General features: G+C 40.4%; 2 protein-coding genes, 1 long non-coding RNA gene and 1 pseudogene across 7 annotated transcripts; 2 read left to right on the top strand and 2 right to left on the bottom strand.

Annotated features, from left to right (window-relative positions):
• Window positions 1–61487: 61487 nt before the first annotated feature.
• On the top strand, window positions 61488–182201 carry STK24 (serine/threonine kinase 24). 5 transcript variants are annotated; one of them, XM_037046064.1, is made up of 11 exons: window positions 61488–62259; window positions 94485–94715; window positions 145416–145472; window positions 150310–150418; window positions 150708–150865; window positions 167589–167774; window positions 169916–170061; window positions 171916–172054; window positions 174074–174142; window positions 176679–176815; window positions 181158–182201. In XM_037046064.1, the coding sequence occupies exons 1-11, from the start codon at window positions 62218–62220 to the stop codon at window positions 181192–181194; spliced, it is 1311 nt and encodes a 436-aa protein (XP_036901959.1). In that variant the 5' UTR covers window positions 61488–62217; the 3' UTR covers window positions 181195–182201. The 5 variants fall into 5 exon arrangements, with proteins under 5 accessions (XP_036901959.1, XP_036901962.1, XP_036901961.1 ...); XM_037046069.1 differs by lacking the exon at window positions 61488–62259 and adding an exon at window positions 118229–118304 and having other exon boundaries at window positions 94633–94715; XM_037046068.1 differs by lacking the exons at window positions 61488–62259; window positions 94485–94715 and adding exons at window positions 116001–116095; window positions 118229–118304.
• Window positions 130478–144540, top strand: LOC118987022 (uncharacterized). Its single transcript, XR_005066501.1, has 3 exons — window positions 130478–131002; window positions 136998–137002; window positions 144531–144540. It is a non-coding gene; the product is annotated as an uncharacterized LOC118987022 (long non-coding RNA).
• A 3754-nt stretch (window positions 182202–185955) lies between the features above and the next one.
• FARP1 (FERM, ARH/RhoGEF and pleckstrin domain protein 1) lies at window positions 185956–326786 on the bottom strand. Its single transcript, XM_037046063.1, has 25 exons — window positions 326577–326786; window positions 311633–311675; window positions 309541–309619; window positions 296754–296851; window positions 291829–291943; window positions 290852–290999; window positions 280518–280613; window positions 278877–279040; window positions 278095–278163; window positions 275943–276018; window positions 274247–274493; window positions 260668–260855; window positions 259214–259303; window positions 257508–257641; window positions 232306–232387; window positions 205568–205805; window positions 203181–203311; window positions 198589–198657; window positions 198269–198358; window positions 197528–197610; window positions 197339–197451; window positions 196628–196794; window positions 189878–189985; window positions 189308–189459; window positions 185956–187476 (listed from the first exon to the last, which is right to left on the bottom strand). Exons 1-25 carry the CDS (start codon window positions 326784–326786, stop codon window positions 187395–187397), a joined length of 3072 nt encoding a protein of 1023 aa, XP_036901958.1. The 3' UTR covers window positions 185956–187394.
• A 184025-nt stretch (window positions 326787–510811) lies between these two features.
• LOC118987024 (nodal homolog) lies at window positions 510812–513304 on the bottom strand (annotated as a pseudogene).
• Window positions 513305–526154: the final 12850 nt, after the last annotated feature.

Below are 526154 nucleotides of genomic sequence, written 5' to 3'. Positions count from 1 at the left end.
CTAAGGGGGGAGAATGGTGGGGGAGGGAGTGTGCGGGTGGAGGGGAATGAAGAGGGGAATAGAACAACTGTAATGGTATAATCAATAAACTATATTTAAAAAAAAACAAAACAAATGAACCTAAAAGAAAATAGAGACAAGATCTAAGCAAATAGCCAGAACAGGAACAGAATCAGAGAAATGGACATCACACAGAGGGAGTTCAGTGGGGAGAGGAAAGGGATGAATGGGGGGGAGAGATACAGGGAAGAAGAAGCATAATTAGTAGGTATAAAATAGACAGGAAAAGATAAAAATGGTATAGGAAACAAAGGACTTATATGTACAACCCATGGACATGAACTAAGTAGGGGGAAGAATGCGGGAGGGTTGGGGGGCAGGAGGGATAAAGGATGAAAAATTGGGAAAACCATAATAGCATAATCAATAAAAATACTTTAAAAATAAAAATTAAAAAAACAAAGCGCCAACTCATAGAGAAGAAAAAGGAGATCCTCTGGATATGTATAGTGCTAACTGATATTTCACCCAACTACCCTCTTTTTACAGAGGGTGGAAAAGAGACAAGACTCTTGTTAGAGGAGGGAAGGATTGTGAGATGAATTCAGAAAACAAGACTTGTGGAAGGTCCAATTATGAGATATAGTGAGAGTAAAGGACAGAAAATAGGCGTAGCGTGTGAGAGAATAGAGTTAACCACAACAGTAATAAAGTTCCAGAAGATAGTGAAGTGGGCTAAGATCTGGGAGGGGTGCTGTGTAGTATTTACAATTGTATGGAACTACAATTATTTACAATAATACTGGAACACCATCAAATGTCAGAAACTATATGATCTGAATATCAAGAATAGGAAGTACATTACGTAGAGCAGGGTGCTACTGGAACACAAGTGAAGTGAAAAAAGGAAAATTAAAATATACTATGAAAGAGAGAACAAGGAAAACGAGTCAAACAATGTAATTAAACATACAAATAAAACAGAAAAGACTGAAGGAAGAAGAGAAATAAAAATACTAGTAAAATAAAAGTAAAAATTTAAAAAATAATAATACTACAAATAAACAATAACATGCAAGTTCTCTGGAATAGCAAAGTGAAATTTGTCTCAGTTTCTCAGTGGTTGTGATTAGCCTTGTGATCCCTCTTTGGGTCTGCCTCCAGGTCTTATTGTTTCACTTGGGGGGTGAGAAGAAAGAAACATAAGCATCTTGCTGACTTTAAACAGTCCAAGAGAGTTCTGCTGGTCTTCCTGCCTGTTGCAGGGTAAGGGGGATTGGGCTTCGCTTTTCTCCCTTCCTGTGGTTTTGCAAGGATGGGGGCCAGGTCTGAGCCACAATCTTCATGGTTGCTCAGCCTCCAGCCCAGTTCCTCCATTTGCTGCCAGCCCTCCCTGCCTGTCTGTGCCAGGCCAGTGCCTTCAATCCACCAGTTGTGCCATCCTTGAGGTGCACTAATTAGATGCAGCTCACACACCACCTTCTCACTCTTTGCTGTTTCAGATGCTAGGCACTCTCAAAGTCTCTTCAGGGTAGTTCAGCTCCACCATTGAGTTAAGTCTTTCTGGGGACTGCTAACACCCAAGCCCTGCTGCTGTCCTCTGCAGAGGGTGCCTCCTCCTTCCCCTTAGCGAGTCAGCCTGGCCATGTGGGTGCTGGTGTGCCTTGGTGGCCGCTGACACAGCAGGGACCAGTGCAGCTGTGGTTGTGGCAGCAGGGGCAGGGGCATGGCTACTGCAGGAGTGGTGGCACGGGCACAGCCTGAGCGGTGGAGGTAGCTGCTGTGGGAGAGTTCCTTAAACAGCCATCAACAGCCTTCTTTGGAACAAAATCCTCCTGTTCAAGCCTGCCACTCCTAACAAGCGCCTGGCCTCTCACACAGCCCAACTTTCCAACCAGACTGGAGACTATCTGGGTCAGGGTCCATTACGGCTCAACTCTTCTCCCTTCTCCAGGCATCACCCAGCTTCCCAATTTCTCTGGTAATGACCCAGCTGGTGTCCACAGTCTCAGTGGCTGAACACTGCCACTGTTCATCTCCCACTTCATCTTTACTTCCCCCAGTGACTTCAAGCATCTAGATCCACCCTGGTACCACTTTATCCTCCTTGTTTGGCAGGGGAGGAAACTGTTGATTTGGCTCTCTTCCAAGAATCCTACAGCAGGCACCTGGAGAGGAGACACCGCAGCCCTGGTCCCTGTGCTGGTCTCAGAAACCTTACCATCTCAAAGCAATCTCCTTACCACCAGGTTTTCAATTTTGGCCTCCAACCTGCATATATGCTGGGATACTGTTGGCTGTTCACTCTGTTCCTCAGAAGATTGGTTATGTGTTCCACCTGTGCACAGGGGGAAGTGGGATTTGCTCTGACCTACCTCACTGCCACCTTCAAAAATCCTGAATCTTTTTTATTTAATATATTGACCTATTTTTATTTTGATTCCACATTTCTCTATAATTTTTTTATTTTGTGGATGTTCTTTAAGTACTTTCAGTGTACAAATATTTGTTTTTGCAATCTCTCTTAGACTTTTAAAAAAGTACTTTATTAAATGTATGTTCAAGTTTGATTTTTATTGACCATTTTAGCCATACATTTTGTCATGCATTCTGAAATTATTTTGCAACCTCATTTTTTAAAAGATGTTTTTTGTTTGTTTGTTTGTTTATTTATTTATACAGACAGGGGATGGGTAGGAGAAAGAGAGGGAGAGAAACATCAATATGAGAGAGAAACATTGATTGGTTGCCTTGGTATGGGCCCTGACTGGGGACTGAAGGTACAACCCAGGGAGGTGCCCGGCCCAGAAATCAAACAGGTGACTTTTCACTTTGTGGAACAATACCCAACCAACTGAGCCACACCAATCAGGGCTACAGTCTCATTTTTTAATGATAAACAATAGTAGTTAATATTTATTGGACACTGAATATGTGTAGATAGCATGTTAAATGTCTATTACATGAAGTTTACAAACATGTACTTCTCGTAACAGACCTATAATGTAGATGACTATTATTATTCCCATTCCACAGAGGAAAAAATGGCACAGAGAAACCAAATAATTTGCCCAAGGTCATGTTTGGCTCCCAAGCCCAGGCTGCCAGCCACTACACAAACCTGCCTCTCAGCCAATGTTTAATGGGCACTGTGGATGGACTCAATTTAATCCTTATAGTAATACCAAGAAAGGTCTTATTACCCTTGTTTTAGAGATAAGAAAACTGAGGACTCTCTAGTTTACACAGTTTGCCCAAGGCCATACATCAAACAGTTGGCTGAGCCAGGATTTGAACCCAAGCATATTTGAATAGAAAGACCCATTCCTTAACCAGCAGGCTATGTTGTCCCCTTTCACGTAGCGAAATGCAAACATGTGATGGTGGAGCTGATATAAAGAGGCCAAGAGAGCAAACCTCAGAAAGTCAATGATCCACTTGAAATTCAGGGTGGATGCCTCACGGCTTCTCTAGATAGACAAGAGGTGCTTTGTGTAGAGAGAAGTGGCTGGTAAACTCTGCTCTCAAAGAATTAAACAGGAAAGATTAAACACATTTACTACCTTAGAAGGAGCCACAGGACTTTTGGTCAGATACAGGTGTGGATAAACACAGCTCACCTCCTTGCACAACCACAGCAAAACTGTGACTAAAATTTAGAACAACCATCGCATAGAACCACTGGAGCAATATGGAAGTCAGACAACTAAATAATTAAAGAAACCATATTCACCTAGATGGATAGGAGGTGTGGAGGAGTGGAGATGCGGAGATGTGGAGGTACAGAGATGTGGAACTGGCTGGTCTCAAATCCACAAGTGGTGAATATAAAATGGAGGGGTATCTTGGGAGTGATATCCCACACCAGACCTACCAGTCCAAGGTTCCAGTGCCAGCAAAATAAGTCCCCATAACTTCTGGCTGTAAAACCAGTGGGGGATGGGTTGGCAGAAAAACAGCAGAAATCTCAGGCCTCTTCTTTTTAAAGTCCTCACAATGCACATACAATTGCTCAGACTGACTCCCTCTGGTCTCCAACACTTGGGGCAGAAGTTTGAAGTACACAAATGATCTTCAGAGAGGAACTGTCTGGAATCAGGGTGAGAGCTGGGGGGCAATTCCCTTCCAGACAGCACTATAGACAGTGGCCCACACAAAGCCACAGTGCATACCATATCTGCATCTCCATCAGCCTGGCTTACAAGGTAACCCCCACCCTGATGATTACCTAAGGGTCTGCCCTGTCCAATTTATGGGCCTAGCTAAGCAACCCTCCCACCCACGAAGCAGTGGCTTTCCCATATGAAGGGCTCGGCTAGGAACAGGCTTCAAACCTTTCTAAATCCATTCAAACAAGCAAAGCTCAGCCCAGCCCCCATACCTCACACTGAATGGCCGCAGGCCCAACACTAGCAGCAGGCAACTGCAGATCACTTTATAGCTTATGTCACGGGGCCCCAGACAGAATACAGGTGGAGGCTGACCTTGGTCTGTACCACCCAGGACACCCCAGAGCCTGGGCACCCAGTGTACAGTTACAGACCAGGTCAGAGCACCACCCAACCACCTCCACAAGCCACAGAAGGAGGTGGTTGCTGGGCAAGGGTCACAACCAGTCCTACCAGCTGTCTGGACTGGGTAAATCCCTCCCATTGACCTGCTTACAGTAATTGAACTCATCTATAGGAGGAGGGAGTACTCAGCCCACATGAAGGACACACCTCAAGTACCCACTGGGGATAAGGGAGGCTGTGCCACTAGACCCTACAGGACACCTGCTACATTGGGCAATGCTACCAAGACATGGAGTAAAAGCAGCTCTACTTAACACAGAGAAACAAACACAAGGAGGCTACAAAATGAGGAAACAAAGAAATATGGCCCAAATGAAAGAACAGATCAAAATTCCAGAAAAAGAACTAAACAAAATGGAGATAAGCAATCTATCAAATGTAGAGTTCAAAATACTCATTTTGAAGACACTCAAGGAACTCAGTGGATACTTCAACAGCACGAAAAAGATGCAGGCAGAAATAAAGGATATGCTAACTGAAATAAAGAATAATTTACAGGAATCGACAGTGTAGTGATGAAGCCAAGAATCAAGTCAACGATTTGAAATATAAGGAAGAAAAAGCATCAATCAAATCAACGCAGCAAGAAGAAATAAGAACCAAAAAAAACTGAGGATAGTGTAAGGAACCTCTGGGACAACTCAAACTTTCCAACAGTCATATCATAGGGGTGCCAGAAGGAGAAGTAAAAGAGCAAGAAATTGGAAACCTATTTGAAAAAATAATAAAAGAAAACTTCCCTAATTTGGTGAAGGAAATAGATGTACAAGTCCAGGAAGCACAGAGGGTTCCAAACAATAGGACCCAAAGAGCACTACACCAAGACACATCATAAAATGCCAGAGGTTAAAGATAAAGAGAGAATCTTAAAAGCTGCAAGAGAAAAGCAGATAATTACCCACAAAGGAGTTCCCATAAGACTATGAGCTGATTTCTCAAAAGAAACTTTGCAAGCTAGAAGGGACAGGCAAGAAGTATTCACACTGATGAAAAGCAAAGACATACAACCTAGATTACTCTATCCAGAAAAGCTACCATTTAGAATTGAAGGGCAAATACAGTGCTTTCCAGCCAAAGTAAAGCTAAAGGAGTTCACCATTGCCAAATCATCATTATATGAAATGTTAACAGAATTTATTTAAAAAACAGATCAAAATTATGAATATTAATGTGGGGATAAATACATAACTATCAACAATTGAGTCTAAAAAACAAACTAAGCAAACAAGCAGGACAGAAACATAATAACAGATTTGGAGAACATTGAGATGATGGCCAGTAGGGAGAGGGGTTTGGGGTAATGGGGGAAAAGGTGAAAGATTGTTGGCAGTTACAGAATACGTTAAGAGTAGGTATAGGAAATGGAGTTGACAAAGTACTTATATGGATGACTCATGGGCATGAACAAAAGGGGTGTGATCACCAGAGGGAGTGGGGATTTCTGGGTGGAGGGGGTGAAGGGGGAAAAATTGGGGCAACGGTAATAGCATAAAAAATTAAAAAAAATAATCGGTGGCCTTTTGCCACATTGGATGACACTCAACCAGTTGAGCCACACCTTTCAGGGCCATGGATCATATCTTTAAATTCATGGAACAAGTCATCTGTTTCTGTCCTCTAGCTCAAGAAATCAGCACTTTAACAGCTGTTTTATGAAAACTTTCTTTGAATTAATTCATATGCATTATAATTTTCAAATGCCTTTTTGCAAATTTGCTTTATTGTAACTTCCTCTAGGTTAGCACTAACCAATAACATATTTAGTATTTCCTTAATTCTGTGTATATTTTTAATATCTGTACTTATAGTTTATATGTGTGTATAGCCAGACAGAAAACACACAGTGTGTGATTTTGTTTATGTGTGATGTCCGGAACAGGTAAATCCGCAGAGATAGGGAAAGGGTTACTGGTTGCCAGGGACTGGAGGAGACAAGGATTTGTATAGCTACTGTTAATGGGGATGAGTTTTCTTTCTGGGGTGATGGAATGTTCTGGAATTATTGTAAACAATATATATTGTGATGGGGCAGAGTGGTACAAATTTACTAAATATCATTGAACTATACACTTTCAAAGAGTAAACTGGACTGCCAGTCAAGATGGCAGTGTAGGCAGACATAGCTTGCTTCGTCACACAACCACATCAAGGTAACAAAATATAGAAAAACCATCACACAAAACTGTAAGAAATCGAGTTGAATGGACTTCTGACAGCTACAGTATTAAAGAAACCACATCCATCCAGACTGGTAGGAATGGGGCAGATGTGAAATGGGCTGGCCCCACATCCACATGTGGTGGAAAAAAATTCAGGAGGGATATTTCTGAAGTCAGGAGTCTCAGGCACACACCAGGCCCCCTAGCCCAGGGTTCCAGTGCAAGGAAGATAAATCCCCGCAGCTTCTGGCTGCAAAAACCAGTGGGCATTGAGTCAGTGGAAGAAATTTCTGAAGCCTCAAGAAGTTCCTCTTTGAAAAGTCATGCATGGATTCACCTACTCAGACTGTCTTGTAGCCTGCCAAAGCCCAGCAGTTTCCTGGCTTTGGGCAGACAGAAGAAAATGCATGGAGCCATAGGGATGCTTGACATGACTTTATTCGAGTGTGGGAGATCCACAAACACCGAAAGCAGTGTGTGCCCAGTGGGAAGCCCCTACCCCCTTATATACTACATACATAAAAAGCTGGCAAGGACCCAGAATACACTGTATAACATAGAGATTCTGCACATGTGAGCCCACTTAATGTTATAGGAACTGTTTATCAAACCCAGTCTCGAGGCTTTGAGAATACAGCTTCTCTTAGTTCTCCAGACTGTTGGGTGACAGAGCCAGACTGACTCTGTTTACCCTACAATCTATCCCTTGTGGGTTCCTCACCATACAATCTACATAAGGGTGTCTTCTGTAAAGGTCCCTTGGTGAGGAGGACAAAGTCCCGCACCCATTAACCACACCAGTAGTACAGACTACAGCAGCAAGCAACCAAAATATGAGCACTGCCACCCAAGACAGCAAAGACCCACCACCATTCAGTCATTAGAGATGACCATCATTCCTGCAGACCATGTGTTTAACAGCACAGGTCTCAGAAGCCAATTCCCACATAGCCTGGGTAACATTGTGATGGACATCAGGAATATATACACAGCATTCAGCCCCTACTAGGGCACACACCCCACCTTGGGACACAGTGAACATGACTAAGGCCACACAATTTTGCAAGGCTGCTTTTCTCAAATGATACATTTTCTCAATTAAGAGGCTCAAAGAATCACATGTTGCATTCAACACATGAGCAGTATGCAAAGCCAAAGCAGTTATTTCAGTCTCAATGATATAGAAGCAGCTTGAGGAATAAAAATAGCTAATGGATAATACCATCAGGGGTATGCTTCAGCCACTGTCATGCTTTAAACACCACCCAGTTGGTTGGCCAGATTATAAGAGTTTTCTGAACTCAAGCAAGCAAGTAGGGCCATCCCCAAGAACAACGGCCAGTCCAATTTCCAGGCAGGTAGTCCACCCATGTAAACCACACACCCAAAGGGCTCCAGTGGGAACTGCAGCCCACACATCATTCCACGCCTCTCAGAAACTCTTTAGTCTCATTCTGAAACAGACATGTCCGAGTCCAGTCCATCTGGGCTTGTCCTTTAAGGTTCTCAAGACAGAGAGGGGCTGGTCCAGCCAACTCCATGGTCTCGGCCATGAACCACCCCAAGTCATCCCATATGGAGTAGTCAACCAGAAGCTGAATCTGATCATGCTGTTGCTCTGCTCCAGCATAGATGTCGGTCCAGGTTGTGTTCCACAAGGTATGTGCACTTTTCCACTGGTGCTATAACCAAGTTCAATTTGAGACAGAAGCTGAAGAGATGTGCCATGGGAGGCCAGCAGCTATGTTCAGGGGGATTTCCTGCAGACCCAGCATGCTGATTGGTTAGCCAAGGAGGGATAGGTATGTATTCAGTCCACTAAGGTTAGTTTGTATCCTAGGGGCGAAAAGACAGGGCAGTTGTAGGTACCAATAAGAACAAATCATTACCCTCAGGCAAAATACAGGCAAGTTTCTAGTCAACCCATAAGACAATGGGTGGCAGAGGGGGCCTTCCTGGGCACAAATACCATACTTCTCATGCCTCAACTGGGGATTCAGCATCTACTTGCAACAGCAGTGGAGAACTCATAGTGGGCCATAAGAATACCACAAAGGTGCTATGAAGAAACATTTTGTAGTCTTCTGGCCCTGAGTACGTAACCTTTAAGATTGGGGGGGGCATGTCCTAATCACCCAGGGCACTATTTGCAAGTTTCTTTCCACCCCTTGTCCCCAAGGAGTAAAAATAGTCACCCAATGCATGTAGGGGGCTTTTACTTCCCAAGGCCACATCCAAGTGGCTGTTTGCTTTTACTCCAGGCCATCAGGAGCAAGAGAACATTCTCCTGTTTTCCCAGGCCTAGTTTTAGTAAAGCATCCTTAGTCTATACCTGCAACTTAATTGGAGCTACAGTCCGATGGAGCAAGGCTTCCACCAGAGCTGGGCTCCCCTCTGACTACTTTCATTTAGAGTATGGGGGACAGTTTATAAGTATTTCATCCAACCCCCTAGCATAGGGGTGGCAGCCACAACTCACAGGCCCTGCTTTAAGAGACCATTGTACCATTCCAGCAACTTGGGGTTCATAGGCCCCATGGAATTTCCAGTCTATCTGCAAGTCTCAAGCCCATTGTTGTACTAAGGTCCCAGGAAAATGCGTCCCCCGGTCACTTTCAATGATTGAGTGTCACCCCTAAGCAACACTTTAGCATTCCAGCGCAGAAATTACTGCTTTCTGATCCCAGTGCCAGTGGAATAAGCAGCTAAAAGTTCAGTAGCCATGTCCACACATGCAATAGCATACTTACAATCCTCTGAACTAGGTTGAGGCCTGATTACATCCACCTGTTACCGGGTCAGTGGTGTTCATCACCACACCACCTGTCCAGTAGTTCCCACAAGCCTTCAGGGATGCTCTCATGAGCAGACAACACAGGCCTCACAAGCTTCCTGCACCAGATTTTTACAATAGACCACATGGTTTTCTGTCCAGCATGTAAGAGGTGATTGTGTAGCCACTGAGCTACTTCTATTCCTGAGGGACTGGTAGGTACTGTTTTTAGCCACCATACCTTGGCTAGAGTATCAGCCTCATCATTCCTGGGGGAGCCTAGAGGTGCATGCCCAGTCACATGATATAGTGATTTGTTTCTTGTGGTTTAACTCCCAGAGGTCTTGCCTAAGGCCTGTCCCCATAATGGCCTATGCATAACTATCCATTTATTTGTATGCCATGCAGATATCAATAATGTTAGCCCTAGTACATTGCCCAACGTTCCGTGCAATTAGTCAGGGGCAGTGCTTCATTGGCAACCATGAGCTGCACAGCTCATAGATCTGCCCACTGGCTACTCTGACCTACATCAGTATTAAGCCAGATTGTGTCTATTTAACTGCCATCACCCTTCTAGGGGACAGCAACTGAACAGGGGGGATGCTCGGCATATCCCCTCTAAGAGCCTTAACAGGCTCCCACAGGTGGCACCAGACACACTCAGGAATGGGGAACACAAACAGTATACTCACAGGGAGACAGTTGCCCAATACCCAGAGAGAGCTGCACAGCCTTCATCTTTTCTGGTTTCCACCCATTTCCTGTAGACAGTTTCTTGGCCCTTCACCCTATTCAAATTTGCAAAGAATACTTCCTCCCTCTTCTTGGAAGGTTGGCACAGCCATACCGTCCTTCAACATACAGGATGGACCTGACAGGGTGCACTCCCAAGTTTTTCTCTTCACCTCTGGCTGCCTTTCTCTTTGGGGGCCACAGGACATGTAGTTCAGCTTGCAACCACATGGACTTACTCTTTAACTGTGAATCATCCCTCCCTTCTGCTGCTTGATCCCTTTGGGCCTCTCTGCTTCCTCTCTTGTAGCTCCAGCCACTGCCACCTCTGTGGCCCCAGCCACCCGTCTTCTCAAGTGGCTGGGGGCCCAAATCCTTGCTGCCTGCCCCACCATCTTGTGCCCACTCCAGCATGCTTGGAGGCTATTTGCCAGGGTGCAGATTTGAGCCTTCCAGGCTTTCTTTCTGTCTCAATGTTCATGTAACTTTGCTGAGTCAGGAAGTGCAGCCATTTCTTCTTCAAGCTTCAGAGCTTCTGCTCCCTCTCAGGGCTTTCATAATTTTGCTGTGTTGTGAAGTGCAGTCTTTGTCTCAGCTGTCAAAGGTGAAAGAAACACCCAGCTTATGACCCCCACAGCCACATGGGTACTGGGCTTTTCTAGAGTCTTCCCTACCACCCACATAGCTTCCTCTATCATGTTGGGTGCACCACTAACATTGGGCCAGTCCTCGGGGGGGAAAGCCAAGTCACCAGGAGCCCAGCCACCGAATACTATATGCTGGTGATCAGTCACCCTTCCAGGCCCCTATCTGGGGGCACTGGCTCCATACCATTCTGTGACAAATTCTACTGCTTATGCCAATTGTCTTGCAGCCTGTCAAGGCCTGGCAGGTTCCTGGAATTGGGCAGAAAGAAAATGTGTGGAGCCTTGGGGATGTTTGTCATGCCTTTATTCAGGGGCGATCCATGCACACTGCAGGCTGCATATCCCCAATGGGAAGCCCCTACCCCCTTATATACTACTCACATACAAAGCTGGCAGGGACCCAGAATACATTGTGTAACACAGCGAGATTCTGTGCATGCAAACCCACTTAATGTTATGGGAACCATTTATCAGACCCAGCCTCAAGGCTATGAGAACACAGCTTATCTTAGTTCCCCAGATACCTCATTGAGGGAACCAGACTGACTTTGTTTACCTTACACAGATTCACTCCCTCTGAGCTCCACACCAGGGTAGCAGCTTGAAAGGCACCACTGGTATACAGGTAGAAATGGAAGTGCCTGGCATCTGGGCCCATTTTCTAAACCTCCCTCCTACAGAGCTGGTAAGCTGGTGCCATATCTGAGACTCCATAAGCATTGCTAACACTGTTTGACCTGCCTTGGAGATCCCCAAAGACTCTGCCTTACCCAACTTATGGGCCCCCCTACACTGCTTTCCCATATGAATTACTGGTTTTGGCTGATGCTTCACAACTTCCTAAATCCTATCAAATAAGCACCCACAGGCCTCAGTGAGCCCCAGTCCAGGTACTAGCAGCACAGCCAGCTAAGGTTCACAGTTTGGCTTTGCCTGGTAATCTCCAAGCCCAGCACAAATAGCAGCTTGCTTTATAATTCAGATTGCTTTATAACTCAGGCATGGTGGTGCATGGCAAAACACAGGTGGGTGCTGACATTGGCCTGTACCACCTGGGAAACACAAGGGCCAGCAAACCCGGTGTACAGCTACAGACCACTTCAGAGCACCACTACCCTGCCACTGTACAGCTGATCCTCCACGGAGGATGGAGGTTGGTGATCAATGGTCACAGCCTGTCCTTGCAGCTGACTGGCCTGGGTAAATCCCTCCCATTGATCTTCCAACAGCAACCGAGGCTCAACTACAAGAGGAGGGTATATTTAGCCTACATGAAGGGCACACCTCAATTACCCAGCTTGGATGATCGGGGGATGCTGTGCCACTGAACAGTATAGACACCTACTACACTAGGCCACAATGTAACCAAGCAAATCAAGGCTTGGTAATGTGGTGCCTTGACACATGACCCAACAATTAGTGTTGAGGGAAACAGGTTTTTATTTACAGCAGTCTAACCTCCGTGGGGTGAGGGACTGAGAGCACTCCTGTTGGGAGCCTGGTTCTCTCGTGAGACTCAGCACCTCCCTTACTATAAGCCAAAAACTTGCCCATATCTTTATCTGTTCTTAAGCCTGCTGCACAGTTTTCCATCATCTCTGGGAAGTAAATTTGTGGGTTTCAGAATCACCATCCTCTTGCAGCAATCATCTCCTTCAGGATATAGGGTATGTTGTGCTCAGCCTCCATGTACTAGTCCAAAAAAGCATGTGCCATGTTACACTGGAATGTGGTGCAATCCAGGGAGGCACACATCCCAAGAGAATGGCCTTTCCATATGTTCCTCAGAGAAGCAGAAGTCAGCATTCTGCATTCAGCATTCAAGCATCTCTCACAAATCCGTGCTGAGTTTGACAGGTTCCCGCATGACTTCATTAGCTCTTTCCTTACCACCCCAGGCTGTATGGCCAAATCTCCTTATTTCATGGCTCCTTTCTCATGGCTGCCTTCTCAGAGAAACAGAAGTAGCTCCTCTCTCACTATAGATAGCATGGCAGAATCTCTTTTGGTTCTCTCTTCTTCTGTCATTATTTTCAATGCTCACCTGGAGCTTTCTACGTGACCTCACATCCAGCCCCTCCTACAATGAGCTACTTTTCCCAGTTACTCCAGCTACATCACGAGTCACTGAATGTTCTTAGAGTCACATCCACATTTCACCCACAGTAGCAGCACAGCTTCTTAACTGCTATATCATCCTTTTCCCTCATCCACCAACCATGGGCTGAGGGGAATATTTTGGCACCTTCCCTTCTCTGCACCCTGTTACAACACTACCAAGACACGGAGTCAGAGCAGTTCTACTCAATACAAAGAAACAAACACAGGGGTGCTGCCAAAACAAGGAGACAAAGAAACATGGCCCAAATGAAAGAACAGATCAAAACTTCAGAAAAAAGAGCTAAATTAAATGGACATAAGCAATCTAGCTTATGCAGAGTTCAAAACACTGGTTATAAGGATGCTTAAGGAACTTTGAGGATCTCAACATCATAAAAAAGATCCAATCAGAAATGAAGGATTCATTGAATAATGAACAATTTATAGGGAAACAATAGTACAGTGAATGATGCTGAGAATCAAATCAATGATTTGAAATATAAGAAAGCAAATAAAAACCAATCAGAACAAGAAGAAAAAGAATTTAAAAAATGAAGAGTTGCAGCCAAGATGGAGGCATAGATAGAAACCTTCCCTTCCTCGAACAATGAAAAAGGGGATAACAACTTATCTAAAATCAATAAGCAACCAAAGTGCTAGAAAAATCAAACTGCATGAAACTCTGACAACCAATGAATTAAAGGAAAATCAATAAAAAAAATCAGACCAGTAAGGCAGTGGACCATATGGAACAACTCAGAAAAACCATGGCAAGGCAGCGGACTGGTTAGGCGGGGCTGCCTGAAGGCAAAACTGAGACTCAGAGTAGACAGTGGACTACAGTGGTTGCTGCAGTGGGAGAAACTCCATCTCACAGGAAATTATGTTGGAAAGTCTGCTAGAGATAAACAGGTGAGCTGCACTCTTCCCTTCCTGGCTGCTCCCCCACAGGCAGCACCACAGCACAACAAAAAGTGTGGCCCTGCTTTGGTGAATACCTAAGGCCATGCCCCCTTACAACTTAACAGGTGCACCAAGGCAAAGAATTATGGCCCAAATGAAAGAACAGAGCAAAACCTCAGAAAGAGAGCTAAGTGATGAAGAGATGGCCAACTTATCTAATGGAGAATTAATCCCTTGGTAATCAAAATGCTCACAGAATTCATTGAGCTTGGTTGCAAAATGAAAGATACCCAAAATGAAATTAAGCAAAATATTCAAGGAACCAAGAGTGGCAGGAAGGAAACCAGGAGTCAAAGCAATGATTTGGAACAAAAGGGAGAAATGAACATCTAACCAGAACAAAATGAAGAAACAAGAATTCAAAAGAGTGAAGAGAGTCTTGCAAACATGTGGAACAACCTGAAATGTTCCAATAGCTGAATTACAGGGTGCCAGAAGGAGAAGAACAACAGCAAGAAATTGAAAACTACTGCCAATCCTGCTTTATTTAATAATTACTGTTAGTTTATCCACATCATGTTCAATTAGTTGCACAACAACGAACTTCCATCACAATCATTATTTATCTCAATGTCCAGATTACCCCACATTTAACCACTGGGAACTCCTTCAACTTGGTCCCTCTGTTCCTTTGATATATCCCCATTAGTATTTAAGTTGCTTTTTTACTTAATGGCACAGGATGTTTTGGGGTCACTTTGTACTTTCCCTGCTCCAGCCTTGGAGTCAGCCATTTCCAAAAAAACCCTGGTTCCTTTTACCAGAGAGTGGTATTTAGAAACCAGGATCTGCACTCCGCATGCACTCATCATTCCTGGTACATCATTGCTTCCAGGCCCTCTCAGCAGATAGAGTTAGTAAATGTGTGTGAGTGTGTGTACTCACATATACATCCATACATACTACATGTACACATATACATGTAGGTATATTTCTATCTATCTATATAAAACCACGAGTTTACTGATACCTCCACTTCCAAACCCACACCACAGGGCACACATTGTAGTCTTCCCTCTGTCCCTATTTATAATTATCTTCTCTAACAGTGAGAAGCCTAGCTCTCATTGTCCTGAATATATCCTGTTTACTTGCTCAAGACCTGAGTACACAGAAAGTAATTTCAGAGTTACCAACCTATACCGCTGTCAGAGGTACATCTACCAGCTAGAGTTAAATATGTCTTTATGGTTTCTTTTAGATAAAATTTACACACAGTGCACACATTAAATGTACAATGCAATGGTGAATGTACAATGTTTGGTGAATGCATAAATCCAGTTATAGAAGATTTCTATCATTCTAGAAATTCTCTCAGGCTCCTTTGCAGTTACTTTTCATACCCCATCAGAGATAGCCACAGTTCCAATCCACACCCACAGATTAGTTTTGCCTTTTCTATAACTTCATATAAGATGAATCTTCCAGTATGTACTCCTTGATTTCCAATCTCTTCTGCTTAGCATCATGCCCATAAGGGTTGCCCATGTTGTTGCATGTATGAATGTTCCATCCTGGAACTTTTGGTCAAGATGGAGGCACAGGTAGACATGCTTTACCTCATCACACAACCACAAGAAGAATTACAACTAACCTCAAAACGAAAAACACCCAGAGCTTCCAGAAAAGCAAACTGTACGGGAGTCTAACAACCAAGAATTTAAAGAAGCCACATTCTGCCAGGTGGGTAGGAGAGGTGGAGGTACAGATATGGAGCAGAGAGGTGAGGAGATGTGATGTGGCACAGAAAGGTGGTGGTGGCAGAACAGGTGCTCCCACATTAAGTGTGATGGACAAAAATCAGGAGGGATACATTGGGAGTGAGCAATTCCAGCCCTAGCAGCCCAGGGTTCCAGCACCAGGAAGATAAAGTCCAAGAACTTCTGGCTGTAAAAACTAGTGAGGATTAGGGCAGTGGAAGAAAATTCTGGCTTCTCAGGAGAGTCTGCTTAAAGGGCCACACAGACTTAGAATGTGTGCAAATCCATCCATTCTTGCACTCACCACCAGAGCAATACTAGGAAGGGCACCAGTTACATACAGGAAGTGGGAAGAGTGACTGGACACAAGGAGAGTACCAGGCAAAACTCTAGAAGCCAGGCAACAGCATTGTCCTCTCTCTGAGCCCTCCCCACACAGAGCCACAAGCACTGAAGCAAGTTGCCTCACCTTAGTGAATACGTACGGCTCTGCCCCATGCAGCTTAACAGGTGTGCCAAGACAGGGAGTCAAAGCCTCTCTTCCTAATACCCAGAAACAAATACAGGGAGGCTGTCAAATTGAGAAGACAAAGAAATATGGCCCAAATGAAAGAAGAACAAAACCCCAGGAAAAGAAACAAAATGGTGATAGCCAACATATCAGATGCATAGTTCAAACCCCTGGTGATCAGGATGCTCAGAGAACTCACTGACTATGGCAACAACATAAAGGAAGAAATGAAGGTTACACTAAATGATATAAAGAAAAACCTACAGGGAACCAACAATGAAAGGAACAAAGCCAGGATTCAAATCAATGATTTGGAACATAAACATTCAGCTAGAACAAAAAGAGGAAACAAGAATTTAAAAAGTGATGATAGTATAAGAAGACTCTGGGACATCTCCAAAAGTGCCAACATCCAAATCATAAGGATGCCAGAAGGAGAAGAGGAAGAGCATGAAATTGAAAACTTAGTTGAAAAAAATACCTCCCTAATTTGGCAAAGGAAACAGACATGCAAGGCCAGGACACTCAGGGAGTCCCAGAGAAGTCTGATCCAAGAAGAAACACACCAAGACACGTCATAGTTAAGTTCCCCAAGATTAAAGATCAGGAGAGACTCTGAAAAGCAGCAAGAGAAAAGGACGCAGTTACCTACAAAGGAAGTAGGACTATCAGCTGATTTCTGAAAAGAAAACTTACAGGCAAGAAGTGGCTGGAAAAAGTATTCAAGTCATGAAAGGCAGGAACCTATATCCAAGACTACTCTATCCACCAAAGGTATCATTTAGAATGAAAGGGCAGATAAAGTGCTTCCCAGACAAGGTGAAGCTAAAGGAGTTCATCATCACCAAGCTCTTAATATATGAAGTGTTAAAGGGGCTTATTTAAGAAAAACAAGAAGATCAAAACTATGAACATTAAAATGACAACAAACTCACAACTCTCAACAACTGAATCTAAAAAAAAAATTTAAAAATAAACTAAGTAGACAACCAGAACAGGAACAGAATCATAGATATGGAGATCATTCGGAAGGCTATTAGCTTGGAGGGAGAAGGTGGAGAATGAGGAAAAAGGTGCAGGGATTAAGAAGAATAATTGGGGTGGATCTACTCATGTACTGATACGCCAAGGATTTGGAGGAGGACTCTGGAAGCATCAATTTACAAACATTCCAAACTTGGAACTTAGAGATAGAAAGCAGCCCAGGAGTTCTGGCCACAACTTTTTTAAAAAACATTTTATTTATTTATCCTTAGAGGGGAAGGGAAGGAGAGGAGAGAAATATCTATGTATGGTTGCCTCTCGTGAGTCCCCTGCTGAGAACTGGCCTGCAATCCAGGCATGTGCCCTGACTGGGAATCAAACTGTGATCCTGTGGTTCCCAGGCCCGCACTCAATCCACTGAGCTATACCAGTCAGGGCTGGCCACAACTTCTTAGAGACACGCTTCACCTCCTTGCAAATAACAAAAGAAGGAAAACAACAAATTTAAAAACAAAAAACAACCCGAACTTCCAGGTACTCAACTTCATGGGAGTCTGACAACCAAGGAGTTAAAGAAACATTCATCCAGACTGGTAGGAGGGGTGGAGACAGGCAGCTCCGAGGCAAAGAGGACCACAGCTGAGGAGGCAGCTGGTAAATTAGTTGGCCCCACATTCGTGGGCTGATAAGCTGGGAAGAACCAATGGGAAGTGAGACCGACAGACAGCAGAACCCAGGGTTTCAGCATGGGAAACTAAAGGTTCAAAACCTCGGGATGTAAAAATATACAGGAGTTGTGGCAGAGAGAGAAACTCTCAGGATCACAGGAGAGTCTGTGGGAGAGCCCCACAGGATCCTAGAACAGACGCAAACCCACACATCTGTGAATCAGCATCTGAAAGGCCACAATCCACTTGTGGGAAGTGAGAGAAGTGACGGAAAGTAGGGCTAGAGCAAAGCCAGCAAGTGGCATTGTTCCCTCTCTGACCCTTTCCCCACTGACAGAGCCACAACACAGCAAAGAGGATTGCCCTGTGTTGGGAACCACCCTGCCTGGTTTCAGAAGCTGTAACCTTCCATGGCTAAGGCTGAGTAAAAAGACCGTGGGACCCTAAGCCACTAAGGAGACAAAGTTTATCCTCTGGGCAGAGGCGCCGCCTCTGCCCCCTTTACTTCACCCTGCCTGGCCCTGAGTGGATGACTGGTTAGCCAGCGACAGGTACAATTCCTCAAAGGAGGGACGACCTTTGAGAAGGGACAGGCATGATCATGAAGGGGCCCTCAGGGAAGGACTTGGGGGGCTATAGAAAAAGGGGTTGGTGGATCCTCCCCCCTCAGCTTTGACATAGCCTGGGTCTTCATTCTGTCTGTGATAAGTCTCCTAATCTCTTGGCTGCCTTACTTCCCTTGCCTGACTTAAGCCCGAAACAATGCTGAAGGTGGGTGCAGTCCTGTGCTGGAAAGGGCAGGTTCCCTGGGGTGATCAGGCCTAAGAAAGAATGCATAAAATCCCATGAAACCTACTTTGCTAATACCCTCCCTTTAAATGATAGGGGTCCAAGCATTGAATGAGTTTGCTCCCCCGAAGTTTTATGGCCCTTTGGCTATCTGACCCTGACTCAAAATAAGCCTTCAGAGTTCTTTGAATGTTATGTATTGTTTGATACTTACTGCCTGACAATCATTGATGAGCTTTACATACATACGCCCTGTATTCCCATGCAAAGAAAACCCAATAAAAGTCCACTGGGGAGCGAGCTCTTGGCCCTTCTCCTTTGAGAGATTGGCCACCTTTCCTCCCCAAGCAGATCCTGTCTTGGTAGACTTATTCATATCCTTGGTGGCCACTGGGCGGGCGTGGGGGGGCGGCAAACTCTGCAGGAAGTGCCTCTCCACAGCCCTGCCCTGGAAAACGCCTAAGGTTCCATCCCTTACAACATAACAGGTATGTCAAGCCAAAGAAACATGGCCCAAAATGAAAGAACAGATCAATGCTCCAGAAAACAACTAAGCAACAAGGAGATAAGCAACCTATCTGATGCAGAGTTCAAAACACTATCAGGATGCTCACAGAAATGATTGAGCTTGGTCACAAAATGAAGGAAGAAATGAAGGCTATGCACAGCAAAATGAAGGAAAATATATAGGGAACCAAAAGGCAAAGGAAGGAAACTGGCACACAAACCAAGGATTTGAAACAAAATGAAGAACTGAACATCCAACCAGAAGAGAATGAGGAAACCAGAATTCAAAAATATGAGGAGAGGCTGAGAAAGTTCTGGGACAACTTTAAACACTCCAACATCCAAATCATGGTGGAGCCAGAGGAGAAGAGGAAGGGCAAGAAATCGAAAACTTATTTGAACAAATAATGAAAGAGAAATTCCCCAATCTGGTGAAGGAAATAGACTTTCAGGAAGTCTAGGAAGCCCAGAAAATCCCAAAGAAATTGGACTCAAGCAGGAACACACCAAGATACATCATAATTAAGGTACCCAGTATTGAAGATAAGGAGAGAATCTTAAAAGCAGCAAGAGAAAAAGAGATAGTTACCTACAAAGGAGTTTCCATTGAGCTATCAACTGATTTATCAAAAGTAACCTTACAGGAAAGAAGGGGCTAGAAAGAAGTATTCAAAGTCATGAAAAGCAAGAACCTACATCCAAGATGACTCTATCCAGAAAAGTTGTCATTTAGAATGGTAGGTCAGATAAAGTGTTTCCCAGAGAAGGTCAAGTTAAAGAAGTCATCACCAAGCCCTTATCATATGAAATGTCAGAGGGACTTATTTAAGAAATAGAAAATGATAAAAACTCTAAACATTAAAGTGACAATACAGTCACAACTATGAACAACTGAACCTAAAAAAACCACAAAACCTAGGCAAACAACTAGAACAATAATAGAATGAAGATCACATGGAGAATTATCAGTGAGGAGAGGGATGGGGAGAATAGGGGAAAAGGTACAGGGAATAAGAAGCATAATAGGTAGGCACAAAATAGACAGGGGAGATTAAGAATAATATAGGAAATGGAGAAGCTAAAGAACTTACATATACAACCAATAGACATGAAGTAAGTGGTGGTGGGGAATGCTGGAGGGTGGTAGTGTGCATGGAGGAAGGGGATAAAGGGCATAACAAAATTGGGGCAAAAATAAAAAAAAAGAAAATTTGGTATATATAAAGTAGACAGGGGGTGTTAAGAATATTACAGGAAATGGAGAAGCCAAAGAACTTCTATGTATGATCCATGGAAATGAACTGAGGGGAGGATTGCTGGAGGGAAAGGGGGTACTGTGTAGAAGGGGGTAAAGAAAGAAAATTGGGATCATTGTAATAGTGTAATCAATAGAATATACTAAAAAAAAGAATGTACAGAAAAGTGCTCCATCCTTTTTTGTCACTGAGTGAGATTTGCTGGGTGTACATACTATAATTTGTTTATCCACTCTCGATGGACTTTTGGGTTACTTTCAGTTTTTGGCTCTTCTGAATGAAGCTGCTATGGACATTCTTATTTAAAAAGAGAAAAAAATGGCAGTCATATTGGACATTTTTGCTGCCCTTGCCCAGCTCACTTTTTTCTCTAACGTTTGCTTCATCAACCTGCTTTGAGCACCTTCTCTCAGCTATACCACACATCTGGAACTTCTCCAGCATGCACTGAAGTACTCATGCATGTGGAAATGGAAAGATGGTAAAAAAAAATGGTCCCCCTTCTTTCCGTGGGTAGGCAACTTTGTCATGTTCTACGTGACTCCTCTTAAGGCCCCAGGTTAATTGAACCCCAGGTGCCCACAGTGGTGACAATGCATCTGTATTGGCTCTCCCTGCCCCCGGCTTCCTTTACGCTCTGTCTACCTCTTGCTCCTGTTCACTGGCATCAGTTCTCAGTAAACTGCTCAGATGCAAGCCTCTGCTTCAGGCTCTGCTTCCCAGGCGAATGCAGCATCAGAGGGCAAATTCAGCATGTTATTTAATCGCATACAGACAAACAGCAGAGATAGTAAGTATAACTATATTGTGGTGTTCTCTAACTTGGAGACTAAAGTTTCTTCTTCTTTCTTTCCCTGTAGAATTCATTTCAACTTCAGCAAATTCTCATGCATCTTGTGTGTGAGTATATATGGTTGTCTTGGCATTTACTCTCTGGCTGCTTTGCTCTTGTAATTGTTACAGTGCAGAGATGGAGTCTGATAAAACATAGGTGTTTACAAATATTTGTGAATAAGAGAATGATGGACAGTGAGGAAAAAGAAAGCTGAGGAAATTGAAGTGAGTTTTGGAAAAATAACTGTAAGCAATGGATACTTAATAAAAGACTTGAGGAAAAAAGGAAATAGGAGCCTGAATGAATCAATCCACAGGATTGATTCAGAATCCACAGGAGCCTGAATGAATCAATAAAGATGATGAGTAGGGCCAGGACCAAGAAATAGTTTAACCAGCAAGAGATCAAGAGGGGAGGGCTTCCCCTGTAGTCCCTTCTTTGCTGCAAGAGCCTAATAGGCTCAGCAGAAAGAAATGTTTGGGCTACTATTCCATTCCCAGAATTTCAGAGAAAAAAGAGTCAAAACAAATATTTAATAAGCATGCTTCCTAAGCTAGCTTATAGAAAATATTCTGTAAATCCTTCCAGTGCTGTTTCTATAATCTTTGGAAGAAATTATATTTCTTGTTTCCTGGTGATACCACTTCCCAGATAACATACTTGAATTTCACAGATTAAGATGATTACTGTGGACTAATAAAACAAAAACTGGATCAAGAATGCCATGCTAATAACGAACAGGGTCATTTTCAAACAGAAAGAAATGGTATTAAAACATCCAAAGATTTGCCCCAATAGATGCCTCGATCTGTTTTTGAAACGTTTTGTTTGTTCCCAAAGGTAGGACCCTGAAAAGACTGCAAACACTCTGTGTAAGGAACCAGAGAAGGGTAGTATATATAAAGAGTAGTTCAGGAAAATGAGTGGGTACCCCTACCCCTCCCCATTAAGGAAATCAGATACAGATTTGCTTTAGAGAAGTTTAGACTGGGTAGAAAAATAATTTAGATTCCTCATCTCATGCAGAAGGTGATGGTGAGGATTTCTGATTACCAGTGTAAAAAATTTCTTCATTGGAGAGTATTATAAGCTTAATCAGGTAAAGGCTGAGTTGTTTTAATGGTTGATGTTTAAAGCAGAGCTTTAACCTTCCTAACCCTTTCAGAAAACTATAGATAATAGGCATTAGGCTTGTGTGCTAGGGTAACAGACCATTCAGGGGCCTATTGCATTTATGTGTCAGGTACATCACTACCACTGATGTCCCTCTAATACAATGGGAGCCATTGGAGGCTTTGGAGCAGAAGAGTAGCATGATCTGTTTTTATTTTAACTGGATCACTCTGTTGAGCAAGCTCGAGGCACCAAGGACAGAAGTGGGAAAACCATCTGGGAACCATGGCAGCAATTCAAGGAAGAAATGATAGATCAGAAGGGATGTCAAGGAGGTAGCGAGAACATGTCATATTCTGAATATATGTGGAAGGCAGAGTCAAATGGGTTTGCTGACAGATAAGATATGGTATGGAAGAGTTAGAGTAAAAGCAAAGGTGCCTCTGGGGGGTTTGACTCGAGCAACTGGGAAAATGGCATGCCATTTACTGAGATAGGAAAGACAGTGAGAGGAGTAGGTTTTGGAGGATATCAAGGGCTCAGTTTTGGACAAATTAAGTTTGAGATGTCTATTAGATAGTAAAGTATAAATGTTTATTAAGCACCTGGATATCATGCAGACTTGGGAAAGAACTCTGTTGGAGATATAAATTTGAGTCTTCAAGGCTAAATATTGATCTTACCAAAATGTACAATATAGCTATAACAAGTGAAATCTTCATTTTATGCAGCAGGAAGTCAATAACTGATAGCTAACAGAAAAAAATCAAGAAATAGCCATATATAAATCCTAATGAAACATTAATCACTATTACAGTTCAATATCGTTAGATTTTTCTTATCTTTTTTGTCGGGGTATTTTTTAGAATTTATTTTAATTTATTTTTAACAGCTTTCCTGAGATATAATTGACATACTATACAATTCAACCATTTAAAGTGTACAATTAAGAACTTTTCACTGTATTTACCATTGTATAATCATTACTGCAATTTTAGAATATTTTAATTATGCCAAAAGAATCCCTGTACCTCTTAGCCTTTGACCTGCTATCTCTCCATCCTTCTCCCCCAGCCCTAAGCAACCAATACTCTACTTTCTATCTCTATGGTCTTGCCTTTTCTGAATGTTTCACACAAATGGAATCCTACAATATATGTTCCTGTGTAACTGGCTTCTTTCATTTAGTTGTTTTCAGCTTTTTTAAAAAATCCTCCTCCAAGTTTGGTCCTTTCAAACTCATCTCCAAGCTTCAGGTTCTTTTGTCCCTGCTTTGCAGAACTCTCACTGTCATCCCTCCTGAAAATGTCCTTAGGAAATTCTGCTTCTGCTTGTGGCTCACCCTGTGACACCACCAATGATTGTCATCCAGCACTTCAGATGAATCAGAAACATTCTGAAGGAGTCCCTTAGTCTTCCTGGAAGTATCTTGAGCTCCCCTACCTGAAAGCAGGGCTGCCTGATGACTTCAGACAACTTCAAGTTTATCAGTAGTACCTCATTCCCCACTGCAAATTATAAGGTATAGAGAACTTTTGAGGAGAATCTACTTTGCATTTTGTATTTTGGATTGCCTTATGAAATATTTCTATTCCAAAACTTCTCTTTTATATTTTAAAAAGTAAAAGGGATATGTTTAATAGAACTTTATGACCCAATAGTAGTGCTTTTCTTTTCAAAGGTTCATAGGTTACCATGATAACAAAAACTTTCTCCACAGTGGCATTTGACACAAGAATTGAAACAGAGTGCTGAGCCTGTTTTTAATATATTTGGATAAGTTAGATGATGTTCTTTCAAAGAAGTGGACCTCATGCCCAAGATACTGCCTTTCTCATAAAAAATAAATAAAACTAATAAGAGTTTTATTTTCCATGCCTACAACATTCAAATTTTAATCCTGTGTATCCAATGGGATTTATCTCTAGCTTTCAGAGCATAATTTATGGCATTTTGCAAAGAAAGCTACTTCTTGAATGCCTGAGAGCCTTTTATGTGCATCTGTTATATAAATTAACTACAGGAAATGAGAAATAGTCCCATTTGCAATGCAAACACAACATTCATACAAAAAACAAAATTAGCTAAAAACATTTATTGAAGTTACTTTCTAATAATTAAAGCTGTCAAATATTTGTGTTAAAAGAGATACAATAAAATTGAAGACAAAGGACAACAATATCTTGAATCATAGCATAGAATAGGAAAAGTATATAAAATATACTTTATTCTAAGAAAAATGGGAATCTATTGAAAGGCTTTTAGTATGTGAGTGACGTGATTTGGTTTGCTGTGTGGAGAATCTTTTGGAAGAGGCAAAGATAGAAGCAGGGAGATCAGGTGGGGAAGTTACAGACTTTTATGTGCAAATTACCTGGAGTTCTTACTAAATGTTCGGGGTTTTTTTAATTTTTTTTCAAAGATTTTATTTATTTATTTTTACAGGGGAAGGGAAGAAGAGAGGGAGAGAAATATCAATGTGTGGTTGCCTCTCATGCATCCCCTGCCAGGAACTGGCCTGCAACCCAGGCATGTGCCCTGACTGGGAATTGAACCGTGGTTGTTTGTTCCACAGGCCCGCACTCAGTCTGCTGAGCTACACCAGCCAGGGTGCTAAATGTTCATTTTTATTCAGTAGGTCTGGGGTGGGGCCTATGACACTGTGTCTCCAACAAGTTCTGAGGTGAATATGATACTACTGGTTATGGACCACACTTGAGTAGCAAGGGTTAGAGTAGGGCAGTAATGGCACAGATGGAGGAAATGGATGGATTTCAGAGCCATGTAGAAGATAGGATAGTAGGATTAATTGATTAATAAGGAGAAGTAGATGCAAAGACCAAGGATGAGCCCCATGTTTTTGAGTGAGTGAATTTGTATAGTCTGATTAGTCAATGTTAAGAACACAGTAGGAGAAACAAGTTTATTAGGGGAGATCTTGACCTTTGGAAACATCCAAATGTAGATGGTAGGTAGATAGTTAGATTTAAAAGTCTTGAACTCACAAAGGAGGACTAGAAACACAGGAGTCATCTGGATAACTAACTGGCATAATAGATGCAAGAGAGCAAAGCAGAATGAGAGGATGAGAAGGATGGAACTGAGCCTTAAGAGCTTCCAGTATATTGCCCTGGCTAGTGTGGCTCAGTGGACCAAGTGCCAGCCTGAGAACCAAGGGTTGCCAGTTCAATTCATAATCAGGGCACATGCCTGGGTTATAGGCCAGGTCCCTAGTAGGGGGCATGAAAGAGGCAATCACACATTGATGTTTCTCTCCCTCTCTTTCTTCCTACCTTTCCCTCTGTCTAAAAATAAATATATAAAACCTTTAATTTTAAAAAAAGAGCTACCAGTATTTAAAATTTGAATAAAATAGGTTGAATGCACTGGCGACACTAAGAAAGAGAAGCCTAAAAGATAAAAGGTGTTGGGAACCGCTCTGACTGGTTTCAGGAGTTGTAACTGCCCCCCATGGCTAAGACTGAATGAGCAACCTCCGGAATGCGAGCCACTAAGAAGACAAAGCTTGTCTCTCCCAGAAAGTGCTGCTTCTGCTTCATCCCCCTGCTCCCAATGCATGGTCGGTTAGTCCATGACGGGTAGGACCCCTAAGAGGAAGGGCAACTTGAGCCAGACATGATCACTTAGGAGACCATCATAGAAGGACTCGGGGGACTGCAACAAAGAGGGAGTGATGGACCCTCACCCCACCAGCTATTCTGACATAGCCTGAGTCCCCATGTCCTCTGGGAGAAGTGCTTCCTGGCTCTGATCCACTTACACCTGAAAACCTGTGATGGGGCAGGCGGTGCAGCCCCTTGCCAGCTAGAGTGGGATGGGGGTGATCAGGTATAAGAAAGAATTCTTAAAAGTCTTGTGAAGCCTGCTTTGCTAAGAGTGCTTTCATTCACATGATAAAGGTTTGAGCAGGAAATGAGTATGTCTCCCAAAGTTTCTGCAAACCCCCTTTCCTGACACACACTGACTCAGACTAAGCCCTCAGATTTCTTTGAAATGTTATCTACTGTTTGATCCTTGCTGCCTGTATTGCTGTGTATTATAACCCAATAAAAGCCATTGAGGAAGGGGCTATTGGCTTTTCTCCTCTGAGAGATTGGCCGTCTCTCCTCCCCAAGCAGATCATGTCTTGGTAGTGTTAATTTCATCCACAGCAGATGGGGGGACTTGCTGGCAAAGTTGCCCTCACAAAAGTAAACCAGGAGAATGTGAGATACAGGTGCCAACAGAAGAGATGCTTTAAGAAGGCGGCACAGTGAACCATGCCAGATGCTGAATGAAAGGATAAAGACTGCAAACAGCCCATGAGATTACCCATCTGGGTCACTGGTGAATTTAGGACAGTTTCTGTGGAGTGGTGCATGTACACCAGATCGAAGGGATCAGAGATGGGAGGGTAAAGTAAAGAAATTAAACACACTTTCAAGAAGTTTGTTTGTGGAGGGAAAGAGATGATTGGGATAGTAGATGGGGAGTATGTAGTATGGAGGGAAGGTTGTTTTTGTATCTTTTCAAATAGAATAGACATGAGGATATTTAAATGCTGATGGGAAAGATTGAGTAAAGAAAGAGATAAGATCCAGAAGTGACAGAGAACAAGAAAGAGCATAAAGTCATTGAAAAGAGAGAAGGGTCGAGAAAATGGGCTTAGAAGTGGGGAAGTCATGTCCCTGATTTTAACAAGAAGAGAGAATTGGGGCCAATTTCCATAGGTTTGTAGACATGAAGTGTCTACTGAGAGGTTTTCATCTGATGGCTTCTATTCTCAGAAAAGCTAGAGAGGAAGTCACCTAAAAGAGTGGCATGGCAGAGTTGGGGTGCTCCTCTGTGAGGAGAGTGGGAAGACAAACCCCAAAGTGGCGGAGGTGATGATTTGAGACTGGTGATCTTATATCTGTTGTTAGTCTGCCCAGCAAGTGAGATTTATCCCAGTAGTTCAGTTTCCCAGTTGCAAGAGAGAAAATGTAGATGTGTAAGGTTGGAGGTTTGCCAGGCAAACATAAATGAAAAGTCTAAAGAGATACAGAGTTTGGTCTATGGCGATACCACCCTGAACATGCCTGATCTCGTCTGATCTGGGAAGCTAAGCAGGGTCAGGCCTGGTTAGTACTCGGATGAGAGAAAGAGAGCTTGGTTTCCAGGGGTATCCAAATTTTTGGCATCTCTGGGCCACAATGGAAGAAGAAGAGTTGTCTTGGGCCACACATTAAATAAATACACAAACACTAATGAAAACAGATAAACAAAAAAGTTTTTAAGTAAATTTAAGATTTTGTGTTGGGCCACATTCATAGCAATCCTGGGCCACAGGTTAAACACTCCTATTAGGGCCTAGCACACAGTTGGTTTAGATTCACGAAAATTGTGTTTATTATTATAGGAGAAGAGGGACAATTCTCAACCTTCTGCCAGCCCTCCACTATTCCTGCCCAACCACCATCACCTATACACATAAACCCAACATCTTGTCCCCCCAAAATGTTTATACAGAATGCAAAGGTGCTTTTGGAGGTAGATGTGATATTTATTTTACATAGTCATTTCTCAGTTATTTTATGTGTCTCTACTTCATTATTATCTAGGTGAGTATATAAAGCCTCAGATACCAGGTTCTTTGTTCAGTTATTCATTTTACCACTGGAGTAATGCTATGTGCAGCTAATTCAAAGTTTCAACAAACTTAGAATGGTTACATACCATGGTTTAATTACATAAACCATGGTATGTAATTTATTATAATCATAATAATTTTTAAAGATTCCTTATTGAGAAAAAATCACATTTTTATAAATACAGTGGCACTTACAGTGTTTTTTCCCCTTTAAAGTTGTTTATTACTGCTGTTGGTGTATAAGGGTTGCATTTGGTCTGCTAGCTGTATATTTAAATCTTCTACAGAAGAAGTAGATTTCAGCATAAAGGTCACATTGAGAATGACTAGTGACAAAACCAGAAACATGTTTCAGTACAAGGAATTAGGAAGTGGGGCAAATAAAATTGCTTGTTTAAGGCTGAGTTTCTTCACCTATAAAGTGAAGAAATTAGAAAATATGACTTCCAGGCCTTGGCCAGTGTAGCTCAGTGGATTGAGCGCAGGCCTGTGTACCAAAAGGTTGCTGGTTCAATTCCCAGTCAGGGCACATGTCTGTCTCTCTTTCTCCTTTCCTTCTCCTGTGTTTAAAAATAAATAAATAAAATCGTTTTAAAAAAAGAAAGTATGACTTCCAATATTAAGAGCCTGCACTATCTAAACAGTAGTCACTAGCCACAAGTGGCTACTTAAATTTAAATTCATTAAATTAAATTATAAATTTAGTTCCTTAGTCACACTAGCCACATTTCAAGTATACAATAGCTTTATGTAGTTTGTGGGTACTCTATTAGGCAGCACAGATATAGAACATTTCCTTCATTAGAGAAAGTCCTGCTGAGCACCTCTAGTCTATAATTCAGCTTAATACAGCTGCAACACAGAGAAGATATTAAGATGCTTCCAGATGTCATTATGTTATAATTTTTCACTTAGTCTCAATGAACATTTCTGAAATACACCTACATTTCACTTGGCCCAATGGATCAAGAGTGAACTTAAGCCAGGTGGGTCTGTTGCAATAAAATAATTTCCAGGAAATGGAGAGACAATACATTCTTTAGACTTTTTTTCATGTTCCTTCCCTTCCTTTCCTACATTTTTTATTAAGTGCCAAGTTCTGAATCTTCTATTGGGTAGTCAAATATAATTGATCCTGTCCATTTGACCTGGCAGAAAAATAGGTGATGATGATACAATGTATTAAGTAAAGAAATATGATAAAACAATCCTCAGAGTTCTGTGGACATCTACAGGAGAAACACATAATCCTGATAGGCAAAGGAGAGCTTCCCAGAAAGGGTTATTCTTGAAGTCAGTATAAAGGATGTGCAGGAGCTAAAATGGTTTCCAGGAATGAATATTTTGCTTTTATGTTAATTATGATCCTGTTAAGACAATTTTAAAAATGATCAATTTGAGCAAAACTAACAGCAAATAGTTGTTTTAAAATTATTAGCAAAGGAAAACGTCAACAAAATAAAAAGACAACCCTCAGAATGGAAGAAAATAATTGCCAATACAGCTGATAAGGGGTTAATATCCAAAATTTATACAGAACTTACAATCAACACCAAAAAACAGACAAACAAACCCAATTGAAAAATGGGCAAAGGACTTGAACAGACACTTCTCCAAGAACAACATACAGAGGATCCAGAGACACATGAAAAGATGCTCAATATTGCTAGCTATCAGAGAGATGCAAATTAAAACCACAATGAGATACCACCTTACACCGGTCAGAATGGCCATCATAAACAAAGCAACAAACAACAAATGTTGGAGAGGTTGTGGGGAAAAGGGGACCCTAGTTCACTGTTGGTGGGATTGCAGACTGGTAAAACCACTATGGAAAACAGTATGGAATTTTCTAAGAAAACTAAAAGTGGACCTGCCTTTTGATCCAGCAATTCCACTGCTGGGATTATATCCTAAGAACCCTAAAACACAAATCCAAAAGAACCTATGCACCCCAATGTTCATAGCAGCACAATTTATGATAGCCAAGAGTTGGAAGCAACCTAGATGCCCATCAGTCAATGACTGGTTCCAAAAACTATGGTACATTTACACAATGGAATTCTATGCTGCAGAAAGGAAGAAGGAGCTCCTACCCTTTGCCACAGCATGGATGGAACTGGAAATCATTGTGCTAAGTGAAATAAGACAGGTGGTGAAAGACAAATACCATATGATCTCATCTTTAACAGGAAATTAAACAACAAAACAAACAAGCAAGCAAAATATAACCAAAGACACTGAAATAGAGAACAGGCTGACAGGGGCCAGAAGGGAGAGGGGGGAGAATTTCAGGGGAAAAGGGGAAGGATTCACAAAAACTAGTATGAAGGACACATGGAGAACAACTAACGGGGGTGGAAATGGGAGGGAGGTGGGGAGCACGGGGGGGTGGTGGGCTGGGATGGGAGTAGGGGATGGAAAACTGTACTTGAACAAGAATTAAATTTTAAAAATTTATAAATGAAAAAAAAAAGAAAAGAAAAGAAAAATGGGCAAAGGACCTGAAGAAATACTTCTCCAAAGAGGATATACAAATGGCCAACAGACATAAGAAGATGCTCAATGCCATTAATCATCAGAGAAATGCAAATTAAAACCACAATGAATATCATCTTACATCTGTCAGAGTGGCCATCATAAACAAATCAACAAACAAGTGCTGCTGAGAATGTGGAGAAAGGGGAACCCTTTCGCACTATTGATGGGAATGCAGCCACTGTGGGAAGCAATATGGAGATACTTCAGAACATTAAAAATGGATCTGCCTTTTGACCTAGCAATCCTACTGCTGGGAATATATCCAAAGGAACCCAAAACACCAATTCAAAAGGACATAAGCACACCATTGCAGCATTATTTACAATCGCCAAGATATGAATGCAATCCAAGTGTCCATCAGTAAATGAGTGGATAAAATGACTATGGACCATTTATCCAATGGAGTACTACTCAGCCATAAAGAAAAAGAAAATTTGACCCTTTGCAATAGTATGGATGGACCTGAAGAACATTATACTAAGTGAAATAAGCCAGTCATAGAAAGACAAATACCATTTAATTTCACTCATATATGGAATATAATGAACAAGCTGAACTAACAAGCAAAATAGAGCCAGACTCATAAAGAGCAGGATGACAGCTAAAGGATGGGGGAGGTTTAAGGGTGGAGGAATTGAGCAAAAAGGAGAAAGGACCCATGAACATGGACAACAGTATAGTGATTGCAGTTGTGAGGGGGCATAAGGGGGCTAAATGATGACGAAAAAATACAATGGAAAAAGAAAAAGAAATTTAAAAAATTATTAGCATTACAAACTCTGAAAAGTGCAAAATTTGCAGAGTCACTATCAAAAGGCCAGAATTTTTTTTTCATCCATTCTGAAGAGTTACCTGTGTAAGTCTTTTTAGTTATTGTCTCCTTTGTGTTAAGAGAACAGTAAGTTGATTCTGCTATGATAGTCTCTTCGTACCACTTCTAAACTGCCGGATTCAAGACTACCACCATTTCAATAAATGTTGCTTCTCAATTCTCTTAGTTTCTCACACCAGAATCTTTGGAATTATTCTTGACTCCCTTATTTTTCTTACACCCCACATCACCTATTGTCTTTGACTTCAAAATATCTCCAGAATTATCTCCCAGTTCCCTAGTTTCTGTAATATCTCTGTGGCAGTGGTCCAAACTACTATTGTCCTGCTTAGAGAAGAGCAAAAACCTTCTAACAATCTTACTTCCACTCAGCTGCCAGATATTTAAAACTTAAGTTAGATCATATCGTGCCTCTGTTCCAAACTCCTCAGTAGTTTCCCACTACATAAAGATAAAGTGTAAGTCCCCATCATGGACTGTAAGTCCCTATGTGGTCTGTTTGAAGCTACTTGATCTCTTACCATTCTCTCTTGCCTGCTCATATTGCTCCAGCTGCACTGACCTTGTTGCAACTTCTGAGATGATACAGACACACTGCTTCTTTCTGGATTGCTCAAGTATGAAAAACCATATGAGTCACTCAGTTCTCTACTTCAGGTGTCTGTTCCAATGTCCTCAATCATAGAAGCCTTTCTTGTCTACCTTATCTAAAATAGGTCAATCTGTACAACCATTCTACCATTATTCTTTATCTTTACTCTGCCTTTTAAAATTCATTGCACTTTGGGTAGTATGGACATTTTGATGATGTTAATTCTTCCAACCATAAACATGGTATATGTTTCCATTTGTTTGTGTCTTCCTTGATTTCGTTCTTCAATGTTGTGTAGTTTTCTGCATACAGGTCTTTTACCTTCTCAGTTAGATTTATTCCCAGATATTTCATTTTTGTTTTTGCTATATCGAATGGGATATTTTCCTTGATTTCTGCTTTGGCTGATTCATTGTTAGTATGCAAAAATGCCTTTGATTTCTGGATATTGACTTTGTAACCTGCTGTTTTCCAAATTCATTTATTAGTTCAAACAGTTTTTTGGTAGAGTCTATAGGATTTTCCATGTACACTATCATGTCATCTGCAAACAATGACAGTTTTGTTTCCTCCTTTCCAATTTGGATGCCTTTTATTTCCTTTTCTTGCCTGATCGCTGAGGCTAAAACTTCCAATACTATATTAAATAGAAGTGATGAAAGTGGACAACCTTGCCTTGTTCCTGATCTTAGTGGAGAAGATTTTAGTTTTTGCCCATTGAGTATGATGTTAAAGGACAAATACCACATGATCTCATCTTTAACAGAAAGCTAAACAACAAAACAAACAAGCAAGCAAAATATAACCAAAGACACTGAAATAGAGAACAGGGGGGCAGCGACCAGAGGGGAGAGGGGAGGGAATTTCAGGGGAAATAGGGGAGGGATTTAGAGGAACATATATAAAGGATATATGGACAACAACTAAGAAGGGTGGAAATGGGAGGGAGGGGGGAGCACGGGGGGGGTTGGGATGGGAGTAATAGGCAGAAGACTGTACTTGAAAAATAATTAAATAAAATTTTTAAATAAAAATAAATAAAATTCACTGCACTTATCGCCACCTGATGTGTTATATAAATATATATGTGTTTGTTTAGTAGACTATATACTCCATGAAAGCATGGATTTTGTTCTGTTTATTGCAATATTCCAGTCCGAGTAGTTTGACTCATGCCTACACAGTTCATAATTGTTACTGAATGAGTGAATGGCATTTATTCTATCACATTTCATCTATAATTGTATGATCTTCATAGACTGTGAGGACCTAAAAATAGGATTACATATTATTATTCCCAGTCACTAGCTCACTACCTGAAAGGTAAACTCACTATGAAAGAAGTTCGTTCAGTATATCTCCCTCATACTGAAAACTATAGGATAATAGATGCAAAATTAATCTTAAGGGGTATTCTGGTCTACAGTCATGCTTTCAAGGAAGACCACACTTAATATTTATTCTATTTTTAAAAATCACCATTAAAGAAGAATTCATAATTTTCTCTGTTTATCAACTTTCAGTGCCAGGATATTCTTTTTTAAGTCAAATATAAATCCCATTTTCTTTTATTCCATGATCAGAAGAATTATAATAAATATAGTCTTCTTTTTTCTTTTTCCTCTCTTTTATTTCCTTTTTTACAAGAAATCTATGATCGTTATAGAAAAAAATGAAAAAAATGTCTATAATGCTCGAATATAACCTCTTTTAATAGTCTTTCATATTTGCATGTAAGTATTCACATATATTTTAACATTTTATTATGTATAATATACACAGACAGAAGTATACAAGTCATACACAGCTTAATGAATAAGACCTAGACCCCCTTCATTCTGATATTTAATCACTATTCCCTTTATCTCCCCAAATCTAACCATTCAGGATGTCTAACACAATGGATTAGTTTTGTCTGTTTTTAAACTTTATATGAGTGAAACCATACAATATTCTGCATGTACAATATTCATTTATGTCTGCATTCTTTTACTCAACATTGTTTTGAGCTTCTGTGTGTACACACACACTTGCCCACACACACTATCTCTCTGTTTATTAAATCTCTCTTCAGCTGTATCCAATCAGCTCTTAAAACCATCATTTTCACTTAAAATTATACTTTTGTTTCTAGAATTTTCATTTGATTCTTTTGTTTCTTTTTTTGTTGTTCAAGTACAGTAGTCTCCATTTCCCCCCACCACTCCCTGCTGCCCCACCCATCCCCACCTGCCACCTTCTATCCCACCCACCTTTGGTTTTGTCCGTGTGTCCTTTATATACATTTCTTGATGGCCCTTCCCTTCCCACCCTGTTATCCTCTCCCCACTTCCCTCTGCTTCCTGTCAGTTTGTTTCCTTTATTTCAATGTCTCTGGTTATATTTTGCTTGCTTGTTTGTTTTTTATTCTTTTTTATAGTTTCCAATTTTCTGTTATAATTCTCATCTTGTCATTTAAATTCTTGAATATGTGTCATATTTATTGTAATGGCCATTCTTGTCACTTCAATATATCCTATGAGTCTGTTTGTATTATATATTTCTTCTCTTGGCTTTCTGTCAAGTCTTGCTTTCTTATATGCCTAGTTTTGTTTTGTAAGTTCTATTTCACTATGCTGGGTTATTTTTTATTGGGTGTCATACATTGCTTTTGAAAAAAATGTTGAGGTAATTTGAGACTCTAGGTGATGTCACCTTCTTCCTGAAAGGACTTATGTTAATTTCTGGCATAGAGTAAGGCTGGGGTATATCATCTTAATTCTAATTTATAGAGCTGATTTGAAGCTAGACTTCATTTCTTGTAAGAATTGATCTATTTCTGATTCTCCCTTACTCTTAGGATGTAGCACTTTGTAGTCCACATCAAAAGGCTAGGTTGTTTGCCAGAACTTATCTTTCTTAGAGGCCACTGAAATCTAAAGTTTGCTGACAAGGCCATGTAAAAGTGCTGAAATTGTTTTACTCTTTTCACTACTTCAGTTGTTTCTTTCATATTAGTAATTGCCTCAAGAAAAAAAAAAAGCAGCCCTAAATGCCACGTTTAGCTCTCTTCGCTTTCCTTCTTCTGGCTCTTGGCTCTAAAAATTGCCTTACTAGTTCTCTGTTGACTTCTGGCACACTATTTTTTTGTCTTGCTTGATTTCTCTATTAATGATTTTGTCTAGCTTTTCTACTCATTCTTTTTTAAGCATCTTTTTATATTTTATTGATTATACTGTTACAGTTGTCCCAATTTTTTTCCTTTGCCCCCTCCACCCAATATGCTCCTCCCTGCAGCAATTCCACCCCCACCCCCTGCTTAGTTCATGTTCATGGGACATGCACGTAAGTTCTTAGGCTTCTCCATTTTCATACTATTCTTAACTTCCTCTCGTCTATTTTATAACTACCATTATGCTTCTTGATCCTGTCATCATTTCTGCCTCTCTCTCCCTTCCCCTCCCAGTTGATAACACTCCAAATGATCTCCATATCGATGATTCTGTTCCTATTCTAGTTGTTTGCTTAGTTTATCTTTGGTTTTGTTTTTATTTTTTATATTCAGCTGTTGACAGTTGAGTTTGTTGTCATTTCAAAGTTCACAGTTTTTATATTATACTTTTCCTTTTAAAATTTTATTTTAATTGTTGTTAAAGTACAGTTTTCTGTCTTTTACTCCCATCCCAGCCCACCCCCTCCCCAGTGCTCCCCACCTCCCTCACATTGCCACCCACTTTAATTTTTGTCCATGTGTCCTTTATACTTGTTTCTGTAAATCCTTCCCCTTTCCCCATGAAATTCCCTCCCCTCTCCCCTCTGGTCCCTGTCAGCCTGTTCTCTATTTCAGTGTCTTTGGTTATATTTTGCTTGCTTGTTTGTTTTGTTGTTTAGCTTCCTGTTAAAGATGAGATCATATGGTATTTGTCTTTCACCACCTGTCTTATTTCACTCAGCATAATGCTTTCCAGTTCCATCCATGCTGTGGCAAAGGGTAGGAGCTCCTTCTTTCTTTCTTTTTTTATATATTTTCTTGATTATACCATTACAGTTATTCTATTCCCCCCCTTCATTCCCTCCACCCGCACACTCCCCCCCCCACCATTCTCCCCCTCTTAGTTTATAACCACGTGTCTCAAGTTCTTTAGAATCTATATTTCTCCCACTATTCTTGCCCTCCCTCCTATCTATTTTCTACCTACCCTTTATGCTATTTTCTGTGCCTTCTCCCCCCTTCTCCTCGTCCCACTCCCCTGTTGCTAACCCTCCATGTGTTCTTCATTTCTATGGTTCCACTCCTGAGCTAGCTGTCCTCTTGGTTTGCTTTCGTTTTAGGTGTGGTTGTTAATAACTGTGTGTTTGCTGTCCTTTCACTGTTCATATTTTTCTTCTTCTTTTTCTTATATAAGTCCCTTTAGCATTTCATATAATAAGGGCTTGGTGATGGTGAACTCCTTCAACTTGACCTTATCTGAGAAGCACTCTATCTGTCCTTCCATCCTAAATGAAAGTTTTGCTGGATAAAGCAATCTTGGCTGTAGGTCTTTGGATTTCATGACTTGGAATACTTCTTTCCAGCCCCTTCTTGCCTGTAAGGTCTCTTTTGAGAAATCTGCTGACAGTCTGATGGGTACTCCTTTGTAGGTGACTGTCCCCTTATCTCTTGCTGCATCTAGGATTCTCTCCTTCATTTTAGTCATGGCTAATGTAATTATGATGTGCCTTGGTGTGTTCCTTCTTGGGTCCAACTTCTTTGGGACTCTCTGAGCTTCCTGGATTTCCTGGAAGTCTATTTNTCAATTAGTTTAGCCTTCATATGTTCCTCTAATTTGTGACTAAAATCAACCAGTTCTGTGAGCATCCTGATAAACAGTGTCTTGAACTGTGCTTCTGAGAGGCTGGCAATCTTGGTCACTTAGAGTTATGGGCTCTGGGACTTTGAGTTCTTCTTACACCATCTTTTGGGCTGTTCGTGCCTGTTATGTAGCAGGATCAGAGCCCTAAGGTGTTCACCAGAGCAGGGCAACTGAGTCGCTGGGATGTGACATTGTATGTGGGGGTGGGGTCAAAGAGGAGCAATGGCATCCCATCTGCCGCCTCCCGCCGCCGCTGTCACAGGTGCTGCAGCTGCCACCATCACCGGGGCCCCTGCGTTTCGTCCCACTGCACGTGAGTGTGCCACCGCCATCAGCCCTTGTCCCCTGGGGCCTGCGTGGTCCGTCTCACTGTGCGTGAATGTGTGACCGAGGTCAGTCTGCCCCACACCCTGACTGTGTCCGAGCTACCTGCGCGCCTAGGTCAGGGGATCTTTCCTGCCCAACCCTGCTCCACTGCTGGCTCCGCCCCTCTTACGGGTCCCAGTTGAAGGGTTCGTTGTTGTCGGACTTCCATATAATTCAATTTTCTGTCCTTTGGTTGTGTCTTTGTTCTCCAAACCTTTGTTGTATTCAAACTTGGTGTGGGAGAAGGCACAGTGTTTCCACCTATGCCTCCATCTTGGCGGAAGCTCCCTTCTTTCTTTCTGCTGCATAGAATTCCATTGTGTAAATGTGTCATAGTTTTTTGATCCATTCATTTAATGATGAGTATCTAGGCTGCTTCCAACACTTGGCTATTGTAAACTGTGCTGCTATGAACATTGGGGTGCATAGGTTCTTTTGGATTCGTGTTTCAGGGTTCTTAGGGTATAATCCTAGCAGTGGAATTGCTGGGTCTAAAGGCAGATCCACTTTTAGTTTTCTAAGAAAATTCCATACTTTTATCTATAGTGGTTATACCAGTCTTCAATCCCACCAACAGTGAATTAGGGTCCCCCTTTCCCCACAACCTCTCCAACATTTGTTGTTTGTTGCTTTGTTTATGATGGCCATTCTGACCGGTGTAAAGTGGTATCTCATTGTGGTTTTAATTTGCATCTCTTTGATAGCTAATGATATTGAGCATCTTTCCATGTGTCTCTGGATCCTCTGTATGTTGTTCTTGGAGAAATGTCTGGTCAAGTCCTTTGCCCACTTTTTAATTGGGCTGCTTGTCTTCTTAGAGTGGAGTCGTGTAAGTTCTTTGTATATTTTGGAGATTAAACTCTGTCTGAGGTATCAGACTAATATGTTTTCCCATACAATTGGTTCTCTTTTTATTTTAATACTGTTTTCTTTAGCCATGCAGAAGCTTTTTTTTTTTTAATGAGATCCCATTTGTTTATTCTTTCCTTTATGTCCCTTGCTCTAGGGGACATATCAGTAAAAATGTTGCTAAGTGAAATATCTGAGATTTTCCTGCCAATCTTCTCCTCTAGGGCTTTAATGGTGTCATGGCTTATATTTAAATCTTTTATCCACCTTAAATTTATTTTTGTGTGTGGTGTAAGTGGGTGCTCAAGTTTCATTTTTTTGCACATATGTGTCCAGTTCTCCCAACACCATTTGATCTAGAGGCTATTTTTACTCCATTTTATGTCATTGCCCCATTTGTCGAATATTAATTGACTGTAGAGAGGTGGGTTTAATTCTGGGCTCTCTGTTCTATTCCATTGGACTATGTGCCTGTTTTTATGCCAGTACCAGGCTGTTTTGATTACAGTGGCCTTGTAATAAAGTTTGATGGCAGGTACTGTGATCCCTCCTACTTTGTTCTTCTTTCTCAAAGTTGCAGCTGCTATTCGGGGTCATTTATGATTCCATATAAATTTTTGAAGGGTTTCTTCTGTGTCTGTGAAATATGCCATTGGTACTTTAATAGGTATTGCATTGAATCTGTAAATTGATTTGGGTAGTATGCATATTTTAATAGTGTTAGTTCTTCTAATCCATGAACATGGTACATGTTTCCATTTGTTTGTGTCTTCCTCGATTTCTTTCTTCAGTGTTGTGTAGTTTTCTGAGTACAGGTCTTTTACCTCCTTGGTTAGGTTTATTCCTAGGTATTTTATTTTTGCTTTTGCTATATCGAATGGGATTTTTTTTCTTGATTTCTGCTTCTGCTGATTCATTGTTAGTATACAGAAATGCCTTTGATTTCTGGATATTGACTTTGTAACCCACTGTTTTGCCAAATTCATTTATTAGTTTGAGCAGTTTTTTGGTAGAGTCTATAGGATTTTCCATGTACACTATCATGTCATCTGCAAACAATGACAGTTTTGTTTTCTCCTTTCCAATTTGGATCCCTTTTATTTCCTTTTCTTGCCTGATCCCTGTGGCTAAAACTTCCAATACTATATTCAATAGAAGTGGTGAAAGTGGACAACCTTGTCTTGTTCCTGATCTTAGTGGAAAAGATTTTAGTTTTTGCCCATTGAGAACGATGTTGGCTCTAGGTCTCTCATAGATGGCCATATATGGCCTCAACATAATTGAGGAATGTTCCCTCTATTCTCACTTTGCTGAGTGTTTTTATCATAAATGGGTCCTGTACCTTATCAAATGCATTTTCTGCATCTACTGATGTGATCATGTGATTTTAGTCTTTGTTTTTGTTTATGTGATGTATTACATTTGCTGATTTGCAAATATTGAACCATTCTTGCATCCCTGGGATGAATCCCACTTGGTCATGGTGTATGATCTGTTTAATGTATTGTTGGATGTGCTTTGCCAATATTTTGTTGGGAATTTTAGCGTCTATGTTCATCAGTGATATTTGACTGAAGTTTCCTTTCTTCATTGTGTCTTTACCTTGTTTTGGGATTAGGATGATGCTGGCTTCATAAACAAGTTTGGGAGACTTCCATCATTTTGGATTTTTGGAGTAGTCTATAAAGGATAGGGGTTAGCTCTTCCTTAAATGCTTTGTAGGATTCTCCTGTGAAACCATCTGGTCCAGGGCTTTCGTGTGTTGGGAGATTTTTTATCAGTGCTTCAATTTCTTCTGCTGTTATTGGTCTGTTTGGGCTTTCTGCTTCTTCTTCATTCAGTTTTGGAAGATTATGTTTTTCTGGAAATGTGTCCATTTCACCTAGGTTTTTAAATTTCTTCATTTAAAAGCAGTTCTTCATAGTAGTTGTTTACAATGCTTTGTATTTCTGTGTGTAGTTGTAATCTCTCCTCTTTCCTTTCTGATTGTGTTTATTTGGGTCCTCTCTCTTTTTTTCTTGATGAGCCTGCTTAAGGTTTGCCAATTTAGTTCTTCTTTTCAAATAACCAGTTCCTGGATTCATTGATCCTTAGAATTGTGCTTTTTGTTTCTCTGTCATTTAGTTCTGCTCTGCTCTTGGTTATTTCCTTTCTTGTACTTGCTCTGGGCTGTCTTTGTCATTGTTCCTCAAGTTCTTGTAGGTATAGGGTTAGGTTGTTTAGTTGAAATGTTTCTATCTTTTTTTAGGTAGGCCTGTAGTGCTATGAACTTCCCTCTCAGGATTGCCTTCACTGTGTCCTATAAGTTTTGGGTTGTTGTGAGTTAATTTTTGTTTGTTTCCAGAAAATTTTTTATTTCTTGCCTAATTCCATTCTTGACCATTCATTGTTTAATAGAATGCTATTCAATCTCCATGATTTTGAGTGTTTTGGGTTTTTTTCCTTGGGATTGGTTTCCAATTTCAGTTTCTTGTGATCAGAGAAAATGCTTGGTATGATTTCAAGTTTCTTGAATTTTTTGAGGCTCGTTTTGTGTCCTATCATATAGTCTATCTTTGAAAGTGTTCCATGTGCATTTGAAAAGAATTTGTGTTTTGCTTCTTTGGGGTGGAAGGTTCACTCTATATATCAATTAGGTCCATTTCATCAAGGATGTTGTTCAATTCCACAATATCTTTGTTGATATTTTGTTTGGAAGATCTGTCCCTTTTTTACAGATCCCCTGTCAAAAATGGGGTGTTAAAATCCCCTACTATAATTGTGTTGTTCTCAATATCTTTCTTGAAGTCCTCTAAGATTTTCTGTATATATTTGGGTGCTCCTATATTGGGTGCATATATATTTATAATATTTATGTCTTTTCAGTAGATTCTTCCCTTGAGAATTATGAAGTGACCTTCTGAGTTTCTCTTTATGGCCTTTTTTTAAAGTCTATTTTGTCTGATATGAGTATTGCTATCCTGGCTTTTTTTTCATTTCCTGTCTGTTTGCCTGGAAATTTGTTTTCAGCCCTTTACTTTCATTCTGCATAGGTCTTTTATCCTGAGGTGGGTGTCTTGTAGGCAGCATATATATGGGTCATGCTTCTTATCCATTTAGCTATTTTATGTCTTTAGATTGGAGCATTTAATGCGTTTATGTTTAAGGATATTATTGATAGGCACTTTTGGTACCTGTATTTCTCTCTGTCTCTCTCTTTTCCTTCCTTTCCTTAGAGCAGTCCCTTTAGCATCTTTTGCAGAGCTAGAGATGGTGGAAGTGTATTCTTTTAGACTTCTTTTGTCTTGGAAGCTCTTTATTTGGCCTTCTATTTTAATTGAGATTCTTGCTGGGTAAAGTAGCCTTGGTTGCAGGCCTCTGGTTTTCATCCTCTTCTTCCTTGGAATGTTTCCATTGAGAAGTCAGCAGCTAAACTTATTGGAGCCCCTTGTATGTTACTTCCTGTTTCTCCCTTGCTGCCTTTAAGATTTTCTCTTTTTCTTGGAATTTTGCCATTTTAATGATGATGTGTCTTGAAGTGGGTTTCTTTGGGTTCCTCTTGATAAGGATTCTCTGTGATTCCTGGATTTGTGTGACATTTTCTCTCATCAAATTAGGGAAGTTTTCCATCATTACTCTTTCAAATAGGGTTTCTATCCCTTGTTCTTCTTCTTCTCCTTCTGGTATCCCTATTATATGGATATTATTCGGTTTAATATTGTGTTGCATTTTTCTTAATCCCTCTTCATTCTTTTTGAGCCTCTTTTCCTTTTCTTGCTCTTTCTGGGTGTTTTTTTTCTACGTTGTCTTCCAACTCACTGATCTGATCTTCTGCTTCATTGATCCTGCTTTTGATCCCTCCCCCTGTGTTCTTTAGTTCAGAAATTGTATCCTTCATTTCCTCTTGGCCCCTGTTGATAGTTTCTCTTTCCTTTTTCATGGTGATATAGTTTGCAGTGCGTTCATTGTAGTTTTCCTGTAGTTTCTGGTAGCTCATTTTGAGCTCACTGAACTTCCTGATAACCAGTGCTTTGAATTCAGTATCTGATAGTTGATTTGCCTTATTTCATCTAGCATTCTTTCTGAAGCTTACTCCTTTTATTTCATTTGGGGATTGTTTCTTTGCTTTCTCTCTTTTTTGTGTGAGGTTCTTCTTGTTAGCTTCAGCTTCTTAAATTGATCTGTTCTGGACACTTCCGGCCAAGAACGAGGCGTAGGTGGGAGCGGGGTGCCTCCTTGCACAGACAAGTTTAAAGACGACAAAGTTTTATTAACAATGCAACTGAAACAGGAAATTAAAGTGTATGGAAGCCCGACAACAATGAACCATTCAGCCAGACCAGTAGGAGAGGCGGAGTCAGTGGCTGGCATAGCAGGATCCGGCAGGAAAAAGCTGCTGGACTGACTCAGGAGCACAGGCGGTGGTTGATGGATCCCAGGTGCAGGATGGCAATGGGCAGACCCAGTTGGGAAGCTAGGCGGCTGGCTGATCGTAGTCACACATTCACACTTAGATAAACCAGGCAAAGGAGTGAACAGTGAGACAGACCCCATGGGCTAGGGCCCCAGCGACAGAAATTAAAGCCTAAAAGCACCAATTAAAAAAACTTTGGGGGTCAAGGTGCCAGGAGAATCACCCAAGCTCACAGGTAGTTTGTTGGAGAGACCCACAGGGTCCTGGAGGGTGCACAGGCCCACACACCTGGGAACTGGCACCAGGAAGGGCAGTTTGCTTGTGGGAAGCAGCAGAGGGGACCAAAATTCTAGAGAGAGCACAGAACAAATGCCATTGCCCCTCTCTGATCCCGTCCCCACATACAGCATCACAACCCAGTGACTGGGTGGCTCCACCCTGGTGAACACCTAAAGCTCTGCCCCTCATACGAAACTGGCACAAACAGACCAAAACATTATGGCTCAAGAAGAACAGCTCAAAGTCCCAGATCCAATTCTTCTAAGCAACTAAGAAATAGCCAACCTATCAGATGCACAGTTCAAAATACTTGTGATCAGGATGCTCGCAGAACTGGTTGATTTTGGTCACAAATTAGAGGAACAAATGAAGGCTACACTGATTGAAATGAAGGGAAATGCACAGGAAACCAATAGTGATGGAAAGGAAACTGGGACTGAAATCAATAGATTGGACCGGAACGAAGAAAAAAATGACCAAAGAGAAAAGAATAAAGAAACAAGAATTAAAGAAAATAAGAAGATGCTTAGGAACCTCCAGGACATCTTTGAATATTCCAACATCTGAATCATAGGGGTACCAGAAGGGAAGAGGAAGAGCAACAAGTGGAAAACTTATTTGAACAAATAATAAAGGAGAACTTCCCCAGTCTGGCAAAGTAAGTAGACTTCCAGGAAATCCAGGAAGCTCAGAGAGTCCCAAAGAAGTTGGACCCAAGAAGGAACACACCAAGGCACATCATAATTACATTAGCCAAGATGAAAATGAAGGAGAGAATCCTAGAAGCAGCAAGAGATAAGGGGACAGTCACCTACAAAGGAATTCCCATCAGACTGTCAGCGGATTTCTCAAAAGGGACCTTACAGGCAAGAATGGGCTGGAAAGAAGTATTCCAAGTCATGAAATCCAAAGACCTACAGCCAAGATTGCTCAATCCAGCAAAGCTTTCATTAGAATGGAAGGGAAGATAAAGTGTTTCTCAGATAAGATCAAATTCAAGGAGTTCATCATCACCAAGCCCTTATTATATGATAGGTTAAAGGAACTTATCTAAGAAAAAGAATATAAAAAATATGAACAGTGAAAGGACAGCAAACTCACAGTTATTAACAACCACACCTAAAACAAAAGCCAACTAAGAGGACAGCTAGATCAGGAGCAGAACCATAGAAATGGAGATCACATGGAGGGTTAGCAACAGGGGAGTGGGAGGAGGAGAAGGGGGGAGAAGGTATAGAAAATAAGTACCATAGACAGTAGGTAGAAAATAGACAGGGGGTAAGGCAAGAATAGTAGAGGAAATATAGAACCTAAAGAACTTGAGACACATGGACATAAACTAAAGGGGGTAATGGTGGGGGAGGGTGTGTGCAGGCAGGAGGGGAATGGGGGGGAAAGTGGGACAACTGTAATGGCATAATCAATAAAATATATTAAAAAGAAAAAAATTTGATCTGTTCTGGTTTCCTGGGTTTATGGTTTGAACTTCTGTGGTATAATACCTGTGAGACTCAGTGGTATAGTCTCATTGATCTCCCAAGTTCACTTGTCTTGGGCTGTCATTTAGGTTGTCTCTGTGTTTGTCTTTGGGTTTTGATTGTTTTGGGGTCTTTCTTTGGTTGGTCATTCCCACCAGCTGGTTAACTTAGGGTCACTCTCTCCCCCACGTCTTGTATTTTTTTGTGTAGGTGAGGGCAGGTTATGTTGAGGCTAGTTCTTCCATGTGTACAAGGTTTTGAGGATTCTCTTTTGCTCTTGTTCAGTTTTTTGTACTCGGTAGTTTCTTCACTATTTAGCTGTGTTTCCAGATAGGTCCTGGATTGAGGTTTGTGTGGTTTCCAGTCCCTCTTTCATGTTCATGTGTTGTTATCCGTTGGTGGTTCCTTTGTTGTTGGGTTTCTTCTTCCAGTGAGTATCCTGGTGTTCACCACTTCCACCTACTCTTTTTTGTGATCAGTTGGAGAAGAAGGCAAAATGGTTTAAGACAGCAGGAGAGTATTCTATGATATTCCCAGTAGCCACCAGTAGAGAAGAGATAGGAGATCCGTTGGCTATGTATAGTGTTAACCATGATCTTCCACCCAACTAGCCACTTTTAAGAAAGGATGGAAAGGAAATAGAACTCTTGTTGGGGAGAGAAGGATTGTGAGTCAGATCTAGAAAGCAGCGAGGTTTTGGGAGGTCAGATTCTGAGATAAGGTGAGAGTAAAGGATAGAAAATAGGTGTAATATTAGAACAACAATCATATGACAAAATCTATCTGATCTGGATAACATGAATAGGGGTTATAGAACTTTGAGTAGTGTGCTAAAGGAACACAAGTGATGTGAAGGAACACAAGTGATGCTAATTACTTGTAAATTAGCAATACACTGTGAAGGAGAGAAGAGGGGAAACCTGTCAAATGATAAAATACAACCAGACATGCATAGAAGAGTATATAGAAAGAAGAAGAATACAAAAATACTATTAAAATAAAAGATGTAAGAATAATGGAAAAATAATACAAATATGCAGTAACTTGCAGTTTCTGTGCAGTAGCAAAGTGAAATTTGTCTCACTGTCTCAACTGTTGGGATGCCCCTACTTTGGGTCCAACTCTGGTCCTTTCAGATTTTTTTGTCTCACTTGTGGGTATTTTTTTTTTTTGAAAGCAGGAGAAGAAAGGAAGAAAAGACACAATTGTAAAGAAAGGAAGAAGGAAAAAAAGAAGAATGAAGAAAAGAGAGGAAAAAGATATTGGAAGATAAAACAATAATACAAAATTTAAAAAAAGGTTATGAAAAAAAAACACACCTCTTGTTGGTTTCAAATTGGCCAAACTGTTTTTTCTGGTCTTGCTGGCTGCAGCAGGCTGTGAGGTGATTGGTATGGCAGTCTTGCGTGCACTCTCTCTAGAGCTAGTCTGGCACATCTCCCTGGTGCCTTGGGTGTGGAATACAGGTCTTCCTCTGAGGCTGTTTTCCCAGGATTACCACTGTGGGCTGGGGTGCAGATGCGCTTGGCCAAGCTGCCTCAGTCCCTTCCCAGTGCTGTGGGGGTACCCAGGGCCTTCCCTGTGGCCTTCCGTGTGCAGCCTTCCATATGCAACCTTTCATGCAACCTCAGGATCACTGCCTGGCTAGGAGGGGAGTAGGCCAAGCAGCTGTTGCAGGAGAATTCCCCGGTTTTTTCTTTTGAGAAGTTCCTCCTACTCAAGCCTGCCATTCAGCACATCCCCATTCTCCAGCCAGACCAGTGACTATCAGAGTCAGTGAGCGTCACTGTGCAACTCTCAACTCTCCCAAGCCAGCAACCATAGACTCCATAAGTTATCACAGCCCCTGTGTGTTTGCCTCTTCGTCCTTATTCCCCTCTCTGTGACTTCAAGCAAGCAGGTTTCTCCTGGTGCTGCTTACACCTTGTTTGGCTGGTGAGGGAGGGAGCAGCTGATCTGCCTCTTTCCCAAGGACACTGTGGCAGGCCCTCTGCTCCCAAGGAGTCTGTGGTAGACTCAGCGATGGCACCCGGGGCTACAGCTGCCTTGGTTCCTGGGCTGGTTCCTGGGACCTTATTGTCCTGAATCACTCTCCTTACCATCTGTTTTTTCAGTGTCTGCTACAATTTTTGGCCTCTTATTTTCATATATGCTGGGGTACTGCTGGCTGTTTGATCCATTCCTCTATAGATCAACCAGGTTTTTCTCCCATGTGTAGGGGGAAATGCAATCTGCTCCCTCCTACTCCATCGCCATCTTTCTTCCAGTATCCTTCTTCTTTTCCTCAAATGAGTCTTTTTAACATTTCATATAATAATGGTTTGGTGATGATGAATTCCCTTAGCCTTATTTTGCCTGGGAAGCACTTTATCTGCCCTTCCATTCTAAATGATAGCTTTGCTAGATAGAGTAATCTTGGATATAGGTCCTTGCTTTTCATGACTTTGAATACTTCTTTCTAGTCCCTTCTTGCCTGCAAAACTTCTTTTCAGAAATCAGCTGACAGGCTTATTGGAACTCTTTTGTAGGTAACTCTCTGGTTTTTTCTTGCTGCTTATAAGATTCTCTTCATCTTTCACTTTTGGCATTTTAATTATGATGTGTCTTGGTATGTTCCTGTTTGGGTCCAACTTGATTGGGACTCTCTGTGCTTCGTGGACTTTTATGTCTATTTCCTTTGCCAAATTAGGGAAATTTTCTCTCATTACTTTTTTAAATAGGTTTCCAACTTCTTGGTCTTTCTTTTTTCCTTCTGCTACTCATATGATGCAAATGTTAGACCTCTTGAAGTTTTCCCAGAGGCTGCTGATACTAACATAAGTTCTTTGGATTCTTTTTTGTTCTTGTTGTTCTGATTGGGTGTTTTTTTGCTTCTTCGTGTTTCAGATCATTAACTTAATTCTTGGCTTCATATACTCTACCGTTGTTTCCCTATAAATTGTTCTTTATTTCAATTAGTGAATCCTTCATTTCCGACTAGATATTTTTTATGCTTCTGAGGTCCTCACTAAGTTCCTTGAGCATCCTCATAACCAGTGTTTTGAACTCTGCATCTGTTGGCCTCAGCTTCTTAAATTGATCTGTTCTGGTTCCCTGGGTTTATGGTGTGAACTTCTGTGGTAGGATGCCTGTGAAATTCAGTAGTGCAGTCTCCTGAAGGTATCTTGGTGTTCTCCACTTCCACCTACTCCCCTTGTTGGTTTCCAGCTGGTCATACCTTTTCTTCTGGTCTCACTAGCTGCAGCAGCCTGAGGGGCTATTAGTGTGGCCTTTCTCGCTTCTCGGTGAACTCGACTGGTATCACCAGTGCCCTCCCAAGATCCAGACTAGTGCCGCTGTCCCATGCCGCACTGAGAGCAGATTTTTCCCCAGACTTCCCAGCCCTGGTCTGGCGTGAGGGCTCGTGCTCCCAGCCAGGCTTTCCTGGTCTCGCAGGCTTGGGCGCAGACCTTTCCCAGTGCTGTGGCTGAACACACAGGGCAACTCACAATTCTCCCAAGCCAACAGCCACAGCCTGACTCCTAGCACTTCTCAGTCTGTGTCTGGCTGGTTAGTGAGGGAGCTGATGGCTGGCTCTCTTCCAGGGGCCTTGCTAGCAGCCCGAGGCTCTCTGAGACTGTTCGAGAGCCAGCTCAGGTCCTGCACCACAGGGAATGCACAGGCTACTCTCAGTTCTCCCAAGCCGGCAACCACAGCCTGACTCCATGGGTTATCAGAGCTCTCTGGTTTGCTTCCCCATGCCCACTCCTCTCTCTGCCACTACAGGCAAACCAATCTCTCCTGGTGTTTTCCAATCTGCACCCTGCCAGATAAGGAGGGTGCCGGTGACTAGTTCTCTCCCAGGATTGTTGTTACCCGCCTTTGGCTTTCAGAGATGGGGGTGGGCCCCTCACCCCCCAGGGCCCTGTCGCAGCCCAGTGGAGGGCCTGCCACCGCCTCTGCACTGCTCCTTTGTACCCTGTTGATCTGCGGTTCTCTCCTCTCCTCAACCTCTGGTCATTCAGTGTCTGCTACACTCCTCTCTGGTGTCCTGCCTTCTTATATGCTGGGTCCCTGTTGGGCATCCGCTGCGTTCCTCCGCAGATCAGCCCGGTCTTTCTCTGGCACGTGGAGGGAAGCGGAAATCCTTTGTCCTACTCCGCCGCCATCTTCCCTGGCTCCCTTGAACTCTGCATCTGATAGATTGCTTATATCCATTTTGTTTTGCTCTCTTTCTGGATTTGGATCTGTTCCTTCATTTGGGCCATGTTTCTTTGTCTCCTCATCTTGGCAGCCTCCTTGTGTTTGTTTCTATGTATTAGGCACTGCTGCTTTGGCTCTGTCTTGATAGTGTGCCCCTAGTGTAGTATAGATGTCCTGTAGGGTTTAGTGGTACAGCCTCTCCTATCACCCAAGCTGGGTACTCAAGGCATGCACTTTGTGTGGGCTGGGTATAGCCTTCTCTTGTAGTTGAGCCTTGGTTGCTGTTGACAGATCAATGGGAGGGATTTATCCAGGCCAGTCAGCTGCATGAACTGGCTGTGACCACTGACCACTAACTTCCATACTCCATGGAGGGTCAGCTGTGTAGGGACTGGGAGGTGGTGCTCTGATATGGTTTGTAGACATCCACTGGGTGCACTGGCCCTGGGGTTTCCTGGTTGGGGCCAGCCAAGGTCAGCCCCTACCTGTGTTTTTCCCGGGCTACTCTCCCTAAACTATAAAGTAGTCTGAGATGGCTGCTACTCATGCTGGTCTTGGAGATTCCCAGACAAAGCCAATTATGAGTCTAATCTGGCTGTTGCTAGTGCCTGGTCCCTGGCTCACTGAGGCCAACTGTTGCTAGTTTGAAAGGATTTAAGAAATTGTGAAGCATGAATCAAGACAAACCATTCATATGGAAAAGCAGCTTGGGTGAGCCCATAATTAGTGGGGCAGAGTCTCTGGGGATCTCCCAAGGGTGAGACAAACACTGGGTCAAACACTGGGTCAAACACTGTTAGCCTGGTTGAGTCTCAAATATGGCACTGGCCTGCTGGTTCCATGACTTTTTTTGCGGGGGGAGGGGGAAGCAAAGCTCAGAAAAGGAACAGTGGCCTCTGCTCACCCAGATGTCAGACACTTCAGCCTCTTCCAGTATGTCCCTGGTACCCTTCAAGCTCCCACCCTGGTACTGTAGCTCAGAGGGACTGAGTTTGAGTAGGTGAGTCCATGTGTGTGTTCTTTAAGAGGAAGTGCTTGTGGCTCCAGCAGTTTCTTTCACCAACTCAATGCCCACTGGTTTTTGCAGCCAGAAGTTGTGGGGACTTATCTTCCTGGCACTAGAACCCTGGGCTGGGGGGCCGGGTGTGGGGCTGGGACTCTTTGCTCCCGAGACATTCATCTCGAATTTTTATGCACCCCATGAGTGAGAGACCAGCCTGTTTTGCATTTGTGCCCTCCTATGAGTCTCAATGGCTGCGGATTCTTTAAGTCTGTAGTGGTCAGACTTCCATTCAACTTGACTTCTGATGTTTTTTAGTGATGGTTGTTCTATATTTTAGTTGTAATTTTGATATGGTTGTGCAAAGAGGTGAGCCATGTCTGCCTACATTGCCATCTTGACAGGAAGCCTCTAGTCATTCTCAATGGCAGAAGTGTTCTGAAATAACTTAGTCAGAAGTGTTCTGAAATAACTTTTGCCAGAAGCAGAATTCATATACTTTAAAGAAAAATATAATATACATACATTCCTATAACTTAGTTTCCTTACACATCCTCATGTGAACTATGAGTATCTTTAATAAGTTTGTCAATATTGATTTACAGAATAATTTTAAGTTGCTACATAAAATTTATATCTTCTATGAGTGAATCATAATTTTTTGGCCAAAGCTTTATAATTTGATAATTCTACTATCTTTTCCTCTGTTAAAAATAGAAATATAATGCTCATCTTCATATATACTCTCCTAAGTATTTATAATTATTCCCTAAGTATCTTGAAATAAAATGTAATGTTAAACAATATAAGTGTTTTTGTTACATTAAAATCTTCTAGAAAAGTCACATCAATTTATACTTCCACAAGTGGTGTACAAGTGTCAGTTGGCCTGTATTTTTAAGCACTTTGTAAATAGTAGAATTTTAATTTTCAAACTTGCCTGTGTCTGACACAAATAAACAATTACTATAGTTTTTTTCTGTATCTATACACCAGGAACACTTTTAGGATCACAAGAAAAAAATTAAACTTAAATTTCAATCTTAAGGAGCTCGTGATTGCTCATAGATATTCTTCCATGACTCCCTTTTCATTATGAAGGTACATAGGTAATGTTCTTGGAAGGCCTGAATCCTCAGTATGGAAATTTCCCTCCTCATGTTCTCACCACTTGTATTTGTAATTTGGACCCTGCCTTTATCTTTAACTGCAATTATGTAGTATGGACACTTATTTACAGTACCCAGTTATCATAACTCCTTTGTCTCTTTCTGTCAACTCTACATATCCATGTAGCACGCTTACAGTTTCTTTTTCCTCCTTCATGTACTTCCCTAAACTTGTCCTGTTTAAACTCTATTTAATGGTCTGACACCTCACCCATCTTACCAATGTCATTCATCTAGATGAGGATTCAACAAAGAACACCCTGGATATAGATCTGGCCTGCCAGCTGAGTTCATATACAAACTGTCCTTGGAACACCTGTGCTCATTTGCATGCATAGGCTGTTGCTGTTTTGCTGAGAACAGTGGAAATCACACAATCCAGTAAGCCTAAAATATCAACTATTCAGCCCTTTACAGAGAGTTTGCCAACCCCTGATCCTCAGAACTCTATAAAAAGATCCTCAATGAGAAAGATTTCCCCATTGCCAGATTAATTACCTATAGGAGACAAACATCCAACTTTCCCACTACGGTGGGTATAGGGCTCTTGTCTGCTCTGCACCCCAAACCCTATCCTCTAAGAAACTGTTCTCTGTTCCTGGATTCTGATGGGATGATTCCGCCTCTCCCACTACTCCAATTGGAATACTCCCCACAACTTATGGTAGAGCTATTAGGACAGATGCTCTTTTTAAATCTGGGCTCTCAGTCTGCGATGCCGATAAGACCTAAGGGTGATATATCCATCCTTTCACCTATGGCAAGAGCCTGTCTGACAGGTAATTCAGGAAGAGGCCAATGAGCCAAAATATCAAGACACAGAGTTTTGGTTTCTTTCTTTGAATCTGCAAATCGAGTTGTTAGAGGTAGTTGCACCTCTTACAATTTTTTTCTTTGAACTTGACTGTGATTTATTTATAAATACTATAGTCCACAGCTATACAAGACAATAAATTACTCTTTCTCCTTAAGCTAATTTTAATTGGACTTCTGTCATATGAAACCAAACAAGTTTAGACAAGTAGGAAAACTGGAGCCAAGAATGGAAGGTATGAGAGAAAAATTGGGTAGTTGGCATGGATAAGACCAAATGGAGTATAGTAGGAATCCCTGTATCTGGTGAGCTGGTGATCCCTGACTTTAATGATTCTTGGTAAAGTTGACTGAATTGTTTGTTACCAGTCATGCTTCAGGACCTGGATCATTTGTAGACTTGGGACTCAATAGGTATAAGGGATGGAAAGTTATGACATCCACATCTATATACACTGGTCTAAACAAAAGAGTGTTCTCCACAGCGGAAGGCACCAGCCTGGAGCTCTGGATGCCTTGGCACTGTCCCTCGCATGGATATCTGCCATATTGAAATGCCACATCCCAATACTTAACAAGATAAAAAGGTTCAGGTTCAAGGACCCTAACTCAATGGGTTGATGACTTTGGTCTCCTACTTAATTTTCAATGTAGTTATGTCACCAGAGCAATTTACTGACTATTTAATCTCATATACATGGTTCCCAAACTCTACCCCAAGGTGCACTGAGTACTGTGGGGAATTTGCAAAGGTACCATGGGATATTTTAAATTTTTTAGGAAACACAGAAGCGCTAAACATCTATTAGATACCACACTGCCAGGTAGTTTACAGTTTTAACAATCCTTTTGATGAAGTGATACATCTGCAAAGTAGTTGCTTTTACATATATTGCAGTTGCTATGATAAATACCACAAAAATCAATGTGTAACAAGAACTGAAGGTGGCAGTGTCCAATCTGACTTTAAGGTCTGAGAAGTTGTGCTGTGTTCCACAGGAACACATGTCCCTTAGCAAGTAGTTTTAATTATTTAAAAATGAAATTAAAATATTATTTTAATTTGCAGCATTAATTCTTCAAATGGCTACTAAGCTATTAAGACAGAAATAGTCAAGTTGTTTGTACCTAACTTTTCAGTTAATTAGACAGATATTTCTCTGACTCAGAGGTGTTATGAAAAAATTACTAAGATACTAAGAAGGTTGTGAAGGAAAAAGTTTGGTACCTCTGTGCTAAGACAATCACTAGAACCCTAAATCCTTACCAACAGAGCTGGGCTAGTAAAGTGGGGCAGCCTCCAGAAGGAGCAGCCCACACAGGTTCCTCTTGAATGTGGCCATGGAGGACTATGGAAAAGGTAGAATCTTCCAAAGAACAGAGCCAAGTGTAGCACCAGAGGCTGACCCAGGCACTCCTCCTAATGCCTTATTTTCCAGAAAGATGCACAGTTGATCCTTGGAAAAGGATCAACTGCACAGTTTGAACTGTGCAGATTCACTTTCATGCAGATTTTTCCAATAAATACTGTAAAATGTATTTTTAACCACTTTCTTAATAATATTTTCTTTTCTCTAGCCTACTTTATTGTAAGAAAATATTATATAATATATATAACATACAAAATATGTGTTAATAGACTGTTTATGTAATTGGTGAAGCTTCTGGTCAATTGTAGGCTATTGGTACTTAAGTCAAAAGTTATGTGTGAATTTTCAACTGCATAGGGAGTTGGCACCTCAACTCCAACATTGTTTAAGGGTCAACTATATATTACAGATTATTATTTCCTGTTGTGGACCGCTCTGCCTGGTTTCAGGAATTGTAACTGAGAGATTTTCTTAGGCTCCGCCGAGAAAGAAATGCCCATCAGCCATAAAGTAGGCAATAAAGAGCTTTATTGGGGTTTGTGCACCCGGGTGAGGTTCCCAGGTCTGCTGAGTGTGGCGGGGAAGTCACGCCCAAGCAGGGAATGTAGTGGGGTTTCATTTTAGTTGGCGCCCCATGGGAGCTGGGGATTGGTGCCCTCTGAACAAAGCAGCAATACAGCATTGGTAGTCTCTTCCTCCGACTCAGGTTACTGTGAGAATGTCCATCTTGGCAAAGTCCAGCCGGAGTTTCCTCCTATCCCCACCCAGCCTAACAGTAACTACTTCCTGTGGCTAAGGATGAGCGAGTGACCTCCAGAATGCGAGCCACAAGAGACAAAGCTTGAGTATGGTAGCAAATGCTGCCTCAGTTTCCTCCCTGTCCCCAAAGCATGGTCAGAAGTCCATGATGGGTAAGTCTCCTCACAGCGGGGAGCAACCTAAGGCAGACTCAATCACTTGGGAGGCCTTCATGGAAGAACTCGGGGGGTGGCTGTGACAAAGAGGGAGCAATAGACCCTTGCCCCTGGGCTATGTGACATAGCCCAAGTCCCCAGTCCTCTGGGAGAAGCACTTCCTAACTCTAATCCACTTAAGCCTGAATACCTGATGGGGAGGGGTGCAGCTCCTTGCCAGAGCAGATCCAGCGGGAAAATCTGGCATCACAAAGAATTCCTAAAAACCTGTGAAACCTGCTCTACTAAGAGTGCTTTCATTCACATGTTAAGGGTTCAAGCAGGAAACCCTAAAGTTTCTGCAAACTCCCTTCCTGACAGACTCTGACTCAGACTAAGCCCTCAGATTTCTCTGAAATGTATCTACTGTTTGATCCTTGCTGCCCTGTATTCCTGTATGTTACAACCCAATAAAAGGCCCTGGAGAAAGAAGCTCGAGGCCTTTTTCCCCTGAGAAAATGACCACTGCTCCTGGCCTTTTTCCTCTGAGAAACTGGCCACCTCTCCTCCCCAAGCAGATCATGTGTTGGTAGTGTTTACTTTCATCTGTGGCAGACGGGGAGACTTGCGGGAAAAATTGCCCCCACAATTTCCCATTCCCCCCTTTTCATGTGAGTTTTTAAGGTGGTTATCAAAACTTCTCTTTTCCATAATATATAAAACACATTAAAGATGTTAATACTTACCATTTAGATATAGATTGCTGGCCTGTGAAATGCCATATCCAGTCTTGACAAAGAACAATGCATATTACCCAGAGCCCCTGAATTAGTATGATCTAACTAAAGGGCACTTGGGCTCCACTTGCTTTTGGGAAGCCATAAGTACATGAATGGAAACACATAGCTTGGCTGTATTATGTTGGGAAGGGTACAGAAGAAATTATACATGTGGAAAAAGAGAATGAGTGTGTGCACAATGAATATATGCATGCGCTGGGCAGCCAAGGGGTGGAAAATATTAGGCCAGAGTCTTATCTCCATTCAGAAACTGCCTCTTCCACATTGCATGCTATGTGAATTGGACTGTTTCCTCCCTGTGTCTTCTTGTCCTCTGATCAGAAGAATGCACATAAACAAATCTGAGTTTCTCCACTAGATGTGGCACATGGACACTAAATAAGATAAAGTCACTCTCTTTTCTCTTGGATTACAAGGCCAAATAGAGCGACTCTTGACACCACACAGAAAACCTATATGAGGATAAAGCCACACAGAACTAGCAGAGGAAAAGCATAGAGGAGAGGCATAGAGAAAGATAAGAGATCTGATTTTATTATTGAACCCTCCCTCCTGGATTTATCCAAGCCCAATTCAACCAAACTTGGATTCTGACACTGTATTAAAATTTCCCTTTTGTGCTTATGCAGGTTTGAGCTAGGTCTCTGTCACTTTTACTCAAAGAGGTCTGACTGATAGTATCACTAATACAGCTTCTTAGGAAACCAAATAAATGGGCTGGAAAATCAATGTATGAGACTACATGCTTACCTTTTGCAGGTGAAGCCTTGATCAAATGGTACCATTTTCGGGACTTCCACTAAGATGGAGGCATAGGTGGAAACACTGTGCCTTCTCCCACACCAAGTTTGAATACAACAAAGGTTTGGAGAACAAAGACACAACCAAAGGACAGAAAATTGAATTATATGGAAGTCCGACAACAACGAACCCTTCAACTGGGACCCGTAAGAGGGGCGGAGCCAGCAGTGGAGCAGGGTTGGGCAGGAAAGATCCCCTGACCTAGGCGCGCAGGTAGCTCGGACACAGTCAGGGTGTGGGGCAGACTGACCTCGGTCACACATTCACGCACAGTGAGACGGACCACGCAGGCCCCAGGGGACAAGGGCTGATGGCGGTGGCACACTCACGTGCAGTGGGACGAAACGCAGGGGCCCCGGTGATGGTGGCAGCTGCAGCACCTGTGACAGCGGCGGCGGGAGGCGGCAGATGGGATGCCATTGCTCCTCTTTGACCCCACCCCCACATACAATGTCACATCCCAGCGACTCAGTTGCCCTGCTCTGGTGAACACCTTAGGGCTCTGATCCTGCTACATAACAGGCACGAACAGCCCAAAAGATGGTGTAAGAAGAACTCAAAGTCCCAGAGCCCATAACTCTAAGTGACCAAGATTGCCAGCCTCTCAGAAGCACAGTTCAAGACACTGTTTATCAGGATGCTCACAGAACTGGTTGATTTTAGTCACAAATTAGAGGAACATATGAAGGCTAAACTAATTGAAATGAAGGGACATGCACAGGAAAGCAATAGTGATGGAAAGGGAACTGGGACTCAAATCAATGGAATGGGCCAGAAGGAAGCACGAAAAATCCAACCAGAAAGGAATGAAGAAAAGAGAATTCAAAAAAATGAGGAGAGGCTTAGGAGCCTCCAGGACATCTTTAAACGTTCCAACATCCGGATTATAGGGGTACCAGAAGGGGGAAAGAAACAGCCATGAGTGGAAAACTTATTTGAACAAATAATAAAGGAGAACTTCCCCAGTCTGGCAAAGGAAATAGACTTCCAGGAAATCCAGGAAGCTCAGAGAGTCCCAAAGAATTTGGACCCAAGAAGGAACACACCAAGGCACATCATAATTACATTAGCCAAGATGAAAATGAAGGAGAGAATCCTAGAAGCAGCAAGTGATAAGGGGACAGTCACCTACAAAGGAGTACCCATCAGACTGTCAGCAGATTTCTCAAAAGAGACCTTACAGGCAAGAAGGGGCTGGAAAGAAGTATTCCAAGTCATGAAATCCAAAGACCTACAGCCAAGATTGCTTTATCCAGCAAAACTTTCATTTAGGATGGAAGGACAGATAGAGTGCTTCTCAGATAAGGTCAAGTTGAAGGAGTTCATCATCACCAAGCCCTTATTATATGAAATGCTAAAGGGACTTATGTAAGAAAAAGAAGAAGAAAAATATGAACAATGAAAGGACAGCAAACTCACAGTTATTAACAATCACACCTAAAACAAAAACAAACCAAAAGGACAGCTAGCTCAGGAGTGGAACCATAGAAATGAAGAACACATGGAGGGTTAGCAACAGGGGAGTGGGAGGAGGAGAAGGGGGGAGAAGGTACAGAAAATAGCATAGACAGTAGGTAGAAAATAGATAGGGGGGAGGGCAATAGTAGGGGAAATATAGAACCTAAAGAACTTGAGACACGTGGTTATAAACTAAGGGGGGGGAATGGTGGGGGAGGGAGTGTGCGGGTGGAGGGAATGAAGGGGGGCATAGAACAACTGTAATGGTATAATCAATAAAATATATTTAAAAAATAAAAAAAAGAAAGTAAAAAAAAATGGTACCATTTTCATCAGTATTTTCATGAGGGTTCCAAGAATACTTGGTTATGTGCATTCAGGAACCAATGCCTGTAATTCACAGGCACATTTTACCTTTGTGTGGTTATATAACCATCTTTATGCACATAACTTCCTAGATCTCCTTGAAATGAAATTAATTTTCCATAATTGTCTTCCTTGTCAGAAAGTAGGGCCAAGGGCTTTCAAGAGCTGGTGCTGCAATTTTTGTAAACTGCAGAATGTATGACACCACCCTTCTGGGGATGACTTCATTTATGCCCTTTCCGGTTATATCTTCAGAAAGCAAACTTGCTCCTGGAGAGAGGGAAATCCACACACAGTTCTATGAGTCTTGTATACTGAAGGCTTTCTAAGCTGATTGGCAGGGTTAAGGGGCCACTGTTTAGAGGGGGACAAATGCTGTTAATGGGCTCCTTGCCGAACAAAATTGTGCCTGAGAATTTTTCTAGTGAGCCTGTTCTAGAGCCCTCCTCTATACAGCCTAAACTTCTCTAGTGTGAGCCTCTGGAACTTCCATACTGGGAATGTGTACCTAAAAGCCACCTCCACCGCCCTCCCCCAGTTGGAATCTCAGACCGCCGTCCTTCTGGTGAATTTCACCTCCAAGTACAATGACACTCAAGGATGAAGGAGGCACTAGAGAGAAAGACAGTCCTTATTAAAGCATAAACTTTTGGATGAAATGAGTATTTTATTGTTTTTTATGTACTCCCAGATAAATATTCTGAACTCTTTTCTGGCAGGTTCTTCCATGTATTCCAAATGATTTCTCATCATTAGAAATATTTTACCAAGCAAACAAGCAGAGCTTTACCAAGCTCTGCTTTTGCACTCAGTTGTCCAGTGATTGGAGATTAGTGCTCTGGTTTCTATGGGAGATAAGTTTAGACTACATCCAACAAAATATGAAGCAATGCCTTTTAGCAGAAATGTGAAGTATGTAGCAAGGTCCACAGGCCTTGGGAGAGGACGAAGGAAGCTCTTGCTCATGGAGATCAGCCTGGAGGAACAAGTTACAGAGGGCTGATGAGAAACACATATATAGTACAATAAAATGAGTGCATTATGGGTTGAATCATGAATATCAGCTTTCCCCAGTTCATATGTTGAAGTCTTAAGCTCCAGTATTTCAGGATGTGATTATATTTGAGGATAGGGTCTTTAGAGAGGTAATCAAGTTAAAATAAAAGTCATTAGGGTGAGCCTTCATCAAATATGGTGAGAGTCATTAAAATAGGAGATCAGCAGACAGACACACACACGGAAGACTATGTGAGGACACAGGAAGAAAATGGCCATCTACAAGCCAAGGAAATAGGGCTTACAAGAAATAAACCGTACTGATACCTTGATCTTGGACTTCTAGCGTCAAAAACTGTGAGGAAATAAATTTCTGATATTTAGGCCACCCCACCCACGGTACTTTGTAATGGCAGCCTGAGCCATTACAAAGCTATGTGGGTGCAACCAAAACTAACTGAGTGATGTTGCTTGAGCTTGTGCTCTGAGCATTACACCCACAGAATGAAATTGTCTTTTCACCATTCCACAGTGTAACTGGATCTTTTCTGAAGGCTTTAGTATACATTTTCTTGCTGTCATGTGATCCAACTATGACTAGGCATGCTTCTTTATATTGATCTTAATAATCTGTCTTCCTCTTTTGCATCTTGACCTGCTGAACATGTGTAGAAATTTGTCAGGCCTTCTATTACTTATCCAAGCTACTCATATTTCCCTCTTTAAAGTTCACCATGCAAGTCTCTTTCATTAATCTACAAATTTAAATTGCTAATGTGCTACTTGTCTAGCAGTTCTTTATAACGTGGCATTTAGGGGTGTTTATCTTTTCAACTCAGAAGTAAAGAGAGTGATTGTTGAATTCTTGTTTTGGGCTGCATTCTCAGTTCCGCTGAGGCTATGGGCTGGCTTAGGGGGAGTCAATACACAGGGCTCTATATATGGAGGGGCTTTCTACAGGGTTATAGAAATGTCCTTCGTGGTCCCAAATATGTGTCAGAGCCCAATTCACATCTTTAGGTCAATACAATAGACAAAAAGGGCCTGGGGATGAAAATTCCATGGGTTAGTGTCTCCATGGAGACCAGGAAATGCATAATCTCTATGAAGACCCTCAAAATCTCTTCTTAAATTACAGTAGTATATGATCTTTTGTAAGCCAACTTACACTATAAGTTGAAGGCAGAGGAAAAGTGACATGGGGAAGAGGATGAAAGGATAACCCCTTTCTTTCCTTAGTAGAAATATAGCTATTGTGACTCTAAATTTAATCAATTCTGTTATTGTAAGATTCTTAAGTTAGGATTCTGGGAGGACAGGATAAGAGGCATCTGAGAATCTAGTATTTATATGCCTAACATTGGACCAAATGTCTGACATGTAGTTGGCTTTCAAAAACTGTGTTAGTGTATGAATGAATGTAATAAACATTTGGGGCTCAGGCCCTGTGTATAATAATCTCTGCTCTGCTAAAACAAAGGGAGAGGACGACTGTCCTAGGGATACTGGGTAATGTCTGTATATGACTGAGTGGAACACTACTATTTTGCTTCTTCTCGTTCAAGGAGAATGGTGTTTAATAGTACAAATACAGTAAAAGGAGGAAATGAAGTTTAGTTGTCATGAGATAAGCAGGGTATAAGGAAATAGACCAACTAATTAAGGCAAGTCAGTGTCCAGATAGATTACATCCCACTGTAACCCACATATTCTTAACCTCACTAGCTTTCGAATACAAAAAGGGACTTGGATTACTTTTTATACCTAGATTATTATGATCAAATGCCCTCTAGGGCTTATTTGTTGAAAATTAGCCCACTGCAAAATAGGTCCCAGTGTTTCTTTAGAGTGTCCTATAGTAATGCCTCAGATCAGTATATAAACATTTCTATTTGTCCTGTTTTTTCCTCCTTATCTTGCTGCCATGTTATTGCCCTGACTGCTGACCCTAAGGAGAGACATCTTATAATGATAGTTTCTATTGGCTGACTACTGCTGACAAAATCATCTTTACTTCCAGAGATACCCACTGCTAAATCTTGGTTTATATACTTTGAGGTTTTTCTGTTTATACATATATACATAAAATTACACATATATGTAAATGATATATACTTAACTTCATATACATGAAGCAGCTTGAGATCAGACTATATTGTTTTGTATCCTGAACTTTTTCTTAATGATATAAAATGAAAACATTTTTGCATAATACCAAATATTGAAATACATAATTTTTAATGACTATGTGGCACTCACTGTATGAATATACCATCATTTACTTAACCTTTGTTAGCATTTTATTCTGTTCCCAGTTTTTCCGCAATTATAAGTATCACTGCACTGCATCCTTTTATATCCATTCTTACGCACTTTTTGGGTGTTTCCTTAGCGCATGTTACTGTAAGTAGAATTCCTGGGTTGGATATTATGAACATCTTAAATATTTATACTCTTGCTTATTTTGTTGTTCCTCTCCTATGTATCCATTTTTTAGGTACACAAAATTTACACAAGATGATAAACTAGGTAGCAGGGTTCATGCTTTGCCACAGTCTTCACAGTACTTGGGGCTGGTACAGCTTTAGTGAAGTTAGTGTAGTACCAAATGATAACCATGGAGGTATTTGAAGGTGTCCTGGAGAAGCCTGAGGAAAAATGCGCATATTTCTCATGGGAAAGCAGGTATTAAGTTTTAGCATCCATGCCTTGTGTGATACAGAGCACGGGAGGGAACTGAAATTCTGAGTACAATGATCTCAGAAAATAAACAGTCCCTATATCAGAGGAGGACTTTTTAGAGTTTCCTCCAATAGTCTGTAAACTCTTTGGCGATCATTTTTTGCATGTTTACCCTCGCACAACAATGGTACAACATGGACCCTCATGGCATCAAGGAGGTTATCAGTCCCAATAATTTGAGGTACAGATAACTTCACTGTAGCCTTCACAGGCTACCACTCTGTGGTTATAAATAAAATACGTTCTGGAGGCAGCCCAGTCTCATTCCATCTTATTTTTTCCCTCTGTAGTTGCAAAATAGAGGAGTAAAATGTGGAGACAGTACTGCTGCCCGTAGTGGGGCCTGGGCTTTTGTAGGCAGTGGAAAGGGAGGGAGAGGGCTGGGGAAAGCCTAGACTGGCTTTCTTCGATCATCCTCCCTTTCTCCTCGTCCCTCCCTCCGTTTCCCCTTTTCCAAGTGGACTCTTCGGCTTAGCACCAGAGCCCAGAGGCGGTGGAGTCAGCCCCTCACTTACTCCTTGGCTAAGTTTACGGCGCCTAGCATGCCAAGTGGGTCTATTTTCAAGAGGCAAAAACACCGGGCATTAACAGCTCTTGGTCTCTCCCCTCTCAGTTTCCTCTTTGGGTTGGTTGGAAACTTCACTGAGACACCGAAGAAGCTCCGCCCAGGTAGTTCTGAACCGGCCTTTGCCTGAGGCCCCGCTGGACATTCTTCCTGCTAAAGTCCCCCAGCCCCAGGCGGCCCTCCAGGAGGTCGCCCAGACCCCATTTGCCGGCGGGTAGATAGGGAAGCGTGGGCTGCTTGGAGGAAGAAGGTAGAGTAAGAGTTGGTGCTAACCGCTCCCCCCTCACCAGACTCCCTAAGCTCCCAACGGGGCCCGGGCAGGGTACCTCCTTCTCCACGCAGGGAGGACACCCAGTTGAGGCCCGCTCCTCGCACCAACGGCCTGCCTCCTCCCCGAGCAGCCAACTGGGGCTGAGGGGCAGCTCCATAGGGACGCTCAGATTCCCCGCCAGCCCCGGCAGAAAGCTCCGCAGGCTGCGCAAGACGGCCGCGGCCTACAGCGCTGGGCTGCCCAGAGCCTCCTCCCCCTCCCGGAAGCGCGGGGCGGGGTCCCCGGCCTGGCTGCGGAGGCGGGCGCGGGGTCCGGGAGGGCGGAGGCAAGACGCGCGAGGCGCTAGCGGGCTCTGCCGTCTATATGCTCTCAGTCGGCTTCAGGCCGCCGGTCTCCAACCAGCAGCAATTGTAGCGGCGGCAGCCCCTGCCCCTCGCCCCTCGCAGCCACTCCCCGGCGCTGTGCATGGAGACGCTGTCCACCACTTGCCGCTGAGCTACAGTTTGGCCCAGGACCCGCGAGGGCTGGGCTGCCTTCGGGCTTCCGCCGGCTCTGCCAAAGTCGGACTACTGCTTGGCTGGCTACCTCCGCCACCCAAGGGCTGCGTGTGGCTCTCGGGCCTCTTCGTCAGCGTAAGTCGGCGCAGCCCGGCCGTCCCGTCTCAGGAAGTGGCCATCCTGACCGCCATGGCTCACTCTCCGGTGCAGTCGGGCCTGCCTGGCATGCAGGTAGGCAGAAGCAGGGCCGCAGAGGGATGTGAGGGAGGGATGCACCAGCCCGGGAGGAAGCGGGGAACTTACGGGTGTAAACACGGACCCCCCACGCTGCCCCTCCTGGGGTCGCGCCGGCCTCGCGCCGCTCTCCCAGCCCTCCAGGGCATCCTTGCCCGGTGTGGCGACCGGCTCTTGGGCCTGGGGGTGGGGGCAGCAGGCGCCTGAGGCCGCGGTCTGGAGGCGGCCTTTGCTAGCCTGGAGTGGCGGTGGTCAAGGGAGGATGTGGGGTGCCGGCCTCCTCGCCCTCGCCGCTACCGTCTTTCCCCAATGCCTCTAAGCTTCAGGCCCAGCGCCGGCCCCAGCCCGGAGGGAGAAGTGATGTGGGGAAATGGCTTTGGAGGCCCCTGCGCGGTCTCTGGGCCCTGCGTGCGGGCGGGGGGTGGGGTGGCGGAGGCCCCTGTCCTCCAAACGAGCAGGCTGCGAAGTTAGGAGGCGGGAGGGGAGTGGGGTGCGCGCCGCCACTTGTCCTAAGCCGGGCGGGCCGGAGAAGGCTGGGTTGAGTGGAGGAAGGTGTAACTGCTAGCCCAACTTCCAGCGTGTTACTTCCGCGTGATTCCTGTTGGTGCAGACTGGGGGGAAGGTGTGCGAGCCTTTAAACCTGGAACAAGGAATGATTCGGGCAATTTGCACTCGGAGCCAAGGCTGAGCCGCCGGATCCCGGGCTTTTTTACTTTGAGACTTGATTGGATCCAGATGAGTTCCTTCCCAGTAAACCTCGTAGTTGATGCTTTGTGGCATCTTGGCCTACCAGTGACTTTTTGGGGGGGGGTGCGGAGAAGTTGAATTTCAAATTTACATGAGTGCATTAAAGATTTTTCTTCATTTGGGACTGTTTTTCGTCCTTTGAAAAATAAAACCACCATCCTTGGCTAGTTTGTAATGTTTGTAAGCGCTTAAATGGTGGCAAATGATTAGGATTAAAATCTCACGGTGCACTTAGGTTTGTCTTAAGTTTTACTTTCCCAAATGTAGATAAACCAGTGAGCCGAAGAAAACAACCACAGTATCCAATTGTATTATTTATCTTACAGACATCTACTGGCTCATTTTCTCTTCCCTCGCTTTTGAAGGCTGAGAGGAACACCGCTGGCCCCTTAGAAGCCAGGATTCTGTTCCCCTTATCTGACGCAGATCATTATCTCTATTTTTTAAACTATAAAAAGAAAACTGGATTTTGTTTTTCAGGTTTGAAATAGAAAAATGGTAACATGATGTAGCCAGAGTTTTAGTTCACTTTTTAAAAAAACTCCATGGAGTAGCAGTTAAAGTTAGTCTCTTAGAAGTGCGCTTCAAGAAAAACTGCCCGTGGATTTCATCTAAATAGTTTTAAAACTTGACAGACACTTAAAACCTAAGCTTCTGCTGACTGCTAGGTAAAAATCAAATGTAGTTTCTTGGTATTTCTTAAAGTTTTTGCTTTGGTTTGAATTGGAAGGCAGTGTGAACTGGGTGAAAATTATTTCTGACCAGGAGAGTAAGAAGGCCCTCTTGTAATGATTTAAAAAAAAACAAACCAAAAAACCCAACCTAAACTTTTACTCAATACTTCCTTTAGACTGACTTTTATGCTGTGTTAGGTTGCAGTGTAGCACAAATAACTGCTTAGAGTTCACTTCGGCCTTGGTGGAAAGAGAATCAGTTTGAAAAGTTACTTAAAAGCTCCACTAGCTGGTGTCCTGAAGTCAGTATCACATGATTACCAGGTGGTTTCTAGTCTCTACTTTTTTTGTCCTCACTTTTTTCTTTAAGAGTAGGACCAACACTTTTAAATCTTGGGAAAACATGAATTTTCTTTAATAATTTTGCCTCCCAAATATAGTGTATTTCCTAGATAATGGTACAATGGAACAGTTTTTATTTTGCTTTCTCAGTGTAACAGCTGATAAATTTTTATTTGGTTGAAACAACCAAATTTGTAGCTATTTCAATTTCAGTGGTGTGAAGGTGACGTCTGTCAGTCTGTGATACTATGTTAGTATTGTACACCTACAAACTGTATAGTTGTTTTTAGTGTCCTATTTGGGGAAGAACATTCCTTTCTTGTCCCCACCCTCCAAAACCCCCCACAAAAAACAAGCACATTTATTTTCTTTGAATTAGTAGTTGCTGCAGTCCAGGGAGGCTTTCCTTAGAGTTGTTGAGGATTAAGTTAAAGGCATACCTGCCTTAGACTGCTCTCTGGGATAAAACAGAAGCACCAACCCTTCTGTGCCCTGTCCTGATACATCTCACATCCCTTCCTTTTTTAGCCTATCTCACCACATGACCAGGCCTTACGAGGATTTGATTTAACAATTTCAGAAAGATGGCAGAATAAATTGATGGCCTAGGCGGAGGTGCATAAAAAATGAACCTGAATGAAACAACAGTTTAGTATAAACATCATTTTTCACTGTCTTGCAAATCATTTTTATGTCTCTTAATTCTTTCTGGTACCACTCAAAGCATGCTGTTCTCTAGATGTGCAAACCAACAGAGACTTATTGAACTGACCCAGGTACTGTTGTGTGGCAAATTTGTGATTTGAAAACCAGATTTTTTCCTACCTTCTAGAGCATACTCCTCACCATGCTGTATTATTGCTTTTTTATTTATATTTATTTTTATTTTTTAAACTATTTTATTTATTTTTTAGAGAGAGGGGAAGGGAAGGAGAAAGAGTGGGAGAGAAACATCAATGTGTGGTTTCCTCTCACGTGTCCCCCACTAGGGACCTGGCCTGCAACCCAGGCATGCGCCCCAACTGGAAATCGAACTGGTGACCCTTTGCTTCACAGGCCCGTGCTCAATCCACTGAGCTACACCAGCCAGGGCATTGCTTTTTTAAATTAGTTTTATATATATTAATGTTTAATTCATCCCAACTTGGGTTTGCTGAAGAAATTAGAAATGTGGGATTAATGTCTTGTTTAGTCAATCAGCAGTCGTTATTGAATGTGCCAGGCCCTAGGTAATTAATGACTGTAAACCTAAATAACATCATTTTTAATAAATGTTTAATGAAAATTGCCCAAAAGCCTTTTTCTTTTTTAACCTCCAACACCCCGGTTTTATATTAACAAAGGAGAAAAAATAGAAATCATGAACTAAATGTAATAACTACAAATAGGAAGAAATTAGCTTCATTTGTGGGTTTAACTATACCTTGTTCTTCATTGAACATGGTGGATTAAAAGAAAATCAAACTTCAATTGGAGGCTGGTACATTAAAAAATGAGCTTATAGTTTGCATTGTTATAATTTAAAAAATATATTTTGGTTTATTAATTTTTACTACAGAACTTTATAAGTCACTTTAAACTTTTCTGGACAATGACCCACATGAGAAATATATTTTACATCAAGACCTGAAACAAAACTTTTAGAAGACAGTCCTAATCATTATTACTTGGTGAAGTAGTTGTGTGATGTATTTTATTTTATTTTTTAAAAAAAAAGCTGGTTGCAACACCAAATTGATTTCCTACCTGAGTGATTTTTACCTAAGTTTGAGACACTGAAGAACTATGTCACATGTGTAGTAGGGCCTGAGATCAGTTAGCATGTTTTGAGGATGGCATAAATTTAAGATATTTTCATATTTGAAAGTATATATACACTTTAGAGGAATAGCTAGAAAATTGAAAGTTTGCAGTGGTTAGCATCACCCTTCCACTTTTTTAGCTGCTTGGAGAACCTTGGTCTGAGAATGCCCCTTGATGTGGGGAGAGAGCAAAAAACATTTATTTAATGGCTAGATTGAATGCATTGGGAACTTCTTTCAAGTGTTTTACCCTGGGGAAACTAGTGTGTTCTGCAGAATCTGGGAAATGAAGGTAAACAGAAGGACAGCTGGATTTAATTGTGGCTTAAATGCTCCTGTGTTCCCCGCCCCCCTTAGTGTCACATTTCCATAGGTTTTTTTTTTTTTTTTTCCTGTTTCCATCGGAGGGGCCTCCCCATGTTCAGCCTGTTACCATCTACATTCAAGGAAAAGGTTGGCCTGTTAAAGAGTGTGGACATCTAGGGTGTTTGTGAGATTTAGGTTCTAAAAAAGCTCCTTGAGGGAGATGTTGTACTGTAGAATGCGGCCTGTTGTCTTAGAATTTTGGAGTGGATGGGGAACCCGCATTCATGCAACACATTTGTCTGTGGAGTGTGGTGTCAGCCACCGTGTGAGGTACTGGTGATAAACTCCTTTGGTCCTGTCCTCAGGAAATCAGCAGTTTATGAGAGCTGATTTAAATGAATAACTGAGGTGCACAGAGAGCAGATGTGTGTGGTTGAAAAGCTGGCTCCTAGACCTTGGTGTGGAGGGGCAGCACAGGCCCAGGGAAGGGGGCCTGTGTTCCCAGCTACAGTCCAGGAGCATTGTTGCATGTCCTATACTTTAGGAATCATGCTTCCTCAGTAGAAAGTGGAAGGAATTGGATTCTAGGGAGTGCCGGGTGCCAGCTTGGAAGGTAGTGGTAACACTTTAGGTGAGAGAGTAACCCCAGGGAAGTGAGAGTAGGAGCAGAGAAGATAGTGGTTGGAGGTCCCAGTGTCAGGGTAGCCTGGGTGGACCTTTTCACAAGGTTCATTTAAACCTTGGTCATTTGAACTCTCAATGAACATTTTATAGTCTTTTATTTATTGTTTCCCACCCCCCCTTCTTTTGACCCTTTTTGCTGTTTTATGCTGGAGTAGTAAGGAAAATAAAGGCACATTTTTCTGTAACTATTAGTTGCTTAAGTTTTTAAAAAATATCTACTTTAATACTTCACATTCCTCTTTTCCTATGTCATCACAGTTTAACAGTATTAAGAATTTGTTTTGCTTAAGAATGTATTTTGGGGGTGAGAGTTGTCAGACAATTTTAAAAAAATAAAATTAAAAATGTAGTTTGGAGCATTCTTGATAGTATTTCACATAGAACCAAGTCAGCTTCAAGTAAAAATTGGTCAGGTTATATTTTTCTAAGCCGCTAATGTAGTACAATTCCAGCAGAGAGTAGGTAGAGGTAAGTGGCAGCCATTGTCACTGGGTTCCTGTTTCTTTTTGTAATTTTTTTGTCCTCATTTTTTTTAAAAGATTTTATTTATTTATCTTTAGAGGAGAAGGGAAGGAGAGGAGAGAAATATCAATGTATGGTTGCCTCTTGTGAGTCCCCCGCCGGGAACTGGCCTGCAACCCAGGCATGTGCCCTGACTGGAAATCGAACCGCGATCGTGTGGTTCTCAGGCCCGCACTCAATCCACTGAGCTATACCAGCCAGGGCCTTTTTGTCCTCATTTTTGATCTATGGCTCTAATGTGTGGAGCTGAGCTTACTTATTTGGTGCAGGTTGACACTGCTTTTCAGTTGAACAGTATTCTTCTATAATCTTGGTTCAGGACATAGTGTGAATGGTTACTGAAGAGGTGAGTCTCTGGTTGCTGTTGCTTTCTATAGAGGAGTCTGATGATTTCTTGAGAAGCATGACACTTAACCCTCTATTTTGAGTGATTTCTCCCAGTGATTCACAATTGCTGGCTTGGAAACTTGGTACCTGCAGGAAATGGACCACACCTAACCAACCCTTCTGTGGGTTTTTTTTTCTGCTTTAGCTGAGCATTGTTATCATAATGGAATCTTGTGGCAGAAGTACCAGAAATAGAAGTTGCTGTCTGATAGTCCTCTCTTGCTGCTTAGAGTCAACCACTGTCATTGGACCTGTCATTTCCCATAATTTACGTTTCGCATTGCACTTCATTTAAAACTATTAATACCAAATGCTTTGGGAAAAATAAAAATATGGCTGTTGCAACACCTGGCTCCTGGGGGTGAATATGGAGTTTCCTAATCTAAAATTTGGCTCCCTCCTTTCCAGGGCTGAGATTAGAGAAAACAAAACAAGATGTACCTTTGGTTGCTACAAAGTATAAAACATCCCACATTGTGGATTACAAAGGTACTTTATATATACACTCTTGAAAAAGCACAAGCACAGCCTTGACTTTAGGTACCTTTCATTATTTTCTCATGAGGCTTCTTGGCCAGCAAGAGGAATCCTGTCTGTTCAGCATCCTATCCATATGTGAGTAAATTGTGAGAATGTTTCAAGGTTTATGCTAGTGCTTATCAAATATGTACCTGGTGTTTATCTTCCTGTTATTTTCAGTCTGTTTTTAAAAAGACTTTCCTGTTTTAAGATTTGAAAGGATCATATAGACCCAAGTCCTTTTATAAATGTTTAATTATGTAGGATTTTGATTTAGATTTTATAAAGAAATTATGCATATGTTTTAAAGAATGAAATGGTTTCATATGGTTTGTTTGGAAAGATAGCAGTTACTTGTCCCTTGCCTCATTTCCTCCTCCCAAAAGGCAGGCCTCTTTAATCTCTTAGCTGATTGTTGTTGATACTACTTTGTTTATAAAGAACATTTAAAAATTGGTGCTACTTTTTTTCCTAGTTTCAGGCATTATTTCTGAAGATGAGGATTTACTTCTTGCCTCCTTCACTCTCCCCTTTCTCTCGCTAGTATAGTTAGTTATATTGTAACTTTGGTCAGATCAACTGAATAATTAATGTGACAGTATAAACAGTATTCACAACCCAGCTATCAGTAAACCAGGATTACTTTTCAAATCTTTTTTTGGAAGTTGTTTTTTGGTAATGTACTTAGCTTTAATAAAATAGCATAGATTGGGTGTCTTAAACAACATATATTTCTCACAGTTCTGGAGGCCGGGGAGTCTAAGATCAAAGTGCTTCAGTGTCTGGTGAGAACCCCGATTCATTGAAAGTGTATTTTTGCTGTGCCCTCACATGGCAGGAGGGGAAAGGAACTCACTGGGGTCTGTCTCATTTATAAGAGCACGAATTCCAATTCTCAGGGCTCCATTCTCATGACCTAATCACTTCCCAAAGGCCCCACCTCCTAATACATTGGGGGTTAGGTTTCAACATCCAGATTTTGGAGGGGGGACACAAACATTCAGTCTGTAGCAGTACTTTTTCAACTCCCAACTTGCACCAGTTGTTGAAACATACCCTCTCTTGGGAAGTGCAGAAAGAGCAGACAGGCTCTCTATCAGTTTCACCTTTCTGCAGAAGGCTTCCCTGTGAGCCTGTGGATCTGCTTGTTATGGACTGGTGATCTTCCATACTTGGTGCATTGCTGGCTTCCTTTGTTTTTGTCTTCCAGATTTCTCATGCTGCTCTCTGTTGGATGTCTGGTGTTCTGTCTCCTGTCATCTTTCTTGGTTTACGTAATTGTGTTGGTAGAACTACTTTACATTGCCTTCCTGCAAATGGAGTACATGGGGGAGAGGTTTTTGAGGCTTTACATACCTGAAATTTTCTGTTTCTTTTTTTTAAGATTTTATTTATTTACTTTTATAGAGAGGGGAAAGGAGGGAGAAAGAGAGGTAGAGAAACATCAGTACGTGAAAGATACATGGATCAGTTGCTTCTCAGTTGCCTCTGGCAAGCCTCCAACTAGGGACCTGGCCCAAAGCCCAGGCCATGTGTCCTGACTGAGAATTGAACCAGCAACTTTTCAGTTTATAGGCTGGCACTCAGTCCACTGAGCCACACCAGCCAGGGCTGAAATTTTCTTTTTAATTTGTTTATCTATCTGTCTATCTGTCTGTCTATCTATCTATCTATCTATCTATCTATCTTTAGAGGGGAAGGGAAGGAGAGAAGGAGAGAAATATCAATGTATGGTTACCTCTCATGAGTCCCCTGCTGGGAACTGGCCTGCAACCCAGGCCTGTGCCCTGACTGGGAATTGAACCGCGATCGTGTGGTTTGCAGGCCCACACTCATCCACTGAGCTACACCAGCCAGGGCCTGAAATTTTCTTTATACTTCCCATTCATTGATATTTTGGTATGCAATAGAGTCATAGGGTGGAAATTATTTTCCTCCAAAATTTTGAAGTCACTTCTTCATTGTTTCAGCTTCCAGTTGCAGTGCCACAGTAATTTTGTAGAATCTGAATTTTTCTTGTCTCCTGCATTCACATTACCTCCCCTCACTGTCCTTGACATCTTTATATGGGGGTCTATTTTTATTTTTTTGTGATAGGTACTTTGTTAGGTCCCTTTAAGTGGTCAATGCAGGTCTTTCGTTGAATTATTTCTTGGACTCCCCTTCCCTTCCCTTTTCTTTGTTCTCTCTTAAACTCTCTTATTTTTTGGGTGTTGGACCTTCCGGACTGGTCTTCAAATATTCTTACCCTTTTAAACCTAATCTCTGTCTCTCTTTTTTCCTGGCCTTAGTGATTGTCTCAACTTTTTCTTCTAATGAGTATTTAATTTCTGCTCTTGTTTTGTAAATTCTAAGAGCTCTTTTTGGTCTTCTGATTGTTCCTTTGTTACACTGTTCTGTTCTTGTTGCAGTCAAAATATCTGTTCTTATCTCCCTGAATATATTAATTCTGGTATTTTTTTCTCCCAATAGTCTCCCTGCCCCCTTTGGTAGGTTTTGGTCTCTATCGTTGTGGTAGAGGCCACCTTCAGATGTTCACTAATACGTAAGAGTGGGGGACTAAGATGGTTAGAAATCTGAGCTCTTGAAAGGGTTTTTTTTTAAACCATACTGACATCAGGTGCTCTTATTGGACAGGATAGTTGAGGAATGGCTTATGTCAATTTCTTTCTTTTTTAAAAAAAGATTTTATTTATTTTTAGAGAAGGGAAGGGAGGGAGGAAGAGGAAGAGAAACATCAGTGTGTGGTTGCCTCTTGTGCGCCCCCTACAGGCAACCTGGACTGCAACCTAGGCATGTGCCCTTAGACTGGGAATGAAAGTGGTGACCCTCTGGTTTGCAGGCCCGTGCGCAATCTACTGAGCTACACCAACCAGGGCTCTTCCATCTTTTTACACATTTCTCCTTCCTGAGGAAGCCTTGTCTGAGGTCTTCTGATCTGTTCCCATCTGGACTGGTTGTCCTTGTTCACACTTTATATACCACTCAGGCTGATGACCCTTCTCTGGCCTGAGGCCTTATGCCCACCTGAGTGCTGGATGGAGGGAAAGGACTGAGTGTGGGCACAGTGTCTTATGTAGTTTCATTCTGTTCCAGAAACCCTCAGTTTCCTTTCAGTTGTTTTCTTGATAGGAAAGGCATGAAGCAGTTGTCTGACTTTGAAGGGTGGGGAAAGCAGTCAGAGTATCAGAGCACTGTAGGTACTCCCTTCCAGAGTTTCTTGTGCTCAAATTCCTGAGTTTTGGGGATTCACCACTGCAAGTGAAGTTGATTCTCTGCTTTTTCCACTTGTCTTTTAGCATTTGTTTTTTCCTCTCCATTTTCCAGCTTCTGGAATTCCATTGCTGGTTTTCCCTCCCCTCTTGGTACACGCAGATTTCGGGATTAATCAAAATAGAAGCCCATGCTCAATGTGCCCGCTACCTGAAAGTCACCATAGATGAATGAATAGAATTTAAATTCTAATGTCAGGATTGTTTGGGCTGCATCGTTCCCTTCTTCTGTGATTGTGCTTTCTGTTTTCTTTCTGTAAGTATAGAGAAATATAAACATATGCTTGTTTTTCCATATCTCTAATAGCCATTGACCTCCACCTCCCTAACTTGAACTGAGAACCTGTTTTTCTCTATTTTGTCTTGTTTACTGGCCCCAAGATCTTGTGGGCACAGAACCAATTAGGGAGCCCTCTTTGGAGAAAACATTTGTTTAAGTTGATTGATGTTTTGGGGGCTCAGGTCATGGTCTAGAATTGAGTGTCTCCTTGGGAGGATGGTGAGGGCTGTGTCAGTCATGGCTATTTCATGGCTATTAGCACAGCACTTGAACACAGGTGCACAGCAGATGTTGAATAGCTTTTCAGGGTGAGTTCAGGAGCCTGTGTGGCAGATTCAGTTTGCTACTTGTCAGAAGATAGTGGACTGAGGGATGGAGAAGGGGTATCTTGGTGTGCTCAGTGCAGAGCAAAAGCTTGGCCACTGCACAGTGTTGTTCCTTACACATGTGACATCTGTGGATAAATGACTCAAGGGAGCATGTAGAAACAGGGAAAGCTGTTCTTTGGGAGACTGCCTTAAAATGATATCTGACTTAAGTACAAAATACTTTTTGGGGGGTAGAAATTTACAGTAACAAACCGCTGAGTGAAGATGGAAAGTAATCCAGAATCTGGGATTAGCCAGCAGCCATTTGAAGCAGAGTTTTATAGAACCGTAAAATCATTTTCACGTGTGTTTAATTCAAAGTTGTTAAATTGCTACCTGAACTCTTGATGAACTGAGAACCTGCTGAATAGAAAGATATTGTTTGAAAGTTCCTTTATTGTGTTCATGCACTTTCATTGTATCAAACATTTCTCAAGAGGTAATTTAAAAAAAATAGAGACCTCTGGTCAAGATGGTGGCATAGGGGCCAAGATGGGGCATAGGTGGAAACACTGTACCTCCTTGTATAACCAAATTTAAGGACAACAAAGATATAGAAACAGAAACACAACCAGAACAGACAGAAAATTGAACTGTATTGGTCTGACAATCACGAACCATTCATCCAGACCAGTAAGAGGGGCAGAGTCAACAGCCCACAGAGAGGGGTCACGGCAGGAGGAGGCAGTAGCTGGCAGACCCAGGTGTGTGGAGGAAATGCGCAAACCCAGTGAGATGTGTAAGGTGGATGGCTGACCATGGACACACATTCGCATGCAGATAAACCAGGCAAAATAAAAGGGCAGTGAGACAGTCCGCCCAACCCAGGGCCCCAGCGATGGGAAATAAAGCCTAAAAGCACTGATTGAGAAAACTTTCGGGGGTTGAGGTGCCAGAAGAGGCTCCCAGCCTCACAGGAGAGTTTGTTGGAGAGACCCACAGGGTCCTAGAATGTACACAAGCCTACCCACCTGGGAACCAGCAACCCAATTTGCTTGTGGGAAGCGGCAGAGGGGACCAAAATTCAAGAGAGAACAGAACAAGCACCATTGCTCCTTCTCTTACCCCGCCCCCACATACAGCGTCACAGCCCAGCAACTGGGTTGACCTGCCCTGGTGAACACCTAAGGCTCTGCCCCTCACACATAACAGGCTCGACCTGACCAAAACATTATGGCTCAAACAGAAGAATGGATCAAAGCCCCAGAGTCAATACCTCTAAGCGACCAAGAGATAGCCAACCTATCAGATGCACAGTTTAAAATACTGGTGATCAGGATGCTCACAGAACTGGTCGATTATAGTCACAAATTAGAGGAACAAATGAAGGCTAAACTAATTGAAATGAAGGGAAATGCACAGGAAACCAATAGTGATGGGAAGGAAACTGGGACTCAAATCAAGGGAGTGGACCAGAAGGAAGAAAGAAACAACCAAACAGAAAAGAATGAAGAAACAATTCAAAACAATGAGGAGAGGCTTAGGAGCCTCCAGGACATCTTTAAACATTCCGACATCCGAATCATAGGGGTACCAGGAGGAGGAAAGGAAGAGCAACAAGTGGAACAGTTATTTGAACAAATAATAAAGGAGAACTTCCCCAGTCTGGCAAAGGAAATAGACTTTCAGGAAGTCCAGGAAGCTCAGAGAGTCCCAAAGAAATTGGACCCAAGAAGGAACACACCAAGGTACATCATAATTACATTAGCCAAGATTAAAATGAAGGAGAGAATTCTAGAAGCAGCAAGAGATAAGGGGACAGTCACCTACAAAGGAGCTCCCATCAGACTGTCAGCTGATTTCACCAAAGGAACCTTACAGGCAAGAAGGGGCTGGAAAGAAGTATTCCAAGTCATGAAATGCAAGGACCTACATCCAAGATTGCTCTATCCAGCAAAGCTTTCACTTAGAATGGAAGGGCAGATAAAGTCCTTCTCAGATAAGATCAAATTCAAGGGGTTCATCATCACCAAGTTCTTACTATGTGAAATGTCAAAGGGACTTATCTAAGAAAAAGAATATAAAAAATATGAACAGTGAAAGGACAGCAAACTCGCAGTTATTAACAACCACACCTAAGCAAAAGCAAACTAAGGACAGCTGGATCAGGAGCAGAACCATAGAAATGGAGATCACATGGAGGGTTAGCAACAGGGGAGTGGAAGGAGGAGAAGAGGGGAGAAGGTACAGAGAATAAGTAGCATAGATGATGGGGAGAAAATAGACGGGAGGGCAAAGGTAGTGCAGGAAATGTAGAAGCTAAAGAACTTATGACACATGGACGTGAACTAAAGGGGGGAACGTGGTGGGAGGGGGTGTGCAGGGTGGAGGGGAATGAAGGGGGAGGAATGGGGCAACTGTAATGGCATAATCAATAAAATATATTTTAAAAACATGGTGGTGTAGGCAGAAATTGCTTGCCTCCTTGCACAACTATGTCAAAATTACAGCTAAAGTAGAACAGCCATCATTCAGAACCATCAGAAATTGAGTAACAACTATGGGATTAATGAAACTATATCACCCAGACTGGTAGGAGGGGTGTAGACATGGAACAAGCTAATCTCTCACCCAGTGTGGTGGTAAAAATTCGGCAGAGGTATCTTGGGAGCGAGGCGGCCCAGGACCACACCAGGCCCCCAGCCCAGGGTTCTAGTGCCAGGAAGATAAGTCCCCACAATTTCTGGCTGCAAAAACCAGCAGGGATTGAGTCAGTGGAATAAACTTCTGGAGTCCCAAGCAGATCCTCTTAAAGAACCCATTCAGGGACTCACCTGCTCACACTTACTTCCTCTGAGCTCTAGTGCCAGGTGACAGCTTGAGGGGTATCGGTGGCATATAGGGAGAAACTGAAGTATCTGGCATCGTGGTGAACAGAGGCCATTGTCCCTTTTTTAAACCCTCTCCTCACAGAGCCTGCTGCTGGTGCTATATCTGAAACTCAGTCAACCTGGCTAACACTGTTTCACTAAGTTTGGAGATCCCCAGCTACTCTGCCCTGCCCAACTTATGGGCCACCCCAACTGCTTTTCCATATGAATAATTGGTCTTGGCTCTTGCTTCCCAACTTCCTAAATCATATCAAACTAGCAACAGCAGGCCCCAGTGAGCTCAAAGCCAGGCACCAGCAGAAGCTGGCCTAGAGTCACAGCTTGGTTTTGCCTGGGAATTTCTAAACCAAGCACAGGTAGCAGCCATCTCAGATTGCTTGCTCTGTTTATTTATTTATTTGTTTGTTTGTTTATTCATTCATTTATTTGTTTTTTCTTTAAAATTAAAAAAACTTTTTTTCCTAGAGAGAGGGGAAGGGAGGGAGGGAAAGAATCATCAGTGTGTGGTTGCTTCTCATGTCCCCCCACCCCCCACTGGGGACTTGGCCCACAACCCAGGCATGAGCCCTGACTAGGAATTGAACCACTGACCCTTTGGTTCACAGGCTGGTGCTCAATCCACTGAGCCACACCAACCAGGGCTCAGATTGCTTTGTAGCTCAGGCAGCATGTCCCCAGGCAAAACACAGGGGGGGTGGCTGGCCTGCACCACCTGGGAAACCCCAGGGCCAGTGTACCCAGTGGACTGCTACAGACCACTTCAGAGCACCGCCACCCTGCCTCTCCACAGAGCTGCTTCTCCACAGAGGGTGGAGGTAAGTGGTCAGTGGTCACAACCAGTCCTTGCAGCTGACTGGCTTGGGCAAATCCCTCTCATTGGTCTGTCAACAGCAACCAAAACTCAACTACAAGAGTAGGGTATACTCAGCTCACACGAAGGGCATACCTCGATTACCCAGCTTGGATGATATGGGTGGCTGTGCCACTGGACCCTACAGAACACCTACTACATTAAGACACACTACAAGACATGGAGTCAAAGCAGCTGTACCTAATATATAGAAACAAACACAGGCTGACAAAATGAGGAGAAAAGCATGACCCAAATGAAAGATCCAAGTTCTAGGAAAAAACCTAAATAAAATGGAGATAAGCAATCTAGCAGGTGCAGAGTTGAAAACACTGGTTATGTAAGAGGGTGCAACCAGGGGTCCCCCGAAAGAAGGTTTGTAATGGGGTCCAGAACTCAAGGTGTCCAAGAAATATTAAAAATATGGGTGTTCTTACCCCCACAAGTCTGAACTGGGGTGGTGGGACACATGGAGCAGGGCCATGGAGAGTTGTTTTGCGTAGCAACAGTTTTGCGGATAACCTCTAGGATGGTCATTTAACATATCTATAACCTTTAACTGGTTTCATAGGCATGTTAAATAGCTGTAGCCATGCTCTGAGCCAGGGAGAAGGGAGTGACTTCAACCCATGATATAACTGGGAGGCAACTACCCCTGGTTACAGAGCCTGCATAAGAGCTTGGAGATATTTGGCTCCACACCACAAGGCCATGCCTGCCTGGATTTATTGTGGCAGCCCAGAAAAGCTGGAAAAATAATGGGAATGCTGGCAAGTGTAGCTGATTGTGCAAGGAATCGGAAATGGGGCTGCAGAAGAATATTGGCGCCGGGATTTAAACCCAGGCACAGCAGCTGTGACAAGTAGAACCACGTGGTTATGGCAGGGGCGAACCACTCGGCCATGGGTGTCTCTTTGTGATGCAGCTTAGGAAGCCAGCAAGCAAGATGTAGCTGCGGTGCAGAGCTCTGTCTTTAGCAGTTCAAAGAATGTAGGAGAGACACTGCAGGAAGGAAAGGGGTGAATGGGCTCTTGCTGGTGGGCCATGAGACGGTGCCATGTAGTTTTGTATTAAGAACTAGAGATCCCTGTGACACAGCTGATGGTGCTATGAACCGAGGGAGGCCTGCCAGCCGAGCACAGATTACTGGGAAGAGCCAGGGGCTACCTGAGCCACAGACTTCTATTTCTTTTCCTGAGATACGGTAGCCCAGGCCGAGCAAAGTGGGGAAGGAAGGACTGTGTATGTTAGTGGATGCTTTAAAGGACTTTGGAATTTTAATGAAGACTTAAGTCATTACTCTTAAGTTTGTATAACTTTTGAATAAATAATTCCTTTCCTTTTCACCAATCTCTAACATGGAGAGTTATAATTCCCTGGCGGTAGGCAAGGTGAACCTGGTACAGAGGACCCCAGGAGAAGGGAGGGTCCATTCTGTAACATTGCGTGACCCCTTCTCCATTGGCCAATCGGAAAATCATGGGAGACCAACCACGTGCACAGTAGCTTTAAAGTAATACAATTACTTGTATATGTGCAGTAAAAGCCCACCAAAACTAGCCTGGAAGGATCCACCCTATAAGAATAGAATACCTCCAGCCCATGAGGTCAATCTCTGCTTGGAGTTGGCCTGCTGTTCTCTGCTATAAACTCTGGGTGTTCAGTTCAGTTCTTTGTCCTGATCTCCAAGAACCTGGTTACCTGTGCCCACCTGTGACATTTATAAGGATGCTCAAGGACCTCAACAGCATAAAAAAGATCCAGTCAGAAACAAAGTAAATACTGATTGAAATAAAGAACAATTTACAGGGAAACAACAGTAGAGAGGATAAAGCCAAGAATCAAGTCAATGATATGGAACCTACGGAAGCAAAAAACAATCAGAACAACAAGAAGAAAAAAGAATCCAATAAAAAGTGAGGGTGGTATAAGCAACTGCTGGATTGTCCAACAACTTCACAATGTCCAACATTTGCATCACAGGAGTGCCAGAAGAAGAAGAGAAAGAGCAAGAAATTGGAAATCTATTAGAAAAAATAGTGAAAGAAAACCTCCCTAACCTGGTGAGGGAAATAGACATATAAGTCCAGGAAGCACAGAGAGTACCCAGCAGGATGGATGCAAAGAGGTCCATGCCAAGATATGTCATAATTAAAATCCCTTAGGTTAAAGATAAAGAGAATCTTATAAGCAGCAAGAGAAAAATCAGATTACCTACATGGGAGTTTCGATAATACTGTCAGCTGATTTCTCAAGGGAAACTTGCTTTTCATAACTTTGAATATTTCTTGCCATGTCCTTACAGGCTAGAAGGGGTTGGCAAGAAATATTCAAAGTTATGAAAAGCAGGTACTTACAGCAAAGATTGCTCTACCCAGTAAAGCTGTCATGTAAAATAAAAGGGCAAATAAAGAGCTTCCCAGGCAAGAAAAACGGAATTTATCATCACCAAACAATTATATGAAATGTTAAAGGGACTTATTAAGAAAAAGAAGAACATCAAAACTATGAACAATACAATGTCAAAAAATACAAATCTATTAACAACTGAATCTAAAAAAACAAACTAAGCAAACAAGAAGAACAGTACAGAATCTTGGACATGGAGAGTGTTTTGCCAGATGGGAGGTGGGTGTGGGGGAATGGGTGAAAAGGTGAGGGTATTAAGAAGTACCAATAGGCAGTTGCACAATAGCCATGGGGATGTGGAATACAGTATAGGAAATGGAGTAGCCAAAGAACTTACTTGCATGACCCATGGATATGAACAATGGTGGGGGATTGCCTGAGGGAGTGGGAGGTGCTGGGTGGAGGGTGGTAAAGTGGGGGAAAACCAGGACAACTGTAATAGCATAATCAATAAAATATTTTCAGAAATAAAGGTGTAAAAAATAAAGATGTGCAAGTACAAAGAACTATTCATTTACTCAGCACTTCCTACTGCTAGAGGTTTTTGTTTTTCTTTCTGCTTCATTGTGTTACCGAATAGAAAATTGGAAAAGTAAACATACCTTTGGCTTGCTGTATTGGTGACAATACAATAAAAATTTGTTGGTCTTAGTGGAAATCTTGTAGGATGGGAAACGAATTTTATTTCCTCCTGTAGGCCAGGCACTGTGGTAGGCTGCTTATGGCATTGGGTAATCCATAGTGCTGCTGTTACACTAGTTTTATGGAGGACAATCCTGAGGCTCTGGAAGCTTGCCCAGGGCCCATCAGAGAAAACACAGCCCCATTGGTATTAGAGCTCTAACTTTTGGTGCCAGCCGTTTGTGTTCTTTTGTTTCTTTACACCAGAATGCCTCCTACCAACCATTTCAGATCCTACTTCTCCACTGTCTGGGCCCCCATGGGCTCCTATTTCACTTTGCATACAGCTTCATTGAAACCGGCTCAGTTCAGTGCTAATAACGGATGGTATTTTTAGGCACTTTTATTTCCACTATTTTTTTTGACTTTTAAAGAAGATTTTGTTACTGCTCCTGTATTATTTTTAATTGGCATCTTGGAAGGTAGGATTGTGTGGGGGGTGGTGACTTGGGCTTTTGATGTTTTCCCTGTTCCTCTTTTGATCTGTTCTCTCTAGAGATAAAGCCCTTAGGCCTTCCTCTGTGTATTGCCTTTCAGGTATTGCTTAGGTTTTTTTGAACTGTGAAGCAATATTAACTGAAAAAATACCCTGTAAATCTAGCATAGTAGTTTTCAGATTTTAGCATTTATCTTCATTACCTGGAGGCGGACTGCTGGTCTGTAGGTCTGGGATGGGGTTTTCTGTTTCTAACAAATTTTCTAATATTAGAACCACTGCAGGAGAATTAAAACTCCTTAAAACCCTATTTCTCTCCACTGTGGAGCGTACTACAGTGATCCCCACTGAAAAGCACCTCAGTAGAAACAATTCTTGGGACCTATGTATGGCTTGTATTTCAGAAGACTGACTTGGAACCATTGGTCTCACTTTAGGAGTTGAATAGGCTTTTAATTGTAAGAACTGTTAGCATCTTTACTATTTTATCATGTATTACACAACTGTTGAGGTGTAGAGGAAGGCATGTCTTTATGATCTTAAGAAATGCATCTGTCAGAACTAGCATTCCTTGGTTCTTTTGGAAAATCCTGAACCTGATAATCTTCCACTTTTAATGGTAGTTTTTGCATTGTCATTCCCTGCTTAAGAACCTTTGGTGGCTTCCTGTTGCTTCTGCATCAAATGTAAATAAACTCTGGTTTAAAATTTAAGATCTGCATTAATAATACTAAGCTTCTTCTTGGCAGCTTTCCAACCACCTCTCCCTGTCAGCTCACCTTGCTTTTGCTTTCCTGTGCTCCTCCTGCCTCTGAGAACTTGCTTATCACTGTAGGGTACCCCCTCCCCCATTCTTTGCCTGGTGACCCCTGTGAGTTGTTATTTATATCATGTTTCCTCTTTTGGATTTTAAGGAAAGACACAGACCGTTCATTGAGCATCTGTTGGGTTTAGGGGTCCAGTTAGAATGGGTTCTCTTTGGCAGATTTGATGGTTTTTTTCCCTTGTAATTGTTCTGTTTAACACTTAATCGAAGATGAATATATATCTCTGAACTGGGAAAAATATTCTGGATCAGAAGATCTTTTATTGTTTGGGATGTCAGAGGTTTTTATGCTTAAAAATATTTTATTTATTTATTTTTAGAGAGAGAGGAAGGGGGGAGAATGAGAGGGAGAGACATTGTGTGGTTGCTTCTCACGTGGCCCCCACTGGGGGACTTGGCTTGCAAACCAGGCATATGCACTGACTGGGAATCGAACTGACAACCCTTTAGTTTGCAGCCTACACTCAATCCACTGAGCTACAACAGCCAGCGTGGTTTTTTATGCTTTTTATGTATATGAGGGGGACCCCCCAAAACTGGACTTTATTTATAAAAAATTGTGTATTCTTACATGTTTAAACTTCAGCATCCTTCAAAGTACTTTACATTTGATGCAGTACACCTATTGAGATGTTATGTTCCAATGCTCAAAACAGTTTTTCAACTGAAATTTGATTCCCTTTAGTGCTTCTGCTGTGTTTTATTTTGTTTCATCTCTTCCACATTGTCAAAACATTTCCCCTTGAGGACTTTTTGTCATCTGGAGAAACAAAATAGAGGGGGGAAATTCCTCCAGGTGAGATCAGGTGAATAGGGAGAGTTACGCAGGCAAAAAACTGCTGAACACTCAGCACAGTGTGGGCAAGTGTGCTTGTAAATTACCCATTATGAAATGGGCAAACTTGTTGAGTCTTCAGAAAATGAACTGAAGTGACTTCTCACAGCAAGCTGGTACACTGATACAGATGGCTTCCTAGAACACTCACATCACCAGAGAAGCCTGTAGTACAAGGGGCCTGCTGGCCAGAAGATAATTGAAAGGTTTTCTCAGGCTCTGCGGAGGAAGAAATGCCAATCAGCCACAAAGTTAGGCAGTGTAGAGCTTTATTGGGGTTTGTGCCCCCAGGTAAGGTTCTCCGGTCGCAGAATGGGGCCGGGGAAGTCATGCCCAAGCAGAGAATATGGCAGGGTTTTATTTGGGTTGGCTCTCTTCACTAGGGATTAGTCCCCATTGAACAAAGCGGCAATTATGTCATTGGTGGTTCAGGTTGCTATCCGCTATGCGGATATCTGTTTTGGCAAAGCCCGCCCTTTCGGCTCTCTGGTTTGACGTCAGCTGTCTTTTCCGGATTGTAGTTCAGCCTCCATTTTGTCCTACCCTGCCCATCCTGACAATAATTCTGATTTTTTGGGGTCCCCCCTTATAAATAGTTGATTTGATTTTTAATTCTAACAATGATCTGTATTAGTAGTCTTTTATTAGCATGTACTACAATTAGGTAGACTTTGAGCTTACCATACTTGCTTATTTGAGGTTCTTTTGAGGGTGGGGTGGTTGTTGGTGCTTGATTTTTGCTTTTCAAGTGCATTGTTATTTTTCTTTGATTTGTTTTGTTTCCAATATAAGGTAAATGGCATATTAAGCAGACTTAGGCCATTCATTGACTGTTAACAGGAAAGGAAGTTGTGAGGTTTGGGCTCTTTCCATTTGTCAGTGAAGAATCTGAAGTCCTTAAAAAAATCCCATTGTGTCATTCAGAATGCTTTCCTCCATATTGTCTTTTTTAAGAAAAAAATGAAGCACTTAAAAGTGAAACTGCCTCATTTCCTGGCCTTAGTTACACAGGCTGTCTGTAGTTATCTGTGAAGCAGGTTGGGATGTGGTTGGAGGCTGCTCACCTAGTTACTGGAGGTCTCAGGTCACTCTCAAAGGGCCCTGTGCTGTTAGCACCAGTAGCCCAAGGGTGCGATCCTAGATACTGAGGGATGGAATTTCTTCTCCCTGTGAGGCATGAAGCAGAGCCATATTTTAAAGTGATCACATAATTTTAAAACATTTTGAGTTGAAAAGTAGTTGACTCTTTCCTCTTGAATGAGTTACTGTTTATGTGGAACCAGTGGTTTTTTAGAGCAGGTTTTCTTAGCTCTCCCCCTCCCAAATATGTCTGCACTTACGTGTTTATGGTACATATGTGTGTGCATAAAATGTGTTATTTTTTGTAATTGTAATCTGACTTTATTAGTAAGTAGCCTAAAGAAGCTCATGCTGTAGCACTCATGGTCAGAATTAATTTTTCCTCTATTTCCAAAAGGAACAAACTCCTCAACATCCTGAAAAATAACTGGAATAAAAAGTTACTTAAGGTAAAATATTTTAAGCCTTTTTAAAATGGTAAAAGGGAATTTGATACAGATAGGTGTAATAGAAATTAGTAGCTAGGAAACCTGAGTTTTTATTAAGCTCAGCCATGTGAGTTTTAATGTGTCTTTCTTAATCTGAAGTAAATGAACTGTATTATGCTGTGTCTTGCATCAAAGAAGTCATCGATAGGATGGTTGTGAGGAATAACCACAGTACAATTGAATCCATAATCTGTGAGGTTGGCTCAGTTTTAGTTACCATCAGTAAAAATGCAAGGCTGGGAGGAAGTTGGAACTAATCTGCTATTAGAGATTGATATATATGCTTTTTTGCCCTTACCTAATAGACAATACAAAGTTGGCTGGAATGGTCTTGATTCAGCAATATTTACTTAGGTTTTCACACCTTCCAAAAGGTTGCTTATTTAGATCTTTATTTACAGTGCTTCAGAATGGATGAATACCAGTCTATACTGGAGTAGTGGGATGGGGTGCCAAGAAAATACTAAATCATGAGAGCTATTACCGTGTCCAGAAAACAATGCAGTCTTGTGACGACCTTAGTGTTCAAGCTGGGATAAGAAGTAAGCTATAAATAGCCTGTGATTAAATTTAAAGGAAGTTGAATCATTGAATCTTCACCTTTTCAAAGTTAAGCAAATCAGAACACAAAGATTAGATGAATTGCCCCAGATCAAAGCAAATCAGTGGTAGAGACAAGATTTGAGCTAGTTTGTCTCAAGAGCCTACACTGTAACCACTATACTTCACACTTCTACATAAAGAAATGTATTATGTTTCTATATCTGCCTGACTGATACTGGTGTGACTGAAACCTGGGATTAAGTAGGACATATCATGTGGAATTCTAGGTGGCAATACATTTTTACTCATTATTGCTGCAGTACTGGATATGAAAATAAAATCTTTCATTTCAAAGCAAGATTGGTATTTTCCTTCCTTGATATTCAATAGTTAGGGTCTACTGAAACAAATTCCTCTTGGGAGCTATTTGGTACACATAAAACAACACAGAACCCAAGTGAGTCATTTGCTTGCTTCTCGTATTTATTTAATTCCCTTGGGACAGTACCTGCTACCTTTATTAAATTGGCTGCTTCTAAGTAAAAAAATAGTATCTTTCCTGAAAATATAAGAATTATTTTAAGTTAGAGTATAATTTTCCCAAACCTTCACCTTTTCTGAATCCAATCTTACTTGTATCATGCTTTGTTTTCTATTTGACAGCCCCAAAGGTTACCATAATATTGCTATTATGAAAACATAGGAAACAGTTTGAAACAGTTTTTTTTAAGACTTTGAACAGAGGCAACTATTGCACTTCATAAATAGTTGGTCAGGATACATCTTGAAGTGTTGGGGTCATGTTTTGATCAGCTTGGAGCTTCCTGAACATGCTTTGAGACTTTTATGAGCTGTTCTGTTTTGGGGTTCTATTGGATAGAAGAGTAGATTAGGATGTGAAGTCTTGGCAAACCATGAAGTAATGGAAAAGACAAAACTTTGTTTTTCAAAAAGTTATTCATTCATGGACATTTTAGCGCTCACTCTGTGTCAGGTAGAAATTTTGCTAGATGTTAGGTTAAGATGAACTGAATGAAGTCTTTGACTTTATAAAGACTTATAATCTGTGCTTTCTTTTTACAAAGGTTTGTTGTAACATATTTTACATGTCATAAAAATGCCGTCTTACAGGTATACAAGTTAGTGATTTTTAGTAATTTACCAGGTGGTGCAGCCATTACCACAGATTTGTTCAGAATATTTCAACCTCCAGTATCATCCCTTATTCTCAGCCCCAGAAAACCCCTGATTTGCTTTTTGTCTATATCATTTTGCCTTTTCCAGACATTTCATATAAATGGAATCATACAGAATTTAATCTCTTGTGACTGACTTCTTCCACTTAGCATAGTGTTTTGGGGTTCATGATATAGCATGTATAGATAGTTTGCCCCCATTTATTGATGAATATTATTCCATTGTGGAGGTGTGTCACATTTTGTCTATCCATTCACCAGTTGATGGGCATTCGGATTGTTTCCAGTGCTAGGCTATTGTGAATAATGTTGCTATGAATGTTAGTGTGTATGTCTCTGTGTGGATGTGTGTTTTCAGTTTTCTTGGGAATTGAGTTTCTGGGTCATGTGGTGGTTTTGTGTTTTAACTTCTTGAGAAATTGCCCAGTTGCTTTTGGAAGTGACTGCACTATTTCACATTCCTCCAGCAGTTTATTGTAGGAAGGGACAACATACTGTGCTTTTAATTGATTTACCACTACTTCAGTAAAACATCAGTATATTATGCCTGTATGACAAAATGGAGAAAAGCAACCAAAAGCAACAAAAAGTCATGTTACGTTATTTACTCTTTTGGAGGCATTTTAGTGTTCTAGCCAGCATAACCCACCCATGGAAGAGGTGTGTGGTTCAGGGGAGTATGATTGGAGAGAACAGAATGGAAATTGGTAGTAGTGTACAAGGTGGTCAGCAGACTGACATAATATAAACAGTTCATCTTGTTTTGTCTTGGTGGGTGTCAGGATTTTTGTAATATTTCTTCATATTAAACTTTGGTTATTTCTTTTCTTTCAGTCATTTTCCAGTCCTGGATTCCTGTGTCTCCTCATTTAGTTTTCCTTATGATATTCTCCAGAAATTGTGACAGGTTTTGGAAGGATTGAACAAAATGCTTTTACTATGATTTTCTCAGTAGCAATGAGATTGTTTCAGGTTAGTTTGGGTCTAATTAAGGAACAGAAATGAAGGAATGCCAGTGGCCCTGTGGGACAGAAGTAATGATGAGGTGAGCCTAGGAGGTTAGGTGGCAGGTGGGACTATGCTTTAAATTAGCATTTTCCTGATGATTGATGATATTGAGTGTTGAGCATGTTTTTATATATATGTTGACCATCTGAAGGTGCTCTGGAGAAGTGTTTATTCAGGTCCTCTGCCCATTTTTCCTAACTGGATTATTTTTTTTTGTTAAGTTGTATCAGTTTTCTATGGAGTTTGGATATTAACCTTTTGTTGGGTATATCATTGTCAAGTATCTTATCTCATTCAGTATGTTTTCTTCTTTGTTTTGTTTTAATCCTCACCTGAGGATTGTTGATTTTTTTTTAAGAGAGAGAGGAAGGGGAGACAGAGAAACATCAATGTGAGAGAAATGTTGATTGATTGCCTCTTATACGCACCCTACTGGGGATGGAACCCGCAACCTTTTGGTGTAGGGGATGATGCTCCAACCAACTGAGCCACCTGGTCGGGGCCAGTGTGTTGTCTTTTCATTTTTTGATGGTTTCTTTTATTGTGCAAAAAAACTTTTTAGTTTAATGTAGTCTCAGGTTTTAAATTTTTTCTTTTGTTGCCCTTGCCCGAGGAAACATATCTAAAAAGATACTGTTAAGAGTCATGTCAAAGCATGTACAATATACTCGTTAAGTCTCCATTTTGTCATCTATAAAAGTAGCTTCTTTAGAGTGTTGGGTGAGGAGACGAGACTAGCCTAAGTGAAGAAAGCTCTGGGTACAGTGTTAAAAGTACTCAAACTGTCATGTTTCTTTCCCCTGATTGCAGCTAGAGTTCAGGGAAAGGAGCCTGGCAGGATGGGGAAGAGGGAGGGGTATTGTTGGTGCTGTTGAATGATGCATGGTAATTATTTGCGAGGTCACAGACAGCTCCTTTGCTCAAACTGGTACTGGTTCCTCCTTCATTGGGATTAGGCAGTGTTACTAGTATGATAGGTGAGGGACATAGTTTCATGTTTTGACCATCTTGATTATCTAGCATGGGGATGGGTAAACTACAGCTGCCTTGGCTTGTTTTTGTCTGCTACTTTTGTACACTCATGAGTTGAGGGAGTTTTTACATTTTTAAAGGGTCATTGGGGGTTCCAGTTAAGATGGAGGTATAGGTAGAGAAACCCTTCGCTTCCTCACACAACCAAAAGGAAGATAACAGCCAGTCTAAAAACAATTAATTATAAGTGCCAGAATATCAAAGTACATGGAACTCCAACAACCAAAGCATTAAAGAAACATTTACCAGACCGGTAGGTGGGACGGAGACAGGCAGCCGGGTGGGCAGAGAGGACCCAGGGCAAAGTGGAGGACCATGTGGGCAAGGCCGCAGGCTAGCAAGCAAGGTGAGGCTGGCTTAGAGTACCCTGGGCAAGGTGGTGGACAGCACAGGCGAGGTGGGGATGGCTGAATGGGAAATTAAAGACTCAAGCTAGCTGTCAACTACCTTGGGGGTTGCCATGGAGGGAGAAACTCCCAGTCTCACATGGCAAAGTGGAGCTAGAACCAACCACACTGTGTTGTTCCCTCTCTGACCCCTCCCCAACAGATAGTACCACAAAGCAGCAAAGAGGGATGCCTAAGGCCCCACCCCCTTATAACAGAATGGGTGCTCTGAGACACAGAAATATGGCCCAAATGGAAGAGCAGGTCAAAACTCCAGAAAAAGAACTAAGCAACCAGGAGATAACCAACCTATCTGATGCAGAGTTCAAAACACTGGTTATCAGGATATTCACAGAAATGATAGAGCTTCATTGGAAAATGAAGGAACAAATGAAGGGTACCCAAAGTGAAATAAAGCAAAATATACAGGGAATCAACAGTGAAGGCAAGGAAACCAGGACTCAAATCAATGATCTGAAACAAAAGGAAGAAATAAGCATCCATCTGGAACAGAATGAAGAAACAAGAATTCAAAAAAATGAGGAGAGGCTTAGGAACCTCTGGGACAACTATAAACATTCCAATATCCAAATCATAGGGGTACCAGAAGGAGAAGAACAATAGGAAGAAGTTGAAAACTTACTTGAAAAAATAATGGAGAACTTCCCCAATCTGGCGAAGGAAACAGACTTCTAGGAGGTTCAGGAAACCCAGAGAATCCCAAAGAAATTCAGCCCTAACAGGAACACATCAAGGCACATCATCGTTAAGTTACTCAAGATTAAAGGTAAAGAGAGAATCTTAGAAGTAGCAAGAGGAAAGAAAACAGTTACCCACAAAAGAGTTAAAGTCTATCAGTTGATTTCTCAAAAGAGACCTTATAGGCAAGAAGGGTCTGGAAAGAAGTATTCGAAGTCATGAAATGCAAGGACCTGCATCCAAGATTGCTCTATCCAGATAAAACTACCATTTAGAATGGTAGGGCAGATAAAGTGCTTCCTGGAGAAGGTCAAGTTAAAGGAGTTCATCATCACCAAGCCTTTATTGAAATGTTAAAGGGACTTACTGAAGAAATAGAAGATCAAAAACTGTGAATGGTAAAATGACAACTCAGAAGCATCAACAACTGAACCTTAAAAAAAAAAGAAAAGAAAAAACTAAGCAAGAAACTAGAACAGGAACAGAATCAGAGAAATGGACATCACATGGAGGGTTATCAGTGGGGAGGAGGAGGGGAAGAATTGGGGGAAAAGTGCAGGGAATAAGAAGCATAATTGGTAGGCATTAAATAGATGGGGAGAGATTAAAAATGGTGTAGGGAATAGAAAAGTCAAAAAACTTATGTGTACAACCCATGAATGTGAACTAAGAGAGTGGGGAAGGCTGGAGGTTTGGGCATGCAGGGTGGAGGGGGGGATAAATAGGGAAAAATTGGGAGAACTGCAATAGCATAATCAATAAAATATACTTAAAAATAATTTTAAAAATGGAAAAAAGGGTCATTGAAAAAGAATATGCACTATAGACTAATTGGCCCACAAAGCCTAAGGTGTTTACTATCTGGCCCCTCACAGAAAAGGTGTGCTGCCCCTGAAGAGTCTTTAATCCTTTGAAGATTACACAGAGCAGCTGATTTGGCAGCAGTCATTTTACTGATTGACACAGAGCCCCCGGATCTCTGTGAAATGTAACATTAGGTAACACTGAATGCATCTTACACTCTCTCTTGCCCTTGCTGCTCCATCTAGGCATAAAAGAATGCTTAGTGACACTACTCTCTCCCCTAGTGGGCAGGGTTCATATATTCCTGCTTGTGACAAATCAACCTTCTCCATGACTTTAGCATTTCTCTTCCAGCCATTTTCCTCCTGATGCCTCTAGAAGCAGAAGGATTTTCAGGTAAAAGAAATGTGATTATTGATTTAAATATACATACACCAAGACTATTGGGTCTGGTTTTTAGAATAGGCATTGTTTCCTGACCGTCTTGTGACTGCAAACTTTTATTATATGCAAACAGGAAGGTGAGTTTATCTGCAGGGAATTGGAAGTAGTATCAGATTGTGTCACTCTTGCTGATTGTGTCATTCCAGTGTGATAACCCAAGGGCATTCCTTGCCAGCTAGGTTGTCTAATCAGGCATCCTGCCAAGCTTTCAGTTTGGAGGTACTTTTTAGTCTGGAGGATGACCCATGATACACAGAGACTTAAACTCTACTTAATACCTGGGAGGGGACCTTGTTCAAGTGATCTACCCTCTGCCCCTAGGTTTTTTCAGCTGTGTCATGCTCTCTTTCTCCTGGGCTGGTTGTGATGTCTAGAAAGGAATAGTTAGGAAAATTTCTTAGCATGGAGCCTTTGGTTGGAGGAGTTTGGGGCAGTAGGGTCAGAATCTTTTCCATGACTTGTTTGTTGTTTGTATCTTGGCTTTTAATAAAGGAGATACCAGGATTCATTTCTCAATGAGCTGTATATAATTTATTTGGAATGCATTGATTTTTCAACAAGTGAAATCATCCTGATTTCAATATTTGTCTTGGTGTCTCTGTCTGCTTGTCATCTCAAGGGAAGCCCCAGGCCTTCATCTTTCATTCAGGGAACCTTTTATAGAAGAAGGGTGAGCCCAGCCTGCTGAGGACTGAGGGTGAAGAAACCTAGCTAGGGGCCAGTACTTAACATGGAGCTCTGTGACCACCAGCAGGTTACTTCTGCTATCAGTCTTCTTGTGGACCAGGAGGGATGTGAATGGGCAGAGTGCGAGTATTTGATTCTTGGCAGGCAATCTGCAGAACAGTAGTAGGAGCCTCAGAGTCTTTTGTTCAATCCACACTGAGAAAGAGCCCGAGGCCAGGTGAGTGAGGGCCTGAGAGTCTCTCCAGGCAGCTTTGTAGCCTGGACCTTGGGCCCTGTCCCCTGCATATGCCAGGAGTACGTGTCCAGACAGCTGCACCTCTGGTCTGATTATGTGCCCCCTAGCATGGCTTTTCCCTGAACTTTGACCTCAGAGCTTCAGACAAGTGTTTTTCTAAGGTTAACAAGCAGGGATGTGTGTATGGGGGCAAGGGGTTTTTAGATACTGAGGCTAGAAACAATAAATTCACTTTGGTGGTGCAGACATTTTTTTCCTATTTTAAATGGTTTTTAGAAAAATTGTATTTGCATTTTTCTTATTAGCTAAAGCAGTTTCTACTGTAAATAAACATCCATTTAAAGATGAGCAGATGTTGGGGCTAGGATTCCATGAAACTCCTGGTGGTTTGGATTCATAAGATATAACACCTGCCTTAAATTTCTTTTTGTGTAGAATATTTATTCACCTTCTTCTAGATTATGTAATAGTTGCAGGATCGAAGTAAAGAGTATTATGTAGGGGAAATGAATTTACTAAGCCAGATTGTGGAGGTAGTTGTAACATGTTTAGAAGAGTTCAGGTAGAGAAAGTGAATGCTGTCATTTAGAAAAGGAAATGATCTATCTGTTCATGGCCATGTTTCCTTTTAGTGATTAGTAGATTTTTGTAGCATGGAAGAAGTATGTTTCTGTATAATCTGTGATTTGAGCTTTTAGTGGAAAAAAATGATCTTTCATTTAGCTAAGAATGAGACTTTTTTGCTAGAGAATATTTGGGGATTGGGAAATTAATTGGTCACTTCTTGGAGCTAATTGCAGCCATTTGCTATTTAGTAGTTTTTATTTGGTAAATAAGGTTTTTATTTTGGCGGTTTTAGATTAACCAACTAGTTAGTATGCAAAACACACTTTGGGTCTAGAGGTGGAGAATGGGAATGGCAGGGTCAATGACTGGGTTGTCAGCTGAGGCAGAGGAAGAAAGGATTGGAGAAAAAAAAGATGAAAAATGTGAGCTGCATGGAGATACTCCCTCCCCTGCAGTGATGGGATTCCCTCCCAGGTGGAGAAAGTGGGTATGCCTTTGAAAGTTCTCCAGGTATTTCCAGGGGCATCCTAACTTCTTAATAAAGATTGTTCCAACAGTTTGGAGCAATCTCCTAGACCAGACTTCTGGTTCTCTACTTTGGTTGCTCCACTTGGAATCTTCTGGGGAGTTTTAAATAATACTGGTGCTGGACTCCCATACTCAGAGATGCAGATTTAATGGCTGGGGCACCAAGTGGTTTAAGGTTCTCCAGCTGCTCATGTTGTGGATCACCATACACAGTGTGGGAGGGCCACCCTGTAAACCACTGCTTGTGCTTGAAGTTGAGGTTGCACAGCAAATGCAGCTGCTGTTCTCATTGCGCCCTTCTGCACAGGGTCTCCTTGCTCTGCTTACAGTACTGCATCTGTGTGGTTTTGCTCACTTCTGAGGCTGTCTTGGAGATGGCAGACACTTTGGGGTGGTTAGTTGTTTGTTTGTTTGTACCTTTTTGTATTTAAATCCGCACCCGAGGACATTTTTCCCCCATTGTTTTTAGAGACGGAGGAAGGGATAGAGGAAGGGGGGAGAGAGAGAGAGATATAAAAACACTGATTTGTTGCCTACTGTACATGCCTGCAACTTAGTATGTGCCCTGACCAGGAATCAAATCCACAACCTTTTGGTTACAGGATCACACTCCCACCAAATGAGCCACACTGGCCAGAGCTGTTGTTAGTACCTTTGAACGGTGCTGGCTGACTGTATAGGAAATATACTGCAAATTTTTTCCTCCTCCTCAAAGAAGGAGCTGTTGTGTTCCGAGTCTACATTTGGCGTAAAAATGAGTCCTGGCCTTAGACTTTTTAAAAAAATCAAGTCAAAATAAGGTGCTCCCAACATGTTTACCTTCTGATGTTCATGTCAAAAATGTGTCTTAGGTTGGCTTTTTAAGGGTTCTAGGTTTTGGGGGGTATTTATAATCTTTACATTGGCCTTGGATACATTTATTTCTGTAGGTTTTTATTAAAAGGGCAGCTTGATTTTCAGGTGGAGGAAGCATGAGAAAGATCCTGATAAAGAGTGAGCTTCAAAGTTGTAGAAGGTGAGAAAAACTTGACAGGTTAATAGGCTTGGTTAGACAAATTGCCCGATATTACGTTCAGTACAGAATGCTTCTTGAAATGTAATGCTTAATATGATGAGGTGGGTTTCTGGGGCATTTTATTTGCTTGTAATTAGCCTTAAGATTTCTTATTTATGGGAAGAAGACTAAATTGTATAAAAATAGGAAAATAAAATTCAGCCATACTTAAAAACAATAATTTTTAATCTATTTGGCACTGTGTTGCATTGTGTTTGTTATACATAGTATATTCTCAGTAAGTGTTTTGGTCAGTGTTTTAATGGTTTCTAAAAATGTCTCCAAAATCAAGTGCTGTTTTAGAGATGACCTCACTTAAATGTGCTTGCTAAAAGTCCACGCCAACTCTAGCGAAAGTAACAATCAACTACCTATCTGTCTGCAAAAGGTTTGGGAGTGGCCTCACTTTTTCCCCTCTTACCTTAGGCTCATTTGATCCTGACAAACCTGTGAGGTAAATGTATACTTCAGGTGTCATTTTTCTGTTTAACTGAGAAGTCAACTTGCTCAAGGTCATGCAGCAAGGTATTATGGCCGGAGGACAGTCAGTTCTTTTGATTGTTAATTTTGTCCTCTTTCTGTTGTATTTTGCTATCAGAGCCAGGGAGGTAGTGATAGACCTGTTCAAACTTTGGAATCAGATGTCCATGGGATTCTAGTTCAGGGTCTGTCGTATGCACTCTCCTTAGACAAGTTGTAAAGCTGCTGTAAATCAGTTGTAGTAATACTTCCTTCAGAGTAGGTACTCAGAAATGGTAGTAATTTTTCTTATGGCTTTATTTTTCCTGGGCTACATCCAAGACCAAAGAGTTAGTTACATAGCCTCTGACTGTAGCTTTCACTTGATTTGTGACATAGGGGAGGCCAGGCATTCTGGAACTCCAGCTCCTTTATGTCTGTCAAAATGTAGCTGCCTTATGTATTTGGATCTTCTGCAGATTGTTTTGCAGGATAGTCTCTTAGGATTAAGTTTTTGCTCAGCAATCATTAGTGAGGTTATTTATATCTTTCACAAACTGTCTAAAGGTAAGTGCTTCTGCTTGGGAACCACATGGACCTCTTGACAAGCTGGCTGGGTGAGTTTTGTCCCCCAGGCCAGTGCTTTTTGCATCTTGCTTTCTTAGCTGTGATTCTCCCTGGACATGGGCCTGCTGTCCTTTTCCATTTGAAGTCTCTTCTCATCTAACTTGAGTCCCTTCTCCTGAAACTACCTATAGAGTAGAGTCTTCTTTCTGTTTTGATTTTAAGGGATTTGGTAGTCAACATTATAGGAAAGTTCTCATAGCCATCCATGATCTTTGTTTATTGTTTCTAGCATCATTTCTTAGACCTAAGCGTCTTATAATTCAGCTTGGAGTGATTGCATCAGTGCCTCAGCGTTCTCTCCAAAAGCCTCATGTTAGAACATCACCCAGGCTGCAGGGCCCTCTGGCCTCCCTGGTGGGTGGTTTATTAACCTGTATCACGTGTGGGTTCTATCACACATGGCCTCCAGAGGGTCAGCCTCTGTAATTTAGGAGTTGTTGCAGATCTTTCCTTGTCTTTTTCTGAGGACGCTCACTCAGGCCTCCCAGAATTCCCCTAGACTCCTCTGCAGGAGAAAGGCCTCATTATTTTAGTTGATTTTAGGATAGTGCAATGGAAAGGTTTTGTGAGTTAGTTGATCTAGGCTTTGCTTCTAGTTCAAGTGAAATACTTCTAAGGAACTACTGAGTCTTGAACAAAAGCAGTTTCTACTTGTTACTACGCATTGATCAGCAGATACTGTCAAAGGAGCTTTTCTTAAGTTCCTTATTTTATCCTGAGAAGTAAGTAGTGTTACCCCATTTTACAGATATCAACACAGGCCACGTTGCTCAGTAACTTGCTAGTAAATTGGCAGAGCCCAAGGTATGAAATTATGTTTAAATACTAAGCCTTTGGCCCTTAGGAACCATAGTTTTGGGCAAATAATTTAAGTGTTTAGAAGGACAGTATTGAATAACTCTGTCCCATAGCTTATTTTGGGGATGTATCTAGTATCTTACCTCTTGAGGTTTTGTGTAGACACTGCTCCAACTAAGATAGTTTGCAAAATTAGAAAAAAATAGGTGTTTGGTGCATATGTGCTTGCGGTTTTTTAGGCTATGGCTGTATTTTCCTTGTGTCCATGTAATGCTCTGAATTTGAGCTGGGTTTTTGTTTTTAATTATTTTGGTATGTCCGAGACTGCTTTCTAATGAAGTCTGTGTGTGGCCTGGAGACGAAGTTAGTAAGATTATAAGATACAGTTTTTAGTAGTAGATCATAATCTGGAGGGGAAAAAGCATATAATGTTAATACACTTTTCAACCAGAGACATAACAGTGTGCTCTGGGAAAAAGGAGACTGCAGCTGTTTTTACTCAAGGGAGTTGTCATGTTTGAATGTTTTTAAGTTGGGTAGAGTGTCATCCGGATACATCAAGGTTGTGGGTTCCATCTCAGGTCAGGGCACATAAAAGAATCAACCAATGAATGCATAACTAAGTGGAACAACAAACAAATCCATGCTTCTCTCTTTCTCTTTCCCTTTCTCTTCTCTCCTTTTCTCTCTTTCTCTGAAAATCAAGAAATAGGAATTAAAAAAAGACTACCGTCTGTGTGTTATAAATAAATGCAGGGAAAAAGCAATCTCAGTACTGTGAGTTATTGAAGTTTGCCTTTTCTTTCTTTCCTATAGAACCTAAAAGCAGATCCAGAAGAGCTTTTTACAAAACTGGAGAAAATTGGAAAGGGCTCTTTTGGTGAGGTGTTCAAAGGTATTGACAATCGGACTCAGAAAGTGGTTGCCATAAAAATCATTGATCTAGAAGAAGCTGAAGATGAAATAGAGGACATTCAACAAGAAATTACAGTGCTGAGTCAGTGTGACAGTCCATATGTAACCAAATATTATGGATCCTATTTGAAGGTAAGGCTTAAAAATAAAAATGTCATTTTCCATGATGCAGCACTTGACTGAGATATGAATAGTATATGTGAAGGACTTCAATAAGTAGCACAACAGGTTTTCAGAGGAAGGATAAATGTTTTGACCTTTGCAGTCAAAAGAACTGAGCTTTGACAGTTTCATCATCTTAAATGTCACTATAGAAATATACTTTTGGTAAAAGTGTTTGCTTTTCTAACAAATTGCATTTCTAACAAAGTATTTTTGAGTGGAACTTTGTCATAAAAATACGTCTTATTAAGTTATAATGATGACTGTTAAACACCTAATTTTAGCATGGTTTATGATAACTCATGCCAACTTAAGCATATTTTAGTCTTTTGATATTAAATGTGGTTTGAGTTAACACTTTTAAAAAAACTGCTGCTGAGAACTGATAATGTTGATTAGTGAGCAGTTTATCTACATTGGACTTTTAAGTGTTCGAGGTAAGTAAATAATTACTTAAAATAGTAGTTATAGTATGACACTACATGTTGTCCTTGATCTTCACCCAGCTCTTTAAGTGGAAAAGAACAGTATTAAAACTGGTTTTTCAGTCCTGCATGGAACTATTTTAGGTGCTGTAGGGTAAAAATTATGTCATAATACCACTAAGAAAGTTCGAGACTATGCCTGTGTTTCAAGTACCTTGACATATACCTGTTTTACTAAATTAAGAAATGTATCTTTCAAAATGGGGTTTTGGAAATCTATGAACTAGTGAAAAATATTCTGAAATAATTCTTGTGGAAACTAAAACTTATAGGTGAAAAACAAGTATTTCCTCAGAGAGGCATCAATTAAGTCCAGATAATGCAGGAAAGACTAGGCCTCCTCTTGTCCTGGATTTATCCTCTAAATTCTCTACGTTGCTGATTGCAGCTTACTGTGTAGTCAAAAGGACAGTGCAAGCTTTCATTTTGTGGCAATGTGATAATACGGTGTAAGTGGAAGGATGAACATTTTAAGAACTATTGGCTCACTAAAATGAATGTGTAAAGGAAATAAAAATTGAGTGGTAATCTGTTTTTTTTTCATAGCCTAAAGTCTGGCAATATGTAATAGGGTAAGTGCAGCATTTTGAAATGGAAAGGATAAGTTTAGGAGTCAGATGTCCAGGACTTGAATCTTGATTGGGTGTGTTGCCTTCAGCACTTTTTTTTGTTTGTTTTGAATAACTTTTCTGCTTTCTCATTTGTAGAATGGAAAACAATGGGAAAACTTCATTGTTGCATTGTTGAGATAGGATTGTTTAAAGTGCCCAGAATGTACTAGCTACTTAATGAGTATTCCTTCCCGGATTGATTCAATTTATTCATACCTCATCTCTGAAATTATATTGCAATGAGGGACTTATCCAGCTGAGGTCAAAGGAAGAAGTATACCAACAATAAAAATCAATGTCCCTTTAGGAGTACATCTACTTTGAGTCTTGACCAGGGCATAAAGGGAAGTGCTGTACATTTTGTCATTCTCATGACCAAGTGGAGAGCCCATGCAACTTCCATGTGGGAAAGGAAAGATCTTCTTGATGTTAAATTTCTGTTAAGAAAAAAGAAACATCTGAAGAAACCCAACTTGAACTCTATCTCGTGTATCACTTAATACCATTTTTGCAATGAATTCAACAGTAGTTTTTAAGTAAATTCAGAGTTGGATTTCATGTAGTATTCTAATGTTGTGCTTTAATATGAATTATGGTACCTTTGGCAATGGAAGTACAGAAGATCCTCACAAAACTCTTGGTGATTAATACCAGCTAATATTTAACTATGGAAATAGTATCAGTGGTTCAAAAGTATCTTCTTCAGCCTTAGCTGCTCAGCACAATTTTTACCTCATGCTGGAATATATTGCTTTATTGTGGCCAAACCTGGTGTTACCTCGGCTGTGTATATTTAGAGATCCCATCTGGTATGCATGTGATTGCCTCTGTCACTAATTCTAGAACATACATTTCAAGTCAACCTAACCTTGAACTAGAGTTGCCCAGTTAATTTACTTAGTCAACATAAGTTCAGCTGCTAGAATAACCCCCTCCATTTATAATGGTTCAGATATGATAGATATTTATTTCTTGCTCACTGGTAGCCTTGATATGTGGACAGTTTTCCTCCAAACAGTGATTGAGGAACCCAAGTTTCTTCTACCTTGTTGCTGTCTTCCTTCCATTTTCCACATAAGGCTGTGCTTGTCTGCCTTAAATCATTGTGGGGGTCAAAAAAATGGAGGCTCCTGTGGGAAGTTTTCATGTGTCCAGGCCTAGACATACAGCCCATTATTTCTTCTACCCGTATCGCCTTAGCCAGAAGTCAGTCACATGCGCACACCTAAACTCAAGCAAGGCTGGAAAATAAGTTACCTAATCATGTGCTTCATGGAAGAAGAAATGGGTTTGGTGCTCAGCTTGCCATTCCTTTCCAAAGCCACTTACTATGTAAAGAAAGTGAAATAACTTTCTCCATTGACTGTTTTCAGGTAGGATGAAAAGTTTTGATAATTTTGTCTGCAGTGTCTTATATGTTTTTTTACTAGGCAAATTATTCTTTAGAAAACATAACTGCCTCAGGAATGCCAGGAAATCAATCATATCACAACTGTGAAAGGTTGCCTTGGTTTCTTTTCTTTTTTCTTTTTTTTTAACATCACCCAAGGACATGCTTATTAATTTTAGAGAGGGGAGGAGGGAGTGGGGGAGAGAGAGAAAGAGAAAGTGAGGGGGAGAGAGAGAGAGAAAGAAAGAGAAACATTGATCAGCTGCCACTTAATAACATGCCCTGTCTGGGGACTTGAACCTGCAGTGTAGGTAGTGCCCTGACTGGGAATCAAATCCACGACCTTTCGGTGTACAGGGCAATGCTTGAAAACAGAGCCACATGGCCAGGGCCAGTTATCATAATTTCTTAAAATATGTAAAAGATGATTCTATCTCATTTGACTAAAAACATAGTGAATTGCTGCTGTTGAATGATATTAGCTATGATAAATTAGGCAGGACAACAATCCAGGCTTGTGATTTTTTTTCTCTACCAGATATCAAGATTTATTATAAAGCAGTAGTAATAAAAACAATGTTGTACTGGCAGGGACTTTCGCCAAGATGGAGGCATAGGTGGAAACATTGTGCCTTCTCCCACAACCAAGTTTGAATACAGCAAAGGTTTGGTGAACAAAGGCACAGCCAAAGAACAGAAAATTGAACTATACGGAAGTCCGACAACAACAAACCATTCTACCGGATGGGTAAGAGGGGCGGAGACAGCAGTGGAGCAGGGTTGGGCAGGAAAGATGCCCCGACCCCAGGCACCCAGGCAGCCGTGGACAATCCCAGGTGTGGGGTAGCATCGGGCGGACCCAGTGAGGCCGCAAGGTGGCAGGCTGACCGCGGTCACACATTTGCACATAATGAGACAGACCACGCAGGCCCCAGCGGTGGGAAGCAGCAGAGGGAACTGCCATTGCTCCCCTTTGACCCCGCCCCCACATACAGCGTCACATCCCAGTGACTGAGTTGCCTGCCCTGGTGACACCTAGGGCTCCACTCCTCATATGTAACAGGCACGAACAGTCCAAAATATGGCTCAAGAAGAACTCAAAGCGCCAGAGCCTGTAACTCTAAGCGACCAAGAGATTGCCAGCCTCTCAGAAGCACAGTTCAAGACACTGTTTATCAGGATGCTCACAGAACTGGTTGATTATAGTCACAAATTAGAGGAACAAATGAAGGTTAAACTAGCTGAAATGAAGGGAAATGCACAGGAAACCAATAGTGATGGAAAGGAAACTGGGACTCAAATCAAGGGAGTGGACCAGAAGGAAGGAAGAAATGACCAAACAGAAAAATGAGAAGAAACAAGATTTCAAAAAATGAGGAGAGGCTCGGGAACCTCCAGGACACCTTTAAACGTTCCAACATGTGAATTATAGGGGTACCAGAAGGGGGAAAGAAACAACCACGAGTGGAAAACTTACTTGAACAAATAATAAAGGAGAACTTCCCCAGTCTGGCAAAGGAAATAGACTTCCAGGAAATCCAGGAAGCTCACAGAGTCCCAAAGAAGTTGGACCCAAGAAGGAACACATCAACGCACATCATAATTACATTAGCCAAGATTAAAATGAAGGAGAGAATTCTAGAAGCAGCAAGAGATAAGGGGACAGTCACCTACAAAGGAGTTCCCATCAGTCTGTCAGCGGATTTCTCAAAAGAGACCTTACAGGCAAGAAGGGGCTGGCAAGAAGTATTCCAAGTCATGAAATCCAAAGACCTACATCCAAGACTGCTCTGTCTAGCAAAGCTTTCACTTAGAATGGAAGGGCAGATACAGTGCTTCTCAGATAAGGTCAAATTCAAGGAGTCCATCATCACCAAGCCCTTATTATATGAAATGCTAAAGGGACTTACCTAAGAAAAAGAAGATTAAAAATATTAACAACCACACCTAAAACAAAAGCACACCAAGAGGACAGCTAGATCAGGAGCAGAACCATAGAAATGAAGAACACATGGAGGATTAGCAACAGGGGAGTGGGAGGAGGAGAAGCGGGGAGAAGGTACAGAAAATAAGTAGCATAGACAGTAGGTAGAAAATAGATAGGGGGTAGGGCAAGAATAGTAGGGGAAATATAGAATCTAAAGAACTTGAGACGTGATCATAAACTAAAGGGGGGGGAATGATGGGGGAGGGGGTGTGCAGGGTGGAGGGGAATGAAGGGGGGTGGAATAGAACAATTGTGATGGCATAATCAATAAAATATATTTAAAAAAACAATATTGTACTGGCAAAGGGAGAGACAAACTCGATTTCAAAGTAGTATAGAAGATGCCCTCAAATTCATATAACTAACAGTAAATAGGCCAGATTTTTCTGTATGTAAACTATATTTCCATAAACAAACAAAATGACCTTATGTGTTTGAGTGTATTTCTGGACTCTATTTTGTCCCAGGTTAGTTCATATGCAACATTGTTTTGAATATGTAGTTTTCTATGTATTACGTTGTGAACTCACGAAATATTAAGTACTGAAACTTTGTTGTTTCTCAATATTACTTTGGATATTCTAGGTCCTTTCTTTACATTTAAATATAAATTTTAGAAGTTGCTCATAATTTTTTTCTATTTTTGGTGAAAGCGTTTGAGTTCCACTCTAGTAAATTTCAATTACATAATAGTTTATCAGTTTATAAAAAAAATTAACCTGAACAAACCCAGTGGGATTGTGATGGGGATTTTCTTGAATTTGTAAATTAGTTGGAGGATTTGACATCTTAATATTGAGTTATTCCAGTCCATTACCTTGGAACTTGTTATATACATGAACTTCATTTATTTGGATATTCTTTAATTTCTCTCACCAGTATTTCATAGTTTGCAGTTGAATGTTTTGGATGTTTCTTATAAAATTAATTTTTATGTGTTTTGTGCTTTTGTCCTCATAAATGGGATTTTAAAATTTTATTTTTCATTTCTTTGCTGCTAGTAACTAAAATAAAACTGATTTTGTATTTTAACCTTGGATCCTGTGAACTTGCCACATTCACTTAATCTAGTTGCTTTGCAACTTAATTGAGGTTTTTTAGGTAAACAATCATGTTATCTATAAGTAGAGAATACTTAAAGCCTTCATCTCTGCTCTTTATGCTTTTCATTTCTTTCTTTTTTTGCCTTATTCCACTAGGTAGCACCTCTGATATAATATTGAATGTAAGTGATAAAGGGAGGCATCCTTGCATTGTTTCCAGATTTAGGACTACAGGGATATTTATACATCTTTTTTTAAACATATATTTTATCGACTGTTACAGTTGTCTCAATTTTTCCCCCGTTGCCTGGGTAATGGGAAGAAAACACAGGGTACCCCCATTCTCTCCAGCAATACTACCTTGTCCCCCCATTTCCCCCTGGCCTGCTTAGTTCATGTCCATGGTTCATGCATATTCTTTGGCTATTCCATTACCTATACTGTTCTTAACATCCCATCCCCCTGTCTATTTTGTATGTAACCATTTGTGCTTCTTTAATCCCTGCAACTTTCCCCTCATTTTCCCCCTTCCCCTGCAAACTGGTAACCCTTCACATGAACTCCAAATCTGTAATTCTGTTCCTGTTGTGCTTGTTTGCTTAGTTTGTTATTTGAATTCAGTTGTTGATAGTTGTGAATTTATTGTCATTTTAATGTTCATCGTTTTGATCTTCTTTTTCTTATATAATTTCCTTTAGCATTTCATATAATAATGGCTTGGTCATAATGAACTCCTTTAGTTTTACCTTGTCTGGGAAGTACTTTATCTGCCCTTCTATTCTAAATGAAAGCTTTGCTGGATAGAGTAATCTAGATTGTAGATCCTTGCTTTTTACCACTTTGAATACTTCTTGCCAGTCCCTTCTAGCCTGCAAAGTTTCTTTTGAGAAATTAGCTGACAGTCTCATGGGAACTCCTTTGTAGGTAATTCTCTGCTTTTATCTTGCTTCTTGTAACATTCTCTCTTTATCTTTAACATTTGGCATTTTAATTATGATGTGTGTTGGAGTGGTCCTCTATGGGTCCATCTTGCTTGGGACTCTGTGCTTCCTGAACTTGTATGTCTGTGTCCTTCACCAAATTAGGAAAGTTTTCTTTCATTATTTTTTCAAATAAGTTTTCATTTTTTTCTTTTCTTTTCTGGCAGTCCTGTAATTCAGATGTTGATATCTTTAAAGATGTCCCACAGGTTCCTAAGCCTGTCCTCATTTTTTGAATTCTTTTTTCTTCCTTCTGTTCTGATTGAATGCTTTTTGCTTCCTTATGTTCCAAAACATTGATTTGATTCTCAGCTTTATCAACTCCATTGTTCGTTCCCTGTAGATTTTTTTATTTATTTCACTTATGCAACCTTCATTTCCTCCTGGGTCTTTTTTATGCCATTGAATTACCCGATGAGTTCCTAGAACATCCTAATAACCATTGTTTTGAACTCTGCATCTGATAGATTGCTTATCTGTATTTTGTTTAGTTTTTTTTGGGGGGGGGGAAGTTTAGTCCTGGGTTTTTTTCCCTTTGGGTCATATTTCTTTGCTCATTTTGGCAGCCTCCCTGTATTTGTTTCTGTATATTAGGTAGAGCTGCTTTGACTCCCTGTGTTAGTAGTGTGGCCTATTGTAGAAAAGCATACTTGTTAAGTTGTATGTGGTGGAGACTTAGGTAATTGTGAGGGCAGGGTAACCCTTGTTTCCAATCTGTTGCTCTTTGTGGGGGAGGGCTCGCAGAACAGACAATGCCCCTGCCTGTCCTCTGGAGTTTTGTCCAGGAGGAAGCTATCTCCTGGCACTGATACTTCATTTTCTCCCCATATGTCACTGTTGCCATTTCAGCTGTTGCCCTGGTGCTGAATCCCAGAGCTGGTGGGTCTGTGTGAGTCCTAAGTTGGTTGTGGGGCCTTTTAAGAGGAGTCTTTTGCAAATTCCAGTTTTTTCTGCCCCCACTGGTTTTTATAGCCAGAAATTAGTGGGATTTATCTTCCTGTCACTGGAACTCTAGGGTGGGTGGTCTAGACTGGGGCTGGGACCCTTTAATCCCTAGGTATGCCTCCCATTTTTTAGCCGTCACACGTGGATGTGGGACCACCCATTCCTGTCTCTCTGCTTCTTCATGCCAGTGCCATTCCATGTCTCCATGCCTCTCTGTGTTTCCTCCCTCCTACCTATCTGGATGAATGTGGCTTCTTTAGATCTTTGGTTGTCAGACTTCCACACAGCTTGATTTTCTGACAAATCTGGGTGATACTTACTTTGTAATGTAGTTGTATTTTTTGCTATAGTTATGTGTGGAGGCAAGGAGGCAAGACCTATGCCGCCTCCTTGACCACAAGTTCCAGACCTGTGATTTTATCTGCCCATTTTTGTATAACAGAGTTTCAAGAATTTTCTTGGCCTAGAGGAACACCCTCATGATGAACCAGAGGCTGCTTTCCTATTATCTCAGTAGGCTTAAGAAGTTTAAACTAGTATAGTCCTGCCAAGTAAGATACAAATTAAATTGCTATGTAAGCAGTGGGTCTTAGACACACAATTGAAAATAATTATGGTTTATATGTTTTTTCCCCTTTAAAAAGTTCCCCATAGTATTGCCAGAGGTAATGTTTGTAGTTTTTTTAAGTAGTGATGGGAGGAGGGGCTTAGGATTTCATCTCATGTTAAAGGGCCTTTACATAGCAAGATTGGTCAAAGAGGAAATTAGCTGTAAATGGTTTCTTCATTACTGAGTTATCATTAAAAGATCTCATAGTGTTTTGGTTTCAGTGATGTAGTCTAGAAAAAATATTGAAAACAGTAGGTGTAAATGGTGTAAATTTATGAATGTTGTTTAAGATTAGGGGAGTAGAATTGATTTTGACTGTGTAGTTATGATCAAATCACAGTGCTGCTGTGTAGCATGTTTCCCCTTGCAAGATTAAACACAATGACAATTTTGGGAAGAGAAGAAATAATATAACAGTGAAAATTTGTTTATTTTGATGAATCTGGGGCCTGGAAAGTTCCCGATAGATTAAGACATACCATAGAAGAACTTAATTTGTTGTAGTTTAAATGTTTACTTTTTTGGGAAATTAAACCAGCTAGAACATTTAATTAACTAGAGACCTCTGTGTCCCAACCATAGTACCAATGGAAGTTCCCCCTTTCCCCCCAGAAAAATACCATCCACAAGGTCATAGTGAAACTTTGTGTATTTGTGTGTAAGGGAGTACTTTGGGGAGGTGTACAGGATGTGAGAGGATTTTTTTATTTTTTTTATGTGAAGACATACTAAGATGATACAAAATCATAACAGAGGATAGTAATTGGCATTGTAGGATTCTAAACCTTTTTTTAGTGAAGGATTCACAAGTTCTGATTCTCTTTAACAATATAAAACTCTAAGGATTTTTTTTTTGGTAGTGGTGCCAGACTATTAAAATCTCCACATTGAGATTTACTAAGAGTTAAAGCCAGGGCTTTAGTCAGATCCTAGTATAGGTACTTAATTATGTGGGTGCTCTTCAGGCTGCTGACTGTCACAAGGGTCAAATGCAGATAAATGCAGATAAATGAACTTACCTTACTGGACTACTAATAAAGGTTGAAATTACATACAAGCAAAGTCCCTGACATGTAATGTAGGTGATTTTTAGCAAATGATAACTTAATATTTTTAATAAGATAAAAGTTATCTGTGCCAAATGACTTAGAATTCATGAGTCTTAAAGCAGATTTTTATAGTTTTATCATTTACTTTTACAGTAAATTATGTAGTACTCTCAAACATCAAGCCAGTTTAACCCAAGAAAATCAAATTGAAGGCAAAAACCCAATAAACAAAAAAGGTGTGTTTCTCAAATGTTTGCTTCATCTTAGTTGTTCTGTTGTATTGAGTTGGCCAAAAACTCTTGTTGAGTTTTTTTCCGTAGAATAAAGGACACATTTTTTATTTTCACTAATAACTTTATTGATTTGGATATTTTGAGCATGTTGACTATCTTCTGTGTGGTATAACATTGATTGTTCTCAATTAATGTCTTGATTTGATCACTATCAACTTCAACTGGTCTAGCGGACTGTGGAGCATCATCCAGTGAGAAATCTCTAGCATGAAACTTGGCAAAACACTTTGACACTTTCTGTCAGTCATAGCACCTTCTCCATACACCAGGGGTGTCAAACTTATTTTCACTGGGGGCCACATCAGTCTCGAGGTTGCCTTCAAAGACTGAATGTAATTTTAGGACTGTATAAATGTAACTACTTCTTAACTAGGGGCAAGGAGGTTGGCGTTGCCACTGGGTGGAAACAAGGTGCTAGGCCAGATTTGGCCTGTCGTGGGCCTTGTGTTTGTCACCTGTGCCATACACTGAAAAAATCTTTTTTTGTGTGTGTTTCAGTTGTGTTTTTACCTTTCTTGAGATAATAAAGCATAGTATGCAGAAAGTGTTATTTATTTTCTTCCATTTAAAATGGCTACACATTCATCAATTTTGATACGTTTTTTTTTTAATGCACACTAATATGATAGCTGTCACAATACAATCTAAGTTATTTTGAATGAAGTTAAAGACAACTAAGCTCTACTAGAGCTATCTTATGGAAAAAAAAAAAAAGAATCTGAACAAACTTTTTGGCCAACCCAATAGTATGACTGTTAAGGAAATATATCTGTAAAGTGAGTATTTGTCTACCAGTAGATTCACATCTACTGGTAGTAAGTTTTTTTCCAGTTCCTAAATTTTTTAGGGTAGTTTTACCCATTGGATTCACTAGGAAAACTAATGTGAAAAAGCCCTTGATGAATTTTAGAAAACTAAGTCCTTTATGTAAGTGCATCTTATTCTGGTAAAGGATTGATTATATTGTGTACACTACAGATGTATGTACTTTGGCATCATTTTATTGTTACATTCTTTTGACTTGGTCATTAGAGTAAGTGTTAATGAATGAAAAAGCAAGGATGATGCTGATTCATTCCCTTCCTCTCTCCCTTCCACATGGTATGTCATTCATAATGCTGAAGCAGAAATCTTCCTACTTTAGCCTCTGAGCTTTGGGCTTACTGCCCTGCCAGTAAACTGGCTTATTTTAAATCAAGTGATTATTTTCTTCCTGTGTTTCTTTCTCCCTTTTCTATTTGTGGACATTAGGTGAGGGGAGTTGAGTTTGATATTTTTTGATTTGTGGCACCATCATCATTGATCGGTGTAAAACCCTTGTTCTTTTTTGATTCATTTTAATATTCTTCATCCCCACTGTACTTCTCTTTTGTACCACAAGTTATTTTTTAAAAAATATTTATGTATTTTTAGAGAGGGGGGAAGGGAGGGATAAAGAAGGAGAGAAACATTGATGTGTGAAAAACATTGATTGATTGGTTGCCTCTTGTACTCTCCCAGACTGAGACCTAACCTGCAACCCAGGGCATGTGCTTTGACTGGGAGTCAAAACTGACCTCTTGCTTTCCAGGAGGACACCCAGCTAACTGAGCCAGACTGGTCAGGGCTGTACCACAAGTTCTGATATGGCTTAGGATATGTATGTCCTCAGTAGATAAAACATTTTGTTGTGTACTTTGTATGAATTTACTTTTCCTTGCTACATACAGTGATTTTTAAAAAATTGAACACAATAAAATTAACTTTTGAGTATCCAATTCTTACAGTTGCATTTAAACTCTTGTGTGGATTTTAGTAACCGTTGCTACACGTAGGGTATGGGCAGTCTCGGTGTCCCAAAGAATTCCTGACCCATTCCTCACCTCAACCCCTGGCAACCATTGATCTGTGTTCTGTCCCTGTAGTTTTGCTTTTCCCAGAGTGTCGTGTAAGTGGAATCACATACCTGTTGTTATTGGTTTCTTTCAGTTAGCATAATGCATTTGGGATTCATCCAAGTTTGTACATGTATCAGTTGTTTGTTCCTTTTTACTACACTTGATCTTAGCCAAAAGGCCGAGAAGCGGTATTTGTTCCTTTTTATTGTTGAGTGGTATACCATTATATGGATGTACCATATTTACATGTGGAAGGGCATGGGGTTGTTTCCATATTTTGGCAGTTATGAGTAATGTTGCTGTAAACGTTCATGTGCATTTTTCGTTCGTTAACACTACTCTAATGACCAATGAGTCAAAAGAATACCTAGAAGTAAGATTGCTGGATGGCATGGCAACTTTTAATTTCTCTTGGGTATATGCCTAGGAATAGAATTATGGGGTCATATTGTAACCATGTTTAACTTTTTGAGGAATTGTTGCACTGTTTTCTGATGCATCTGCATCATTTTATACTCCCTCCAGTAGTGAGTTGAGGGTTCCAGCATCTCCATATCCTCATTACATTTGTTATCTGTCCTTTTGATTATAGCCATCCCTAATGGGTGTGAAGTGATACTTCATTGTGGTTTGGGGTTTGCATTTCTCTCATGGTTAATGATGTAAAGCATGGTTTGTTTCCTTTCTTGCCAACACTGATGTAAAACTTCCCAATTTTTCCTTCTTTTTAAAAAAAATATTTATCTTTAGAGGGGAAGGAAGGAGAGAGGAAGAGAAACATCAATGTATGGTTGCTTCTCGTGCATCCCCGGCTGGGAACTGGCCCCTGCCAGGAACTGGCCTGCAACCCAGGCATGTGCCCTGACTGGGAATCCAACCTCGATCGTCTGGTTCGCAGGCCCAGGCTCAATCCACTGAGCTACACCAGCCAGGGATCCAATTTTTCCTTCTGATTAAAAAATTTTTAATTGAATTTATTTAAACCAAAAAAATAAAAAACAAAACCCAGTCCATTCATTCCCCTCCACCTGCCTCTTTCAATCACTTGTCTGTTCTCTGTTTGTATGGTTTTTTTTTGACTTTAGATTCCGCGTATGAGAGATACTATGGTATTTGTCTTTCACTAACTTATTTCACTTAGCATAATGACCTAAAGGTCCATTCATGTTGTCACAAATGGTAGGATTTTATTTTTTTTGTTATGGCCAAATAATACTCATATTTATGTGTGTATCACAGTTTCTTTATTCATTTATTTGTTTGTCGATGGGCATTTATTTAGGTTGCTTTTATATCTTGGCTATTGTACATAATGCTGTGGTAAACATGGAGTTACTGTGTGAATTACTGTTTTTGTTTTCTGTGAATAAATACCCAGAAGTGGAATTGGTATGACATATGTTAATTTTGCTTTTAATTTTTTGAGGAATCTCCATACCATTTTCCCTAGTGTTTTCAGCAGTTTATGTTCCCAACCAAAAGTACACAAGGGTCCCCTTTTCTCCACATCCTCAACGCTTGTTTTCTTTTTGATAATAGCCATTCTAACAGATGTGTAGAGATATATCATTGTGATTTTGACCTGCATTTTCCTGATGATTGATGGTGTTGAGCATATTTTCATGTGTTTATATGTCTCCTTTGGAAAAATGTCTATTCATAACTTCCCATTTTTATTTTGAATTGTTTGCTCTTTTGCTGTTGTTTGAGTTCTTTTTATATTTTGGATATTAGCCCCTCATCAGATATATGATTTGCATTTATTCTCCCCATTCCTTAGGTTGCTTTTTTATTTCCGAATGGTTTCCTTTGTTGTACACATTTTCCCACTCTCTTAGGTGTAATATAGGATTTTATTATGTTTATTATGTCTACTATTAATATTAAGTTTGAACATCTCATATTCTTAGCCCTTAGCATTTTCTACTTTATTTGTTCATATTTTTGTGAATTTTTCATTGTATTTTCTGTTTTATAGAAGCTTTTTACACTTAGATGTTTTGACATGTTTTGTAGTATGAAGTGAGGTTTTATTTTTCTCCATGTAATGGGATAGATTTTCACTTGGTCTTTTATAAATTGTCTTTTCCCCACTCATGTACGATGCTATATCATACCAATGTCTCATACAAGTTCTGTTCAGAAGGTATCTAGCCATGTAATATGAAAAATAAAGACAGTTATTGAAGAATATACTGGAAACATTGTACACAGGACAGTGATGCCTCAGTCTCTTTCCAAGTAGGCACTTTGGGACCTCCCACAGTTCTCCCAGGTGCCATTAGCTCCCCCCTCATATTTTCCCAAATCTCACTGACAGGCTTAATCTCTTCTCTTTCAAAGGTGATTTTAATTTTGGGAGAAGGCAGAAGTTCTCAGGGTGCCAAATCTTGGGTGTAGGGGGGCAGAGTCACCCGGGTGATTTGATGTTTCTCCAAAAAAACTGCATTGAAATGTGATGCATGAATGGACATGTTGTTGTATGAAGCCAATCAATGACCAATCAATCACCAATTATTATCCATAGCTGTGGCCTTCTGAATCATCTGAATGGTTTCCACAGAGGATGTTTAAGCTGAACATAAAATGTGATGCAGATTTGTTCCACTACTTGCTCAGTCATTTTGAATGTGATGGCCACACAGTACACATGCTCATTCAATGGTGTCTAACACCCCCATTACAGTGACCATTACAGTGAAGTCATCATTGTTCATGCACGTGCATTCCAGTCCACTCTCCTCTGCCAAGTTACAGAGATGTGGTGCAAACTATTCTCATTGTATTAACAGTGGCTGGACCTTTTCCAAACAGATTTTGTGTATAGATGTATATGTGTGCATGTGTGTGTATATATGCACGCATATACATGTACACACATGTGTGGCTAGGGCTATTTTTGGATTTTCTGTTCCTGGGCCAAAATCATTCATGGTGTATGTGTGTTTTAAATTTCTACCTTGGTTAAGTCCTAATATCTGAAAGGGGTAACCCCATTCACCTCTCCCCACAGACACTTCTACTACTTTAGAAAAGTTTATGAAGGCCCTGGCTGGTATAGCTCAGTGGATTGAGTGTGGGCCTGCGAACCACACGATCGAGGTTTGATTCCCAGTCAAGGCACATGCCTGGGTTGCAGGCCAGTTCCCAGCAGGGGACTCACGAGAGGCAACCGTACATTGATATTACTCTCCTTCTCTCCTTCCCTTCCCCTCTAAAGATAAATAAATAAATAAAATCTTTAAAAAAAGTTTATGAAGTCTTTAAAGACCCTTCATCTTTTATATAAGGTTTAGAATGTTTCTACATTTTCTGTTTAAGATCCCACTAAAATTTAAAAATCTATCTTAAGCCTTCCCATTCTTGAATGTGAATGCCTGTCTTTTTGTTTGGGTTGTTTGTGAACTTTAGTAAAGTTCAACACTTCCCTTCACAAAGATCTTGTGGATTCATAAGTCAGTTCCTAGGTACAAAGTTTTTATTTCTATTTTAGTGATAGGTTTTTGGATTGGTTATTGCTTAGTTAAGGGAATGGTGATGAATATTTTTACATTGCATGTGATGGTCTTGCTAGTTTTCTATGTATATGTTTATATCTACAAGTAATGATAGTTTTCTGCTTCTCTTCCATCCTTATCACCACCTTACATTTTGACCATGACTTCATCATGATAGGATGGATATATTTGTCTTGCTCTTGATCTTAAAGCAAATGGATCTTAAATTTTGCTTTAATAAGTGTATTTGCTCTAGAGTGTTGGTGTACAACCTTTATTTTTTTAAAATTAAGGATGTCTGCTTCTATTCCTGGAAGTTTATTTATTTTATTTTTGTTTATTTTTAAACCAATCATAACACATACTTTTTACTGTAGTTTTAAAGATACATGATTTTTCTCTTTCAACTTTGATGGAAATAGGTGGCAGTTGGCTAGATTTAAGGTGTGCTCTTTCTGACTTCTAAGAAAATTGGCGTTGTAGAGCGAGGAAAGCCTTTTAGTTGATGTTGCTAAGGAAACCAGAGAGTTGGCTTTATTAGTTAAGAATTTTGCAATCCTCATCTAAGGCAGCTTCTTACATCGGTCTGCAGTTTTGCAGAGTTCTCATATACCGAACAGAAAAATAGAAGCTGATCTTGTTTTAGACAGTAGGCTGTTGGAGAGGCCCCATCAACGCTTCCCTCTCTTGTATTTCCTTCCTGGCTGTTGGGTAGGAAGGGTGCTGAGGCAGAGAATTTTAGCTGGCCGTTCTACATGTTGGCTTCTAAACCTCCAGGTTCCTAATGTGGAGTACTAACCTGGCTCAAAGTGACTAAACTGAAAACTGCAGTGACTTGTATGTTCGTTTTGAGCAGATGTTTTCAGTTTGTGGAAAGTTTTTGTATGTGGACTTGGCAAGAAGGGACTATTTGTCTCCTTCAGAATCATTCAGATGGGGTCTGGGAGAGGCTCTGGGTGGTCATCACTTCTGTGTATGCAGCTTGGAACGATTTCTCTCTTTGTAAGAGCCTATGAGGAAGAAGGAAGGATCCTGGGTGGCCTGGGCTACCATGGTGAACCACACAATTCTTTATATTTTTGAATTGACTATAATACTAAGTATTCTTCATACAGTAGCTTTCAGTTACACTTTGGCACTTTTTCCTCTCTGCCTTTTTGGCCAGGTGGGCTTGTGGGATAATGCAGCTCCAGTGTGACTTGAAATAGAAGTTTGTGGATTGGGAGAAACGTCTGCAGATTTGGTTTTGGAAAATAGCATAAAGGAGTAAGGGAAGAGACCTTGTTAAAAAGGAGGAAGACTGTCTTTACTCATCACTTTTCTGTTCTTTGATAGCCATTTCTGACCCCAAACTCTAGGCCATCTGGAGACCTTCTGTTGAAGAGCTAGTCCTGCCTCTGAATTAAATCAACAGTGTGGTTACCTATTCTTGGGTCTATGTTCTCATCTGCAAAATAATGAGATTGGACATGTTTGTCTTTTAAGTTTTGTCAGTCTCTGATTTGGCTTAGCTTGCTATTACTAACGTATTTCTTGAGCACAGAGAAATTAAAACCATAGATTATTAGAAGAGGAAAGGAACTTGGAGGCACCTGGCCCACCCTTTTTATTCTCTATATTAGGAAACCAGAGCATGGAGAAGTTGAGTGGTTTCATATTTTCCTAGTGACACAGGGTTGGTAGGTAAGCTGGAGTTCAGTGCTGGAGGCTCCTTGTTCATGGTTCGCCATTGAGTTCCCTGCACTTGATTGTTGTCTTATCAGATATTACTCCCCTGTTTGCCTCATTGGATTTCTTCTCTGTGATGGCTTGTTCCCCTTTCTACTGAGTATATTTCAGATGTCTTAGGCAGTAGCTGGGCCCATTTCACTTGAGTGAAACCAAAACCATTTAGTCCTGAGGGAGGGGTGCATTGCCCTTGCATCTTTTCTCCCCTTAGGGGGAATGATTGATCACCTGCAGGAGTGGGATCCTGGCATCACCTGGGAAGGTTAAAAACTCCTGAGGCCTGATCCTGCCTTGAGATTCCAGTTTTCATTTGTGGCATAGACTGTGGGGAGTTTTAAAAGCTTCCCAGATGATTCTGTGTGAGGTCAAGGGTGAAAACCTGCTGATCTGTAGGATCATCTTGAGAGAAGGGGCATCAGCAGAGATCAGCACACAGAGGTTGCTTTCAGTGTTAGAGAAAATTACCACTAAGGATGTTTTAATTGTTAGAGAAAGTACCAACTTGGGAGGTTTAAACAATAAGGGTGTGTCCTTACATAGCAAAATATTCCCAAAGAGGGGTAGCTCCAGGTTGCAGTACAGCTGGTGATAAACAGTGTCATTGAGAATACAGGTTTCTTCTTTCTTTATAGGCTTTACCTGTGTACAGAAAAATAACTTTTTTTTTTCCTGGAAGAATTTGCTTCGTCAGGTTCCAGAAACCTTTCTCAGAAGCCTCACCAGACCACTTTCCTCATATTTAATTCATTCAGAACCCATTGCAGACTGATACCTTAGTCAGACCCTGGCTTGGGGGTTGGGGCCACCTCATTGGCTCCCAACAAATAGGAATTATCTCCAGACCTGGGAGAAGGGTTAGTGGAACCTCTCCAGAGTCACAAAGTCAGGAGAGAGAGAGAGAAAGGTGGAGGTGTTGGTTGAGTGGATCAACCATCAGCATCTCTGATGAGGAGTTCTGGTAGGTCTTGCCTTTGACGTGCCCATTTTTTTGAATGTCTGCTCTGTACCACCACCCGAGTAATTGGGCATCTGCTTACCTGTGAGCACTCCCTGTGCCTGTGGCTGTTGGGATCCACTGGAAGCTTGAGCAAATTAGCCAGACAGTGGATCTGTAGGCTCTTAGCCCAGGGTCACCATTTCACATTTGCCTTGAATCAGAGGCTGTTGAATTTTCATGAACTTCTTGGGTAGTTTGACAGAGGAAATTCTTGCCTACCATGTATAAATGGTTTTTGTTTAGTTTTCATTGCATAGGTGATGTTTACTCTGTAGCCCTAAGATCTTAAATGAATGGATTTTTGCATTAGAATTTGTTCCAGTAGCTGTGGCCCACTGTGAAATAGATCTAGACACCTAGCCAATGCCTGAAAAATCTTAACTGTGTTGCTGGGAAATTGAACTCTTGTACTGTTGCAAATGGAGAGCTGCTTCAGCTGCCATGCAGGTGGCCCTTGTCCCTCCAGCTCCTTTGTATACCCAGTCTCTTCCAAGAATCATTTTGGTTTTGTGGTCTTGTATCTTTCGTTGTCAGCATGTCCCCTTCCTTGTTTTTCACTTGTGGATGGTTCTGTGGTGGCCCATAAAACAATCTGGCTGAGATGACTTTCCTTCTCCCTAAAGCCAGTCCAGTTACTTATTAGTAAACTTGGTTTCTGAAGAAATGAGATTTTCCTGACAGCTTGTGTTTGTTCTTCACCCTTATATCATAGGGCAGGTCCTTGGTGATAATACTGTGTGTTTTTTTTTTTTTTATCTGACAACTGAGAACTGTTGGGATCTGAAGGGGATAGAATGATGTGAAGTTAGTTCCTGGTCATTTTAGGAGTGGGTGAAAGGTGAAGGGGTTTAGACATTTCTCTTCTGAAAACCTACCAGACCTAAAGGTTTCATTGGTCTTTTTGGGAGTCTTTTGGTCCCTGTTTTGCTGATTCATTTTAAAAGGAGTAAATTAATTTGTCGATACTTTTTCTCCATCCTCTTTGACTGGATATCCAAAAGATATATTGAATCAAACCTTTAAAACACATTGTCCCTCATTATGAGTAGATTCTTTTTCCTTCTTCCTTTCTTTCTATGTGTGATGCACAGATAACTATAAAAAGAGAATTCCGATTTATTATTTGTATTACTGTGGTGGCAAGGATGAAATATCTTTAGGTATTTCTTTGCTGGAAGGAAAGGGGATTTTTTTAGAAAGGAAATTATGAGATGATATATAATAGAAATATACATAAAGAGCTTTGGTAACTCTGCAGTCATTTGGGAAGTATCAGTGTTTTGGCGTTGGGTGCCTGTTGGCTTATGGCAGATTGAATTGCTAAAAACAATTTATATAACCTGTTAAGTAGACCAACCATTGTTACACTGGATGAGGTACTTAGCTTCCTGAATTTTTATGCTTTTTGGTTGATGTAGTGTGAGGTTGTTTTTGTAATTCATTATATGTTTCCATCAGCTCTAATGACTTTTCCGTGTATTTATCAGTGGAATCAGTGGAGATAGGTCATTGGGCAGGTTGATTATAGACCATTGTTTATAGAAGTTAATGACCTATATTTTTCATTTACGTACAAGACTTTTTTACTTGCTTCTGACCAAGGCTGGTTAGTATAGGGTGGCACGTGGATTTTGGAGTTGTCATGGGTCACATATTTTAAACTGGTATGGTGAGTTGCCTTGTGTTGAAATGTTTGGTAGAAGGCATTGGATATTTATTTATTTGCTTGTTTGTTTATTTTTTAAATATATTTTATTGATTATGCCATCACAGTTGTTCTAATTCCCCCCCTTCATTCCCCTCCACCCTGCACACCCCTCCCCCACCATTCCTCCCTTTAGTTTATGTCTACATGTCTCAAGTTCTTTAGATTCTATATTTCCCATACTATTCTTGCCCTCCCCCCTGTCTGCTTTCTATCTACTGTCTATGCTACTTATTTTCTGTACCTTCACCCCCCTTCTCCTCCTCCCACTCCCCTGTTGCTAACCCTCCATGTGTTCTTCATTTCTATGGTTCCACTCCTGATCTAGGTGTCCTCTTAGTTTGCTTTTGTTTTAGGTGTGGTTGTTAATAACTGTGAGTTTGCTGTCCTTTCACTGTTAATATTTTTATCTTCTTTTTCTTAGATAAGTCCCTCTAACATTTCATATAATAAGGGCTTGGTGATGATGAACTCCTTGAATTTGACCTTATCTGAGAAGCACTTTATCTGCCCTTCCATTCTAAATGAAAGCTTTGCTGGAGAGAGCAATCTTGGCTGTAGGTCTTTGGATTTCATGACTTGGAATACTTCTTGCCAGCCCCTTCTTGCCTGTAAGGTCTCTTTTGAGAAATCAGCTGACAGTCCGATGGGTACTCCTTTGTAGGTGACTGTCCCCTTATCTCTTGCTGCTTCTAGAATTCTCTCCTTCATTTTAGTCTTGGCTAATGTAATTATGATGTGCCTTGGTGTGTTCCTTCTTGGGCCCAACTTCTTTGGGACTCTGTGAGCTTCCTGGATTTCCTGGAAGTCTATTTCCTTTGCCAGACTGGGGAAGTTCTCCTTTATTATTTGTTCAAATAACTGTTCCACTTGTTGCTCTTCCTTTCCTCCTCCTGGTGCCCCTATAATCCGGATGCTGGAACGTTTAAAGATGTTCTGGAAGTTCCTAAGCCTCTCCTCATTTTTTTGAAATCTTGTTTCTTCTCATTTTTCTGTTTGGTCATTTCTTCCTTCCTTCTGGTCCACTCCCTTGATTTGAGTCCCAGTTTCCTTTCCATCACTATTGGTTTCCTGTGCATTTCCCTTCATTTCAGCTAGTTTAACCTTCATTTGTTCCTCTAATTTGTGACTAAAATCAACCAGTTCTGTGAGCATCCTGATTGCCAGTATTTTGAACTGTGCATCTGAGAGGTTGGCTATTTCTTGGTTGCTTAGAAGAATTGGATCTGGGGCTTTGAGCTGTTCTTCTTGAGCCATAATGTTTTGGTCTGTTCACACCAGTTTTGTATGAGGGGTAGAGCCTTAGGTGTTCACTAGGGCAGACCAACTCAGTCACTGGGTTGTGATGCTGTATGTTGGGGTGGGGTCAGAGAGGGGCAATGGCGCCACTGGGGCCTGCGCAGTCTGTCTTACTGCTTGCTCCTTCGCTGGTTTATCTATGCGTGAATGTGTGACTGCTGTCAGCCTGCCGCCTTTCGCCCTCACTGGGTCCGCCTGTTGCTACCCCATACCTGGGATCTGCCCATGGCTGTCTGCACGCCTGGGTCCAGAGATATTTCCTGCTTGACTCCGATCTGCTGCTGGCTCACCCCTCTTATTGGTCCAGCTGAATGGTTCATCGTTGTTGGACTTCTGTATAGTTCAATTTTCTGTGTTTTGGCTGCATTTTTGTTACTGAAACTTTGTTGACTTTAAACTTGGTTGTGAGAGGAGGCACAGTGTTTCCACCTACGCCTCCATCTTGGTGGAAGTCCCAGCATTGGTTATTTAAAAGTAACAATTGATTTATTACTACTCTTTGGGGAGGAAATACTATTATGCTGACTTTCTGCCCTGGGTTGTAGCATGAGGCTTCCTGCCTTTGTCTTGTCTCTTTTATACCTAGGTAGTTCTGTATTTCTGGATGCTTTCTTTTTGAAAGTTAAAGTTCATTCAGAAGTCTTTCAGACTTGTCCCTAAAAGAAAGGGCATAAATATGCCAAATGCAAAACCACAATGATTTCTTTGATTGCAGGGACCTTTGGGCCAGCTTGCAGTAAGAACTTGCCTTTAGAAGATCCTTTGGTCCCCATCAATGTCTCCCTCTCCTGAAAGGGATGGCAGTCCAATGGACAGTGGGCACATGACCCTGACATCGACAGACTTCCAAGGAGGTAAGCTGCTCTGTCAGTGTCATCCAGACAGGCATGCATCTTCCTCATCAGTCCTGAGCCCTGCTTCCATCCACACCTTATGCACATGAGGTCAAAGAACCTGAGGCCTTTTCTCTTGTTTCCAGCCAAGGCTAGGGTTCTGACTCCTCAGATAACAAATACCCCTTCTTCCTTGGGGCTTAGGAATGAGTGCAGTGAAAGATTGCTGTGGCAGCTTTCTTCTGGTTGACATGGTGGTCTTGAACTTATGGTCAATCCTTTATGGCTTTGTGTCTGTCTGTCATTGCGCATGGAGCTTAATTCTGGCCACTGGTGGCATTTGAGGTTAAGTTGCAAAGAGTTTCTTTCCCTTGTCACTTGTATTAGGAGATAAACTGTTGATGGATTTGCTTTAATTACTGTGGTGGATACCCCTGCCTGAGTCTGATGCTAATGTGCTTGAATTTTAGACACCAAGCTCTGAACTTTTTAGAAGGTATTGCTCCAGATCTTGAGCTAGGGAACGCATACTAGACCAGAATCATCTCTCTAGAAAGTGGATTGTGACCCTGGACAAGTTTATTGTTGGCAGAGATTCTGTTTCCTTCTACTGTATTACTTTATTCTTAAAGAAATATATATATCAGAAATTAATGTGTTTCCTAGCATATTTTAGTTGTTTAAATTGTGTTAAAATTTATCCTCTTTTAATATTGTAAACTTGTAATTAAAAACAGTTTCAACAGCAAAAATATGCTAGGAAACACTAATTTGTTCTGATTCATATATATCTTTATATTTATGTATCTGTATATCTGTGTCTATATCTATCTTTATATATGTTATCTTTAAGAATAAAGCAATACAGTAGAAGGAAACAGAATCTCTGCCAACAACAATCAAGCTTGTTCAGAGTCACAATCCACTTTCTAGAGAGATGATTCTGGTCTAATATGCCTTCCCTAGGTCAAGATCTGGAGCAGTACCTTTTAAAATTTTGCTTTAATGACAAGCTAAGGTTATAGTATTGAAAAGAGGAGAAATATTAACTTAATCTCCTTGGAAAAATCCCTGGGAGTGAACCTTCTGTCGTTTTAATGTAAAACTTTAGGAGTTTAAGAATGGTTGCTAAAATTGATTTAAGAATGGTTGCTAAAGTTGATTTTAACTTGAGTATGATTTTTTAAATTTAGTAGAGGTCACATTTGCCTTTTTGACACTAATGAGGAGAGTGAGTGTGTTCGGGTATTGCACACTTGGGAGCTGTTGGTGGTTTAAGAAGTCACAGTGGTTTTTTGCAAGGCTCTCTTCCACAGAGTCTTACTGTCAGAAAGGCTGTGGTGCTCCCTGCCTGTTGGCTTTGGTTGGTGCTTTGGTTGGTGAGATTCACTGCTCTTGTAGTAACCTCACTGTGAATGTTTCCTTACAACAAAAGGAAACAAGTTGAACCCATTTTACAAAAAGGAAAAATGTTCATTGTTAACCTTTTTTTTTTTTTTGCCTTTTATTCTTCTAGCCCATTAAGATCATCTTTATGACTGTTGTCAGGGTCTCCTTTCTAAACTCCTGGGCACACTTAGCAGCTGTGCTCTTGTAAGTCTCTGGCTACTGTAGAATGTATTAGGAAGATTATCTCCTGGTTCTTACATGTTCTTTGACTTTTCAGGTCTTTTACTATTGTGTTTACTTTCTAAGAGGCACATTAAGCCATGTGCAATTTCTTGCCCTTTTATGAGCTTTGTGAACAACGAGGCAGCAGCTTTAATGGAACGTAGCCACAGTGAACTTCCATGTGATAGCAGATGTTTATGAAAAGGTTATTAAGTGAATTTAATTCTAGCTTCACATCTTGGTTTAGTAATAGTGTACTAAGTTTGATGCTGCCTTTTCTGGTTTTAATCATGTTTCTCTCTCCATTGCTCTTGTAGTAACCTCACTGTGAACGTTGGGAAATTAGAACTGGTCCATTGAAATAGCTATCAATGAGAGGGACATGTTCTTAGTCTCTGCCTTTTTGCTTTCTTCTTTGAGCAGATAATTGTTGGGTACCTTAAACCTACACTGGAAATACAAGTGTGCAGAGTTGTGTCCATCTTTAACTTTTTAAAAGTTGAATCTCTTATTTGGTAAATTGGCATCTCTTATCTGGTTTAGGACTGGAGCCCATAGAACACATTTAACTACTGAGGAAAACATGCTCAGAAAATATTTCCAATATGCTCAGCATGAGGTATGTGAACCCTAATTACCTTGGATCTGAAGTGTTGTCCCCTACAGGTAATTCTCACAATATTTGCTTTTAAAAAATTGGTAATGTGATTTTACATATGTGAAGAAAGTACTTGGCATTACCAGTGCCATGATTTCCCTCCAATAGTATGTTACAGCTGTGTTGAAATCATTTCTTTGTTTGTGTCTGAAGGTCATACTCTTTCTTGATCCTAAGACCCAGTTTCTAGGGCTCTAAGACTTGGCAGCAGATCCATCCATATCTTCTTCCTTGCTATCATTCATGGCTCCCTGATTCCTGATTCCTGAGCTTTCAGAGCCCTGCTGCTCAGCCTTGGGATAGGAATGCAGGTTTGGGCCCTGTATGCATAGTTTCTTTGGCGTAGTGAGGGAAAGAGACAAAACAAGCACACATACAACAAATGAAAAACAACCGGTAGTCATTACCTGACTAAGTACTCTGGCAGGGCACAAAGTTGTGCTTGGAGAACAGGAGGTAGCACCCATCCAGGACAGGATGGGGGAGGCAGAGTAAGACTAGTGCAGGACTCTTGGATCCTTTTCTTGGAGTTGCTCTAGCACTGATTTAGGAGTAGAAAGCCAAGAGAGCAGTTAAAATAGCCTTGATTGGTGTTGGAGACTCTGGGAGAAGTCTGGGTAACAGATCAAGAAGGTGGGGGAGATTTAAGAGATAGCTGTAAGGACCCTGGCTGTTCTGGCTCAGTGGATTGAGTGCAAGTCTGAGAACCAAAGCGTCACTGGTTCAGTTCCCAGTCAGGGAACATGTCTGGGTTGTGGGCCAGGTCCCTAGTAGGGGGCACATAAGAGGGAACCACACATTGATGTTTTTCTCCCTCTTTCTCCCTCCCTTCCCCTCTCTCCCCAAAAAATAAATAAAATCTTTTTAAAAACTGTAAAAGAAAAAGAGACGTATCTGGGAAATTTCTTAGTAAAGACACCTAACTGAAGGAGGGAGAAAGGAAAGCCAAACGAACTTTGGGCCATGTAAGGAAGCAGTCATTTAGGTGATTGCTTATTGTACTTGTCCTACCATAGGAGTTGTACATGAGTGTTGTTCAGTGTCAGATAACTTTAGTTTGAATTATATTTGATCACACCAGGCAATTCCATACATGTACCCAGTTTTCATAGTTTATTAAACAGATAGTGTGTTTTTCTGTTCCTAAATCTTAAAAAAAGGAATTTCACTTAAAAATTTTTTCCTCTGAAAGTTTGACACAGGTGGGTGGCAGTCTGTTTGCTGTCCCATTTCTCTACTTGACTCTCTTGGCTATTCCCAGTAACAACCCTCCCCTATCCTCACCATGCTCTCCCTGGCTGTGTCTGTGTACAGCCTCTGTGACCCCAGGAGATGAGAACAAGCAGATTCTGTGTGGCTTTAGCCTGGGGTTGCTCTGTTCCTGGCAGACCATGTAGGCCTGTGAGGCTGTGCAAGTGAACCCTAATTCAGATTCTGAAAACAGAAATGTTTTTAGTCACTTCAGTGACTTAGAGGCTCAGGAGTTTCAAACCACACATAACAGGTATGAATAATGTGTTATAAATATTGTTAAAACACTCTATTATAGTTTCTTTTTTTTCTTGTATTCTCATTTCAAAGTTTAAGCAGTAACTTAAATGACCAGGTGGTTTCTAGAAGGACAATGTGTTGGCTAGCCTGACATGGATATATCTATTTTACTCATATGTAATAAGAAAAGATGTGGGCACTTGAGAATATAGAGGTGTGTGACTTTTGACTTTCAGAGTCTAGACATGTGATTTAAAAATGTGTCCTCTATTGTTCTCATGAGTCTCTTGAATAATGAAATTTGCTACTTGTATCATTCATACTGTATTATGTCAGGCCTACCCAGCCTTTGCATGTTGAATTTCATCACAGGCACATAACTGGGCTCCATGGTGGTGGTGGGATGGATAGGGAGGGCATGGAGGGGGGTGAGGTGTGAGAGGAGATAATGATGGGTGAGCTGGACAGCTTCTAGCTGATGGATAGCTCCTTAGGTAGGGAGTGAGCTCTTCTGCAGGATTCCCATTCTTGGAGATATTAGAAGGTGCTACCTGATAAAATTCTGGATGTGTTTGGTGTAGCAGGTTTCTATTACTGTATTCTCAGAGTGTTTGAGACTCTGTAAGGGAGGCAGATATGCAGCATTTCCTGATTGTATTTTATTTTGGGACCCTCCATTCTGTAACTCCTCTTTTTTAATGGTAAATTTCATTCATTCTATACCAAGTCCCTGGCAGATCTCTTTTGAAATAGTTCTTTAGTCAACATGCTTGGGAAGATTAGCCTTAGGAAATGCCACGTGGTTAAGAACCTAGTAAGTCTGGAGGTGTCAAGTTAGCTATAAGTAATAGCTTTCTGCTGGTCTCCTGCTTTTTGGTATCTTTTGAAAAGCATTTCTTAAAATGTTGGTGATTTTAAAAACTGGATGAATTAACAAAGATCATGAAGCAGTAAATAAAAGGTAACTACTGAAGTAAAATATTAATGTTTTAAGCAGTTTTATTTTCCAGTGAATGATTTTTTGAGTGATGTTGTGGAACTTGAGAGAAAACAAAATGTGAAGTATTTGGGCATGTTCTGTTTCTTAGGAAACTAATGTTACATAAAATCATGAGCTAAAACCTACAGTAGGTTAAAATGAACAGAAATTTTTGGGGTTTGAGAGGGTTCTGATTAGTACCATATTACCCTAAAATCTTTTTGTCTGTTGTTTTAAAATTTTTTCTAAGAGGCCCTGGCTGGTGTAGCTCAGTGGATTGAGCACAGGCCTGCGAACCAGAGGATCGCGGTTCGATTCCCAGTCAGGGCATATGCCTGGGTTGCAGGCTGGTCCCCTGCAGGCCAATTCCCAGCAGGAGACGCACAAAAGGCAACCATACATTGATGTTTCTCTCCCTCTCCCTTCCCCCTCTAAAGGTAAATAAGTAAGTAAAATCTTAAAAAAAAATAAAATAAAATAAATTTTTTTCTAAGGATATAGGTTAAGATTTCCTCTGCCTCACATGAGTGTGGTTCACTTTTTGTTTTATTTAGTGAATATTTGAATCTTAATAACCTACTTTGTTGGCTTTGTGGAGTGCAGCAGTGGGCAGAGCATTGATGACCTTTGCCCCCATATCTGGGGATCATGATCGCCTTTCTCTGATCAGAATTTCTAGTGTCTCTGTTCGCCATTCTTTACTTCGGTTACTGTTGGTGGTTAGCTTGTTCTTCCTGCTTGTGTTTTTGCATGCTCATCTAGGCTGATCTTTTAACTACTGCCTGAACTTCCAGATCCTAGCTCCAGACTGGGACCCTCTCTAAACCAAAGATCCAATTATGGAAGCATCTGCCAGACAGCTCCCCTGAGAACTTCACAGTCAACATACCCAAATCAGTGAAATCTCTGATTGATGAGCTGGGTCTTCGTAAGTCAGAAGTTCCCATTATGAAGGGATTGATTAGAAGGTGCTTATTTACTCCAGGGGTAGTAACTGAAAACAGGGACACATGGGGCTTTGATAACTGCATCTCTGTTGTGCCACCCCTGAGCTGGGAACTCTAGGCAGTGGACCTGGAGGTGCTTATGAGTGACCTGATTTAAATTTCTTGGTTCTGAATCTGTCTTAGGCCATGCATTGGAGGTACCTTGGAATTGTGTCAGCGCTTTGTAAGAGTGCACCTGTGGAGGCCTTTATTTAAAGCTATTTTCCTAGGAGCCATTTTGAAGGCCCTCATGGGATCAACCAGTGGTCTGTAGGAGACAATCTGGAGGCAGCTACCAGAACATTCTTTACAAGCTACTGTCTAGGATGGATGCCTTAGTGCTCCTTACATCCTGCTTTCCCTCTCCTTTCTGGAGTGTTGCTCCTGTGCTCTCGAGGTGGGGAGTACAGACAGGTTAACTGAAGCAGGTGATTCCTCCTGTCCCTTTGAGAGAGAGGCAATGTGGGAGAAGAGTGATAGCCCTATAGACTGTTCGCACCACCTACCAAGCAGGGTTGGGAGTGCTGGGTACTTAGTGAGGTTACTCTCAGCTTTCCACCTCTGTGTAGCTAGCTTGTTCCCCTTGCTTTTTCTTGCTGGTGTAATTGAGGGATGGAGATTACTTGTCCTTCTTGGGTCCATTGTAGTGCCAGTCTCTCTACGTATCTTGTTATCCATTCACCTCTACTATAGGGATGAGAGGAAAAAGTCTCCTTTTCTCCAAGTGGAAGATGAGGGTGAGGGTTTGGGTGGTCTGTAGAATTTAGGGGCAAAGGCCAGCAGGGGCCTAGCCATTTTGTAGGCAGAGTAGCCTTTGTGAGTTTTGCAGCAGGACCCCCACCCATTTATCTGGAACACTTAATTCAGTTAAGTTAGTCAAAGACCATGGCATATAATTTGAGGTGTACAGTGTGAGACTGGAAAAAATGGGTTTTAGCATCCATAAATATGTGGGGCATCACCACTGTTTTTGTGGCATGGAAAGTAAAATAAGTGGACAGAGAACATTTGGCATTTTGCATTCATTGATTGGGCAGGTGTGGGAAAAAGCAATAATCCAAAAAGGATTTTGTTGACTGTCCTCAAAGTGGGAGACCACAAAGCAATACATAAAAACACATGGCGGATCTAACTCTGGCAGGTGCTGTAGGGGCTGCAGTGGTCAGGGAATCTCCCAGGAGGTGGCTGTGAGCAGAGAAACCTGTAGAAGGAAAGAAGGAAGCCGACTGGCTGTTGGGAGGGAAGGCTCTGTGGGCTGAGGCGATGGTGAGGATTAGGACTGGCAGGTAAGGAATGCTTCCACGCCTGACCTGCTTGCTTCCCTGGCCTGTACCAGAATTTGTCTGGTGGAGTTAGGAGTCATCTGGAATATGCCTGTTGCTTCTAGACATGCTGAACTAAACTTGTTAGACTCTTAAGTGTATTAAAACTTGGAAGGGGGACTGGACTGTGTGCCAGGAAATACGATTTGTCCATATTATCATCTGTTTTGTAATTCTTTTGGGGGCTGTGTGTGTGTGAGTTTTAAGGTTTCTGGCTTATTTTGATTTCAAGGTTACTTCCAAATAGCTGTCTTGTTTCCATGGTTCTTATTTCTATTTTCACTATGAATTGGCTTTAATTAATCTCCTACTCTCTAAAGAAAATGGGTTTGGGGTTTATGATTCTATTTAAGGACTTGAATATATTGTAGTAAGTAGAGTCCCTGAAAAGAAGTTTATGCACACTTTAATAAACATGATCAGATGCACAGCTCTTTGAAACCTCCTTTGAGCAGTAATTTCCCAGATGTTTAAATTGGGTTTTTAATTTGTGGAGGAGGAGTTACAGCATTCTTTAAGAGGGACCAAACTGTTTATCCTATATCCAGAGGAGAGTACTGATGATGACTCAGGGCAGAGCCCATCTGATAGATGCTGACTTGTTTTAGTCATTGGTTTCTGGTCATGCAGACAACTGGCAGCAACAGCCTGTTGCTGGTCCTGCAGCAGTGCTGGGATAACTTTTCCTTTGCACAGTAGAGTAGCCTCATGTTTTCTGACATGGTAGTGCAGACTTCTTTTTTTCCATGAGAATTTCCTTTCTCTGAGCACTAAACAAAAGTAAACAAAAGCTTTATGCTTGTGATTTAGCAAGGATTTTAACCATGATCTCTCCCACTTTTGCTGCCTTGTCAAGGCTTAGAGCTCATACTTGTTGATTCCAGATTTGAGAGAGGATGTCTTCAGGGCTTGAGAGTGTGTTTGCTGTCCCTTAGCTAGCAAAGTCATCATTTTCCTGCATTAAAATAGGTGCTCATCTGTGCAGCCATTCAACCAAATGGGTTCTTGGTTGGAACAACAGAGCTTCCTCCTCTTCCACATGCATGCACACACACAGTGGCAGCGCCCTCCAAGTCTTCCTCTACCATTTGGAAGTCATCTGCTGCATTCCCCATTGGCCTGAACAGCTACAGCTTCTGGGAGAGGGAGAAGCACATCTGTTTTCTTGGGAAGTGGTTTTTACTATGCAAGAATCTGTATGTTTTGGGGAAAAATAGGAAAGATACATGGAACCCATGGTATCAGAGACAACAGGGTGATTGTGGCTAAAAGCAGAACCACTTAACTTTTTTTTTAGGGTGGACTAAACAAATGTGCAAGTAGATCTTGTTTTGAAATCACATGGGAATGAATACATTTCATTTTGCAATCAGTCATGAGAAAAAATTGTAGGCCCCATGCCAAAGATAACAAAAGATCTGCTTTGAAATGTTTCTGAGGATGGGGAGTGCGGATTCCTTTCTTCTGAGCAAGCTGTCCTAGTGTAATTGAAAATCCCTGAAGGTACTTGGCAGTTCCATTTTATGTTTTTCTACCCAGAGAGTTGAATGAATTAAAATTTCAATTAGGCTAAATATTTTACTTCAGAAAGAAACTCAACTTTGTTTTCTGGTTGTTATGTAGTTTGAATTATGTATTAACTGTATTTCTGGGTCTCTCTTTCTCAATATATTGAACATGTTCTGTATATTTAAACCTCTGTCTGCAGTAGCCAATATAGCTGATATATTTATTTTTTATTTTAGAGAGAGGGTAAGGGAGGGAGGAAGAGAGGGAGAGAAACAGCAATGTGAGGGAGAAACATTGACTGGTTGCCTTCTGTGTGCACTCTGACCTGGGACAGAACTCACAACCCAGGCATGCATCTCAACTGGGAATCGAACTGTCTACCCTTTCGGTTGTTGGACGATGCCCAGTCAACTGAGCTATACTGGCCGGGGCACTCAGCTGATATATTTAGATAAGATAACTAATTTGCCAAATGCTTTTTCCCCCTGAAACTTTTATATTTGAGTAAATTTCTAAAACATGGTATTATACATGGCATCACAAAGCTTACCTAGATTATGTAATAAGCTGGTTGGTATGTATTTAAAGAAGCCTGATTCCCAGTGAGGTGAATAGACTTTCTTTTGTCCTGTGGTATATGTAGCACAGCATGCATGACTTTAGGCATTTGGGTAAATGAAAACATCTGTTTCAAAATAAGAAAATTGGGCTGTTAGAACGAAGCCCCTTTATGGAATCCTGCCGAGCAGTTACATGTTGTCATGATCATTGCTGACTAACCATGGATGGTTTGCAGGGTGTTAGAGCAGTTAGTCTCCTGTTTTGTAAGCATCTGTAAGGAGTGGTGTGGATTTTTATAGTGGAGTTGTGAGCACATGTTTGGTCACCGTCCTTGGTCTGTGAGTCTTCTGTTGCCTGACCTTTGAGCCCCAGGTTTGCCTCAGTTGAGGGTGTTACTGAATGCAAGTGGGATTCCACTGCCCACTGCCACCATAGGCAAATTCTAGAGGCAGAGGTTTGGTGAGAAAAGGGAAGAGGTCTTTTATTAAAAAGCTATACAATCTAGGAGGATGGCAGGCTCCTGCTTCAGAGCCATCCCCTCCAGAAAACTCTGCCACCCTCTGCCAGATCAATTCCAGGCTGCACCCAGAGTTCCTTCTTCCATTAAAATACCATCTTTGGGAATTGCAGGTGGCCTCTGAGTTGCCCTTTAAGCAGCTCAGCTTCTCTCCCTGCCACTCTCAGTCCTCAGGCTTCCTTCTTTTTAGAGTTGCCATTTGCCGTGTGGCTTCCAGTGCCAGTTGGTCCTACAAAGCACTGGCCTGCGTGTTTTGGTGGAGGGACCAAGAGAGCAGGTGTCTCCCCCTTCGGTTTAATATAAGTTACCCGTGTGGACTGTGCACTCCAACTTCCATGTCCTTCGGTAGGGTTTCTCTCAACCAATCCCGTCTTCCCAGACTGGACTGACCAAATTGGAAGGGAGTAGGAGCTTTTCCCTTAGCCAATCACCCTTAGTAGCCTGGAGCATGCTCAGTGCAATGACTTCCTCCTGCACTGTCATGCCCTGGGGTGGGGTGGCAGGAGCTCCAGGCAATGCAGCACTGGATCCAGCGGGTCCAGCTTTCTGCTCTCACTTTTACTCTAGTCACGGGCCAGAATGCCAGCACTGAACAGTCATCAAGGGCACCTTGGGATTTGCATGTCTGATTATAAATTGAGAACATGTGTATGCATCTGACTGTAGAATACGCCTGTGCAGAAAACAAACATTAGCAAAGTGGCCAGTACTTTGGAAGAGAAGCAGAGGGTTCAAATAGCAGAAGCATTTCCTCAGCACAGTCAAACTCTGAGCAGTCACACATATTAAAAAAGTTTCTTCGGTAGCTATTTACCTTTACGCCAAACTCCACATATGGCAGTGATAGTACAAATTACTTTGCCACCCATGTATTTGAAACACATCATTTGTTTTTTGTGAATCTACCAATTCCATAAATTGTGTAATGATACTAAAGGCACCTCTTTAAAAATTTGTAAAACACAATAAAGTCTTTAGTCTTCCTCCCTCAGCTACCCTCTGACTTGGTCTTGTCTGATCTTTTTCTATCTTTTTAGGCTGGGTTTTTATCAAAGAATTAATGCTAAGTTTTCTGTAATCACTTGGTTTTATGGGTTTTTTTTATTGGTATTTCTGACATATGTTGCATAAAGACCACTGAGATCTTCACCTAGCAGAAGATAATCTTGTAATTACTAAAATGGTTCCCATTGCAGAAAGAACATATTGTTAGCTTCACAGCAAGGTTTGTGGCATAGAACTTGTTTGATATAGCAGTTTGTAATCATTGATTGATGTTTTCTCTTAAAGAAAAATGCTTCTCATTTTCCCAGGGTACTTTTTTCATACTTCTCTTTTTTACTTCTTTCCCCTTAGGTTTAGATTATTTGTGAGTGTATTTTTATGATAACCTTGTAAGCGTCCTTTAATTTAAGCAGTATTTTTATTTGTCCGAGTATCTATGAGCATTCAGCACAGGAACTTCCCTTTAATAGATTTATTGCTGTGTTGTGTCAAATTTATGTTGATGGAAGAGAGAGGAACATACCTACCCATTGGGGAGACTTAATTACTATTGGGTTGGCCAAAAAGTTTGTTCAGTTTCCCCATAAACTGGCTCTAGTAACACTTAGTTGATTTTAACTTCATTTGAAACAATTTTGTTAGATTGTATTAGGATTGTTGTCATATCGGTGTATGTTTAAAAATAACTTCTCAAAATTGGTGAATTTTTGTGTAGTCATTTTAATATTGAAGGTAGAAGAAAATAAGCAACATTTTTAGCATATTATGCTTTATTATTTCAAGAAAGGTGAAAATGCAACTGAAACATAGAAAAAAAGATTTATGCAGTGTATGGAAAAGGTGCTGAGACTGATGGAACGTGTTGAATGTTTTGCCAAGTATTGTGCTGGGGATTTCTTGCTGGATGATCTATGGTGGGGTAGACCAGTTGAAGTTGATAGAGATCAAATGGAGACATTAATTGAGAATAGTCAACATGTAGGAGATAGCCAACTTACTCAGAATATCCAAATCAATAATGTTATTGGTGAAAGTGGAAAAATGTGTCTTTTATTTTATGGAAAAATCTTAACTGGACTTTTTTTGCCATCACAATAAAATATGTGAACATGTACACACAATTATATGGCAGCCTCTACCAGAAGAGACAATCTTGCGACTTAAGCCCCAAGAAGAGCTTTTTAGGGAATGCCCGGTGTTATTTCCAACTTATTAAAAGACATTAGGACAGGAATTCTTAAACTGGGTATGATTGACTGGGGTATTCGAATCCCTCAAATTCCAGGTAAACACTTTATAGTTTTCAGGCAGATTAGAGTTGATTTCTAAAAAGAAACTCATGAAACAGTTAAATATTAAGAACAATAATTAAGTTACATTAGAATGTATTTTCCACACTGGAATTCTTTAGAAATTGTTTAGCGTCTATGATTTTTGTTATTGTAATTCTTGTTTTGGTTTCTGACTCAGTGTCAGTATATCTGGATTTGATTCTCAGCTGGTATCCTTCCTTTCCCTTGTCTAGGTATCTTAATTTGTAAAATGGAAAAGACAGATTACCTAAATAGACAGGATAATTGAATCAGATGAATTATTCTCTATAAAGGTAGTTAGTAATTTGGGGAGTGTTTCTGTCTTTCACTAATGTAAAATGATGGTGGGAATCCCACCTACCTGACCAAGAGGAAGACACTAGAAATTCCAGGGCTCTTTCTTTTCCTAAAGGAGTCTATGGCCACCCTTTGTGAAGAAGAATGTGGCCATCCCTAGTACTGTGGAGGAGTTGGCCCTCCCTTTCTTAAATGAATGTTCCCTCCGGACACTGGTTCACATCTGAGTTGGCCCCGGTGGTCAGAAGGGATGGAATATGCCCCTGGAAGACAACAGTTCCTCGTGCAAGAAACCAAGGAGTTGACTTCTCTTCCTGTCATTTCAGGTTTCTACAAAGTCAGGGCTATCTGTTATGGAATAGAGCAGATAGAGAGGTGAGTTCAAGCTTCCTGAAAGCAGACCAGGCTGTGCTGGTGTGAGCAAATCCTGAGAGTTGGTAGGGGTAGGGCAAGTGATAATTGGAAAATCAGATGGAAAATGTATGTATACAGAGACTCTCATGCCTAACATTCATCTCCCAAAGCACTCTTTTCTTCTCTAGAAATAATTCTCTTTGGGCCCAGGCAGTGCTGTGTCCCTGTACATAGAACTGTACTGGTTGCCCTAGTACCATCCCTCTTCCTAGGCGTTGTGTCCATTCCATAGTAGGAACCTTTTCCGCCTCCTACTTCTGGAATTTTTCCACAAGTTAGTATTATGTTGTGATGTCATGAAAAGTCCTGTGTGTAAGGGTAGTTGCTAGAATAATCTGTTCTTTCAAGATTCAGAATTTTTCAAGAACAAAAATCACTTGAACTTCTTGCTGTCTGTCCATTCTCGTGTGTGTTTGTATTCAGAGGAGGTTTATTGGTCAGTTTCCTTAACCTACCTTTTTCTGCCTCTAGTTCTTTTTTTTTTTTTAGTAAATTTTAATTTATAAATTACAAAGAAATTATCTGTTTTATTCTGGATTTTCAAATTTACTGTCATAAAATATTGTGATATGTTTGCATTAAAATTTTTTCCTCTATAATATTTTTTAAGTGTTATAATTAATGTGTTTGTTTTTTTTTTCTTGATTACAGTAACTGGATGTTATCTATTACTTGAAATTTTTTCTTCTAACATTTTCTATTAATTATACATGTATCTTTATCTTTATTAATTTTTCTCTTTGCTTTCCTTAGGTTGATTTCTTTCTTTAGGTTTCTGTCTGCCTTTTTTCCTTTTGGACTGAGCACTCAAATATTTTTCTTTTTTGGCTTGGTAATAGAAGTACATAATGGTGTAAGTTTCCCTTTGGATAAATCTTCAGGCCCTTTGTGTAGCTTTGGTGTATGTACTGCTTCCGACAGTATTTTTAGCTAATATAGTGCTATTTCTTTTGTAGTTGTTTGTTTTGTTTGAGCTACAGATTTGATCCAGTAATTTTCAGTTAATTTGTTTCCATTTGTGCTGTTTCAGGTTTTTTTGTAGAACCTGCTCTTAGTTGATACCTGTGTATACTGGCCTTTCTCCCATTTCATACTTGTTTCCAACACTGGAAGACTTTCCTTGCCTTGCAGTACCGTTGTCCTATTAGGGCCACTGAGAGAGGAAAGACTGGTTTTTTTTTTTCCTACCCTTTTACCTTATCATTGGGAACCCCCCTACCCCAAGTGCTCTTATCTTTAATGGGCTGAATGATTCCCCTGTCACCTCTCTCTTGCTCAGGTTTCCTTTGGGGTGAGCAGAGAAGCAGTGTACTAATGGAGTGAGAGGTGGTAAGGCTGAGTTAAGGCTGAGTAAAGGCTTCAGGACCTGTTGCATTCTAAGATCTGGCAAGTTATCGTACTCTTTGGACTCCTTTTCTGGAGCATGGGCGTGCGTACTGCAACTGAAACATAGGAATGTGGTGAGCACTGGTGGAAATAATGTATGTATAGCATCTCGTACTGTGCCTAACATTTAAAAGGTGTACAACACCTACTTCTCTCTTGCTGCGGCTAGGCAAATCACAGCTTTCTGTGGGGCAGTCTGCTGCCTCTACATCTGTCCTGGGATGCTTCATAGTGCTTGTTTCTTCCAAAGAACTACCTTATGTTGGGTCCCTGTTTTTCTTCTTTATTCGAAGTAGCCGCTTCTGACAATGTTGATAGAAATGATTTTCTACAAAAATTCTTTTTTTATGTTGTTGTTTTTAAATGTAAAGCCTTCCCTATCAGAGAGTATTAGAGATAGACAACTGCTGTGTGAGTCTGGGTTGGGGGATGGAGGAAAGAAAGTAGGAGAGTTGGCCTCCTCCTTCCTACAACAATGTCCAGTATTAGGTTGGTTAGTTTTTATAATGATCATTTGGGGGAACTGAAGCATCCCCCAGGTGAAAGTTTTGACCCTGAATATTACCAGACTCAGCATTGTTATTCTTCCGCCCCCTTCAGAATGTGGTTGAGAACTAGGGTAGCCAGCAGGGAAAGTGACTCACAGGGATTTAATGTTCTCATGTGCTTATGGGTCCATCTAATTAACTAAAGATCAGTAAAATGATAGGGATTGACCTTTATTTACCTGGGGTGGCTTGCATATAGGGATGGGCAAAAGTAGGTTTATAGTTGTTTGTATGACAAAATCTATAATCCAAGAATAAATAATAATACAGGTATAAACTCTTGTGTTTTGTATGCTTACAACTGTAAACCTACTTTTGCCTACCCCTGTATGTTCTGAGCACCTGTCCTTCAGCTGTTCAAGGCCAGGCAGGTTCACATGTGATTTGGACAGACAGAACACAATTCATGGAGCTGTCTAGATGTCTGACATGCCTTTTTATTCCAGGATAAGGTGGAGCCACTCGAGCCCCAAGCTGCTCAAGGAAGTCCTGACTCCTTTTTAAACTAAATGCAAACAAAGCCAGCAGGGTGCCAAACTATTATAGTACAGAGCTTGATTCTGTGCATGCAGGCTCATACTCAAGGTTATATGAATACTGCTAAGTTACAGTTGACCAGACTTCCGAGTGAGGAAGCCTGACTCACTCCATTTTCCCAATTGTACCCCTTCAGGTAAAATTTTATAATATATCACTTATTAGGAAAAAAACCCAACTTTTCCTTTACCCTCTTTTTAACTACAGGGTCTGCAAATTAAAATGACAAAAGACAGATTAAGAGGAAAATTTATAAGAATGCCTACTCATTAAATGATTAGAGATAGAGGCTTATATCTTAATTAGTAGGGGAAAGGGAGAGGAAGAACAGATGTGTTCCTTTAGGAAAGTCAAATGAGATTTTACAAGTACAAATAGGAGGTAAGTAAATTTGTGGTTTGTTTTTAAAATTGGGAAGGGTCTTACTTCCTTCTTCAGATCCTGAGGGGAATTTATGATTGGTTTTATTCTGTCCTTCCTTCTGAGAGTAGACGCACCCCCAAAGAGGGGATTTGTGGCAGCCTTGTTTACTAGAAATAGCTGCTTTAGTCAGATAAGGGAAGCTCCTAGAAGGCTTCTCTCTGTATCTGTTGAATCTTCAAATATTTGTATTCAGCCTAAATAATTTTCATACCAACCCAAGGGTCCTCAGTGGTTCCCTGTACACTTTCTACTATATATCAGTTATCATTTCTATGTTGATCCTAGTCTGTCACTTGAACTTCAAAACCATATTTTTATCTGCTCTGGTGTACCTACCAGACTGTCTCATAATATTTCGAAAGTGCAAAGAGCTGTCTCTACTTTCCCTCCCCTGACCATCCAGTTGTCCTCTTTCTGACCTTCACATTTGTATTCCTGGAGTCCTCACTTACTGGGGCTCAAAATAGTGGGATAGTTTTGATTTGTCTTCTCAGCAAACACTCATCAGTGACACTTCTAGAATGTCTGCAGGTCTTGCCCTGACCTTCTGCTTTGCTTTGTGATGATCTTCTTACTTTTCTCTTCCCTTTCATTCTTTTTATTTTTTAATTGAATTTATTGGGGTGATATTGGTTAATGAAATTATAGGTTTTATGTGTATAGTTCTGTAACACATCATCTGCATGTTGCATTGTATGTTCACCACCCCAAGTCAAGTCTCTTTCTCTCCCCTTTTATTCTGTAGTGTAGGTAGTTGCTGATTACTTATCCTTTTATCTAAAACTTTTGGTGATTTCCTCATTGCTTATTAAGTTAAGCTGAAACCTTATGAACTGACTTCCGCCAAGATGGAGGCATAGGTGGAAACACTGTGCCTTCTCCCACAACCAAGTTTGAATGCAACAAAGGTTTGGAGAACAAAGACACAGCCAAAGAACAGAAAATTGAATTATACGGAAGTCCGACAACGATGAACCGTTCAACCAGGACCGGTAAGGGGCAGAGCCAGCAGCGGAGCTGGGTCGGGCAGGAAAGATCCCCCAACAGTAGGTGCGCAGGTAGCCCGGACACAGTCAGGGTGTGGGGCAGACTGACCGCAGTCGCACATTCGCGCACAGTGAGACGGACCACGCAGGCCCCAGGGGGCGAGGGCTGACGGCGGTGGCACACTCGCTTTCAGTGGGATGAAACGCGTGGGCCCTGGTGACTGTGGCAGCTGCTGCAGCTGTGGGGACCGCAGCGGGAGGCAGCAGACGGGACGCCATTGCTCCTCTTTGACCCTGCCCCCACATACAGCGTCACAACCCAGGGACTGAGTTGCCCTGCTCTGGTGAACACCTAGGGCTCTGATCCTGCTACATAACAGGCACGGACAGCCCAAAAGATGGCGCAAGAAGAACTCAAAGTCCCAGAACCGATAACTCTAAGCGACCAAGAGATTGCCAGCCTCTCAAATGCACAGATCAAGACACTGTTTATCAGGATGCTCACAGAACTGGTTGATTATAGTCACAAATTAGAGGAACATATGAAGGCTAAACTAATTGAAATGAAGGGAGATGTCCAGGAAACCAATAGTGATGGAAAGGAAACTGGGACTCAAATCAATGGAATGGACCAGAAGGAAGCAGGAAACATCCAACCAGAAAGGAATGAAGAAAAGAGAATTCAAAAAAATGAGGAGAGGCTTAGGAACCTCTAGGACATCTTTAAACGTTCCAACATCCGGATTATAGGGGTACCAGAAGGGGGAAGGAAACAGCCATGAGTGGAAAACTTACTTGAACAAATAATAAAGGAGAACTTCCCCAGTCTGGCAAAGGAAATAGACTTCCAGGAAATCCAGGAAGCTCACAGAGTCCCAAAGAAGTTGGGCCCAAGAAGGAACACACCAAGGTACATCATAATTACATTAGCCAAGATGAAAATGAAGGAGAGAATCCTAGAAGCAGCAAGAGATAAGGGGACAGTCACCTGCAAAGGAGTACCCATCAGACTGTCAGCAGATTTCTCAAAAGAGACCTTACAGGCAAGCAGGAGCTGGAAAGAAGTATTCCAAGTCATGAAATCCAAAGACCTACAGCCAAGATTGCTCTCTCCAGCAAAGCTTTCATTTAGAATGGAAGGGCAGATACAGTGCTTCTCAGATAAGGTCAAGTTGAAGGAGTTCATCATCACCAAGCCCTTATTATATGAAATGCTAAAGGGACTTATCTAAGAAAAAGAAGAAGAAAAATATTAACAGTGAAAGGACAGCAAACTCACAGTTATTAACAACTACACCTAAAACAAAAGCAAACCAAGAGGACAGCTAGCTCAGGAGTGGAACCATAGAAATGAAGAACACATGGAGGGTTAGCAACAGGGGAGTGGGAGGAGGAGAAGGAGGGGAGAAGGTACAGAAAATAGCATAGACAGTAAGTAGAAAATAGGGGGGTGCCACGTCCAGTGCTAACCAGGTTGGCTGACACAGTCATGGCTTGGGGACAAAGGCTTCACAGAAGCATTTTCTAACCATGTCAGTTGACACAGACATGACTTGGAGATGACAGCTTCACAGAAGCGTTTTCCAGCAGGACGGACGTGGCATTAGTGGATATATGGTGTTGCTTTTATTCTTACTTTTTCTTAGTATTCTAACCTTTGTACTTCTGATAATTTGGAATCTCGTAGAATTAATAATGCCCACTCTCAGAGAAAAAACAACAGTTGGCTCAAGTCCTAAGCAATATCACCCTGGCTGAATTAAGGCATCGTACTTTACTTATTTGTTCCTGTGAAAGTCACCCAAGAAAGAACAGTTCAGGGAAAAATATGTATTCCCACAGAACTGCCTCATAGGATAGCAAAAACTCCTTTAGGAAAATAGCCCCTGATTGTCAAAGAGTTGTTAGAGTAACAGCCCCTCCTTTACCTTGAATAGGAATATATATCAATTAGAATTAGACAGGCATAAAAACAGAAGAAGCTGGTTAGCTATTACAAATTAAGCACATAGAAACAACTACCAAGGAATTAGAGTCCACAGTACACAAAAAACATTTTAGACAGCAAGATAGATAGCTAAGTTAGACATCAAAAAGGCCTTATAATTGCCTATTGCCTCTACTTAGTCTAGTGTGTCTTTTTACCCCATAATGAATTTCTGAGAAACTTTAATAAATATTAAGACATTCAAACTCTATATATACAACTACTTCTATTTGTTTGATTAATAACTCTCCTAGTTAAATTCACTTTTGTCTTATATAACTGAATTTATGGGAACTTTTGTACTTTTCCTGGTTACCTTTGTATTAATTGTTTCTACTTAACTAATCAAACAAAACACCTGCAAAATATTAATCTGTCAAAAATGAAAATATAAAAAATCAGCTTGTACTTGGAACAAATGGAACAGAGCTTCACTGTCCTTTGAGGCGTGTTGTCGTCTGTTACCCATCGCCGACGCCTACTTTCACCTATGGGACCCTTAGATAAGTTGCGGCCGGACTGTGGCAGGGGGAGGGCAAGAATAGTGGGGGAAATATAGAATCTAAAGAACTTGAGACACGTGGTTATAAACTAAGGGAGGGAAAATGGTGGGAAAGGGAGTGTGCGGGTGGAGGGGAATGAAGGGGGGTTATAGAACAACTGTAATGGTATGGTCAATAAAATATATTTTTAAAAAAAGAAACCTTATGAATTGGCATCATTCTGTTGCTTTAGCTGAACAGGATCACTTGTTTATTCCCTGACCATCCACTTTGCTTTCCCATGAGTCTGCCAGAAACACATTCCTTGTCAGCCCTGAGCCAGTCTGTCACAGTTCTTCAAGGTGCAGCTCAAATACTATTTCTCTCCTGGCACCTCATCTAAGCCTTTTCCTCATCAGTTCAGATGGGCCTCTCCTCTCAACACCCTGAAATTTTGTGTCGCCCACCACAGGTTGTCTGATTGTAGTTATTTGCCCACTTTTTCTATTATGTGAAGTTCCTTAAAGTCAGAACCTAGGTATTTATTACTTTTTTTTTTTTTTTACCCCTCAGTGATACCATGTGCACAGTAGCATTCTATATCATTTAAGAAATGCTAGGATCAGTGAGACAGAGGAATAAGTTTTTGAGGTCAGGAACTGTGTTCTGTACTTGAATACAGTCGAAAGGGGCTGTGGTGTCAGGGAGTCACTGAGGGACTCATCTCAGGGTCATAGAGATGGTAAGGGTCAGAGACAGGAGTCAAACCCCACCTCAACATTTTATTTATTTATTTATTTATTATTTTTTTATTGTTGTTCAAGTACAATTGTTTCCATTTTCACCCCACCATTCCCCCCACCCCAGCCATTCTCACCTTCAACATTCTGTATTCATGCCCACATCTTCACAGGAAGGTATTTCTACTTTAAACACCGTATTCTTAAGGAAGCCTGTGACCACATGTTGTTTTAAAAAGACTTACTTGCATTGTAGATAATTCTTGAGCTCAGCCTTTTGTTACAGCTAATGAATTTGGAGGCCTCTGAATGCAGTATAGATTCAAAGCAGACAGTTCATTTTAGAATTCTTACTTAAAAATCTTAACTGTGCAGAATCTACTATCTTGTTTACTCCTTCTAACCTTCCTGTCATCTGTTGATGTCTGTTAAGCTCCTTTTTCCCTGCTGAGAAGGGAGCCCCCATTTTGAGTGACCAGGTTCTTAGGAAACAGTTCCAAACAACAGAGTACGTTTAAGTGTAGGGTGGCATTGTTGTGGGAGGCTTGGTTCTTCTTGCCAACCAGCAAAGAATTACAGATCAGCAAGCCTATTAGCATGTAAACAGAGTTTATTAGTGGTATGTTCTCAGGAAGAGAAGAGGCCTAACTGAGGTGGGCGGGAAAGGCATAGGTGATTGGTCTCTTGGTCCTGAGGATTTATATAATCTGTGGGCTGGGATGAGGAAATAACACATCAGTTTGCTGGGAGAATGGGGTGTGTACTCTTTTAAGAGAGGGTGTGACTTCCTTAACATAAGGACAGGTGGAGGTCTGTTAACTCAGTTTTTTATCTTGGTCTAGACTACCTCTTACTATCCTGTTAAAAACAGATACTGGTGGAAGCAGTTAATCAGTTGTTTATGAGCTTTTTCTGCAAGTACTGTGTATCTCCTCTCACCCCTCCTTCTCCTAAACTTCTACCTAACAGTATCATTATTGATGCTGTGTCACCATTAATTTCTGCAAGCTGAAAGTACCCAAAACAATCCAAAGACAAATGAGGAAAATGCTGTGTTTGCAGATCATATTACAGAAGGCTAATTTCCTAAATATCTTAAAAGCTCCTGTTTTTAAAAAAATATCTTTAACCCAATAAAAATAAGCAAAGGAAATTAATTGAGGGTTCACAGAAAATGTGCATGACTCTTCAATATGTAAAGATGTTCAGCTTTACAATTAGAGAAGGATAAACTCCCTTAGATACTATTTTTTCTCACTTGTGGATCATCTTCATTTTCTGTCACAGCAAAGTACCATAGATGTCATGGCTTAAACAACATAAATTAATTTATTTTCCCCCAAATCTGGAGGTTACAAGTCTGAGATTAAGTCAGGGTTGGTTTCCCCTCAGGCCTCTGTCCTTGGCTTGTGGTTGTGTATCTTCTCTGAGTGTCCTCACTGGTCTTACCTCTGTGTGTGCCTGTGTCCTAATCTCTTCTTATAAGGACACCAGTCAGATCGGATTAGAGCCCATCCTGATGGATTCTTTTTAATTTGATCACCTCTTTAAAGACTGGATCTCCAAATCTAGTCATATTTTGAGGTGCTGGGGATTAGGACTTCAAAATACAGATTTTGGGGGACACAATTCAGCCCATGACAACAGGTCCCCCAAATAGTTTGAGCCCTGGTTGGGTGGGTGCCTCAGTTGGTTGGAGCATCATCCCATATACCAAGGGGATGTGGGTTCTTTTCCTAGTCAAGACACATACTTGGGTTGTGGGTTTGATCCCTGGTTGGGCCATGTATGAGGGGCAGCTGATTGATGTTTCTCCCTCACATCAATGTTTCTCTCTCTCTGTCTCTCTCCCTTCATCTCTCAAATCAGTAAGCATGTAAAAATAGTTTGATTACACTGTAGTAAAGGGGAAATTAAGATTCTCATACGTTGCTGGAGATAGTATAAATTGAAGTAACCTCTTGGAAGAGTCATTTGTTATTATCATTATTATTTTATTTATTTATCTTCAGAGGGGAAGGGAAGGAGAGAAGGAGAGAAACACCAATGCATGGTTGCCTCTCATGAGTACCCCGCTGAGAACCGGCCCGCAACCCAGGCATGCACCCTGACTGGGAATCGAGTTGTGATTGTGTGGTCCGCAGGCCTGTACTCAGTCCACTGAGCTACACCATGCAGGGCTCATTTGTTATTATCAACAAAGAGTCATTTGTTATTTGGGAATTCCAGGAATTCTCAAAATGAGAGGTTCTTGTGAGCCAGCTCATAACAACAACAACAACAACAACAACAACTACAACAACAAAAATGGTAAACTTAATGTTGTCAATTGGGCATGGATTTGTTATGGTTAAAAAGCCCTTTATGGACACATATTAAATACTCTAATGAAAAGCAACATACAGAGCAGTGTAAAGAATGTTTCCATTTAGATATAAGGGGAGAGAGAGTTTCTAGGTATGTATTTGTAGAAAATACTTCTGTAAGATGTCCTTGTTGGACATGGAGACTGGACTTGGGGGGCAGGGGTGGGAGGGAAGGTTTTCATTGCATATACTTGAGTATCTTTTATGTTTTGATCTTAATTAAATAAGCCATTTTCTTTCCCTTTTAAGAAAATCATATTTATGACAATGTTGTTTGAGGTCATTTTTAAAAAATAAAATTATTCTGATCAAAATTATTCTCATTTTAAGATTGCCTCACTCACCATTTATAAAGTTTTATAAAGGGCATTTATATCTGGGCAGTGACTGTGTGGTCATTTGGCCATAGAGAACAGGCTAAGGTATCTCTAGTAGAACAGTAATTATTTTTTTCATTCCAGTATAGAATGTGTAGGAATCATTGTTTCACTTTTTTTTCCCTCAGAAACTCCTATGCAGAGAAATACTATTTGTTCTGTCAATTTGGCGTTTAGCAGATTATTTTAAGGCATTTATGAGTGGTGATGTTGATAAAGCTTATAGCACTTCCCATGTGTTTAGTAACTTGAACTTTCTAAAGTGCTTTAACATTTATTATCTCATTTATTGTCAGTTGAACTGTGAGGTTTGGAAATTCAGAGATTATTACCATTGTTTAATGCATGAGGACTCCAAAGCTTAGATGTATCATGGTGAATTAGTGATAATCTTTTAGCTGGATATTTCAGGGTATATGCAAAACCAATTCTGTTAGAATAAGGAGGGAATTATTTGTCAAGTGTTTTTGTTGTAATAATACTTTGTGTTTATCACTGTTGATCATATAGTTTTGTGACTTTCAATGACTGGCTCCTAGAGGTCATTGGAAATTTTGGAGAAACTTTGGGTTATCAGAACTGGAGATGTGTTGTTACTGGCAGGGATCCTGCTGGACACTCTGTAGTGCACCAGACAGTGCACACAAGAAAGGATTATTCCCTAAATGTCAGTAGTGCCAAAGTTGAGAAACCCTGATGTAGCTAGCTGCATGGCCATTTTTCGATGGAGGATGAGATGGACTTCTCTCTGAGGGGAGAGGAAGAGTGAGGACAAATGTTTGGGTCTATAGAATGAAGTAGGGAGATGGATACCCTAAATCATCTCCTCAGAGGATCAGAGGGAGCTGCTGTGCAGAAACATGCAGGTATTAGACAGGGTTACATTCCAGGGGCATGGCGCAGAACTTTGGAAATGAGATGGTGAGACAGATGGCTACATGCTTGTTATTGGGGTATTTCACTAAGCCAGAGAGTTTTTGGAAGTCATAATAGAATTTGGTAGAAGCTGTCAGATATGTTTAAACCAGGGTTTTATTATTTTTTTAAGATAAAGGAGATTGACTCGCTGTCTATAATGTTGGGCAGGGCATCTTTATGTCAGACCTGTCATATTCACACCCCCTGACCTCCTTCCCTGTGCTGCCTGTCAGTAGATGGCATTGCCAGGTGTTTATTTGAGTGAGGCCAATGCTGGAAGTTGCTTTGACCTTCCTGTGCGCCATGGAGTCCTGCCACTTCTGCCTCCCAAGCCTCTGCAGATGAAATCATACTTACCTTTCACCTCCCCTCTCCACAGACCATGCAAGAACCATTAACTATTTCCAGCCCCTGCTCACACATATTAAGGGCCTATTCCAAAATGAGTATCTGCTTTGGTACCCTTCAGTGACTTAGGAAAAAGTCTGACATGTTTGCCTCCAGCTACTACAAGATCAGCCTTTCTCTGTGGTTTTACTTCAGGTCGCTCTCCACTGGGCCCCCTCCTTGTGCCTTCTTTCCCTTAGGTCCTCAGTGCTGCCTGTTTCCTGCATTGCAGTTTCATTCCTGCCATTCTGGTTGCTGACCTGCACTTCTTCCCCTGGTCTCCTTCCTTAGTTTCTCCTGTGACCCCAGTGCCAACTCATCATTCGGCTTTATTTTAAAAGGCACTTGGTTCTGACTTGAACTAGCAGATCCCTGGTGTACCCTCTCATGGCACCCACTTGTGAGTTATGATTCATTGGAGGAGAAAAGTCAGGACCTAGCCAGGGTACTTAAAAAGCAGTGGCCCGAGTAAAGGACCTAACACTGTTTACTTAGGTGCCCTTGAATCTGGGGGACTTTGTGCTTGTATAGCATTCACACCCCAGTATGTCTGGTACCAGGAAGCAGCTGGATGAAAATAGAAGCAGGCTCGTCATTTTACTGCATTGTACTTCTCCAGAAAGGTGGGGTCTTTACAACAAAGGGGTGGGGTTTTAGCTTTTCAGCTAGGGAGCACTTAGTTTGCCACTTGTTCTGCTATTGCAGAACCTTGTGGTGCCCCTGTGGTACTAGGACACCACTGGAAAATGTGTCATTTGTCCCTGAAAAGAGGATATAGTATTTTTAAATGGTATTTTGTTTCCTTGGTAGGTAGTTGCTGCACTAGCCCAGCAGGGATTTAGGAGTGTGGAGTGTTGGAATGGCAGACAAGGTGTGGTCACTTGGCCTCTTGCTGTTCCAGGAAGCAATTTGGTGAAACTGGAATCTCCAGAGTCAGCAAAGATTGTTCCCAGGGTGTGCTATTGCACAGCTCCCTACAGATTGGGAGTGAGGAGAGGAGAGGAGAGATTACCTTCCTGTTGAAGGTTTATCTTTCTCTCTGAAAACTTGCCCTTAATGCCCATAAAATAATAAAAAAGGATAGGAGCTGGGTAAAACAGCTCCATAAAAAGGGAATGGGAGTAGAAATTTGAAGTTCGAAGTTCTCTTACAGAAAAACAATTTGACCCTGGCCAGTGTGGCTCTGTTGGAGTATCATCCTGTAATTGAAGGGTTGCAGGTTTGATTCCTGGTCAGGGCACGTACCTGGGTTGTAGGTTTAGTCCCTAGTCTGAAAGTGTATGATCTCTTGTCTGGGTGCATATGGGAGGCAAGCAGTCAGTACTTCTATCTTGCATTGATGTTTTTCCTCCCTTCCTCTCTCTCTAAAAGCAATGAAAATATGTCCTCAGGTAAGGATAAAAAACCTTTCATTAAAAAGAAAAAATAAAAGGAAAACAATTTAAGTTTCCCATGTCATTGAAAATGGTATTAGGTGTTCTCTGGAATACTTTATTTCTAGCTATCAGACATGATGCTTTTGAAATGTTCAGAAGAAGCAACACAAACCTTCTCTAGTAGCAAGTGTTACAGAAATCTACCATTGGGCTTATGTGTGAAAAGAGAAGAAGGCTGGGTAATACTCCTTCTGATAGGAAGTTCTCTTTAAATCAGAACCAGGTGATTGAGCCCATTCAAGGCAGGTGCTCTTGATTGGATGGATGGTCATTAAGTGAGTAAAATCTTTGTATGGATACAGTGAATTCCAAACATACCATTTAAGTCTTCTGTGCCTTTTCCAATCTAGACTTAAATTGTCTTCATCACATTAGTAGTCAAGGGCGTTAAAAAGCTTGAGAAAGTATTCTATATACAATCAGACTTGGACTTTTTTATATATATATTTTATTGATTATACCATTACAATTGTTCTATTCTCCCCCTTCATTCCCCTCCACGCACACACTCCCTCCCCCACCATTCTCCCCCCTTAGTTTATAACCACGTGTCTCAAGTTCTTTAGATTCTATATTTCCCCCACTATTCTTGCCCTCCCCCTATCTATTTTCTGCCTACTGTCAATGCTATTTCCTGTACCTTCTCCCCTCTTCTCCCCCTCCCACCCCCATGTTTCTAACCCTCCATGTGTTCTTCATTTCTATGGTTCCACTCCTGATCTAGCTGTCCTCTTGGTTTGCTTTTGTTTTAGGTGTGGTTGTTAATAACTGTGAGTTTGCTGTCCTTTCACTGTTAATATTTTTCTTCTTCTTTTTCTTAGATAAGTCCCTTTAGCATTTCATATAATAAGGGCTTGGTGATGATGAACTCCTTCAACTTGACCTTATCTGAGAAGCACTTTATCTGCCCTTCCATTCTAAATGAAAGCTTTGCTGGAGAGAGCAATCTTGGCTGTAGGTCTTTGGATTTCATGACTTGGAATACTTCTTTCCAGCTCCTGCTTGCCTGTAAGGTCTCTTTTGAGAAATCTGCTGACAGTCTGATGGGTACTCCTTTGCAGGTGACTGTCCCCTTATCTCTTGCTGCTTCTAGGATTCTCTCCTTCATTTTAGTCTTGGCTAATGTAATTATGATGTGCCTTGGTGTGTTCCTTCTTGGGCCCAACTTCTTTGGGACTCTGTGAGCTTCCTGGATTTCCTGGAAGTCTATTTCCTTTGCCAGACTGGGGAAGTTCTCCTTTATTATTTGTTCAAGTAAGTTTTCCACTCATGGCTGTTTCCTTCCCCCTTCTGGTACCCCTATAATCCGGATGTTGGAACGTTTAAAGATGTCCTGGAGGTTCCTAAGCCTCTCCTCATTTTTTTGAATTCTCTTTTCTTCATTCCTTTCTGGTTGGATGTTTCCTGCTTCCTTCTGGTCCATTCCATTGATTTGAGTCCCAGTTTCCTTTCCATCACTATTGGTTTCCTGGACATCTCCCTTCATTTCAATTAGTTTAGCCTTCATATGTTCCTCTAATTTGTGACTATAATCAACCAGTTCTGTGAGCATCCTGATAAACAGTGTCTTGATCTGTGCATTTGAGAGGCTGGCAATCTCTTGGTCGCTTAGAGTTATCGGTTCTGGGACTTTGAGTTCTTCTTGCGCCATCTTTTGGGCTGTCCGTGCCTGTTATGTAGCAGGATCAGAGCCCTAGGTGTTCACCAGAGCAGGGCAACTCAGTCCCTGGGTTGTGACGCTGTATGTGGGGGCAGGGTCAAAGAGGAGCAATGGCGTCCCGTCTGCTGCCTCCCGCTGCGGTCCCCACAGCTGCGGCAGCTGCCACAGTCACCAGGGCCCACGCGTTTCATCCCACTGAAAGCGAGTGTGCCACCGCCGTCAGCCCTCGCCCCCTGGGGCCTGCGTGGTCCGTCTCACTGTGCGCGAATGTGCGACTGCGGTCAGTCTGCCCCACACCCTGACTGTGTCCGGGCTACCTGCGCACCTACTGTTGGGGGATCTTTCCTGCCCGACCCAGCTCCGCTGCTGGCTCTGCCCCTTACCGGTCCTGGTTGAACGGTTCATCGTTGTCGGACTTCCGTATAATTCAATTTTCTGTTCTTTGGCTGTGTCTTTGTTCTCCAAACCTTTGTTGCATTCAAACTTGGTTGTGGGAGAAGGCACAGTGTTTCCACCTATGCCTCCATCTTGGCGGAAGTCTGGACTTTTTATTTATAACATTGTAGAATTGACTTCAGATGTCCGGATTTATTTTAAATTTTAGCAGGAGTTTATTTTCCAAATGCAGAACGTGCCTTAGTGCCTCCCTGAAGTGAATACCCAGGCAATATAACTTACCTCCTTGACTACGGAGTAACATAACGAACTTTTCCAGAGATTGAGCATGCAAGGCACTGTCCCCTGGCAATTGTTTGTTGTTGGTGGGAAAAATAGACAAGTAAACCTAAAATGGAAGTCAGACCAATAGGTGCTAAAACAGCAGTCTGCACAGCATATGGGGCAGATGAGGATTTTCTTGCCAGTGAACTGCTCAGGTGAAAGGCATGAGAAGCCAGCGTCAATGTCACTAGAACCATGGATTTGCATGGATGCCTGGCAGAGGGGCCTTCTTGGAGATACTCTGAAGAGTCAAGGCACGGTTCCATCCTGAAGGTCCTAAAGAGCCTTGGAAAGGTTTTGTTTTTCTTTTTTCTCCTGATGCAAAGAAAAGCTACCGTAAAATACTGAGTTAGCAGTGAATCATGCTGATACAGGCATGCCCATGATTGTAGCTCCCAGGTAGCAGGCTAGAATGCCTACCAGTGTTGTGCTGGGTTATCTCCCACCAATATTACTGATGGTTTACTTGCCACTGGTGCTGTTATGGGTTATGCATGTCACCAGCTGTTGTTCTGGCACTTAGCTAAGCTCTCAGTCAAAAGCTTAGAAAGAAAATAATTTCCCTGGCCCCTCAGGTGGTAAAGAGGAGTCAGAATCTCAACCCTGGTCTGGCTTCTCCCAAAGCCCCCATATTCCTGATCACCACATAGGCACTCCCTCTCTGGGAATGGTGCAGATATATGTGCTTGCTTGTTTGTTTCCAGGGTAGAATCAGTTTTGGGATTTATGTCTAAAAAGAGAACTCCAGCTTTATGAAAGACCAAAGGAAAAGACAGAGTAACAAGTGGAATCTCACCCTCTGGTGAAGGGGGAGCTAAGGGACACAGGTACAAAGCTCAGTAAGCAGGGGCCTGCTTTCCTGGAAAGCTCCCTTGAAGAGAGGACAGTAGCCTTTGCGGGGAGTCTGAAATTGGCTGCCTTCATAAGAAGCACACATTAGCTGCCATCCCACCTTTGCAGTATTGCCTTTCCCTTTGCTCACAGGGACTGAGGGTCAGTCTCTGCACCTCAGGGCTGCAAGACAGTAGCAGGTAAGTGACCTAATCCCATGTGTGCTCTGGCGCCTCCTGGCTGACACCCAGGGTGGTACTTGTGTGACAGGTGCTGTCCTTAACTGGCTTTGGGAAATGGTTCTCAAATGCTATTGCACTTCTGGGCCACTAAGGTTGTTTAAGAATAACACGCGCCCCCCACCCCCCGCCCCCGCCTCCGCCTCCCTTTGCATCTTCAGGGATTCTGGTTTATGAGGTCTGGAACACACTGCCTGGAAGAGTCTGATTCTGGGGTCCAGGCCAGACTGTGAAAGTCCTCCTCTGACATTGTGTAGTTTTTTCCTGCGCTCGACTCAACTTCGACACACTTCTCTCTTTTTTTTTTTTAAATATTTTATTTATTTATTTTTAGAGAGAGGGGAAGGGAAGGAGAAAGAGTGGAAGAGAAGCATCCTGTGTGGTTGCCTCTCACGTGTCCCCTACTAGGGAACTGGCCTGCGACCCAGGCATGTGCCCTGACTGGGAATTGAACTGGCAACCCTTTGCTTCATAGGCCCATGCTCAATCCACTGAGCTACACCAGCCAGGGCTTGGACACACTTTTCTTGATGATGTATGGGTATTAATAAAAATTACTAGTTTCAAAATAACAAAAAGACCCCCCTTAGATTATTTAATTTTTGGAGAGGTTTGCTTGTTTTGAAAGTAATTTATCTCAATTTTGTTTTTGTAGGATACTAAATTGTGGATAATAATGGAATACCTTGGTGGAGGCTCTGCACTAGATTTGGTAAGTATTAAGTTGGAAGCCAGTGCACAGTCAATAAAGCTCTTCTTAGTAAATCTTGATTTTGAATATGATTCTGTGCTTACCCATTTCTGTTTCTCTCTTTTATGTTCCATGAAAAATGGACCAAACTGTTTCTTATAATATGTATTCTTGCTTCTGATACACTGAAAATTATAGGTCTACTTTTGAAACCAGTTTCGTTGTTTCTTGGGAAATCCATGAGTTCATTCATAAAAGCTGAGAAGGATTTTGTCTGTCATCTTACTGAAGAACAGTTTGTTAGTTTTCCAAAACTGGCTTTAACTTTTGTAGAACTGAAACCCCATCATTGTTTCAAATAGTAACTTAGCTTGCAAAATATGTGGGTAATATTTTAATTTATAATTTATTAAAATTAGAATGTTTAAAAATTAAAACACTTTCAGGAGTAAGAGACTGGCAGTGTGTGGTGGTTGCAGTGTGGTGCCACATATGATAGTGGTGGTCAGGTTATGAGTGTGTTTATGGTGGAGCGGGGCCAGCACCAGTGGCCATCTCCTACCTGGTCTTTACATGCTGTGCCATTAGTGTGCCCCCCTGTCTTCCACACAAAGTAGTGGAAGCTAGGTATGGTGTGACCTCAGAGTCACAGTCTGTGACTTGTGTCTTATGGTAAAACATAGTTTACACATCACTGATGAGATGCTCAGAAATAAGCAGTGAATCATAAGCATTGCTTAAGTATTCCTTGAAGTGCAATATATGCAAAACAAATTTTTAAAAGAACTCACACAGTTGTTTAGCACTTGACATTTCATCCCTACTGTGGTTATGCAGTGAAATTAATGTAATCAGCTCTCTTTTCCTACCTGAACGGTAAAGGCTGGGCTGTGGGATGAGTGGTGATTTCCAAGACAAGCCTCTCATCATTTTGGTGTTAGAGTGTGGGTCCTGCCTGATAGAAAGTTGTCAGGATGAGGAGTCTGCATTATTCACGGCTCTCAGAATGAGAACTGAAAGAAGCCCATGTTTGTTAGTGGTTATGGTCTACACAGATTTTATTCACTAAGGAAAGAAATGCACTTTGATTAAAAGGAGCTTGCTTTTTCATAGTTACATTAGCAATTCATAGCTTTTTGGGAAAGGTAAACCTATAAAACTATAAATTCCTAAAAGACTTATATACCCAATTTAAACAAAGTCATCTAATGTTATAAACCATAAAGGCAATTGGTCAAAATGATGTTCAAAGGAAAGTTAAAGAAAACAATTTAATATGCTATAAACCATTACATTAAAATGGGAAAAGAGACAAAACAGCTGGATAAATGTTATAACTTAACTTTGCTGCTTTTCAATAAATATTCACATTACACAAGGAAATTTTCATTTCAGTTTTACTCTTTTGGGAAATGCTACAGGACTGTAGAAAATTGTCTCACTTTGCATAATTAGATTTTCTATTATATTAAGTGAATTTCATTTGTGGCATGTACAAAGTTGTTTGCAGGGACTTTTTTTTTTTCTGACCTTGAATCCTAAGAGCAGCAGTTCTCTCTAAATGTTGTAATTTATTCATTCTTAAAACTCCAGTAATTTAACTTCTTTGGTGGTAACTTTATGGGAGCTTCAAATTGAAATCTCTGAAATTTTAGACATTACAGTATAAGAAGTTCAAAACTCTCCACTTTAAATAAAATTCTATATGGTATGAGAGTCCCAGCAGACTGCTATCTGCCTTATACATCAATAGTCCTGGTGACAGGAACTAGGCATCCCTTTTTGGAGATCCCTAATCATCTCATTTTTATTGATGATGAGTTGGAGACACTAGGAAGATGGGTGTCACATGCAGCCAACAGAGCTGGACTTTGGGCCTTGTTGTGACCAGGTATAAAGCCTGTGGCCTTCCCTGACACCATGCTGTGCTTCCCCTCCCTCTGACTTTGTTGTTTCTTTATTCATCTTCTCTCCCTTTTCTGTTGGCTGCCTGTACTCAACTCTCTAGATGAGGACAGACTTTAATAATGGGATACAAGAATTATTTGCATGTTGAAAACTTATTATTATTTTTAGATGGCCTTGTGTTTATAACAGATTTAAAAAAAAACAGTGTTGTTGTCACACATAACAATTTGATAACTATGTAGAGGTGTTTGAAAAACTTAAAAATGTGTCTGCAACGTGTTTTTAAAAAAATGAGATAGCATATTCATTAAGGGTTGGGTTGAGCTGCTGTTGTTAGTGGCCCCAATGTCTCACACATGGTAGAAGTTTATTTCTCTCCCACATGTGGGGGTCAGTGGACTCTAGTCCATGTGATCTTCAGGGTCCTGCACTAGTGGGTGGGTCTACCATCGGTAACCTGTGGCTTTCTATGGTCTTCAGTCATTGTTCTCTCTGGCTGCCAGTGTTTCAAGGCCAAGACCAAGAAGGGAGCATGTGTCACCTCTGCTCATATTCCACTCGGGAGAACTTACTCACGTGGGCAGACTTGCTGCTGCAGAGGCTGGTATATGTGGCATCTTGTTGGGTGGCCATGTGCCTGGTTAGTAGTCTCTATTGCAAAGGAAGAACCAGAGGGAATTAGAAGTCATCCAGAGATGAGGTACAGCCTAAATTTTTTTCCTGGGAGTCTTTCTTTTATAAAGATTATTTGAAGATTCCACAGTTCTCTTAATGATAGAGACTACCATATTTATACTGTTTAGAAATGGTGGAGAATGCTAGTATGTGACTCCAAGAAGTTAGCTCATCCTGGTCTCACCCACTGGTGAGGATCTCTGTGATGTAGAGAGCAACTGAATACTGCTGATAGTACCCTTTGACCCCGAAAAGGACCTCTACTTTACCCTCTTCACCCCTGGTGACTAAATCATTGGTGGGTGGTGTTTAGGCCACATTTAAATACATATATTAATCAGAGAGCCAGTTCTCAAATATCCAGGGGAAGATTTTTCTATGTTTTTCTCAACTCTTATTTCCCCTTGCTACAGGCTGCTCTACTGTTTCTTTCCGAGACGATAATAGAAGGAAGGTTAAAGTTAAGCTGAAGTCTAGCCAAATGTTACTGATAATTGGCTTGGGGCAAAATGTGCTGGAGGAGGAACTGGAACTTACATTCTGTGATACGATTTTGAACAACTGGATTATATCCTGTGTTCTAGTGTTGTCACTAAGAGAAAATACACCAGCATCTCTGCTTTTCTTTCCTCTTTCCCCCAGTTTATGAGAAATAGTGCCTTTTCCTCATTTTGAGTATTAAAATTTCTACTTTGCATGAACACTCAAAAATAGATATGGAGAAGACAGGGAGGGTTCCAGACTGTGCTCTTTTCAGTGGGTGTTTCTTGAAAATAAGACTCTTGGTCAGATATAACTGGGGGAAGTTAGCTTCTGTGAAACAAAGTGTGTAACATGTTGCCTTTGAGGTAATGTTTGGATAGTATCTGAATTAGAATTTGGGTTACTTTCTGGCAGGCTAGTTGGTACAAGCAGTGTGACTGAGTGTATAATATACAGTAAGACTATAGTTAGTAGCACCATTCTCTTACACCTGTGTCTTGAAGGTGAGGGAGCTGCAAAGCAGCTACCAGACAAGCCCACTGACCCTGCCATCTTTTTTCCACACTTTGTGGGTTTTTGTGTAGACCAGGTTGGGCAACTGAGCAGAGGAGACACGGATCACTAGATGAACAAGAAAGCAGTTCCAGACTCAAGTAAAGCTGTAGTGAAGCAGGAATTGTGTCTCAGCTGCCCCCTGTCTTAGACCCCATAAACAACTGTGCTATCACCACTGTACCAGTGAAGGCCATGATACACACAGGAAAATAGCATCAATCAGAACTCTACTTTTCAAGGAGTGTCTTAGTTTATTCCCTTTGGTGTAAAGCATATCAACCTTTTTAAAATGTAGTGAGTGTCACAGGATTGTGTGAATTTGGGTTATGTTGTCAAATCTGAAAATGCAATACTGAGGACCATTGTTCAGAAGAAAAATTAATATTAGAATTCTGACCCCCACCAGTTTTATTACTAGTTCAGGGAGTGTTCAGTTATTTTGCTATAATTATTAAGTTGTGGTTGAATTCCCTGCTGTGCAAATGATGAACCTACCCAATTTGAACTGAGCTTTAGAGCCTATTTTTTTTCCTTTTAAAATGGGCATGTTTCTTGACATTTCTTCCTTACATCTTTATACAATTATGGCTATTAAGAAGTCAGTATCAGTTTCTTTGAGTTTCTCAGAATGAAGGTTTTTCAGAAGAAATTATTATCTCATTTGGGATAATATAATAATAATTTTTGTTTATATATACAAAATACAGCAAAAAAAATCTCCATCATCAGGAATTGAGTTCTTTCTCCAGTCTTCCCCATGTTTTAACATTTAGGCTTAAAAAATTCTGGTGCAGGGGTAGCCTCAGAAAGCAGTAGGCTCTCAGGCCTTCTCTTTTGAACTACTTGTGTTTTTATTACTATTACATATGCTAAGACAGGGCCAAGCTGTTTTGTACCCTATCCAGCAAGTGCTGTGAGCTTCTGGGCTTTTGCTTTCTGGACTAAAACCTGTTATAGCTCAACTTGTAGCCATGGCAGTGCTGACCATGGGCTTTCTCACCGGTCCTACTTTAATTCTTAGCCAGCTTCACTTCATTCAGCAAAGTCATTTTCTCTGGTTCATTGTAGTTGTTTGTAGGGCCCTTTAAGTAGATTTTAATTGGACAAAAATGCCTGTTTTGGATTAGAGAAGTTTTTAGATCTAATTATTCTCATCTATTTAACATGAGTATTAATTTTGTTTTATCATTTCAAACTTATAATTATAGAAGTAACTTTAATACTTTTTTTTTGTTAGTTAGAACCTGGCCCTTTAGATGAAACTCAGATTGCTACTATATTAAGAGAAATACTGAAAGGACTTGATTATTTGCATTCGGAGAAAAAAATTCATAGAGACATTAAAGGTAAGAAAGCATATTGTTTTTCCTTCAAAATACCTAAGGTGGGTAGGAACATGCTATAGAATTAAACTGTGCTCCTCAAGGGAGGTTGTCCTATGGGTTTCTGTAGAGGACCTTCAGCTGCATGGGGGTGAGTTGACTTTGAGGGGTGTCTAACCAAAAGTATCCCTTGGTGCCTTTTCTTACTGAAAACATGACCTCATTGGGAAGAGAATGTACACATTCCTAAAATGATAATGGATGGAACAGCGCAGCAAACAATCCCAGGAGGCGTCTTGGTTTTATTTTGCAGCTGCCAATGTTCTGCTCTCTGAACATGGAGAGGTGAAGCTGGCTGACTTTGGAGTGGCGGGACAGCTGACAGATACCCAGATAAAAAGAAACACCTTTGTGGGCACCCCTTTCTGGATGGCACCCGAAGTCATTAAACAGTCAGCCTATGACTCAAAGGTTAGTGTTGACACATCATGCTTGTTGGGTCTGGAGAATTCTCTACTTTTGTATTTTCACTTTCTAGTTTTTCCAGTTAGAGTGAAGGAAGTAGGTCATAAAGGTCATTCTTGGACCTTGGTTAAAAACAGATTTCTTCTTTGTCCCCTACTATATCATTTAATACCTTTTATTTATCCAGTCCACAGTTAATAAGTTTTTTAGCTTAAACAATGTCAGCTTGGTGGTGGTGGGGAACAACAAGAAAGGAGGGTGTTTGAAGATGGGTGTGGAAGGATGGAGGATCATGGTGGTAAGCACGGTGGAGGCAGCCAGTAGAAGCATGTGGGGTGTGGGCCCACAGAGAGGGATCCAGGGTTGTGAACAGGAATGAGTGAAGGAAGAGGACCTTGGACCATATTCGGAATGATATTTTAGGGGCAAGGACAGATAGAGATCCTACAAGTGAAACAGAGAATCCACAAAAATGTAAGGCCAGATTCTAGAAGGAATAGTGCTTTTAGTGATTGCTGCAGATTTTTTCTCTCATTATTTTTAGTTCCCAATTAGTATCTTTAATCTCACAGGCTCCTAGCCATCATGAGACAAAACTATAATTCCTTTTTTCTAACCTCTTGTACGTGTCATATTTTTCTGCATTTCCCCTCCCTCTTGCCCTTCAACTCTCTTAACCTTTTTAGTATAGACTAAAAATCTAGAGATCCTACCTCTTGGATCTCAGATTTAATTCCAGTCTCCCACAGGCTGTCCCTTTTCAGCCTCCAGGATAGGAGAGCTGTCTAGTCTGTCTAGTCTGTCTAGAGCTGTCTAGTCTGCTTGTTAGGGCTTTATCCTGTGTGATGGATAGATTACCCTATACCTATTTGTAATCTCTGCAGCCACTTTTAATATTGACCTTTTGCTGGGGACATCTCATTTTAGGCCTTGACAAGGACTTACATGTTCAGTGTATTCTCTTTATTTTAAGCTCAGGTTCATTTATTGAAATTCATAGGCCTACATTTTGGTAGGGAGTTGAATCTAGATTTCATAACTCATTTGATTATACCACACTGATTATTCTCTTTCTAGTAAATTAGCTGATCAGTTGTGGCACATGTGATTCAGGATTTAGATCTTCTGTTTTCATTGTTCACTTTATAGTTACTCTTCAAGAATTGTCCTGGCTGCCCTGTTTTCCACCCCGCCTTTCTAACTAATGCAGGGTCTCTCTGGATGTTTGCCAAAGGCAGGCTCTGAGAAGCAGAAATTTTAATATATCAAAAAGCTTTCCAAAAAAAAAAAAGAATGATTGAGGAGAACCTGTTTGTCAGCTACCATAGTTGTAACTCAAGTTTACACAGAGTGCCTGCCCTAAATGAAGCTTTTCTCTAGTGCAAACTAAGTTAAATCAAAATTCTATAAATCTGGGCTCTAGAATCACATTTGAACTTAACATTTTATGCACTACAACTTAGAGGAAATTTAAAAAAGTATTGTAACCCTTCAAGTTAGAACAGGTTTTAGAAGACTTACTCAACAGAGACTTTCATGGCTCAGAAGTGGTTCAAGTTACTTTTGGGAAACATAATTCATCACCCGAAAGAGTGATTTCACTGTAACAAAAATAAATTTGAGTTTATCTTCTAAAAAAAAAAAAGCTTTGCCACTTTATTTCTTGGAGTTCCCTGCCCCCCAGGTGTTAAAGATCATCATGTTCTTATCTGATCAGAAGATGCTACATTATTCTTTTTAGGTAGATTAAAAGATGCTATCTCTTAATAAGATCAAGGAATAAATCAAAAGATACCTTGAAACAAATGAATATGAGGGTACAACTATCCCAAATCTGTGGGACACTGGGAAAGCAGTCCTAAGAGAGAAGTACATAGCATTGAAGGCCTATCAAAAAAACAACAAAAAGCTCAGCTAAATGACCAAACTTCACACTTAAAGAACTTGAAAAGGAACAACAAGCAAAGCCCAATATGTGTAGAAGGAAGGAAATAATAAAGATCAGAGCAGAAATAAATGAAATAGAGTCTAAAAAAAGATGGAGAAGGTCAATATATATCTGTATCAGAAGATCAAAACAAGAGCTGGGTTTTTTGGCAAGATAAACAAGACTGAGAAACTTTTAACCAGACTCATCAAGAAACAAAGAGGAAGAGCCCAATTAAATAAAATCAGAAATGAAAGAGGAGAAATAACAGACACCAAAGAAATTCAAAGGATTATAAGAAAATATTATGAATGATTACATGCCAACAAACTGGACAACCTGGATGAAAGGGATAAATTCCAAGAGATACACACTCTTCCGAAAATAAATCAGGAGGAATCAGAGAATCTGAATGGACAGGTTACATGTAATAAAACTGAAGGTATAATTTAAAAAATCCCAACAAACAAAAGCCATGGACCAGATGGCTTCACAGGTGAATTTTACCAAACATTCTGAGAAGAATCAACACCTTTCCTTATCAAACTATTTCATAAAAATGAAGAGTAGAGAGGGCTCCCAAACTCATTTTATGAGGCCAGCATTATTCTAATTCCAAAGCCAGATAAAAATACTACAGAGAAAGAAAATTATAGGTGTATATCATCTGAAAAATTATGAACATAGATGCTAAAATCCCCAGCAAAAGTGAATACAACAATGCATCAAAAAAATCATACACCATGATCAAGTGGGATTTATTCCGAGCATACAAGGATGGCACAACATTCTCAAGTCAATAAGTGATTCATCACATAAACAAAATGAAGGATAAAAACCACATGATTATATCAGTAGATACCGAAAAAGATTTTGATGAAATCCAGCAACCATCTATGATAAAAATTCTCAGCAAAGTGGGAATAGAGGGAACATACCTGAAAATAATAAGGCCATGTATGACAGACCTAGTGCCAGCATCATACACAATGGGCAAAAACTATAAGTGTTCCCCTTAAGGTCAGAAATAAGACAGGAATGTCTGTTTTTACCTCTACTATTCAACATAGTACTAGAAGTCCTAGCCAGAGCAATCTGACAAGAAGAAGCGATAAAAGGCATCCAAATTGGAAAGGAAGAAGTAAAGTTGTCTTTATTTGCAGATGACGTGATACTGTACATAGAGAACCCCAAAGATTTACCAAGAAACTACTAAAACTGATAAACAAATTCAGCAAAATAGCAGGATACAAAATTAATATTCAGAAATCAGTTACATTTTTATATGCCAACAATAAACTAACAGAAAGGGAAGAAAACAATTCCATTAACAATTGCTTCAAAAAAGAATAAAATACCTAGGAATAAACCTAACCAAGGATGTTAAAGACCTGTCCTTGGAAAATTGTAAGACGCAGAAGAGAGAAATTGAAGAAGATACAAATAAGTGGAAGCACATACCATGTTCATGGATAGGATGAATTAACATCATTAAAATGTCCATACTACCCCAATCTATAGATTCAGTGCAAGCAATTCCTGTCAAGATTCCAATGGTGTATTTCACAGAACTAGAATATTTCCAAGATTTATATGAAGCTACAAAAGGACCCTTATAACACTTGCAATCCTGAAAAAGAAGAACAGATGGAGGAATCATGCTACCTAATATTAAACTATATTATAAGACCATAGTAATCAAAACAGCCTGGTACTGGCACAGAAACATAAATCAATGGAATGGAATAAACATCCCAGAAATAAACCCATACCTTTTTAGTCAATTACTGTTTGACAGAATAAGTAAGCACATACATTGGGCTAAAGATAGTTTATTTGATAAATGGTGTGGGAAAAATTGAATAGGTAAGTCCAGAAAAATGAAACTAGACCATCTTCTTATACCACCACAGTAACCAATTCAAAATGGGTCAAAGATTTTATACCTCTGAATTTCTGGTTAAGATGGTGGCATAGGTAGACATGGCTTGGCTCTTCACACAATATAGAACAGCCATCATTCAAGAACATCAGAAATCAAGTTGAATGGAAGCCTGGCAACTACGGAATTGATGAAACTGTTTACATCGAGACTAGTAGGAGAGGCACAGATGGGAAATGGGCTGGTCTGACGCCCACGTGTGGTAGATAAAAATTTGGAAGCAAGCATACCCAGACCCACACCAAGCCCTCCTGCCAAGGGTTCCAATGGCAGGAGGATAAGTCCCCACAAATTCTGGCTGCAAAATCCAACAGGGATTGAGTTGGTGGAAGAAAGTGCTGGAGCCCCAAGCATTTCCTCTTAACTCACACATGGACTCACCTACTTAAACTCCCTCTGAGCTCCAGCTCTAGGGTAGCAGCTTGAAGGGCACCAGGGGAATACTGAGAGAGGCTGCATTTTCTGGCATCAAGGTGAGCAGAGGCCATTGTCCCTTTTCTGGGTCATCCCTCCTGCAGAGCCATGGAGCAGGAAGGCAGGTACCATATTTCAGACTCCATCACCTCACTAATACTGTTTGACCTGCCTTGGAGATCCCCAGAGACCCCACCCCAACCAATTTATGGGCCAACCCAAGCTGCTTTTTCATATGAATGGCTTTTTCAGATCTTAATTCATGCTTCAACTTCCTAAATCACAGGTGACAAACACAAGGCCTGCAGGCTGAATCTGGCCCTCCACCTTCTTTTATCTGGTCCTCCACCTTCTTTTATCTGGCCCAGTGCATTGTTTCTACTCCATGGCAGTGCCAAGCTCTCACTTAACTGTTAAGGAGAAGTTACATTAATACACTCCTAAAATTACATTCACCTCTTTGAAGGCAACTGTGAGGTAGATGTAGCCCACGGTGAAAATGATTTTGACACCCCTGGCCTAAATCCTATCAAATAAGCAATATCTGGCCTCAGTGAGCTCCAGGCCGGGCAGTAGCAGCAGCCAACTTAGATTCACAGCCTGACTTTGTCTGAGAATCTCCAAGCCCACTAAAAGCTTCAGCCTTCTCAGATTGTTTTACAGCTCAGGGAGAATGGCCTCAGGCAAAACACAGGTAGGTGTTCACCTTGGCCTGCACCACCTGGGACACTCCAGGGCCAGTGTACCCAGTGAACAGCTACAGTCCACATTGGTGTACTGCCACCCAAGCCCTGCACAGCTAATCTTCCATGGAGTTCGGACTCCATCATAGCAGTGCCAAAGAAGGAGAGAAAGAGCAAGATATTGGAAATCTATTTGAAAAAATAATGCAAGAAAACTTCCTTAATTTGGCAGAGGAAATAGACATACAAGTCCAGGAAGCACAGAAAGTCCCAATCAAGTTGGACCCAAAGAGGACCACACTAAGACACATAATTAAAATTCCAATTTTTAAAGATAAAGAGAGAATCTTAAAAGCAGCGAGAAAAGCAGAGAGTTACCTACAAAGGAATCCCCATAAGACTGAGCTGATTTCTCAAAAGAAATTTTGCAGGTAAGAAGGGGCTGACAAGAAGTATTCAAAGTCATGAAAGGCAAGGACCTACATCCAAGGACCTCTACCCAGCAAAGCTTTCATTTAGAGTAGAAGGGCAGATAAAGTGCTTCCCAGAAAAGGTATAGCTAAAGGAATTCATCACCAAGCCATTATGTGAAATATTTAAGGGACTTACTTAAGAAAAAGGATCAGATTTGGACTGAGGAGAGAAAATGGCGGCGGAGTAGGACGGAGCGACTGCAGTTCTCCTACACTTGGGGGAAAATCCTGGCAGATATACAGAAGAACAGCGCAATCAATTCCCCAACCAACAATTCCCCAGCATTTATGAAAATAAGAGACCAGAGATAGTGACGAACCAGACAGCTAGAGGTCCTTGGGGTCTCGGGGACGCAAGTAAGGACGGAGGCGGTCAGACCGGTGGCAGCCATTACCCTGCACGTAAAGACCTCGGAGCCGCGGCTGCTGCAGCGGTTGAAGCCCAGAGGCTTCCTTCCGTCTGTGCCCAGTGACAAGGGTGTCTGCCACGGAGAACTCATCGGGAGCCTGGCAACCCTGAGAAAAGTCAAGGGCAGCGGCAGTGGTGGCGGCGGCGGCAGGACGGCAGCCATTGGCTGGCGCATAAAGACCTTGGAGCCTTGGCTGCCTCAGCGGTCGGGGCACAGAGGCTTCCCCCTGCGCCCAGCGACAGGGGCGTCTGACACAGAGGACTCATGGGGGCCCCGGCACCTGTGAGTAAGGACAAAAGCGGCAGTGGCAGGGCTGGCTGCCCTCGGGAGCCAGGCACCCCAGAGTAAAGTCAAAAGCAACAGCGGCAAGACCAGCAGCCATTGGCCGGCGCGAAAAGACCTCAGAGCAGCTTCCAGGGCCCAGAGGCTTCTGTCTACGGCAGGAATCGGGGCGTCTGCCACAGAGGACTCAGCGGGAAAAGCGGCAGTGGCAGGACCGGCTGCCCTGGGCCAGCCCAAAACGCCTCAGAGCCGCCGCTGCCGCTGTGTTAGGGGTGTAGAGGCTTCCGTCTCTGGCCAGTGCCATGGAGGACTCATAGGGAGCCCAGCACCCACTGGAGGATTGGGCCGGCTCCAGGGTCCCTGGAAGAGCTGGCTCCCTCCCTCACCATCTAGGAGGGGCTGGGTGGCAGAGACTTGTCTGCCTAGGTGTGCAGGGAGGGTGGCAAGGACAGGGGGCCGTGTTCAGTTGCGATCTCTGTGGTCGCCAGCCCACCATCCTGCCAGCCCAGGAAATTTGAGAGGAGCATTGTCCTAACCAGTCAGGTTGGGGATTGGGCTGGGCTGAGAGGCACGCTTTCTGGAGAAGTTTTTACTGGAAAGTGGACTGAGGTGTTCTGTGAAGGCAGCTTGACTTGCTTCTCACCCAGCCACAGGACAGTACCAGATCCCGTGGGACCAAGGCAGCCTGTCAGGTGGGCGGGCGCCTGCACCCCAGTCTGGTAGCCTGGCTGGTGGGCGGGTGTGCGCCTGGGCCTACAACCCAGCCCACAGAGGGGTCCCACCGAAACCAGAAAAACCGGATTGGACAGTTTGAAACCAACAAGGAAGGAGTTTTTGTTGTTGGGTTTTTTTTGTTTTTTTGTTTTTGTTTTTTACTTTTATTTTTAAACTTTTTTCAGTAATCGTATATATTTTTTAATTTTATTGTTGCTGTATCTTTCAGTACTCTGTTCCTCTCCTTTCTTTTTTCCTGTTTTAGTCCCTCTTCATTTCACCCCAAACTTATTGCTTTTTCCTCACTTCTCTTGCCCTTTTTTTGTGTGTTTGTTTGTTTGTTTGTTGCTTTCTATAGCACTGTAAATACTTCACAACACATCTCTCCAGTCTTAGCCCACTTTACAGGTTCCTGAATTCTATTACTGTAGTGATTAACTCTACTTGCTCACACGCTACGTCTATTTACTATTCTTTACTCTCACCTTACCTCAAAATCTGACCACCCGCAACCTCACTGCTTTCTAGATACAACTCACAAGCCTTCCCTCCCCAACAAGAGGCTTATCTTTGGTCTATCCTTTCCTAGAGGTGGCAAATTGGGTTGAAGATTACAGTTAACACTATATAGAGCCTAAAGATCTTCTATCTCTTCTCTGCCAGCTGTGACTGTAAATATCATAAAGTACTCTCCTGCTGTCATAAACCATTTTGCCTCCCCCTCCAGCTGATCACACACACACAAAGAAAGGAGTAGGTGGAAGCAGAGAACATCAAGATACCTGCAGGAGACTGTACCACTGAATTTCACAGGAATTCTACCACAGAAGTTCACACCATAAACCTAGGGAGTCAGAACAGATCAATTTAAGAAGCTGAAGCTAACAAGAAGAGTCTCATAAGCAATGGGAAGACAAAGAAACAATGCCCAAATGAAAGAAAAGGTGGAAGTCTCAGAAATAATGTTAGATGAAAGAGAGGCAAGTCAGCTATCAGATATTGAATTCAAAGCACTAGTTATCAGGAAATTCAAAGAGCTCACAATGAGCTACCAGAAACTAGAGGGGAGCTACCATGAGCTCTCCGCAAACTATATCAACATGAAAAAGGAAATAGAAACTATCACCAAAGGACAAGAGGAAATGAAGAATACAATTTCGGAACTGAAGAACACAGTAGAAGGAATGAAAAGCAGGATCGATGAGGCAGAAGATCGGATCAGTGAGTTGGAGGACACAGTAGAAAGAATCTCCCAGAAAGAGCAAGAAAGGGAAAAGAGGCTCAAAAAGAATGAAGATGGACTAAGAGAAATGCAAGATAATATGAAACGTAATAATATCCGAATAATAGGAATACCAGAAGGAGAAGAAGAAGAACAAGGGATAGAAAACCTATTTGAAAGAGTAATGATGGAAAATTTTCCTAATTTGATGAGAGAAAAAGTTACACGAATCCAGGAATCACAGAGAGTCCCATTCAAGAGGAACCCAAAGAGGCCCACTTCAAGACACATCATCATTAAAATGGCAAAATTTCAAGACAAAGAGAGAATCCTAAAGGCAGCAAGGGAGAAAAAGGAAGTAACATACAAGGGAGCCCCAATAAGGTTAGCTACTGACTTCTCAATGGAAACACTCCAAGCAAGAAGAGAATGGCAAGAAATATTTCAAGTAATGAGAACCAGAGGCCTACAACCAAGGCTACTTTACCCAGCAAGGCTCTCAATCAAGATAGAAGGCCAAATAAAGAGCTTCCAAGACAAAAGAAGTCTAAAAGAATATGCCTCCACCAAACCAGCTCTACAAGAAATACTAAAAGGGCTGCTTTAAGGAAAGGAAGGAAAAGAGAGAGACAGAGAGGAACTGTGGTACAAAAATGGCAATGAATAAGTCCCTATCAATAATAACCTTGAATGTAAATGGATTAAATGCTCCAATCAAAAGACATAGAATAGCTGAATGGATAAGAAAGCATGACCCACACATATGCTGCCTACAGGAGACCCACCTCAGGACAAAAGACCATCACAGACTAAAAGTGAAAGGCTGGAAACAAATTTTCCAAGCAAATGGACAAGAAAAAAAAGCCGGGGTAGCAATTCTAATATCAGACAAAATAGACTTCAAAAAAAGGGCCATAAAGAGAGACCCAGAAGGTCACTTCATATTGCTCAAGGGAAGAATCCAGCACGAAGACATTAACATCATAAATATATATGCACCCAACATAGGAGCACCCAAATATATAAGAAAAATCCTAGAAGACTTCAAGAAAGATATTGACAGCAACACAATTATAGTAGGGGATTTTAACACCCCACTGTCAAAAATGGACAGATCTTCCAAACAAAATATCAACAAAGATATAGCAGCATTAAATGAAACTCTAGAAGAAATGGACTTGACTGATATATATAGAGCGCTTCATCCCAAAGAAGCTAAATACACATTCTTTTCAAATGCACATGGAACATTTTCAAAGATAGACCACATGATAGGACACAAAATGAGCCTCAACAAATTCAAGAAAATTGAAATCATACCAAGCATTTTCTCTGACCACAAGGGACTGAAATTAGAAACCAACCCCAAAGGAAAAAACCCAAAACACCCAAAATCATGGAGACTGAATGGTATGCTATTAAACAACGAATGGGTCAAGATTGAAATTAGGGAAGAAATCAAAAAGTTTCTGGAAACAAATGAAAATGAACTCACAACAACCCAAAACTTATGGGACACGGCCAAGGCAGTCCTGAGAGGGAAGTTCATAGCAATACAGGCTTACCTAAAGAAAATAGAAACATTTCAAACAAACAACCTAACCCGACGCCTGCAAGAACTCGAAGAACAACAACAAAGACAGCCCAGAGCAAGTACAAGGAAGGAAATAACCAAGATCAGAGCAGAATTAAATGACATAGAGACCAAAAGCACAATTATAAGGATCAATGAATCCAAGAGTTGGTTTTTTGAAAAGATAAACAAAATAGACAAGCCTTTAAGTAGGCTCATTAAGAAAAGAAGAGAGAGGACACAAATAAACACAATCAGAAATGAAAGAGGAGAGATTACAACTGATACCACAGAAATAGAAGGGATTGTAAGGAATTACTATGAAGAACTGTATGCCAAGAAATTTGAAAACCTAGGTGAAATGGACAAATTTCTAGAAAAATATAATCTTCCAAAACTCAATGAAGAAGAAGTAGAAAGCCTGAACAGACCAATAACAGCAAATGAAATTGAAGCAGTAATCAAAAAACTCCCATCACACAAAAGCCCCGGACCAGATGGTTTCACAGGAGAATTCTACAAAGCGTTTAAGGAAGAGCTAACCCCTATTCTTCACAGACTATTCCAAAAAATCCAAAATGATGGGAAACTCCCAAACTCTTTTTATGAAGCGAGCATTATCCTAATTCCAAAACCAGAGAGAGACACAACAAAGAAAGAAAATTACAGGCCAATATCACTGATGAACATAGATGCTAAAATCCTCAACAAAATATTGGCAAATCGCATCCAACAATACATCAAAAAGATCATACACCATGACCAAGTGGGATTCATCCCAGGGATGCAAGGATGGTTCAATATCCGCAAATCAGTAAATGTAATACACCACATAAACAAAAGCAAGGACAAAAACCACATGGTCATATCAATAGACGCGGAAAAAGCTTTTGATAAGGTACAACACCCATTTATGATAAAGGTACTCAGCAAAGTGGGAATAGAGGGAGCATTCCTCAATATAATAAAGGCCATATATGAAAGACCTACAGCCAACATCATACTGAATGGGCAAAAACTGAAAGCTTTTCCACTAAGATCAGGAACAAGACAAGGTTGTCCACTTTCACCACTTCTATTTAATATAGTATTGGAAGTTCTAGCCACAGCGATCAGACAAGAAAAGGAAATAAAAGGCATCCAAATCGGAAAGGAGGAAACAAAACTGTCACTGTTTGCAGATGACATGATAGTGTACATGGAAAATCCTATAGACTCTACCAAAAAATTGCTGGAACTAATAAATGAATTTGGCAAAACAGCGGGATACAAAGTCAATATCCAGAAATCAAAGGCATTTCTGTATACTAACAATGAATCAGCAGAAGCAGAAATCAAGAAAAAAATCCCATTCGATATAGCAAAAAGAAAAATAAAATATCTGGGAATAAATCTAACCAAGGAGGTTAAAGACCTGTATGCAGAAAATTACACAACACTGAAGACAGAAATCAAGGAAGACACAAACAAATGGAGACGTATACCGTGTTCATGGATTGGAAGAATTAACATCATCAAAATGTCCATACTACCCAAAGCAATTTACAGATTCAATGCAATACCTATTAAAGTACCAATGGCATATTTCACAGACATAGAACAAACACTTCAAAAATTTATCTGGAACCATAAAAGACCCCGAATAGCAGCTGCAATGTTAAGAAAGAAGAACAAAGTAGGAGGGATCACAATACCTGATATCAAACTGTATTACAAGGCCACTGTAATCAAAACAGCCTGGTACTGGCATAAAAACAGGCACATAGACCAATGGAACAGAATAGAGAGCCCAGAAATAAACCCAAATCTCTACAGTCAATTAATATTCGACAAAGGGGGCAGTATCATAAAATGGGGTAAAGATAGCCTCTTCAACAAATGGTGTTGGGAGAACTGGACAGCTACATGCAAAAAAATGAAACTCGAGCACCAACTTACATCATACACCAAAATAAATTCAAGGTGGATAAAAGACTTAAATATAAGCCATGACACCATTAAAGTCCTAGAGGAGAACATTGGCAGGAAAATCTCAGATATTTCACGCAGCAACATTTTTACTGATATGTCCCCTAGAGCAAGGACTATAAAGGAAAGAATAAACAAATGGGATCTCATCAAAATAAAAAGCTTCTGCGCAGCTAAAGAAAACAGCATTAAAATAAAAAGACAACCAACTGTATGGGAAAACATATTTGCCAATGATACCTCAGACAAAGGTTTAATCTCCAAAATATACAAAGAACTCACACGACTTCACTCTAAGAAGACAACTAACCCAATTAAAAAATGGGGAAAGGACTTGAACAGACACTTCTGCAAGGAGGACATACAGAGGATCCAGAGACACATGAAAAGATGCTCAATATCACTAGCTATCAGAGAGATGCAAATTAAAACTACAATGAGATACCACTTTACACCGGTGAGAATGGCTATCATAAACAAAGCAATAAACAACAAATGTTGGAGAGGGTGTGGGGAAAAGGGGACTCTGGTCCACTGTTGGTGGGATTGCAGACTGGTACAACCATTATGGAAAACAGTATGGAATTTTCTCAGAAAACTAAAATTGGACTTGCCTTTTGACCCAGCAATTCCACTGCTGGGATTGTATCCTAAGAACCCTAAAACACCAATCCCAAAGAACCTATGCACCCCAATGTTCATAGCAGCACAATTTACAATAGCCAAGAGTTGGAAGCAACCTAGGTGCCCGTCAGTAAATGAATGGATCAAAAAACTATGGTACATATACACAATGGAATTTTATGCTGCAGAAAGAAAGAAGGAGCTCCTACCTTTTGCAACAACATGGATGGAACTGGAAAGCATTATGCTGAGTGAACTAGGCCAGGTGTTGAAGGACAAATACCATATGATCTCACCTCTAACAGGAAGCTAAACAACAAAACAAACAAGGAAGCAAAATATAACCAAAGACAATGAAATAGAGAACAGGCTGACAGTGACCAGAGGGGAGAGGGGAGGGAATTTCAGGGGAAATAAGGGAGGTATTTAGAGGAACGTATATAAAGGATATGTGGACAACAACTGAGAAGGGTGGAAATGGGAGGGAGGGGGGAGGATGGGGGGTGGAATGGGATGGGAGTAATAGACAGAAAACTGTACTTGAAAAATAATAAATAAAAAAATTGGAAAAATAAATAAAAAAGAAAAAGAAAAAGGATCAAATCTATGAATGCTAAAATGCGAACAAACTCACAACTCTTAATAACTGAATTAAAAAACAAACGCAAACTAAGCAAACAACGAGAACGGAAACTGGGAGGCAGAAGGGGTTGAAAAGGAGAAATGGTGTAGGGATCAAGAAGCATAATTGGTAGGTACAAAATAGGGGGATGTTAAGAATAGTAGTATAAGTAAGGGAGAGGCTAAAGTACTTACACGCATGATCCATGGACATGAAGTGAGTGGGAGTGTTACTGGGGGAAGGAGGATACTGGGCAGAGGAGGGTAAAGGGACAAAAAAGTTGGGACAATTGTAACAAGATAATATACTTTAAAAAATGGATCAAAGACTTAAATGTTGGACCTAAAACCATAAAAATCCTAGAGGAAGACATAAGCAGCAAAATCTCGGACATTGCTCATAGAAATTTTTTTATTGGTTATATCTCTGCAGGCAAGGGGAAAAAAGAAAAAATAAACAAATGGGGTTTCATCAAACTAAAAAGTCTTTGCACAAGAAAGGATATATTAAGATAAAAAAGTCAACCCACAGAATGAAGAACATAGTCACCAATGCATAAGATAAGGGGTTAATATTGAAAATTTATAAAGTACTTAGAAATCTGAACATACACACACAAAAAAATGGGCAAAGGACCCGAATAGACACTTTGCCGAAGAGGACATACAGTTGGCCAGTAGACAGGTGAAAAGATGCTCAACATCACTAATCAGAGAAATGCAAATAAAAACCACAGTGTGATATATCCCAGTTGTCAGAATGGCTGTCATTAATAAATCAACAAATAAGAAGTGTTGGTGATGATGTGGAAAAAGGAGAACCCTTTTGCACTCTTTGTGGGAATGTAGATTGGTACAGCCGCTTTGGAAAGAAGTATGGAGGGAGGTCCCTTAAAAAATTAAAAATGGATCTGCCTTTTGATCAGCAATCCCCCTTCTGGGAGTGTATATCTGAAGGAACCGAAAACACTAATTTGAAAGAACATAAGCACTCCTATTGTTCATTGCATTATAATTTGCAGTTGACAAGATATGGAAGTGTCCTAAGTGTCCATCAGTAGATGAGTGGATTAAAAAAACAACTGTGGGACATTTACACAATGGAATTCTACTTGGTTGTAAAAAAGAAGAAAATTTTACCCTTTGCAGTAGTGTGGATGGACCTGGAGAACATTATGCTAAGTGAAATAAACCAGTCAGAGAAAGACAAATACCATATGACTTCAGTCACATGGGGAAACCAGTGAACAAAATGAACTAACAAGCAAAAAAGAGACAGACTTATAGATAGAGAACATATGACAGCTAGTGAGTGGCGTGGAGTTAAGGGGGTGGAGGAATTGAGTAAAAAGGAGAAAGGACTCATGGACATCGACAACAATGTGGTGATTGCTGAGGGGTGGGGGAATGTAGGGGGACTAAACTGTAATGGAAAAAATATAAAGATTATATATTTAAAAAAATAAAGTATATTACATTTTTAAAAGGTGTTGTCTGAAATGCACACTTGGTTGGGACCTAGAGAATCTGTCACCTGACCTTTAATTACTTTACCTTTTTCTCTGGTTTATTTTTAAAGTAAAATCTTTCATTTGCTTGGGTCATAACCAGTGACTTGGTTTTTTAAACATTTTTTTAAATTTTCTTAAAAATTTTCAGTGACTCTTTAGTAGAAACAATTTGTAAAAATATGTTTATGTGAAATTTACTTCCCAGGTTTGTTGACCCAGAAGGTAGGGAAATTGCAGATAAGGATAATGTCTGTGTCTGAGAATTAAGGCTTGTTGGAAGGATTTCAGATGCTGAAGCCTTAGGGGGTATGACACACATACACACACCGCCTTCATTAGTTTCAACTCTGGGCTAGCAGCTCTTGTTATAAGCAATGCCTAAAAAAAGGGTTTTTTCCTGAGGTTGCTTTGTGGAATATCCTTCCAGTGAATGCATGTTCTCAACACAGGTTTTCCCTGACAGAACAGTTTATGTTCTTTGACAGCATTGTTGCTTTGCGCTTTTGGTCACTGTGGTCTCCGGCTATACACATTTAATTCAGCTTCTTTCCCTTTTCTCCCTTCCATTTTTCTTTGTGTATCTTCTGGACATTTTCACGACTGACTGGTCTCTGCATCACAGGTAGAGCTTAACAGCTGTCGGGTAGCAGGGTTCATTCTTTTATCATTGTCATGAGAGCATGCCCCCATCAGTTTCATCTTTGGGTATGCACTGTGATTCACAAAGGAAGATTAGGCTGGGAAAAGAAAAGGGTTTATCTGCCTCACTAGCATCTTCATCTCACTGAACTAAAAGGGAACATAAATCTTAGGTTTTTCTTAAACTTTATTTATTTTTAGAGAGTAGAAAGAAGAAAGAAGGAGAGGGAGGGAAACGGTGGTGTGAGAAACATTGATTGGCTACTTCTCACACATGTTAATTTTAGATATTAATAAGTAATAAAAACTGTATTGGCAAACTGAAGTACTTGGGGAAAATGTCATGACATTTTTTATCTATTATTTGCCATATACTACAAAACTTGTGTTAATGATTATTAAATTCTTGTGATAGGTATATGAGGGTGCATTATATGAGTATTTTCCACTTCTTTGTGTGTTTGTACATTAAATTCTGGGTATTGTGTTAGGCACCTTGCACAGTCAACATGTCGCTATTCCCATTTTGCAGATGAGGGAACTAGGCTCATAGATTAGATCTTTTGTCTTAACGTCATAAGACTTTTGTGGTAGAGGTAGCATTTAAACTTACAGTAAGACCCAGATGGCTGTTCTCAATCTCAGAGCATTACATTAGTTCTAAGCATTACTTAACTGGCAAACATACCTCCACTCCCCAGATCTGCCCTCTGCTCACCTCTGATGGCCTACCCTACTGACTGACTGGGGGACTACAGTTGGCATTGAATGCATTATACCTGCTACAGTGAGTGGAAGAGGAGTAATTGTAAAAGCTGTCTTCAGTTCAGAGATAGAAGATATTTTGTATATTAAATTTTCTCCTGTGTGTTGCCTATTTTGAAATTAAACCAAAAGCTTATATTTTTTATTTTTGGTAAAAAATAATGTTTTCAAAACCTTAAGAATATATTGAGAGGTACTTTTTTTTGTAAGAAGTATGAGGTCTGTTTGGAAAAAGTCTAGCCGCTGTTAATATAACGAGAACAGTTTGTATAGCATCGATGTAACCTGGATTGGAATGTGCATATATGAACATTGATGACTTCACTGTACTAGTCAGTGGGGTGTGGTAGGCGCCATTGAGTGAGCATGTGTACTGTGTGGCCATGGCATTCAAAATGACTGAGCGAGTAGAGCAGTGGATCTGCATCAAATTTTGCGTTAAGCTTGCACATTCCTCTGTGGAAACTATCCCAGTGATTCAGAAGGCCTCAGCTATGGGCAACTGGTGAATGGCAGCTTTATCATGACAAAGTGCCCACTCATGCATCACAGCTTGTGCAGAGGTTTTTGGTAAACGTCAAATCACCCAGGTGACTCAGTCCCCCTACAGCCCGGATTTGGTGTCCTGCAGACTTCTGGCTTTTCCCACACTCCCACACTAAAATCACCTTTGAAAGGAAAGAGATTTAAGAGCATCATTGAGATTCAGAAAAATACAATAGGGCAATTAGGAGAACTGTGTGAGGTCCCAAGGTTCCTGCTTTGAAGAGGACTGAGATGTCATTGTCCTATGTACAATGTTTCTGGTATCTTTTATCTTCTTCAATAAATGTCTCTATTTTTCATATAACATGGCTGGGACTGGATATCTTCTGGACAGATCTTGTATATATATTTGAATTTACTCCTGCTTGAATTTATTCCTACTTGGTAGGTCTCTGAAGATATTTTTTTGTTGCAGGCAGACATCTGGTCCCTGGGCATAACAGCTATAGAGCTTGCAAAAGGAGAACCACCTCATTCTGAGCTGCACCCCATGAAGGTTTTATTCCTCATTCCAAAGAACAATCCCCCAACGCTGGAAGGAAATTACAGCAAACCCCTCAAGGAGTTTGTTGAAGCCTGTTTGAACAAGGAGCCAAGCTTTGTGAGTTTAATGAGATCAGAATGAGCAGGCACCTCTTCCTGTGTAGCCTGATTTGGTCTAGATACATCTTAGTGGAATTTTTTGAATCAGTCATGTCAGCTGTCTTCACAATCTCAGTTTTTTTCTCTTTCTAAATGGGTAAGATTGTATCTTTGCATTGCAAATATGTTTTTATTTTTTTTCTTGAAGGATTACAATTTATTTTGCAGACTTTTAGGGTCTCATTCCTTATGGAGCTTGAATACTGTTCTTATTATTATATGTATCATCATAAGTTTTTAATGTTTATGGTGGAAAGTCAGGCTATAAACTATTAAGCTTTTTTTAGTAATTGCAAAGTCTGGCCTGAAAAATAATGGCTAAATTTTTTAGAATAAATGTTTTCAGTTTCTTCTTGGCATGTGCCTGGAAAGGAAAAGCAAATAAAATGTAAATGAACCACCCACTTCTTTTCCCGCCTCTTCTTCCTTCTTTATGTTTGATTAACTCTGGGAGAGCTGTGTAGCAGTAACAACTACATAACTTTAGCCTATTTTTCTCTCTGAATTAGGACATTTTTTGAAAGCTATCTGTATATTTTGGTATTGTGTATGGCCCTATATGTCCTTGTTTTGCTTATGAACTTTTCCAGCAGGGTTAGCTGGACCCCTTTTTATTTACTCCTATTTAAAAATGGGCGATTAGTTTTACAAGAGCACCATGGTTTGTTAGAGCATTAAAGGAGTGTGCAGCATATTCTAAGATCCTCCTGCAGGGGTGTCCAACCTGTGGCCCATGGGCTGCATGCGGCCCAGGATGGCTGTGAATGCAGCCTAACAAAAAACTGTAAATTTACTTAAAACATTATGAGATTTTTTTAATGTGTGGTTACGTGTTGCAATGTATTGAATGTGTGGCCCAAGACAACTATTTTTCCAGTGTGGCACAGACACGGAAAGGTTGGACACTCCTGCTAGGGGATGCAGAATACAGCAGGCATTGGTGGGGCTGTTTGTTTTACATGGCCATGGTGTTCCGAACTTCGTATCCTGATGTTAGCTCCTAGTCACAGGGCACCAGCACTCGAGAAGATACACCCAATACGTGTATACATCTTACCATTAAAAATACTTGCTAGTATCAGCTTACTTTCTCTACCCCTACCTTGACCCCAAACACACTGAGAGAAGGATGAGAAGCTGAGAATGTGAGCACTTCTGAGATACTTGGGGTTTCTTAATCACCTGGATTGGGAGAGAGAAATACCTGAGGTGGCCCAGGTTTTACACAAGCTTGAATTTGAAAAACATGTCTGCCTCTTGTTAATAAAGCTTTAGTAATTTGGAATAAGTGTGAGTTTAGTTTGACTCATGTGTTCCCGCTGCCTTTTCCAATTTGGGCTTCACTCAACTTCCTTGGGAAGTATGCTCCCTATAATTTGTTTTGCCAACCTCAAGGGCAAAGGATTTGGCCAAGTTCAAAGCATGCTGTCTGGCTGTGGCCATTCTTAGTCCAGGGCCTGGATGAAGTCCTCACCCCGACCACCACAAAAGAGGCAGACTGGGAAACCTGCATTTCTAAATTGGGAGAGCTGGATGACTAAGAACTTAGACACTCTTTCAGCAAACAGGAAAAGGGTAACTTCTGTCTCTTCTCTAGTTTTTTCTAGGTGGAGCCAAATGAACATTTTTTTTTAATTTTGGGGGGGTGGAGCCAAACATTAATATAGAAAGTTAACAAGGTAATAGAAAATATGTTTTCTTCTTGCCAGCATTTGTAATAAAATGTTTTATAAAAACTAGGAGGCATACTCTAGCTCTTTTGAATGACCTTTGTGAAATTCTCTGGAGTGTTTTCTAGGTAAATGCTTTTTTCTGTGTAAGTTCTCTTGCTTTCATTGAATGGTTTCCTGAGAATTTAACATCAGATACTAAATGCTATGTCCACATTGTGTATGGTGTCCCACACACAGGTGCTAAATGGCTATTCATTGAATGGGTCTTAGGGGAGCAAACTTTGAAGTAGAACTTGATCTTTAGGTATTAGTGTGGTTGGTTGCTATTTTGAGGCAGAAGTCTGACTTTTGGGGTAGAATCAAGTAAAATGTAGGGACTTCATCTCATGCTTTCTCTGTTTTCTTTGTTTGGTGGTTTGTTTTCCAGAGACCTTCTGCTAAGGAGTTACTGAAGCACAAGTTTATAATACGCAATGCAAAGAAAACTTCCTACTTGACTGAGCTCATTGACAGGTACAAGAGGTGGAAGGCTGAACAGAGCCATGAAGACTCTAGTTCTGAAGATTCTGACACGTAAGTTGGCTCCTCCTGAGTCGTGCAGGTGCGTGTGAGCCAGATGGTGTGTCCATGACTGCTCTGTGCCCTGAAGCTGCAGGCATGGGGGCAGGGGCATGGGCTGTTTATTCTAGTCTCTTCTTTGGGTGGGCTTTAAATCCTCCTTCTCATCCCTTCCTTAGTTAATCTAGGTTGATTGCACTCCTTGTGTTAGTAAAGTATGGGGCTATTTGGAAGTTTCTTAGCCTCTTTTTGTTGTCAGTGGGATTTTCCTGTGTGAAGTCTGTGATAAAACTTTATAAAGTGAACTTGACCTGGTTTCTTTTGCCTTTGTTATACTTCCTGTTCTCAAAATTCTGATCAGATGAAACTGCTTTACATGTATATTTTAAGAAGATAAACAATTGTGTGTTTTTGTGATACTGTGTTGTGTTCTAGTAGATGCTGGGCATTGTAAAAACTCTGAATCACGAAGTTACGGTGTCAAGTTAAACATCTATGAATTCTTTTAGCTAAAGAGATGAATGAGGTCTAGGAGCCATTTCAGTACATAAGAGAGGAAGGGAAGCCAGGCCATTTGAATTCAAGTTTCTGGGCATGAAACCCAAGTGTTTTTTTAAGGTCCCAGGTGATTGATTATAAAGCCAAGAATGAGAACCACTGATTTGGAATTTGTTGAGGTTATGATGTTGAGGAATTAGGGTGGTAGCAATGGGGATAGAAAGATGAACGGAGAACCTAGATGTGGCCATGGATTTGGGTAAAGGAGGAGGAGACAGTCCTGGCTTCAGCAGTGTGGTGGATGATTTCGAGATGATGATGTTAGAAAAGAGGCTGGTCTGGAGGTAAGGGTACAGGAAACTGAGTTTGGTGTGCGGTGTGTTTGGATTGCTGACAGGATGACCAAGAGGGTGTGTCTAGTTGAGAGTGGCTCTGAGATTTAGAGTTTAGGAGAATGTTTTGGTAGATGATACAGATTTAGGAATCCCCACTCTAGAAATGGTCATTGGAGCCATGAGAATAAATGGTGTTATTCAGGGCATACCTGTAGAGTGAGGAGGGCTTGAGGCTTAGGACCAAGTATTAGGAAATGCCAATGTAAAGGTGAACCTGGGAATGACATGAGCCAGAAGAAATTCAAACACAGTGTGGCCTCAGGAGTCTGGAGCATCTAAAGGAGGTTAAGTGTGATCAGCAGGATCATTTGCAGCTGATGGTTTGAGCAGGATAAGGATTGACCAGTAACTCGTTTGTCTAATGGTATATAGAGGCTTGGTGACTTTGGCCATAGCAGTTGCAGGGGTGGGGTGAGTTTTAGAGTGAATGGAAGGTAAGAAATGGAGGCAGTAAGTATAGTAACATTCAAGAACTATGGCAGAGACTGGTGGCAGGTGAAGGGAGACAGTGTTGAGTAAGCAAAAGGAATGCATTTTGAATCTTGGATGGGAAGGAGCCTAAGGGGAGAAAAGTCCAAGAGAAGGGAGCTGTCAGAGGAGGAGAGGATTGTTCTGCAGGGGAGGAGACCCTGCTTTCCATTTGAGGAAGAGGTGGGAGGGGTGGGTGTGGATGCAGCTGGCACTGTGGGATGTTATAGGAACCACATTCTGATGGTCTCTCTTTTCTGTGAGGTAGGAGGCAAGCTTTTTTCCTGAAGCCCAAGAGGGAATGGGAGTGGGTGTCACTGGTGGGGAGTGGAGAAGATTGGATGTAGCTGTGGAGCATGAGTGTGAGACAGAGAAGACATACATGGTAGCCAGGCAATGTTGTATGCTGAGTTGTGATTTGAGAGGCCACTAGTGGGTCTCCTCCATGAAGTCTTAGCCCCTGCAGAGCTAAGTTAGTCATGGAGTTCTCCTGGGTTTCTGTGTTAAGGGAAACGGACACAGATGGCCAAGCAGCTGGAGGGAGTGACTCGGGAGACTGGATCTTCACAATACGAGAGAAAGATCCAAAGAGTCTTGGATGTCTTGAGAATGGAGCTCTTCAGCCATCAGATTTAGAAAGAAATAAGGTACGTTTGGTTGTTACTGGAGTGACTAACGCTTGTTATCAGTCAGCAGCATTTTTCAGTCACTTTTCTGTGACTGTTAGAGGGATAGGTGATCCCTCATGGCAGCCTGTTTTGGAATTTTGCTCTCGGTGAATTGACAATAAGAGATTTTGTCTTGTCTGCTTACTCAGAGTCAGACCTGCAGTGCTAGTTTCTCCTCTCTGTCCTGCTGTCCTGTGGAGTCAGCATTTCCTGACACTTGGACATATAGTGGGAGTCATGGGTTGTGGGGTGAAGTTTCAAATATGTAATGACTTTAAAGCTCTCTTGACAGGACTGTGTCTTTTTTGCACATAGGGTCATTCATGTGAAGTACTAGAATTCTGAAGTTAAGTTTTATTTAAAGTCACTAAAACCACAGTGAGATATCACCTCACACTGGATAGAACAGCTGTCATCAATAAATCAACAAACAACAAGTGTTGGTGAGGATGTGGAGAAAAGGGGGAACCCTTGTACATTGTTGGTACAATTTACCCTTGTAAATTGTAGCAGCCACTATGGAAAACAGTATGGAGATTCCTGAAAAAAATTAGAAATAGAACTACCATATGACCCAGCAACTCCACTTCTGGATATTTATCTAAAGAAATCCAAAACACTAATTTGAAAGACTATATGCACCTCTATGCTCATTGCAGCATTATTTATTATAGCCATGATATTAACGCAGCCTAACTGCCCATCAAAAAACAAATGGATAAAGAAGATGTAATACATATGTACAGTACTCAGCCATAAAAAAAGGATTTTCATCCTTTTACTGTTTGTGACAACATGAATGAACCTAGAGGGCTTTTATGGTAAATGAAATGTCAGACAGAGAAGGATAAGTACCATATGATTTTACTTATATGTGGAATCTTATTTAAAAAAAATAAAACAGCCCTGGCTGGTGTAGCTTAGTAGATTGAGCGCAGGCCTGCAAACCAAAGGATTGCAGTTCAATTCCCAGTCAGGGCACATGCCTGGGTTGCAGGCCAGTTCCCAGCAGGGGACACATGAGAGGCAACCATACATTGATATTTCTCTCCCTCTCTCCTTTCCTTCTCCTCTAAAGATAAATAAATAAAATCTTTAAAAACAAAACAAAAAAACAGAATAGATGAACAAAAGAACAGCTTATAGAATAAACTGATAGTTACCAGATGAAAGGGAGGTTTAAGGAGCTGGGTGAAAATGTTAAAGGATCAAGAAGTACAAATTGGCAGTTATAAAATAGTCATGGGGATGTAGCATAAGGAACATAGTCAATAATATTGTAGTAACTATGGTGTCATGTGTGTACTAGACTTACCAGGGGGATCACTTTGTAAATTATATAAATGTCTAATCACTATGCTCAGCACCTGAAACTAATATAAAATAATACTGGGTGTCAATTGAAGTTGGAAAAATCTTAAAAACAAATGTATCATTTTTATAGTTATATAGAACTTTATTTTGATTAATTGATTTTATGCCTGTTTTAAGTTTATGAAAAGCTGTTTTTAGGATTTTCTTCAAGCACAGGGGTATAATTTCTTAGAGTTGACTAGTGGCTGTCCTTTGGTGTTACGATAAGTCCTTTGATAAGTGGATATGAGTCATTAAGTGTTCAGATAGTTTGCAAAAGTGAAAAGTAGGCTACTGTTTTATGACAGCCACCAGCTCTGACATGATCTCAATTTCCAAGGATTCATTGGTCAAGTCCTCCTACGTAGGTAGCACAGTGATACAATTCAGCATTGCCTGCATCCACAAAGTGCCATTTTCTGGACCCCTAGTACCTTTCCATGTGGAATCCAGACCATGGTTTTGCATGTCACTGCTAATGGAACTTTGTTGTCCAGGGAAGGATAATAAAGCAGTCCTATACAGATTTTGTATAGAAGAGAGAGCACTGCAGACATTATATTTCGATAGCAACAATCAGAAGTTTATGGAATTTTTGCAAATGTGGATGTTAAATATTTCTAATCACCTTTTTTCTTCCCCAAGATGAAAGACATCCCAAAGAGACCTTTCTCTCAGTGTTTGTCTACAATTATTTCTCCTTTGTTTGCAGAGGTAAGACACCCAGTTGACCCTTGGGAGGGAGCTGAGAAAGGAGGAAAAGGACTAGAGAGCAGGGCACTCCTTCTGTGATGGTGCTGCTAGTAGAATCTCGGAGGTTAGAACATGCAGGGGAGAGTGTGGTTTGCTCCTGGAAGGCTGCAGTCTCTTGGAAATGTCACCATGTTACCGCCTTGAGTATACAGACAGGGCATCAGTGACCCAGACTAAGTCCATATTTTACCAGAGAAGTTTTTAACTTCAGTCGTGCTGCTTTCAACAAAAATATTTGGGTGTAACCTGATCTGTCTGGCTCAGACACATTTATGGCAGTGTAAAAGTCAATTTTTATTTTAAAGGAGACACCAGGTTCCCTGGAGTCCTCATACTTCCCATTGAGCCCCCAGATTAACCCTAACCCTTAATCAGTACCCAGAATAGTCACCTTACCCAACAGGGTCACTTGTTTACCAGGCGAGGGTCCTTTTCAATTCTTTATTCTGTGCCTGCATCCTGTGCCATCTCCCTATTCCTTCTCAAGGAGGCATATAGATATCTGTATCTATATGCCTCCAGTAGATATCTATATGCATACTGTATTTGAGATATTTTAAGAAGAGATTTTGTGAGAGAGAAGATTATTTTTCATTTGATTAGTATGCGAGTGGAAAAAAGTTGGAAATACCCCTTTCTTTTCATTTTCTTGTGTCCACTTCCTGGCTCAGGTGGTCTTTAACATAATTCAGAGTGAGTCACAGCAACTTCTTTTTGTGTGGTGATTCAGTGCTCTCCAGGGATTCTGTGTCACAAAACCTTCAGACTTGAGGTGGGCTGTCAAAGGTAGGAAGGAAGTGCTCCCCTTGGCCTGAACCCAGTCCCACAGTGCCTTCACCATGCCAGTGCCCAGGGTGTTCTAGTCTCCATCCTGCTCTCTCTCTTGTAGCCTCTCCTCCAAGTTCCCACCCCTTTCTCAGCCTAGCAACTGCTTTCATAAGCTTGCTTAAGGGCCCTGCTTTCCACCCAGGCAGACTAGGATCCAACCCTGTAACCACTGAACACACTGCTTTTAGTTGGAAAATTAAACAACACAGGGCAGATAGAGGCCCCTTCTGTGTTGCTTTCTGGCTCTAGCCTTGGCTGATTTTCTGGATCCCATTGCTCTTCCATAAGACTTCATTTGCAAATAGATAGAGGGGGGGGCAAGAATAGTATGGGAAATATAGAATGTAAAGAACTTGAGACATGTGGACATAAACTAAAGGGGGGAAATTATGGGGGAGGGGGTATGCAGGGTGGAGGAGAAGGAAGGGGGGAAATAGGACAACTGTAATGGCATAATCGATAAAATATATTTTAAAAAAGACCTCCTTTGCTCTTTTTGTATGTTGTTTGGAAGATTGGTCCTTTAGGTGTTCTGGATGCTCTCTTGCTCTCCTGAGACCCTTTATTGTGACTTTACTGGGATCAATCAGGCAATTAGGAAAAATGCATATATTTTCTTACAGATCTGAAGCTGTTTATTTGTTATTGGGCATATAAAGAAATTATTCTGAAATCATTATTCAGAATTAATGAGTAATCCTAGATGGAATAATACTTTCATTTTTATTCTAGCTAAACTTAAAGGTAAACTCACAGGCCAGGCCTTTCCTGTTGTTCTATATGGCCCTTTAGCAGAGAGAAGAAGAAACTATTTTTCTTTAATGAGACTGATGATGGGAATGATAGCATGTGTTCACAGCAGCTTTAAAAGCCAAAGCTGTTTTGTAAACTATTTCTTAAACATGAAACTGAGGAGGAGGAGAACTCCTGGAGAGGAAGTCTTTTTTTGCTCTGCACCTGCCAACTGGAGCCTGTTCCAGGTGGCCCTCAAGTCCTGACTTGGCTGCTCCTTGACCTGAGCAGCTCTTCTTGGGCACTGTACACTTCACAGTCACATTCCAAGAAGAGAACAGTTTGACCTTAAAATGAGAAAGATGTCTGAACAGATGGTCATGATACTGTCATGATTTCTCATGGGAGCAGAGGTGTTAAAAGGCATGTTACAGACTCCCAGAATTTAGGGCTGGTACTTATTTACATGAAATAGAATAATTTAAGAAAAGAGGACCAACAAGACAGTTTTTTGGCATCTTTGAACCAGCCTATTATTATTAATATTAATAAGTTTTATCTAATTAGTAAGCTTTAGATAGTCCACAGGGGAACTTTAGTGTGGAAACTAGTAATTTCAAAATTGCTTTTCTGGTATAAGATTAGATTGAAATGGAAAAATAAAAGAGGACAGATTGCCGTCATCACATTTTGAAAAGATGCACAGGAAGCTAGTTGTCTCTGCTCACTCTAGTGAGGGTGATGACTTAAGTCTCAGTAGTGACCTTTCTATACATAGTGTTCTCAGCATTCAGAAAGCTGTTCATTGAAAGAAATGGGTCCTAAGCAGGAGCCCCTGCCATTACTCATGTGGCTGGAGTTGTTATGGATCCACATGTTTTGTTACTCTCTAAAATGCTTGTTGATTCCTATGGTCTTCACGTTTGTGTCTTTCAAGTTGAAGGAGAAGAGCCAAGCGTGTGGCGGTAACATGGGGTCTATAGAAGAACTGCGAGGGGCCATCTACCTGGCAGAAGAGGCATGCCCTGGGATCTCGGACACCATGGTGGCCCAGCTCGTACAGCGGCTTCAGAGGTAACTGCCACCAGTGCTGCAGTCAAGGTCACTGCCTCCAGGGAACAGAGCCTCATAGAGGCCATACCATTTGTCCTTTGGCTTTTGAAGGCTGGGTGTGGGAGCACCTTCAGACTGCTCTTCTATCCTCCATTTGCCAGTTTGGCACTTAGTTCCTACTCTGTTTCTCTTCCCTGTTCTGAATGATAGAAATCAGTGTGAATGAATGATATGAATCTGGAAATGAATGGGAAGGACCACAGAAGTTTATGCCACATGAATACAGAATGACTTTAAAATGTCTGCTTTAATGATGTAGCCTAATTATATAGTCCTTAGCCAGATGTTGGTAATTATCTGTTTGGTTTTATGCTTTAAAGTCAAGTGTCCAAAAATTCCATAAGTTTGGGCTTGGTGAGTTCCATGAGGATAGATGTGGATCTGCTTTTTTCCTTGGGTTGCTGTGCCAGATCTCACCTCTGCCTCTTGCCTCAAAGGTTGCTGTGACTCAGTACACTCTGTCTACATCAGCCTGCAGGGTACTCCTGGTCCCCACTAGTGGCCCTGGCTGTGGGTGAGGAAAATGACCTGTATTCCTACCCACTCTCTCAAACTCATTTTAGCAGACTCCTTGACTGATACCCTAGCGTAAGTACAGTCATTTGGGGGTATTTAGAGAGAACAGATGGGTGCTATCCAGCATCTCTGTGGCTCCATCTCTCCTCCACATCCCAAACCTTCAACACCCTGAGCACAAGGCATGTCATTGCTTTGACATTCACCTTCCAAATGTTGACTGATCCCTGCTGAGAATTTGGAACATTTCAGGTCTGTTGTGAGGTGTCAGCTTGATAGCATATGGAGAAGTTTGGAGTACATGGGGTCATTTTTGCCACTTCTTGTAAGTGATGATTGAAGGGACTTCCCAATATCCTGTGAAGAGTCCCTCCAAAGAGGAACATCAAGAGAAACCTTAATTCTTACCCTTCAGTTATATTCTCCTGAACTTTCAGGTTTCTTTGTAAAAGACATCCCAACATTCTGATTTGCTCTGAAGCTTAGGCTAGAGAATACAGACAGTTTACCTGCCTTGCTTCAATTTTGAAGCAATAGGAAGAATTGTCCTCTTTCCTCCTGCCCCTTTTGATACTAAAAATAAAGGGAAACAGAACAAAAAGAAGTCACCACATCCTCACAAACACTTGTTATAATGTTCATGTATGTCTGTGTATTGTGTGTGTGCAATTGATTTCTAACATAGCTTTGTTGTAATATTCATTGATTTTTTAAATATTATCATCACATAAGCTTTTCTCCCTCCCTATGTATAATGGTCCATTTTTCTAATTTCTCAAAGAAACTTGGAATCACTTCACACTTCTTTTTAGTGACATTTATTTCTTACTAAAAATAAAGAAGACTTAAAGTCTCAAACAAAGAGCTTAAACCAGAAACCTGTGGCATTACCATCTTGTTTTTGGTCTTGTTTTCTGCTTTTGTAGCGCCATTTTTAGGGCTGATATTTTCCCAACTTGCCTGAAATTGTTACTAGTGATTCTTATATGTGCCCCGATTTCCCTGCAGCTCCAGGACTCAGGTGTGGCTTGTGTGTATTTAATTGGTCTGTCTCTGTTCCCCTTTCTTCAGTTGCTGATATGAGTTGATCTGTACCAGCATTAGTAGGAAAATCGTGTGAGCCACACATAGAACTTTAAATTTTGTAGTAATCACATTTTAAAAAAAGAGGAGCAAGTGAAATAAGTTTTAATATTAGAGTATTTAACTCAGTGCATCTGCAATCTTTTTAAAAATATTTTTAAAGATTTTATTTATTTGTCTTTAGAGGGGAAGGGAAGGAGAGAGAGGGAAAGAAATATCAATGTATGGTTGCCTCCCGTGAGTCCCCTGCTGGGAACTGGCCTGCAACCCAGGCTTGTGCCCTGACCAGGAATCAAACCATGGTTGTTTGGTTCACAGGCCCATGTTCAATCCACTGAGCCATACCAGCCAGGGCTAATTTTATTTTTTAAATAATTTTTTAATTTCATTATTGTTCAAGTACAGTTTCTTTAACTTTCTTTCTTCTTTTACTCCCATCCCAGCGCCCGCACCCCCAGTGCTCCCCACCTCCCTCCCATTCCCCCCCTTAGTTGTCCATGTGTCCTTTATACTTGTTCCTGTAAATCCTTCCCCCTTTTTTCCTGAAATTTCCTCCCCTTTTCCCTCAGGTCACTGTCCCCTGTTCTCTATTTGCAATCTTATTTTAACATGTAATCAATAGAAAAAACTATCAGTAAGGTATTTAATATTTCTTTTGGTGCTAATGTTTTGTAATCCAATATGTGTCTTGCATACATTTCATAGCACATCTGTGGTGAACTCACCACATTTCAGATGCTCAATAGCCATATAATCCAAACACAACTGTCCACATTATGTTTGAGGTTTTACTTTCCAGTTATGCATTAGATATACTAAGCTAGCATTCTTTCTTTCTTCCCCAGATGGCTCTCTTGTTTTTCCTTCTTTGTGATTGTGAACCCTGCTCCTCAGCCATCAGATGACCCTCCTCCCTGGGGTCCTTATCTGCTTTTTTGCTGGCCTTGGTTGGTACTGTCCATTTACTCCTGGACTCCCCATGCTCTTCCTGAGTATCCCCACTCAAATGCTGTCAAACCACAGAGGTCCTTGCTCATGTTTCATAGTAATTTTATTCCCAAATGCATTAGTCCAGTGGATCCCCTAAAAAAAAATTTTTGTCTAAAGTGTTTCAAAGGCTTCCTGTACATCTTAGTTTGAACTAATGTGTGGATCCTTTTGTGTGGCACCAGCTCCCCCTGTGACTAAGGCATTTATGTTTTCTGAAAAGTGAGTCTTAGAATCTGTGCTAAAGCATGCTTTTTAAAGAGGTTCTTATGTAACCATTTGTTTTCTGGGAGAATGGCAAGTATTATAAATGCCGGAAAAGAAGCGCTTAGGTTGGAATATTTATGATAAGTCCCATTAAATGGGACTCATTTGCTGTGACTGGGTCAATTTTGAGGTGGTTGAGGAAATCTTAGCCATGAGGGGACCCTCCACCTTCATCCTTATCCTTTTTTATATTCCAAAGCAAGAAAATACTATGGAATTTTTGGAAAACAAAAGAAATTATACACGGTCCCACTCCTCTAGTCCAGAAACCATTATCATTATTTTTGGTGTGTTGCCTTCCATTGTTTTATTTTGTGTGTGTGTGTGTTTACATTTATGAAAATTGTAGTGCACATGTAAGTTTTGGACGTTGTTTTGTACTTAGGATAAAGAAATTATAAAACTACATGTATAATTTTGTGTACACTTACTGTGTATAGTTTTCAGATTGTTTGGGTATAATTATAATTTCTCATCTGTTGTTTTATTTAGATGCTTATTTACTATTTCTCTTTTATTGGATGTCAGAGTTGCTTTCTAATTATTATAATTACAAAAAAACTATCTAAGAGACCTTGCCAGGAGGTGGATTACCTGAACAACTGTCAGTGTTTTTGTGGCCAAAATAGTTTCATGCATTGGTACTCAAACCAGCCATGTTTATGTATTCCTGGAATCTTACTATATCATTAGGTGTTACTGAATTTTCAGTTTTTAAAAATTGTTTATAAGTAAAGTTGTATCATTTACTGTTTTATTCACATCTGTTTTTTTCCCTCTGGAAGGCTGAATCACATTCTCACTTTTTACCTAACAATGAACATTTTTGTGTTGGAATTGGGATTTTATTTATTTATTCATTTATTTATTTTTAGAGAGAGGGGAAGGGAAGGAGAAAGAGAGGGAGAGAAACATCAGTGTGTGGTTGCCTCTCACATGGCACCCACTAGGGGACCTGGCCCGCAACCCAGGCATATGCCCTGACTGGGAATCAAACCATGACCCTTTGGTTCACAATACCCTGAGCTACATCAGCCAGGGCAGAATCAGAATTTTCTTAATTCTTATGAATTATTTTTTTATGTTATGTTTTTTTAGGTTTTATTTATTTTTTAGAGAGGGGAGGGAAGAAAGAGAGGGAGATAAATAATGTGTTGTTGCCTCTTACCCTCAACAAGGGGCCTGGCCCCCAACCCAAGCATGTGTCCTGACTGGGAGTCAAACCAGCGACCCATTAATTTGCAGGCTGGCACTCAACCACTGAGCCACACCAGCCAAGGCTGAATTCTATATATAATTAAATCATTGATAGTTGCTCTGTTGTTTTATGACTTGGGAATGTCTGAACAAATTAGGATTTTTGTTATTGTTTGAATTTTTGCAAATTAATTTTTTTAATTTAGAGAAATGGCATTTATTTACTTCTATTTCTCTCTTTGTTTTTCCCTAGATATTCTCTAAGTGGTGGAGGAACTTCATCCCAGTGAAATCCCTGTGGCATTTGGGATTCTGTTTTTTCTTTCTTCTTTGTCCTCTTCCTTCAAAAAAGTCAATGAGAGCCTTTGCTGACTTTGCTGAAGATACGTACCATTGAGGGGCTGTCCCCAGCCGAGGCTGCCTGTCCAGCGCCACAGTCCTTTTTCACTGGGTCCTTGGTCAGATAAGTCTAGATGGGATTGAGAGGGTCAGCTCCTTCAAGTGATAATTTTATTTTATTATTCTTGTTTTTAATTTTAACCATAGTACACACATCAAGGAAAGTATCTTTAAAAATAAAAGTCAAACCCAAAAATGTATATTTGGGATTATGAAAAGGCATCTGAAGAAATGAAACCTCAGGTATCTGGCTTTAAGTTGTAACTCCCCTCCCCGGGAGATGGAGAATCGCTCTGGTGGATCAGTGTACAGATTTGTATATAGTGTCATTTTTACAGAAACCTTTTCAGCGTGCATAAGGAATCACTGTGTACAAATTGGCCAAGTGCTTCTGTAGATAATGTCAGTGTAGTAAATATTTGACAGGCCATAACTTGACTCTATTGCCTTGCCTTTATTACATGTAAATTTTGGATTATGTGACCAGTGATTTGGGTTTTATTTTGTATTTGCAGGGTTCATCATTAATAATAATTAATGCCCCTCTTAAGGAACACTCCTATTTGTACCTCAACAAATGAAAATTTTCATTTGTTCTCCACCCCTTTTGGTACATAGAAGTTGATTTCCTTTTTCATTGATGGTACTATTTCTTAGTGTTTTAAATTGGAACATATCTTCTTTCATGAAGCTTTAAATTATTATTTTAAGTTTTCCCCCAGTGAAGTGCTCTCATCTAACATTTGTTTGAAATTGTTCCACTGCCAATCCTGCGCCAGCTGTATCATTCTTTCCTGTATGATTTTGTTGCACCTTATAGTGAAATTTGCATATCACCTTTCCCACCTAAAAATATGTGAATGCTTCCACGAATAAATTTTATAACACTTATCTTGCATACTCTCCTTGAAATGTGACTGTTGTGAGGGTGCAGTGTACCTGCTGTATTTGTGTGTGTGAATGTGTGACTTTGTGTGTGATAAGACATTGTAGAATACTCTGGAAAGAAGGGCCCACATTCAAAATGCTGAATGTTCAGGTCAGTTTTCTATGCAAGTTTTAAACATTGAGTCATTGAGATGATAAAGATAAATACTGCTGATTTGTAAAATTGCTCTTTTTCCTCGTAGGGACCTCAATTAAGGGTTTTGTTCTCTTATAGGGGCCCATGTCTGCTACCTTGTCAGCCAGGTGTATACTTTTCTTGGCTTGTGGAGGGGTTTTGGCCAAGGGGGGAGATCTCTGTGTCTTTGATATGGGAATTAGGGTTCTTACAGCAGTTCTTGACTGTCTGATTTATGTATGTGTGGCACTTTTAATATTTGTTGATATGAATCATTGTCATCTCTTGTTGGAGTAGCAGTTCTTGAGGGGGAAGACAAAGGATTCTTGGAGGCAAGGAAGTTAACTGGGTAAACTTTGGGATGGAAGGTCAGCTACCTGCTGGCTTTGTGGCCCGGATGCTACAGGGAGAGGACAGAGGCCTGAGTCAGAGACACTAGAGTGGGTGGTTATTGTTTAGGTTTGTTAATGGAGTCTAATTTTTAAATCCTGAAATATATATATTTTTAATTATAAGTATATTTGGGTTGAATTTCTATAGAGGGTACTTTTTGGTTATGGGAAGTAGAACTGACTTGCTAATTCTTATTGTGCATGTTAATTCTGCACCAAGACTGTTAACAAATAATAAATGTTGAGAATACTTCATTTTGTGTTTTCGAGAGTATAAGGGAACTTTGATTTCCCTGTGAGGCATGTACCAAAGATCAGTTTTGTTCATTACAGGAGAATCACTCAAAGAATGAAAAGTGTTCCCCCATAGTGCTTGTGTAATTTTAAGAGACAGAATAGACAGCAGCTTTCTGATTCAAAGTTCCTGTAACTGGACAATGACATACAAGTGTCTGTCTGGAAAAAGTCAAGCCATTGTTAATACAACGAGAACATTTTGCTAACATCAGTGTAACCTGGCAACCAAAGAGAGTGTACTGGAATGTGCCTGCGTGAACAAAGATGACTTCACTGTACTAGTCAGTGGGGGTGGTAGACACTGTTGAGTGAGCATGTGTAGCCATCACATTCAAAATGGCTGAGCAAGTAGAGCAATGAATATGCATCAGATTTTGTGTTAAGCTTGAACAATCCTTTATGGAAATTATTTGGATGATTCAGAAGGCTGTAGCTATGGGCACCTGGCACTTCGCAGCTTCATCAAAACAACATGCCTGCTCATGTATGTCTTGTGCAGAGTATTTTGGCAAAACATCAAATCACCCAGGTGACTCAGTCCCCCACACCACCTTTGGTGCCTTGCGACTTCTGGCTTTTCCCCAAAATAAAATCACCTTTGAAACGAAGAGATTTCAGACTGACCGTGAGATTCAGGAAAATACGATGGGGCAGCCAATGGCAATTGGGAAAACTCTGGTCCTAAGGTACCTACTTTGAATGAGACTGAGGCGTCATTGCCCTGTGTACAATAATGTTTCTTGATTCTTCCTCAGTAAATGTTTCTGTTTTTCATATTACTTGGCTGGATACCTTCTGGACAGACCTTGTATCAAGCTGAAGCTGAAGCCAATTGCAAATACAAGTAGGCTCATAGGTAGACTGGATTCCAGTTAAGCCTATTGGTGTAAATGGTTAGAGATATTCAGCAAATATTAGACTTTAATACACAGTGCTATCTCTAAAGTAAAGCAGCAAATTATTCTTTAGTTTGTTGGTAGTTTCTTCTGTTGATTAAGCTTCCTGGGAAAGATGTGGTTTTACTGGATTTTAGAAGTGGATCACCTCCTTATACAGTCTTTTCTGGTTTGTTACTTTCTGTAAACACATAAACTCAGTTTATGTGTTTTTAAGGGTATCCTATTTAGCCTAGGAGGCTGGCATTTGTATATCTGCTTCAAGTCCTTCACTAGAAAAGACAGACTAGGTACCAGAGCTAAAGTGGGACCTGCCTCAGACCATGTAAACTACTGCTGGTGTTGAACCACACCTGTGAGCTCAGCATTCAGGGTAGATGTATGAAAATTGGCAAGCCTCTTGATGCCAAACCCCAGCAGTTACAGTTTATCCGCTTGGAAATTGCAGGTGGTGGTGGAGCTCCTCTTGTGGGTGCACACACAAATGTGGCTACCGCCTTTTGGAAATGGAAACAGTGTGTTGATCGTGTCTGGCTGGTTGTTGATGCTTTTGAATTGTCTTTTCTGTGTCCTCACTGGATGTACTAAGCAAGGTGGCCGCTGGTGTGGTTTGAGATTGTCTTGGTGCCGTAACAGTCAATCTCATGATTGTCTTGATGTAACCAAGTGCCACACATTTTCTGAATCTTGACAGGTTTTTTTTTTTCAGGTTGGTCTTGTGAAGAAGTGTCTTAGTTTAGTTCTTCATGTAGTATTTTGTATCTTTCTTTTGGCACAGCATACAGTCTGTTTATAAGCATTTTTACATTTTCTTCCTTAAAAATATGGCTTCTGTATTTCTCCTATAAAATATGGCAATAAATGGAAAGTGCTGCAAGGTGTGTTCTTAAGCACAGGTACTGTATCATGCTAGGGTCAATAAAGTTCACAGAAAAGTTATTTTTGTAATTTTGTCTTATGTATAGAGGGAATAGATTAAACGTCTGTCCTACCCCATTTATAAGTTGAAAGCCTAATAATGCCCAATGTGATGGTAGTAGGAGGAAGTGATTTGGTTATGAGGATGGAGCTCATATCTGGGATTAGTGCCCATAGAGAAGAGATTCCACAGAAATTCCTTAGCCCTTCCACCTTCTGTGGACACATTGAGGCTGGCTGTGAACCAGGAAGAAGGTCCCACCAGATGCTGACTCCACCAGCACTTTGATCTTGGACTTCCCGGCCTTCAGAACTGTAAGAGAAATTTTTATTGTTTATAAGTCATCCAGTTGATGGTATTTTTGTTGTATTAGCCACATTTGTTGAATGTGGACTAAGACAGAAGGTGTCTGAAACTGTTCCTGGCAACTTGGGACCAGTCTAAATTGCCCATGTGATTTGGACTCAGGTTTTCTTGGAAGTCACAAAGGAGCAGGGAGAACAGTGGTGCTACTCATAGGTCTGAACTGTTTCTATCATTCAGAAATACTGATGTGCAGACCATCTTATCCCTGAGCCTTGTAGAATGTAGTTGACTTGTGGAGAATTTTACTGATGACTGCCTCTGCTCGGTGCACTTGAGCTTCATCTTCCCTGTTGGGTGGGTATTGGTTTTACCTTAGGAATGTGGGAGAAATCTCAAGGAACTAGCTTGTCTCCAGAGTTCTTTTTATACAGGAAGTGCCAGGTAGCCCTTCTCTGCTTTGCCCTCCTTTGGGTTTTTTAGTCATTGTCTTTTATAGCCACTGAAGGTTAGTCTCCTAGAAAAGGAGACTGTTCTCCTAGAACAGTTCTATCTCTGAGGGCAAAGTTGAATGAAACAGAGACCATAAAATATCATTTTTTTTCAAAAAGTTGTCTCAATGAGCAGTTGAGTTCATTGTGTTTTTCTTTTTGACTTGTACTCTGTAGTGACCAGCCAACTCTGACCTTTGCCCATAGATGCACCACCACCCAAATTAAAGTGAAAATAAAGACGAGAGACAAGGTGAGTTGTTCTGCCTTAAAACTGCAATATGCTGGATCGTGGTGTGAGGTATTTTTATTCCCTTTTGTTAGTACTTAAAACCATCTGGTACACATTGTAAGGCAAATGATTAACACATTTCAATCTACTTGTCCATTTGTACACTGCCATTTCCACATAACCAGTCATAGCTCCACAAAGTTGGGGTAGTCCTGTGTGTTTTAGGTAAGGGGATTTCCCAGCTGTGGTGCAGGGAAGAGACCTGGGTTGATTGGCCACCCCCTTCTGCACTCAGAAAGGGCTTAAGAACACTGGGGAATAGCAGCCACCTGATCTCCACAGAGAATAGGCAAACAGATCTGACCAGTGGGAATTATTATTGGAAATAATTGTCCCTATGTAGTCTGACTGTCAAGGATGTGCAGTGTCATAGTGTTGATACCCTATACCTGGGGAGGAATGAGTATGAAAAAGGAAAAAGAATGTTTTTTGAAGACAGGCACGATATATACTACTATAGAATGTGGAGTTCCAAACCACAGTTGCAGTAGGGTACAGATAGGTATGATAATGGGCGCCTGGGGACTGACTACACACCATTATTCATAGTGCTTCTGCATTCACTGAAGCTCACAAAATTCCTTCGTAACATGACATCACAGATGGCCCTAATTACTGACATAACAGGTTTTCATGCTTGTGAGACAGACAGCAAAACACCACAGCTTAATATCTTCCCATTATATATACCACTAGCAGTACAGTGACAGTCTAGACATCTCACTGGATTTCTGCTTCACTTAATAGAAAACCACCTGCTACACTTTATAAATAGTAATCACTTAAACATTTTGGTCAACTTGCGCCAACAAGTAGGTCTGGTAACCAGCGTTTCATTGGATCACAAGACCCCAGAGTGGAACAAAGTGTGCTCCAAATTTCTTACTAATCAAAGTAGTCAATCTGACTAACTTCCTATTATAAAAGTAGAAAGATTGAAAAAAATGAAATCTGAAAATGATCTCATTTGCCATGTGTATCGCAAACACTGGGAAACATTTTTTTAAATGCAGCAGCCTATAAAAGAAGAGTGCTTGCTATCTTTTAGCAATCTTTTAGTGCTATCTTTTAGTTGAACAGATGTGTTTGTGCTGCTTTTAACGTGCAGTCATGGAGGAAAAATTGTCATTTGGCACTATATTAATGACAATGTTTTAATACTGGCACAAGCTAAAAACAGCCTGTCAAGAGAATAACAGAGAGAATACCACCAAGCCTTGGAGGTGGAAGCACTTCCTGTCAGATGAGAAATTAACAGTGGAAAACACAAGGTTAAAAAAGGTTCCATGGACACAGATGAGAGCTGCTGTAAAACCATGTTTTTGTTTTCTAGACAGATGTCAGTTTTACTAGGGCTTCATTAATACAGACATTTACTTCCTTAAATGTCTTCCAGGAAAGCAGCCACTACTGAAACAATCGACAGCATGTTCTGCCCTTAATACACATGAGATTCGTTGTGACTCAGAATGTGGGCACGGGAGGCGGAAATGGTGGCACTTCGGATCACCTCCATCCACCTAAAACAAGGAAGTGAGAAGCAGTTGTTGAAGGCTACTTTTTCTAAACTTTTATCTCTGGTATTTTTCTTATTTGTAATCTGCCATTTTAATTACTTTTAAATTTATTTAGGATTTTATTTGTTTATTTTTAGAGAGAGGAGAAGGGAGGGAAAAAGGGAGAGAAACATTAATGTGTGGTTGCCTCTCACATGCCCCCTGCTGGAGACCTGGCCTGCAACCCAGGCATGTGCCCTAGATTGCAGGCCAGCACTCAATCCGTTGAAGCCACACCAGCCAGGGCTCATCTGCCATTTTAAGCAGGTGAAGGGTTCTTAAATGAACTCTCAGCACCCAAGTAATGGAAAGCAGGGTTAAGGGTTACTTCAGGTGTTCCTCAGTACCAGTTTGAGAACCATTGACCTTGGTGTGCTAATTTTTCCAGAGAATCAGAAGTGCCTATGTTGGATATGCCTTGCCCAGGGCGCAGCAGCACACTTCATTTAGAGTAGTTAGAGGTGGCATCTGGCTGTTTGGAGAGTTCTGCTTTGTAATCCTTCCCACAGACACTACTGTACATTCTGTCCTGCTTCATGGGAGTTCTGTTTTCTGTATTTGAGTACTTGTAGTGTGCTCGTAGTTTTCACATACCTTGGGGACACTGGCATTGCCTGGAAACATTTTTACTTGTCAGTATTATGACATCTAGTGGGTAGAGGCCAAAACATGCTATAGTGCACAGGACAGACCCCACTTTGACCCTAACAAAGAATTATATAGTGTAAAATATCAACAGTGCCAAGGTTGAGAAAACCTAGGGTGTGCCAATCTTCTTGCCTTTATGGAACTTACAGCATGCTTCAGACATTCTGTAATCGTAGGTCTTTTAGGATGATAGCACTGCAAGGCTAACTTACCTTGCCACAACAGGATCTGAACTTGGATAAATTTTTTAGCCCAGCATCATAGTTGAGAATTGCTATGCCCTGGGCTACCTGCTCAAGCAGTGCACCTTAGAGACTGCTGCTTAGACTGCTGTGTGGGAGCTTTCAGCCCTGGTTTTAAACCACTGTGCTGTTTCCACTCAAATAACTTGCTAGGGATTGCACACAGATCAAAACTCTGGACCACTGATCAGAAACCCTGTGGGTTCAGGATCAGTGGGGGGTAAGAAAACTAATTTCCTGTCAAATAGTATGGCGAAGAGAATTTTCTGCCTAAATGGGGGTGGGGATTATTGCCTGGTCTAGTCTGTGGCCTGAGGATTCCCCCAAGGTGCTGGTTCAGCAGTGACAACTGCCTGAGTAGTCTGCATCAGGATGCTATTTCAGAGGCCCAGATTTTGCACTTGAAATTTCAGGAGCAGACTGAAGGCACTGGTCAAATGTGATAGCTCGACTCTTTTCATTTTATTTTTATGGCTCAATGAAGACTACTGCCCCTGTGTCTCATCATACCCATAGTCACTCTAAATAATAAGCACCAGGTTTCTTTCCTTTCTTCATGTAGTCTTTTGACTGGAAACAGCCTTTGGCCATAGACCAATCAGGGATGTTAGAACTGAACTACTGAAGTCACAAACTGAAAAAAAACCACAAGAGTTAAAGACAGCCTGTTTCCCTGGGAAATCATGGTTCCAGTTCTCTGAGAGCAGAGGTGGATTTTGGCAGAGTGACCCCAGATTTATTCTAAGCAGTTGCTGGGGTTAGGAGGACAAGCCCATTCTGGAAGGCTGTGAATGCCCACAGTGGGCTCTAAGGAGAGCCTTATCCACTTGCTTCCTTGGGAGAAATCCTATTTAGAAGAGGAGTATCCTTTTTCTGTAGGTCCCTGGGCAGAGGGGAACATTTACCTTTCAAACGTGTATTCATTTTCGGCCCTGAAGTAGTACACATGGGACTTGAAATGCAGCTTGAACACGTAGTCTTTGTGGATGTCCTCAGACTCCGAGGGAATGGTGAGTGAATACCCAAGCAGGGGCAGGCTGGCAAGGGGGTGATTGTCCTAAAAAAGGTCAACAGAAGGTGGCTTTGGAAGGTGGCCATAGGCATTGAGTTTGGCTGTAGCCTCTCACCCTGAAGTAACTCTGGAAGCCAAAGCAGCTGGTTTTGGCCAATGCTCTGTGGTCCAGCTGGTGCCTCCCAGTCAGGACATGAGCCATCAATTAAGTTGTCCCCATTCCCTTATCCAACCAACAGGCAGATTGCCTGTCAGCAAGTGTATGTCAGTCTTCACTTAATAGTCGAGGGCCTCATGGATATGCCCTGCACACCCCTTTCAACACCTGGCTTCTTTCTTTCCATGCCTGCCCCAGGAGAGGGGAGGGTGCTGTTTTGGGGGTCCCTCAGGCTCTTCCCAGCCTGCACACTAGATGCTTCATCTGAAGGGTCACAGGGCCACCTGCCCTGCATGACACACGTACCTGGTGTGACTTGTAGAAGAACAGGCAGAAGTTTGTGAACACTACCCACAGCTTCTGCCACCCATTGCTGTTTTTGAATTTCCTCAGCAGGTTCCCAGACAGCTGATTCTGAAAGACAAGTATGGCTGTAAGGAATGCAGATGGGAGCCCCAAACACCAGTAGGGTGCAGCCTGATGCTGTGGGAAGGACATCCCAGTCTTTAGTCTAGTGAGGCTGTTATTTGACAGGCCCACAGGTGGGATCTGTGATTCTGAGAACAGGCTTCCTGTAACTGATTTTAAAAAATGGCCTTACTCTCTGGTGGGTGGAAAAACCTGGAGAGGTGGACTCCATGAGCTTCATTTAATTTTTCTTGTCATTCATTATGGGTTGAATTATGGCCCCAACCTCCCCAAAAGATATGCTAACCTCCATTACCTCAGAATGTGGGTCATCACAAATATGCTACTTAGTTAAAAGATAACCATAACAGAACAGAGTAGGCACTTAATCCACTGTGACGAATGTCCTTTGAGAGAGGAGAGGCAGACTCTCAGGGAAGAGCTCCATGTGATGATGGAAATGGACTGGAGTGATGTATGTAAAGAACACCAAGGAAACCAAGCAAACTATAGAAAAGTGAAGAAGCGAGGAAGGATCCCCCCTATAGGTTTCAGAGGGGGCTTGGCTTTGACACCTTGATTTCCAGACCCATCACCTCCAGAATGGTGAGACAGATCTGTTTGTGCTGCCCATATGGTGGTGGATTGCTGTGGCTGTCACAAGTCCAAGGATCTTAAGACCCCTCAACAATAGGCTGCCATGAGCACTGCAGCAGCAGCTCCTGGTTGCCATCTAGTGGCACAGGTAGAACACTGGACTTTGGGTGAGAAGTGGCCTCTCTCCACGAGATACAGGTAAACATTGGTAAAAGCAAGCATTTCAGGGACATCTGGTAGCTCCTGTGGTCTCCCAGCTGCTGCAGGAGTTGCAGGCACCGGGCTTTATTGTGAACTCCCAGGCAGTCAAGATGCAACGTCAAGCGTGGAGGATGCATGTCCTTGTTGACCCCAAGGCCTCTCAATGTCTGGCTGTGAGGCAGACACTGGGAAGGCCATCCACATCCCTGACAAGCTAGTTGGCAGCTCATTCCCAGGGAGAGTTGGAGAAAAGGAAACAGATGGCGGTGGTGGGCACAAAACTCCGCGAATGTCTTTACTGCCACTCATACAAATGGTGAAACAGCCAAGTTTGCCACAAGTCAAAAAATGTTTAAAACTATGCCAAGTCTAATTTATTCTATCCATTTGGTGCGTCTCCAATAACTTTTATTTAATAAGCATGCTTAAGTGCCCATTTAAGGCAGGAGTTGAGACAAAAAGTTTATATGTGTCTGCCCTCAAGTTGCTTGCAGTTTGAAGGGGAGTCTGACAGCACATGGGAAGGAGAGCCAGTCCTTGTTGTCAGGAACTCAGCTGGACTGAGGGGGGACCACAGATGGAGGATGTCCTATCCCTGCACCAAGAGACCACCACATCTGGCTGCCATTCACTAATTGGCAGAAAGGCACAGGAAAGTGGGGAGCTCTGAGTGCTTAGCAGGTGATGGCACAGCCAGAAGGCGGGGGTGGAGCTTTTGCATCATGAGACATGGTTACAGGCAAGTCACACTGTGCAGGCAAGGAGAACAGCACATTTTATTTTCCTTCATGTTTATATTGAACCAAGTAAATTCCTCCAGATAGAGTCCAAAAGTCTTAGGTGCAGTTATCTGTGGGACAAGAGCCACCAGTCCCACTGTGGTATACAAACCAGATCGAGGTAGATTCATGAGAATGCCAGCTACTTTAATCCTTTCTGGAACACGCAAGGGTGTAAACTCTGAATAAATTCCCTTGGCCTTGCCATCCTAATGGCCTAGGTGCTTCTTAATAATCATACCTACTGGCCTTTTCTCTCCATTGCCCTAGCCATAGTCTCCAAAGTTGCCAATGACACTGAAACTTCCTCCAATACATTTCAGCCTCCTATTTAGCTAACCTGGCTTCCTATGCCCTGCCCTCCTCTTTCTGTCTCTCCTCTCAAGAGGCTGAGCCCTTAGGAGAGAAGTCAACATCCTTGCCCCAGACCAGCCAATGCCCCATTCCCTTGCTGTCCTTCACAGCAGCCTCCTACCCCAGACTCTGATTGAAGAAAGGCCTCTCTCTGCTCTGCTCTCTCTTCTTGGATCCCAAACTGCTGTTGTCTCTGCTCCAGAACAGACAGCAGTCCAAAGTTCTAAGTCCTGGTACCTATGGAGGTGACTTTATTTGGAAATCAGTCCTTTGCAGATACAGTCAAGGTAAGAGGAGGTTATACTGGACATACCCTACATATCCTAATCCCAATGACTCTTGTCCTTATAAGAAAACATTTGAACATGGGAATACAAGTGAGACAGAGGTGGAGATTAGAGTGATGCATCTACAAGCCTTGGAACACCAAAGATTGCAGGCCATCACCAGAAGCCAAGAGATAAGCATGGAACAGACACTCCCACTTAGGGCCTCCAGCAGTAGCCAATCCTGCCAATGCCTTGATCTTTGAATGCTAGCCTCCAGCAGTGTAGAAGATAAAGTTTCTGGTGCAACTACAGTAAACTGTCCCCTTCCAGTTGTCCTCACCTTATCAGACTGTAAATAGCACCCATGTCTCCCAGATCTACACACCTCCTAACTCCAGTCTTAAAAAGGAACTTTGGACTTTCGGGCAAGATGGAGGCATAGGTGGAAACACTGTGCCCCCTCCCACAACTAAATTTAAAGGCAGCAAAGTTTTAGAAACAAAAACGCAGCCAAAACAGTGAAAATTGAACTGTACGGAAGTCCAACGACAACAAACCACTCAGCCAGACTGGTAGGAGGAGCAGAGTCAGTGGCGGAGTGGGGGTGGGCTGGAAAGATCCTTAGGTCTGACTGACCCAGGAGCGGAGGTGGAGGCGGTTGGTGGATCCCAAGCGTGTGGTGGTGACGGGCGGACCCAGTGAGAGGGTGCAGGGCAGCTGGTTGACTGTGGTCACATTCGCGCGCAGATAAACCAAGTGAAGGAGCGAACAGTGAGGCAGACCATGCAGGCTAGGACCCCAGCGATGGGAATTAGAGCCTGAAAGCACCAACTGGAAAGACTTTCTTAGGGTCCAGGGGCTGGGAGAGGCTCCCAGGCTCACAGAGAGTTTGTTGGAGAGACCCACAGGGTCTTGTAGAGCACACGGGCCCACACACCCGGGAACCAGCACCATAGGGGCCCAATTTGCTTGTGGGAAGCAGCAGAGGGGACAGAAATCTGAGAGCGGAGCAGAGCAAAGCGCCATTTTTTTCCATCTCTGACCCTGCCCCCACATACAGCATCACAATCCAGCGACTGGGTTGACCCGCCCTAGTGAACACCTAATGCTCCGCCCCTCATACATAACAGGTGCAAACAGACCAAACATTACGACTCAAGAACAGCTCAAAGCCCCAGAGCCTATAAGTCTAAGTGACCAAGAAATAGCCAACCTTTCAGATGCACAGTTCAAAACACTGGTGATCAGGATGCTCACAGACTTGGTTGATTTTAGCCACAAATTAGAGGAACATATGAAGGCTAAACCGATTGAAATGAAGGGAAATGCACAGGAAACCAATAGTGATGGAAGGGAAACTGGGACTCAAATCAAGGGAGTGGACCAGAAGGAAGAAAGAAAATGAAACAGAAAAGAAGGAAGAAACAAGAATTCAAAAAAATGAGGAAAGGCTTAGGAACCTCCAGGACATCTTTAAACATTTCAACATCCAAATTATAGGGGTACCAGAAGGGGAAGAGGATCATGTTTATATTGATCCTCGAGTGGAAAACTTGGGTGGAAAACTTACTTGAACAAATAATAAAGGAGAACTTCTCCAGTCTGGCAAAGGAAATAGACTTCCAGGATATCCAGGAAGCTCAGCGAGTCCCAAAGAGGTTGGACCCAAGAAGGAACACACCAAGGCACATCATAATTACATTAGCCAAGATGAAAATGAAGGAGAGAATCCTAGAAGCAGCAAGAGATAAGGGGACAGTCACCTACAAAGGAGTGCCCATCAGACTGTCAGCTGATTTCTCACAAGAGACCTTACAGGCAAGCAGGAGCTGGAAAGAAGTATTTGGAGTCATGAAATCCAAAAACCTACATCCAAGATTGCTCTGTCCAGCAAAGCTCTCATTTAGAATGGAAGGGCAGATACAGTGCTTCTCAGATAAGGTCAAATTCAAGAAGCACCAAGCCCTTATATGAAATGTTAAAGGGACTTATCTAAGAAAAAGAAGATAAAAAATATGAACAGTGGAAGGACAGCAAACTCAGAGTTATTAACAACCACACCTAAAACAAAAGCAAACTAAGAGGACAGCTAGATCAGGAGCAGAACCATAGAAATGAAGAACACATGGAGGGTTAGCAACAGGGGAGTGGGAAGAGGAGAAGGGGAGGAAGGTACAGAGAATAAGCATAGATGGTAGGTAGAAAATAGGGGGGAGGGCAGGAATACTATGGGAAATACAGAATCTAAAGAACTTGTGACACATGGACATGAACGAAAGGGGGGGAAATGGTGGGCGAGGGGGGAATGGGACCAACTGTAATGGCATAATCAATAAAATATATTTTAAATAAATAAAAAGGAACTTTGCTCACAAAGTTCCTTTGTGAGGCTTGAATGTCAGGCTTCACACTGGCTATCCAGGCATCAGACTGTCCCATGTCTAATGTGAGAAGAACCCCTAGTGCCCGATGGCTTGACTCCAAACTGAGCTCACCTCTCTGTTATCCCCAAACATCCCTATTACTCATTTCTGCTGATACGAGTCCCACAGGAGGCAGAATTGGAAGAGAGAAACAAGTGTAGGATGATGAGAAAGCATAGCAAGAGTAAAGGAGCTGCTGCTTTCCTTAGGCAGCAGGACTCAGGGCCCTGGAGGAATGAATGGAGCTTGTCTGCCAGGGGTGGGAGGGTGGAGGATCTGGCAAGGGAGAGACATTTGCAGAGTGACAGATGAGTCAATTCCATGAATGTTTAACCTGCATTTTTTCATCTTAAAACCACATACCTAGAAGCTTTCTTAGAATTTTTCCTCCAAGTACCTCATATTAAATATTTTAGGCTTTTGGGGCCAGGAGAAAAAATCAGATATTTGTATTTGCAGTACCCATTAAAAATATATTTGGTTCATGGGCTGTAAAGAACCAGGGATGGGTAGGGTTTGGCTTATGGGCCAGTCTGCTGGCCTGGCTTCTACACTCATCTGGCTGGCCTTGAGGAGGCTTTTCTGGGCTGCTGAGGACCTACGTGACTTGGGTGTTAGCTGCATTCTTAAATAATCTACATGCCTCTAGGGATTGAAAAGGAGGTTTCAGATCTACCAAATCCCCATGGCTTGACAATCCTAACTACACCTCACAAAAGTCACTGTAAAGTGAGGCAGGGACAAATTCCCTCTCATGGTGTTGCACTTCCACCAGCTTCACTGAACAAGACTGGACAGGCTAGGTGTTTTTCCCACCACACTGTCACTGGTTCTTCTGTGCTGGAAAACTTCCTATTCCCTGGATGAAAAGCTCTGGCTGGCAAGCTTTGCAAACAGACCCAGTGCGGAGAGAGGAAGAATGTTGAATACGATGAGCTTGTAAGGGAAAAGGCTATCCCTGTGGGAGATGGAGGAGAGGGAATGGCCACTACAGCCTACACGAGGCCAGGCGCAGCCCTGGGAGCCTCACACCCTGGTCCTGTGCCTCAGACATCTTTAGAAGCACATACGGGTTTTTGAACACTATCAAGCAAATGCAAAATGAGCAGCTTCATGGAACTGCAGGTCACTTCCAGGAAACAATCTGACATACATTCCCAATATTGTTGGTTCAAAAACCAAACTGCTGTTCTTGGCATAGTCTCTTATGTGACATTTTTGGGGCCAGATGTCTTTCTCCTAAAAAAATTGAAAAGTTCTGAATTCCTAATCACTTGCATCTACTATGGCACCCCTGGCAGTGGAGTCTTGGGCAACAGCCCAGAATCAAACAGGATTATTTGCCAAAACAAGAACATTCACACAAAATGATCAGCTCAGGTTCTGTTGTCAATGGGATAGATAAGAAGAGAACTTGGTGGTTTTAGAGCTTTTGGGGTTTGATGTTTTCACAAAGGTTAGGGATTACGGCCTGGGACTAGAGGATGCTTAAGGAATGGGGTTTGGAGAGTTCTGAAGATTTATAGTCACAATCTGGGGAGAGTCCCATCACCAAAGCTAACTTTCAGAACAACTCCCAGCACCCCCAGGGGCTATGCTCCAAGGTTCTTCATGAGCTGCATGTGCCATGGCCCTGGTTGGGACCAGCTTTCTGACCCTACTGCCTCCTTGCACCTGAGTTCAGGTGTGTGTGTGTCAGGTCGGGGCTGGCCACTGTAGGATATGGCAACCTTGGTGCTGGGAGCTGTCCATCCACACCTGCACTGGGAACCTGTTTCTATGTCTCTGGCACAGACACATGGCTAAATGCATGGAGAAGTCTCTGCCCCACAGTTAACGCCACAAGAGGAAGGGTAATGGGATGGTCTGGAGAACAAAATCTGGAGATGAATGAAGGCCAAGAGACTCATTTGCATTCCCAAGAGAAGGTTAATGCTAGCTGTCCCAACCTGAGAGGTCAAGCTCAAATGCTCAAAAGGATAAGTTGTTGCCCTGCCCTCTACCCTCTGGGGTCACAGCTGGTACCTCCACGGCCACACTGAAGTCCACCATGGAGACGCTGGTGTTGCGGTGCCAGCACACATGCACCATAGTGTTGCCACGGTGGGGGACCTGGCGCTCCAACGAGGTGCGTGAGGCGCTGAGGTCATCTTCTGACTCTTGATCGGCCACTGTGGCCTCATCAGGGGATTCTGCAGGATGAGAAAAAAGGCTTCTGATCTTTGCTCTCCAGAAGGGACCCTTTTCTGACCCCTCTCAGGAGCTGAATGGACCTGGATGGTTGGGGGCACTCAAGTGATATGGCCCTGAGGACTCCCACGCAGCCACCTGCTTGTCAGGGTCCCACCCTGTGGAACATCCCACTAGCCCCTCTGCCAGGGAGCCCCTAGCACACTTGGGCCTTTGGCCCACAGTGCTTACCCAGCATATGGATGGCCTTATTTTCTAGGTTGTGACATTTCTGTGGAAGAAGTAGCAATGCTGGCTCCAGAAAAGAGTACTTCCCTTTCTCTCACCATTTTAAGGTTTTAAAAATATTTTTAGGAAATGTAATTTCCTTGATTTTTAATTTACATACAAATACAGTCCATGGATCTGAGGCCTACCAGATAAGGTGACTTTAAATGCAGTAGGATGCTTGCCTTCTGTAAGCCAGAGATGTCCGACTCCTCTGTAGCTAATTCCTTGACATGATGGGCCTGTGCGCCACCCCAGGAAAGCCTCCCCCACACTTACTGTTATCAGGGGGGCTGCTGGTGAGGAACTCGGCAGCGGGGCCACTGCTCTTTTCTGCCAAATCAATGGCCATCTGTATATCCTCAACCCACTTTTCCATCTCGGACCGGGAACTGAAGAAGAGGTGGATGTCAGGTTTTCAGACCATAGCCAGTAAAAGAGTAAACAGGTAAGAGGTCCCCGAGTTACCTGGCAGCCACGATGATGGACTGCTGTTGGCCCCGCAGGGTAAGGCAGTGGGGCACGCCCCACTCATCTTCACTTTCCTCTATCTGTGGGATGAGTGTTCATAACTTACTGCCAAGAAGCAAGACACTCAATGCATTTTTAGATGTTCACTGAAATGGCTACAGCTGGGAGAACCAAGTTTGAAAATTCATAATTGGAAAGGGAAATGAAAGATCAAAGGCACTGAATCTTTTTGGCAGAGGCCATAAACTTCTCTTTATTCAGCCACTGAGGAGAATGTGGGTATAAGACAGACAATGCTTTGCTGACTGGCCTGTTAGCATCTGCCAACCAAGGGTCACAGAATATGGAGAACTGTCCACTGGCACATCTTAGGGAAGGTCAGGTGGCTCCCTGGTTTATGGGTGGGCTCCATGACTCCACATAGATGGTGAGGATTGTCTTTCAGGGCCCCTGAGGCTGGGCACAGGGCACATTCACCCCACATGGCCACACTATCTTGCCTCTTCACTTGGTTCTAGAAGCAACATACCCATGTATCCCACATGCAGGAGAGAAGCCAGGTCCTAGAGCCCCTCTCGGGGAGTTTTTCATGGCACCTGTGATGCTCTCACTTCCTAGTCAAGTCTATTTTCCTTCCTCATGTCACTCTCACTGGCTCTTGCTCCCTTAACCTGGTCTGCAAACCGCAGGCACCCCAGAGGGAGAGGCCCTGGCCTCATACCCACAGTGCATACTCACAGTCATGCCATAGAGTGGGAGCTGCCCGTGAACTTTAAACTGATTTGAGATTGTTAGTCCCCTGCTTGTGTACAGCAAGACGTCATTGAACTAGAGGAGAAAGAACAAGGGTGGCTGAGATGCATTAGCTCCATTTTAAACCAAAAAGTAAAGAAAGTGTTTCTAAAATCCTGCATGAAAATTTGCAGATCTCAACAATCTTAGTCTGAGCAGCTTTGGCTGATCCTCCTGCCTTCCAGGTGCCCCGCCTTGGACAGCAGAGCCCTGGTCCTGTGACCCCATGAATCATGGGTCATAGGACAAAAGCTCTTACCACTTACCAGGAAAAACATTCGCTGCTGAAGCCCCTTCCCAGAGAGCTTGCTGAGACTTCCCAGGCGAATAAATTCCTGCAGAGAAAACAGTTCCCAAGAGTTGGGTGGGAGTGTACAACCCTGGGTCCACACTGAGACTCTGGCTTCCTAACTCTGCAGCCCCTTTCATACTGAAAAATAGCGATATGGTGACTACTGAATGCTGTGCTATGTCTTCTCTAAACTCCTCTCCTTCCCAGGAACCTGTGAGGCAGGGACTACTATGGGCTCCACTGAGTACTCAGAAGTCCCATGGTGTGCCTGCTGGTTCACTCAGGCCTATAATTATGCACTTAACCTGCAGGCCCTGCAGGCTTCCCAGCGTAAGGGAGGGGAAAAGGACCTGGCCAGATACAAAGTGGCAGCCAGGGACCAGAAGTCTTAGCCCTAGGAGAGTACTATGAATAGAGGAATCTTCTCTATGACTTAAAACTTTGCTTCTCAAAAACTAGTAACTGTTCTGGGGTAACAGAGCAAGAAGCAAATGTATCTAAGGATCTCTTCCTCCTGAACTGTAAACTCTTGAGGGTATGAACCATTTGGGGTCACTTAGGAAAAAAAACACAACAAAACTATCATTAAGAAGTCACTCCCCATTTCCCCTTCTCTTACCACCTGGCAACCACCAATCTTTTTTTTAATAACTCTGGATTTGCCTTATCTGGATATTTCATATAAGTTGAATCATATACATGGCCCTTTGTGTCTGACTTCATTCACTCAGCATAGTGTTTTCAAGTTTCATCCATGTTGTAGCATAGATGAGTATTTCAATCCTTTCTGTGGCTATTTCGTTGTATGGATAGACTGCATTTTGTTTATCCATTCAACTGTTGATGGTACTTTTTGGTTGTTTCCCCTTTTGTCTAACTGTGAATAATGTTACCATGGACAATCGTGTTGAAGTTTTTGTTTGAATACCTCTTCTCAATTCTTTTGGGTATATACCCAGGAGTAGAATTGCTGGGTCCTATGGAAATTGTATGGTTAACTTATTGAGGAAACTCTCCACAGCTCTGCTTTTAAAACAGTTGCAAGTTATTTGGCATCCATTACAAGGTGGGGTCTCTGTCCCTTTCCCTTGGATGTGGGGGCTAGTGACTGATTTGACCAATAGAGTATGGAAGTGATATCATGTAACCTCCGAGACTAGGTCGTAAAACTATATATAGCCTCTGCTATGTCCTTGGAAATGATTGCTCTTGGAACCCTGAGGTGCAGGTAGGCGGTAAGACCACTCTGAATCCAGACTAGGGAGACCCCTCATGGGCTGTGTGTGCAGTCCCAGCTAAGCCAGGCTTCCAGTTGTCCCTGCCAGGCATCAGCCTTGACCCCTCCAGGCCATTCCATCTGCGACCTCTGTCAATATCACATGGAGCAGAAGAATCACCTGGCTGAGCCCTGCCCAATTCCTGATTTGCAAAACCATGACATGTACTAAAAGGTTGTACTCAGCCACTAATTATTGGAGTAGTTTCTCATAGAATAATAAATTCCTGGAGTACCTGCCCTGAGGTTTTTGTGTGCTCACAGCAGCTTCTGAGCCAAGAGTAGGGACTCAACCAACTTGTTTTGATTCTATAGACTTTGGCATGGCCTAATGACTCTTTGTTTGGTGCTTTATGAAATGTGGATCAAAGACCATGTCTGCTAGTAATTTCATTGACATATTTTGGAGATAATAAAGTAATATATAATAAATACTTGCAGGACTGTAGGATGGATGTTACCAGGCATAAACAATACAACATGAGGAAATGTTGGCTAGGGGGCTGCTCTCATCACTGAAGGGTATCAGAGAATAAGAATGGGGACCCTAACATGCCATGCTGCTGTCACTCCTGTTTCCACCTTATGCATTTGTTGCCATTGGAACACACATATTTTCTATCGAATTGTAGGTATCTCAGCTGTAACCTGAGTGGGAAGGGAAAGACAGCGTGCCTAATGTACTTACTACAGAAAGAAAAGGGAGTGTGGTCTGGCATGTGTGTTCCAGGTCTTCAGGGGCAGGGAGAAGAAGGGCTATGGACTCAGATGTCAGTGTCTGAGGGCTGGAGATGAAAAAATGTCACTTGCCTAGAACTTTTTTTTCCCCTTCTAAACTGTGGAACAGGAAAAAAGAAAAAAGAAAAGAAAAAAGCCCCTAAAAGCCTTAAGCTCAAGCTGCTTCCTTCTGGAGAGAAATCCATCCAAAGATGTCTACACCTCTGAGTTTTAACCAAATTAGCCCCTTTCCCCTTGTCCCACCTCCCTGTCCCCACTTTGTTTTGCTTAATGAAAAAGAATGTGCTCCTATAACCTAGAAAGCACACAATTCCTAGGATACAGAAACACCCCAGGGGACCTGGCTCAGGCCAAAGTGTCCTGAGGCCTTCTTGTTTGAGGAAAAAATCCTACTTATCAGGACATAAGACCATCTCAGACTAACCCCAGCAGAAGGGTGAGTGGGATTTTGCCTGAAAACCTTGTTAGGGATTAGACTGCAGGTAGTTTAGGGGGCATTTCTAAAATTACCTGCTCACCTTCAAACCTGTTTTTCAAATTCCACCTGTAGACAAATCTGTCAGAACCTTCCTTCTACCCATTATGTTATTTGACAATGGAAAATTAATTAATGATAATCAGTTGGCCTTGGTGTGCGAAATGCCCCATCTTAGAACTCATCCCTTGAGGGCCTGAGCTCTCCCCTTCCCTGTTACTCAGGGCTGACTTGAAACAGTGAATAGCTGTGAAGCCAGTTGAAGAGCAAAAGAATATGCAAATAAGATGGGTCTGCAGTTAGTAAACAGCACCCCAATTCCAACTTCACCTTTGTAAATAACAATGACCTTTTATTTAACATGTGGTGTATGCCTCAAGTATGCAGTGTGTGTATGTCAGCTTCATGCATGAGCCTGTGTATTCAATATTATCTCCATTTTTCAAATGAGAAAACTGAAAAGCAAAGTAATTAGAAACTTGCCCCAAATCACCTTGTCAGTTCTGGGTTATAGAGCCCATATTTGGTTAAATGCTTTTGATGTCTTCTACAATGCTGGGCCATGTAACCAATAACATTATAATAAGTATGTATTTAGTCATTCAAATAAATGGAGGTGGGGCAAGGAGGAAGAGAATTCATATTTATTGTGTTAGTTTTACACATTAAATCTCATTAAATCCTCATGACCTAGGAAGGATAGGATATCATCTCCATGTAACAGAAGGGAAGGAACGTGTCAGTTGGTGAAACATCCTAGCTCTGGTGCAGCTAGAATTTCAACCTACGGCCACCTACTCCAAGCCAATGCATTTTTCATAGCACCATGGAAATCTTTCTTCAAAATAAATGATTTACAAATGGTCTGTTTGCCATGTAGCATAATATTTATAATGTCCAAAGGTAAGAGAAAATTACATTGATTTCATTCTTTACAAAGAGTTCTGTGTGGGTGGGTAACATGGGTGTTGTATGCTAAAGCCTGGTGGGATTTTCTCAGTAGAAGAGCTGGCAGGGCTAAAGCAAATCCCAGCTTTAATTTCCACCCATACTTACACCTTACTCTTCTGACAACCCTTTACAACAGGCATTCGGTCAGTTTTATAATTAGGCTTCCCACGGAAATACCAGATACACAGAGATGTTCCCACATCCTCCATAGGCTTCACAGGTTTAAAGTTTCCAGGGCAGCTACTGAGGGTCCCCAGCATAATGGCAACTTGTGTGAAGGTTGAGGCAGGTATAGAGCAAATCAGAGACTAAAATTCCCTTCTGGACTTAGGTGATGGATAGTTGAAAATTGGGTAGCTATAAGAGAAAGACCGCACAGGGAGATTTGATGAGATGTATCATCTGACTGATAGTTTTGATTCTTAGGAAGAGAACTAAAAAAAAAAGCAGGCTGTGCCATGTTTTTAAAATTCCGATTTGGCTGGAAGAAGCATGTTTATGCAATGACGTTCTGCTTCACTGCAAACAACCTGTATATCTCATGAAGGGTGCTGGCTCGGTAAAGGTTAATAGCACAAGAGAAACTGCATTTATTTGAGAATAATGTTCTGGCTAAAATGTTACTTTAATTCCTAATTAAAATTACATTATGTACAGAAAATTGTATCTTTTAAAAATAGTTTCACACATGGGATTTTACAGCATGCTTTCATGCATTAACTTTTCCTCTGCCTTTATATCTATTTTACCCAATTAAAAATTTTTATCTTCCATTTTAATTTACATAAATTTGAACAAATAAAATAAGCTATCTCTTACATTGTCTATCTCTACCATGTCTTACAGCATGGTAGGGAAAAAAGTAAATTAACGAATCAGCCAGTAAGGAGAAAAAGCAGAATATGAGGCCAAATGCTTGCTTTATCTCCTTCTGACACAAAATGTTCAAATGACACTGTAATGTTCAAGGTTTTTCCTCCAGTTATCCCCCCGGTGAAAGGAAGATGCTTCAGAAGGAGGATATTTTAACTTGGAGTATCCATATTCCAAATGTTCAAATTTAAGTCACTTAAATGTTGCTTTTTCTATCTTTAATTTCAATGCATGATAGAGCACAGCTGCTTACCCTTCCTGGAATCACAAGATTGTCAATGCCAATCAAATCCTTCTTGAGTTCATGCAGCTTCTGGAAATTCTCCATCTTGATCATTGTACCATGAAGCTGTGCCACCATTTCTGTAATCTCTGCCAAAGCAGCTAGTGAAGGAAACACACAGAGACTGCAGCATTAATACAGATAAGGGTTTCCCCCCAACATATCTAAGCTCATCTCTCTAGGGTAGTATTTTTCAGTAGTTGAACTACGTTAGATGCTGTCCTTCTAGGGAAAACACTGCTACTTCTCATGAATAAAAACCAAGTGATTTGTTTTAATGGATCTACTTTACTTTATGTATTTATTCACTTAGCTTGAGTTTCCCAAATGCATTGTGACAATGTAAGTTGGTATAGAAGGGAAAACTGCGGGGAATAAGAGTTCCTAGAATTCTGTTTCCAGGGCAGAGATCTTTTTATCCCCTTTGTCTGGAAAGAAGAGAGTCCAGAGAAGCCAAAGAAAAATCTGGGGCAAACAGGGATCTTTCTGGGAGACAATCTAATTGATAGTGCAACTTTTGAGTAATGAACATTCATTCTAGCACTTACCAGCATTACCTTCTTCAGAAATCATACTGTTTACCAAGATGGTTATGAAGAATAACTGCAAAACTAAACTTTATTTTGCAATATGGACACATCCTCTCTGTACTGGTAGGTACCCAAGGTGTACAAGGAGCTAATGCCCAATTAGTATGAGTTTGGCTGGCATGCAAAGCCACCATAGCTGAGCATTTAGGTATTTTGGTCAAGAAAGCAAAAAAATACCTGTCAACTGAACTTCAATCATCAGAAAACTAAGCACCTACTTTATCCCAGCACTTCAATTTTGGAAGGGAAGCATATTGTTTTCTGGCTTTCTCCATGTGGATACAAATTAAATGCTTCCTAGCTTATCACAGAATGCTTGGCCTAAGCCACAGTGACAAACCCCAAGGCTTGCTCAGTCTTCCGACATTACCACCTATTTAGTCCAATGAACAATTACTGGGCACCAAATGCTCAGTTGGGTCAGGGTGAGGAGCCTCTCAGGGGAGGGATGGCACCCTGGCCTCTTGGAGCTCATGCAGCAGGCATCTTGGGAAGAGCTCTTGCCACTCTTCATCCCTGACATTCAGGAAATGTACATTCAGGTATACTCTGATTTCTGCAGCGTTTTCACAATGATGCTACCATATGGTTTAAGTTATATAACAAATGCTTTTTCCATTTAATTGTCAAGGATAGATTTTTCTCATTGGGGACTATTTAGTAAAATGCAAACTGGGCAGGTCAGCCAGAGATAGCACATGCAAGACTAAAGGTATTTCTCACCCTCCTGAGTAACATATCTGTACAGCTCTGAGTCCTGAGAGCTGGAATGGTTTTGGGTTATCCTGTCTAGGCAACTCTGATACAACAAAACAAGATAGGTGAGCAGAGAAGGTAATCTAACCTCATGGTTAGGTAGGAACTGAAGCTTAAATGAGGAGGAGCATTGTGTAGGAAAGAACAAGGTGGTGGTAGCAATGACTCTAAGCAGAAGGATGAGAATATGTCAGAGCATGAGGCATGAAGCATCATGGTTTGTTTTAAAGACTGATAGTAAAAGAGAAGGAAATTTTACCCTTTGTGACAGTATGGATGGACCTGGAGAACATTATGCTAAGTGAAATAAGCTGGTCAGAGAAAGACAAATGTCATATAATCTTACTCATATGTGGAATCTAATGAACAAACTGAACTAACAAGCAAATAGAGACAGACCCATAGCATGATTACAGCTAAGGGGTGGGGAGCATAGGGAGTGGAGGGATTGAGCAAAAAGGAAAGAGGACTCATGGGCATGGATAGCAGTGCAGTGATTAAGGGAGGAAGGGAGGTATAAAGGACTAAATGGCAATGGAACATAAACTTTCAGAAACAAAACAATAAAAATTAAAAAGAAGTATTGATTCACGTGAAGTGCTCAGTAAGGTGACTGGCATATTACCAATGCCCGGCAGCAATGAGCACTATTTGTTACAAGCTATTTTCCACGGGCAGTTCAAGGAGGTAGTGATGAGTTTCAACTGTGTAGGTAGAGGAAAGGTTTTTGGAGGGATTGACTCTGTGTGTAGCTTCTCTAGGGCTGATTACACTGAACCACTCAGGATCAAAGGAGAAAGTGTATGTAGTATGGGAAAGAAAAGAGAGGTCTTAATGATCATCACTTTTTAATGGAAAGATCAAGAGATAAGAGAAAATATTTGACCAGGTACTAAAAAGCAGTGCCTGCCCTGCATGATTATGAAAACCTGGGACTGTGATCACAGAGCTCTTCTCCAGAGAAACCCTTCCCTGCAGGGCTGGGTCTGGCGGTGCCTGTCCTGCACTTACCTCGGCAGTCTCTGAAGTCAGTGTGGCTGGGAGGTTGATGCTTGCACAGTCGCTCCAGGACCTGCTTGTAGTGCATAAGTCGGTGCAGAGGGCGCAGGAGGAAGGTGTTGAGAGGCAGATAGCACACCTTCTGCAGCTCAAAATCTCTGCACAAGTTCTCTAGCCTCCGGGAGCTCCTGATGCAGGTCTCCAGGGCCTCCAAAGCCTCGCTGTGCTTCCACAGGTGGGCAGCCAGTTGCTGGCAGGGGTGAAAGACAAGGGTTGGAGTAAGGGTTCTGATCAGCTGCACTGAATGTGCACATGGTCCACCCATTAACTTTTGGAAATGAAGATTACCTTCACTTTCCTTCATTTTATTAAATTTCACATTTTTCAAATTTCATGATTTATTTCATTATATTAACTTAAGTTTCAGGATGAAATAAAAAGCTCTAGTAAAGCAATGAGGGACTTCTGGCCAAGATGGAGGTGTAGGTAGACAGGCTGCACCTCCTTGAACAACCAAAAGAAGGACAACAACAATTTAAAAACAAAAAGCAACTAGAACTGACAGAAAGTTGAACTGTCCGACAACCAAGGAGTTAAAGAAGAAACATTCATCTAGATGGGTAGAAGGGGCAGAGAGAGGCAGAAGGGCAGAGAGGACTCTCAGCAAGGCTGGTTGTAGGACTGGGACAGGCAAGGCGGTGGCTGGTGGACCCAGCAAGGTGGTGTATTGTAGAGTGGGTGGTCCCACATTTGCATGCAGATAAACCGGAAGGAACAAGTGGGGAGTGAGACAGACCACACAAGCCAGGGTTCCAGAGCATGTTAATAAAGCCTCAAACTACTGATTGAAAACATGGGGGTTGAGGCGGCAGTGGGAGAAACTCCCAGCCTCACAAGAGAGTTCTTTGGAGAGACCCACAGGGTCCAAGAATGTACACAAGCCCACCCACCTGGAAACCAGCATCAGGAAGGCCCACTTTGCTTGTGGGTAGTGGGGGAAGTGACAGAAATCTGGCAGAAAGCAGAGCAAGTGCTATTGACCCCTCTCGGACCCCTCCCCCACATACAGGGTCACAACACAGCAACGTGGGTTACCCTGCCTTGGTGAACAACCAAGACTCCACCCATCACTATATAACAGGCATGCCGAGACAAAAAAAATTGGCCCAAATGAAAGAACAGATAAAAGCTCCAAAAAACCCCACAATTAAGTGACAAAAAGATAGTCAACCTATCAGATGGACAGTTCAAAACACTGGTAATCAGGATGCTCACAGAATTGGCAGAATTTGGTCACAAATTAGATGAAAAAATGAAGACTATGCTAAGGGAACCAAAAGTGATGGGAACGGAACTGGGACTCAAATTAATGGTGTGGACCAGAGGGAAGAAAGAACCATTCAAGCAGAATAGAATGAAGAAACAAGAATTCAAAACAATGAGGAGAGGCTTCGGAACCTCCGGGACATCTTTAAACATTCCAACATCTGAATTACAGGGGTACCAGAACAAGAGGAAGAGCAACAAGTGGAAAAGTTATTTGAACAAATAATGAAGGAGAACTTCCCCAATCTGATAAAAGAAATAGATTTCCAGGAAGTCCAGGAAGCTCAGTGAGTCTTAAAGAAGTTGGACCCCTCGAGAAGCATACCAAGGCAAATCATAATTTCACTCCCCATGATTAAAAATAAAAGAATCTTAGAAGCAGCAAGAGAAAAGGAGGCAGTTACCTGCAAAGAAATTCCTGAAGACTCTCATCTGATTTCTCAAAAGAGACCTTACAGGCAAGAAGGGTCTGAAAACAAGTATTCAAAGAAGTCATGAAAGGCAAGGACCTACATCCAAGATGACTCTATCCAGCAAAGCTATCATTTGGAATGGAAGGGCAGATAAAGTGCTTCTCAGATAAGGTCAAGTCCAAGGAGTTCATCATAACCAAGCCCTTACTATATGAAATGTTAAAGAGACTTATCTAAGAGAAAGAAGATAAAAAATATGAACAGTAAAATGATAGCAAACTCACAGTTATTAACCACATCTAAAACAAAAACAAACTAAGCAAACAACTGAAACAGGAACAGAACCACAGAAATGGAGATCACATGGAGGGTTATCAACAGGGGAGTTTGAGGGGGAGAGAGGGGGAAAAAGTACAGGGAATAAGCATAAATGGTAGGTAGAAAATAGGGGGAGGTTAAGAATAGCATAAGAAATGTAGAAGCCAAAGAACTCCCAGGGTGGAGGGGAATAAAGGGAGGAAAATGGAACAACTATAATAGCATAATCAATAAAATATATTAAAAAGCCAATGAGCAGTTTAAAATACATATGATTTATATACAGGAGACTTATGTATCATATTAGAGGTATAAATGTTCTTTTAAAAGCCAGACTAGCAAAACTGAGGGGAAATAAATGAACAGGAGCTCCTTCAGGGGGCTTATGGTTTTCTTTCACATGTCGCAAGATGTCAAATAGACCAGAACCATTCAATAAACATCATAGAATTACAAAAATATTTCTGATTAACTCTCCTAGCTGCCCATACAATGTCCGAGTATCTGTCACCAGCCCTCTTCTCTGCTGGACACCAGGGAGCTGGATGAGAATTAGACAGCCCCCCTACTCTTCTGGGGTCTGATCAAACTCCTTTGCTTATCTGTAAGTGCACTTCCATGTATTCAGTTTTAGCAAGAACCCTGCTAAGGCAATTAAACCAGAACCCTCCAACCTGGGTATCTGGTATGCACGACCTCAAGTTCCTCATCCCCTACCATCTTAAAGGTGATGTCTGATCACCTTGTCCTGTCTTCAACAAGAATCCCTCCTCACCCCAGATGTTTTCTTTTAGTATTTTTCCATTCTGACCCTGACCTTGCTCCTTAGCTATGAATTTCCAGTTGCCCACACTGTATTCAGAGTTAAACCTAACCTTTCCCTGCCACCCTCACTATAAAATCCCATTGGAGTGGTTCTACATCTATCACAACTGCCCTGAATAAAGTCTGCTTTACTATTAAGAAGCATTGAATATTTTTTTTCTTTAACAAGTCATGGTGGAGACAGATGCAGGGTAAAAAAGTTTGATGGTAGAGCAGCATTAAGGGAGGACTGAATCCTCACAGCAGGTGGGGAGGAATACAAGGGAGCACATTTCCAGATAGGTGGGTACTAATGGGATGGGAGAGACATGACACACTCCAAGACTAGAGAACAGCAGTTGTTTTCAAGTCTTACCCTGTAAGCACTTCCCAGGAACAGGCTTACTATCTGTGTGCTGTTGCCAGCTCCCCATACCTATAGTTCTAATCCCTATATCTGCACTCTCACTCTCCAGAAACATCTAGCAACTCAATGAATTCAGACTCAAACCTGCCACCACCTGCCACACCTGGGGCCACACTGTGATTAACTTCAAGAACAGTGCCACCATCAGCCATTTACTCAAGACAGAAAATGCTAGAGAACATTCCAGAGTCCCTCATTTTGAATCCTTCACCAAGTCCTACCAATTCCACCTCCCAAAACCATCAAACCTGTGTCCGTCTTCATCCCTGCAGTTTTGAGCCTTGTGCCATCCACCACTGTAATAGTGTCTCCTCCACTGGCATCTCTGCCACAACTCCTCACCCACCACCTTACTGCATATCAGCCACCAACAGGAACTTAAAATTTAACTGAGCAGGTCACTGATTGCTTGGATATGAAAAGAGCTCCCACCATCTTAGGATAACCCCCAGAGTCTTCAGCAAGGTGCATAGGATTCTTAGGATGAAATCCCTCCTAGCCCTCCATCTTCACCTCTTGCTGCTCATCCCAGGCCATCCACTGAACAACCTGCACTTGAATGTGCCAGAGCCTCTGCATATGACAGCCTCCTAAGACATCCTTCCACCCCAGCCCTACCTCACCCTTCAGGGTTAGCTGTGGGGCCTTCCCTGATTTCCAGCAGAGTTAGGGACTTGGTTATCCTGTTCTCACACTGTGTTTGTCCACTTTGTCCTTATCAGTTGCCTCCTCTGTAGAGTTTATTTTGTGACTTTAAAAAAAAATAGATTCACAGGAAGTTACAAAGATACGTACAAGGAGATCCTCTGCATCTTCACTTGGCCTTCCTCATGCCAATATTAAGCACAACAACAGGACAACATCACAACCAGAAAAACACTGGTATAATCCACTGAGTTTATTTAAATTACACTAAATAAACAGTTACACAATGCCAGTTATACAATGCATTCACCTGTGTGTGTGCATGAAAGTAGTGTGTCATGTCACTACATCCTTAGGGCCTGATATACATAGTAGGTGCTCAATAAATATCTATTACCTGCAGGCATTAATGAACAAATGAACCAAAAGCATGCATGGAGCTGAGGCAGAAGTCTTATGAGGACCTGAGTGCCTGAAGAAATGAGTTCATGGTACAGGAACACAGAGTAGAATGTGAAAGAATGGGGCGAGGGTGTCTGAAAAGTGTGAAGAATTTTTCAGCAGGTTTAAAGTTGGATTGTATTCTCCAAATCACAGACAACAAGGGTTTTGAGTCTTGTCAGTCTGGCTGTAATATAAAGGCTTCTATAAAGGCTCAATGCAAAGTGAGGAGACTCATCTGGCCCTGGCTGGTTGGCTCAGTAGATTGAGCATGGGCCTGAGAACCAAAGGGCACATGCCTGGGTTGCAGGCCAGCTCCCCAGTAGGGGGTCTGCAAGAGGCAATCACACAGTGATATTTCTCTCCTTCTCTTCCTCCCCTCCCCTCTGTCTAAAAATAAGTAAAATCTTTATAAAAGAGGGAAACTCATCAGAAAATTGGGTGAGTCATCCAGGAAAGAGTAATGTCACCAGGAAAGAACCAGAAAAAGTAATGTCACAGGAGTTTAAGACAGGAGGTAGAGGCCTGGGGAGATAGACAACTCAGGTGTGAATAAAGGTCCCAGCTTTGGTGGCAGATAAAAGATCAAGATGAAAGTGGGGACCTCTTTTCTTTGCGTGGATGTTCAAGTGCCTTTGTGCATGTGGCACATGTTTCCAGTTGGAAGTTCACTATGTGGGCTAGAGGTCACAATTTGGATATCTCTGCCTTTCCGGTGGGGATTGGAGCCCCTGGCCCAGCTCCTTCAGTCCTGTGCAGAGGGTTTGGAACAGCTGAAGGGTAATGATAGCACCCTTGCTGAGCCTCTGCAAATGCAGGTAAACACACAGGTTGAGGGATGGGCAGGAAAGACAGTGAAAGCCAATCATCCTAAGCATTTTGGACAAAAATGCTAACCTGGGCTTCTGTATCTTCTGCTGCTCCCTTCCACACTTCATAAAAATTCTTTAAAACCAAAAATAACTATAGTAATAATTAAAAAATAATAATCTCCAAAAGTCTGCTAGTGGCTCTGATCCTCTTCATCTATTTCCATTTTGCTTGTGCAGAGTTCTGTACTATAAATGCTAATGGCATTGGGCCAATAACTAAACTGCCAGCACAGCTGAGGAAGCCGACTAAATGTAAAAATGCCAACTCAGCAGACTGAGGAGACAGAATTACTATGAACAGAAATTGGGTATATTTTTAGGTCTTACGTGCTAGGTGAACAGAGAAGAGGGCCGATGTGTACTCAATGTCACCTCTCCATGGAAAATCAGCAGACAGGCCAGAGAGAGCCACAAAGTAGAGCTGGTAAATGGAAAACTCTGGGAACTGTCCCTGAGGGGCTGGGGAATGTAACTGGCAGGTTTCCACTGCTGTCCCCACAGGCCCATGGTGGAGTTCAGGCCTCCTTGAAGGGAGCAAGCTCAGTTTTATAATTTCAGATAAAGGAAACACTGTGAGAAAAAGCAAAAAATCAAATTGGGCCAATAAAAAGTACAGAATATGGGAAAAGAGGCTGTCTGTGAGGAAAAATAATTAGGAAGTAAAACAGTACCAAAAACATGTCATAGAAGAGAGAAAAAAAGGCTATTTTTAACAAGTGAAAAAAGCCAGCCTGAAAAGGCTATATATGCAATGATTTCAACTCTATGACATTCTGGAAAAGACCAAACTATGGAGACAGTAAAAGATCAGTAGTGGCCAGGGTGGAAAGGTGGGAGGGATGAACAGGAGGAGCACAGAGGACTGTTAGGGCAGTGAAACTCTTCTGAATACGACTATCACGGCGGATATGTGACATTATGCACTTGGCAGAATCCATGGAATGTACAACACAAAAAGTGAATCTTAATGTAAATTATGGATTTAACTAATAATATATCCATATTAATTCATCAGTTGTAAGAAATTTGCCACACAAATGCATGATAATGGGGAGACCCTGTATGTATGGGATAGTGGTAAGAATATGGCATTATGATATAATATATTTTAATTTTTTAAAAGACACCATGGATGTGAACAGATGTCTGGTACTGTTATATCTGAGTTTTGTACATCAACCTCATTGTGGCAGTAAGAATACCATAGTTGTGGAACATCTTGGATAATCCTTGCTTTTTTTTAAAAAAGAAGTTCCATCTTTATTTATTTATTTTAAAGATTTCATTTTATTTTTTTTTAGAGAGAGGGGAAAAGAAGGAGAAAGAGAGGGAAAGAAAACATCAATGTGTGGTTGCCTCTCAGCTCCCTGCCAGGGACCTGGCTCACAACCCAGGCAGATGCCTTGACTGGGAATCAAACCTGTAACCTTTTGGTTTCAGGCTCACGCTCAATCCACTGAGCTACACCAGCCAGGGCATCCTTGCTCTTTTTTTAGCATGGTAATCTGTAATCCCAATCACTTCCATGGTCTCTGATATTGTCCAAAGCAGGGAGGGTTGCTTTTTGAATACTATGAAAAAACAAGCTACAGCTTAGGGTCTGTTAGATAATGTCTTGATGTTTATTATGAGAAACAGGAAATCTCTTGATAAGCTTTAGATCCTATCTTTGCTGGGTCATACATCACCCCCTAAATCCTCCCCTGCCCTATACAATTCTAAAGGGAAAACATTAAACTCTAAACAAATTAGCCAGATTCTTGGGATTTAATTCTATCCCCAACAGTGACTTTTATTCTATGAGTGCCTTATGTGTAGTAGGTACTGGATAGATGGATGGATGTATGGATGGATGGGTGGATGGACAGATGAATGGTTGGATGGTTGGACAGACTGAAATGGTGAAAGTTATGAGCAACCTTCCTTCTTTAGGGGGTTATTAGCTTGTTCAGGGCAGTTATCAGTTAAGGTTATTAGGCAGACTCTGGGGCAGTCAAGATATAGGAAGAATGCTTTAAAATGCAAATGTAGATGTATTTATATTCAAAAGATAAGTTGTATGAATTAAAAGTCACATTAAATAATTATTTATAGATTAAAATGAAAATGCAAAACTGAAAGTTGCAGATATAAAAGATGGGGCAGCTTTCAAAAACAAGGTAGATGAGGAGGGGAGATGGCAGTTAGATAGGTGGGAGTGGAGTCCAGCTTTCCCTGTGCATGAGGGAAATACCTAGCTGATCTTCTGAGGAACAGAGTGAACAGGCACTGGTATCCTAGCATATATGAAGATTGGAGGCCAAAACTGTAAAGGACATTGAAAAATCAGACCATAAGGACAGTGCTTCAGGACAATAAGGTCCCTGGGACCAGTGCTGGGACCAGGGCAGCTGCAGCCTCAGGCCCAGCACCTGTTGGGTCTGCCACAGGATTACTGGGAAAGAGCCAGGTCAATGGCTCCTTACCCTGCCAAACAAGGTTTGAGCAGTACCAGGAGGGACCTGGATGCTTGAAGTTGCAGGGGTTGAATAAGGATGAACTGGCAAACACACAAGGGTGGTGTGCACCCACAGAGACTGGATGATGGCTGGAAAGAGTTGGGCCATGATGAACCCTGACCTAGATAGTCCCAGTCTGGTTGGAGAGTTGGGCTATGTGAAAGGCCAGGTGCTTGTTTGGAGCAGCAGGCTTGAATAGGAGGAAATTTTTCAAAAAGAAGAAGAAAAAAAGAGGCACTCAGCAGCTAATTAGGGAATTCTCCACAGCAACTGCCCTGCCTCCTGTGCCCCTACCTCCAACCCCAGCTGCTGTGCTCCTGCTGCAGCAGTGGAGGCCATGAGCTCACACTTGAAGCCTCAGGGATGGTGTGCATCTGCTCCTGTTGCCTATAGGCACCTTGCATCCAAACCCGCTGCCCCTGATGCAGAGCAGAGGAGGCACACGCTGGTATCCCCTGTGGCAGCCATGGCAGTGCTCCCACCTTGCAGGACTGACTGGCTCTCTAAGAGGAAGGTGGAGATGCCCCCACAGAGGAGAGCAGCAGGGCTCAAGGATTTGGCAATCCCCAGACTTAATTCAATGGTATCAGGGGCTGAACTACCCTGAAGAGACTCTGAGAGTCCCTTAGCAACTTGGTCAGCAAAGAGTGAGAAGGTGGTGTGTGAGTTGCCCCTAACTGGTTCATCTCAAAGACAGCACATCTGGAGAACTGAAGGCATAGGCTGGGCACATAAGGGTACTGGGGCCTAGCAGTGAACTGAGGAACTAGGCTGGAGGCTGGGCAACTATGAAGAGTGCAGCTCAGACCTGGCCCGTATTCCTGAAAAACCACAGGAAGGGAGAAAAGTGAAGTCCAATTCCCCCTCAGCCTGTTGCAGCCAGGAAGACTAGCAGAACTGGCTTGGCTTGTTTAAAGTCATAAGGCTTCTTCATTTTAATTAAAACTTTTTTTCATTCTTTCTCCCATTCTTTCCTCCTTTCTTTTTAAAATTCTCACAAGTGAGACAATAAAACCTGGAGCTGTAAAAGGACCAGAATAAGACCCAAAGAGGGGTCATCCCTACAACTGAGGCAGTGAAACAAATTTCACTTTATTGCTCCAGAGAACTTGCAAGTTATTGTATATTTCCATTATTATTTTTTAAAATTAATTTTACATCTTTTATTTTATTAGTATTTTCTTAATTCTCTTCTTTCTGTTTAGTCTTCTTTGCTTGGTTTGTTTAATTGCATTGTTTAACTGGTTTCCCTTGTTCTCTCTTTCATAGTGTATTTCTAATTTTCCATCTTTAACTTTACATGTGCTACTCCAAGTAGCACACTACTCTAGGTCCTTTACTTCCTGTTCTTGTTATTCAGATCACATAGATACTGTCATGTATTTGTTGCTCCATTACTATTGTAAATAACTGCTGTTCCAAACAATGTTAAATACTACATAGCACCCATCCTGAATCTTAGCTCACTTCACTGTTTCTTGAACTTTATTACAGTTGTGGTTAACTCTATCCTCTCACAAACTACACCTATTTTCTATCCTTTACTCTCACATTACCACACAATCTGACCTCCCACAAACTCACTGCTTTCTAGATCCAACTCACAATCATTTCCCTCCAAACAAGAGGCTTATCTTTTTTCCGCCCTTTCTAAAAAGTGGCTAGTTGGGTGAAATATCATGGTTACCACTATGCATATCCAAAGGATCTCCTATCTTTTCTTTACAGGTTGGTACTTTAAATACCATAGAATATACTCCCACTGTCTTAAACCATTTTGCCTTCCCTCCAACTGATCACAAAAAAGAATAGGTGGGAGCTGTGAACACCAGGACACTTGCTGGAAGAGAAAACATGCCAACAGAGGAACCATCAACAGATAACAATGAAAGAAGGTAAAGGAGAGAGTAGAAGGCATAATAACCTCCACTCAGAACCAATCTGAAAATACAACTACATAGTGGAGAAATTACCGAGGACAAACAACTGAACAAGAAAGAGAGACTAGCCTCAAAACCTCATACAGACAGAAGAACCAGCTTCAACACAACCTGTCCACACCTGCACAATAGAACATAAGACGTGGTGGATGAAGTAACCCTCAATTAACTAGAGGAAGGGAAGGACCCACCAAAGAAAGCCCCAACAGCAACCAAAAACCAAAGACATACAGAGAGCCAACATAAACGACAGACTAAGACCAGTGAACTCAGGAGATCAAGGAGAAGGCACCACTGAATCTCACAGGTCTTCTATCACAGAAGTTCGCACCATAAACCCAGAAAGTCAGAACACATCAATTTAAGAAGCAGAGGCTAACAAGAAAAGTCTCACAAACAATGGGAAGACAGAGAATCCCCAAAATAAAGGAAAGGAGGAAGCCTCAGGAAGAATGCTAAATGAAATAAAGGCAAGTCAAATGTCAGATATTGAGTGCAAAGCAATGGTTATCAGGAAGCTCAATGAGCTCAAAGAGAATTGCCAAAAGTACAGGGAAACTATGATGAACTCAATGCAAACTATATCAACATGAAAAGGGAAATAGAAACTATCATCAAAGGCCAATGGGAAATGAAGAATACAATCTCTTAAAATAACACAGCAGAATGACTCAAAAGCAGGTTACATGAAGCGGAGGATCAGATAAGCTGCTGGAGGACAAGGTAGAAAAAAACACCCAGATACAGCAAGAAAAGAAAAAGAAGCCCAGAAAGAAAAAAGAGGGGTTAAGGGGAATGCAGGACAACATGAAATGTAATAATATCCATATACTAGGGATACCAGAAGGAGAAGAGGAAGGGGTAGAAAACTTGTTTGAAAAAGTAATGCTGTAAAACATACCTAATTTGATGAGAGAAAAAGTCACTAAAACCCAGGAAACACAGAATCCCAATCAAAAGGAACTCAAACAGGCCCAGTTCAAGACACATCATAATGAAAATGGCAAAATTCCAAGACAAAGAGAGAATCTTAAAGGCATCAAGGGAGAAAAAGGAAATAACATATAACAGAGACCTGATAAGACTAGCAGCTGACTTCTCAGTGGAAATGCTCCAGACAGAAGGGAATGACAAGAAATATTTCAAGTACTGAAAACCAACGGTCTGCAACTGAGACTACTGTGTCCAGTAAGGCTCTAAATTGAAATGGAAGGACAAATAAGTTTCCTGGACAAAAGAAGCCTCAAAGAATATACCTCCTCCAAACCAGCTCTGCAAGAGATGCTAAAGGGTCTGCTTTAAGAACCGGAAGAAAAACAGTGAGAAAGAGAGGAACAAGGGTAAGAAAAAATGTCAATGAATAAGTACCTATAAATAATAACCTTAAATGTAAATTGATTAAATGCCTCAATCAAAAGACATAGAATAGCTGAGTGGATAAGAAATCATGATCCACACATATGCTGCCTAGAAGAGACCCACCTCAGAACAAAAGACCTGCACAGACTGAAAGTGAAGGGCTGAAAACAAATATTTGAAGCAAATAAACAGAAAAAAATGCCAGGGTAGCAATACTCATATCACAAAAAATAAGACTTAAAAAACAAGGGCCATAAAGAGAGACCCAGAAGGTCACTTCATAATACTCAAGGGAAGAATCATCAAGAAGACATGAATATTGTAAATATGTAAGCACCCAACATAGGAGCACCCAAATACATAAAGGAAATCTTGTAGGACTTCAAGAAAGATATTAATAGCAACATAATTATAGTAGGAAATTGTAACACCCCCCAGTCAAAAATGGACAGATCTTCCAAACAAAATATCAACATAGGTATTGTGGCATTGAACAACGCCCTAGATCAAATGGACTTAACTGATATATACAGAGCCGTTCATCCCAAAGAAGCAAAATACACTTTCTTTTCAAATGTACATGGAACATTTTCAAAGATAGATCACATGACAGGACACAAAAAGAAGCCTTAACAACTTGAAGAACACTGAAATCATATCAAGCATTTTCTTCAACCACAAGGGACTGAAACTAGAAATCAAATTCCAGGACAAACCCCCCAAACACGCAAAATCATGGAGATTGAATAGCATGCTATTAAACAACGAATGGGTTAAGAATGAGATTAGGGAAGAAATAAAGTTTCTGGAAACAAACAAAATTGAACTTACAAAAACCCAAAACTTATGGGACACAGTGATGGCAGTCCTGAGAAGGAAGTTCATAGCAATACAGACCTACCTAAAAAAGATAGAAATATTTCAAATAGACAACCTAACTCTATGCCTACAAGAACTTGAGGAACAACAACAAAGATAACTCAGAGCAAGTAGAAGGAAGGAAATAACCAAGCTCAGAGCAGAATTAAATGACATAGAGACTAAAAGCACAATTCTAAGGATCAATGAATCCAGGAACTGGTTCTCTGAAAAGATAAATTAAATCAACAAGCCTTTAAGCAGGCTCATCAGGAAAAAAAGAGAGAAGACCCAAGTAAACACAATAAAACATGAAAGAAGAGAGATTACAACTGATACCACAGAAATATAAAGGATTGTGAGAAATTACTACAAAGAACTACCTATATGCCAAGAAATCTGAAAACCTAGATAAAATGGACAAATTTCTAGAAAAATATAATCTTCCAAAAGTCAATGAAGAAGAAGCACAAAACCTGAACAGACCAATAACAGCTGCTGAAATTGAAACAGTAATTAAAAGCTTCTGACACACAAAAGCCCTGGGCCAGATGGTGTCACAGGAGAATTTTACAAAGCATTTAAGGGAGAGATAACAACCATCCTCCACAAATTATTTCAAAAATTCAAGAAGATGGAAGACTCCCAAACTCTTTTTATGAAGCCAACATCATCCTAATCCCAAAACCAGATAAAGTCATAACAAAGAAAGAAAACTTTGCTGATGTTTTCTTTCTGACCAATATTGCTGGTCAACATAGATGTCAAAATCCTCAAAAAATATTGGCAAACCACATCCAGTAATATGTTAAGAAGATCATACACCATGATGAAGTGAGATTCATCACAGGTATGCAAGGATTTTTGATATTTGCAAATAAAAAAACATAATACAGCACATGAACAAAATGAAAGACAAAAATCATATGCTCATATCAACAGAGGGGGGAAAAGCATTTGATAAGGTAGAATGACCATTTATGTTCAAAACACTCAGCAAAGTGGGTATAGAGGGAGCATTTCTCAACATAGCAAAGGCCATATATGAGAGACCTGCAGCCAACATCATACTCAATGGACAGAAACTTAGAGCTTTCCCAATAAGATCAGGAGCAAGACAAAGATGCCTACTTTCACCACTCCTATTCAATATAGTACTGGAAGTCCTAGCCACAGCAATCAGAAAAGAAAAAAAAATAAAAGGCATCCAAACTGGAAAGGAGGGAGCAAAACTGTCATTGTTTGCAGATGACAATGACCATGTACATAGATAACCCTGTACACTCCACTAAAACACTACTAGACCTAATAATTCAACTTGGCAAAACAGCTGGATACAAACTCAATACTCAGAAATCAAAGGCATTTTTGTACACCAACAATGAAATATCAGGAAGTGAAATCAGGAAAAAAATCCCATTTGATAGAGCAACAAAAAAAATAAAGTACCTAGGAATAAACCTAACCAGGGAGGTAAAAGACCTGTACTCAGAAAATTCTACAACACTGAAGAAAGAAATTAAGGAAGACACAAACAAATGGAAGTATGTACCATGCTCATGGACTGGAAGAATTAACATCATCAAAATGGACATACTACCCAAAGCAATTTATAGATTCAATGCAATCCCTATTAAAGTTCCAATGACATATTTCACGGAGACAGAAGAAACATTTCAGAAACTTGTATGGAACTATAAATGACCCTGATTAGCTGCAGAATTTTGAAAAAGAAGAACAAAGTAGGAAGAATCACAATACCTCATATCAAACTGTATTGCAAGGCCACTCTAATCAAAACAGCCTGGTACTGGCATAAAAACAGGCATATAAATCAGTGGAACAAAACAGAGAGCCCATAAATAAAATAAATTCAAGCCTCTACAGTCAATTAATATTTGAAACAGGGGGCAGCAGCATAAAATGAAGCTAAAATAGTGTCTTCAACAAATGGTGTTGGGTGATCTGGAAAGATACATGCAAAAAACTGAAACTCGATCACCAACTTACACCATATACAAAAATAAATTCAAGGTGGATAAAAGACATAAATATAAGTCGTGACAACATGAAAGTCCTAGAGGAAAACAAAGGCAGGAAAATCTCAGACACTCAACACAGCAATATTTTCACTGATATGTCTCCTAGAGCAAGGATATAAAGGAAAGAATAAAGAAATTGGATCTCATTAAAATAAAACACTTCTATGTGGTTAAAGAAAACAACATTAAAATAAAAAGAAAACCAACCACCTGGGAAAACATAATGGCCAATTATACCTTAGAGAAGGGTTTGATCTTCAAAATACATAAAGAACTCACATGACTCCATTCTAGGAAGACAAAACACCCAATTAAGAAATGGGCAATGGACCTGAACAGAGACTTCTCCAAGAAGGACATAGAGAGGGCCCAGAGACATAGGAAATGATGCTCAGCATCACTAGCCATTAGAGAGATCCAAATTAAAACCACAATGAGATATCACTTTACACCAGTCAGAATGGCCATCATAAACAAAGCAAGAAGTGTTGGAGAGGTTGTAGGGAAAAAGATAGCCTAGTGCACTGTTGGTGGTAATGCAGACTGGTACTACCACTGTGGAAAACAGTGAAATATAAGTTGTAACACCATAAAAGTGATAGAAGAAAACATTGGCAGGAAAATCTCAGATATTCCATGCAGCAATATCTTCACTGATATGTCTCCTAAAGCAAGGGACATAAAGGAAAGAATAAACAAATGAGACCTCATCAGACCAAAAAGCTTCTGCATGGCTAAAGAAAAAAGCATTAAAATGAAAGAGAACCAACTATCTGGGAAAACATATTTGCCAATGATACCTCAGACAAGGACTTGATCTCCATAATATAGAATGAACTTACACAACTCCAGTCCAGGAAGACAAAAATCCCAATTAAAAAATGTGCAAAAGACTTTAATAGACACTTCTCCAAGGAGGACACACACAGGGCCCAGAGACACATGAAAAGATGCTCAGCACCACTAGCCATCAGACAGATGGAAATTTAAACCACAATGACATACCACTTCACACTGTTCAGAGTTATGTCATGGCTATTATAAAGAAATCAACAAACAAATGTTGAGTGGGTTGAGGAGAAAGGGAACACCAGTGCACCGTTGGTGGGAATGCAGACTAGTGCAGCCACTGTGGAAAACAGTATGGAATTTCCTTAGAAAATTGAAAATGGAACTGCCTTTTGACCCAACAATTCTACTGCTGGAATTATATTCTAAGAGCCCTGAAACAGCAATTGAAAAGAACCTATGCACCATAGTGTTCACAGTAGTACAATTTTTAATAGCCAAGTGCTGGAAGCAACCTGAGTGGTCATCAGTAAATGAGTGGGTCGAAACTCATGGTAACACTGATGTATTTATACAATGGAATACTATGCAACAGAGAGAAAGAAGAAATGCCTAGCCTTTGTGACAGCATGGATGGAACCGGAGAGCATTATGCTAAGTGAAATGAGCTAGGCAGTAACAGGCAAATACCATAAGATTTCACCTTTAACTTGAACATAGTCAACAACAAAAAAAGCAAATGAAATATAATCACAGATATTGAAATGAAGAACCAGAGGGGAGGGGAGAGGGGATAATGGGGGGAAGATTTTCAGGAACTACAATAAAGGACACATGGACAAAATCAAGGGGTAAGGTGGAAGCAAGAAAGGGAGGTGGGTTTGGCTGGGCTGGGGGGAGTGGGCGGGGCAAATGCAGACAACTGTAATTGCACAACAATAAAATAATTAATTAAAAACAAACAACCCCCATCCCCTCAAAACCAAGTAGAATACTGATTCAATATGCAATCAGTTTCTTTGGTATATTTTCACTCTTGTATCATTATAGATATTACTGAGAGTTAAAAATATATTTAGCTCGTATATTGATTTTTATAATTAAATTATTTTTATTGTGGTGAAATGCACACATATACCATTTTAATCATCTTTTTAAACAATTGTTTTTTATTGATTTTGCTACTACAAATGTGATTTTTCCCTGTTTGTTGGCCTCTATCCAGCTCCCCTACACTCCCTCAGGCAATCCCCTCACCATTGTTCATGTCCTTGGGTCATGGGTAAAGGTTCTTTCATTACTCCATTTCCTATACTGTACTCTACATCCCCATAGCTAGTTGGTGACTACCTATTGGTATTTCTTCATCCCCTCACCTCTTCACTCACTCCCCACCCGGCCCCACCATCTGTCAACCATCAAAACGCTCTCTCTGTCCATGATTCTGTCTCTGTTCTGTTTGCTCAGTTTGTTATTTAGATTTAATTGTAGATAGATTTGTATTTTTGCCATTTTATTGTTCATAGTTTTGATTATCTTCTTTTTCTTACATAAGTCCTTTTAACATTTCATATAAGAATGGTTTGGTGATGATGAACTCCACTAGTTCTTTCTTGTCTGGGAAGCTCTTTATGTGACCTTCAATTCTAAATGATAGCTTTGCTTGGTAGGGCAATCTTCGCTGTATGTCCCTGCTTTTCAGGTTTGAATATTTCTTGCCAATCCCTTTCAGCCTGCAAAGTTTTATTTGAGAAACCAGCTGATAGTCTTATGGGAACTCCTCTGTAGGTATGTAACGGTTTTTCTCTTGCTGCTGTTAAGATTCTCTCTTTATTTTTAAGCATTAGCATTTTATTTAATTTTTTTCCTTTTTATTTATTTAATTTAATTATCGATCAAGTACAGTTTTCTGTGTTTTACTCCCATCCCAGCGACCCCCAGTGCTGCCTACACCCCTCCCATTTCCATCCCCCTTAGTTGTTGTCCATGTGTCCTTTATACTAGTTCCTGTAAATCCTTCCCCTTTTTCCCCTGAAATTCCCTCCCCTCTCAACTCTGGTCACTGTCCCCCTATTCTCTATTTCAGTGTCTTTGGTTATATTTTGCTTGCTTGTTTGTTTTGTCTAGCTTCCTGTTAAAGGTGAGATCATATGGTATTTGTCTTTCAACACCTGGCTTATTTCACTCAGCATAATGCTTTCCAGTTCCATTCATGCTGTTGCTAAGGGTAAGAGCTCCTTCTTTCTTTCTGCTGCATAGAATTTCATTGTGTAAATGTGTCATAGTTTTTTGATCCATTCATTTACTGATGGGCATCTAGGTTGCTTCCAACACTTGGCTATTGTAAATTGTGCTGCTATGAACATTGGGGTGCATAGGTTCTTTTGGATTGGTGTTTCAGGGTTCTTAGGATATAATCCCAGCAGTGGAATTGCTGGGTCAAAAGGCAGAATCCATTTTTAGTTTTCTGAGAAAATTTGATACTGTTTTCCACAGTGGTTGTACCAGTCTGCAACCCCAAAAACAGTGAACTAGGGTCCCCTCTTTTCCACAACCTCTCCAACACTTGTTTGTTGCTTTGTTTATGATGACCATTCTGACCAGTGTAAAGTGGCATCTCATTTCGGTTTTAATTTGCATCTCTCTGATAGCTAGTGATATTGAGCATCTTTTCATGTGTCTTTGGGTCTTCTGTATGTCCTCCTTGGAGAAATGTCCGTTCAAGTCCTTTGACCATTTTTTAGTTGGGTTGCTTGTCTTCTTAGAGTGGAGTTGTATAAGTTCTTTGTATATGTTGGAGATTAAACCCTTGTCTGAGGTATCATTGGCAAATATGCTTTCCCATACAGTTGGCCCTCTTTTTATTATAATAGTGTTTTCATTAGCCATGCAAAACTTTTAATTTTGATGAGATCCCTTTTGTTTATTCTTTCCTTTATGTCCCTTGTTCTATCAGTAAAAAAGTTGCTGCGTGAAATATCTGAGATTTTCTTGCCAATGTTCTCCTCTAGGAGTTTTGTGGTGTTACGACTTGTATTTAAGTCTTCTATCCACCTTGAATTTATTTTGGTGTATGGTGTAAGTTGGTGCTGGAGTTTCATTTTTTTTGCATGCAGCTGTCCAGTTCTCCCAACATCATTTGTTGAGGCTATTATTAGTCCATTTTATGTTGCTGCCCCCTTTGTCAAATATTAATTCGCCATCAAGATTTGGGTTTATTTCTGGGCTCTCTATTCTGTTCCACTGGTCTATGTGCCTGTTTTTATGCCAGTACCAGGCTGTTTGGTTACAGGGGCTTTGTAATACATTTTGGCTTTGTAATACAGTTTGTGATCCCTCCTACTATGTTCTTCTTTCTCAAAGTTGCAGCTGCTATTTGGGGTGGCTTATGGTTCCATATAAATTTCTGGCGTGTTTGCTTTATGTCTGTGAAGTATGTCATTGGTACTTTAATAGGGACTGCATTGAATCTGTAAATTGCTTTGGGTAGTATGGACATTTTGATGATGTTAATTCTTCCAATGGATGAACATGGTATATGTTTCCATTTGTTTGCGTCTTCCTTGATTTCTTTCTTCAGTGTTGTGTAGTTTTCTGCATACAGGTCTTTTACCTCCTTGGTTAGACTTATTACTAGGTATTTTATTTTTCTTGTTGCTCTACCAAATGGGATTTTTTCTTGATTTCTGCTTCTGCTTTTTCATTGTTGGTATACAAAAATGCCTTTGATTTCTGGATATTGACTTTGTATCCAGCTGTTTTGCCAAATTCATTTATTAGGTTGAGCAGTTTTTTGGTAGAGTCTATAGGTTTTCCATGTACTGTATCATGTCATCTGCAAACAGTGACAGTTTTCTTTCCTCCTTTCCTATTTGGATGCCTTTCATTTCCTTTTCTTGTCTGATCACTGTGGCTAAAACTTCCAATACTATATTGAGTAGAAGTGGTGAAAGTGGACAACCTTGTCTTGTTCCTGATCTTAGTGAAAAAGATCTTAGTTTTTGCCCATTGAGGATGTTGGCTTTAGGTTTCTCATATATGGCTTTATTATATTGAGGAATGCTCCCTGTATTCCCACTTTGCTGAGTGTTTTAATCATAAATGGGTGTTGTACGTTGTCAAAAGCTTTTTCCGCATCTATTGATATGATTATGTAATTTTTGTCTTTGTTTTTGTTTATATGATGTATTACATTTACTGATTTGCGAATATTAAACCATCCTTGCATCCCTGGGATGAATCCCACTTGATCATGGTGAATGATCTTTTTAATGTATTGGTAGATGCAGTTTGCCAATATTTTGTTGAGGATTTTAGCATCTATGTTCATCAGCAATATTGGCCTTAAGTTTTCTTTCTTTGTTGTGTCTCTATCTGGTTTTGGAATTAGGGTGATGCTGACTTCATAAAGAGTTTGGGATTCTTCCATCATTTTGGATTTTTTTGGAGTAGTCTGTAAAGGATAGGGGTTAGCTCTTCCTTAAATGCTTTTTAGAATTCTTCTGTGAAACCATTTGGTCCAGGGCTTTTGTGTGACGGGAGTTTTTTGATTACTGCTTCAATTTCATTTGCTGTTATTGCAGGCTTTCTGCTTCTTCTTCATTGAGCTTTAGAAGATTATATTTTTCTAGAACTTTGTCCATTTTATCTAGATTTTCAGATTTCTTGGCATACAGTTCTTCATAGTAATTTCTTACAATCCCTTCTATTTCTGTGGTATCAGTTGTAATCTCTCCTCTTTCATTTCCGATTGTGTTCATTTGTGTCCTCTCTCTTCTTTTCTTGATGAGCCTACTTAAATGCTTGTTGATTTTGTTTATCTTTTCAAAAAACCAGCTCGTGGATTCATTGATTTTTAGAATTGTGCTTTTAGTTTCTGTGGCATTTAATTCTGCTCTGATCTTGGTTATTTCCTTCCTTCTGCTTGCTCTCAGGTGTCTTTGTTGTTGTTCCTCAAGTTTTTGTAGGTGTAGGTTTAGGTTGTTTGTTTGAAATGTTTCTATCTTTTTTTAGGTAGGCTTGTATTGCTATGAACTTCCCTCTTAGGACTGCCTTCTGTGTGTCCCATAAGTTTTGGGTTCCTGTGAGTTCATTTTCATTTGTTTCCAGAAACTCTTTGATTTCTTCCTTAATTTCATTCTTGACCCATTCGCTGTTTAAGCATGCTATTCGATCTCCATGATTTTGAATGTTTTGGGTCTTTTCTCTTGTGGTTGGTTTCCAGTTTCAGTCCCTTTTGTGATAGGAGAAAATGCTCAGGATGATTTCAATTTTCTTGAATTTGTTGAGCATTGTTTTGTGTCCTATCATGTGTTCTATCTTTGAAAATGTTCTATGCACATTTGAAAAGAATGTGTATTTAGCTTCTTTGGGATGAAGGGTTCCATATATATATCAGTTAAGTCCATTTCATGTATGACATTGTTCAGTTCCACAATATCATTGTTGACATTTTGTTTCAAAGATCTGTCCATTTTTTACAGTGGGGTGTTAAAATCCCCAACTATAATTTTGTTGCTGTCAATATCTTTCTTGACATCATATAAGATATTCTTTATATACTTGGTTGCTCCTATGTTGAGTACATATATATTTGCAATGTTTATTTCTTGGTGGATTCTTCCCTTGAGTATTATGAGGTGACCTTCTGGGTCTCTCTTTATGGTCCTTTTTTTGAATACTATTTTGTCTGGCATGAGTATTGCTACCTCAGCTTTTTTTCCCTGGCTGTTTGCTTGGAAAATTTGTTTCCAGTCCCTCACTTTTAGTCTATGTAGGTCTATTGTCCTGATGTGGGTCTCTTGTTGGCAGCAAATGTGTGGGTCATGCTTTCTTATCCATTCAGCTATTCTACATCTTTTGATTGGAGCATTTAATCCATTTACATTTAAGGTTATTATTGATAGGTACTTATTCATTGTCTTTTTTATACTTGTGCTTCTCATTGTCTCTCTCTTTTCCTTCCTTTCCTTAAAGCAGACCTTTTAGTATTTCTAGCAGAGCTGGTTTGGTGGAAGTGTATTCTTTTAGACTTCTTTTATCTTGGAAGCTCTTTATTTGGCCTTCTATCTTGATTGAGAGCCTTGCTGGGTAAAGTAACCTTGGTTGAAGGCCTGTGGTTGTCATTACTTGGAATTTTCTTGCCATTCTCTTCTTGCTTGGAGCATTTCCATTGAGAAGTCAGCAGCTAACCTTGTTGGGACTCCCTTGTATGTTACTTCCTTTTTCTCCCTTGCTGCCTTTAAGATTTTCTCTTTGTCTTGAAATTTTGCCATTTTAATGATGATGTGTTTTTAAGTCAGCCTCTTTGGGTTCCTCTTGATTGGGACTCTCTGTGTTTCCTGGACTTGTGTGACATTTTCTCTCATCAAATTGGGGAAGTTTTCCATCATTACTTTTTTTTTTAAAAAGTTTTTATTTATTTATTTTTGTAGAGGGGAAGGGAAGGAGAGTGGGAGAGAAATATCGATGTGTGGTTGCCTCTCATGCATCCCCTGCTGGGAACTGGCCTGCAACTCAGGAACGTGCTCTGACTGGGAATCGAACTGCGGTTGTTTGGTTCACAGGCCCACGCTCAACCCATTGAGCTAAACCAGCCAGGGTCATCATTACTTTTTCAAGTAGATTTTCTATTCCTTGCTCTTCTTCTTCTCCTTCTGGTATCCATATAATTCAGATATTATTACATTTCATATTGTCTTGCATTTCTCTTAATCCCTCCTCATTCTTTCTGAGCCTCTTTTCTTTTTCTTGCTCTTTGTGGGAGTTTTTTCTACTTTGTCCTCCAACTTGCTGATCCAATCTTCTGCTTCATTGATCCTGCTTTTGATTCCTTTCACTGTGTTCTTCAGCTCTGAAATTGTATTCTTCATTTCCTCTTGGCCCTTGCTGATAGCTTCTATTTCCTTTTTCATGTTGATATAGGTTGCAGTGAGTTCAATGTAGCTCCCCTGTAGTTTCTGGTAGCTCATTGTGAGCTCTTTGAACTCCCTGATAACCACTGCTTTGAATTTAATATCTGATATCTGACTTGTCTCTATTTCATCTAGCATTATTTCTGAGGCTTCCTCCTTTCCTTTCATTGGGGGGTTGTTTCTTTGTCTTCCCATTGTACGTGAGACTCTTCTTGTTAGCTTCAGCTTCTTAAGTGATTTGTTCTGGCTTCCTGGATGTATGGTGTGAACTTCTGTGGTATAGTACCTGTAAGATTCAGTGGTCTAGTCTCCTTGATCTCCCCAGCTCACTGGTCCCTAGCTATCCTTTACATTTGGTCTGAGTTTGTCTTTGGGCTTTTGTTGTTTCTGGGTCTTTTTTTTTGTGGGTCCTTTCCACCAGCTGGTGAACTGATGATCCCTCTGTCCACTACCCATTTTAATTTGCTGTGCTGGTGAGGGAAGGTTGCATTGAAGCTGGTTCTTCTGTGTGTACAAGGTTTTGAGGATTCTCTTTTGCTCTTGTTCAGTTGTTTGTAGTGGGTAGTTTCTCCACTATTTAGTTATATTTCCAGATAGGTCTTGGATTGAGGTTTGTGTGGTTTCCACTCCCTCCTTCACCTTCTTCTGTTGTTGTCTGTTGGTGGTTCCTTTGTTGTTGGGTTTCCTCTTCCCTTGGGTATCCTGGTGTTCACCACTTCCACGTACTCTTTTTTGTGTGTGATCAGTTGGAGGGGAAGGCAAACTGGTTTATGACAGCAGGAGAGTATTCCATGATATTTACAGTAGCAGCTGGTAGAGAAGAGAGGAGATCCCCTGGCTATGTATAGCGATAACCATAATCTTGAATCCAACTAGTCACTTTTTAGAAAAGATAGAAGGAAGATAAGGCTCTTGTTGGGGAAGGAAGGTTTGTGATTTGGATCTAGATAGGAGTGAGGTTGAGGGAGGTCAGATTCTGAGGTAAGGTGAGAATAAAGGATGGTAAACAGGTGTAGTGTGACAGAAAATAGAGTTAACCACTACAGTATTATAGTTCAGGCAACAATGAAGTGGTCTAAGATCAGGGGGGAGGGGGTGTTGTGTAGTATTTACAATAGTATGTAACAGCTATTATTTACAATAATATTAGAGCAACAATCATATCACAGAACCAATACTCCCAAGATTAGGGAGTATTGGACCTTCAATAGAGTGCTAACTGGGCAAGGGGAAGTAAAGGACAGTAAATTAGCAATACAGTATGATTGAGGGGACAGGGGAAACCTATCAAGTGATACAATATATCCAGCCAAGGTAAAGAAGACTATACAGAAAAAGGAGGAATACTAAGATACTATTAAAATAAAAGATGTAAGAATAATGAAAAAATAATGAGAAAAATACAAATATGCTTGTAGTTTATCTGTTATAGCAAAGTGAATTTTGTCTCTCTGTCTCTACTGTTGGGATGCCCCCTCTTTGAGTCCAACTCTGGTTTTTTTGCACTTCCACATTTTTTGTCTCACTTGAGGGGGCCAAAAAGAAAGAAAAAAAAATGCAGCAGAGGGGAGGAAAAAGTGGTAGGTTTGGAAAGAAAGGAAGAAGGAATAAAACAGGAAAGAGGAAGAGAGGGTAAAAGTATTGAAAGATAAAACAATAATAAAGTCAAAAAAATAAAAGATTATTTTTTAAAAATCCAAACAAACAAACAACAACAACAAAAACCTCTTGTTGGTTTCCAGCTGGTCAAACTGTTTTTTCTGGTCACACTAGCTGCAGCAGTCTGAGGGGCGATTGGTGTGGCCTTTATCCCTTCTCGGTGAACTCAGCTGGTGTCACCAGTACTCTTCCAAGATCCAGACTGGTGCCTCTCCCCAGCGTTCCACTGAGAGTAGATTTTCCCCAGGATTCACAGTCCTGGGCTGGGGTGTGGGCACATGCTCGAGGCCAGGCTCCCTGGTCCCACAGGCTTGAGCACGAACCTTTCCCAGTGCTATGGGGGAATGCAAGGGTGACTCTCAATTCTCCCAAGCTGGCAACTACAGACTCCACTGGTGATCAAAGTCCTCTGGTTTGCTTCCTCATGCCCATTCCTCTCTATGATACTTTAAGGAAACAGATCTCTCCTAGAGTTTTTCAAACTGTGCCTGGCTGGGTAGGGAGGGAGCTGATGACTGGCTCTCTTCCAAGGACCTTGCTGCCAGCCCTTGGCTTCCAGAGACTGAGGCAGATTGGCCCAGGCCTTGGCGTAGCCTGGTGGAGGGCCTGTGGCCTCTGTGCAGTTCCCTCGAACCTTATTGACCTGCAGCCCTCTCCTCACCGTTTGGTCATTCAGAGTCCACTCCAATTTCTGGAGTCCTACCTTCCTATATGCTGGGTCCCTGTTGGCTATCCACTGTGCTCCTCCACAGATCAGCCAGGTTTTTCTCTGGTGTGTGGGGGGAAGCAGAATCCTTTGTCCTACTCTGCTGCCATCTTCCCCGAGATCTAAGCATTGGTATTTTAATTATGATGTGTCTTGGTCTGGTCCTCTTTGCATCAACCTTCTTTGGGACTCTCTGTGCTTCCTGGCCATTCATGTCTATTTCCTTAACCAAATTAGGGAAGTTTTCTTTCATTATTTTTTCAAATAGATTTCCAATTTCTTGCTCTTTCTCTTCTCCTTCTGCCACCCCTATGATGTGAATGTTGAACCTCCTAAAGTTGTCCCAGAGGCTGCTTATATTATCCTCATCTTTTGTATTTTTTTGTTGTTGTTGTCCTGCATGGTTGTTTTCTGCTTCCTTATGTTCCAAATCATTGATCCGACTCTCAGCTTTATCCAGTCTACTGTTGTTTCCCTGTAAACTGTTCTTTATATCAATTAGTGAATCCTTCATTTCTGATTGGATCTTTTTTATGCTGCCGAGGTCCTCACTAAGTTCCTTGAGCATCCTTATAACCAATGTTTTCAACTCTGCACCTGAAAAATTGCTTATCTCCATTTCATTTAGCTCTTTTTCTGGAGTTTTGATCTGTTCTTTCATTTGGGCCGTGTTTCTTTGTCTCCTTGTTTTGGCAGCCTCCCTGCATTTGTTTCTATGTATTAGGTAGAAGTGTTTTCAATCTGTGTCTTGGTAGTGCGGCCTAATGTAGTAGGTGCCTGGTGGGGTCCAGTGGCACAGCCCCTTATCACCCCAGCTGGGTACTCAAGGTGCATACTCTGTGTGGGCTGAGTACACCCTCCTCTTGTGGTTGAGCCTTGATTGCTGTTGGCAGATCAATGGTAGGGATTTGCCCAGGCCAGTCTGCTGCAAGGATTGGCTGTGACCACTTACCTCCTGCCTTCCCTGGGGGATAAGCTGTGCAGAGGCAGGGGAGTGGTGTTCCAAAATGGCCTGTAGCTATCCTCTGGGTGTTCCTGAGGTTTCCTGGGTGGTGCAGGCTAAGATCAGACCCCACCTGTATTTTCCTGGGGGCCACCCTGCCTGAGTTATAAAGCAATCTGAGATGGCTGTTACTTGTGCTGAGCTGAGATTTCCAGGTGAAGCCAAGCTGTGAATCTAAGTTGGCTGCGGCTAGTGCAGGGCTGGGGTCTCACTGAGGCCAGCTGTTGCTTGTTTGATAGGATTTAGGAAGTTGTGAAGCATTAACTAAGACCAACCATTCATATGGAAAAGCAGCTTGGGTGGGCCCATAAATTAGGTGAGGCAGAGTCTCTGGGGATCTCCAAGGTGGGTCAAACAGTGTTAGCCAAACTGAGGGAGTCTTAGACATGGCACCAGGTAAAGAAGACTATACAGAAAGAGGAGGAACACAAAGATACTATTAAAATAAAAGATCTAAGAATAATGAAAAAATAATGAGAAAAATACAAATTGCCAGCTCTGTGGCTCTGTTGGGGGAGGGTTTAGAAAAGGGACAATGGCCTCTGTTCACCTGGATGGCAGCCACCTCAGTTTCTCTCTATATGTCACTGGTACCTTTCATGCTGCTACCCCAGTGCTATGGCTCAGAGGGAGTCAGCCTGAATAGGTGAGTCCACATGTAGGTTCTTTAAGAGGAACTGCTTGGGGCTCCAAAAGTTTTTTCCACAAACTCAATCCCCACTGGTTTTTACAGTCAGAAGTTGTGGAGACTTATCTTCCTGGCACTGGAACCCTGGGCTGGGGCATGTGGTATGGGCCTGGGACTCCTCGCTCCCAAGATATCCTTCATGAATTTTTATCCACCACAGGTGGGTGTAGGACCAGCCTATTCTGCATCTGGATCCCTACTACCAGTCTGGGTGGATGTGGCTTCTTTAATCCTGAGTTGTCAGACTTTCATTCAACTTGATTTCTGATGGTTCTGAGTGATGGTTGTTTTATATTTTAGTTGTAATTTTGAGTGGCTGTGCTAAGAGGCAAGCCATGTCTGTGTACACCACTATCTTGACTGGAAGTCTTGTACATTTAAAGTCTTGTACTTTTTAAAGTCATATGCCTGACTAAAATTGTTATCTAGCTTGGAACCCAGTATTTTTGTCATGCTTAGAAGAAGCCAAACAACTGACTAAAAATGGAATGTTCAGTCACAGAGAGAGAGATAGAGGGGGAGAGGGACAGAAATATGAATGTAAGAAGGAAACATTGGTTGCCTTCCATACCCGCCCTAATGGAGGATTAAATTTTCCACCTAGGTATGTCCCCTGACTGGAGATCGAACCTGCAACATAGGTATGGGCCCTGACCAGGGATTGATCCTCAACCTTTTGGTGCACAGGATGATATTCCAACCAAGTGAGCCACCCAGTCAGGACTTGTGTACACAATTTTTAAAAACAAGTTTTGAATGATCTGTTCATGGAAAATATCTTTTGTTTTGGTTACAACACAGAGTTTTTGAGTAAAAAATGTACAAAAGTGTTTCTTCCCCCAGAGTATTGGATTTCCCATTATGCTCGAGGATGAAATTATCTAGAAAAGATAGAAGAGTTTATATTTACCCTGCTCTGTGTTAGGTGTAGACTGTCATATCATGCACTGTATGTTCATTGAAAGGCTATTATGGCTGGCTGACTCTGGCAGCAACAGCATTATTTTTCCTGGGGAATTAGCTGTGCCCAGATCCCAAAGCAGCTTACCTTCATGGCCTGAATGTTTTTCAGCATGACATCTCCGATTCTTTGGTAATCTCCTTTAATGTGGGCATTGGAGCGGCCCTCCCTGAAGACAAAAGGAAAAGATTAGACACGAAGATGTTAGCACCAAAAACATTACTGGAAAAATGTCCCAGTGCTAGATCACAAAATATCAAAATTGAGGTCTTCCTTCCCATTGCCTATTTGTGCCTCTTCCTTTTTGGGTGTTAGAGATTGTTAGCACTGGGAGGAAATTATGAAATTAATGCAGTCATTCTGCAGACAGTGAATTCTATTTGCCCTTTGAAAGAGACAGGGCAGACTATTTTCTGATCATTTTAATTTGATCTCATTTTACATTTGTACTCTTGTAAGAACCAAGACTTAGCCTCAAAAATCAATGTTTCTGTTCCCAAGACCTCTTAGCGTGAAACGTAAAAGGAACTGTGTGAAAATAGGTTGAGAAGAGAAAAATATAAATGAGACAGTGCAGGAGACCCATGCATGGTGGTAATGGGAAGTATGATCCAGAAGAAGGCAGGATGGGTGTCCCAGGTTCAGAGATGGGCAGGGAGAGGAGGGACCAAGGTATCCCGAGATATGCTAAGTGACAGATGACAAAGATGTGAGCATTTTCAGTGAGTATTTGGGTATATATTCATATTTCTTATAGCTTAGAGGTTTGGCCAATATTGATAATCCAGGGGCTTAAATAACAGAGAGAAAAGTAATAATAATAGTAGCTAGTACTTCTTAAGTACAGTCCACTATGCTGAGCACATTACAGGAATTTAATGCCGATAATTATGGCAGCAGTGTGAGGCAGGTACCATTAGCACCTTCATTAAATAGCTAAAGAAACGGAGGCAGAAAGGACCATATAACTTGTCCAATGTCAGTTATCATGAGACAGTGAGCTTTGTATTTAAGCCCAGGAGTCTAGTTTGAATCTATACTCCTAATCATGCTATCAGTGCTTATCTGTGAAATTTACCTGATGACAAGAAAAGAATTTCTCAGATACAATTAGAACATGACTTCCAACAATTGACCAGGCTAATATCTTCAAACCAGCTATTCAGGATAGCCAGAAGGCAATTTAAATAAAAGAAATGAATTAAAAAGATAAAGGTAGTAATCTGGGTATGACTGGGAAGTGAGAAATATTCAGTGTGGATAACAGTATGTGCAACACAAGTCAAGAGGGACCATGATTTACACCCCACAGATGCCATTGCTAATATACCTCCAGCAATGGGAGAAACAACTGCCATCTCAGAGGAAGCAGCTGGAGTCTACCAGAACTCTTGACTCAATCACTGATTCACCAAATATCTTGGGCAGGGAAGCAAGGTATAGTGGGAGGGATGTACCTGCTAACAGGGGGTAGAAAATCCAGGGCAAGTAGACACAGAAGAGCTAGTTTCTTATGTAGCTCTTGGCTGTCCACACCATGCCACTTAATCCACCAGTTTTAACTGAGCATATATTATAAAATTATATTGCAGGGGAGACGGTGCACCCAGACCCATTAGCTAATTAAAGCTTCTCTGAAATATAAGAAAGGAGAGCATTCTTTTTGCCCCCAGCCCCTCCTGGGGTCTTCAATGACTCCCCCAGGCTCTTCCTCCCTGTAACCTCTTCCATTCTCTTCCCCCCAGATGTAGAGCTCATTCTTCAACCCTTCTGCTTCATCTTGGCTGCCAAAAGAAACATTGCTGGCCCACTGCCTTAATTACTACTCACTTCTATGAATTAAAATATGGATTCTATGCTCACTACTCCTGAAATAGTCCCAGGGGAGATTATCATTACCTTCTCAATGACCTAAACCACTGAGGTATCATCACTACTGCACCTGGCCTACCTCTATGGGCTAGTTGGCCCCAAACTTCCTGGCTTTCTGCTCTTTAGCTTCTGGAAGCCTCTGTCACCAGGTTGCCAAACTTCTTCAGTTATTCAGCACTCTTTGCAACTCTTCTTCAGGCTACTACTAAGCTGTCTGTGTTCTTTTGGTGGTTATCTTCTTTCTTCACTTTCTACTTCTTATGTCATCATTCTATTCCACATGGTTTCAATTCATGATGCCGAATCTATACTCAAGTTTTCTTTGATAAAAGTACTGTATTTCCTATACCTTCCAGAGGGTTCTAAAAGAATGACCCCACAGGTATCTCAAACTCAACAGGTTCCACACATAGTTAATTGTATTGTTGTCCAAACCCAATCCTCTTCCTACATTTTCTTCCTTAATGATGTACCTGTGCTGTCCCAGTCTCAAGCTAGAAACCTGTTATCCTCACTCATTTGTGTCTTGTATCTACACCAATCAAATCAAATTCTACCCCCAAATGGAGAATGCTCAAGGATCTGACTTAGACCCAGGCTCTGCTCTTAAGATAGTTCTCAGTTCATTGCAAATCACCCTATCGGCTGCAGGATTGAGGTACCTCTGAATTTTGGACAAATGGTTATTAATCAAATTGCTGTTTAGAAGTTCATCATTTGGCCATTCTGTTGATCCTGATGCATATGACTGGGTTTGGCTGAGAATTTTCTGGTTGCTCCTCTCTTCCCACTGGTAGCAGAAAGGAGCTCCAGCTGGAAATGGAGGCTTTCTGCTATTTATAAACACCCAGCCCCTGCATCTTCACTGTCACATGAAGCTCTCCTAGGAGCTAGAAAGTCCTCCTTCTTTCTCCCCACTGCACCTCATGCCTGAACAACAAAAGAGCACCCAGCTGAGCCAGAATGACCTGATTTTAAGTAAATGCCACACATCAATAAAAGGAGGCAAGACACAATTTAGACTTGACTTGTGAGAATGTAGCTACTATCCAGAGCTTAAATAATTGACCCCAAACTTTCAAACAGTCACACCACTGACAATACACACTTGATCTTCAATTAGAAGCACATAATTTAGGTATTTTATTTTTAAAAATATTTTATTTATTTATGTTTAGACAGAGGGGAAGGGAGAAAGAGAGAAATATCAAAGTGTGGTTGCCTCTCATCCTCCCCATACTGGGGACCTGGAATGCAACCTAGGCATGTGCCCTGACTGGGAACTGAACCAGTGACCTTTTGGTTTGTAGGCTAGTGCTCAATCCACTGAGCCACACCAGCCAGGACTATAATTTAGACATTTTAGAGTCCTCTGGATTGGGTGGGCAAAGGGAGAAATGGGGGTCTCTAGCTTCTATTAATAACAAGCAGTTTCCTCCTCTCACAGATAATGCCCCACACTCAGGGGAAAATAAAGAGCCTGGAGGCAGATACTGGGAGAGGGGTGTAGAGCAGTGATGGAAGCCAAACTTCACTTCCTTTCTTCTTTTGCCAAGTATTTATCAAAAGAAAATGTACTGATGTTAAAACCCTAAATAAAGGGTTGCTAGTAGAACACTGTCTATTTCCCCAAGTCTTTAGCATCTTAACTTTCATTTTAGAAACTGCTCTGGGTTAGTAACATCAACCCCCTGTGTTTCATGGAAGACATTGATATCCATAATTCAAAGGGGTGGTATAGTGAAACCAGGCTGGGGCCTCTGAAGTTAATGCAGTCAGTGCAGGCAGCTCATCTCCTCCCCCCTGAATCCCCACCCTGAGTTAGCCATGGGAACAAACCAGAAACTCCTGCTGCCTCCTATAGAAATACCATCATGTTTTGACTTCCTCTATCTGTTAGTGCCACCAAATCAACAATCCAAAGCATATGCTTTACTGTGAAGAGCTAAAAGATCATTTTATTATCAAGAACATGAAAAAGTAATTACAACTCTTCCAGAACATCCTCTGGATGTTAACCTCACAAGAAAACTGTCCTTGTTTGGAAGACAGGGCCACATATTTGATGTCTGCATAATTACCATGTGGCAACAAAACTGAAAATCCTTTGACAATTTCACTTTAAAAACCCATGTACGGAGTAGCCTCCTTGATGCTAAATTCTGACCCATGCACCATGATTAACGTACTCCCAGGATCAATGACATAGGATTTTAGTACAGGGTTAAAGACACAGACACACACACAGACACACCCCTGCCCCCTCAACCCCCCCTTCCCCCCGAATGAATTTCTGATTCCTCTGTCTCAGACCCTCTGGAAAGAAACACTTCATTTACCACTGTGTGAGCTGGTCTATAACTAACAGCAGACAGTCTCAGAAGAGAGGAGGTAAAGAATAGGGGAATAAGAACCAGTTCTTTGGAAAGGCTACCAATCAACAGCGAGGCTGTATACCTATCTACACAGGGCACAGGGGGGGCAGGGCTCTTGTGTACAAGCCTGTACAATATATTTTTTTTTAATGTCAGGAAACACTTTTACAGGCTCTAGATGCAGATGGGGCAAGGCTAACAGGATAATCACTAATCACCACTCTGCCACCACATTCACATCCCCAACCCCAAGGTGGAACTTAAGAAACTGAGTTTACAGTGTGCTGATGACCTTGTTGGCAGTACAATCCCCAATTATGAAATATGCACCCCCTACAGCACTGTTCCCCTCTGGGAGGGCAGGAGGTCAAGCCTGGGCTTAGGTCAAGTGTCAGAGGAGATTCTTTACCAGGGAAAATAGGCAACAACTGACCCACTGGGCTTTTCAAGTAGCCCAATGTTAATCTAAGCATGTTATTAAACATTCAGCTCTCCTCATCTTCTCCCAACAAAATGAAGAGTGATCTCCTTAGATTGAAATACAATAGTAAACTGTGCATCTGGGAGCTGGAGGGCTCACTTTTTCACCTGGTGTTGTGTCTGGGTGCTCCCTAACCCTGGGAAAACAGGTTAACTATGTGAAGCCTGATTTGCAAAACAAACATCACATTCCCATGGCTTCTATAATTCTAAATGAAAAAAAAAAGAGTAATTACATGTGTTTGTGTATCTGCATAAGTAAAAGAATAATGCATAAATAAGTAAATGAATAAAAACCTTCCATTTATATGTGGGTAGGGAGAGCAGCTAGGTTCAAAAAGCTAATGAATTAGAGTAATAGAATTCATTCTGAGGAATGCGTGGTTAGGCGATGTCATCATTGTGCCAACATCATGGAGTGCACTTACACAAATCTAGATGGCCTAGCCTACTACACACTTGGGCCATGTGGTATAACTGTTCTGAGGCTACAAGCCTGTACAATATGTTACTGCACAAATATTACAGCATTGAATCAGCATGAGAGAAATGATTCAGTCAAGAGACATAGTAACAATGAGATGTATGTGGCTGCTGGTGGCATAACATGACACAGTTTTACAGCAAGATTTTTGAAAAAGCATCTTTTTATTTATTTATTTATTTATATTTATTTTTAAAATTTAAAAAAAATATTGTACAGGCTTGTAGCCTCAGAACAGTTATACCACATGGCCCAGTGTGTAGTAGGCTAGGCCATCTAGATTTGTGTAAGTACACTCCATGATGTTGGCCCAATGATGACATTGCCTAACCACGCATTCCTCAGAATGAATTCTAGTCATTAAGTTGTGCATAATTATACTATTACTCTAATTCATTAACAATTTATTTATCTTTACAGGGGAAGGGAGGGAGAGAGGGAGAGAAATATCAATGTACAGTTGCCCCTCGTGCGTCCCCTGCTGGGAACTGGCCTGCAACCCAGGCATGTGCCCTGACTGGGAATCAAACCGTGATCCTCTGGTTTGCAGGCCTGTGCTCAATCCACTGAGCTATACCAGCCAGGGCTTATTCTTTTTAATTTTACTTATTTATTTTTAGAGAGAGGGGATGGGAAGGAGAAAGAGAGGGACAGAAACATCAATGTGTGGTTGCCTCTCACATGCCCCATACTGGGGACTTGGCCTGCAACCCAGGCATGTGCCCTGACTAGGAATTGAACTGGTGATCCTTTGGTTCATAGGCTTATGCTCAATCCACTGAGTTATACCAGCCAGGGCCAAACTATTTTTCTGTAAGATTACACTCTAGTGTAGTAAATTCATACACCAGTAACATAGTCATTTATTATCAAGTATTATGTGCTGTACACAATGGTATGTGCTATACTTCTATACATCAGCAGCACAGCAAGTTTGTTTGTACCAGCATTCCCACAAAGGTGTGAGTTATACATTGTGATATGGCATTACAATGGCTACCTCACTAGGCAATAGGAATTCTTCAGTTCCATTATAATCTTATGGGGCCACCATCATGTATGCAGTCCATTGTTAACTAAAATATCATTATGTGGTGCATGACTGTGTATTAACATACATATATATATATAAATAATCACACATATATAATAACTATATATAATACAATCACATATATAATCATATGCAATTATATAATTACATACATGCACAATATATAATCATATAATTACATGCACGTATAATTATATAATTATAATTATACGCGCATGTAATTACATAATTATATAATTACATATATAATAATTATATATATAATTACACATATATAATTACATATATAGATAATTACATATATATATATGTAATATATTAGCCACATGTAATATATGTAGATTTCAACATTCTTTGATGGATTTTTATAGCCTTTGAAGTCCCTAGAGTGGAAAAATCCCATTAATTTTAGGAAAGATGTTTGTGTAAGAGCTGTTTTCCTTCACTAGGCAAGGCACTCAAGTTTTCCTTGGGTAGCTACAGATAAAAGATTCATTCTACACATTGGTGCCATGGGCATATACCAGCTTCCTATTCTTGGCTATCTTGTGTCTATCAGTTACACTACTGCATTGTGTAAAGTGGTACCTTTACCTCTCCTGAGGTTTAACTTACAGTTTAATTAGAGGAGCTAAAATTATACTGAGCACTTGTCAAGCAGGCTTGTCAAGACCCAGATGAGACCCCATGTGGTCATCCAGTCTTGTTAATGAGCCACATATTAAAATGCAGCAAAACAGCAGTTTCAAACTCTTCATTGACCTGGAAAGTGCTCTTTCTTAAGTGTTTTCCAGCAGAAAGCCACCTTGATTCAGGCAACTGGAAATAATCATTTTTATTTTCTAAGAAAAGAAGCTTGCTCTCAAAGCACAGGGGCTATACAGTCAGGAATAAAGCAGAAAACACAGGAAAAACTAGCTACCACATATGACTGGCAACAGCAATTTTACTCATGTATGAGAAGGAAACAGTCGCCCATATCCATCATCCCTGGAACCCTAGGTGGACAGTGGAGAGCAGGGTGGGACAGAATATAGTGGAAATATCATAGTGCCCCTGAAGCATATTTCTTGCCTTTGAAACCAATAAATGTAAATTTTTTAATCCTAAATAAATTCATATAAGTCTAGTAAATATACAAGTGATTTCCCCTTATGGTATAACCATAATACTTATCTCGTTCTAACTTCTGTCTAATCTTTCTTTCATTGTGTATTCTCCCAAGCTGTCGTCCAGGTAGACCACACTGCTTTGTCTCCAATGAATTTCACTGCTATTTACTTTGAAAGCAGTGACTTTTAAATCCTTTGTGTACAGTTTTTTTTTACAACTAATAAAAATCTTCTAACTAAAGTTTTTACACAAGAGATGTTGCCCTGATCTGGCTAAAGCAGTCAGCGGAAGGCTAAGAGAACTGTCCTTGAGTTCTGCTTTTTGATAACTGCCTCAAGTACTCTGAGTTCTAGGACAGTGGGTGGTAAAGGACATAGTGTGCTGGGCCTTCGGTCACAATGGGAGAGGAAGACTGAGTCCATCGTCTTGCCCACAGCATGGTGCCTCTCCTTCAAGCCTCTAAAACTGTTGTTCCAATACAGTATCCACATATGGTTATTTTATGTTAACTTCTCTTAGAATAAAATAAAACTTAAAGATCCAGTTCCTCAGCCACAGTAGTCATATTTCAAGTGCTCAGTAGCCCCCATGTAGCCAGTGCCTAATATATTGAACAATGCAGACATAGAATATTTCCATTTTTACAGTAGGGTGTATTGGGAAGCACTGCTTTAGATAAAAACAAAGAATAGGTAATGTTGATAACTACTTCTCGATCCCTCATGTTCATTCCTGGCCTCCAGGGAAAGCAGGAAAAGGGGTATAGTCCTCCTACACACCTTTATTCTGAACAACTTCTGGAAAGGCCTTCTCCATTTCAGAACCTCATTTCCCACGGGAGGAAACATGAGGACAATCCCACAGACTGTTTTGATTGTCAAATGAGACAATTTAAAGGAAAACGCTTTAAAAGATACTGCAAAAAATGCAAGGTGCTTTACTGTATGTATATTTCCAATCTTAAAGCTACGGTTTTCTTTTAACACTGCTAGAATTTTGACAATGATTCCTGTTCTGAGAAAAGTGTCAGATACTCACTGATCTGTCTTGGCATAAGTAGAAAATAAAACAGGGTCTCTTGAGCTTTCCCCAGGCTCCATTATCTAATCTTATCAGGCTGGTTCTGGCTGCATCCTTGATGCAGAGCAGAGCACACAATGTGAGCAGAATTCAAGCCCTAGGAGAATGGGTACTGTGGCCTGTTTTGTTCACTGAATAGTGAGAAAAAGGAGGGATGCAATAAATATTTGCTGAACAAATGAAAGAAGACCCTGGCCACCCTAGCCACATTTGTTGACATATGCATTCGCATGGACCCTGCTGCAAATGAACAAAAAGAAAAACAAAAAACCCACCCTGGCTGGTATAGCTCAGTGAGTTGAGCATGAACCTGTAAATCAAAGGGATGCTGGTTCAATTCCCAGTCAAGGCACATGTCTAGGTTTCAGGCCAGGTTCCCAATTGGAGGCATGCGAAAGGCAACCATACATTGATGTTTCTCTCCCTCTCTTTCTCCCCCCCATTCCCATCTAAAAATAAATAAATATTATCTTAAAAAAAGCAAAATACCCAGGCTCTTTCATTTGTTGATGGCATTATTATAAGGAAGAGTGTAGCTCTCAGGGCTGCACTGGGGTGGAGGCTGCAAATATCTTATTGGGGAGGGTTTTAGCTATTGTGTGTTGACTGCCACTGTGTTCCAGAAATTATGACGAATGCTTTACAAGTCCTCTCCTTCATCCTTCATAGGCAAGATATCACTATCTCCACTCTGCAAATAAAGAAATTGAGGGTAGAAAGATTTAGTGACTTGCCCAAGGACACCCAGTGGTAAAGAGGGATGAAACTGGGCTTTGAAGTAAGGGCTGTCTGACTCTAAGGCCTGCTTTTTCTTTACTATCCTATAAGGTCTAAAACAGACAGCACAAATACACGGACCACTGCTCAAGGTTGTGAAGTGCTGAGATGGCTCCTGCCACCAAACCCCAAGTGTATAACAAAAGGAGTGTCACAACCTCATCCCGTCTACATAGTCCGTGTAGTTTGGCAGGAAAGGCATGAGTGGCGCAAGCTGGCAGGTGCATAAGGCTAAGGTTTCCAGGGAGCCAGGAAGTTCTTTTCACGTTACAAGTGAACAGCAATGAGGTTGCTTCTCAGAGTTCTATCCCCCTAAATCAGAGGTGTCAAACTCATTTTCACCAGGGGCCACTTCAGCCTTGCAGTTGTCTTCAAAGGGCCAAATGTAATTTCAACTCCTTAACAGTTAAGAAGTAGTTACATTTACACAGTCCTAAAATTGTTTAGGCCCTTTGAAGGTAACTATGAGGCTGATGTGGCCCCTGGTGAAAATGAGTTTGACACCCCAGTTCTAAATGTTAGGTCTAAAGATTAATAAACATGGTAGTTTATTATTAATAGTTATGCCATAAACTTTGGATATGAATATGATTTTAGATGTGTAAAAGCACTGTCCAGTCTTACTAGCCAGGACCCCTCTGCTTCAAGTCTTTGAAACACCACAATAGTAAATTTATAACTTTTTGGAGGAAACCAAGACATTTTCATGCATTTGCTTTGTAAGTATTTCCAGCAACTATTATGTGGCAGGCCCTGTGTTCATTATGGTACTGAGTCCTAATTCCTCTTTTATTCTTCAGATCAATGTTGTCCAGAAGAACTTTCTGTGATGACAGAAATGTTTTTTTATGTCTGCTATCCAATATAGTAGCTATTCACCACATGTGGCTAATAAGCCCTTGAAATGTTGCTCATGTTACCAAGAAAATGAATTTTTATTTTAACTTAAATTATGTTAAATTTAAATTGCTACAACTGGCTACTGGCTATTACATTGGACAGAACAGTGTTAGGTGTTCTTGTTTATCACTTACTTACATTATTTTCCATTTGTAAAGTGTCTCAAAATCTTTGAGGAAGATGAGGCATAAAAGGATTGAAAACCACAACAAAAATGAGCCCTAATAAGAATTGTGATGCAGTTTATAAATGAGAAATAATTCATTTATCAAGCAAGCAAACATCATCCTGATTTCTAATCTAGACTAAGGAATGGTTTTCCCTGGAGGAATCCATAGTCTTGGCCATGGGGTGAGGCATGAACATAAGGAACTGAGATTCCAGGTGAAAAGTGATCAGTGGGTAACTGATCACAGGAATTCAGAGGAGAGGTGGAGATTGGAGGTAGGAGAGGGGAGGGAGGAATCCTAGCTAATGAACTGGGCTAACTTAGTTTTTCAGGTAGAAAAATCAATGCGCTTAATTGGCTTTGCCAGATTAAGGAGAGACTTGGGATTACAGTCACACAGGGTTGTAACCCTGATTTCCTGCTCATGACTGAAATCATGGCTACTGGGACATTGGGATTGTTTATATCCTATAAGACAGTGGGCCAGGTCACATAAGAATGTTCCATGGGAAAAGGCACTGCAGCTGTTTTTATGCTAAAAGAAGAAAAGGAAGTTTTCATTGTCCTTGTGAATGTACCATGGTAACATAGGAGACCTCCACAGTGTGGCAGTAATTATCACCCTGGGAAATAATGACAATGGATTCCACAGTCAATCCACCTTTACAAATATTTTGATCTTGAGCAATAACAAAATAATACAGAAACCAGATTCTTTCCTTATTGTGGGTATGGGAAGCAGTTTACAGAGAACAACTTTAGGGGACCAAAGCTTTTTTAAAAATTTTTTAATATATTTTATTGATTATGCCATTACAGTTGTCCTATTTCCCCCCCTCCATTCCCCTCCACCCTGCACACCTCTCCTCCACCATTCTCCCCTTTAGTTTATGTCCATGTGTCACAACTTCTTTACATTTTGTATTTCCCATATATTCTTGTCCTCCCCTTTCTATTTTCTACCTACCATCTATGCTACTTATTCTCTGTACCTTCTCCCCCTTCTCCTCCTCCCACTCCCCTGTTGCTAACCCTCCATGTGATCTTCATTTCTATGGTTCTGCTCCTGATCTAGCTGTCCTCTTAGTTTGCTTTTGTTTTAGATGTGGTTGTTAATAACTGTGAGTTTGCTGACCTTTCACTGTTCCTATTTTTTATCTTCTTTTTCTTATATAAGTCCCTTTAACATTTCATGTAATAAAGGCTTGGTGATGATGAACCCCTTGAATTTGACCTTATCTAAGAAGCATTTCATCTGCCCTTCCATTCTAAATGAAAGCTTTGCTGGAGAGAGCAATCTTGGATGTAGGTCTTTGGATTTCAAGACTTGGAATACTTCTTTCCAGCCCCTTCTTGCCTGGAAGATCTCTTTTGAGAAATCCGGTGACAGTCTGATGGGTACTCCTTTGTAGGTGACTGTCCCCTTATCTCTTGCTGCTTCTAGGATTGTCTCCTTCGTTTTCATCTTGGCTAATGTAATTATGATGTGCCTTGGAGTGGCGCCCGAAAAACAGGGACCCGGAAAAAGGGGGTCGGAATAACAGAGACCCGGAAAAAGGGGGTCTGGGGGGACCTGAAGAGTCCTAATCACGAAGATAGGGGAGCCCGAGAGGACCGCTGCTACGGGGTACCGGTAAGATAAATATAATAGTAGCAGGGAGCGGGGTTGGAGAGTTCATAATCATAGGAATTTCACATTCATCAGATCGGGGACTTTTTGAACAAGTCCTTTGCTCCCTATTGAGGGGGCGAGGCATTGCTACCTCTAAGAATCAAATACATCGTTTTGTAGATTTTATTCAACAAGTTTGCCCTTGGTTCCTGGAAGAAGGTACTATTAATATGGAGATTTGGAAAAAGGTAGGAGAACGCATTCGTGAACACTACCGTGCTCACGGCCCAGAGAAAACTCCTGTTGATGCATTTTCTTTGTGGTCTCTAGTGAGAGATTGTCTCAGGGGTGATTCTGAGTTTGACAAATGGGAGCGTGGGACTCGCAGCAGCCTGCGAGCCACTCGTTCGGCAGAGGATCTTTCTTGCCCTGCACCTCCAGTGCTGACTGCTCTGCCTCCTCCGACTTGGGAGTCGCAGCAGTTTGAGGAACCTGATCTTAAGGTGGCGACTGATCTTAAGGTAGAGGCTGTCAAGTTAGGGCCGCCTGGATAGCTCAGTCAGTAGAGCATCAGACTTTTAATCTGAGGGTCCAGGGTTCAAGTCCCTAGATGGTATGATCCTCATTCTCCTAAACTGTTAGTGTCACATTCTTTATTTGCTCTTAACTTTTTAACTTTGGATGCAGAGAGACGCTCCGCAGCTGCTCCGCAGCTGATCGGCATTAGGGGCCGAGTGTGCGACATTACCCGTTGATTTATTGGAGAGACCCCATAAATGGGTCTCGTCATAGACCTGACCCCTCCCATGGGGAAGAAGGCATGTTTGTGTTTTTCCAACAGATGCAGAAGCCCCTCGTTAGCTTCCTGAACGCTGTGTCAGACATGCCCAGAAGCAAGATAAGCCGGCTGCGGAGACGGCTGGCGTGCTTAACCCTTAACAATACAACCTCTCCTCAACCACCCGGAGTGAGCTCGGAGAAGAATCCAACACCTAGCAATTTTGCTGAGCCTTTTGTGAATGCTGAGAATTCAAGTGAAGACTAAAGAATATTGGACTTTTGTCCCTAATCCTCCCATGATGCATCCTGTAACCTGGAACGATAATGACTTTGTCCCTGTTTATGTTAACAATACTAAGAGTTAAACTCGCTTGAGGTTAGATCTTCTTTAAAATGTCATTTCATGTATTCCCATATATGTGTTACCCCTTTTCTTATAATTCAACTGAGTTTCCATGGGAAAAGGTTCGCAATCATTTGTTATAATGGCATAATCATTTGTTATAATTTGGCATAATCATTTGTTATAATCATTTGTTATAATTTGGCATAATTGCAATTCATCCTTAGACCTTGTTACGTTACATAGAGAGATTCAAGATTTGATCAATGCCCCTCCTTTAAACATAGATATTGCTCGAGATGCTCAGAATTTCTTGTCTGCTTTATCCAAGCAATTTCCCTCTTTTGGGCATATTCTTTATAATTGGATAGGTTTTGGTATCTTTGTTATTCTGCTTTTGTTGTGTATACCTTGCATTATTCGGCTTTTTATCAAACAAATCAGTGGCTTATACGTAGACCTCAAAAAACATAAGCTGAACATGACAAAGGATGTAGAGCCAGTGCACTATATAAAATAAAAAAGGGGGAAATGTGGGGGTCCGCCAGGCCTTAAGGGGGCCAAGGACAGAGTTCTCCACTGTGAAAATGGTGGACGAACTTGGTTTCTGGTCCCTGGAGCCGGCGGGTACCTTGACACTTTCCTAACCTTTTAGTTCCCAGCCTTGAAGGACACAACAAGGCTCTGGCGCAGGTGTCATGTTCCCAGATGGTTATGAGAACTTCTTGCCCTTGGTAGCTTAAGGGAGTGCACTAACTTTGAAAAACAACATTGTTTCTAGTTCCCTGCAGTCTTGCTTTAGGCATTAACAGTTTGTATTTAAGACAGCTGTTGCTTGAATAAAGTTGCCATATGCCAGCAGAGCTATGGTCCTCTCCATTATTTTAGTCCCTCGCCTCACTTCGTGATCACGTCTGCTGCAGCGGGCTGCGGCACCTTGGTGTGTTCCTTCTTGGGTCCAACTTCTTTGGGACTCTCTGAGCTTCCTGGATTTCCTGGAAGTCTATTTCCTTTGCCAGACTGGGGAAGTTCTCCTTTATTATTTGTTCAAATAAGTTTTCCACTTGTTGCTCTTCCTCTTCCCCGTCTGGTACCTCTATAATTCAAATGTTGGAATATTTAAAGATGTCCTGGAGGTTCCTAAGCCTCTCCTCATGTTTTTGAATTCTTGTTTCTTTATTCTTTTCTCTTTGGTCATTTTTTTTCTTCCTTCTGGTCCATTCCCTTGATTTGAGTCCCAGTTTCCCTTCCATCACTATTGGTTTCCTGTGCATTTCCCTTCATTTCAATTAGTTTAGCCTTCATTTATTCCTCTAATTTGTGACTAAAATCAACTAGTTCTGTGAGCATCCTGATCACCAGTGTTTTTGGCTATCTCTTGGTCGCTTAGAAGTATTGGCTCTGGGGCTTTGAGCTGTTCTTGAGCCATAATGTTTTGGTCTGTTCACACCTGTTACATATGAGGGGGAGAGTCTTAGGTGTTCACCAGGGTGGGGTGACCCAATTGCTGGGTTGTGATGCTGTATGTGGGGGTGGGGTCAGAGGAGGTAATGGTGTTTGTTCCACTCTCTCTTGGATTTTGGTCCCCTCTGCTGCTTCCCACAAGCAAACCTGGCCCCTATGGTGCCGGCTCCCGGGTATGTGGGCCTGTGCACCCTCCAGAACCCTGTGGGTCTCTCCAACAAACTCTTTGTGAGTCTGGGAGCTCCTCCTGGCACCTTAGCTCCGAAAGTTTTTCCAGTTGGTGCTTTTTGGCTTTAATTCCCGTCACTGGGGCCCTAGCCTGCACGGTCTGTCTCACTGCTTGCTCCTTTGCCTGGTTTATCTGCACGCTAATGTGTGACCACCAGCCGCCTTGTGCTCTCACTGGGATTGCCTGTTGCCACCCCATGCCTGGGATCCTCCAACCGCCACCTGTGCTCCTGGGTCAGTCCCGCAGCTTTTCCTACACAACTCCATTCTGCCAGCCGCTGACTCCGCCCCTCTTACTGGTTTGGCTGAATGGTTCATTGTCGTTGGACTTCTGTACAGTTCAATTTTCTGTGTTTTGGTTGCATTTTGTTGCTAAAACTTTGTGGTCTTTAAACTTGGTTGCGCGAGGAGGCACAGTGTTTCCACCTATGCCTCCATCTTGGCTGGAAGTCCCAGGACCAAAGCAATTGTATCAAATAAACCATCTGCATGGGCAAAGCCAGCACTATGCCATAGTCACCACTGGCAACCTTATAAGAATATGCTGCTGGGTCCTACCTGTCCTTCCGAGGGAGACAGAGATGAAGCTGAGTGGTGGTGTTGACTCTCAGGATTGAGGGACCAGGTGGGATGCGTGTGTACACACATGTAGAACACGGTATGTGCTTGGGTCTAGTTTGATACCTGCCTCAACCACAAGCAAACACTGCCTGTTTGACAGAGAATGTTAGGAGAAACTGCTTCTGTTTTAAGGCGCAGCTACCTTTCTGGAGGAGACTGGGTGGGGGTGACTACAGGAGACCTCAGGGGCCTGTAAGAACAGCAGTATCCCAGCCTGCCCTGCATACAGGAACCTCAGGGTGCACGCAGCAAGCTCCTGAAAACAGGCTGTCCCACCACAGAGCTCCTTTCTAGCATTTCCCATAATGATCCTAATTCAAATGTAGACCTGAGAAGGCATGAGTTTTAACAACAGTTTTCCCATCAGCCAAAAAGTGTAACATCCCATCACCTAAGACGATTGCCCCAAATGCCCACTTACTAGGTCAGTTTTGAAAGGTAAAAAGGCCGTTTCACTTGATAACAAAAGATGAAAAGAACTTCTACTGAGGACAAGGTAAAAAGTGAAACGTGAGCATCATAAGGCCTACACTCAGATGGAAAAGGCACCTGGTAAACCCCACCCAACCCCAACAGAGTTTGAATCAATGAGTTGGGAAAAGCTGAACTCTCCTCTCAGTGTAAGGATGGTTTTAGTTTTAAATGGAGGCCCCCAGTTCAATTTACCTCATTAAGGCCCAACTGCCAACCCTGACTAGGGCAGAATGAAAATGGTTCAATGAATAAGCACACTGCCTCCTGAGGTCCACCTACTACTGTCCTGAGCTTTAAACGAGTTCTTTCAGGGCAGCACTTGGTTGGTGCCCCACATAGTCACTGCACCGTCCAGGCCCTCTGGTATAAGGCACTGTTTTGAAGTCTCTGGTTATATATAAAAAATATATATAATTTATTGTCTTAATCATTTTAAGTGTATAGCTCAGTGACATTAAGCACATTCATACTGTTATGCATCCACCACCAACAACTATCTCCATAACTTTTTCATCTTCCCAAACTAAAACTCCATATACCTTGAAAAGTAACTCCCCCTTTCCCTCCCAGGCCCCTGGGAGCTACCATTTTATTTTCTATCTCTATGAATTGAACTACTCTAGGAACTTCATACAGTTAGAATCATACAATATTTGTCCTTTGATGACTGGCTTATTCCACTTAATGTCCTCCAGGTTCATCCATGTTGTGGCCTGTGTCAGAATGTCCTGTTTTTCTAAAGCTGAATAATATGTCAGTGTGTGCTATCCCACATTTTTTAATTCATTCACATGAATTAAACAACACAGGGGCAGGTGTGTTTACTGAGCTGAGGTTCAGACTTAGGAAAACTTCCTGGTAATATTTCTCCCCTGTAATTTCCCACTGTTGATGGAAGTATATGACAACCCAATGTAGGAATGCAAAAGAAAAGCATAGTGGCTATCATTTAAGTATGAAATTTGGGGAATTTTAGGTGTATAGTAAACTTTAGATTCCTTTCCCCTAATTAATAATTTAACATACTACTGAATAAAGTCTGGAGTTTAGTTTACAGTAATGTACCAACTCTGGTTTCTTAGTTTTGATGAATGTGCATGATGATGTTAAAGACTGGCATTAGTAGAAGAGTAGGGGTGGGGGTGTGTAGAAACTACTGCCCTGGCAACTTTCCTCTAAGTCTAAAATTATTTCAAAATAAAAAGTTTATTTTTTTAAATGATCAGCTTTCCCCCTTTACATGTGGGTCAAAAGACTGAGCCCTTTACAAACACTGTCTCACTTAGTTCATGTAAGAGCTGTAAGAGGTGGAAGCTGAACTCCACATTTTACAGATGAGGAAATGAAACTCTGCAAGGGCCATGGACAGCAAGACACAGACCTCAGGTGGTGGTATGACAGTGAATGCGATCACAAACATCCCAACCTGCATTAAGCCGACCCACGTTTCTCACGTCACAGTATAAATACATACGAGATCCAGCATAAATAATGCCCTCCCCTTTTTATTATAAACTGTTTTATTACAAAATTATAAGCATGTAATTCTTTAGCATAATATCATCACACTCAAGTACACCATCTGACATTTTAGGTGAAGTGTTCAAATTAAAAGTATACCTTATTATACCCATATTATTACCCTTCCAACCACACTCAAGCAGGAATTACTTCTGCTGGACCCTGTGTGTGTGTGTATGTGTGTATGCACACATACATGCACACATTCTTACATAGAATCTGTCAGTCAGTAACTCAGTGTGAACTCCTTTGTTGGTTAACTTCCCTGTGTCCATTCTTCTCACTGAATATATTCACTCCCAGGTAGCCTCTTCTGTGTAGGCATTAATGGTGCACATGTCCTCCAAGGCAGAACTGGTGACACTCTGTGTCCATACTGGACATGGCACACACATCCATGAGAGGGCCTGGTCACCCTATCCCTACGTGCCTGCCTCCTTTTCTGACAATGCAAGTCCCAGTGGGCAAAGCCTAATGCTCTCGCATTCACTCACCCACCCACTCATGCATTCATTCATTGTTTGTAGAAGAAACAAGAGTTGTAACCAAAATGCAAATTAAGGAATCACAGAATCTCAGGTTCGTCTGGGGCACTCCACACTAGTTGTTACAGCAAAGGTATCAATGACAATTATCTCGAGACGCACTCTAAGAAAACAAATTTCTGGATCACCCCAATGTTCTGATTCAGAAGGACTGGATGGCACCTGGAAATCTGTATTTTTACAAAACTCCCCTATCCCCCAGCCCCAGATGACCCTGATGCACTGCAAAGTTTAGAGTTTCACCCAATAAATAGCTTCTGGAAATAGTCAACCTCTGCTCAAGAAACCTCAAGGTAGAGAAGCTGCCTTATTACCTTAGGCAGCTTTTCATTTCGAACATGTACTTTGTGTTAGGAGATCCTTTTCTTTGGTCAACATTAATGTGCCTCTTTGGAAAGTCAATACTTTGTTTAAATTTTGTCTTCTGGTACAACCAGAAAGACATGTACTCCCTTTTTCATACTATCAACCTGAAGCGAGTCATATTTTATAAAAAGTTCTTTCTTCTAAACCAAACGCAAAACTCAGAATTGGGTTGTGCATTCTGAAGGAGCTCTAAACCTCGATGTTTCCAGCAGCAATTGTTTTCCATGTTCTAGTCTCTTTCTAATGTGGTAGTCTAGGGCAAAGGTCCTTGACCTTTGCTACACATTGGAGTTATCTGGGAAGCTTCAGTAACCACTGATGCTTAGGTCTTCCAGAGAATCTGATGTAACTGTTTTTGGGTTCTGCCTGGATAGCTAGGTTCTTTAACTTTCCAAGAGGTTTTAATGAGAAGTCAATGTTGATAGCTAAAGATACAGACAGTGGTTTATCTCCATGTTATTCTATGAGCTCATACTAAACTCATTCACATTCAGGCTTTTTACCTTGAATCCCTGTCTAGCTAAGTCTTCTTCATGATGCACTTGAAGAATTGGTTAGTTAATGGCAGACTTTTACATTTATTCCTGATAAACATCATCAATTTGGTTTGGGTCCACTGTTCCAAGGCTACTGAAGGTCATGTCAATCGAGCTACTTCTATACTCTGCTTTCTCTGGCTTTGAATCTTTTATATGATTTCTAGTATCTTCATGTAAAATGTGAATAAAATTATAAATCTTTGAAAGATACTATACTAAAAATTCTTTTTGTAAAAAATATTTTATTTATTTTTAGAGAGAGGGGAAGGGAAGGAGAAAGAGTGGGAGAGAAACATCAATGTGTGGTTGCCTCTCATGTGTCCCCTACTGGGGACCTGGCCCGCAACCCAGGCACGTGCCCTGACTGGGAATCGAACCAGCGACCCTTTGCTTCATAGGCCTGTGCTCAATCCACTGAGCTATGCCAGCCAGGGCTACAAATTCTTTGAGAAAGAAATGACAGCAGCTGTTTTTTAAGCAATTGGATATTCTTTCATAGATAAGGTGCAGATGCTAAAGATTTGTGGTTGTGGATAAATCCAAGGATATGACATTTATTCCTAGAGTGAAATACAGCTCTCCAAAGTTCTCTCTAGTGGCAAGAGCTAACTAAAGCTAACCATTTAGTTAGCTAACTAAAGCTAACCATTTAGTTAGCTTTAGCTAACTAAAGCTGCCAAGTATGTCAATTGATGACATATCCTATGTGTGACCTTCCTAACATTACTTAAATCAACTGCCATGTGTACTAAATCTGATATAGTGACCCCAGCTCAAGATGCTTTGAGCCTACAGTGTACACAGGTATATACCCTAAGCTTTCTCTGTCCTCAAATCTATGGACCGTGACCTTGTGTTTCAACCCACAGGTCATTCATTCTTACGGGTGTTTTTGCAGCTTATGTGCTGCCTTTTATCTTCAATAATGATGATGTTAAGATGGTGATAATTTGTATTAAACACGACAACTTATCCTGCTGGGTTGAAAAAGTTTAAAATATGCTGGTTCAAGGTCTAAATAAAAGTGGTCATTAATTCTTATAGCATTAATAAAATATTTCTTTCCAATGTCAAGGGAGTAGCATTGGCTGTGTCTATAAAGCCATTGGTAACCCTGAGAGCCCTTTTGCTCTGATGAAGCTTGAGCCTCTATGGTTTGCATGCCAAGCTCTGGAATCATATTGTCTCCATTTCCCTGTTCTCCTGAGGTTGACATGACATGGAGGTAGGGGAAGGAAATACAAGGCATGGAATCTGCTGCTAGGACTTGGATGGGAGCCCACCTGGTGGTAAAGAGAGCCTAGTGAGCAGGCTGGGAGTGATCATAGTTTGTGGGTTTCCTGCAGAATGTTCAGGAATATCTTGCCCTGTTGCTGAGCTGTATCACCTCCTCTAAGGTAGACTCAGTTGGGGAGGAGTCTGGTAACCAGGTCCAGGCAGAGTTGGTGAGAAATTTATCCTAATTTAAAGAAGCAGGGGCAACTGTTGGTGTTTCAGAACATGAGCAGGGAACCCAGCTTTCCCATGTAGGCAATGGGGCTGAAGCTAGAAGACCAGCTGGTTTAGGTGCTGTGTCAGATGTCCCTGAGTATCTCCTAAAGGCCCTTTGGGCCTTCCAGCATCCTATCCTTTATGTGGTGTGGTACTAGCCCTGGTGCACTTCTACGGCAACCTCAGTGATTTTTTTATTTGCAAATTTTTATTTTATTTCTCTTCAGTTAGAGTTGACATTCAATATTATTTTGAACCTTAATGATTATGAAGGAACACTGTCAGTTTAATGAACATATGCTCAAACAAAGATCTGCTTTGGAAGAAAAGGATCATAGAAGCATGTAGCAAGGCTGCTAATTAACAGAGAAACCATTTTTGGATGGAGATCACACATTTGTTCAATAGAATACCTCAATTTGTTTGTTTTGGAGAGAAATAATACTTTTTAGTTTATTTATTTATTTATTTACCTACTTATCTAAAAGCAAATATCAAAGGCTGATGTCTGTATTGGGACAAAGGGTCAGTATAATGTTTTTCAATGTTTTTTTAATCAGCTATTTTGTATTTAAAGGGAAAACTGTAAATGTTTAAAATAAATAATTTCTTTTAAAAAAGGCTGCTCTGAGTCTACGGGAACATTAAAACTGTATTAACATATATCTCACTGGCCAGAAAACAAAGTGTTAATTGATTTCTCTAGAGTTGTACAGTCTTTGACTCCATTATGGAAGCATCATTCAATTTTGTAGGAATGATTAGGCAATGTGGCAGAACACAACTACAAGTTTTCAGGTAAACAAACTCGAGAAGGTAAAATAAAGTTAGATTTTGTAGATTGTTTTTTTAATTTTGAAAAGTGGTATTTCTCTTATATGCACAGTACCAACCTAGAATAAGACTCTGAAGTGGCATTTTCACTCTCTCCCCATGTTCAGTGAGGCTACTCAGTACCTATTATTTCTCGATCCTGACTGTACTGTCTTCCCAGGGTCATCTAGGTCAAGGCTCCTATCTTTCAATCTCAGGATAGAGAAGTGCACAAAATTATCTCTAGATATAAAGAACAAATAAACCTGGATGCCTGAGCACATTTGTTTCACAGCACAGGGGAGCAGCTCTGCTAACCTGTTAAGCTGAAGCTTGAATCCCATGATCTGGCATCACCTGGAGCAAGACAACCTCATCCCAGCTTCATCAGATCCTATAGTCACTAATGCCCCAGAGACCACTTTCAACCAAGTTTCATCTGCAGTGAGGATACAGCATAAAATGGGTTCCATTTCTGCCAAAACCATGGTAGAACCATTCTCCTACTTTTATCCTGGCATTTTTTAATTGTGCGTTTAGTAAACAATCAACTTCCCATATGTCTACATATAATGGTTGTCTTCATAAACCCTATAAAATTTTTTCTCAAAAAGGTTCTATTTTAGCTAAGGATATATCAGAGATTTTGTATTCCACAGCAGTCTTTCCTAATTGTTTTGTGCCACAATCTTCCCTTAAATTAATGTTTACTTGGTTAGTAAAACTGATGTAATATTATTTTTAACCAATCTGCTATTCATGGATATTTAGGTCATTTCTAATCTTTCATTTTATTTTTTCAGATTTCTTTTTTATTCTTGTATTATTGTTTATTGATTATTGCATTATTTTCTTTCTTTTTTAAAGTGTATTTTATTGATTATGCTGTTATAGTTGGCCCATTTTTTTTCCCTTTGCTGCCCTCTGCTTGGTACCTCCCTTCCCTCCAGCAATGTCCTCCCCCTCTTAGTTCATGTACATGGATAGTGTGTATAAGTTCGTTGGCTTCTCCCTTTCCTGTACTATTCTTAACATCTCCCTGTCTGTATTTTTCCTCCCAATTATGCTTCTTGATCCCTGCTTCTGGGTCATTTCTCCCATTCTCCTGCTTCCTCCTCCCAGCTGACAACCCTCCAAATGATCCCCATACCTATGATTCTGTTCCTGCTCTGGTTGGTTGCTTAGTTTGTTTTTATTTTTTAGATTCAGTTATTGGTAGTTGTGAGTTTATTGTCTTTTTATGTTCATAATTTTGATCTTCTTTTTCTTTTCTTTTTTTAAAGATTTTATTTATTTATTCTTAGAGGGGAAGGGAAGGAGAGGGAGAGAAATATCAATGTGTGGATGCCTCTCCTGCGTCCCCTTCTGGGAACTGGCCTGCAACCCAGTCAGTCATTGAACTGCAGTTGTTTGGTTCGCAGGCCCATGCTCAGTCCACTGAGCTAAACCAGCCAGGGCTGATCTTTTTCTTAAATAAGTCCCTTGAATATTTCATGTGAAAATGGCTTGGTGATGATGAATTCCTTTAGCCTTACCTTGTCTGGGAAGCACTTTATCTGCCCTTGCATTCTAAATGATAGCTTTGCTAGATAGAGTAATCTTGGGTATAGATCCTTGCTTTTCATGACTTCGAATACTTCTTGCCAGCCCCTTCTTGCCCGCTAAGTTTCTTTTGAGAAATCAGCTGACAGTCTTATGGGAACTCCTTTGTAGGTAACTCTCCATTTTTCTCTTGCTGCTTTTAAGATATTCTCTTTATCTTTAACCTTTTGCATTTTAATTATGACATGTCTTAGTGTGGTTCTCTTTGGGTCCAACTTGATTGAGATTCTGTGCTTCCTGGGCTTGTATATCTATTTCCTTTGCCAAATTAGGGAAGTTTTCTTGAATTATTTTTCAAATTGATTTCCAATTTCTTGCTCTTTCTCTTCTCCTTCTGGCACCCCTATGATGTGAATATTGGACCTCTTAAAGTTGTTCCAGAGGCTGCTTATATTTATCTTCATTTTTTGTATTCTTTTTTTCTTTTTGTTGTTCTGTATGGTTGTTTTTTGCTTCTTTATGTTCCAAAACATTGATTTGATTCTCAGTTTCATCCAGTCTACTGTTGTTTCCCTGTAACTAGTTCTTTATTTGATTTAGTGAATCCTTTGTTCCTGACTTGATCTTTTTTATGGTGCTGAGGTCCTCACTAAGTTCCTTGAGCATCCTTATAAACAGTGTTTTGAACTCTGCATCTGATAGATTGCTTATCTCCATTTCATTTAGCTCCTTTTTTAGAGTTTTGATCTGTTCTTTCATTTGGGCCATGCCTCCTCATTTTGGCAGCCTCCCCACATTTGTTTCTATGTATTAGGTAGAGCTGCTTTGACTGTGTCTTGGTAGTGTGGCCTAATGGAGTAGGTGTCATGTAGGGTCCAGTGGCACAGCCCCTTATCACCCAAGCTGGGTACTCAAGGTGAGTACGTTGTGTGGGCTGAGTGCACCCTCTTCTTGTAGTTGAGATTGTTGTTGGCAGATGAATGGGAGGGATTTGCCCAGGCCAGTAAATTGCCAGGATTGGCTGTGACCACTTACCACAAACCTCCGCCCTCCGTGGAGGATCAGCTATGCAGGGGCGGGGTGGTGGTGCTCTGACATGGTCTATAGCTGTCCACTGGTTGCACTGGCCCTGGGGTTTCCTAGGTGGTACAGACCAAGGTCAGCTCCCACCTGTGTTTTCCCTGGGGCCACCCTGCCTGAGTTATATAGCAATCTGAGATGGCTGCTACTTGTGCCGAGCTTAGAGATTCCCAGGTGAAGACTAGCTGTGAATCTAGTCTGGCCTCTGCTGGTGCTGGGCCTGGGGCTCACTGAGGCCAGCTGTTGCTTGTTTGGTAGGATTTAGAAAGTTGTGAAGCATGAATTAAGACCTGCCATTCATATGGAAAAGCAGCATGGGTAGTCAGTGAATTGGGTGGTACAGGGTGTCTGGCTCCAAAGCAGTGTTAACCTGGTTGATGGAGTCTCAAATATAGCATGAGCCTACTGCCTCCATATCTCTGTGTGACGAGATCTCAGAAAAGGAACAAAGGCCTCTGCTAAGCCCAATGCCAGACACTTAAGTCTCTCCCAGCATGTGTCTAGTGCCCTTCGAGCTGCCACTGGGGCTGCTGGAGCTCAGAGGGAGTGAGTCTGAGTAGGTGAATCTCGTGTGGGTTCTTTAAGTAGAATTGCTTAGGGATCCAGCAGTTTCTTCCACCAACTCAATCCCTGCTGGTTTTTGCAGCCAGAAGTTGTGGGGATTTATCTTCCTGCCACTGGAACCCTGGTCAGGAGAGCCTGGTGTGGGGCTGGGCCTGCTCACTCCTTATATATCCCCCCCTAGTTTTTATCAACCACATGTGGGTGAGAGACCAGCCTGTTCTGCATCTGCACCCCTCCTACCAGTCTGGATGGATGTGGTTTCTTTAATTCCGTACTTGTCAAACTTCCATTCAACCTGATTTCTGATGGTTCTGAGTGATGGCTGTTCTATATTTTAACCATATGTTTTAACTTTGATATGGTTGTGAGAAGAGGCAAGCCATGTCTACCTACACCGCCATGTTGACCAGAAGCTCAGATTTCTGCAGCTTTTAATCCTGCCATAAATGTCTTTGTCATATGTCATTTCACATATTAGAATATATCTTTAAGATAAACTCCTAGGAGTGGGATTCAAGATGAGAGTGTGTGTGAGGTGTTCACAGCACTCTGTATTTTACAAAGCACTTTTAAATACTGTGAAGTATAATACAGAAAATTCCATCATGAGACATACAGATACTTAACAAATGACTATAAAGCAAGCACCAGTGAAATCTTACCAACACCTTTCAAGTCTCTCATATACAGAGGGACTTACCTAACCCATATTGTCCTCTCAGAAGTAACTACTACATTTTGTAACATTCATTTAATTATCGTACAGAAACATGCATCTTGAAGAACTGTAACCAAAGAGAAAAAATTCAGGATGCGACCTAAATACATGTGCAATCTAACTGAACATCATTTTCAGGTTGTCTTATCTTAAGACAGTTTCTTGCTCTTATCTTTTCTCATGACTGCTGCTTATAAGGACCAACATAAAAATAACATTGGAAACAGAAAGAGGAGAAAGAAAAGTGCAGGTGAAATATAATTATTAAACATAACTGTACTCACCACAGGGCTAGTCGTTGCTCAATTTCCTTGAGAAAATTTGTATGAAATTTGTGCAAAGGTTCAAAATTTGGGAATATGATACTTTTCAATGTTTCAGGCATGGAGTCCTCTTTGCTCACTGTACTCTGAAACCACTGGGAATAAAAAGAGCACACCATTAGTTAGAAGCATAAAGATAAATGGTGAGTGTTTGCAATTCTTCAAAAGCCATGCAGCAGTCAATTGTTCCTGAGGACAAAGGGCTTTACTACTGGGTTTGTAGCATTTCCGGAGCATCAGGGGCTTTCAGGCCTCTCTCTTGTGGCTTCTTAAATCAGATAGGGTGAGAAGCACCTTTCTCTTTCTTACTGCTTCTTGAGATTGGTTACTAAAAAATTGCTGAAGTCAGAACAAATCTCTGAAATGAGCAGGTCCTTAAATCAGAGACCTGTTCCATTCTGGCCAAGTCACTGAGTAATCACTAGTTTATAGTACTGAATACTCCCTGGCTTAGTACTTTAGGAACTTCTATTTCTGCTCCTTTGTTAAAATGCTGAGCACAAAGGTGGCTGAACCAGAGATAAAGCTGCCACCTTCACACAATGCCAGTCATCCTGCTGAGGTAAGGCAGGGCTGGGTACTAGGATGTTTACTGAACATTTGCCCAAGGCCAGTCACCATACATGACATCCAGGAGGCACACAAACCTAATGATTTCACTGACCTCCAAAGGGCCAGTTCTTTCCCAGAAATCGGGAGTCATAAAGACTTCCACAATGCTTTAAATTTGTTTCCAAGGCTCAGCAGAGCTCATTTAAAGTAATTAAAGATAGTTGTTTGGCAGATTTTGCTGACATAGCTCAATTTATTATGAAAGATAAAAGGAGGCTTCTATTCCCTCTGAGCTCTTCTTTAGGCAAAAATAAGTACCAAATTTTTTGGACTGTAAGACACGCCAGACCATAAGACACACCTAGGTTTTAAAGGAGGAAAATAGGAAAAAATTTTTGAAGCAAAAATGTGGTAAAATATTTAATAACATAGCCCCCCCCCCTGCCCCACAGCAAGCCAGGAATGTGACATTTGGACTAAAAGACACACCCCCTTTCCTTCCAAACTGGGCGGGGGGGGGGGGGAATGCATCTTATAGGCCAAAAATATGGTAGCTATATTTGACAATGGGCAAAACAAAATGTTCAGCATTGGTGCACGCAGAGAGTAAAATGTTTCATTTTAATTTTTTGTAAGTTATGTTTTTTCTTTTTCTTAAGACTTTATTTTTATTTATTTTTAGAGGAAGGGGAAGGGAGAAAGGGAGGGAGAGAAACATTGATGTGTGGTTGCTTCTTGCATGTCCCCAACTGGGGACCTGGCCTGCAACCCAGGCATGTGCCCTGACTGGGAATCAAACCAGCAGCCCTTTGGTTCACAGGCCAGTGCTCAGTCCACTGAGCCACACCAGCCAGGGCTGTTTAGTTTTAATTTTATCCACTTTAGAAACATCCTGCCTCTACATTTAAAAAAATCACAATTATAAAAATTTTTATAGAGCACATTTCAAATTACATATACTATTACTACCTTAATTTCTATAAACCAGGACCAAATTCCTGTTAATTGAATTCAGAGAATCCAACTTTTAATTAGATCCAGCCTCTCTCCTAAAGCTGACTATTAGTTGAGATAAATTATGTAATTTAATGCTTTAGTGGAAATGTTACACATACTGAAGTGATGACTTCAAGATCCTTCAGATATGTCCTCTCAGTGGTGGATACTTCCTTAGCGATGAAGTACGCTTTGTCAGTTGGGAATCTCTGCAAAGTCCATAAAAAGAAATGAGACATAATTTTTGAGTATGAGTCTCTGAGAATATCTTGATTACGAGAAAATGGTACATCTTTTGTTAGCTGGTATCAAGTCTAATTGAACTCTTATTTATTCTTTTTTGTATGAGAGGTACTATGTATGAGAAGAGAATAAATTTCCATGATGAGAAAACAGTCTAGGAGAATTTCCTTCTAAGCAAATATTATCCTCAGTGAAAGTCCTCAAATGAGTATGTTAGCCACCACTGAGGACTATTCATTCAAAATTGGGTATCTGAAAATCTAATTCATTAGTAAAACATCAGAGTGATGCAGTCTTCAAGGAAATAAATGAAACAGAAATCATTAGCAGCCTTTGTCCCAGGTGCCGGGCTGGTGTTAGTGTTCAGGAAACAGAAGTCGCATCGTTTGTGGGACTACAAAGGGTGACTTACAGAAACAGATCAGAGTGGTGGTGATACCAGTGTGACTCAACTCTTTGGAGCCCATTGTTTAGGTGGGCAGACAGCACCGCTTTAGATCACGCCAGTTATTTTTATTTGTTTTTATTGATTTTAGAGAGAGAGAAAGGCAAAAGAGAGGGAGAGAGTGGGGAAGAACCATTGACTTGTTGTTCCATCTACTGATGCATTCATTAGTTGATTCTTCAATGTATCCTGTCCAGAGATCAAACCTGCAACCTTAGCATAGCAAGATGACACTCTAACCAATTGAGCTACCCAGTCAGGGCCTGTTTTCTCTTTAAACAATAGGTAAAAGGAAATCCTTTGGTGCTAGCTATCTTGCTTGCTTCCCAGAAGAGTCCACCCAATTCCACTTCTGGGGATATACAAGGAAGCACTGAAAACAGAGACTTGAATAGATACTTACACACCCATGTTCCTAGCAGCACTATTTGCAATATCCAAAAGGAGAAAGAACCCATGAATGGACAAACGAAATGTGGTATATCCATACCATGGAATATAATTCAACCTTAGAAACAAAGAAAACTGTGACACATGCTATAATGAATCTTGAGGATATTCTGCTGAGTGAAATAGACCAATTGGAAAGGGATAAGTAGTTTAGGATTCACTTACATGAGTTATCTAGAGCAGTCAAATTCACAGAGACAGAAAGTAGAATGGTGGTTTGCAGGGGCTGGGGTTGGGGGAAGGGAATAGAATTATTGTTTAATGGGTATGGAGTTACAAAGTTCTGGAAATAAATAGTGATGATGGTTATATGGCATAAATGTACTTAATGTCACTGAACTGTGACATTTAGAAGTGGCTAAATGGCAGATTTTATGTTATGTATATTACTACAATTAAAACAAAAGATAACATGCTGTACACGAGTCCTCACACCTTTCTGCGGCCCTCCTCCTCGTCATCAGTCCGTGGGCAGGGCTGGTCATTCAACAGTGGGCTGACCAATGGGGAGGCCTGCTTGGTGTCTGGGCTCAGGTTGGGAGACAAGATCAAGTTGGCGGGCACAGCTCCTCCCTGAGAGTTGACAGACAGCTCTGAAAGGTGAGGGCTACCAGTCAGGGAGCCTGTTTGGGGATGAGAAGTTAAAAAAAAAAGTAATTCTTCTAGGACCTGATTTCTGCTTACAATTTTCACCTTTTTAAATGTTTGGAATCTTGACAACTCTGTGGCAAATGATATGCTTCATTATTTTCTAGTTTTCCCCCCCTAAGTTGCAACTGCCTTAATAATAAAGATAATATGAATAATTCAATGGAGCCTCAGTTATGTGATTAGGCAGAGCACTCTGCTTAGAGAGTCATCTAACTACTGCCTTCTTTAGTTTCTAAGAATTACTTAAGAAAGACACAGTGTCTATATTACTGGGAAACATGGGAAATGACTAGAAAATAGAGCTATACTAATAGGGAACTAAATGACTGGTACACTGAAGACAGACTACATCTTGTAACAACATGACGCAGCTAAAGAAAGCTAAAGCAGCTAACTCCCCATTTGACAAAAAGCAGAAGCAAACTTGTTATACCTGGTGATGTCACTCCATGTTTCTCTCACTGTTTGGGACAGAAATACTAGCATCACATTTACATGCAAAGATGATCATTTAAAAATACAAAGCTGGAGGTCATTACATTACTCCAAGTTCCCTTTATGAGTCAAAAAGTGACAGGTAATTAATTATTCCTCTGAAAAGGATACCATATTAAATAACACAGAAATGTATAATTACCCATTATGAGTCAGCCAAAAGGAGATGATATGTACATGAAACTCTTTACCTACAGAATTTTGCAAATATCAATACATCAAACCATGGAAGCTAAACAGGATATTTCAAATATACCTCTAACCTAAGTGTTTTTACCTAATGTAGATTTACTAGAACTAATATCAGGGTAAACAAAGTTAAAGCAGCCTACAGTCCTGTCTGTTACCATTATAAGAAAAGACAATGTAAATATTTTCTCCATTTTCCAATACAGTTTTGGGTCATTGCTGCTCCGCACACTATCAAGGATCTTGGAGGAAAAGATGAAGTGCCATTTTCTTGACATCTATCCTCTCCCTCTAGATTGTCATGTCTGTTTTGAAATTATAAGATAGGGCAACCTAGAATAACATAGGGTAGTAAACTTGATCCCAGTATGAATGAACCATGAAGAAACCACCACCAGGCCCCACTCAGTCCCAGGTGGATTAGCTAGTTGTGTCATGAACACATGGGTGAAAAAGCTATCACACCCAGAAAAACAGTGGAAAGCATGCATCCTGCCCACTGATTATTGGTTAGTACAATGATTTTTGAAGAACAAGGTTAGAAAATGTGAGGAAAAGGCAGAGTCAAGAAGTCCACATCTAAAAATCCCTCCATTTAATTCCTGGCATTTAAATATACAATTACTAAAATGAAGTTCTGTTGTTAGACAAAGCCCCAGTTGCCCCACACACCACCAGCCCCAGTGAAATCCAGAGAAAAAAGCCAGAAATTGCTTCACAAATGTCAATTTTATTGACACTAGTGCACGACTGAATACAATAAATTCAGAAGAAATGAAACTCATGAAATAGAAATGGTGACAACAATTAGAACTGTGATTGTTTCAAGGTACTACACTATTCTCCTTTTTTAAAAAAATCACAAAAATGTTACTACTACAAATAAGAATTAGAAAAAACAAATTCTGGCAGTCTGGAGATCAAAACATTTCATGCCTTTGTGACTTGCTGTTTGAGAGTCCCCTTTTATGTGTCCACCATTATCTGATAAAATCTGGGAGCTTACCTTCAGCTCTCACACTGTGCATGAGACCAGGTGAGGCAGTTATAAGTGAGAATGTGTTGGGCCTTGATTTTGCAGGGACATGGAAGAGAAAAAGCATTCGCTCCATCATTTAAAGAGTTGAAGCCAAGAATAAAAAAGCAGTTAAAAGGCTAACTTGAAAGAGGAGTGGGGGGTTGGGGTGGGTAAACAGTACCAATTAACCCTGGATAACATCCAGCATCAGTAAAAAAACCAACTGCCACATAGTGAGGGAGAAAACAAGGGTGAACACCCTCAAGTACAACCACTTCTGCTCCCCGAAGGTCAAAAGCGGTTGCCCTTGTGCATTTCCCCAGGGACACTTCCATTTAGTAGACTGAGCAGGCAAAAAGAATGAGCAAACAGACTAGCTTTCCACTCTGACAAGAAGACAGGACCCATTTCAAAGAAGAGAGCCACCTAGAAGAATCCCTACTGGACCATATCAGAGACAGGATTCAGAAAATGGGACAGTAATATGAAAGTAAACTTCACAACAACCTGTGTTCCTATGTAGAGTAGGGGACTGCCCCATGTCAGGCACAGGTTGTTGGGTAAAAGCCTCATTCACTCATGTAGCTTAAAGATATATGTAACCATTGACTTTACATGTGCAATACACAGTGTTGGAGGATGAGCAAATCAGGGTGGCACATTTCTATTTCCAGAATGGCTACTTCAACTGGTTTGTTGGGGCTAAGGAAGGCCAGGCAATGGGTGTATTTAAATTGCTAGACCAAGCATCCTGTTCTAGAAATCTACCAGCAATTCTAAGGAAGGGAAAGGTCCAAAACTCTGAAGTTCGCATTTGCTCATTTGATCTGCATCCAGGGAGAAGAGCCCTGTTCTACCCTTGCAAGATAAACTACTCAAGGCTTTGAAAATGTATAGGCGACAGGGACCAAACAAAAACATTTAGCTCATTTACCATTCAGCAGTCAATGAAATAGGCTGACTAGGGTACTTAGTAGAATTTAGCAACTTAATGAGTAATTAAAATTCTCTTCTGAGTTTCAGTCAGCATGTGATAATGGTCTGTACAAACTGGTGCCCACATTGGGCCCGCCTTCAGGTAAGAGTGAAGAGCTGAGTCTTAAAAAAAAAGTCAGCATCTAAGGTGACAGTTACTAGAACTACATGTAATCAATTTTCACTGAAATAGTCCATCTTACAAAAAGAGCTAGACAAAATGAGGCTGCTTTACTTAGCCTGTTCAAATCTTTGCAGCCTGTGACCTGGTTTGAAGGCACATTATTGCTACTCAATGAACTTACTAATTTTATCCTGGGTATTGTCTCTTTTTGCCCCCTGTGACAAATTGAAACAAAAAAATTTCTTTTAGCAAGGGACTCTGGGTAAATAATTTGGGGGTCCTTTTGAGAAAGTACCTGGGTATTAAGGCAATAGATGAAAGAAGTTTGAAGAGAAGAGATTAGAAAAAGGTCAGTTATACCATGAAAGTCTGGAAGCTATCATTTTTTTTTTTTAATTATTTTTCCTATTTCCAGAAATTGCCTGGTATTTTTTTTTAGTCATTTACTTATATTTTCAATTAATAACTATTAAATCCTTCACCTCTTCCAGATGATTCCTCTCCTGCTCCATGTCCTCCTCCCTGTCATTCATCTGTATCAAGAGGATTGAGTTTAAGGCACCCCCTGCCTCTGCCATGGACTGGAAATACCTTCACTAATATTGCTCTCAAGGGAGGCATTTCTGCTAATCACTTTTTAAAATCTTTTTTAACTGTATACATTCTCATGGCACAAACAATTATGGAACTTCAAATTGCTATATTTATGGATTTCAACTTATCACCCACCCTAGACACAGGCTTAGCTTCTGTCTTTTTAATGCAAAACATATTAATAATTTTTCTTTCCTGACTTCTCTGGGGAAGGTGACTTTGCAGCATCCCCCAGCACTGTAGTATCTCCTGACCAGCTTTTCATCAGTGGCACATACACAGTGGGAACACAATCTATGATCAACAAGCCAAATACCTCCTGTCTATGTTCCTTTCTGAGATATGGCACAAGCTGCCCAGGAACTATGCACTGCCTCTGACTATATTAAAGGCTTAAGAGCAAATTCATACAAGTGTGGGAAAAGAGATTTTCTTGTACCTGTTCAGTATTTTAAATTGGGCAATAATTTGATACTCTTCATTTTTTAAAGTTGAGATGTGTTATTTTTCCTGTTAAGAAAACTAGAAAACATGACAATAATTTTAAAAATAGTAATCCACAGATTTGTTAAACAATATTTAAATATGTAAGAATGAGAATACTTAAGAAAATAAGAATATTGATCACTTTCTCAAGTCTTCTTTTCAAAATTTTAAAAAGTACTATTCTTTAAAAAAAATCAATGCTGCCCTGACTGGTGTGGCTCAGTGGGCTGGTCATCCTTCCACTAACTGAAAGGTCACTGGTTTGATTCTGGTTGGGGTGCATGCCTGGGTTGTAGGTCAGGTCCCTGGTTGGGGTGTGCAGGAGGCATGTGACTGATGTTTCTTTCCTTCTCTTCCTCTCTTCCCCTCTCTCTAAAAATACATACAATCTTTTTAAAAAAGAAAGATTAAAAAAGTATACTGATTATTCAATTTTTCCTCAAATAAATAACTTTATTTGGCATGCTTCTCTATTCTACACATCTATCATGATGTTTCCTGTTACTTGGTCCTAGAATACAGGAGATTTTTATCTCTACATACCCCGAACATGTTCCAAAGGCATATACAGGAAATACATTACAGGGGTAGGATTTCATCTTTTTTAAGTCTTTTTTAAAATTCATAGCCTCCCTCTAGAAGAAAATATAATGAATTCTCTGTGAAGATTGTCTGCATTTGAAAGCCATTTACCCCCCACCAAAAAAGTCAGAACTGTGTTGAGTAATGAATGGGTCATCTCTAGAACTGGTAGTTTCACTCTGATAACTTAACTGGGTCCCACCCCAATGGAATATGTGAAAAAAAAGCTGACAGTTTTATTGAAATTACAAGGTTCCACAAGAAAAACTAGATTATAGGATTACCCATCATAGTGGTGGTGTCCTCTTCCTGATAATTTAGGCTGTTGAAGGTAATGCATATACGCTTCTTAGACCAATTCCTTTAAGAAAAGTTTTACAAGCAGCTAAATATCAACTTTGCCATTCATCATCAAGCCATTCAGAAGTGCAATAGTGATGCCACTTGCAGAGAAATAAAGAGAAAAAATGCCACCAATGGAAAATGATAGTGAATGCACTAGCTTGTTCTGACTTATGGGGAAAGATAAAGGATAATTTCCTTTGTTTGAACATGGTGATGGCAGTGTTTGGGTTGGGGAACATGGTGCTTCATACAAATAAAAAATATCAACTTGCACTCAGGCCAAAGCTTCAGCCATCAGTGGGAAAGAACAGTTACAATTGACAGTCTTTACAGTAAGATACCTGTTAGGACAAGTAAAAGCCTCTTCAGTTTAGATTAACAAGAAACATTAATATCATGCGTACACTGTTACATGAGTTTGGCCTTCCATGCCTAAAGAATCAGCAGCCTGATTGTTATTAGAGAAGCTGGCAACCTTTCTAGTGGTGTAAATCCATGCTTTATTGAGATACTGCATGCTTAAGCCATGGAGAGAAGATGAAACCAGAGAACATCTGTGAGAGCTTACATTTTAGGTATGTATCACAACTAAAAACAGCTTATTGGCCATGCGTGTCCAAGTGGGACTGAGCTAGGTGAGGTCTTCTCTACACTAACTTCCACACCCCTCCAAAGCAAATACACAACTAAATTTTGTGATAGACATAAACTATGTAAAATTCTCCATTCCCCCATGAATAGATGTTCCCATTCAGAGTCCTTTGGTTAGTTGTCTGAGCTCCCCTATGTAAGCTATTGTCACAGATACTCTCTGTTTTCTTGGATGCTCTCCCCCAGCCACAGTGATTCTGCTCACTTGCAAAGACTGCCCTCCCCCGCTGCCCCTATGCACACAGTACAAAGTTTAGGCTTATTAGAAGATGGAATGAGAAAAGTGAAGTCTTCTATTCACTTTCTATTTCCCCACCCTTAGTGAAATATGGCACCACCCAGTGTTAAAGCTTGCTGTTCAGTGAATAGGATCACTGTATTCTGGAGGAAACAGGTATTCCAAGTACAAATTGGTATTTAGCATCGAAAAAAAAAAGACATCAGACAGTGCTCCAACAATGCAGGGAACAGAAGGTATACCATGCTTTGAGGATAAAGACAGAACATTGGGGGGAAAAAAGCTTTTTCCTCTTAGATAGGTACATGCTGACAAAACAGTGCATACAATGGAACAACTGAAAAATGCTGTCTTAAATTTATTAAACAAATGACAAAAATGAGAATGAAGTCCCCAGCCTTTTCTGTTTTAATTTGGTATATTAGAAATTTTTAATAAAATATTTTCTCTATGGTATTAACTATACACACAGAGAGAACAGAAGAAAATTGGATTAATAATACAGGTCAAGCTTGTGAGATTTGGTTAGTTAGGTTTTCATGGCAACTTTCCAGGCAGAAAGTGGGGAGTATAAGGGATTGAATTCATTGGCCATTTAGGTGCATATGAGAGGGCAGCAGGTGTGTGTTCTTCACCAGGGAAAACCTATCATCTTTGGTCTTTCTATACACCACTGTAGGCAGAGTGACAAATGACTTGAGTCTTATAAAGGAATTTGAGGCCCAGAAAAAAATAACGGCTATTGTTAGCCCAGTTTTATGACCCAGAAAACCCATCCATGAGTAATGACAGGCCTATCACCACACCACTGCAGGCTCCAAAATGACACTTCTATTGTTTCCTGGTTGAAGGTCAGTTTATAACAAAGCAGGAGCATGGCCTCCACATCCCCAGTACCTCCTCCGCCTCTAATTCAAAAGTAGAGTTAATCATTTTTCCATGCTTTTTACCATACACATACACCTCGTTCCTTCCTTCCTTAATACCCTTGGTTTGTGTTCCATTTTGCAGTGATTTCTACTCTTCAATACTCTGAAATCATCAGCCCTGGCCCCAGTAGCAAGCTCAGGTATCTTCAGTACCATTTCTATGACTACATTAATAGCATTAGTCTTGCTTGTATCCCATGCCAACAGTTGATTTTTAATTCTCCCTGCTTTCAGATATAAAGACACGTTCGAATAACCTGATCTGGAACCCACATGAAGAGGCAAATGAGCTACCTTCCACTAGAAGTTATAACCATATGCCAAGGGCTAAGATCCAGCTGCAGGCACTTTTTCCAGGCTAAGCTGTGAAGCCTGCATCATTCAGTTGATCCACTGAAATGATCCTAAACAAATCAGAGTCTGTTCCATTTGTAAAGCTTCCAGGAAATATTCTAATATTTTAATTTTTCCCTAGCTTCCACCAGGGTGTTTAATTGCTTTCACTGGAAAAGAAAAAAAGTTCCTCATGCTAGAAGTTTCATCTATGATTTTTGAAGCTATCTGCTATTTTATGAAGAACTTTCTTTTCAAAGTAAGACTCTATCCACCTTCTTCCAAATGTCTGTAGGGCATACAAATTAGCATTTGCAACTTTTCTTCATAGGGAAAGTACTTGAAAATGTCTAGGTTACAACCCAAGAAAACAGTAAGTAGCCCTTTTCTATTGTGCATCTAAAGAGGTGGCAACCAGGTGGCAACTTTTAATCTTTGATGCCAGCAACACTGGGGCAAATCATCATGGATTTTTTCATTATTATCACTTTTTTAAAAATAAAAAGAGCACTGCTACATTAAGTGACATGCTTATTTTGATCTAAAAGTCATGGCTTAATTTTAAATATCAGCAACTAGTATTAGAGGTATGTACAAATGTATACTAGAGTCTGTTTCCCTTTATTAACTTTCACTCAACTAAACAGAAACAGATGAAATTAAACTAACAAGGAAAAAGCAGCACCAGTAAATTCTTTAATGTTGCCAGAGTAAAATTGTTTAATCACTTACTGCTGGTAGAAGTTCATATACTTGTACCTTCCCTCCTATCTGATCATATAGATTTGGCAATGTGGCTGAATGTCAACATCATCTTAGGGCTACGTGCAATGGATTATTTTGAAATGTTCACTTCTTTCAGGTTCAGATAGACTTACTCTACTGCACAGAAACACTTTTTAAATTTGATTTATAAAATTTGCAGAAATAAAACAGACTCATCTTATGAAACTAGAGGTAGGCCATCCTTAGGGTAACTAAGCTCATTACTATCAGTAGCAGAATATTTATGTACTGCAAAGGAGAAATCTAGCAAAAAGAGCCCTTCTTGGGAAGGCAACTCTGAAATCTCTTTAAATTCTTACTAATAAGAATAAGGACCTATATAAAAAAGAGTGATTGGGATAGAAGCAACTTAAACCTAAGGATGAAGGTTTTTCTTTCTTTTTTAAAAAAAGTTTATTTATTTATCTTTAGAGGGGAAGGGAAGGAGAGAGGGAGAGAAATATCAGTGTATGGTTGCCTCTTGTGCATTCCCTGCTGGGACTGGTGTGCAACCTAGGAATGTACCCTGACTGGGAATCAAACCAAGATCCTTTGGTTCACAGGCTCATGCTCAATCCACTGAGCTATACCAGCTAGGGCTATGAAGGTTTTTCTTAATCCTCTTAATTTAAGGCTGGGCCTAGCAGTAACTCACATTTACTCACTAAAGGCTATAACTGCACCAAACCTATTCTGTGTTGAAGTATGATAAAACAATTTAAGTGGAAAAAGCTGATTAAAAGCATGTGAACATTGATTATAGATATAAAAGAGAAAGCTGTATGTACATTCCCAATATTTTTAATACAATTTAAAATGACAGTTTTATATTTTAATCTTTTCTTCTTTTAGAAACTGCTTTGCAACAGAATCAAAATGAATCTAGAGCTAATAATGCAAGCTGAGTTTCTGATTCAACTGAGGACAAACTGGATTTTGTATATTTGGTGGAAATTTCATGAGACTCATGCTGTATTTTAGTTTTGCAGGCATAGCTTATTTTAGCATTACTTGGCTTGAATCTTCACAGAAGTTCTAGAGATTAAAATTGGAATTTATTCACATTTTAAGTGCAGGCCACACAGCATAGTTTGGTGAGATAAATCTATGAGAAATTTCCAAATATGAATTACATATTTGGGTAAGAATCTGGCCTACAGACTTTAAGTGAATGCCTAATAAAATATTATCAATGGCATACACATTACTGTTCAAAGAGTTGGAGCAATTCATTTTAAGTTCTGGAACTCGTTAAATGTATTTCTTCATGCTAAGACAATGTCTTGCACTTTTATTTTGCCTTGAACAAGCAGCAACAAAATCAACCACAAAAGGGTCTACAATTTATGTATTTTGAAATACTATCTAATCAATTATATTAATGCAGGGAGGCCCTGGAGTAGCCCTGAGTGGCTTGAAGATTTATTTCTATATATGGTTTGTCTTCCATTCAAGGCCTTACAATATCATTTCAGAGTAGCTATTAAGTGAAGACCTGGGTACTCTGTTGATTTAGGAGATTTCTATACTAGCTATTGTCTTAGAAAAATTCACTGATGAGTCTTAGAAACCCCTTTAAAAATCTGAAAGAATTCACAGGTCTCTGATCTCTGTTGTCTATTCTTCATCCCAACACCCCTCAACTCCATCTTCCTGTACTCTTATGTCAACTTTATGCACATGCATGTCCTCTTTATGCCACATAGTGAGATTGTGGGGGCCAGGTAAAGACCTGGGGACCAGAGTCGCAAAAAAGGCAGGGGGCATGGAAGGTGGGATGCTGGAGTCTGTTGGCTTTTCTTGATCAACACACAGAGAAAGACTATATCACCTCAGAGATCTGGCTCAACCAGGCTCAGAGAATGCTTACATTTACTCTCCCACCAATGCTTGGAATCTATTAGTGCAGGGCAAACCCTTCCAGAGGCAATTAGTGAGTATTCTCAGCACTTATGGGTATGTGGCTTTTGAAGAAACCACACCCTTTTCCTTTTAAGCATCATTAATCACACTGGGATTGTTGATTTCAAAATATTGGCCAAGAGGCAAAAATCGAGTTGCTTGGCTGGTACCAAACCAAAACGAAAAACTATAAGCAACACTGAAAGTAGGAAATCTATTCAGTATAGAACTGAGTACTCCACCATTGATCAACTGTTTTTAAAACACTTCAGATAAAAATCACTTCTTTAAGAAAAAGCAGGAGGTGGAGAGCACTGTCGGGGGCGGGCAGGGCAGGGAATATAAAACAGAAAACTGTAGTTGAATAAGAATTAAATTTAAAAAAATAAAGGATGCCACAAACTCTGAAAAAAAAAAGAAAAAGAAAAAGGAAAACAAATTATTGGAGCCTGTTTGGCTTTGGAGGTTTACATTTGATGATTTGCATCATATGCTGGGTAAGTTAATACCTATCACTCATTTACATTTCATTATCGGGCTGCTTTATAATTAGACGTAAAAAGATAACTCATTTGAGCAAATCACCTTCAAAAATAAACTACAGGGTTGCAAATGTGAGTCTGCTTAACTCACATTTAACTAGATTTTAATATAGTAAATTGATATCTTTTTCTAAGTCCAAAACAGAATACGCAGAAACATGTTATAACTGCAAAACCCTCATGATATAAAAAGCAATAGTTCTTTCTACCCAGTATAAACTATAATTACTTAAATCTACATGATTACTGGTCTGAACATTATTTTAATTACTAATCCATACAAGATTTTCAAAAATTAAAATATTGACTCAGAAAGGTCCTATTGCATCAAGATGTCACAAAAAGTGAAAAGCTAAAGTCTAGAGACAGGGTCTAGTTTGAACTTTGTCACACTAGTTGTGTGACTAGGTGATGTCTTTTAACTTCATCTGAACAAGGTTTCTCATCCAGAAAATGAAGGTGATCTCTAAGGTCCCTTCTAGTTTTAAAATTCTGTGACTCTGTTACATATATAAATCTAAAGCAAGACATATATAAATTACCTTAATGAACACCTTTCAAACTATTGATTTGATTCATGAATCCTGCACTGAATCAAATGATTATGAAGATACAACAAAAATTTGTTTACAAATGGATTAAGTTCTCAGAATCATTAAAACAAACTTCTTGACATGCATATGGACCAGTAATCACTTGTGAACCACAAGGTCAGTCAATACTGTTATCCATGATATGCTGCTGCCAAATTTTACTCAGTTTCCCAAACAAGTTCAGTTCTTCCTCTGTGAGAGTTATGTGATGAGTTTAGTAAGGCCACTGGTGTGGTAGCACACCAGGGACATAACCTTCTTATAACTCTTTCAATAATTTTGTAGTTACTAGGATGTAAATATTTGATTCTACAATTCACCTTTATATAAAAGTATCAAAGACTGAAAAGTACCAAATAACAAGCACGAAAAAAATTTTCATGTGTAATGCTTTTCTTACTCTGAAAACACACCCAAAATTCAGCTAATATATTAAATATATTTCACTGGTTCTAGAAGGCAATTGTGTCTGGCTGAGAAGTGACCCTTAGCTACTTAGCAGAACCATCTGGAGGCCCAAGTGGTACCCCAGTCTAATTAGATCAAAATTTCTAGGGTCAAGGTCTAGGCATTACCAATTTTAAAATATGACACTAAGTCTGAGAAATAATGAAAATTAAAACCAGGCTCTCTTCTATCTAAAATACAGGAATGCTGGGTAAAAGGCACTGGCACAGGTGGGCAAGATTTAAAAGGAAGCCAGACTTCTCACTACTCACACTTTCTTCCTGAACAGAGAAACATCAAAAGTCACTTCCCAAGAAAAGGCACCAAGAAATGATCCTTCTCTGTACTTTGCACAACTGAGAGGCAGACATTTTGTTTGTTAACCTGCTAGTGACAAATACCTACTGCAATACTTATTTTCTCTTGCATCATCACTAAACAGCATTTCTGATTCACCAAGGGATTCTGACAGCCAGAGTTATAGCTTCTCAAAAAAGAACAATTTGATCCACCAATGCAAATCCAAACCAAATCAGCATTCCCATGTAAATTACAGTTCATGAAAATTTGACAACCTTTATATCATTTTGTTTGAAGTCAGGAAATATGAAATAACTCCAAATTCTTCTGATTAAAATATTCATTACTCTTGACTAAGATTTCACCAACATAATCTAAACTAGAAATCAACTTACCACATTTGGCCTTGAATTTTGTTAATTCCTCACTTTATGAGGCACAGAAAAGCAGCCCTCCTTTTAGAGAAGGGGGAAAAGTAAAACCAACACCTTTCTGGATCTCAATGACACTTCAGTCAAAACATTCCAAAAATAGGCTGTGATGTGCACAGAAAATTAAACATATACAGAAAATTTCCACATAAATATAATACACTATAGGCACAACCAGATTCCTAATGAAGGATTTCAACTAGAAAGATCAACAAGCTCCTGATAACTTGTCATTATGACTTACTTTTTATCTTGACAACCTTTTTTGAAGTTTTCTTTTTTTGAAAGAGTTTAGAAGTCAGGCATGCCCTATCCAAATAAGTACCTGTCTAAAACTTCCTCTAACAAATGTTTATTAAAAATTAATAAGTCATTAGAATAGGTATTCTCCACTGAAGCCCTAGCCTCATGATTTCAGGTTCCTGACTCTTGAAGACATGCCTTCTAGTTTCCTCATTCATCTTCCTCTTGTTCCTCACTCACATGCAGGCTATGCAAGGACTTACTACTTCTCAGCATGGGAGGGCAACTGAGCACTGCTGCATTACCAAACATGAGGGCATGGCTTGAAGAGTTTACTATTTCAGAATCTGAATCACTGGATTCAGTCCCACTGCTGGTGGAGCCATCGGTTGTTTGCAGGGGTGCCGGCTGGTCCACCATGCCACAGGCATACCCTGTCTGCATGATGAGGACCTTTGAGGTGGGACCCAGGATAGATGTCCCATTAGCCAGCATTCTACTTTCTAAATCAGCCAGACTGGCCAATTCTCCCTCTTTATGGCCATCAAACCTATCCATTGCCTCTGGGATTGATGCTACCTGGCTAAGGATGAGTGGATCTGTCTCTGACTTATTATATCTACAGGGAAGATTTTGTAAGCATGGCCTTTGGAAGATGGGAGAACAGTTTTCATGAGGACCCTGACTCTGGAGAGTATTTTCTCCCATCCTTCTCTCTGTAAGGTCATGTCTGTTTTTGGAAACATAGCCTTGAGACCAAATCCTGTCCCAACTGATATTTGGACTTGAATTTCTGCTGCTGGGAGACAATGCTGTGGCCAGTGGACAGTGAATGCCTGAGCCCCTGAACATCTCATCTATCAGAGAGCTATATCTTGGGAGTCTGGGGCTCCCACTCAAATCAAAGGTGATGTCCACTGAATCATCATCAAGCAATTCTCTGGAAGGAGGCCAGGAAGACTTCACAGAGTGAGGGGATGCCCTGTGCCTAGTTTCTATTCGCCTTTCATCCACAGAGAGCAGATAAACACCACTGGTCAAATCACCCTCATAATTGTCATTTGTTTGGGACTGTGACTGGGACATTTGTTCCCTGAGAAGATCGTATTCACTATCTATATCACTGCAGTCAATGAAAGGAATAGAAGTGCTGCTGCCTCTAGCAGCCCTGGATGCTGGACCTGTTGGCTGCTGGGGCTGAGGTTTATTCTGCTGGGTCCTATCCGTAATGACCTCCTCCTCTTCCTCTGTTGTTGCCTTCATGCCTCCACCAGCCTTCTTGTTACCCACTGGGCTCTTCTGCAGAGCAGGGCTTTGGCATGACCCATACTCAGTGGTGGAAACTTCCAGTTCCTTTCTTTGCTGGCAGCTCTGGCCATCTGGGGATTCAACACCTTCTCCGAGTATAAGGCTGGCTCTCTGCTGACCCTGGGTGGGGTGGGGGCAAGAAAAAGATGAAGGAATGGGAGAGAAAAGGCAGGTTGTTACACCAGAGTTGGGAAAAACAAACAAACAAACAAACAAACAAAAAACAAGACATCAGAGTCTACTTTATTAACTCCTCTTTAAGCTTTGAGCAGCTGTAAGTATCACCAAATAAAGGCTGCCTCCACAGTACTAGGACAGAGCACTCTGACAAGAAGCAGGCACTCCTGAGTGTGTTTGGTCAGTATCCAGAAAGCTCTTTCAGGATATAGAAACTGACAATGCAGGGTCCCCAGCAATACACGTTAAGCAGTGTCTCTGCTTTCTAGGACCCATAGTCTCATACTGGGTTTCCAAAGTGTCTTTGGAATGAGTCCCCATAGGTCACAGGCTTCCTGAGGAAGCATGAACAGGAGCAGAAAATAACACTTCATGGACCCCAGAAGGCAAGTTGACAAGTATTTCAGACAGATGACAAAAAACCTTCTTTGTTTATACTTCTAAGACTAGAAGGAACAAGCCCTGGCTGGTGTAACTCAGTGGATTGAGCACGGGCCTGTGAACCAGACAATCGCGGTTCGATTCCCAGTCAGGGCACATTCCTGGGTTGCAGGCCATTTCCCGGCAGGGGCCAGTTCCCAGCAGGGGATGCACAAGAAGCAACCATACATTGATGTTTCTCTTCCTCGCTCCTTCCCTTCCCCTCTAAAGATAAATAAATAAAATAAAATTTAAAATAAAAAGAATTACGTGCTCTGAAGTCCATGTAGGGTAATTGTCCTTAAAAAAAAAAAAAGACTAGAAGGAACAGATTAGGGGGTCTTTTTGGATTCACACAGTGAAATCTCCTTCAGGTTCTTTCTCAACAATGTTCTTATTCTCTTGTAGAGAAAACCCTGAAAACCTATCCAGAGACCAACTCCAGGGAAAATGATCTCTTGCCACCCTGAGAGCAAGATTGATAATGTCTCTTGATACAACTATGGTCATTGCCCTGTAACACAAGCCCTGGGAGCTCACCACCCAGTCCATTGCCAGAGAAAGGTTCTGACCTTGGCACCAAAGGGGAGTTACACCCATCAACTGCAAAGCAGGTCCCGATTTCTTCATAGAAGTATATGCATTAACTGGAGGATGGGCTCTGCCCTCCTGGCTTTCATGGAAGGTTCCACCCCTCAGCTGAGTAAAGGCCAACAGAGCAAACTTCGCCATAGCAAAAGCAATGGGAGGGAGAATAGGAAGTCAGCTGAAAAGGACACGCTCCAGCGCCACTGAGCCCAGGATGGGGGTATACAATGCACAGAGCATGTATCTGCTCAAAGTCAGGGTGCACAACTGGACTCTCTGCGAAACACCCCCAAGGGTAAAGGGTGGAAAACTTGAAAGCATGCTATGAAATACAGAACTCAGCAGAGGAAGTCACTGCTGTAGCAGTGTATCACCAGTACTGACTTGTTTTGGCACTTCTGAATTTGGTTCTGTAGGCTGCACTGCAAGGCTCCGGATGGAATGAATCTTGCTGTGTTTCCTTGGGGAAAACACATAACACAGCTAAAGTTAGGTGAGTTGTATTTTTTTCCTCAATGAAAAAATATCAGCATTAGACGCTTCCTAAAAAATGAAGGTGCCCAAAACAGCTTTTATAAATGTTCCCTGGAAACAGACCCAGTCACCTTTCCCACAATTCTTGCAGGTTCCAGGATTACTTAAACCTTGAAAAAGTTCTCAGCAATCCCCTGTTCCCATTTGAGGGGCATAGCCAGTTAGGAGCACTGGAGCAATGGACCACTGTCTAGTTATAGGAAAAGTCACTGGGAGGAAGAAGTTAGGGGGCCCCATATACACTCTAAATTGCTAGCTATGGTCTAATGAAATCAATTTGTGCTTTTGGGGTAATTATTTTCTAGATCAGTTTAACAAGTTAACTCTTTCACAGTATTAAGGTCAGAGGAGAAGACCAGCCCTGTGAATGAATTTACAGACTCAACAGTAGAAGAAACTGGCTTTAATGCCACTAACTCCTCTCTCATAATTCCCCTTCCTTAGTCTGTCTCTCTCCTCTCCAGTGAGCAAACATTAGAAACTTCTCAGGTATGCAAATAGTGTGAAACTGTATAAACATTAAATTCCAATGTACAGCCAAAATTTCATCAAAATATTCCAAATTAATACTCAAAAGCTCTGCAACATCCACAGTCTGAATCAGAGAACAAACTGGACCACTTCTATGATCTTCAAAAGATTAATCACGGATTATCCAAGGAAATTACGGGGCTTGTATCAAGGTAAGCATGCAAATAACCTTCTGAACATTACATTTTTGGGTACATGGAGGGAGAAACAACCCCAGACCTGCATCAGGAGAAATACACAAGGATGATCACAAGCAGCAGGTTTGTTGCAGCAAAAGCAAAATACCAAACAACTGGATGCTTACCAATAGGAAATCATAAATATAATGTAATACTCTGATACTAAAAATACTTGAAATAGATCTCAAAATCAGGGAAGGATTTCAAAAGCAAGATGCAGAATTATAGATAGTTTGATATGACTTATACAAATAAAAGCACACATTCTACATAGTCTTTTTGGGTGCATTAAGATGTGTAACAGAGTAAAATGAATTAGCCAGTAGTTACCTCTGGGGAGGGGAGAAGGGAAATATGAAGACTGCTGGTAAGAAGGCCATATCGCTAACAATAGCTACAGATAAAAGAAGAAAAAGAACTCCAGAAGCACATGTTAAAATGTTAATTCTAAGTAGTAAGAATATGGGTGTTTGCTGTATTCTATATACCTTATTGTAAGTTTTAAGTGTATTAAAATGAAAAAAGAAGATTTAAAAACACTTGCACTAAACAGTCCTTGGAGCACCATCACTCACCCCTTTACCCTTGCATCTTAGTCCCTCTGGGTTCTCTGCTCCTCCCCTTCTGGGAGGCAGCGCAAGGCTTAAGGGCAGTGGGCTGCAGAGCCAGCCTCCAAAGGCTGCTCACCAGCTTGGAGACCTGGGCTGGTTACTCAACTTCTTTGAGCTGTAGTGTCTACATCTTTAAAAATAGAATAAGACAGCACGGGCCTCACAGTATTGGTATGGAGACTATGAGTTAATATAGTAAAGAGCTTGGAATACTGCCCAGTATATCATATGAGCAATAAACATTTGCTAACAACAGCAGTATTAAATCCAGTTTCTTCTCCTCCAAACTTTATTTAATTGAAAAGTTTATAAAAATACATTCAATACAAACCCCCAAATATTTAAGGACTAACCAGTGAGTAAGTTTTATAGCACTGTATCTCCACTGTAATTTCCTGTTCCTTTTCCCTCCCTGCCTTCTGCTGGTTCCTTTTCCTTCTTCCTCACTTGTTTCTCTCAGTCCACTTTCCTTACCTCTTCTTACCTTGAGTAAATGCCCCTGTACTCTCCGATGTTCCTATCTAACACTAAACTGTCTGAACTGGCCAAGGTGACTATGAAGCAGTGATTCTCTAACTCACCAAGCCTGGGTGAAGCACTATCTCACAGCAATTGCACTGTTACCTGGAGAGAATGACTTGACTCCTCCCATATCAGAAGTAGCATAGAAGTTCCTCTTACCTTTCAAACTGCACTTTCTTATGTCCTCCTTCTTTAACATAGTCGAGAACCTGCTTCTGAGTCCGACCACTAAAATGAAGACCACGAGAGGAAAGGAAAGAAGACACCAAGGCATTCTCATTTAAACACACAACATAACACTCCACTATCTTTACTTCCCCTTGCATGATGGGGAGCTATGTGGGTTTTCTCAGTTAGCCAGCAGTATAAGCAGACTAAGAAAAACTATGTTTTCATGTCTAGTCTACCTCTTAATATTTCCCTTAAAAATAAAAGAAAATGTTCAATTAACTAAACCACTTAATTCTGTGATTGGTTATTATGTGAACATTCTGAGTGTGTATGCTTTGAGAAGGCAGGGATAATTTTGTTTTCTCAATGGCTAAAAGAGTATTTGACATGCAGTAGACACTTAAAGTATTGAAAGAATGAGTGAGAAAGTGACCCAGTGATAGGCAAGTCTGCATAGTATTTTATGAAGCTACACCAAATGTTAATAAACACTTTTGCTTTTATAGAGAAAGGAAATCCTTTCTGAATTAGAGTCCCATTAAGAATCCCAATGGCGAGGTAGATGGTCCTGTGCCTCACTGACATTCAGAAAGAATTCAGCAACGGTCTGCCAAGGAGCCTGCTGGGATGACCAGCAAAACTCCATTAGCAAACTGGAGACTGGCTCTGACCTTACCTCCTTGCTGTATACCACATCAGCTGCAATAGGTAATAGCACAAGGAAAGTCTCAGGGGAAGACAAACAGAAAGGAGTGAAGTAGAATACTTACCTGAACCGAAATGATGACCCTCGACTAAAGAGAACAGGCTTTGGCTTTGGTTTGGGCTCTTCAAAAAGTCTAAAAAAGGCATGATGTTCAACACAGATTTTCCAGAAGGATTTGCAAAAGTCCCGACTGGCCATTAGAAATTCCAAGGTATCCTGGTATGAGCTCTAAAAAGAGAAAATACCACTTCGGTTTTTATCCATTACCCATGGACACTGAAAAACTGGAAAAAAAAAGACAAAAAAATCTGTCCAATAAAATTTCAATTGTGTATTTTATTATAGCATGACCATAAATTCATGTATTTAGTAAAACATTCTTGTTCCTAATGACAAAATATAGTTATCATTCAAACACTTTATTTTTGACAGAATTCCTTAGAGGAACTAACAGAAACCAGGGGTACTCAGCAAAAATTGTATTTCTTTTGACAAAGTTCATAAATAAATTGTATTTACTTGGTTTACATTTCCTTAAAAAATATCCCAGCACAGAAATTCCTTTTTTTCATCCCTAAAATAACTGAAACACAGTTCTTCTTTCTGTTTTCTCCCTTGTGATTCAGGCTGACTTTAAATATTGGTCTTAAGACTGTTCTCTATCAAAAAATATATGACTCTAGCCCCAGGTGGCCCCAGGGACCCTACAAGAAGAACACTTTTTCTTTCTGGAGCACAAATGTTTCAGTCAAGACTGAAAAACTCATATCCTTTGATTTTGGAAAGAGGACACAGTAATTTTCTATTCCCAGATGGAATGCCCCCAATTTATGGGGCCATATTATATAAATAAAAGTTACCACGGTCTTTAACATTCCTAGCAGTTCCAACTATTTGGCAGATCCCACGGTTCTGGGCAGTGGAGTGTCAACTTAAAAAGTAGTTGTGCTGTAGTTTTTCATGTGTAAATCAGCCTTTTGGAACACAAAATGCATTTTCCCATGGAAAACAACTAATAATGGGTGCCTGCTTCTGAGGTCAGGCCATAAAAGCCTACTTAAACCATACTATAGCTAAACTATAAGCCTAGACTTACATTTATAATCTTTTTTCCATGGGAAAAAGCACTCCCAAGTACTAGCTGGGGACATCAGTGATATATTATCCATCTCCTCCACTGCTATTTCCAGTAGAAGAAGATGCTATTCTTCCTTCTCTGACCCAGTCCCAGTATAAGCAACATCTGTAGGGTTTCTGTGGAAAGTGGACCTAGTTAGCTCATGACAATGCACTGTCAGAGGTCTGGGATAACAGCAAGCAGTCAAGAGTTTGGGACTGCTGCTGTGTGGGCAGGGATATGCCTGGAATATGGCAGAACGCTGAACAGGATCTCAAGGTGACCCAGAGGCTGGAGACACAGCAACTGCAGAGCTCAGGCTGTTTATTGGGGGTAAGGTTAAAGCTGCTGGTGTTTGCATAGGCAGTTACCCTATCCCCAGGCACACATCTGTGCTACTTATCCTTTACCTTCTTTCTACTGAGAGTAACAACTGTGGCATTATCAAGCATTTGGAAACATCTCTCTGTAAGACACTCAGACACCTGAATGGCTTTGGCCAGTTTCAGCCTATGCCCTAGCTTGGCCCATCCCAATGGCTCACAGGGAAGGCTCAGCAGGTGTCCCCCTTTTCTGGGAGCCACTTACATTTGTATCTGGACGGAGCTTGATGAGAAAGCGCTTCCTCTTGAAGCTCAGCTTTCGCACCTTTGCCCAGTTGAAGGCATTGATCTTTGTGAAACCCTAAAAAGAAAGGTATCAGTCAGTGAGCCAGGAAATGCACAATAAGCAACATGGGAGTTGTTGTGTATTGCTTATGGGGAACAGCAAGAAGGACTGATGTCCTGTAGCTCTGTAAGAATTCATTTTGCTGGAGAATTCACAGATCTTCAGCTGTGGGGGTGACGCTGGTTCCTGGATCACTATTTCTCATTGATTACATGATTTGGCATTCTAACTAAGTTTGCCCCCAGGGAAGAAAAAGGCTAGCCAAGGGAATGACACAGAGAAAGATAAATAAAAATAAAAACCATAACAACCATGACAATAATTAGCAATCATCACTTACAGCATGCCAGGCACTGGCCTAAGGACTTTACAGATCTTTTCAAACCTTATACAAAACCCACCGAGATGTCTTTCTTATCTTCATTTTATAGATGTGGAATCTGTTGCATGGATATATTTTAATTTGGCCAAAATGACAAATTGAATGGCAGAATGAGATTCCTGAGCATGTGTCTTAACCAGCAGCTGCAACATCACTGGTTAGCAACACAGAAGCATCACTACAGGTTAGCAATCATCCCCTTGTCCACATGGTTTGGCTCCCATGTCCACTAGGCATCCAACAGCAAAATCAGGATCTGGGAAGGAGGGCCCTGCTTTCCCTGTGTCTTCTAGGCCAGAGAACACTGTACAGAAAGGACATCCTCATCTTGATAACCATGTGGGAAGTGGTGGAGAAAGTAAGAGGGAGTTGCCAGACACCAGCTCCTATGCGTCCTATCATATCAATTGAAAATAGAATTCCTGGAGTCCATTTGAACACCAGAACCATTTATTTAAGTTGGTTAAGGATGAAGCAATTATATACTGAGAAGATTAATTCCAAGATACAGCTTTTGTACATAATTAAATTACTGAGCAATTCTCAGTATTTAGATTGTACCTAACAATCAAAACAAATTAATTCAATTGTGAGGCACTTCTTTTTCCTGCTCTATGATTTTTAAAAAATGTTTCAGGGATTTAATTTTGAAATTTAATGGTAGTATTGAAAACTACACTTAGTTTATTGTTGTGTTTTTCATCAGAGAGTCCTACATTATTTTTGCAGGTCCAAACCTATCAGGAGGAGTCACCTCCTCAAATACCACACTGTTTTCAACACATCCCTAGTATCCCATGTGAACCCAACTTGAACTCCTTTCTTGGGGCACAGGTCTATGATAATTAGTGTCCATCATAAACATCTGATACATGAGCAGAGAATCATAGGCTACTTTGGTAAAATAAGACAGAGGGAATGTAACCAAACCAGATAGAGCTCAAAAAAGTTTTAGTTCATGTACACACTTACACCTCCAAAACTGGGTAAAATCTGACTTTATTGCATGACAAAGACAGATGTTTTCTCCACACCCATTTTAAACCAAGGCACAAATTACTGACTTTTCTTTAAAAGAAAAGCCTTGAGAAAATTTGGGAGGGGTGTTGGTGAATATGTTTATTATCTTGAAATCATTGGTTTTACAGGATATACATATATAACAACTTATCAAATGGCACATTTTACATATTTTTATTTTATTATATGTCAAGTAACATTTCAGACTACAGAAAATTATATGTCCTCAAGAAAAACAGGTAGATTTCTGGCCGAGAAGGAAGTATATATAGATAAACTTTGCCTGCTTGCATAACCAAAAGGAGGACAACAGCAAATTTAAAACCAAACAATAACCAGAACTGCCAGAAAAACAAACTGTATGGAAGTCCAATAACCAAGGAATTAAAGAAGAAACATTCACCCACGCTGGTAGGAGAGGGAGAGATGGGAAGTCAGGGTGGAGAGGATGTGCGGCTGGCAGACTGGGGCAGGCAGGGTGGCGGCTGGTGGACTGGGCAGTCCCACATTTGCACATGCATAAACTGAGAATAATAATTGAGGAGGGAAACAGGCCCCGGAAACTAGGGTTCCACCATGAGAGAAGAAAGCATCAAAACCTCTGGCTATAAAAACCTATGGGGGTTGCGGCAGTGGGAGAAACTCTCAGCCTCACAGGGGAGTTCACTGGAGAGACCCATAGGGTCCTAGAATGTACACAAACACATCCACTCAGGAATAAGAACCAGAAACACCCAATTTGCTTGTGGGTCACAGGGGAAGTTACCGAAAGCTGGCTGAAGGCCAAGTAAGCTCTATTGTTCCCTCTTGGACCCTTCCCCCGCATATAGCACCACAAGACAGTGATGTGGGTTGTCCTGCCCCGGCAAATACCTAAGGCTCCAATTCCTTACAACATAATAGGTGCACCAAGACAAAAAGTTATGGAGCAAATGAAAGAAGAGATCAAAGCTCCAAATATAGAACTAAGTGATGAAGAGACAGCCAGCCTATCAGATGTACAGTTCAAAACACTAGTAAGCAGAATGCTCACAGAAATGATTAAGTACACTTGCAAAATAGAGGAAGAAGTGAAGGCTATATAAAGTAAAATAAAGGACAACATACAGGAAACCAACAGTGAACTCAAGGAAACTGGGACTCAAATCAATAATTTAGACCAGAAGGAAGAAATAAACATTCAACTAGAATAGAATGAAGAAACAAGAATTCAGGTCGGGGAGAAGATGGTGGCAAAGTAGGACAAAGGATTTCGCTTCCCTCCATGTGCAGGAGAAAAAACGGGCTGATCTGCAGAGGAGCACAGGGGATACCCAACAGGGACCCAGCATATAGGAAGGCAGGAATCCAGAAAGTTTAGCAGACACTGAATGACCAGAGGTTGAGGAGAGGAGACAACCGCAGATCAACAAGGTACAAGGGAGCAGCGCAGAGGCAGCGGCAGGCCCTCCCCTGGGCCGCGACAGGGCCCTGGCTGGGTGCTTTGGTCTGTGGTAGCCAGGGCGGGCAACAACAACCCTGGGAGAGCACTAGTCACTGGCACCCTCCCTATCTGGCAGGGCGAAGATTGGAAAACACCAGGACAGATAGGTTTGCCTGTAGTGGCAGAGAGAGAAGTGGGCATTCGGAAGCAAACCAGAGAGCTCTGATAACCCGTGGAGTCAGGCTGTGGTTGCCAGCTTGGGAGAACTGAGAGTCGCCCATACGTTCCCTATACCACAGGGAAAGAGCTGGGTCTGCTACAGACTCTGGGAGCCTCGGGCTACTAGCAAGGTCCCTGGAAGAAAGCCAGTCATCAGCTCCCTCCCTACCCAGCCGGGAGCAGACTGAAACACCCTGAAGTCAGGCCGTGGTTGCTGGCTTGGGAGAAATGTGAGTTGCCCTGTGTGTTCTGCCACAGCACTGGGAAAGCTCTGCGCCCAAGCCTGTGAGACCAGGAAAGCCTGGCTGAGAGCGCACGCACTCACGCCAGGCCAGGGCTGGGAAGCCTGGGGAAAAATCTGCTCTCACTGGGGTGCTGGAGAGCAGTACCAGTCTGGATCTTCGGAAGGTACTGGCTAGACCAGTTGAGTTCAGCGAGACCAGTTGAGTTCACCGAGACACGAGAAAGGCCACACTAATAGCCCTGCAGGCTGCTGCAGCTAGTGAGACCAGAAGAAAAGGTTTGACTCGCTGGAAACCAACAAGAAGGGTAGGTGGAAGCAGAGAACACCAAGATACCTGCAGGAGAATGCACCACTGAATTTCACAGGTATCCTACAACAGAAGTTCACACCATAAACCCAGGGAACCACAACAGATCAATTTAAGAAGCTGAGGCCAACAAGAAGAGCATCAAAAACAATGGGAAGACAAAGAAACAATCGCCAAATGAAAGAAAAGGAGGAAGTCTCAGAAAGAATGTTAGATGACATAGAGGAAAGTCAACTATCTGATACTGAATTCAAAGCACTGGTTATCAAGAAATTCAAAGAGCTTACAACGACCTACCAGAAACTACAGGGGAGCTACAATGAATTACCCACAAACTATATATGAACATGAAAAAGGAAATAGAAACCATTAGCAAAGGCCAACAGGAAATGAAGAATACAATTTCTGAACTGAAGAACACAGTAGAAGATATGAAGAAGAGGATCAATGAGGTGGAAGACCGCATAAGCGAGCTCAAGGACAGGGTAGAAAGAATCTCCCAGATGGACCCAGTAATGGAAAAGAGAATCAGAAAAAATGAGGAGAATTTAAGAGAAATGTAAGACAATATGAAATGTAATAATATCCGAATAACAGAAATACCAGAAGGAGAAGAAGAAGAATAAGGGATAGAAAACCTACTTGAAAGACTAATAACGGAAAATTTTCCTAAGTTGAGGAGAGATAAAGTCACACGAATCCAGGAATCCCAGAGAGTCCCAATCAGGTGGAACCCAAAGAGGCCTACTGCAAGACACATCATCATTAAAATGGCAAACCTCCAAGACAAAGAGAAAATCCTAAAGGCAGCAGGGAGAAAAAGGAAGTAACATACAAGGGAGTCCCAATAAGGCTGGCTACTGACTTCTCAGTGGAAACATTCCAAGCAAGAAGAGAATGGCAAGAAATATTCCAAGTAATGAGAAACAGAGGCCTAAAACCAAGGCTACTTTACCCAGCAGGCTCTCAATCAAGATAGAAGGCCAAATAAAGAGCTTCCAAGATAAAAGAAGTCTAAAAGAATACACCTCCACCAAACCACCTCTACAAGAATTACTAAAAGGGCTGCTTTAAGGAAACGAAGGAAAAGAGAGAGATGGGGAGGAACACAGGTACATAAATGGCAATGAAGAAGTACCTTTCAATAATAATCTCAAATGTAAATGGATTAAATGCACTAATTAAAAGACATAGAATAGCTGAATGGATAAGAAAGCGTGACCCACACATATGATGCCTACAAGAGACCCACCTCAGGTCAAAGGACCAGCACAGACTAAAAGTGAAAGGATGGAAACAAATTTTCCAAGCAAATGGACAAGAAAAAAAAGCCGGGGTAGCAATTCTCATATCAGACAAAATAGACTTCAAAAAAAGGGCCATAAAGAGAGACCCAGAAGGTCACTTCATAATACTCAAGGGAAGAACCCACCAAGAAGCCATTAACATCATAAATAAATATGCACCTAACACAGGAGCACCCAAATATATAAAGAAAATCCTAGAGGACCTCAAGAAAGATATTGACAGCAACACAATTATAGTAGGGGATTTAAACACCACACTGTCAAAAATGGACAGATCTTCCAAACAAAATATCAACAAAGATGTTTCAGCATTAAACAACACCCTGGATGAAATGGACCTAATTGATATATATAGAGCCCTCCATCCCAAAGAAGCTAAATAAACATTCTTTTCAAATGCACATGCAACATTTTCAAAGATAGACCACAATGACAGGACACAAACAGAGTCTCAACAAATTCAGGAAACATGAAATCATACCAAGCATGTTCTCTGATTACAAAGGACTGAAATTGGAAACCAAGCCCATAGGAAAAAAACCAAAACACCCAAAATCATGGAGACTGAATGGTATGCTATTAAACAACGATTGGGTCAAGATTGAAGTTAGGGAAGAAATCAAAAAGTTTCTAAAAACAAATGAAAATGATTTCACAACAACCCAAAACTTAGGGAAACAGTGAAGGCAGTCCTGAGAGGGAAGTTCATAGCAATACAGGCTTACCTAAAGAAGATAGAAACATTTCAAACAAACAACCTAACGCGACGCCTTCAAGAACTCATGGAACAACAACAAAGACAGCCCAGAGCAACTAGAAGGAAGGCAATAACCAAGATCAGAGCAGAATTAAATGACATAGAGACTAAAAGCACAATTCTAAGGGTCAATGAATCCAGGAACTGGTTCTCTGAAAAGATATATTAAATCAACAAGCCTTTAAGCAGGCTCATCAAGAAAAGAAGAGAGGCCCCAAATAAACACAAACAGAAATGAAAGAGGAGAGATTACAACTGATACCACAGAAATAGAAGGGATTGTAGGAAATTACTATGAAGAATTGTATGCCAAGAAATTTGAAAACCTAGGTGAAATGGACAAATTTCTAGAAAAATATAATCTTCCAAAGCTCAGTGAAGAAGAAATAGAAAACATGAACAGACCAATAGCAGCAGATGAAGTTGAAGCAGTAATCAAAAAACTCCCATCACACAAAAGCCCTGGGCCAGATGGTTTCACATGAGAATTCTACAAAGCTTTTAAGGAAGAGCTAACCCCTATTTTTCACAGACTATTCCAAAAAATCCAAAAGGAAGGAAAACTCCCAAACTCTTTTTATGAAGTCAGCATCATCCCAATTCCAAAGCCAGATAGGGATACAACAAAGAAAGAAAACTACAGGCCAATGTCACTGATGAACATAGATGCTAAAATCCTCAATAAAATATTGGCAAATCACATCCAACAATACATCAAAAAGATCATACACCACGACCAAGTGGGATTCATCCCAGGGATGCAAGGATGGTCCACAAATCAGTACATGTAATACACCACATAAACAAAAGCAAAGACAAAAACCACATGATCATGGCAATAGATGCGGAAAAAGCTTTTGATAAGGTTCAACACCCATTTATGATAAAGGTACTCAGAAAAATGGGAATAGAGGGAGCATTCCTCAATATAATAAAGGCCATATATGAAAGACCTACAGCCAACATCATACTCAATGGGCAAAACCTAAAATCCTTTCCACGAAGATCAGGAACAAGACAAGTTTGCCCACTTTCACCACTTCTATTCAATATAGTAGTAGAAGTTCTAGCCACAGCAATCAGACAAGAAAAGGAAATAAAAGGCATCCAAATTGGAAAGGAGAAAACAAAACTGGCATTCTTTGCAGATGACATGATAGTGTACGTGGAAAATCCTATAGCCTCTACCAAAAAACTACTCAAACTAATAAATGAGTTTGGCAAAACAGCGGGATACAAAGTCAATATCCAGAAATCAAAGGCATTTTTGTATACCAACAATGAAACAGAAGAAGCAGAAATCAAGAAAAAATCCCATTCGATATAGCAAAAAAAAAATTAAATATCTGGGAATAAGCCTAACCAAGGAGGTAAAAGACCTGTATGCAGAAAACTACACAACACTGAACAAAGACATCAAGGAAGACACAAAGAAATAGAAACATATACCGTGTTCATGGACTGGAAGAATTAACATCGTCAAAATGTCCATACTACCCAAAGCAATTTACAGATTCAATGCAATACCATTAAAGTAGCAATGGTATATTTCACAGACATAGAACAAACACTTCAAAAATTTATATGGAACCATAAAAGACCCCAAATGGCAGCTGCAATGTTGAGAAAGAAGAACAAGGTAGGAGGGATCACAATACCTGATATCAAACTGTATTACAAGGCCACTGTAATCAAAACAGCCTGGTACTGGCATAAAAGCAGGCACATAGACCATGGAATAGAACAGAGAGCCCAGAAATAAACTCAACTCTCTACAGTCAATTAATATTCGACAAAGGGGGCAGTAACATAAAATGGAGTAAAGATAGCCTTTTCAACAAATGGTGTTGGGAGAACTGGACAGCAACATGCAAAAAATTGAAAGTTGAGCACCAACTTACACCATACACCAAAATAAAATTCAAGGTGGATAAAAGACTTAAATTTAAGCCGGGAAACCACTGAAGCCCTAGAGGAGAGCATTGGGAGGACAATCTCAGATATCCCACGCAACAAGATTTTTACTGATACGTCCCCTAGAGCAAGGGACATAAAGGAAAGAATAAACAAATGGGACCTCATCAAAATTAAAAGCTTCTGCATGGCTAAGGGAAACAGTATCAAGATAAAAAGAGAAGCAACTGTTCGGGAAAACATATTTGCCAATGATACCTCAGACAAAGGTTTAATCTCCAAAATATACAAGGAACACACTCTACTCCACTCCAAGAAGACAAGCAACCCAATTAAAAAATGGGCAAAGGACCTGAACAGACACTTTGCCAAGGAGGACATACAGAGGATCCAGAGACCCATGAAAAGATGATCGATATCGCTAGCTATCACAGAGATGCAAATTAAAACCACAATGAGATACCACTTTACACCAGTCAGAATGGCCATCATAAACAAAGAAACAAACAACAAGTGCTAGAGAGGTTGTGGGGAAAAGGGTACTCTAGTTCACTGTTGGTGGGATTGCAGACTGGTACAACCACTATGGAAAACAGTATGGAACTTTCTAAGAAAACTAAATATGAACGTGCCTTTTGACCTAGCAATTCCACTATTAGGAGTATATCCTAAGAACCCTGAGGCACCAATCTAAAAGAACCTATGCACTCCGATGTTCATATCAGCACAATTTATGATAGCCAAGAGTTGGAAGCAACCTGGATGCCCATCAGTAAATGACTGAATCAAAAAGCTATGGTACATTTACACAATGGAATTCTATGCTGCAGAGAGGAAGAAGGAGCTCCTACCCTTTGCAACATCATGGATGGAACTGGAAAGCATTATGCTGAGCGAAATAAGCCAGGCAGTGAAAGCCAAATACCATATGACATCACCGTTAACAAGAATCTAAACAACAAAACAAACAAGCAAGCAAAGTTTCACCAATGACACTTAAATATGGAACAGCTGACAGGGTCTAACGGGGAGAGGGGAGAAAATCATAGGGGAAAAGGGGATGGACTCACATGAACAAGTATAAAGGACACATGGGAGGGAGGGAGGGAGGTGGGGAGCACTGGTGGGTGGCAGGGCTGGGAAGATAAGACAGAAAACTGTACTTGAACACGAATTAAATAAAATGAAACAAACAAACAAAAAGAAACAAGAATTCAAAAAAAATGAGATGTTTAGTGTTCTTCAGGACAACAGTAAATGTTCCAACATCTGAATCAGAGGGTGCCAGGAGGAGAAGTGGAAAAGCAAGAAATGGAAAAGGTATTCGAGAAAATAATGGAGAAATTCCCTAATACAGCAAAATAGACTTCCAGGAAATCCAGGAAGCTCAGATAGTCCCAAAGAAGTTGGACCCAAGTAGAAACACACCAAGGCACATCATGATTACATTACCCAAGATTAACGGTAAGGTGGGAATCTTAAAAGTAGCAAGAGAAAAAGAGATAGTTACCTACAAAGGTGTTCCCATAAGACTTCCAACTGATTTTTCAAAAGAAACCTTACAGGAAAGAATGGGCTGGAAAGAAGTATTCCAAGTCACGAAAGGCAAAGGCCCACATCCAAAATTACTCTATCCAGCAAAGCTTTCATTTAGAATGGAAGGGCAGATGAATTGCTTTCCAGATAAAGTCAAGTTCAAAGAGTTCATCATCACCAAGACCTTATTATATGAAATGTTAAAGGGACTCATCTAAGAAAAAGAAGATCAAAAACTACAAACAGTAAAATGATAACAAACTCACAACTATCAACAACTGAAGCTAAAAACAACAAAAACAAACTAAGCAAACAACTAGAACAGGAACAGAATCACGAAATGTAGATCACATGGAGGGTTTTCAGTGGGGAGCAGGAGGGGCGAGAATGGGGAAAATGGATAGGGAATAAGAAACATAATTGGTAGGTACAGAGTAGACAGGAGGAGGATAAGAAAAGTATAGGAAATGGAGAAGCCAAAGAACTTATATGTACAATCCATGGACATGGTCTAAGGAGTGGAATGCTGGTGGGAGAAGTGGTGCAGGGCGGAGGGGAATAAAGGGTAGAAGAAAAATGGGACAAGTGTAATAGCATAATCAATAACAATATATACATATATAAATAGAATAACTAGTTAGGATCCATCCAAGTGCAGTGTGCATCTTGCTGCAAAATTACTGCTGTACAGACATGGCTCTTATAAACATATGAAACAGCTATATCTTACAAGTGGATACTACATTTTTCTTTTTAAGTTAGATAAATCTGTAATCAGAAATAAGCTTATGTAAAATCCAAATTAAATTTAAAGAAAAGTATGAAAAATGTTGTTTTGGATCTAAAATCTTAATCCCATCATGCATGTTCTAAGCATAAGTCCACAGAAAGATACAGATTTCTGTGATCCTATAAAGTGAATAGATGCAAAGGACTCTATCATGGTGAATTGATAGAATTTGTATGTTGAGTGCCTGGAAAGAAACAGAAGCTCTGAAATGAGGTTAGTTTTTCACTACTCCCTATTCACCTAAAAATAACTATTAGAGGCCTTAGCTTGGACCCCACAGCATGGAATGAGTTGAAGGGCCCATTCTTATCTCCCTAACACCAAGGGAACTGGGCTGTGTTCTAAATGTCTTACCTGAAACACTAGAATTCCTGTGTTTGCAACAGCCAGGTTGATCTTAGTACCTTCCCTGTCCTTAGCTGGGTGCAACCGGATCCCATACATCTCCAGCCTACGAGCAATCTCCAGGAGTTGGAAATCTGACTCTGCTGGTGTTTGTCCACTGAAAAAACAAAAATTAAAAGGCCAGGAGATTTGAATTCTCTATGTCTATTTGAGATTAAGGAGCTTCTCTTGGAAAATAAAAAGGTATTTCATCACAAACAATGGGGCTACCCGATTAGATGACACCCAACCCCCTATTATAAGCCCAAGTTGGGTAGCTTGAACAAAAGCTCTATTACTTGTGTAACACAAAACCCCAAAGGTCTACCTCAAACTTGACTAGTTTTTTTTTAATCTCAAAGAGCTTCCTTTAAGGTCATAAAAAAGCAAAACACTATCGTGTTGAAACAAGTTTTTAGTCACTTACAATAGACCTAAACTTGCAAGCAAAGTTCAAGTCATATTATCATATTATTATCAGGACTCAAATGCCTTCCTTAAAACAACAATGACACAAACAAAAGACACAGAGAATCCTTTGAAAATGTTTTACAGATCTAAACAAAAAAACAAAGTGGAGATGATACAAAGGTTCTAGATTTTCACAATATTCTTACTTTGTCCCTAGTGTACCATGTCACTTTCCCAATTTCCTATTAACTCACCTTATGTTCTCTCTTTTATTCCAAAGCATCATTTGCCCTAAAATTCAGGTGTTACTTAGGTTTCACAAGAAGAAAAGCCAAGAGGCCTGGAGCTCTGGTTTTCAGGAGTAACCTACATATTTCAGAGTCTAGGATGAATATAAGCTGCTGTGGTCTTCCCCTGCACCCTTTGCATATTTATTCCAATAGTTACAGTGTCTGTGCATGTGTGTGTACCCATGTATAAAAGAAGAATAGAGAGAAACAGTTGAAAGGAAGGGCAAAGCAACAAATGAAACTTACATGTGGTTATGATGAAATTCCACAATTTTGTCTTCTAGTGCATCTTGCTGAGGTATGTACTTATTTTTTGCTAAGTGCTCTCTGTCCGATGCTTCATCAAAATCCCCAATCTCAGCTACAAAGAGACAGAAAGAAAAGCCAGCCACATATGCTTAATATTCCACAATTTGGTATATTCCCAGTGGAATAAACCCCAACTAGCAAATCAGAAGATAGATGACAAGACAAGGCGATCCTAGTTGGTGGGTAGAAAAAGGGCTGGGTGTCAAAAGATGTGGACATGAGGACATATCTAACAATTGTTCCAATATAAAATCATGGTTTCTTCTTCTCATCTCTAATAGTTGGAAAGAAAACTTCAGAATTATCCATCTTTAGCCATTCATGTTCCTGATTTGCTTGTTTCCTCCCCACCCAACTAGGGGTCACTTCTGTTCTAGGTAGTGATTTGAGACGTGGTTTTTGATTCATGACTTCTAAATAAGTCCCCAAATTTCAGAACTTCACAAAATCAACTTTGAAAGCCTTACATATAACAATGATTGGTGCAAACTCTAAATGTTTATCATGTACAGAAAAGATTATTGTAACTAGGTATAAAGGTATGCAATCCAATTTGGGTCAAAAAAAATCACCACTTACTAAATTTCTTGTACTCCTTGTACCAGAAATGACTGGTCAGACTATAAATACTTATGAACTTAAAAAAAATATTTTATTTATTTATTTTTAGAGAGGGGGGAAGGGAGGGAGAAAGAGAGAGAGAGAAAAGTATCGATGTGTGGTCACCTCTCATGTACCCCCTATTGGGGACCTGGCCTGCAATCTAGGCACATGCCCTGACTGGGAATCGAACCAGTGACCCTTTGGTTCGTAGGCTGGCACTCAATCCATTGAGCCACACCAGCCAGGGCTACTTATGAACTTTTTGTCTGCAAGACATAGGATGTATCTTTGTCTCATGTAACCTCAACATAATCCCCAAACTGTAGTCAGGAAATTTAAATGGTAGAGCCTCAAAACAATAATTGCACTTTGACAACAGTTCCAGCTCCGTTTATGCTGGTTTAATGCCTCTGGGATAGCATGCCATTTTTCTTTATGTCATATAGTCTGTATTACAAGCTTTAAAAAAAAGTAGTCTAATGACCAGAGCCCAGCTGTTTTTAGTAAAAGCAAGTGGACTGTTGCTATGAAACCTACCTCCCATTTTGTTATGTGAAGCAGCTTGTCATACTTTAGCAAATACCCCTCCAGGACTCCTGCAGGACATGGCTTACACATAACCATAAATCTTACCCATTGACAATTATTTGCTTTGCGTAAAATGGTGCCAACTCACCTGTCACCAGCTAGAAAAATTAATCAATCACTTCCTTTGGCTATGACAGATCAGTAACACAACTTCCTAATTGCCTTTTCTAGATTAATTTTTCCTTCCCTAAATACAGTAAAATTGCCACTCTCCATCACAGAAACAGCACAGAAGTTGGGGGGAGCTCTCTGACCATAATGCCATCTTCATTGGTTGCCTTGATGATGGTGGTATTGACTTTTCATTCTTTCCATCTGGCCTTGAGAAAGTACAGCTCATTCTCATTCTTCACATAACTTATGTTCTATGAAGACCCCTTGAACATTAAATTAGCAAACACCAGACCATTGTTCCTAAGAGAAATAGAGGGTTAGGATTCTGCAAGACTATTGGAATGACATTTTTGTCAACTGACCTTGTTTTATGTGTGTTTATGTTGAAAGACATCATATTTTATATATATTTTAAATTCATTAACATTGAACTTGTGGCCAACAGCACTATCACTCATGCCTGAAAAAAGCTTATTTGATACACGTATTTATGTTCTCCATAAGGCACATCACAGCCTTCCTGCACTTAGGAGCACTAGGCAGCAATTCAACACGACACTTGGGGACCACTGTATACAGGGGAATCACCAACAAAATGCAAAAAAAATGCAACAGTGTGGTACTACGGAGACCGTGAAAAGCACTCTTTTTTAGGGTATGAGAGCTGAAACAGGAAGGCAAAGTATCACATTTTTTTACCTCAGCTGGAACATGTGTGTGGGGTGACTCAGATATTTCACCATATTATATGTCTACGAATGACCACAAAAGCACCACAAATATTAATTTGGGGGTTACAAATAACTTTTACAGTGTAAGTAAATTTGCAAATAAGACTATATAATATAATGAAGATTGACTGCATGGGAGAACCTCATCTAAATTCTAATTTTTTGTGAGCTTTAAGCTTAGGCTTCTTATCGCATATGGATTTTAGAACACACTTTTGTCCATAAGTCAATATAATAATGGAGTTAAGAATTCCTATTTTTCCTTTGGCACCGGGGTCAATACACCTGTCTTTTTTTCCCCTCCGAGTCACTTGCCCTTCACTGTACACCTAAAATTCAACAGCAATATAGGACTATGGCATTCATTTTTCCCTCAGTGTTCCCTTCTTTGAAATATGGAAATAGGCTCCACCTTATTTATTTGAAAGCTGACAAATATTCAAGAAATGATTTCATATTTTCAAATATCTTTATGCCAAAAGATCTTACTAGCTTATGCATATACTACATTCCATAGCAGTCTACTCACAGCAAAAATAGGAACAACAAGAACACCCCCAAATCTGTGATTTTACTAAATGAAATCTCATGAGGATATGCTTGGACAAACCTATCTGCTATGCATGATCTTTAGCATGGAGACACACACAACCTGAAAATGTAGGCCTGTCATGTTTCCAAGTTACTCAAGTGGAATTTTAACATCAGGGCTATCTAGTGATTGATTCTTCATCAGCTTGTCCTACTTGATTGATTCACAGTAAATTAAAGAAAATTAAAAGTGAGAGAAAACAAATGAAAAAACAGACTATCTGAAAGACAACTCCATGAGTTCAAGAAAGGAAGATTTTGTAAAAATTCAGATTGCATGTATAGATGGATGTGAGATAAACATATAGTTCACTCCAGATAATTTTCCATCACTATTAATATAGCTTCTGCAAAAGGGAGATGAGTTGACCCCTTATACCTTACAGGTAATTCAAATAACAATCAATAATTACGAACAAGACTATTTACAGAGGATTGTGAAATTCCTCCTCCCATGACTGAGACCACAAGATGCTTAAAAATGTAGGAATGGGGCTTTTAAAGTATGAGAAGATTATAAAAATGTTGTGTCTCATCACTGAATAAATAGCATCCAAATAGCAAGTGTGCTTTTGAACCCATCTATTTCATTTTCTCTGGAGAACTCAAGATTCTTGGGTAATATTGAGCTTCTTGCTGGTATCTAGGAAAGAGGGGCCAATCATATGGAACACATGGTTTTCTGAGTGACAGTCAGCCTCCACTTCCCATATGTGCCAGTGAGATATACGGAGTTAACAGGCTTTAAAAAGGAAGAAACATAAAAGGAGGGAACAGGTACGAAATTAAGTGGCATCAGGAATATTAGAGTAAAGTAAGCTTCTTTTCTGCTTATAAAAAAGCCCAGGATCATAAACATTTTATAAAGATACTATCCAATAAAGAAGCTTCATTCATTTTAAAATTCTCCATTATTTGGAAAGGGAGGGTTGCAGGTGAGTGAGACAAAGAAAGAGTATGTTTACTGAATACCTAACATGTACTATTTCATTTTCACAGCCTTATGAAAAGTTTTATTATTTTCATGTTCCAAAAGAAATAACAAGTAGTGGGGAGGGGTGGATAGCACTCCAGGGTCATTGATCAACTGATAGAAATGGGGTCTGCCTGATTCAAAGGCCTCCTCTCTCCACTATCATATGAAGAGGGAAGACCAAACACAATAGACAAAAGCTGTGTAACTTTCTGTAACAAAGCTTCCTCACTCATAAAAATGGGGATAATAAGAATACTGACTTCACAGAGTTGCTGCGAGATTTAAATGGGATACATAGTGCTGGCACTTAACAAAGGATACCTATTTTTGTTTTTGTTTTTTCCCCTCACATCAAATTTTCAAAATATCTCTCTGCTAATGAAAATCTCTCTCTGCTAAGTCTGGTAGAGATATTCAATAATGCCCATATACCAAAAAAAAAAAAAAAGAACAAGCATGGTTTATAGAAACACCTCACCATATTAGACTAAGGTAATTTTTTTACTACTAGGAGTGACATTTCCTACAATACTTTGGAAGTCTTATTAACTGGCCAGTTATCAAACAAGATGAGGCTAATTATATGGAACTGCTTTGTATAAACTGGAAATTTTAAAATGATAGCATAATATTTTTTATGCTAGCTAGCACTTATACATGTTGACCTTTGTCTATATACATAACTACTTTCCCAAAACAGCATGTGTATATTCCACTTTAAGTAACTTCTGCCTTGGCTAAGAGAAAAGAAATAAATGCTCAGGTGGATTGTCAGTAAGCCTTAGAATGAACACAATCTAATTTATCCTTTGACTAGGTTAAGAAAGCTAAAATATTTCATTTGAAGTGTCACTAGGATTTAGTCTAGCTAGAGAGCAGAATACCAGAAATAAAATCTTTGACAGTTTTATGTCTATGGCTAATGAGCAATATTCAGTGATAAAGGACAGAACAAATTTAGTCCACTTGGACCCTGTCTCTCTAAGCTTCTTCTTTGAGGCAACTGAGATATCAACAGTTGCACTAGTCCTTGAAAAGGGTAGACAAACACCAGAATATAGAATGCTGGGTCAATGTTTTGGTGATATGCATATTAAATACAATTAGGAGTACTATTTTTCGACCCATAAACATTCATGCTAATAGCAAAAGAACACAAAGATATTAGTATTGTTCTTATGGATGTGATGTTCTTTCCAGTCAATCAGATCACTGTGTTATTTCCAATGTGATTTCCAAAGAAAACCAACAGAACTTACATTGTACAATGTGTGAGATCAGAAGAGCAGCACTGGTATCATTACATGTCAGTCTGCCCTGAGCCAGATCCTGCTTCACCTGCAGAGCAAACAGGTACCTGCAAACACAGAAATGAGCGTCAAGAACACAGAGATGGGAAGCATGCAAAGAGGGTGGGGAAGGTCCCCATCTAAGTCAGGTGTCAGGCTCACCCCTGGCAATTTGTCCACATCGTCAGCAACTAAAGAGAGGTACATAAACCAAGGAAAAGAATGCCTGCAAGCCTGGGATGAGTTCCTGGTGCCCCTGACTGCCATGCAGATACTCATAGCTTCCTGAAAGGACAGGGAGACTTGTGCTCTAATCTCACACAAATGAGTAATATGTTTCATTTTATACAGAGAGATACAGTGGTAAAAAAAAAACATAGACTGTGACTTACCATCCTATATATTTTTATAGGGCAAAGCAAACATTTAAAATTTTTTCACAGATCAAATGTATTTAAAAATAGCTTTATGGCTGAGACAGTAACAATAGTTTGTTATGGTTAGTAACAGCTTTACCAACAGGTAAAGGCAAGATAGGGGTGACTTTTTTGTAGCATAGTATTCACTTAGCTACTGCCATACATACTATCAGCTCCCAGATGTATAAAAATCAATTTATTTTAAAACTCTTTTCTTTACATTGTAGCATAAAGCAAGTGAACATTTTTGGCAAAAGAGAAAAGAGATATTCACAAAACAAAGAAATTAAGGAAAAACAGTCATTGTTAAGACTGATTTGAAAATATCATATGGACATAGGCAATGGTGTGGCAATTGCCTGAGGGAGTAAAGGTGGGGGCTACGTGGAGAAGGGCAAAGGGGAAAAACTGGACAATTGTAATAGTATAATTGGTAAAATATAATTAAAAATGAGGTATCAGTATGAACTCATAAACTTTTAGAAAGGTATTTACTAGGTTTGTCCACTGCCTAGTAACAGTGTCATCTCAGAAGGACTTCTGGCCAAGATAGAGGCATAGGGAGACACACTGTGCCTCCTCGCACAACCAAAATAAGGACAACAACAATTCAGAAACAAAAAACAACCAGTACTGACAGAAAATTGAACTGTATGGAAGTCTGACAACCAAGGAGTTAAAGTAGACACAGTCATCCAGACCAGTAGGAGGGGCAGAGTCAGGTGGCTGGGCAGAGAGGGGTTGCAGCAAAGTGGTGGCTGGTGACCCCTGGCACGCAAGGCGGCAGCGGACAGACCCAGCAAGGTGGCAGATTGTGGAGGGGCTTGGCGTACAAGGTGGCTGGTGGAACTGGGTGGTCCCACTTTCGCCCACAGATAAACCAGGTGAACCTGGGGAGCGAGACAGACCACATAACTCAGGGACCCAAATCAGGGGAAAAAAGCCTCAAAACATCTAATGAAAACACCTGTGGATATTGAGGTGCCAGGAGAAACTCCCCACCTCACAGGAGAGTCTGCTGGAGAGATCCACAAGCTCCTAGAATGTACAAAAACCCATCTACCCAGGAATCAGCACCAGAAGGGGCTACTTTGCTTGTGGGAAGCAAGGGAAGTGGACTGAAATCCAGCAGAGACAGGAGCAAGTGCCGTTGTTCCTTCTTGGATCCCCCCATATACAACATCACAACCTAGCAACTGGGTTGCCCCACCCTGCTGACCACCTAAGGTTTTGCCCCTCATTCTGTAACAGGTGTGTCAAGACCAAAAAAAAAAAGGCCCAAATGAAAGAACAGATCAAAGCTCCAAAAATATATATATATATATAACTAAGCGACAAAGAGCCAACCTATCAGATGCACAGTTCAAAGCACTAGTGATCAGAATGCTCACAGAATTGGTTGAATTTGGTCACAAATTAGATGAAAAAATGAAGGCTACACTAAGATAAATAAAGGAAAATGTACAGGGAACCAATAGTGATGGGAAGGAAATTGGGACTCAAATTAATGGTGTGGACCAGAGGGAAGAAATAAACATTCAACCAGAATAGAATGAAGAAACAAGAATTCAAAAAAACAAGGAGAGGCTTAGGAATCTCCAGGACATCTTTAAATGTTCCAACATCCTAATTATAGAGGTACCAGAAGGAGAAGAGGAAGAGCAACAAATGGAAAAATTATTTGAACAAATAATGAAGGAGAACTTCCCCAATCTGGCAAAGGAAATAGACTTCCAGGAAGTCCAGGAAGCTCAGAGAGTCCCAAAGAAGTTGGATGGATCCAAGGAGGAACACACCAAGGCACATCATAATTACATTACCCAGTACTGAAATGAAGGAGAGAATCCTAGAAGCAGCAAGAGATAAGGAGGCAGTTACCTACAAAGGAGTTCCCATCAGACTGTCAGCTGATTTCTCAAAGAGACCTTATACGCAAGAAGAGGCTGGAAAGAAGTATTCTAAGTCATGAAAGGCAAGGACCTTCAAGATAGCTCTATCCAGCAAAGCTATCATTTAGAATGGAAGGGTACATAAAGCACTTCTCAGATAAGGTCAAGTTCAAGGAGTTGATCATCACCAAGCCCTTATTTTATGAAATGTTAAAGGGACTTATCTAAGAAAAAGAAGATAAAAACATGTATAGTAAAATGACAGCAAACTCACAATTATTAACAACCACACCTAAAACAAAAACAAAAGTAAACTAAGCAAACAACTAAAACAGGAACAGAACCACAGAAATGGAGATCACATGGAGGGTTAGCAACAGGGGAGTGGGAGGAGGAGAGAGTGGGAAAAGGTACAGAGAATAACTAGCATAGAATGTAGGTAGAAAATACACAAGGGGAGGGCAAGAATAGTATTGGAAATGTAGAAGCTAAAGAACTTGTAAGCTAAAGAAAAAGTATCTTTTTCTTTAAAAAAGAAGCAACACTTAGTAACCAGATTCTGGCTGTCATCCAATTACCCACTGAAAGGACACAGAGGTGAGTCCTTAGAGAAATGGTGGATTCCAAACGTGTGGTAGGGAAAGGTGCAAAGTGATCCTAGAGTATCTAGTTATGCCAAGAAGCAAGGCAGCTTCCAAAAATAAACGTATTGTATCAAAAAGGTGAAAGATACATATTGAAGGGACATTCATTGGCCAAAGTGACAACCATTTAGTAGCAACAAGAATAATTGAAGAGGAAACAAATGAAATTAATGAAAATTCAAGAGTTCAAATAATGATACTCAAAAAAAGAGAAAACAAAAAAGTCCTGAATGTGTCACCAATTTGAGGAGACTATTAAACCAATTCTTTATTTAAAAATTGATAACCCATGGGAAAAAAGTGGTGATGTAATCTGCCTCTTCGGTTGAAGGGTATTGTAGGATATACAGATAGTCCAAGTGGAAGAGGAAAAGTTTTACTTTACAGAAGAATGCTAACTAATGATGTTAGCATTATTATTATTATTGACTTTGGCAAGCATTGTTAATTGATGAAAAAACATTTAGTAAATTGGATTATTAGCATAGTGACAAAGTAACATGACCTTATTTCGCAATGGAAAGATCAGAATGTCAACACCCTAATGATCATTCTTTGTGTCATTAATAATATAGGAGGCACAAAACATCACTTATGAGGAATTCTAGTCAAAAATGTTTAACTTGTATCTGTCAAGTCTTTAGAACTAACTTCCAGTTTTCAGAAAGCACAGAGACTAGAGGAATAAGCTAAATAGCCCAAGGAAGCAACCAGACAAATTCAAGAGGCAACATATTTTATAGTACAACTGTTCCAGTTTTTCTAATAAGAGGGTCTCTTGAAAAAAACAAAACAAAATGAGGGACTCTGATAGACTAAAAGAGGTTCAAGGACATGCAAGGTGTGGTCCTTCAGCGAAATTCATTTTAGAATAAGCAGATACAAATGGCATTTGGGAAATAAATGGGGAAAATTGAGTGTGGCCAGGGTGTTAGATGAGATAAAAAATACATATATGTGTATAGAAAAAAAATCAGAAAGAATAGCAAACTCACATGTTTATTAACAATGATAATCTCTGGACAATAGGAATATAGTATTTTTATGTTCTCATTCTTGTTTATTTGTACTTTCTAACTTTCTACACTGTATACTGATTGCTTTTGTAATAATAAAAGGTTATTTTTTAAAATATATTTTATTGATTATACCATTACAGTTGTTCTATTCCCCCCTTCATTCCCCTCCACCTGCACACTCCTTCCCCCACCATTCTCCCCCCCTTAGTTTATAACCACGTGTCTCAAGTTCTTTAGATTCTATATTTCCCCCACTATTCTCGCCCTCCCCCCTATCTATTTTCTACCTACCATCTATGCTATTGTCTGTGCCTTCTTCCCCCTTCTCCCCTCCCACCCCCCTGTTTCTAACCCTCCATGTGTTCTTCATTTCTATGGTTCCACTCCTGATCTAGCTGTCCTCTTGGTTTGCTTTTGTTTTAGGTGTGGTTGTTAATAACTGTGTGTTTGCTGTCCTTCACTGTTAATATTTTCATCTTCTTTTTCTTATATAAGTCCCTTTAGCATTTCATATAATAAGGGCTTGGTGATGATGAACTCCTTGAACTTGACCTTATCTGAGAAGCACTTTATCTGTCCTTCCATTCTAAATGAAAGTTTTGCTGGATAAAGCAATCTTGGCTGTAGGTCTTTGGATTTCATGACTTGGAATACTTCTTTCCAGCCCCTTCTTGCCTGTAAGGTCTCTTTTGAGAAATCCGCTGACAGTCTGATGGGTACTCCTTTGTAGGTGACTGTCCCCTTATCCCTTGATGCTTCTAGGATTCTCTCCTTCATTTTGGTCTTGGCTAATGTAATTATGATGTGCCTTGGTGTGTTCCTTCTTGGGTCCAACTTCTTTGGCACTCTCTGAGCTTCCTGGATTTCCTGGAAGTCTATTTCCTTTGCCAGACTGGGGAAGTTCTCCTTTATTATTTGTTCAAATATGTTTTCCACTCGTGGCTGTTTCTTTCCCCCTTCTGGTACCCCTATAATTCGGATGTTGGAACGTTTAAAGATGTCCTGGAGGTTCCTAAGCCTCTCCTCATTTTTTTGAATTCTCATTTCTTCATTCCTTTCTGGTGGGATGTTTTGTTCTTCCTTCTGGTCCATTCCATTGATTTGAGTCCCCGTTTCCTTTCCATCACTATTGGTTTCCTGTGCATCTCCCTTCATTTCAATTAGTTTAGCCTTCATATGTTCCTCTAATTTGTGACTTTGTTCCTCTAATTTGTGACTATAATCTACCAGTTCTGTGAGCATGCTGATAAATAGTGTCTTGAATTGTGCTTCTGAGAGGCTGGCAATTTCTCGGTTGCTTAGAGTTATTGGCTCTGGGACTTTGAATTCTTCTTGCGTCATCTTTTGGGCTGTTCGTGCCTGTTCCGTAGCAGGATCGGAGCCCTAAAGTGTTCACTAGAGCAGGGCAACTAAGTTGCTGGGTTGTGGCATTGTATATGGGGGCAGGGTCTAAGAGGGACAATGGCTTCCCATCTGCCGCCTGCCGCCGCGGCCCCAGCGCCGCAGCCACCACCGTCACCAGGCCCACGCGTTTCGTCCCACTGCACTCGAGTGTGCCACCGCCATCAGCCCTCCACCACTGGGTTCACCCCCTGTGGCCTGTGTGGTCCGTCTCACTGTGCGCGAATGTGCGACCACGGTCAGTCTGCCCCACACCCTGACTGGTTCTGGGCTGCCTGCGCGCCTAGGTTGGGGGATCTGTCCTGCCCGACCCAGCTCTGCTGCTGGCTCCACCTCTCTTACCGTCCCCGTTGAACGGTTCGTAGTTGTTGGACTTCCATATAATTCCATTTTCTGGTCTTTGGGTGTGTCCTAGTTCTCCAAACCTTTGTTGTGTTCAAACTTGGTTGTGGGAGAAGGCACAGTGTTTCCACCTATGCCTCCATCTTGGCGGAAGTCCCAGAGATTTAAGCATTAATATTTTACTATCCTTGCCTCAATGATTGGGAAGTCCTCTTGACAGTCAAGCCCCTCTCTGTAAAAGGTCAGTTGAAATCCAGGACGTTGCTACTCATCCCCCATTGGGTTCCCTTTGACCTGTTATGTCCTCTGTGTAGTGTCTTCATGGCTCCTGTAGCAGCTCTGAGTGGCTCTAGCCCCCCTGGTTTCATCTGCTGATGTTTAGCGGTTTAGTTCTCTCAGGTCTGGCTGCATGGATTGTTGAGGTTGGACTTCTGTACAGTTCAATTTTCACTCTTTTGGCTGTGTCTTTTTTTCTCAAACTTAGCTGTCTTTAAATTTAGTTGTGGGAAGGGGCACAGTGTTTCCACCTACCCCTCCATCTGGGCTGGAAGTTCTGAGCTGTTCTTGAGTCTCTCCTACTTATTTTTAAATTAACCACATAGGTGAGAGTTAAAGCCTGTAGCTATAAGAAGTGTTGAATTCAAAAGACAATAACCACTACCTAATGCAAAACGATGGTTTATACTACCTTTTCTCATGTAACCCTATACGTTGATATTTGTTATTTCATATTCTCATCTTTTTTTCCCCATTGACTTCCCTGAGAGAGAGAAGGGAGGTGGAGAGAAACTTGAGAACAGAAATAAACATTACAGGGGTTGGATAGAGGTCAACTGGTAATTGGTAGATTTCTAGGTGATTTAGTTTTATTTTGAGGTTTTGTTTTATTTTTGGTGGTTATAGATTTGCCCCTTGTTTTTTAGTTCTTAATAATGGAACTTTCTAGATGACTTAAAGAGGGTTAGTTTTTATTTTATTTAAAAAATTGCTAACATTTATTGAATGTTTTTGGTTTAGTCATTGTGTGTTCCATGTATTATCTCATTTAATGAAAACGTGTGGTTGGCCTTGCTAAATCCTTTTTTTAATTAAAAATAACCTTTTATGGACTTCCGCCAAGATGGAGGCATAGGTGGAAACACTGTGCCTTCTCCCACAACCAAGTTTGAATACAACAAACGTTTGGAGAAACAAAGACACAACCAAAGGACAGAAAATTGAATTATACGGAAGTCCGACTACATCTAACCGTTCAACGGGGACGGTAAGAGGGGCAGAGCCAGCAGCAAGCAGGGTCGGGCAGGACAGGGCCCCCGACCCAGGCGCGCAGGCAGACGGGAACCAGTTGGGGTGCGGGGCAGACCACGGGCGAATATTCGCGCACAGTGAGACAGGCCACGCAGGCCCCAGGGGGCGAGGGCTGACGGCGGTGGCACACTCGAGTGCAGTGGGACGAAACGCGTGGGCCCGGTGACGGCAGCAACTGTGGCACCGGTGAGGGCCATGGCGGCAGGCGGCGGACACGACGCCATAGTCCCTCTTTGACCCCGCCCCCACCTACCGTGTCACAACCCAGCGACTTATTTGCCCTGCAATACCAGTGAGAGCCATTGTCCCTCTTGGACCCTGCCCCCACATACAACGCCACAACCCAGCAACTTAGTTGCCCTGCTCTAGTGAACACTTTAGGGCTCCGATCCTGCTACGGAACAGGCACGAACAGCCCAAAAGATGACGCAAGAAGAATTCAAAGTCCCAGAGCCAATAACTCTAAGCAACCGAGAAATTGCCAGCCTCTCAGAAGCACAATTCAAGACACTATTTATCAGCATGCTCACAGAACTGGTAGATTATAGTCACAAATTAGAGGAACAAAGTCACAAATTAGAGGAACATATGAAGGCTAAACTAATTGAAATGAAGGGAGATGCACAGGAAACCAATAGTGATGGAAAGGAAACGGGGACTCAAATCAATGGAATGGACCAGAAGGTAGAACAAAACATCCCACCAGAAAGGAATGAAGAAATGAGAATTCAAAAAAATGAGGAGAGGCTTAGGAACCTCCAGGACATCTTTAAACGTTCCAACGTCCAAATTATAGGGTTACCAGAAGGGGGAAAGAAACAGCCACGAGTGGAAAACTTATTTGAACAAATAATAAAGGAGAACTTCCCCAGTCTGGCAAAGGAAATAGACTTCCAGGAAATCCAGGAAGCTCAGAGAGTCCCAAAGAAGTTGGACCCAAGAAGGAACACACCAAGGCACATCATAATTACATTAGCCAAGACCAAAATGAAGGAGAGAATCCTAGAAGCATCAAGGGATAAGGGGACAGTCACCTACAAAGGAGTTCCCATCAGACTGTCAGCGGATTTCTCAAAAGAGACCTTCCAGGCAAGAAGGGGCTGGAAAGAAGTATTCCAAGTCATGAAATCCAAAGACCTACGGCCAAGATTGCTTTATCCAGCAAAACTTTCATTTAGAATGGAAGGACAGATAAAGTGCTTCTCAGATAAGGTCAAGTTCAAGGAATTCATCATCACCAAGCCCTTATTATATGAAATGCTAAAGGGACTTATATAAGAAAAAGAAGATGAAAATATTAACAGTGAAGGACAGCAAACACACAGTTATTAACAACCACACCTAAAACAAAAGCAAACCAAGAGGACAGCTAGATCAGGAGTGGAACCATAGAAATGAAGAACACATGGAGGGTTAGAAACAGGGGGGTGGGAGGGGAGAAGGGGGAAGAAGGCACAGAAAATAGCATAGATGGTAGGTAGAAAATAGATAGGGGGGAGGGCGAGAATAGTGGGGGAAATATAGAATCTAAAGAACTTGAGACACGTGGTTATAAACTAAGGGGGGGAGAATGGTGGGGGAAGGAGTGTGCGGGTGGAGGGGAATGAAGGGGGGAATAGAACAACTGTAATGGTATAATCAATAAAATATATTTTTAAAAAAGAAGAAAAAAAATAAGTAGGAGAGCTTTGTGTTTCACAAACATTACATTCTGAGTATTTTACTATGTACCAGTTGAAACACAGGATCCTGTGTTCATAGGAATGGGTTCAGAGTCTGACAGGCTTTGGTGGCCTTTGGTGGCAGTGTCCTGTGGGGTGGGAGATGGCAGCAGGTTCTGAAAGGTCACACATTTAGCCAGAGGGCAAGTGCCATGTTGCATACTGTCATCCTAATTATGACAACTCTTTCTGTTCTAAAGTCAGTGTAATATGAGAAAGACCTTCTTGAGTACTGACTTCTCGATGACAGGTGTAAGTTGAGCATAAGTTGAGCACACTGATCACAAGGCTAACTTCAGAGATTCAGCAACACCCTTCACCCTATACGCTGAAGCAATTCCAATCAAATTCACAAGAACTAAAGGCTAAGACATACTTAGTAGGCACTAAATAAAATTAAACTGGTAAACACACAAAAATGTTCAAAGCACTCAAAAGGAAATTGAGTCTCCTTGGGTGGATGTGAGGAGGAGGCAATGACAGTGGAAGGACTCCTCAAGAAGGGCTTTCAGTTCTGGGGACCGCAAGAGTTGCAAATCACACCCATCTGATGCCTGATTTTACACATCTATTTTCATTTATTTCATGTGGGAGGTCTGACTCCATCTTTTCTTCCCCAGTATCATGTACAACTCCTGTGCCAGCCTAAGGAAACACACTTTAGCAGATCTTGCACACCAGTAAGTTGCGACAGGGTCTCTCACCTGTTTGAACACAGCTGAGTAGAAATTATGTCTGATTGATGATGGGACACCCATAAAGAAGTGTGCCTAAACCCATTAGTATGACGAAAAGTGACTCTGGGCTCTGCAATAACACTGAAATTGAGAACAGGCTGACAGCGACCAGAGGGAAGGGGCGAGGCAATTTCAGGGGAAAATGGGAAGGGTTTGCAGGAATAAGTATAAAGGACACATGGACAAAAACAAGGTGGGAGGTGGAAATGGGAGGGAGGTGGGGAGGGCTGGGGGTGGGTAGAATGGGGGTAAAAGGCAGAAAACTGTACTTGAGCTATAATTAAAATAAAATTTTAAAAAACGGGGAAAAAAGCCTGATAACTTCTTTTCCAAAGATCTTGCCCTACCTTTTAAAACTTGCACTGGAGCCAGCTTTTGTCCTTCTAGACATTGTCAATAGGACAGAGTTCCACCAAAAGTGCAGTTTAATAAATAGGAATTCAGCTTCTTGTTTAACCACCATGTAAAATTTAATCTTCCATCTATATAAAAAGGAAGCTGAAAGCTATTCCTGGAGGCTCAAAGAATTAACCACAGGGCTACTACAGTCTGCCAAACTATAGTCTACAGGCCCATTTCTATCTGTTTCGCTCTTTTCCACACATCCCTTGCCTAAAGCACTGTCCACAAAGACCTTCTCCAAACCCCTCCCTCCCTCACCATCTACCATAGAAAAGTTCCTAGAATCTCAATGGTCACATCATTTAATTTTTGCTTATGCAGGTATTTGAGAGTGTGGGAGTCAATATGTTGGATCTGGGAGGTCCTCTTCATGTTATCCCTCATGACAAAGTAGAAAGCAATGGGGAGCTTCTAAATTTCCTATCAATTTTATTCGCCCTTGAGCCAAAAGAGTTCTGTCTTCAGGAAAGATTTTTAAAATGTCAGTTAACACCAGGAGACAGAAAACAAAACCCTAAACTTACTACATCCAGCTGAGCTTGTGTAACGTAAGAGAGTTTTATCAGGTCAGACAGACCACCAGGAAAGATACCAGTCCCATTTGGCTTCAGAGGAACAAGTTTTATGGAATTTTATAACAAGAATCAGAATGGTAGACAACTGCAAACTTCTAAAGGCAATGGGTCATAAAAATTGAAAAGGTGCAAAACTCATTGCAAAGTACAACAGGAAGAAAAAGTGGGAAAAGTGGGATTTATGCTGCCAATTTTTCTAAGCAGTATAGAGGCCCCAGTGCAATGCAGAAGAATAAAGCACATTGCTGACCAACAGCTGGACTTGCCTTTAGATTTGTTTCAATACTCTGAGCTTGGAACAATGAGTGTTCCCACAATAGGAAGGCTGGCCCCAGAAATTGAGACACAGAGCCCTAATAACGACACCTCATGAAACTTGTCGGCCCCTCTGTCTAGTGCAATTTGGTAGAGTAGCTCCAGCTGCCCCTCTTCTACTTTAAGTGTTCTGGCAAACTGTATACAGTACCCAGAAAGCTGATGGCTTTTGCAGTTCCTAGCCACTTCTAATTGCTTCAATGATCTGAGGATGGTAAATGGAGGTAAACAAGGAGTAAACACTTATTCAGAAAACACAAAGCCTTTGTCTCTCCCTGGAATCCATATTCAGGTGCCCAATGACCTTCTTCACACATCTACATAATGTGTAGTAGGTATCTGAAGTGCAGCCTTGCAGAAGCGAACTCCTGACTCTCTTCCCCTCCCCAATCCTCTACTTCTCTCCACCCATTCCCATTTTAGTCATCAACACCACCACCCAGACAATTGCTAAAGTCAAATCCAAACATCCCTTCTACTTCCTTCAGTCTCTATCCCTACCCCATCACCCAGATGGATTGACCCCACCTCCAGTAAGTATTGCAAAAGCTACCACGTGTCTCTATTCCCACTCCTACCATCTCCATCACCATCATCTTGGCCTGGATGACCAACATTGCTTTCTCACTGGCTTCCCTGCAGTCATCCTCCTCACAACATCCATATGGCAACTAGTATTTCAACAGTACATATATTTGGGTCTCTGTCCCACCTCATTGCATTTCACCCTCAGGGTTACTGCCATGACAGTACTTTTATGATTGACACATTACTTATTCCTGCCTTGGGCACTGCCTACCTGGAAAACTCTCCCTCTGAAAATGACTGGCAGATCCTCATCATTTCCTCAGAAGGCACCCTAAAGCGTTTAATTTAAAATTGTCATCCATCATCCTATTTCAATGACCTTAAGAGCCCTTACCATTATCTGATGTATTTCTTCTTTATTTAATCATCTTGTATATTACCAGGCTTGTTTTTTCACCAATATATTCCAAGTGCCTAGAACAATTCTTGGACACATTGTATACACTCCATAAATACTTGACTGAATGTCTTCAACCCTTCATAAATGATGGTCATCCACCCAAGACATTGGGCTCTATATCAGAAATGACAGGATAAGATGTGATAGTCTTAGTCTTAAACAGTTACAGTTTAAAAGGCATGTGTGGCAAGAATTTGGTTGGTCAGACTAGTATATCAAAAGGCACTCTTGAAAGGGAGGCATTTTATCATCATGTGTTCCTACTGGGCTCTGATCTCTTTTAGAAAGCTGTGTATCTTGCCACAAATTATGGGATATGTAGTGGTAGTGATGATGGTGACAATGATGATAGTGATGGTGATGATGGTTATCATTCATGGTGTCCCTACTAGGTTCTAGCCATTATGTGTGATAATGTTTATCCTCAAAACAACCATGTCCAACTCAGCTTTATACTCACACTGACACAGAGGAATTAATACAGGTGCAGAGGGAACAAGTAACTGGCTAGTCACAGAGCTATCAAAGGCATGACTGATGCCGAAGCCAGGCAAGATCCAATGCTTATACTGCTTCTACCTGGCCAAGCTGCCAAAGAAACTGACTTACAGTTCATGTCCACCCACTCATGACAGCAATGAAGAGAAACTCTGAGTTAATAACTTACAGAAGAGAGAATCTCTTCTCTCACAGAAGAGATTCACTTTCCAAAACTATCTTGAGATGTGATAGCTAAAGAAGGGAAAATATGGCAGTAACAGGTTAAGTCCAGTCCACTTTGTATCATAGCCTCAAAGAAACGAGACTTCATGGAAAACATAGTACTTTCTTACCCCCCATATTTATAAGCCTAGCTGGAAGAGAGGGGGTTAAACTGTTAAGCACAGAACTGATGCTAGACAAGCAGACATTGAGAAAATGCTAATCAAATTGATTTAGAACACCAATTTTCTCTTCTCCTTATCATCCCATAGCAATAGACAGCCAAACCACTAACCTTGTGAGTTCTTCTTGGAGTTGTGTATGGTCAGGTGGAAAGAATTTCACCACAAACCTAACAACAACGTGCTTTGGCCCTGAAGAAAAAAATAAAGCAGTTATTGATTTGTGTCTCAAAAGCAGTTAAAGAAAATTATTTTCTGGGGTATATTATATACCAAATAATAAGTCTCATTCCAAGCTGCAAAGTGTACACCTGGCAACGCCTAAGTCACTGAATGACTAGTTAAGCTCAGTTACTACTAAATCACACTTTTACATTTCAGAGAAACAGATGGCTTTTTAAAAAACTGTAACAAAGATATTAAAGAGATGTTGAACTTTTTCTCTGAAGACTTCCATTGTATTCAGATTTAAAAGGCATTTCCCTTCAAAAATTGCCTAATTAGCCGCTTTAGTGCAAGTACAAGTTTTAGATCATTTTAAAAGGAGGTAATGAAAATGTAAATCAGTCGTGTAATTTATTATTTTTAACAATCTATAGGTTACTGCAGCTAATGTACTTATTAAATATGTATCCAGCACCTATCTGCCAGGTACTTGCCTGAAGTCTGGAGAGAAACATCAATAAGCCAAGTCCCTGCCCCTGCCACAGTCAGCCAAAGTCTTTCAAGTGTCTCATAAGCTATCTTGTTGATGAATTCAGACAAAATTAGGAAGCAGATCTGGGAGGGAGTGGTCAGGGAGAGACTGTGAAGGAGATGGGTAAATTTTGTTTTCAGAATTAAAACAGAACAAATAATTATAAAATAATAATTTAATAATTTGCTGTAATCTGCCCTTATAAAATAATAATTTGTAATCTGAGTCAGAGTTTGATGTGTAAACTACATTATAAGGGCAATCTTATATGTTCTGCCATTTAGAGTGATAGCAATGAATTTATATGTTCTATGAAATATAAGGCACTATAATGAAATCCCAATTTTAACAGTACATGTATAAAAGCAGAAAATGTCTTTTTGCTCTACCATTTACTACCACAAAAATAGATGTATATATCATAATTTCTATGCTAACACATTCAAGTTTAGGAAACAAAACAAAAATGATATATGATGAGGTGAATATGTCACCAATATACACAAAATTAGGAGGAAGAAAACAAGGCACACAAATACAGAAGCCAAGAGAAGATGGGCTTTTCCCTAATCGTTCTAAAAATTAACAAAACCCTCGTATGTCAACTCTGGGTCACAAAAGAACAATAGCAAAATGGGGAAGATGGGTAGGCCATGTTATTCCCGTTTAGTTATTTTTACAGAGAAGGGAATTAAATGAGGGTACTCAGATCCTTAGAGAACCTAAAGTTGAGTAGCTGCTAGCACTAAACACAAAATGACTGTTTTGTCACACATGGCTAGTTACGCAGCACACGGAATGAAAAGGAGCACCCAGTGCTGACCCAATAGGGACAGACTCTCTTTGTTTGCATTTGGTAATATGTTAAAGAGATTCTTTTCCACCAATAGCAGAGAGCGGGGAGGAAGGTCCAGTGCTGAAGCATGATGAGAAGGGAGAGAAAAAGCAGGTGTTCTCTTTCCTTCCTTCTTTCCTGATCTTCCTTAATTTTTTTCCAACACATGGCCTAAATGCAAGTCAGACACTTTGGTTCTGCCTGCCATTCAGAAATTCAGAAACACATACACAGACACACATGTGCACCTTATTTTTTGAAACGTCACTTGCATTCTGATTTCACAGGCTTTGATGAGGCAGGATAGAAAATCTTATGCCAAATTTATAAATAAATGCCTCTTCCTCCCCTCTTAAAAAGTGTCAATAAGAAACTTGTGCACAAATAAGACAAGTTCAATTACTTGGGGGCTTAGCAGCATGCTTTAGTTGTTAATCAAAATGATACTTGATTTCCCAAGCAGGGTTTTGATTACCAAATTGCTATTTATTAAAACTGCAGAACATATATTTTAATGGCATGTGGATTAAAAGATGATGAAAGGCAATTATGATGTAAAAAAAGAACCTGTATCATTAAGTGTGCTTGATGCCACAGGACAGACAACATCTAGATGAGGAAACTGCCTGGTTTTATATTTAATATCACTGTTAAACATATGGTATATACTTACTTCTAATCTGCTTGATGATAGGTTTTAGGAGATCCAGCCACACCTACAAAGGAAAAAAAGGAGACGCAAATCCTCAATAAAAGTAATTTGAAACTTATGTGGAGCTGTTTAAAATAAAATTTTCATGTAGTTGAAGTTGTCGCTTTTTTCTCCAGAATTCTGTTATCTTACATTGTATACCACTTTTATAGGACAGATTCAAATTTACTAACATTATCTCTACCACCCAAAATTAAAACCTCTCCTAGACTCAGTTAACTAAAAATTTCTCTACCCTCATTTTTACTTTGGTCATAATTACCTAGTCAGCAAGTATTTATGTATGACTGCATGTCTGGCTACAAGCTGAATGGAATATGCATGCTCCCTAATGAAACAAATGCATGTATGTGTACATATCATATGTACAGACAGAATAGCTTTGAGGGATATGAACAGAAAATGGTATTTATAGAATACCACCTTTGCACCAGGCACTATCCAAAAGCTATTTACTTATGAACAAGGCCAGAAGAATTCCTGTTACCCAGGAAAGAAATCTGAGAATTGGAGAGGTTCAATAATGTGTCCTTGCGTTCTCAGCTCCAGAGCAAAAGAAGCAGGACAGAAATAAGGCCTGCCTAATTTCAAAGTCCAGACTGTTTTCACACATACTTGCCTTAGCATGTAATTTGAGTTGCAAAATTTGAGAGAGAGAGAGAGAGAGAGATACCAGCTGCCCTTATTAATAAAGTATGTTAACCATTTTATCTCACTTTATAATGGTTTTCTTTAAACTCTCCTTGAATTTGCAGCCATTTGAAAAGGGTTCTACTGAAGCTCATATTTGCATATATGACAAAAACAAGGTTAATTCTGCTTAATGTAAAAATGGTTTTATAAGTAAATGTGAAAAAGAGAACACAAAACTATACAAAGAACAACAGGTAATTGATGAAGAAAAAAATGACAATAGCTAAGGAGAAATGTTCAAATTCGGAAGTGATTTGCACTACAAATATAAGTTTAAAGAACCATATACCATTTCCACCCATTATATTTGCATCTATATAGGTCTATTTGTCTTGTATGATTTATTTTATAATACCCAATGGTGCAGGAAATTGGCATTCTCTTACTATTTTGGTGGATATATAAATTGGTACATTTCTGGTGGATATATAAATTTGGTGGATATATAATTTGGGAATAATTACCTAAAGCCTAAAAAGTATTCCTACACACCCTCTTTAGCCCAGTAATTCAACTTTTGGCAATTAGGCATTTATGTACAAAAATATTTATATATAAGGACTGTTAATAACATTTCATAACAGTAACTTTCCCCCAATAACCCAAATAAATAAATAAATGATCTACATCTATATAACATTACCATGCAGGAATTAAAAATTATGTTCTTGATAAATACTTATGAATATAGAAAAATGTGTTTGGGAGGTTGCAAGATGAATGACTGCTTGTCTTCTGCCTTTTTTGTTATCCAAATTACCTTAAATAAGCACTAAGAATTCTAATAAAGAAAATAACTACAAATTTTTAGTTTCCACCTATTCACATTAAACTTCCACATTACCTTTTCAAATACGTAAGAGTTTATAATAAAACTCTCATTTCTGTATTCTCCACCCTATATCACTATCCTATAAGAGAAAAATATATTGCCATTAGCTGATCTAGGATCATCTCTACTGTGGTGCTCATAAATCTCAGCCTTAAAATGAGAGAGAATAATCATTTAAAACAGCAATTATCATTGCAAGATATATTATTTTCCTCCAAAGAATCCTAAAAAGATAAATGAGGTGGCAAATATATCTTCATTTGGTAAGAAAGCAGATTCAGACTTCCAGCCAAGATGGAGACATAGGTAGACACACTGTGAGTCCTCCCACAACCAAAATAAGGACAACAAAAATTTAGAAACAAAATAACAACCTGAACTGACAGAAAATTGAACTGTATGGAAGTCGGACAGCCAAGGAGCTGAAATAGACACATTCATCTAGACTGGTAGCTTGGGCAGAGTCAGGTGGCCAAGCAGAGAGAGGTCGCGGCACAAGAAACGGTGGCACCAGGCGTGCAAGATGGCAGTGGGTGGACCCTGGGCGCGCATGCAGCAGCTGGCAGACCCCAGGCATGGGTGGCAATGAGCAGACCTAGTGAGGTGGTGATTGTGAAGCGAGGCACTGTGTGCAAGGTGTCTGGCTGACTGGGAAACAGTCCCACATTCCCAAGCAGATAACTGGGGAGCAAGACCTACCACACAACCCAAAGTGTCCCAGTGCTGGGAAATAAAGCCTCAAAACACCAATTGAAAACACCTGTGGGGGTTCAGGCTCAGGGAAAGACTCCCAGCCTCACAGGAAAATTCGTTGGAGAGACCTACAGGGTCCTAGAATGTACACAGGCCCACCCACATGGAAATCAGCACCAGAAAGGCCCAGTTTGCTTGGGGGAAGCAGCAGAGGGGCCTGAGATCCGAGAGAGAGTGGAGCAGTACCATCATTCTCTCACAGACCCTGTCCCCATATACAACATCAGAACCCAGCAACTGGGTTGCCCCGCCCTGGTGAACACCTAAGGACCCGCCTTTCTGTATGTAACAGGCTAGACAAGACCAAGAAAAATGGCTGAAATAGAAGAACAGATCAAAGTTCCAGAAATAATACAACTAAGCAACAAAGAGATAGCTAACTTATCAGATGCATAGTTCAAAGCACTGGTGACCAAGATGCACACAGAAGTGCTTGAATTTGGTCACAAATTAGATGAAAAAATGAAGGCTACATGAAATAAAGGAAAGTGTACAGAGAATCAATAGTGATGGAAAGAATACTGGAACTCAAATCAATGGAGTGGACCAGAAGGAAGGAAGAAATAACCAAACAGAAAAGAATAAAGAAACAAGAATTCAAAAAAAATGAGGAGAGGCTTAGGAACCTCCAGAACATCTTTAAATGTTCCAACATCCTAATTATAGGAGTACCAGAAGGAGAAGAGGAAGAGCAACGAGTGGAAAAGTTATTTGTACAAATAATAAAGGAGAACTTCCCTAATCTGGCAAAGGAAATAGACTTCCAGGAAGTCCAGGAAGCTCAGAGAGTCCCAAAAGTTGAGCCCAAGGAGGAACACACCAAGGCACATCAAAATTACATTACCCAGTTTAAAATGAATGAGAGAATCCTAGAAGCAGCAAGAGGTAGGAGGCAGTTACCTACAAAGGAGTTCCCATCAGACTGTCAGCTGATTTCTCCAAAGAGACCTTATAGGCAAGAAGGGGCTGGAAATAAGTCCAAGTCATGAAAGACAAGGACTTACATCCAAGATTGCCCTATCCAGCAAAGCTTTAATTTAGAATGGAAAGGCAGATAAAGTGCTTCTCTGATAAGGTCGAGTTCAAGGAGTTCATCATCACCAAGCCCTTATTTTATGAAATGTTAAAGGGGCTTATTTAAGAAAAAGGAGATAAAAACGTGTATAGTAAAATGACAGCAAACTCACAATTATTAACCACACCTAAAACAAAAACAAAAGCAAACAACTAGAACAGGAACAGAACCACAGAAATGGAAATCACATGGAGGGACAGCAACAGGGGAGTGGGAGGAGGAGAGAGTGGGAAAAGGCACAGAGGATAAGTAGCATAATTGGTAGGTAGAAAATAGATAGGGGGAGGGTAAGAATAGTATAGGAAATGTGGAGTCCAAAGAACTTATATGTACTACCCATGGACATGAACTAAAGGGGGGGAATGTGGGTGGGAGAGGGTGTACAGGGTGGAGAGGAATGAACGGGGGGGATGAGACAATGTAATAGCATAATCAATAAAATATATTTAATTTTTTTTTAAAGAAAAGAAAGAAAGCAGATTCAGAGAACAGACACCCAAAGTTGAAACTTAAATTCTGTACTTCAAACTTATGTATTAATTCTACTAAATATTACTGTGTCCCTATGCTTGGCTCTGGGTATCTAATGATGTGAAAATCAATCATGGCCCTTACTTTACGGAGCTTATGGTCTAGTGAGGAAGACACACAAGAATCAAAAGACCTTCTCAACAAAAATGAAGAACCTGAGACAAGTGAGTAAAAAAGGGGAGTTCCAGAGGACTCAGAGTGTCTGGGATAGAGAAGTTTGAACCAATCATGGAAGAAGCAGAAATAGAGGGAAACAGAGACTTGATATGAATACAACACTATTCAGGAAACATGACATTGTAATGAGATCTGAAGGAGAAGAGAATTAAGAAGAACAGATGACACAGTAAAAATACTTGCCTAGATGACCGAAGCGGTAAAGGACACCAACATGGCTGGTGGGTCAGGAAGGGGTCAGACCTCACAGAGGTCAGGTTAAGATTCCTCATTCTTATCCTAAGAACAATGTGAAGGGTTTAAGCATGGTGCTGATCCAATCTGATGTGCACTTTAAAAACATTAGTCTGGAAGTGTGAGAATAGATGGGAGAGCCAGAATATATATATTTTTCAATTACAGTTTACTTCCAATATTATTTTATATTGGTTTCACATGCATAGCATAGAGGTTAGACAATCATATACTTTACAAAGTATTCCCTGCATTATTTCCAGAACTCACCTGGCACTATACATACTTACTGCAATATTATTGCTTCTATTCCCTATGCTGTACTTTACATCCTATGGCTATTTTGTAAGTACTGATCTGTACTTCCTAAATAATGAAGAGTTTTTTAAAGAAGCTTGGCTGTGAAGGAGGAGGAAGACAAGAGGCTAGGAGTATAGAGGGTAAAAAAAAAATCAAATAAAGGCATTGATCATTTGCTTGTTTTTAACAGGAAAGCCCTGGGTACTTTCAAAAAGTGAAGGGATTGAGAATATGAGCCAGAAGAGTTAACTGATGTCCTAAGGGACTTGAAATGATGTGACAAGAGCTCTTGTCACAAACAGAGGGCAATGACTTGAATTAGAAAAGAAGAATTCTTCCATTGGGAAAAAAGATGGAAAAGTTAATTATAAATGTAATTAAGTTTACATATCTTTTTTGGGAAGATAAGAAAGTTCCTTTTCAGTGCCTTCTGTTTGCCCTTTAAAATTTGAAAGTTGGTAAATTGAGGCATGTGGAGAGGATTCAAAATAGTTACGTTGCGTGAGGCACTGAGTTAATACAGAATTCTAGTGGGATTCTGCAGGGCTGCTGAGCTCACACTCACACACCTGCTATCCTGTGCTCTTTCAGCCTCCATGGCTGCCTCAGGAAACCCATCTCTGAGATATTTCACTATCATCAATTCTGCCACAGGATCTCCCTAAATGCTGCAAGCGACTCAGGACAAAACAACTATGCTCTGGCAACATAGTTGCCAATTTTATGAACTGTTATAAAACAACTCTCTTTTATTTTTGGCATTTCTGTGGAAAGCATCAAATACAAGCACCAATTTGAGCCAACTGAGCATGTAGTTTTTAGAATATGTAGGTCTAGAAATATCAGACTGGCCTGAATGAGCCCATCTGGTAGAGCTCTGCAGCAGTAATGCCACAGGGCACGGATCACAGCTGCACTGGACTGAGCGAAAACACTGAACCTGAGGGAACCTTTCCATTAACCAGTGAGACTAATATCTGCAGAGCTGAGAGAAAAGGTCTTGCACACATATACTATAAACGGATGGGCTGGAAGGAGCTCCTCTCATTTATAAGAAGAAAACTAGGGTTGCTGACTAGAGTTAAAACACTGAAGTTTGATATATAGGAAGGGCCACTGGGGAACATTTAAACTGAATCAGATCGTCTTGGACACATCACTTGTTCATCCAACCTAAGGAGAACAGAAACAAGTTTCACATGAGTTAAAAAGGCACCAAAGCACCATAGTCTGTCTTTCCCTGAGAACAGATCTCAAGAGGGTCACAACTGTAATGATGTATCTTGAACTCAAACCTCTACCCCTTCAACCAAGCCACACATCCTTGCTCTTTCTAAAACCATGCTGCTCATCTCCAGAACACAACTACACATACACATTACTTGACTGTAAAGAGATTTGATTAAAATGAATGAACTTCTAGAAATATCATTTCAAGTGAGTAGGACTCACCAAATCAAGGAACTTCCCAAATGAAATTTGAAGGCCTATTGGAAGAGTTTGCTAGGGCTGCCGTGACTAAACACCACAGACTAGGTGGGAATGGATAACAGAAATTTATTTCTTCACAGTTCTGGAGGATCAGGGTGTTGGCAGATTTGGTTTCTCCTGAGGCCTCACTCATTGGCTTACAGATGGCTGCCTTCTGGCTATGTCCTCACATGGTCTTCCCTCTATGAACACATGCCCCTGGTGTTTCTCAGGTATCTCCAAATTTCTTCTTCTAAAAATGATACCATCCGCCCTGGCCAGTGTGGCTCAGTTGGTTAAAGCATAGTCCCATAGACTAAAAAGCTGCGTGGTTGATTTCCAGTCAGGGCACATACTCAGGTTGCGGGTTCTATCTCCAGTAGGGGTGTGTATAAGAAGGCAACCCAATTGTTCTCTCTCTCTTTTTCTCTCTCCTTCCCTTCCTCCATTTGTTTTTTAAAAATGACATAGTCAGATTGGATTAGGGAGCATAATAATGGTCTCATTTTAACTTAATCATATCTTTAAAGGCCCTATCTTCAAGTATAGTCACATCCTGAAGTACCGAGCATTAGATTTTTCAACATACAAATATTAGGGGGACACAATTCAGCCTATTACAGCTATCTTCCGTAATTTGGTTTCAACACACTTTTATCCTGCTTATATACATTTTATTCAGGCTCCCTATTTTCCTCCAATATTAACTCTGTTAATATTACCTTCCCCTTTGGAATGTGCTCTCTGCACTGAAATACTGTTAGCTGAGAAGAAATGTTTTAGTGCTTAGGTATCAAAGGCAAGGCAAGATGAATCACTGTTCCCAAAACTGTTCTCTTCTTTCCCTCAACATTTTTTGCCTGTATTATTTTGGTGACTGACATCTTAGGTAGATTTTGTAGGCAACTGAAGTATTTGAGGTATTTTGGAAAAGATCTTACTTATTAAAAAGAAAGGCAGGCCCAGGTCAGGTGGCTCAGTTGGTTGGAGTGTCATCCTGTGCACCAAGAAGTCGTGGGATTAATGCTTGGTCAGGGCACACACCTGGGTTGTGTGTCAGATTCCCCACAGGCATACTGTGGGAGGGAGCCGACTGATGTTTCCCTCTTACATGAATGTTTTCCTCTCTCTCTAAAATCAGTAAACATGTCCTCGGGTGAAGATTACAAAAATAAGTAAATAAAATATAAAAGACAGTCAGTTACTTGATATTACAAAAGGGGCAAGGAAAAGAGACTGTTTCCTGAGCAACTACTGTGTGCCAGGCATTGTATAGGTACTTTATACATTCTCATTTAATATTCATAACAATGTGGTCATTTTACACAGGAAGGAAGCCAAACTCAGAAAGCTTATTAAAGTTGCCCAAGGTCATATAGCTGGGGTTCAACATCGAGTTTATTTGACTCTAAACGATTGCTTTTCCTACAACAAAACATCCTGCCTCTCAAAAACTTCAAGACTCAACAACAGTTCAAGTCTCATCTTCATGTTTAAAAATCAAAACTGTATATAACAAAAATATTTCATTGTCAGCTACAACATATATATATATATATATACATATATATATATATAATAAGAAAAATAGGTTATAAAAATTATCCATTATCTATAAATCATTGCACCAATTTAACCTTTCTTCATGCTGACTCCTAGAAGAAGTGACTTTACTTTGAATTTTTGCTTTTAGTTATTTTACATTTTTTTATATTTAAGAGATATGTAAAGTGTGGCTTTTGCTTTAAAACCCACTAGAGGTTTCTGATTCTGCTCAAAATAGAGTAAGGGGGACAGGATCTTCCCATATGAAACAATAAAAAAAATGGAAACAATACATAACACAACAGATCTGGGACTCCAGGCAATGAGTAGCAGTGATTTCCTGAGGGATAACAAAATAATCATAAGCCCTGCAGTTGACCCAGCCTTCCACCTTGAGCAAGTTGCAAGTCTTGAGCATAGTCTCTAGACTGTGGTGCAGGGAGGAATGACCTGGAAAAATCCATGAGTTGAAGAGATTGGGCTGAGAGTATAGGGAACCTGGGTAGCAAGAATTCAAAGGAGAGTTCCAAAGAGGAGAAAGTTTTCTTCAGAAAGAGCATTGAAGAGAGTAAAGAAGGTTACCCTTCAGTAATCAACTGGATACTGATCAACATATGCTTGTGAGAAAAATACCAAGACTGGGAAAAAGAAACAATAAAGAGATTAGATGTCATAGTGCCTGGTGTTCACATAAGGCTAGGAACATCACTTCTGTGCACCAGGCAGATTGGAATACTTCATGATTTACAGGCATTGGGTAGAATGCTGAAGGGCCATCCCTAGCAGTAGAGAATAATTTATTCCGTGTTGTAGAGTATACCAGTTCGACCTAACAGGTGTTAAAAGTCAAATCTGAGAGCCCAGAAACAAACCCATACCTTTATAGTTAATTAATATTTGACAGATGAAGAAAGCACATACAACGGGCTAAAGATAGTTTATTCAATAAATGGTATTGGGAAAACAGGACAGATACATGCACAAAATAAAACCAGCCCACCTTCTTACACCACACACAAGAATGAATTCAAAATAGATGAAAGACTTAAATGTTAGACCTGAAACCATAAAAATCGTAGAAGAAAACATAGGCAGCAAAATCTCAGACATTGTTCTGAGCAGTATTTTATCAGATATATCCTCAAGCAATGGAAACAAAAGAAAAAATAAATAAATGGGACTGTATCAAACTAAAAAGTTTGTGCACAGCAAAGGAAATCATCACTAAAATAAAAAATCCACAGAATGGGAGAACATATTTGCTGATACATCTGGCAGAGGGTTAATATCTAAAATTTGTTAAAGAACTTACAAAACTCATCACCGAAAAACCAAACAACCCTATTAAAAAATGGGCAAAGAACTTGAATAGACACTTCTCCAAAGAGGACATGCAGGTGGCCAATAGACATATCAAAAGATGCTCAATGTCACTAGTCACCAGAGAAATGAAAATGAAAATGAAAATGAAAATGAGATATCATCTCACACCTGCCAGAATGGCTATTTTCAATAAATCAACAAACAACAAGTGCTGGCAAGGATGTAGAGAAAAGGGAACACTTCTGCGTTGCTGGTGGGAATGGAGATTGGTTCAGCCACTGTGGAAAGTCATATGAAGATACCTCAAAAATTTAAAAATGGATCTGCCTTTACACTCAGTGATCCTACTTCTAGGAATATATCCGAAGGAACCCAAAACACTAATTTGAAAGGACTTAAGCAGCCCTATGTTCACTGTGGCATTATTTACAGTTGCCAAGATATAGAAGCAACCCAAGTAGATGAGTAAATAAAACAAGTATGGGATATTTACACAATGAATACTACTAGGCTGTAAAAAAGAGGAAAACTTTACGCTTTGCAACAGTATGGGTGGATCTGGACAACATTATGCTAAGTGGTATTAATAAACCAGTCAGAAAAAGACAAATACACATGATTTCACTCATATGTGGAATCTGATAAACAAACTACACTAAGAAGCAAAGTAGAGACAGATTCACAGAGAGCAAGATGACAGCTAAGTGGGAGAGATTATGGGGTAGAGAGATTGAGCAAACAGGAAAAAGAACTCCTGGACATGGACAACAGTGTGGCATTGCAGGGGGAGGGTATAGGGGGATTAAATGGTAATGAAAAAAATACAATAAAAAAGTTTAAAAAGAAAAACTAAAGGCTACTGATTTTTTGCATCCTAAAAAAAGGGTAAAGATACACATGATAGTAGATTTGTTAGAAACAATGCAAGTAAGAATGCAGTGAAGCAAAATTTTAATATATTGGAAGAAAAACTCATCTTACAATTTTACACCCAGCAAAAAAATACCTTTTAAAAAAGCAGGCAGAATAAAGACTTTTTCAAACATAAAAGCTGAGAGACTTCATCATCAGTAGACTCATGTAACATAAAATATTAAAGTCCTTCAAGTAGAAAGAATTATATCAGATAGAAATCTGTGTCTACACAAAGGAATGAGGAATACCAAAATGTTAACTCATGGTATACAGGTAAGATGCTTTAAAGACTTTTTATTATTTATAGCTACATAAAAGACAACAAAAATAGTAATAGTAATGTGGGGTTTATAACTTATGCAAAAAGATCAGCAAGGGGAAAATGGAAGTATATTATTTTAAGTTTTTACACTGTATGTCAGTGACATAGTATTCCCTGAAAGTGGGCTCTAATAAGTTACAGATGCATCCAAACTCCAAAGTAACCACTAAAGTGAAAAATCGGAGTTATACCTTACAAGCCAACATAGATGGTAATGTGGAATTATCAGAAATATTCTATTAATGAAAAAGAAGCAGAAAAACAGGAACAAAGAACGAATAAGACAAATAGAAAGAAAATACAAGATGCCTGATTTAATCCATATCACCAATCACATTAACTGTAAATGGTCTAAATACTACAAATGAAAAAGGACTATCAAGACTGAAAAAAACAAGACCCAACTGTATACTTCCTCTAAGAAATGCACTGTAAATATAAAGGTATAAGTTAAAAGGAAAAGGATGAAAAGGTATATTATGCTAACAATAATACATTTTAAAAACTAAAGAAGCTATATTTGTATCAGACAAGGTAAATATCAGAATAAATAATATCTCTGGGGACAAAGAAGGTAATTTCTTTATCTAATAAAAATTAATTAATCAAGAATATATAAAAGTGTTTAACATTTATACACTTAGAAGCAGAACTTCAAAATACATAAAGCAAAAACTGATCAAACTACAAAAAGAAACTGACATGTTCACAATTTTAGTTTGAGATTTTAACACCTATCTCTAGCCCTGGGAAGGGCAGTCACTCTCCATTCAGCAACACCCCAGATATCAGAACACCAAGAACACAGAAAACAAATTTTTAAAAAATCAGTGGTTGCTAGGGGCTCAGCAGGAAGAGAGGGATCAAGGGATGGAACACAGGAGATTTTTACGGCAGTAAAGCTATCCCTTATGATACATGTCATTATACATTTGTGAAAACCTGTAGAATGTATGACACAAAGAATGAACCATAATGTAAGCCCTGGACTGTAATAATGATGTATGAATATTGGCTCATCAACTGTAACACATGTATCACATTATTGCAAGCTGTTAATAAAAGAAGTCACTTGTGCATATGTTGGGGGAGGGTAGTATATGGGAACCTCTCTGTACTTTTTATTCAGTTTTCCTTTAAACCTAAAACTTCCCTAAATAAAAAAGTCTATTAATTAAAACAAAACAAAACACAGACTCAGAAGATGAGTTGGTGGTGAGATAGGTGGGAGTGGAACCCAGTGTGTGCCCAGCTGGAACACCTAGGCAATCTTCTGAGGAACAGCCAATAGAATCTCAGCTTATATGAAGTCTGGAGGAAAAAATCGCAGAGGACATTGAAAAACAGGCAGTGAGGAGATTGTGCTGGGAAGTAAGGTTCCAGGGATCCGCCTGGGAACCAGGTGCCTACTACTGGATACGGGAAGGAGAGTTAGATTACCAGCTGCCTCCTCTACCAGAGCAGGGAGGGCAGCCCAGCACAAGGAGGTACCTGGGTGCTGGAAGTCGCTGAGGAGGGAGAATAGAGACGAAGTGGAAGACACACAGAGGCGGTACACATCCGCTGGGACTGTGGACACTAGCACTAGAGAAATTGAGGTGCCAGGCAACACCTGGAGAAGGGAGGAGTTGGGCCCTGTCAGACCCTGACTCAGATAGTCTCCGGACTGGTTGGAAAGTTGGGCTGTGTTAAAAGCCGTGTGCTTCTTAAGAACCATGGGCAGCTGCTTTGTAAGGAACTCTCCAGCAGCAGCTGGCTCACCCCAAGGGAGGTGTCAGCTGCGCCAACCCAGAGACAGTAGCTGAGCAGTACTGCTCGCCCTGCTTGTTTCTGGCTGCACGCCCCAGACTGACTCATGCTGTGAGCAGCTGAGTGGCTGATTTGAGCCATGCAGCTCACAGAGAACCTGGGCTGGAGGCCAGGAAACTGTGAATATTGTGACCCGGACCTGGTCCCCATCCTCTCAAAAGCATAGGAAGAAAGAAAGCAAACCCTAGTCCCCCTCTTCCTGTGGCATCTAGGAAGACCACCAGAACTCCCTAATCAGGCTTAAAGTGAGCAGGAGGCTAATTGTTGTTGTTGTTGTTATTATTATTATTATTATTACTATTTGGATCCACTCTTTTTCCCCTTTTCTTCTTTCCCCAAGTGAGACAATAAGATGTGGAGTTACAAAGAGTCCAGAGACAGATGGAAAGGGGAAGCAGAAGGCTAACTCCCAAAACTGAGAAACAGAGACAAATGTCACTTTGCTGTCCCATAGAGCTGGCATTGTTTAGGTGTATTATTATTATCTTGTCATTATTTTTACCACTTTTACTAGTATGTTTTTTTATTTCTCTTCCTTATGTTTAGTTTTCCTCATTTTATTTCCCTGTTTAATTACATTATTTCACTGGTATTTCTTATTTTTTCTTTATTGTATTTTAATTTCCCTTCTTTCACTTAACCGGTATTCCAAAAACACACAACTCTTGATTGGGTACTTTCTATTTTGGCTACACAAATCATATATTTTTCCTCATATTATTGTTTTTCCAGTAGTATTGTAAATAATTCTTGTCCCATACTACACAGCAACCTTCCATGATCTTAGCCCACTTCACTTTAATCCTAAACACTACTATTGTTCTGGTTAACTCTATTCTCTCTCACACTACACCTACTTTCTGTCCTTTACTCTCACTATATGTCATCATCTAACCTTGCACAAGGTTATATATTTTTTAGAAAAATATTTTTAGGAAGATTATATATTTTTCTAGAAAAATATAATCTTCCAAAACTCAATGAAGAAGAACCAGAAAGCCTGAGCAGACCAATAACAGCTGACAAAATTGAAGCAGTAATAAAAAAACTCCCAACACACAAAAGCCCCAGACCAGACAGTTTCACAGGAGAACTCTACACACCACTTAAGGAAGAGTTAACCCTCATCCTTCACAGACTATTACAAAAAATCAAAAATGATGGAAGACTCCCAAATTCTTTTTATGAAGCCAGCATCACTTTAATCCCCAAACCAGATAAAGACACAACAAAGAAAACTTCAGGCCAGTATCGCTGATGAACATAGATGCCTAAAATCCTCAACAAAATACTGGCAAACTGCATTCAGCAATACATTAAAAAGATCATACACCATGATCAAGTGAGATTCATCCCAGGGATGCAGGGATGGTACAATATTTGCAAATCAATAAATGTTATATATCACATAAACAAAATGAATAACAAAAATCACATGATCCTATCAATAGATGTACAAAAATCATTTGATAAGGTACAGCACCCATTTATGATAAAAACATTCAGCAAAGTGGGAACAGAGGGAGCATTCCTCAACCTAATAAAAGCTATATACGAGAGACCTACAGCCAACATCATACTCAATGGACAAAAACTTTAAGCTTTCCCACTAAGATCAGGAACAAGACAAGCATGACCACTTTCACCACCCCTATTCAAAATAGTATTGGAAGTCCTAGCCACAGCAATCAGAGAAGAAAAAGAAAGAAAAGGAATCCAAATTGGAAAGAAGGAAGCAAAACTATTGTTGTTTGCAGATGACATAACAGTGTACATAGAAAATCCAATAGTTTTCACCAAAAAACTACTCGACCTAATAAGTGAATTTGGCAAAACAGTGGGATACAAAGTCAGTGCTCAGAAATCAAAGCCATTTTTGTATACTAATGATGAAACATCAGAAACAGAGATCAGGAAAAAAATCCCATTTGACCCATTTGATAGAGCAAACAAGAAAAATAAAGTACCTAGGAATAAACCTAACCAAGGAGGTAAAAGACCAGTACTCAGAAAACTATACAACACTCATGAAAGAAATTAAGGAAGACACAAATGGAAGCATGTACCATGCTCATGGATTGGAAGAATTAACATCATCAAAATGGCCATACTACCCAAAGCAATTTATAGATTCAATGCAATTTCTATTAAAGTACCAATGACATATTTCACAGAAACAGAACAAATATTTCAAAAATTTATATGGAACCATAAATGACCCCAAATAGCTGCAGCAATTTTGAGAAAGAAGAACAAAGTAGAAGGGATCACAATACCTGATATTGAACTTTACTGCAAATACACTGTAATCGAAACAGCCTGGTACTGCTGTAAGAACAAACACATAGACCAAAGGAACAGAACTGAGAGCCCAGAAACAAGCCCACATCCCTATGGTCAATTAATATTTGACAAAGGGGGAAGAAGCATAAAATGGAGTAAAAATAGCCTCTTCAACAAATAGTATTGTGAGATCTGGACTTCTAAGAAACTATTGGAATTCTAAGAAACTATTCTAAAAAGAAGGAAGTGAATTCTTTTTAGGCCCTGAAAAAGGAATGATCTTAGTGACATTTTAATGGGGGAAGGTATTAAAAGTACAGGTGTGTGTGTGTGACACTTATATTAGCATGTTTAAAAAACATGTATTAATGTATATGTGCACATGGACTTTGATCAGAAGGATACACAAGAAACTGGTAATGGTGGCCCTGGAGGGAAAGTTGTGGGGAAAGGGTGAGAGGGAGATGGTCTTCCTTGTGTATTCTTTTAATGCCATCTACACATTACTTTCATAAAAAGATATAAAGTGCTCTGGGTGTTTTTCTTTTGTATATTTCTGTATTGTCAAGGAGAGGTTCCAATCACTCCCTTCTCCCAAATGAAACAGGAAATAAAATAGCAACATCAATATGACATCACCTACCGTGATCTTTTTGTGGTCAGGAAACTCCAGGCCAAAATAGTCACCTTCCACAAGGTTGAGGTGGTTGCAAACTGCATCCAGCAACACTTTCCCCGGGGCTCTTTGCTGGGAACAGAAACAAGAGAAGTTATGCCCTCTGAGACAGGCAGGAGCACAAAGAGTTCCCAGAAACCTCTCCCTGCCACACACAATGTTCCCTGTCACTATCATCTTGCATTAGTGCAGCAATTTTCATCCAATGCATTGCAAGAATTTTTAAAACATACAATACCTGAGTATTCAGCCAGGGGCACTCACCTCTTTTCCCTTAGATTGTCAAATAAAAAATGACACAACAGCCAACACAATAGCCATCTGATGTGAATGAATCAAAATTATACCTATTTTTTGTCAGATTTGTGAAAAATATATTTTTGGCTTGCCACAGAATTTTAGTAATTAGTTCATGTGTGCCATGAGATGAAAAAGGTTGAAGATCACTGCAGTAGTCCAATATATTTGTTATAACTAGCCAATATTGATACATTGCTATTAACTGAAGTCCACTGTTTGCAGTAGTGCTCATTCTTTGTGTTGTATAGTTCTATGGAGTCTGACAAATGTATAATATCATGTATCCACCATAACAGTAGCATCATCCTAAAAGTCCATTGTGCTCTACCTCTTCAACCTCTATTCTCCTCCTTAACCCCTGGCAACCAATGTTTTTTTTTATTGTGTTAATAGTTTTGCATTTTAAAGAATATCATATAGTTGGAATTACAAAGTATGTAGATTTTTCAGTCTGGCACCTTTCACTTGGCAATGTACATTTAAGCTTCCTTCATGTCTTTTCATGGCTTGATAGCTCATTTCTTTTTATCATTGAGTAATATCCCATTCTCTAGATTGATCATAGTTTGTTTATGCATTCACTTATTGAAGGACATGTTAGTTGCCAAGTTTCTGCAATTATGCATACAGTTGCTATAAACACTTGTGTGTAGGTTTGGGGTGGATGTAAGTTTTCAATTCATGATCCCATTCTGTTTCTGTGGCCATTGAAACTCTGCCCTGTGCCTCTCTCCTCCATGAATATGGTAAAATTTATGGCTTTTTTCTCTAGGTTTCTATAGCATTTTTTGCAGACTCATCTAGACTACACATATACAGCAAAGGTAAAGGCTATATTTTATTAATCCCTCTATGTACGATGTTTAAAGAACAACCAATTTTGTTAAAATGAATGACTCAGAAGAGTTTCTCATTCTACTATATTATATATAAATAGCTAAGAGTCTATCTCTCTAATTAAATTCTGAACTATTAATTCACCTTATAGTCCTACTGCTTAGCAAAGCAACTGGCACCTTATCAATGTCTGCTAAATCAATACTACACTGAATCTGTAAGGAAAAGGAATATGATATATAAGAACCTGATTTCTACCCTAAAAGCTTAGAATCATATGCTTTGGTTTCTCTTCACTATTCAGTGGACTCCTAATGACCTACCAGTAAAATGTATCCAACTCCACTACATCAAACATTGAAAGAAAAATGTTTCCAAAACATGGTTATCTCTAGTTGCCAGTTTCCTAGCTTCACCTCCCCTCTGAGAAGAGCAGAACATTTAGGAACCAATTAGCAACCCAGGAGACTAGCTGATAGTCAGAGTCTGACAAGTACAATGATGAATGTGTTCACTGGCCTGCCCCAGTGTGATCTGAGGAGCCATCAAAGGTGCTTCAGTGTCTAGAGATGAAAAAGGTTGAAGATCACTGCAGTAGTCCAATATATTTGTTATAACTAGCCAATACTGATACATTGCTATCAACTGAAGTCCACTATTTGCAGTAGTGCTCATTCTTTGTGTTGTATAGTTCTATGGAGTCTGACAAATGTATAATATCATGTATCCACCATAACAGTAGCATCATCCTAAAAGTCCATTGTGCTCTACCTCTTCAACCTCTATCCTCCTCCTCCTTAATCCCTGGAAACCAATGCTTTTGCTCTTTATTGCTCTAGCAATAAAGCATCTTTGTTTTGAACAGATACCAATTTATGCTCTGATTACTCATCATTAAAATCCAGAAGATACTCACCACTATCTAAGGGAGAGCAACCTCATCCACGGATAATTCCAAACTCACCAGGCTTCAGACTTTGGATGCATGGTTCAAGGGTTGAGTCATTTTACTTGCACTGATGGATGGCAGGAGTAACATGTGATTGAATGAAAGCCCCACTCTCTTCTATCAAGCATATCCTCCCCCATACACCTGCATTTACCCAGTGGATGTAAGAACCACATGAATTTCTGTTCACCAATCTTATTTTTCTTCTCTTTGTGGCACCACTGTGCCCTATTCAGTCTTGCTGAAAGCATTTGGGAATTCCTCAGCCAGACTAAAGCAGGGTGCTGGGTGTAAGTTCTCACACCTGCCTCCAAAGAGCTACATGAGTAACTGATACACAACTCTTTAAGTCCTCTTCTCTGTCCAGTAAAATCTGCAGGCATTATTAACAACATAATAAATAAGAGCCACTCTAGTTTTTTCTTGTCTGGGAAGCTCTTTGTCTACCCTTTCATTCTAAATGACAGCTTTGCTGGGTAGAATAATCTTGGCTGTAGGTCCCTGCTTTTCATGACTTTGAGCATTTCTTGCCAATCCCTTCCAGCCTGCAAAGTTTCATTTGAGAAATCAGCTGATGGTCTATGGCCATATCACCCTGAATGCACCCGATCTCATATGATCTCGGAAGCTAAGCAGGGTCAGGCCTGGTTAGTACTTGGATGGGAGAAATCAGCTGATGGTCTTATGGGAACTCCTCTGTAGGTATCTAACTGCTTTTCTCTTGCTGCTTTTAAGATTCTCTCTTTATTTTTAACTATTGGTATTTTAATTATGATGTGTCTGGGAGTAGGCCTCTTTGCATCGATCTTTTTGTGACTCTCCATGCTTTCTGGACTTGTATGTCTATTTCCTTCACCAATTTGGGGAAATATTCATTATTTTTTCAAACAGATTTCCAATTTCTTACCCTTTCTCTTCTTCTGGCACCCATATGATGCCAATGTTGGACCTCTTAAAATTGTACCAGAGGCTGCTTATACTACCCTCCATTTTTGGATTCTTTTTTCTTCTCATTGTTCTGGTGGGTTGTTTTTTGCTTCCTTCCTGATGTTCCAAATCATTGATTTGATTTTCAGCTTTATTCACTTCACTGCTGTTTCCCTGTAACTAGTTCTTTAAATAAATTAGTGAAATCCTTCTTTACTGACTGGATGTTTTTCATGCTGTTGAGGTCTTAACTATGTTCCTTGAGCACCCTTATAACCAGTATTTTGAATTCTGCATCTGATAGATTGCTTATCTTCATTTCATTTAGCTCTTTTTCTGGAATTTTAGTTTATTCTTTTATTTGGGCCATGTTTGTCTTCTCGTTTTGGCAGCCTCTGCGCTTGTTTGTTTCCTGTTTTTAAAATGTATTTTATTGATTATGCTATTACATTTGTTCTATTTTTTACTCTACTTTATACCCCTCCACGCTGTATCACCCAGTCCACCCTTATTCCCCCTCCTTAGTTCATGTCCATGGGTCATACCTATAGGTTCTTTGGCTTCTTCATTTCCTATACTGTTCTTACCTACCCCTGTCTATTTTGTATCTATCATTTGTTCTTCTTATTCCTTGTACCTTCCCCCCCCTCATTCCCACCTTCCCCTCCCTGCCGATAACCCTCCATGTGATCTATATTTCTGTGACTCTGTTCCTGTTCTAGCTGTTTCATTAGTTTGTTTTGTTTATGCTCTTTTAGATTCCGTTGTTGATAGTTGTGAGTTGTCATTTTACTGTTTATATTTTTTATCTTTTTCTTAGATAAGAACCATTAACATTTCATATAATACAATGTTAAATAAGGGCTTGGTGATGATGAACTCCTTTAACTTGACCTTATCTGGGAAGCACTTTATCTCCCCTTCCATTGTAAGTGATAGCTTTGCTGGATAAAATAATCTTGGCTATTGGGCTTGTCTTCCATGACTTTGAATACTTCTTTTCAGCCCCTTCTTGCCTGTAAGGTTTCTTCTGAGAAATCAGCTAATAGTCTTATGGAAATTCCTTTGTAGGTAACTGTCTCCTTCTCTCTTGCTTCTTTTAAGATTCTAACCTTACGGTTAATCTTGGGTAATGTAAGTTTGATGTGGCTTGGTGTGTGTTTCCTTGGGTCCAACTTCTTTGGGACTCTCTGAGCTTCCTGGACTCCCTGGAAGTCTATTTCCTTCACCTAATAGATTAAGAAACTTCTTGATTATTTATTCAAATAAGTTTTACATTTCTTGCTCTTCCTCTTCTATTGCCACCCCTATGACTGGGATGTTGGGACATTTAAAGTTGTCTCAGAGGTTCCTAAGCCTCTCTTCATTTTTTTGAATTCTTGTTTCTTCATTGTGTTCTGGTTGAATGTTTATTTTTTTCCTTCTGGTCCAAATCATTGATTTGAGTTCTGGTTTCCTTGCCTTCACTGTTGGTTCCCTGTATATTGTCCTTTATTTTAGTATTCATAGCCTTCATTTCTTCCTGTATTTTGCAACCATACTCAGCCATTTCTGTGAGCATCCTGATTACCAGTTTTTTTTTGAAGTCTGCATCTGATAAGTTGGCTATCTCTTCATCGCTTAGTTGTACTTTTTTCTGGAGCTTTGATCTGTTTTCATTTGGGCCATATATATATATATATATATATATTTTGGTCTCCACATGCCTGTTATGTAGTAATGGGCAGAGCCTTAGGTATTCACAGGGGCAGGACAATCCACTTCATTGCATTGTGATGCTGTATGTGTGGGAGGGGACCAAGCGGGAACAATGCTGCTTGCTCAACTCTGCCAGTTTTCAGTCACTTCCTCCACTACCCACAAGCTAATTGGGCCCTTTGGGTGCTGATTCCTGGGTGGGTGGATTTGTGTACATTCTAGGACCCTGTGGGTCTCTCCAATGAACTCACCTGTGAGGCTGAGAGTTTTTCCTGATGCCTAAACACCCGAAGGTGTTTTGGGTTTTTTTTTCAGAGGTTTTGAAGCTTTATTTCTCTGTGTTGAAACCCTGGGTTGTGCGGTCTGTCTTGCTCCCTGTTGTTGCCCCTGGTTTATCTGCACACAAATTTGGGACCACCAGCTCAGCCAGCCCACTGTCTTGCCTGCTCTGGTCCTCCAGCCACCGTTGGCGCAGACCAACTCCATCCCTACTCAGCTGGCACAGACTGGGAGGCACTGGGAGTCAAGCATTGGCCTTCGCCTTGACTGGCTGCAGGTCAAGCGCCTTCCCGGCCCCCGAGGGGCCCCGCGCAGGCCCTCTACTTGGGGAAACGCCAGTCACCCAAGCTTTCCCGGCGGAGCGGGGTCTGCACCGACTCTCAGCTTGGGGAATTGAGAGTCGCCCAGGCGATTCCTGTGGCTCGGGAGCTGCACCAGCTGGCGAACAGTCTCGGGGACGTCCTCTCAGGCTTCTGGCTGGGCCCTGAAAGAGAGCCAGTCGCCAGCCTCATCCCTACTCAGCCAGCGCAGACAGGGAAACACAGGGAGTCGGGCTGTTGCTGTTGGTTTGGGAGAATTGTCAGTTGCCCTGTGTGTTCAGCCACAACACAGGGAAAGGTCTGGACCCAAGCCTACGAGAACAGGAAAGTCTGGCGGGGAGCAGGCACCCTCATGTCAGACCAGGGTTGGGAAGCCTGGGAGAAAATCCGCTCTCAGTAGGGCTCGGGAGAGCAGCGCCAGTCTGGATCTTGGGTGGTACTGGCGAGACCAGTTGAGCCTCCCTAGGCGCGAGAAGAGCCACAATAACAGCCCCTCAGGCTGCTGTAGCTAGTGAGACAAGAAGAAAAGGTTTGACTTGCTGGACACCAACCAGAGGAGTAGTCGGAGCAGAGAACACCAAGCTACCTACAGGAGACTGCACCACTGAATTTCACAGGTATCCTACCACAGAAGTTCATGCCAAAAACTCAGGGTACCAGAACAAATCAATCTAAGAAGCTGAGGCCAATGAGAAGAGCATCACAAACAATGGGAAGACAAAGACACAATCCCCAAATGAAAGAAAAGGAAGAAGTCTCAGAAAGAATGTTAGATGAAACAGAGGCAAGTCAACTCTCAGATAGTGAATTCAAAGCACTGGTTATCAGGAAATTCAAAGAGCTTACAACGAGCTACCAGAAACTACAGGGGAACTACAATGAACTCTCTGCAAACTATACCAGCATGAAAAAGGATATAGAAACCATCAGCAAAGGTCAAGAGGAAATGAAAAATACAATTTCTGAACTGAAGAACACAGTAGAAGGTATGAAGAGTAGGACTGATGAGGCAGACGACCGCATAAGCGAGCTCGAAGACAGGGTGGAAAGAATCTCCCAGACGGAAGAGGTAATGGAAAAAAGAATCAGAAAAAATGAGGAGGGTCTAAGAGAAATGCAACACAATATGAAACGTAATAATATCCGAATAATACAAATATCAGAAGGGGAAGAAGAAGAACAAGGGATAGAAAACCTACTTGAAACAGTAATAACGGAAAATTTTCCTAAGATGAGGAGAGAGAAAGTCACACTAATCCAGAAATTGCAGAGAGTCCCAATCAGGTGGAACCCAAAGAGGCCTACTGCAAGACACATCATCATTAAAATGGCAAACCTCCAAGACAAAGAGAAAATCCTAAAGGCAGCACGGGAGAAAAAGGAAGTAACATACAAGGGAACCCCAATAAGGTTGGCTAATGACTTCTCAACGGAAACATGGCAAGCAAGAAAAGAATGGCAGGAAATATTCCAAGTAATGAGAAACAGAGGCCTACAACCAAGGCTACTTTATCCAGCAAGCCTCTCAAACAAGATAGAAGGCCAAATAAAGAGCTTCCAAGACAAAAGAAGTCTAAAAGAATACGCCTCCACAAAACCAGCTCTAGGGCTGCTTTAAGGAAAGGAAGGAAGACAGAGAGACAGAGAGGAACACAGGTACACAAATGGCAATGAATAAGTACCTTTCAATAATAACCTTAAATGTAAATGGATTAAATGCACCAATTAAGAGGCATAGAATAGCTGAATGGTTAAGAAAGCATGATCCACACATATGCTGCCTACAAGAGACCCACCTCAGGTCAAAAGACCACCACAGACTGAAAGTGAAAGGATGGAAACAAATTTTCCAAGGAAATGGACAAGAAAAAAAAAAGCCGGGGTAGCAATCCTCATATCAGACATAATAAACTTCAAAAAAAAGGCTATAGAGACCCAGAAGGTCACTTCATAATACTCAAGGGAAGAACCCACCAAGAAGACATTAACATCATAAATATATATGCACCCAACAAAGGAGCATCGAAATATATAAAGAAAATCCTAGAGGTCCTCAAGAAAGATATTGACAGCAATATGATTATAGTAGGGGATTTTAACACTCCACTGTCAAAAATGGACAGATCTTCCAAACAAAATATCAACAAATATATTGCAGCATGAAACGACACTCTAGAAGAAATGGACCTAATTGATATATATAGAGCCCTCCATCCCAAAGAAGCTAAATATACATTCTTTTCAAGTGCACATGGAAGATTTTCAAAGATAGATCACATGACAGGACGCAAAACAAGTCTCAACAACTTCAGGAAAATAGAAATCATACCAAGCATCTTCTCTGATCACAAAGGACTGATATTGGAAACCAACACCATTCGAAAAAACCCAAAACACCTCAAAGCATGGAGATTGAATGGTAGGCTATTAAACAATGAATGGGTCAAGATTGAAATTAGGGAGGAAATCATAAAACTTCTTGAAACTAATGAAAATGAACTCACAAAAACCCAAAACTTATAGGACACAGTGAATGTGGTCCTGAGAGGGAAGTTCATAGCAATACAGGCTCACCTAAACAGGATAGAAACATTTCAAACAAACAAACTAACCCGACGCCTCCAAGAACAGGAGGAACAACAACAAAGACAGCCCAGAGCAAGTAGAAAGAAGAAAATAACCAAATTCAGAGCAGAATTAAATGACAGAGACTAAAAGCACAACTCTAATGATCAATGAATCCAGGAGTTGGTTTTTTGAAAAGATAAACAAAATTGACAAACCTTTAAGTAGGCTCATCAAGAAAAGAAGAGAGAAGACTCAAATAAACACAATCAGAAATGAAAGAGGAGAGATTACAACTGATACGGCAGAAATAGAAAGGATTGTAAGAAATTACTATGCGGACCTGTATGCCAAGAAATTTGAAAACCTAGGTGAAATGGACAAATTTCTAGAAAAATATAATCTTCCAAAACTCAATGAAAAAGAAGCAGAAAACCTGAACAGGCCAATAACAGCAAATGAAATTGAAGCAGTAATCAAGAAACTCCCATCACACAAAAGCCCCGGACCAGATGGTTTCACAGGAGAATTCTACAAAGCTTTTAAGGAAGACCTAACCCCTATTCTTCACAGACTATTCCAAAAAATCCAAAAGGAAGGAAAACTCCCCAACTCCTTTTATGAAGCCAGTATCACCCTAATTCCAAAGCCAGATAGAGACGCAACAAACACAGAAAATTACAGGCCAATATCTCTGATGAACATAGATCCTAAAATCCTCAATAAAATATTAGCAAATCGCATCCAACAATACATCAAAAAGATCATGCACCACAACCAAGTGGGATTCATCCCAGGGATGCAAGGAGATGTTCAATATATGCAAATCAATAAATGTAATACACCACATAAACAAAAGCAAACACAAAAACTACATGGTCATATCAATAGCTGCGGGGAAAGCTTTTGATAAGGTTCAACACCCATTTATGATAAAGGTACTCAGAAAAATGGGAATAGAGGGAGCATTCCTCAACAGAATAAAGGCCATATATGAAAGACCTACAGCCAACATCATACTCAATGCGCAAAAACTAAAATTTTTTTCACTAAGATAAGGAACAAGACAAGGTTGCCCACTTTCACCACTTCTATTCAATATAGTATTAGAAGTTCTAGCTACAGTGATCAGACAAGAAAAAGAAATGAAAGGCATCCAAATTGGAAAGGAGGAAACAAAACTGGCATTGTTTGCAGATGACATGATAGTGTACATGGAAAACCCTATATCCTCTAGCAAAAAACTGCTCAAATAAATGAATTTGGCAAAACAGCGGGATACAAAGTCAATGTCCAGAAATCAAAGGCATTTCTGTATACCAACAATGAAGCAGCAGAAGCAGAAATCAGGAAAAAATTCCCATTCGATATAGCAAAAACAAAAATTAAATATCTGGGAATAAACCTAACCAAGGATGTAAAAGACCTGTATGCAGAAAACTACACAACACCAAAGAAAGAAATCAAGGAAGACTCAAATAAATGGAAACATATACTGTGTTCATGGATTGGAAGAATCAACATCATCAAAATGTCCATACTAACCAAAGCAATTTACAGATTCAACGCAATACCTATTAAAGTACCAATGGCATATTTCAGAGACAAAGAAGAAACGCTTCTAAAATTTATATGGAACCATAAAAGACCCCGAATAGCAGCTGCAATTTTGAGAAAGAAGAACAAAGTAGGAGGGACCACAATAACTGGTATCAAACTGTATTACAAGGCCACTGTAATCAAAACAGCCTGGTACTGGCACAAAAACAGGCACATAGACCAATGGAATAGAACAGAGAGCCCGGAAATAAACCCAAAGCTCTATAATCAATTAATATTCGACAAAGGGGGCAATAACATAAAATGGAGTAAAGACAGCCTTTTCAACAAATGATGTTGGGAGAACTGGACAGCTACATGCAACAAAAAAAGTTGAGCACCAACTTACACCATACACCAAAATAAATTCAAGGTGGATAAAAGACTTAAATATAAGCCGTGAATCCATTAAAGCCCTATAGGAGAGCATTGGCAAGAAAATCTCAGATATTCCACGCAGCAATATTTTTACTGATATGTCCCATAGAGCAAGGGATATAAAGGAAAGAATAAACAAATGGGATCTCATCAAACTCAAAAGCTTCTGCATGGCTAAGGAAAACAGTATCAAGATAAAAAGAGAAGCAACTGTTTGGGAAAATATATTTGCCAATGATACCTCAGACGAAGGTTTAATCTCCAAAATATACAAGGAACCCACTCAACTCCATTCAAAGAAGACAAGCAACCCAATTAAAAAATGGGCAAAGGACCTGAACAGACATTTCTCCAAGGAGGACATACAGAGGATCCAGAGACACATGAAAAGATGCTCGATATCACTAGCTATCAGAGAGATGCAAATTAAAACCACAATGAGATACCACTTAACACCAGTCAGAATGGCTACCATAAACAAAGAAAGAAACAACAAGTGCTGGAGAGGTTGTGGGGAAAAGGGGACCCCAGTTCACTGTTGGTAGGATTGCAGACTGGTCAACCACTATGGAAAATAGTATGCAATTTTCTAAGAAAACTAAAAATGAACATGCCTTATGACCCAGCAATTCCACTCTTAGGAGTATATCCTAAGAACCCTGAGGCACCAATCCAAAAGAACCTATGCACCCCGATGTTCACAGCAGCACAATTCACGATAGCCAAGAGTTGGAAGCAACCTAGATGCCCATCGGTAAGTGACTGGATCACAAAACTATGGTACATTTACACAATGGAATTCTATGCTGCAGAAAGGAAGAAGGAACTACTACCCTTTGCAACATCATGGATGGAACTGGAAAGCATTATGCTGAGCGAAATAAGCCAGGTGGTGAAAGACAAATACCATATGATATCACCGTTAACAGGAATCTAAACAAAACAAACAAGCAAGCAAAATATGACCAATGACACTCAAATACGAAATAGGCTGACAGGGTCCAGAGGGGAGAGGGGAGAGAATCATAGGGGAAAAGCGGATGGACTCACATGAACAAGTATAAAGGACACATGGACAATAACTAAGGGGGGGGGTGGAAAGGGGAGGTAAGCGGGGAGCATGGGGCCGGGGGTGGGCAGGGTTGGGAATATAAGACAGAAAGCTGTACTTGAACAAGAATTAAATAAAAACATTTATTTAAAAATAAATAAATAAAGGTAAAAATGCAACTGAAATGCAAAAAAAAAAGAGATTTGTGCAATGTATCAAGTTGCTATGACTAATTGAACATGTCAAAAGTGGTTTTCAAAGTTTCTGCACACTACTGACATTTTGGTCAAATAATTCTTTTTTGTGGGGCTGTCTTATGCATTGGAAAATATTTAGCAGCACCCCTGGCCATTACCCACAAAAGAAGCCAGCCAACATACTGAAAATATCCAAATCAATAAAGTGATTGGTGGAAATAAAAAATACGTCTTTTATTTTACAGAAAAAAACTACAGAGACTTTTTGGCAAACCCTATAGAAGTCATTGTATTTAAAATCATATCACAGAATGTAAAATGCAGAGTAGTGATGACTGAACAACATTGTGAATGTACTTAATGCCATTGAAGCATGTATTTTAAAATGGCTAAAATGGTTAATATTATATTATGTCTGTTTTGGCACAATATAAAAATGTAGGAGGGAAAAAGAACTGAGGAACGGGGTTCTCATTATAATCAGCGGGAGAGAATTACTCACAATAGAATATATTTACTTCACATAAGAGCTCAGAAAAATATTGATGGGTCGGATCCAGCTCAAGCAGAATGGCTGTGAGGAAAAGCCTATCACATGGGAAGAATGTGTGAATATCCACATATGCACACTAAAATTTTGCTAATATTTCTAAGCATAAAGAGCCTGGCAAAAAAGCCATAAAATAAACATTGTTGGAAGTAGCCACAAATTACACATTTGGTGCAGGCTTTACACTGAAAACCGATAAACAAACTGACAGTAACCAGAGGGGAGAAGGGATGGGGATAATATGGGAAAGAAAGGGAAGGGTTGTCAAGGAACATGTATAAAGGACTCATGGACATTGAGCCCATGATAGGTGGGGTGGGGGGAAATGGAGACAACTGTACTTGAAAAAGAAAAAAAGAAGAAAAAAACTGATGATGAGGTTAAAAGCTACAAATCTACTAGCCCTTTATTACTAAAATAAACAGGTAAGTCAATAAAATCTGAATGGTGGAAAAGATGGCAAGAGCATAGATTAAAGTGGCAGGACAGAAAGTAAGAGATCCTGAGGAAAATTCACCTGTAAAAGGACTTTTCTCAAATAGTAACTTTCTTTAAGAAACAAAAAGATATACCATTAACATTTATGGTTATATAAGGTATCATACATGAGGAAGGGAAATCAAGTTATTTAGGCATCTTTTTTAAAGATTTTATTTATTTATCTTTAGAGTGGAAAGGAAGGAGAGAAGGAGAGAAATATCAGTGTATGGTTGCCTCTCATGAGTCCCCTGCTGGGAACTGGCCTGCAACCCAGGCATGTGCCCTGACTGGGAATCAAACTGCGATCTCTTAGTTCACAGGCCTGAGCTCAATCCACTGAGCTACACCAGCCAGGGCCATATTTAGGCATCTTTTAAAAAGCTATATTTGTTAGTAATGATTTAATATGAAAGGGATCTTTTGACAAGTAAATAAAAAAGATTGACCCCAAGTGTTTGAATTGGGAGTGAAGGGGCAGACCTGTAAGATTCCCACAGCCTCTAAAAAACTGTAACCCACACACACTGCCAACCTTGATTAACATATTCTAGAAGTGTATTCCTTACAAAAAAGAAGCCAAATGGTAATTATATGTTATATTTTAGAGAACAACCCAGTGACGAGTGAAACTAAATAATCAAATTTTATCACTTTTTTCTTATTGGCTACTTTTATTAAACACCAAAGGCATTTGAATTTTAATCTATTACAAAAATAAACTGACTGATTTCAAACTGTATGCCTTTATGTTTTCTGCATTTTGAATTAGATTTTCATGGAATCTATGAAATTAAATTTTAGGAGGAGGTTTACATTCTTGGGGAATGTCTGACAAGTACTGAATAATAAACAGTGTATGCTGTGGGGCTGTCTTATGCATTGGAAAATGTTTAGCAGCACCCCTGGCTACTACCCACCAGAAGCCAGTCAACATACTGAAAATATACAAATCAATAAAGTTATTGGTGAAAATGAAAAATATGTCTTTCATTTAACAGAAAAAAAGTCGTATTCACATACAGCTTCAAGCTATTAAAAACTGTTAACCAAAGTTCCTTTAGTTTACTGTGCTTTTAAAATATTTCTGTGCCTTCGGGTTACTTCTGTTACATAAAGTTTTATGTGGGAATACTTCTCTTCCTCCCCTAAAAGAGTAAAGACACCACTCTTTCTGAGTTGGGGGTGTCTTCACCTCCCCCTCTCCACCTCCTCACAGGGTCTGAACGAATGGTTCACCCTACTTGATACAAGTTCTGCCTTCCTGAAATAATTTCATAGACAGAAATCTATGAAGACAATGTCTGACCAGGTTTATAAAATTTTTATTGGCAGGTTTCCGAGAGCTGTTTCTGAAAGTGTTTTGGTTTTTCTGGCTTGGGATCAACATAACCATGATGACCAGGATATGCTGTTATCCAGCATAAGGGAAGGGCATTTCTTGAAGGCCTTTGCCCCTTTCTGCTACCATTAAAAGTTATTATTGATTAGAATATTGTTCCAACTCCCATAAATCACTAGCCTTTAACATGTCTGATCTTAGGGCATTAAAATGTCACAGATTTTGTAATGGCCCCTTGGCAATTTTTGACCAGGTGGGTAGAAATAGTAATAATTATGATGGTTTGAGACACCTGGGGTACACTTATCAAGTGAGTAGCCATGCTCAGGTGCTGTGCTAGGTGCTGAGTGAATGGAATCAATAGTTATCTCTTTCTGAGTTGGGGTGTAAATAACCAGCTAAATCAGAATATGTGGTAAGTGCTGTGTTAGAAACAGAGAGGGAGAGGGGCAGAAAGGGGGACAGGAGGGGAGAGGGAGAGAAAGAGAAAATGAGTGAACATGTGCTCTTTGGCATTTCTTCTTATAAAACACTAGTCTTATCAGATTATGGCTTCACTCTGATGACATTTGACCTTAATCACTTCCTTACTCCAAATCCAGCAATATTGGGAATTGGGCTTCAACTTATGAATTGGTGAGAGGAGTGGGGGACACAATTCAGTCCACAGCACATAGAGTAATGAAAAGACTGGAGATACTATTTACCTCCTAGGATCAACGTGAAAACGAAATAAAACAATGACCCCAAAGCATTTGACAAAAGGGCCTGGCATATAACAAAACTTCTCCATTTTTGTCACTGCTATTGTGATGGGGAAATCTTAATTTATAGATTTCATGGCAGAGGAATGGACTGACATTGAAAAGGAGGAGACCCACTTATTAACCCTAAAGTCATGGCTATGCAATGTCACAGAATGAAAAGCATGGCTAACACATTCACATGCTGTGTGACAATGTCCCCAGGGCAGAACCTATACTTGGGTCCATGCTTATTCTGTCCTAGAATCCTGTGGGAGGTGATTCCAAGTAGCACTTCTCCAATTTATGTGCTCACTGATCACTTGCAGACCTTGATAAGCTACAGATGCTGGGGTGAGGCCTACAAACCTAAATTTCTAACAAGCTCCCTGCTGCTATTGTGAAGACTATACTTTGAATAGCAAGGTGCACACACATGGATGAGTTACTACTGAGGGACAGGTGGATACTCGACAGGCAGGGCTGGCTGGCTCTGTGGTCTCTGGTAAAAAAAAATACCCAACCTACTGGGTATTTTACTGGTAAAAATACTCAGCCCTACAGGGCTGAATTGTGTCCTTCAAAAAGATATGTTGAAGTCCTAACTCCTAGTACCTGTGAATGTTAATTTGGAAACAGGGTCTTGCCATTGTATCTGAATTAAGATGAGGTTATTAGGGTGGGCCCTACCTAAACCAATAGGACTGGCGCCCTTAGAAGAAGATAATGTGAAGACACAGACACAAAGGGAGAAAGTTATGTGATGATGGAGGCAGAGATTGAACTGATACAATTGCAAATCAAGGAACACCAAGGTTTGATGCCTCTCTTACAGAGCTAGAAGAGGCAAAGAAGGATTCTACTGGATTCTACCAGAGTCTCAGAGGGAGCATAGCCCTGACTATGACTTGATTTTGGACTTGTAGTCTCCAAAACTATGGGAGACCAAATTTATGCTACTGTAAGCCAACCATTGGTGGTACTTTGTCACAGTAGCTCTTGCAAACTCTATCAGCCATTTTTAGTGGTGCCATTACCCACTTCTCAGGGACAAAGAATTCATGTTTAGCACTGTCCCTTTTGAATAAAGGGATTATAAGTTAATAACCCAATAAGTGGATTTGAGATACAAATTCTGGCTTCAAATTTGTCTACCTTGATAACCAAACATACTCAGCTAGTAGTTGACTAATTGTGGGGTAGTTGACTAATTAATTCATTTCTCCTGCTGTTAAAAGATGTTCCTCTCTTTACTATTATTGTTTCGGATGTAAATGGTGTTCTACAACTGAAGTTCTTTTTATAAAATATTCTCTTTTGAGAGCCTTCTACCTAGTAATGTAGAGGGTGGAATTCAGGCTAAGAAGTAACACAGATCATTCTCTTTCCTCCACTCCAGATCCATCCAGGACATTACCTTTTCAGCCCCTCTGCACACAGTCTGGATATATCAATGAAGTAGAGTACAGTTTGAGCAAAAGGCCATGGCTTAATATAAATGATGAAAAGAATGTCAGACTTGTGACTAAATATGGCAGACTGAATATGCGCAAGTTTATCTCTGCAATACCCAGAAAGCCTGCTTTAAACAAAACAAAACAGTAAAAGAAAAAAGGAATAAATTCATTAAAAAACAGTGAAAATGAAAGAAGAGACAACAGGCATGAGATTTCCCCCAGATTCTAGAAGATGACAGAGGAGAAAGCTGAGATCTAATCACAGAGGAGAAGAGAGAGAGTTAGGAACAAGAAGCAGCCAAATCATATAGAAGTCCCCAGAAGGTCAGAAATGGGAGATGCCAGGTACTTTCAGTAATGCAGGGTAGCATAATAACTTTTGAAAACATTGTAATTTGTATCCTCATATAGCTAAGAGTTTACAACAAAGAAAACAAATTAGAAGGTTATAAAAAGGAATGTTTAGATAACAAGAAAGAGATCTTCAAAATAAAAAAAATAGCACAGCAGAAATAAAACTTGCACTAGAAGAGTCTAAAGATACAGTTGAAAATCCCTAGAAACTAGTCCTGATGACATAGAGATGGCAATCAGGAAAGATTATAAGACATGTTGGACTCCATTCAAAAGTTTCAACATTTAAATAATGTAATTTCTGGACAGAGACACCCAAGAGGAAATTACGGAAGAATAACATAAGGAAAATGTCCAGAAATGAAAGGTTTAACTTCCTAGATTGAAAGGGCCAGCGAGTATCTCACAGAATGGAGTACAACCCATTTCAAAGCAAAGAAATTCAGAAATGCAAGGATTGAAAAGATGATTCTAAAAGTTATGAGAAAAGCAAAGGCTACAATCAAATGGCACAAGACTTCTTGACAGCGCATTAGAAGCCAGAAGAACAGTGAGTCCCTACCATTTTCCCCATGGGACATTAATAATAATGTCTGTGTGACCTGCTGCAGTAAATAGACGCTGGAGACCAGATGTGACGGCTCTCGGGGCTCATCCTGTGGACAGAAGGACCAATAAGCTGACACCTGCAGTTCATCTAGGCTACATGCCCTGGAACATGCCAGGCTGGAGGGTACAACATTGCCAAGATCACACTTACTATGGAGCTCAGATTCAAACCCAGCTTCAGAGAATCTGCTCCTAACCATTATACCACAGAGTCTATTTACTCTCTTATTCTCTTTCAAGACTTACATCCATAATTTGATAAATAAAGTTGTCCTAGAGGAAACTTGCTGATAAAACCAAGGGAAGAGGCTCAGGCTTTGCAAGGGCTAAGGCACCAAAGCTAGTTAATAGGATATACAGTATGTTACATATAGTTAGTATGATACATATGGTTAGTATGACCATAGTATGACACTGTCCCTGCAAGCTACAGTGAGTGTTACATAAACCAAGCAGTATCTTTCACTGCAAAGGCAGGAATCCTTAGTTAACAAAGAAATGGGACATTTGTACTTCTTATATTCAGCACATACTTCCAGTTGTAAAATAAGTTATGGGGCTAAAATGTACAACATAACAAATAAAATCAATAACATCATAATATGTTACGTACATAACATATGTACGTAACATATGTACACTGACAGATGTATAGTGACAGATGGTTACTAGACTTACTGTGGTAATCACTTTGTAAGGTATATAAATGTTGAATCACTGTATTGTACAACGAAAACCAATACTGTATATCAATTATAATTAAAAATAAATTTTTAATAAACAGAAATGGGACAGCTGAAATATGGGAGATGTTTCTTCAACCCTTCAGTGACTTGGAGAGGCTATATAATTACTAAAAACAAAAACTGGAGGCTTCTTTGCAAATCCCCTATCTCTAGTCCATGGAGGTGTGATCTTGGTCAAGTTAGCCTTGGGGTCTCAGTTTCCTCTTCTGTAGACTGGTAGTAATGGCTGAATCACTTCCAAGGGTTGTGGTGCAGGTTAAATAACTCAGTGCACACTGTGCTCTTAGAATAGTACCTAGTATTAAGGAAGCTCTAATGGGTAGTGGGAGGGTAAGAGCAAGGGTGAGGGTGTGGATGGTGGGAGGGGTGGTGATGGTGGGGAAGGTAGTGGTGTTGGTAGAGGAAGAGTTGGAAGGAAAATCACTCAAATGCCAAACAGCAGACCTGGTGGTAGCCAGGTCAACACACAGTGTGATCACCATTGTTGTGAAATGCCAACCAGAGCAAGAAAAAAAATTACAACTTTAAAACCAAAGTCTGGGGAACCAGGACAAGGCTTTCATTCTGGGAGAATATTGCTAAATGTTTATTAAGCCTGCCCATCTACTGGGTCCACAAATGCAGCAATTCATTCTCCTTGCTGTGGTGCTACAGTGGCCACACTGTCTGACAGGACACACTGTGCTCCTTGTTCCCCTCTGCACTGAGCCCCAGCATTCAGAACACTCATTAAATACACTTCAGATTGGATTTCAAAGTCCCAACTCCAGGCCAAGAAGAGAATGGGCCCTTTCAGCTACTTTGCTATAATTTACCTATGTTATAACCATGGCATCATAAGTAGAGAACTGCTCTTCTTCCTTCACTCCAAGACTGTGTATATGTGCATGTATACTCACTCAGTGGCAGATTTCTATTGCTTTCTTTTGCTCACTGCATTGCATTGCAGTGAGCAAAAGAAAAAAATGTTTATGGAGAATGTGGCTGGCTATTCATGATGCTGGCTTTGTCTGCTCTTGACTTTGAGCAATTCATTGTCTTTTAATTGCTTTTAGAAACAGATGAGTAAAAAATATTCCAAAATTCACCCACCAGAATAAAAAACATCTTGCTTGACATCTTGCTACTTTAAATATCCATTCGGCAGGAGCTAAAATATCACACAAATAATGAATGAGGTGAGAAGAAACTAGATTATGACTGCTCAAAGAAAGCACTCAATCCTTTCCAGCAACAAAATCCTTGCATTTTCTGTATGTTCACTTACTTTGGCACTTTTCTTTTTGGGTTCAGTGGTCTATCTAATTAAACCTCAAAAGTGCATTCAGCCTGCTGAGCCTAAACTTTCTGAAAATATATCTCACATGATATGCTTGGCCTCCAATATAATTATTCTATAGAAAGATGGAAAGTAGATATTTTATTGAATTTAGTTGAACATTTGAACAGAAAGGTAAAGACTTTGTAAAACAAAACCACCAAATGTGGTTCCTGGTTCTCATCTTTCCTTATGAGCTCAGGAAGAGTACTTATACCATGGTTTTTGAAATATAGCCTTTTCCCAAGGTTCTTGGAGAACTTCTAAGAACATTAAGTGAAAGAAAATTATTGTTAAATGTTTACAGACACTTTAATCAGAACACATTTTTAGTGCTTTTCAATTAGTCAGTAGAGAGACTAGGAATGTTTTCTCAACCCTAAATAAAGATTTTTAAATTATTTTATACATATGGCTTTTAAATTAAAAAATATGTAAATAATTGCTTTCAGTTTCCTTTAAGAACTTATTCTTGGCTCTGGAATACCCAGAAAACCTCCCAAATCAATACTATTTTTCATTCTTTTTCATATACTTCTCAGGTTTAGTATTCTGTTAACAGTGCAACTTGAGGTGGGAGTGGGTTCCAGCTTCAGGTTTGTGTATCTGCAAGGAAGTCATAAAGTTAACACTTCTCTCCCTTTGAAAAATTGAAATGCTCAGATTAATGTAAACACAGAAGCACTTTTTTTTAGGAAAAAGAAACTTATATGTAAGTATATAATAAAAGTACCAGAAACACATGCAATAAAGACAGGAAGTAGAAGAGTGGTTCCCAGGGCCTGGGAAGAGGTGGGAGTGGGAGTTACTGTTTAATGGTACAGAGTTTCAGTTTGGGAGTGCAACGAGAGTTCTGGAGATGGATGCACAATGTGAATGTACTTAATGCCAGTGAACTATATGCTTACAAATGGTTAAATAAATGTATATATTATATGTAGTTTTGCCAAAATAAATATTGGAAAAAATCCAAAAATATTTACACTCTATTTAAGGAACTGGTAAATTAGGTGGGAGAAGGGAGTCAAGACCCATAAAAAGCATTTTCATTATAAAAATAGAAGGAAACCTAACTTTTGCATCGTTTCCAATGAATGAAACTATTACTATTAGGTATAAAAATGTATAAGATTACATTTGAGAGCAGCACAGAGTATCATCAGGTCATAGCTTAGATGCCCAGCTTGTCACTTACCAGCTATGTGGCCCGGGCAAGTTAAAAGGCCTGCCTGAGCATTGATTTTCCCATCTGAACAATGGAATACAATGAAATAATAATACCCCCTAAAGAAGTGGCTGGATAATTAAATAAGGTAAAGACACATAAAGTGCCTACGTGTATAAGGTACTCAAAAAATCACAGCGAACCATTATACTTTAGCTTAGCTGAAACCTCTTCAAGGTTATTTCCAACTTTTGGTTGGTATGCAAACTCCCTCTTGAGTATTTTTAAGTCTAACCACTTTAACCACTATAAAATAAACATATACTTTCCCTTATATTCAAGTATCTTCTGATGAAGGGTTGGAGAATGAGATAATGGATAAAACAGAAAGTGTGTGTTGGGGGTTGGGGTGGGGAGAGACAGGCTGCATTATCTAAAAACTGGAAAACCACAAAAAAGCAAAACAAAATTGTGCATTCACTTTTGATGACAGTCCCTTCCCACCTGCAACTTGCTAGAGTACAATAAAATATAAGCACACAGACCCTACACTTAGGAAAATGAAACATACAAATAAGTATATAGCAAAGGTATGGAAAGCACATCCAAAAATACTCTGCTAGAAGTACTGCCAAGAGTATGAATTAAACACATTTTTCCTTTAAGTATCAGACAACAAGCACCTTGTGTGCTAATAAGCCACAGTGCTCATAAACAAGATCTTTCTGCATGGCTTACATCACAGATTCTTTAAGTTATTACAAATTTACTAGGAAGGAATGCTGATCAGCAGCCAGGATTTAATTAAGAAGCTAATTCTACCATAGCAGAGATTCTGAGGGGACTCTGAAAATCAGGTCCACCTGGAAACTTCAGATCACCCACAGCCGAGTATAACCTCATAACATACCTGGAATCTCACATGCCATTAAGGGTTTGGGAAAGCATCTCTCAATGATTCTGATTCATACACACATAGATGGCACACAAGAACTTGGAAACCTTTCAGCTTACCTTTTATGACATTCTCCTCAAATTTACCTATTTGAAAACCTTGATGAAAATTTTTCATGAAAATTTCCTTGTATTTCTCTGCTGCATTTGACCTCTGTCACTTATGATTACTGACTTACCACATAATTAATTTCCAAATGGCTTCCCAAGTCAGCTTTATCAGAAAGTCATCTTTTACTAAATCAGATGTATCACTCCTCTGCTCAAAACTCAGAGAAAAAGCCAGGAAGAATTCTGTCACAGGGAATCTGCTCTACCCCATGTCATCTGTCCAAGATCATATCAAATTGCCCTCTCTCTTTATCACTCAGCTCCAGCCACACAACAACAGGACTCCTGGCTGTTTTCTGAGCACATCAGAAACATACCAGCCTCAGGGCCTTTGCACTGACTATTCCCTCTGCCTGGTGTACTTTCTCTCCCAGAGATCTTTATGGATAATTTTCTCACCTTTTCACAATCTTTGCATAAATGTCAGCTTCTCAAAAGGACTGACTCTAAATACCCTACTTAAAATTGTAATTTGCCCCCACACCTCCATCCCTCTTATTCTGCTCCATTTCTCTTCATTTTCAATTTCAATTTGAACTCCGCAGTATCCAAAACAATGTGTTTATAGTGGTTCTTATACGTGGTAGTCTTTCTCTGATAGAATGCACGTTCTGCTAGCACATGGATCTCATTCGTTTTGTTCATCAGAACAGCATGATACACAGTGGGGGCTCATAAAGATTTGCTGAATGGATGAATGTATGAAATTACTTTAAAACTCTATTATAATATAGAGATACTATAATAACAAAGTCTTGAACAAATACATACGACTATAAGCTGGGGTCTAGTTTCTAAAGCCAATTTGAGTATATTTTTATTTCAAGAAACTACAGGGGAAAATGTTAAAAGGAAAATGAGAAAATAAAGAATGCCATTCCACTAATTAGGAAACAAATGTCAAACTGGGCAACAATACACAAGACTTAACTAACAGTGAAAACTGTCACATCACCAGTATTACTGGGCCATGCAGCCTTATCCCTCAGATGGCTTTTATGAATACATGCAACATGTGAAATAAAAGGAGGGTTTATGTTCTTTCAAATGTTCAGAGGACATGTCAATGCGTTGGCTGTTTTGGTGTAGTGCTTTTGGAGGATCCAGGACATCAGCTCCCTTTTGAGCAGGTTCATTAGTTTACTCCTGTGTAACTATTTCAAAATTTGGTAGAAAATATTGCCTTTGGATTTAGCACATTATGTTATTATACTATACTTTTAGTTATTATGCTAGGCTTTTAGTTCTTGGCTCAGTTCAAAGCCTTGTTATTAAACCTTACCTTAAAGCCAAACATCCCAGTAATCATCATTGCAGTGACACTCACCTTTATGTAATATCACCAATGCTCAAAGTCAACACTGGGAAATGGAAATGTATGATAGTAAAAAGCAGAGTTTTAAGACGGTGGTGAGATAGTTGGGAGTAGAGTCCACTTCCCCCTGCGCACAGGTGGAACACCTGACCAATCTTCTAGGGAACAGAATGAACAGCCTATGGTATCTCAGCATATATGAAGGTTGGAGGCCAAAAACTGTAGAAGACATTGAAAAAGCAGACGGTAAGAAGACTGCTTTGGGACTATAAGATCCCAGGGACCAGCGCAGCTGCAGCTTCAGGCCCAGCGCCTGCTGGGCCTGCTACAGGATTCTTGGGAGAGGGCCAGGTCAACGGCTCTCTCCCCTGCCAGACAGGGAGGATAGAGAGGGGCCAGGATTGACCTGGACGCTTAAAGTTGCTGGGGGGAATAAAGACGAGATGGCAAACACAAAGGGATGGTGTCTACCTGCCCAGACTGTGGATGCCGGCTGGGTCGTTACCAGCCAAATTGAGGAGCTGGGTGACACCTGGAGAAGGAACAAGAGTTGGATCGTGATGAACACTGACCTGGATAGCATCCGGTCTGGTTGGAAAGCAGGGCTATGAGAGGATGGGTGCTTGTTTGGAGCAAGAGGCTTGAACAGGAAAAGTTTGTTTTAAAAAAAGGAGGGGCAGAGGCTCTCTGTCGTTGTTTATGGAGTTCTCCCTCAGTGGCTGCCCCCACCTCCCCAGCTGCCCCCTACAGCTGCTGCCCCAGCCAAGGCCCTGCCCCTGTCTTCTGCCCGGCCCCAGCATCAGGGAGTAGAGAGCTCCTGACCCTGCTGCCCCACAACTGCGCCTCCACCAGCAGCAGAGGAGGCCACGCACCCATGCCACGCAGTCTCAGCAGCTCATGCCTGAACAAGCCACAGCAGTAGAGGAGGCTGCACACCCATACCCGGTGCCCCAGCAGACTGCGTCCACAACCACTGCAAAAGAGGTGCGGACCATAGGCACTGTGGCAGCCATGGGGGCACTCTTATCCTGCCGGGCAGGCTGGCTCAGTAAGAGGAAGAAGGAGCCGCCTTCTTCAGAAGAGGGCAATAGGGCTCAGGGAGTTACCAGTCCCCAGAAAGACTTGACTAAATGGGGGAGCTGAACTACCCTGGAGAGACTTTGAGAGTCCCTAGCACCCAGGACAGCAAAGAGCAAGCAGGTGGTATGTGAGTGGCCCCTGATTGGTGCACCTCAAGGAAACCACAGGTGGACTAAAAGCATAGACCTGGCTCAGACAAACACTGGGGACCAAGAAGCTAATGGAGGAACTGGGCTGGAGGCTGGGCAACTGTGAAGAGTGCAGCCCAACCTGGCCCCCATCCCTCAAAACTACAGGAAGGGAGAAAAGCGAAACCCAATCCCTTCAGCCTGATGCAGGGAAGAACCAGCAAAACTCCCTTGGCTGGTTTAAAGTCAGCAGCAGGCTTTTTTTCTTTCTTTCTTCCCCTGCCCAGTCAAAGTGAGACAATAAGACATGGACCTGTGAAAGGATCAGCCTCAGACCCAAAGAGGAATCACAAGATTGATCCCAACAACTGAGAAACTGAAACAAATTTCACTTTGCTATTCCAGAGAACTTAGAAGTTATTGTTTATTTGTATTATTATTTTTTTGCTATTTTTACTTCTCTTATTTTTAGTATACTTTTATTTCTCTTCTCTCTGTTTAGTTTTCTTTGTCTTGTTTAATTGTTTTGTTTGACTGGTTTTTTTTGTTTTTCCTGTTCTCTCATAGTGTATTTTTAATTTTTCTTCTTTCACTTCACTGTGTTCCAGTAGCACATTACTCTAGCTCGTGTACTTCCTATTCTTGTTATTCAGATCACATAGACTCTTTCATATGATTGTTGTTCCATTATTATTGTAAGTAATTCTCGTTCCATACAATTCCAAGTACTAAACAGCACCCAGATCTTAGTCCATTTCACTCTCTTCTGGACATTTATTACTGTTGTGGTTAACTCTATTCTCTAGCACATTACACCTATTTTCTAGCCTTTACTCTCTCTATATCTCATAATCTGACCTCTCACAAGCTCACTGTTTTCTGGATCCAACTCACAATCCTTCCCCCATCTAACAAGAGTCTTATCTTTTTTCCAGCCTTTCTAAAAAGTGGCTAGTTGGGTGAAATATAACAGTTAACAGTATATATATCCAAAAATATTCTATCTCTTCCCTATGGGTTGGCACTTTAAATCCCATAGAATACACTTCTGCTATCTAAAAGAGAACCCACCAACAAAGGAACCACCAACAGATAAAAACAGAAGAAGATGAAGGAGTGGAAGCCACACTAACCTCCACCCAGGACTGCTATAGAAATACAACTAAATGGTGGAGAAGTTATCCAGAAAAAACAACTGAACAATATCAAGAGACTAGCCTCAAAACCTCTTACAGACAGAAGAACCAACTTCTACACAACCTGTCTGCTCCTGCACAACAGCATACAAGACATGGTGGGTACAGTGAGCCTCAGTTAACCAGCTGGAGGGAAGGACCCACCAAAGAGAGACCCAAGAGCCCTGGCTGGTGTGGCTCCATGGATTTGGCACTGGCCTGTGAACCAAAGGGCTGCCATTTCTATTCCCAGTCAGGGTACATGCCTGGGTTGCAGGCTAGGTCCCTGGTGGAGGGCAAGTGAGAGGCAACCACATATTGATGTTTCTCTCCCTCTCTTTCTCCCTCCTTTCCCCTGTCTAAAATACATAAATAAAATCTTTAAAAAAAAGAAAGACCCAACAACATTCAAAACCCAAAGACATTCAGAGAGCCAACATAAATGACAGACCAAAGTCAGCAAGTTCAGGAGATCAAGGAGATTGTGTCACTGAATCTCACAGGTCTTCTACCATAGAAGTCCACACCATAAACCCAGGGAATCAGAATACATCAAATTAAGAAGCAGAGGCTAACAAGAAGTGTCTAACAAGCAATGGAAAGACAAAGAAACCCCAAATGAAAGGAACGGAGGAAGCCTCAGGAAGAATGTTAAATAAAATAGAGGCAAGTGAACTATCAGATACTGCGTTCAAAGCAATGGTTATAAGGAACCTCAATGAGCTCACAGAGAACTACCAAAACCTACAGGGAAACTACACTGAACTCACTACAAACTATATCAACATGAAAAAGGAAACAGAAACTATCAACAAGAGCCAAGAGGAAATTAAGAATACAATTTCTGAAGTGACAAACAGAGTAGAAGGAATCAAAAGTAGGATTTGTGAAGCACAGGATTGAATCAACGAGTTGTAGGATGGGGTAGGAAATAACACCCAGAAACAGCAAGATAAGGGAAAAAGACTGAGAAAGCATAAAGACATGTTAAGGGAACTGCAGGGAAATAAGAAACATAACAATATTTGCATAACAGAGATACCAAAAGGAAAAGATGAAGAAGTACAAGGGATAGAAAACCTGTTTGAAAGAGTAATTTTGGAAAATTTCCCTAATTTGATGAGAGAAAAAGTCACACAAATCCAGAAAACACAAAGAGTCGAATCAACAGGAACCCAATGAGGCCCACTTCAAGGTATGTCATAATTAAAATGACAAAATTCCAACACAAAGAGAGAATCTTAAAGGTAGCAAGGGAGAAATGGTAAGTAACATACAAAGGAGACCAAATAAGACTAGAAGCTCACTTCTCAATGGCAACATTGCAAGCCAGAATGGAATGGCAAGAAATATTCCAAGTAATGAAAACCAAGGGCCCGCAACTGAGACTACTCTATCCAGCAAGGCTCTCAATTAAAAATGGAAGGCCAAATAAAGAGTTTTCCAGACAAAAGAAGTCTCAAAAAATATACCTCCTCCAAATCAGTACTGCAAGAGATGCTAAAGGGTCTACTTTAAAAAAAGTAAGGAAAAGAGTGAGAGAGAGGAACACAGGTATAAAGGAAGTAAACTGGCAATGAAATAGTACCTATCAACAATAACCTTCAATGTAAATGGATTAATGCTCCAATAAAAGATACAGAATAGCTGAATGAATAAGAAATCATGCCCCATATATATGCTGCCTATAACAGACCCACCTCAGAACAGAACACCTACACAGACTATAAGTGAAGGGCTGGACACAAATACTCCAAGCAAATGGACAGAAAAAAAAATCCAGAATAGCAATACTCATTTCGGACAAAACAGACTTCAAAACAAGGGACATAAAAAGAGACCCGGAAGTTAACTTCATAATACTCAAGGGAAGAATCCATCAAGAAGACATACATGTAAATATACATGTACCCAACATAGGAGCACAAAAAAAAAATCCTGGAGGACTTCAAGAAAGACACTGACACAATTATAGTAAGGGATTTTAACACCCCACTGTCAAAAATGGATAGATCTTCCAAAGAAAATATGAACAAATATGTTGTGGCTTAAACAATGTCCTAGATCAAATGGACTTAACTGATATATAGAGAGCCTTTTATCATAAATAAGCAAAATATACATTTTTTTCAAATGCACTGGGAATATTTAAAAAGATAGACCACATGTGAGGACACGAAACAACCCTCAATAAATTCAAGAAAATTAAAATCATATCAAGCACTTTCTCAGACCCAGAGGGCATGAAACTACAAACCAAGCTCAAGGAAAAAACTCAAAAACAGTCAAAACTCACGTAGATTGAATAGCATCCTATTAAGCAATGAACGGGTCAAGAATGAGATGAAGAAAGAAATCAAAAAGTCTCTGAAAACAAAGGAGAGGAAGAAGAACAAGGGATAGAAAACCTCCTTGAAAGAGTAATTACGGAAAATTTTCCTAAGTTTAGGAGAGAGAAATTCACACGAATTCAGGAATCCCAGAGAGTCCCAATCAGGTGGAACCCAAAGAGGCCTACTGCAAGACACATCATCATTTAAATGGCAAACCTCCAAGACAAAGAAAAATCCTAAAGGCAGCAAGGGAGAAAAAGGAAATAAAATAAAAGGGGGCCCCAATAAGGTTGGCTACTGACTTCTCAACAGAAACATTACAAGCAAGAAGAGAATGGCAGGAATTATTCCAAGTAATGAGAAACAGAGGCCTACAACCAAGGCTATTGTACCCAGCAAGGCTCTCAATCAAGATAGAAGGCCAAATAAAGAGCTTCCAAGACAAAAGAAGTCTAAAAGAATATGCCTCCACCAAACCAGCTCTACAAGAATTACTAAAAGGACTGCTTTAGGAAAGGAAGGAAAAGAGAGAGATAGAGAGGAACACAGGTACACAAATGGCAATGAATAAGTACCTTTCAATAATAACCTTAAATGTAAATGGATTAAATGCACCAATTAAAAGACATAGAATAGCTGAATGGATAAGAAAGCAAGACCCACACATATGCTGCCTACAAGAGACCCACCTCAGGTCAAAGGACCAGCACAGACTAAAAGTGAAAGGATGGAAACAAATTTTCCAAGCAAACAGACAAGAAAAAAAAGCTGGGGTAGCAATTCTCATATCAGACAAAGTGGACTTCAAAAGAAGGGCCATAAAGAGAGACCCAGAAGGTCACTTCATAATACTCAAAGGGAGAATCCACCCAGAAGATATTAACATGGTAAATATATATGCCCCCAACATAGGAGCACCCAAATATATAAAGAAAATTCTGGAGGACCTCAAGAAAGAAATGGACAGCAACACAATTATAGTAGGGGATTTTAACACCCCACTGTCTAAAATGGACAAATCTTCCAAACAAAATATAAACAAATATATTGCAGCATTAAATGACACCCTAAACGAAATGGACCTAATTGATATATATAGAGCCCTCCATCCCAAAGAAGCTAAATACACTTTCTTTTCAAACGCACATGGAACATTTTCAAAGGTAGATCACATGATAGGACACAAAACGAGACTCAATAAATTCAAGAAAATAGAAATCATACCAAGCATTTTCTCTGATCACAAGGGACTGAAATTGGAAACCGACCCCAAGGAAAAAACCCAAAACACCCAAAATCATGGAGACTGAATGGTAGGCTATTAAACAACGAATGGGTCAAGATTGAAATTAGGGAAGAAATCAAAAAGTTTCTGGAAACAAATGAAAATGAACTCACAACAACCCAAAACCTATGGGACACAGTGAAGGCAGTCCTGAGAGGGAAGTTCATAGCAATACAGGCTCACCTAAAGAGGATAGAAACATTTCAAACAAACAAACTAACCCGACGCCTCCAAGAACAGGAGGAACAACAACAAAGACAGCCCAGAGCAAGTAGAAGGAAGGAAATAACCAAGATCAGAGCAGAATTAAATGATATAGAAACTAAAAGCACAATTCTAAGGATCAATGAAGCCAGGATATGGTTTTTGCAAAAGATAAACAAAATAGACAAAACTTTAAGTAGGCTCATCAAGAAAAGAAGAGAAAAGACCCAAATAAACACAATCAGAAATGAAAGAGGAGAGATTACAACTGATACCGCAGAAATAGAAAGGATTGTAAGAAATTACTATGTGGAACTGTATGTCAAGAAATTTTAAAACCTAGGTGAAATGGACAAATTTCTAGAAAAATATAATCTTCCAAAACTCAATGAAAAAGAAGCAGAAAACCTGAACAGGCCAATAACAGCAAATGAAATTGAAGCAGTAATCAAGAAACTCCCACACACAAAAGCCCCGGACCAGATGGTTTCACAGGAGAATTCTACAAAGCTTTTAAGGAAGACCTAACCCCTATTCTTCACAGACTATTCCAAAAAATCCAAAAGGAAGGAAAACTCCCCAACTCCTTTTATGAAGCCAGTATCACCCTAATTCCAAAGCCAGATAGAGACGCAACAAACACAGAAAATTACAGGCCAATATCTCTGATGAACATAGATCCTAAAATCCTCAATAAAATATTAGCAAATCGCATCCAACAATACATCAAAAAGATCATATACCACGACCAAGTGGAATTCATCCCAGGGATGCAAGGAGGGTTCAATATATGCAAATCAATAAATGTAATACACCACATAAACAAAAGCAAACACAAAAACCACATGGCCATATCAATAGCTGCGGGGAAAGCTTTTGATAAGGTTCAACACCCATTTATGATAAAGGTACTCAGCAAAGTGGGAATAGAGGGAGCATTCCTCAACATAATAAAGGCCATATATGAAAGACCTACAGCCAACATCATACTCAATGCGCAAAAACTAAAATTTTTTTCACTAAAATAAAGAACAAGACAAGTTTGCCCACTTTCACCACTTCTATTCAATATAGTATTAGAAGTTCTAGCTACAGTGATCAGACAAGAAAAGGAAATGAAAGGCATCCAAATTGGAAAGGAGGAAACAAAACTGGCACTGTTTGCAGATGACATGATAGTGTACATGGAAAACCCTATATCCTCTAGCAAAAAACTGCTCGAATAAATGAATTTGGCAAAACAGCGGGATACAAAGTCAATGTCCAGAAATCAAAGGCATTTCTGTATACCAATAATGAAGCAGCAGAAGCAGAAATCAGGAAAAAATTCCCATTCGATATAGCAAAAACAAAAATAAAATATCTGGGAATAAACCTAACCAAGGAGGTAAAAGACCTGTATGCAGAAAACTACACAACACTGAAGAAAGAAATCAAGGAAGACACAAATAAATGGAAACATATACCGTGTTCATGGATTGGAAGAATTCACATCATCAAAATGTCCATACTAACCAAAGCAATTTACAGATTCAATGCAATACCTATTAAAGTACCAATGGCATATTTCAGAGACATAGAACAAACGCTTCAAAAATTTATATGGAACCATAAAAGACCCCGAATAGCAGCTGCAATTTTGAGAAAGAAGAACAAAGTAGGAGGAATCACAATACCTGATATCAAACTGTATTACAAGGCCACTGTAATCAAAACAGCCTGGTACTGGCACAAAAACAGGCACATAGAGCAATGGGAATAGAACAGAGAGCCCGGAAATAAACCCAAAGCTCTATACTCAATTAATATTCAACAAAGGGGGCAATAACATAAAATGAAATAAAGACAGCCTTTTCAACAAATGGTGTTGGGAGAAGTGGACACCTACATGCAAAAAAAATGAAACTTGAGCACCAACTTACACCATACACCAAAATAAATTCAAGGTGGATAAAAGACTTAAATATAAGCCGTGAATCCATTAAAGCCCTATAGGAGAGCATTGGCAAGAAAATCTCAGATATTCCACGCAGCAATATTTTTACTGACACGTTCCCTAGAGCAAGGTATATAAAGAAAAGAATACATAAATGGGTTGTAATCAAAATCAAAAGCTTCTGCATGGCTAAGGAAAACAGTATCAAGATAAAAAGAGAAGCAACTGTTTGGGAAAATATATTTGCCAATGATACCTCAGACGAAGGTTTAATCTCCAAAATATACAAAGAACCCACTCAACTCCATTCAAAGAAGACAAGCAACCCAATTAAAAAATGGGCAAAGGACCTGAACAGACATTTCTCCAAGGAGGACATACAGAGGATCCAGAGACACATGAAAAGATGCTCGATATCACTGGCTATCAGAGAGATGCAAATTAAAACCACAATGAGATACCACTTAACACCAATCAGATTGGCTATCATAAACAAAAAAACAAACAAGTGTTGGAGAGGTTTTGGGGAAAAGGGGACCCTAGTTCACTGTTGGTGGGATTGCAGACTGGTACAACCACTATGGAAAACAGTATGGAATTTTCTAAGAAAACTAAAAATGGACGTGCCTTTGACCCAGCAATTCCACTCTTAGGAGTATATCCTAAGAACCCTGAAACACCAATCGAAAAGAACCTATGCACCCCAATGTTCACAGCAGCACAATTCACGATAGCCAAGAGTTGGAAGCAACCTAGATGCCCATCGGTCAATGACTGGTTCCAAAAACTATGGTACATTTACACAATGGAATTCTATGCTGCAGAAAGGAAGAAGGAGCTCCTACCCTTTGCAACATCATGGATGGAACTGGAAAGCATTAAGCTGAGCGAAATAAGCCAGGCGGTGAAAGACAAATATCATATGATCTCACCGTTAACAGGAATTTAACAAACCAAACAAGCAAGCAAAATACGACCAATGACACTTAAATATGGAACAGGCTGACAGGGTCCAGAGGGGAGAGGGGAGAGAATCATAAAGGAAAAGGGAATGGACTCACGTGAACAAGTATAAAGGACACATGGACAATAACTAAGGGTGGGGGGTGGAAAGGGGAGGGAGGCGGGGAGCATGGGGTGGGGGGCTGGCAGGGTTGGGAATATGACAGAAACCTGTACTTGAACAAGAATTAAATAAAAATTATATTAAAATATAAAATAAAGTTAAGACAATAAAAAATTATAATCCAAGTATAAAAAAAGAAGAAAAAAGTCTCTGAAGACAAATGAAACTCACAATGATCCAAAACTCATGGGACTGCAAAAGCAGTCCTAAGAAGGAAGTTCATAGTGATACAGGCTTACCTAGAAAAGATGGAAACATTTTAAATAAACAGCCTAACACATACAAGAACGCGAGGAACAACAACAAAGACAGCCCAGAGCAAGTAGAAGGAAGGAAATAATCAAGATCAGAGCAGAATTAAATGACATAGAGACTAAAAGCACAATTCTAGGGATTAATAAATCCAGGAGCTAGTTCTTTGAAAAGGTAAACAAAATCTACAAGCCTTTAAGTAGATTGATTCATCAAGAAAAAAAGAGAGAGGGCCCAAATAAACACAATCAGATATGAAACAGGAGAGATTACAACTGATACCACAGAAATACAAAGGATTGTTAAAAAATTACCATGAAGATCTATATGCCAAGAAATTTCAAAACCTAGGTGAAATGGACAAATTTCTAGAAAAATATAATCTTCCAAAACTCAATGAAGAAGAACCAGAAAGCCTGAGCAGACCAATAACAGCTGACAAAATTGAAGCAGTAATAAAAAAACTCCCAACACACAAAAGCCCCAGACCAGACAGTTTCACAGGAGAACTCTACACACCACTTAAGGAAAAGTTAACCCCCATCCTTCACAGACTATTACAAAAAATCAAAAATGATGGAAGACTCCCAAATTCTTTTTATGAAGCCAGCATCACTTTAATCCCCAAACCAGATAAAGACACAACAAAGAAAACTTCAGGCCAGTATCGCTGATGAACATAGTTGCCTAAAATCCTCAACAAAATACTGGCAAACTGCATTCAGCAATACATTAAAAAGATCATACACCATGATCAAGTGAGATTCATCCCAGGGATGCAAGGATGGTACAATATTTGCAAATCAATAAATGTTATATATCACATAAACAAAATGAATAACAAAAATCACATGATCCTATCAATAGATGTAGAAAAATCATTTGATAAGGTAGAGCACCCATTTATGATAAAAACATTCAGCAAAGTGGGAACAGAGGGAGCATTCCTCAACCTAATAAAAGCTATATACGAGAGACCTACAGCCAACATCATATTCAATGGACAAAAACTTTAAGCTTTCCCACTAAGATCAGGAACAAGACAAGCATGACCACTTTCACCACTCCTATTCAAAATAGTATTGGAAGTCCTAGCCACAGCAATCAGAGAAGAAAAAGAAAGAAAAGGAATCCAAATTGGAAAGAAGGAAGCAAAACTATTGTTGTTTGCAGATGACATAACAGTGTACATAGAAAATCCAATAGTTTTCACCAAAAAACTACTCGACCTAATAAGTGAATTTGGCAAAACAGTGGGATACAAAGTCAGTGCTCAGAAATCAAAGCCATTTTTGTATACTAATGATGAAACATCAGAAACAGAGATCAGGAAAAAAAAATCCCATTTGACCCGTTTGATAGAGCAAACAAGAAAAATAAAGTACCTAGGAATAAACCTAACCAAGGAGGTAAAAGACCAGTACTCAGAAAACTATACAACACTCAAGAAAGAAATTAAGGAAGACACAAACAAATGGAAGCATGTACCATGCTCATGGATTGGAAGAATTAACATCATCAAAATGGCCATACTACCCAAAGCAATTTATAGATTCAATGCAATTTCTATTAAACTACCAATGACATATTTCACAGAAACAGAACAAATATTTCAAAAATTTATATGGGACCATAAATGACCCCAAATAGCTGCAGCAATTTTGAGAAAGAAGAACAAAGTAGAAGGGATCACAATACCTGATATTGAACTTTACTGCAAATACACTGTAATCGAAACAGCCTGGTACTGCTGTAAGAACAAACACATAGACCAATGGAACAGAACTGAGAGCCCAGAAACAAGCCCACATCTCTATGGTCAATTAGTATCTGACAAAGGGGGAAGAAGCATAAAATGGAGTAATAATAGCCTCTTCAACAAATGGTATTGTGAGATCTGGACAGCTACATGCAAAAAAATGATCGTTGAGCACCAACTTACACCATACACCAAAATAAATTCAACATAGATAAGAGAGTTAAATATAAGTTGTGACACCATAAAAGTCCTACAGAAAACACCGGCAGGAAAATCTCAAACATTCCATGCATTCATTCCATTGAATAAGTGTTATTCAATGGCTAAGATGGCAAATGTTAAGTGTTTTTTTAGACCAAAATTAAAAAAATGCAAGCAAGGAAGACTAAATATCTAAGTATGAGCCTGTGAAATAGATTCTTCCCATCATGATAGTATAGTCCAAAGTGATTGATTAACTGCATGGAACTAAAATATAAAGCAGAAATAAAACACTGTAGGCAGGTGATACATGCACTTGAATGTTCTTTGTCATGTGTGTACTTATTACTAAGTGAGTCATTTGTGTCATTATGTTTGATTTTCATTCATTTTTCAAAGCAGCTATCTATTGATGAAATTCCCGATGGGAAAATTTCAAAACCACTTATTATAACATTAAAAATTTCAATTTTTAAAAATTACTTAATTCTTGTTCAAGCACAATTTTCCATCCCCCACTCCCATCCCAGCCCACCCCACTCATGCTTCCCACCTCCCATCCATTTCCTCCCCCCTTAGTTATTCTCCATGTGTCATTTATACTAGTTTCTGTGAATCCTTCCCCTTTTCCCCTGAAATTCTCTCCCCTCTCCCCTCTGGTCCCTGTCAGCCTGTTCTGAATTTCAGTGTCTTTGCTCATATTTTGCTTGCTTGTTTCTTTTGTTGTTTAGATTCCTATTAACGGTGATATCATATGGTATTTGTCTTTCACCGCCTGGCTTATTTCCCTCAGCACAATGCTTTCCAGTTCCATCCATGATGTTGCAAAGGGTAGGAGCTCCTTCTTCCTTTCTGCAGCATAGAATTCCATTGTGTAAATGTACCATAGTTTTTGGAACCAGTCATTGACTGATGGGCATCTAGGTTGCTTCCAACTCTTGGCTATCATAAATTGTGCTGCTATGAACATTGGGGAGCATAGGTTCTTTTAGATTGGTGCTTCAGGGTTCTTAGGATATACTCCTAACAATGGAATTGCTGGGTCAAAAGGCACGTCCATTTTTAGTTTTCTTAGAAAATTCCATACTGCTTTCCATAGTTGTTGTACCAGTCTGCAATCCCAACAACAGTGAACTAGAGTCCCCTTTTCCCCACAACCTCTCCAACACTTGTTGTTTGTTTCTTTGTTTATGGTAGCCATTCTGACTGGTGTTAAGTGGCATCTCACTGTGGTTTTGATTTGCATCTCTCTGATAGCTAGTGATATTGAACATCTCTTCATGTGTCTCTGGATCCTCTGTATGTCCTCCTTGGTGAAGTGTCTGTTCAAGTCCTTTGACCATTTTTTAATTGGGTTGCTCATCTTCTTTGAGTGGAGTCGTGTGAGTTCTTTGTATATTTTGGAGATGAAACCTTTGTCTGAGGTGTCATTGGCAAATATGTTTTCCCAAATTTTTGCTCCTTTTTTTATCTTGATTCTGTTTTCCTTGGCCATGCAGAAGCTTTTAAGTTTGATGTGATCCCATTTGTTTATTCCCATTTGTTTATTCTTTCCTTTATATTTCTTGCTCTAGGGGACATATCAGTAAAAATATTGCTGCGTGAAATATCTGATATTTTCCTGCCAAGGTTCTCCTCTAGGAGTTTAATGGTGTCACAGCTTATATTTAAGTCTTTTATCCCCCTTAAATTTATTTTGGTGTATGGTGTAAGTTGGTGCTCAAGTTTCATTTCTCTGCATGTAGCTGTCCAGTTCTCACAGCACCATTTGTTGAAGAGGCTACCTTTACTCCATTTTATGTTACTGCCCCCTTTCTCGAATATTAATTGACTGTAGAGATTTGGGTTTATTTATTCATTGTTGGTATACAAAAATGCCTTTGATTTCTGGATATTGACTTTTTATCCAACTGTTTTGCCAAATTCATTTATTAGTTCGAGCAGTTTTTGGGTAGAGGCTATAGGCTTTTCCATGTACACTATCATGTCATTTGCAAACAATGACAGTTTTGTTTCTTCCTTTCCAATTTGAATGCCTTTTATTTCTTTTTATTGACTGATGGCTGAAGCTAAAACTTCAAATATTCTATTAAATAGAAGTGGTGAAAGTAGACAACCTTGTCTTGTTCCTGATCTTAGTGGAAAAGCTTTTAGTTTTTGCCCATTGAGTATGATTTTGGCTGTAGGTCTTTCATATATGGCCTTTATTATATTGAGGAATGGTCCCTCTATTCCCATTTTTCTAAGTACCTTTATCATAAATGGGTGTTGAACCTTAGCAAAAGCTTTTCCCGCATCTATTGACATGATCATGTGGTGTATTACATTTATTGATTTGCATATATTGAACCATCCTTGCATCCCTGGGATGAATCCCACTTGGTTGTGGTGTATGATCTTTTTGATTTATTGTTGGATGCGATTTGCCAATATTTTATTGAGGATTTTAGCGTCTATGTTCATCAGCGATATTGGCCTGTAGTTTTCTTTCTTTCTTGTATCTCTATCTGGCTTTGGAATTAGGATGATGCTGGCTTCATAAAAAGAGTTTGGGAGTTTTCCTTCCTTTTGGATTTTTTGGAATAGTCTGTGAAGAATAGGGGTTAGCTCTTCCTTAAAAGCTTTGTAGAATTCTCATGTGAAACCATCTGGTCCAGGGCTTTTGTGTGATGGGAGTTTTTTGATTACTGTTTCAACTTCATCTGCTGCTATTGGTCTGTTCATGTTTTCTATTTCTTCTTCACTGAGTTTTGGAAGATTATATTTTTCTAGAAATTTGTCCATTTCACCTAGGTTTTAAAATTTCTTGGCATACAGTCCACATAGTAATTTCTTACAATCCCTTCTATTTCTGTGGTATCAGTTGTAATCTCTGATCTTTCATTTCTGATTGTGTTTATTTGGGGCCTCTGTTCTTTTCTTGATGAGTCTACTTAAAGGCTTGTAGATTTTGTTTACCTTTTAAAAAAACAGCTCCTACATTCATTGATCCTTAGAATTGTGCTTTTTAATCTCTTGTCATTTAATTCTGTTCTGATCTTGGTTATTTCCTTCCTTCTACTTGCTCTGGGCTGTCTTTGTTGTTGTTCCTCGAGTTCTTGGAGGCGTCAGGTTAGGTTGTTTGTTTGAAATGTTTCTATCTTCTTTAGGTTAGCTTGTATTGCTATGAACTTCCCTCTCAGAACTGCCTTTGCTGTGTCTCATAAGTTTTGGGTTGCTGTGAGTTCATTCCCATTTGTTTCCAGAAACTTTTTGATTTCTTTCCTAATTTCATTCTTGACCCATGCCTTGTTTAATAGCATGCCATTCAATCTCCATGATTTTGAGTGTTTTTGGGTTTTTCCTTTGGGGTTGATTTCCAGTTTCAGTCCCTTGTGGTCGGAGAATATGCTTGGTATGATTTCAATTTTCTTGAATTTGTTGAGGCTCCTTTTTGGCCTAACATATGGTCTATCTTTGAAAATGTTCCGTGTGTATTTGAAAAGAATGTGTATTTAGCTTCTTTGGGAAGAAGGGCCCTATATATATCAGTTAGGTCCATTTCATGTAGGGCATGGTTCAATGCCACAATATCTTTGTTGATATTTTGTTTGGAAGATCTGTCCATTTTTGACAGTAGAGTATTAAAATACCCTACTATAATTGTGTTACTGTCAATATCTTTCTTGAATTCCTCCTAAATATTCTGTATATATTTGGGTGCTCCTATGTTGGGTGCAAATATATATTTATGATGTTAATGTTCTTGGTGGATTCTTCCCTGGAGTATGATGAAGTGACCTTCTGCGTCTCTCTTTATGGCCCTTTTTTTGAAGTCTATTTCGTGTGATATGACTATTGCTACCCCAGCTTTTATTCTTGTCCATTTGCTTGGAAAATTTGTTTCCAGCCCTTCACTTTTAGTCTGTGTAAGTCTTTTGTGTTGAGGTGGGTTTCTTGTAGTCAGCATATGTGTGGGTCATTCTTTCTTCTCCATTCAGCTATTCTATGTCTTTCGATTGGAGCATTTAATCCATTTACATTTATGGTTGTTATTGATAAGTACTTATTCATTGCCACATTTGTACCTGTGCTCCTCTCTGTCTCTCTCTTTATTTTCCTTTCCTTAGGGCAGTCTCTTTAGTATCTCTTGCAGAGCTGGTTTGGTGGAGGCATATTCTTTTAGACTTCTTTTGTCTTGGAAGCTCTTTATTTGGCCTTCTATCTTGATCGAGAGCTTTGCTGGGTAAAGTGGCCTTGGTTGTAGGCCTCTGTTTCTCATTACTTGGAATATTTCTTGCCATTCTCTTCTTGCTTGGAGCGTTTCCATTGAGAAGTCACTAGCTAACCCTATTGGAGCTCCCTTGTATGTTACTTCCTTTTTCTCCCTTGCTGCCTTTAAGATTCTTTCTTTACCTTGGAATTTTGCCATTTTAATAGTGATGTGTCTTGAAGTGGGCCTCTTTGGGTTCCTCTTGATTGGGACTCTCTGTGATTCCTGGATTCGTGTGACTTTTTCTCTCATCAAACTAGGGAAATTTTCCCTCATTATTTTTTCAAATAGGTTTTCTATTCCTTGTTCTTCCTCTTCCCCTTCTGATATCCCTATTATTTGGATATTATTATGTTTCATATTGTCTTGCATTTCTCTTAGTCCCTCCTCATTCTTTCTGAGCCTCTTTTGCTTTTCTTGCTCTGTCTGGAAGATTCTTTCTACTCTGTCGTCTATCTCACTGATGTGATCTTCTGCCTCATTGATCCTGCTTTTCATACCTTATACTGTGTTCTTCAGTTCAGAAATTGTATTCTTCATTTCTTCTCGACCTTTGCTGATGGTTTCTATTTCCTTTTTCATGTTGATATATTTTGCGGTGAGTTCATTGTAGCTCCCCTGTAGTTTCTGGTAGCTCTTTGTAAGCTCTTTGAATTTCCTGATAGCCAGTGCTTTGTATTCAATATCTGATAGTTTACTTGCCTCTGTTTCATCTAACATTCTTTCTGCAGCTTCCTCCTTTATTTTCATTGGGGGTTGTTCTTTTTTCTTCCCATTGTTTGTGAGCCTCTTCTTGTTAGCCTCAGCTTCTTAAATTGATCTGTTCTGACTCCTTGGGTTTATGGTGTGAACTTATGTGGTGGAATGCCTATGATATTCAGTGGTGCAGACTCCTTTAGTTATCCTGGTGTTTTCTGCTTTCACCTACTCCTTTTTTTTTTTTTTTTTGTGATCAGTTGGAAAGGAAGCAAAGTGGTTTATGACAGCAGGAGAGTATTCTGTGATATTTACAGCAACAGCCAGTAGAGAAGAGATAGGTGATCCCCTGGCTATGTACAGAGATAACTGTAATCTTCAACCCCACTAGCCCCTTTTTAGAACGAATGGAAGAAGGATAAGCCTTTTTTTTGGGGGAGGGAAGGTTTGTGATTTGGATCTAGAAAGGAGTGAGGTTGAGGGAGGTCAGATTCTGAGGTAAGGTGAGAATAAAGGATAGTCAATAGGTGTATTGTGAGAGAGAATAGAGTTGATCACTACGGAATTATAGTTCAGGCAACAATGTATTGGGCTACGTACTGGAGGGGTGTTGTGTAGTATTTACAATAGTATGTAATAGCTATTATTTGCAATAATATTAGAGCAACAACCATATGACAGAATCTATGATATACCAACATTAGGGAGTACTGGACCTTCAATAGTGTGCTATCTGGGCAAGGGGAAGTAAAGGACAGTAAATTAGGAATACAGTATGATTGAGGGGACAGGGAAACCTGTCAAGTGATACAATATATCCAGCCAAGGAAAAGAAAACTATACAGAAAGAGGGGGAATACAGAGATACAATTAAAATAAAAGATGTAAGAATAATGACAAAATAATTAGAAAAATACAAATATGCAGTAACTTGTAGTTTTTCTGTTATAACAAAGTGAATTTTGTCTCTCTGTTTCTACTGTTGGGATGCACCTTCTTGAGTTTAACTCTGGTCTTTTCACCTTTCCAAGTCTTTTGTCTCACTTCGGGGGAGAGGGCCAAAAAGAAAGAAAAAGAGAAAAAAAAGAAAAAAGAAAAGGGCAACAGATGGGAGGAAAAAGCGGTAGGTTTGGAAAGAAAGGAAGAAGAAATAAAACAAGAAAGCAGAAGAAAGAGAGTAAGAGTTCTGAAGGATAAGAGAATAATAAAGTTAAAGAAATAAAGGATTATTTTCAAAAAACCCAAAAAATAAAAAAAAATTAAACAAAAAAACAAAAAAACACCTCTTGTTGGTTTCCAGCTGGTCAAACCTTTTGTTTTGGTATCACTAGCTGCACAGCCTGAGGGGCTATTAGTGTGGCCTTCCTCCCTTCTTGGTGAACTCAGCAGGTGTCACCAGTGCCCTCCCAAGATCCAGACTCGTGCCGCTCTCCAGCGCCCCACTGAGAGAAGATTTTCCCTATGATTTACAGTCCTGGCCTGGCGTGTGCGCACATGCTCCCAGCCAGGCGTCCCTGGTCTTGCACCTTTCCCTGTGCTATGGCAGAAAGCACAGGGTGACTCTCAATTCTCCCAAGCTGGCAACCACAGCCTGACTCCAGGTGTTTTTCAGTTGCGCCCAGCTGGGTAAGGAGGGAGCTGATGACTGGCTCTCTTCCAGGAGCTTTGCTGGCAGCCTGGGGCTCCCAGAGTCTGTGGCAGACAGCTCAGGCCCAGTGCTACATGGAACGCACATGTACGGGCCACACGTACGGGTGACTCAGTTCTCCCAAGCCAGTAACCACAGACTGACTCCACGGGTTATCAGAGCTCTCTGGTTTGCTTCCTAATGCCCACTCCTACCTCTGCCACTACAGGCAAACCGATCTCTCCTGGCATTTTTCAGTCTGCTCCCGGCTGGGTAGAGAGGGTGCTGATGACTGGCTCTCTCCCAGGGTTGTTGTTGCCCACCCTCAACTCCCAGAGACCAAGGCGGACCGGCTGGAGCACTGGCGCAGCCTGGTGGAGGGCCTGCAGCCTCTGCGCTATTTCCTCGTACCTTGATGACCTACAGTCATCTCCTCTCCTCAACCTCCAGTGTCTGCTACAGTTTCAGGAGTCCTACCTTCCTATACGCTGGGTCCCTGTTGGCTATACGCTACGCTCCTCTGCAGATCAGCCCAGTTTTTCTCTGGTGCTTGGGAGGAAGCAAAAGCCTTTGTCCTACTCTGCCACCATCTTACCTCCATCCAACAATTTCAATTTAACTCAATGTGCTTCCAAGTCTGTTAGGCAAACCTATAGCTTGAGGGTTTGCAAACCTATATTCTTTTTCTTTTTCTTGCTGAGTTTCCTACTGGCTTCAAAGGTGTGTTATTTAAAGAGTCTTTTCCCCCATTTGAAACTTCATCATTATTATATCAATAAGAAATATGTCAAATTTATGCCTACTAAATATTTTCTAGCTTCTTCCTAACACATAAAAATATCACATACTTTTCTTGGTCTACATGTCTTTCAGTTCTTTCTGGATTGCTTCATTTTAAAGGAAAATTCTTGAAGACTATCTTTTAGATTTCCCTAAGTGACCTATTTCTGTTTATTAATTTTTTACTTTTTAAAAATTAATTAACTTACTATTTATTTTTGTAATTTTAATTGTATTTTTTCTATTACCATTTACCTACCTTATACCTCCCTCCCCCCTGTAAATTACCATACTATTGTCCATGCCCATGTGTCCTTTTTCAGTTTTGCTCAATCCCTCCACCTCTTACCCTGCCCCCAGCAAAAGCTGTTGTCCTACTCTCTATTTGTGTGACTATTGAACAAACTAAACTAACAAGCCTAATAGAATTTTTTACTTTTAAAGGAGCCTAGAAAAACAGGTCTTCAAACAAATATATGTCTGGTTTACTTTGTTACTGAAAATGTAACAAAAAATTTAGATTCCTACTTTTTGCTTTTCACCTTATTCAACCTTTAAGGGGAATAAAAAATTATTTCCCTTTCTGTAGTAATTCTGAGAATATTTTCAATGCCCCATAACTTTGTCTTCCTGTTGAGTGTCAAAAGTTTTGTTTTTAATCTTCTATGGAAGTTACTTTTATAACAATTATATACTCAAGAACCAGAATAGAATTCACTCATCTTTCTATTTATAACTAATACACATTCTGAGATATCTCACAACTGAACTATGTCTAAAGAATTTAACATAAATCAGAGTTGTGTTACTTGGTTAATAGATTCAATGCAATAGGAAAATTTGCTCATAGGTCTGTCATTTAAGGGTTAAAACAGTTCTTCACCTTATTTCATCCATATCTTTGAGTTCTTGTATAGTGCTGCTTTTAAAGATGTTTTCTCAATTCCAGGTGGCTCTTGGTTTTCTTTGTGTTTTGATTTGTGGCTTGGAAAGAAAAAAAAACATTCAAGTTGCTCTCACACTTTATTGCCTAGTCTTTCATGAAGGAAATCCCATTTTCATGATGAAATCTTGGGACGTGTAATTCAGCCTGTGTATTTTGGCAACCGGGACAAGGAAAATACAGTTCCCGCTACCCCTTATATTAGATTTATTGTAGTGGGTATCCTTGGTATTTAGACTTTTCACATTTAATTTACAACTTATCTGCAAATTGGTAGCAACCTGAAATTCATGATCCATCAGTTTAGACTGTATAGACCGATGGAATCATGTTTTAACGTTTTCTGGAGTCTTCTTTTTGATATCTTTCCTTTACAGAACTCTTTTTATATGCCTTCAAAAGAAAACGAAATTTACCATCATTAGGAAAAAAATGAAATACTCACTGGTCTCTTTTCTGTCGTCAAAATCTGTTGACAAACCCGCTGTGTTTCTGAGCATCTTCCACAGCCTCTGCCTTCACAACCATTCCCTTTCCAAACTCTTTTTCTTTCCCCTTTGGGTTGGTAAAGACCTCTGGTAGCATCAGGCCCTAATGAGCTAGAGGCCCATTCTGGGGCTCTGCAGGGTACTGTTGTTTCTGCTGTTCACTGTCTAGTGAGGACTTAACTGATCTATGGACCTCCATGGCTTTTGGCTGGCATTGCGGGCTTCTATTTCATGGCCATGCCTAACAGTCTTAAGACATTAACAAGGTAATTGAAACTTCTTAGTCAAATTATATAGAGAATGTGAAGTAGATACTGTGAAAGCAGTTCAGGATGCTGTTGAGAACCATCAGGAAATAGGGAAAATTTCTCAGCCTGGTTGGTAAATAACTTGTAAGGAATATTCCTAAAAGTAAAGAATAAAAGAAAAATTGCCCGGTACACAGTGGCAATTATTATTACTAAGTAATAGTTAAAAAAGCACTGTCTTGAAACACCATTATGTTATGGGATTTCCTTTTGTGTGTTACAGAGAGATAAACCAATCCTATTTGTACTAGAAATCCTTGAAGTATGTGATTTTTTATTTGTTTTAGATGCCAAGAAACACATACTTCAGTAGAGAGTCCATAGTGGAGGGCTATTCTTCCATCCTCGTATTCACTTTTCATAACTCCTCTTACCAAAGTAGTATTAACAGGAAGTCAAGTTCCATGATATAACAAGGGATGGGCAGCTCCTTCACTCTCTAGCTCTCATTCTTCCCCCAGCCCGAGGTGATCTTGGCAGAAACTCACAGAGCACCAGCTGTGTAGATCATCTTCCTTTCCTCCTCCTCCCAGACCCAACACTCAAGGGAAGGGAAGGAGCAGCAAGCAGAAGCTGTCTACTTTAGGGTAACATAGAGGACAGCATCAGCATTCTTGTGGATACCCATGATATATCCCATAAGCAGGAAGTTTGTAAGGCCAGTGCAACAGATTGCTATTCAAAACTACCCCAAGTTAATATTGCAGGAGCCTGACTAAAGGAGTCAGAATCTACAACTTAAGTATTTGTCAGATTTCAGGAGCACAGTTAGGTCAGTCATGAAAATAAATGAATTCTATCAAGTTATAACAATAATTCATACAGAAACATGCCCAAGTTACAAGGTGAGCACTTTCAGATCAAGTAATAGATTTTCCATCCCTAAAAGTTTCTCTTGGTAACATTTGTTGGTCATTACTTCCCCGAAAAGATAGCTACTATCCTGATTTGTAATACCATAGATTAGTATGACAGATAGATTCATGAAGAGTGGAATGAAATGTTTATTCTTCTGTATGAATTCTTTCACATTTGACTTAATATTTGAGAGTTTCATCCATGGTGTTACTGTGGCTGTAGTATAATAATTCTCATTGCTGGAATGAACACCACAATTTAATCATTCATTCTACTGACGATAGACATGTGGATTGTTTCTCACTTGGGGCAATTACAAGTGTTTTGGTGAATCTATATACCATATATACCAGTTCCTGTTGCATGTTTATGGAATTGTTGGGTTGTGCATACCTTCAGCTTAGAAACTGCCCACAGTTTCCCAAAATAATGGCACCAATTACTTTCCCAACAGTATCACTTGCTCAATGTCTTTACCAATATTTGGTATTTTCTGTCTATTTCATAATAATATACTTAAAATTTTTTAATTGTGGAAAAATACATGCAACATGAAATTAACCATTTTGAAGTTCAGTATTATATATATTCATAGTGTTGTACAATCTCCAGGATTTTTTCATCTTGCAAAACTGAAACTCTATACTAGTGTACTAACAACTCCCCATATGTCCCTCCCTAAAGGCCCTGGAAACCATCATTGTATTTTCTGTTTCTATGAGATTGACTATGCTGGATACCTCATAAATATTATCATCCAGCACGTGCAATATTTGTCCTTGTTGTGACAATGAAATACTTTTAAAGAATAGTGTTTACCTGCTTAATGTGAAGTTAGTTACATTATATTGAATGCATAGTCACATTAAGTTGTATTTAACCTAACATTAGGCAATATAGAATTTTAAGATACTTCATTAGACTCAGTAATGGTATATGTGAGCACCCAAAGCACTTGACATAATGTGAAAGGCCTCGAGGAATTCATCATCCTAAAAACTTGAAGCAACTTCTCTTTGCTGTTTAAATGACTATGATTAATCACAGTGCATTTTTCTTTAAGCTGGGAAAAAAAATTAATTTATTCTTTCTTTAAAAACAATGTATTATGGGAAATCCCAAACTGTAAGCCTCTTGCTCCATTCCTGTTATAACTATTATCTTTAAATTATTTTTCAGGTTATTTCTTTAATGTCATGCATTTTCAATTCCATCGCCTCTTGTGGAACTTAGACAGATTTAACTAAAGTTTGTTTTTTTGCTTTTTATTTTGTTTTTTTAAAGTCACATACTTCCCTAAATGTCATTTAAATAGTGATGGTAACATTGTTTTATTTGGGTGGGGGTATGTATGGAAGAAAGTGTGGAAGATTTGGGTCCTAGATGCTGTGAGAAACATCAGCACACTCTTCTGCCTAGACTGACAGCCAGTACCAGCTGCGTTAGGAAATCAGCTCTCTCCTACAATATAAATCCTTATTTGAGATGTAGATCACTAGGCCACTTATAAGTTTTGTTGTGAAATTAATTTGTGGCCATGTACACACAAACCCATGTATGTATGTCAATAACTTAATTCATAGATCTATTTATTCCTCAATGTTTCTCTGACCATGTTGTTTCAGGTGATATTCCATTTCCCCACTGGGTCACAGTATCTTGGTATTTGATGGCACTCGAGACCTTGCTTATCCATAGACAGAGTATTCTGCTTCATATTACATTTTAAACTGTAAAAAAATAAAAATCTAACCATGGGCCCACCCAGGAGTAAGAAAAGAACTAGAAGGTAAAACAGAAGAACCAATGTTTGGAATTTGGGGAGAAAAAAGCACCATGAAGCAGGTGCAGCAACATTCTTCCTAATGCCAGTGTCTTTTCTATTATCTGATTTATATTTAAATGCTGTTGGAGGTGGCAGCTTATTTCTTTCTAAGACACACTGTTAGGCTGTTGAATATTTTTATATCAGAAGGTTCATTCTCTCTAAACTAAAAATCCCCTTTTCTATACATTTTTTAATCCTCACCTAGGGATATTTTTATTGATTTTTAGAAGGGGGAAGGAGGGCGTAAGAGAAATATTGAGTGGCTGCTTCTCATACTGGCCCCAATTGGGGATCAAACCTACAACTTTTTGGTATGTGGGATGATACTTCAACCATCTGAGCCACCTGACAAGCACTCCTTCCCTGTAATTTTTGATGTTTCCTTAGCCTTTTGAGCCCTAGCCCTGCCCTTTCCCTACTGGCTGGAATAATGGAACAACTCTCCATTATCAGCTACAGCATTGGCTGCCCTTGAGCTTGGAGTCAACTGCATCCATTATTTGTAATTTGAATGCTTTGCCCTCCTTATGCCATTTTTAGAAAGTGAAGATATTAATGTTAAGTTTTTCTAATGTTAAATTTTCTTTGCTGGCTCTTGTTTCTCCTGCCTACCAGATCTAGGTGGACCTTACTTCTTTATATCCCTCCATATTTCAGCAAGTACCTTTTCTGCAGAAGGACAATAGCGGATGTATTTTTCCTAGATGGTCAGATCCCAAATAAGATGGGTACAGATTCTCTCCCACTTCTTTCTAATGCAAAATGCTTTGGTATAGTTACCCCAGGATATTAGGTCCAGGCTAATCTAACAATACAATACCTTAGACTAGGTGACTTAAACAACAAATTTATTTCTTACAATTCTGAGGCTGAGAAATCTAAGATCAAGGTGCTGGAGATTTGGCATCTGGTGAAAATACAGCCCTGGTTCTCTGCACTGTGTCCTTACATTATATATGTGGGACAAGAGAGGTCTTGGGAGTCTCTCTTATGGGCACTAAGCCCATTCATGAGGGCTCTACCTTCATGACCTAATTGTCTTCCAAAGGCCCTCCTTGTATCTACACATTGGGGATTAGGTTTCAACATATGAATTGAGGGGCAAGGGGTGCACAAACATTCAGTTTGCACCACTGTACCAGGGGTGCTAAGTTTACGTATTTGATATTAAAATGGGAGAAATTATTTTTTTCCTATACTCATATTCACATGAACATAGAAAACAGTACTTCTAGGAATATGTACTTAATTTTTTTACGTCATTGGACCCATCTTTACATGCAACTTATTACTGATTTGATTTAAAAAAACAACTGTTGGCCTTTGTTACTGGCTATCTAATTTTTGTACTGTTCCCAGTATATTTGGGTATCCATACAATGTTACCAAAAATAAAGGCCCTTGCTTCCCTCATTGGCTGATTAAATTTAAGTTAGGTGAGTCATTTGGGAAGTAAACAGTCTCCTCAGCACTCTTCCAGCTTCTTCATTGGTGAAGTAATGTGGACTTCTGGGTGGAGAGTTACAGCTGAAGTCTAAGGGAAATACTAGCCCTGCCTATGTTGCTAATAATCCATTTTGTATCTGAGAATTCAAAATCAGGTTTCTCACTTCAATATTACATGTGTGTCAGAGGCATTGATAAATTGGAGAGGTACCTTCTTGAACACATACTCAGAAGTTTTCTCAATAATATTTACCTAATATTTGTAGCTTTTCGAGTTTGTCCTCAATAGAGCTCACTACAGAAAGAATTTGTGGCTCGGGAGTTGGTAAAACACAGTATCTTGGTTAAACTTATGTCTCTTGTTTTAAAGAAAGAAAAGTAAAAACTGAAACCACCAGAGTCTGAAAGCTGTACTTTTCCTAATACCCTGAAACAGCCATTTCAGAACATTTCAGCAGAGAAAACAAGCTTGTTTTGCTACTGCTTCTTCCTTCCTTCCTTCCTTTCTTCTTTCTTTCCCGTCCTTCCTTCCTTCCTTCTGCCCTTCCTTCCTTCTTTTTTTCTTTTATTCCTTCCTCCTTCCCTCCCTTTCTCCCTCCCCTTCCCTTCCTCCCTCCCCCCCCCTCTCTTCATTCTCTCTTTCTCTGTGTCTCTCTTTCTGTCATTTATTCATTCAAGATTGGGGCCATAAAAGGAATAGAGTCCAGGTCTTAGCTTAGGTTCCACTGTCCTATGCCCCTGCAGCACCCTGTGTCTCTCATCCCATCAGAACACTCAGCACATGGCATTGTCCCTCCTGCTTCATTGCTACTCTGCCGTACCTGTGAACAAGAACCATGTCTGACCTGGTGATCAGTTTATTCCCAGTGCTCTTGCATATGAGGACTAATGAACAGATAGATGGTAAAGGAATATTGCCCAAATACATACTTTTTTCAGTATTTCAGAAGAAATAGATGAATTCCTAGAAACACAATCTTCCAAGATTGAATCAAGAAGAGAAAATTGGAACAGACTGATAGCTCCAAACAAAATCGAATCACTAATCAAAAAGGTCCCAACAAACAAAAGTCCTTGACCAGATGCCTTCAGAGATAAATTTTACCAGTCCAAGAGGAATTAATATCCTTCTCAAAGTATTCCAAAAAAATTGCAAGGAAGGCTTCCTACAATTTTTGAAATTGAAAGGGAAGGTTTCCAATCTCATTCAATGAGACCAGCAATAATAACCTGACCAAAACCAGACAAAGGTATTACAAGAACAAAAATTATAGGCCAGTATCCCAGGTGAACATCTTCAAGAAAATATTACTAAAACTGATTGAGATAGGATTTATTCCTGGCATGCAAAGTTGGTTCGATACCTACAAATCAATTAATGTGATATACCACATAAACAAAATGAAGGATAAAAATCATATAATCATATCAATTGATTAAAAAAAAAGCACTTGTGAAAATCCAGCACCCATTTAAGATAAAAACTCTCACCAAAGTTGCCCTGGCTGATGTAGATCAGTGGATTGAGTGTGGGCCTGCGAACCACATGATTGCGGTTCAATTCCCAGTCAGAGCACATGCCTGGGTTGCAGGCCAGTTCCCAGCAGGGGACTCACGAGAGGCAACCATACATTGATATTTGTATCCTTCTCTCCTTCCCTTCCCTTCTAAAGATAAATAAATAAAATCTAAAAAAAAAAACACCTCTCACCAAAGTGGGGATAGAGGGAAAATACCTCAACACAATAAAGGCCATATAAGGCAAACTGACACCTAACATCATTATCAACAATGAAAAGCTGAAAGCTTTTTCTTTAGGATGAGGAGCAAAACAATAATGTCCACAGTTATCAGTTTTATTCAACATAGTATTGGGATTCCTACCCACAGTAATCAGACAAGAAAAAGAAATAAAAGCCATCTGAATTGGAAAGGGAGAAGTAAAACTATAATTTTCAGATGTATGATAATATATAGAGAACACTAAAGAAGCCACAAAAAAAACAATTAAAACTAACAAATGACCTGGCTGGTATAGCACAGTGAATTGAGTGCGAACTGTGAACCAAAATGTCACCGGTTCAATTCCCAGTCAGGACACATGCTTGGGTTGCAGGTCAGGTCTCCACTGGGGGCCACGTGAGTGGGAACCACACATTCATGTTTCTCTCCCTCTCATTCTACCTCCCTTCCCCTCTCTCTAGAAATAAATAAAAATAAAATCTTTAAAAAAACCTAACTAATGAATTCAGTAAAGTAGCAGGATACAAACTACTATTGAGAAATTGATTGCATTTTTATATACCAATAATGAACCACCAGAAAGAGAAATTAAGAAAACCATCCACTGACAATTACATCAAAAAGAACAAAATATCAAGGAATGAAATTTAACCAAAAAGGTAAAAGACCTATACTTGGAAAACTATAACATTGAAGAAAGAAAGTGAAGAATATACATATAAATGGAAGGATATACATTCATTGATAGGAAGAATTAACATAATTAAAATGCCCATACTACCAAAGGAATCTGCAAATTCAACGCAATCCCTATCAAAAAATGCCAGTGGCATTTTTCATAGAAGTAGAAATAATAACCCACAAAATACTGCAAATAGACAAAGCAATCTTGAGAAAGAACAAAGTTGGAGGTATCAAACTATACTACAAGGCTATAGTAATCAAAAACAGTATGGTACTGGCATAAGACAGACACAAAGACCAATGGAACAGAATGGAGAATCCACCTCTATGGTTAATTAATTTATGACAGCAGAGGCAAGAATACATAACAGGGTAAAGTTAGCTTCTCTAATAAATGGTGTTGGAAAAACTAGACAGACACATGCCAAAAAAAAAAGTAAACCACTTGTTTACACTATATACAAGAATAAACTCAAGATGTCTTAAAGACTTAAATTTAAGACCTGAAACTATAAAAGTTCTAGAAAAAAGCAGAGGCAGTAAATACTTTGCCATTGTTCTTAATAATATTTTTTTTGGATAGGTCTCCTCAGGCAAGGGAAACAAAAAAAAAAGAGGAACAAATAGCACTACATCAAACTAAAAAAGTTTTTACATAGTGAAGAAAACCACTTAACAGACAAAAAGACAACCTACTGAATGGAAGAAGATACTTGTCAATGACACATCCAATAATGCATTAATACTCAAAATATAGAAGGAACTCATACAACTTAACATGCATACACACAACCTGATTAAACAATGGGCAGATGATCTAAAGAGACACTTCTTCAAAGAGGACATACAGATGGCCCACCTAGAACGCTCAATACCACTAATCATCAGGAAAATGCAAATTAAAAGCACAATGAGATATCACCTCACACCTGGCAGAATGACTATCATCAATGCATCAACAAACAATTTCTGGTGAGGAGGTAAAGAAAAGGGAACCCTCATGAACTGTTGGTGGGATTGCAAATTGATGCAGCCACATGGAAAACAGTATGGAGTTTCCTCAAAAATTTAAAAACAGAACTACCATATGACCCAGCAATGGGATAAATACCCATTCCACTGTTGGGTATTTATCTGAAGAAATCCAAAACACTAATTTGATACAATATATACATTTCTATGTTAACTGCAGCATTATTTTATAATAGTGAAGAAATGGAAGCAACCTAACTGTCCATTGATAGCAGAATAGATAAAGAAGATGTGGTATATATATACAATAGCATATTGCTCAGTTATTAAAAAAAGAATGAAATCTTGCCATTTGTGTCAATATGGATAGATGTACAGAGTATTATGCTAAGTGAAATACCATATTTCACATGTGTAATGTGTACCCATGTTTTTGGCCCGAACTTTCAGGAAGAAAATCCTTTGTTTTAATTTTTAATTAAAAATTTTTTAAAATAATTTTTAATTATTTACTTACTTATATTTAGATACTTGTTTTTTGTATTAAAAGGGTATTATTTTGCATATACATATATCATTATTGCTTTCTAGAGTTGTACTTTTAACACATAAGCATAAATAAGAGTTAAAAACATTTATGTAAGTCAGACAGACAAAGACAAATACCATATTATTTCACTTACATGTGGTATCTAAAAAACAAAATAAATGAACAAAGAAAAGAGAAACAAATTCATAGATATAGAGAACAAATTGATGGTGCCAGACAGATGGAGGATTGGGGGGAATGGATGAAAAAGGTGAAGGGATTAAGAAGCACAAATTGCCAGTTATGAAAACAACCATAGGCCTGTAAAACACAGCATAGGGAATATCATCAGTATTTCTATAATAACTATGTATGGTGTCAGATGGGTACTATTTAATGGGGCGATCACTTCAACAGTTATATAAATGTCTAATCAATATGTGCACCTGAATCTAATATAATATTGGATGGCGACTTTAATTGAAAATATAATAAAAATTTAAAGAAGGAATTAGAATTCTTCCATTCCATAAGATTTCCAAATAGCAATGCTCACACAAGCTATGCTTTTCTTTTACTGACTGAGAAGTTAAAATATGAAGGTCATTTGAAGCAAAGAGGTTTTTTCAACTGATTTTTTTAGATGAGCCAACCATTTATTACTTATGGTTAACTTTCCACAGCCTTTTATCTCCACCTCAGCATTAATATGGCTCTTTTCTGCCATAACCATATCATTTTTCTCCTGGAATTTTCTCTGAGTATTACTACTTCAGCCAACTACCAGTTAAAGAACATGATACCGCTAAAATTTTGGGTAAATTCAATAGTGACTTTTTCCCACCCTAAAGCTGCTTAATTCTTAGATCTTTTTTTTTCAGACCTAATCATCTCTAAGCGTAAATTTAACTTAAACTCAGGTTAATGCTTTGATAAGTAAATCAGGTTTGCTTTAGTCACCTGGACTCAAAGCTTTCTCATAAATTAATCCATTGGCCAAGGGCTGTGAGCGTGTTTCTTGACTCTACAGAAAGAAGTAGGATCCTCAGTTTCAAGGCACAGAGGAAGCCAGACAATAGGTGACAAACAATTAAAAGAGAAGAGGTTTCTTCATTCTGTAAAGTCAGTGGCAACACCTTGGCTTTCCCTGGCTTTCTAGACCAGCAGGACTGGAGGGTTTATCTGAATCAGATTAAGAGCAGCATAACAGAGCTTCAAATGTTGTAAAAGGAGCCTGTGAAAGGTTAGAGGTTCCAGTCATATATATCTTACACAACTCAAAGGACTCCAAGTCTTGCCCTGGCTGGCATAGCTCAGTGGATCGAGCACAGGCCTGCGAACCACACAATCGCGGTTCGATTCCCAGTCAGGGCACATGCCTGGGTTGCAGGCTTGTTCCATGCAGGCCAACTCCCAGTAGGGGATGCAGGAAAGGCAACCATACATTGATGTTTCTCTCCCTCTCTCCTTCCCCTCTAAAGATAAATAAATAAAATTAAAAAAAAAAAGGATTCCAAGTCTTTGAGTCACAGACAATGACAAGCACTTGTGGGGGTCAACTGTACTTTCCCAAATTGGAGGTACCTCTTGGAAAGTAAATGTCAGCTCCAGTTTGTATTCAGATTAACAGGTCTTGTACAGAGGGCACAGAGGCGATGGAGAGCTCACAATTAACTTCCAAATAACTAACATTGGTGCTGTTGACACAAGACTTGGGCTGTTGACACAGGACTTGGTTCCAGAAGCTCCTATCAACCTGCAGAATTGGTGGCTTTTCAGAAAGGGGATAAGAAGAACAATGCCTGCTTTTCTTCAAAGGTCACTGTTGGAGAAGTTCTGAATAAATGACTAAAATGACTGTCTTAAGAGCTTCATAGATGGAGAGCAGATGACAGCTGGAGGTGGGGTGGTTAGGGGGTAGAGAGATTGAGCAAAAAGGAGAAAGGACTCATGGACATGACAACAGTGTGGTGACTGCCGCAGGGAGTGGAGTATAAGGGGACTAAATGGTAATGGGGAAAATACAATAAAGATTAAATAAAAAATAAAAGTGAAAAAATGTACACAGAAAGAAAAAAGAGCCTATGTTTCCATGTTTCAAATTATAACAAATTCTAAAGTTTATGTAACAGCCTAAGGTGTCACATGGACACCAAGAAAACAAGCTGAATCTGCTATTCTTATCTGACTTAAGAAACCATGTTAGCACTTCATTAGGTTTTTTTGTCACCAGCTATGGGGAATGAAAGAAGTCAAACGAGAAGAGAATACCTGTTTTTTTTCCATTTCATTCTAATCTTCTAAAGGTGATATATAAATAATAAAATGTAAATGCATTAAATTCTCCACTTAAAAGACAAAAAATAAAAATAAATAAATAAAATAAAATTCAGCCTTGCATGGCTTAGGATGATTATAGGAGTTTTCCCAAGTGGTGTCTGGAAAGTTGAGCAAAACTATATTCAGACAAACAAGAAGTGCACATCCAGACTGTTCTGTGGAGGAAGTGGGGAAGAGACAGAGGGAGTCCTAGCACAATTGGTCCAATCAGAGAGCCTTATCAGGAATTTGGAATCACTACTGAGAAAACGACACTGCACCTCTCCTTGTGATTCTGGACTCAATTCCAAAAATTGGCACCTCGCACTTTCCATTAGACCTCTGCAGATAGAAAAAGGCAGGCTCACAAGAGAAGGAGACTGTGTCTGACCCTCAGGCCAGGGTTGAATACTCACAAGCCTCAACTGCATTCCAACCAAAGTGGCTGAGATGCCCCTGTCGCCTGGGAATCGATTTTCTTCCTCTGTTTAATAGACCTTCACTTATAACCTACGATGTCCAATTCAGAAGTACATTTAAAATTTTTTCCATAGTGAATATAGGTATCCAGATTTCAAAAATAAAAACTAGGCTTGGATTTATACTTAAAATATTCTGGAATATTTTCGTTTTTGAGGGAATTATGCTAAGTGAAATAAGCCAGGCATGGTATCCCTTACACATGGACTCTTAAAACAAACAAACCAAAGTCAAATTTAGAAAAACAGAGTGGAAAAGTGGGTGCCAGATGCCGGGGAGAGGAGGAAATAGGAAGAGGTTGGTAGAAGGATATAAACTTCCAGCTATAAGATGAATTAAGTCTGAGGATCTAATATAACACATGATAACTATAGTTGATACCACTGTATTGTATAAATGAAATTTGCTAAGACAGAACTTAAAGGTTCTCACCAAAAAAAAAAAAGGTAAATGTGCAAGGTGATAGATGTGTTAATTAACTAGATGGGAAGAATCTTTTCATAATGTACACATGTATCAGATCAGCATGATGTATACTTTCAAAATCTTACAATTTTAGGTCAATTATATATCAATAAAACTGAACTTCAAAAAATATTCTAGAATAGTGGATTGTAACAAGCTATTTGAGAAAAACAAAAATAATCTGGTCCTGCCAAGTTATACCTAAGTTGAGAGTTGTCTTTCCTATAGATTGATATATGACTTAAGGGGGAAATTAGAAAAATAAGTAAAGATTGTGAATTTATTCTTGATTTTCTATAGTGGATTATATTTTTCTTGTCCAAGTATTTTATTAATTGTTTAAAAACCAAACCACAAAGGGTGTACTATATACATATTGGAAGATATATGTATTTTATATATCATGCAGATGCATAAACAAAACACACATACTCCATATACAAAGGCCACAAGGTGCATGGTCAAGCAATGGGAACCCATCACCTGCTGCTTGAAAGTGGAGGTAGGAGCATGGAGCTTAGAAGGAACAGGGTAGACGGCAGGCAAAAGAAACTAAAGAAAAGATGGGTTGCTTGGTGGACCAGTGGCAGCACCCTGGATATCAGTTCAGCCCTCACCACCTGCCAGAATGCAAGAACAGACAGGAAAAGTGACAAGAAGTCCAGGAAAACAACAGCCACTTTCAAAAGATTCTGAGGAAACACGGGGTGTTCTGACCTTCTACACCAGAGTACCTCCTGAGCTTTTCTACCTGATTATGTGAAGTAACAATTTTTATAGACTGAATTGTGTTTTCCTCCAAAATTCCTATGTTGAAGCCCTACCTTCTAGTATGGCTGAATTTGGAGTAAGGAAGTAATTAAGGTTCAGTGAGGTCAGAAGGATGGAGCCCTGATTGGCAGGATTAATATCTTTGTAGGAAGAGACACAAGCTTGTTTTCCTCTATCTGAGGACACAAAGGGAAGGAAACCATGTGCAAACCGTGAAGAGAGTCCTAATCAGGAACTGAATCAGCCAGCACCTTGGTCTTGGACTTCCCAACCTCTAGAACTGTGAGAAAACACATTTCTGTTGTTTAACAAAAAATACATTTCTGTTGTTTAACAGATGTACCTCCAAGTTTGTGGTATTTTGTTATGGCAGCCTGAGCTGACCAACACTAACAGACACTTATCCTAAAAGATGGAGGGGACAAGTGAAAACTCCAATTCTTTTTACCTTCTATGGAAAACAAGTGGATAGAAACTAAATAATCACCTTTATAGCAAAAAGGGGCCTTATAATATAAGGAAGGACATTTTGTCTCAGGAACAAATGTCCATTTCCAAATACATTTATGAAGGCGATGCCTCCAGTTCTAAGCAACAGCAATAGGGCACTCAAAATGGAATTTCATTTTAAAATCTCCCTCACTCTCTGGTTACAGCATATTTTCTTTGTGCTTATTAGCTTTGGTCAAAATAAGAACCCACCTTTCTAGAACCAATGGTAGGAGTAGGGAGTAGGACCTAGAAGTGGAGAGAAGCTTCCGTGCACTCATTGTTGCTGTGGGGCTCCCACGTGCTGCGAATTGAGTGGCTTTTTTTCTGAGAGGAAGTCCTGCACTTACCCTCAGAGTTTCTGCTCCCCAAAATGTATAATATTGGGGGTATTTTAAGCATCAGCCTTACAGGTTCTCCTTCCTTGGCTTACTACTCTACCAAGAACATGTACCAAAAATAGGATGGAAAAAACGTATTTCTTTGCTTTCTAACTAGTTGCTTCTGAGCAAGAGTTGATTCTACAATGAACCTATTGATCACACACACTTGCTCAAATGTGTGTGTGATCAAATTTTATCCCTGCCTACATCGCATCTTTGGTCATTCAAATGCCATTTATGGGGACAAGACCCATTTTGCCTAAATTTTCCAATAATATAATCCTTGGGTAGAGTTATATTATGCCTGAAATGTAGTCATTTGGAATCTGCTTATTAGTGAAATTCTAGCTGTGCTAATGGGTGGCTCTGGCACTGTCACTCAAAGGTGCTCTAATGGGAAAGAAAGCAAGGATGAGGTGAGAAGGGCTTAGAAGGCTCCCAAAGGAAGCAAAGTGGGACTGTACATACATGGGACTGGCTTGGGGCTGGCTTCACCCTCCAAGGTCATGGTCTCACACAAGTGGGGGCAAGGGGCTTGAAGCCCTATGTTAACAGGGGCTTCAGGGGTCTGCTGTAGCTGTTAGAGTTCAGGGTCTCCCACAAGTGAGCTGTGCGATCTTGGGCAAGTTCTTCAACCCCTCTGTGCCTTCATTTTTTCATCTACAAAATCAGAGTTGATAAAAGAACCTACTGAACAGGGTTCTTATGGAGATTAAATATCAAGAATTTACTGAGGTCATAGCAAGTAGCTATGGGTAGGTGGTGGTATTTGTCTGTGGTGTCATGGCTGTTATTAAAAAAGCCTGTCTGGAGGGCTTCTGGTGAAGATGGAGGTGTAGGTGGACACACAGTGCCTCCTCACACAACCAGGGCACACAGGCAGCAGCTAGCAGATCTTGGACGCTGGCAGGTGGCCAGCAGACTATGAGCACACATTCGCACCCAGATAAACCACATGAAAACAGGCAGCAAGACAGACTGTGCAACCCAGTGTCCCAGCGCCAGAAAATAAAGCCTAAAAGAACTGATTGAAAACATTGGTGGGAGTTTGAGGTGTCAGGAGAGACTCCCAGTTTCACAGGAGAGTTTGCTGGAGAGAGCCACAGGGTCCTAGAATGTACATAAGCCTACCCACCTGGGCACCAGCACCAGAAGGGCCCAATTTGCTTGGGGGAAGTGGCAGAAGGGACTGAAATCCAAGAGAGAGCTAAGCAAGTGCCATTGTCCCTTCTCTGACCCCGCTCCCACATACAGCATCACAACCTGGTGACTGGGTTGCCCTGCCTGGAGCAGAGCACACCTAAGACTCCACCCCTCACTACATAACAGGCACAACCTGACCAAAAAAATTATGGCTCAAACAGAAGAACAAATCAAAGCCCCAGAGCCAATACTTTTAAGAGACCAAGAGATAGCCAACCTATCAGGTGCACAGTTCAAAACACTGGTGATCAGGATGCTCACAGAATTGGTTGATCTTGGTTGGAAATTAGATGGGAAAATGAAGGCTACACTAAGTGAAATGAAGGAAAATGCACAGGGAACCAATAGTGAAGGAAAATAAACTGGGGCTCAAATCAATGGAGTGGACAAGAAGGAAGAAAGAAACAACCAAACAGAAGAGAATGAAGAAACAAGAATTTTAAAAAATGAGGATAGGCTTAGGAACCTCCAGGGCATCTTTAAATGTTCCAACATCTGAATTATAGGAGTACCAGAAGGGGAAGAGGAAGAGCAATAAGTGGAAAACTTATTTGAACAAATAATAAAGGAGAACTTCTACAACTGGCAAAGGAAATACACTTCCAGAAAGTCCAGGAAGCTCAGAGAGTCCCAAAGACGTTGGACCCAAGGAAGAACATACCAAGGCATATCAGAATTACATTAGCCAAGATTAAAATGAAGGAGAGAGACAAAAGGAAGTTGAGAACATGGCAACAGAGTAGCACAGAGGGAACCCAGCTCCCCTGCATCTGGTGGAAAATTCAGGTGGATCTACTGAAGAAAAGCATAATCAACCAACAATTCCACAACATTTATGAAAATAAGAGGCCAGAGGGTGTGACAGAGGAATCAGACAGCTCCACATCGGCGAAGACTACAGAAGGTGAGTGAAGACAAAAGCGGCAGCACCAGTGGCCTCCTAGGCTGCGGCTGTGCCCTGGGCGCGCCCAAGGCGGGCAACCTCCGGCGGTGCGTGAGTACTGACGAGAAGCAGCGGGCAATCTGGGCTGGCACCATCAGTGGGAAAAAGAGGGCTTGTCTGAATCCAGGGCCAGTGCGCCTGTGGCAGAGGGAACTCCAGAGGCCCAGCACCCGGTGGGCCGGCAACAGACTCTGTGGGAGTCGTGGGCCTGCTACAGGGTCCGTGAGAGAGAACTGACTCCCCACCTCCCCGTCTAGGCAAGGTTGGGTAATACCAGACAGAGACCTGTGGGCTTAAGTTAATGTAAAGGGTGGCAAGGGCGGAGGGCCCTATTCGACTGCAGATTCTGTGGTCACCAGCCCACCAGCATATCAGCCCACCAGGCCGGAGGATTAAGGACACTGTCATTGCTGGTCTTTTGGGATTGGGCTGGGCTGAGAGGCAGGCTTTGTGGAGAAGTCTCTATTGCAAAGTGAACTGAGGTGCTCTGCAACAGCAGCTTGCCTCGAGGCCCAACCACCCAACAGCCATCCAGGGGATGGGTGGGAACACCTGGTTACCACCACGGGATTGAGAAGGACGGTGCCAGATACCATGGGATAGAGGCAGCCTCCCAGGGATGTGGGCGCCCACATCCCAATATGGTAGCCTGGCTACCACAAATGCATACCCGCCCTCAGAGAAGACCGGCCAGCTGCAACCAGAAAAACCGGTTTGGACAGTTTGAAACTGACAAAGGAAGGGTGATTTTTTAAAAAATGTGTGTGTGTGGGTTTTTTTCCCCCTTCCCATTTTTTCATCTCTCAACTTCTTTTTTAAGTAATCTTATATCTTTTAAACTGTATTGTTGCTCTATCTTTCAATACTCTGTTCCTCATTTCTTTTTCTTTTTCTTTTTGCCCAGTTTTAGTCCTTCCGTTCTTCCCAAATTTTCTGCTTATTCCTCCTTTCTCCTGACTTTTGTGTGTGTGTGTGTGTGTGTGTGTGTGTGTGTGTGTTGGATTGTCTGTGTGTTGCTTACTTTTCTTTTAGGTATATCATTATTTTTTTGCATTATTCTTACTTCTTTTTTTTATTTTAAGAATATCTTTGTATTCCTCCTCTTTCTGGACAGGTTTCTTAGTCCTGGCTGGTGGTATTGTACTACCTGACAGGTTCCCACTGCTCTTTCCTCCACACTGTATTGCTAATTTTCTATACTTCACTTGCTTTCTTTTGGCATACTACCCAAGCATTATAACCCCTATTTAGACAGATCACATAGAGTCTATTACGTGAGTGTTGCTCTAATATTATTGTAAATAAGAGCTGTTCTATACAACGGTAATACTTCATAACACATCTCTCGGAACTTAGACCACCTTACAGGTCACTGAATTCTATTACTCTATTTACTCACACGCTACACCTAGCTACTAAACTGTACTCTGACCTTACCTCAAAATATGACCACCCGCAACCACACTGCTTTCTAAATACAACTCACAAGCCTCCCCTTCCCAACAAGAAACTTATGTCCATCCTTTCTTAAAAGTGGCAAGCTGGGTCGAAGAGCACGGTTAACTCTATACATCGCCTAAAGATTGTCTATTTCTTCTCTACCGACTGTGTCTGTAAATAACATAAAATAATGTTCTGCTATCATAAACCATTTTCCCACCCCCTCCAACTGATCACAAAAGCACAAATAAGAAAGGAATAGGTGGAAGCGGAGAACACCTAGATACATGCATGAGACTGCAACACTGAATTTCACAGGTATCCTACCACAGAAGTTCACACCAAAACCCCAGGGAACCACAACAGATCAATTTAAGAGGCTGAGGCTAACAAGAAGAGTATCACAAACAATGAAAAGACAAAAAAAAATCCCCAAATGAAAGAAAAGGAGGAAGCCTCAGAAAGAATATTAGATGAAATAGAGGCAAGAAAACTATCAGATATGGAATTGAAAGCACTGGTTATCAGGAAATTCAAAGAGCTTACAATGAGCTACCAGAAACTACAGGGGAACTACAATGAACTCTCTGCAAACTATAACAACATGAAAAAGTAAATAGAAACCACCAGTAAAGGCCAAGAGGAAATGAAGAATACAATTTCTGAACTGAAGAACACAGTAGAAGGTATGAAGGGTAGGATCGATGAGGTGGAAGATTGCATAAGTGAGATCGAAGACAGGATAGAAAGAATCTCCTAGATGGAACAAGTAATGGAAAAGAGACTCACAGAAAATGAGGAGAATTTAAGAGAAATGCAAGACAATATAAACCGTAATAATATCCAAATAATAGGAATACCAGAAGGAGAGGAAGAAGAACAAGGGATAGAAAACCTGCTTCAAAGAGTAATAACAGAAAAGTTTACTAAGCTAAGGAGAGACAAAGTCATACGAATCCAGGAATCACAGAGTCCCAATCAGGTGGAACCCAAAGAGGCCTATTGAAAGACACATCATCATTAAAAAGGCAAACCTCCAAGACAAAGAGAAAATCCTAAAGGCAGCAAGGGAGAAAAAGGAAGTAACATACAAGGGGGACCCAATAAGGTTGGCTACTGACTTCTCAATGGAAACATTCCAAGCAAAAAGAGAGTGGCAAGAAATATTCCAAGTAATGAGAAACAGAGGCCTACAACCAAGGCTACTTTACCCAGCAAGGCTCTCAATCAAGATAGAAGGCCAAATAAAGAGCTTCCAAGATAAAAGAAGTCTAAAAGAACACGCCTACACCAAACCAGCTCTACAAGAATTACTAAAAGGGCTGCTTTAAGGAAGGGAAGGAAAAGAGAGAGACGGAGAGGAACACAGGTACATAAATGTCAATAAAGAAGTACCTTTCAATAATAACCTTAAATGTAAGTGGATTAAATGCACCAATTGAAAGACATAGAATAGCTGAATGGATAAGAAAGCATGACCCACACATATGATGCCTACAAGAGACCCACCACAGGTCAAAAGACCACCATAGACTAAAAGTGAAAGGATGGAAACAAATTTTCCCAGCAAATGGACAAGAAAAAAAAGCCGGGGTAGCAATTATCATATAAGACAAAATAGACTTCAAAAACAGGGCCATAAAGAGAGACCCAGAAGTTCACTTCATATTACCCAAGGAACGAATCCACCCAGAAGATATTAACATGGTAAATATATATGCACGCAACACAGGCCCATTCAAATATATAAAGAAAATTCTAGAGGACCTCAAGAAAGATATTGACAGCAACACAAGAATAGTAGGGGATTGTAACATCCGACTGTCAAAAATGGACAGATCTTCCAAACAAAATATCAAAAATGATATTGAAGCATTAAATGAGACTCTAGATGAAATGGACCTAATTGATATATATAGAGCCCTTCGTACCAAAGAAGCTAAATACACATTCTTTTCAAATGCACATGGAACATTTTCAAAGGTAGAGCATATGGTAGGACACAAAACGAGACTCAACAAATTCAGGAAAACAAAAATCATACCGAGCATTTTCTCTGATTACAGGGACCGAAATTGGAAACTAACCCCACAGGAAAAAACCCAAAACACCCCAAGTCATGGAGACTGAATGGTATGCTCTTAAACAACGAATGGGTCAAGATAGAAATCAGGGAAGAAATCAAAAAGTTCCTGGAAACAAATGAAAATGAACTCACAACAACGCAAAACTTATAGGACACAGTGAAGGCAGTCCTGAGAGGGAAGTTCATAGCAGTACAGGCTCACCTAAAGAAGATAGAAACATTTCAAACAAACAACCTAACCCAATGCCTGCAAGAACTTCAGGAACAACAACAAAGACAGCTCAGAGCAAGTAGAAGGAAGGAAATAACCAAGATCAGAACAGAATTAAACGACATAGAGACTAAAAGCACAATTCTAAGGATCAATGAATCCAGGAGTTGGTTTTCTCAAAAGACAAACAAAATGGACAAATGGTTAAGTAGGTTCATCAAGAAAAAAAGAGAGAAGACCCAAATAAAAACAATAAGAAATGAAAGAGGAGAGATTACAACTGATACCACAGAAACAGAAGGGATTGTAAGGAATAACTATGCAGAGCTGTATGCCACAAAATTTGAAAATCTAGGTGAAATGGACAAATTTTTAGAAAAATATAATCTTCCAAAACTCAATGAAGAAGCAGCAGAAAGCCAGAAAAGACCAATAACAGCAGAGGAAGTAGAAGCAGTAATCAAAAAACTCCCATCACACAAAAGCCCTGGACCAGATGGTTTCACAGGAGAAAAGTACAAAGATTTTAAGGAAGGGCTAACACCTATTCTTCACAGACTATTCCAAAAAATCCAAAAGGAGGGAAAACTCCCAAACTCTTTTTATGTAGCCAGCATCATCCTAATTCCAAAGCCAGACAGAGACACAACAAAGAAAGAAAAGTTCAGGCCAATATCGCTGATGAATATAGACGCTAAAATCCTCAATAAAATATTGGCAAATTGCATCCAACAATACATCAAAAAGATCATACACCACGACCAAGTGGGATTCATCCCAGGGATGCAAGGATGGTTCAATATCCATAAATCAGTAAATGTAATACACCACATAAACAAAAGCAAAGACAAAAACCACATGGTCATATCAATAGATGCAGAAAAAGCTTTTGATAAGGTATAACACCCATTTATGATAAAAACACTCAGCAAAGTGGTAATAGAGGGAGCATTCCTCAATATAATAAAGGCCATATATGAAAGACCTACAGCCAACATCATACTCAATGGGGAAAAACTAAAAGCTTTTCCACTAAGATCAGGAACAAGACAAGGTTGCCCACTTTCACCACTTCTATTCAATATAATATTGGAAGTTTTAGGCACAGTGATCAGAGAAGAAAAGGAAATAAAAGGCATCTGAATCGGAAAGGAAGAAACAAAACTGGCACTGTTTGCAGATGACATGATAGTATACATGGAAAGTCCTATAGCCTCTATCAAAAAACTGCTCGAACTAAATGAATTTGGGAAAACAGCGGGATAGAAAGTCAATATCCAGAAATCAAAGGCATTGTTGTATACCAACAATGAAACAGCAGAAGCAGAAATCAAGAAAAATATCCCATTCGATATAGCAAAAACAAAAATCAAATATCTGGGAATAAACCTAACCAAGGAGGTAAAAGACCTGTACCCAGAAAACTACACAACACTGAAGAAAGAAATCAAGGAAGACACGAACAAATGGAAACATATACTGTGTTCATGGATTGGAAGAATTCACATCATCAAAATGTCCATACTACCCAAAGCAATTTACAGATTCAATGCAATACCATTAAAGTAGCAATGGTATATTTCACAGACATAGAACAAACACTTCAAAAAATTATATGGAACCATAAACGACCCCGAATAGCAGCTGCAACTTTGAGAAAGAAGAACAAAGTAGGAGGGATCACAATACCTGATATCAAACTGTATTACAAGGCCACTGTAATCAAAACAGTCTGGTACTGGCACAAAAACAGGCACATAGAGCAACGGGAATAGAACAGAGAGCCCGGAAAAAACCCCAAATCTCTATAGTCAATTAATATTCAACAAAGCGGGCAGTAACATAAAATGGAGTAAAGGTAGCCTCTTCAACAAATGGTGTTGGGAGAACTGGACACCTACATGCAAAAAAATGAAACTGGAGCACCAACCTATGCCATACACCAAAATAAATTCCAGGTGGATAAAAGACTTAAATATAAGCCAGGAAACCATTAAAGCCTTAGAGGAGAGCATTGGGAGGACAATCTCAGATATTCCACGCAGCAATATTTTTACTGATACGTCTCCTAGAGCAAGAGACATAAATGAAAGAATAAGCAAATGGGATCTCATCAAACTCAAAAGCTTCTGAGTGGCTTCTTCATGGCTAAGGAAAACAGTATCAAGATAATAAGAGAAGCAACTGTTTGGGTAAACATATTTGCCAATGATACTTCATACAAAGGTTTAATCTCCAAAATATACAAAGAACTCACTCAACTCAACTCAAAGAAGACGAGCAACCCAATTAAAAAATGGTCAAAGGACTTGAACAGACACTTCACCAAGGAGGACATACAGAGGATCCAGAGACACATGAAGAGATGCTCAATATCACTAGCTATCAGAGAGATGCAAATTAAACCACAATGAGATACCACTTTACACTAGTTAGAATGGCTACCATAAACAAAGAAAGAAACAACAAGTGTTGGAGAGGTTGTGGGGAAAAGGGAACTCTAGTTCACTGTTGGTGGAATTACAGACTGGTACAACCACTATGGAAAACAGTATGGAACTTTCTAAGGAAACTAAAAATGGTCGTGCCTTTTGACCCAGCAATTCCACTATTAGGAGTATATCCTAAGAACCCTGAAACACCAATCCAAAAGAACCTATGCACCCCGATGTTCACAGCAGCACAATTTATGATAGCCAAGAGTTGAAAGCAGCCTAGATGCCCATCGGTAAGTGACTGGATCAAAAATCTATGGTACATTTACACAATGGAATTCTATGCTGCAGAGAGGAAGAAGGAGCTCCTACCCTTTGCAACATCATGGATGGAACTGGAGAGCATTATGTTGAGCGAAATAAGCCAGGCAGTGAAAGCCAAATACCATATGATATCACTGTTAACAGGAATCTAAACAACAAAACAAACAAGCAAGCAAAATATGACCAATGAGACTCAAATACGGAACAGGCTGATAGGGTCTAGAGGGGAGAGGGGAGAGAATCATAGGCGAAACAGGGATGGACTCACATGAACAAGTATAAAGAACACATGGACAATACCTAAGGATAGGGGGCAGAAATGGATGGGTGGTGGGGAGCACTGGGTGGGGAGCGGGCAGGGCTGGGAATATAAGACAGAAAACTGTACTTGAACAAGAATTAAATAAAAAAAATAAAACAAAATAAAACGAAGAAGAGAATACAGACTCAGCAAGAGATAAAGGGATACTCACCTGCAAAGGAGTTGCCATCAGACTGTCAGCGGATTTCTCCAAAGAGACCTTACAGGCAAGAAGGGGCTGAAAAGAAGTATTCCAAGTCATGAAATCCAAAGACCTATATTGAAGATTGCTCAATCCAGCAATGGTTTCATTTAGAATGGAAGGGCAGATAAAGTGCTTCTCAGATGAGGTCAAGTTCAAGGAGTTCATCATCACCAAGCCCTTATTATGTGAAATGTTAAAGGGACTTATCTAAGAAAAAGAAGATAAAAAATATGAATATTGAAAAGACAGAAAACTCACAGTTATCAACAACCACACCTAAAACAAAAGCAAACCAAGCAAACAACTAGAAAAGGAACAGAACCACAGAAATGGAGATCACATGCAGGGTTAGAAACAGGGGAGTTGGAGGAGTAGAGAGGGGGAAAAGGTACAGAGAAAAAGTAGCATAGACGGTAGGTAGAAAATAGACAGGGAGAGGGCAAGAATAGTATGGGAAATTCAGAAGCTAAATAACTTATGTCACATGGATATGAACTAAAGTGGTGGAATGTGGGTGGGAGGGGGTGTGCAGGGTGGAGGAGAATGAAGAGGGGAAATGGGACAACTGTAATAGCATAATTAGTAAAATATATTTTCAAATAATAAAATAAAAAGCCTGTCTGCCAGAGGAGCAAGATGATGACCTAGTAGAATAGTCTGTGGGGGTGTGGGATAGCTTACCCCAGCCTAGGAAGTAGGCCTATCTTCTGAGAGGGAATTCAGAGTACCAGAAGGAAGTTTTGGCAAGCCTTTGTGATATACCAAAGTTCCAAGGTCATGGGCTGGCGCCTACACACAGAAATCCCAAGCTCACCCCAGGGCACAGCACAATCTCATGTGCAGGATCATTTGGAGCAGATAAGGTACTGATTAAGATACTGATTTTCCTGCCTTAGTCAAGTCAGTAGGAATGAGCTGAGCCAGTGAGTGGGGGCTGCATGCGCAACCCATCCCATGCATGGGGCTACCATGTCTGCCTAGAAAGTTCACCTTTCTGTAATTCATCCTTCCAAATGGGACGTTTTTCAAATTCAGACAATAATACCAAAGAACCTAGGGGCCTTCCTGAAATGGGCTTTGACATAAATACTGAGTGAGAGAACAGACTCTAGTCAAACACTGACACAGATAGGAATTCAATCACAACCAACAGAGTTTGTTTAATCCAACTGAAATTGTCTCCTTTCATGGACATCCCCATGCCCATTACATAAGACTATCTTTACTATTTCTAGTTGAAAGGGTTGGCTGTATTCATAGGAGGGCTAGAACTAAATTTGCTGCATATCTTAAACCATTTAAATTATTAATTACAATTAGATGCTGAAAAATGTAAAGTGCTAAGAGTTATTTTATTTGAGGATAGTCATTATGACTGTGTTTATCTTGGTCTTCCCCAGCACAGCATGATTCTTCTAAAGCTATTTTCAACCTGTGCGCCACAAGAATTTTTAAAACATGTGACACTGACTATTTAGTAAAGGGGCACTGACCTCTTTTCCCTTAGACTATCAAATTTAAAAAATGACTACAGCCAACACAATAATAGCCATCCAGTATGAATGAATCAAAATTAGACCTTTTTTTTTTCAGATTGGTAAAACATATATATTTTTTGGTGTGCCACAAAATTTTAGTTATTAGTTTATGTGTCCCATAGCCTGAAAAAGGTTCACAATTGCTGTTCTAGAACACACTGTCCTTTGTATAAAACTGTATAGTCACACATTTATCCCCCCAAATTTCCTTTTAGAGTGGGCACAGGTAAGTAACTTGAATTGTGAAGTTCACCAGCATAAATCAGACAAGCACTTGACCCTATGGGAGTCATATTACCAGAACACCTCTGCTTATATAATATTTCAACCTTAATTTGCAATCAGTTGTCATTGTGCAACTATCGGAAAAGGCCCAAGAGGTATGTGGAAGAGCCCCGGCCACCTGCTGCTTCAGCCCTCTGTGCTGGCTCTGAGCTTCATCCTCTCCCATGTTGCCCTGGGCCTTTTCCAAACTCCCTCTAAATCTGTAAACCATCTACCACCTCCAATCTGAGTCCCTAGGAAAACAAAAAGTTTCTCTGGATCACACATAAACATAGTATGTAAAGATGGTCTGCTATTCTCTCTTCCCTAATCTGGTTGTTCTCCATGGCAGAGGTGGCTGTGTCCCCCAGGAAATGTCACCCCTTATTTGAGATTTCCTTGGAGCAAATACTGCTGTCAAATCCAGCTACATGAGATTCTACCGCAGACATTTTTCTCTTTCTTTTTTGAGCTACCTTGCAATTGTAAAATCAATGACAATATTTTAGACACCAAAATACCATTTAGTTAGCATTGTCCCTTACATTATTTGATTTTTTTAGTTTTTGATGTGGAGAATAGAAAACTAGCATTCACTAAGTACCTATTGAATGATGTGAATTATAATAGGTACATAATACATATTATGTTGTCTAATCCTAATCCTAAATCCTACCTCTGAGAGGTAGAAATTATTTGGGAAATTTTAAATTATTGTGAAGTCATGTCATAAGCACTAGGATAAATCACTTATTTGTAAGTATTTTTAAAGAGTAAATTAAGTATTGCATTTTGTTGCCCAGGAGAGTACCATGTATATAGTAGACTCTTGGGAAAATGTTCATTCCCTCTACTTTCTGAGGAGAACATGAATTACATAAGTGCCTCCATGTCATGTACTGAGGGCAAGAGTGAGGGTTGTAGTTAAGCCTGCTACTTCTACCTGGCCTGACCTAGCTCCATACACACATCACATAGGGTCTTAGACCCACATTCTTTCATTGTATGCATGAGGACACTGTACTTTGGAGAGGTATAATAACATACAGAAGTCTTCGGACAAAGAGGTAGAGCCCCTAGTCCTAAATCCAGTCTTTGTTTAGACTATGACAACTTTCAAGGTAGTTTTTATGAAATATGTGCTTTTCTAAAGTGAAATATCATAAGACCTTTGGTGGAGGGAAGAGGCGAGCAAAATATAAGCAGAGAGGATGGACGCTGGTTCTTTGCTTTTCATTTCTTCCTGGTACTGTGATTAAGTAATTTCTCCTGTATTTCTTTTTTCTGAAGGATGCTTTTCCTTTGTTTGCTGGATTACTAGATTCATGCTGAAGGGCAAGTAAAACAAAGCAAAACTCAACTGAGGGTGAAAGGGGACTGTCATGTATCACAAAGAGAGATAAAGTAAGTACCCAGAGCAGCCTAATGTCCAGGCACATGTGATTTATTTCCTAGGGTTATTGTGACAAACTACCAGAATCTGGGTGGTTTAAAACAACAAAAATTTATTCTATCACCATTCAGGAGGCCAGAAGCCTGAAATAAAGATGTTCACAGGTTGATTCCTACTAGAGACTGAGAGAGAAACAGTTCCATACTTATCCCTGACTTCTAGTGGGCACTGGCAATCCTTGATATTCCTCAGCTTGTAGACCTGTCACTCAGATCTCTGCTTTTGTCTTCATTTGGCATTCTACTCCTTGTGTGCCCTTTCTTTTAAAGACCCTTTTCCCAAATAGGGTCACACTTGCAGGTCCCAAGGGTTAGGATTGCAACATGCGTTTTGTCTGTAATGAAGTCAGCAACAACAGTATAAACATATCAAGTAAGCTGACCACACTGGCTGAGAGAGAAGACAGAGAGCTCTGTGCTAGTCAAATCAGAGAGTAACACAAGAATGAAGGTCAGCAGCACTCAGCTGTGTTCTGTGTCAAAATGTACTCTCGTTAAAAAATATTTACTCTTGTTTTTATGCAAATGATGCTTGGTTTTTAAAATTTTCCATTATAAATAATGCTCCCCTCTTCCAAATCCTCCTACTTTAAAAGTAAAACATATATATTTTTTGGTGAATTTTATTTTATTTTTTAAATATTTTATTTATTTATCTTTAGAGGGGAAGGGAAGGAGAAAGGGAGAGAAATATCAATGTACAGTTACCTCTGCCAAGGACACACAATGTATCATGTGTTCCCTGCCAGGAACTGGCCTGCAACCCAGGCATGTGCCCTAACTGGGAATCGAACCGCGATCCTCTGGTTCGCAGGCCCATGCTCAATCCACTGAGCTACACCAGCCAGGGCTTTTTTGGTGAATTTTAAAACAAACAAAACAACCCTGCTGCAACTGGGTATACTAATTATTCCATTGAGTTATGTTAAAATCTTTTCAAATGAAAAAGCATTCCAAAATATATTAATACATCGTGAAACCTAAAACTAAAATGGTAGAAGAAATTTATCTTTGTCCATCTTTAATCTGTACAATTTGGAGAGCAAACACAAACCTTGGTGATTTAGCAAAGGCCATCTTAAAAACAGTGCTTAAATTGCATGCAAGGCAAACCCACCATACAGAAGGCCAGTCCTGCTCATCCAGGTTTATTGTTTAAAGTACAAGTTCTCTCTGGGAGTTGAAAGATATATCCCAAAGTCTCTTTAAAATTCCTCTAGAAAGAGATTTTTAAAGTAGTTAAAAGGGTCACCTACCAAAACAATGGAATTATATTTAACAGCCACCATTTTATTAACACACATACCCCTGACTTGCCACCTGTCATGTTTCCTTGCTCTCAGCTGGCAGAAAAAGTTTAAGAGCACTTATCATGGACCTAAGAGATGCTAAACATCTCACGGGCCAAAATTCACTGACCTGGTATAAAGCAAATAGGGGCTGAGAGTGGAACTGGGGGACTCAGATCTACTGATATTTTGGTAATCACATCCCTTTTGGCAAAACCCTGGGAATAATCCCATCTAGCCACTCTGTAGCCATATAACCTGGATAAGACATTGAACTTTCGGAGTTTCAGTTTCCTTATCTGTAAAATGACTATCATACAATTTCCCTTGCAGGTCTGTTATAAAGGTTAAAACTATCAGGCCCTGGCTGGTGTAGCTCAGTGGATTGAGCTCAGGCCTGTGAACTAAGAGATCGCAGTTTGATTCCCAGTCAGGGCACATGCCTGGGTTGCAGGCCAGTTCCCAGCAGGGGACACACGAGAGGCAACCATACATTGATATTTCTCTCCCTCTCTCCTTCCCTTCCCCTCTAAAGATAAAGGAATACAATTAAAAAGAAAACTATCACATGTAAAAGGTTCACTGTAGGGCACCAGGCCCAGAGTATAAGTTCAATAAATGGTGGTGTTACTGTTGCTGATTGTATTACTGTTTCTGCTGTAATTGTATGTGTCATTGACATTATTAAGGAGTACTAGATCCCAAGGCTGGTCTCCTGATCATCCTATCTCCCTCCCTGTCTTCCACAGCCCTCAAAATGGAACCCATTTCCCACTTCCAGAACCCAGACAATTTTGGGGAATGCCATTGCCTGCACTTTTACCGCTTCTTCTCAGGTAATTGGAATCACCTGTCCCCAAAAACAACTTTGATCCCCTTTAAAAGGGGATAGAATAGGAAGAAGTGTAAACTGAGATTCTTTTCAAAGGGAAATTCCAAACAAATGAAGTGAAATCTTAGTAATCAATTAGACCACACTTAAAAATACTATATTTCTTGGGAGATACAGTTACTATTTGGAAGAACTCTGCATTACGATCCTTTTCACCCACAATCAGTTAGGCCCCTAGTCCGATTTCACAGCCCTTGTAGGTAACATTTCTTCCCATTGTCTAAGATCTCCAGTTTTCCTACTTGTAACTGATATCCACTCCACCTTCAAATATCATATTAGGGTCTCCATGATATACAACCTGTGAATTAATAAAAGAATAATTCTAAAAATTTCATCAAGAATAGTAATTTCAAAAAATTATTTTAACTTCAAATTCCTCTGTATAATGTGCTCTGGGCCCCCCTACACACAGCTGTGACCAGGCATATGCACAGCTGTGTGCAATGATGAACCTTGAATCTGAATTACTGATATTCAGATTTATTATAGTGTATAGCTACAATTCTTAGAAGGAGAAAGGGTTTAAGCAGTGGAATTTAGGAAATGCCTCTAACTGAGCCATTCCTGAGGGACCACAGAGGTGACCTGCCTCTCTGAAGGTCAGATCAAGGTAAGTAAAAAAATGCTGACACCCCAACGGAGGAAATTCAGAGAAGGAAGGAACCAAGCATTCTGCATTATAGAACTAACATTCATCTTCTATCTTTACTTTTCTATATATTCCAGCAATAAGTATCTTAAATTTAAGGCTACTATTGGAAAATATTTAATCTATTAAGTGGAACAAAAAAGCAGATTATGAGAAGTATACAGGGTGCGGCACAAATAATGAATGCCCCTTACAAAAAGAGTTATTACAAACTTTTTAAAAGAAGATTTTATTTATTTACTTTTAGAGAGGGGCAGGGAGAAAGAAAGTGAGGGAGAGAAAGATCAATGTGTGATAAGATACATGATTCAGTTGCGTCTTTCACATGCCCCCAACTGGGGACCCAGCCTGCAATCCAGGCATGTGCCCTGATTGAGAATCAAACCAGTGACCTTTGGGTTCACAGACCAGCACTCCATCCACTGAGCCACACCAGCCATGGCAAAAATCTTTTATTACAAAATCACAAACATGGAATTCTGTAACACAACAATATAACACTCAAGCATACCATATGACATGTTATGTGAAATATTCAAATTAAAACTATAAATTCTCACACCCATATTATTACCCTACCAATCAGGTAATAATTCTGGTCTTAATTCTGCAGGACCCTGTATATAAAGAATGATGCCATTTGCATAAAAACCAAATATAAATGCATATGAATACAGAGAGATCTGAAAGATAGAATTATACCAAGGTTTTAGGGTATTGTTTTTGAAGACTAGAACTATAGATAATAAATGTTTCCTCCTGTTTGCTACAGTAAACGGGAATAACTTCATAAGGAAAAAAAACAAGTTTTCACCTACTATTTGAACTAAGTTTTAGGTAAGGGGCTGCCTACTTAGTCTATGTTCCACATTGCCTATACACTGTTTTTTGTCTTCCTTTTAACTTTTCAAGGTATATTATTATTCACTCTGTCAAATATACCACTCCATTTCCATTTCTTTTCCCTTGATTATTTTTTAGGCATTTGTTCTTTCTCTCATCCCCTGCTTCCTACAGCAACTCTCTAGCCCAGCTAAGAGAAATGTAGTGTGAAACACAAATGAAATTAAAAATTTTCTAGTTTTAAAAGCTAAAAAAACTAATGAAATTAATCTTAATGTACTTTATTTAATCAAATATATTCAAAATACTACCATTATAACAATCAATATTTTAAAATTGAACTATTTTACTTTTTGGGGGGTAACTAAGTCTGAAATCAGTTTAGACTGTCAACATTTCAAGTACTCACTGGCAACATGTGACTGTTTTGGTGTAGCCTGTTAGCCTATCTTCTACCTTTAGCCACAGCCTCCCTTTATGATTCATCCCATGTACCATCTAAATGGGTAGAGATTTGTCAATCTCTCCAAATCATAGTTCTTAACTACTGGATCAATAGAGGACATCCCTTTAACTCGGTTCTCTAGGACCCAAATGAGCATCAGAGGAGCAGTGGTCTTGAAATCTACTCAATGACTAAATATTTACCGAATGCCCACTATATGAAGAGTGTAGACATGGCAGTTAATTGTCCTCAAGGTCTTTATCCTTTGGGAGGAGCTAATGTAAATAAAACAAAATATAATACAAGTAATATTATGTGTTGAAGGAATGTCATATGTGCTGGAACCACAGTGGCAGAAATAGTTATAATGAATTCTGTGGGTTTTGGAGCCCAGGAAATCCACAGGGGTGAGGGAGGGGAAACCAAGGCAAGGGAAAGACTGTGCTAAGGCTGAGAAGCATGAACTTGCAGAGTCCTGTTCCAAAGAGACATACAACATGCAAAAAGGATGACAATGGAATAAGGCAGGAAGTTAGACTAGTGTCACGTTGTAAAAGATCTTGTATGTCCTGCTAAGTAATTTGAACTTATCCTGTGGGCAATGAACAATCACCGAGAGGTATATTGCAAAAGCATAACATTGTCAAATTTGGAATTTAGAAATTCCAGTAGAAGGTATGGTAATAGTGAAGGGGGGAAGATAAAAACATAAGGAAAAGAGGCCTCGTATTTCCAGTTAGCTGCTATAAAGAACTAAACAGATCACCAGCAACAGAGATAATAAATGAAATAAATAGATGTTGAGGGATATTTATTCAGCATTAGGGGCACTGGAAGTTGGTTCAGCTTTGAAGAAAAGAGGACACAAGATAAGACAGTGGTGTGAATTCATTCATTGTATGTCTGGTATGGTAATCTCCAAGATGTGAGGCCTGTGGGGTGACAGAGGTGTTAGGAGAGAACCTCAGGGACACCCACAATGTTGAGCATCAAGGACAGGAGTAGGTTAATGACATGGACCTGGGGGACCTAAGGCTAGAGATGTGTTTCAGTGGGAAAATACTTTTCATTAGGAATTAGTTCTATAAATCCCACCCATACCCCTCATGGATTATAACTCTCTATAAATCCTCATCCATAGATCCTTCATGATCTGTATGAGGTATTCAAATTCAATTTTTAATAAGTTTTGTAAAATTCCTACCCTAATTAAAAAATCATTAATTTTATATTACCTAAAACTGCCTTTTGAGAAAAATATCAGTATTTATAAGTAAAGCCCTAAACCTTTGCTTTTTTCCAGCTTTCTAATCTGTTCACCTACAATTTATAAATGAAGAATTAAGCTGTAGAATAATACCAATGAAATAGCATGGTAGTCATATGAGGGATGAGTAGACTCTAGACTCAGAGCTTCTCTGCGATTTGCATTATTACTTCCTCACCTTAAGTAAAAGAACTAGAGTGGGTCAAGCAATTGCCCCTTTTCCTATATTTTTAAGAATACAGGCAGTCCCCACTTTGTATAATTGATATGCACCAATTTCAGGTACCACGGTTTGGTTAAATATCACCAGTCCCCCAACAACACAATTCAAATTTCAGGTATAGTTTCCCTAATTGGGAACTGGGAATAATTATGCAAAGTACAGTCTCAATACTAGCTCCCCAGCGAACAAACAAGTGTAAAGGATGTAAATTGCTTCAGAAGTCTTTTATAACTATTTAAAAGTAATTTTTTTGCCCACCTGTTCTTAGGTAAAAATCATAAAGAAAAACTGGTGAATAAGGGTGAAAACAAGGGCCTTCTATTAAGCAGCTAGAAAGTCCCAGCCTATTAACTGTGATGCTGTTGGCTTCTATAATCAAGTCTAGCAATGTAAGAGAAGTTTCTGGAAGGGAGCTCAGGCCCCACTAGTTGCATACCAAGACAAACCTACCAGTGGAGGTAGAGAAAGGGAAGCTTACATTTCCACCAGACCTGAATTGATTATTAGCAGCCCTATTAATATTCACAGTATTCCCCTAAATATACCCAGGAGTACCATTAGGTATGGAGTTATCTAAATACCAACGGAAAGGAGACTCACGATTAAATTCAGACCACCACTGTGGTCAAATAACAAATAAACTCTGATGAAGAGAACTTTCTAATTAAAGGGACATTCACTAGACTTGAGGTCTTTCAATCTGCTAATCAAATATACTCCAGATTCTTTACATTTTTAATCATCTGCTATTTCTCAGTGTCTGTCCTCTAGCTCTTAACCTTTAAAGTCCTTTCCAACCCTGAGATCTTACAGAACTTTACTCCTTTTACACACAGAGTTCTTAATTTGGACTATATTTGGACCCAAATTAGTGGCATCTTCCCATCTATACAAATGAATACCTATATATATAAACTATGAATTATTTTATATTAAGCATTTCAGAAAATGAATGAGGATTATAACAGGTCTACTGACTAAAGCTGGGTGAGCAAGTCCAGACTAGGACTTTGCTTAAAAGTTTCAACTGGTAATAGCATCATCCATCAACTATTTCTCCCAAATCAGAATCAACATAATGGGGACCAATTCCATACCATGTAATTCTTTTTGTGCATTACTCATCTGCTCCCTACAAGCCCACCATTAAAATTAAATCAAAGTAAAATTTCACTGAAGTATAATTTAAATCTTACAAAATTCAGCCAAAAGTGTTCAGTTCAATGATTTTTAGTAAATTCATAGGGTTGTGTAAACATCACCACAATCTGGTTCTAAACCATTTCCATCTCTCCTAAATGTTCCCCAATCCAATTTGCAGTCAGTGATGGATATCAGCTTTTTGCCTCTTTAAACTTCCTGACACTTCATATGAATGGAATAGACAGGTAGTCATTTTTACCTGTCTTCCTTCATTTATCATGTTTGTGAGGTTCATACAAGGTGAACCTGTTCAAATGAGGTGTGTATGTATTTAATTTTTTCTATTACCATTTATCCCCCTTATATCTTCTGCCCATTGAAGAAAGTTTTACTGATATTCCCTTTAGGATCAAAAAGTGCCTGCTACCCAGAAAGCACACCCAAAAGAAATCTAAAAACTCCACTAGGGCCAAATGGTCACCTCCAGACTTTGAGCAGACTACCACACAGACTACCTGCTCAGTTCTTGTCTCAGGAACTACCATACCAGGACCTGCCTGATACCTCTCTTCTAATTCACCCAAGTGGGCTTATTTCACTCACTATAACTCTTCATTGCCCAATTTCAAAGAGTCCACAGCTCCAGCTCAGACTCCTGCCTCCAACCTTCAGGTAGTTAACCCTGAATAGTTATTCACCAGGCTACCTGCTGCCTCATTCTCTCTTTCAATGAAGAGGAGTATGTCCCATAACTGAGAAGTGATTGTGACCATTTTTACCCTAAGTAGATCATCATCAGTTCCTCCTTATTCTTCATATTCCTTTTCTCTATCAGTCCAGATAACTATTGTTACACAGAAAGCAGATGGTGCTTGATGATCATGCCCATAAAGGATAAGATTCGGCAAACTAGATCTGTCTGAGGCTGGGAAGAAGTGGCACATGGAAAGCAAAAGTGACCATCTTTGGCCACTTGTGACTGCAATAGTTAAAAAAAGGTGTTTGTGTTCTGGTGGGGGTGGGTGTTTACAGTAACTTGGCAGAGTGGAGGAATACAGTGAGGTACAAATTCACTCCTTGTGATAGACAAAATGACAAGCACAGTGTGGCACTTGGTCCTCACAAGAGAGTATAAAGAAGTGGCAGAAATGAATTTCTTTAAGTGCACTTGCCCTGTCAATTCTGGAGGTTTGATGATGACTTTCTATCAAACAGTGGAGTACTAGCGAACTGGCTGGTCTAGGATTTTGTGGCAGCTGAATCCAAAGCATGGAAAGTTCCTTTCTGCTTCTTGCCTCTTGGCAGAGGAGTTAAGGAGATGTACAGAGAGTGTCTGTGTATGAGGTCAAAATTGAGATGTGTCTACAAATATTCCTTAAAAGGAATCAAGCTTCCTTAGAGAAAATTGCCAGGACTATCTGTTTTGTTTCTGAAATTGGATCACCCTAATTAACGAGGTTGTTCTGGGCATTCTCGCCCTGGCTTTTGCTTAGGGGACAGTTTTCAATTTCTGCTTTTTCAAGAGGTCTAAGGCATATGCCACTAAGCACATGTGCCCTTAAATAAATAAACAATAAAAACATGTGCTCCTCAAGGCAAGTTACATATGCCTCTGTGTGTTTTCAATGTGCCATCATTTCTTGGCTCATTTTTCTCCCTGAGAAAGCTCATGGAAAGGTTTATACAATCATGTTAATTTATTTTGTCAAAAGGCCTCTTCTTCAGGCATCAGCCCCTATGAAGATTAAATGATACATGATCATCTAGAAAACGCTAAGCCTTTAACAATCCAAGTCCCAAAATGTACTGGAAATACAGAAAAGTAAACAAACACCACGTTTTCAAGTCACTGCCAGGAAAACTCTAAATGAGAGAAGAAAACAAGTCACATATTTTTAACATGGCTTAGAAAACCAACACCTTCACATATGTAGTGACTTCAGGCTTTTCACATTTGCTAGCAACATCACATAACAGAAACTTTGTTTTCTTTAATTGAGCCCATCTCACTTATTTCATAAGCAAGCTCTTCCATCTTTTCACCCAGAGAAGTTTCAGATGGTAAATGGATACTGAAAGTGCTGAAAGTGAAACAAGGACCAGAGAGAACCCCGGTCCCAAAGAAGAGTCAGGAAATGCAATGAGAAGGTCAAGAGCTGGTCACTAACCTCTGCTGGCTTTCTCTAGAATTTCCATACACTTCCATACACTCCACCAGCCAGGATCCATCTTTCAAATAGAGCTGGCCAGGGAAAGGTTTTATGCCTCTAGGCTGTTAACATTTATTGTCAGTGTATGACAGAGATAGTATAAAGAGAAAGGTTGATTTTAGCAAATGTCAATATTATTAGGGCACTCAGAATTCTGGTCAAGATGGAGGCATAGATATATACACTTTTCCTCCTTGCATAACCAAAGGAAGGACGACAACAACAAATTTAAAAACAAAAAGTGACCAGAACTAGCAGAAAATCAAACTCTATGGATGCCCAACAATCAAGGAGTTAAAGAAGAAACATTCATTCAGACTGGTAGGAGGGGCAGAGATGGGCAGCTAAGATAGAGAGGACATGTGGCAAGACGGTGGCTACAGGACTGGGTGGTCCCACATTTGTGTGCAGATAAACTGAAAGGAACAACTTGGGAGCAAGGCAGACTGTGCAACCCAGGGTTTCAGTGTGGAGAAATGAAGCCTCAAACCCTGACTGAAAAAACCTATGAGGATTGTGGCGGCAGGAAAACCTCCCAGCTAGACAGGAGAGTTCACTGGAAAGATTCCACAGGGTCCTAGAACTTATATAAAAACCACACACCTGGGAATCAGAACCAGAAGGGCTCAATTTGCTTGTGGGTAGTGAGAGAAGTGACAGAAAGCTGGCCAAAGACAACCAAGCAGTGTTCTATCCCTCGGACTCCTCCCCCACATACAGCATCACAAGGCAGCAAAGTGAGTTGCCCTGCTCTGGTGAATAGCTAAGGCTCTGCCGCTTACAATCTAATGTGTGATGAAACAAAAAAACAACATGGGCCAAATGAAAGAAGACATGAAAGCTCCAAAAATAGAACTAAGTGATGAAGATATAACCAATCTATCAGATGCACAGTTCAAAGCACTGGTAATTACGATGCTCACAGAAATGGTTGAATATGGTCACAAATTAGAGGAAAAAATGAAGGCTGTGAAAAGTGAAATAATGGAAAATGTATAGGGAACCATCAGTGAAAGGACGGAAACCAGGACTCAGATCAACGATCTGCAACAAAAGGAAGAAATAAACATCCATCTGAAACAGAATGAAGAAACAAGAATTCAAAAAAATGAGGAGAGGCTTAGGAACCTCCAGGACATCTTTAAATGTTCCAACATCCAAATCATAGGGTTACCAGAAGGAGAAGAGAAAGAGCAACAAGTGGAAAACTTATTTGAACAAATAATGGAGGAGACTTTCCCCAATCTGGCAAAGGAAATAGACTTGCAGGAAGTCCAGGAAGTTCAGAGAGTCCCAAAGAAGTTGGACCCAAAGAAGCACACATCAAGGCACATCATAATTACATTACCGAAGATTAATCAGCAGGGGAGTGGGAGGGGGGGAGAGGGAGAAAAGGTACAGAGAATACATAGCATAAATGGTAGGTAGAAAATGATTGTATAAACCAATATTAAAGAAAAGGAGAGAATCTTAAAAGCAGCAAGAGGGAAGGAAAGAGTTGCCTACAAAGGAGTTGCCATCAGACTGTCAAGCTGATTTCTCAAAAGAAACCTTGCAAGCAAGAAGGGGTTGGAAAAAGGTATTCAAAGTCATGAAAAGCAGGGACCAACATCCAAGATCCAGCAAAGCTATCATTTAGAATGGAAGGGCAAATAAAGTGCTTCCCAGATAAGGTCAAGTTCAAGGAGTTCATCATCACCAAGCCCTTACTATATGAAATGTTAAAGGGACTTATCTAAGAAAAAGGTAAAAAATATGAACATTAAAATGACAACAAACTCACAGCTATCAACAACTGAACCTAAAAAACAAAAACAAACTAAGGGAACAACTAGAACAGGAACAGAATCACAGAAATAGAGATCACATGGAGGGTTATCAGCTGGATAGGGAGAGGGAGAGTGGGGGAAAGGGTACAGGGGATAAGAAGCATAAATGGTAGGTACAAAGTAGACAGTGGAGGTTAAGAACAGTATAGGAAATGAAGAGGCCAAAGAACTTATATATACACCCAAGGACATGAACTAAGTGGGTGGGAATGCTGGTGGGAGATGGGTGCAGAGCAGAGGGGCATAAAGGGGAGAGAAAAAAATGGACAACTGTAATAGCATATTTAAAAAATAGGATATTACATGCAGAGAAAACAGACACCAAAATTTTATAACTACAGTAAACAATCCATGGTAGAATTTATTTTCCTTCACTTTACTTTCTTTGGGCTCAATTTTTTTTTTGATGGGAGAGATATTACTTTCTTACTCAGAATTAAAGTAAATTAATTGTTTTTAATTATAATACAATCGGAATTTTCTGAAATTGGGAATTATGGTGGCTAGAATGCCTAGTAGGTCTGCTGCCTACACTCCTACCCAAACTTCTTTCCTATTCCATTCCTCCAGCCAGATGTCATCTGAGCGGGATGCCTCTGAATTTGGCAACCAGCTCTATTGACAATGTGATAGTCTTATTGAGACCAGAGTCAGAAACCTCTTTTTTAAAAATATATTTTATTGATTATGCTATTACACTTGTCTCATTTACCCCCTTTATTCCCCTCCACCCTGCATACCCCCTTCCACCCACTCCCCCAGCTTTAGTTCATATCCATGGGTTGTACACGAAAGTTCTCTGGCTTCCACATTTCCTAATCTCTTAACTTCCCTTCTATTTTCTACCTACCATTTATGCTATGTATTCTGTACCTTTTCTCCCTCTCCCCCCCTCCCACTCCCCTGCTGATTAATCTTCGGTAATGTAATTATGATGTGCCTTGATGTGTGCTTCTTTGGGTCCAACTTCTTTGGGACTCTCTGAACTTCCTGGACTTCCTGCAAGTCTATTTCCTTTGCCAGATTGGGGAAAGTCTCCTCCATTATTTGTTCAAATAAGTTTTCCACTTGTTGCTCTTTCTCTTCTCCTTCTGGTAACCCTATGATTTGGATGTTGGAACATTTAAAGATGTCCTGGAGGTTCCTAAGCCTCTCCTCATTTTTTTGAATTCTTGTTTCTTCATTCTGTTTCAGATGGATGTTTATTTCTTCCTTTTGTTGCAGATCGTTGATCTGAGTCCTGGTTTCCGTCCTTTCACTGATGGTTCCCTATACATTTTCCATTATTTCACTTTTCACAGCCTTCATTTTTTCCTCTAATTTGTGACCATATTCAACCATTTCTGTGAGCATTGTAATTACCAGTGTTGTTTTTTATATTTACCCATAGACTTACCATTTCTTTCTGTATTGGTTTTTGTGTGTGTGTTTCCATGTGCATGTGGTGAACCAATTATACATTCCTTAGACACCTGACATTGGCCAACCAAGGCGCTGCTCAATTTTTCAGACTTCTTTTTTCTTGCTTCAGTTTGAATTGTCTTTATTGCCTTGTCTTTGAGTCACTACTATTTTCCCCAGAAGTATCAAATTTGTCATGAAGGCATTCTATTCATTTTTCACTTCAGATATTATAATTTTATTTTTAGGTGTAGGTTTTTAAAAAATTTTATTTTTATTTAATTCTTGTTCAAGTACAGTTTTCTGTCTTATATTCCCAGCCCTGCCCGCCCCCTGCTCAGTGCTCCCTACCACCCATCCATTTCTGTCCCCCCATCCTTAGGTATTATCCATGTGTTCTTTATACTTGTTCATGTGAGTCCATCGCTGTTTCACCTATGATTCGCTCCCCTCTCCCCTCTAGACCCTGTCAGCCTGTTCCGTATTTGAGTCTCATTGGTCATATTTTGCTTGCTTGTTTGTTTTGTTGTTTAGATTCCTGTTAACGGTGATATCATATGGTATTTGGCTTTCACTGCCTGGCTTATTTTGTTCAACATAATGCTCTCCAGTTCCATCCATGATGTTGCAAAGGGTAGGAGCTCCTTTTTCCTCTCTGCAGCATAGAATTCCATTGTGTAAATGTACCATAGATTTTTGATCCAGTCACTTACCGATGGGCATCTAGGCTGCTTTCAACTCTTGGCTATCATAAATTGTGCAGCTATGAACATCGGGGTGAATAGGTTCTTTTGGATTAGTGTTTCAGGGTTCTTAGGATATACTCCTAATAGTGGAATTGCTGGGTCAAAAGGCACGTCCATTTTTAGTTTTCTTAGAAAGTTCCATACTGTTCTCCATAGTGGTTGTATCAGTCTGCAATCCCACCAACAGTGAACTAGAGCCCACTTTCCCCACAACCTCTCTAACACGTGTTGTTTCTTTCTTTGTTTATCATAGCCATTCTGACTGGTGTAAAGTGGTATCTCATTGTGGTTTTAATTTGCAGCCCTCTGATAGCTAGTGATATCGAGCCTCTTCTCATGTGTCTTTGGATCCTCTCTATGTCCTCCTTGGAGAAATGTCTGTTCAAGTCCTTTGCCATTTTTTAAATTAGGTTACTCATCTTCTTTGAGTGGAGTCGAGTGAGTTCTTTGTATATTTCAGAGATTAAACCTTTGTCTGAGGTATAATTGGCAATTATGTTTTCCCAAATAGTTGCTTCTCTTATTATCTTGATACTGTTTTCCTTAGCCATGCAGAAGGTTATAAGTTTGATGAGATCCCATTTGTTTATTCTTTCCTTTATGTCCCTTTCTCTAGGGGACGTATCAATAAAAATACTGCTGTGTCGTGAAATACCTGAGATTTTCCTGCGAATGTTGCCCTTTAGGGCTTTAAAGGTGTCGCGGCTTATATTTAAGTCTTTTATCCATCTTGAGTTTATTTTGGTGTATGGTGTAAGTTGGAGCTCAAGTTTCATTTTTTTGTATGTAGCTGTCCAGTTCTCCCAACACCAATTGTTGAAGAGGCTATCTTTACTCCATTTTATGTTATTGCCCCCTTTGTCGAATATTAATTGACTGTAGAGAGTTGGGTTTATTTCTGGGCTCTCTGTTCTATTCCATTGGTCCATGTCCCTGTTTTTATGCCAGTACCAGGCTGTTTTCATTACAGTGGCCTTGTAATTCCATTTGATACCAGGTATTGTGGTCCCTCCTACTTTGTTCTTCTTTCTCAAAATTGCAGCTGCTATTTGGAGTCTTTTATGGTTCCATATAAATTTTTGAAGTGTTTGATCTCTGTCTGTGAAATATACCATTGCTACGTTAATAGGTATTGCATTGAATCGGTAAATTGCTTTGGGTAGTATGGACATTTTGATGATGTTAATTCTTCCAATCCATGAACATGGTATATGTTTTCATTTATTTCTGTCTTCCTTGATTTCTTTCTTCAGCGGTGTGTACTTTTCTGCATACAGGTCTTTTACCTCCTTCATTAGGTTTATTCCCAGATATTTCATTTCTGTTTTTGCTATATCGAATGGGATATTTTTCTTGATTTCTGCTTCTGCTGTTTCACTGTTGGTATACAACAATGCCTTTGATTTCTGGATATTGACTTTCTATCCCGCTGTTTTCCCAAATTCATTTATTAGTTCGAGCAGTTTTTTGATAGAGGCTATAGGATTTTCCATGTACACTACCATGTCATCTGCAAACAGTGCCAGTTTTGTTTCCTCCTTTCCGATTTGGATACCTTTTATTTCCTTTTCTTGTCTGATCCCTGTGGCTAGAACTTCTAATATTATATTGAATAGAAGTGGTGAAAGTGGGCAGCCTTGTCTTGTTCCTGATCTTAGTGGAAAGGATTTTAGTTTTTGCCCATTGAGTATGATGTTGGCTGTAGGTCTTTCATATATGGCCTTTATTATATTGAGTAATGCTTCCTCTATTACCACTTTGCTGAGTGTTTTTATCATAAATGGGTGTTGTATCTTATCAAAAGCTTTTTCTGTGTCTATTGATATGATCATGTGATTTTTGTCTTTACTTTTATTTATGTGATGTAATACATTTAATAATTTGTGAATATTGAACCATCCTAGCATCCCTAGGATGAATTCCACTTGCTCATGGCATATGATCTTTATAATGTGTTGTTGGATGCGATTTGCCAATATATTATTGAGGATTTTAGCATCTATGTTCATCAGAGATATTGGCCTGAAGTTTTCTTTCTTTGTTGTGTCTCTATCTGGCTTTGGAATTAGGATGATGCTGGCTTCATAAAAAGAGCTGGGGAGTTTCCCATCATTTTGGATTTTTTGGAATACTCTGTGCAGAATAGGGGTTAGCTCTTCCTTAAAAGCTTTGTAGAATTCTCCTGTGAAACCATCTGGTCCAGGGCTTTTGTGTGATAGGAGTTTTTTTATTACTTCTTCAATTTCATCTGCTGTTATTGGCCTGTTCAGGTTTTCTGCTTCTTTTTCATTGAGTTTTGGAAGATTATATTTTTCTAGAAATTTGTCCATTTCACCTAGATTTTCAGATTTCTTGGCATACAGCTCTGAATAGTAATTCCTTATAATGCCTTCTATTTCTGTGGTATCAGTTGTAATCTCTCCTCTTTCATTTCTGATAGTGTTTATTTGGGTTTACTCTCTTTTTATCTTGATGAGCCTACTTAAAGGATTGTGTATTATGTTTATCTTTTCAAAAAACCAACTCCTGGATTCATTGATCGTTAGAATTGTGCTTTTAGTCTCTATGTCATTTAATTCTGTTCTGATCTTGGTTATTTCCTTCCTTCTACTTGCTCTGGGCTGTCTTTGTTGTTGTTCCTGAAGTTCTTGCAGGCGTCGGGTTAGGTTGTTTGTTTGAAATGTTTCTGTCCTCTTTAGGTGAGCCTGTATTGCTATGAACTTCCATCTCAGGACTGCCTTCACTGTGTCCCATAAGTTTTGCGTTGTTGTGAGTTCATTTTCATTTGTTTCCAGAAGCTTTTTGATTTCTTCCCTAATTTCACTCTTGACCCATTCCTTGTATAATAGCATACCATTCAGTCTCCATGATTTGGGGTATTTTGTTTTGTTTTTTTTCCTGTGGGGTTAGTTTCCCATTTTAGTCCCTTGTGATCAGAGAAAATGCTCGGTATCTTTTTTTATTTTCCTGAATTTGTTGAGACTTGTTTTGTGTCCTATTATGTGGTCTATCTTTGAAAATGTTCCAGGTGAATTTGAAAAGAATGTGTATTTAGCTTCTTTGGGACGAAGGGCTCTATATATATCAAGTAGGTCCATTTCATCTAGGGTGTCATTTAATGCTGCAAAATCCTTTTTGATATTTTGTTTGGAAGATTTGTCTATTTTTGACAGTGGGGTGTTAAAATCTCTTACTATAATTGTGTTGCTGTCAATATCTTTCTTGAGGTCCTCTAGAATTTTCTTTATATATTTGGGTGCTCCTATGTTGGGTGCATATATATTTTCAATGTTAATGTCTTCTTTGTGCATTGTTCCCTTGAGTATTCTGAAGTGACCTTCTGGGTCTCTCTTTATAGCCCTTTTTTTTAAGTCTATTTTGTCTGATATGGGAATTGCTACCCCGGCTTTTTTTTCTTGTCCATTTGCTGGGAAAATTTGTTTCCATCCTTTCACTTTTAGTCTGTGATGGTGTTTTGACCTGAGGTGGGTCTCTTGTAGGCAGCATATGTGTTGGTCATGCTTTCTTATCCCTTCAGCTATTCTATGTCTTTCAATTGGTGCATTTAATCCACTTACCTTTAAGGTTATTTTTGAAAGGTACTTCTTTATTGACATTTATGTACCTGTGTTCCTCTCCGTCTCTCTCTTTTCCTTCCTTTCCTTAAAGCAGCCCTTTTAGTAATTCTTGTAGAGATGGTTAGGTGGAGGCATATTCTTTTAGACTTCTTTTATCTTGGAAGCTCTTTATTTGGCCTTCTTTCTTGATTGAGAGCCTCGCTGGGTACAGTAGCCTTGGTTGTAGGCCTCTGTTTCTCATTACTTGGAATATTTCTTGCCACTCTCTTCTTGCTTGGGATGTTTCCATTGAGAAGTCAATAGCCAACCTTATTGGGACCTATGTTACTTCCTTTTTCTCCCTTGCTGCCTTTAGGATTCTCTCTTTGTATCGGAGTTTTGTCATTTTAATAATGATGTGTCTTACAGTAGGCCTCTTTGGGTTCCACCTGATTGGGACTCTCTGTGATTCCTGGATTCGTGTGACTTTATCTCTCCTCAACTTAATAAAATTTTCCATTATCACTCTTTCAAGCAGGTTTTCTACCCCTTGTTCTTCTTCCTCTCCTTCTGGTATTCCTATTATTCAGATATTATTACGTTTCATATTGTCTTGCATTTCTCTTAAATTCTCCTTATTTTCTGTGAGTCTCTTTTCCATTACTTCGTCAGTTTGGGAGATTCTTTCTACTGTGTCTTCGATCTTGCTTATGCACTCTTCCACCTCATTGATTCTACTTTCCATAACTTCTACTGTGTTCTTCAGTTCAGAAATTGTATTCTTCATTTCCTCTTGGCCTTTGCTGATGGTTTCTATTTCCTTTTTCATGTTGGTATAGTTTGCAGAGAGTTCATTGTAGCTCCCCTGTAGTTTCTGGTAGCTCATTGTAAGCTCTTTGAATTTCCTGATAACCAGTGCTTTGAATTCAATATCTGATAGTTTTCTCGCCTCTATTTCATCTAACATTCTTTCTGTGACTTCCTCCTTTTCTTTCATTTCGGGATTGTTTCTTTGTCTTCCCATTGTTTGTGTTGCTCTTCTTGTTGGCTTCAGCGTCTTAAATTGGTCTGTTGTGGTTCCCTGGGTTTATGGTGTGAACTTCTGTGGTAGGATGCCTGTGAAGTTCAGTGGTGCAGTGTCCTGCAGGTATCTTGGTGTTCTCCGCTTCCACCTTCTCCTCTTGTTGGTTTCCAGCTGGTCAAACCTTTTCTTCTGGTCTCACTAGCTGCAGCAGCCTGAGGGGCTATTAGTGTGGCCTTTCTCTTGTCTTGGTGAACTGAACTGGTCTCGCCAGTGCCCTCCCAAGATCCATACTGGTGTGCTCTCCCTCGCCACACTGAGAGCAGGTTTTTCCCCAGGCTTCCCAGCCCTGGCCTGGCGTGAGGGCTTGTGCTCCCAACCAGGCTTTCCTGGTCTCGCAGGCTTGGGTGTGGACCTTTCGCAGTGCTGTGGCTGAACACACAGGGCAACTCACAATTCTTCCAAGCCGGCAGCCACAGCCTGACTGCCGATGCTTCTCAGTCTGCGCTGGCTGGGTAGCTAGGGAGCTGGCGACTGGAGCTCTTCCAGGGGCCCTGAGAGTAGCCCACAGCTCCCTGAGACTGTGGGAGTGCAGGCTCAGGTCCTGCGCTGCCGGGAACTTACAGGCAACTCTCAGTTCCCCAAGCTGGCAACCACAGCCTGACTCCATGGGTTATCAGAGCTCTCTGATTTGCTTCCCAATGCCCACTCCTCTCTCTGCCACTACAGGCAAACTGATCTCTCCTGGTGTTTTCCAATCTGTGCCCTTCTGGATAGGGAGGGTGCCACTTACGATTTCTCTCCCAGGGTTGTTGCCTGCCCTTGGCTCTCAGAGACCAAGGCGGCCCGACCAGGGCCCTGGCACAGCTCGGTGGAGGGCCTGCATCCTCTGCGCTATTCCCTTTAAGTACCTTTCAACAAGTACCTTGTTGATCTGCGGTCATCTCATCTACTCAACCTCTGGTCATTCAGTGTCTGCTACACTTTCTGGAGTCCTGCCTTCCTATATTCTGGGTCCCTCTCGGGTATCTGCTTTGCTCCTCCGCCGATCAGCCTGGTTTTTCTCCGGCGGGTGGAGGGAAGTGGAAATCCTTTGTCCTACTTTGCCGCCATGTTCCTCCAACCTCTAATTACCAGTATTTTGAACTATGCATCTGATAGTGTGGCTATCTCTTCATTGCTTAGTTGTATTTTCTGGAGCTTTGATCTGTTCTTTCATTCTGGCCTTTTTTCCCCCATCAGCATGCATGTTACATAGAAAGTGGTGGAGCTTTAGGTGTTCATGAAGACAGGGCTACCTACTTTGCTGCACTGTAATGCTGTATGTGGGGAAGGGGTCCAAGAGGGAACAGTGCCACTTGCTCCATTTTCTGCTCGCATTTCCCCAGCTACCCACAGTTGTATTAGGCCCTTCTGGTGCCAATTCCAAGGTAGATGGATTTGTGTATGTTCCCCACTCTGTGGGTCTCTCCAACAAACTCTCCTGCAAGACTGAGAGTTTCTCCCTCTGGCACCTCAACCTCCACAGGTGTTTTCAGTCAACGGCTTTGAAGCTGTATTTCCCAGTACTGGGTTGCAGGGCCCTGGGTTGCAGGGCTCTGTCTCACTCCCCAGTTGTTCCTCCTGGTTTATCTACAGGTGAATGTGGGACTGCCTGGTCCTCCAGCCATTGACTTGCTGCAAGTCCTCTCCAACTGGATGCCTGTCTCACTCCTCCTATTGGTCTGGATGAATGTTTCTTCTTTAACTCCTTTGTTGTCAGACTTAGATACAGTTCGATTTTCTCTCAGTTCTGATTGTTTTTTGTTTTCAAATTTGTTGTGGTCCTTCTTTTGGTTGTGCAAGGAGGCACAGTGTGTGTCTACCTAGGCCTCCATCTTGGCCGGAAATCAAGAAACCTTTTATTTGGACGCCAAGCTTAGTATATGACTAATTAATTCCTAAACCCTGCTCACTAGTTCCTTTATATTTTAGCATTAAAGCAAGAAAGACATTAGTCATCGGCAGGTAAAACTCACCTCATTTACAGCCCAAATTACTGTACAAACCAAGTTGCTGAGAAGACAGAATACTACTTTATTACTGAGTGACTTATGATGGTCTAAGGTCCTACAAGACAGGAACTGTGTTTAACTCCTCTGCGCAGTGCTTAATTCCCATGACCAGAGAACTAATACATGTCTAATGAAGAAAAGACTGCACAAAAGGTCAACAACAATACAGATAAAGACAAAACAAGGAGTTTGCTGCATTCCTGTGAAGAGCTGGCAGAATTAACTCAAAATAATTGAAAAACACAGTAAGCCAAAAAGAATTAAGCTGATTGTTGTACCCTAACTAAATCTTTCACATAAACTGACGATACAAAGCAAAGAATCTTGAAGTGCAGCTCCATAAGAGGTTATATCTACCACTTTGGGGTTTATGTTTCTTCTGCTAGTCAGTTAAATTTGACAAATTATTCCTGAGCCCAATCTCTGTGCAGGTATGGGACTACCCCAATGCAGTCCCCTTACTGTAACATGCCATAGTTTCTTCACTTTTCCTCGGTAGATGTGGACAATTAAGCCTCCTCAAAATGCCAATCTGAGGGCTAAAATAAAAATATGAGGTCTGTCCAGAAGGTATCCAGCCACATAATATGAAAAATAAAGACATTTATTGAAGAAGATACAAGACACAAGAAACACTGTATGATGCTTCAGTCCCCTTAAAAGTAGGCACCTTGGGACCTCACACAGTTCTCCCAATGGCTGCCCCTTCATATTTTCCCGAATCCCATCAATGGTCTAAAATATCTTCCCTTTCAAAGGTGATTTTAGTTTGGGAAAAGGCAGAATTTGCAGCGTGCCAAATCTGAGCTGTAGACAGGCTGGCATACCTGTCTACACCTGGGTGATTTTTTATGTTTCACCAAAAATGCTGCAAGAGATGTGATGCTTTAGCAGATGCGTTGTTGTGATGGAGCTGCCAATCACCAGGGGCTCATAGCTACAGCCTTCTGAATCATCCAAATGGTTTCCATGGAGGAATGTCCAAGCTTCAGACAATATTTCATGCATATTTGTTTCTCTGCTTGCTCAGTCATTTTGAATGTGACGGCCACACAGTACACATGCTCACTCAACATTGTCTACCACCCCCACAACTAGTACAGTGAAGTTGACATTGTTCATGCTTGTGCATTCTATTTCACTCTCCTTGGCTGCCAGGTTGTGATGATGTCCCACAAACTGTTGTTATATTAACAATGGCTGGACTTTTTCTAGATAGACCTCGTATATACAAAGGGTCCAATATGAGACAGGTACTCAAAAGTGTAGGATACACCAAGGACCACTGTGTAACAGAGCTCTGGGGCTATGGGGGACATTTCCACTACAGACTTGCATAGCCTTCCAGGAAAATCCTGGATCATCTTTTTTTTAACTTCCTATTTTGTGGTTCATTTCACTTTCCTGCTCTTTGCCTGTCATCAGAAATGTCAAGATCAAAATGCAAATGTATAGGATGATAGCAAAAAGATAGAGGATTATGGATAATTCAGAAAATAATTGGCTTCTGATAGAGATCTACTTCTATGTCATAGAGAATGACAAGAAACTCATTCAAGATCTATCTTGAACTCCTAGATATTACTGACAACTTCAAGAGACACAAAACATAATACTCTCATTCCTCTTGGAGGAGGGTTTTCCAGAGGATCCTGTTGAGAATTTTATGAAAGACAGAGGCCTCCTTCCCCGCAAAATATATGTTACTAGACAGAGGCCTAGCCCTGAGCAGGTCTGCCTAGGACCAGCTGTAGTGTATGGGTTCTTGACTTTGTGTAGGAAAGATTTCACAAAATGAGTCCAGGTGACTGTGAGGATACATTTACTAAAGCTGGGAACAGGAAAGGTCTTAGCATAGAAGAAACAATAGGAGAGTATAGGCTGGGATGCGTTAGCTCACTGGGAAGTCTGAGAAAAGAGGGTTTTGGGTACAGGTTCAGGGGGTTAGCCTGGAACAAGTTGCCAGCTGCCCATTGCCTTAGAGTTTAGGACAAGGGTATCTGTGGGAAAAAGAAGTGGGGGAAGAAGAAGGAAAAGGGAATGGTACAGGTAAGCCTCTCTCCAGAGGGAGAGCAATGTTGAGTCTTTTGTCTTGAGGCTTTTATCTCTTTCTTGCAGCTCCGAATCCTAGGGGAGGTCTCAGAGGAGAGTTTCAGTAGAATATTCATCACTTCCCCAGGTGTGCCCTTTCAGGGTTATGGTCTCTACTGATTGGTCAGTGCCAGTGCAGGGTGTCTTTAGTCATCGCAGTTGGTTCTGGTGTTGCCCACCTGGTTTTGCTGCTTTTCTGGGCCTGGAGCTGAAATACAACTGAGGCCTAGATATAATCTCTGGGGCAAAGGTCAGAAGAGGACAGGTTACCCTGGGGGTAAGGTCCTTGTTTTTCCAGTTTTGCTCCCTGGCAGGCATTCTGCCTTGGTGTATATCTGCATCTGGTTGTAAATTGCTTGGCCGGTGAGTTCAACTATCTGTGTCAGTTTTCCCAATCCACTTGCCAGTGAATTTTCCTAGCTTCTTACTACCCTGTCTTATATACATATATCCCAATTTTGCTTACATTTCAGATGATTCATAAACACACATCCCTATCCTAAAGCCCCTTGCCCTACGGCAGTAATAAAAGAATCAGGCAGGTCTTCTTGTAATTCAAATGTGGAACAATCTGACTTTTAAAAATTATTACACATACAGTTGGCTGCAGTCCCAAAAATTCTCTCTCTCTAGGTTGTGTTAAAATTCCAAAGAACAAATATCATGAAGAAAACCTGAGAGGTGTGTGAATCCAGTCTCTGGTCCAAAAATGCCTGCTGCTTCACCATATAAGCCATCACTTCGACTCTGTTGCACACCTGCAACATAACTACCTCACAGACAACCTTGAGAGATGAAAGCCCACGTAATAAAAGTTCACTGGCAACTCAGTTATTTGGACATAATTTTGGAATTATGGAAACACTGCCCAAGGCAAACACGGCATGTAATTAGCTTCAACTAATTAGCTGAGCTGCACTCTGCAGTAGACCCTTGTAGAGTACCAAACAACCTGTCCTCAGGGTGTGGGGGCTGTTGCATGCACCTGGAAGGCAACCAGATTATATTCTAAACAATAAACAAAACACAACATCCCACATTCTAACTTGAAGAGTAGTTTGTCTACATAAAGGTGAAAAATGAATATTTACTTGCTATCATTTAAGGATCAAAATGAATAATAATCATAAGTCACTTTATACGATGATTTATGGTTTATAAGCAAGCACTTTAACATAGTTCAGAATCTCAGAAGCTTAGAAAGAAAGGCCAATTCACCATTTATTAACAAATGTTTTTGAATATAGGTTGTACTAGGAGTGGAGGAGTAAAGAAGGGTCATCCCTATCTTCCAGTGGTCATGGAAATACAGGAGAAGAATGCCAAGTGTGCCTTGGGGAGGAAAGGGGATGGTTTTATGAGGGAAGAACACAAGGACTCTGAGGGGGAAAGTAACTTTGTGCAAAGAATTGAAATGGGAAGAGACTGGGGAAATGGCATTCAAGTCGGTAAGAATAGTGTGTGCAAATGCAAAGGTAGAGAGGTGAGAAAGGGCATTCTTCTGCTGGCTAGAGGTGCAGGAGCCTGGGGAGCCAGGACAAGGGGAGAGAGTGATAGGGGATGAGGCACAGAAATAGGTGGGCCACACCAAAGATGGTTTTTCCTGCTGTGGATACTGGGAGTTTATAGATAAGAAACCTGAAGACACAGAAAGGCTAGAGCAGTTGTTCTCAAACCACAATGTGCATTAAGACCATGTGGTGAGCTTCTAGAAATGCATTGCCCCTCAGGCCCCACCTCCAAAGACTTGCATTCAATTAACCTGGTGCAGGATCTGAGCATCAGTGTTCCATTTAAAAAGTTCCCTAGTCTAACGTGCAGTTGGCACAGAAAAGCACTGACCTAAAAGTTAAGCAGGCACCTAAGGTCATCCAAGTACACGGCTCTTTCTTGGGCTTTAAACTGCAGCCATTACTGCCTTTTATTTTCATGTATCAATTTTAACAGTGAAAAAAAAAGAATGCAGAGAGAAGGCTTTCAGTACAACACATATGACAGTGCATCAGATACAGCTCTTCATTACAGCTAGAATTTTAACATTAATTTAATATGCAAGATGTCCTAATTAATATGGATACCAACAAATCCAAACTGATCTTTATTTCTGGATCACGTGAGTAGAAAAAAATTGTGAATGTCTCCTTATACTTTGAACCATTCTTTAAGACCATGATGTTTTTCTGAACAAGATTAACAAGTCCAATATACTTTGTAAACTGACTCACCCCACCAGTAAAATATGGGAGAGAGAGGGAGACCTAGCAGATGCTGTTTATCTGAAAAGCTTCAATGCTTTCAATCTAACTGACAAATTTGCAGCTTATAAGGAGAATAGGTGAATCTGAGGCAGCAACTCAGCATACTTCCATAAATCTAAATAGCTAGCACTCCCTGGGTAGCAAGGTCAGCAAATCAGGGTCATGTCTACTCCCCCTTTAGCCTTCTCATGTCCAACAAGGACACCACTAACAATAATGCCTGCTGTCTTTCAATACAGTGCTCATTCAGTGGCTTTCATGTCCAGTTGCTTCACGAATCAACTGGACTCAGTGATGAAATTAAAACCAATTTATGATTCCTGTGCCATAATTTAATACCACTTAAAAATACACTCATGAGGACTACTTCAAAAGAATACCAATTTATATCAGGCAAAAAGCCCAGAACATTGATTCCATTCATTTAAACTAACAGCATACCCTTTTAGGTAAGAAGTGGACTTGCAAAAAAATGTTTGAAGACATAAATTTTAGGGGAAGAATGAAATGCTTTTCACTCCTGTCAGAAGAGAAAGAAGAAATGAGGGAAAAAACCCAATCTCAAAACAACCTTTTGTATTAACCTTTGAGCATAATCTCTTCAAAAGTAATAATATAAATTCACCTTCATCCCAAGAGTCAGGTTTGTGTCTATTTCATTATGACACTCCATACAAGGACTCATTATAGAGAAGTAAGTGGTGAAGATATTGCCTTTACCTTGCAAGTTATTTTTTAAAAATTAAGTAATATGGCATCTAGAGAAACCCAACTGCATGGCATGATATAAATAAAGTTTACAAAATATATTAATAACATTTATCAATATTTCTTGGATGCTTGAAAAGTGATGATTGACTTTTAGGCTGCCCAATAATCTGCTGTATTTAACTTAGTTGTTTTTAAAGTTGGTTGCTTTACCAACATGTCTTTAAACCATCATATTCCCAGGAACCATCATATATATCTCACATCTGGAAACACAGCCATGACCAAAAGTTTTACTGACTTAGTAGTGAACATGAGAGAAAAGATCTAGGTAAGCAAAACTATAGCCCCTCTCCCGCAAGGCCTGCCAGGGAACCTTCTCTACTGGCCCATACTAACCTGATAAATCCTTTCTCTGCCTTACCCCAGCCTCCTCCCATTACTGTTTGTCGTTACAACATCCCCTGGCTTCAGCATACATTCTTGATAATCTGTGAATTTAGAAATTCCAATTACTTACACTGACTGTATTTCATGTTGTGTTGACTGTTTCCTGTGTTTCCAAGCCTCTCTGTGGGTGGGATGCATTATACCTGGAAATTTTTCCATGGCTCTGGGGCAACCAGAGGCATGGGATTTGGTGTCTCAGAGAAGGGTCACATTTCCTTAATGGTCTTGATTTAAAAGTCACTGTACCTTCCACCAAGTGGCTGGGAGTCACTTCCTTTGAAGTAATAACCTCAAGACACCTGATATATCTGGAGCAGTGGTGTCAGGCACCTCTGCCATGAGAGGAATGTTACTGGCTTCCAGATACCCCAACCCAGTCAAGTTCTTACAGGCCTAGCCAGCTTAGTAAATATTTACTCAGCATATCTGACCCAGGCAAAAGAAAGCTAACCACCCTTTGTCTACTCTTCACACTACAAGAGAAAACAATTGACTCTATTTAAACATAACTGATAAATAACATGTTGGTAATCCAATGTTATTTATCAATCCAATCAAAATAAGAAAAGATCCTTCCATCTGGTTAGCTGTTATTGAGAGTCGGATCACACAATACACATAGAACTTAAAAAATCACCCTCCTCATTCTGCTTTGTATATTTATGGCCTCATTAATTCAAACTACTCCATTAACTGTATTTTTTGGACCATAAGACACACCTAGGTTTTAGAGGAGAAAAATAGGGAAAAAATGTTTGAAGCAAAAAATGTGGTAAAATATTTAATAACATAATATTTCACCAATGTAAATGGAAACAGGACTCAACAGCAGCATTAACAACCATTATTCCTCCCAAATTTGGGGGAAAGAAAGTACGTCTTATAGTTCAAAAAATACGGTACTTTCTTACTAAAATGGTTATGTTTCTATTTAAGCATCATGGAAAGAAGCAAGCATGTCACCACATGGTAACTCTTAACTGTCTTCCACCTGAGTTACAAGCAGGATAAAGGTGCAAACTGAAGGATGCAAAGTGAGCCTCTTCCCTGCCATGCAACACCTCCAAGATCATACAATTTTCAGAAGACTGAAGGTTGTCTTTCAGCCTCTCAGCACATTCCTACCTTAAGGCCCTAAGCCTTAAGATAAACATCAGCCTAAATAAATAGGATGGCAATGTGTGAAATGTATGACAATTTATCATAGATTGTTCTATTTTATATTCTATACCAGTACTGTCCAATACAGTGTTCTATGATGAAGGAAATGTTCCATATCTGATTTAACACAGTAGCCATGAGCCACGAATGGCTACTAAGCACATGAATGTGACTACAGCAACAGTATTTTTAATTGATTTCATTTAAATTTAGATAGTTACATGAGGCTATCAATTACTGTATTGGATGGTACACCTTCTGACTATGAGATACAATTATTATTACTTTATTTAAAAACTAAAAATAAATAAAAATAAAAACTAATGTGTTTTGACAAATCCATTTCCCCCTGCAGCTTTCCACCATCCTATTTCATTTTACCAAGAGCTTATTGTCTTCTATCACTTACAGTCCCCCTCCTCTCATTGAAGAAAATGTTAATAGTTCAACGCAAAAAATAGGAGGCAGATTAAAACTTTAGGTTTTTAGTTGAAACTACTGATGCTATCTGCCTTATTTTCCCCCACCTGTGTGATAAATGGGTTCTTTTACATTACAGCATGTAAGAGATGCTAAAATGACTGTAGATGCTTCCACAACTACACACTTCAGGGTGCATACTGTGCTTTGTTAAGGAGCAGGAAATTTCAACAGAAAAAGCCTGGCAAAGGAGAAGAATTACATTTTGTTTCCTGCTCTTGAGAAAACCTTTCCAATGTCCACACACCCAAGTTTAGTTTGCTGTTCAAACAGGTTCTTGTAGAGAACATAGATGCTACTGTTTCCCCCAACAACTCTTCTCAAATAAGGCTTTGTCTTTAAGCTTTTGGGAGACACAGTCTCAGAGAAAATGCTGCTGAATAACTGGGCCAAATTGTATCAGCTTGGTGGTGTTTACAGACTGTTCCCAGAATGAACATGAGAGAGGTGGCAAGGTCACCCAACACCAAAGAATAGAGACCAGAGACTGTCAGTCACTCCATCCAAATGGGAGAAAGCAACTGTGGCAAGAACACCCTTTGCTCCAATATTGGGTGGTAGCTAGCTGGGGGAAAGTCCAAAACAACTATTCTTAGTATTGGTATGCAACATCTTGCTGGACATGTAGAACACTTGGGCTGGTATGGAAAGTGCCCACTGGCAGAAACTTGCCCATCATGAGAGCTACTCTGCAAGCCTGGAATACACACACAGAAGCTACATGGAACCCAAGGTACTGTGTGATCAGAATCCCTGCCAGTGATGGAAAGCTAAAAACAACTTCACAGATCTAAATACTCTCAGACATTAGGCAATTGTTAATATTTACTTTTACATTCAGAGATATGCATCCTTTCAAATTTCAAGTTCCCTGGTATTGAGCAAAGGAAATAGATAAGATTCAGGGCTAACATTCTTTTCCTTGTGTTTAGTTCTTAAACTTCCTCTATGCAAAATTTTTAACTAACTCCATGTCAGAAAATGCTCAGACCAAACCCTCCTAGTTATCTTTGCTTCTTTCTCTCTCATCCACTATCCAATTCCTTAGCAAATCCTGTGAGCTTTACTTTCAGAATATATCCTGGACACTGCTACTGTTAGTCTTCCTAATCACAGTAACTTTCTCACTGGCCTCCTCACCCAAGCACTATAGCCTGCTGAACTCAGCAGCTGGTATGATCCTTGAATAAGGTCCAGTCAGTTCATGTCAATTAGAATAAGGTCTGAACTCCTCCTGACTTACCAGATCCTGTTATTTCTCTGGGCAACATACCCCCTCCTATTCCATTTCTTACTCATTCTAGTCTGCCACTGTGGTCACCTTACTGTTCCTCGAATACACTGAACACATTCCTGCCTCAGAATCTTTGCACATCCTCTTCACTCTCTGAGAAATGACTTTTACCCCCAAATGTAGAACTTGCTCCCTTATTTCCTATACTGTCTGCTAAATACCATTTTATCATAGAAGCTTCCTTGACAAGTTTATTTAAAATATGGACACTACAAGTTTTTTAAAGTGTGGACCACTACACACTCCCTTCTCCATTGCTTGATTTTTCTTCTCATCACTTAATACTACCTGGCATATGATGTATTTGGTTATGTTTCTATCTTTTTATACTGTACTATATTTCATGGGGGCAGGAGTATTGTTTGTTTGGTTCACTGCCATATGAGGACCTGCCTAGCACAAGGAAGGTACTCAATAAATATGTGTGGGTTTTCCTTTTGAATGTTTGGGTTGGTCCTTTACAAAGCAGACTTCTCTCAAAATGAAATTTTTGTGACTATGTAAACATCACGAAGAAGACTTGCGTAGTTATGGACCATAATACTACAATTTAATTTATACAAAGCAAATAAAGTTAAGACAATATAGTTCCATGTAATTGGCTCCAGTCTAAAATTGTATTCCCTAATTCCTCAAATAGTTCTTTCTCAGAAGCATTCCCTCCAGTTCTCAAAGTGAAAGACACATCTGCCCAACTGAGCTGTTCTGATTAGAGGTGGGACTCTGGCTTCCCTTCAGCCACATAAAATGAGGGAATCCCTGCAAAGTAATAGTTAGTGGTCATAGATGGTTCTCACCCACTTAAAAGCAAGAGAGAGAAATGTCTACCACATGTGTCTACATCAAAAGGTTGTGCAGTCAAGTACGAAAATGAATGTGCATGTGGCATGTGTGAATAACACCTACCATTCTGTCAGGAAGTCTATTCAACAAACACTAAATTCTGTTCTCCTTCTCTATCACCTACAAGGAAGCTGTGTGCTCCTCTAGACCTGCTCCTGAACTCAGTCACCACGTAGAAGGCTCTAAGCTCTGGAAAGACAGCACACTTGCCCTTTAGGTTCACCTTTCTATACCCAGGGCCTCTCACAGAACCAAGAACTTTGCAAGGGCTCAGATAAATGTCTGCTGAATAATGAAGGCACCAGTTCAGAGCTGGGAGGGTCTGACAGTTAATAATCTATCCCCAATAGCCCTGAGATTGTGCAGCTTTATGGCATCTTAAACATCATGGGAGGCATGGTTGCTTTTACTTTTTAGAGAAAGTTGACCACAACATGAATGTTTTCCCATTTATTTCCAGAACACAAATATATATCTCACTGATGGTTCCCATGTTCTTCCTGTACAAGCTAATTTTAATTCCATCTTAACAGATCCCTTAATAATAAATGCTGACAATCCCAGATGCCAAAGCTTATCCTCTCAGGATTAAACTAAATGACTTAACCTCCAGGACAGCAGGTCTTCCTCCAGAGTTTTATTGAAGAAAAAGCATACAGAACAGACCCAGCCAACAGCCACATGTAAATAAGTCACTGTGCTCAGATATCTATTTATCTATCAGTGATGTCCTTGTGAGCAAGGGACCTTTTCCCATTCATCATTACCAATGCACAGTATAAGCTCAATGGAAGACTGAAGAATGTCACAGGATGTGGTAAATACTGATCAACTGAAAATTAGTAGTAAACCAAATATTTTTCAGGTTGTTTACTACTTAGGAATGGTTCCCATACATGTTTCTCATCTACTGTTGGAAACTGATGTATTTTTTTAAGTATCATACTATGTGTTACAGGAGTTCACATTAAGTATATGACTTTAGACACAACACATGCAGCCAGATTTATACTCCATAGGAATGAAACTGCTTTCCATTCTATGGGTAACCTCTTGGAATTTCATATATTGTATTTAATTTAACTTTGATACTTTGCATTAGCCAAAGCAACATTTAAGTTAATATTTTCTTTGCAGAAAGAAAGGCATGGTTGGATTTGGTACACATACCAGGCAGAGCATGTGGTTCCTGTCTGCTACTAGATTCATCATGCTCCCTTGATTCTTGACACAGGACTAACTACTGTGGCAGAAAAGTACATTCTGATGGTCTGTGGAATCAACCCCAATGGTAATTGAGAGCTGGCAGTGAGTATTTGGGTACACAGGATAACAATAATGAGTTATAATATCATCATCCCACTGAGCTCAATTGCTCATACACAGAAACAAGCACTAGGACAGTAGTTCCTACACTACCCAGAAACAGAATTCATAACATATGACAGATTCAATATAGATATTTAGGAGTTTAGGAAAAAAATTATGTAGTGAAAACCAAGCAGTGACTACTCAGAACAAGAAAATTTAAATGCCGGGTAGGCCAATATCCTACCAAATACAGAATCTCACTCATTGGATCTGACAGGGGTTTAGGTACTTACTTGAGCACTTGCAGAAACTAGATGTTTCTACCTCCATCAATACAATGGTTCCATTTGTAGGCCTCCCCTACCATTAGCCTTACAAAGGACCTATTATATATTAGATGTTATGTTAGCTGCCAATAATAAATTGATAGAAGATACCATCTCTGCCCCAAGGGTCTCAGAATCTACTGGAGGAGAAAATAAATACTGTTTGGGTGGTGGGGCATAGAGAAGCTATGGGAGCACAAAGGAGAAACATCACACATGAAATATCAGGAAAGGCTCACAAGAAGAAGTGCAGTGGTAAGCTCCATACAGATGTTTGCCCAAGAAACAAGGGGCCAAGACATGCCAAGCACAGACTGGAAAGCCAGGAAGTGCAGTGAACTTTGGAGATATGTCAGTCTGTGGGGCCACAGGTGAGACAAGACATATTAGCTTGGAGAGAGGATTCAATCCAGAGGCTGCAAAAACTGGGAGGGTTTTGTCTCAAGTAACTCCCATCAAATTCCCTTTTATTATTGCAAATGATCACTGGAAAGGAACAACTCATCTTACTGAGCAATTTGCTCTAAGCATTTCCTTTCAACTTCTAAGATTGCTAATAGCTCAAGCATGAATTAGATTATGTCCATAGAAAGAAGACAGACATCTGAATGCTGGCTATTTGGTTAAAAAGCAGTTGAAAACAGTATGCATAGCAAAATTAGCCTGATGTCAGATGTCAAAAGGACTAATGATGACTCTCTTCATTGCAACCAGCATCTACTTAAGTTCTGAGTCTCTGTGAACACAAGGGAGCATATTATAAGAAAGATAATGAGTGTGCTTTAACGTCTACCAAGCACCCTGGCTTTCTCACTAGCAATGACATCATTAAGCAGCCAAACACATTCCTGGAGCCTCTTTGAGATGAAGAAAAATCGCTCAGAAAATTCTGAATGAAGTAAGTGAATAGCTAATCCAATAGTAAAGAAAATGTAGCTATTGGGAAGTGGCTGGGATTTGTGATAGAAAATACAAATTAATCTGTTTCACAACAATTTTATTAACTCCTTATAAATAAGAGTCTCCAGGGTGGAGGGAAGAGAATCTTCTTCAAATTAGAACAAATTTAGGAATAATTTTTAAATTTTTACATGTTGCCTTTTTTCTTCAAAATTAAAACAGCTTTGTTAAGTCTGATAAAGGAAAATTTACAGTGTTATAATCTAGATTGCTTTCTTTACTGAATGAAATACTATCAATAAGAACATTACACCACTTTTTAGATAACAAAAAAATAACACTGGCACATTTTTGAAGAGCAACATGGAGGCAGCTTTTAAAACCTTTTGTTCTGAAATCAGATCACAAGCCAGACCACAATGTTAGACACAGTCTACATGGCTTTCAGGTCCAGGTGAGCTCATGATGTTTGCTGTTTTCCTATCTATCCAATAGGGAATGAGTACTCTCTGCATTAGTGAGATGTGTGCCTTAGTTGAAGGAGAGTCATATCCAGTAATTCACAATGAAAGAGTCATTTCCGTGCCTGTCTAATGTCAAACATACTCAAATTATCCTGAGGCATACTGAAAGCCTATGAAAATTAAAAATAAGCCTTCTCAGTTCATTATGAGAACAAGTTTTACTTGGAAATATAACCAGAAAAGGATATTGAAGAAGACAGGGAGTCAGCAATCTAGATAAATAACTGGGATTCATAATTCTGAAGAGTCTATGAATCCCTACTACACTCAGGATCTCTTATGGTGTTTTCCAATCAGTGGAAGGGCAACCAGTTTATTCAACTAATTATTGAGATTGTAAAAAACTACTGCTTCCCCTACCCCCCAAGTATCCTGTGTCTGCTGAAGCCAGTTTATCCACCTGGTTCTTGGGGCTTAATTTCTAACTCTCAAGTTGGTGTGAACATTTATCATGAAGTTAGCTTTGTTGCCTAGAGAAGTGATAGCAGGGCAGGGACAGAGCAAGTGCAGGGAAAATTATGGTGTATGTATCATCTCCAACTTTTTAAGACACACATAGAGAGGAGGTGATGGCAATGGTCAGCCAAGTGCTGATTAAAGAGAACTTTCTGTAATGATGGGAATGTTCTACACATATCTGCATTGCCTAGTATGGTAACCACTAGCTCTATGTGGCAACTGAGAATGTACAACATGACTGGTATGATTTTGGAACTAACATTTTAAGTGTATTTAAATTTAAATAGCCACATGTGGCTGTTGGCCACCATATTGAATAGTGTAGACTTACAAGATACAACCTAAATACTTTGTCAACTGTGCACCCAAATATAAATTCTAACCTTGAAAATGTTAGGACTATTTAAAGAATGTCTAAGTCCTTAAGTATAGTCAGCAAAACCCAGCGAATTAATTAATCTTCATCTTCAGAGATATATAGACAATCCATACCAAACAAATTTTCACTTACAGGTACATCAATTACGTAAAAGCACACTTTTTTTTGGTTTTATTTCTCCAAAATAAGTAAAAACAAATATCTAGGCAAATAGTAGTAGACTGACTGATAAAACCAGAAGGTTTATTACAAAAAAAACTTTTAAGATAAAAAACAAAACAATAATGTCATAGCATCCTATAATGAATCTCAGACTTGGCCACAATTGCAACAGATGACTTGAATTCTTATCCTGCCTCTCTGAAAGGTCTTCTGGGTGATTACACCAATACCTCAGTAAACTCTATTGTGTCCTTAGGCATTTTGAGGAAATACTAAGTTTTAACCACCATGCGTGACACTTTACAGAAGAAAATGCATTCTACTGTTCTGAAAGTCTGAAGGTAGGTAAAAATCCCCAGGTAATTTTAGCCTTTACTGACATTAATTTTGGAACAATAGCTTCCTATAAAACTTCTTTTTTGTTTTCTCCTTGGAATGGATAAAAATGTCCTCATTTACCTTATGGAAATTTCAAACTAGGTCAGTTTACAGGAAAGACACTTCCACAATTTACAGAAAAGATATTTTCTAGGAGAAGGGAGGGAGATGGCGGCTGAGTAGGACAAAGGATTTCGCTTCTCTCCACGCACCGGAGAAGGACCTGGCTGATCTTCGGAGGAGCACAGCAGATGCCCAATGGGAACCCAGCATATAAGAAGGCAGGACTCCAGAGAGTGTAGCAGACACTGAATGACCAGAGGTTGAGGAGAGGAGACGACCATGGATCAACAAGGTACGACGGAGCAGCGCAGAGGCGGCAGCAGGCCCTCTGCCAGGCTGCGCCAGGGCCCTGGCCGGCCGCCCTGGTCTCTGAGAGCCGAGGGTAGGCAACACCGACTCTGGGAGAGAACTGGTCACTGGCACTGCCCCCCATCTGGCAGGGCACAGATTGCAAAACACCATAAGAGATCAGTCTGCCAGTAGTGGCAGAGAGAGGAGTGAGCATTCGGGAGCAAACCAGAAAGCTCTGATAACCCGTGGAGTCAGGTTGCTGGCTTGGGAGAACTGAGAGTTGCCTGAGCATTCCCTTGCCCAAGCATTCCTTGCTTCGCGGAACCTGTGCGGACACTCTAACAGTCTCTGGGAGTCTCGGGCTGCTGGCAGGACCTCTAGAAGTGAGTCAGTTGCGAGCTCCATCCCTACTCACCAGGCGCAGACCAGCTCCATCCCTGCTCAGCCGGCTCAGACTGGGAGGCACCGGGAGTGAAGCCGTGGCCTTTGGCTTGGGTGGCTGCGGGTTGCCCATGCCTCCCTGGCCCGGTGGGCCCGCGCCGGCCCTCAGCTTGACCAACCGCCATTCGCCTGCACTGGCCCTCAGCTTGAGCAACCACCGGTCGCCTGGTGGTTATCTGTGGGTCCTGGTCCTTGCTGGGTCTGCGCCTGCCAGCCCTCGGCTTGAACAATCGCTGGTCTCCTGCACCACCCAGCCCTCACAGGGCCCGCACCAGCCCTCGGCTTGACCAACTGCCAGTCCTCCGCGCCTTCCTGGCCCATTGGGGCCTGCGCCTGCCCTCGTATGGACCAACCGCTGGTAGCCTGTGCTTTACAGGTGGCGGGGATCTGCGCCGGCTCTTGGCTTGGGGAATTGAGAGTCGCCAGGTCGATCCCTGTGGCGTGGGACCTGCACCTGCTCTCGAACAGTCTCGGGGTAATGGATGGGCCCCTGGAAGAGAGCCAGTTGCCAGCTGCATTACTACCCAGCCAGCGCAGACAGGAAAAAACAGGGAGTCAGGCTGTGGCTGTTGCTTTGGGAGAACTGTGAGTTGCCCTCTGTGTTCAGCCACAACATAAGGAAAGGTCTAATCCCAAGTGTACGAGAAAAGGAAACCGTGGTTGGAAGGTGCGTCCTCATGCCAGACCAGGAGAAAATCTGCTCTCAGTAGGGCGCAGGAGAGCAGTGCCAGTCTGGATCTTGCGGGGGTACTGGTGAGACCAGTTGAGCTTACCGAGGCTTGAGAAAAGCCACGCTAACAACCCCTCAGGTGGCTGCAGCTAGTGAGACCAGAAGAAAAGGTTTGACTCACTGGAAACCAACAAGAGGAGAAGGTGGAAGTAGAGAACACCAAGATACCTGGAGGACACTGCACCACTTAACTTCACAGGCATCCTACCACAGAAGTTCACACCATAAACCCAGGGAACCACAACAGACCAATTTAAGAAGCTGAGGCCAACAAGAAGAGCATCACAAACAATGGGAAGACAAAGAAACATTCTTCAAATGAAAGAAAAGGAGGAAGTCTCAGAAAGAATGTTAGATGAAATAGAGGCAAGAAAACTATCAGATATTGAATTCAAAGCACTGGTTATCAGGAAATTCAAAGAGCTTACAACAAGCTACCCGAAACTACAGGGGAGCTACAATGAACTCTCTGCAAACTATACCAACATTAAAAAGGAAATAGACACCATCAGCAAAGGCCAAGAGGAAATGAAGAATACAATTTCTGAACTAAAGAACACAGTACAAGGTATGAATAGTAGGATTTAAGAAGCAGAAGAGCGCATAAGCGAATTCGAAGACAGGGTGGAAAGAGTCTCCCAAACTGACGAAGTAATGGAAAAGAGACTCACAGAAAATGAGGAGAATTTAAGGGAAATGCAAGACAGTATGAAAAGTAATAATATCCGAATAATAGGAATACCAGAAGGAGAAGAAGAAGAACAAGGGATAGAAGACCTACTTGAAAGAGTAATAATGGAAAATTTTATTAAGTTGAAGAGAGATAAAGTCACACGAATCCAGGAATCCCAGAGAGTCCCAATCAGGTGGAACCCAAAGGAGCCTACTGCAAGACACATCATCATTAAAATGGCAAAACTCCAAGACAGAGAGAGAATCCTAAAGGCAGCAAGGGAGAAAAAGGAAGTAACATGCAAGGGGGTCACAAAAAGGTTGGCTACTGACTTCTCAATGGAAACATTCCAAGCAAGAAGAGAATGGCAAGAAATATTCCAAGTAATGAGAAACAGAGGCCTACAACCAAGGCTACTTTATCCAGGAAGGCCCTCAATCAACAAAGAAGGCCAAATAAAGAGCTTCCAAGACAAAAGAAGTGTAAAAGAATACCCCTCCACCAAACCAGCTCTGCAAGAATTACTAAAAGGGCTGCTTTAAGGAAACGAAGGAACAGAGAGAGACAGAGAGGAACACAGGTACACAAATGGCAATGAATAAGTACCTTTCAATAATAACCTTAAACGTAAGTGGATTAAATGCACCAATTAAAAGACATAGAATAGCTGAATGGATAAGAGAGCATGACCTACACATATGATGCCTACAAGAGACCCACCTCAGGTTAAAAGACCATCACAGACTAAAAGTGAAAGGATGGAAACAAATTTTCCAAGCAAATGGACAAGAAAAAAAAGCCCGATAGCAATCCTCATATCAGACAAAATAGACTTCAAAAAAAGGGCCATAAAGAGAGACCCAGAAGGTCACTTCATAATACTCAAGGGAAGAATCCACCAAGAACATATTAACATTGTAAATATATCTGCACCCAACATAGGAGCACCCAAATATATAAAGAAAATTCTAGAGGACCTCAAAAATGATATTGACAGCAACACAATTATAGTAGGGGATTTTAACACCAAACTATCAAAAATGGACAGATCTTCCAAACAAAATATCAACAAAGATATTGCAGCACTAAACAACACTCTACAGGAAATGGACCTAATTCATATATATAGAGCCCTCCATACCAAAGAAGCTAAATACACTTTCTTTTCACCTGCACATGGAACATTTTCAAAGATAGATCACATGATAGGACACAAAACAAGTCTCAACAACTTCAGGAAAACAGAAATCATACTAAGCATCTTCTCTGATCACAAGGGACTGAAATTAGAAACCAACCCCAAAGGAAAAAACCCAAAACACCCAGAAGCATAGAGATTGAATGGTATGAAATTAAACAATGAATGGGTCAAGACTGAAATTAGGGAAGAAATCAAAAAGCTTCTGGAGACAAATGAAAATGAACTCACAACAACCCAAAACTTATGGGACACAGTGAAGGCAGTCCTGAGAGGGAAGTTCATAGCAATACAGGCTTACCTAAAGAAGACAGAAACATTTCAAACAAACAACCTAACTCGACACCTGTAAGAACTCGAAGAACAACAACAAAGACAGCCCAGAGCAAGTAGAAAGAAGGAAATAACCAAGATCACAGCAGAACTAAATGACATAGAGACAATTCTAAGGATCAATGAATCTAGGAGTTGGTTTTTTTTAAAGATAAACAAAATAGACAAACCTTTAGTAGGCTCATCAAGAAAAGAAGAGAGAGGACCCAAATAAACACAATCAGAAATGAAAGAGGAGAGATTACAACTAATACCACAGAAATAGAAGGGATTGTAAGGAATTACTATGCAGAACTGTATGCCAAAAATTTTGAAAACCTAGGTGAAATGGACAAACTTCTAGAAAAATATAATCTTCCAAAACTCAATGAAAAAGAAGCAGAAAACCTGAACAGGCCAATAACAGCAGATGAAATTGAAGAAGTAATGAAAAAACTCCCATCACTCAAAAGCCCTGGACCAGATGGTTTCACAGGAGAATAGTACAAAGCTTTGAAGGAAGAGCTAACACCTATTCTTCACAGACTATTCCAAAAAATCCAAAAGGAGGGAAAACTCCTCAACTCTTTTTATGAAGTCAGTATCATCCTAATTCCAAAGCCAGATAGAGATACAACAAAGAAAGAAAATTTCAGGCCAATATCTCTGATGAACATAGACCCTAAAATCCTCAGTAAAATATTGACAAATGGCATCCAACAATACATCAAAAAGATCATACACCATGACCAAGTGGGATTCATTCCAGGGATGCAAGGATGGTTCAATATATGCAAATCAATAAATGTAATACACCACATAAACAAAAGCAAACACAAAAACCACATGATCATATCAACAGATGCGAAAAAAGCTTTTCATGAGGTACAACATCCATTTATGATAAAGGTACTCAGAAAAATGGGAATAGAGGGACCATTCCTCAATATAATAAAGGCCATATATGAAAGACCTACAGCCAACATCATACTCAATGGGCAAAAACTAAAATCTTTTCCACTGAGATCAGGAACAAGACAAGGCTGCCCACTTTCACCACTTCTATTCAATATAGTATTGGAAGTTTTAGCCACAGCGATCAGAGAAGAAGAGGAAATAAAAGGCACCCAAATCGGAAATGAGGAAACAAAACTGGCATTGTTTGCAGATGACATGATAGTCTACATGGAGAAGCCTATAGACTATACCAAATAACTGCTGGAACTAATAAATGAATTTGGCAATATAGCGGGATACAAAGTCAATATCCAGAAATCAAAGGCATTTTTGTATACCAACAATTAAACAGAAGAAACAGAGATCAAGAAAAAAATCCCATTCGATATAGCAAAAACAAAAATAAAATATCTAGGAATAAACCTAACCAAGGAGGTTAAAGACCTGTATGCAGAAAACCACACAACACTGAAGAAAGAAATCAAGGAAGACACGAACAAATGGAAATATATACCATCCTCATGTATTGGAAGAATTAACATCATCAAAATGTCCATACTACCCAAAGCAATTTATAGATTCAATGCAATACCTATTAAAGTAGCAATGGTATATTTCACAGACATAGAACAAACACTTCAAAAACTTATATGGAACCATAAAAGACTCCAAATAGCAGCTGCAATTTTGAGAAAGAAGAATAAAGTAGGAGGGACCACAATACCTGATATCAAACTGTATTACAAGGCCACTGTAATCAAAACAGTCTGGTACTGGCATAAAAACAGGCACATAGAGCAATGGGAATAGAACAGAGAGCCCAGAAATAAACCCAACTCTCTACAGTCAATTAATATTCGAGAAAGGTGGCAATAACATAAATGGTGTTGGGAGAACTGGACAGCTACATGCAAAAAAATGAAACTCAAGGACCAACTTACACCATACACCAAAATAAATTCAAGGTGGATAAAAGACTTAAATATAAGCCGGGAAACCATTGAAGCCCTAGAGGAGAGCATTGGGAGGACAATCTCAGATATTCCACGCAGCAAGATTTTTACTGATACGTCCCCTAGAGCAAGGGACATAAAGGAAAGAATAAACAAATGGGATCTCATCAAAATTAAAAGCTTCTGAATGGCTAAGGAAAACAGTATCAAGATAAAAAGAGAAGCAACTGTTTGGGAAAACATATTTGCCAATGATACCTCAGACAAAGGTTTCATCTCCAAAATATACAAAGAACTCACTTGACTCCACTCTAAGAAAATGAGCAACCCAATTAAAAAATGGGCAAAGGACTTGAACAGACATTTCTCCAAGGAGGACATACAGAGGATCCAGAGACACATGAAAAGAGGTTCGATATCGCTAGCTATCAGAGAGATGCAAATTAACACCACAATGAGATACCACTTTACACCAGTCAGAAAGGCTATCATAAACAAAGTAAGAAACAACAAGTGCTGGAGAGGTTGTGGGGAAAAGGGGACCCCAGTTCACTGTTGGTGGGATTGCAGACTGGTACAACCACTATGGAAAATAGTATGCAATTTTCTAAGAAAACTAAAAATGGACATGCCTTTTGACCCAGCAATTCCACTCTTAGGAGTATGTCCTAAGAACCCTGAAACACCAATCCAAAAGAACTTATGCACCCCGATGTTCATAGCAGCACAATTCACGATAGCCAATAGTTGGAGGCAACCTAGATGCCCATCAGTAAATGACTGAATCAAAAAGGTATGGTACATTTACACAATGGAATTCTATGCTACAGAAAGTAAGAAGGAGCTCCTACCTTTTGCAACATCGTGGAGAACATTATGTTGAGGGAAATAAGCCAGGCGGTGAAAGACAACTATCATATGATCTCACCTTTAACAGGAATCTAAACAACAAAACAAACAAGCAAGCAAAATATGACCAATGACACTCAAATACGGAGCAAGCTGACAGGGTCCAGAGAGGAGAGGGGAGAGAATCATAGGGGAAAAGGGGAGAGACTCACATGAATATGTATAAAGGACACAAGGACAATAATTCCGGTTGGGGGGTGGGTAATAGGAGGGAAGTGGGGAGTACTGGGGGGGGGCAGGGCAGGGAATATAAAAGAGAAAACTGTACTTGAAGAATTAAATTTAAAAAAATAATAATAAAATTTAAAAAAGATATTTTCTTTCACAGCATTTATTGTATGTGGTTATCCAATTTAATCAAATGAAATGATCCTTTTTAAAGTATAGAAAGATAAATTCTGTCAAGTACACATAAAGTCCTTTATTATACAGAAAAATATATAATGTGCATATCAAACAAATATTTTAGTGAAATGCATATTCTAAGGTGGTAGGTACAATGATTATTTCATATATACAGCAATGTCAATAAATATAGCATTCAGAAGAGAAGCTCAAATCTCTTTTAATCCTCTTTGATAAAAATCATTTTTAAATATGTTTATAGTTCCTTGAGTTTCTTAAAAAAAAGAACTGAACTTCCAACCTTTCTCTGAACATCCATAAATATTATTATTACTATTCCAACTATAGTTTCTAACTCTATGTAGCTGCTTTTTTAGTCTTTCTTTACTTCTTCAAAGTCAGCATCAGCTATCAACCCTCACAGCTTGCTTTGCCTGATCTTCCAGATTATAGCTTCCAATTTTCCATGGAATAAGAACAGTAACCAAGCCGGTGTAGTTTAACTGAGTTAATTATGCTTTGAAAGAGGAACTAAAGAGTAAATTTCAGGGCTGAGGAGCAGAGGATTTCTGCCAATTGAAGCACTCAGAGGATCATCCCCCACTCTCCTTTCCACCCACACCCATATTAGAATTTGACATGTACTAAAGTTGAGGAGGAAGCCAAAAAAGTGTGGCCTCCAAGAAACACCTAATGTCCCAATTTCAATTAATATAAAATTAATTGGTCAATTTTACTATTAGACAGAATTAAGTTTATCATACAATTCTTGTGATAATCAGAGAGATGATAGCTCATTAACAGTTTAGGAATGCCTCTGTCATAAATTTTCCAATGCCAAAGGCTTATCATCTATAATGGTGACGATATGGCAGAATCTCTTTGTAGTTAGTGCTATTTAATTTTTTCCTGTTGAAACTAGCTAGTGCATAAAGCATTTTGGTGATCTTCTTTTATGACCTTCTTGTGCTGATTTTATGGGAAAGTGGGGATACGGAATGAATGTATCTGTACTTGAATGTAGGGCAACAAGAAAATGCAAGCTAGTGGGCAGACACGTGCACTATATATATTGAAGAGAACAGCAAAGAACAAACTGAATGTTACTGAAGTTATTCCTCTGAAAACATGATTTTTATCAGTTGTTATCTATAAATGTAAATATTCTTTTATTTCTCCTTTCATCATTTATAGTATACAAAAATTTTTTAAACGGTATCATATGAAGTCCTTTAAAAATTTACTCATAACAAAGGCAATCCTATCTGTATTTTTACTTTTTTTAGTAGGAACTCAGTCATCTATAGTTGATGATTAAAATACAATGGGCCCTAAGTGAGCAGTTTAATAGCCCCGGAACAGGAATATAGTATTTTGTAAAAAGAAAAATATGGAGTTGATGATTGAGCAATCAATCAAAAAGTCTGAGGAATGAAGTTCAGGCAGTCAGATTCTCTGTAAAATTTATTAATTTATCACACTTAGGATTTAAAGAAACGTGCACAAGCAGACACCAGCTAAGATTTGGGTTTAATGATGAAATCATTCATGTTGCTCAATCACCAAATGTAGTCACCAATTGTACAACATGTGCTCAGGGTCCTTCCAAGCATGGCTTGGCTTCACAGATTCATCATGGGAACAGACTGGATACCACAAGCACTGGACACCCAGGAAGGATACCTGACCATCATGGACAGGTTGGCTGGGCTTCTTGCAAAGTCATGTCAGCCAACACAAGAACGAGCAAGCGTTAGATGAACCATGACAGAGTGTAATTCAGGAAGATGTGAACTAGGGAGCTGCCAAGGCCCAGCAGCAGTTTACAGTATTTACTGTAGTAGTTTTGGGGCTGAGGGGTGGGAGCAAAGGTAAAGTTGGGGAGACAAGTGATCCTGGAGGTCCCAAAAGCATATTCAGGAGCCTGTTTTCTTAGGGAAGCCATGGACTGTGGTCTCAGCTGAAGTGACAGAAGTGGGGGGACAGTGCACTAAAGAGGAATGGGAAAGAAGGCAGGAAGAGTCAGAGACAGGGACATTGCTGTGACAATACTTATACCCTGCCAGAAAGGAGGCAGGACAAAGCTAGAGGTTGAGAATACCTAAAAACATAGTACACACATTAGAGCAGGCTGTCTGAGGACATGGGTTGGGCATGTAAACTGCATCTCTATTCCACAGAGCCATATCCTTTCCCAACGTCACACATTCTTATCCAAGCCTCTATGAGGGTACCAAAGCAGGGGATGGCAGAGGACATGCCATCCATGGGAACAAATGCCTCTAACATGGGACAGCTGCCAGTAAGGGACGACAGCTCAGCCAAAACTCTTCTCAAGCTATGCTGAACAAACCTTGAAACCTGCTCTGCCTATTCAGTAGCCAATAACCACATGTGACTATTGCAATATAAATCAATTAAAATTAAATAAAATTAGAAATTCAGTCTGTGTCAAGAACCACATTTCAAGTACCTACCAGAAGTAGCACAGATGCAGGCATTTCCTTCATAACAGGAGTTTTATCACACAGAGCTGCTGTGAACTAGCACTGTGTGGAATTTGTCTCAAATAGGCACGTTGAAAGGGTGAATAAATTTAATTTTACTAATAAAAAATAGAAATTTCACTTAATCATTACTGATTAAGTAATGATTTTTGTCAACATTTTCAATGAAGAGAATCAATTAGAAAACAAATACATACCCAACTACAAAATTGTCTTGAACATACAAATGTTCAAAACAATAAACTTCAAATACCAACACAGCTATCTAAAAATGTTTTCCTAGTATATATGTATAAACTTAGTATTTATTTACTATGCTGTCAATGTGGATAAATAATATTAAAATGTTAAGAAAAACTTCCAATCAAGATGGCAGAATAGGTAAGCACAGCTTACCTCCTTGCACAATGACATCAAAATCACACCTAAACTATAGAACAACCATCATCCAGAACCACAAGAAATCAAGTTGAATGGAAGTCTGACAATTAGGTAATTAAAGAAACCACATCCATCCAGACTGGTAGGAGGGGTGCAGACACAGAACAGGCAGGTCCCACATCTATGTGTGGTGGATAAAAATTTGGGTGGGCTATCTTGGGAGTGAGGAGTACCAGTACCACACCAGGGCCCCCAGCCCAGGGTTCCAGTGCCAAGTATTTAAGTCCTCACAACTTCTGGCTGCAAAAACCAGCAGGGATTGAGTTGGTGAAAGAAACTTGTGGAATCCAAAGCAGTTCCTTTTAAAGGACCTGTGCACAGACTTACTCAGAATCACTGCTTCTGAGCTCCAGCACCAGTGTAGCAGCTGGAAAGACACCAGTGGCACACAGGGAGAAAATGAAGTGTCTGCATCAAAGTGTCAGAGCTGGGGGACAGCTTTCTCTCAGACAGAAAGGCAGACAGAGGCCACTGTCCCCTTTCTGAACCCTCACCCACAGAGTCAGCAGACTGGTGCCATAGATGAGACTCCATTAACCTTACTAACACTGTTTGTCCTGCTCTGGAGACCCCCTAGGACTCTGTCCCACCAAACTTACCAGCCCACCCAAATGTTTAACAGTAACATTTCCACATAAATGGCTGGTCTTGGCTCATGCTTCACAAATTCCTAAATCCTCTCAAACAAACAACCTCCAGCCTCAGTGAGTCCACAGCCCCCATAACTGTTGCTGAGAGACCCCAGGCCCAGCAGTAGAAATAGACATCCTAGATTCACAGCTTAGTTTCACCTGGGAATCTCCAAGCCCAGCACAAGTAGCAGTCATCTCAGATTGCTTTATACCTCATGCAAGTATAAAATCCTTTTAATAGTCCTTTTTCACCCTGGGCAAAACACAAGAGGGGGCTGACCTTGGCCTGCACCTCCTGGGAAATGCCAGTGCCCATGCACCTAGTGGAGCACCACCCTCCTGCTGCTGCATAGCTGTTCCTTCTTGGAAGGTGGAGGTTGGTGGTCAGTGGTCACAGCGAGTATTTGCATCTGGCTGGCCTGGATAAATCCGTCCCATTGACCTGTCAACAGCAATCAAGACTGAACTACAAGAGAAGGGTATACTCAGCCCACACAGTGGGTACACCTTGAGTACCCAGCTTGGGTGATAGGGGAGGCTGTGTCACTTGAACCTACAGGACACCTACTACATTAGGCCATGTTACCAAGATAGGGAGTCATAGCAGCTCTACCTAATACATAGACTCTACCTAACACATAAAAAAAAAAAAAAAAAAACCAACAGGGAGCCTGCCAAGATGAGGAGACAAAGAAACATGGCCCAAATGAAAGAACAGATCAAAACTCCAGAAAAAGAGCTAAATGAAATGGAGATACAAAACATATCAGATACAGAGTTCAAAACACTGTTTTATAAGAATGAGCAAGGAACTTAGTGAGGACCTCAACAGCATAAAAAAGATCCAGTCTGAAACAAAGTATACACTAATTGAAATAAAGAACAATTTACAGAGAAACAACAGTAGAATGAATGAAGCTGAGAATCAAATCAAAGATTTGGAAGATAAGGTAGTAAAAAACAACCAATCAGAACAACAAGAAGGAAAAAGAATGCAAAAAAACCAGGGTACTGTTAGTACAGCCTGGGCCAATTTCAAGCATTCCAACAGTCTCATGATATGGGTACCAGAAGAAGAGAAAGAGCAAGGAAACTAGAAGTCTCTTTGAAAAAATAATGAAAGTAAACTTCCCTAATTTGGTGAAGGAATTAGATATGCAAGTCCAGGAAGACAGAGAGTCCCAAACAAGATGAATGCAAGCAGGCCCACACCAAGAAACATCATAATTAAATCGCCAAAGTTTAAAGATAAAAAAGAGGATCTTAAAAGCAGCAAGATAAAAGCAGTTAGTTACCCTAGGGGAGTTCCTATAAGAAGTCAGCTGACTTCTCAAAGTAAACTTTGCAGGCTAGAAGGGATTGGTAAGAAAATTTGAAATTTATGAAAAGTGGGGACAATAGCCTAGATAGCTCTACCCAGCAGTGACCAGTTAGAATCAAAGGGCAGATAAAGAGCTTCCCAGACAAATATAAACTAAAGGAGTTCATTACCATCAAGCCATTATATGAAATGTTAAAGGGACTTATCTAAGAAAAAAAGATCAAAACCATGAATAGTAAAATGGTAATAAACACATATCCATCTCAACCGAATCAAAAAACAAACTAAGCAAACAAAAACAGAGACAGAATTATGGATACAGAGAGTGTTTTGATGGTCAACAGATAGGAAGTGTTGTTGAGGAATGGATGAAGAGGTGAGAGGACTAAGTACAAATAGGTAGTTACAGAATAACCATGGGATGTAAAGTATAGAAAAAGCAGTAGTCAAAAAAATTATATGTATGACCCACAGACATGAACAATGGTATGGGGACTGCCTGAGGGAGTGGGGGGTATATGGTGGAGAGAGAAAAAGGGAGAAAATTAGAACAACTTTAATAGCATAATCAATAAAATATAATTAAAAAATAAAAATGTGGAAAGAGGAAAAATTGTTAAGAAAATCAATATTGGCTCTGGCTGGTGTAGCTCAGTGGATTGAGTGTGGGCCTGCGAACCAAAGGATCGTGGTTCGATTCCCAGTCAGGGCACATGCCTAGGTTGCAGGCCAGTTCCCAGCAGGGGACTCATGAGAGGCAACCATACATTGATATTTCTCTCCCTCTCTCCTTCCCTTCCTCTCTAAAGATAAATAAATAAAATTTGTAAAAAAATCAATACTGCAGTCTTATCATTATAGGCATCAAGAAGCCTTCATAAATGTTCATATTTCACGTTTTTAAATTTATGACATATTCTATGAAACTAGAATTGAGGAACCGCTGAAAGTAGCATTTAAAACTGTTAAATCTACCAAGTCCTATGTGCCTTTTCATATGTTTATTGCCAGGTAACAGTAGTTATACCTATAAATATATAATGTTTATATTTAAATTGCTAATCCTGGAAGGTAGAAACAGTGTTCCAATAAAGGTGGATAAATCTCAACCTATCTGTATGTTGAAGTCTGAGAAATCATAGTCACACATGAGCTCACTCACATTATTGCCCAGTCCCAGACCATGTCCTTCAAAATGGGTTGGGGGTGGCAAGTAGGGGCAAGCACTTGTGTTTTTTAAGAGCCCCCGAGGACAAAATAATATGCAGATAGGGTTGGAAACAACTGCCAGGAATTAGACAAAACTTTCACATAGTCTTCGTGCAAACTATTAAAGTCTTACTAAGGACCTGTGGGAGAAAACACAGTCCTTTTTAATAGTCACAATAATATTTTCTTAAGCTCAATTTAAAACAATGTTCTATTATCCACCAGGACATTGGGTTTTAACCCTGGCTGCATGTTAGAATCACCTGGGTAGCTCGTTAAAATTACTAATTCCCAGGCCCCCTCTAGATCAACTGCATCATTATTTCTTGTACTGAAACTTGAGCATGTGTGTGTTTTACAAGATTCCTATGTGACTCTAGGAGGCAGGGAGAATTGAGTATTCCTGCAGCAGATGAATTGAATGCCTTGTTTTTGAGAAACTGAAATAGCAGCCATGTGCCCAAAATAAGCCCAAGGAAATCAGACTCACTCCATTGAATCTGTCCAAAGCTTTGCCACCAGTGCATGAATTTATCCTGAAGGTGGCATCCAGGTGTTCACACCAAGCCTTCACTAATTCCCCAGTATTACCTCCTCACAGTATGTGACCATAACTAGCACTCAAGGATGGCCTACTGAACAAATGGAACCAATTTATGTGGGTATAAATACTTTTTTTATACATGTTGAGTAAATTAAAATGTTTTTCAAGGAAATCCAAGAGTTCTGATATAGTCTGGAACAATATCCAGGCTATTTTTTGATTTGACAGACCGCTTTGAACAAAGTGTCAGGATGGGCGGGATAGGACAAAATGGCGGCTGAACTACAACCCGGAAAAGATGGCTGACATCAAACCAGGGAGCCTAAACAATGGGCTTTGCCAAAATGGATATCCGCATAGCAACCTGAGCCTGAGGAGAATCACCAATGATATATTGCTGCTTTGTTCAAAGGGGACCAATCCCCAGCTCCCACGAAGAGAGCCAAGAAAAATAAAACCCCGCCACATTCCCTGCTTGGGGGTGACTTCTTCGTCCCCACTTTGTGGACCGGAAAACCTCGCCCGGGGGCACAAACCCCAATAAAGCTCTACACTGCCTAACTTTGTGGTTGATTGGCATTTCTTCCTCGGTGGAGCCTAAGAAAACTTTTCACAAAGTATTTGTATTTATGATGTTAAAGCTTTTATATCAATCAGCTTTTGTCATCAACACAAAATACCAGGAAATCTTAAAATTAAGAACAGAATAGCAAATAATCCTATATGTAAGCAGTAATGGAATCTTCCTCCATTTCTAATCTTTTTTACACAGTCTTCCTGGAAAAATACCCAGTGTGGGTGGTAGGTGGCAGTAGCAGGAATCCCTTCCCCTTCTGCAGGGTTTGGTGACTCACCAATTGGTTTTATTTTCTTCTCAGGCCCCAAATTGGTGAGTCACCAAAAGCCAACCAGTCATTTGGAAAGAGGGACATTTTATACTAATTGTCACAATAGTTCATCTCAGTCTGTAAGAGGAAAAAAAGTCGGGGATGGGGGCAGGGGTGGACAGCAATTTCCTTTCAAAATGTAAAAATGTGATAAATTACTCTATTTGGCCAAGCATTTTCCTCCCTGGAGACTTGTCAGACTTTGCAGGTAGGAAAACAATTAAATCCACTAAATTTCTTAGTATATAATATTTTAAAACATACATCAAATTATCAACCTACCTCAACAACAATCAACCCCTGATGGATCCTGTTTATTTTATATCCCTAATAGCAGTCATAAATAGCAACACCCATTTTATGTGGAAGCAAATCCCAGGTATCATTTATTTCATGTATGTAACTAGTTCAGTATGTTGACTCTACTTTTGAATGGTAAGAACCAGAATTCAATTCTTGGTGTTGTTTGTAAAATTTGGTGACATTTGAGATTAAGCTAAGGCATTAACTTATCACAAAATCTCTATGAGTAAAACCATTGCCTCAGACCTCTTCTCATTACTGTGACGTTCCTTTGAGAAGATATTTACCAGACAAATGTATCCCTGTGTCACAAGCTAATTTACTGACTACTCAAGGGCTATAAGGAAAATAGTTTCATGAGGATAAAATTCACTTTTCAATAAAAGCATATTATTTGCAAACTAACAAATCATTTTATAGCCAAGTATCTCCATTACCTGACCTCAATTAAAACCTTGAGAGAGAGGAGTTGGAGGTAAGATGGCCTCGGGAGAAAAACTGGGCTGATCTGCGAAGGAGCGCAGCGGATAGCCAACAGGGACTCAGCATATAGGATGGTAGGACTCCAGAAAGTGTAGTGGACACTGAATGACCAGAGGTTGAAGAGAGAAGACAACTGCAGGTCAACAAGGTACCAGGGAACAGTGCGGAGGCTGCAGGCCCTCCACCAGGCTGTGCCAGGGCCCCGGCCGGTCCGCCTTGGTCTCTGGGAGCCGAGGATGGGCAACAACAACCCTGGGAGAGAGCCAGTCATCAGCACCCTCCTTACCCCGGCTGGGAGCAGATTGAAAAACGCCAGGAGAGATCGGTTTGCCTGTAGTGGCAGAGAGAGGAGTGGGTATTAGGAAGCAAACCAGAGAGCTCTGATAACCCATGGAGTCAGTCTGTGGTTGCTGGCTTGGGAGAACTGAGAGTCGCCTGTATGTGTGCCTTCCCTGTAGCACTGGGCCTGAGCTGTCTGCCACAGACTCTGGGAGCCTAAGGCTGCCAGCAAGGGCCCTGGAAGAGAGCCAGTCATCAGCTCCCTCCCTACCCAGCTGGGTGCAGAGAGAAAAACGCCTGGAGTCAGGCTGTGGTTGCCAGCTTGGGAGAACTAAGAGTTGCTGTACTTGGGTGTTCCCCCTTGCACTGGGCCTGAGCTGTCTGCCACAGACTCTGGGAGCCCCAGCCTGCCAGCAAAGCTCCTGGAAGAGAGCCAGTCATCAGCTCCCTCCTTACCCAGATGGGCGCAGACTGAAAAACACCAGGAGTCAGGCTGTGGTTGCTGGCTTGGGAGAATTGAGAGTCACCCTGTGCTTTCTGCCAGAGCACTGGGAAAGGTGCAAGACCAGGGACGCCTGGCTGGGAGCATGTGCGCACATGCCAGGCCAGGACTGTAAATCATGGGGAAAATCTGCTCTCAGTGGGGCACTGGAGATCGGCAGGAGTCTGGATCTTGGGAGGGCACTAGTGAGACCTGTTGAGTTCACCGAGAAGGGAGGAAGGCCACACTAATAGCCCCTCGGGCTGTGCAGCTAGTGATACCAAAACAAAAGGTTTGACCAGCTGGAAACCAACAAGAGGTGTTTTGTTTGTCCGTTTGTTTTTAAATAATCTTTTATTTCTTTAATTTTATTATTCTTTTATCTTTTAATACTTTTACCCTCTCTCTTCTGCTTTCTTGTTTTATTTCTTCTTCCTTTCTTTCCAAACCTACCACTTTTTCCTCCCATCTGCTGCCTTTTTTTTCTCTTTTTCTTTTTCTTTGCCCCTCTCTCCCCTCCCCCACCCTGCTCAAGTGAGACAAAAGACTTGGAAAGGCGAAGACCACAGTTGGTCTCAAAGAGGGGGCATCCCAACAGTAGAAAGAGAGAGACAAAATTCACTTTGCTATAATAGAAAAACTACAAGTTACTGCATATTTGTAGTTTTTTCATTATTTTGTCATTATTCTTACATCTTTTATTTTAATGGCATCTCTGTATTCCCCCTCTTTCTGTATAGTCTTCTTTTCTGTGGCTGGATATATTGTTTCACTTGACAGGTTTCCCTGTCCCCTCAATCATACTGTATTGCTAATTTACTGTCCTTAATTCCCCTTGCCCAGCTAGCACACTATAGAAGGTCCAATACACCCTAATGTTGTTATATCATAGATTCTGTCTTATGATTGTTCCTCTATTACTGTGAATAATAGCTATTAGATACTATTGTAAATACTACACAACACCCCCCCCCAGTTCTTACCCCACTACATTGTTTCTATAATTCTGTAGTCATTAACTCTATTCTCCCTCACACTACACCTATTTACTATCCTTTATTCTAACCTTACCTCAGAATCTGACCTCCCTCAACCTCACTCCTTTCTAGATCCAAATCACAAAACTTCCCTCCCCCAAAAGAGGCTTATCCTCCTACCATTCGTTCTAAAAAGGGGCTAGTGGGGTTGAAGATTACGGTTATCTCTGTACATAGCCAGGGGATCACCTATCTCTTCTCTACTGGCTGTTGCTGTAAATATCACAGAATACTCTCCTGCTGTCATAAACCACTTTGCCTCCCTTTCCAACTGATCACAAAAAAAAGAAAGAAAAAAAAAGGAGTAGGTGGAAGAAGAAAACACCAGGATAACTGAAGGAGTCTGCACCACTGAATTTCACAGGCATTCCACCACATAAGTTCACACCATAAACCCAAGGACTCAGAACAGATCAATTTAAGAAGCTGAGGCTAACAAGAAGAGGCTCACAAACAATGGGAAGGAAAAAAAACAACCCCCAATGAAAATAAAGGAGGAAGCTGCAGAAAGAATGTTAGATGAAAAAGAGGCAAGTAAACTATCAGATATTGAATACAAAGCACTGGCTATCAGGAAATTCAAAGAGCTTACAAAGAGCTACCAGAAACTACAGGGGAGCTACAATGAACTCACCGCAAAATATATCAACATGAAAAAGGAAATAGAAACTATCAGCAAAGGTCAAGAAGAAATGAAGAATACAATTTCTGAACTGAAGAACACAGTAGAAGGTATGAAAAGCAGGATCAATGGAGGCAGAAGATCACATCAGTGAATTACAGGACAGAGTAGAAAGAATCTTCCAGACAGAGCAACAAAAGCAAAAGAGGCTCAGAAAGAATGAGAAGGGACTACGAGAAATGCAAGACAATATGAAACGTAATAATATCTGAATAATAGGAATACCAGAAGGAGAAGAGGAAGAACAAAGGATAGAAAACCTATCTGAAAAAATAATGAGAAAAAATTTCCCTAATTTGATGAGAGAAAAAGTCACAGAAATCCAAGATTCACAGAGAGTCCCAATCAGGTGGAACCCAAAGAGGCCTACTGTAAGACATATAATTAAAATGGTAAAACTCCAAGATAAAGAAAGAAATCTTAAAGGCAGCAAGGGAGAAAAAGGAAGTAACATACAAGGGAGCCCCAATAAGGTTGGCTACTGACTTCTCAATGAAAATGCCCCAAGCAAGAAGAGACTGGGAAGAAATATTCCAAATAATGAGAACCAGAGGACTGCAACCAAGGCTACTGTAACCAGGAAGGCTCTCAATCAAGATAGAAGGCCAAATGAAGAGCTTCCAAGACAAAAGAAGTCTAAAAGAATACGCCTCCACCAAACCAGCTCTGCAAGAGATGCTCTAAGGAAAGGAAGAAAAAGAGAGAGACAGACAGAAACACAGGTACAAATGTGGCAATGAATAAGTACCTATCAATAATAACCTTAAATGTAAATGGATTAAATGCTCCAATCAAAAGAAATACAATAGCTGAATGGATAAGAAAGAATGACCCACACATATGCTGCCTACAAGAGACCCACCTCAGGACAAAACACATACATGGTCTAAAAGTGAAGGGCTGGAAACAAATTTTCCAAGCAAACGGACAAGAAAAAAAAAAGCCAGGGTAGCAATAGTCATATCAGACAAAATAGACTTCAAAAAAAGGGCCATAAAGAGAGCCCCAGAAGGACAGTTCATAATACTCAAGGGAAGAATCCACCAAGAAGACATTAACATCATAAATATATATGCATCAAACATAAGAGCACCCAAATTTATACAGAAAATCTTAGAGGATTTGAAGAAAGAGATTGATACTAACATAATTATAGTAGGGAATTTTAATACCCCACTGTCAAAAATGGACAAATCTTCCAAACAAAATATCAACAAAGATATTGTGGCATTAAACAATACCCTAGATGAAATGGACTTGACTGAAATATATAGGGCCTTTCATCCCGAAGAAGCTAAATACACATTCTTTTATGCACATGGCACACTGTCGAAGATAGACCACATGATAGGGCACAAAAGGAGCCTCAACAACTTCAAGAAAATTGAACTCATACCAAGCATTTTCTCTGACAACAAGGGACAGAAACTGGAAATCAACCCCAAGGAAAAAAACCCCAAACACTCAAAATCATGGAGACTGAATGGCATGAAATTAAACAAGGAATGGCTCAAGAATAAAATTAGGGAAGAAATCAAAATGTTTCTAGAAACAAATGAAAATGAACTCACACACCCAAAACTTATGGGACACACTGAAGGCAGTCCTGAGAGGGATGTTCATAGCAATACAGGCTTACTTAAAGGAGATAGAAACATTTCAAACAAACAAACTGTACGCCTGTAAGAACTCGAGAAACAACAACAAAGACAGCCTAGAGCAAGTAGAAGGAAGGAAATAACCAAGATCAGAGCAGAATTAAATGACATAGAGACTAAAACCAGAATTCTAAAGATCAATGAATCCAGGAGGTGGTTTTTTGAAAAGATAAACAACATAGGCACACCTTTAAGTAGGCACATCAAGACGAGAGGGGACCCAAATAAACACAATCAGAAATGAAAGAGGAGAGATTACAACTGATACCACAGAAATAGAAAGGATTGTAAGAAATTACTATGAAGAACTGTATGCCAAGAAATCTGAAAACCTAGGTGAAAGGGACAAATTTCTAGAAAAATAAAATGTCCCAAAACTCAGTGAAGAAGAAGTAGAAAGCCTGAACAGACCAATAACAGCAGATGAAGTTAAAGTAGTAATCAGAAAACTCTCATCACACAAAAGCCCTGGACCAGATGGTTTCACAGGAGAATTCTACAAAGCATTTAAGGAAGAGCTAACCCCTATTCTGCACAGACTATTCCAAAAAATCCAAAATGATGGGAAACTCCCAAACTCTTTTTATGAAGCCAGCATCATCCTAATTCCAAAGCCAGATAGAGACACAACAAAGAAAGAAAACTTCAGGCCAATATCTCTGATGAACATAGATGCTAAAATCCTCAACAATATAATGGCAAATCGCATCCAACAACACATTATAAAGATCGTACATCATGACCAAGTGGGATTCATCCCAGGGATTCAAGGATGGTTCAATATTCACAAATCATTAAATGTAATACATCACATAAATAAAAGCAAAGACAAAAATAACATGATCATATCAATAGACAAAGAAAAGTCTTTTGTTAAGATACAACACCCATTTATGATAAAAACACTAAGGAAAGTGGTAATAGAGGGAGCATTCCTCAATATAATAAAGGCCATATATGAAAGACCTACAGCCAACATCATACTCAATGGGAAAAAACTAAAATCTTTTCCACTAAGATCAGGAATAAGACAAGGTTGTCCACTTTCACCACTCCTATTCAATATAGTATTGGAAGTTTTAGCCACAGCTATTAGATAAGAAAAGGAAATAAAAAGCATCCAAATCAGGAAAGGAGGAAACAAAACTGGCATTGTCTGCAGATGACATGAAAGTGTATATGGAAAATCCTATAGACTCTACCCCAAAACTGCTCAACTTAATAAATGAATTTGGCAAAACAGTGGGATAAGTCAATATTCATAAATCAAAGGCATTTTTATATACTAACAATGAATCAGCAGAAGCAGAAATCAAGAAAAGAATCTCATTTGATATAGCAAAAACAAAAATAAAATATCTGGGAGTAAACCTAACCAAGGAGGTAAAAGACCTGTATGCAGAAAACTACATAACAGTGAAGAAGGAAATCAAGGAGGACACAAACGAATGAAAACAAATACCGTGTTCATGGATTGGAAGAATTCACATCATCAAAATGTCCATACTACCCAAAGCAATTTACAGATTCAATGCAATACCTATTAAAGTAGCAATGGTATATTTCACAGACATAGAACAAACACTTCAAAAACTTATATGGAACCATAAACGACTCCAAATAGCAGCTGCAACTTTCAGAAAGAAGAACAAAATAGGAGGGATCACAATACCTGATATCAAACTGTACTATAAGGGCACTGTAATCAAAACAGCCAGGTACCGACATAAAAACAGGCACATAGACCAATGGAACAAAACAGAGAGCCCAGAAATAAACCCAACTGTCTACAGTCAATTAATATTTGACAAAGGGGCAATAACATAAAATGGAATAAAGATAGCCTCTTCAACAAATGGTGCTGGGAGAACTGGACAGCTACGTGAAAAAAAAAAGGAAAGTTGAGCACCAACTTACATTATACACCAAAATAAATTCAAGGTGAATAAAAGATTTAAATTTAATCTGTGAAACCATTAAAGTCCTAGAAGAGAACATTGGCAGGAAAGTCTCAGATATTTCATGCAGCAACATTTTTACCGACATGTCCCTTAGAGCAAGGAATATAAAGGAAAGAATAAGCAAATGGGATCTCATCAAAATAAAAAGCTTCTAGCCCTGGCTGGCGTAGCTCAGTGGATTGAGCGCGGACCTGCGAACCAGACGATCGCGGTTCGATTCCCAGTCAGGGCACATGCCTGGGTTGCAGGCCAGTTCCTTGCAGGCTAACTACCAGCAGGGGACGCACAAAAGGCAACCATACATTGATGTTTCTCTCCCTCTCTCCTTCCCCTCTAAAGGTAAATTAAAGAAATAAAATCTTTAAAAAAATAATAATAATAAATAAATAAATAAATAAAAAGCTTCTGCACAGCTAAAGAAAATAGCATTAAGATAAAAAGAGAAGCAACTGTTTGGGAAAACATATTTGCCAATGATACCTCAGACAAAGCTTTAATCTCCAAAATACACAAAGAACTTACATGACTCTATTCTAAGAAGACAAGCAACCCAATTAAAAAATGGGCAAAGAACTTGAACAGACACTTCTCCAAGGAGGCGATACAGAGGATCCAGAGGCACATGAAAAGATGCTCAATATCACTAGCCATCAGAGAGATGCAAATTAAAACCACAATGAGATACCACCTTACACCAGTCAGAATGGCCATCGTAAACAAAGCAACAAAGAAGAAATGTTGGAGAGGTTGTGGGGAAAGTGGGCTCTAGTTCACTGTTGGTGGGATTGCAGACTGATACAACCACTATGGAAAACAGTATGGAATTTTCTAAGAAAACTAAAAATGGACCTGCCTTTTGACCCAGCAATTCCACTGCTGGGATTATATCCTAAGAACCCTGCAATACCAACACCCTATGCACCCCAATGTTCATAGCAGCACAATTTACAATAGCCAAGAGTTGGAAGCAACCTAGATGCCCATCGGTCAATGAGTGGATCAAAAAACTATGGTACATTTACACAATGGAATTCTATGCAGCAGAAAGAAAGAAAGAACTACTACCCTTTGCAACATCATGGATGGAACTGGAAAGCATTATGCTGAGTGAAATAAGGCAGGCAGTGAAAGACAAATACCATCTGATCTCACCTTTAACAGGAATTTAAACAGCAAAACAAACAAGCAAGCAAATATGACCAAAGACACTGAAATTCAGAACAGGCTGACAGGGACCAGTGGGGAGAGGGGAGAGAATTTCAGGGGAAAAGGGGAAGGATTCACAGAAACTAGTATAAAGGACATATGGAGAACAACTAAGGGGGGTGGAAATGGGAGGGAGGTGGGGAGCATGGGGGGGTGGGCTGGGATGGGAGTGGGGGACAGAAAATTGTACTTGAACAAGAATTAAATAATAAAAAACAAAATAAAATAAAATAAAATTTTACAGAAAAAAAAACTTGAGAAATGATTTGATCTGAATCCAAATGTACCTAATATGCAGATAAAACCCGAACATTTTTTTATTGTTGTTCACTTACAGTTGTCACCATTTTCCTCATATTGCTCTCTTCTGCCATAGCCATCTTCCCTTTCCCACATTCAACCCCTTCCCACAATTTTCCTTGTCTATGGATCCTTTCTACACATTCATTGGTTTGACACTTCCCCTTATCCACCTCCCATCCCCTCTATTCCCTGGCAGTTTATTCTTTATTTTCATGTCTATGCTTCTTTTCGCTTGTTTGTTTTGTTGATTAGATTCCACTTATTGGTGAGATCATATGGTATTTTTCTTTTACCATCTGGTTTATTTCACTTAGCATAATGCTTTCCAGTTCTGTGTATGCTGTTAAGAATTGTAGGGATTCCTTCTTTGTTTCTGCTGTGTAGTATTCCATTGTGCAAATGTACCACAGTGTTTTTATACACTCATTTACTGATGGGCACTTAGGATGTTTCCAGCACTTGGTTATTGTAAATGGTGCTGCTATGAATATTGGGGTGCATAGGCTCTTCTGGATTGGTGATTCAGGATTCTTAGGGTATAATCCCAACAGTGGAGCTGCTGAATCAAAATGGCAGTTCCCTCTTTAGATTTTTTAGGAAATTCCACACTGTTTCCTATAGTAGCCACACCAGTCTGCATTCCCAGTAACAGTGTACTAAGGTTTCTTTTTTTCACATCTTCACCAGTACTTGTTGTTTGTGACTTGTTAATGATGGCCATTCTGACCAGTATGAAGTGGCAACTCATTGTGGTTTTAATTTGTATCTCTCTGAGGGAGAGTGGTGTTGAGTATCCTCTGTATGCCCATAAGTCTATTGGGCCCTCTGTAAATTCTCCTTGGAAAAGTGTCTGTTCACATCCTTTGGCCATTTTTTAATTGAATTGTGTGTCTTCCTAGTGTGGAGTTGTGTGAGTTCTTGATCCATTTTAAAGATCAAATTCTTGTCCGGGGTATCACAGGCAAATATATTTTCCCATATTTTGGTTCCCTTCTCATTTTGTGGATATTTTCTTTAGCCACACAGAAGGTTTTTAATCCGATGTGGTCCCATTTGTTTATTCTTTCCTTTATATTCATTGTTCTAGGAGACATATTGGTGAAAATGTTGCTGTGTGGGTTATCTGAAATTTTTCTGCCTGTGTTCTCCTGTAGGACTTAGATAGTGTCACAACTTAAATTTAAGTCTTTTATCCATCTTGAGTTTATTTTTCTGTATGGTGTAAGTTAGTGATCCCGTTTCTTTCTTTCTCCTTCTTTCCTTCCTTCTTTCTTTTCTTCCTTTTTTTTGCATATTCCTGGCCAGGTGTCTCAAAACCATTTGTTTGATAGGCTATTTTTCCTCTATTTTATGTTCCTGCCCACTTTGTCAACTATTAGTTGACCATAGAGACATGGGTTTATTTCTGGGATCTCTATTCTGTTCTGTTGATCTATGTATGTGTTCTTTTGCCAGTACAAGACTGTTTTCATTACAGTGGCCTTGTAGTATAGTATGAATTCAGGCATTTTGATTCCTCCACTTTATTTATCTTTCTCAGAATTGCAGAAGCCTTTAAGGGTCATTTATAGTTCCACATAAATTTTTGAAATGTGCCCTGGCTGGTGTAGCAAAGTGCTTGAGCGTGGGCTGTGAACCAAAGGGTAGCAAGTTAGAATCCTAGTCAGGCCACATGCCTGGGTTGTAGGCCAGATCCCTAGTGGGGGCCACATGAGAGGCAACCACACATTGATGTTTCATTCCCTCGCTTTCTCCCTTTCTTCCCCTCTCTTTAAAAATAAGTAAATAAAATCTTTTTAGAAATTGTGAAATGTGCGTTCTATATCTGTGAAATGTCATTGGTATTTTAATAGGGATTGCACTGAATCTATATATAGCTTTGGGTAGTATTGAAATTTTAATGATGTTAATTATTCTAATCCATGAACATGGTACATGATTCCATTTATTTGTGTCTTGCTTAATTTCTTTCTTCAGTGTTGTGTAATTTTCTGAGTATAGATCGTTTACCTCCTTGGTTAGGTTTATTCCAAGGTATTTTATTTTTCCTGTTGCTATAGTCAATGGGACTTTTTCCAAATTTCTGTTTCTGATATTTCATCATTGGTGCACAAAAATATTTCAGTATTCAGTATTTCTGAATACTGAATTTGCATCCTGCTGTTTTGCCAAATTCACTTATTAGGTTGAGTAGATTTCTTGGTGGAGTCAAAAGGGTTTTCTTTCTTTCTTTTTTTAAAACTTCATTTATTTCTTTTTTTAAAATATTTTATTTATTTATCTTTCGAGGGGAAGGGAAGGAGAGAGGGAGAGAAACATCAATGTATGGTTGCCTTTCTTGCGTCCCCTGCTGGGACTTGGCCTGCAGGGAACTGGCCTGCAACCCAGGCATGTGCCCTGACTGGGAATCGAACCGCGATCGTCTGGTTCGCAGGTCCGCGCTCAATCCACTGAGCTACACCAGCCAGGGCTCTTTTTTTTATACAAAGGGGAAAGGAAGGAGAAAGAGAGGGAGAGAAACATCAATGTGTGAAGGCTTCTTGCATGCCTCCTACTGGGGACCTGATCCTCAAACTAGACATTTGCCCTAGACTGGGAATTGAACCATGGACCCTTTGTCACAGGTCAGCCTTCAGTCCATTGAGCTGCAGCAGCCAGGGCCATAAGGTTTTCTATGTACATTATTATGTCATCACCAAACTATGACAGTTTTTTCCTCCTTTCTAATTTGGATGCTTTTAATTTCTTTTTATTGTCTGAACACTGTAGCTAGAATTACCAATACTATGTTGAATACAAGGAGTAAAAGCAGATACTCTTGTCTAGTTCCTTGTCTGAGGAGGAATGCCTTAAGTTCTTGCCTGTTGATTAGGATGTTGGCTGTATGTTTCTCATATGTGGCCTTTATTATGTTGAGGAATGCTTCCTCTACTTCCACTTTGCTGAGTCTTTTTATCATAAATGGGTGCTGCACTTTAGCAAATGTTTTTCAGCATTCATTCATTGATATGATCATGTGATTTTTGTTTTGCCGCCTGTTTATGTGGTGTATTACGTTTATTGATTTGTGAATATTGTACCATCCTTGCATCCCTGGGATGAATTCCTCTTGATAATGGTGTATGATCTTTTTAATATACTGTTGGATGCAGTTTGTTGATACTTTGATGAGGATTTCAGCATCTATGTTCATTAGTGACACTGGCCTGTAGTTTTCTTTCTCTGTTATATCTTTATCTGGTTTTGGGATTAGGATGATGCTGGCCTCATGAAAAGAGTTTGGGAGTCTTCCCTCTTCTTGGATTTTTTTTTTTTTTGAATAGTTTAAGGATAGTGTGGGCTCTTTCAAAATGTATTGTAAAATTCTCATATGAAACCATCCAGTCCTAGGCTTTTGAATGGCAAGAGATTTTAGATTACTGCTTCAATTTCACCATCTGTTATCTAAGCCTCTTAAGGCTTTCTGCTTTGTCTTGATTTGGTTTTGGGAGATTACAATTTTCTAGAATCTTGTCAACTTCACCCACATTTTCATATTCCTTGGCATATAGTTCTTCTTAGTAGTTTCTTGCAATACTACATATTTCTGTGGTATCGGTTGTAATTTCTCCACTTTCTTTTCTGATTTTAGTTTTATACGTCCTCTCTCTTTTTTCTTAGTCATTCTGGTTAAAGGTTTCTTAATTTTGTTTATCTTTTCAAAGAACCAGCTCCCGGATTTATTGATCCTTTGAATTGTTCTTTTAGTTTCTATGCCATTAGTTTTTCTCTGATCTTGATTATTTCCTTTCTTCTACTCACTCTGGGCTTTGTTTGTTGTTGTTCCTCCAGTTTTTGTAGATGTACGGTTAGGTTGTTTATTTGAAAAACTTCTACCCTTTTTAGGTAGGCCTTTATTGCCATGAACTTTCATTTCAAAACTGCCTTCATTATGTCCAATAGGTTTTGAGATGTTGTGTGTTCATTTTCATTTGTATTCAGAAACTACTTGATTTCTTCCTTGATGTCATTGTTAACACAGTCATTGTTCTATAACATGTTATTCAGTCTCCATGAATTTGACTGTTTTTGAGTTTTTCCTTTAGGGTGGTTTCTAGTTTCAAGCTATTGTAGCCTGAGAAAATGCCTCATATGATTTCAATTTTCTTGTATTTGTTGAGGCTTGTATTGTGTCCGATCATGTGGTTTATCTCAAAAATGTTCCTTGTGCATTTGAAAGAAATGTTTATTTTGTTTCTTTTGGGTGAAAGGTTCTGAGTATATCAATTATGTACATTTGATATAGTGCACCGTTCAGTGCCACAGTATCCTTGTTGAATCTTTGTTTGGAAGATCTATCCATTGTTGACAGTCGGGTGTTAAAATCCCCTACTATAAGTTTATTGCTGTATATATCTTCCTTGATGTCCTGCAAGATTTTCCTTATATATTTGGGTGCTCCTATGTCAGGTGTATATATATTTATAATGTTTATATCTTCTTGATGGATTCTACCCTTGAGTATTATGAAGTGTCCTTCTATGTCTTATTTTATGGCCTTAGTTTTGAAACCTATTTTGTCTCATTTCAGTATTTGTGCCCCATTTTTCCCCTGTCTATTTACTTAGAACATTTTTTCCAACCCTCACTTTCAGTCTGTGTAGGTCTTTTGTTCTGAGGTGGGTCTCTTGTAGGCAATTTATGTGTGGGTCACATTTTCTTATCCATTCAGGTACCCTATGTCTTTTGATTAAAGCATTTAACCTATTTACATTTAAGGTCATTATTGATAGGTACTTATTCATTGTCATATTCCCCCCTTTGTACCTGTGGTTCCTCTCTATCTCACTCTTTTTCTTCATATTCTTAAAGCAGTCCCTTTAGCATGTCTTGCAATGCAGGTTTCGTGGAGTTGTACTATTTTAGCCTTCTTTTGCCTGGGAAACTCCTTATTTGGCCTTGCATTGTAAATAAGAGCTCTGCTGGGTAGGGTAGTTTTGGTTTCAGGCCTTTGCTTTTCATTACTTGGAATATTTCTTGCCACTTCCTTCTGGCTTGTAATGTTTTTGTTGAGAAATCAACTGCTAGTCTTATCAGGGCTCCCTTGTATGTTACTTCCTATTTCTCCCTTGCTGCCCTTAATATTCTGTTTGTCTTTGGATTCTGTCATTTTAATTATGATATGTCTTGGTGTGGATCTCTTTGAGTCCCTCTTGATTGGGACCCTCTGTGCTTTCTGGACTTTTATGACTTTCTCTCATCAAATTAGAGAAGTTCTGTCATTACTTTTTCAAAGAGGTTTTCTATCCCTTGCTTCTCTTCTTCTCCTTCTCATATTGCTATTATACAGATATTATTACATGTCATGTTGTCCTGCATTTCCCTTAACTCCTCTTCATTCTTTGTGAGTCATGTTTCATTTTTTTGCTGTTGGGAATTTTTTTCTACTTTGTCTTCCAGTTTGCTGATTCAATCCTTTCCTTCACTCTGCATGATTTTAACCCCTCTACTGTGCTCCTCAGTTCAAAAGTTATATCTTCATTTCTCCTGGGTCTTATTTATAGTTGCTATGTTCTTTTTCATGCTGATGTAGTTTACAGTAAGTATCTTATAGCTTTCCTATAGTCACCTGTAATTCTCACTGAGCTCATTGAGCTTCCTTATAACCACTTTTTCAAACGCAATGTCTGATAGTTTACTTGCCTCAGTTTCATTTAGCATTCTTTCTAGGGAATCCTCCTTCCTTTAGACTGGGATTGTTTATTTCTCTCTCCATTTTAGGGGAGACTCTTCTTGTTTATTTCTGCTTCTTAAATTGATCTGCTTTGACTCCCTGTCTTTGTGGTGTTAACTTCTACGGTAGCAAACCATAGTGGGTTCCAGTGCTGCGGTCTCCTTGATCTACTGTACTTGGTGCTCTTGGGATCCCTTTATGACCTTGATGTTGTCTCTCTGGATGTAACAGGGTTTTGATTGTTGTGGCCTAACAATATGAACATATTTAACCCTTCTGAAATCTACATTTAAAACTCATTAAGATGGTGAATTTTATGGCATGTGTATTTTACCACCATCAAAATTTATTTTAAGTTAAAAAAAAAGCAGAACCATTCCCACTAGTCAGTACTTTGCTGGCCCCTTGATGTAATCTCACCTTTCAACTTCATCTTGAGACAGATAATGAGATAGTCTGCAAGTTCACCAAAAGTGACTAGAAAATAGCAGTCAGAATCACCAGACATCACTTCAATCACAGGCCAATTAACCAGAATCCTAGAGTCCTGTAACCCTTTGTGTGAGGGCAAAGACATTGTTTTGGTTCCTGTCATATTTCTTTTGACCTCACCTAAGGGTTTGGGAACTGAGGGTACATCCCTTTAGCCTGTTTGCACTTTCAAGAACTGGAATCCCTTCCTACCGGGAAAAAAACTAGGTTAGAAGAAGGGCCCTCATGTCCTTTTGACAGCCATCCACCTAGCCCTTTAAGGATGCACTACCTAGCAATGTAGCAGGGGAAGGGGCCCCAGGCTTCTGCACACCCTCCCCCCACCCCATGGCCAAAGGAGAGGACCTGTAGAAAAACCAAGTACAAGTTTGGAGAGACACTATCAGGCTATGGATAGCATCTACAAAATCAACAAAGGATAAACAAGCTGCATTTACAAACCCCACATTTCCCACCTCCACACTAGTAACCAGACAAAGGTAGAGAGGCCAAGTTTATACAAAGCAGAGATTGTGATGCAGGAAGACAACCTCTGAGAACAACTGCAGTCAGTCTACCCCAAGATGCCACAAAATCAACAGGTTATGTCAGAGCAAGGGGGATTCTTTAGAAAAAACAGGGGTCCTTGTTTCAGAACTAGCCTATGGCTAAATAATGCAACTATTTATGCAAAAATAGATCTTCTTACTATGTTAATTTGCTAAACACCTTGATAAAGTAATAATCCCTTTCTTGATGCCCATGCTCCATCCTTGGTGCCTCATCAGGTTATAAGGTTAACTAAGACCAAAATCTTGCCTTTAAAGAGCACAAGTCAGGAAGGAATTGTGCTACGTAAGCAACTACAAACAGTTCCATTTGTTCAGGTTCCACAACAAACCACATTGTAGATATAGAGGTTACATGAACCTCCCAAATGAGAAAATTTGTTCCCAGCAAGGTCTGGAAGGGGAATAGTTTTCAGGATGGGGGCAGTGGAGTAAAAGAGGTCATGAAAGAAAGTTATTCCAGTTGGAGAAACAGCATATGCAAAGGTCATGTCTCAGCACACTGGGTGATGTATTTTTGGAAATCAGAAGTGGGGATTCTGGAAGATGGTGGAGGAGTGAGTAGAAGACACAGTGACCTCCTCCCGGGGCCAATCTAGAATGACAACCCAATTCTGGAGAAACGACCCCAAACAAACAACTAAAAAATAATGAGAAAGCAGCCTTATAACCTCGGAAAGACAGAAAAACCAACTTTGGCACAACCTGTCCCTATGCAGCAAGGAGTGTGGTAGAGACTTGAGAAGGCTGGCTGGATGCCCACAAGAAGCAGTGCCAGAGGGATAATTAAGCAGCTGGCTGGACCCCCTTGAGAAGAATGGCATCTAAACCTTAAGCTGGGATCTTTAGCCTAGAACACTAGAGCCCAAATGTACACAGACAACAACTGATGGCAAAAAGTGGCAGGGTTGCTCTCTGCCAGAGTGGATGGCTGGAGATGCAAAGAGACATTTAAAGGGCCAACACACAAATTTTCATTTGCAACCATTTATACTGGGATGCTGGAAAAGGCAGGGGCAGAGTGGGCTGCTGATTCCTGAGGAGAGACTAAGGACTGAAGCTTTGCGGAGAGAAGTGAGAGACCAGCCACCAGAATCCCAGTGCTGAGACATTCCCCATACTGCAGCAGCCATGTGCTCAGGCAGACTACTCCATTCAGAGAGGCAGCAGCCTGAGGGGAAACAATAGTCCCCACACACAAGGAGGGATTCAGCCCTGCCCGATGGTACTTAAACATGACTACTGACTACAGAGTGACAAGATTAACAATTGAAGGAGACAGCCAGGGACAGTAGATCTCTGGAAGTATCAAACAGGCTGCCTAACGTCAGATGGGGCCAGCATCTGACAGCACCAAAGGCAGATGCAGAAAGAAAAAAACGATGGTAAATACAAGAGGCTACTGAGATAAAAACCACTGTAGTATTCTTCATGATGTGCAACATTTTCTTTCCTGCATAGCTTTTTACCATATTTCTTGTCCAACAAGTTTGTATATAATGAGTCACTAGATTTTATACAATAGTGTATTTCAATTCACATATTTTCCCCTCCCCCCTCTTATTACCCCATTCTACCTTCCTCTTTACTCACAATATTTTCATTTCAAATTTGGTTTTCTCTCTAGCTACAACCTGTTTCCATTTTGTATTATAATTTCCCCCCTGTCCAGACACACAAAACCAATTGATATCAGACACACATAACCAATTGATCCTGTGTGCCCCTCTAACAAAATCCCTGCCTGATATCTCAGTGGACCTGTGGAGAGGGGAGCCACCTAGCTGAAGAGGGGCCTGACCCTGGGGCAGCTTCACCACAGCACTGTTTTCATGGCTACCCTGTAGCACAATTAAAACTGTTTCACAGCAGTGCTGTTTTCACAGCCATGCTGTATCACTGTTGAGCTGTTTGCACCAAATAATTTTCTTCTTCACTGCACCCCAAATTGGGGATTCCTGTTGGTGTTGAATTTGCACCAATGATCATTGGTTAACAGATATCATGCTTTACTGATTCTAAAAGAAATTTGCTATGTACAATGGCTATAAAAGAGACAATAAATAAAACATATGGGTCCACCTAATTCTTATTATTAATATTTTTCAAAACCAACCCAGGGAAAATAAATTCAATTAAAAGGAGCTATTTTGTAATATTTTAAGTTGTCAGCAAATCAGTGTATCTTATGATTACATAACCACTTTTGCATTCACAAGAAAATTTGCAAAACAAACATTTTCTACTTTTTAAATTTTTTGTCTTCCTCATTAATTGAGTTAATTTGGGGTGGCACAAAGAAGACCTACCCACTCTTGTTTCCCCCTACATGTCCAAAATCTCATTTCTTAAATGCAGCTAAATTCTCTTGGTTTTGGAAATTCATTGTTTCCTTATTTTATTCTAAGGATAAAAATTACTTCATTTGCTTTTCAATGCAAACAACCTCAAAAAAGAGGATTGCCATAAAAGGAACTTAGTATTAAATGTGTCTTTTTCTTTCCCCCACTGTGGCAAAGCCAGCAGTTCTTCTCCAAGAAGTTGTTCCTAAAAATCTCTGTGGTTACTTTTCCCATTTCTGCATTGTCAGTTATAGTAACATACATTTTTCATTTATAGTATTATGGATATTCTCTAGACAGTCAGTCTGTTGAAAGGAAATTAATCCTAGCACTGAGCTAACTCCTGAATTCTCCACAATTTCTTGTGAATTCATGTAAGATAATTAATGCAGAGGCTGAATATGATGTGTAAACAGCTGGCCAGGGCTAAACTATTATGTATTTGGCTTACCTGGCTTAAATCTCATTCTGCATTTAGAGCAATATAGGCAGAAGAGTACTTTTCTCATTAATAGATTCAAAACAAATACAGAAAAAATTCTTCCAACAGCCTCATATCACCCGGATAGAAGACCTCCTTTTTACTAAGCACCTATTAAGTGCCCAGACATACCTCATTGTTTCACATGTGCTATCTAGTCACTTCACAGGCACTATTCCTAACTCAAAAATAGACAAATATTATTCTCATAATTTTACAGTTAATGTAACTGAGACTCACCAAAGTAAAGTAGTTTGTTCAGAATCACACAGTTTTTAAGAGTGGAGCTCAGATTTGAACACTTGCCTCTTGCACCAAACCCAAAATACTAAGATAAGACAAACACGAATAATGGTACATATCATTGTGAGATGACTATTTGGGCATGGTGGAGGAGGACACAGTGATTTTCAAGGGTACCCACTTATGTCACCACTTTGTCTAGAAGCTCAGGGTCCCCATAATGAGAAGTGAGTGAGCTGAGGTAGTCTCAGAATACAAGTAACTGGAATGAATGATGACACGGACAACAACTATAGAGAGTGTTCTTTTCAAAATGTTCTCAATGATCTGATATGTCCCACACTGTACTACGAACAGACAAAACTGCTGTTCAATTTCTTCCAGATCCCACATGGAAAGTATATGTGAGTGCATGTACACAAGCACACACCAGAGATTGACCTCAAGCCCAGAAATACCTCCTCTATCAAATACTGTATTCATTATTACCAACCGAAAAATAACCACAAGGCCCAGATTACAGGAAAATTAGCTGTGAACTAATGAAGGACTGTAAAGTCAAATGGGTAAAATCCTGGGTTCAAAGCTGAGAATCAAAACTGAGGTCTAAAAATGAGCTCTTCCAGAGACTTCCGGAATGAGCTCTTGACAGAGACTTCCAGTCAAGATGGAAGAATAGGCAGATACACTTTGCTTCTTTGCACAATCAAAAGAAGAACAAACCATTTAAAACCAAAAAATACCACAACTGCCAGAAAACCAAACTGTATGGAAGCCTGACAACCAAGGAGTTAAAGAAGAAATACTCATCCAGACTGGTAGGAAGGACAGAGATGGGAGGCAAGGGTGGAGAAGACACACAGTTAAGGCAGTGGCTGGCAAACTGGGCTGGCAGACTGGGTGGGCAAGACAGCTGAGGCGGCTGGTGGACCAGGTGGTCCCACTTATGCAGATAAGCCAAGGGGAACAAGTGGTCTGCAAAACTTACTATACAACCAAGGGTTCCAGTGTGGGAAACTAAGTACTCAAAACCTCTGACTGTAAAAAACGTTGGGGGTTGCAATAGCAGGAGAAACTCCTAGTCTGATAGAAGATTTTGTTAGAGGGGCACACAGGATCACAGAATGTATATAAGCCAACTCACCAAGGAATGAGTGGAGAGCACCACTTGAAAGGGCACAATCTGCTTGTGCAAAATGGGGGAAGTGACTGAAAGTGGGGCGAGAGCTGAACAAGCAGCACTGTTCCCTCTCTGACCCCTGCCCATATAGTGCCACAATGCAGGGAAGTGGGTTGCCCCATTGTGGTGAATAGCCAATGCCCCACCCCTTAAAATGTAACAGATGTGACACTGAGACAAAGAAATAAGGTCCAAATGAAATTACACATCAAAACCCCTGAAAAACTACTAAGTGATGAGGAGAGAGCAAACCTATCAGACACAGAGTTCAAAACACTGGTAACCAGGATGCTCACATAAATGATTGCATGTTGCCACAAAATAAAGGAAGAAGTGAAGGCTATACAAAGTGAAATAAAGAAAAATAAAAAGAGAAGTAAAAGTGAAAGGAAGGAAATGGGGACTCAAATCAATGATTTGGAGCAGAAGGAAGAAATTAACATTCAACTAGAAAAGAATGAAGAAATAAGAATTCAAAAAAAATAAGGAGAGGCTAAGGAACCTCCATGACAACTTTAAATGTTTCAACATCCAAATCATAGGGGTGCCAGAAGGAGAAGAGGAAAAGCAAGAAATGAAAAAATTATTTGAGGAAATAATGAAGGAAAATTTCCCTGATGTGGAGAAGGAAATTTACATGCAAGCCCAGGAAGCTCCGAGAGTCCCAAAGAAGCTGGACCCAAGGAAGCACACACCAAGCCACATCAAAATTACATTACCCAAGATTAAAGATAAGGAGGGAATCTTAAAAGCAGCAAGAGAAAAGGAGACAGTTACTTACTACAAAGGAGTTCCCATTAGACTGTCAACTGATTTCTCAAAAGAAACCTTGCAAGCAAGAAGGGGTTGGAAAAAAGTATTCAAAGTCATGAAAAGCAGGGACCAACACCCAAGATCCAGCAAAGCTATCATTTACAATGGAAGGGCAAATAAAGTGCTTCCCAGATAAAGTCAAGTTAAAGGAGTTTATCATCACCAAGCCCTTATTATATGAAATGTTAAAGGGACTTATCTAAGAAAAAGAAGATAAAAAATATGAACATAAAGTGACAACAAACTCACAACTATCAACAACTGAACCTTAAAAAAGAAGAAAAACACAAACTAAAGGAATAACTAGAACAGGAACACAATCACAGAAATGGAAATCACGTGGAGGGTTATCAGTGGGGAGGCATTAGGGGAAGGAAAGGAGAAAGATACAGGGAATAAGAAGCATAATTGGTATGTACAAAATAGACAAGGGGAGGTTAAGAATAGTATAGGAAGGGGAGAATCCAAAGAATTTATATGTATGACCCACACATATGGACCTGAGCTAATGGTGGGGGAAGGGGAATGCTGGAGGGAAGAAGAGTGCAGGGTGGAGAAGAATAGAGGAGAAAAATATGGGACAACTGTAATAGCATAATCAATCAAATAAACTAAAAAAAGTAAAATAAAATAAAAATCAGCTCAACATTTACCAATGTTTTGATCTTGGGCAAAAACAGCAGTGCCAGCAGCAAGCTACACTGACTGTGTACAGTCATTGCTTGAAATTCATGGGTGTTGGTTCCAAGACTCCCTTCAGATAGAAAATTCAAGAATCCTCAAGTCCCTTATATAAAATATCATGGAACATACAGTCACCCCTCTGCATCCTCAGATTCCCAACCATGGATCAAGAACAGTATTTTTGATCCATAGTTGATTGAATCCAAGGATATAAGCCACCTTTCCTCTGAATTTGGGAGTATATATGGATACAAAGGACTGACTGTACCTCACAAGTTACATTTCATTACCACATACATGATCTCATTTAATCCCCAAAACCATTTTTGAGGTAGAAACTACTATCCTCATGTTTAGAATGACAAAATCCAGCACACAGTAAAAAATGTGGCAGAAACAGGATTCAAATCCAATTTCTGTCTACCACTAGTTTCTTGATATGGGCCTCAGTTTCTTCATTGAAAATAAGATTAGAATATCTGACCCAGAGGACTGCTACAGTGATTTCCTAAGACAAGATACAGAATGTGGGATGTTGTCTTTAAATAAGGTTTAATGAACAGAAGCTAATTTACTGAGTTGTACTTAAAGACAACATCCAGAATACATCAAAATAAAAATTTTCTGCACAGCTAAAGAAAACATCAGCAAAATAAAAAGGGAACCAATCATATGGGAATATATATTTGCCAATGATACCTTGGACAAGCATTTGATCTCCAAAATGTATAAAGAACTCATATGACTACACTCCAGGAAGACAAACAATCAAATTAAAAATGGGTGAAGGACCTGAACAGGCACTTCTTCAAGGAGAACATACATACCCAAGGCTCATAGACATATGAAAGGATGCTTAACATCACTAGCCATCAGAGAGATGCAAATTAAAACCACAATGAGACACCACTTCACACCTGTCAGGATGACCATCATAAACAAAGCAACAAACAAGCACTGGTGAGGATGTGAAGAAAAGGGAACCCTAGTGCACTGTTGTTGGTAGGAATGCAGACTGGTGCTGCCACTGTGGAAAACAGTATGGAATTTCCTCAGAAAATTAAAAATGTAACTACCTTTTGACCCAGCAATTCCACTGCTGGGATTATATTCTAAGAGCCCTGAAACACCAATCCAAAAGAACCTATGCGCCCCAGTGTTCATGGCTGTGCAATTTACAATAAGGATGTATTGGAAACAGCCTTGTACTGTAAACAGCCCAGAGTAAATAAATGGGTCAAAAACTGTGTTACTTTTACGCAATGGAATACTACACAGCAGAAAGAATTCTTATCCCTGCAACTGCATGGATGAAACTGGAGAGTATTACTATGTTAAGAAAAATAAGGTAGGTGGTAAAAGACAAATGCCATATGATCTCACCTATAAGTGGAACCTAATCAACAAAACAAACAAGCAAGCAAAATAGAACCAGAGACATGGAAATAAAGAACAAACTGATAGTGACCAGAGGGGAGGGGGAGGGTGATAACATGGGAAAGAAGGGGAAGAGTCAAGTTAAGGAACATGTATAAAGGACTCATGGACAAGGACAATGGGGGGAGGGGGAGGGTGGGAGGATTGAATGTGGGAGGTGAAGTGGGCAGGGCAGAAGAGAGTAATGGGGGAAATGGAGACAACTGTAATTGAACAACAATAAAAATTTTTAAAAAATGGTAGCTACTGATGTTTTCATCATCCCCATCATCATCCTAACTATCATCACCACCACCACATCATCATCATGTTACAGAGGATAAAAGACTAAACTTGGGGCTACTGCCAATAAACATTTTATAATATTTCTTAAAGTTTAAAATTATTTTCATCTCTCTCAACACCCTTTTCAAAGATTAGAAACTTCACATTTTTTCTTACTGAACAATCTTGGCTTGAAAACTGCTTTTCTTACAGCTAAATCAACATACTGTTATTAATTCATTGCACTCCACATTTACAAAATCAGTGCCAACCATGGAATTCTACTTTCTTATACCCAAGTAGCTGGTTTTACTTTGATAAAAGCTACTTGAAAATTTCAGAGTTCTATGCTTGCCAAAATCAAGTGGAAAAATTTTGGGTGTCAAACAATTTGGAAGTGCTCTAAAAATAACACTGTAAGAATGAGGCAAGTATATTTTCTTCTAAAGTATAAGTTATCACCAGGGTTCATGAAGTATGGATGTGAATATCTGAGTAGGCTAATAGACAGCTTTCTTCAAAGACTGGACACTTTTGTTAACAGTGACTTACATACAATTTCAGGCCCTTGGTTGGGATGAAACATAAAAGTCTACAAAAGTGTTTAAAGCACAACATACAGAGATGGCTGACATTTTCAGAGGGTATGCTCCAAAGCAGCCTAAGAAGGCGGGAATCTGAGAATTCTGTCCAGGTCAGGCCTGAATATCTGCTATCATATCTCTCTTGCCCTTTTGCTGGACCAGTGTTGGCTTTGGGTTCATGTCAAAATAATGTAAAAAAAAATCATCACTGTATGTGTGTACATTGTGCATGTCCAAGTAAGAAGCTACCTTGGCAAGGAGAATAGGGAAACTGAGACACACAGCTGAACAAACTTGCTAAGCAATTTACAGTCAGATGCAGAAGGTTACCTCCCTACAGATAACATCAAGGCCTCAGTTGTACATCAGCTCCAAGGGCAGAAATGCAGAAAAAGAGTGGGTGACACCAGAACCAACTACAATGACTGAAGACACCCTGCCCTGTCACTGACCAATCAGTGGAGATCATGACCCCAAAAGGGCACATCTGGAGAACTGAATATTCTACTGAAACCCTCTCCGGAGACCTTTGTTAAGATTCCCAGATGCCCTGGCTAGTGTGGCTCAGTGAATTGAGGACCAGCCTGTGAACCAAAGGGTTGTAGGTTGGATTCCCAATGAGGGCACATGCCTGGGTTGTGGGCCAGGTCCCCAGTAAGGGGAATGCTAGAGGCAACCATGCATTGATATTTCTCTTTCTCCCTTCCTTTCTCTACAAATAAATAAATAAAATCTTTAAAATAGTTTTTTTAAAGATTTTATTTATTTATCTTTGGAGGGGGAGGGAAGGGGAGAAGGAGAGAAATATCAATGTATGGTTGCTTCTCGTGAGTCCCCTGCTGGGAAATGGTCTGCAACCCAGGCATGTGCCCGGACTGGGAATCTAAAATAGTTTTTTTAAAAAAGATTCCCAGCTGCAAGAAAGATAAAAGCACCAAAACAAAGGACCCAGGGCCAGAGCTCTCCCTCTGAGGAGCAGGCCAGTCATTCCCTTTCCTTTCTTCTTTCCCCACAGGCATAAGTCTCTTAAACTCTAAGGTTCCTCAGGAGACTTGCAATCAGGGGAGAAATAGGCAGCAGCAGTTCATCCCAGGCTAATTCTCTGAACCCATCTCCAAGGCCCCCTTTTCTCTGCCTTCCAAGTGACCTAAGACAGCCCAGCCTAGGTTCTCCAGTTGCTTCATCAAAGCTAGGCCCTTTCTTGTTTCACTGTTCTCAGCTTTAATAAATACATCCTTAGAGTTGCCTGGACTCACATTGTGAAATCTTTCCTGTATGAAGTTAAGAACTCACATGCTACTGGCAGGTCCAGGGTACACCCATTCTTGTCCAGGCCCCTGTCCAGTAAAAGGGAATGGGTCGAGAGAATCTTCAAACACCAAAACCCAGGACCTATTCTTTGGGAAACATCATCTTTTGGAACATAAAAAAAAGCCAGGTAACAAATCTTATATGTATTTAATCTACCAAAGACTCTCTGGATATCAACCAGGTAAGAGTCACATTAGAAGTCATGTTATTGAGTGATACCAATACACTAATTTTCTTTTAGCATGAGATTCTCACACTAAATAATTGAGAAGTTTAGACAGACCAAACTACCTTCCAGCAAGTACTTCGAAAAATTATACCGCACATTTTATAGCCTCTTTTGCAAATATGTCATTTTTCAACAGATTTCTTAAGAAAAAATCATGTACAAACCCAAAAGATTGGCATCACAGAGCATTTCTTTAGAATCTAAAGCATCCAAAACATAAATGGTTTCAGACTTTGGGATTAATAGATTGCATGCCACTTGAGATGATTATGTGAAGAACAACAAACTTCGGGTTTGTTTTCAGTTTAATCCCACATTTCTTTTCAAAGTGCCAAACTTCTTGCAATTAAGTCAATGGACAGCTCCAATGTTGAGTGTTCAGAAATCACTGGTAAATCTCTTAAATGTATTTAAACTAATGTATTATTTAACATATATAATTACACATTATTTTTCCCTTTTATTAAATGCATTTCCAGACCCAAGGCTTAAGGACTTGAAAACTTATAAACATGAAAAATTTGGTTTTTGAAAAGGTCAACAACATAATGCCTGCTTAATTTTAAATACTTCCAAAAGATATCTGGGGAAGAAGCTGTCAAAGATCACGTGTAAATGAAAGTATAGACATGGGGAACCAGTGTTCATTTCCTACTGGAATTTCACTTTTTAAACATGACCACTGGACACCATCATTAAAAAACTGCACTGTTTCAGGTTTGTCCTGATCATTCTTCCTCTATTATCACAAAGATAGGTAAAAACACAGGACTCCTGGGATCTTTTTGTCATAAACACTCACCTGGTCACAATCTTGCTTTCCCAAGATGCAGCTCTGTGTGACATCAATCAATTTGAAAGCTACACAATTTATGTGTCATCAAGAATCATCACTTGTGCAGAGGACATGGGAAGAAACACAAGATTTTTTGCTACTGTGGCATAAGGAAAAAGAAAGGCTGACTATTTTTAATGGTTATTTTTAATGCTATATTTCTCAAGCAAAAATGCAGAACATCTCTTCCCTTAATAGCTGGATCAAAGACTGATAGTTGCAAAAAAGGGTTTTATATTACAAATGTTTAAGTTCTTACCTCATCAAGTAAAAGAAGTATCACACCATCCAAAACATTTTCCCCAAAAGTCCCTAACACATTAACAAGGAACTGCTTGGATAGTTCCAAAGGTAAATTTGTAAAAGTAAAAAGCACCTGATCTAATTGAGCTCACCTGTGCTCATTTGCATACATGATATCTGGAAACTACTATTAGATTATTAAATGAAAACTGTGACATCAAAAGCAGTTGCTACTTAACTTGGGTGTTCATTTCATTGAAATATAGTTGATTCTCATTCTTTGCTGTGCTATGTTCTATAGAGTTACTGCTAAATTAGGGAATACTGAACCATTGCTCCTGTGGGAAATACAGGGTTAGGCTTATATGAGCCTCTCTCTCAACATTTTCGCCAATTGAACCTCCGGCCAGGATGGAGGCGTAGGTGGAAACACTGTGCCTCCTCACACAACCAAGTTTAAAGACAACAAAGTTTTAGTAACAAAAATGCAACCAAAAGACAGAAAATTGAACTGTATGGAAGTCCAACAACAACGAACCATTCAGCCACACCGGTAAGAGGGGTGGAGCCACTGGGCTGGCGGAGTGGGGTTGTGCAGGAAAACTTGGCTGGACCGACCCAGGCATGGGCGGTGGTTGGCAGATCCCAGGTATGGGGTTGCAACAGGCGGACCCAGTGGGGGCGCAAGGCTGCAGGATGACTGCTGTCACACATTCGGACGTAGATAAACCAGGCAAAGGAGCGAGCAGTGAGACAGACTGCGCAGGCCCCAATGGTGGGAAGCAGCGGAGGGGACCGCCACTGCCCCTCTTTGACCCTGCTCCCACATACAGCGTCACAACCTAGCGACTGAGTTGCCCCATCCTGGTGAACACCTAGGGCTCTGCCCCTCATATGTAACAGGTGCGAACAGACCAAAACATTATGGCTCAAGAAGAACTCAAAGCCCCAGAACCAATAACTCTAAGCGACCAAGAAATAGCCAACCTATCAGATGCACAGTTCAAAATACTGATGATCAGGATGCTCACAGAACTGGTTGATCTTAGTTACAAATTAGAGAAACAAATGAAGGCTAAACTAAGTGAAATGAAGGGAAATGCACAGGAAAGCAATAGTGATGGAAAGGAAACTGGGACTCAAGTCAAGGGAGTGGACCAGAAAGAAGGAAAAAAATGACCAAACAGAGTCCTGGCTGGTGTAGCTCAGTGGATTGAGTGCGGGCCTGTGAACCAAAGCATCGTGGTTCAATTCCCAGTCAGGGCACATGCCTGGGTTGCAGCCCAGTTCCCAGCAGGGGATGCATGAGAGGCAACCATACATTGATATTTCTCTCCCTCTCTCTCCTTCCCTTCCCCCCATAGATAAATAAATAAAAATCTTTAAAAAAGTGACAAACAGAAAAGAATAAAGAAACAAGAATTCAAAAAAATAAGAAGAGGCTTAGGAACATCCAGGACATCTTTAAATGTTCCAATATCCAAATTATAGGGGTACCAGAAGGGGAAGAGGAAGAGCAACAAGTGGAATACTTATTTGAACAAATAATAAAGGAAAATTTCCCCAACATGGCAAAGGAAATAGACTCCCAGGAAATCCAGGAAGTTCAGAGAGTCTCAAAGATGTTGGACCCAAGAAGGAACACACCAAGGCACATCATAATTACATTAGCCAAGATTAAAATGAAGGAGAGAATCCTAGAAGCAGCAAGAGATAAGGGGATAGTCCCCTACAAAGGAGTGCCCATCAGACTGTCAGCTGATTTCTCAAAAGAGACCTTACAGGCAAGAAGGGGCTGGAAAGAAGTATTCCAAGTCATGAAACCCAAAGACCTACAGCCAAGATTGCTTTATCCAGCAAAACTTTCATTTAGAATGGAAGGGCAGAGAAAGTGCTTCTCAGATAAGATCAAATTCAAGGAGTTCATCATCACCAAGCCCTTATTATATGAAATGTTAAAGGGACTTATCTAAGAAAAAGAAGATAAAAAATATGAACAGTGAAAGGACAGCAAACTCATAGTTATTAACAACCACACAAAAAGCAAAAGCAAACTAAGAGGACAGCTAGATCAGGAGTGGAAACATAGAAATGAAGATCACATGGAGGGTTAGCAACAGGGGGGTGAGAGGAGAAGAAGGGGGAAGAAGGTACAGAGAATAAGTAGCATATACACTAGTTAGAAAATAGATAGGGGAGAGGGCAAGAATAGTATGGGAAATATAGAATCTAAAGAACTTGAGACATGTGGACATAAACTAAAGGGGGGGAATGGTGGGGGAGGGGTATGCAGGAGGGATATGGAAGGGAAAGAAGGGGGGGAAATAGGACAACTGTAATGGCATAATCAATAAAATATATTTAAAAATCATTTTCACCAATCAATACATAATCTCATTTTATCTGTGTTTCTGTCTAAAGACATCCACTATTACTTTATATATTGTTGATTCACTAACACTGAACTCATAGCCAACAGCCCTGTAACTCATGCTTGAATGAAGCTTCCCAAACACATGCACTTTTTCCACAGAGCATAACAATCACACCCTTCTTGTGCTTAGGGACACTGGAGAGCTTTTCAGGTCTATACCTTGGACATACCTTTCAGGTCTATACCATTTTCAACAGCAAAATTACTAACAAACAGCACAAAAATGTGAACAATGGAGCACTAAGGAGACCGCTAAAGGACACCTGTTTACACTAAGAGATGAAACAAGAAGGCAGAACATTGCCTTGTTCAATCCCAGATGGAAACATTGAGCAACTCAAATTTTTCACCCCTCTGTGCATGTCCATGAATCACATAAGCAATATGAGTAGTGATTTGTGGGTTACAAATATATTTGAGGGGTAAGTAAATTCACAAACATTGGAATCTGTGAATAATAAGGACCGTCCATAGTTCAATAAGTGTTAATAATTCACATCAATTTTAAAAATTAACATCCAAAAATGTTTCTGAAGTTTTTGTTGTGATAAAAAAGTATATCTGGCATTCCTTTCCCTGACACTGTTGCACCCTATAAAAGGACAGCTTATCACTTCCATGGCCATAATAAAATATTATGTTGAGTGAGCCACATGTTCTGGGAGACTCATACTGCCTAATGTGCAGCTATTTTCTCATCCACTTCTATACCAGTCTTGACTGAGTCTATCGAGTCTCATTCCACCAAAGTACAGTAGAAACAGCTAAAAAATCACAGAATATTTTGGAGAGAACTGGTTTGTTATTCTTCGAGATACTATGTAATGTATACCTAACCCAAGCTTCGTATTAGATGTGTAATAGGCACATTCCCCCCATTAAAACAGCTGTTTGTTGGGCTGGTGTTGGGTGTGACGATCTGCCTATTTGGAGAAACTGGCCCCTTGAACCTGTTTCTACAATACTGAAGATGTTGAGGATGTTGCTCATTACATATAATACATGATCCCTTCATAAGGATCCTTGGAGAGGTTTATTTCTGGCCTTACAGTCAGAATTCTGTGAGTCTTCTGAGAATTGGTGTCCTTATTACACAATCTGTGAATCAACTGTCCAATGAATACCACTCTTCACAAGGACTGCTGGGAAGCTCATGGGCAAATTGGTGGTTCACCTTAAAGAAGTGATGGAGTTCATTTTATGAACTGGCCTCATTCTTGGATCCAGTTTTTATCTTCCCCTGGTTCTCCCTTTGCTTTGCTTTTTTTCCCAGCCTACTTCCAATTTACATTATCTACACGCTGTGTGTCAGTACCTTTAATCCTTTGTAAAGTTGGAGGGAAGGAGGTAAATAACCTTTGCTGCACCTTCCTAACTTCCCCTGGAGAAGGTCTCATGGCTACTTTTGATTACAAGAAAACCCTGAACTTATCTCCTCTGTTTTCCTGCCATCACCCTATGTTAGTTTAAGTTGGTCTTGGTGTTTCTATGGCCATGCAGTCTCCCAGGATGTTACATACTGCAGGGTTGTGGGTAGTGAGAGCCCACACAAGTCACACTGAAGCTACCCAGTTACTACTGATTTGGCCTGGTCAGTAGGGGCCAGTGTGACTGTCTTGAAGAGCAGTTAAAAGAAATCCAATGCGGGAAGAAAAGTGGACCCAACCATGTCAGCCCAGTGTGTGGAAGACTGCAGGTAATCAGCAGTCCACACACCTACTGCCTGACACTGTTAGCAGATGGCTAACAGGCTTTTGTTGTAGCCCAGGTGTACAGAATATATCCCACAAAGAGGCACTTCTCCCATTCACAGGAAGTGTAGTCAAGTCCATCAAAAACAACACACTCAGGTGTAAGGGCCTCACCCATCAAAACTGCTCAACACTTCCACAAAACAGCCTCCAGAGCATCTTCCTGGACCACTCCTGCAACATGGCATGCAACCACTCTGGGCCCCTTCCTACCAGCTGAGATCCTGGAACTCTGCCCAATTCATCCATGGCCATTTTAAAAACTTCATTTAGGGCTTACCTATGGCAGAATCCACCTAATCATCAACTTCACCCAGCTCTTCATATTTCCAGGCTTTACACTCCCTCACTGCTTATGAATTTACTTTTTATCATACTCTAATCATTTATATTCACCATGTTTTTATACTATCACTATTCACTAGCTGTTGAATGTACGTATCAGATTAGAATCTTAGCTAGGGCAGGGAGCTTGTCCTCTAACTTTTTTCTACTAATTCCCTCTCTAGAGTCCTGCCACAGTATCTAGCATAGTAGATTCACATAATGTACCTCAGAATAAGTCAAAGGAGAGCCCTCAATACCTGATTAAAAGGAATACTGAGTTTCCAGAATATACTAAGTTATTTGCACTCTTCCTTTAACCACCCCCTCACTATGAATAGGGAGGTACTAAAAAATTTTACAGAATTAACTGTCACTCTCTGGGGTAATGACTGTCAATATGGTGACTTTGTGTTTACATAATTAAAATGATTTTTATTGAACAGTAAGGTAACTTCATCCCACAGTGAATTTCAAAACTATAGGCTCCTATTGACCTCATTTTGACCACCACTCAAGTTTTCCTCCAATCCTTCTTGCCAAATGACTTCTTTTCCTTTCACCCCATCTTTAATATTTTTATTTTCCAACACATGACCCAAAATATTCACAAACAAAAGACTGAGTACAATACTCAATTTTTTAATTTGTCAGTCTTAAAATAACAAGAATGCATCAGTGCCCTTTTTATTTGCCTCCCAAATTTCCTACATCTTCATTTTTCTCTCAGAACTGCCAGGAGAGGGATAACAAATTCATGTTTCAACAAACAAAAAACACCCATCTTTTTCTGCTGTTCTGCCTCAGAAGACCACTTAGGCAATGGCTGTTGAGACATTCATGCTGAAGCTAAAGCATCTTGAGCTTTAGGTAGTCACTTGCTGACCCTTCCAAGGCCTCACACCTAATTTTTCATTTATAATTGTGTGTTCCTTTTTTTAAAAGGAAGGCCCAACAAAATGTGTATCTGCCATGTTAATAAAGTCATACTTTAACCACCAGAAGGGACTGGACAAAGAGCCTCCTCACCCTAAGCCAAAGCCAAACCTGCTCCAGAGTAAAGAGAAGGAGGACTCCTTCCCATACTCAGTGCTGCCTTAGCAGAAAGCAAGGAGGCCTCCCCTCCTACTAACTTCCCTGACTTGGTCAACTTCCCTCCATAGAATGATCACATCACAGCATTATCCTGTCTCATTATCATCCCTCTCTAAAAAAGAACAGTCTCCTTCTTCCTGATAAGGGTACCTGTCCAGTGAGACACTGGCTCACCCACTCCTTGCTAACCTCTAAGAACACAAACAGCAGCCCTTTGCTCACTGGTCTTTTCTCTGGAAAAGCTCTAACCCAGCACAGAGAAGCACCACCACCATGTGCCCAGGACTCCAGATGGAGTGTCTAGCTTCAGCTGCAGAGTCAGCTGAACCTTCTACCCCTGATACTTCATCTTAACGCAAAATGACCTTGCTCTCCTCTGCCAACTTCCTGAGCACACTTCTATACCCAATGCCACTGGCCATGCAGTAGCCCAGTCAGAAACCTGAGCATCTTCTCCCCGGTACCCCACAAACCTGCCTAGTCCCCTTGTAGTGTCCTCTATGCTTGGCTCCTGCTAATTCCCTCTCTAGCCTGGTCATCTGCAAGAATTTCTAAATACCTCTGCCTAACCCTAACAGCCATTTACACGCTGAAGGATTATGCCTTCAGCTCTGATACATCTCTTCCTGAGCCACTTAACATTCTTTCATGGTACAGAAATTATTTGAAAATACCTAAAAATCTGGATAAGGTATAACACCTTTGTCACTGCAAGAAAGTAAGAACACTCAGATCCAAAGACTAAGCAATAAATGAAACAACAGAGGCAACTTGTCCTAAGGGCCTTTGCTAAACCTGGGGCTCCAGTTTTTATGATGGGGATAAAGGAGAGAAACACTCCCAGTGTCTGTCCAGAGTAGAAGTCAAATAGACATCTTCATAAAGTTATCTGACATGATACTTTAATATTTCAAATGTTCCAATATACTGAATTCTGGTGTTAATTATTTTCCGACAGCTTCAGAAAGGCTTCAAAAAGAGGCTGAAACCACCCTGATCAGTATGGCTCAGTTGGTTAGGCATCATCCCACAAAGAAAAAGGTCACTAGTTTGATTTCTGGTCAGGACACATGCCTACGTTGTGGGTTCAGTCCCCTCAAGAAGGGGAGCTGGAAAAACATACCACATTGATTCAAAGCTGCTGTTATGTGCTGTCTTCCAGCTCAGGGCCTGAGTATAGCATTCACAAGCTGTCTCCCATTATGGGCACAGGCAGCTTCCCATTCCTCTCTAGCACCAGGTTAGCACCCTCAATCACCCTTAATTCCCAAGAGTTCTTTATATTAGAAATATCAGCTATAATCAAAAGGTTACATACAAATTACTGCAACAGAATTTCTCCTCAGATAATGCCTGTCAAGTCACTCATGGCTCTTTTTAGGACTTTTAATTCCTATTACAACATTACACTGGATTCCATGTGGCCAATAGCAATGAGGTTCATATGCCTGCCTCATAGTGGCTCTGGGGGCACTCCAGTGAAGAACCACTGAAAATCCTCACACAATTGATGTTAAAATTGAAGGGGTCTGAAATTCTGTGCAGCAAGCCTGAAGGTAGAGAACATGGATAGGCACATGGAGCCAAACACTAGCTAGAATCGATCTGACTCTCCACTTGCCAGCTGTGTGTAGAACAAGTTACCTCACCTTTGGGCACCAATTTCTATATCTGTAAAATGAGAATAACAATAGCACCTCTCTGAGAGCTTAGAACAGCTCCTGGCTCTGTAAGTGCAAACTACTATTATTGTTTTTGTTATTATTAAGCAGTAAGTTATTTTTAAATTTACTTTGTTCATATGCGTTTTCTCAGGCTGCTGTAACAAAATACCACAGCCTGGGTAGCTTCAACAACAGACATTTATTTCTGAATAGTGTAGTCTGTAGTCTAATCAAGGAACCAGCAAATCTGATTCCTGATAAAAGCCCTCTTCCTAGCTGGCAGACAGCCACCTTCTTGCTGTAATCTCACATGATAGAGACAGAGGGAGAGAGAGGGGGAGAATTAGCTCTCCTCTGATAAGGACACTAATCCTGTTGAATCAGGGCTCCACCTTTAAGACCTAGTTTAACCTTAAATTCCTGTTATGGGTTGAATTATGTACCCATTCCCCAATATTTGTATGTGGAAGTCCTAACTGTAATACCAAAGAATGTGACATTACTTGGAAATAGGAAGATCCTTGCAGATGAAATTAATTAGAATGAGGTCATACTGGAGTAGGGTGGGCCCCTATAAAAAGGGGAAATCTGGACACATATGCTCAAAAGGGGAACACTATGTAAAATTAGATTTATGGTGCTACAAACCAAAGTCTGGGAGAGAGACCCGGAACAAATCCTTTTGTAGTGCCTTCAGAGTGCACACGGCCCTGCCAACAACTTGATCTTGGACTTCCAGCCTCCAGAATAGTAATAATAATTTTCTATTGTTTAAGCTCTCCAGGCTGTAGTATTTTGTTTCAGCAGTCATAGAAGAAAACTAACACAGTATCTATGTTCCATGCATGGTCCTCAGGGGTAGGAATCTATAGTGAACAAAAACGAACATGGTTTCCACAGAACCCAACAATTAAAACATAAAATTATTAAAAGGACACCAATAGTTGTAAGTTGGTACAGGAGGTCTCTGTAAACCAGTGTAGTCAAAGTATGTTCTCCAATATGTACTTCATAGCACTGCCTCAGAATTATCCAGAATAATTAGACTAGTAGGACTTCTATTACAAAATAATAAGGTCACAGATAAATAAACTATCATTTTAGAAATCAAATAACTAGTATCAATTAGAAAATTTTTGTACTGAGCCATGTATAATGGCTCATTCCAGGACCACAAATAAACACAACCTTCTCTCTAAATTCTAGTCACCAAATCTATTTCCCCTTTCCACTCCAAGACCAAGAAAAAATCTGAGTGATGTCACAGCCTTGAAAGTCAAGAGACTAAAAAATGTTTGATTTACTTTTTTAAAAAAGATTTTATTTATTTTTAGAGAGAGGGGAAAGAAAGTAGAAAGAGACGGACAGAAATATCAATGTGTGGTTGCCTCTCACACGGCCCCCACTGGGGATGTGGCCTACATACAACCCAGGTATGTGCTCTGACTGGGAATCAAACTGACAACCCTCTGGTTTGCAGCCTGCACTCAATCCACTGAGCCACACCAGCCAGGGCTGATTTACTGAAGAAGGTGATTTAGCTATATTTATCCCCTAAATAACATAATAAAGTTTATTTTGTTTGATATCTCATTAGAATTATAAGATATTACAACACTTGGCTTAGGAAAAGCATTATGACAAAACTAGTGATTTTAGGAAATACTAAAGAGAAGTGAAGAGGTTGGAAATATTTCAGAGTAATTTGGTCATACATAAAAAAATGGGCTCAGAGCTCTTCCCAGGTCAATCTACTATCTCCAAATGAGGCTATTTTGTTATAGACTGACTTTCAAAGAAATACTATAAAGTCACAGAGCTACATCTTCAGCTAATTGTCTATATTCATTTCTTTCTTTTTAAAAGCATCTAAGATTAATTGCAGTAAATTGGTATGGATAAAATAAAGTCAGAATATTGATTATTAATCTAATATATCCAATAGTATTTGCTTTGTTTTTAAAATTGAGCAAACTCTTTTCTATGTATAGATCCAAAAGCAATGAAGAAGAGTTAAGCATTTAATTTTAAATATATTCTGTCCTATCTTTGTAGATGTCACACTCAAGCATACTTATATTATCACTAATGTGGGTGGGCCTCATCCAATCCGTTGAAGGCCAGCACAAGGAATAAAAAGGCTGACCTTCTCCCAAGAAAGAGGTAATTCCCTAAACCTGACTGTCTACGGACTGGGAAGTTAGGCTTTTTCCCTGATGTCAGACTTTAAACTGAAAATATCAGGTCTTCTTGGGTCTCATGCTTGCTGGTCTTCAGACGGTAATTAACATCATTGGCTCTCCTGGGTCTCCAGCTTGCTGACTTACCTGCAGATAGTAGGACTTGTCAGCCTCCATGATTGTGTGAGCCCATTCCTTGTAATAAATCTTTTTCTATATTATACATACATATGCATCCTATTTGTTCTATTTCTCTGGAGAACCCTGGCATATATGGACAGATTTGGCAAGGTATTCAGTTTCATTATTTGCAAAATTGAGATAATAACCATTTTCAAAGTTGTATGAAGATTAGAGAGAAAACAGGCTGAGAACTAAATACTTGCCAGGCTCAGTCAATGGGAAGGGGATAGGGGCAGGCCACTGCTACCACCACCAGACCCAGGCATACATGGAGCATGCCCACTTAGAGGAAGTGACCTGCTCATAGAGAAGCAAATGCCATCTTTTTAAAAGCCCAAATGGTTATAAATATAATAAAGTAAATCAAAGACACCCAAAGAGAGTAAAATATAGAACACTCAAAATAGACATTAGTAGTCCTAAAAACACAAACTGAAAAATCACCACAAATGACAACTTGAAATACCATTTTGACAGAAATTACAATACCATCAAAAGCGGAAATTATGAATAAGTAAATTCTAATTCTGTTCAGAAATAGATGAGGTACATCAATGTATAGAATGTTTCCCTCTCTTCTGATCTAACAGGTAATATACACATCTGTAAGAATAAAATAGCATGTGTAAACAGTAACAAGAGTCTACTCCAGAATACTTTTTATCATTTCCTTATTGCTACTGTTCCAAGTTATTACAAGGAAATGATTAATTTACTTTATAGCATACTTCAGATAAGCCAACCTGCACAAACCCTACTACTGAAAACTACTGATAATGCTAGAAAGAAGTTTCAAATGATCTTTTTAGCTGCATTGCTAAACTGGCAAGAAAGCAGAGGCCCAAAACAAAGAGAAGAGGGGGCCCCAAGAGTTGCACAGAGCACCAAGAAACACCAGATGAACTGAATCAGAGGCAGGACAGCCCTCATCGACAGATAGAGACAAATCCAAGACGAGGTCTTCTAACCAGTTGCTCCTGAGTGTTTTTGTCCCCAGGTGCTAAGGACCTGGGGGAGGACAGAGACAGAGTGGAGGAAAGGGCATATAGGACACCAAGTCCAAACCCAGCCATTCTCCTCAGATGTGAATGTCAAATTAAGCTACTGCTCGGAGTTCTGAGACATCTTCTATGTCTTTGTGGCAACCCCATTTCAACATGGAAGATAAGACTTCTATATTCTCTTTCTTATCACATTAAAAAAGTCAAGGAGCTTAATTAATTAATGGCTATTAAAAACTCAAGACCCCAGGCTTCAAGTTTTTGCATTTTTCCAGTGTTAACTGTTGAGGAGCCAGGCTCTAGCTGTTATAATTCCATGCCTTGACTTTGCCCCAAAGGACTCCTCCTCCACCCCACACAGAGGGGTGCTGGCTATTTAGGAAGCTCTGCAGGCAGAGATGCAGAAACCTCTCCTGACAGTGGGTCTGTCTCCACCATCATCTAAAATGTAGACTAACGAACACTGTTTTTGCAACTTGGCACCAGTACCCATTCTCCCCACTCTGGGCTTGAAAATACGTTGTGTGCAACACTCTTGCAACTTAGAGCAGGAATTTTAGTATAGAGTATGAGAGAAATGAATAAGGAGGCTATTTTCCACCTCCAGTAGATGGTGTTTGCTTCCAGAGACTTCCTTTGTTATAAAGAGAAAGAGCACATATGACAGAAAGTGAAAAAAAAAAAGAACAATTACAGAAAAACAACTAATTTGGAGTAAATTCAAGAGAAAGACATTTCTCAGGTAGTTGACAAATAATATGCTCAGCTCACAGAAAGAACTAGGCAATAAAGTGAGGAGAGGCTTGAATATATCCTGCCAAACATTTCTTATGGACACAACTAAGTACAAACAATGTCCCCCAGGAATTGAAACTAACAGATGTGGAAGGGACTAGTTTTCTGTTCCTTTGGCTTCTGTATTGGGGATTGTTCCTCCAGAAGTTAGACAATGCATAATGCTATTCCAAAAGGTATGAGAGGAAGGGAAAGCAGATGGGCGAGGGGAGAGAGAGGAGCCAGGAGCCAGCAGTTGGGTAGCAGTAGCCCTGTTGCTGAGACTTACCGGGAGTGTCATACAAAGTCTAGAAAAAGCCCAGCCATTGTTAATATAACGAGAATGGTACGCACACCATCGATGTAACCTGGTAGCCAAGGACTGGAATGTGCATATGTGAATAATGACAACTGCATTGCTGTCACTGCCCCCACCACCCCTGTCTATCGCCCCCACTACTGCACCAATCAGTGGCAGCAGTAGACACTGTTGAGTCAGCAAGTGTACTGTGTGGCCATGGCATTCAAAAATGAATGAGTAGAGCAACGGATCTGAAATAATCCTCCCTGGAAACTATTTGGATGATTCAGAAGGCCAGCTATTGGCAATTGGTGATTGGCAGCCTCATCATGACAATACGTCTGCTCATGCACACGTCTCATGCAGGGTTTTTTTGCGAAACATCAAATTACCGAGGTGACTCAGTCCCCCTATAGGCCAGATGTAGTGCCCTGTGACTTTTGGCTTTTCTCAAAACTAAAATCACCTTGGAAAGGGATGAGATTTCAGACCATCGATAAGATTCAGGAAAATATGACAGGGCAGCTGATGGCAATTGGAAGAACTGTGTCAGGACCCAAGATACCTACTTTGAAGGGGACTAAGGTTATCATTGTCCTATGTACATGTTTCTCGCATCTTGTATCTTCTTCAACAAATGTCTCTATTTTTCATATTACATGGCTGAAAACCTTCTCGACAGGCCTCGTACTTCCCTCCTATGTAGAAATGAGCCAAAGACTTTGAGCACACTAAGAAACAGATATCAAACTAGAATTATACAGCCCCTCTCTGCTTCCCTCTCAAACCAAGAAGCAAGTACATGTTCTAACTTTTCTTTCCTTCCCTATCTCTCTCCCTTAGGATAAGTAACACAGAATCTAAGTTTCAATAATCATGTGTAGCTGAAAATGCAACTGCTTGTTGTTTTTAAGGAACAGTGCCAAGTAATTAGAGCTTATATTTTTTATTTATATATTTATATTGTTATTCAAGTAGAGTTGTCTCCATATTCACTCCACCACACCCACCCTGTTCCACCCATCCCCACCTCCCACCCTCGAACTTACCACCTTTGGATATGCACCCTGGAGAAAGAAACATAAAGGGCAAAATAAACAATTGGGACCTCATCAAAATGAAAATCTTCTGCACAGGTAAAGAAAACTGAATTAAAATGAAAAGAGAGCCAACTATATGGGAAAATGTATTTGCAAATGACACCTCAGACAAGGGTTTGATCTTCAAAATATATAAAAAACTCCCACAAGTCCATTAGTAGAAGACAAAAAAAAACAACAATGAAAACATGGGCAAAAAACCTGAACAGACACTTCTCCAAGGATGACATGCAGAGGGCCCAGAGACATATGAAAGGATGCGCAACATCAGTAGCCATCGGAGAGATACAAATTAAAACCTCAATGAGATACCACTTTGCAAGGGTAAGAACATCCATCATAAATAAATCAACAAACAACAAGTGCTGATACGGTTGTGGAGAAAAGGGAACCCTGGAGCATTGTTGGTGGAAATGCAGACTGGTGCAGCCACTGTGGAAAAGAGTATGGAATTTCCCCAACAAAGTAAAATTGGAACTGCCTTCTGACCAGCAACTCTACTGCTGGGATTATACCCTAAGAATCCTGAAACACCAATTCAAAAGAACCTATGCACGCCAATGTTCTTAGTGGCACAACTTATAATAGCCAAGAGCTGAAAGCAACCTAAGTGCCCATCAGTAAATGAGTGGATCAAAAAACTGTGGTACATTTATACCATGAAATACTATGCAGCAGAAAGAAAGAAGGAACTCTTACCCTTCACAACAGCATGGATGGAACTGGAGAGCATTATGCTAAGTGAAAAAAAGCCAAGAAGTGAAAGATAAATACCATATGATCTCACCTATGAGTAGAACCTAACCAAAAGAACAAGCAAGCAAGCAAGCAAAATACAACCAGAGACATTGAAATAAAAAACAAACTGACAGTAAGCAGAGAGAAGGTGGGAGAAGGATAATAGCAGATAACAGGAGAAGGATCATCAAGTGACATGTATAAGGGACATATGTACCTTTTTAAATATGGTACAAATATGAGTGCATATATGTGTATACTCATGAATACAGTAAAAGCATTTTCGTAATTCTGAGAATTAGTGGGCATAAACAACAAATACTATCAGACATATTCCCCTGTTATACCAATTCCAGCCCTTCTGCTGACTACCCTTACTTACCCATCTCCCAGCTAAACTCTCCACAGAGCAGCAGAATGTTAAATGTCTAGTCAGAAATTTTAGAGCAAATAAATAGGCATATATTAATTTTCCTTCTTCCCTTTAATCACAGCACCCATTTGGAACTAGAATATTAATACAGAACACAGACAAAGTAGGCTGCAAGAATAGACAGAATTTAAAATGAGGCTGGACAAAGACCATCCTAGAAAGCTGGTAAGTATATTGTTTAAATAAAGGGCATGGTAGGTGGATTATACTCTGAGTGCATTTTGTCTACAAAACTTGGGTCTATTGTACCAAGAAGAACATAAAAGTGAAGTGAGGTATCAAGAATACATGGGTAGAGGTGGAGAGACAATGTTACTTCTCAAGTCACCAGGGGTTTTAATTCTCAAATCCACCATCTACTTGATTGGCTTCAAGGGCTAGCTATAATTTTGCAGTTACAAATGGAATTTCAGTAAGTAGAGGGCTGCTGTATCAACTTCAATTCTCCCAGGATCCACAGCATTTTCAGTGAATTGTTTAACTCACATTAAAAGTGCTATATTTATTCAGTGTGAGCAACCTATTTATCTATTTTGACTCCACACTGTCTTGATACTATAGCTTGATAGTGAGATATGAAATCAGGTAGTGGTTGTCCTCCAACTTTGCTCTTCTTTTTCAGTTTGTTTTGGCTAGTATGAGTAGTCTGCATTTCTGTATGAATTTCAGAATCAGGTTGTCAATAGCTACAAAAAATCTGCTGAGATTTTGATTAGGACTGCATTGCAAAAGGGTATTAATTGTTGGTAACGAGTATTGCAGTTGTGCCTGCCTACTGGATGCCCAATGATTCTAATTAAATGTGAGGATCACCGCTATTACGATTGCTACTTGTTAAATGCATCCATGTACCTGATCCTAACAAAGAGATATAAATATAAATGTCTTGCCTTATTTTATTCACAATAGTACACCACTGAATAAAAACCCACCTAAGATTATTTTTAAAAGTGGTATTTATCAAAAAGATTATAGAGAATTAGTATACATATAAACTAATTAGGCTGTATCAATGTGGTGGTCAAAATCAGCCAGGGTATGGGTGTAGAGATGGCCAAATTAGGATGAAGCTGATGTATCTCTGGTAGGAAAATCAAACTGAATGATTGAACGGATGGATGGCTGTTTAGGTATATATTACTTTACTCTTTCCTTATAGTCTCAGAGTATCCTATATGACCCAAAGGCTATATAAATAGTTTACCAAATATTTTCCTAATGTTTTATTTATTTTTATATTTAAAGCTGGAGCTTTATATGTCTGAAAGTTTTTACTGTATGGGGTTTGAGATGGAAAAGCTATATATTTTCTTCCAAATGAATAGCTAAGTAACACAGCACCACTTATTAAAGAAACCATTCTTTTCCCACCCAATATAAATGTACTTTACCATATGTAATTGCCCATATGTACTAGGACTCTTCATTCTATTTCTATGTCAGTACCTGCTGTTTTAATTCAGTGCCTCTAAAAGTCTAATATCTAGAAAAGAAAGCCCTATTTTACATATTTCAAAAATGTCTTAATGATTCTCATACATTTACTCACCCACATTAACTTAAATTATTTTGCCTGGTCCCCCCTCCCAATCCCCTAAAAAAGTGATACTAAGATTGTAAGGGCATCAAATGTATAAATTCCTTTGGAGAGAACACTTTATGATACTGTCTTCCCATCCAGGAGTATGGTGTGTTCTTCCACCATTTAGATCTTATTTAAATTACTTCCTTAGTTTTCTTCTTATCAAAGATGTTCCCTCCGAGCTAAATTCATTTCTAAGTATTTTTACTCTCTGATAGGTTAATTTATACTATGGGTGGTTTCTTTCTTATTTTTCTATATTTTCTAGTTTTCTATAATGAGAGTATTACTTGCGTTATGTTTAAAATTGAGGACATTGGAGGATTAAATTTTTCACAAGTCTTTGGAAGTAGTAAACAAAGAAATCACGCCTTGATACTTGATTTTCCCATCCTAAAGTTCACAGGCAGTGGAGTGGAGGGAAAGCTGAAATCCCCTATTTACCAGTTTGTCCTCTAGGAACTTTTCTCTGATTCAGTGCCAAGGACCCAACTGAGAGCCTAGAGGTGCTTTTTCTGAGATTTTCATTCCTTCTAATGTCTGAGAGTTTAAGTCCCCATACTTTCCTTTCTGGTTTCAAGACCAATGGTGGCCAAAAACCCACTGCAGCTTGCCTCCAAGAATATTCAATTAAGATCAGCATCCTTGGTCTGAGAGTTTCCAAACATTCAACTCCCCATCTAAAAACAAGGTTTGAGAATGAAGGTGAGATAAGGTGAAAAGAAGTAATTATGCAACACTCAAGAATGTTCAAGGACATCATCAAGCACAAGTTAGTTTCCTTGAAGAAACAGTTGACCTGCACAAGGTATAAAACACCAAGATGCTAATGCAAAATAAGTCTTGCCAGAAGAAAAGGAAAGTTAGTAAACTGACAACTTGGTTGCAAACATCAACTTTTCTTGATTATGGAAGAAATCCTCAGTCAGATGTGACATATTTACTCATACCAAGTGAAGATGTGAGACAACTTTCTCACTCTTTCCAATTTCAAACTTGAAAAGGAAATACACAAGAGTCCTTGTGGAATTGACAGTCACAACCTTCCTGAGATAAGCAGAGCACCTTTATTTGAGAAGAAAATTTAAGTAATATCAGAGATCTGAGAACCAGAAGAAGATTCCAAATAATGAATATATAATGCTATAAAAAGTCAGAATCCCTGTCATTCCTCAACCACAATCTTTGAAGTTTGAAAGGAAGTAAAAAATATTCCTTAGGAACTCAGAATTTCCTCACTGAATTAAGTAGTGGGCATAATGAGTCCCAGAACTTTGCAGTTTCCCCCAAGAAGTCAAATTTCGTCACATAGAACCCTCCTACAGTACCTATAGTAAAAATTAAACATAATTTCCTAATTACAGTTCCCCACTGAGGAGCCCTCCTGGATTTTCCCCTATCCCTCACTTGCTCCTTCCCCAGTAGGGTTTATTTGATGGGTGAATTTGGGGAAACAATCTGGGTCTCCTTGCTTAGACCTTTTCCTTATTATGTCTGGTCAGTCCTGCCTACTGGCATAGCCTACACAGTCTGGACAATTCTCACTTTGGGGGCACCTGTGGTTGCCCCATCTGTATGCTAGTGATTGGGTGGTGAGTCTATGTAACCCAAGATACTGGTATCATCACAGCTGCCCAGCAACAAAGTCTAATTATCACTCTTAGTGCTGACACTGTGATTGGGAGTGGATACCACTCCTCTTCAGTTAGTTCTGAACTCATGAGAGAAAAAAGATGTTACTAACACCACCTCCTTTTTACACAATCCCTTTATTTCAATGAAGAACTACATGAACAAAAAAGTAAGATGTTCTGAATGAGGTGCTTTGCCAATGCCCTCAACCATCTCTACCTTGGGAAGAAAAGCCAAACTATAGGGCCTGATACTTAAACCCATGGCAATACTGCTAATTTTGAACTACAAAACCTATAAGTATCCAGTCCAGGAGGACATGCAAGCCTGAAGACAGAGGTCCTCATAAATGACAGCATCACAAAAGGCCTGAATGGGGTCCTCACTTGAACTTCTGTAGACAGGGTAACTATTAGGGCCCTTTTCTAGGAAAATTAGACCATACTATCAAAAATATAATTCACTCTATAAAGTTTCCAAGCACTGAATTCTCAGTAGAAACATTATTTTAAAGTACATGATCTATACCTGCCTTCACGGCATGGAAATCTAAAAACTCCTTTTTTAAAAAATTTTATTCTTGTACATTACAGTTTTCTGTCTTATATTCTCAGTCCTCCCCTCCCTCAGTGCTCCCTACCTCGCTCCCATTTCCACGACCGAGCTTCGTTATTGTGGATGTGTTCTTTATAGTTGTTCCTGTGAATCGATCCCCTTTTCCTCTGTGATTGTCTCCCCTCTCCCCTCTGGACCCTGTCAGCCTGTTCCATATTTGAGTGTCATTGCTCATATTTTGCTTGCCTGTATGTTTTGTTGTTTAGATTCCTGCTAAACTTGAGGTCATATGGTATATGTCTTTCACCGCCTGGCTTATTTCACTCAGCATAATGCTTTCCAGTTCCATCCATGATGTTGCAAAGAGTAGGAGCTCCTTCTTTCTTTCTGCTGCATTGAATTCTGTTGTGTTAATATACCATAGTTTTTTGATCCACTTAATTACCGATGGGCATCTGGTTGATTACAACTCTTGGCCATCATAAATCGTGCTGCTATGAACATTGGGGTGCATAGGTACTTTTGGATTGATGTTTCAGGGTTCTTAGGATATACTCCTAATAGTGGAATTGCTAGGTCAAAAGACACGTTCATTTTTAGTTTTCTTAGAAAATTCCATACTGTTTTCCATAGTGGTTGTACCAGTCTGCAATCCCACCAACAGTGAACTACGGTCCCCTTTTCCCCACAACCTCTCCAACACATCTTGTTTCTTGCTTTGTTTATGATGGCCATTCTGACTGGTGTTAAGTGGTATCTCATTGTGGTTTTGATTTGCAACTCTCTGATAGCTAGTGATATCAAGCATCTTTTCATGTGTCTCTGGATCCTCTGTATGTCCTCCTTGGAGAAGTGTCTGTTCAAGTTCTTTGCTCATTTTTAACTAGGTTGCTTGTCTTTGAGTCGTGCGAGTTCTTTGTATATTTTGGAGATGAAACCTTTGTCTGAGGTATCATTGGCAAATATGTTTTCCCAAACACTTGCTTCTCTTTTTCTCTTGATACTGTTTTCCTTAGCCATGCAGAAGCTTTTAATTTTGATAAGATCCCATTTGTTTATTCTTTCCTTCATGTCCCTTGCTCTAGGAGATGTATCAGTAAAAATATTGCTATGGTTTAATGTAAGGTATTGTGATCCCTCCTACTTTGTTCTTCTTTCTCAAAATTGTGGCTGCTATTCAGGGTCATTTATGGTTCCATACAAATTTTTGAAGTGTTTGTTCTATGTCTGTGAAATATGCCATTGGTACTTTAATAGGTATTGCATTGAATCTGTAAATTGCTTTGGGTAATATAGACATTTAGATTATGTGAATTCTTCCAATCCATGAATGCGGTATATGTTTCCATTTATTTGTGTCTTCCTTGATTTCTCCCTTGAGTGTTGTGTAGTTTTCTGCATACAGGTCTTTAACCTCCTTGGTTAGGTGTATTCCCAGATATTTTATTTTTGGTTTTGCTGTATCAAATGGGATTTTTTTCTTAATTTCTCCTTCTGCTGTTTCATTGTTGGTATACAAAAATGCCTTTGATTTCTGAATATCACTTTGTATCCCACTGTTTTGCCAAATTCATTTATTAGTTTGAGAAGTTTTGGGGTAGAGGTTGTAGGATTTTCCAGGTACACTATCATGTCATCTGCGAACAACCCCAGGTTTGTTTCCTCCTTTCCAATTTGGATGCCTTTTATTCCCTTTTCTTCTCTGATCGCTGTGCCTAAAACTTCCAACATTACATTGAATAGAAGTGGTGAAAGTGGGCAACCTTGTCTAGTTCCTAATCTTAGTGGAAAAGATTTTAGTTTTTGCCCATTGAGTATGATGTTGGTTGTAGGTCTTTCATATATGGCCTTTATTATAATGAGAAATGCTCCCTCTATTCCCACTTTGCTGAGTGCCTCTATCATAAATGGGTGTTGTACCTTATCAAAAGCTTTTTCTGCATCTATGGATATGATGTGGTTTTTTCTTTGCTTTTGTTTATGTGGTGTATTACATTTATTGATTTATGAATATTGAACCATCCTTGCATTCCTGGGATGAATCCCACTTGGTCGTGGTGTATGATGTTTTTGATATATTGTTGGATACAATTTGCCAATATTTTATTGAGGATTTTAGTGTCTATGTTCATCAGTGATATTGGCCTGAAGTTTTGTTTTGTTGTTATGTCTCTATCTGGCTTTGGAATTAGGATGATGCTGGCTTCATAAAAAGAGTTTGGGAGTTTTCCCTCATTTTGGAATTTTTTAAATAGTCTGTGAAGAATAGGGTTAGGTCTCCCTTAAACGCTTTAAGTTAGGTCTTCCTTAAACGCTTTGTAGAATTCTTCTGTGAAACCATCTGGTCCAGGGCTTTTGTGTGATGGGAGTTTTTTTATTGCTGCATCGATTTCATTTGCTGTTATTGGCCTGTTCAGGTTTTCTGCTTCTTTTTCATTGAGTTTTGGAAGATTATATTTTTCTAGAAATTTGTCCATTTCACCTAGGCTTCCAGATTTCTTGGCATATAGTTCTGCATGGTAATTTCTTACAATCCCTTCTATTTCTGTGGTATCAGTTGTAATCTCTCCTCTTTCATTTCTGATTGTGTTAATTTGGGTCCTCTCTCTTCTTTTCTTGATGAGCCTACTTAAAGGCTTGTAGATTTTGTTTACCTTTTCAAAAAACCAACTCTTGGATACATTGATCCTTAGAATTGTGCTTTTAGTCTCTATGTCATTTAATTCTGCTCTGATCTTGGTTATTTCCTTCCTTCTACTTGCTCTGGGCTGTCTTTGTTGTTGTTCCTCGAGTTCTTGCAGGTGTCGGGTTAGGTTGTTTGTTTGAAATGTTTCTATCTTCTTTAGGTAAGCCTGTATTGCTATGAACTTCCCTCTCAGGACTGCCTTCATTGTGTCCCATAAGTTTTGGGTTGTTGTAAGTTCATTTTCATTTGTTTCCAGAAACTTTCTGATTTCTTCTCTAATTTCATTCTTGAACCATTCACTGTTTAATAGCATACCATTCAGTCTCCATGATTTGGGGTGTTTTGGGTTTTTTTCCTGTGCGGTTAGTTTCCAATTTCAGTCCCTGTGATCACAGAAAATGCTTGGTATGATTTCAATTTTCCTGAATTTGTTGAGACTTGTTTTGTGTCCTATCATGTGATCTATCTTTGAAAATGTTCCATGTGCATTTGGAAAGAATGTGTATTTAGCTTCTTTGGGATGGAGGGCTCTATATATATCAATTAGGTCCATTTCATCTAGGGTGTCATTTAATGCTGCAATATCTTTGTTGATATTTTGTTTGGAAGATTTGTCCATTTTAGATAGTGGGGTGTTAAAATCCCCTACTATAATTGGGTTGCTGTCAATATCTTTCTTGAGGTCCTCTAGAATTTTCCTTATATATTTGGGTGCTCCTATATATTGGGTGCATATATATTTATGATGTTAATGTCTTCTTGGTGGATTCTTCCCTTGAGTATTATGAAGTGACCTTCTGGGTCTCTCTTTATGGCCCTTTTTTTGAAGTCTATTTTGTCTGATATGAGAATTGCTTTTTTTTCTTGTCCATTTGCCTGAAGAATTTGTTTCCATCCTTTCACTTTTAGTCTGTGATGGTCTTTTGACCTGAGGTGGGTCTCTTGTAGGCAGCATATGTGTGGGTCATGCTTTCTTATCCATTCAGCTATTGTATGTCTTTTGATTGGAGCATTTAATCCATTTACATTTACAGTTATTATTAAAAGGTACTTATTCATTGACTTTTATGTACCTGTGTTCCTCTCCATCTCTCTCTTTTCCTTCCTTTCCTTAAATCAGCCCTTTTAGTAATTCTTGTAGAGCTGGTTTGGTGGAGGCATATTCTTTTAGACTTCTTTTGTCTTGGAAGCTCTTTATTTGGCCTTCTATCTTGATTGAGAGTCTTGCTGGGTAAAGTAGCCTTGGTTGTAGTCCTCTGTTTCTCATTACTTGGAATATTTCTTGCCACTCTCTTCTTGCTTGGAGTGTTTCCATTGAGAAGTCAGTAGCCAACCTTACTGGGGCTTCCTTGTATCTTACTTCCTTTTTCTCCCTTTCTCTCTTTAAGATTCTCTCTCTGTCTTGGAGTTTTGCCATTTTAATGATGATGTGTCTTGCATTGGGCCTCTTTGGGATCCATCTGAATAGGACTCTCTGTGATTCCTGGATTTGTGTGACTTTGTCTCTCTTCAAATTAGGATCATTTTCCCTTATTACTCTTTCAAATAGGTTTTCTATCCCTTGTTATTCCTCTTCTCCTTCTGGTATTCCTATTATTCCGATATTATTATGTTTCATATTGTCTTGCATTTCTCTTAGTCCCTCCTCATTCTTTCTGAGCCTCTTTTCCTTTACTTGCTCTGTCTGGGAGATTCTTTCTACTCTGTCTGAGAGATTCTTTCTACTCTGTCCTCTAACTCACTGATGCAATCTTCTGCCTCATCGATCCTGCTTTTCATACCTTCTACTGTGTTCTTCAGTTTAGAAATTATATTCTTTATTTTCTCTTGACCTTTGCTGATGGTTTCTATTTCCTTTTTCATGTTGATATAGTTTGAGGTGAGTTCATTGTAGCTCCCCTGTAGTTTCTGGTAGCTGTTTGTAAGCTCTTTCAATTTCCTGATAACCAGTGCTTTGAATTCCTTATCTGATAGTTAACTTGCCTGTATTTCATCTAACATTCTTTCTGAGACTTCCACCTTTTCTTTCATCTGGGGATTGTTTCTTTGTCTTCCCATTGTTTGTGATACTCTTCTTGTTAACCTGAGCTTCTTAAATTGATCTGTTCTGATTCCCTGGGTTTTGGGTGTGAACTTCTGCGGTAGAATACCTGTGAATTTCAGTGGTGCAGTCTCCTGCAGGTAACTTGGTGTTCTCTGCTTCCACCTACTCCTTTTTGTGTTTGTGTGTGATCAGTTGGAGGGGGAAGCAAAATGGTTTATGATAGCAGAAGAGTATTTTATGTGATTTGCAGTCACAGTCAGTAGAGAAGAAATAGACAATCTTTAGGCTATGTATACAGGTAACCGTACTCTTCAACCCAGCTTGGCACTTTTAAAAAAGGATGGACAGAAGATAAGTCTCTTGTTCGTAAGGGAAGGCTTGTGAGTTGTATCTAGAAAGCAGTGTGGTTTCAGGTGGTAAGGTGAGAGTAAAGTTTAGTAACTAGGTGTAGCGTGTGAGCAAATAGAGTTAATCACTACAGTAATAGAATTCAGGAACCTGGAAGACGTCTAAGGTCTGAGAGATGTGTTGTGAAGTTTTTACCGTTGTATAGAACAGCTATTATTTACAATAATATTAGAGCAACATTCACGTGACAGACTCTATCACATAGTGATCTGTCTGAATGGGGGTTATAGAGCTGGGGGAATATGCCAAAGGAAAGCAAGGGGTGTGAAGTGTAGAAAATTAGCAATACCCTGTGGAGGAAAGAGCAGCGAAACCTGTCAAATAGTACAATATAACCAGCCAGGACTAAGAAACCTGTACAGAAAGAGGAGGAATACAAAGATACTATTAAAATAAAAAAAGAATTGAGAATAATGAAAAAAATACACCTATGCAGCAACTTGAGGCTTCTCATCTATAAGAAAGTGAAATTTGTCTTTGTGTCACTGTTGTTGAGATGTCCCCTCTTTAGGTCTCACTATGGTCCTTTCGCAGTTCCCAGTTATTTGTGTCTCTTGTGGGTAAAAAAAAAACAAAAAACTAAGCAACAAACAAACAAAGAATCCAACACACACACAAAAAAAAGTCAGGAGGAAAGAGAAATAAGCGAAAAGTTTGGGAACAAATGAAGAAGGTCTAAAACTGGAGAAAGGATAAGACAAAGTACTGAAAGATAGAGCAATAATAGAATTTAAAAAGTATAAGATTACTTAGAAAAGAAGTTGCTAAAAAAATAATAAAAATCTTCCCTTGTCGGTTTCAAACTGTCCAAACTGGTTTTTCTGGTTGCAACAGGACCTCTCTGTGGACTGGGATGCAGGCAAGCACTCACCAGCCAGGCTACTCGATTGGGATGTGGGCACCCACACCCCCAGTAGGCTGCCTGGGTCCTGCGGGATCTGGCACAGTTCTTCCCAGTCCTGTGGTGGGACCCAAGTGCTCCTGCCCCTCCCCTGGTTGGCTGCTGGGCTGGTTGGGCCGTGAGGCAAGTTGCTGTCACAGGACACCTCAGTTCACTTTCCAATAAAGACTTCTCCACAAAACCTGCCTCTCAGTACCAAAAGACCAGCAACGACAATGTCCTTCTCAAATCCCCTGGGCTGGTGGGCTTGTGGGCTGGTGGGCTTGTGGGCTGGTGGGCTCATGACCACAGAGTCCGCAGTTGAACTCGGCCCTCTGCCCTTGTCACCCTTCATGTAAACTTAAGTATACAGGTCTCTGCCCGGTATCGCCCAGCCTTGCTTAGATGGGGAGGGAGGGTGTCATTTCTCTCCCACTGACCCTATAGCAGGCCCATGGCTCCCCCAGAGTCTGTTGTAGACCCTCCGGGTGTCGGTCTCCCAGAGTTCCCTCCACAGCAGGCGCCCCGGCGCTGGTCCCAGACTGAGGCCTCTGCTTCCCGGCTGCGGTGGATATTGGGGGCCAGCCGAAGTTGCCTGCCGCCTCTTATTTTCTACACTCACGTATCAGTCTGTGGGCACAGCCCACCGCCTCAGAGGCCGCAGGCACAGCTGTTTTTGTCCTCACTCACATCCTGGAGTCCTTACTGACCTGCAGCTGTCTGGTCCCTCTGTCACACTCTCTGGTCTCTTATTTTCATAAATACTGGGGAATTGTTGGTTGATTATGCTGTTCCTCAGTAGATCCGCCTGGATTTTCTACCAGGTGTACAGGAGCTGGATTCCCTCCATGATACTCTGTCACCATCTTGTCCTGAGGCTCTAAAACCTACTTCTGATAAATATTTTCCCCTACAAACTCTAGCAGTTCTCCAAAATAAAAGTGAAACTGAAGTCACTGCATACCAAACTGTGGTTTACAACAAACAAGGCTTAAATGGCAATAGGAGACTATGTAAAGTAAAAATAATAGGGCTGTAAAGATTCATAATCATTAAAGAAAAATCTAAGTGCAAGAGCAAAATTTAAAGAGGATATTTTATTGTCTACAAGAAAGAGAAAAATAGTCAAGTCCTTTCATGATTCCTAAGACCACAGTAGAAATGGATTACAAAACTGAATCTAAGTGGGAAAATCTACGTGTTGTCCTAAAAACTGCTTCTGTTGTCCTTCCCCAGCTGACAGTAAATTTGTCTAGGGTTTTATTTTTCTGCTGTCACTTTCTATCCCTTTCTTGACCGGGTTTTATGAATTCATTCTCTTTCTTCTGTCCAAATACCAGCTTGGCCCAGGAAGTATTTTGGAGTTATCCTTGCTCCCCAAGCCCATCACAGTGAACTGCTAAACCATTCCCTGTAATCACAGTGCTGTGGGCAAGCTAGAGGTTAATTTCTTTGTGGGCCTCTTCAATTCCTAGATTCTTCCTTTTTGAGACTCCCTCCATTCATCAGTAACAGTATATTTCCCAAGGTGGATAGAATGAGGAACACCCAATATATACAATATGTTCTGGTTTTATAAAAAAGATATTCTAAAAGACAAAAGGGGTTGTTGCCTGTCTTAAAATAACTCCAGGCCAAGTTATATTGGCCACAGAAAGCTGCCTCAATGACTTTTGAATAAGCCCCCTTCTACACTAACATTAGCCAGAATCAATTTTCTGTTGCTTTACAACTCAAAAAGACTCTTGACTGAGAAAACATAAAACAACTATATGGAAATAGCATAAAATATCAATACATTTGTCTGGTTGAATAATGGAGGCTTTTTAAGTTTTCTGTACTTTCCCCAATTTTCTACAATAAACATAGACTGATTTAGAGGTCTTAAGGGACTCAAAGGGTTTTATGATTATTATTCTTTAAAGACCAGATGTTTTTCTGGTTCTCACTAAATCCTATAATCTATTCAAAGATGCTAAAACCTCTAATACTCAAAGTCATCATGTTAACAAGCAATTATTAACATGAGCTACTATGATAATTTCACTGACAATAATAATTTTTTCAAAAACACCCAAGTCAATCCTCTCTCTCTCTCTCTCTCTCTCTCTCTTTCTCACTGGTGAGGGGCATACCAAGTTCTCTGAGGCAAGTAAAAAGCAATGACATTTATCCTATGGCCTCCTGAGTCTTGTGCATGACAAGCAATCTGCTAGGAAATGTCAATATGGCATCGTAACTTGGATTTTAAACAATGCTTTTTTTTCTGAATAAGTCTTAAAACACACACACAAAAAATATATTCAATCTAGTTGTTCTTTTTAATCTACTTCTCCAATCTGCCATGGCCAATACAACAGAGATAAATGAGGTCTAGTAACTCAGGGGAGATAATGGAAATTCCACGGCTTTCCACTCATGTTGCTGACATCTCCCTTTTACTTTCAGAAGCTGTGCTATGACTTTGTCTTATCAGAAAAAAATGCTGCTGAGATTATGCTAGATGTCCCATTTCCAACATAAGTTAATCATATTTTTCATTGTCATTCAGAGGCCTCGAGTGATGAATAAAATATAAATAGAAAGAATTTCATGATGGGAAAATCTACCCAAATGCTATCCTCTTTGGACACAAATTTAAAATTCTTGTATAAATTTTTGGCTACAGGTTTCCAAATGCTATAACAGAAACAGAATGAATACCATTTTGACTTGTTTAATCTCTGTCATATGAAACTTTGCAAGGAGGAAAAAGTGTGCACAGAGCAAAGAATACAAAATTTATTGTTTTGTAGGAAATTAATTGGAGCAAGGTATAAATGGTATGTCTTCACAGGTTTCTGCTGTCTTCTGTCATATGTTTCTCAAAAAAAAATTTAATTACAGATCTGCAAGCCAAGTGGAGCAGAAGATACTACTTGGCTTGCTTACTGGAAGGTATGTTTTACACAACATTAAAAGATTCTGTTTCTGAGGTTATAAGAATCTATTACTCATTTAGTCAATTCACATAGAAATTTGCAGAAAATAAAGTGTGCACAATTCCTGGGCATTCCAGCCAAGATGGAGGCATAGGCAGATATGCTTCACTTTCTCGCAAAACCAAAAGAAGGATAACCACCTATGTAAAATGGGCAGCTGGGGCAGAAAGGATGAGAGGCAAGGTGACAGCTGGTAGACCAGGCAGTCCTACATTCCCAAACAGATAAGCCAGGAGGAACAACAGGGAAGTAAGACAGACCTCGTAACCCAGGGTTCTTGTACAGGGAAGTAAAGCCTCAAAACCTCTGACTGTAAAAAATCTGTGGGGTTTTCGAGAACAAGAGAAACTCCCAGTCTCACAACAGAGTCTGCTGAAGAGGCCCACAGGATGCTAGAACTACATAAGCCCACCTACCTTGGAATCAGCACCTGAAAGGACACAATCTGATTGTGGGAAGCAGGGTAAATGATGGAAAGTGAGGAAAAGCCTAGCAAGGTAATAAGTGGCATTATTCCCTCTCTGATCCCTCCACCACAGACAGTATGGGCGCCCTACCCTGATGAATACCTAAAACTCCACCCCTTAAAATGTAACATGAGCACCGAGACCAAGAAATATCGCCCAAATGAAAGAACAGATCAAAGCTCCAGAAAAAGAATTAAGTGACAAGGAGATAGCCAACCTATCAGATGCAGAGTTCAAAACATTGATAATCAGGATGCTCACAGAAGTGATTAGTATGGCTGCAAAATAAAAGAAGTGAACACTATACAAAATGAAGGAAAATACATAGGGAACCAATAGTGAAGGGAAAGAAACCAAGAAACAATGTGGAAGAAAAGGGAGAAATAAACATCCAATTGGAACAGAAAGAAGTAAGAATTCAAAAAAACGAGGAGAAGCTGAGGAACATCTGGGGCAATTTTAAACATTCCAACAACTGAATAACAGGGGTGCCAGAAGGAGAAGATGAGAGCAAGAATTTGAAAATTCATTTGAAAATTTATTTGAAAACATAATGAAGGAAAACTTCCCCAAACTGGCAAAGGAAACAATGCAAGTCCAGGAATCTCACAGAGTCCCAAAGAAGTTGGACCCAAGGAGGAACAAATCAAGATACATCATAATTAAATTACCTAAGATTGAAGATAAGGAATTTTAAAAGCAGCAAGAGAAATGGAGACAGTTACCTACACAGGAGTTCCCATAAGACAATCAGGTGATTTCTCAAAAGAAACCTTATAGGCAAGAAGGGGCTGGAAAAAAGTATTCCAAGTCAGGAAATGCAAGGACCTACTTCCAAGATTGCTGTATCCACAAAGCTTTCATTTAGAATGGAAGGGCAGATAAAGTGCTTTCCAGATAGGTCAGTTCAAGGAGTTCATCATCACCAAGCCCTTATTATATGAAATGTTAGAGGGACTTATCTAAGTAAAAGAAGATCAAAATTATGAACAGTAAATGACAACAAACTCACAACTATCAACAACTGAATCTAAAAAACAGAAACAAAAACCAAGCAAACAACTAAAACAGGAGCCACAGAAATGAAGAATACACAGAGGGTTATCAGTGGGGAGAAGAAGAAAGGGATAAAAAGGTACAGGGAATTAGAAGCATAATATAGGAAATGGAGAAGCCAAGGAACTTATATGTACAACCCACAGACATGAACTAAGGAGGGAGGAATGCTGGAGGGAGGTGGGTGCAGGGCACAGGGGAGGATAAAGGGGAGGATAAAATGGGACAAGTATTATTGTATAATCAATAAAATATACTTAATTTTTTTTAATGTACAGTTCAGAGTCTCGGAAGATGATGGCGAGATAGGTGGGAGGGGAGTCTATGCACGTCCCCCCTGCACATGGGTGGAACAGCTACTGGATCTTCTGAGGAACAGAGTGAACAGCCAACAGTATCACAGCACGTATGAAGGCTGGAAGCCAAAACTGCAGAGAACACTGAAAAATCAGATGGTCGGAGAATGCTTCGGGGAAAATAAGGTCCCTGGGACCAGCATGGGACCAGTGCTGAGATCGGGGCAGGTGCAGCTACAGGCCTGGCACTCACTGTGTCTGCCACTGGATTTGTGGGATAGAATCAGGTCAACGGCTCTCTGCCCTGCCAAAAAAGGAGGTTTCAGTAGCACCAGGATGGACCTGGATACTTGAAGTTGCTGAGGAAAATAAGGAAGAAGTGGCAAACACACAGGGGTGGTGTTGGCCCACTGAGACTGTACACACCGGCTGGGAAGCTTTTGGCTGTGACAGACCCTGACCTGGATACTCCCCAATCTGGTTGGAGAGTTGGGATGTGCGAGAGGCCAGGTGACTGTTTGCAGTAGCCGGCTAGAATAGGAGGTATTTTTGAAAAAGAAAAAAAAGAGGAATTCAGTGGCTGTTAGGGAGTCCTCCTGCAGCAGCCTCCCCCTATTCCCCTGTGCAACCTCTGGAGCATCAGCCGTGGACCCACCTCTGCTGCCGGATTGTGACTGCGCCCCTACTCCGGTCGCAGTGGCAGAGGGAGACCAACTGCACCCAAGAAACCAGCAGTATACCACTGACACAGCCGCTTCAAAACCCACTGTGGCTGCTGCTCAGAGCATGGGAGGCCAGGTGCTCATACCCACAACCCCAGGGCAGAGCATGCCCCACACCACCAGCTCCATTGTAAAAGCAGAAGAGGCGAGTGCCCGCATCCCACAGCAGTCAAGGCACAGACACCACTGCCCTGCAAGCCCACTGGCTTTCTAAAAGGATGGGGGAGATGCACCCACAGAGGACAGCAGCAGGGCTCAGAGAGTCAGCAATCGCCAGAAAGACTTAACTTAACTGGGGGTTTGAACTACCCTAAAGGGACTCTGAGAGTCCCTAGCATTTAGGACAACAAAGAATGAGAAGGTGGTGTGTCAGTTGCCTCTAATTGGTCCACCTCAGGGACAGCACAACTGGTGGACTGAAGGTGCAGGTTAGATGCAGAACAGCACTGGGGGCCCAGCAGCAAACTGAGGAGCTGGGCTGGAGGCTGGGTAACTGTAAAGAGTGTGGCTCAACCCTGGCCCCCATCCCTGCAAAACCATAGGAAGGGAGAAAAGCAAAACCAATCCTCCCTCAGACTACTACAGCCAGGAAGACCAGATGAACTGGCTTGGCTTGTTTAATGACAGCAGGAAGAGTTTTCTTCTTCTTCTTCTTTTTTTAAATTTCCTGCCCCTTTCTTTCCTTGTTTCTTTTTTTATTACATCTTCCTTCCTTCCTTCCTTCTTTCCTTCCTTCCTTCCTTCCTTCCTTCCTTCCTTCCTTCCTTCCTTCCTTTTTTATTTTATCTCCACAAGCGAGACAATAAAACCTGGAGCTGTGAAGGACCAAAATAAGACCTGAAGAGGGGTCATCCCAACAACTCAGAAAGTAAGACAAATTTCACTCTGTTGCTCCAGAGAACTTGCAAGTTATTGTATATTTTCATTATTATTATTTTTTCACTAATTTTACATCTTTTATTTTGTTAGTATTTTCTTATTTCACTTCTTTCTGTTTAGTCTTCTTCACTTGGTTTGAAAAATTGCATTGTTTGATTGATTTCCCTTGTTCTCTCTTTTACACTGTATTTTTAATTTTGTCTTTCACTTCACTTGTGTTCCAGTAGCACACTACTCTAGGTCCTGTACTTCCTATTCTTGTTATTCAGATCACATAGAGTCTGTCATATGATTGTTGATCTGTTACTACTGTAAATAATTGCTCTCCCATACACTTGTCAATACTGCACAGCACCCCTCCTGGATCTTAGTTCATTTCTCTGTTTCTGAAACTATATTACTGTTGTGGTTAACTCTATTTTCTAAGAAAATACACCTATTTTGTATCCTTTACTCTCACTTCTCCTCATAATCTGACCTCCCACAAGTTCATTGTTTTCTAGATCCAACTCACAATCCTTTCCCCTCAACAAAAGCCTTATCTTTTTGCCACCATTTTTAAATAGTGGCTAGTGGGGTGAAATATCAGAGTTAACACTATACATATACAAAGGATCAAGTCAACTATCAGACATGGAGTTCAAAGCAATGGTTATCAGGAAGCCCAATGAGCTCACAGAGAATTACCAAAGCCTGCAGGGAAACCACAATGAATTCACTGCAAAGTATATCAACATGAAAAAGGAAATATGAACTATCAACAAGGGCCAAGAGGAAATGAAGAATACAGTTTCTGAACTGAAGAACACACTACAAGGAATTAAAATCAGATTAGATGAAGCAGTGGACCATATCAAGGTAGAAAAAAACACCCAGGAAGAGCAAGAAATGGAAAACAGACTCAGAAAGAATGAAGAGTAGTTAAGGGAAATGCAGGACAAAAATTAAACGTAATAATATCCATATAATAGGGGTACCAGAAGGAGAAGAAGAAGAGCAAGGCATACAAAACCTGTTTAAAAAAGTAATGATGGAAAACTTCCCTAATTTGATGAGAGAAAAACTCACACAAATACAGAAAACACAGAGAGTCCCAATCAAGAAAAACCCAACGAGGCCCACTTCAAGACACATCATAATTAAAGTGGCAAAATTCCAAGACAAAGAGAGAATCTTAAAGGCAGCAAGGGTAAAACAGGAAGAACCATACATGGGAGCCCCAATAAAACTAACAGCTGACTTCTCATGGAATCGCTCCAAGCTAGAGAGAATGGCAAGTAACATTTCAACTAATGAAAACCTAGGGCCTGCAAATGAGACTCCTCTAAGGAGCAAGGCTCTCAACTAAAATAGAAGGCTAAATAAGGAGCTTCCCTTATTTAGGAAGAAAGAAGCCTCAAAGAATATACCTCCTCCAAACCACCGCTGTAAGAGATGCTAAAGGGTCTGCTTTAAGAATACAAAGAAAGACTTCCGCCAAGATGGAGGCATAGGTGGAAACACTCTGCCTTCTCCCACAACCAAGTTTGAATACAACAAAGGTTTGGAGAACAAGGACACACCCAAAGACCAGAAAACGGAATTATACAGAAGTTCGACAACTACGAACTGTTCAAAGAGGACGGTAAGAGAGGCAAAGCCAGCAGCGGAGCAGGGTCGGGCAGGACAGATCCCCCTACCTAGGCGTGCAGGCAGCCCGGAACCAGTCGCGGTGTGGGGCAGACTGACTGTGGTCGCACATTCGCGCACAGTGAGACGGACCACACAGGCCCCAGGGGGCGAACCCAGTGGTGGAGGGCTGACGGCGGTGGCACACTCGCATGCAGTGGAAAGAAACGCGTGGGCTTGGTGACAGTGGTGGCTGCGGCGCCCGGGCCGCGGCTGCAGATGGGAAGCCATTGTCCCTCTTTGACCCCGCCCCCACATACAACGTCACAACCCAGGACTTAGTTGCCCTGTTTGAGTGAACACTTTAGGGCTCTGATCCTGCTATGGGACAGGCACGAACAGCCCAAAAGATGGTGCAAGAAGAACTCAAAGTCCCAGAGCCAATAACTCTAAGCAACCGAGAAATTGCCAGCCTCTCAGAAGCACAATTCAAGACACTATTTATCAGCATGCTCACAGAACTGGTAGATTATAGTCACAAATTAGAGGAACATAGTCACAAATTAGAGGAACATATGAAGGCTAAACTAATTGAAATGAAGGGAGATGCACAGGAAACCAATAGTGATGGAAAGGAAATGGGGACTCAAATCAATGGAATGGACCAGAAGGAAGAACAAAACATCCCACCAGAAAGGAATGAAGAAATGAGAATTCAAAAAAATGAGGAGAGGCTTAGGAACCTCCAGGACATCTTTAAACGTTCCAACATCCGAATTATAGGGGTACCAGAAGGGGGAAAGAAACAGCCACGAGTGGAAAACGTATTTGAACAAATAATAAAGGAGAACTTCCCCAGTCTGGCAAAGGAAATAGACTTCCAGGAAATCCAGGAAGCTCAGAGAGTGCCAAAGAAGTTGGACCCAAGAAGGAACACACCAAGGCACATCATAATTACATTAGCCAAGACCAAAATGAAGGAGAGAATCCTAGAAGCATCAAGGGATAAGGGGACAGTCACCTACAAAGGAGTACCCATCAGACTGTCAGCGGATTTCTCAAAAGAGACCTTCCAGGCAAGAAGGGGCTGGAAAGAAGTATTCCAAGTCATGAAATCCAAAGACCTACAGCCAAGATTGCTTTATCCAGCAAAACTTTCATTTAGAATGGAAGGACAGATAAAGTGCTTCTCAGATAAGGTCAAGTTCAAGGAGTTCATCATCACCAAGCCCTTATTATATGAAATGCTAAAGGGACTTATATAAGAAAAAGAAGATGAAAAATATTAACAGTGAAAGGACAGCAAACACACAGTTATTAACAACCACACCTAAAACAAAAGCAAACCAAGAGGACAGCTAAATCAGGAGTGGAACCATAGAAATGAAGAACACATGGAGGGTTAGAAACAGGGGGGTGGGAGGAGGAGAAGTGGGGAGAAGGCACAGGAAATAGCATAGATGGTAGGTAGAAAATAGATAGGGGGGAGGGTGAGAATAGTGGGGGAAATATAGAATCTAAAGAACTTGAGACACGTGGTTATAAACTAAGGGGGGAGAATGGTGGGGGAGGGAGTGTGCGGGTGGAGGGGAATGAAGGGGGGAATAGAACAACTGTAATGGTATAATCAATAAAATATATTTTTAAAAAAAGAATAGTAAGAAAAACAGTGAGAGAGAAACACAGGTGTGAAAAATGGCAATGAATAAGTACTATCAATAGTAACCTTAAACGTAAATGGACAAAATGTCCCAAAGAAAAGATATAGAATAGCTGAATGGATAGGAAATCATCACCCTACAAGAGACCCACCTCAGAACAAAGGACATATACAGACTGAAAGTGAAGACCTGGGAACAAATATTCCAACCAAAATGACCGGAAAAAAAGCTGGGGTAGCAATACTCATATGAGACAAAATACACTTCAAAAAAAGAACCATAAAAAGAAACCCCAAAGGCCATTTCATAATATGCAAGGGAAGAATCCATCAAGAAGATATAAACATCAAACATATGGGGTACCCAACAGAGGAGCACACAAATACAATAAAGAAAATCTTGGAGGACTGCAAGAAAGACATTGACAGCAACACAATTAGGGTAGGGGATTTCACCACACCACTGTGAAAAATAGGTAGATCTTCCAAATAAAATATCAACAAAGATATTGTGGCATTGAACAATGCCCTAGGTCAAATGGACTTAAATAATATATATACAACCTTTCATCCCAAAGAAGCAAAATACACATTCTTTTCAAATGCACATGGAACAGTTTCAAATACAAACCACATGATAGGACTCAAAACAAGCCTGCACAAATTCATGAAAATTGCAATCATATGAAGAACTTTTTTGGACCACATGAAACTGAAACTAGAAACCAACCTCAAGAAAAAAAAACAAAACACTCAAACACATGGAGATTGAATAGCATGCTATTAAACAATGAGTGGGTCAACAATGAGATGAAGGAAGAAATCAAAAAGTTTCTGGAAAATAAACATGAATTCCCAATAATCCAAAACTTATGGGAGACAGCAAAGGCCATCCTGAGAGGGAAGTTAATAGCAATACAGGCCTACCCAAAAAAGATAGAAACATTTCAAACAAATAACCTAACCCTACACCTACAAGAATGCAAGGAACAATAACAAAGACATCCAAGAGCAAGTAGAGAAGGAAATAACCAATATCAGAGGAGAAATAAATGACATAGACACTAAATGCACAATTCTAAAGACCAATAAATCCAGGATCTGGTTCTTTGAAAGACCCAAAGCAACAAGCCTTTAAGAACTCATCAAGAACAAAAAGAGAGAACCCAGATAACACAATCAGAAACAAAACAGGAGAGATTACAATTGATACAACAGAAATACAGATGATTGTAAAACATTACTACACAGAACTATATGCCAAGAAATGTGAAAGGTGAAATGGACAAGATTCTAGAAAAATATGATCTTCCAAAAATCAATGAAGAAGCAGAAAGCCTGAACAGACCAATAACAGCTGATGAATTTGAAGCAGGAATCAAAAAGCTTCCGACACACAAAAGCCCTGGACCAGACTGTTTCACAGGAGAATTTTACACAGCATTTAAGAAAGAGCTAGCCCTATCCTCACAGACTATTCCAAAAAATCCAAAAAGATGGAAGACTTCCAAACACTTTCTATGAAGCCAACATCATCCTAATCCCAAAACCAGATAGAGACACAACAAAGAAAGAAAACTACTGGCCAATATCGCTGATGAACATATATGCTAAAATGCTGAACAAAATATTGGCAAACAGCATCCAACAATACATTAAAAAGCCCATACACCACAGTCAAGTGGGAATCATCCCACTTGATAATTTCCAACTGGGATGCAAGGATGGTACAATATTCACAAATCAATAAACATAACATATCACACAAATAAAACAAAATACAAAAATCACATGGTCATATCAATAGATGTAGAAAAAGCTTTTGATAAGGTACAGCACCCATTTATGATAAAAGCACTCAGCAAGGTGGGAATGGGGGGAACATTTCTGAACATAATAAGGTCCATATATGAGACGCCTACAGCCAACATCATCCTCAATGGGGAAAACTTACAGCTTTCCCACTAAGATTAGGAACAAGACAAGGATGCCCAGTTTTACCACTCCTCTTCACCAGAGTACTGGAAGTCCTAGTCAGAGCAATCAGACACAAAAAGGAAATAAAAGGCATCCAAATTGCAAAGAAGGAAGCAAAACTGTCATTGTTTGCAGCTGACATCATAGTGTACATAGAAAATCCTATAGACTCCACCAAAAAACTACTTGACCTAATAAGTGAATGCGGCAAAATAGCTTGCTAGAAAGTCAATATTCAGAAATCAAAGGCATTTTTGTACACCAACTATGAAATATCAGAAATATAAATCAGGAAAAAAGTCCCATTTGATATAGCAACAAGAAAGATAAAGTACCTAGGAATAAACCTAACCAAGAAGGTAAAAGACCTATACTCAGAAAACTATACAACACTGAAGAAAGAAATTAAGGGAGGCACAAACAAATGGAAGCATGTACCATGCTCATGGATTGGAAGAATTAACATCATCAAAATGTCCACACTACCCAAAGCAATTTATAGATTCAATGCAATCCCTACTGAAGTACCCATGACATATTTCAAACATAGAGACCAAACATTTCAGAAATTTATGTGGAACCATAAACAACCCTGAATAGCTGCAGCAATGTTGAGAAAGAAGAACAAAGTAGGAGGCATCACAATACCTGATACCAAACTGTATTACAAGGCCACTGTAATCACAACAGCCTGTTACTGGCATAAAAACAGACACGTAGACCAATGGAACAGAACAGAGAGCCCAGAAGTAAGCCCATGTCTCTATGGCCAATTAATATTTGACAAAGCAGGGAGAAGCATAAAACGAAGCAAAAATAGCCTCTTTAACAAATGGTGTTGGGAGATCTGGACAGCCACATGCAAAAAAAATGAAACTTGATCACCACCTTACACCATACACAAAAATAAATTCAAGGTGGATAAAAGATTTAAATGTAAGTCATGACAGCATAATAGTCCTAGAGGAAAACATCGACAGGAAAATCTCAGACATTCCACGCAGCCACATCTTCACTGATACATACCCTGAGGCAAGGGACATAAAAGAAATAATAAAGAAATGGGATCTCATCAAATTAAAAAGCTTTTGCATGGCTAAAGAAAATGTCATTAAAATGAAAAGAGAGCCAACCGTATGGGAAAACATATTTGCCAATGATACCTTGGACATGGGTTTGAGCTTCAAAATATATAAAGAACTCACACAACTCCACTCTAGGAAGACAAACAATCCAATTAAAAAATTGCTCAAAGACTTGAACAGAGACTTCTCCAAGGAGGACATACAGAGAGCCCAGAGACATATGAAAAGATGCTGAGCATCACTAGCCATCAGAGAAATGCAAATTAAAACCACAATAAGATGCCACTTCATACCAGTCAGAATGGACATCATAAACAAAGCAACAAACAAGTATAGAGAGGATGTGAAGAAAAGGGAACCCTAGTGCACTGCTGGTGGGAATGCAAACTGGTGCCCTCACTGTGGAAAACAGTATGGAATTTCCTCAGAAAACTAAAAATATTACTGCCTTTTAACCCAGCAATTTCACTGCTTGGATTATATCCTAAAAGCCCTAAAACACCAATCCGAAAGAACCTATGCACCCCAATGTTCAGACCTGTACAATTCACAATAGCCAAGTACTGGAAGCAACCTAAGTGCTCATTAGTAAATGCATCAAAAAACTGTGGTACACTTACACAATGGAATACTATGCAGCAAAGAGAAAGAAGGAGTTCCTACCCTTCACAACAGCATGGATGGAACTGGAGAGCATTATGCTAAGTGAAATAAGCCAAGTGGTGAGGGACAAATACCACATCATCTCACCTTTAACTGGAACTTAATTAACAAAAGAAAAAAGCAAGCAAAATACAACCAGGGACACTGAAAGTAAGAACAGTCTAACAGTAACTGGAGGGGAGGTGGGAGGGGATATTGGGGGGAAGGGTTTTCAGGAACTAGTATAAAGGACATATGTACAAAACCAAAGGAGAGGGTGGAAGCAAGGGAGGGAGATGGGTTTGGTTCAGGTTTGGAGGAGTGGAGGTTAGGGAATGCCGACAACTGTAAAAAAAAAAAAACAACATTAAAATAACTTTAAAAGTTCAAAAATAAAACTATATTAATAAATATGCACTTCCTTGGTAACCTCAGTATTATCTTGAAATTATCTTTGCAATGTCTTTTCAATCATCAGATAGTGTAAAACTCAGAAAACAATGCAACTGGAGGTGAAATTATCCTAGAATTAAATAATTTGCTGAAGGTCCCACAAATAGATCAATGGATAAAAAAGGGTCTGTTAACTATTCCTAGAACATGCAAGACACACGCTTGCAGCTGTGGGGTCACAAAGAACCCAGGTCCAGCCTTAAAGGATTTAACATCTCCCTGGGAAACAAGAGACATAAAAATATTAACTAATGATTTATAAACAGAAGATAAATATTAATAATGCCCTGCATGGCAGTGAAACTTAGTTACCTCAGATGTCTTCAAAGCATCTTCATCAGTCATCTATAGAACTAAAGTCACAATACTTGTGAAGTAGTATTTCAGTTCATTTAAATGAATTTTTCACATCCTCCAAGTCTTACCAAAAGTTGAATTTATTCCCACATCCTCCAGCACCTGCCTGGTGCACTAATTCGACTGTAGTATGTGCAAGTGGAAATGAAAATCTAGACTTGGCTATTTTCACTAGTTTCCTTATTTTTTAAATTGGGGTAAAAAAAAACACATCAAATTTCCTACCTTAGCTGTTTTTAAGTATACAGTTCAGTAACATTACAGTATATTCACAGAGATCTCCAGAACTTTTCATCTTGCCAAACTGAAACTACATTCCCACTAAAAAACAACACTTCATTTCTCCCTCTTCCCAGTCACTGACAATCACCATTCTCCTTTCTATCTCTAAGAATTTGACTACTCCTTGCTACCTCCTGTGTTTGGATTCATATAGTATTTGTTTTTTTGTGACTGGCTTTTTCACTTAATATAAAATGTCCTCAAGGTTCATTCATGTTGTAGCATTTTACAGGATTTTCTTCGTTTTAAGACTGAATAATATTTCAAAGTATGTTATTCATTCATCCTTGATACATATTTGGGTTATTTCCACCTCCTGGCTATTGTAAATAATTCTATAATGAACACAGATGTACAAATATCCCTTCAAGATCCTGATTTCAATGATTTTGGACATATGCCCAGAAGTGAGATTGCTGGATCATATCATTTGTCCATGGAGGCTACCATTTTACATTCCCATCAACTGGGCATAAGGGTTTCAATTTCTCTATATCCTCACTAACACTTGTTATATTCTGTTTTTGATAGCAGCCATTCTAATGTGGTTTTAATTTGAGTTTCACTAATGAGTTTTGGTATGACTCTTTGAAGGCTAAGAGAATTCTGGAATAACAGTGAAGGCTTATTTTCAACCTGGACTAATACATCAAAAGAATGGCTATTTGCCAGAATCAGAGTGTGTGATATTAGAAACACAACAGGACTATGTTAGGAAGTACTAGATAGTGACTTTCCAGCTAGCACTCTCCCATTACTGAGTCACTGAAATATTCTGGGGGAGAAAGGGAAATTATTCAAAACCAACCTACTCCCGCAGTTCACTTGACTTAACAACCAAGATTTCTCATCTAATATGGCTGTCCAAATTACAGGTCTCATTTTTAATTATGCATGTGTGTGATTTAAGAGAGTTTAGGGAGCTCATGTTCACTTCCATTTTTGGAAAAATGTCCCATTCTACACTGTGCTCCAAAGGAACCAGAGACAAAAACTGGATATATAAGTTAGTTGCACAGCTAAAAGTCAGAGCAGCAAAAGGGCCATTTCTCAAATGATGTTTCATTAAGAAGCCAAACAGTGAAAGCTGCTATATGTTTAGTTTGAATTGTGTCTCCCCAAAATTCTTATGCTGAAGTCCTTAGCCCCAGTTCCCAGAGATCTTATTTGGAAGTAGGGTCTTTGCAGATGATCAGCTTAAGATGGGGGTCATTAGTGTGGGCCCTTAACCAATGACTGTGGCCTTATAAAAGGAAGAACCTGAGAGACAGACACTACACACAGAGAGAACATCATGTGAAGATGAAGGCAGAGATTACCAGAGATATAGCTCTAAGCCAAGGAACACCAGAGATTGCCAGCAAATCACCAGAAGCTGGGGAGAGGCATGGAACAGATTCTCTCTCATGGCCTCAAATGGAACCAAGCCTTCCAACACCTTGATATCAGACTTCTATCCTTCAGAACTGTGAGAGAACAGATTTGAAACTGTGTATTTTGTTACAGAAGCCCTAACAAACTAATAGCCATATTTCAAAAAATGTGAAATTGAGTCATTAAGTGAGGAAATAGACAAATAAATAGACTACAACTGAAGTGTCATCTTGATGTGACAGCAGAAAGTGTTACCAGTATGACTTACAACCATTACTGACCACCAAGGGTTCATGTGGGTACAGGGCACAGAGAAAAAGGACTTGCTTGTGTTCCAGCATACAATGACCAAAACCAAACCAACACCCCAGGAAACTTCTGGAGCAAGGCAGAGGGCAAAAATAAGTTTGGCAGCTAAACAATGATACTTGTACCCACATACAACCTCTTTCTAAATGGCCCTGGGTTGGCAGGATGCCAGAGGGCTGCTGGTGGTGTCTTAGTTTCTGATGAACCAGTTTTACGGAGAAAATTAGGACTTTACTTTCTAAGACTGCCATGGACATTTTTTGAGCTTCACAACAGAAACAAAGCAAGAGTGGGCACTGACAGAAAAGCCAACCTTAGAGAAACTGTCCTTGGAATGGAAGGTTGGGAAAAAAGATTATCTTTTTCACTAGGGGTTCTGAAAGTTAAGAAACACTCTGATATTGCTTGGAATGAAGGTACTTCTCTTTAGATGTGAATAATGGGTGAGAGTTCAACACAGCAAAAGACTCTCAGCAGGTCAATGGCATGAATCCAGGTGCTTCACCACATGGTCAGCACAGAGGACCTCCAGTCATCACAGTGAAATACATCTGGATGCAGTAAGTTATTAAACACAACTGAAACCAATTAATACAGGGAAAATAATTCTCCACACTATATTATGAAACCAGACATTCCTGTTCTACTAATATATGTCATCTTGGTACTTATAAAATTAATTAAATCAGGCTAAGGAATGATAAAATAGCTAACCGATCTGTTTGGTTTCAACTCACATATATATTCTTCATTTAGATTCTACCAATAAAACTGTCTACAACTTAAATAAAAGCATTTCCATATGTGAACTTAATATGAATGAAAGGTATTTGTTGCCTTTTACTCATATATGTGAAGCAACGTCCTACAAAAGATGGAATAAAGGATAGAGACTCAGTGGGTATAAAGGGGAACACACCACCTGAGACTGCAGGGATAGAAATGAAGGCAGTGAAAGGGAGACAAGCTTAAGTTTTAGAGGTATGACCTTGATGGAGCCCACCCCTGAACGCCTTGGTTTTCTCTGTGAAGTAGGAGTCTTGGTCATCTATTAAAAGAGAGATGACTATTATCTCACTGCCCCAGCTGGTTGGCCTGTCCAGGCTGACCACCTTTGTTCCCCTGTGAGCTCTGGTTGGGTTCAACGATGACAGGCACTGATGGGTGGTCAGGAAGAAAAACTGGGCTATTCATTGCTCACCTTCCTCTGGTTCCCACATGGCCCTGCAGTGGCCCTGGCTCCTGCTGACTGGCCCCTCCTGCTAACCACAGCATGACCGTCTTGAGGCCCAATTCTTCTCCTTGCCCCTTTAGGACTAAGGATGATAACAGCTTCCCAGTGCTGCTTCATTATCTGTTACTGAATTCCTGAATCTTCCCGTCCACAATTCTATGAACTGTTCTGCCAGTAAATCATTTCCATGTAAAACCTTCTGAGGGTGTTATGTGTTTCCTGCCATGAATCTGACTTGTGGCAGGGGTTGGGAGGGTCACCAGACTAAAAGGACCTGCAGGATCTGAAAGGTCTGCAAGATCCTCCATGGGACACAGGAAAGCAGTGGTCCAAAGGAAGCTCCAAGGACCAGGTGAGATCTGAGTTTGTAAATTTACAGTGGTGACAACTGCCAATTTTTTCCAACAGCTCTTAACTTCCTGGGTATATAGCAGCAAAGAAGGAAGGAGCTGGGCTGCTGCCAGAATTGCAGCAAGGCAGTGGAGGATCTGAGGTGCTGGCATAGGATGAGCATCCTAAATGCTAAATCACTGAGATCTGAGCAGAGAGCACAGGATCAATGAGGGACAGGTGTCTGGGAAAAGAAGGCTGAGGTCACCACCAGGCTAAAGGACAGGTATAATGGGACGGGACAAGATAAATAGGCAGATCAGTTAGGATTCAGAACACCACTGCAATGAAAAAACATCACCAACACCAGGGTATGAGTTTTCACTGAAATGTTACTAAGTATTTACTATGGGACATCTATCACATTCAAGGGTCCCCTGTACCCTGACAAGACCAGTCACACATGCCCTTTATGTCTTCTGCTGTTCCACATACTCAAAATTTTGAATTAAGGGATGCTTTAACTTATCTATCAGATAGTGTCTTAGACACAATAAGCCTTAACTATTTTTTTCTCATAATGTATTAAAAAGGAAATCTTTCTACAAAATTTGCAGTGAGAGTAATGTCTAAACTGATTTGTTTTAATGAGCTGTGTGTTGAGGGAAATCCTTCTTGAGGTTCATAGTGAAATACATGTTCTTTTTTTTTTACAATGTTAAATGTGTTTTTGTTGAGGGTTGAAATGTGTTCCCCTAAATTCATGTATTAAGGTCCTAACCTTCAGTACTTTAGAATGACCTTATTTGGAAATAGGCTCTATACAGAGGTAATTAAGTTAAAATGAGGTAATTAGGGTAAGCCCTAATTCCATATGACCCATGTCCTTATAAAAAGGAGATATTTGGAGACACCCACTTACCATGTCAAGATGAAGGCAGAAATGGCCTTCATCTAGCCGGGGAATACTAGAGATTGCCAGTAAATCATCAGAAGGTAAGAGATGTGGTACATATTCTCCCTCAGAAGGGACCAACCCTGCTAGCACCTTGATCTTGGACTTCTAGCCTCCAGAACTTTAAGAGGATAAATCACTTTTGTCCCCCAATCTGTGGCACTCTGTTACAGCAGCCCTGAGAAATTAGCCCAGATTTTAGCAATAAAAAAGACATTGCTGTGATACCCTAATGACCAATACTCTCTGGTCTTGCTTTTCAATTAGTTAGACATTCAGCCTTATGTCCAGATCAAAGGTAACTGAGCATTTGAGTTCTGTTTGCTATCGGAAACATTCTGATAAATGATCAGTGGAAGGTTATATAATAGCCAAATGCACTTTATGTTTCACTTCATAAGTAAATTTCATCAAAATTAAACAAGCTAATGAAAGCAATCACCCCTACCCTTTCTAGTGTTTTTTTTTTAAAGAGTCTGTTGAAGATCCTAGTTAAATGTATTCCCAGCCCAGCCTTCAGTTGTGTTTGGCAAGATGAACTGAGTAGCTTCCAGATAATAAGGAAATTGAAATGCAATGAACAAATATAATTTTTATAATAGAAATGGAAACCAAGCAATCAACCTCCAATTCATACTTGTTTGTACAATTTACATAACCACTATGAATCCTGGAGGTTCATTTACAGAACCACACATTCTTCTTTGTGATTAAAATAAGGCAATGCCTTTTGTTAGCAACATTAGCAATGTTCCTTTCACATCAACTGAAGGAAGACATTATTCCTAGTATTATAGGGAGCCGATCTGCCTGGCAATGGCAAATGTAGCCCAGCCCTATTAGAAAGCTCATTGACACGTGGTGGCACACAGGATGCCAAACCCATCGACTGGATCTCCCGTGGGAGACCAGGCCTGCATTATACCTAGGCTGCTTTGTGACTTGTAGGATTACAGGGGATATCAGGCTGAAGTCCACCTGGAACCTGACCATCCAACATAGTTGGCTTCTGTAAGGCAAAGGATGTCGAGGGTGCCTCCTGCCCCTCTCCTGGAAGATCTGTTGCTCCTGGGCTCTCCAGGAGCTCGAAGCTTCCCACAGCAAGTTGGGCTGCCCAGCCTCCTCTGCTCAGGAAAGAGGTTGGAGTACAGCAGGAGGAGCACATTGGTGACAGCGGGCATGGAAGGCCACTGCCAACACTCTCAAGCCAAACTGGACATCCACTCCTTCAGCTCCCTGGGGTGCTTCAGCCACTTGGAAAGTGGCCTCATCACCTCTGGGACCATGCTGACCAAGGAAAAGGTAACCTGGGACAGAGTGACAGTGAACAGTTCCATCTGAAGACGTTCTAGGCAGCTAGCTGGGTGTAGATCTGTCTCTAGCTTTGGCTGATGGAAAATCTCAATGGAGAGTGGGACATCAGGGGAAAGGTTCACAGGGCTGGATAACTGCAGCTGGTGCCCAGCCCACTCCAAATCTTCTTCTTGGCTCAGGAAGGAGAAGTCAAAAGCAAAGGTCCAGTTGTGCCCATCCACCTCCACATCTTGTGCCTACAAACTGTGGATGATGTCCTCCCAGGGCGGGTCACAGTAGAGGCTCAGCATATACACCAGAACAAAGGGCAATGAGGGCTGCTCCCTCATATGCAGGGGTATGCGGGCTACCCTAGCAGTGCCCACCTGGAAGAGGGCCCACCAGATGTGCAGAAGGAGGAAATGGGGCCAGTGGGTGTGCATGGTGGGCTGGCCATTTTTGTTAAATTTAGAGTGGCATTCTCTTGCCCAATGTTTACCTTTGCCACAGAGCGGACAATCCTTGAAGGGAGGCTTGTCATTACTTATATCCCCTCTCAGTGTGGACAGATAGTCCCTGGGCAGGTGACCAGGCTGTTTACAGTTATAACATTTTGAATCTCACTTAATTGCAGCAGCTAAAAGAGAGGCCCTATGCTACTCTGTGCCAACACCTTGGCAAGCCTTGTAAACTCACTGAGGTCTTCAGTGGTAGTTTGCAGGAGTCCTATAATGACCCTGCAGTCCTTGTTAGCATTTCATAAGCTATCTGGCACAAAAAAAATTCTGGCTGCTCTGTCATTATCTATTTGTCTTTCAATAGCTTCTTGGAGGCGATCAATAAAGTCAATATACACCTCTGTAGCACCCTGACAGATATTCACAAAGGTAGAAGTTTTCTTGGTCTGAGAATCAAACAGGGCTCTGAGAGCAATTTGAGTAGTTTGAGTAAAAGCATGGGGATTAAGCCTGGTTTGATCCACAGTGGTGGCAAATTCACCAGACCTAAGCAGCATAGGGAGGGTGACGGGATTATTTATTCATACATTTTCAGCCACCTGGCTTCGGTGCCAGCGCATTGGGAATATTCTAAATGCCATGCAGTGAATTAATTAAACTGGGGTTAAAACAGTTCTGGTGAGGGCAATCCAGTCACAAGGGGCCATTTTATAACTATCAGTAATGGCTTGAAATAGCCCACTAATAAATATAGGGAGACTAAAGCCCACTTTCCTTAATGCTTTAAAAAAAAATCCTTATGAAGAGAAAAGGGAAGAGACTCATGAACATTTCTTTGATCCTTAACTCTAATAGGAAAGGCTAAAAGGGCATCCCAATCCCCAGCCTCTGCTGCCTGCACTGTCGCATAGCCCTGATAGGGTATTTGTCTGAATTTTCTTGCTTTGTTGGTGTAACATACCCTGTGAGGAGGAACACTCCCTCTGTTGGGACAAGGAGCAATAATCATGCAGCAGGCACTCTGGTGGAGTTCTGAACTTCCATGGCCTATTCTCCTGTTATACCATACATGACTTCCTCCTCTGAACTAGACTCCTCATTCTCCTCTGTGACTAACTCCATTTTCTTAGTGCATATGGGCATGAGAGCAGTCCTGACTAGTCCCCAAGTTACTAAGATGTGAACTCCAATAGAAACACCACAGTCCTATAAAGATTTCAACTTGTTGCCTGCCTTTTCCCAAATTTCAATATCTATGGTTCCCTTGTCAGAAAAAGCAGGGTAGTATCCCTTTATAGTTTGTAAAAGCTGAATGAGATGCTGTTCCTTTATCTTACATTCTGCTCCCCAGAAGAGTTGCTGTAACACACGCAGGTAGACTTCCTGCTCTTTAGATAAACCAGAGCCCATTCTTGCTATTAAAAGGCTCCTTTTTACTTTCAATTGTTGTCTTTTCAGACTCACTGTCTGTACTGAACCCTAATTAGTTAGTTACTGGTGGACATAGTGTGATGGGTTGAAATGTGCTGTTGGTGGAAGACAGTCAGGGAGCGGGTAATGGACTTTCTGAGTACCCTAACTGCACTTATGGGTCTCAGGTCCTCCCCTAAGCGCTTAAGACTGCTAGGTGGAGCTTGAAGCACTAGGTGACCAACCTTTATATCTCGCTTTCCTGGATGAGCCAGAAGTTAGATTAGTGGTGATGGAGGTCCCTATAAGGCCCTTGCTTAAGGCCTGAACACACTCGGGACTTGATCCCAGACACCCTCGTGAGGTTCCAACTCACATGGGAACACTGGATTTCTCCAGCCCAGGGGAGGAAGTGCCTTTTGTCTTCAGAGCTCAGCAAATGCCAAAAGCTCTCATACAAAACCTGTGACTAACACTAAATTCTTCTGGAAAGCAATCTTCAGGGTCCGGTCAAAACCGAAACACTCGTTCGGTATCTGCTTTTCCTTATGCAGGTGGGCAGAGGAAAAAGGCAAAATCCAAAAGACCGCAAGAGGCAGCTTGAAAGAAACAATTTGCTAATATGCTTGTAAATAGTCCTGTAACTAGTTGCTGTTTTTAAAGCTGATTAAAGGGAAAGTCTTTGCTCTTTCTCCCAAGCCCAGACCTAGTTAGGAGTTGTTCCTAGGGGATGGACTTGTGAGTGTTTTTACAGTGTGCCTCTCATTCCGTGGACTTTTGCTTGAGGGTGGCAGGAAAGCAAGTGTTCTGCCCCAGTCCACAAAAGAGCCTCAAAGCCCCAGAGCCTATAATTCGAAGTGACTAAGAAATAGCCAACCTCTCAGATGCACAATTCAAAACACTGGTGATCAGGATGCTCACAGAATTGGTTGATTTTAGTCACAAATTAGAGGAACAAATGAACGCTAAACTGATTGAAATGAAGGGAAATGCACAGGAAACCAACAGTGATGGAAAGGAAACTGGGACTCAAATCAAGGGAGTGGACCAGAAGGAAGAAAGAAACAACCAAACAGAAAAGAAGGAAGAAATAAGAATTCAAAAAAAAATTAGGAAAAGCTTAGGAACCTCCAGGACATCTTTAAATGTTCCAACATCTGAATTATAAGGGTAACAGAAGGGGAAGAGAAACAGCCACGAGTGGAATACTTATTTGAACAAATAATAAAGGAGAACTTCCCCAGTCTGGCAAAGGAAATAGACCTCCAGGAAATCCAGGAAGCTCAGAGAGTCCCAAAGAAGTTGGACCCAAGAAGGAACACACCAAGGCACATCATCATTACATTAGCCAAGATTAAAATGAAGGAGAGAATTCTAGAAGCAGCAAGAGAAAAGGGGTCAGTCATCTATAAAGGAGTACCCATCAGACTGTCAGCTTATTTCTCAAAAGAGACCTTACAGGCAAGAAGGGGCTAGAAAGAAGTATTCCAAGTCATGAAATTCAAAGACCTACATCCAAGATTGCTCTATCCAGCAAAGCTTTCATTTAGAATGGAAGGGCAGATAAAGTGCTTCTCAGATAAGGTCAAATTCAAGGAGTTCATCATCACCAAGCCCTTATTATATGAAATGCTAAAGGGACTTATATAAGAAAAAGAAGATGAAAAATATGAACAGTGAAAGGACAGCAAACACACAGTTATTAACAACCACACCTAAAACAAAAGCAAACTAAGAGGACAGCTAGATCGGGAACGGAACCATAGAAATGAAGAACACATGGAAGGTTAGAAACAGGGGGGTGGGAAGAGAAAAAGGGGAAAGAAGGTACAGAGAATAAGTAGCATAGACGGTAGGTAGAAAATAGGCAGGGGGGAAGGCAGGAATACTATGGGAAATACAGAATCTAAAGTACTTGTGACACATGGACATGAATGAAAGGAGGGGAATGGTGGGGGAGGGGTGTGCAGGGTGGAGGGAAGTGAAGGGGGGAATGGGACAACTGTAATGGCATAATCAATAAAATATACTTTTTAAAAATATTTTAAAAAAATAATGATAAGAATTTCACTTTGGGTGGTAGGCATACAATGCAATATACAGATTACATATCATACAAATGTATACCTGAAACCTATATGACTCTATGAACCACAGTCACCCCAATAAACTTAATAAAATAAAATAAAATTTAAAAAAACTATGGTACTTCTACACAATGGAATTGCCTTCTATACAGCAGAATGAAAGAAGGAGCTCCCACCTTTGCATCAGCATGGATGGAACTTGAGAGCATTATGCTAAGTGAAATAAGCCAGGCAATGAAAGATAAATACCATATGATCTCACCATTAACAGGAACATAATCATACTAATAAGCAAAGTATAGCAAAACACATTGAAATTGAGAAGAGGCTGACAGTGATCAGAATGGAGAGGGGAGGAAATAAAGGGTGAAGGGTTTACAGGAACAGTTGTAAAGGACATATGACAACAACAAGGGGGGTTGGAAATAGGGGAGGGAGGCAGGGAGAACCAAGGTGATGGGGAGGGGTTGGGGGGAGAAGCAGAAAACTGTACTTGAACAACAATTTAAAAAATTAAAAAAAAAAAAAGAGCAAGTCACAAAGCAGCCTAGGTATAATGCAGGCCTGGTCTCCCAAGGGAGAACTGATCCATGGGTTTCGCATCCTGTGTGCCGCCACGTGCCTATGGGCTTTCCAATAAGGCTGGGCTACATTTGCCATTGCCAGGCAGATCGACTCCCTTTAAGTATAACAGTTGTCACAGAAAGGGCTGTGCCATCTGATTTCCTAGTCCTCTATGACAGCAAAGCGCTGTCCTCAGGTCATAAACCTAAGGACTGTCTCTGTTCTCCGACTCTCTGGGTGCTCCCTTCCCACCAGCTGCCAAGTCTTAACCAATTCTACCTCCTCCATTTCTCTTGTGTCTGTCAGTTCCTGCATTCTTTCTGAGACCCTTATCAGTCTCCACCATGCTTATAGCACACTGCAAGTACTCTGTTCACTGGGCGTCCCTCCTGAAGACTCAGCCCTGTTCAATATCCTACCCACGTAAGAGAGCCTATCACTGGCATCTGTCTTGGGGAACAGCATAATCAACATGCTGGGTTTTCCTCTCTGACCAGTCCCTTTTGAATGTTAGTGGCTGAACCATCCAACAGTGCTGGAAAAGCATGTAAGTGTGTTGTGCTGGGCCAGGACCAGGCTCCTTGTCCCCAGCTCTAGGACCCTGACCAAATTCCTTATGCCTTTTAAGTCTTGCCAGGGTCATTCATGCCTACCTCATGGGGTTACTTGACCAGTCATCGATGGGACTATGTCTGTTCAGACTTAGCACAATGTCTGTCACACAGCAAGGAACTTTTAAAGGGATAGCCATTATTTTTATTCATTTCTTATCACCAGCAGCACCTTGCCTCATATGTCCACAAACATTTGTAGAATGCATATCACATTACCAAGTTCACATTCCATAAAATAACACCAGAGCCACAGAATTCCATTGTGGGTATCCAGGCTAACTTCCTGTTTGTGTAAATGAGGAAAGATAAACCTACAAAACTATCACAAATATAAAATAGTTAAGACTTTTAGAATCACTCTACACAATCATTTTAGTTAAAGACGATCCCAAATTAGTTAAATAATTTCTTTCATATTTTTCTTAGGAGTTAAAACCATGATGCCCAACTCAAATGTTCAAGGTGATGGAAGAGAGCAAATAAGCGAATCACTTTAAAAGGAAACAATGTAAAAATCAGTCTGATTTGTATGTCAGTATGTCTCAGATTAACATTCAAATAGGAGTGGCTAGCCAGCAAAGCATTCTTTTCACCTGGGCTCACAGAGCCCACAATGTGAAGAGCTGCCCTAGGGGATCTTGAAAACCAACATCTGGGTCTGTGCCTGAAAGAGGCAAGGTTCTCCTGGAAAAATCCTGGCTCTAAGAAAGTGGAAAAGCTTTGGGCCAAGTAAATGGATCAAGAAGTCTCAGCAAAGCAAAAATGCACATAAGAATTTTAAGCTGAAAGAACACCCTCAATTTTAAAAAACTACCTAACTAAACTCAGACAAGCTGCAGATATATTTTTTAAAAAGGAAGTAAATATACTATCAGAAATTAGGAATTCATCACCACTGTCCAAGAGAGTATCTTCATTCTTATAGCTCTTTGAAAGCCACCTGGGATAATCTCTGTTTTAGCTAATGAATCACCCTCCAAAGAAAGCTCAACTCTAATGTGAGACTACAAAAAGCTGGGGACAGGTGGAAGAGAATTAACCACCCATCTCCACCAACACAAGTATGCAATTTTTTATTTTAAAGTGTTTTCATATGCTTTCTTATTTTCATTTCACCTACCCAACAGCTCTACAATGAAAGCAGGGTCTCAATTCTGTTAAAAAACAATAATGAACCTAAAGCTTAGAATGAAGGCAAAGAAAAAAAAGACAGACTTTTATGAGAACTTAGTATGTGTCCAGAACTCTGCAAAGTGTTTTGTACAGAGTATATTTAATCTGAGTTTTACCTCAACAGCATGAAGTAGGTAATCTCCTTATTTAGAGACAAGGAAATAGGTTGGAAATAGTTATCTGCTTATTCAGAGCCACACAGCCAGGATCCAAGGTCCTACACTTTCCCCTTCAACCTATTATTTCTTATCATTAAGAAAATTTATCTCCACTTAAAAGAGAGGAAAAAGAGCAGCTTCTCTAACTCCCTACTTTTTCTAAGAATGTTGGCCACTTTAATGTCAGATACAGACCTTCTCAATTACAGTTTATCTTCTTATTTATTAGGTTCTACTCAGTCACTCTTTTTTTCAGGGAGAAAATAGCAAACAGCTGTTAAAGAATTCTTGCCATCATTTCAGAGCTACAGATCTGACTTTGATCACCATTGTCTAGAGTTGAAAGGGGCACACACAAACATTCCAGGCCAACATTTAAATAACACTCTTTGCTTCTAAAGAGCTAGAAAGAAAGGCTAACAGTATTGAGCTCAAATGATTTATGAAAAAAGTTTTAATCTATTAAAATAGCTTTTAAATGTATCCACATGAGGCCAGACCCAGATAGCACCATTTATCATTCAAGTTAAATAAAACACAGAAAGGAGTATGCAGAGCAGAGTGGACATAAATAGTTTTTTAGAAACTTTGCTAATAAAAGGAGCCAAAAGCAACACTGATAAGAAGGAAGAAACACTGACCCATTTTTTAAAAGCTCAGTGAACTTGTGACATTCCTTTTCCTCATTCTGATTTAAACTGTAGCTGCTTAAGAGGTAGTTAATATAGCTCTGGGTATACATATCTTATTTCTGGTTTTAAATGGCCAATTATATTTAATTTAGATATCACCACCACCCTCAGAAGTTCTTCTAATGGGCATTTCATGCAAAACCTGACTTTGGTTGGTGAGCATATAATGCAATATACAGGAAATGTATTATAGAACTGTATACCTAAAACTTACATAATGTCATTCACCAATGTTACCCCAATAAATTTAATGCTAAAGTAAAAGGGAAGTAAAAGGGGAGAGGACACAAGGCAAGGCACATGCTTAAAAAAAGAAAGAAAATAAAGTAGCCCAGGAACTCATACCTGACTTCTAATATCACTATAATCAAGTCAACTGGAGTGAGAAGTAGAACATAGGAAAGTAAGACATTTTCCCCCAACGCCTTTAGTTAAATGCACATCCCACCCCTCTAGCAACAAGAGAAGAAGAATATCACTGGTTTATCAAAAAAGGCATATTCCAGAGTTCCAGCCAAGATGGAGATGTAGGTAGAAATGTTTTACTTCCTCTCACAACCAAAATAAGGATAACAACCAATGTAAAAACAAAAAACATCCAGAACTGCTAGAAAATCAAACTGTATGTAAGTCCAACAACCAAAGAGTTAAAGAAGAAACATTCATCCAGACTGGTAGGAGGGGTGGAGATGGGAAGTAAAAGGGGAGAGGACACAAGGCAAGGCAGCAGCTGGTAGATGGGGCAGGTGAGGTAGCAGGCACACTGGGTGGTGAGACAGACCATGCAACCCAGGGTCTCAGTGCAGAGAAGTAAAGCCTGAAAATCACTAGCTGTAATTCTGTGGGGGTTGTGGGGGGGGGAGAAACTCCCAGTATCACAGGAGAGTCCATTGGAAAGGCCACTGGGGTCCTAGAATGTAAATAAATCCAGCCACCTGAGAATCAGCATCCATGAGGGCACAATCCACTCGTGGGGAGTGAGGGAAGTGAAAGAAAGTGGGGCAAGCAAGAGACCAAGTGGCACTGTTCCCTCTCAGATCCCTCCCCAACATACAGTGCCACAACACAGCAAAGTGGGTTATCCTGCCCTGGCGAATACCTGGCGAATACTCTGCCCCTTACACCATAACAGGTGTGCCAAGACAAAGAAATATGGCCCAAATGAAAGAATATATCAAAACCCCTGAAAAAGAACTAAGTGACAAACAGATAGTCAACCTATCAGATGCAGAGTTCATCATATTGGAATCAGGATGCTCACAGAAATGATTGAGTATAACTGCAAAATAAAGGAAGAAGTGAAGGCTATACAAATGAAATAATGGAAAATATGTAAGGAACCAGTGTTGAAGGGAAGGAAACTGGGCCTCAAATCAATGATTTCAAACAGAAGGAAGAAATAAACACTTAACCAGAACAGAATGAAGAAACGAGAATTCAAAAAAAAAAGAGAAGAAGCTGAGGAACACTTAGGACCATTTTATACATTCCAAATCTGAAACATAGAGGTGCCAAAAGAAGAAGAGGAAGCGCAAGAATTTGAAAACATATTTGAAAAAATATCATTATACTACATTTTGTACATACCTTGTCTACATAACTTTTAATTGTTGAAGCCTTATTCTGTTAGGTACAATTTTTTCATGCACTGAAATGTATCAAATTTGTGTTTAATAGGTTTGGTGTTTTAACATGTTTAAATGCCTTCCCTATCATAAGGTTATTCATATTCTCCCATGTAACACTATAATACTTTCATGGCTTTATTTACTGACTTTAACTCATTTGGATTTTTTTTAATGATGTGAGGTAGGAACTGTGTGCAGTTCAGGAAGGCAGGGAGGGTCCTGGCATGATTGGGGAAATTAAAGAAACCTGGTGTGGCTACAACATTGTAAATTGAGGAGAAGAGTGGTGAGAGATGAAGTTAGAGCAAAATTAAGGTGCTTTGTGTCATCTGAGTTTTTAGCATATTAAATACATTGGAAAGTGTATGTTGCTATACGATTGCAACCATCTAAAATTATATGGGATAAAATAACACAGAGACCAGGGAAAACAAGAGAGAAGTAATTATTCAGACCATTAAGCCTACATACAAGCTGCCTCAGATAAACCCAATGCAATAATTGAGTTGAAATTGAGGTAAGGCAAGGAATATTTTTGTAAACTCTGGATGTAATTCTGATAAAAGCATAATAAAGAGAAAATAAAAAAATTAATGAAGAAATATTTCCCCAGGAGGATAGGGAGGAAGATGGCGGCAGAGTAGGACAAAGGATTTCACTTCCCTCCACGCGCCGGAGAAAAACCGAGATAATCTGCAGAGGAGCGCAGCGAATACCCAACAGGGACCCAGCATATAGGAAGGCAGGACCCCAGAAACTATAGCGGACACCGAATGACCAGAGGTTGAGGAGAGGAGACGACCACAGATCAACAAGGTACAAGGGAACAGCACAGAGGCTGCAGGCCCTCCGCCGGGCCCCGCCAGGGCCCTGGCCAGGTCGCCCTGTTTCTGAGAGCTGAGGGCGGGCAACAACAACCCGGGGAAAGAAGTAGTCACCGGCACCCTCTTTAACCAGCAGGGCACAGATTGGAAAACACCAGGAGAGATCCGTTTGCCTGTAGTGGCAGAGAGAGGAATGGGCATTGGGAAGCAAACCAGAGAGCTCTGATAACCTGTGGAGTCAGGCTGTGGTTGCCGGCTTGAGGAACTGAGCCACTCTGGCATTCCCAGTATCCTGAACTGGCACTTCCACAGTCTCTGAGAGCTTTGGGATACTGGCAGGGCCCCTGGAAGAGTGCCAGTCATCAACTCCCTCCCTACCAACCCGGGCGCAGTCTGAGAAGCACCAGGAGTCAGGCTGTGGTTACCAGTTTGGGGATCTAGTAGCACACATTCCTGGTAGCAGGGGACTCAAGCCAGCGCTCCCACAGTCATGAGGAGCTGCAGGCTACTGCCAAACTGAGAAGCACCGGAGGTCAGGCTGTTATTGCCGGCTTGGCGAACTGAGAGCGCGGGCCTTGACCCTGTGCTAACAAAGTCTCGGAGAGCTGCGGGCTACTGGCAGACTGAGAAGCACCGGGAGTCAGGCTGTGGCTGCCGGCTTGGAAGAATTGAGTTGCCCTGTGTGTTCAGCCACAGCACTAGGAAAGGTTCAACCCAAGCCTTCAATCCAGGAGCGCCAGGCTGGGAGCCCGTGCCCTCACACGAGGCCAGGGCTGGGAAGCCTGGGGAAAAACCTGCTGTGAGTGTGGCACGGGAGAGCGGCGACAGTCTGGATCTTGGGAGGGCACTGGCGAGACGAGCTAAGTTTCCCAGGATGAGAGAAAGGACACACTAATAGCCCCTCAGGCTCCTGCAGCTAGTGAGACCAGAAAAAAAGGTTTGACCAGATGCAAACCAACAAGAGGAGTAGGTGGAAACGGAGAACACCAAGATACCTGCAGGAGACTGCACCACTGAATCTCACAGGCATCCTACCACAGAAGTTCGCACCATAAATCCAGGGAACCAGAACAGCTCACTTTAAGAAGCTGAGGCCAACAAGAAGAGCAACACAAACAATGGGAAGACAAAGGAACAATCCCCAAATGAAAGAAAAGGAGGAAGTCTCAGAAAGAACATTAGATGAAATAGAGGCAACTATCAGATATGGAATTCAAAGCACTGGTTATCTGGAAATTCAAAGAGCTTACAACGAGCTATCAGAAACTACAGGAGAACTACAATGAACTCTCTGCAAACTATACCAAAATGAAAAAGGAAATAGAAACCATCAGTAAAGGCCAAGAGGAAATGAAGAATACAATTTCTGAACTGAAGAACACAGTAGAAGATATGAAGAAGAGGATCAATGAGGTGGAAGACCGCATAAGCGAGCTCAAGGACAGGGTAGAAAGAATCTCCCATGGACCAAGTAATGGAAAAGAGAATCAGAAAAAATGAGGAGAATTTAAGAGAAATGCAAGACAACATGAAACATAATAATATCCGAATAATAGGAATACCAGAAGGAGTGGAAGAAGAACAAGGGATAGAAAACCTACTTGAAAGAGTAATAACAGAAAATTTTCCTAAGTTGAGGAGAGAGAAAGTCACATGGATTCAGGAAATGCAGAGTCCCAATCAGGTAGAACCCAAAGAGGTCTACTGCAAGACCCATCATCATTAAAATGGCAAACCTCAAAGACAAAGAGAAAATCCTAAAGGCAGCAAGGGAGAAAAAGGAAGTAACATAGGTCCCAATAAGGTTGGCTACTGACTTCTCAATGAAAACATCCCAAGCAAGAAGAGAGTGGCAAGAAATATTCCAAGTAATGAGAAACAGAGGCCTACAACCAAGGCTACTATATCCAGCAAGGCTCTCAATCAAGATGGAAGGCCAAATAAAGAGCTTCCAAGACAAAGGAAGACTAAAAGAATACACCTCCACCAAACTAGCTCTACAACAATTACTAAAAGGGCTGATTTAAGGAAACGAAGGAAAAGAGAGCGACGGGGAGGAACACAGGTACCCAAATGATAATGAGCAAGTACCTTTCAATAATAACCTTAAACGTAAATGGATTAAATGCACCAATTAAAAGATATAGAATAGCTGAATGGATAAGAAAGCATGACCCACACATATGCTGCCTACAAGACACCCACCTCAGGTTAAAAGACCACCACAGACTAAGACTGAAAGGCTGGAAACAAATTTTCCAAACAAAGAAACAAGAAAAAAAAGCCGGGATAGCAATTCTCATATCAGACAAAATAGACTTCAAGAAAACGGGCATAAAGACAGACCCAGAAGGTCACTTCATAATACTTAAGGGGAGAATCCACTAAGAAGACATTAACATCGTACATATATATGCACCCAACATAGGAGCACCCAAATATATAAAGAAAATTCTAGAGGACCTCAAGAAAGATTTTGACAGCAACACAATTGTAGTAGGGGATTTTAACACCACACTGTCAAAAATGGACAGATCTTCCAAACAAAATATCAATGAAGATATTGCAGCACTAAACAACACTCTACAGGAAATGGACCTAATTCATATATATAGAGCCCTCCATACCAAAGAAGCTAAATACACATTCTTTCCAAATGCACATGGAACATTTTCAAAGATAGATCACATGATAGGACACAAAACAAGTCTCAACAAATTCAGGAAAATTGAAATCATACCAAGCATTTTCTCTGAACACAAGGGACTAAAATTGGAAACTCACCCCAAGGAAAAAACCCAAAACACCCAAAAGCATGGAGATTGAATGGTATGCTATAAAACAATGAATGGTTCAAGAATGAAATTACAAAAAAATCAAGAAGTTTCCGGAAACAAATGAAAATGAACTCACAACAACCCAAAGCCTATGGGACACAGTGAAGGCAGTCCTCAGAGGGAAGTTCATAGCAATACAGGCTTACCTAAAGAAGATAGAAACATTTCAAACAAACAACCTAACCTGACGCCTGCAAGAACTCATGGAACAACAACAAAGACTGCCCAGAGCAAGTAGAATGAAAGAAATAACCAAGAACAGAGCAGAATTAAATGACATAGAGACTAAAAGCACAATTCTAAGGATCAATGAATCCAGGAGTTGGTTATTTGAAAAGATAAACAAAATAGAAAACCTTTAAGTAGGCTCATCAAGAAAAGAAGAGAGAGGACCCAAATTAACACAATCAGAAATAAAAGAGGAGAGATTACAACTGATACAACAGAAATAAAAAGGATTGTAAGAAATTACTATGCGGACCTGTATGCCAAGAAATTTGAAAACTTAGGTGAAATGGACAAATTTCTAGAAAAATATAATCTTCCAAAACTCAATGAAAAAGAAGCAGAAAACCTGAACAGGCCAATAACAGCAGATGAAATTGAAGAAGTAATGAAAAAACTCCCATCACACAAAAGCCCTGGACCAGATGGTTTCACAGGAGAATTCTACAAAGCTTTTAAGGAAGAATTAACCCCGATTCTTCACAGACTATTCCAAAAAATCCAAAAGGAAGGAAAACTCCCCAACTCTTTTTATGAAGCCAGCATCATCCCAATTCCAAAGCCAGATAGAGACACAACAAAGAAAGAAAATTACAGGCCAATATCGCTGATGAACATAGATACTAAAATCCTCAATAAAATATTGACAAATCGCATCCAACAATACATCAAAAAGATCATACACGATGACCAAGTGGGATTCATCCCAGGGAAGCAAGAATGGTTCAATATATGCAAATCAATAAATGTAATACACCACATAAACAAAAGCAAAGACAAAAACCACATGATCATATCAACAGACGCAGAAAAAGCTTTTGATAATGTACAACACCCATTTATGATAAAGGTACTCAAAAAATGGGAATAGAGGGAGTATTCCTCAATATAATAAAGGCCATATATGAAAGACCTACAGCCAACATCATACTCAATGGGCAAAAACTAAAATCTTTTCCACTGAGATCAGGAACAAGACAAGGTTGCCCACTTTCACCACTTCTATTCAATATAATATTGGAAGTTTTAAGCACAGTGATCAGAGAAGAAAAGGGAATAAAAGACATCCAAATCAGAAAGGACGAAACAAAACTGGCACTGTTTGCAGATGACATGATAGTGTACATGGAAAATCCTATAGCCTCTACCAAAAAACTGCTCGAACTAATATATGAATTTGGGAAAAGAGCAGGATACAAAGTCAATATCCAGAAGTCAAAGGCATTTTTGTATACCAACAATTAAGAAGCAGAAGCAGAAATCAAGAAAAAATTCCCATTTGATATAGCAAAAACAAAAATAAATATCTGGGAATAAACCTAACCAAGGAGGTAAAACACTTGTATGCAGAAAACTACACAACACTGAAGAAAGAAATCAAGGAAGACACAAATAAATGGAAACATATACTCTGTTCATGGATTGGAAGAATTCACATAATCAAAATGTCCATACTACCCAAAGCA

Source organism: Sturnira hondurensis, unplaced genomic scaffold, assembly GCF_014824575.4.
Source record: "Sturnira hondurensis isolate 20B ecotype Veracruz unplaced genomic scaffold, ASM1482457v3 Scaffold0004821, whole genome shotgun sequence".
Taxonomy (NCBI): Eukaryota; Metazoa; Chordata; class Mammalia; order Chiroptera; family Phyllostomidae; genus Sturnira; species Sturnira hondurensis.
The sequence above is the reverse complement of the archived record's forward strand: the minus strand, read 5'-3'. Positions and strand labels throughout refer to the sequence as shown.

Coding starts and splice junctions, on each gene's coding strand:
- STK24 (XM_037046064.1), top strand. CDS start 62,218: ATGGCTCACTCTCCGGTGCAGTCGGGCCTGCCTGGCATGCAG. Junction 145,473..150,309: donor GAGGCTCTGCACTAGATTTG/GTAAGTATTAAG, acceptor TTTTTTTGTTAG/TTAGAACCTGGCCCTTTAGA. Junction 172,055..174,073: donor CAGATTTAGAAAGAAATAAG/GTACGTTTGGTT, acceptor TTCTTCCCCAAG/ATGAAAGACATCCCAAAGAG.
- FARP1 (XM_037046063.1), bottom strand. CDS start 326,786: ATGATAGTGACAGGGAACATTGTGTGTGGCAGGGAGAGGTTTCTGGGA. Junction 291,944..296,753: donor GATCTCACACATTGTACAAT/GTAAGTTCTGTT, acceptor GTCTCTTTGTAG/CTGAGATTGGGGATTTTGAT. Junction 232,388..257,507: donor GAGCAACGACTAGCCCTGTG/GTGAGTACAGTT, acceptor TTTTGTCTTCAG/GGAGGGCCGCTCCAATGCCC.